General features: G+C 42.0%; 7 protein-coding genes, 4 non-coding genes and 4 pseudogenes across 31 annotated transcripts in view; 8 read left to right on the plus strand and 7 right to left on the minus strand.

Moving 5' to 3' along the window:
- Positions 1-9178, plus strand: part of Atp12a (ATPase H+/K+ transporting non-gastric alpha2 subunit) — a 24658-nt gene extending 15480 nt beyond the window's left edge. For both annotated transcript variants that reach the window (NM_133517.2, NM_001301664.1), the window contains 11 exons: positions 509-684; positions 1519-1655; positions 3253-3403; positions 4570-4738; positions 4827-4981; positions 6404-6527; positions 6706-6851; positions 7446-7579; positions 7755-7856; positions 8291-8382; positions 8520-9178. In NM_133517.2, coding sequence (NP_598201.2) covers positions 509-684; positions 1519-1655; positions 3253-3403; positions 4570-4738; positions 4827-4981; positions 6404-6527; positions 6706-6851; positions 7446-7579; positions 7755-7856; positions 8291-8382; positions 8520-8548 — 1415 coding nt within the window. In that variant the 3' untranslated portion in view covers positions 8549-9178. The remainder of the gene's footprint in view (positions 1-508; positions 685-1518; positions 1656-3252; positions 3404-4569; positions 4739-4826; positions 4982-6403; positions 6528-6705; positions 6852-7445; positions 7580-7754; positions 7857-8290; positions 8383-8519) is intronic.
- A 19581-nt stretch (positions 9179-28759) lies between these two features.
- On the plus strand, positions 28760-166970 carry Rnf17 (ring finger protein 17). 3 transcript variants are annotated; one of them, XM_039093305.2, is made up of 37 exons: positions 28760-29071; positions 32120-32214; positions 44550-44641; positions 53935-54046; positions 55477-55548; positions 59352-59452; positions 64590-64761; positions 67084-67160; positions 67400-67474; positions 72641-72945; positions 74192-74281; positions 105386-105544; positions 107343-107532; positions 108474-108642; positions 110741-110931; positions 112927-113068; positions 116485-116638; positions 120289-120404; positions 122247-122364; positions 125305-125422; positions 129031-129258; positions 130020-130170; positions 130523-130641; positions 132420-132510; positions 134279-134394; positions 138207-138493; positions 146008-146171; positions 149620-149739; positions 150959-151069; positions 152957-153082; positions 155688-155744; positions 158703-158819; positions 160702-160870; positions 162905-163040; positions 164292-164481; positions 166282-166381; positions 166748-166970. In XM_039093305.2, exons 1-36 carry the CDS (start codon positions 28948-28950, stop codon positions 166378-166380), a joined length of 4953 nt encoding a protein of 1650 aa, XP_038949233.1. In that variant the 5' UTR covers positions 28760-28947; the 3' UTR covers position 166381; positions 166748-166970. The 3 variants fall into 3 exon arrangements, with proteins under 3 accessions (XP_038949233.1, XP_038949234.1, NP_001178614.1); NM_001191685.1 differs by having other exon boundaries at positions 28948-29071; positions 150989-151069; XM_039093306.2 differs by lacking the exons at positions 138207-138493; positions 146008-146171; positions 149620-149739; ... (7 more) ...; positions 166282-166381; positions 166748-166970 and adding an exon at positions 136717-136837 and having other exon boundaries at positions 28849-29071.
- Positions 69595-72632, plus strand: LOC108352927 (TM2 domain-containing protein 1 pseudogene; annotated as a pseudogene).
- Positions 166971-168149: 1179 nt separating the features above from the next.
- Positions 168150-231332, minus strand: Cenpj (centromere protein J). Of its 9 annotated transcripts, XM_039093309.2 has the most exons (18): positions 227673-227804; positions 226269-226387; positions 220479-220977; positions 219760-219883; positions 213468-213752; positions 210008-210119; positions 208224-208326; positions 206493-208113; positions 204389-204521; positions 197792-197957; positions 179202-179444; positions 176499-176583; positions 174355-174419; positions 174030-174143; positions 172588-172728; positions 172429-172513; positions 172228-172348; positions 168154-168499 (listed from the first exon to the last, which is right to left on the minus strand). In XM_039093309.2, exons 3-18 carry the CDS (start codon positions 220920-220922, stop codon positions 168307-168309), a joined length of 4035 nt encoding a protein of 1344 aa, XP_038949237.1. In that variant the 5' UTR covers positions 220923-220977; positions 226269-226387; positions 227673-227804; the 3' UTR covers positions 168154-168306. The 9 variants fall into 9 exon arrangements, 8 of the variants coding, with proteins under 8 accessions (NP_001382046.1, XP_038949237.1, XP_038949240.1 ...); NM_001395117.1 differs by lacking the exon at positions 226269-226387 and having other exon boundaries at positions 168150-168499; positions 227621-227733; XM_039093312.2 differs by lacking the exons at positions 226269-226387; positions 227673-227804 and adding an exon at positions 231197-231332.
- A 182-nt stretch (positions 231333-231514) lies between these two features.
- Parp4 (poly (ADP-ribose) polymerase family, member 4) lies at positions 231515-333804 on the plus strand. The gene is made up of 34 exons (NM_001427093.1): positions 231515-231596; positions 242013-242145; positions 244232-244466; positions 245538-245601; positions 246186-246261; positions 247342-247452; positions 250621-250770; positions 259396-259533; positions 260502-260675; positions 262533-262693; positions 266793-266930; positions 268975-269070; positions 271438-271621; positions 271925-272081; positions 279457-279581; positions 280486-280617; positions 282664-282750; positions 285216-285380; positions 286009-286055; positions 286302-286380; positions 289090-289227; positions 292914-293109; positions 295138-295205; positions 298015-298202; positions 300665-300764; positions 302363-302533; positions 302743-302823; positions 307195-307275; positions 308541-308636; positions 310425-310547; positions 320592-321893; positions 325022-325121; positions 328177-328309; positions 333258-333804. The coding sequence occupies exons 2-34, from the start codon at positions 242014-242016 to the stop codon at positions 333448-333450; spliced, it is 5421 nt and encodes a 1806-aa protein (NP_001414022.1). The 5' UTR covers positions 231515-231596; position 242013; the 3' UTR covers positions 333451-333804.
- A 5420-nt stretch (positions 333805-339224) lies between these two features.
- On the minus strand, positions 339225-339387 carry LOC120097219 (small nucleolar RNA SNORA5). Its single transcript, XR_005494452.1, has one exon. It is a non-coding gene; the product is annotated as a small nucleolar RNA SNORA5 (small nucleolar RNA).
- A 2093-nt stretch (positions 339388-341480) lies between these two features.
- On the plus strand, positions 341481-369350 carry Mphosph8 (M-phase phosphoprotein 8). The gene is made up of 14 exons (NM_001017375.2): positions 341481-341763; positions 346061-346216; positions 348733-349563; positions 351430-351526; positions 353383-353634; positions 356953-357078; positions 357150-357238; positions 359979-360119; positions 360639-360725; positions 362692-362846; positions 365408-365562; positions 367104-367231; positions 368640-368723; positions 369065-369350. Exons 1-14 carry the CDS (start codon positions 341551-341553, stop codon positions 369104-369106), a joined length of 2556 nt encoding a protein of 851 aa, NP_001017375.2. The 5' UTR covers positions 341481-341550; the 3' UTR covers positions 369107-369350.
- On the minus strand, positions 366757-452772 carry Pspc1 (paraspeckle component 1). 4 transcript variants are annotated; one of them, XM_063274262.1, is made up of 12 exons: positions 451632-452670; positions 444367-444668; positions 437466-437561; positions 435915-436111; positions 433860-433944; positions 419046-419151; positions 398862-398919; positions 395300-395469; positions 373720-393269; positions 372924-373105; positions 370966-371187; positions 369560-369802 (listed from the first exon to the last, which is right to left on the minus strand). In XM_063274262.1, the coding sequence occupies exons 1-9, from the start codon at positions 451998-452000 to the stop codon at positions 393084-393086; spliced, it is 1569 nt and encodes a 522-aa protein (XP_063130332.1). In that variant the 5' UTR covers positions 452001-452670; the 3' UTR covers positions 369560-369802; positions 370966-371187; positions 372924-373105; positions 373720-393083. The 4 variants fall into 4 exon arrangements, with proteins under 4 accessions (XP_038949245.1, XP_063130332.1, XP_038949244.1 ...); XM_039093316.2 differs by lacking the exon at positions 373720-393269 and having other exon boundaries at positions 451632-452772; XM_039093317.2 differs by lacking the exons at positions 373720-393269; positions 395300-395469; positions 398862-398919 and having other exon boundaries at positions 366757-369802; positions 451632-452766.
- An 8765-nt stretch (positions 452773-461537) lies between these two features.
- On the minus strand, positions 461538-482154 carry Zmym5 (zinc finger MYM-type containing 5). Of its 7 annotated transcripts, none has more exons than XM_063274864.1 (9): positions 482016-482153; positions 480762-480818; positions 480531-480626; positions 476794-477240; positions 476530-476620; positions 471554-471839; positions 470064-470226; positions 469194-469400; positions 461538-465062 (listed from the first exon to the last, which is right to left on the minus strand). In XM_063274864.1, exons 4-9 carry the CDS (start codon positions 477196-477198, stop codon positions 464328-464330), a joined length of 1887 nt encoding a protein of 628 aa, XP_063130934.1. In that variant the 5' UTR covers positions 477199-477240; positions 480531-480626; positions 480762-480818; positions 482016-482153; the 3' UTR covers positions 461538-464327. The 7 variants fall into 7 exon arrangements, with proteins under 7 accessions (XP_063130934.1, XP_063130936.1, XP_038949778.1 ...); XM_063274866.1 differs by lacking the exon at positions 482016-482153 and adding an exon at positions 481763-481888; XM_039093850.2 differs by lacking the exon at positions 480762-480818 and having other exon boundaries at positions 482016-482154.
- A 13450-nt stretch (positions 482155-495604) lies between these two features.
- On the plus strand, positions 495605-495786 carry Rpl39-ps4 (ribosomal protein L39, pseudogene 4; annotated as a pseudogene).
- Positions 495787-522242: 26456 nt separating this feature from the next.
- Positions 522243-523958, plus strand: Rpl26-ps5 (ribosomal protein L26, pseudogene 5; annotated as a pseudogene).
- Positions 523959-539482: 15524 nt separating this feature from the next.
- On the minus strand, positions 539483-539541 carry LOC120097207 (U7 small nuclear RNA). The gene has a single exon (XR_005494443.1). It is a non-coding gene; the product is annotated as a U7 small nuclear RNA (small nuclear RNA).
- Positions 539542-539554: 13 nt separating this feature from the next.
- LOC120097205 (U7 small nuclear RNA) lies at positions 539555-539616 on the minus strand. Its single transcript, XR_005494442.1, has one exon. It is a non-coding gene; the product is annotated as a U7 small nuclear RNA (small nuclear RNA).
- A 6459-nt stretch (positions 539617-546075) lies between these two features.
- Positions 546076-546148, plus strand: Trnaa-agc64 (transfer RNA alanine (anticodon AGC) 64). Its single transcript has one exon. It is a non-coding gene; the product is annotated as a tRNA-Ala (tRNA).
- A 12152-nt stretch (positions 546149-558300) lies between these two features.
- Positions 558301-558849, minus strand: Rangrf-ps4 (RAN guanine nucleotide release factor, pseudogene 4; annotated as a pseudogene).
- Positions 558850-576123: the final 17274 nt, after the last annotated feature.

A 576123-nucleotide genomic window follows, 5' to 3' on the forward strand; every position in this document is an offset into this window, starting at 1 on the left:
GGCTGATAAGAAGGCTCATTAAGCACCATGAAAGTGCTTACCACTGGACCCGGAGTCTGTGGAATGTGTGCCTCCACGGGCTCTTCGAGTTTATACAGCAGCTAAAAATGCATAAACGAGATGCTAATAATTGGAACACACACTACATGACCCACAGCACCAAGCGATCTTTGCAACAAAAGATTGGCCTCTGTGTGACTAGAGTCACTCTAGGAACCTCCTGTTTGACCCCTCGCCTGCTTACTGAAACGTGAGAAGCAGTGAGCCATGATTACGTGATGAAAAACCTGAGGGAAGTCAAATGATCGTGGAGATCTACCAGACATAAGAATGCCTTTGACCTCAACCCCAGAGGCTGAAGACGATGGTCGTACCCAGCCGCTGCTCCCTAGTACCTCCCATACGTTAAGCATGTCCTCCACCACCAAGCCACACAGCCATCTTCTGACTCTTCCTGCGATCATACTTTATCCCGGTTTCACTTAACCCAAGTGCTTTCCTCTTCCAGGTTTCTGTCACCTCTACTTGCCAGCAGAGCAGTTCCCCCAAAGTTACATCTTTGATGTCGACTCCGTAAACTTTCCCACTTCCAACTTCTGCTTTGTGGGGCTTCTGTCCATGATCGACCCTCCTCGGTCTACTGTGCCAGACGCAGTCTCCAAATGTCGGAGTGCCGGGATCAAGGTGAGTGCTATTTTCCCTCCCTCTATGTTCTATCGGTTTCTAAGCATAATCATCAGAGCACAGCGTCAGTCTTTAGTTATGTTCAAGTGGGCGTCATCATTCCTGTTTTAGACCTCTTCCTTTATGCTGCTGAGATTTTGGTAACTGTCCCCAAAAGCAGGACAATGTGTGTAGGGTGAGTCAATGCAGTGCCTATGGTGAGAAGAACTTGCTGGTGCCGTGAATTAGACATTAGATTGCCCTAGAGCAGCGGTTCTCAACCTTGCTGATGCTGCGTCCCTTTAATACGTTCCTTGTGTTGTGACCCCTAACCATAACATTTTTTCATTGCTACTTCATAACTAATTTTGCTACTATTATAACTTGTAATGTAAATCTCTGATATGCAGGATATCTGATGCGTGGCCCCCAAAGGGTTGAGAACCACTGCCCTAGACTATGACAGTTAATAAAAGGTTTTAGTTTACTTTCCATAATCTATTTGTCTTCATGATTTGGAAGACAAACATGAATTTCGCTTCTGTGTTAGCATTAGGACTGTTAAAGCAGCACACAACTATCTCTAGGAGACACCCATGGGCCCTCTTACAAATGAAAATGCTGGCAAAGCTGAAGGCTTCCTCTAGAGTTGGGGGGCATATGTAAGAAGCCTGGGAGAAAGGGTGGCCCAGTGCATCTGTCTGGTGTCTGACATCCAGAGTTGCCCATGAGTAAAATCATCACTCTCTAGGTCCTGCGAGAGTAGGCAGTGTTTTGGTAAATGTTGAACCACAAACCCCTACTTAGCCAGCAAAGCCCCTCACTACCCACGAGTTTCTGTTGTCTGTGTTCCAGGTTATCATGGTCACAGGTGATCACCCTATCACCGCCAAAGCTATTGCCAAGAGTGTAGGAATCATATCGGCCAACAACGAGACAGTGGAAGACATCGCGAAACGCCGCAATATCGCTGTGGAGCAGGTCAACAAAAGGTAGCCACAGAACTGATGGAGCAGACGTCAAGTCCTTACCCACCGGGCCCTGTTGACCAGAGATTCACGAGCGAGAACAAACCATCCTCTGGTTCACACTCTCCCAGGGCAGGGATATGTTGGCTTGGCTTATAATCTACATTCATTCGTTCACTGAGAACTTTACTGAGTGTCTGGTACACGCCAAGCACATTAATACCCTTGCCTGGTATTTCAAGCTTCAGTGAGGTGAAGTTGGCTGTAGCTTCACGATAGGCTGTGCCCTATAGAAAATGCATATTGTGTGGACATCCCAGGAGTGCATTGAGAACGATTAAGGTAGCATCACTACGCAAGATGATCCTACGGGTCCTGCATCATGGATTGGAATTAATGTGCACCACAGGACAGCACACTCCATGCCCAGCTTAGAAAGAGTAAAATAAAGAGAAGATGAAATTACCCTCTATTGACCGAGTTATAGAATTAAGGATGTTGAGAATCGTTCTGGTCTCATGCATACCCTACCCCCACCCCCAACAGTGAGCATCTTAGGAATTTATTTGCATATTCAGTGGAGTCGTGCAAACATATTCTCTTTCCCTACTTATCAAGTAGAACGGAAGCTTCGTTCTGTCAAACATGTCTGTCTGCCATCTAGCCGCCTATCCTTTTTTTAACTCATCTATCCATCAATTCTTTCAACATGGCTGCTGCCTTCCAGCTACATACCAGGCATTATATCAAACACCAGAACAGATGCTGTCCCTACCTGTTGGGGAGCCTCCCATCTAGCCAAGGAGAGGGGGGAAAAAACAGATTTTATGAGGAGATATTCGGGGAGGAGCTGCCTAGGCCATGAATGGCATAAACAATCAGAGACTTTAGAATGGTGGGTTGAGGAGGTTACCACTGGGATCTTCTCCCTTGAATCTGGGAGAAGGAAAGAACAATGACCTAGATTGCCCAGGCACTGATGCTTGGTAGGAACACAAGGCTGCCAGGTAATAAATTATTACCAGGTGATCAGAGTCCCTGGGGACGGTTGGCAAATCTAAACTTGCCATCGCTCCTTCGCATAAATAAACAGCCTTCTGCAAAAAAAAAAAAAAAAACAAAAACAAAAACAAAAAAACAGGGGCTGTGGCTGGTTTATTTCTTTAGGACGGTCACACATTTAATGCCAGTTGCTATCACATTGCCCAGAAGTGAAATGGGCAATTATTTATTTACTTATTTATTCTGTTTGCTCTTTTGTTTACTTTGTCAAATCTAGGCTAGTCCTCTACCACAAAGCCACACCACATCCCCAGCACAAATGCACACTTTGTGTCAATAATTTTTATATATCTGCTTTGTCAGCTCTGGCTTCATAGCCACCTACATAACCACACATCCAGGCAGCTATGAGAAGGAAAGAAATGTGTTTTCCTTCTTCGGTGCTTGCCCATCTCTGGAAGGAAGTCTAGTTGACATTTTATTCCCATTGTCATAGGAAAACAGGAAATGGCCTCCTGTTTCAGCCTCAGCTAATATCTTGGCAGGGAAAACGTGCCCAGAATTGTTTCACTACATGATCTGGCCTTTGGCTTCATCCGGTTTCCTCTGGCCCTTTTAGAGAAGCTAAAGCCGCTGTGGTGACTGGCATGGAGCTGAAGGACATGACCCCAGAACAACTGGATGAGCTTTTGACCAACTACCAAGAAATCGTATTTGCCCGGACATCACCCCAGCAGAAGTTGATCATTGTGGAGGGCTGTCAGAGGCAGGTGGGTCAGCAGCAGCTCCCAGAGGACCAGAAGGCCTGGCTCTCCACTGGGAAATGTGGAGCACATGTTGGGAGGACTGAGGTTCTGTTCGTCTTTGAGAGCACCCCATAGCCACACATTATATGTTTTTATTTTGTCACAAGAACATGGGCCCTGGTGGAGAAGACACTCAAACACTTGTGACTGTGATTGGGTATAAATATAGAATGGCTTTCTAAGAGTAAATACATATAATGACATAAGTGAGACATAAGAAATGGCCATCCTTGGTGGCTATGGGGAAGGAGTTCCTGGAATACCTACAATCTCAAAGCACGCTACCACTTAAGTCCCATCTCTAAAACTGATGAATGTTATTATAGAAAGTACTCACATTTTGTGGACTTTACATCATCTCCAGATGACTCATAATACCAACTATATTGTCAATGCTGCGTAAATACCTGATGGTCCATATTGTTTGGGGGAAATAACATCAAGAAAATCTATGCATATTTACTATAGAGGCGATCTTCTTTTTCAGTATTTTCCTTTTTCTGTCTCCCCCTCTCTCCTCTCCTCCCTCTCCCTCTCCCTCTCCCTCTTCCCCTCTCTCTCCCTCTCCCCCTTCCTCTCTCCCTCTCCCTCTCCTTCTCCCTCTCTCCCTCTCCCTCTCTCTCTCCCTCTCTCTCTCCCTCTCTCTCTCCCTCTTCTTCTCCCTCTCTCCCTCTCCCTCTCTCTCTTTCTCTCTCTCCTCCATCTTTGATTATTGAGTCATGATTTTCCTGTGTATGTCAGGCTGGCTTCAAAGTCATGATCCTCCTGCCTCAACTTTCTAAATACTGTAAAGCATAAGCATATACCACCACAGACAGCTCTCCTCTGCTTTCCAGAATTTTTCTGTATGGATGGTGGAATCTGTAGGTTGAGAACTCCATGAAACACGTGTTTTTCTTGGGAATACACACTGGAGTTCTTGTTTTAACTTCTTCCTTTGCTTACGCCTTTGTCAGAGCTTCCTATTCTGTCTTCTAAGATCGTCCATCTTTATCTTTTTCTCCCCAAAGAGGTGCTTTTGGCTCTAGTAGTTCTCCATCCTCAAGATAAAAGGAGTAGGGGTCTGCTTCCTGGTGGACCTGTGGTGTCTTTATATGCCTCATTCCTATTTTCCCGCTGGGTCTGCACAGGACGCCATCGTTGCCGTGACGGGTGATGGAGTGAACGACTCTCCAGCACTGAAGAAGGCAGACATCGGGATTGCTATGGGGATAGCAGGTTCTGACGCTGCTAAGAACGCAGCTGACATGGTCTTACTAGACGACAACTTCGCGTCTATAGTCACAGGGGTGGAGGAAGGTGAGTGCGGTCTTGGGGGGTGTCTTCTGGTAGCCAGGTTTCCTGGGAGACCAGAAGCAAGTCCTATAAAGAGACATACCGTCCCTAGGTCGCCTGATCTTCGACAACCTGAAGAAAACCATTGCGTACACCCTGACAAAGAACATCGCCGAGCTCTGCCCTTTTTTGATCTACATCGTTGCTGGGCTCCCCCTGCCTATTGGAACCATCACTATCCTATTCATCGACCTGGGCACAGACATTGTAAGTGATACTAAAAGATCTGATAACAGACCCAAGGAGATAGAGGTCATACCTGTCGCCTCCTGGAGCCTTCTATACCACTGGCCATTTCTACCATCTCTAATGAGCTCTCAGGTGACACTTGTCCTTCTGGTCCATAGACCATGCTTCCCAGCAGTGGACTAGAGACCTGTCAAGTGTTTGGAAATGAAAATCATTTTACCCCATGACAAGAGTTTTAGGATAAGAAGCAGACTTGATCTCCAGTACTGAATTTTTTTCTTTTAAAGACGTGAGTTCTGACCTCTCAAAGAATATACCATCGTCAGTTTCATCTCCTGTTTGGAGAAGTGATCACACAATCATGCTCTGGGAAAGAGGTAGTGCCTTAAAGTGATGGCCCCACAGTCACCCATGTTAAGTTAGAGCACGGTGACCTGGAACTGCCTAGCTAAACACAGAATGGAATAGTGGGTTTGTTCTTTGTTGTTTAGTTGGAACTGGCTCTTCTTGCAGGAGGGGCTCTTGTGTGTGTTCATCTGATTTTTTCAGATTTTCGTTATTATTTCCAACAGTCACCCATCTAAGAATTCCCATCTTCCAGCCTGTGTCCATTTAGACAAAGCCCCATGAATGTTCCCATTTGGCTCTGGCTTACCTAGGCCAAGGAGAAGAAAACCAACAGAAAGCGATCCGAAGTTACAGTACAAAGGTGGCCCTGACCGTGGCCTCTGTCTTCATGTTTATATAACATCTAGGTCTGACCCCTGCATTATGGGAAAATAAAAGGTGTTTTATCTTTGAGGGAGGACCTGAGATATCCTTCCTGAACAGAATGTTTTCATACTCTAATATTCCAGGACCTTCTACACCTGATCATTTACTCATCCTGCAATGACTCTCCAAATGTGGACCAATTCTGAAATACAAAATCCCTAGCCCAGTCCAGACTTCCCACATTGGGAAGTCTGAATGTAAGGATAGGGCTCTGTGTTCTAAGGGCTTTCTTAATGGTAGGACCTGTGAGAGTACTACCGTTGTACGACATTGCTTGGTAGTCTAGCTGCACGCCAAAGGGGAAGGATGGTGTTTTATGGCATAAATGGTGGCTTTTTTTAAAAATTTGTGCTTCATGGTTTGTTTCAAAATGAGCTTTATGGTGATTTTAAAAAGCAGGCTGACTTTTTTTAAAAGCCCAGATCCTTATTTATGCTTCTGGTAAGCACCATTGTGCCACTGAACCACACTGTCACTCCCAAAGCAGATTGATTTTAAAGATGGATATCTTTTAAATCCCATATAAACAATACACCCTTGTTATCTGCACCCCGGATATACTCATTCCCCATCCTCATCACCCAGTTACTCCCACCTCTGGCTCACCCTTGCTTACCAATGCTCTGCCTTCCAGGATTTGGTTTCATAGGATCTTTCCTTCTCTAGATCCCCTCCATTGCCTTGGCCTATGAGAAAGCAGAAAGTGACATTATGAATAGGAAACCTCGCCACAAGAAGAAAGACAGACTGGTGAACACGCAGCTGGCCATCTACTCTTACCTTCACATTGGTATGAGGAGGGTGTAACATCATTGGTCATCCCCTACCCATGCCTCACTATACAAGATCTCTCCCAAAGAACTCATTCCAGTCCTAGGCAGGGTGGGAGGAAGACCCAGAAGAGCACAAGACCCAGCAGCTCTCTGGGCCCAGCATAGCACACACATCTGAACCCTTCCCTCTTTCAGGTCTCATGCAAGCTCTGGGAGGTTTCCTCGTCTATTTCACTGTCTATGCACAGCAGGGCTTTTGGCCCACTTCTCTCATCAACCTGAGGGTAGCATGGGAAACAGATGACATAAATGACTTGGAAGACAGCTACGGGCAGGAATGGGTGAGTCAAGAGTTCTTAGGCCAGCACCACCTGGTCCTTCTCCTCTCTTCTCGCTGCCCACCCACACTGTCACAGAAAACCACTTTCCTGAAAGTGATTGATGAGGCAGACTTGGCTGCTTCTCGGTTACAAAGTCCTGAAGATCCCTGGTAACAGTGACTTGGTTTTTGAGAAGGCACAGCCTCATCTCTCAAACTCACTTTTAAAAAAATGTAATGTATGAATGCTCCGTCTACCTGTACATCTGCATGCCAGAAGAGGGCATCAGATCCCCCTAGAAATGGTCTGAGCCACTATGTGGTTGCTGGGAATTGATCTTGGGACCTCTGGAAGAGCAGCCAGTGCTCTTAACCCCCAAGCCATCTCACCAGCCCCTCTAACTTACCTTTTGCATTAGTTCCACAATCGCTGTGGAAGTGTAAGCAGTTTAAGAGCTTCAGTGGGGTAACATAAGTTAGTGTCTTTTCCCTTATCATCCGTTTCAAGATAATTTCCTCCTGAACACAAGGAGATGGTCCAACCCTTAATCTAGGTGAAGTGGGAAGAGAGAGCCAGGTTTCCTCCAGGTTCTCATCTTCCTCTTCCTCCTGACAGACAAGGTATCAGAGAAAATACCTGGAATGGACAGGCTCAACGGCTTTCTTTGTTGCCATCATGATCCAACAAATTGCGGATCTGATCATCAGGAAAACCCGGAGGAATTCCATCTTTCAGCAGGGGCTCTTCAGGTACCTCCATGTCTACCTTCAGGGTAATGAACCTGTCACATGGGGATAACAAAAGTCTCAGGACCCTCGAACAGCCCACACCTGTAATAGATGAGGAGTTGGCTTGGCCTGTGGCACTGTCTCCTGGGCGCGTGACCTTGGGAATTCAGCATCTGTTCGCTTCTGTGTGTTTCAGAAATAAAGTCATCTGGGTGGGGATCGCCTCACAGGTCATCGTTGCACTGATCCTCTCCTATGGTCTCGGGAGTGTCCCAGCTCTGAGCTTTACCATGCTCAGGTGAGTTGACCTTCGGTGGCACCAAGTAAGAAGAAGCCAGCTTCACTTCTGAGCTATCACAACCGGAATAAACACTAGGGGTTCCCACAGGCTCTTCTCCAGTCTTCCCAAAGAGATTAAATGGATCCCAAACTGTGGAAACCCATCCCTTCATCGTCCTACTTCCCAGTGGAAGAAAGGGGGTTTCCAGTCCTAACTGGGCCATCACCACTCTCATCCAGCAGGCTTCCTCAAAGACCAAGGTTGATTTTAGCAGTCCCAGCTGGGCTTAAGTAAGGACCTTGGCAGGTCTGTGCTGTGTGGTGTAATATATTTGTCATTTCTAGTGAAGGGGAAAACTAAGAGAGAGCTTCCACCCCTGCCTCCACCATTGACCAGGGTCTGGGCTGTCTCTTTGGATAAGCCAGGTCTCACTTCCCTCTGTTTGTTTCCAGGGTTCAGTACTGGTTTGTGGCTGTGCCACATGCCATTTTGATTTGGGTGTATGACGAGATGCGAAAGTTGTTCATCAGGCTCTACCCTGGAAGTGAGTAATGATATAAATGAACTGAGTGTTTAGAAATGGGACCAGCTGTACCCTCTTGTTCAGCTCAATGATTTCTGATGCTTGTGCCCTGCACCCCACAGGCTCTATTTCTGATTTACCTTTTCCTACCTCTACAGGCTGGTGGGATAAGAACATGTATTATTGAGACCATGTCACTCACAGGTCTCCCAGTGGCCTATCAGAGGTGTTCTTCTTCAAGTTTGGCTACACCTTCGGAGATCTCTGCACAATGTGAATGCTACCAAACCCCACATGAGAGAGACTTTTGGACAGAAAACTGTATGAAGCATACTTAGGTTTTGTATTTTAAAGCTGAGATTTAACTGTTTATATAGAATGTTCATCTCTATGTCTGCCTCTTAATTTTAAATGATGTGAATTTCAGATATCAGCATAGGGAAGGATATATTTATGTGTATGTAAAGGTCACTGTGTTAAATAGCCTTGTATATCCAAGGCATGTGCTGGGGTCTGCCCTAAGCTAGACTATGATTCCTCAGGCCTTACTTTCTTACTCTCCTAGAGGCCCAACAGACCCCCTAAATCCACCAAGCAAACTTTCTGTTTGCTGGAGTTTAACCTCAGCAAAGAGTACCAGTGACTTAAGCAGTAATATTTATTTCTAGTAAAACATTGTCAAGCTCTCGCCAGCAATCATTTTGTGTCAGTCATGTGTTGTGTTGTAACTGTTAGATGTATTCATGTGTGACATGTGTGACTAGATTGGCAGGTCCAGTGAGGCCTCGTTTTTAAGTAAAAGATGTTTTCTAAAGCCAAGTGTCATTGTGGTGGTATAATCTGGGGGGTGTTTCCAAAATGCAACACACAGAGCCCAAGAAGATGAAATGTAATTTCCGTTTTGCTTTGGGATTTGTTGTCCTTGTGGATTTCGTGGGCTGGTTAGAGGGTTTTTGTTCTTTCTCCTATTTGCCCATGGATAATCTGCAAGCATAGAGCTTTCCTCTTGAACTCTTCCTGCACAATCCCTCAGGTGGGGTTCTTTTGGGCAGCAGCAGCTCATTAGAGAAAGTTAGTTTGCAAACTGAATTGATGGAATTTGTGGCATTTTGCTTAAGCTTTTTCTGTACAGTGATTTTCCCGACACTCTTGTGTGGGATGGGCTATCTGCTGCTATTGCTGTTGGGTTCCGGCTGCAGCTCTGTAAAAGGGAACAGGAGACTGAGGACCATGTGTGCTCAGGGAGCACACTTCAGAACTTGAAAGATGAGTGCTCTTGTTTGGGACTGTCCTCTGAGCCCAAAAACCCCCATATTCAGGAGTTGAGCTGTGCTGGTTGTTAGGATCACTCCAGCTGGGCTTGTTGACTGTTTATCCTTCTTCATAGAGGAAGAAAGAGAGTCACAGGACCCTAGCCAGAGTATCCAGCAGCTCCATACTATCCACTGTTTGCAGCTCTCTGCCCTAATTGCATGGGGTTTGTGGGCTCAGGGAGAGACTAGGGTATATGAGCCAGGGAAGACAAGGGGAAGGGGTTCATCTATAAGGCTATGGGCCAGCCATCATTCATGCTGAGTAAGGCTTTTCTGTGCAGCCTTTTGAGGGAGAAGCTACCATGCTCCTGTAGGTAATCTCTTATCTACAATCTATAAGGGAACCCAATAAAATTATTGGTTCCTTGAAGTGAACTTGGGTGGAATCATGCACAGGTTTGCCATTGCAACCTTAGGAGGAGAGGTAGAAGTTGCCGTGTATCTTCCTGAGAAGACATTTTAGCAATAGAGGTCATTACTAAAGTTTATATAAATGGATTAGAATGTCCAGTGTGTATTGTGGGTCAAGCTACAATAATGTTGCCCTCCTCCTGGTGTTTAATCTCTAGTTACAGTAACAGTTATTACAGAGTTAATCTCTATCAGTAGTTCAGTGGACTGGAAACTCTTTCCAGGGTTTTGGACATCACGAGAATGGCCTCGTTCCAACCCTGAGAAGCAGCTGATGCTTTCTAAGCTTCAGCTAAAAGAATCTGTCTTCCTCTTTCCCCTGCCAGATCACCTGAGTGCTCTTGGCTGAGACCTCAGCAGCTCTTAGTTCTAGAGGGGCCAATGGAGAACAGCAAGTAACGTGACACAAAGCTTAGGATTTAACTTGGTAGGATCAAGAGGGAAAAGATTTAGAGTTGAAGTACATGTTCAATTATTTTTACTTTTGTCTTTAAAAGTCTTCATGCTGTCTCTAAATCTTTAACAATACCATTGATTTTATATATATATTTCTCAAAAGTGAAATTAATAAATTAAAGGAATTATTTTTTTAAGTTTCAGTGTGTGTGTGTGTGTGTGTGTGTATGTGTATGTGTACTAGTGTTCTGGAACATATGTGCCTGAGGATAACCAAGTGTCATTCTCTGGAATCCATCTACTTCCATTGAGGCAGGCCTCTCACTGGCCTGGAATGTATACTAAGGTGGTAATGAGTCTCCACTGCCAGCAATACGAGTAATCGATCTATCTCCTCCCCCCCCCCCAGCACTAAGATTACAAGCGCATGCCCCCATGCCTGGGATTTATATAGGACAGTCAAACTCAGGTCCTCATGCTTTTGAGGAAACCACTTCACTGACTTAGCCATCTCCCCAAAGCATTGCCAAAGCTCTAGATGCCCATTGCCAACTATAGACTCAGATAAACTACCAATTCATAGTAATGATAACATTATCTTGCCTATTAGGCTATGAAAGCTCTGTCAAGTATCAAATATATATGTTATACCAAAATCTACGTACCCAGCCTATTTTTACTTATTCTTTTGAGATACAATAGTGCCAAGTTGCCTAAGTTAGCCTTGAACTCGGTTGAGAGCCTAGGAAGTTCTTCAACTTAGAATCCTTCTACCTTGGCCTCCCAAGTAGTTGGGATACAAACCTGTACCAATCACCCAGCTCAAAGGATTTTTACCCATTCAGCGAAGGTGTGGGAAATGTATATATATATATATATATATATATATATATATATATATATATATACACACACACACACACACACACACACACACACACACACACACACACACACACACAGTGGTAGAGCACTTGCCTAGTATTGCGAGATCATGAATTCAGACTCAAGACTGGGGAAAGAAATGATCCCCTACTCCTACCCACCTCCCAACACAGAGAGAGAGAGAGAGAGAGAGAGAGAGAGAGAGAGAGAGAGAGAGAGAGAGAAAGCTGCTTCTCCAGTAAAGAGGCAGAAGAAAAATAAAAGAATCTGTAATAAAGGTTTGAAATTAAAATGGTTTTACAAGGTACCAACCATATTGGGATGGGGTCAGGGTGTAAGCCTGTTTACACGAGTCAGGGGGGAAATGAGAAGTAGCCCACTTAACAGGAGAGAATTAGTCGAGAGACTTCTGGGTAGGGACAGATGGACCAATCCTGGGGAACAGCAACAGGACTTCATCTGAGATGGAGAAACAAGAAACTCCTCAGCCTAAGGTCTCTAAGGCCAGGCGACAGGTTGGAACTCCATAAAAACAAGTTAATGAAGTTGACTCATAGAGTGGCTGGCAATCCAGGTGACGTGTTACAATCACTTTGACTTCTGGTGGACTAGGACTGGTCAAGCTAACTATGGCTCAGCCTAGTCTGCTGATAAAAGATGTGGGGTCAACATAAGAGGAAACTGTGGGGCTATAAATAAACAAACAGATTTCAACAAGGAAGTCGGTCACCTATAGGTGATTCAGCTCAGCCCACAAAAGGCTACCAGCCATCCTAACTGACCGCATTGTAATCAAGATGAAGACAAAGAAGACACCAAGGGAAGTATAGTAGTTTGCCTGTATCCATAGAGTGCTCGTGTGAATCCCCAGGGAGTGCCTAGGATGTTCTAAATTGAACTACCAGATCCTGAGGCTACCTACAGAGGTGAGGAATGGGGTCTGTTACCAAACTACAGGCTGATATCAAAAGGCCAATTCACATTCTGCCTTAAAGTTTTAACACAACTCTTGTTTCTTGGTGCTTCTATATCCTGTTTACAAACAGCCAGTCCAGAAGCCATGATGTCCTCTCTGTGCTCCACTTCTGTCCCAGAGCATTCTCGAATTCTCTGTTGTGCATCATCCCACCCTTTACCTATGACCAGTGTAGGACCAATGTAAACAATTTATTCATTCCTCCCTTCATATATATATATATATATATATATATATATATATATATAAAATAAAATGTGTGTTTACATCAGTGGTAGAACATTACACTATAATAATAACATCAATAATCACCAGCCGAAGCAACATATAAAGGACAATAGAAATCAGTATTTGTTATTAAATACCTAATGCCTACAACAGGTCCACCAGCCACATCAACCTTGACTCACATCAAGGGAATTGCTCTCTAGAGGACAGTGACTTATCAGGTGAAACAGAGTTTTACAAAGCGGGGGAGGAGTATTTGCCCTGGAAAGGAAAACTGACCCCACAGGGCTGCAACAAGGTGAGAGAACAACAGCCAGGCAAAGCAGGTTCTGTCTGCCAACCCTGCAATGACCCAGTCCTGTGAGAGAGACTCCCCTCCCTGGAAAAGCCAGTTCTGCTTCCTCCACCTATCAGGTGACATTCCTGGATTCTAGATAAACTTGTGCTTTGAGGCTCCTTTGAACCGGTTAGAACAACTAACTGCCTAGCTCCCTCCCCAAATTACGAGCTTAAATAAAGCTTTTAATATTTGTTTGCTTTATACGATCTTACCCTTTAAAAAGACCATTCCTTTACAATGAAAACGGAGAGCAAGCCATGATCTGCTCTCTGAGAGCCTCTCTGCAGAATGCTGCTAGCCAGGCCTGACCTGTTTGCTTTGCAGTTCATTTTCTGTTTGGAGTCTTTGTTTCTAAGATGCTGATTTTTCTACTTCAGACCAGTTCTCTCTACTAGCTTCTTTTACTCAGGACCCCATTCCTACCCTCTGATCTCTCTGCTGACATATTGGACCCAGAGAAAGGGATTTTATCCCCTTAGGGCAGAAGTTCTAATAGAAACGTAAGACTACATGTTTTAGATGAATGGAGCCCCCTTTAACCAGTCATTGTCACGGAGCACAGCATTTCAGTTCTAGAACTTAACAGGGGTTTGTTTGCTTGGTGGTTGTTTACATTTTTGTGCTTTCAAAATGGGATTTCTTGTCTCAATTTCATCCTTTCAATAAGGCAAATGCCAGCTGAGGCATACAGCCCCATGCTTGCCAGTGTGATGTCCACCACAGAGGAGAAATGTTGGAAAGAAAAGCCATGTTTGCCAGGAAGCTGTCAGTGAAGGACAGGACGTAGCACAGGCAGCAAGAGGTATCTGGTGCCATGAGTGATCAGGGAGACTTCCTGTCAGGCAGGGGACATGACAGGAGACGGCCCTTCGGTGGCAAGACTGAGGGTGGAGAAAGGTCAAGGGTTACAGTAGAGTTGTTTTTTTTTTTTTTTTTTTTTTTTTTTTTATTAACTTGAGTATTTCTTATATACATTTCAAGTGTTATTCCCTTTCCCGGTTTCCGGGCAAACATCCCCCTCCCCCCTCCCCTTCCTTATGGGTGTTCCCCTCCCAACCCTCCCCCCATTGCCTCCCTCCCCCCATAGTCTAGTTCACTGGGGGTTCAGTCTTAGCAGGACCCAGGGCTTCCCCTTCCACTGGTGCTCTTACTAGGATATTCATTGCTACCTATGGGGTCAGAGTCCAGGGTCAGTCCATGTATAGTCTTTAGGTAGTGGCTTAGTCCCTAGAAGCTCTGGTTGCTTGACATTGTTGTACTTTTGGGGTCTCGAGCCCCTTCAAGCTCTTCCAGTTCTTTCTCTGATTCCTTCAATGGGGGACCTATTCTCAGTTCAGTGGTTTGCTGCTGGCATTCGCCTCTGTATTTGCTGTATTCTGGCTGTGTCTCTCAGGAGCGATCTACATCTGGCTCCTGTCGGTCTGCACTTCTTTGCTTCATCCATCTTGTCTAATTGGGTGGCTGTATATGTATGGGCCACATGTGGGGCAGGCTCTGAATGGGTGTTCCTTCAGTCTCTGTTTTAATCTTTGCCTCTCCCTTCCCTGCCAAGGGTATTCTTTTTCCTCATTTAAAGACAGAGTGAAGCATTCACATTTTGATCATCCGTCTTGAGTTTCGTTTGTTCTAGGGATCTAGGGTAATTCAAGCATTTGGGCTAATAGCCACTTACCAATGAGTGCATACCATGTATGTCTTTCTGTGATTGGGTTAGCTCACTCAGGATGATATTTTCCAGTTCCAACCATTTGCCTACGAATTTCATAAACTCGTTGTTTTTGATAGCTGAGTAATATTCCATTGTGTAGATGTACCACATTTTCTGTATCCATTCCTCTGTTGAAGGGCATCTGGGTTCTTTCCATTTTCTGGCTATTATAAATAAGGCTGCGATGAACATAGTGGAGCACGTGTCTCTTTTATATGTTGAGGCATCTTTTGGGTATATGCCCAAGAGAGGTATAGCTGGATCCTCAGGCAGTTCAATGTCCAATTTTCTGAGGAACCTCCAGACTGATTTCCAGAATGGTTGTACCAGTCTGCAATCCCACCAACAATGGAGGAGTGTTCCTCTTTCTCCACATCCTCGCCAGCATCTGCTGTCACCTGAGTTTTTGATCTTAGCCATTCTCACTGGTGTGAGGTGAAATCTCAGGGTTGTTTTGATTTGCATTTCCCTTATGACTAAAGATGTTGAACATTTCTTTAGGTGTTTCTCAGGCATTCGGCATTCCTCAGCTGTGAGTTCTTTGTTTAGTTCTGAACCCCATTTTTTAATAGGGTTATTTGTTTCCCTGCGGTCTAACTTCTTGAGTTCTTTGTATATTTTGGATATAAGGCCTCTATCTGTTGTAGGATTGGTAAAGATCTTTTCCCAATCTGTTGGTTGCCGTTTTGTCCTAACCACAGTGTCCTTTGCCTTACAGAAGCTTTGCAGTTTTATGAGGTCCCATTTGTCGATTCTTGATCTTAGAGCATAAGCCATTGGTGTTTTGTTCAGGAAATTTTTTCCAGTGCCCATGTGTTCCAGATGCTTCCCTAGTCTTTCTTCTATTAGTTTGAGTGTGTCTGGTTTGATGTGGAGGTCCTTGATCCACTTGGACTTAAGCTTTGTACAGGGTGATAAGCATGGATCAATCTGTATTCTTCTACATGTTGACCTCCAGTTGAACCAGCACCATTTGCTGAAAATGCTATCTTTTTTCCATTGGATGGTTTTGGCTCCTTTGTCAAAAATCAAGTGACCATAGGTGTGTGGGTTCATTTCTGGGTCTTCAATTCTATTCCATTGGTCTATCTGTCTGTCTCTGTACCAATACCATGCAGTTTTTATCACTATTGCTCTGTAATACTGCTTGAGTTCAGGGATAGTGATTCCCCCTGAAGTCCTTTTATTGTTGAGGATAGCTTTAGCTATCCTGGGTTTTTTGTTATTCCAGATGAATTTGCAAATTGTTCTGTCTAACTCTTTGAAGAATTGGATTGGTATTTTGATGGGGATTGCATTGAATCTGTAGATTGCTTTTGGTAAAATGGCCATTTTTACTATATTAATCCTGCCAATCCATGAGCATGGGAGATCTTTCCATCTTCTGAGGTCTTCAATTTCTTTCCTCAGTGTCTTGAAGTTCTTATTGTACAGATCTTTTACTTGCTTGGTTAAAGTCACACCAAGGTACTTTATATTATTTGGGTCTATTATGAAGGGTGTCGTTTCCCTAATTTCTTTCTCGGCTTGTTTCTCTTTTGTATAGAGGAAGGCAACTGATTTATTTGAGTTAATTTTATACCCAGCCACTTTGCTGAAGTTGTTTATCAGCTTTAGTAGTTCTCTGGTGGAACTTTTGGGATCACTTAAATATACTATCATATCATCTGCAAATAGTGATATTTTGACCTCTTCTTTTCCGATCTGTATCCCCTTGATCTCCTTTTGTTGTCTGATTGCTCTGGCTAGAACTTCAAGAACTATATTGAATAAGTAGGGAGAGAGTGGGCAGCCTTGTCTAGTCCCTGATTTTAGTGGGATTGCTTCAAGTTTCTCTCCATTTAGTTTTATGTTAGCAACTGATTTGCTGTATATGGCTTTTACTATGTTTAGGTATGGGCCTTGAATTCCTATTCTTTCCAGGACTTTTATCATGAAGGGGTGTTGAATTTTGTCAAATGCTTTCTCAGCATCTAATGAAATGATCATGTGGTTCTGTTCTTTCAGTTTGTTTATATAATGGATCACGTTGATGGTTTTCCGTATATTAAACCATCCCTGCATGCCTGGGATGAAGCCTACTTGATCATGGTGGATGATTGTTTTGATGTGCTCTTGAATTCGGTTTGCCAGAATTTTATTGAGTATTTTTGCGTCGATATTCATAAGGGAAATTGGTCTGAAGTTCTCTTTCTTTGTTGGGTCTTTGTGTGGTTTAGGTATAAGAGTAATTGTGGTTTCGTAGAAGGAATTCGGTAGTGCTCCATCTGTTTCAATTTTGTGGAATAGTTTGGATAATATTGGTATGAGGTCTTCTATGAAGGTCTGATAGAATTCTGCACTAAACCCGTCTGGACCTGGGCTCTTTTTGGTTGGGAGACCTTTAATGACTGCTTCTATTTCCTTAGGAGTTATGGGGTTGTTTAACTGGTTTATCTGTTCCTGATTTAACTTCGATACCTGGTATCTGTCTAGGAAATTGTCCATTTCCTGAAGATTTTCAAGTTTTGTTGAATATAGGTTTTTATAGTAAGATCTGATGATTTTTTGAATTTCCTCTGAATCTGTAGTTATGTCTCCCTTTTCATTTCTGATTTTGTTAATTTGGACGCACTCTCTGTGTCCTCTCCTTAGTCTGGCTAAGGGTTTATCTATCTTGTTGATTTTCTCAAAGAACCAACTTTTGGTTCTGTTGATTCTTTCTATGGTCCTTTTTGTTTCTACTTGGTTGATTTCAGCTCTGAGTTTGATTATTTCCTGCCTTCTACTCCTCCTGGGTGTATTTGCTTCTTTTTGTTCTAGAGCTTTTAGGTGTGCTGTCAAGCTGCTGACATATGCTCTTTCCTGTTTCTTTCTGCAGGCACTCAGCGCTATGAGTTTTCCTCTTAGCACAGCTTTCATTGTGTCCCATAAGTTTGGGTATGTTGTACCTTCATTTTCATTAAATTCTAAAAAGTTTTTAATTTCTTTCTTTATTTCTTCCTTGACCAGGTTATCATTGAGTAGAGCATTGTTCAATTTCCACGTATATGTGGGCATTCTTCCCTTATTGTTATTGAAGACCAGTTTTAGGCCGTGGTGGTCCGATAGCACGCATGGGATTATTTCTATCTTTCTGTACCTGTTGAGGCCCGTTTTTTGACCAATTATATGGTCAATTTTGGAGAAAGTACCATGAGGAGCTGAGAAGAAGGTATATCCTTTTGCTTTAGGATAGAATGTTCTATAAATATCCGTTAAGTCCATTTGGCTCATGACTTCTCTTAGTCTGTCGACATCACTGTTTAATTTCTGTTTCCATGATCTGTCCATTGATGAGAGTGGGGTGTTGAAATCTCCCACTATTATTGTGTGAGGTGCAATGTGTGTTTTGAGCTTTAGTAAGGTTTCTTTTACGTATGTAGGTGCCCTTGTATTTGGGGCATAGATATTTAGGATTGAGAGTTCATCTTGGTGGATTTTTCCTTTGATGAATATGAAGTGTCCTTCCTTATCTTTTTTGATGACTTTTAGTTGGAAATTGATTTTATTTGATATTAGAATGGCTACTCCAGCTTGCTTCTTCTGACCATTTGCTTGGAAAGTTGTTTTCCAGCCTTTCACTCTGAGGTAGTGTCTGTCTTTGTCTCTGAGGAGTGTTTCCTGTAGGCAGCAGAATGCAGGGTCCTCGTTGCGTATCCAGTTTGTTAATCTATGTCTTTTTATTGGGGAGTTGAGGCCATTGATATTGAGAGATATTAAGGAATAGTGATTATTGCTTCCCGTTATATTCATATTTGGATGTGAGGTTATGTTTGTGTGCTTTCATTCTCTTTGTTTTGTTGCCAAGACGATTAGTTTCTTGCTTCTTCTAGGGTATAGCTTGCCTCCTTATGTTGGGCTTTACCATTTATTATCCTTTGTAGTGCTGGATTTGTAGAAAGATATTGTGTAAATTTGGTTTTGTCATGGAATATCTTGGTTTCTCCATCAATGTTAATTGAGAGTTTTGCTGGATACAGTAACCTGGGCTGGCATTTGTGTTCTCTTAGGGTCTGTATGACATCAGTCCAGGATCTTCTGGCCTTCATAGTTTCTGGCGAGAAGTCTGGTGTGATTCTGATAGGTCTGCCTTTATATGTTACTTGACCTTTTTCCCTTACTGCTTTTAATATTCTTTCTTAATTTTTGCGTTTGGTGTTTTGACAATTATGTGACGGGAGGTGTTTCTTTTCTGGTCCAATCTATTTGGAGTTCTGTAGGCTTCTTGTATGTCTATGGGTATCTCTTTTTTTAGGTTAGGGAAGTTTTCTTCTATGATTTTGTTGAAGATATTTACTGGTCCTTTGAGCTGGGAGTCTTCACTCTCTTCTATACCTATTATCCTTAGGTTTGATCTTCTCATTGAGTCCTGGATTTCCTGTATGTTTTGGACCAGTAGCTTTTTCCACTTTACATTATCTTTGACAGTTGAGTCCATGATTTCTATGGAATCTTCTGCTCCTGAGATTCTCTCTTCCATCTCTTGTATTCTGTTGCTGAAGCTTGTATCTACAGCTCCTTGTCTCTTCTTTTGGTTTTCTATATCCAGGGTTGTTTCCATGTGTTCTTCCTTGATTGCTTCTATTTCCATTTTTAATTCCTTCAACTGTTTGATTGTGTTTTCCTGGAATTCTTTCAGGGATTTTTGTGTCTCCTCTCTATGGGCTTCTACTTGTTTATTTATGTTTTCCTGGAATTCTTTCAGGGATTTTTGTGTCTCCTCTCTATGGGCTTCTACTTGTTTTTTTATGTTTTCCTGGAATTCTTTCAGGCATTTTTGCGATTCCTCTCTGTAGGCTTCTACTTGTTCTCTAAGGGAGTTCTTCACGTCTTTCTTGAAGTCCTCCAGCATCATGATCAAAAATGATTTTGAAACTAGATCTTGCTTTTCTGGTGTGTTTGGATATTCCATGTTTGTTTTGATGGGAGAATTGGGCTCCGATGGTGCCATGTAGTCTTGGTTTCTGTTGCTTGGGTTCCTGCGCTTGCCTCTCGCCATCAGATTATCTCTAGTGTTACTTTGTTCTGCTATTTCTGACAGTGGCTAGACTGTCCTATAAGCCTGTGTGTCAGGAGTGCTGTAGAACTGTTTTCCTGTTTTCTTTCAGCCAGTTATGGGGACAGAGTGTTCTGCTTTCGGGCGTGTAGTTTTTCCTATCCACAGGTCTTCAGCTGTTCCTGTGGGCCTGTGTCTTGAGTTCACCAGGCAGCTTTCTTGCAGCAGAAAATTTGGTCTTACCTGTGGTCCCGAGGCTCAAGTTTGCTCGTGGGGTGCTGCCCACGGGCTCTCTGCAGCGGCAGCAACCAGGAAGACCTGTGCCGCCGTTTCCGGGAGCTTCAGTGCACCAGGGTTCCAGATGGTCTTTGGCTTTTTCCTCTGGCGTCCGAGATGTGTGTGCAGAGAGCAGTCTCTTCTGGTTTCCCAGGCTTGTCTGCCTCTCTGAAGGTTTAGCTCTCCCTCCCACGGGATTTGGGTGCAGAGAACTGTTTATCCGGTCTGTTTCCTTCAGGTTCCGGTGGTGTCTCAGGCAGGGGTCCTGCTGCTCCTGGGCCCTCCCCCACGGGAGCCCAGAGGCCTTATACAGTTTCCTCTTGGGCCAGGGATGTGGGCAGGGGTGAGCAGTGTTGGTGGTCTCTTCTGCTCTGCAGCCTCAGGAGTGCCCACCTGACCAGGCGGTTGGGTCTCTCTCTCACGGGGTCTGGGAGCAGAGTACAGTAGAGTTTTTGTAAGCGAGTTCCTTTCAAGCCAAAGTGTCGTTAGGCAGAAACTCACGGCCTGAGCCCAGCATACCACCTCCTTGTCCCTGGACACCTAACAGAGACAGAAATAAGATCCCCCACAAGAAAGTAACTCTAGTCACCACATCAAGGGCCATAGCAAAGAAACCCAGAATGTCACCTCGCATGAGAAAGGGTGATGTGGAAGACTGTCAGGACAGGGCACAAAGAAAAGGGGCAAGTCTATGTCTACTACAGACATTCCTGCACAATATTGGTATTCTGTCTAAGCTCCACCCCCACAGTTGCCTGGCAACAGCCAGCTGTGCCTGACTATGAAGGGGGCTGCTTGCCCCCTCCTCTCCCTTTTGCTCTCTCTTCTTCTCGTCCCCCCTTGTCTTTGCCGCCAGCCTCCTTTCCTCTCCTCTCCTCTTCGTCTCTCACTAAAACTCTCCATGCGGAACCATGTTGGCTCGGTGTGTTTTGTCCAGACAAAAGGCCGAGATTTAAACCCCAACACACACCATGTCTTTACCTTCCCTATTCATAGTCAGGCAATGGAATCGGCCTAAATGTCCATCAACAAATGAATAATGCAAATGTGGCACATATTCCCAACAGAATTGTATTTAACCTTAAATAATAATATCTGGTGTGGGGTTCATGGGTCCCACGTCTACTCCACCACAGGGCTCGGCCTCTGTGGACGCAGGAGGCAGAAAGTTGACTGTGCTTGTCCCACACTGTTGGGCGGGTGTTGGGTGGCAGGGAAGCCCCAGAGGTAGAGAAGCACTGTCTGAGGTACAGGACACCAGAGCTGGCTTGGAGGTCTCCAGGCCTGCAAGGAGGCCAGGGCCGTCTGGTTCTCAGCACCCAGGCGCTGCATTAAGTGCAGAAAACGGAGTAGGGGCCTGAGGGCTGGATCTAGCCCCGGGCGAGGGGGAAAAAACGGGGGCTCTGACTGGTCCTGAGGGAAGAGTTCTTGTCTTGAAGGCTGCAGGCTGGCTTGAGCTTGGTTGGGAGCGCAGAGAGTACTTCTATGGGAGATTACACGGTGACTCTGTAGGTGAAGGCCTTCTCCATGGCTCCTTGCAGCAGATCCCGATGAAAAGAGACAGTCCACGTTTTTAAGGTGTTTATTGTCCTGGTGGAAAGTAGATGAGTAAAACCGTACCCACTTCTCAGGGTGGACCTGAGATTAAATACCTTTTGCAGGGAGGAGTGTCTGGGAAAGAAAGTTTATTGGCTAAGCCTCCAGGCCTTTAGGTACCTCTTTAAAATGGAGATCTGTCTTGAGCCTATGCGACCCTTAGGTCACATCCTTTACCTGTGTAGGGGCTTGGGACATTGCCCATAGATAACTGATGACCACAAATCTATGGGGAGCTGCTGCTAATGACAGGGGCCTGGTGCCTGGGAACAGGTGAAACGCCTACTGTCCCTTCAGGGTTTCCAGGGTTTCAAGCCTTAGCTCAACCAGGATAGATGGGATTGGGAAATATTAGTTAGTGAGATAACCCGTGTGTGTGTGTGTGTGTGTGTGTGTGTGTGTGTGTGTGTGTGTGTGTGTGCGTGTGTGTGTGTCTAGGCGATGAAACAAGAAAGGAAACCAGTAGGAGGAAAATCAGGCTTTAAGGACAGGTAGAGAACACATGTGACATAATAGTGGGATGGTGACTCCCAGAAAAGAACAAGCAAAGAGCAGGACAGGACAGGAGAATGAGGCAGTGGACTGGGTGACAGAAGGGAGATCAATGAAAGTAGTCCATATGAATTCCATAAGGAAATTTATTACTTGCTAACTTTAAATTTTTGAAAATTCAAATTAATAAGAGGAATAAGAATAGAAATACTTTTTTTTCTTTTTTTCTTTCTTTTTTTTTTTTTTTTTTTCCGGAGCTGGGGACTGAACCCAGGGCCTTGCACTTGCTAGGTAAGCGCTCTACCACCGAGCTAAATCCCCAACCCCTAGAAATAATTTTTAAAGGATCATACCCCAGGCCATATCCCTGCAAGTCTTATCAAATGGATGGGGTTGGTCCCATTATGTCTTGTTATTGGTATCCTCAGTTGTCATAGTCAGCAGAGCATACAACTTGATATTATCTGTTATGGAGTGTGAGGGAGTGCAAGAATTTCAGGATGAGTCACAGTGAAGTATGTGAGATTATTAAAAGGCAGCTATAGAGAGAAAAGAGGCAAAAAGGAGAGGCTTGGTCTGATCTTGGACAGGACTGTGTTTCTTCATGGCAAGGAGGCATTCTGCTACCTATGCGTTGAGAGGACATAAAACATGCAGGCCATGTGTGTTATAGCTGTTTTCTGCTGCTGTCTTTGCCAGAAGGATAGAATTTGAGTCCATGGAAGAGGGGGTCGTGTAGTAGGGGTAAAATCTTAACTGGATCAGCTGCAATGGATCAGGTGATTGCCATCCTGTACTCCTAAGAAACTTGGATATTATTTATTATTAGAAGGCTGGAAGCAGCAGATGACTTGGCTACAGAGTAGAACTGAAAAATTTCCCAAGAAGGTTGAGGGATATGGAGGAACAGAGTGGGCATAGAGTTGATTCAGGGTGACAGTGATTGGTCCTATAGCCAGGACTGTTGCACCAAAAATGAGCTATCAGAAGTAACAGGGTGCTACAGAGTATCACAGGAAGGAGACCGGGCTGGGGGGATAGAAAATAATGTAAAGAATTGTATCTGGTCTGGGGTGAAAGGATGAAGGTTTGTTTTTGCCAGGGTTTTTCCATAGCTTGTAAAAGATGCTTTTTGCAGATGTACCAGGATCAAATGGAACAACTGGAGCTGTTGTAGGGTGATAGTTATTAGAACTTGTGTGGAACATTTTGTTTGGGTATAGGATGAAGTCCAGCAAGTAAAACATAAAAAGACAGGTACAAAATGTGAGGATAATGAGGAGCAAAGACTGATCCCAGAAGAGTCAGAATGGGGGAGGAGTCAGAATGGGGAGGAGTCAGAATGGGGGGAGGAAAACAGGAGGGGGCTTGTGGTTGGATTTTTTTCTGGTTCCTGTCTATGGGAACATGCCTCAAAAAAAAAAAAAAAACTATTAAGCCCTGTGAGACAAAGACTGACAGAAGAGAGCCTTACTGAGTACTAGATGAAACATGCCAAGGAGGACAGAGATAACTGTCGGTAAAGTGGGAGGGTATTGCTGGGAGACTCGAGCAACCTTCAGTGAATAGTACAGGATTGAGATAGGATATTAAAGTGCTCTTTTCATGAAAATGAGATAGGTCGGTGAAGACAGGAATGGGTGTTTTTAGAAAAGTTTTGTCAATCCAAGTATGTTTTATTTGCCTTTAAGAGAAAAAGGAGGAGGTGGGAGGAGATGGGAAGAGAACCACTAGAAAAGGAAAAGGAAAACAAAGGCAAAAAATAAAATAAAAATCCCATTTCCCAGGCTGAAGGTGCAGTTTGGTGATAGATCCCTTGCCTGGCCTGCTTGAGGCACTTGCTTCAATGCTGACAACAAACCCACACACATACATACATATGCACGCACGCGCGCGCGCGCACACACACACACAGACAATCCCTTTGGCCTTGGGAAGACAGAGTAGTGAGCCTGATCATGTTGTCACTTGACTACTTCACCCTGACTAAGTCATATGTTTCTATAAGGCTTCTCCCTGCAAGTGTGAAGGAATCTTTCATAACTTCATCTTCTCTCTGAAGCTATAATCACAGTTGATGCCAGCTCTGTCAGACTCTCAGCTAGGACCGGCAAAACAAATTTAATGGCATATCTGACAAGGGCTGGAAGGTAAGGATGGCGCTTGCAACAAAACTAGCAGCCACAGACACCAGGAGACAGTATGAACTCAGAGCCGTGAAGTGTTTTCATTCTTTCATGGTGATGAACCGTCTTCTCTCCACAGAGAAGGGCATGTGGGAGAAGCAGCAGGTGTGCACTGCACTGCAGGTGTGCACTGCACCACAGGTGTGCATGCTCAGAACCAGGGACACACCCACTGGGAGGAATGCCTGGCACTCAAGAGATGTGCAGCCAAGGAGGAATGGAAGCATTCTGGAGACGTACCTTAGACAATAGGCTATTTTCTATTGGAAGCCAATCCTTGCTAGCACTTCAGCAGCATATACACTCACATTGGAACGACACAGATGAGGTTATGAATCCTTATAGCAGGATAACATGCACATCCATGAAGTGTTCCATATTTTTAACCTATATAACTTTTATTTCTTATTGATTGACAAAAAATAAATTTAATTTTTTAAGCAATAGAAAAGAAGTAAATCGCAAATATACTCCTTTTCTTTGCTCACGCTCAACAAAGACAGTTCACGGCCTGGGCTTGGATAGACTCCTCCCTTCTGAGGTTTACTAATGGTAATAATTTGCCCCATTGTAAACAAACCCAATCAACTAGGAAATAGGAGACAGTCGTCAGTAGATGGACGCTTGGAAACGCAGGGAGCTAAAGAAATGGTAGTGGACTATAGAAATGTAAAGACACAAAATGTGCACTTTATAACACAGGTCTCTTTCAGAGCAGAACACAGGCCAGTGCCATCTAGCACCAGGACATCTCCTAAAGGGCAGAATCCAAGCATTGTTTCTTTTTTTTTTTTTTTTTTTTTTTTTGGTTCTTTTTTTTCGGAGCTGGGGACCGAACCCAGGGCCTTGTGCTTCCTAGGTAAGCGCTCTACCACTGAGCTAAATCCCCAGCCCCCCAAGCATTGTTTCTTAACCCTTCCTGCTCAAGTTATTGTGTTCTTATAGTTTGTTTTGGTTTTATTCTTTTGTTCATTCATTTGTTTGTTTGTTCATTTGTTTGTTTTAAACACAGGAGCTTGCTATGTAGCCCTGACTGTCCTGGAACTCTACAGGTAGACTAGGCTGGCCTGAAGCTCATCTCCTAGGTGCTAGGATCAAAGGCATCGATAGCCACAACCAATTTATATTCTGTGTTTTTGTTGCCTGTATTTTCCTTCTCATCTAAGAAAACGCAAAAAAAAAAAAAAAAAAAAAAAAAAAAACCAAACTGAATTTTAAAGTGAAAGCAGTGAATTTGCGCAAGATATTTATCCAAAAATATGTCATGGAATATTGAATAAATTATGAAAGGTAATAAAATGAATATCTATTATGAGAGAATTTTTAAAACAAAAATAAGAAATCTTATTGAAAATACCACAGAGAGCTAAAGCATCTCTAAACAAAAGATATAAAGAGAATTCTGAAAGGTCACACCCCAGAAGAGTATATTATTGATGGAATCTAGAATAAAGAAAAATTCTATAAGAACAAAACAGCTCAAGAGATGAGATTACAAAAGCCAAAAGGAACACTAAATGTGAGACGGTGTCAGCTTCACTGATCACTAGAAAAAGGCAAGTGACTGCTACACTTCTGAATTATTTTTATTAAATATAAATATGCTCTTTGAAATATTTTTATTAAAAATAAATAAAAAGCCAAGTGGCTGCTGACCCAAACATTTTTATGGTAGAATCTACCACAATTGGAATAAGCAGGTAGACTGAAAGGGCACACATCAATTTTGTATGCCCTTTCCTTCAGATAAACTCTCTCCTGTTAATCTAGAATGTTCACTTATCTCTGGATAGGTTTGGGATTTGAATAATGATCTATGAGTAATCCAAGAAAAGACTTGCCAGGACGGGGGCGGGGGGAGGGAAGGAGAGGAAAAAAGAGGCAGAGACATAGAAATACAGAGAAAGTGTAGAGCCTCAGGGTTGGTGGCAGGCATGGGTGATTTCAGTACTCAAAGATACATATAAATGTTGCATCTCTGAAGGGAAAGGGCTTCCCTACACAAGTGTTAGAGCTCTGCTCTGAGAGTTATCCTGGCAATCAGGAACCAAGGAAAACCAGGAATCACACCACACAACAAACCTCACATGAGAGATTTATTGTAAGGGAAAAGCCCAGAAGGGTGGCTGCCTCTGCTGGGGTGAGGAAGCAGCAGAGGACTGGGCAGAACACAGGGTTTAAATAGGGTTTCTTGGGGGTGGGGATGAGGTGGCCTAGGAATGGAGAGATTATGTGACCTGATATTGAAACAAGGTCAGGGATTGGTGAGATTCTGTTCCTTGGCCCTGGTCTTGGACTTGGGGTCAAGTCAGGGTCAGGGTGTTCTTTCCCTGGCCCTTTTACCCTACAGTACAGGCATGAGGAACATTGGCAGGGAATCAGTCTGAGATCTATAGCAAGTTCTAGGCCAGCCTGAGCTATATAGTAACATCTGTATGAACAAATAAACAAGTGATCTTAAATACACAATACCTTGGGGCACCAGGGGAAAAAAAAGCAAGAAAACTTAGAGAAATGAGTTTTTAACAGAAGCCTCACAAGATCCTAACGTAAGTACTTCCAAACACAAAATTATAATTCAATACAAAATAAGTCATCATGCATGAAAATCAGAGAAAAATATCAATTTATAGAATTAAATTCCTCAACAAGAAATAATTTAAATACTATAATATAAAATGTGTTCAAAATATTAAAGAAGAATCAACAGTTTAAAGCACATACTGATCTTGAAGAGAATTGGGGTTTGGGTTCCAGCACCCACATGGTGGCTTAGTCCTGATTTATCCAAGATTATTCAACTTCTGAGATTACCAAGGGCATAATTCTCTGCATCATGCTTGATGATATTCAGAATGCCACTGATATTCAGAAGTACCACTGTACGGTACCATTCCAGAGATTCATATTTTAGCCAAAATGAATCTATGCAAAGAGATTGTTACTATTTGAATTATACTGCTGTATAGTGTGTGTGTGTGTGTGTGTGTGTGTAGTGGTGTGTGCCTGTTTCTCCAGCAACTCTAGAAGCTCAAATAAGAGATCACCTGAGTCCAGAAGCTTGAAACCAGCCTGGGAAATATAGTTAGACTCTGACTCAAAAAGCAAAAGGCAAAATCAAACTAATACTTAATACCTAGAGGAAAAGACCGTAGCTACATGCTGAAGAGGTGGTCATCATGAGGTTTCAAATTCTAAATTAGCCTACAAAGGTTGAAAAGACACCAGTTGATAAAGAGGAAGGGGTGGGTGTTTCAGATAAGGGGGAAAGACTAAATGTTTTTTAAAGGTAAGAGTAATCAACATGTTGCATAAGAATACTGGCCTGATTAGCATTAGGAAGCACCTTAAATTCCATCCAGAGCCAGTAAAAACTATTGCATGGTGGAATGGGAACAAATTTAAACAACCATCTTTCCTAAAGGTAACAAGGCATAAGGATTTTTCAGTGGTAGCCTGCTTTTAAACATTTTTTTTTAATTTAGTCCATCATAAAACTTCTCAGTTAGTAAAAGTCTGCCCATTTTCAGATCTGTAAACATTGCTATTTTCAAAAGGCATTAAAAAAAGCAATCATATTCATAGTAATTAAGAAGTGGATAACACATTTAGATACGTTCGCTTTTACAATGTTTCAGTACGCATACACCAAACTCAAGGTACAAAATTGTTTTACAAAATATGTGAAAATGTCAGTTGCTGTTTTAGGAGGTGTGTGCCTCTGAACACATTTTTTTTTTAATATACAATCACATACAGAGCTGGAAAGAGAAACTATATGCACGGACTTCGTGCTTAACAGCTGAGTTGGACCTGCCACCTTAAGGCGCTCCTTCTGAAATACTATCGCTGAGCTGTGGGATTTTTTTTTTTTTTTCATTATTTGTTCACAAAGCCATTCCCATGCTTTCCTGATTAAAGGGCAAAGTCAGGACCTTTCAGAATTCTTCAGCTCCCCTCTCCGCCCTCCCCCACCAAAGTCCCACATTAAGGAAACTAGTCCCCTCGCTGGCTGAATGATTTATAAATTAATTCTTTAGCAGCCGCTGTTTCTCCCTGCTAAAAGTTTCTCTTTGAACTCTTTCTCCCTGGAATTCTTACTTCCTGTTCACTCCTATAGTACAAGTGGGGTTTTAGGATCTAGAGAAAACCTTGCAATGGCTAGAAAGACTTTTCCTAGCACTGTGAACCATACCGACTCCTTGTCTTCACAAAATACAGAAATGTCTCTCAAACAGAAATCTGTAAGTTTGCAAATTCTTAGCATCCCTGCTAGTGATATCCCAGGCTAATGACTTGTAGAAGAGGTACAGCAGCTGTTAGTAACGAGCATCCCTTTGGAATTAATCGGATCTCTCACAAGGGTAGCTAACTGACTTCTCCTCAACAGCTGATAGCAAGCTATGACAGAAATTGCTGCCCTGACCGAGAGCAGCCTGAGAAGGAGCCTCCTTCCCCTCCTCCCACCCCAGCGACGTGAGTCATAATACACAAAGCTCAAATTCGAGTTGATTAAAGGTGTGACGCGGTGGCTCTTGGGTAAGACTTAAAAAGTAAACTCGAGGCCTCTTTCTGGAACACAGGTGCCCAGGATAAAATCAAAAGCCCAGTACCACAGCCCGAGCACCCTGGGGGGGGGGGTGGGACCTAGTCTTTGCCTCCTGATTGGCTACCTATGGCCACCAGAGTCCTATGATTGGCCCTCGCCGCGAGGACTGCTGGGACTCGCACGTGCTGCTGCACCTCAGCTCTGAGAGGAGCGATGGCGGCAGAGGCTTCGTCGACTGGGTTGGCTTCCTGTCACCTAGCTGGGAGTAAGAGTGGAGCGCCGGGTGCTTCAGGGTGCCAGTGCACTCGGTGTGGAAGGAAGGCGTCCTTTGCCTCTGGTGAGGAGCCTGGGGCTGGCTGGGTGTCCCTGCGGGAGCTGTGCTAGGCCTGTGGTGTGGGTCAGGTCACGAGGGTCTGTGACCCGGGCCATGATTTCGGGCCATGGCTTGTGCACGGTTGGGCCCTCCAAGGTTCTCTCCACACACCCAGGAAGATGGAGACAGAAGAGGCGAGGCGTTTAGCTCTGCCAAGTCTCTGGAGCGCTTTTCTCATACTTCCCCAAGTTGGTAGGCTCATGAAACAGCAGGAGAGGAAGAAGGGTGCTTATTAACTGGAGTCACCCTCCTCAACCACAGCAATTGGAATTATTTCTCCTTCCGTTTAAAAAAGAAAAGAAAAAATGTTTCTCTGATCTTGTGATCAAGAAGAAATAAAACTCGATTTTCCTGGTTAGTTTCTCAGTTTTTCTTGTAGGAGTGTTAAGTACACTGAAAAGTTCCTAGATGGGGCAGAAAAAAAAGGCCCAATTTATTTTAAAGCGCAGCTGGAGAAAGTATAGTTCCTTTTGTGACTCTTGGGATATTGGTTTTTTTGTTTGTTTATTTGTTTGCTAGTTGGCTTTTTTTGTTTTTTGTTTTTTGGATTTTTTTGGTTGTTTTGTTTTTTGTTTGTTTTTTTTTTGTTTTTTTTTTTGTTTTTTTTTTTTTTTGAGGCGGCAGTTCTTAAGTGAGGTCATTTACAATCTTCAAAATGAACTTTCTTTTTTTTTTTTTTTCTTTCCTTTTGTTTATTGTTTTGTTCGGTTTTTCGAGACAGGGTTTCTCTGTGTAGCCTTGGCTGTCCTGGAAAGCACTCTGTAGACCAGGCTGGCCTCTAACTCAAAGTTCCGCCTTCCTGCCTCTGCTTCCCAAGTACTGGGATTAAAGACATGAGCCACCACTGCCCCGCTACAAAATGAATTTTTAAGTTCAGGTTATTTTAATGTAACTTGAGTACTTTAGAGAATTTTAACAGGTGTAAGTTACTGAATCAAGACTCTTGGAATGACTGTAAAGTCTTTTTTTTTTTTTATCTGTTTAATGTTTATACTTTAAACGTGAAGGTCAGTGGATTCTTTCAAGATGGATACCGTTTAGGAGACAGAACCTTCTGTAGAGAAATTAGTTGTATTTTCAGAGGGGAGCAACATCTCTTTGGAGGTATTTGTTTTGCAGTACTAGATAGTGAACCCAGATCCTTGTACATGCTAAGCAAACTAGCTGCCCTTGGTCCAGCCTCCTAAGTAGTTGGGATTATAGACTTTAGTATCTTTAGTCCTGGTCTTATTTAGAGTTTAGATCACTGTTTCTGTTAGGTAGAAAATGTCTATTTTAAAATGGAAATTATTAAAGAAAAATAAGGTTTTTGAGCATAACTTCTTAAAGCCAGAGGTTTGTCTATAAATTTATGTTACAAAATTTAGTAACTTAAGTGAAGAATTAGTTAATGCTTTGTAAGCTGAAGTGTGCTACAGGTCAACTTGTACAATATTAGAAATTTTATTAAAACAGTTGAAAAGTTTAATTGACCTGGTAATATCAGCCCTGAAATTTAGCCAAATTTGTACTAAATTTCAGTTTACCGAAAAATTAGAATATTCTTCTAAAAAGTCAAATTAATGAAATTATTATAATTTAGCAAGATCCTTTTAAATATGTTCTAGCAAAACATTACTAACTATAGTTTCCTTTAAAAAACAATAACTTTGGGGCTGGGGATTTAGCTCAGTGGTAGAGCGCTTACCTAGGAAGCGCAAGGCCCTGGGTTCGGTCCCCAGCTCCGGGGGAAAAAAAAAAAAACAATAACTTTGCTTTGGTGTATAAGTGTGTTTTGCCTGCATGTGTATCTGTGCGCCCCGTGTGCCTAGTGCCTGAGGAAAAAGCGGGCACCTGTTTGTAACCTTATGAGGAGACAGAAACTGATAGCTCTCTGGGAGTTACTTGCTAGCCATCCTAGCCTATTTGACATGCTCCAGGCCAGTGGATGACCCTGTCTCAAAAAAAAAGACTACTTCTGAGTAACAGATTCAAGGTTGTCCTCTAGTCTCTACATGACACACTTGAATAGTCACACACACACAAACAAAAAATAAGATGGCACTCTATTTTAAAGTTATATAATTTTTTAAACTTTATTATGTTAAGCTTCAAAGTCTACCTAGTACCTTTAAATATTAACATATAGATAGATAGATAGATAGATAGATAGATAGATTGTGTGTGTGTGTGTGTGTGTGTGTGTGTGTGTGTGTGTGTGTGTGTGTTGTACAAATGCAGATGCATGCATTTGAAAGCCAGAAGAAAACGTGCAGGAGCCCATAATCTTTATTTTGTAGGTTCTGGGGATCAAAGTCAGGTTACCAAGCTTAGCAGCAAGCACCCTTACCCAGTTGAGCCATCTTGCTTTGTCACATTTAAATCTTGATATTATGTTTTCACCCTAGGTTATGGTACTTTTCACAAATGCTAGGTTTGCAAAAATAATCTTAACGTGTGTCATAACATATGGTTTCTACCCTGGTTTGCAATCTTGCTAACATCTTAGATTACTGTGAGAGAATTCTTACCAGTGTTTCATTTCAGCCTTCCCTAACCCTCTCATAAGATAGAAAATATGGGGTGTATTATCAAACAGAATGAAGACTGTACTTGGAAACAGAAGGTTGGAGTTTGGATTAAACATTTTAATTAGCTAACTTACCAACATGTTTTTCTGTCTGTAGATTGGACACAATATTTGCAGCCAGTTAGACATATTTGCAAAGGTCAAGTGAAACATTTCAGAGCACTTTTTATGATTGTAAGATATGGCAGATTCATAGTTGTATTGGTTCAAAACTGTCTAGATTCATGCAAACATTATATAGCTCTGCATGATTTTGCTTCCTGACTTTTCCTCCCCACTTTTGACCTCTGCAGTTTCTCCTAAACGTTGTTTTAATAAGTTAGCCAATCTAACTAAACTAAGGATCTTTTATGTATAATAGAATACCTTTTTAATCTGATGGGTAACTATTCTCCAATTCTACAAATTGTAAAAAATTTTTATTGGTGAAATTTCATCAACAGGTCACCACCACGAGTATCCATGTGGTCATGCCTTTTGTGAACTGTGCCTGTTAGCACCTCAAGAATACACCACGAGTAAATGCACTGACTGTGAGGTAAGTTTTCTAATCTTTCATATTGAATACATACAAATGTTATAGGTTAAGATGTTAGACAAAATGTACCTAGTCAGAAACTGGACACTTCTAGCTGTTTAATGTCTGACTAAAGAAGCATTCACAGAAGGTAAGAGCTGCCATGGCCAGGAGATGCATCTTCATGTAGAAGCACTCAAGCCTGAAAACCTGCACTTGGATCCCCAAAACCCATGGAAAAGCCAGATGGGAGTTTTTCCTCTGACTACCACATTCATGCAGTGGTGCGTGTACATCCTCACTCACAGACATGTACACATGTGCACATGTACATCCTCACTCAGACATGTACAGATGTACACATGTACATCCTCACTCAGACATGTACACGTGTGCACATGTACATCCTCACTCACAGGCATGTACACATGTGCACATGTACATCCTCACTCAGACATGTACACATGTGCACATGTACATCCTCACTCAGACATGTACACATGTGCACATGTACATCCTCACTCACAGACATGTACACATGTGCACATGTACATCCTCACTCACAGTCATGTACACATGTGCACATGTACATCCTCACTCAGACATGTACAGATGTGCACATATACATCCTCACTCACAGACATGTACACATGTGCACATGTACATCCTCACTCACAGACATGTACACATGTGCACATGTACATCCTCACTCAGACATGTACAGATGTACACATATACATCCTCACTCACAGACATGTACACATGTGCACATGTACATCCTCACTCACAGACATGTACAGATGTACACATGTACATCCTCACTCAGACATGTACAGATGTACACATGTACATCCTCACTCAGACATGTACAGATGTACACATGTACATCCTCACTCAGACATGTACAGATGTACACATGTACATCCTCACTCAGACATGTACAGATGTAGACATGTACACATGTGCACATGTACATCCTCACTCAGACATGTACACATGTGCACATGTACATCCTCACTCACAGACATGTACACATGTGCACATGTACATCCTCACTCAGACATGTACACATGTGCACATGTACATCCTCACTCAGACATGTACAGATGTACACATGTACATCCTCACTCACAGACATGTACAGATGTACACATGTACATCCTCACTCACAGACATGTACACATGTGCACATGTACATCCTCACTCAGACATGTACACATGTGCACATGTACATCCTCACTCAGACATGTACAGATGTACACATGTACATCCTCACTCACAGACATGTACAGATGTACACATGTACATCCTCACTCACAGACATGTACACATGTGCACATGTACATCCTCACTCAGACATGTACACATGTGCACATGTACATCCTCACTCACAGGCATGTACACATGTGCACATGTACATCCTCACTCACAGGCATGTACACATGTGCACATGTACATCCTCACTCAGACATGTACACATGTGCACATGTACATCCTCACTCACAGACATGTACAGATGTACACATGTACATCCTCACTCACAGACATGTACACATGTGCACATGTACATCCTCACTCACAGATATGCACACATGTACACAAGACATAAACATTAAAAGAAAGAGAAAATGTTTCTATCCATTTTAGAGTCCTTCAAAGGGATGAAGATTAAATAGATATTGCCCACATATTTTGATTCCTATAAGACATTGGTGGAAAATTACCTCTTTTTATTTGTATCAATGTAGTATATGCCTTTTAAAAACCATTCTACCTTTCTGTGTCAAAGCCATAGAACAAATATGGGACTCTTATTTTTCTCTTCATCTCTCTGTTGAGAGCTGATGTTTTTACAAACATTGTACTATAATAGGACAGAGAAGCAAAACAAATGCCAAATGTTAATATTTACCCCAGAAGTACTAAGTTTATAACAGTTCAACTAGGTCTAAAATCTTTCAGCCCTTAAGAGTGAGAACAAATCAGTGTTTACATTTAGGACAAATATAAATACAGTTTGATTTCTTTCTATAATATGTTCCACAAGTTGACTGTAAAGTTCTGTAAACTTCCCATTCCCCTGGAGAGATGGATTAAATTTATATCCATTGGATTATAGTAGTTGCATTATCACCGTATATCCTGGCAGGGTGGTACGGGCGGGGGAGGGGGGAGTAAGATACAGATGCAGTTCTTGTTTTTATTAGTTTCATCTGAACTTCTACATTCATGAGCTAGAAATAATTCCAGCTATTTTTAAAATCATGATTTTAAGAATCACAGCTAAGTGATGTAAAAGTACTCTGCAGACTTCCAGGGCATTGATTTAAGCTTCCGTTATTTAGTGTAGATGCGTTGCCTTTCAGGTTATGTACAGTACTATATATGCCGAGATTTGTGAGAGCTTTAATTAGAACAGAAATTCCTGCTGCTTTGTTTGTCTTGGAATTACAAGTGATGCTCTTTACTGTGGGAGATTCCTATACCTTTAATCTTTGTGGCATGAGTTCTTGAGTTGTAGAGGTTATATGTTTGAAGACAAAATCCCTCATACCACATGATTATGGTGGTAGATTGTGACAGATTCAGTCTTGTAGAGGAAGCACACACAGAGCAAAAGAGAAAGCAGCTGGGACTATGTCTGCTGTTTTTCCCTTTATTCTAATGTTTAACAGTAACTTTTTCCTTTTTTTTCTTTTAAGCAAGTGATATGTGTATTCTTAGGATTTTTGAATAACATCATAGCATTTAGAATGTATTTACAAATAATGGTTTTGACTTTAGGATGGTGATAAATCTACTTTGAAACATTTTGACTAGTTGTATTGTTACTTTGGGAGCGATATAAACTGCTCCTCTTTTCCTCTGCAACTGCATCCCTAAGACCTGGTGATCAAGTTTATATTCAGATATTTGAGATGTCCTAGACCATCCCTATTTAATAAGTGAATTCTTCAGAAAGCCTTCCTGAAACTGTTGCTCAGTCCTTTTATATTAACACCTAAGACTTACTGGGAATAATGTTTAGAGAGAATGAAAAATCTACTCTAAATTAGTGAACAATCTGAATTTAAGAAATGTTGTTTATTGCTTTGGAATTGTATCTGTGCTTTTAAAATTGAGATTTATAACACTTGTATTTATAAATGGTTTATAGTTATAATTTTACATAGAGGTGCTGTTTGCTTAAAATTTAATCTGAAAGCTATTCATTCACAATAGGTATCATTTTGTTCTTCTGGATTTAGGTGAATATGATCTTCCATTTGTATTTCCTAGTTTTATGGTTTTACCTATATCCATGTCTACTTTTGATTAGTAGAAGTTAGTTGTTAATAATAATCACTATATGATTTTTAATGGCAAAGAGATAAGATTTTGTACTGAGAGAGACTCATACAGATAGCACTCTAGAAAGTCTACCTTTTTCTTGGCCTTTAGACTACTTTCAAAGTATGTTAGTTCAAGGTAAAAAGATAAATCATCCAGATAAAGAGATAATTATTAAAATGTCATGTGATTAAAAATGTCACTATATAAAAATTTCAGATAGAGCTGGTTGTAGTGGTGCATGTATATCTTTAATCCCAGCAGTATGGAGGCAAAACCAGGCTCATGTTTAAGTTTAAGACCAGCACGGTCTATAGTAAGTTCAGGATAATCCAGGCTATATAGTCTCAAAAAAGTAAACTAATCAGATAAATACAGTATCTGGGTCCGAAAACCTTGTTAGATATGACTGGAATGAGAACAATAGAGGAATGTAAAATTGACTTGATTGTAATCAAGTGTGGAGAAAACAAGATATGGAAGGAGAGGAATGATATTGGAGAAGAGGGAGGACACCAGGAAGAGGGAAGATAGGAAGAGTAATGAATGGGATGTGTGTCTGACCAGGGTACATAAGATGCATATGTAAAATATCACAATGAAATCATAGTTTTGCATAATTAGTATGCACTACTAATAAAAGTCACACTTTTTTTCATTTACAAGCAAGAAAAGTAACATAAATAGAATATAAGTGATAAGATGTGGGTGGTAGGGACTGGAGAGGTGGCTCAGCCTTTAAGAGCATTTGTTCTTGTAGAGGACCCAGGTTCAATTCCCAGCACTCACATGGTGGCTCAAAGCCATCTGTAACTCCAGTTTCAGAAGATTCAGCTTACTCTTCTGGCCTCCACAGATACCAGGCACAAACATGGTACATAGACATACATGCAGGCAAAACAATCATATATATATATTTATTTATTAATACATATTATAAAATATATGCATTTTAAGTTAGGAATCTTTATACAATTTTAACTGACATCTGGCATCATTGTATTTAATATTTTTGCATACTTTCTAGGAGAAATGTCCTCTATCAAGTCTGCTTCTGGGTACAGTAACCTCTTACTTAAAAAATAAGCTAAAAGAAGATTAACTAGAGATATAATTTCATAACTAACCATAAATTAAGATTTTAGCTCTCAATTTTGAGAATATGCTTAACAATATCCTTCAGTCCATTGTGGTTTGTTAAAGGTAACATTTTTCTTCCCTAGCTAAGCAAATAACATATAGGTAGGTAGCACATTTGACTTCGAGCCTCAGAAGAGCCTGGAGAGATGGCTTAGCAGTTATTGGCACTGTTCTTGCAGAACTCAGCTGCCCATGTTGGGCAGCACAGTCATCTATAACTCCCAACTGTAAGGGGAGCCAATGACCCTGTCTTTCACAGGTACCTGCAGACACATTCACACATAACAAATGCACATAATTTTTAAAAAATAAAAATAAATTTTGAATAATAAAACTTTATTAAAACATACTCTTCCATACCAAATATTTGTCTTTCATGATAATGATAATTAGTAGCCTGTAGTAATCTCCCTTATGTCTTAGCAACATTGACCCATCTTCTGAAAGTCCACAATAATAAGTATATAGTAAACAATTTTAATTAATTCAAAGTTTCATAATTTCTCAAACCCATTTCCTGTTTCAAAAACCCTGTAAGCAAAAAATTATGAGCAAAAAAAATCCTTGTAATTGCTAGCTCAGAAAGAAGTTTATATCTTGAATTGCCATGTCCTTTTTAATGTTTGGCAGTTTGATTGGGTCAGGGAAAGTATCTCCTTATTGATTTGCAGTTTTCTACCAATGAAACTTGATAGTCGTGACATGGAGTAGCTTTTCATGCATTGTGCATGTGAAGAAAACAACTGATAAGTCCTTAGCAGAGCTCTTGCATGTCTTCTTTTGAAGTATCTTTCTCTTAACTCTAAGACTACTCTCTGCAATGGAGTTAACACTTGCTTTGTGTAAGTATGCCTTCTCAACCTCTAATGTTGACTTTTAGTAAATTTTGCTGTTGGGAAGTGTTCCCTTTGTGGCTTACAGGATTTTTAAAAGCAGAGTTTCCTATATCCCAGTCATAGTATATATGTATTTTAGTACTTGTGTTATAAAGAACATATATTTAGGGCTAACTAAAGAGGTATCTCAGAAGAGAAAACAACACTTGTGGCTCAGACCTTATTATGTAGGTTCAAAACCCACAGTGGAAGGAGAGAATCAACTCCCCAAGTTGTTTTCTGACTTCTATGCATAGAATATATACACCTATACTCTCATACATATACAAAAGAATAAAAATATTTAGATTTTTAAAAGTATATATTTAGGAAAGATGGCTGATAACAGGCAGGCATGATTGACCAGAGTCTCCAGGAAATAACCTGGAAACACTGAAAACAACTATTTGGAAAGCATTCTAAACAACTGAGAGGAAAAGGCCAAGCCCAGGACAGTAGCAGCAATAGTAGAAGAAGCTGGGGGAACCTTTGGAGATAGATACGTGGTACTGCCAACCAACAGTAGAAACAAGATGCCATCTTGAAAAGACCCCGACTGCTGTAGCAATACTCCACAGCCTGAGAACCTTGTTGACACATACTCTCAGAATGTTCTTTTAAATGTTGTGAGACTGAACGCTAAAAAGTGACAGGTAATACTAGAAAACTGCAGGAAAGCCTTGAATTATTTTCCACTCAGCAAGCTGAAAGTTTGGAACCAAAATATATACCAGAACTTTTGACTCACACCCAAGCAGCTTGCACATAGACAGGACTGCATTCACAACCAGAGTCCTGAGAAATTTTCTCTGGTGCTCCACATCTGAGACTTCCCATGAAACACTGTCCGCAGAGTAGGACAGCATCAGTAATCCAGTATCCAAAGGAAAACTCAGAAGGGAGAACAGGTCCAACCACTGTAGAGGAACCGTAGTAACAAGACAACATTCCTGGAGCGAGAGAAAGAACAAGTGACAGTCTAGATGAGAGAAAGCCAACAATCAGGCCAGTCAGTTTTCATATCCTACATCTCCATGCAGCATGTTCTTATCCCATATCTATTCTGAATTTATGTGATATCCAGTGTCCTTTTAGCATTCGGCTTTGCCCCACTCTAGTATTCTCCCCCTTCCCAACTCCCTCTTCTCTACTTACTGATTTACTTTTTTCTCTCCATAAGAACATCTGGCCTGACATGCAGGATCTCTGCCTCAGGATCCTGAAAGAGGATGCTTTTTTTTCCCTGATAGGGTGTCTTCTTCCTCTTTAGGAAAATCTCATCATTTCCCTCCCACTTTTCTAAATCCCCTTCTGTTGCATGTAGCTATTGCTACCCTGCATAAGTTCTGGGAACAGACCCTGCTACCAGCCTCGCCCGGAGAATATTGGATCCTCAGATGAAAACACAAACACATATAATTGTTCAATTTCAACTTATCTTTTTGACACAATTGCTGGGCACTACTTGCTCCTGCTCTTATCAATACTCTTCGCTCTGCACCTCCCACCTGCTCTCAACTTCAGTTGTTCAGTTACGTCTGCTCCCAACTAAAGATCTCTGACCACCCTCCTGTAGAAGTGATCTGTGGCCACTTTACCCAAGATATCACATGGCCTCTTGGCTTTTCTCTCTACAAAGTATGAGACAAACTTCCTCTTTCTCCTGCATCTGTCTCTTGCCGGGGGGGGGGGGGGGGACTCAGGAGTCCCACCTATTCCTTCCACCCAGCAATTGGCTCATGACTTCTTTACTGACAGATCAAGAACTAATCGGGGAACAGGACCTTAGCATCAGAACCATCCCTATACCCTACAGTTCCTTCTTCTACATTTATTTTCTACTTTCTGCCATCCCAATACTAACTACTAGTCTTAATGCCTTTTTTCTTTCTACTTATACGCACAGTAATTAATATAGTACCCACAGGATTCAATGTTCCTTTTCCCTAAAATGATTAGTGCTCAAGGGTATTTCATGGTTGACTGTCACTTTGATTTTATCCAGTGGTCCTGAGTCTACAATTGAATAGTGACCTTTGTTGCAGATAGTATTCTGCTCAAAGGGGAACAGGAGAGATAGGCGCTGGTGCTCTGGAGACCAGTCCAAAAGATAAAAGACAAGTCATCCCTACCACAGACTAGTCCTTCCTGAACATGTAAACTCTTTCACTGAAAGAAGAAAGGTGACCTAAAAAAAATATACAACTAACAATCTACCTCTTAATGTCAAGTTCCAACTGTAAGCACACAAGAACATGAAAAGCCAGGGTAACATGTCTGCCAGTCTCAGAGGAATGGCCTCCCATAAGGGTAACTTAGGCAAAATTCCATACGAAGAATTCAAAGGATGATAAGTGTGTTTGAAGCAACTAAAGAGAACACTATAAACTTCTGAGTGAATCCCCTAAGCACAAAGATAGCCAAGTAATCAGGAAGCCAGTATATGACATAAGTTTAATTCAAAAAGGAGATGGTTTAAAAAGAAACCACCTTCAAAGATAATGTAAATGAAAGATTAAATGTTAAAAAAAAAACCCAGTTAAAATCTTCATTGAGTGGACCACAAGGAGGGCAGAGCATGAGGCTTGAAGACAGTATATGAGAATTGTTACATTCTGTTGACTTAATTTTTTAAATGGGGATTTTTTTTTAAAAACTTCAAGGTCTTTAGAACACCATGAAAAACTAATAATGAGTAGAGTTGGAGAAGAATTGTATGCTGAAATTATAGAGAACATTTCAGTACAATTACCGCAGAAAATCCCCTGTATTAGGGTTCTCTAGAGCAGCAGTTTGCAACCTGTGGGTAATGATAACCTTTGGCAAACCTCTATCTCCAAAAATATTTACATTAAAATTCATTACCATAGCAAAATCATAGTTATGAGGTAGCATAATTTTATGGTTTGGGTCACCACAACATAAGAAACTATATTAAAAGGTCATAGCATTAGGAAGGTTGAGAACCGCTGCTCTAGAGGAACAGAATATCCCCTATCTTTAAAATATATATATATATGTATATTATATATACATAAAATAAAGATAGAGGATTTATTAGAATGGTTTACAGGCTGTGGTCCAACTAGTCCAAGGGTGGCTGTATAAAGTCCAAGAATCCAGTAATCATTCCATCCATGAGGTTAATATTTCTTCTGATCTTCAGTATACACTGAATCCTGAAGAAGTAGACTCTAATTCCAGTGAAAATTTGACTTATTAGAGAGAGCAAGCAGACAAAGAGCTTTTCTTCCATGTCTTTATATAGGCTGCCAGCAGAAGCTGTGGGCCATATAAAAAGTATATTTCCCACTGCAGAAGATGTGGTAAAGTTGTATCTTCCCACTTCAGATATCCAGACTAGAAGCAGAGCTCCCCACTACAAATTATTAAATTAAGAAAAAAATAATCTCTCACAGGTGTGCCCAGCCATTTGGGTTTTAGTTAATGTCAGATTGTGATCAAGCTGGCAGTCAAGAATAGCCATCACATTCCCCAAAGTAAGAGGGGACTCATCCAAGTACAAAAGGCATAGAATATCAAACAGCACAATATAAGAACATTACCAGTGTCACACACAGTTAGCACACTAAACACAACAAAACAAAGTATACTGAGAGCTGCAAGATAGAAACACCAAGTCACAGATAGAGACCCATCAAATAGCAGCTGTTTTAAAGTCAGAAGGACATGGAACGATATACTTAAAGTCTGAAACACTACAGCTTGCAGCCAAGACTACTGTGCCTAGAAAAAATATGTCAGAATTGGTGGAGAAAGAAATATTCCATGATAAAAGCAGACTACAGTAATAAATAACTTAGCCACCTCTACAGAGGATGCTGGAAGTAATTCTTCAGACTGAAGAGAATGATAAACACTTCCAAAGTGATAAACACACAGAAAAAAAAAGATGCTAGAACAAATGAATTTAAAACACTAAACTCATCAAATAAACAAAAACAACAATTTAATTTACACTTTCAGTAATAACCCTATACTTTAATGCTTGTAATGCTCTATAAAATGACAGATTTGATTAAAGACCAAGATATATCTTCTTCCTCAAACTTGTATGTCAGAGACAAACACTATTTTATGGCTGAAGTGTGAAAACTAGTATTCTAAACCATTGAAATTAGAAAACCAGCATGCATCTCTAACAAAATAGATTCCAAACTGAAACTAGTCAGGACAGATAAAGGAACTTCCTACTGATTAAAAGAACAATCAGAAAGATACAAAAATTCTAGGTACAGGTGCACTAAGGTTCATAAGTACTAGGTACAAAGTCACAGATTAGCCCCAACACAGTTTTAATGGGTGACCCCCACCAAGAGATTATTCTGATAAAAACTAAACAACATAGTTAAATTACATTATAGACAAAATGGATCCATATAAATACTGCAAATAGACATTCTTTTAAGGATCCCATGGAAAGTTTGTAAAATAGATCACATTTAAGGCCACAAAGCATGTCTCACCAAATAGAAGAAAACTGAAATAGTCTCTTTGTATTCACAGTAGATAACTCTCGAAATAGAAAAGTTTGTTAAATGATGGATTGGTCACTAAAAAAAAAATCACAGTTCCTAGAGTTGAATAAAACCTGAAGCCACAAGACACCAAACTCTAGTGTGACGCAATGACAGCAGGCTCCATTATGGAAATCTCTATGGAGGCTTTTAAAAATCTAAACACAGAATTTCCACATGACCCAGGTATTTGGTCCATGGACATATACCTAAGAGATTCTATATCCTACCACATAGATGCTTGCATGTCCATATTTATTGCTGCTCAGTTCATAAGAGAGATAGAATCATCTAGATTTTCAGTAACAGATAAATGGATAATAAAAATGTGACACATGGGGTTGGGGATTTAGCTCAGTGGTAGAGCGCTTGCCTAGGAAGCGCAAGGCCCTGGGTTCGGTCCCCAGCTCCGAAAAAAAGGAAAAAGAAAAAAGAAAAAGAAAAAAATGTGACACATACACAGTGAAATTTTATTAAGCCATAAGGAAAACGGAATTAGGGAATTTGTAGGAAAGTGGATGAAACTGGAAATTAAGTGAGGTAACTTGGGCTCAAAAAGATAAACACCACATGTTCTCTCTAATTCCACTCTTAGCTTCTAACTTTCAGGTATGTGCATCTATGTGGAAGTGGATACATGTAGATCCCAGAAAACTAGATAGAGTTCATGGGAGAAGGACTCTTTAAGAAGAGAGGGTGGAACATATATAATTCAAAAGTGGAAGGCTGGATATTAGAAGTGAGAAGGTTTAATTTGGGAAGGGGAATAGGGAGATGGAGGAGAGGACTGGATAAGGTAGCATCAGACAAAACTAAAGGTATGTGAGAAGGCCATAAGAAAATCTGGTAATAAGATAATCAAAAATTTAACAGAATAAGTTTTAACAGAAGTACCTTGTTGATACATAAAACTGTTCCCCAAAGCCATAGGTTATTGTAAAAAAAAAATTACAGTGCCAGATTGACCAATCTGCAGAGACTCATAGATGGTCAATTCTCTATGAGTTGTTAAAGAAGATCCCAGAGGACCCCAAACAGTATAGGCAATTGTCACTCCCTTTGGTAGCCCACCAGAACTAGGCAATAGAAATCTATTGCTGAAAACATTAAATACTTTGGTCACAGGACCTAGAGAACTCAAGCTGGCACTGGGCTAGAAGTTTCTTCCCTGCCGCTTAGCCCTCATTGTGCCAGGAGTTATCATGAAGACTTGTTAGGGAAGACTCGTCATCAGTAGCATTAATCACCTGTAGACTTGGAACTCAGTCACTCAGGCAAGATGAGCCCACCAGTTTAATAATGGCCAGTCTGTTATGGATAATCAATGGCTTTCTAATTATATATGGTGGCTACTGCACAAGAGGGAATCCCCACCTGTTACTTTCAACCTGGTTAAAAAAAAAAAGCCATCGCTTTGGAGGTCATAGTGGAGATCAACTGCTGTTGATTTGCTAAGTAGACATGATGTGTCCATCAAGCTGCCTTCTAAACAGCTATGGGGTTTGCCCATAGATTAATGCAGCTGTCAGCTTTGGTCAGAGATGGTTCTTTTTTTCAGTGGTCAGTGGTGACTACAGAAACTCATAGGTGTCAAAATATTGACAATAAATGACTGTTTAATGCCCTTCTGCAAATGGGACATCACCAAGGCTCAGGGAATGCAGAAGAATGGACAGAAGCATGCAAGCCAGAGGAAAGAGTGAGAACACTGACTCCTGTTCCTAACTAAGAAGCTATATGTATTTGATACCTATGGTAAAGGAAAACACAGTTCCTCCAATGAAATCTTACTGAGCATATTAACCACACCCCCACATGTGCCCCACAAAAGAACTTAATGGTATCTTTGTAGACTACTGGCCTCATTTTGTTTTGTTTGTTTTTGTCTTACTGGTCTTTGTTTATTTTCATTTCAATTTTGGGGGATTTTTTTAAACAGTCTTGCTGAGTTGCCCATGTTGGTCTTGAGCTTAAGATCCCTCTGTCTTAGCATCTGGGGATACAGGTCTACACTACCAGGCCTGACTAATACTTTTATATTTGATGGATTTTAGGATATTAATTTGATCTTCAGAAAACTGGCACAATTATCCACTTATCCAATTCTTGTTTTATAACCAGTGATGTATTTAGAGTTTATGCTATATGGGATTTAATAGTTTTGATCAGAATAAAGATATCACACAGCGTATTCTTTAATAGCAATTTTTAAAGTGTTGTTGCAGTCATTTCCTTTAGAATTGTAACAAAGGGTTATTTGGGCCAATGTTCTGTGTAATAGCCATTAGGGTACTAATTTCCCCCATACTGATTAAGGTAAAACCACAAGTACAGTTTTCCCTTGACTTAGAGAATTTTACAGTCCTTATTGTTACCTGTTCCTTTTTTGTGAATAGTACACAAAAAATTATTTGGGCTCTGTATTAGTGGAATTTAATGACTATGAATTTGTTTAATCTTATTTTGTCTTAAGGTTCGTACAACTGTCACTATGAATCAAGGTCACTACCCAGTAGATGGATTTATTAAAGAAGATTCTTCTGTGGAAGCATTGCCACCTAAAATGTATGTTCTTGTGTGCATTTGCTTTAGCACTTTAAAGCTCAGTGTTACAATTTTAGAATCATTGATAAAATGTGACTGTTAAATGTGTTTTTAGCCTATTGTTTGTAGAGTGCTATTTATGTTCATTAATTTGTTTTGACTGTTCAGGATCTAGCTTCATAAGAAGGCAGAACTTTACATACAAATAAAGAAGTACAAGGAAACCTTCAGCCTTCTTTAAGAATCCAAAACTAGCCCAAGTTATTGTAGCTGAATGATAGCAACTTATAAAGAGAAAATAACTTCTCTGTTGATCTTAATGGCAGGAGTACAGTATGAGGTAAAAGGTGATTTGAGAGATCATTTATAAAAAGAATTATGGCAACCTTTGAGTTCTCTTATTTTTCCATCCTTCTGTGAGACTTGGCCTTCGAATTAGAGATTTTTAGTACCATTATAGTATATATGGTACCATTTAGTACCATATAGTAATAGGGTTTATTATGCTTTCATACATGCATATATTTTATCATATTTACCCCCTTTATCCTGGATAGAAATTTTTAAGCATAACTGAGCTAGACACAACCATTGTTATTCTTTTATGGCCTTAACCATTTAGTGTTTCAATCAAAAATTCCGGGCTAGTCTATAATTCTGTTAAGGAGAACAGAACCATCTTGTTCCTCTCTCCCAAGAGCAATACAAAGAACAAACAAGTAATATTTGTTAGATAGAAGCCATATTTTTATATTTTCTAGTTTTTGTGAATTCTTCTGCTAGTCAAGCTAATGTTATCTTTTTTTTCTAATATCATTATATTTTTTCTCCATCTTTATTAAATTGGGTATTTCTTATTTACATTACAATTGTTATTCCCTTTCCCAGTTTCCAGGCCAACATCCCCCTAACTCCTCCCCCTCCCCTTTTCTATGTGTGTGCCCTTCCCCATCCTCCCCCCATTACCACCCTCCCCCCAACAATCACGTTCACTGGGGGTTCAGTCTTGACAGGACCAAGGGCTTTCTCTTACACTGGTGCTCTTACTAGTCTATTCATTGCTACCTATGAGGTCAGAGTCCAGGGTCAGTCCATGTATAGTCTTTGGGTAGTGGCTTAGTCCTGGAAGCTCTGGTTGGTTGGCATTGTTGTTCATATGGGGTCTCAAGCCCCTTCAAGCTCTTCCAGTCCTTTCTCTGATTCCTTCAACGGGGGTCCCGTTCTCAGTTCAGTGGTTTGCTGCTGGTAATGTTATCTTTAAAGCTGGATTTTGGTGGGAAAAGAGAGATAAAAATTGACTTTTCAACTTTTTAAGTGATAATTTTCTTAATAACTATCTTAGTTAGGATTATTATTGCTGTGATTAAACACCATGAACAAAGCAGCTTAGAGAAGAAAAGATTTTCTTTCACCCACATTTCCATAGAACAGTTCATCATCAAAAGCAGTGAGGGCAGTAAGTCAAGCAGGACAGGAACCTGGAGGCAGGAGCTGATGCCAGTACACCAACTTTCTACAACCTTACCTAAATGATTGTTTGTGTTTATATAGATGTTAACTTTTTAAAGCGTATTTAAATGAGTAGTCATTTTGGAAATAAAAAATATAGGAGTTTTCAAGGAGCTGTCTCATTTTGGAACTAATTTTATAAGTAATAACAGGTAAATTATCCAGGTTTCTAATATTATTATTCATTTACTCCCTACAGATTCTTGCTATCCCACTATCTTTTATGTCTTCCATTGCTACTGCACCACTTAATTCTCTTCCTCGCTCTCATTTCACTTTCTACTCTTCCTTCCTCACTAGTTATCATGGCCTGTCCAGTTCAGATCCCAAATTCTTTAACTCAAATTACTGGATTTTTCACTATCCTACCATAGTTTTTCTTTACGACTGTAATGAGTTATGGACAAACTAAAGGAACGACTCTAATTGTATCTTTGGATAGAAACCTTTCACTGAAGTTTGGCATCTAGTTGTTAACAGACACAGTACTTCTCTCAACTCCTGTAAACATAATTCTCCAGTCACGTTCTCCATGAGCCCTGTGCAAATGATGAGACCAAAGCTTTAGGAAGCATTGTGATTCAGTGGTCATAGATCTGTCTCCATGGAGTAGCCATTTTTTATCAAATTTGGGGTTGCCATATTTGAATATTTGCAAAAGCCCAACAGATAATGTATTGGACAGTGTGGAGTGAGCTTAAACAAAGAGTAGACTTCATGGTAAATGAAGAGGGCTCACTCCCAACAGAGAAGGCAGCATTCTTCCTCCATTCAAGCCAGTCACTACCCTGTTAAGGCTGACATTCAGTGTTCTCAGAGATTTTTCTTCCCTCCAAACATCTTTACTTCATTTTGAAATTTTCTGACTTAAAACATCATACAAGTTAATGAAAGCATACTTCTGTTTATATAAGTATAATGAATGTCTAGTACAAGTTAAAATTTTTGTTCTAAATGACAAGGTTTTAAATTAAACACTGTATAAATTTATATTAGAACTTTCATTCCTAAATGTAATTTTGTTTAAACAGCTTTATATATAATTTGTTTAGTGTGGCATTCTGATGTTTCTGAAGTAGGGTGTCATGTTACCCAAACGTGTAAGGAAAGGGGTTAGACCATTCCTAATGCAAGTCCCTTCTAACAATCTGACAAAATAAGTTATTGGGCATTTTCTATGGACCATGAGCACTATGCTGTTTAATCCTTAACAAGGCCATTTTTAATAGCTCTTATTTCTGCATGTAAGTACTTTTTAACAGTGTTCCTCCATGGTTTCTGCTTCAGATTTTTTTGAGCTTCTGTCTTGACTTCTCTCAGTGATGGGCCATGACCTGTTAGCTGGGATGAGCACATCCCTCCCCTGAGTCACTTTTGCTTATCACAGCCCCAGAGCTACATGCGGCATACAGTACACTAGGTTGGTTTGTATTGTCCAGCTCTTATTTTCTTAATTAATTTTGTCTCAAAGGGCTCTTTAACTATTGCAGTATTTCAATAAAATCTTTATAACCATTGCCAAAAAGTACTTCTTATTTGTATTCTTGACTTATTTTAATTAATGAGCTTAAAACATCTCAGACATTATTAATATTTCCTGCCCAAGGACACTTCTGGTTTTTAGCTGGAGCCCCAACCTCGCTGATCCCAGCCCGCAGCTCACTGCTCCCAAACCCCTTGGGAGAGAGAGCTCACCGCCCAGACAGGTGGGCACTCCTGAGAGTGCAGAATGGGAGAGACCACCAATACTGCCCACCCCTGCCCACATCCCTGGCCCAAGAGGAAACTGTATACAGCCTCTGGGAACTGGAAGATAGGGGTGCTGGAGCTGCAGATCCCCCACGCTCCAGACACCACCCAGACCTGAAGGGACCAGATCAACAGTTCTCTGCACCCAAATCCCGTGGGAGGGAGAGCTAAACCTTGAGAGGGGCAGACACGCCTGGGAAGCCAGAAGAGACTACACTCTGCCCACATTTCTGACTCCAGAGGAAAACACCTAATGCCATCTGGGACCCTGGTGCACGGGGCCTCCTGGTTGCCGCCCTCACAGAAATCTCAAAAGCATCCCTCCACGAGTAACTTGAGTCGAGGGACCACAGGTAAGACCAACTTTTCTGCTCCAAGTGACCTACCTGGTGGACTCAGGACACAGGCCCACAGGAAGAGCTGAAGGCCAATAGACAGGAAAGACTACACTCCCGAAAGCAGAACACTCTGTTCCCATAACTGGCTGAAAGAAAACAGGAAAACAGGTCTACAGCACTCCTGACACACAGGCCTATGGGACGGTCTAGCCACTGTCAGAAATAGCAGAACAAAGTAACACCAGAGATAATCTGATGGCAACAGGCAAGCGCAGGAACCCAAGCAACAGAAACCAAGACAACATGGCATCATCGGAGCCCAATTCTCCCACCAAAGCAAACACTGAATATACAAACACACCAGAAAAGCAAGATCTAGATTTAAATTATATTTGATCATGATGCTGGAGGACTTCAAGAAAGACAGGAAGAACTCCGTTAGAGAAATGCAGGAAAACATAAATAAACAAGTAGAAGCCTATAGAGAGGAATCACAAAAATCCCTGAAAGAATTCCAGGAAAACACAATCAAACAGTTGAAGGAATTAAAAATGGAAATAGAAGCAATCAAGAAAGAACACAGGGAAACAACCCTGGATATAGAAAACCAAAGGCAGAGACAAGGAACCGTAGATACAAGCATCACCAACAGAATACAAGAGATAGAAGAGAGAATCTCAGGAGCAGAAGACTCCATAGAAATCATCCACACAACTGTCAAAGATAATGTAAAATGGAAAAAGCTATTGGTCGAAAACATACAGGAAATCCAGGACTCAATGAGAAGATCAAACCTAAGGATAATAGGTATAGAAGAGAGTGAAGACTCCCAGCTCAAAGGACCAGTAAATATCTTCAACAAAATCATAGAAGAAAACTTCCCTAACCTAAAGAAAGAGATGCCCATAAATATACAAGAAGCCTACAGAACTCCACATAGATTGAACCAGAAAAGAAACTCCTCCCATCACATAATAGTCAAAACACCAAATGCAGAAAATAAAGAAAGAATATTAAAAGCAGTAAGGGAAAAAGGTCAAGTAGCATATAAAGGCAGACCTATCAGAATCACACCAGACTTCTCACCAGAGACTATAGAAGCCAGAAGATCCTGGACAGATGTCATACAGACACTAAGAGAACAAAAATGCCATCCCAGGTTACTGTATCCTGCAAAACTCTCAATTAACATAGATGGAGAAACCAAGATATTCCATGACAAAACCAAATTTGCACAATATCCTCCTACAAATCCAGTGCTACAAAGGATAATAAATGGTAAAGCCCAACATAAGGAGGCAAGCTATACCTTAGAAAAAGCAAGAAACTAATCATCTTGGCAACAAAACAAAGAGAAGAAAAGCACACTAACATAATCTCACATCCAAATATGAATATAGCAGGAAGCAATAATCACTATTCCTTAATATCTCTCAACATCAATGGTCTCAACTCCCCAATAAAAAAGGCATAGATTAACAAACTGGATAGGCAATGAGGATCCTGCATTCTGCTGCCTACAGGAATCACACCTCAGAGACAAAGACAGCCACTACCTCAGAGTGAAAGGCTGGAAAAGAACTTTCTAAGCAAATGGTCGTAAGAAGCAAGCTGGAGTAGCCATTCTAATATCGAATAAAATCGATTTTCAACCAAAAGTCATCAAAAAAGATAAGGAAGGACACTTCATATTCATCAAAGGAAAAATCCACCAAGATGAACTCTCAATCCTAAATATCTATGCTCCAAATACAAGGGCACCTACATACATAAAAGAAACCTTACTAAAGCTCAAAACACACATTGCACCTCACACAATAATAGTAGGAGATTTCAACACACCACTCTCATCAATGGATAGATCATGGAAACAGAAATTAAACAGAGACATAGACAGACTAAGAGAACTCATGAACCAAATGGACTTAACAGATATTTATAGAACATTCTATCCTAAAACAAAAGGATATACATTCTTCTCACCACCTCAAGGTACTTTCTCCAAAATTGACCATATCATTGATCATAAAACAGACCTCAGCAGATACAGAAAGATAGAAATAATCCCATGCGTCTTATCAGGCCACCACCGGCTAAAGCTGGTCTTAATAACAATAAGGGAAGAACGCCAACATATACATGGAAGTTGAACAATGCTCTACTCAATGATAACCTGGTCAAGGAAGAAATAAAGAAAAAATTAAAGACTTCTTAGAATTTAATGAAAATGAAGGTACAACATACCCAAACTTATGGGACACAATGAAAGCTGTGCTAAGCGGAAAACTCATAGCTCTGAGTGCCTGCAGAAAGAAACAGGAGAGAGCATATGTCAGTAGCTTGACAGCACACCTAAAAGCTCTAGAACAAAAAGAACCAAATACACCCAGGAGGAGTAGAAGGCAGGAAATAATCAAACTCAGAGCTGAAATCAACCAAGTAGAAACAAAAAGGACCATGGAGGGGTTGGGGATTTAGCTCAGTGGTAGAGCGCTTGCCTAGCAAGCACAAGGCCCTGGGTTCGGTCCCCAGCTCCAAAAAAGAAAAAGAAAAAAAAAAGAACCATGGAAAGAATCAACAGAACCAAAAGTTGGTTCTTTGCGAAAATCAACAAGATAGATAAACCATTAGCCAGACTAACGAGAGGACACAGAGAGTGTGTCCAAATTAACAAAATCAGAAATGAAAAGGGAGACATAACTACAGAATCAGAGGAAATTCAAAACATTATCAGATCCTACAACAAAAGCCTATATTCAACAAAATTGAGAATCTGGAGGAAATGGACAGTTTCCTAGACAGATACCAGGTACCGAAGTTAAATCAGGAACAGATAAACCAGTTAAACAACCCCATAACTCCTAAGGAAATAGAAGCAGTCACTAAAGGTCTCTCAACCAAAAAGAGCCCAGGTCCAGACGGGTTTAGTGCAGAATTCTATCAGACCTTCATAGAAGACCTCATACCAATACTATCCAAAATATTCCACAAAATTGAAACAGATGGAGCACTACCGAATTCCTTCTATGAAGCCACAATTACTCTTATTCCTAAACCACACAAAGACCCAACAAAGAAAGAGAACTTCAGACCAATTTCCCTTATGAATATTGACGCAAAAATACTCAATAAAATTCTGGCAAACAGAATCCAATAGCACATCAAAACATGATCAAGTAGGCTTCATCCCAGGCATGCAGGGATGGTTTAATATACGGAAAACCATCAACGTGATCCATTATATAAACAAACTGAAAGAACAAAACCACATGATCATTTCATTAGATGCTGAGAAAGCATTTGACAAAATTCAACACCCCTTCATGATAAAATTCCTGGAAAGAATAGGAATTCAAGGCCCATACCTAAACATAGTAAAAGCCATATACAGCAAACCAGTTGCTAACATCATACTAAATGGAGAGAAACTTGAAGCAATCCCACTAAAAGCAGGGACTAGACAAGGCTGCCCATTCTCTCCCTACTTATTCAATATAGTTCTTAAAGTTCTAGCCAGAGCAATCAGACAACAAAAGGAGATCAAGGGGATACAGATTGGAAAAGAAGAAGTCAAAATATCACTATTTGCAGATGATATGTTAGTATATTTAACTGATCCCAAAAGTTCTACCAGAGAACTACTAAAGCTGATAAACAACTTCAGCAAAGTGGCTGTGTATAAAATTAACTCAAATAAATCAGTAGCCTTCCTCTACACAAAAGAGAAACAAGCCGAGAAAGAAATTAGGGAAATGACACCCTTCATAATAGTCCCAAATAATATAAAATACCTCAGTGTGACTTTAACCAAGCAAGTAAAAGATCTCTACAATAAGAACTTCAAGCCTCTGAAGAAAGAAATTGAAGAAGACTTCAGAAGATGGAAAGATCTCCCATGCTCATGGATTGGCAAGATTAATATACTCAAAATGGTCATTTTACCAAAAATGATCTACCGATTCAATGCAATCCCCATCAAAATAGCAATCCAATTCTTCAAAGGGTTAGAAAAATTTGCAAATTCATCTGGAATAACAAAAAACCCAGGATAGCTAAAACTATCCTCAACAATAAAAGGACTTCAGGGGGAATCACTATCCCTGAACTCAAGCAGTATTACAGAGCAATAGTGATAAAAACTGCATGGTATTGCTACAGAGACAGACAGACCAGTGGAATAGAATTGAAGACCCAGAAATGAACCCACACACCTATGGTCACTTGATTTTTGACAAAGGATCCAAAACCATCCAATGGAAAAAAGATAGTATTTTCAGCAAATGGTGCTGGTTCAACTGGAGGTCAACATGTAGAAGAATGCATATTGATCCACGCTTATCACCCTGTACAAAGCTTAAGTCCAAGTGGATCAAGGACCTCCACATCAAACCAGATACACTCAAACTAATAGAAGAAAAAGTGGGGAAGCATCTCGAACACATGGGCACTGATGAAATTTTCCTGAACAAAACACCAATGGCTTATGCTCTAAGATCAAGAATCGACAAATGGGATCTCATAAAACTGCAAAGCTTCTGTAAGGTAAAGAACACTGTGTTTAGAACAAAACAGCAACCAACAGATTGGGGAAAGATCTTTACCAATCCTACAACAGATAGAGGGCTTTGTATATCCAAAATATACAAAGAACTCAAGAAGTTAGACTGCAGGGAGACAAATAACCCTATTAAAAAATGGAGTTCACATTGATAAGTGGCTATTAGCCCAAATGCTTGAGTTACCCTAGATGCCTAGAACAAATGAAACTCAAGACTGATGATCAAAATGTGAATGCTTCACTCCTTTAAAAGGGGAAGAAGAATACCCTTGGCAGGGAATAGAGAGGCAAAGATTAAAACAGACACAGAAGGAACACCCATTCAGAGCCTGCCCCACATGTGGCCCATACATATACAGCCATCCAATTAGACAAGATGGATGAAGCAAAGTAGTGCAGGCCGACAGGAGCCGGATGTAGATCTCTCCTGAGAGACACAGCCAGAATACAGCAAATACAGAGGCGAATGCCAGCAGCAAACCACTGAACTGAGTATAGGACCCCCGTTGAAGGAATCAGAGAAAGAACTGGAAAGCTTGAAGGGGCTCGAGACCCCATATGAATAACAATGCCAAGCAACCAGAGCTTCCAGGGACTAAGCCACTACCTAAAGACTATACATGGACTGACCCTGGACTCTGACCTCATAGGAAGCAATGAATATCCTAGTAAGAGCACCAGTGGAAGGGGAAGCCCTTGGTCCTGCCAAGACTGAACCCCCAGTGATCGTGATTGTTGGGAGGAGGGGGGTAATGGGGGAGAAGGGGGAGGGGAACACCCATATAGAAGGGGAGGGGGATGGATTAGGTGGATGTTGGCCCAGAAACTGGGAAAGGGAATAACTATCAAAATGTAAATAAGAAATACTCAAGTTAATAAAGATAAAAAGACAAAATATTTCCTGCCAAAAAATACCAAGTAAAGGTGAGTAAGAAATTAGAACATGGTAATAAGGTATTACTTTTAGGAGTTTGCTTAAGTTAAATTTGTATTATGATTAAATTATATGAAAGTGATTTTTCCTGGATTCTTATTATTGATAATTGAGAACATATTCTTATAAGTCTTCATCTGAACTATTTTTGGTGTGATGGAAATGAGAAGACTATGGAGATTATATTCATGCTTGTATTTAAAACAACTCATTTAACCTTTTTCAGGGTAAATAACTGCTCTTCAGGTCTTGAAAAGACAGTGGACCAGCTTATTATCAATTTAGAACATTCATCCTCCATACACAGGAATGTTTCAAGCCCATCAGCTGTAATGTCGGTATGAAAAACATTGGTTATGAAGTATTGGGAAACCAAACATTGGGCTTTTTGTTAGGTAGCTGAACTTTGACTCTTAGGATTCCTACAATTATGGATTCCTTTAAAAAGCTTAAAAGTAAGATAAACCTACTCTCCTTACTTGAATTTTTTGTTTTGCCGTCTGATTGGACAGTCTTAGTGTGTTTTTATTATTAGCCTGTTTGTAAATCTCTCTTTTCCTGAGGCATACTTTGAATCGATTTCAAAGTTCTTGATACTTACTCAAATATAGTTTTCTCCTCTGTGAACCTAGTTACTTAATCCAAATTCCCTGAAACATGTACAGTTAAAATTTTCTAAATTCTGAATATAGTTTTCTAGTTATTTTAATGACAGCCAAGAGGCCTAGCTAACTGCATTTGTTATTGATGATGATATTGATTGTTGTTGAAGATTGAGTTTTACCTACTACTATTCTGAATAATGTTAATGATAACATTTCCTTCTTTGAGCTTAGAGAACAGACTCCAAAGTCTAAGTTAAATATATAGTCTTTCTGTTAAAAAAAATTAATAGTCTAGAAGAGGGACTGAAGTCTGAATCTTATTCATTTTCTTTTGTTTTAACTCAAATTAAAAAAAAAACAAGTAAAAGAATAGGGCCTCATGTTGCTCAAGCTGGACTTGAACTCACTACATACCTCAAGATGATCTCATCCTCCTGCCTGTACTCCCCAAATGCTGTCATTACAAATGTGTGTCACCACATAAGTCTTAGCAGAGCCTTATTTATAATCATCGTTCATTTATATTCATCTTTCCTAAAATCTGTATATATACTTTTTCCTTGATACATTTTTCTGAGATAATTTTAAATTGATAAAATGGATTCAAAGCATAGTTTTATGTTAAACACTATGGTGGCCTTAGTGGTAGATGTTTGTACTGCCAACACTTAGAAGACTGAGGCAGATGGCTCATAGGTCACTAAGGATGGTGGTATGTTCCTATAACCATGACACTGTAAAGACAGGGCAGGAGGATTATTGCAAGTTTGATCTACATAAGTGAGTTCCAAGCCAGGCAGAAACACATAGTGAGACCCTTTCTTACAAAGTGTGTGAGTGTATATGTGTGTTTATGGGGAAAAGTCTAGGATGCTATCAGAAAATGTTAATTGTTTCTACTGGCTGAGGTGGTAACTCCATGGTAGAATGCTTTCATAGCATGCCTGAGGTTCGGCATATCCATATAATGGGAATAAAATTGTTAATGTTCTTATTTCTAGATAAGTGGGATTAGAAGTATTTTTATTGTTGTTTCTTGGTTTTACACTTCTGTAGTAGATCTGTGGTACATTTGGAACCAAATAATAGTTCAAGTTTTTGCAACTATAATGTATCTAAGTATCTATTTTTCTGTTTTATATTTGTATATGATTCCCTCTCAGGAGACAGAAGAAATTGATGAAGCACTGAAGATAGCAGGCTGCAATTCTGAACAATTAAGTAATGCTATAAAAGTAAGCATTTTGAGTAAATTCTACCAGGAGATAAAGCATGACCTCTTTATGATAAAATAACCTACTTTTTAATAAGCTTTATTATAATAAGCTTGCAAATAAAATCATCATGCACTGAAATTCACCAGTTCTAAAGTCTATACATATCACTGAACTTCTGTACAGTTGATTCACATTAGACTTTATACTTTCACTACTGAATATGTTTTATTTACTTATCACTAAAAGTCCATGGCCAAATTAGAACTAAAAGGACAGTTAGCTTCATAGCCTTATCCACAGCTTATGTCCATTGCCTGGATTCAATCATTCTTTATTCCTTAATATTTACAATTTCTTTTTCTCTTTCATACATGTTATACTATACACAAATACACATATTTATATACATATATAAATATTACTGGCTATGTTCTGCATATGAGTTGAGAACATGTGGGTAATTTTTTCTTTTTGAGATGGTATGACTTCAGTTAATATTATATGTTCTAAGCCCATTCATTTCTTCTCAGTGCTCTGTGTGTGTATGGAGGCTTGAACCTAGAGTGCGATGCATGTGAAGCAAACACTACCATGAGCTACAGCCCCAGCGAAAATGACCTCTATAAATGTGTACATCTGGATGTGTATTACTGAGGTTAGGTAATCATAATAGAGAAACAGGATTATGCTTGTAGCATTGTTATTCTAAGAAGCTTAGTAAAAATCAGAGGTTTTGAGAAATCAGAGTATGTACTTTCTGTGAACTGAATTTTCATATTTGCAGATATCAATTACAGATAGCTTCTTGGTTAAGAATAAATCCTTGTCCACTTCTTCCTCTCAGTGTTGGGGCCTCATTTGTTCTGATCCTGTGCAGGTCTTTTGTGTGTTGCCACAGTCTCTGAGTTCATGTGTACATTCCTCTTGGTTACTTCTAGAAGACCATGCTTCCATGGAACCATCCATTACTGCTGGCTCTTACAGTCTTTTGCCTCCCTTCCACATAGATAGCTGAGTGTTGGTAGTAGAGGGGTTGTTGAAGACAGCTTGTTTCATGGGACCATTTGCTTAGAAAACTGTTTTCCAGCCTTTTACTCTGAGGTAGTGTCTGTCTTTGTCACTGAAGTGTGTTTCCTATATGCAGCAAAATGCTGGGTCCTCCTTCAGTATCTGTTGGTCTATGTCTTTTTATTGGGGAATTGAGTCCATTAATGTTAAGAGATACTAAGGAATAGTGATTGTTGTTTCCTGTTATTTTTGTTGTTAGAGGTGGAATTATGTATGTAGGTTTGTTGAAAGAAGATTACCTTCTTGCTTTCTGTACAGTGTAGTTTCCCTGCTTGTGTAGGAGTTTTCCATCTATTATCCTTTGTAAGGCTGGATTTGTGGAAAGATACTGTGTAAATTTGGTTTTGTCGTGGAATATCTTGGTTTCTCCATCTATGTTAATTGAGAGTTTTGCTGGATACAGTAACCTGGGCTGGCATTTGTATTCTCTTAGGGTCTGTATGACATCTGTCCAGGATCTTCTAGGTTTCACGGTCTCTGTTGAAAAGTCTGGTGTAATTCTGATAGGTCTACCTTTATATGTCACTTAACCTTTTTCCTTACTGCTTTTAATATTCTTTCTTTATTTTGTTCATTTAGTGTTTTAACTATTATGTGACAGGAGGAATTTCTTTTCTGGTCCCATCTATTTGGAGTTCTGTAGGCTTCTTGTATGTTTATGGGCACCTCTTTCTTTAGGTTAGGGAAGTTTTCTTCTATAATTTTGTTGACGATATTTACTGGCTCTTTAAGCTGGGAGACTTCGCTCTCTTCTATACCTATTATCCTTAGGTTTGATCTTCTCATTATGTCCTGGATTTCCCAAATGTTTTGGGTTAGGAGCTTTTTGTGTTTTACATTTTCTTTGACTGTTGTGTCAGTGTTTTCTATGATATCTTCTGCTCCTGGGATTCTCTCTTCTATCTCTTGTTGGCAATGCTTACATTTGTGTCCTGATCTCTTTCCTAGGTTTTCTATCTCCAGGGTTGTCTTCCTTTGTGCTTTCTTTATTGTTTCTATTTCCTTTTTTAGATCCTGGATGCTTTTGTTTAATTCCTTCACCTGTTTGGTTGTGTTTTTCTGTAATTCTTTAAGGAATTTTTGTGTTTCTTCTTTAAGGGCATCTACTTGTTTACCTGTGTTGTCCTGTATCTCTTTAAGGGAGGTATTTATGTCCTTCTTAAAGCCCTCTATCATCATCATGAGATGTGATTTTAAATCAAATCTTCCTTTTCTGGTGTGTTGGGATATCCAGTGTTTGCTTTGATGGGAGAACTGGGCTCTGATGTTGCCAAGTAGTCTTAGTTTCTGTTGCTTACGTTCCTGTGCTTGCCTCTCGCCATCAGGTTGTCTCTGGTATTAGCTGGTCTTGTGACTTTTCCCTCCTGTAAGCCTGTGTGTCAGCTCTCCTGGAGATTGTCTTTCTCCCGGCAGGATCTGGGTACAGAGAGTTGTGGGACTCCATCAGACCTGGGCGCAGGCCTGTTCCAGATGGGACTCTCAGAGCAGAAGTAGTGGTCTTAACCTCTGCTCTCAAGTGTGTTGGAGTTCCTGGAGGTGGGCTTTCAGCTCTGGGCTCAGGCAGAGACTGGAAGGATCCTGTCCTGACTGCTCCTAGGTTCCTATGTTCAGAAGGCTCTAGGCAGGTTCCTCTTGGTCCAGGAATGTGAGCAGAAGTGGTGGTCTTCCCTGAGCTCTCAGGATTGTCCGCACTTCTGTGAGTTCATACAGAGAGCTGTGGGACCCCATCAGCTCCAGGCACAGGCGGAAACCGGAAGCTACTTTCATGTCTTAAGATGTTTTCATTATTTCATTCAACTGTCTGTATTTTCATAGTCTTTACTAAACATTTATTCCAATCCTCTTAAAGTGCTTGAACATATTCCTAATTGCTGCTTTGAAGTCTTTGTGTTGTGTTTCGGCTAACTTGCATTTCTTGGGGCCTATTAGAATGGGTTGCAGTCTTCTAAAGGAGGCATATTATCTTGACTGTTCATATTTGCAGTTTTGCACTATTATCTGGGACTCTATGGTTATGATATTTTAGGCATTTCTTGGTATAGATATCACAATTGTTCTTGTTGAATAGGTGTTCATTCTTTGTTTTCCGTTGCCCATTCTTGATCCTAAGCAAGTATGTAGCTCTGGGGTCCCTGGTAGAGAGTGGGTCTGTGGACGATACAAAGGAATGGAGGTAGGCTAAGAAGAAAAACTAAGAAAAGAGGCAGTAGGGAAGAAATAGGGAAACCTGGGTTTCCGTCAAGGAGAAGAGTTCATGGGGAATGGAAGTAGTGTAGGAGGAGTGCAGTAGGACTAAGAATAAATCTGGAGACAGGAATGAAAGAGCTAGGAGACCCTGGGTCTGCACCAAGGACTGAAATGTGTTTTCTAACTTTGTTCTGGGTGTTCATTTTGTTTTATAACTTAGAGAATCCTGGCTGTAGAGAAAGTTAGTGGTCAAAAATGGCTTTTGTCTTAAAATGACAAAAAGGAATAAGAAAAAAGTTTATAAAACCAATCCGTAGAAACTCAGATGTTAACTGTTTTTTTTCCTTTGCTTTGTCAAATTATCAGTACTAAAATGTCTACAAGAAGTGATCTTACAAACAAGGGCCAGAGTATAAAGCTGAACTTGCTGGTTTGTTCTATTAATTAACACTGCTGTGGCTGTTTGGGAAAGTCCAGGAAGTATCTTCTATATTCAACATTATATTGATGATTCAACTACTACAGAATAAAAATACAGATTAGTTCATTGAATTATTTTTTTCCAGATGCTTGATAGCACACAAGATCAAACAAGACAAGAGACGGGCAGTCTAAGAGAGGTTGTGGAGAAACAATTCGATACACTTATTGCTTCTCTTGATTCCAGGTAATAACTTCAAAATACAGATTGAATGACACTGAAAGTTTTGTCATTCTGTTCCTTTGTTTGGCCTGAAGTAACATGTTACTTTAAAACAAGCCTGGAAGGTAGTGGGTGAGTCTGGAAGACTGATTTCCAGCTAGGTGTGGTGACTCATGCGATTAATCATAGCACTCAGAAGCCTGATAGAGCTAAGTTTCTGTGAAGTAGAAATCAATCTCAAACAGTAAGAGATTCAAAAGAAACAGGCAAAAAGGTTGACTTTGACACAAATTCAAGTGAAAACGTTTATACTTCCAAAATTTTATCTATCTGCTTTTTAATTCCAGAGCTAAGCTAACTTTAAGGTTAAGTAGATTCTCTCATTGTCCTTGTTCCTGCTCCTCATAGCTCTCACTCTCCTGTGCATGTGCCTGCCTGCCTGCGTGCGTGTGAAGATACAGAACCACATGATCCTCATGCTCCCGTTTCCCAAGTGCTATTTCAAGTCTAAGCCTCCACATTTCTTTATTACAGCAATTAACAAAGAAAAATGTTTTTCATAGCTGAACTCATATTGTAGAATTCATATATTTGGAGAAATGAAAACCACTTTTTCTTCTACATGGGCCTACCATTTTTTTATATGTGATTAAAAGAATGATATGTATCATAATCATATATGTGATTAAAGAATCACAAATGTAATTCTTGAAACCATATGTAAAGAAACAGGCTCCTGAGGCCTCTTATAGGACCAAAGCAGTATGTATGCTCAGTGAGTCATTTCCGTCTGCCTCTACACCAACGCTTAAGTTCCTTACTTCTTATGGCACTTTATGTTCTGTGCAAAAACGTTTGCTTTTCCTCCGTGTGGTACTCAAGACCTAGCACATGGTCGGCAGGTGTGGTGCTATTGAAGAATGTACCTGGGTGCATATGTTTTTATGAAGTTCAGATGATTTTTTATTTCTTTTTTATAGTTCATGCTTTTGGCTTCCTATCCAAGAAATACTTGACAAACCGACATCATGGTGCCTTTCCTCTGTGTCATTCTCATTTAGACCTTTGATTCTGTCCTACCTTGCTTTCTCTTGCTGTGGTACAACATTCTTAGCAGAAGCAACTTAGCTTATTTTGGCTGACCTTCCAGGTGGTAATGTGCCTCTGGGTGAAGTCAGTCAGAAGCCTAAGGCAGAACTCTTAGAGGGACGCTGCCTGCTGGCTTGTCCTCTGACTGGTACTCAGCTGGTTTTCATACATAAGCGGGGCCGTCTGCCCAGGGATGGTGCTGCCCACAGTCAGGTGGATCCTTCTTCATCAGTCATTAATCAAGATAACCTCTCATAAGCATGGCCATAAGCCAGTCAAGGCAGCTCTTTAACTAATATTCTCTTTGCTGGTGACTCTAGTTTATGTCAGGGAAAACCCACAAGCACACTTAGATTTCTTTGGATGTTGTCTTAGTAACTTTTCTGTTGCTGTGAAGAGACAACATAAGTGAGACAGCTTACAAGTGGTCGCTTGTGTAGTTTCAGAGGGTTAGTCTATATCCTGGTGGGGAGTATGGCTGCAAGCAGGCAGGAACAGTTTACCGAAGTTCTTTATCTGATCTACAGGTAGCCCACTGAGAGAGACTGGGCCTAGGCTTTTGAAATCTCAAAGCCCATCCTCAGTGACACACCTTCTCTAGCAAGGCCACACCCCCTAACCAACAGTTGGAACCAAACATTCAAATCTATTACCTTATGGAGGTCATACTCATTCAAACCACCACAGATATATACCCATATAAATATATATATATATATATATTAGATAGATATATATATAGATATATCTATATATATGTGTGTGTGTGTATATATGTATATATGTATATATGTTGTAGCTGTACGGTGGTTTGATTTTTGTTTTTTGTTTGTTTGTTTGTTTGTTTGTTTGTTTTTTGAGAAACCATTATACTACTTTCCATAATGACTGGATTGATCTACACCCCCATCAACAGTTTATAAAAGTTCATCTTTCCTCTACATCCTTAACAGCATTTGTGGTTATGCTCTTACTGATAGTCATATATCAATTCACTTCTTTCTTTTTTACTAATTTTTCTTTACTTTTATTCTATGTGTCTGGGTGTTTTGACTGCATGTCTTGTCTGTGTACCATGTATATGCAGTGACTGCTGAGTCCAGAAGAAGACATGGTATTTCCTGGAGCTGGGGTTACTGGTGATGGTGAGCTTCCACATGAGTGCTAGGTATCAAACCTGTGTCTTCAGGAAGAGCAGCCAATGCCTTTAACCTCCAAACCCTCTCCCGCCCTTTCCTGCCTCCTTTCTAACACAGCTTTGCTAAATAGGAAAGTCTGCTGACACATTTTTTCCCTTTCACGCTTTTATGTGTGTGCTTCGCTTGCCTTCAGGTCTTGAAAGTTCTCCTGAGAATCTGACCAGTAATCTTTGTAGGAATCAGTTGTATGTGACAAATCATCTCTCTCCTCTTGGTTACATGACTGCTGCTCTCTCTGTCAACAGATCAACTGTGTGGGTTTATTTTAAATGGGGTTGCTTTGTAGATATCTCTGTTTCATCAGATTTTGGAGAATTTTGGTGGGGCATTTATTTATTTACTTACCTGTTTGTTTTGTGGTGCTTCCCTATTTCCTGAGATCTTTCTTCTCCTCTGTTTGTCTGCCTATTGATATGTTACAGGTCCTGGAATCTCTTCCTTTTAAGTTTTTTCATTCATTTTTTGTTTTGTTACCCAGAAACAATTTTAATTGTCCTGTCTTCCAAGCTTGCTGCTTCCACCAGTGCCTCCTTCCTCTGCTTTGTTTATTTATTTGACAGGTTCTTGCTGTACAATCCTTATTGGCTTAAACTCACCATGTAGCCCAGGCTACTTCAAACTCAGAATTTTCTTGCCTCAGAAGCTGGTATTACGGACTTACTCCCCCATGCCTAGATTTCCAACCCAGGACCAATGCCAAGCAGGCATTCTACTCCTCAGAACATTTGCTGCCATTATTCCTTTTCCTGTTCTTTTCTCTTGATATTAGAATTTTATTCTTAGGCAGCCCTCCTGATTTCTTCTGCCTCTTTATTCATGCTCTCCTTTGTTTCTTTGAACATGTTTAAGACAACTGTTTCAAATCAGTCTACAAAGTCCAATGCCTGTGCTTCTACAGGAAGTCTCTACCTCTGTCATCCTCCTTTGAGCCACATTAAGTTATAGTTGTTATTCATTCATATCCTTTGTAGGATCTGTGTTGAAACTTTCTCAACACAGTCTGATTCTTGCTGGAACATTCTTCATAGAATGGCTGACAGATTTTTGAGCCTTGGGATTTGTATAAGACGAAAGCTTAAGGTCTGCTCAAGTTCAGCTTAGCCTCTCCTTGGTTTCAAGCTATATGTTGTATGTCTGTGTATAATCTCTGACCCTACAAAAGTGTCTCATTGCAGCTTCCTGCACATCCCCCAAGCCTTTCTGCTGCCTATGATCTAAACAAAAGATCAATCCTTCAGACAGCACAAAGCACACTTAACTCGTGTCATCTGTCTGGTCTGGTCTTCCTCTGGTTGGAGGTGAGGTGTTGGCAACTGTATTCTGCTTCTAGAAGACACAAAGTATCTTTTTAAAACATAATGTTTTCTAGAGTTCTCATCAGATGATATTAGCCAGTATGGGTTGGATTATTTTTTTTATAGCCATGGGAGAATGAGACGTTCTTAACTCCTTTCTAATATCATTCTATAGAGGCAAGCTTTTAGGACATTATTACAACTTAACAAAAGGGACATGTCACCTTTAAAAAGCCACTCTCAAAAACTATCACCAAATGGTTTGAATTTACCTTCAAAACCTAGCATTTTTTTTTTTAGTGTTAGCAAACTTGGGGTTTTTTGTTTGTTTGTTTGTTTTGTTTGGTTTTGGTTTTGGTTTTTTTTTGGGGGGGGGTTTGCTAGAGGCTAGATTTGATTTGGAGAAAATAATGAGAGAACATTTTGTTTAATGATTAAAGTACTTGAATTTTTTTCAGTTTTCAGTTCAGACATGTTTAAATTGCTATAATGAAGTAATTCTGCCCAAGAGAAGAGAAAGGATTTGAGTAATACTGTGTAGCTAGTGAAAACAACTGTTTAGTCAATCATTCAAAAAAATATCTTGAAGATGATTATTCATTGTCATCCAAGTTCTGGTTTGGTGCTGTTCTTAAATCTCATTATATACTCTTCATGGACTGTGTATCTATGGTAATATTTAAATATAAAATCAAACCCTGGCAGAAATGAGTACAGATATCTCTGTAGGGACACAAAAGGCTATGGGATAGATACAGAATCTCTCCTAGCTGGGAAGAATGCTCTAAATTATCCTTCATGTTTATGACATAACTATATCTTTTAAACTGTTTTCTGTTTTTAAGATGTATTTTTAATTATTTTAAAGATGTATTTATTTATTACTACATTGCAAGTGTTTTGCTTAGTGTCATGTATCAACATATATACCTGGTGCTCATGGAGGTGAAGAGAAGACATCAGACTCCATGGAGCAGCTGGAGTTGTTGTTCCAGTTGAAAGCCGCGATGTTGGTGCTGAGAACTGAACCCAGGTCTTATCAAAAGAATAGTACTAATCATTTTAACCACAGAGTCATCACCTCAATTACTTTATTTTTTAATTTTATATCTTAATTGTTTTTTAATGTGTGAGTGTGATGCTGGTGATCACAGAGGATAGAATGGGGTTTCAGATCCCCTGGAACTGGAGTTAGAGGTGGTTGTGAGCTGCCTGACTTGGGTGTGGGCCCTAAACTCTGGTCCTCTGCAGAAGAGCAGTATATGCTCTTAACAGCTGAGACCTCTCTCCAGCCTTTATTTGGTCTTTATTTATTTACACATGGTATTTCAGTTTAATTGAATGCCTCATTTAGCCACATTATATGTGAAGTTTATCAACTAATAAAATTAGCTTTTCACATGATGTTCAGTTAGAACATGCCTATTTTAGCTACATTATTTTAATTAGTCATTATCAGGGAAATGAATGTATTATGTTAGTTAAATTCATTGCTTAGTGAAATTAGGAATACTACTCAATAATAAATTTACATATTATAAATTCTAGTAAAAATCACAAAATAACTTTGTCTTAAAGGAAAAAGAGCCTGTGTGAAGAACTTGTAAGACGTACAGATGATTATTTATCAAAATTAGTAACAGTTAAAAGCTACATTGAAGAGAAGAAAAGTGACTTGGATGCAGCCATGAAGATAGCAAAAGAACTCAAATCAGCTCCTTCTCTGAGGACCTACTGTGACCTGACTCAGGTAATACCAGTGCTCCAGCGTGAGTTAGCGCTGGGGCCTACTCCACATACTACAGTATGGACTCGGTATGTAGGACCTACTGCACTAAACTCTGCCGTACTCCTTTACTACAATGAGATTCTAGTCAGATAAACCATTATCAAGTCAAAAATATTTTAAAACAAAATGTACTTAATTCAGATAATCTACCAAATGACATGACTTAGCAGCAGTGTACTTTAGAAAGTCCACTGCTTATTTTTAATGGTTTATTTTTATCTGTCTGTCTGCCTGCCTGTCTGTCTGTCTGAATTTTTAAGACAGAATTTCTCTGTATAACAGCCCTGCTGTCCTGCAATCTACTTTGTGGACTAGACTGGTCTCAAACTCAGAGAGATTTGCCTGCCCCTGCCTTCCAAGCGCTGGGCTTAAAGGTGTGCTCCACCATACCTGGCTTCATTGCTTACTCTTAGGACTTTGTGATTCTCTGCCACTGCCCAGCTCTGTAAGGATGGATCAGTTCACAGAGATTAAAAATAAAATTATGGTATCTACTGAATAATAACTGTTTTTGAGATATTATATAAAAACAATACATGTATTACATATTATATATAATATATATACATACACATACACACACACACACATATGAAAAAATCTTTGGGACTGTCTTTGTTGCTAATTGATAGTACTTAGCTGTTTGAATTCTTTTTTTGTTTTGTTTTTGATACAGGGTCTTTCTGTGTAGCCCTAGCTGTCTCAGAATTTGCTATATAAACCAAAGTGGCCTAAAACCCAGATTTGCCTATCTCCACCATCCAAATGATGTTAAAGGCAAGCAGTGCCACACCTGGCAGCATTTGAGTTCTAAGACAAAAACTGTTACATTTTAGCCTTTTAATATTTTTATAGTTTAAAGTATAAAATTTAAAACAAAGTAATTTGACAATGAGGTAAAACTGGGGTTTGTGTTACTTAGGTTTCCATCACTACAATAACTATCTGAGATAATCAACTATAAAAAGGTTAGATTTTGCTCACAGTTTTGTGAGCATTCGTGATTGGTTGGCTCTTTTGCTTTGGGTCTCTAGTACCCATCGTGTAGGAGAGTAAAGCAAAGCAAAAGCATGTATTTCATGGCTAGCAAGGAAAAGAGGGAGGAAGAGATTGGGATCTGACTGTCTTTTCAGTGACATTCTACCAGTGACCTAAAACCTCATATTAGTCCTTACCTCTTGAAGGTTCCTAACACTTTTAGTAGCACCACCTAGGTCTTTAGAGGACACTTAAGTTGCAGGATGTAGAAGAATTGTAAGACACTTGAGTTAAAGGACCCTTATAAGCAGCAAACAAAATGAGACTGTTTTCTTCTCATGAGTTTATAGCTGAACTTTTGACTTAAAATTTTAATTCACGATTCCATTCCTCCTGTCTCCTTATGTACACAATGTACAAATCAGGAAATAGTTATTTCATCCGGTCCTGTTTTATAATCTTGGGCCTAGAGAGAAAAGTTGTGCAAAACAGAAACATCTTTCTTAGAACACAGATTTTCAGGACAAGAATAACCATATCCTCTTAGCTAATTCTGCTTCATCTTCTTTTTTTTTTTTTTTTTTTTAAAGATTTATTTATTTATTATATATGAGTACACTGCCGCTGTCTTCAGACACACCAGAAGAGGGCATCTGATCCCATTACAGATGGTTGTGAGCCACCATGTGGTTGCTGGGAATTGAACTCATGACCTCTGGAAGAGCAGTCGGTGCTCTTAAACACTGAGCCATCTCTCCAGCCCCCTGCTTCATCTTCTAAGTGTGAGACTCTTCTATTAATCTTTATGTCCTCAGAGGTTTACTTTGCAGAAATCGAACAAATTCAAATGATGCACTGAGGTATAGAATTAGAAGCTATTGATTTGTCTCCAGAATCTCTAACTTTAAAGAAAGGGTGAAAAATGTGCCATTATCTTCTTCCTGATTCTCCACTAACTGTAAAAAAAGTAGTAAAATGTGTTGTTTACTCTGATTAACTTAGGAAGATGAGGCAAAAGAAGGAAGCGTTTAATGGTAACACAGGTGTGTATGAATCTGATCAGAACTTTCTATACTCAGATAGTTATACTCTGTTGGTTTTATCTGTTAATATTAATATGTATAACTTTAAATTTCTTTAGAGAATTTTGCAAGCATTTGATTTGTGCCCTTTGCGAGGCCAGAAGTAACCTTAAATGTATTAATTTAATATTCAAAAGATCATTTTCCTTCTAAAATCCTCTTTTAGCTATATTTTTAATAAAAGAAAATTCACATGTGAAGTGTACATCTCTCTTGACTGCAGATTATCCGGACCTTGAAGTTAAACTTTGAAAGTGAACTATCACAAGTTAGTTCCATAATTCCAAGGAACCCTCCCAGGTGAGTAAGTCTTACTTCAGGAAAACATACCAAGGGTTATTAAATACTAAGTGATTATAATTTGAATTTTTGGATCATTCATGCTTCCTAAAGTGACAACAAAATTAGAATAATTTTATAACCTATTTATTTTTTATTATAAGTTATTTAAATGCTGTTTAAGTTATCTAATGTTAGCAACTGTTGCATAGAGAAGAATTAAGTCTATGAGAACATTTATTTATATATTAAATTTTCAGGTTGAATATAAATTGCAGTGAGGTTATCTGCATGTTCAACAGTATGGGAAAGATTGAATTTGAGGACTCAACGAAGTAAGTATTTTTAAGAATGGCAGCATGCTGTTAATATCTGATAATACCTACAGCTAAAAGACAGGTGAATGTTTAATTTGATTCAAGTGCTAAGATGATCTAAAAGCTGCATTTCTATTACTAATTTCTGTTTGTAATACTTTTTTAAAGGCCTGAGAGATTATTATTACTGATTTATATGCTTTGAAGCTCTTTGAGATTCATTCAGTCAACAAGCATTGAAACGGATTTGTATGCTAGACCCCAACACTCTAGAAGACAGTGAGATAAACAGAGAAATTACAATATATAAAGTACAAACAAAAACAGATAAAATGTCTATGGTTGTGATAGTACAAGTAGACAGTAAAACTGATACAAAGGAATAGAATGGTCACTTCTTCTTGGTACAGTAGAGAACTGGAAGGATTCTATTTTCATTATCTGTAGAAAAATCTACAGTTGGAAAGGAGATGAAATGGAAGGTACACATCTGAGCAGCACATAGACGTAAACTAGCACATCATGAGAGCACCTGCTACCTTCATTCTCTATCCTTCTGTATCCATAGAAGCTAAATCCTTAAGGCTGTGCTGCTGTGTGACAGCAGTAAACTTGGTTTTCTACTTGCATGCTCTTAAGTATGATAGCTACTAGCCAGCTGTTGCTTAAATTAAAGACAAGTTCATTGAGACTCAATAAAATGACAGATTCACTTCTTTGGTTTCCTAAGCCAGATCTTACTTGTCACATGTCTTAGTATAGTCATACCACTATAACAAAATGCCTAAATAAAAATCTGTTTGCTCAGTCTAGAGTCTAGAAAGTTCAAAATCAAGGAACTGACAGGTTCTCTATTTGATGAGAGTCTTGATCTCTGCTTCCAAGATGGCAACTTACTAATATGCATAATGCCCTAGATTCAAACCTTAGTGCAAGGAGGGGTGGATAGGGTTGATAGTTTGTGTTGTTGACAGTTCTGTTGGATGATAAAAACCACTCAGAAGATTTTATACATGAAAATAAAAGTTAGATTGCATTTTTACTTTTTCATTTTATCTTCATTTTTATGGTGTGGTATGGTGTGTGTGTGTGTGTGTGTGTGTGTGTGTGTGTGTGCGCGCGCGCGCACGCACATGCCTGTGGAGGCCAGAATAGGAAGGCATCAGATCTTTTGGAACTGGAGTTACAGGTGGCTCTGAGCCACCTGATGTGGGTTCTGGGGACTGAACTCAGTTTCTCTGCAAGAGTAGTGGGTGCTCTTAAATGCAGAACTCACTCTCTCCAGCCCCATAGCCTACATTTTTAAAAGATACCTCTGGCCAGGCTGTGCACCTTTAATCACAGGACTAAGGAGGTAAAGGCAAGCAGATCTCTGTAGTCTAAGGCTGCCTCCATCCATGTAGGAAGTTCCAGGCCAGCCAGAGCTACATAGTGAGATAATCTGCCTCAAAAGAAGGAAATAAAGAAAAACTGTTTTATACACACACACACACACACACACACACACACACACACACACACACACACACACACACGTACAGACATTTATACTAGGAATACAGGAACAAAGGTAAACTGAGCAGGGAATAGTCAGTATGTTCAGTTCCTATTCACTGGCCATCTGAGGAGGAAGGTGGAGGGCACTTGAGTAAATGGGCATGAGGCAAGATCTTGAACTTGATTCCAGAATTAGATTATTTATGTTGTTTTTTCTAGGAATTGAATTGTTTGGAATAATAATGAAACTGTCCTAGGTACTGTCCTTAATTGTCAGTTTAGCACAACCTAGAGTCATCTGAGAGGAGACGTCTCAACTGAGCAATTGCCTACCTTAGGTTGGTCTAAGCATGTCTGTGAGAAATTGCTTTATTAATCGATGCAGAAGGGCCCAGCCCACTAGGTGGTACCATTTCTAGTCCAGTGCTCCAGAGTCATGTTTAAAAGATAGTTAAGTATGATTCTACAAGTGAGCTAGCAATTATGTTTCTGCTTCAAGCTTTGCTTGGGTTGTCCTTACTTCCCTCAGTTATGAACAATGACCTGGAAGTAAAGGCCAAATAAATCCTTTTCTCCTCAAGTTGCCTTTGGTCAGTGTTTTATCACAGCAACAAGAAAGGAGACTAGTAGGGAGGGTGGTAATGGGGGGAGGATGGGGTGGGGAATCCCACATAGAAGGGGAAAGGGAGGGGTTAGAGGGATGTTGGCCCGGAAACTGGGAAGGGGAATAACAATCAAAATGTAAATAAGAAATACTCAAGTTAATAAAGATTTAAAAAGAAAGGAGACTAGTACAAATGGAACACAGGGTACAGTCTCCCCACAGGCAGTCCCTTAGGTTAGCTTTGGGGGTATCCATGGACAGTCAACAACCTTCGCAGGCTGTATGTTCTTCTAGATAAGGTTAGAGCTCTAATAGGGCTACTATCAGGTATTTTAAAGTTAAATATTATCCTGCCTCAGTAGAAAAGTCTTTGCTAATCTTCTGTTGATTTTAAATGAGTACTCTGAGTTAAATTTAAAGATTTATGACAGCAAGTTCTATAAGCTGCATGTTCTTATTATTGAATGACAGGTTTGCCCAGTGGAGCAAAAGTATTGAAAAAGGTCAAGGGTAATATCTAAATCTAAAACAATAAAAAAGTGACCTGACGTATAAATACAATTTAGATGGTGCAGGAAGAGAAAGGATAAAGGCAAACAGAAAAATGTGGTGATATATAAGGAAAGACTAGTGAGAGGGACTAGTTAAACATTCAGTAAGGTCTGAGGAGATTTATTATGAAAAGGTGTTTACAGTACAAGGTTGTTTACACACATAGATCCTTCCTAAAGGTCCTCCATACAACTCCGATTAATTTTCCTTAATGTCAGATGCATATTTTCTGTTGAAAGAAGCAGATAGACATATGTTGTTACTAAATTCAGTTGCCTCTCTCCAGTTTGTAAAGTGCCCACTACTGTTTCATGAAGAAATAAGACCCATCATGAACATGCAACCCCTTTGAACTCATCCTCTTGCATTTAAATTATTTAATTATAAATGTGATGGCCTAAAAGTGTCTGGATATGAGGACAAGGCAGAACAGTAGGAAGTAGGGCTGAGGAGATGGCTCAGTTAGTGAAGTGTTGTTCAGGTTCACCAGACAAAACCGGAGTTCAGATCTTGCCACCATGTAAAAAGCTGGGCACAGGAGGACCCAGTGCCCAATGTGGTGACCCTGTGGGTCGGGCTTCCCCCTCCACATTCTGTGGCTTGCACTCAATGTCGAAGGACATTGTGGGGCTGCTGCCTCTGGTGCTGTTAGGCGAGGAGACACCCAAGTGTGAGGACCTCAGAGTGAGACAATATATTTGTAAAGAACCAAAAACAAATGATGCTACGTAAGAACCGGTTAATTGTATAAACTACACAGCTCATGTTCAGTGTCTTCCAGCACCCAACACAACGTGTAAGGATTTGAAGCTCATTTTACTGGAAATGAGGTTGGTCTTCTCAAGCCCACATCTTGCCGAAATGTGAATGGCTATTCATACAAAGTGCCCGTTGCATTATCTCTTTTTGGGGGATGGCTGGGAGCAGGTCAATTTTACCTTGGATATCCTGCCTTAGGCATGTTCAAGTTTTGCACCATAGGATTTTGCAGAACTGGAAGCCTAATTGATTTCGTTCTTATTTCAATGCAGATTGTTGGACCTTAACATTGGAGGTAGTTACATTATAGACTGTTATGGAACCAGACTTAAGACTCGGCATTAACTAATGAGAGACATTTAGAAAAACACTGTTGTACCCATAAGTGTTTAAAAAGAGGAACAGATTTGAGCCTCCCTGATTTCAATCCAGAGCCCTGTGTGTGGAATTTCAGATTTTCCTTTCTCTTTAGTATCACTTTATGGATTCTGGGTGATGTTTTGACCTGTGCTTAACCTTGTTTTGTTGATTTAGTTAAAATATACTAAAATATACTATTCCTATATTCATTTAATAGTCTTTCTTATTCTGTCTCTGTGAGACAGCTAATCTATTACTCTGTTACTATTGTATTACTGTCATGTCCTTTACACGTTTCACACACACACACACACAGAGAGAGAGAGAGAGAGAGAGAGAGAGAGAGAGAGAGAGAGAGAGAGAGAGAGAGACAGCCAGGCACCACAGATAAATTCCCTGGAACGTGCTGAAGCCATACTCTGTGAGAGAACTTGTCTCAGCAAATAAATAAGAAAGACAGCAGTTACTAAATAAATAAATAAATAAATAAGGAAGATGCCAGAAATAAGTCTCTGATTCCACACATGTCTGTGGTACACACAAGCATGCACTCATGCATGCATGAGTTATCAGCAAACTAATAAGCATACCATACCCAGAGGATTGAGGTGATGGAAGTATGAACCTGGTAGACGCTTAAGATTGGTACCCACATTCGTTCCTAGTCTTTATTTTTAAGATGACAAAGTAAGTAGCAAATGATGCTAATATAATTTAAATGAAACACTTAAGCCAAATCAAAATGGCTTTTTTGGAAAATTCATGTTATTTTAGGATCAGATTATTATGATATATGACCGTTTGAAGTTTTCCTCAGTTTTTCAGTTTTGATACTCCTCCTTGACTTTAAAACCCTACAGGTAGACAGGTGAGCTGGCATACACCTGTAATCTCAGCACTTGGTAGGCTGAAGCAGGAGGATTATGAGCTAGAGACAGGCAAATTCCAAGCCAACCTGAATCCCTTAGACCCTGCCTCAAAACAGAACAGAACTAATGATCTCAAAGGCTGCTTGGAGCTTTAAGTAAGCAGTTTCTTTGGGAGTTTGAAAAGGGCAAGAGGGTTCTCTTGGGCCAGTGACTGTGTTCTAAAATTAGATTATATATTAGGGTATGCAACTCTTTTTTTTTTTTCCTTCGGAGCTGAGGACTGAACCCAGGGCCTTGCGCTTGCTAGGCAAGTGCTCTACCACTGAGCTAAATCCCCAACCCTGGTATGCAACTCTTAAGGTTACCAAAAGTCATTGCATTGTATGATAACATGTTTATGCTTCAACGAAGCTGTTTACAAACACCTCTAGCTCACCTACAACTTTGATCTTTTGGTTTGTGTCACAACTGTCAACTGAAAAATGAGAACGAAATAGCTTGAAGATCAATATTAAAGTAGTCCTGCTGTGTGTTTTTAAACAGATGTCACCCTCAAGAAAATGAAGTTGGACAGAATGTTCAAAAGAAATTTAATAGTAAAAAGGAACTGTGTTGTGATGTATACTCCTCACTAGAGAAGAAAAGGGTAGACACGGTCGTCCTGGCTGATGAAGCCCCTGTACCTCCTTTGCAAGCAGAGACCCCTGACAGGCATTTGGAAGGGGAAAACAAGCAGCCACAGAAAGAGGTGCTCGTGGTGGCTTCTCCTAAGACTGTTGCTGTACTGCCTCAACTGGGATCCAGCCCTGATGTGATAATTGAAGAAATTATTGAGGAAAACCTAGAATGTGAGTAAAATACAGAAAGATTTGTTATCTACAGTTAATGATCATGTGCTTAATAGAAACATGCTGCTCTAGTCTTGTCCCTCGTATTCTCATCATGGGCTAGCCCTGTTGATTCCACGCGCCTGCCTGCATACATCCCAGAACTGGACGGCTGCTGTTTAGCTTTTATCTGTTTACATTGGGTTTGAGGGGATGGGAAGAGTCTCACAGTATAATGCAGTCTGGCCCAGAATTCACTATATAGCCCACCAGGCTCCTATTTAAAGCAGTCCTGCCTTGGTGACTCGAATGTTGGGATCGCTAACATGAGCTACCATGCCTGGCTTGCCTTTTAAAGGCCTGTGTTGGAAAAGCCCTTTAATTCTAGCACTCAGAAAGCAGAGGTAGCAGATGTCTGTAAATTTTAGGCTAGCCTGGTATATATAGTGAGCCAAGACCTGGCAGGGCTACATGCTGAGACCCTGTGTCAGACAAACACAGATATGGTACCTGGAGAGTTGGCTCAGCACTTAAGAGCTTTATTATTGCAGAGGACCAGAGAACCTGGGTGTGGTTTCTAGCACACACATGGTGCCTTACAATCATCAGTAACTCCAGTTCCAGGGGATCCAACACCTCTTTCTGACCTCAGCAGACACCAGGCACCCATCCATAAACACATGTGTGCAGGCAAAACACCAATATATACATTAAAAAAGTAAAATTTTAAAATCTAAAAAAAGAAAATGAAAACTTCAGAGCTGCAACTTTAATATTTGATTACTTAGGGTATTTGACATTTTCAGGTCCATTATTGTAGGAGTGGACTGCTGTGCTGTATGTGATGTCATCAGTCTTCTTAAGGGCAACTTTAACACCATTGTTTGTTTTACTGGTTGACTTTGCAGACCAGGCTTTGAATTGAAATTTATTTGAAATATTTTAGTAGAATTTTAAACACAGAGAGAGTAAAAGCATAAAGAAAGGGGAGTAAAGCAGAACTCTATAAAGGGGATAATAGTGCATGCTTGAGAAAATGTAGGTTTCTCAACAGAGACCCAGAGTTAAATTTTAAATAAAAAAAGACAAGTCTTCCTCTAAATTGTCATCATCGATGTTTGGCTGACTTCAGATTGCCTATCATGACATTACTTATAAGAGATTGTGCCATTCCAGTATTTCACCAATTTAACCACAGCTTCTTAGACACTAGTGTCTGGTCACATTAACAGAATTCCTAAAGTTATTTTATTTGTTTTGATTAAAGCATGCTTCACAGATGAACCTATAGAGACTCCTAGATACCCAAAAAAGCCTCCTCAGAAAGAGCTGTCTGCTCCTGTTGCATCAAAAGCAGGTATTTGAACAACTGCCCACACATGATGGAGTTGAGTTTGCTGAATGTGTGGCGACCGTTTCTTTTTATTTTTTTCATTAATTTTTTCTCATTTCTATTTATTATCCAATTTTATTTACCAGTATTTTCATAGCTGTTTGATAGTGAAAGAGAATTATACTTTCCTATTTTTTGTGTTATAACAGGAGTGCTTCTTGTATTTTACTATTAAGTCTTGGCACTGACTTTTGTGTTCTAGAAATGTTACTTTGTCACAAAAATTAATATAGCAAACATTTCAAGCATCTTTCAATAGCTTATGTTATTTTCTTCTGTGTTTCAATATCTTTTGTATTGACTGACTCTTTTTTTTCCTTCCATCTTTATTAAATTGGGTATTTCTTATTTACGTTTAAAATGTTATTCCCTTTACCAGTTTCCAGGCCAACATCCCCCTTACCCCTCCCTCTCCCCTTCTCTACCGGTGTTCCCCTCCCCAGCCTTCCCCCATTACTGCCCTCCTCTAACAATCCTATTCACTGGGGGTCAAGCTTTGGCAGGACCAAGGGCTTCCCCTTCCTCTGGTGCCCCTCCTAGGCTATTCATTGCTACGTATGCAGTTGGGAGTCCAGGGTCAGTCCATGTATAGTCTTTGGGTAGTGGCTTAGTCCCTGGAAGCTCTGGTTGGTTGGCATTGTTGTTCATGTGGGGTTTCAAGCCCCTTCAAGCTCTTTCAGTCCTTTCTCTGATTCCTTCAACGGGGGTCCTATTCTCAGTTCAGTGGTTTGCTGCTGGCATTCACCTATGTATTTGCTTTATTCTGGCTGTGTCTCTCAGGAAAGATCTACATCCAGTTCCTGTCAGCCTGCACTTCTTTGCTTCATCCATCTTGTCTATTTGGTTTGGCCGTATATGTATGGGCCACATGTGGGGCAGGCTCTGAATGGGTGTTCCTTCTGTGTCTGTTTTAATCTTTGCCTCCCTATTCCCTGCCAAGGGTATTCTTGTTCCCCTTTTAAAGAAGGAGTGAAGCATTCACATTTTGATCATCCTTCTTGAGTTTCATGTGTTCTGTGCATCTAGGGTAATTCAAGCATTTGGGCTAATATCCACTTATCAATGAATGCATACCATGTGTGTTTTTCTGTGATTGGGTTAGCTCACTCAGGATGATATTTTCCAGTTCCATCCATTTGCCTGTGAATTTCATAAAGTCATCGTTTTTGATAGCTGAGTAATATTCCATTGTGTAGATGTACCACATTTTCTGTATTCCTTCCTCTGTTGAAGGGCATCTGGGTTCTTTCCAGCTTCTGGCTATTATAAACAAGGCTGCTATGAACATAGTGAAGCATGTGTCTTTTTTATATGTTGGGGCATCTTTTGGGTATATGCCCAAGGGAGGTATGGCTGGGTCCTCAGGTAGTTCAATGTCCAATTTTCTGAGGAACCTCCAGACTGATTTCCAGAATGGTTGTACCAGTCTGCAATCCCACCAACAATGGAGGAGTGTTCCTCTTTCTCCACTTTCTTGCCTGAGTTTTTGATCTTAGTCATTCTGACTGGTGTGAGGTGGAATCTCAGGGTTGTTTTGATTTGCATTTCCCTGATGACTAAGGATGTTGACTAAAGATTTCTTTAGGTACTTCTCAGCCATTCGATATTCCTCAGCTGTGAATTCTTTGTTTAGCTCTGAACCCCATTTTTATATAAGAATACACAAAGAACGTTTTACCATCCAGATCTCTTTTCCTTTTAATGTTGAAAGTTTTTATTACCTGAAAAATTACTTTAAAACTGATAGTTTTCTCACAGTTATAACCTCTGTTATACTTATATAGTTACTTTGGTTCTTCAAATTTAAAACTATTTAATTTATGATGCAAAGTAATAGGTTCCCTCATGACATTCTCTCGGACATTGTCAATAAACCTTGTCTGGTTTGTTCCCCTCCTGCCTGTGGCTTTCTCGTCCCTCTTCCCAGACGTCCCTCTGCTGTCACGTCACACGGTCCGTTATACTCTCTCTCCTTTGTTCCTTCTTTTCAATCTTACTCTCCTCTCATTCTTGACTGTTGACCTGTACACACACACATGTACACACTCACGTGCACACACACACACACACACATACACATTTAGATTCTGCATATGAGAGAACGTATACTGTATTAACTTACTGCCTCTGCCTGTTCATTTGACATAATGATGTCCAGTTCCGTCCATTTTCCTACAAATGTCAGGATTTCATTTTTCATGACCGCTTACTAAAGTTCCATTGTGTAGATCATTGCATTGCGTCTTGGATCAGTTCCTTTCCTGATGCCAGGACAAGACACCTGACTAAAGCAGCTCTAGGTTCTCTAGGCTCACAGTTAGGTGCAGCCAGCCCATGATGACGCAGGCAGCCTGGCAGCAGATCTGAGGACACTGCGTGCATTTTTCTGCAGTCAGGACAGAGGGCAGACATGTGTGTGTTCTACTTTCTTCTTATTCCACCCTGGAATAACATGCCACTAACATTCAGGGTTGGTTTTTCCTCCTGTTAAACCTCTCTGTTACTGCATTGAAAACATACTCACAGGTTTGCCTTCTGAATCCCGTCAAGTTGGTTATCACAGGTTCACCCTCTGTCAACTTGAAAACAAAATACTATCCTTGGCCTCAAATCTATGCGCACTTCACAACGCAATGTGAATGTCCATTTATAAGAGTCACCTGTGTGGTTTAACGTCAACACTGTTCACATGTTCATTTTTCTCTTGGATTAAAGAAGTGCATTAGTACTGCGAGGCTTGTGAGATTTTTGAAAAGGTAAATACTTGTGGTATACATTGTCACAGTGTAAGCATTCCTATTTTAGAAGTAAGGGACATGAGCATAGTGGTGGTTAATTTTATTTTGTTTTTGTCTGCCTTGAGCAAGGCTCAGCCTGGAGAGAGACTCAGTTGAGGAAATACCTCTATCAGATTGGCATATGGGCAAATCTATGGGGCATTTTCTTGATTAATGATTGATGTAGGAGAGCCCAAACCACTATGGTTGTTGCTATCCTTGAACAGGTGTTCATGGGTTATATGAAATCAAATTGAGAGAGCCATGGAGAACAATCCAGTAAGCCACGCTCTTCCATGGACTCTGCTCTCAGGTTCCTGCCTAGAGTTCTGACTCCCTTCATGACGGATTATAAGCTGCAAGAAAAAATAAACCCTGTTCTCCCAGGTTGCTTTGGTCATGGAATAGATCACAAAATGGAAATCAGACTAAGACACATAGCAAGGAAGGATTGGACTGATGCACTCTAAAACCATGTAGGGCAAACATCAAGTGCTATAATACTGTGCCCAGCACCTGGAGTTGTAATAGAATCCCGTGGACCCTGGTGGACTTGAGGAGGTCCCCATGCTTCCAGTTCTGCCTCCTGTACCACAGAGAGCCTCTCTGTTACTGAGACACCTTCTCTCCGGAGTGTCTGCAACTTTCCTTCACAGACATCCTGTTGTCTCAGTGTTACCCACATTCTGTGGTCTCCATTCCAACTTGGGCTTTAATCACAGCTTTACATAGTGGCCTCTTGGGGACTCTTGTAGGGAATTTGACACTGCCATGCATTGCCCATTCTTTTTTTTTTTTTTTTTTTTCCTAATTCCATTCTACCTTTTTTTTTTTTTTTTAGGTAGAATTTTTTTTTATTAACTTGAGTATTTCTTATATACATTTCGAGTGTTATTCCCTTTTCCGGTTTCCGGGCAAACATCCCCCTCCCCCCTCCCCTTCCTTATAGGTATTCCCCTCCCAACCCTCCCCCCATTGCCGCCCTCCCCCGAACAGTCTAGTTCACTGGGGGTTCAGTCTTAGCAGGACCCAGGGCTTCCCCTTCCACTGGTGCTCTTACTAGGATATTCATTGCTACCTATGAGGTCAGAGTCCAGGGTCAGTCCAAGTATAGTCTTTAGGTAGTGGCTTATTCCCTGGAAGCTCTGGTTGCTTGGCATTGTTGTACATATGGGGTCTCGAGCCCCTTCAAGCTCTTCCAGTTCTTTCTCTGATTCCTTCAACGGGGGTTCTATTCTCAGTTCAGTGGTTTGCTGCTGGCATTCGCCTCTGTATTTGCTGTATTCTGGCTGTGTCTCTCAGGAGCGATCTGCATCCGGCTCCTGTCGGTCTGCACTTCTTTGCTTCATCCATCTTGTCTAATTGGATGGCTGTATATGTATGGGCCACATGTGGGGCAGGCTCTGAATGGGTGTTACTTCAGTCTCTGTTTTAATCTTTGCCTCTCTCTTCCCTGCCAAGGGTATTCTTGTTCCCCTTTTAAAGAAGGAGTGAAGCATTCACATTTTGATCATCCATCTTGAGTTTCATTTGTTCTAGGCATCTAGGGTAATTCAAGCATTTGGGCTAATAGCCACTTATCAATGAGTGCATACCATGTATGTCTTTCTGTGATTGGGTTAGCTCACTCAGAATGAGATTTTCCAGTTCCAACCATTTCCCTACGAATTTCATAAAGTCGTTGTTTTTGATAGCTGAGTAATATTCCATTGTGTAGATGTACCACATTTTCTGTATCCATTCCTCTGTTGAAGGGCATCTGGGTTCTTTCCAGTTTCTGGCAATTATAAATAAGGCTGCGATGAACATAGTGGAGCACGTGTCTTTTTTATATGTTGGGGCATCTTTTGGGTATATGCCCAAGAGAGGTATAGCTGGATCCTCAGGCAGTTCAATGTCCAATTTTCTGAGGAACCTCCAGATTGATTTCCAGAATGGTTGTACCAGTCTGCAATCCCACCAACAGTGGAGGAGTGTTCCTCTTTCTCCGCATCCTCGCCAGCATCTGCTGTCACCTGAGTTTTTGATCTTAGCCATTCTCACTGGTGTGAGGTGAAATCTCAGGGTTGTTTTGATTTGCATTTCCCTTATGACTAAAGATGTTGAACATTTCTTTAGGTGTTTCTCAGCCATTCGGCATTCCTCAGCTGTGAATTCTTTGTTTAGCTCTGAACCCCATTTTTTAGAAGGGTTATTTGTCTCCCTGCGGTCTAACTTCTTGAGTTCTTTGTATATTTTGGATATAAGGCCTCTATCTGTTGTAGGATTGGTAAAGATCTTTTCCCAATCTGTTGGTTGCCGATTTGTCCTAACCACGGTGTCCTTTGCCTTACAGAAGCTTTGCAGTTTTATGAGATCCCATTTGTCGATTCTTGATCTTAGAGCATAAGCCATTGGTGTTTTGTTCAGGAAATTTTTTCCAGTGCCCATGTGTTCCAGATGCTTCCCTAGTTTTTCTTCTATTAGTTTGAGTGTGTCTGGTTTGATGTGGAGGTCCTTGATCCACTTGGACTTAAGCTTTGTACAGGGTGATAAGCATGGATCGATCTGCATTCTTCTACATGTTGCCCTCCAGTTGAACCAGCACCATTTGCTGAAAATACTATCTTTTTTCCATTGGATGGTTTTGGCTCCTTTGTCAAAAATCAAGTGACCATAGGTGTGTGGGTTCATTTCTGGGTCTTCAATTCTATTCCATTGGTCTATCTGTCTGTCTCTGTACCAATACCTGCAGTTTTTATCACTATTGCTCTGTAATACTGCTTGAGTTCAGGGATAGTGATTCCCCCTGAAGTCCTTTTATTGTTGAGGATAGTTTTAGCTATCCTGGGTTTTTTGTTATTCCAGATGAATTTGCAAATTGTTCTGTCTAACTCTTTGAAGAATTGGATTGGTATTTTGATGGGGATTGCATTGAATCTGTAGATCGCTTTTGGTAAAATGGCCATTTTTACTATATTAATCCTGCCAATCCATGAGCATGGGAGATCTTTCCATCTTCTGAGGTCTTCTTCAATTTCTTTCTTCAGTGTCTTGAAGTTTTTATTGTACAGATCTTTTACTTGCTTGGTTAAAGTCACACCGAGGTACTTTATATTATTTGGGTCTATTATGAAGGGTGTCGTTTCCCTAATTTCTTTCTCGGCTTGTTTCTCTTTTGTGTAGAGGAAGGCTACTGATTTATTTGAGTTAATTTTATACCCAGCCACTTTGCTGAAGTTGTTTATCAGCTTTAGTAGTTCTCTGGTGGAACTTTTGGGATCACTTAAATAAACTATCATATCATCTGCAAATAGTGATATTTTGACTTCTTCTTTACCGATCTGTATCCCCTTGACCTCCTTTTGTTGTCTGATTGCTCTGGCTAGAACTTCAAGAACTATATTGAATAAGTAGGGAGAGAGTGGGCAGCCTTGTCTAGTCCCTGATTTTAGTGGGATTGCTTCAAGTTTCTCTCCATTTACTTTAATGTTAGCAACTGGTTTGCTGTATATGGCTTTTACTATGTTTAGGTATGGGCCTTGAATTCCTAATCTTTCCAGGACTTTTATCATGAAGGGGTGTTGAATTTTGTCAAATGCTTTCTCAGCATCTAATGAAATGATCATGTGGTTTTGTTCTTTCAGTTTGTTTATATAATGGATCACGTTGATGGTTTTCCGTATATTAAACCATCCCTGCATGCCTGGGATGAAGCCTACTTGATCATGGTGGATGATTGTTTTGATGTGCTCTTGGATTCGGTTTGCCAGAATTTTATTGAGTATTTTTGTGTCAATATTCATAAGGAAAATTCGTCTGAAGTTCTCTTTCTTTGTTGGGTCTTTGTGTGGTTTAGGTATAAGAGTAATTGTGGCTTCGTAGAAGGAATTCGGTAGGGCTCCATCTGTTTCAATTTTGTGGAATAGTTTGGATAATATTGGTATGAGGTCTTCTATGAAGGTTTGATAGAGTTCTGCACTAAACCCGTCTGGACCTGGGCTCTTTTTGGTTGGGAGACCTTTAATGACTGCTTCTATTTCCTTAGGAGTTATGGGGTTGTTTAACTGGTTTATCTGTTCCTGATTTAACTTCGGTACCTGATATTTGTCTAGGAAATTGTCCATTTCCTGTAGATTTTCAAGTTTTGTTGAATATAGGCTTTTATAGTAAGATCTGATGATTTTTTGAATTTCCTCTGAATCTGTAGTTATTTCTCCCTTTTCATTTCTGATTTTATTAATTTGGACACACTCTCTGGGTCCTCTCGTTAGTCTGGCTAAGGGTTTATCTATCTTGTTGATTTTCTCAAAGAACCAACTTTTGGTTCTGTTGATTCTTTCTATGGTCCTTTTTGTTTCTACTTGGTTGATTTCAGCTCTGAGTTTGATTACTTCCTGCCTTCTACTCCTCCTGGGTGTATTTGCTTCTTTTTGTTCTAGAGCTTTTAGGTGTGCTGTCAAGCTGCTGACATATGCTCTTTCCTGTTTCTTTCTGCAGGCACTCAGCGCTATGAGTTTTCCTCTTAGCACAGCTTTCATTGTGTCCCATAAGTTTGGGTATGTTGTACCTTCATTTTCATTAAATTCTAAAAAGTTTTTAATTTCTTTCTTTATTTCTTCCTTGACTAGGTTATCATTGAGTAGAGCATTGTTCAATTTCCACGTATATGTGGGCATTCTTCCCTTATTGTTATTGAAGACCAGTTTTAGGCCGTGGTGGTCTGATAGCACGCATGGGATTATTTCTATATTTCTGTACCTGTTGAGGCCCGTTTTTTGACCAACTATATGGTCAATTTTGGAGAAAGTACCATGAGGAGCTGAGAAGAAGGGATATCCTTTTGCTTTAGGATAGAATGTTTTATAAATATCTGTTAAGTCCATTTGGCTCATGACTTCTCTTAGTCTGTCTACGTCTCTGTGTAATTTCTGTTTCCATGATCTGTCCATTGATGAGAGTGGGGTATTGAAATGTCCCACTATTATTGTGTGAGGTGCAATGTGTGTTTTGAGCTTTAGTAAGGTTTCTTTTACGTATGTAGGTGCCCTTGTATTTGGGGCATAGATATTTAGGATTGAGAGTTCATCTTGGTTGATTTTTCCTTTGATGAATATGAAGTGTCCTTCCTTATCTTTTTTGATGACTTTTAATTGAAAATTGATTTTATTTGATATTAGAATGGCTACTCCAGCTTGCTTCTTCTGACCATTTGCTTGGAAAGTTGTTTTCCAGCCTTTCACCCTGAGGTAGTGTCTGTCTTTGTCTCTGAGGTGTGTTTCCTGTAGGCAGCAGAATGCAGGGTCCTCGTTGCGTATCCAGTTTGTTAATCTATGTCTTTTTATTGGGGAGTTGAGGCCATTGATGTTGAGAGATATTAAGGAATAGTGATTATTGCTTCCTGTTATATTCATATTTGGATGTGAGGTTATGTTTGTGTGCTTTTCTTCTCTTTGTTTTGTTGCCAAAACGATTAGTTTCTTGCTTCTTCTAGGGTATAGCTTGCCTCCTTATGTTGGGCTTTACCATTTATTATCCTTTGTAGTGCTGGATTTGTAGAAACATATTGTGTAAATTTGGTTTTGTCATGGAATATCTTGGTTTCTCCATCTATGTTAATTGAGAGTTTTGCAGGATATAGTAACCTGGGCTGGCACTTGTGTTCTCTTAGGGTCTGTATGACATCTGTCCAGGATCTTCTGGCCTTCATAGTTTCTGGCGAGAAGTCTGGTGTGATTCTGATAGGTCTGCCTTTATATGTTACTTGACCTTTTTCCCTTACTGCTTTTAATATTCTTTCTTTACTTTGTGCGTTTGGTGTTTTGACTATTATGTGACGGGAGGTGTTTCTTTTCTGGTCCAATCTATTTGGAGTTCTGTAGGCTTCTTGTATGCCTATGGGTATCTCTTTTTTTAGGTTAGGGAAATTTTCTTCTATGATTTTGTTGAAGATATTTACTGGTCCTTTGAGCTGGGAGTCTTCACTCTCTTCTATACCTATTATCCTTAGGTTTGATCTTCTCATTGAGTCCTGGATTTCCTGTATGTTTTGGACCAGTAGCTTTTTCCACTTTACATTATCTTTGACAGTTGAGTCAATGATTTCTAGGGAATCTTCTGCTCCCGAGATTCTCTCTTCCATCTCTTGTATTCTGTTGGTGAGGCTTCTATCTACAGCTCCTTGTCTCTTCTTTTGATTTTCTATATCCAGGGTTGTTTCCATGTGTTCTTTCTTGATTGCTTCTATTTCCATGTTTAATTCCTTCAACTGTTTGATTGTGTTTTCCTGGAATTCTTTCAGGCATTTTTGCGATTCTTCTCTGTAGGCTTCTACTTGTTCTCTAAGGGAGTTCTTCACGTCTTTCTTGAAGGCCTCTAGCATCATGATCAAATATGATTTTGAAACTAGATCTTGCTTTTCTGGTGTGTTTGGATATTCCATGTTTATTTTGGTGGGAGAATTGGGCTCCGATGATGCCATGTAGTCTTGGTTTCTGTTGCTTGGGTTCCTGCGCTTGCCTCCTGCCATCAGATTATCTCTAGTGTTACTTTGTTCTGCTATTTCTGACAGTAGCTAGACTGTCCTATAAGCCTGTGTGTCAGGAGTGCTGTAGACCTGTTTTCCTGTTTTCTTTCAGCCAGTGATGGGGACAGAGTGTTCTGCTTTCGGGCTTGTAGTTTTTCCTCTCTACAGGTTTTTAGCTGTTCCTGTGGGCCTGTGTCTTGAGTTCACCAGGCAGGTCACTTGCAGGGGAAAAGTTGGTCCTACCTGAGGTTCCAAGGCTCAAGTGTGCTCCTGGGGTACTGCCTAAGTCCTCTCCGCGGCGGCAGCAACTGAGGAGATCTGCGCCGCTCTTTCCGGGAGCCTCCGTGCACCAGGGTTCCAGATGGCGTTTGGTGTTTTCCTCTGGCATCTGGATGTGCGCAGAGTGCAGTCTCTTCTGGTTTCCTAGGCGTGTCTGCCTCTCTGTAGGTTTAGCTCTCCCTCCCACGGGATTTGGGTGCAGAGAACTGTTTATCCGGTCTGTTTCCTTCAGGTTCCGGCGGTGTCTCAGGCGCAGGGGTCCTGCCGCTCCTGGGCCCTCCCCTACGGGAACCCAGAGGCCTTATACAGTTTCCTCTTGGGCCAGGGATGTGGGCAGGGGTGGGCAGTGTTGGTGGTCTCCTCCGCTCTGCAGCCTCAGGAGTGCCCACCTGACCAGGCGGTGAGGTCTCTCTCCCACGGGGTTTGGGAGCAGAGAGCTGCTGCGGGCCGGGCATTGCCCATTCTTAGCAACTCTCTGGAGTCTTTTTTTTTTTTTTTTTATTAACTTGAGTATTTCTTATATACATTTCGAGTGTTATTCCCTTTCCCGGTTTCCGGGCAAATATCCCCCTCCCCCCTCCCCTTCCTTATGGGTGTTCCCCTCCCAACCCTCCCCCCATTACCGCCCTCCCCCCATAGACTAGTTCACTGGGGGTTCAGTATTAGCAGGACCCAGGGCTTCCCCTTCCACTGGTGCTCTTACTAGGATATTCATTGCTACCTATGGGGACAGAGTCCAGGGTCAGTCCATGTATAGTCTTTAGGTAGTGGCTTAGTCCCTGGAAGCTCTGGTTGCTTAGCATTGTTGTACTTTTGGGGTCTCGAGCCCCTTCAAGCTCTTCCAGTTCTTTCTCTGATTCCTTCAATAGGGGACCTATTCTCAGTTCAGTGGTTTGCTGCTGGCATTCGCCTCTGTATTTGCTGTATTCTGGCTGTGTCTCTCAGGAGCGATCTACATCCGGCTCCTGTCGGTCTGCACTTCTTTACTTCATCCATCTTGTCTAATTGGGTGGCTGTATATGTATGGGCCACCTGTGGGGCAGGCTCTGAATGGGTGTTCCTTCAGTCTCTGTTTTAATCTTTGCCCTCTCCCTTCCCTGCCAAGGGTATTCTTTTTCCTCATTTAAAGAAGGAGTGAAGCATTCACATTTTGATCATCCATCTTGAGTTTCGTTTGTTCTAGGGATCTAGGGTAATTCAAGCATTTGGGCTAATAGCCACTTATCAATGAGTGCATACCATGTATGTCTTTCTGTGATTGGGTTAGCTCACTCAGGATGATATTTTCCAGTTCCAACCATTTGCCTACGAATTTCATAAACTCGTTGTTTTTGATAGCTGAGTAATATTCCATTGTGTATATGTACCACATTTTCTGTATCCATTCCTCTGTTGAAGGGCATCTGGGTTCTTTCCATTTTCTGGCTATTATAAATAAGGCTGCGATGAACATAGTGGAGCACGTGTCTCTTTTATATGTTGAGGCATCTTTTGGGTATATGCCCAAGAGAGGTATAGCTGGATCCTCAGGCAGTTCAATGTCCAATTTTCTGAGGAACCTCCAGACTGATTTCCAGAATGGTTTTACCAGTCTGCAACCCCACCAACAATGGAGGAGTGTTCCTCTTTCTCCACATCCTCGCCAGCATCTGCTGTCACCTGAGTTTTTGATCTTAGCCAATCGCACTGGTGTGAGGTGAAATCTCAGGGTTGTTTTGATTTGCATTTCCCTTATGACTAAAGATGTTGAACATTTCTTTAGGTGTTTCTCAGCCATTCGGCATTCCTCAGCTGTGAATTCTTTGTTTAGCTCTGAACCCCATTTTTTAATAGGGTTATTTGTTTCCCAGCGGTCTAACTTCTTGAGTTCTTTGTATATTTTGGATATAAGGCCTCTATCTGTTGTAGGATTGGTAAAGATCTTTTCCCAATCTGTTGGTTGCCGTTTTGTCCTAACCACAGTGTCCTTTGCCTTACAGAAGCTTTGCAGTTTTATGAGATCCCATTTGTCGATTCTTTTTTTTTTTTTTGTTTTTTGTTTTTTTTTTTTTTATTAACTTGAGTATTTCTTATATACATTTCAAGTGTTATTCCTTTTCCCGGTTTCTGGACAAACATCACCCTCCCCCCTCCCCTTCCTTATGGGTGTTCCCCTCCCAAACCTCCCCCCATTGCCACCCTCCCCGCATAGTCTAGTTCACTGGGGGTTCAGTCTTAGCAGGACCCAGGGCTTCCCCTTCCACTGGTGCTCTTACTAGGATATTCATTGCTACCTATGGGGACAGAGTCCAGGGTCAGTCCATGTATAGTCTTTAGGTAGTGGCTTAGTCCCTGGAAGCTCTGGTTGCTTGACATTGTTGTACTTTTGGGGTCTCGAGCACCTTCAAGCTCTTCCAGTTCTTTCTCTGATTCCTTCAACGGGGGACCTATTCTCAGTTCAGTGGTTTGCTGCTGGCATTCGCCTCTGTATTTGCTGTATTCTGGCTGTGTCTCTCAGGAGCGATCTACATCCGGCTCCTGTCGGTCTGCACTTCTTTGCTTCATCCATCTTGTCTAATTGGGTGGCTGTATATGTATGGGCCACATGTGGGGCAGGCTCTGAATGGGTGTTCCTTCAGTCTCTGTTTTAATCTTTGCCTCTCCCTTCCCTGCCAAGGGTATTCTTTTTCCTCATTTAAAGAAGGAGTGAAGCATTCACATTTTGATCATCCGTCTTGAGTTTCGTTTGTTCTAGGGATCTAGGGTAATTCAAGCATTTGGGCTAATAGCCACTTATCAATGAGTGCATACCATGTATGTCTTTCTGTGAGTGGGTTAGCTCACTCAGGATGATATTTTCCAGTTCCAACCATTTGCCTACGAATTTCATAAACTCGTTGTTTTTGATAGCTGAGTAATATTCCATTGTGTAGATGTACCACATTTTCTGTATCCATTCCTCTGTTGAAGGGCATCTGGGTTCTTTCCAGTTTCTGGCTATTATAAATAAGGCTGCGATGAACATAGTGGAGCACGTGTCTCTTTTATATGTTGAGGCATCTTTTGGGTATATGCCCAAGAGAGGTATGGCTGGATCATCAGGCAGTTCAATGTCCAATTTTCTGAGGAACCTCCAGACTGATTTCCAGAATGGTTTTACCAGTCTGCAATCCCACCAACAATGGAGGAGTGTTCCTCTTTCTCCACATCCTCGCCAGCATCTGCTGTCACCTGAGTTTTTGATCTTAGCCATTCTCACTGGTGTGAGGTGAAATCTCAGGGTTGTTTTGATTTGCATTTCCCTTATGACTAAAGATGTTGAACATTTCTTTAGGTGTTTCTCAGCCATTCGGCATTCCTCAGCTGTGAATTCTTTGTTTAGCTCTGAACCCCATTTTTTAATAGGGTTATTTGTTTCCCTGCGGTCTAACTTCTTGAGTTCTTTGTATATTTTGGATATAAGGCCTCTATCTGTTATAGGATTGGTAAAGATCTTTTCCCAATCTGTTGGTTGCCGTTTTGTCCTAACCACAGTGTCCTTTGCCTTACAGAAGCTTTGCAGTTTTATGAGATCCCATTTGTCGATTCTTGATCTTAGAGCATAAGCCATTGGTGTTTTGTTCAGGAAATTTTTTCCAGTGCCCATGTGTTCCAGATGCTTCCCTAGTTTTTCTTCTATTAGTTTGAGTGTGTCTGGTTTGATGTGGAGGTCCTTGATCCACTTGGACTTAAGCTTTGTACAGGGTGATAAGCATGGATCGATCTGCATTCTTCTACATGTTGCCCTCCAGTTGAACCAGCACCATTTGCTGAAAATGCTATCTTTTTTCCATTGGATGGTTTTGGCTCCTTTGTCAAAAATCAAGTGACCATAGGTGTGTGGGTTCATTTCTGGGTCTTCAATTCTATTCCATTGGTCTATCTGTCAGTCTCTGTACCAATACCATGCAGTTTTTATCACTATTGCTCTGTAATACTGCTTGAGTTCAGGGATAGTGATTCCCCCTGAAGTCCTCTTATTGTTGAGGATAGCTTTAGCTATCCTGGGTTTTTTGTTATTCCAGATGAATTTGCAAATTGTTCTGTCTAACTCTTTGAAGAAGTGGATTGGTATTTTGATGGGGATTGCATTGAATCTGTAGATTGCTTTTGGTAAAATGGCCATTTTTACTATATTAATCCTGCCAATCCATGAGCATGGGAGATCTTTCCATCTTCTGAGGTCTTCTTCAATTTCTTTCCTCAGTGTCTTGAAGTTCTTATTGTACAGATCTTTTACTTGCTTGGTTAAAGTCACACCGAGGTACTTTATATTATTTGGGTCTATTATGAAGGGTGTCGTTTCCCTAATTTCTGTCTCAGCTTGTTTCTCTTTTGTATAGAGGAAGGCAACTGATTTATTTGAGTTAATTTTATACCCAGCCACTTTGCTGAAGTTGTTTATCAGCTTTAGTAGTTCTCTGGTAGAACTTTTGGGATCACTTAAATATACTATCATATCATCTGCAAATAGTGATATTTTGACCTCTTCTTTTCCGATCTGTATCCCCTTGATCTCCTTTTGTTGTCTGATTGCTCTGGCTAGAACTTCAAGAACTATATTGAATAAGTAGGGAGAGAGTGGGCAGCCTTGTCTAGTCCCTGATTTTAGTGGGATTGCTTCAAGTTTCTCTCCATTTAGTTTAATGTTAGCAACTGATTTGCTGTATATGGCTTTTACTATGTTTAGGTATGGGCCTTGAATTCCTATTCTTTCCAGGACTTTTATCATGAAGGGGTGTTGAATTTTGTCAAATGCTTTCTCAGCATCTAATGAAATGATCATGTGGTTTTGTTCTTTCAGTTTGTTTATATAATGGATCACGTTGATGGTTTTCCGTATATTAAACCATCCCTGCATGCCTGGGATGAAGCCTACTTGATCATGGTGGATGATTGTTTTGATGTGCTCTTGAATTCGGTTTGCCAGAATTTTATTGAGTATTTTTGCGTCGACATTCATAAGGGAAATTGGTCTGAAGTTCTCTTTCTTTGTTGGGTCTTTTTGTGGTTTAGGTATAAGAGTAATTGTGGCTTCGTAGAAGGAATTCGGTAGGGCTCCATCTGTTTCAATTTTGTGGAATAGTTTGGATAATATTGGTATGAGGTCTTCTATGAAGGTTTGATAGAATTCTGCACTAAACCCGTCTGGACCTGGGCTCTTTTTGGTTGGGAGACCTTTAATGACTGCTTCTATTTCCTTAGGAGTTATGGGGTTGTTTAACTGGTTTATCTGTTCCTGATTTAACTTCGATACCTGGTATCTGTCTAGGAAATTGTCCATTTCCTGAAGATTTTCAAATTTTGTTGAATATAGGTTTTTATAGTAAGATCTGATGATTTTTTGAATTTCCTCCGAATCTGTAGTTATGTCTCCCTTTTCATTTCTGATTTTGTTAATTTGGACGCACTCTCTGTGTCCTCTCGTTAGTCTGGCTAAGGGTTTATCTATCTTGTTGATTTTCTCAAAGAACCAACTTTTGGTTCTGTTGATTCTTTCTATGGTCCTTTTTGTTTCTACTTGGTTGATTTCAGCTCTGAGTTTGATTATTTCCTGCCTTCTACTCCTCCTGGGTGTATTTGCTTCTTTTTGTTCTAGAGCTTTTAGGTGTGCTGTCAAGCTGCTGACATATGCTCTTTCCTGTTTCTTTCTGCAGGCACTCAGCGCTATGAGTTTTCCTCTTAGCACAGCTTTCATTGTGTCCCATAAGTTTGAGTATGTTGTATCTTCATTTTCATTAAATTCTAAAAAGTTTTTAATTTCTTTCTTTATTTCTTCCTTGACCAGGTTATCATTGAGTAGAGCATTGTTCAATTTCCACGTATATGTGGGCATTCTTCCCTTATTGTTATTGAAGACCAGTTTTAGGCCGTGGTGGTCCGATAGCACGCATGGGATTATTTCTATCTTTCTGTACCTGTTGAGGCCCGTTTTTTGACCAATTATATGGTCAATTTTGGAGAAAGTACCATGAGGAGCTGAGAAGAAAGTATATCCTTTTGCTTTAGGATAGAATGTTCTATAAATATCCGTTAAGTCCATTTGGCTCATGACTTCTCTTAGTCTGTCGACATCACTGTTTAATTTCTGTTTCCATGATCTGTCCATTGATGAGAGTGGGGTGTTGAAATCTCCCATTATTATTGTGTGAGGTGCAATGTGTGTTTTGAGCTTTAGTAAGGTTTCTTTTACGTATGTAGGTGCCCTTGTATTTGGGGCATAGATATTTAGGATTGAGAGTTCATCTTGGTTGATTTTTCCTTTGATGAATATGAAGTGTCCTTCCTTATCTTTTTTGATGACTTTTAATTGAGAATTGATTTTATTTGATATTAGAATGGCTACTCCAGCTTGCTTCTTCTGACCATTTGCTTGGAAAGTTGTTTTCCAGCCTTTCACTCTGAGGTAGTGTCTGTCTTTGTCTCTGAGGTGTGTTTCCTGTAGGCAGCAGAATGCAGGGTCCTCGTTGCGTATCCAGTTTGTTAATCTATGTCTTTTTATTGGGGAGTTGAGGCCATTGATATTGAGAGATATTAAGGAATAGTGATTATTGCTTCCCGTTATATTCATATTTGGATGTGAGGTTATGTTTGTGTGCTTTCATTCTCTTTGTTTTGTTGCCAAGACGATTAGTTTCTTGCTTCTTCTAGGGTATAGCTTGCCTCCTTATGTTGGGCTTTACCATTTATTATCCTTTGTAGTGCTGGATTTGTAGAAACATATTGTGTAAATTTGGTTTTGTCATGGAATATCTTGGTCTCTCCATCAATGTTAATTGAGAGTTTTGCAGGATACAGTAACCTGGGCTGGCATTTGTGTTCTCTTAGGGTCTGTATGACATCAGTCCAGGATCTTCTGGCCTTCATAGTTTCTGGCGAGAAGTCTGATGTGATTCTGATAGGTCTCCCTTTATATGTTACTTGACCTTTTTCCCTTACTGCTTTTAATATTCTTTCTTTATTTTGTGCGTTTGGTGTTTTGACAATTATGTGACGGGAGGTGTTTCTTTTCTGGTCCAATCTATTTGGAGTTCTGTAGGCTTCTTGTATGTCTATGGGTATCTCTTTTTTTAGGTTAGGGAAGTTTTCTTCTATGATTTTGTTGAAGATATTTACTGGTCCTTTGAGCTGGGAGTCTTCACTCTCTTCTATACCTATTATCCTTAGGTTTGATCTTCTCATTGAGTCCTGGATTTCCTGTATGTTTTGGACCAGTAGCTTTTTCTGCTTTACATTATCTTTGACAGTTGAGTCAATGATTTCTATGGAATCTTCTGCTCCTGAGATTCTCTCTTCCATCTCTTGTATTCTGTTGGTGAAGCTTGTATCTACAGCTCCTTGTCTCTTCTTTTGGTTTTCTATATCCAGGGTTGTTTCCATGTGTTCTTTCTTGATTGCTTCTATTTCCATTTTTAATTCCTTCAACTGTTTGATTGTGTTTTCCTGGAATTCTTTCAGGGATTTTTGCGATTCCTCTCTGTAGGCTTCTACTTGTTTATTAATGTTTTCCTGTGTTTCCCTAAGTGTGTTCATGTCTTTCTTGAAGTCCTCCAGCATCATGATCAAATATGATTTTGAAACTAGATCTTGCTTTTCTGGTGTGTTTGGATATTCCATGTTTGTTTTGGTGGGAGAATTGGGCTCCGATGATGTCATGTAGTCTTGGTTTCTGTTGCTTGGATTCCTGCGCTTGCCTCTCGCCATCAGATTATCTCTAGTGTTACTTTGTTCTGCTATTTCTGACAGTGGCTAGACTGTCCTATAAGCCTGTGTGTCAGGAGTGCTGTAGACCTGTTTTCCTCTCTTTCAGTCAGTTCTGGGGACAGAGTGTTCTGCTTTCGGGCGTGTAGTTTTTCCTCTCTACAGGTCTTCAGCTGTTCCTGTGGGCCTGTGTCTTGAGTTCACCAGGCAGCTTTCTTGCAGCAGAAAATTTGGTCTTACCTGTGGTCCCGAGGCTCAGGTTCGCTCGTGGGGTGCTGCCCAGGGGCTCTCTGCAGCGGCAGCAACCAGGAAGACCTGTGTCGCCCCTTCCGGGAGCTTCAGTGCACCAGGGTTCCAGATGGTCTTTGGCTTTTTCCTCTGGCGTCCGAGATGTGTGTGCAGGGAGCAGTCTCTTCTGGTTTCCCAGGCTTGTCTGCCTCTCTGAAGGTTTAGCTCTCCCTCCCACGGGATTTGGGTGCAGAGAACTGTTTATCCGGTCTGTTTCCTTCAGGGTCCGGCGGTGTCTCTGGCAGGGGTCCTGCCGCTCCTGGGCCCTCCCCCACGGGAGCCCAGAGGCCTTATACAGTTTCCTCTTGGGCCAGGGATGTGGGCAGGGGTGAGCAGTGTTGGTGGTCTCTTCCGCTCTGCAGCCTCAGGAGTGCCCACCTGACCAGGCGGTTGGGTCTCTCTCTCACCGGGTCTGGGAGCAGAGAGCTGCTGCGGGCCGGGATCCGCGGGTGTCAACTCTCTGGAGTCTTGATGAGAGCCTTCATGATCCTTTAGCCCTTGGATTTTGTTGTGTGCCTGAACCATTTGAACAGCATTTGCCAAGCCCTGCTGCCAGATTGAAATATAGTTTGGTACCCTTCTACCACAGCTATACATCTTTACCACAGGAGTTTAGAAAACACATTCCTAAACAACTGTTTTTCCACAGTATCTCATTCAGTTGTCTTTTAAAAATCCTTTTTTCCTTTTTATTGAAAAATAGATTCTTTTCCCATACAGTATAACTGTTGCTCCTCCCTCTACTCTTCACAGTTCTCCCACCTCCCTTCCCATCCAGATCCCACTCCCTTTCTGTCTTTCATAACAAAAGATTAGACTTCTAAGAGGTGACAACAGAACATAAAATATAAGACATAATAAAAACCATCACATCAAGACTAGACTGAGCAACCCAGCAGAAGGAAAAGAGCCCCAAGAGAAGGCACAAGAATTGGAGATCCACTCATTCACACACTTAGGAGTACTGATAAAAATACTAAACTGAAAGCTATAATATAATATATACACAAAGGACCTAGGAGACCCCTGCATAGACCCTGTGCTTGCTGCTTCAGTTTGTGAGTTCCTGTGATTTGGAGGATTTTGCTCCCTGGGCTCTGAGGAGAGGGGTTTGATGGAGACATCCCACTTAGACCTGTGTGTTCCAAGATGGGTCGCTCTCTCTTAATGCATATTGTCTGGCTGTGGGTCTCTGTATTTGTTCCCATCTGCTGCAGCAGGAAGTTTCTCTGATGATGTCTGAGTAAGAGGCTTATCTATGAGTGTAGAGAATGTCATTAGGAGTCATTTTGCTCTTCTTTTTTTTAAGACTAGTAGGAATTGGTTTTAGTCTAGGTCTCTAGGCTCTCTAGTCTCTAGTTCTTGATCACACAGTGAGTGTTGGGGATAGGTTCTATCTTCTGAAGTGGGCCTTCAGTCAAATCAGATGTTGGTTTCTTCTATAAGTTTTGTGCCACCATTGCTCTAGCATAGCTTGCAGACAGGAGAGCATTGTAGCTCAAAGGTTTTGTGGATGTGTTTGTGTTTTACTTTCTCTTCTGGTAGTCTCCAGATTACACTTCCATACCAGACACTAGACTGGGTGAAGGTTCTATGTATGGGCCAACTTGATCATCCCTTGTTCAATGAGTTGTGTTGGCATGGTCTTCAGGTAGAGGCTTACTGTCAGTTTGTGAAGAAGCACACTATTGTCTTGGCAACAGCCTGGGTTGTTTATTGATTCCCATGGGACCCCTCTGGTCAACAACTCAACTGGATGTAACCCAGTCCCAATGTTGGAAGCTTTGTTTGGTGACAAAAATGGCCAGTTGTCTCTCCCATTATTTGGAGACGTCATGAGGATCGCCTTCATATATTTTAGGGAGTTTGGTTTCACTGCACTAGGTTTCTATACCATCCCTCAGATGACCCTCGATTCTAGCTTCTCTCCCTGCATTTCCTCCCTCAGCCCTATCTTCCCTCCCTTCCCCTTCCCACCTGATTCTCCCATTCTCATCCCTCCCCAGTCCCCTTGATTTTCATTTATTTAATGGCTAATACTCATATATAAGGAAATACAGACCACATTAATCTTTCTGGTGCTGGGTTACCTTAGGATTTTTTCTAGTTTGATCTATTTGCCTGAAATTTTTATGATATCACTTTTAATACCCAAATAATTTTCCACTGTGCAAATGTACCATATTTATGTATCTTTATACATCCTTCTGTTTATGGACATCTAGGTTGTTTCCAGTTTTTGACTATTATAAATAGAGCAGCAGTAAACATGGGTGAACAAGTGTCCTTCTGGTAGGATGACACATTCTTTGGGTATATGCCCAAGAGTAGTATAGCTAGATCTTGAGGTAGAGCAACTCCCAATTTTCTGAGGAACCGCTATACTGATTTCCATGCTGACTACACAGACTTGCACTCCCACTACCACTGGGTGACTTCTCCTTATTCACATCCTTGCCAGCATGAGCTGTCAGTGTGTTGTGGTTTTAACTGTTCTGACAGGTATAAGATGAATGCAGTCGTGATTTGCATTTCCCTAGTGGCTAAGGATGCTGAGTATTTCTTTGTTTCTCAGCCATTTGAATTTTCGAATTCCCTGTTTAGATCTATACCCCATTTTTAAATAGATTTTTGGTTTTTTGATGTCTAGTTTCTTGAGTTCTTTATATATTTTGAATCTTAGTTCTCTACCTGATGTAGGGTTAGTAAAAAAATCTTTCCCTATTCTGTAGACTGCCACTTTGTCTGAATGATGATGTCCTTTGACTTAGAGAAGCTTTTCAATTTCATGTGATCTTAGTGCCTTAGCTATTGATGTTCTGTTCAGGAAGTTGTCTCCTGTGCCAATGCATTCAAGACTAGTCCCCACTTTTTCTTGTACCAGGTTCAGTGGATAGTTTTCTATTAAAGTCTTTTGATCCATTGGTCGTTGAGTTTTGTGCATGGTAATAAGTATGGATATATCTTCATTCTTGATGTAGACATCCAGTTTGACCAGCACCATTCATTGAAGATACTATCTTTCTTTTCCATTGTGTATTTCTGATTCTTTATCAAAAATCAGGTGTTAATACACACGAATATTTGTGCCTTTGTCTTAATTTTATTCCATTGATCCGCGTATCTTTTTATGCCAACGCCTGTGTTTTTTATTACAATAGCTTCGTAGTAGATTTGAAATCAGGACTGAAACCTCCAGCAGCTCTTTTATTATTTAGGATTGTTTTAGCTATCCTAGGGTTGTGTGGTTTTTGTTTGTTCGTTGTTTGTTTTCCATACGAAGCTGAAAATTGTCCTTTAAAGAACTGTAAAGAATTACGTTGGAATTTTAATGAGGATTGCATTGAATCAACAGATTGCTTTTAGTAGGATAGCCATTTTTACAATGTTAATCATAGCATCCAACTGATATCTTTTTTAATTTCTTCCTTCAGAGACTTGAAGTTTTTATTGTATAATTCTTTCACTTGCTTGCTTAGAGTTACCCAAAAATACTTTATATTATTTGAGGGTATTGTGAAAGGTGTTGCCTCCCTGATTTCCTTCTTGGTCTGTTTGTCATTTGTGTGGAGAAGGGCTACCAATTTCTGAGGTAATTGTGCATCCAGCTGCTTTGCTGAAAGTGTTTGTCAACTGTAGAAGATGCCTGGTGGGAATTTACCAGTCACTTGTGTTACTTCCATATCATGTGAAAATAAAGAAGCATTGACTTCTTCTTCTTCCGGTCTTATTTTATCCCCTTATTAAATGGAGTATTCTGTAGAGAGTGATAAGTCTAACTGCTGCATGATATAGTTTAGCTTTTGTTTCTTTATTGATTTTTAGCTTAAATAAAACTGTGTTGAATTTATCCACTATTGTTATATCAGTCGCTGCTTAGTTTTCCATGCCGTTTAATGCTTGTATTGTGAGAGAAGTCCCAACATTTACTATACATATATTTATAATTGTTAATCTTAATGTGTTATTAATATTGACATATCTTCTTAATGTATTATTGTTTCTTTTATTGCTGTGTAGTGGTCTTTCTCTTAAGTACTTTTGTCTTGAATAGCTATATCAATTTAATTTCTATTCACTTAACTCTTGATCTGTGGGTGTATTTTTCAGTATGATGATTTTCTTTGGAGACAACAGAATAGCCAGATGTTCTGTAATCCAGACAACTAATTTGTCTTTTTATTTTTATTCCTTCTTTTTTTTATTGGATATTTTTATTTTCATTTCAAATTCCCTTTCCCAGTTTCTTGTCCATACGCCCTTTATCCCATCCCCCTCCCCCTGCTTCTATAAGGGTGTTCGCCCTCCCCAAGCACCCCACTTCCCACCTTACTGCCCTGACATTCCCTACACTGGAGAAGGGGGGTTCCAGGCTTGGCAGTACCAAGGGCTTCTCCTCCCATTGGTGCACAACAAGGTCATCCTCTGCTACATATGCAGCTGGAGCCATGGGTCCTTCCATGTGTACTCTTTGGTTGGTGGTTTAGTCCCTGGGAGCTCTGGTTGGTTGGTATTGTTGTTCTTGTGGGTTTGCAAGCCCCTTCAGCTCCTTCAATCCTTTCTCTTAACTCCTCCAAAAGGGACCCAATTCTCAGCTCAGTGGTTTGCTGCTAGCATTCACCTCTGTATTTGTCATGCTCTGGTTGAGCCTCTGAGGAGACAGCTGTATTAGGCTCCTGTCAACATGCACTTCTTGGTTTCATCAATATTATCTAGTTTTGGTGGCTGTATATATATGGATGGATCCCCCAGGTGGGACAGAATCTGAATGGCCTTTCCTTTAGTCTTTGCTCCAAACTTTGTCTCCATATCCCCTCCTATGAATATTTTTGTTCCCCCTTTTAAGGACTGAAGAATCCACTCTTTCGTAGTTCTTCTTCTTGAGCTTCATGTGGTCTATGGATTATCTAGCTTTTGGGCTAATATCCTCTTATCAGTGAATACATACCATGTGTTTTTTTCTGTGATTGGGTTACCTCACTCAGGATATTTTCTAGTTCCATCCATTTGCCTATGAATTTCATGAGGTTATTGTTTTTAATAGCTGAGTAGTACTCCATTGTGTAGATGTACCACATTTTCTGTATCCACTCCTCTGTTGAAAGACATCTGGTTTGTTTCCAGTTTCTGGCTATTATAAATAAGGCTGCTATGAACATGGTAGAGCATGTGTCCTTGTTATCGGTTGGAGCATCTTTTGGATGGTATAGCTGAGTTGCCAGGTAGTACAATGGCTAATTTTCTGAGGAACCTCCAGATTGATTTCCAGAGTGGTTGTACCAACTTGTAATCCCACCAACAAGGGAGGAGAGTTCCTTTCCCCTACATCCTTGCCAATATCTGCTGTCTCCTGAGTTTTTGATCTTAGCCATTCTGACTGGCGTGAGGTGGAATCTTAGGGTTGTTTTGATTTGCATTTCCCTGATGACTAACGATGTTGAACATTTCTTTAGGTGCTTCTCAACCATTCACTATTCCTCAGCTGAGAATTCTTTTTTTTTTTTAATCTTTATTAACTTGGGTATTTCTTATTTACATTTCAATTGTTATTCCCTTTCCTGGTTTCCGGGTCAACATCCTCCAAGCCCCTCCCCCTCCCCTTTTCTATGGGTGTTCCCCTCTCCATCCTCCCCCCATTATCGCCCTCCCCCCAACAATCATGTTCACTGGGGGTTCAGTCTTGGCAGGACCAAGAGCTTCCCCTTCCACTGGTTCTCTTACTAGGCTATTCATTGCTACCTATGAGGTTGGAGCCCAAGGTCAGTCCATGTATATATAGTCTTTGGGTAGTGGCTTAGTCCCTGGAAGCTCTGGTTGGTTAGCATTGTTGTTCATATGAGGTCTCAAGCTCATATGAGGTCCCTTCAAGCTCTTTCAGTCCTTTCTAAGATTCCTTCAACGGGGGTCCCATTCTCAGTTCAGTGGTTTGCTGCTGGTATTCACCTATGTATTTGCTGTATTCTGGGTGTGTCTCTCAGGAGAGACCTACATCCGGTCCCTGTCGGCCTGCACTTCTTTGCTTCATCCATCTTCTAGTTTGGTGGCTGTATATGTATGGGCCACATGTGGGGCACTGAATGGGTGTTCCTTCTGCCTCTGTTCTAAACTTTGCCTCCCTATTCCCTGCGAAGGGTATTCTTGTTCCCCTTTTAAAGAAGGAGTGAAGAATTTGCATTTTGGTCATCCTTCTTGAGTTTCATGTTTTCTGTGCATCTAGGGTACGAGCATTTGGGCTAATACCCACTTATTTGAGTGCATAACATGTGTGTTTTTCTGTGATTGGGTTACCTCACTCAGGATGATATTTTCCAGTTCCATCCATTTGCCTATGAATTTCATAAAGTCATTGTTTTTGATAGCTGAGTAATATTCCATTGTGTAGATGTACCACATTTTCTGTATTCCTTCCTCTGTTGAAGGGCATCTGGGTTCTTTCCAGCTTCTGGCTATTATAAATAAGGCTGCTATGAACATAGTAGAGCACGTGTCTTTTTTATATGTTGGGGCATCTTTTGGGTATATGCCCAAGGGAGGTATAGCTGGGTCCTCAGGTAGTTCAATGTCCAATTTTCTGAGGAACCTCCAGACTGATTTCCAGAGTGGTTGTACCAGTCTGCAATCCCACCAACAATGGAGGAGTGTTCCTCTTTCTCCACATCCTCGCCAGCATCTGCTGTCACCTGAGTTTTTGACCTTAGCCATTCTGACTGGCGTGAGGTGGAATCTCAGGGTTGTTTTGATTTGATGACTAAAGATGTTGAACATTTCTTTAGGTGTTTCTCAGCCATTCTGCATTCCTCAGCTGTGAATTCTTTGTTTAGTTCTGAACCCCATTTTTTAATAGGGTTATTTGTCTCCCTGCGGTCTAACTTCTTGAGTTCTTTGTATATTTTGGATATAAGGCCTCTATCAGATGTAGGATTGGTAAGGATCTTTTCCCAATCTGTTGGTTTCCATTCTGTGCTAATGATAGTGTTCTTTGCCTTACAGAAGCTTTGCAATTTTATGAGATCTCTTTTGTCGATTCTTGATCTAAGAGCATAAGCCATTTGGTATTCTATTCAGGAAATATACCCCAGTGCCCATGTGTTTGAGGCTCTACCCCACATTTTCTTCTATTAGTTTGAGTGTATCTGGTTTGATGTGGAGGTCCTTGATCCACTTGGACTTAAGCTTTGTACAGGGTGATAAGCATGGATCGATCTGCATTCTTCTACATGCTGACCTCCAGTTGAACCAGCACCATTGGTTGAAAATGCTGTCTTTTTTCCACTGGATGGTTTTGGCTCCTTTGTCAAAAATCAAGTGACCATAGGTGTGTGGGTTCATTTCTGGGTCTTCCATTCTGTTCCATTGATCTATCTGCCTGTCTCTGTACCAATACCACGCAGTTTTTTATCACTATTGCTCTGTAATACTGCTTGAGTTCAGGGATAGTGATTCCCCCCGAAGTTCTCTTATCGTTGAGGATAGTTTTCGCTATCCTTGGTTTTTTGTTATTCCAAATGAATTTGCAAATTGCTCTTTCTATCTCTATGAAGAATTGTGTTGGAATATTTAATGGGGTTTGCACTGAATCTGTAGATTGCTTTTGGTAAAAGGGCCATTTTTACTATATTAATCCTGCCAATCCATGAGTATGAGAGGTCTATACATCTTCTTCAATTTCTTTCTTCAGGGACTTGAAGTTCTTATCATACAGATCTTTCAGTTGCTTGGTTAGAGTCACACTACAGTATTTTATGTTATTTGTAATTATTATGAAGGGTGTCATTTCTCTAATTTCTTTCTCAGCCTGTTTATCCTTTGAGTAGAGGAAGTCTACTGATTTGTTTGAGTTAATTTTATACCCAGTCACTTTGTTGAAGTTGTTTATCAGGTTTAGGAGTTCTCTGGTAGAATTTTTGGAGTCACTTAAGTATGCTAACAAATCATCTTCAAATAGTGATATTTGACTTCTTCCTTTCCAATTTGTATCCCTTTGGCCTCCTTTCATTGTCTGATTGCTCTGGCTAGGACGTCAAGCAGTCTGTTGAGTAAGTAGGAGTAGGGAGAGAATGGGCAGCCTTATCTGGTTCCTGATTTTAGTGGGATTACTTAAGTTTCTCTTTATTTAGTTTAATGTTGGCTGCTGGTTTGCTGTATATTGCTTATGCTATGCTTAGGTATGGGCCTTGAATTTCTGATCTTTTCAAGACTTTTAACATGAAGCGTTGTTGAATTTTGTCAGATGCTTTCTAACGCTGTGGTCATGCTTTGAGTTTGTTTACATAGTGGATGGATTTCCGTATATCCCTGCATCCCTGAGATGAAGTGTACTTGATCATGATAGATGATCATTTTGATGTGTTTGTGGATTCGGTTTGCGAGAATTTTATTGAGTATTTTGGCATCAATGATCATAAGGGAAATTTGTCTGAGTTCTCTTTCTCTGTTGGGTCTTTGTGTGGTTTAGTTATAAGCATATTTGTGGCTTTATAGAAGGAATTGGGTAGTGATCCATCTGTTTCAATTTTGTGGAATAGTTTGGACAGTATTGGTATGAGGTCTTTAGTGAAGGTCTGATAGAATTCTGCACTGAACCCATCTGGACCTGGACTCTTTTTGGTTGGGAGACTTTTCATAACTGCTTCTATTTCTTTAGGAGTTATGGGACTGTTTAGATGGTTTATCTGATCCTGGTTTAACTTTGGAACCTGGTATCTGTCTAGAAAATTTTCCATTTTATCTAGATTTCTCCAGTTTTATTGAATACAGGCTTTTGTACTAGGATCTGATAATTTTTTTAATTTCCTCAGATTCTGTTGTTATGTCTCCCTTTGCATTTCTGATTTTGTTAACTTGGATATACTCTCTGTGCCCTCTGGTTAGTCTGGCTAAGGGTTTATCTATCTTGTTGGTTTTCTCAAAAGAACCAGCTTCTAATTTTTTTTGATTCTTTGTATAGTCCTTTTTGTTCCTACTTGTTTGATTTCAGCCCTGGGTTTGATTATTTCCTGCCATGTACTCCTCTTGGGTATCTTGTCTTCTTTTTGTTCTAGAGCTTTTAGGTGTGCTGTCAAGCTGCTAGTGTATGCTCTCTCCAGTTTCTCTTTGGAAGCACTCAGAGCCATGAGTTTTCCTCTTAGCACTGCATTCATTGTGTCCCATAAGTTTGGGTATGTTTGCATTAAATTCTAAAAAGTCTTTAACTTCTTTATTTCTTCCTTGATAAGTTATCATTGAATAGAGAATTGTTCAACTTCCATGTATATCTGGGCTTTCTGTTGGTTTTGTTGTTATTGAAGACCACCCTTAGTCTGTGGTGATTTGATAGGATGCATGGGATTATTTCAATCTTCTTGTATCTGTTGAGGCCTGATTTGTGACTGATTATATGGTCAGTTTTGGGGAAGGTACCATGAGGTCTGAGAAGAAGGTATATTCTTTTGTTTTAGGATGAAATGTTTTATAAATAATCTGTTTAATCCATTTGGCTCATAGTATCTGTCAGTTTCTCAATGTCTCTGTTTTGTTTCTGTTTCCATGATCTGTTCATTGATGAGAATGATTCCATGATCTGTCCATTGATGAGAGTGGAGTGTTGAAATCTCCCACTATTATTGTGTTAGATGCAATGTGTGCTTTGAGCTTTAGTAAGGTTTCTTTTATGAATGTAGGTGCCCTTGCATTTGGAGCATCGATATTCAGGATTAAGAGTTCATCTTGGTGGATTTTTCCTTTGATGAACATGAAGTGTCCTTCCTTATCTTTTTAGATAACTTTTGGTTGAAAATCGATTTTATTCCATATTAGAATGGTTACTTCAGCTTGTTTCTTTGGACCATTTGCTTGTAAAATTGCTTTCCAGCCTTTTACGCTGAGATAGTGTCTGTCTCTGTCACTGAGGTGTGTTTCCTGCATGAGCAAAATGCTGGATCCTCCTTCAGTATCTGTTAGTCTGTGTCTTTTTATTGGGGAATCAAGTCCATTGATGTTAAGAGATATTAAGAAATATTGGTTGTTGTTTCCTGTTATTTTCTTTGTTAGAGAAGGAATTATGTTTGTGTGTGTCTCTTCTTTTGGTGTCCTTGCAAGATTACTTTCTTGCTTTTTTAGGGTGTAGTTTCCCTCTTTGTGTTGGAGTTTTCCATCTATTATCCTTTGTAGTGCTGGATTTGTAGAAAGATATTGTGTAAATTTGGTTTTGTTATGGAATATCTTGGTTTCTCCATCTATGTTAATTGAGAGTTTTGCTGGATATAGTAACCTGGGCTGGCGTTTGTGTTCTGTTAGGGTCTGTATGTCATCTGCCCCCAGGTTCTTCTGGCTTTCATAGTCTCTGGTGAGAAGTTTGGTATAATTTTGATAGGTCTGCCCTTATATGTTACTTAACCTTTTTCTCTTACTGCTTTTTAATATTCTTTCTTTATTTTGTGCATTTAGTGTTTTGACTATTATGTGACAGGAGGAATTTCTTTTCTGGTCCAATCTGTTTGGAGTTCTGTAGGCTTCTTGTATGTTTATGGGCACCTCTTTCTTTAGGTTAGGGAAATTTTCTTCTATAATTTTGTTGAAGATATTTACTGTCCCTTTAAGTTGGGGGTCCTCACTCTCTTCTATACCTATTATCCTTAGGTTTGATCTTCTCATTGAATCCTGGATTTCCTGTATGTTTTGGGTTAGGAGCTTTTTGCATTTTACATTTTCTTTGACGGTTGTGTTGATGATTTCTATGGAATCTCTGCCCCTGAGATTCTCTCTTGTATTCTGTTGGTGATGCTTACATCTTTGACTCCTGGTCAGGCAGAAACCAGAAGCATCCTGTCCCAGACTTCTCCTGCCTTTGTGGGACACCTGGTGGGTAGCCTGGAGCAGAAGAATTGGTCTTACCTCTGCTCTGAGGTGTGTCAGTGCTCCTGGTGATTGGCTTTCAGCTCTGGGCACAGGCAGAAACCAGAAGGCTGGTTTGTCTTTTAAATGGTGACTTGAGGCCTGTCTTGATTACTTCCTTCAACAAAGCCATATCTCCTAATTCTCCCCCAAACAGTTTTATCAACTGGGGACCAAGCATTCAATCAATATTACGGTGTCTGCTGTGGTTAGGACAAAACGGCAACCAACAGATTGGGAAAAGATCTTTACCAATCCTACAACAGATAGAGGCCTTATTTCCAAAATATACAAAGAACTCAAGAAGTTAGACCGCAGGGAAACAAATAACCCTATTAAAAAATGGGGTTCAGAGCTAAACAAAGAATTCACAGCTGAGGAATGCCGAATGGCTGAGAAACACCTAAAGAAATGTTCAACATCTTTAGTCATAAGGGAAATGCAAATCAAAACAACCCTGAGATTTCACCTCACACCAGTGAGAATGGCTAAGATCAAAAACTCAGGTGACAGCAGATGCTGGCGAGGATGCGGAGAAAGAGGAACACTCCTCCACTGTTGGTGGGATTGCAGACTGGTAAAACCATTCTGGAAATCAGTCTGGAGGTTCCTCAGAAAATTGGACATTGAACTGCCTGAGGATCAAGCTATACCTCTCTTGGGCATATACCCAAAAGATGTCTCAACATATAAAAGAGACACGTGCTCCACTATGTTCATCGCAGCCTTATTTATAATAGCCAGAAACTGGAAAGAACCCAGATGCCCTTCAACAGAGGAATGGATACAGAAAATGTGGTACATATACACAATGGAATATTACTCAGCTATCAAAAACAACGAGTTTATGAAATTCGTAGGCAAATGGTTGGAACTGGAAAATATCATCCTGAGTGAGCTAACCCAATCACAGAAAGACATACATGGTATGCACTCATTGATAAGTGGCTATTAGCCCAAATGCTTGAATTACCCTAGATCCCTAGAACAAACGAAACTCAAGACGGATGATCAAAATGTGAATGCTTCACTCCTTCTTTAAATGAGGAAAAAGAATACCCTTGGCAGGGAAGGGAGAGGCAAAGATTAAAACAGAGACTGAAGGAACACCCATTCAGAGCCTGCCTCACAGGTGGCCCATACATATACAGCCACCCAATTAGACAAGATGGATGAAGCAAAGAAGTGCAGACCGACAGGAGCCGGATGTAGATCGCTCCTGAGAGACACAGCCAGAATACAGCAAATATAGAGGCGAATGCCAGCAGCAAACCACTGAACTGAGAATAGGTCCCCTATTGAAGGAATCAGAGAAAGAACTGGAAGAGCTTGAAGGGGCTCGAGACCCCAAAAGTACAACAATGCCAAGCAACCAGAGCTTCCAGGGACTAAGCCACTACCTAAAGACTATACATGGACTGACCCTGGACTCTGACCCCATAGGTAGCAATGAATATCCTAGTAAGAGCACCAGTGGAAGGGGAAGCCCTGGGTCCTGCTAAGACTGAACCCCCAGTGAACTAGTCTATGGGGGGAGGGCGGCAATGGGGGGAGGGTTGGGAGGGGAACACCCATAAGGAAGGGGAGGGGGGAGGGGGATGTTTGCCCGGAAACCGGGAAAGGGAATAACACTCGAAATGTATATAAGAAATACTCAAGTTAATAAAAAAAAAAAAAAAAATATTACGGTGTCTGTTATAAGACCCCCTGGCCAATACCACTTACAGAAGAGTTTATTTGGGACTTAATAGTTTCAAAGCATTGGAATCCATGACTATCATGGTAGAGAGCATGGCACAGGCAGGCCTGGCACTGGAACAGTAGCTGGTAACTGGAAACATAACTATGAAACAGAGAGAGCATAATAGGGATGGCATGGACCTTTGAAACCTCAAAACCCACCCCTACTGACATAGCCCCTTCAACAAAGCCACACCTCCTAATTCTTCCCAAATAGTTCTACCAACTTGGGACCAAGCATTCAAATATATAAGCATATGGGGGTATTCTCATTCAAACCACCACAGGTGCATTTGCACATAAGGTCATTTTTGAGGAAGGTGTGCAGTTATTCATGGTTCTTTTTCTAGTTGTTTGGATTACTGGTTTTTTTTCCTTTCTCTTACTAGAATTGCTGCATTACTGTATTAGACATAATGGATCCCTTCCTAGATTTCCTGTGTTATATAACATGTTCTGTGATTTTGAAACCTCTCATGAACTTGAGTTCCAACTATAGAAAATATTTCTCAAATTAGACAAAGTATTTTCAGTTCTTGTTGCTAAAGAGTTCATAAAGGAGGCAGTGTGGTTCAGTGGTAGAACATTTGCCTAAGGTGCTTGCATAACAGCCAGGGTGTCACCTTGGCAACACTCACTCATACAAAGGCCATCCATTTGTTTTGTGGGCCTTTAAGGGTGGTTAACTCTTCCTGAGGCTTAATGAGTTTAGAAACTCATTTTAGCATGACTGGTTTGTTTTTGTTACTGGGTTTTTGTTTGTTTTGGTTTTGGTGTTTTGAGGTTTGGGGTTTGTTTTTTTTTTTTAGAAATTATAATTGCTTACCTTTTATGGTTTTTTCTATGTCATGTTTTAATAATGTGCTTTAAATATGAATTCTTGCCCAGGTTGTCCAGAGCTAGTTTTTGTAAGTCATGTCACACATCCTTGCCACTTCTATGTGCGAAAATATTCACAAATAAAAGATGCAGCCATGTTGGAGAAGAAGATGAAGCAGGTGTGCAGTAAGAGCTTGCACCTCGATCCCTCCGACACTCTGGAGCTGGGTGAGGCTTCCTCTGGACCGCGCAGAGCCGTTGTTTAAGAACTGTAATATTTGACCATTGGCCAAGCTGTATAGACTTGCTAAAAGATTTTTTTCTTTGTATAATATTCATGCGAACATTTTGGAATTCTTTAACATAAATTATTTAGGCAGGTTAGCTAACTATTAAAATCAATGTTAATACATGTTTGGAGTATAACAACTCCATTATGGAGTAAATTACTTTTCAAATAACAAAGCCCAAAGCACCCTCTTCAGAATGAAGTATGTTGAGAGGACAGGTTCTAGCTTACTGCAGTTCTCTGACTCACTGTGGTTTGAGCTAGACTTGCAGCCTCTCTTTGTTCTGTTGACACAGGCAAGACATTAACCCTTTCCTGCCCATCATCCAGACCACAGCCAGTGTTCTATAACATGACAGGCTTTACAAGAGAGAAGAAGAAATATATTAGTATATTAGTATACATAGGAGCTATAGAAAGTATGAAATGCAAAGAAAAGGCTAGATGGTTGAAGCCTAACCGTGCTGTAGAGAAGAAAGAACCAGGGTAGAAGAGAAGGAAGCTAGAGCCAGTAGTAAATTATTGCAAACAAAGTGTGTCTTATGCAGTGACAGCCTTCAGGTAATCTCTGACCTCAGAACAGATGAAGCACATGTTTCAGCTGTGTGGTGACTTTCTTACTGTCTTTTTTTCTGATGATTAATTTTTTTCTGGTTTTCTGACAATTGTTAGGGAGTTTAAGAGAGTCCTGTTCTTTTGGAAGTTCTCTTAGATAAGGAGCTTTGGGGAGGTTGACCTCAGTTTTGCTCAAGGGAAAATCCCAGGGAGGATTAGAAAGGTCTTGGGCCTGGCAGTTCATTTTGCTTAGTATGCCAAAATGACACATTTGACATACCATTTTCTGAGCCACATATCTCAATTTCCTACAGCAAAAGAACCAGCTCCATGTCAGGTGTAGTGGCATGTACTTTACATCCCAGGACTGAGGAGGTAGAGGCAGACAGATCTCTGTGAGAGTTGGAGGCCAGCCTGGTCTACATAGTTCCAGGACAGCCAGAACTATATAGTGAGACCTTGTCTCAAAACACTAACAACAGGGGTTAGGGATTTAACTCAGTGATAGAGCATTACACTAGCAAGCGCAAGGCCCTGGGTTTGGCCTCAGCTCCAGGAAAAAAAAAAAAAACCACTAACAACAAAAACAAGTCTATAGTATTATTGTGGAGAACAAGTGTGTTTGAGTACAAAAGGCTAAGAACATTGACAGCTCATAGGATATGTTCATATTCAGGCTTCTTAATCTTTTTTCATGGGCATTAATTTGAACTAAGTCCTTAGTTTATCCTCTCTTTTTCTAAATTGCACTGTTAATTAATTTTGGAATTTTTATATACTACTACTCATTGTATCTTAATTCTAACTCATATTTACCAAGAGAATGGATGCATCGTGTAAGTTAACAGTGATCTAGTGATCTGTGAAAGACCATCCTTTATTTCGTGATGGCAAGACAATCTCATTTGCCTGTGCTAATGTGGTTTGTGAAGCAAAGCTCCTCACTGAGTAACAGCTTATACTTTATGTTTTTAGCCTCTCAATTAGCTTTTAAGTTTTTGAAGTAAAGAAACTGCCACAATATATTGCCTTTTATTTTCGCAGCACTTGACAGTACTGTATAATTAGTATATCAATGAAATACAATTTCTTAGTTGGAAAACTAAGATACATATTTTAAGCTAGAGCTTTACTGGATTCTTTATTCATAAATGCTAATGATTTGTCTCTCTCATTATGTAGGTGCAAGAATATTTGTCAACAGTATTAAGAATAGAATGTGGTGTCGAGGAATTATCACTGAAATAATTCCAACAAAAACCAAAAATGTTAGAAAACCATGTAGTCCAACCAAATTCTCAGTCTGTGAAATTTCACTAATACAGATATTCATGGTAGATTTTGGAAATTCTGAAGTCCTGATCATCACGGGGTATGAATCTTTGTGACTGTTGTGTTCTTGGCCTGCTTAGAAACATTTATGGGAAAGAGGATTAAAGGAAGGAAGGAGGTGACTAATAGTTGAAGAGCTACCATCCTTCCCTTCTAAGGCCTCTGCTCTACTGTTGTATATTTGCCTTACAAATTAAGTTAAATGTTGTCCTTTATCAGTATTACTAGAAGATAAACTTGGAAAAGAGGTTTTGCTGTGCTCTAGATTGCACATCTTACGTTGTTTCAGAGCAGGGGCAAATGTAGCTGACGGTTTTAAATAAGGTACTACTAATATTTAGCTATTAGTTATTGGGTAAATTTTTTAATCTTGCTGATATAAATTTATTAAAGGATGCTTAAGTGTCATGCTGTCTGACTCTCTATAGGTATCCAAAACTCTGTTTCAAGTTTTGGAAAAAGAAGCTGAAACGATTTTGTATTGAGAGCCATTATTGTCTGTCACATGGTTACTTTATTAATGATCACAGCTTTCTGAGTATATGCATTATCCTTGTTAAGTTCAAACTAAGTGAGTTTGTGAAAGTTTAAATAAAGTCAGCCAAGGTTTACTTCTATGTAGTAAGACTGTCTGCTTATGGATTAATAAAATTATTAATAAAAAGTATTAAATTTAAAATCTATATTTCTACAAGATTTAACAAGGTAGTTATCCGTAAACATATATACCTTGTAAATAATAAAAGGAATTCAAAGATAGAAATATTAGTTTTTTATCTTTCTTGACATGAGGTCTTTCTATGCAGCCCTGGCTGACCTGAAACTGACTATATAGACCAGGTTGGCTTCAGACCAGCACAGATCCATCAACATCTCCCTCTGCCCCTCTGCCCCTCTGCCCCTCTGCCTCCTTGCTCTGAGATTAAAAGCATGCATGCTCACACCCAGTAAAGCATTGTTCTCAATATTACTTTTTCCTAGAGTTGGTGACACACATGTGGGACCAGAGCATGTTGGTGAGCAGCATATTACACTAAGTGACTTCTGTCTGCTTGTAAGGAAGTCGGAACCATATAGTGAAGAACTGTTGAAAGACATCCCACATTTAGCACACCTGTGCTCCTTGAAAGACATCGTTCCATACAATTCAGTAAGTGAGATAGAGAGCCATTCTCCCCCGAAGGCCTTGGAGTGTCAGTTGTGTTGCCAGTGAAGTCGCTGAGTTTGTCTGATTAACAGAACCAGTTAATCTTGACAAACACATTCTGTTTATAAACTATTAGTGCCAATAAAAGGTGCCATAAGCCTCAGCTTCTGTAAGTGAAAATGTTTGTAATGAACATTTGAGTTCAAGAAAGTTCATATGAACATAATAAATATTCAAGCAAAATACCACATTTTAGAGTCAATTTTGTAGAAAGTAATCAGTTAGAAAATGGGGTGGCATCTATTTCTATATATCCCCCTTCTCTGTATTTTATTCATGGCTCATGTTTTAGAATTATGAATCTTTTCACCAAGAAGTGCTAGGGGACTAGAATCATATATGCAGTCTAGGTGAGATTGCTGTGTTAGGAGGTCTGTGAAAGCAGGAGCGGGTGCTTTTGTTTGTCACCATTCACAGCACTTAGCAGCTCTCTTCTGCTGCACTGTAGATAGGGACAGATGGTGGGCAGAACAGACGAACGGACTCTTTAAGTAAGCGAGGCTGGACGATGGCCCAGTGGTTAAAGCACTTGCCGAGAACCCGAGTTCAGTGTCGAGCAACACATCAGACAACTGTTTTGGTTTTGGGTTTTGGTTTTTTTGGGGTTTGTTTGTTTGTTTGTTTGTTTGTTTTGTTTGAAATAGAATTTCATGTGGCCTACACTGACCCCAATTAGCCAGTATGACTTCTGCCTCTACCTTCTGAAACTAGGGTTATAGAGTTTGTCCTAGTTTGATTGATCTCTGTTGCTGTAGTAAAACACTGGCCAAAAGGGTTTCTTTGTCTTGTACTTCCAGTTCTCAGTTGTCATTGAGGGAATTCAGGGAGGAGCTCCAGGCCAGAACCTGAATGTAGGCCTGCTTGCTCTTCAGTCAGCATTACCTCTGACTAGAGAACTCACTCAGGCCAGGGAGAGCCTGAGGCCGGAGCCGGACGGACGGTGCTGATGCTCTTTGCTAGCTGGTTCCCTCACAGGCTCAGGGTTCGCCAACTCTCCTGAGCAGCCCAGGACCACCCGCCTGGCAGCAGTGCTGACCACAGCATTTGGTCCTCCTGCAGTAATTAAAAACCAAGACAATATTTATACGCATGCTCTCAGACCGACCTGTTCAGGTAACCTGAACTGAAGACTAGGGTGTGTCACGTAGACGACACTAATCAGGATGGAGACATGAGCACTCCTGGTTAATGTGGTCCGCATTATACTGCGAACTGAGCTACATCCCCAGCACCAAATTCTATCTCTTTTGTGTCCATTATTTAGTTTCTGTTGTACTGGGACAGTATTGTAGTCTTAAAGTATACATTCAGAATTGCCTTTTGAAATTCTGTAATTTAAGTGGAAAAGTCATATGCAACATACTTTTAAGTCATTATAATTTTCATTAATACTCGTTTTTAGCCAGGTGTGGTAATGTACATCTTTAATCCTAGCACTTGGGAGGCAAAGGCAAGTAGATTGCTATGAATTCAAGGCCAGCCTAGTCTACAAATCGAGTTCCAGGACAGCCAGGACTGTTCTACAGTGAATAGAACTGTCTTGGAAAACATAGATACACACACATATATACATACATATACACACACATATATACATATATATATAATTTTTAGATGTCCTTACCTTATATAATATGTATGAATGTTTTGCCTCCATGTCAGTAAGCATGTACCTGATGTCTGTGAAGGTGCCAGAGCCCCCTGGAACTAGAGTTACAAATGGTTATGACCCACCATCTGGGTGCTAAGAATCTTACCCCAATTGTAAGAGCAGCAAGCGTTCCATCCACACCACTGAGCCATTTCAATTTTCATGCTCTTCTAGAGTGACAAGCTTACAGGTATCTTAAGGTTGCATCCATATATTGTAGCATGCCTACATTGAACATATACAGACTGCTCTTGGTTTATGGCCTCAGCTCATTCCTAAATGCATAGGACTGGTTCAGTGCCTTTAAGTTGCAGGCCAGCTGATATACACACACTAACATTAAAGCTAATTATAAGTACTAACCACTTTAAAACTTTATTTTTCCCATAGAGTGAGGGCTGGGAAAAGGAGGCAAAAGTGGAATTTTTGAAAATGGTAAATAAGAAGGCTGTGTTAATGAAAGTTTTTGGAGAAGAAGATGATATCCTTATTGTAGATCTGCAGAAACCGCCAACAAATAAAATCAGCAGTGATATGCCTGTGTCTCTCAGAGATGCATTGGTTTTTATGGAACTAGCAAGGTAAGTAACTTGTTAAACTTAAATATTCAAGATTGAAGTTCTACAGGCTGGAGGATGGCTCAGGAGTTAGAGCACTGGTTGTTCTTGTAGAACACAAGTTTGGTTTCCAGTGCCACCCTCTATTCTCCTCAGACAACAGACACACGTGTGGCACGGATATTTACATGCAGGAAAAATATTTAGAAATACAGAGTAAAAGTAAATCTCTTTTGAAAGACTATAGCTATAAATAGGAAAAGAGAATTTGGAGGTTTTGTTGTTTTTATTTTGTATTTGAGACAGGGTTTCTCTTTGTGTAGCCCTGGTTGTCCTGGAACTCACTCAATAGACCAGAGTGACCCCAAATGTAGAGATCTACCTGACTCTGCTCCCAAATTCTGGGGTTAAAGATGTGTGCCACCGGGGTTGGGGATTTAGCTTAGTGGTAGAGCGCTTGCCTAGGAAGCGCAAGGCCCTGGGTTCGGTCCCCAGCTCCGAAAAAAAGAACCAAAAAAAAAAAAAAGATGTGTGCCACCACTGCCCAGTGAGAAGAAGAGTTGTAAAAATAATGGAATCTGGCCTGGGGATGTAGCTCACTTGTAGAGTGCCTGCCTGGCATGTGTAAAGCCTGGATTCAACCCCTAGCACGGTTGGAACCAGGCATGCACATTCCCGTAATCCTTGTACTCAGGGGGAAAGGCAGGAAGATTAGAAATACAAGGTCATCCTTGGCTGGATAGCAGGTTCAAAGCCAGGCTTGTCTATATGACACTTTGTTGTGAATGGTGATGATAAAAATTATAGGCTTGTGCTAGAGAGATTGCTCAGTGGTTAGGAACGTGTGCTGTTTTTATAGAAGACCCTGGTTCAGTTGCCAGCACCCACATGGTGGCTCAAAACCATCTGTAACTACATTCCAGGGTACCTGACTCTTTTCTTCTGGTGCCTGAGGACACCAGACATGCATTGTGTTGTATACACATGGATATAGACAAAACATTCATACACATAAAATCTAAAAATTATCATAAATGAGCTTTATCATGTCCTTGGTGGTTTCAAAACATTGTTGTCATGTTATCTAAGTATAGTTGTATATGAAAATTAAATTTAGTTTGCTTTTAGAAATAAAAAGTCATGGCAACTTTAAATAGAAGACTGAGGGAAATGGGTCAGTGGATAAAGTGCTTGCCACACCCATACTCAAGGGACTGAATTCTGATGCCCAGACCCAGAATAAAATAACCTCACAACACAAGCATCTAACCTCACTGCTCCTAGGGTGGGGTGGGAGGCAAAAGCAGTAGAACCTAGAGAAGCTCCACAGGCCAGCTAGCCTGACATACAGGGAAGAGGAAAGGAAATCTTATGTGAAACAAGGTGGAAAGCTAAGACCTGTACCTGAGGTTAAACTGTGACCTCCACTCATGTGCCATGAGCACCTTAATTTTCACACATATGCTACACACATTAGGGTAATTTGAAAATGTGTATAATTACTAAACATATTTGAAGTCCTGTAGGTTTCATAAAAAGCTATTACAGTTCCAGGAATTGTAATTTAGCTGTTTCTGACTTACATTATGTAGCCTTTGGAATGAGTTCATATCACTAAGTGATCCTAAGGTGACTTAAGTAGCTATGGAGACAGCAGAAGGTCCTAGCTAGTCTTATGTGACTCCAGAAATGGCCCACGTCGGTTTCCTTTAGAAAAGTAAAGGTAGAGCATTGAGAGTAGAAAGGGCCACAAAGATTCAACTGGTCTCCCCTCAGCACTACCATGGTCCACAGCAACCATGACATACATACCTCTGACCAGTTTCAGCTCCAGAGTGCTCTGGTACAAACTGGAGGGTTTATTACAGGGCTCCTATTCGTCCTGGCCTCCTAGGTAGAAACCATACCAAGTTGTAAGTTAGAGAAACATTGAAGATGGCATACTTTGGTAAATAAGTCAGTGTTGCACAAGCTTAAAACCTTCATAAGAATGAGTTAGCTTATTATGCTTTTAATTAGGTTTAGGTCACAATCACTGAGAAGTCACGGTGAAAACAATACAGCTTTATGCTATCGCCCACCCGCTTTGCCTGAAGAGATGACAGAAGTTTCAGTCATGGTTTGCCATATCAACAGCCCTACTGACTTCTATCTTCAGTTGGTAAGTGTGTACTTTCTTTAAAAGATTGTTTCATGTGGAAATGTGTAGCATAATGAATAAAGCTTAGTCAAGTCTTCTGTATATTTAAATTTCTTAGAAGCTGTAGCTATAAAAGGAAGTTCACAAGACTTACGGCAAAATAAAAATCTTCTACCAGTTAGTCAGTAATGGTAGAAAGGATAAGTATGTCCTTGTGTACGAGTGTCTCTTGCTTCCTCGTAGACAAGAGATTAGCAAAGCTAGTATCTAAGAACCATTATTACTAACTTCAAAGTGGAGTAAGCCTTCTGAGACTGAGACTGAATGTGTGGTTGATAAAGTAGTTTAGAGATCTAGTATAACAGCAGGCTTGTCATTGGCCTCTCACTGTGTTATATGAATTAGCTCATATATAAACCACATTCTCTCTGCGAAGTGATCACTAATGTCACAGAACTACTGTGGTTGGGGCTGAAGAACAACTCAGAGTTTAAGAGTACTGGGTGGTCCCACATGTTGACTCACTGCTGCCTGTAATTTCATTTCCATGGGATCTAATGCCCTCTTCTGGCCTTCCGTGGTATTACACATGCAAGTGGTACACAAGCATGCATGCAGGCAAAACACTTAGACACACGCAAATGCTGTGATAAAGATGCTACTGCCTCTGTTAGGTGGAGTCTGACCACATGGATAAAGCATCTTTTCGATAACCAATGGCTCTGAGTGCATACATCCGGGCTTGCACTGGGCCATGTTGCTTCAGAGCCTGTCACCTCCAATACAGCACCATCCTTTCTGGTTGCCTGAGTGATTAACGAAAGCTCATAACTTTGTAATAAACAGGACATGCATTTCTTTTTCTCCCAGTGCCTTTATGTTTTGGTAGATATGCATAATGTTCATTTACCATTTTAACATTTTTAATTATATTTTTTGAGAACTTCATAATTATTATATTTATACCATTTCCATTCCTCTCTCTTCCCACTCCTACTCATCCCTCGGTCTCCCGTGCCTTCTGAAATTCATGACCTCTTCTTATTTAATTGTTGTTACACACAAAAATACAGCCTGCCAAGTCCACTTGGTGGTGTTATATGTGTGAGATTTTATGAGTGCAGCTTGCCCCTCATATACTAGAAGGCACTATGTCAGGGCCGGTACCCAAGTCCTCTGTCTCTTACAATATTTCTGATTCCTCTTACACAATGTCCTCTGAACACTAGGTATAGGGATGATGTCGTAGGTATATTATCAATTGAAAGGTTGTTTGGAAAAACCATAGGAAAACATATTTTTGTTATTTTATATGTACAGGGATATATATAATTTGAATGAATTTATGCCACTTGGAATGAAAATATTCCTCTAAGAGCTATAAACTGTCTTAACAAAAATCCCAGTACTATGCATAGGAAACCTCCTTGGAGTTGTTGGTCAGGACTATAAGACAACCCTGTTTCAAAGAAAAGGGGATTTGTGAATTTACTGTATTCTTAAATAAAATAGGTTTCATTTATTAAACTTTAGGCTATTTGGTATGATCTGAACGTATTGTTTCTGAAGTTCCTTTACTTCCCTCTACCCTAATAAAGGACATTTGATTAGTTCTCCAAATGCCAGTCTTTAATGTTAAGAAATTCTGTTTCTTTGAGGCAAGATCTTGCTATTTGTCCTTGGCTGTCCTGGAACTCAGTACATGGACCAGGCTGGCCTCAAACTCATAGAGATCTGCCTGCCTCTGCTTCCTGAGTGCTGGGATTACAGGTGCACACCAACCCTGTTGCATTTTAGCTTGAGGGAATTACCAATTTATTTTAAAACTGCTAGGTAAATGATAAGGAAGTAGATATGTGTAACATCAAAGCTATCAGACTAATTAGTGAGCACAAGAAAAGATACTGCTGTTCGATAGGAGACATCAGAGTCACAGTCACAATTATGCATTAATGTTAGCGTTCTGGTAGTGTCTCTCTCTTCAGTATTGTATCTTCCAGTGTGTTAGAGAATTGTGAGTCACACAAAATCACCAGCAAAAGGTTAGCAAAACAGGGCTGGCTGCAGGATAACCAACCCTGTGGCTGTAGTGACTTTGCAGGAAGTACAGCAAGTACACGCTGCTCAGAGGAGGAATAGTAGTAGTACAGGAGTGCTGGCAAGATGGCTCGCTCACCACAGCAGACAGCCCGAGACGGGTCCAGGAAGCCACATGATAAAACCTGAGACCTGACCTCTGCAAGCTGTCCAGCTCCACAGGGTTGGTATAAGGATGCGGCCACATGAACCCAGAAGGTGGAAAATTCTGTGGAAAAAGAGGCTTTGATGTTTTGGTTTGTTCTGTAATCGTGCACATGTGTATATCAGAGGACAACTTGCCAAAATTGGTGCTCTCCCACAACCGTGTGGATTCCAGAAAACTCAGGTTGACAGCAAGGTTTCAGGCTTGTCAGACAGCACCTCTGCCTACCAAGCCATCTCACTGGTCCAGAAGAGGGTTTATTTTTTTAAGATTCATTTTTTATTATTTTAATTTTGTAAGTACAAGTGATGGGGGAGGCCAGAGACTATAGATCCTTCTGGGGCTGGAAGTTGAGGTGATTGTGAGCCACTTGACATGATTGCTGGGACAGAACGTGGGGCCTCTACAAGAGCAAATGCACTCTTAACCACTGAGCCATCTGTCCAATTCCGACTCTGAAAAGGTTATTTTGAAAAGATGGCTGTGCTAACTTACAGTTAGCTTATGAATTCTAGAGATAGAAGCAGAAAAATAATATAATCTTGGCTTGCATAATCATTCCGATGAGTTAGCGAAAACTAAATATTACTTTGAAACATTTACTGAAGCAAAATGAGAGCTGTTGGGAGAATGGTGGTCATGAAATTGTGCATTCAGTGGGCTGGAGGGGTGGCTCAGTTGCTAAGAGCATTGGCTGCTTTCCAGAGGACCTGGGTTTCTTTTCCAGCACCTACCTCCATAGTGGCCCACAACCATCTGGAACACTAATTCCAGGAGAGTCTAATGCCCTCTTCTGTCCCCATAGGTATCATGCCTGCACATGGTGACAGACATACATACAAGCACATACCCATGCACATAAAGTAAGAATAAATCTTTACACTTTATATATAGAATGACTATGTTTTCTAAACACTAAAGTTTAGAGTATATGTGTACACAGACATACTCTAGATGAATGTACAGTAAGTTACCCGTTGAATGGGATTTTAGTTTTGTGTAAATCTACACATACTAATTTTATACTGATTCTGAATGAAATAGGTCCAAAATAAACCTATATAACACCCAATTAATCTATATCTAGTATCAGCTTTTTAATGTTTATGAATTTCTGAGCAGTATTTATAATAAATTCAACATTCGAACTTCCATTTTCTATTAAGCTACAGTGTCATGTCCCTTTCTTCCTCAGATGGAGAACCTGGACTTTTTATCTCTTTTAAAAACAATTGAGGAATTCTATAAAGGTGAAGATGGAGAAAATCTGGAAATCCTTTGTCCTCTTCAGAATCAAGCCTGTGTAGCTAAATTTGAAGATGGAATTTGGTATCGTGCAAAAGTGATCGGTAGGAACGTGCATGTTATTTCCACAGGGAAATGTGCATCACCATCTGAACCGTTAGGAAGTAAATCATGGAGGTGTTACCTGCCCTTACCAAGTGCCCTGTCATTTGTCTTTAGAAGGCATGGTAACTTTAGAAGGTCCGGCTACTTGAATTTGATTTTCTTGATTAGAAATGGTTGACACTGGGACACTGGCGAGAAAACCAATAGAGGGTGAGAGCAGCAAAGCCCATTCTGAACGTTGGCTGCCTCTGCCCTCATCTGTTTCTTGCTGTTTTTTATTAGCTTGTTTGTTACAATGCAAATCTCTTAGTTTCCTTTCTGAATTACCACATCCCTCTTTCCTCGGGAATTGCTTTATTATTTAATTTTTCCTGTCTTACTGAACATTTTCTACACTCTACTCAAGTAATTGAGTTCAGTTAAAAAGTAATAGAATTAGAGCCAGGCATGATGGGATTGCAGCATTACACCTGTAATGCCAGCACTGAGGAAGCAGAAGCAGGAGAATCATTTCAAAGTCATCCTCAGCTACATCACAAAGTCAAGGCTAGTCCAAACTGTTTGGATGTGTGTGTGTGTGTGTGTGTGTGTGTGTGTGTGTGTGTGTGTGTGTGTGTGTATCTATCTCAGAAACAACAAAATTACTGCAATGACATGATCTGAAACTTAAAGGAAAGGCAGTGCGTGGTCTGCCTGTAGTCCCAGCTGCTAGGGAAGCTGGGGCAGAAGGTCCAGGGTCTGAGTGGCTTACACAACGCCATCTCAAACCAATCTGTGGATGTAGCTAAACAGCAGAGCATTGGCCGAGTATGTGTCAGACCTTTGCTTCAATTTCCAAAGCCACAAAAATAATACATATAAACAAATAAGGGTTGGAGGTTAGAGAGTTCTGAAAAGGAGGTATTGGCAACAAATCATGTGTGGTTGCTCTTGACCTATGGCTATGAAATAACAAGATATGAAGCCATTGGGTTTTGGAAGTTAGACACACCATAGGCAGTTTTGCCCAGTGTATTATGGTCTGGGTTTTTGTTTGGTTTGGTTTGGTTTTACCTCAGAAAACTTATGCTAAGACTTGATCCTCAGTGCAACAGTATTGGAAGGTAGAGCCTAATGGGAGATTTTGGGTTCGTGAGAGCAGTTTTTCTTGGAAGAGTGAACTTTGCTCTGGATTAATTACCAAGGGAGTGGGTGGTTTCAAAGCAAGGCTGCCTCTCACTGCCTCTTTAGCATACACCCACTTGCCCTTCCATTTCACCGTGAGTTGAAAGTCCCATCAGAAACCAAGTAAGAAAAGTAGCCATGTGCCAGCCACGGTGCTGAATTTCTTGACTATTCGCATGTGTATTTTCTACATTCTCCTTAAGTCAAACAATTAGATTTAATTTACAAAGTAATAAAATTAGAACTGTGCATGGTACTACATAGACTATTATCCCAACACTTGGGAGCTGGAGCCTCTCAAACAGTGAGCTACTACACATACCACTGTGTTTACAGGGTACATGACAGTTCGTTATATAGCAAGAGAAAGATGGGCTAGGTCCCGTTTGATTTCAGTGTCTGTAGGTATGAGCCTCTTTATTAAAAGGATTGAGTTTAGTTTGGCAATGTTTAAAATGTTGTCTCATTAACCTGAGAACCTAACTAGCTACTACTAAAACAAAGTTTCAAATCCTTTATGAAAATTACGTAGTCTTCCATATTAAGTTTCCTATCCTGTCGTCAGTGGTTTTAATTCAGTTAGTAGTTCATGCCTTAAGCTGGCTAAGCCTTTTTCAGATACGATTCTTTTGAATGTCTTTGTATTGCTATAAGGAAGCATCACAGACTGCGTTGGTTATAGGCAGTAGAAATACTGCTCACACTTCTGGAGTCTCAGAAGTCTGAGGTCAAGGCATGGAGTGGGGAGGTTCTGGTCTCCCTTCTTCTAAGAGTTAACCTCTGTTGCATTGTTCATTCAGACAGCGCAGATGCCATTTCCTTAACTGGCAGGAGGATAAGAATGAGTCAGTGTTCCTTCCACTCAAACATTTTACACGAGCATCTAGTCCCATTCACTAGAGCAGAGACTTAATGGCTCAGCCACCTCTCTTGTTGCATTGGGGTTAAGCTTCAATGTGATTTGGGAGGGAACAAAACTAAACATTAGAAGTAAAAATACTAGTCCAATTATCTTAAATACATGTGGAATAAATGAAACCTTTTATATCTGTTAAGTATTGGCAACTACTTTTAACATTAGGATTACTGGCTTCAAGTTATTGATTTATTGAACAGTGGGGCTCTTCAAGGACTGACACTGGAGAAAATCTCAGTTAGTCTTCATGGCGACTTTGAGGGTTAAAATGAAAATCTACGTCTGACTCAGCTGCTCTGTCTTCTTGCGTACTCCTTAGCGCTACTGAATGTCACACTGAGGACTACGTAAAAACTGGTTTGTTTGGTTCAGTTTGATTTTCTAGCATCTGTTACATTTACAGACTCATCTCCTTCTCAAATAAAGTTACTTTTTAATTCTTGAAACTGGATGGTTTTGTTTTTGCTTTGTTTGTCATTTCTTATAATCTTTAATGCTCCTCTTAAGGCCCCAGTTGCAGGTACTATTATACATCCATTTGTTTCTCTGAGAGATATTTTAGATCTTAGGCATTTTATAGCTCCTTGGTCTTCTCTCCATGCTTGTTTCACTATTTTAGAGTTCCATGTCCCTGCTAAGCTATAGACCCTAATTCTAGATTGTTCTTATGCCAGTTTTTCATTACATTATTTACTTTTAATTTATGTATTTTCCTAAGATAGCAGAAGTTTCATATGATTAAGCCTTTAGGATATTCCCAGTGTTGATGTAGTTGTAAACCATGGAGTCCTCCTTCCATGTTTCCAACTGTAGTCCTTAGTCTGCAGGATTGCGGCGCATCTGTTGTTCCAGAACTCATTTCTCCTGGCAAGACCTTCATTCCTCTCCTGTATTAGAGCCCTGTTTTCTGGATCCTGTGTCCATCACTTTAGTTTCCTTCTCTGTTTTGGTTGTACTGTCCTACATTGATTTCCTCAGAAAAGGGAGAGAATAAGAGGTAAATATGAGCCTGCCTGCCTACTGGCTCTGTTTTCATTTGATAATTTGGGTAAAGGGAAAAAATGCTGTTGGTTAAGTTTCATACTGTAGCTTTTTATAGTTTAAACTACATCTCAGTCAGAATCTTGAAGAAGGATAAAAATAGTAGTGCTGGAACAATTGGAAATTCCAGCCTAGGGATTCATATAGGAAACTGGGAGATTTCCCACATTCTCGCCTTAGACCTATGATAACAGGCACCATCTCAGCTCTCACGGATGCTTACTACCCCGGAACTAACCAGTGCTGTGCCACCTGCTTCTGCTTTTCCAGTCAGTAATGTCCGTTGCTTCCTCTGTTGGGAACACTGTGTTACTGCACCAGTCTTTCAGTTTTGAAATGATAAAACAAATTTCATAGCCCTGTATGTATGCTGAAGAGATATAAAGTCTGGACCATCCATTTGCGGTTATTTCATAAAAGTCAGTTTATTCTTATTCAAGTTTCTGTATAATTGAACTTCCCAAAGGAAGAACAGACTAACAGAGAGGCCTGTTAAATCTGTGATTCTTGATTTCATAACTTTTTAAGGATTGCCTGGACATCGAGAAGTAGAAGTTAAATATGTGGACTTTGGTAATACTGCAAAAATAACACTTAAAGATATGCGGAAAATAAAGGATGAGTTTTTGGAACCTCCAGAGAAGGTAATTTACCTGTTACAAACACTACAACTAGAATATTAGCCCTCATAGAAATCATTTTCTACATAGAAATGTCATGTTAATGACATTTTTGTCTATAAATAATGCCTGATACAAGGACTATAGACAGTGTTACTTTATAGATAAAAATACTCTTGAAGAAACACTGTGTAGGCCTAAAAGGTAGAGCTCTTGCCTAGCATGTACAAGGCCCTGGGTTCAGTCCCATGGTGTGTAGTAATAATAATACAGTGCCAAATAAACATTAATATTTAGTAAATGTGTATTTTGGTCATAAGTATTTACTGGTATATAACTTTTCATTCATCGTTATGAGCTCATGTCATGTGCTAAGAGTTTCAGTTTTGTGACATATTGAGTTATAATACTTATCTCAGAAGTACTTCAACTGTTGTTTAATTTTGTGTAGATAGCCAAATAGAGAAATGTGGGAGACTATGTAAAATACTTAACCGTATGATCTCAGTGGAGTGGGATAAGACAGAGGCTTATTTCTAGCTTATCTTTTCTTGTTATTTAAACTTCTACTAAAATGCCATTTTTAAAGATTTTTGTCACTTTTAAAAGTGCATTATATCTTATTTTTACTTTGCATGTGTGTGTGCACATACACAGCATGTCACAGTACTCATGTAGTCAAAGAGACAACTTGTGGAAATTGGTTTTTTCCTTCCATCATGTGGGCCCCAGGCATGGGACTCGGATTTTCTGACTTGGAAGCATTTCCCTTTACCTGTGGAGCCATCTTGCCAATTATAAAAAGAAACTAGAAAATGCCGATGAGCAAAATCAGTGGGGCCAGAGAGATGACTTCATTATTAAGAGCACTGGCTGTTCTTCCAAGGACCCAGGTTTGATTGCTAGCACCCAGCTGGTGGCTCACAGCCATTTGTAACTCCAGTTGCAGAGCCCCTAATGCCCTCTGTGGTGTCTGTGGGCACCGAGAGTTCAGGACTGCATGTGATGCACAAATATACAGAAGAACACTCACGTGCACTACACAAATAAATGGATATCGTATGATATATTTAATACTAACCAGGCATGGTGACACACACCTTTAATCTCAGTATCCAGGACACAAAGGCAGACAGATCTCTGTGAGTTCAAGACCAGCTTGGTCTACATACCAAATTTTGTACTAGCCAAGTTACATGGAGGACCCTGTCTCAAAAAACAAAACAAAAATACTGAGTGTTTTTACTTTATGTTCTTGAAGGATATGTCATTTATGGTGTTTTGTTTTGAGACAGACATTTACTGCCATCCTCTGTAGCTCTGGCTGGCCTGGAACTTGCCATGTAGACCAGACGGCCTCAAATTCACAAGAGATCCCCCTACCTCTGCTTCCCAGGTTCTGGGATTAAAGCAGTGAGCTACCAGGTTTGGTCATCTTTCACATTCTTAGCAGTTGTAGAATGAATATAAATTGTCCTGTCTCTCTGTATGTCTGCCTTTACAATATATCATAAATGACTTTTAAATGAATGCTTACTATTCTTGTATATGAATTGCAACAATTTCAACCAAATTGCTAATTCCAATAACTTTTGGTTATGAAGTTATTTCATGGGTACTTTATGCACTTGATGATTCCTAAGTAGTTTGAATTAGACAGTTTATTGATTTTGAGGATTTTACTTGATTTGTTTGGAGGCTTTCTTTCTTTGAAGCTCTGGAGTTAGAACCTAGGACCTCAGGCTTGCTTTTCCAGTGCAGTACTAACCAGGCTGTGTAAACGTTAGCTTTCTACACTTACATAAAACTTTAAAGTAACTAGAAATTAAGTTTATATTCTTAATGATGGAATTTTGTTTGATACAGGCAATTAAATGTAAACTGGCATTTATTGAACCAAGTAAAAGATCACACTGGTCCAAAAAGGCTAAAGAAAAATTTGAAGAAAAGACTCAAGATAAATTTGTGACATGTTCTGTTATTAGTAAGATATTTCTATTTTTCTCTATTATTGTTATTGTTATTATCATCTAAATAAGATTAACATTATTTAACAATGATCATATCTTAGAGCAAATTCAATGCACCTTGAGAAATAACATTCATTGAGAATTAGGATTGGGGGATTTTATCTCCTGTAAGCCTTACAGACAAAGCACACCAGACCAAAAAAACATAGCATTAAAGACTAAAATCATCCTTACGGCAGATATAATGGTTTGTACCTGTAGTCTCTGCAACTTGGGAGGCTGAGAATCACTGGGGCCCAGGAACTTGAGGTCAACTCAACAACATAGCCAAGCTCCATTAAAACAGTGAAACCATCAAGTCACCTTCACTGTGGCCCCTTGCAAACCTAAAGCCAGAAATTAGCTTGCTTGTCTGCATTTGCAGAATCTAAAGTTTAGTCTTAGGCAACTGAACGGAGACAGAACATGGTTGGTAAATAGCTTTTGTTTGCTTGCTTGCTTGCTTGCTTGCCTGTTTTTCTCTCCTTTATTTGTCCTAAGTGAATTCAGTTGTAGAGTCTCTCCACATTTTGAGAAAAGATATACCAGTTTTGGAAGTGCTCAGGTCTAAAACCCTGGTTGACCACTAACCCACAGTTTTCTAACACACACATGTTCTGAAAATCAAAGGTTGATTGTCTGAGTCTGATTTGAATTGTTAGGATGATAATCCTTTTTCTGGAAGCCTTATTGGAAAGCCTTTATCTCCTTTACAGTAAGCACACATCCTACCTCAAGATAGTAATGTGTGTGAACGCTTGCCCCATACTCCATTATGGTATTCATTGTATACAGTGTTTGTGCCTTCCTCAACTTGAAGAATTCTGAATCTCCAAACATCTGGCCCTAAAGGTTGTCAATAAGGAGATGGGAATCTTGGATAGAAACACACTCGTGCACGCGCGCGCGCACACACACACACACACACAAGAAAAAACTTAATATGTACATTCCTATGCAAATTTTATCTTTACCAACTAACATCTGCCAGAGTTGGGTTCAGTGAGTTCTAGTGTACAAGATGCATAGGCCATATTTATTTAGAGAGGATTTATAGCTGCTTCCCAATTCTGTCACATTATCATTAGATGAACCCAACTAGCATAAGAGGAGTCTACTGTGTACAGAGAAGAAAGAGAGCTGAGATGGACCACTGAAGGTTGAATAGCTTAAAAAATGATGCAGTGTCTATGATAACTTTGTTTTCATAAGAAATTTTCAAAAATATTCAGTTGAAGAGTAAAATAATTACAGAAATTGCATCCTTGGTCTGTAGAATTTTTACATCTGGCTTCTCTGAGATAAACAACAAAGTCCTTGAACGAATCCCTCTGAATTTGAAACAACTTTAATCTGATTAGCTGCTGCTCAACCTTTGTGTACAAAAACTTTGAGTTTAGCAGCTTTCTTCAGTACTACTCCATGGAAATACAGGGCATTTGTTTATCTTTATTACATGGGTTTGTTAGCAGGGGGGATAAGGCACATGCATGGACATCAGAGGAAAACTTACACCTTCCTTCCACCATGTGAGTCCCAAGAATCAAACTCAGGTCATGAGGCTAGGCAGTAGGTAGCTTGTCCCTCCCTCTCAACCCACCTCCCAGCTATCATGCTGGCCCTTGGATTTCTTTTTTAATTACTCTCTTTTTCATTTAATCATGTGTTAATACCAGTGATAGCCACCACTAATTATACCATAGTTGTTAACTAGGATAATTTGATTTAAGGAGTGCCAAAGGGTCCTGCACAACCCAGCCACTACCCACCACCACCTCCACTTCGTCCCTGTTTGCTTGTGAGCTGATGACATTGGGACTGTAGAACAGCCACGGCCGAGAAGGTAGCTCTCCAGCAGTGTGGATTCCCAGCTCATGGAGCAGGGAGCGTGGAGGAAATCCAGGGTGGCAATAAAGAATGGCTTGGAATGTTAGCCCTGTGGCATTTAAAGAACTGTGTACGAAGTAGGAGGGTCAGGGTAGCAAGACTCACCACTGCTTAGCCATCTGTTTATAGATAATTTCCATGAGACATTGAACAGTACCCCGAAATGATATTTCATTTGTTGAAAACAGTTTTCTAATATGTATTCTTAAACTATATAATATGTTACTGCTGGCAATTGGTTATCTTTTTATTGAATATCATTCCAATTAGCAACTACCAACTGCTGTTAATTTTGCAAAAGGTATAGTCATACATTGTCAGTATATGCTGGAAGTGGTGTTCTTACAGGCTGGAGAGAGGGCTCAGCAGTTAGCAAATAGATCTTCCTGAAGAAATGTGTTTACTTGTTCAGAACCTTACTAAGCAAGTTCCTTGCTATATACTATTAAGAAATAATTTCACCCTCAATTAACTCCTAGTTTAGATACAAAAAGGCAGTTTTCTCAGAGAAAAATTAGTTTGGCCTAAATAAACAAAAGTAACTGAAAAAATACTAGTTATTTGAGACTTCTAGATTTTTGTTTGTTTTAAAATCTTTATTAGCATTAAAACTATAAATCATCCAAAATAATCACTGGCCTAAGTTAATTTTCACTTACTTTTGTTCTTTTATTCTCCATAAAGCAATACATGAATATACAACAATATTTCTTCCTTTGAAAATATATTAATTTATAGTTTATGAATCCAAAACTTTAAACTGCTTTTGGTTCATTATAGAAAAAAATAGCACATTATAACTAAAAACGTATAGTACTCTATATGCTGTCCATTTGGGTAACTATTGGCAACCTCTATGGCTTCAGAATACTGCTCTAACTCCTAGGGAAACTAGCATTATTCAGCCAGAAATTTTACACATGGAAAAGTCATAAGTTGCTTCCAGTTTTTAAAAAACAAGTTTGCTGATATGTACAACTGTCAGTGTATATCTTTCCTTTCCCAAACTAGTCTTCATGGTTTCACAGAGATCCTGGAAAACGGTGTGCTCTTGGTTGAGCTTTTCGATTCCCGAGCTCCTGGAACAAGCGCTGTTAGCATTAATGAGCAGCTTGTGAAAGAAGGCCTAGCATCTTATGAAGCAGGGTAAGTAGTTGGTAGAGCATCACTTTAGTTCCTGGGTAATGTTTTAGTCACAAGAAGAGCAAGACATTTCCCTAGTCCTGCATCAGAGAAAAGATGGTAAGGGGGATAGTTGGAGGCATTCGTTTAATGAGGAGTAAAGCATCCTTCTTTTCATTCTTAGGAACCCTGAAACCCTGAAAATCAAGAGAAGGGTTTCTTGCCTAGAGGTAGTGTCACAAGCCTTTAATCCCAGCACTGGGGATGGGGTTGGGGTGGGAAGAGGCATGCAGATCTGAGTTTAAGGCCAGCCTGGTCTACAGAATGAGTTCCAGGACAGCCAGAGCTACATAGAGAAGCCTTACCTAAAAAAAAAAAAAAAAAAAAAAAAAACCGGAGGGAGGGAGGGAGGGAGGAAGGGAGGGATTCAAAACTTCCTGAGATCACCATTACTTCTAGGAAAAAGAGGCTTACATCTTACTTCCACGCAGAATCTGCTTAAGCAGCGTCTTGGGCCTATTTAGGAAAACCAGGACTAGAAAGCACTAAGGATAGTAAGAGTCTGCACTCCCAACCTTAGAAATTTTTATTTTCCTAAGTTTCTGAAGAGTTAGTTTAGCCAGGGTGAAGCATTATTGTCCTAAGTAAGGAGCAGTCAGTGACTGAGGTGATCTTAGAAGCAATGGAGCCTTTTGCAAAGAAGGTTGCCCTTACAGAGTCTCTTAGAGAACACCTCATGCCTGTATGAAGCCTTCAGAAAAGCCAGCGTTTACGCATCTGTTAGCATAAGCAGAGACAATAACCTGCAGTAGGGCTGCAGTGACTCCTACCAATAATGCCATCACCATGTTCCCCTTCACTGTCAAGTCACACAAACGGAAGGGGAAAGCTGAAAGTAAATACTTAATACTGTATTGAAACTATTCCCTCAAATGCGGGCTTTGGGGGCATGCATGTGTGCAGGCATGCATACATACACACAATCATGTACATGTGCATGTATGCAGGTGAAAATACATGTATCCATATGGAAACCAGAGGTCAGATGCAGGTGTCATTCCTTTGGAGCCATGCAAATTTTTTATGAGACATTATCTTTCTATCTGAGGCTCACATAGTATGGTAGGCTAGCTGGCCAGCAAAACACAGGGATCCTCCTGTCTCTGTTTCCAGAGAACATACATGTGCCACTAGGTCTATTTTTTGGTTTGGGAGGGGAGGGTTGTTGTTATTGATGTTTGGGTGCTGGGAATCAAACTGGGGTCTTCATGCTTGCATGACAAACACTTTACCAACTGAGCTATCTCTTTAGCCCCAAAGATAGGATTTCTTCAAGTTGCATAGATAATTAAGTTAATTTTGATAAACATGAAGTCATATACCATCAAGTTATGCTGTGACTTCTACATGTGCACAGCTACATGCACATACCACATACATACAAAGTAAATGTAAACCATAATCATAAGCCATTATCTATGGTGAATATGAAGTCTAGAGTAAAAGGAAATTATAAACTGTGGCCAAACAAACCTTTCTTCTAAGATCAGGAATAAAAAACTAAGTCAGTTTCAGAATTTCTGTTCAGCAAAATACTGGATTCATAACAGAGCACTTAAACAAGAACAAGACAAGCATCCAACATGGACTAGAAATATATAAAATTATTGTTGTTCATAGGTAATTTGATCTTACATGTAAAAGCATTTAAAAGGTCCACAAACTATTATAACTAATAAAGTTAAAAATCAGTGGGATGAGTTCAGCATGTTAGGGTCTCAAAATGAATTGCCTTCCAAAAAGGTTCTCAACAGTGGATGAGATAATTCAGAGTTGTGTGAATGTAGGGGCTTTAACACAGTCAATGAATTTATCCACTGATGGATTCATAACTTAATGGTGTTATTGGAAAGGATGTAAACTTTTGGAGGTTGGGACTAACTGGAGGATGGAGGTCACAGAGGCTGTAACTGTGGGGCCGTATTTTGGCTCAGGGTCTTCTCTGTCTCACTCTTTCCTAGCCACCTTGAGGTAAGCAGCCTCCACCACACACTCCTTCCATCATGCTGCTCTTCTGCCTCATCTCAGACCCAAAAAATGGGCCCCACCGGCCTTTGACTAGAACATCTAGAAACAAATCTTTCCTCCTTAGCTGTTTCTTCCAGCTATCCACCACGTGATAAAAAGGCTAACAACAAAAAGACAGCCCCACTTATGCAATAACGAGCATTTTACAAAGGATGAATGCAGTTCCGTCTATTGTAGCATCAAGAAGAGGAATGTGCTTTAAGAATTAGTCAAAACGAGACTGAAGACATGGCTCAGCAGCAAAGAGCACTGGCAGCTCTTCCACAGGAACCCAGCTCAATTCTCAGCACCCAGATGGTGCTCAGGACCATCTGTGACTCCAGTTCCAAGGGACCCATCACTCTGCCTTGGCCCTTGCAGGCACTACATGCACATGGTCCACAGACATTGGCAGGCAAAACACTCAGACATATAAAATAATTAACCAAGGAGGGAAAACTTATACAGTGCAAATCAGAAAACTTTTCTGAATGATGTTAAAGAAGACATCAATAAAAGGAAATTCATCCCATTTATGGATTAGAACACCTGATGCAATCAGTACAACCCCAAGTGAGCAAGAGATTAATGATCTATATCCAAATCCTAATCATACAGTTTTGCAGAAATAGAAAAATCCATACGAAAATTCATATGAATCTTCATAGTAAGTAGAAGAGTCCCAAAGAATCCAATGGATATGTACATCCTGATTTCAAATCTTACTACAAAGCTTCAGTAATCAAAACAGTATGACACTAGCAAGTATACGAAACAATAAATAAATACATAACTCTGGTACCCAGAAGAGATGTAATGGGTAAAATAAATAGGATTAGCAACATATAAATGAGAAAGCAGGAAACATAGAATTATTTCATTCATCTCTCAGTGAGGATGAAACCCTGTGGGTCATGTATGGGGTAGGGGTAAGATCATGAGCCTGAGTCAAGTAAAACTAGAAGCAGATAATACTTCAAAAAGAAAGAGTAGCTGTATTGAGTTCAGCTGAAAACTACCCAGTAGATTTAGCAAGAACAAAACAAAAACAACCAAACAAAGAAACCAAAGCAACAGCAAAATACCTGTCAGTGATCTTTGAACTAGATCTCAGCTTTTTTTCTTCATCCAGTTGTCTGAGGTTAGAATATAATCTGTTAAACATCAAATACTTAAGTCGTTTTACTTAATGCATTCTAGTGGTAGTTACATCCTTGTTAACAAACCGGTAACTTTTTACTGATTGATACTCTGTAGCCAACGGTTGATAAACCCTGAATTGTCTCTGTGAGTTCAGAGTATCAATGGGAAGAGTTGAAGTTATGAATAAGGTTGGTAAGCTTATCTATTTTTAAAGTAGAAAATTTGGGTTTAGCTTTTCTTTTGTGTGCTTGCTTTGGTGTTGGCTAAGTAGCCTTTTAGAAGAAAAAATCAACTTTAGTAATTGCTATTGATAACAAAGTTAGGAATCAGAAAATCATAGGTGAAACGTGTTCCTCTCTAAAAGTAAGCAAGTATTAATACTGTACTGACTGTTCTTTTTGCCAACTTCTGTTATTTTTCAGATATACCCTGAAAGATAATTCTAAAAAGCATCTTGAAGTATGGGACCCTTCTCCTGAAGAAATCATTTCAAGTGAAATAAACAGCTTAAGTCCTCTCTCTGTTAACTCTCTGGCTAACGAGAGTTTCCAGTCGTTGTACAACAAGGAGCTGCCTGTGAGCATATGTAATGTGCTATCCCCGGAGAAGATTTACGTCCAGTGGTTGTTAACAGAGAACCTACTGACGAGGTATAGAGTGTGTGAGAGCAACTGCCATGTGCCTTATTCTTCATAGTCTGTGCTTCAAATCGCTAGACTCCATAGTGTTCTGTTTTAAAAGCCAGGAGATTATTTCAACTAAATTGTCTCTAAACTCTTTTTCTAAAGCATAACATCTCTGTTTTAGTTATTTTCATAATACTAAAGTGTATTAGTGTTGAGGATTGCAGTAACAAATGGGCTATTCTTTGCTGACATAGGACTTAAATTATAGTAAAGAAAGCTGATGAATAAAACAATGTAGAGTGATGATAAAAGTAAAGTATTTGAGGAGAATGGTTTTAAGATGGTCAGAGAAAACCTCACAGAGACGATGGCTTTTCAGATGTTTCCTTATCTGAGCACTCAGGAGGTAGAGACAGGAGGATCTCTATGACTTCAATCAGCATGTTCTACATAGTGAGACCCTGTCTGAAAGAATGAGTAAACAGACAGACAGACAGACACCTTTAAGCTGTACAAAATGGAATATAGCTGTATGAAAGCTCATATCCTAAAGTGCTGTCAAATGTGTCCCAAGTGAGACGGGAGAGCATCGGGGTATATCTACGGGGCCTTTCTCTCAGCACAAGGAAGAACTACTTCAAAGGTTTGGAAATGCTTTATGCACTCAAGGAACATTGCATTCGAATTCGACAGAGTGAAGTGAGCAAAGGGTTTGGGTTGAAAATATCTGGTGAGAGAATTCCATAAGAAGTTATTTTAAATTAAAATGCTTTGCGTCTGCACAGTTTAGAGGAGAAGATGGTAGCTGCTTACGAGCACTCCGAATGGAAGCCTGTGAAGTGGGAGTGTGATATGCACTGCGCTGTTAAGATCCCGGCTAAAAGTCAGTGGCGAAGAGGCCAGATCATCAGGATGGTTACAGACACACTGGTAGAGGTGAATGCAGACCTAAAATGCAATTGTGAAAGTGCATTTTTCATTTCAATCAGTCCTATGATTACTTAGTTCAATTCTTTTTAAAAAAAAAAAAGGTTTGTTTATTTTATGTATATGCATACACTGTCACTGTCTTCAGACACACCAGAAGAGAGAACAGATCCCATTGCAGATGGTTGGGAGCCACCATGTGGTTGCTGGGAATTGAACTCAGGACCTCTGGAAGAGCAGTCAGTGCTCTTAACCGCTGAGCCGTCTCTCCAGTCCACTTAGTTCAATTCTTATTATGAATTTCAATTTGAAAAAAAAATTGTTGAAATTTCCCCTAAACTTAAATTTCCTGCTCTCATAGGTCTTGCTGTATGATGTCGGTATTGAACTAGTAGTGAATATTCACTGCTTAAGAGAACTTCAAGAAAATCTAAAGACAATGGGAAGATTATCTCTGGAATGTTCACTTGTTGATATAAGGTAATTTTTGGCTAAGTAAATTAATTTTCTCATTGTATATTATTTTAAATACTTTAGTATGGTTTCTTGTCAGTTTTAATTAATACTTTCTGAAACTTTCACAAAATTTTACTAAGGGTTTTTTTGGTGGGTGGGGGTGGGGTATTGTTGAGATGAGGCCCTTCCATATAGTCCTAGAACTTGCTATGTAGACCAGACTGGCCTCAAACTCACAGAGATCCACCTGGTGCATGCCACCATGCCTGGATTCATTAAGGATTTTAAGAAGAGGAAATAAATATTTGATTCTATAAATTTAATAGCATTAAATAAATACAGGGAAGCTAAATAGATTTTTAAACTGTTGAGAATAAAAAGTTTTGAAGAAAACTAAAGGCAGATAGAAATATGTTTCATAAATTTCCAATTATATAGAAAGCTAGAAGTGCACATTAATAATAGTAGTAGCACATAGTGTGGAAGACCAACAGAAAATAGAATCTGAAAACTGAAAAATCAACTGGGTACTTGTAATTCTAGCACTCATACGCTTAAAAATCAGCCTGAGCTGCATAGCGAGATGGGTTCAAAAAGAGGAGGAAGAGGGGAAACCAAGGAGGAGGAGAAGGAAGTGGAGGAGGGGAAGGAAAAGGAGGAAGAAGAAGGAAGAAGAGAAAGAACAAGGAGGAGGAAGAAAAGGATTGGGGTTAATTCAAAATAAGATTATTAGCAAAAAATCAGAGTTTGAAAAGTTGACAGTTCACAAACCTCCCCCCCCCATCCCACCCCCGCCAAATGAGAAGAGATCAGAAATGTGGACTAAACTGGAGAAGCACAAAAGCACACTGACTGCTGAGATTGCCCAGTGGGTAGAGGCACTTGGCCGCAGTGCATAGTGAGTTTAGTCTCCTGGACCCACGTGCTGGGAAGAGAAACCTCCACGTTTGTATTATTTATATGTGTATATACATATACATATATACATATATATACATATATATACATATACACAGAGTATAATTTTAAAGGAGAATGCAGACAATTTTAATTTTGAAAAGAAAAATCCAAAAGATTCCAAAATAAAAAGGTCTCTAACACCCAAGAAGAATCAGTGTAAGTTTAGCAGACACCCCAAAGACAAAGCAGATAGCAGTACAACAAAGCAGATACTACAATGCAATCCTCGGACATACACGAAAGACTGTCAGAACTGTGGATTGAGAGTGTGTGGCTTATCCAGGAAAATCAATCAGAATGCCGAACTCCCAGAGATAACTCAGTAAAATTGGCTTTCAAAAGAAAGAAAAGGGGTTGGGGATTTAGCTCAGGGTAGAGCGCTTGCCTAGGAAGCGCAAGACCCTGGGTTCGGTCCCCAGCTCCGAAAAAAAGAACCAAAAAAAAAAAAAAAAAAGAAAGAAAGAAAGAAAAGCCTAAGTCATCACTAGTGCGTTATAACAAGAAAAAGTTAAGTGACATTATAAATATTTAAGGAAGATGGAAGCTATAGAAGTTATATCCAGCCAAGCTTCAGTGTAGCTATAGGACAGATAATACAGAGATAAAAGGTATATTATATGTGTATGCATAATATATATTATATATAATATAGATATGTGTGTGTATGTACCTGTCGGGGGGCCAAGTATGAAAATAGGAAAATGTGAAAATAACCCAAGTCCATGTTAACATTTGTTTTTCACGGTAGAGGGTCCCAGCTGTGCATGTGATTACATTATTTCTCAATATCTCAACACTCTGTGGTACCTGTTATAATAAAATAGTTACTGCTTTTGCTTCAGGCCAACTGGGGGAAGTGACAAGTGGACAGCAACAGCTTGTGACTGTCTTTCATTATACCTCACTGGAGCTATAGCAACCATAATCTTACAGGTGGGTAGCAGGTGTGCTGTCTGTTTTGTCACCTTGACACAGCTAGAGTCATCTGGATGGTAGTAGGAACCTCAACTGAGAAAAGGACCCAGCCCATTGTGGGTGGTGCCATCCCTGGCCTAGTGGTCCTGGGTTCTTAATAAGAAAGCAGGTTGAGCAAGCCGGTAAGCAGCACTCCTCCACGGCCTCTGCATCAGCTCCTGCCTCCAGGTTCCTGCCCTGTGAGTTCCTGTCCTGACTTCCTTCTATGATGAGCAGTGATGTGAAAGCGTAGGCCCTTTCCTCCCCAAGTTGCTTTGGTTGTGGTGTTACATCACAGCAGTAACCCTAAGTAAGATACAGGGTAAAACAGTTACAACAGATTCATACTTATTATCTTGTTGTAGTTTTCACCTATACTAAGATTATTTTCTTGTTAAGAAAATAACAGCAAAATATTGGGACTGTATTTCCAAACTATGTTGGTATTATACCTGTATATGTGGCATGGAGGCGTGCAGTAATAATCCCAGAACTCAGGAGGTAGAAGGAAGATGAGGAGTTAAAGGCCTAGCAAGGCATGCTGTGCATGACTTTAATCCTAGCACTTAGAAGGTAGAAAAATCTTTCTGAGCTGGAGGACAGCCTGGCATACACAGCAAGTTACAGAGCAGCCAGGCAGGGTTACATAGTAAGACTGTCTTAATTAAAAATAAATAAACATATAAATAAGTAGATGATATACGTGTGTGTGCGTGAGTGCGTGTGTGTTAAGGGACATGGCTCATATGTAGAGGTCAGAGTACAACTTAAAGTAGTTGGTTCTCCTTTTACCTTTGTGAGTTCTGGGAATTGAACTCAGGTCATCAGGTTTGTCAGTAAACAGCTTTACCTGTTAGTGAGCTTGCCCACCCAGAAAAACTAAAATAAGTAAATGGGTAAACAGGTGTTCGCCACTACTCATGTGGCTGAAGCAAAGTATTTCTAAAATCACATGCCTGAGTTGAAATTTTTGTTTAAAATATACCATATAAACTAAAGGAACTGGTAAAATGTTATGTGTTTGTGAATGTGGATTTGGGAAGCATGTATTCTACTTTTCTGTGTTTTTACTTTATTAAATTTCTTATGTAACTCACTTTCCATGTTATACTTTTAATGTATACTTTTGTCACTTTGAGAACTTCTCATATGAAGGAGAGAGTTTTGTAGTAGCTTCTCTTGTGTGCTGTAAGGAAGTAAAGCACACACTGGAAACTGTACAGAGTGAAGGGAACGGAGAAGCATGCTAACTGCTGATGCTTCCTTTTACCTCAGTTGGGAAGGGGAATTTTTTTTTTTTATTTTCAGTCTACTTGGTTGTGGTTTTTTGTGTCCCATGAGAATTTTATAGTTTGTCTTGTTCTTGATCCATTTCACCCTGATAGTAAGATCTTCCTAATTCATTCACAAAACAAACCTGGAAAGGGAAAGGATTTAAAAAGATGACAGTGGGGGTTGGGGATTTAGCTCAGTGGTAGAGCGCTTGCCTAGGAAGCGCAAGGCCCTGGGTTCGGTCCCCAGCTCCGAAAAAAAAAAGAAAAAAAAAAAGAAAAAAAAAAAGAAAAAAAAAAAGACGACAGTGTCTGTGTGTCTGTCAGTACTGACTCTCTTCCATGCTGTTCCCCTTCTATATTTAATATCAAAGTCTTGTTGTCTGGGATGGTTTTCTTACATAGAAAATGTAGAAGAAATTGTTTTGAAAAATACTGCTCATAAGATTTCACTTTTATCTCATAAATCACTTCAGGAAAACAGCACAACGTGGCCATTGCCTGTGAAAATTTTCTGCAGAGATGAAAAAGGAGAACGTGTTGATGTTTCTAAATATTTGATTAAAAAAGGTTTGGCTTTGAGAGATAGAAGGTACAGACTTTCAATTAACTTATCGACATTAATTTCTGATGATGCTTCATAATTGCTTCTGTGGGTGTTTTCAAACCTGAGCTGCATTTTATTTGCTCTTAAGGATGATTGATAGTCTAACTCCTAAAGCACCAGCTCAGAAATAGACGGCTTGCCTTCAGTCATGGCCGTCCGCTCTTACCTACTGAAGCTGGCTTATCACATACTGGTTTCCAAGAATGTGTGTGCACTTCTCAGTGAGAACTATGTTATTGGGATCTTGGATAGCTAGATTTATGACTGTATTAACCCAGAGAGGATGATTTACAAGATGGAAGAAAGACAGAGATGGGAGGAGTTCCCAAATAGGATACATTCCCTTTTTGTCCTTGTATAGAGTTCTCCACATGTAACATGGCATCAGATTCATGATGATGGAGACCCAGAATTTTGAAAGATAATGTTGTGGAGCCAAGAGAAGAGTAGTTACCAATTGTCACCGGTTCCAGCTGGTCTGGGTAGATTTACCTTTGCTGTTTGAGCTATTGTTGTTAAGGAGCTTTCGTTATGGTGAAAGAGAAGAGATGGCCATTGTGAACATCATAGCAGGAGAAGTTGAAGAAGGGGAGGAAGAGAAAAAAGAGGGGAAGAGATCCCTGATGGTCCTTGCTTTTAACAACTTTCCCATAGAACAGGGAGCCTTGGGCATAGCTCAAAGCCAGTTTCAGGGATGAGCATCATTGTTTGACAAAAGGGACACATTTGTTTTGTGAACAAACATTTTCAGCTTTTTGTTGATATGAAAAAAAGAAACAGGAATGATTTTATAGGGAAAAGGTAGAGGAGAAGACTCAAGTGCCTGTCTCTGGGTCAGAGGCCAGCGTCTGGATTTATACATCATGCAGGCATCATCTGTGTAAGACTGTGTTGAAGAACCATGTGAATGACTTGAGCCAGTTTGTAACTAGAGAGTAGCCTACAAACAGAAGACAAAACATATATTTAAGGAATTACCACAAGTATAGGTCCAGAGGTCAATGAAGAGTTTGAAAATTGATTTAAAATAGAATTTGCTGATAAGGAGGAATGAGGTAAATGAAAAAATTAATAATAGACCTCTGAAATGCTTATTTTATATTTAAGATAGGTTATATGGAAAGGCATTAGTGGGTAATGAGTTTGTTATAGATGGCCTCAAATTGATTTCATTTTTTTTGGTGGTATTGATGTGGTTTGTTTTGAGACAGAGTCTTGCTATGTAGCCCTAGCTGGCCTGGAACTCACTATATAAGCCAGGTTAGCCTTGAAGTCGCAAATGTCAAACTGCCTCTGCCTCTTAAATGCTAAGATTAAAAGCTTGTCCCACCAAAGTTAATTTCTTTAATTTAATTTTGAGGTTTCTATTACAAGAATATTAAGTCACAAATAGAGAAAGCCTGACTACTTAAACCACAGAAAATAGCATCTATAGCATTCTAACTCTTCAAATTCCATGGTTGAAGTTTTGATACCGTGCGCAGCTGCTTGAAGTTCCAGCAGAGATGTAGCTTCCTGTCGGTGCCTCAGCTTACACAGCTTTTTGTTAGCCACATGGCCCGCCTTTGTGTGTGGTGGTATGTTTCATGTCCCAAGTTCCGAGGTCTGATGAAGATGAGACTGAGGTGTCAGGAAGATAGAGCTTCAGGAGAAAAATATTATCATCAAAGCCTCTAAGAAAAGAGCAAATCAGTATTTATAGAACGAATCTTTTGTATGATGCTCAGATACAAAACCCAAACAGTGGTAAATAAACCTTAGTCATTTTCCTGTGCAGTACTCCTAGTTCAAGAAACAAGCTGCCGGGGCTAGCGCTTACCTAGGAAGCGCAAGGCCCTGGGTTCGGTCCCCAGCTCCGAAAAAAAAGAACCAAAAAAAAAAAAAAAAAAAAAAAAAAAAAAAAAAAAAAGAAACAAGCTGCCAAGGCTGCTTTTACCACAAGTTCTAGCAGATTAATATCCAAAGGCTTATTACAAAGGCCTGAATATCACAAGAGGGACTTTTTTTTTTTTTTCCGGAGCTGGGGACTGAACCCAGGGCCTTGTGCTTGCTAGGCAAGCGCTCTACCACTGAGCTAAATCCCCAACCACAAGAGGGACTTTTATACACAATTGGCCCTGTCTTTTATACACTGTCTTCTGTGTGCGGCTCCATGCATTCTGATTGGATGTTTAAACTATTAGTTAGTGATGGGCGAATGAGAAGGTTGAGGGAAGGAAGGCAGAGGATAGTTCAGTTGATCTGCATACTCACGGGGATACTGGCCAACCCATGTGACCGACCATTTCCTGTTTCTCTTTCTCATAGGGCCTCCTCCTCCGCCAACACTCCCAAGTAGTCATCTTGATTCAACAGTCATTTAAGCCAGAGTTTGTCAATGTTACCATGGAAAAAACAAAAAACAATAATTAAATATATATTAAATTTTTCCTATTGGTTTCTTGTGTGAGTCAGGGAAGCTAATGATTTTTAGCTCCTTTATGTTTTTAGCAATATTTTAGAGGTATTATTAAATTTTATTTTATCGTTTTATGTGTATAAGTGTTTTGCCTAGCACCCACAGAGGTCAGATGAGGGTATCCAATCTTCTTGAATTGGAGTTACAGATGGTTGTGAGTCACCATGGTGTTCTGGGAATTGAACCCAGGTCCTCTTCAATAGCAGCCAGTGCTCTTAACTGCTGAGCCATCTCTTTAGCCCAAGAATGATTTAAAAACAAACAAATGAAAAAAGGAGTTTAAATCTTGGACTGTTTTGTGCAAAAGCAGAAACTTCTGGGGTCTTCTGCTATGGTGGGGCTACACTTTCACCAATAGCTCTCCAGCAGACCAGTACCAGGTATCCCAGCAAAGCAAAGGTTTCACTGGTAGTTCTGGTATCTTGTTCATCAGAACCACAGAAATCCAATATAACAAATGGCCCCAAAAGAGCCATTAAACTTCCTGTGAAACGTCACAAGCCTGGCCTCAGTCTTATGTATTGCTCTCAGCATCCTGACCTTCCCAGCTCTTGCAGAAAGGCTCTCCAAGTATCGAACACTTCTTGTAAAAAGTCACAAAGTCCTTTCACATTCCTCCCCAAAACAACATGATCAGGTCTGTCACAGAATAGTCCACAATCCTGGTACCACCTTGTCTTAGGGCTTCTGTTGCTGGGATGAAAGACTGACCAAAAAGGAAGCTGGGGAGGAAAGGGTTTATTCACCTTGTTTCACATCATAGTCCATCATGATGGAGGTCAGGACAGGAACTCAAGCAGGGCAGGTACCTGAGGGTGCTGCTTATTGATTTGCTTCCCGTGGCTTGCTCAGCCTGCTATTATAGAACCCAGGACCTTCTGACCAAACATAGCACCACCCACAATGGTCTGGACCCTTCCACATCAATAACTAAGACAATGCCCTACAGCTGAATATTTTGGAGGCATTTTCTTAGTTGAGGTCCCTTCTCTCAGATGACTGTAGCTTGTGTCAAGGTGATATAAAACTATCCAGCACATCGTCAGAGATAATGAAGCAGGTTTTATAGTTTTTAGAGAGGTAGATAGCAGAGCTGCCAGGGAGGCATGGTCTGCACTCCAGAGAATGATCTGTATGCTGCCATCTTGGTCCACCAAGCCATTTCCCTGCTTTCCTTTCCTCCTGTGACTGTCTAGCATGGTAGACTCAAGTACATCCTGGACTAGAGCAAATGTCTTAGTTAAATGTTAACACATATTTGAATGATTTTTTTCATATTGTTTTCTACACAGTTTTATCTTTGCTCCCATTTAGATATTTTCTTTTTTGGGTGTTACAGAGTGAGTAAATCAAGTAACAGCCATTCGCCTGAGAAGTCTCTGGAAATACCCCTGGAGCAAGGAGATTCAGTAGTTACTAAGTGCTTTCAAATTAACTTTGATACTAACAAGAAAATTGCTGATAAAGTCAATGAACACAAAGTACCCGAATCTAAGGAAAAATATTCAGAAAGCAGAACCAACGGATTCTATAAACCACCAGCTGTTCCTAACACGAGTTCATTTGAGGCAATAGTGAGCTGCATTGGTGATGATGGAACTATATTTGTAGTGCCTAAATTATCAGGTAAGGTCCATTCTGCTATTCAGCTTTCTCCAGTGACTGGGCCTAGCAGCTCATTTTCTATGATAGACACACCTGGAAATCTTGGCAGGATTTAACCTCTCTGAACGTCATTTTCAGGGACTCGTTAGGGGGACTAGATGATTTCACCCAGAACATGCGGAATGCTTTTACTAATCTTAGATAAGCTATTTAAGGGTGTTTTTTAGTTATTTTAAATGATAAATTATTTCACCATACTGTTACCAGAGCTCCCCAGCCAGAGGTGTGTCCATGGGTCCAGTGTTTGTCTACATTACGAGAAATCAGAGCCTGAAAGATGACTAAGTGGTTCAGAGTACCTACTCTTTCAGAAGCCCCAAGTTCAGATCCCAGCACCCAACATGGGTTGCTCAAAATCTGTAACTACAGCTCCAGAATATCCAACATTGTTTTCTGACCTTCTTGGGTATCTGCACTCAATGAACATAGCCCTACATAGATATGTTGGCATACATATAATTAAAAATAAAAATAAATCTTAAAAAAGAAGCAAAAGAACAAGCTAGAAAGATGGCTGAGTAGTTAGGACATGAAATGTTCTATGATAGCCAGCAGGGTGGGGAGCATTGTGCTAAGGCAGACCGTTCCAGCACTAGATGCACTTTGCCCTCATCAGTTGACTGTCAGGTGCAAAGAAGGGAAGTGGCAGCTTTCCTGACAGACAGAAACAGTAATTATAAGGCTTCTTCAGACTACTCTGTTCACTTGATAAGTAATCCTGTTTACCTAGCCAGGGCCCTCAGGTTAGGACATTGGACATGGCCATTTTGAGACCTGCTTTGTAACCACAAGAGGCTGAACTTAAAGATGAACTTCAAAGCTTTCACTCTACAGCCTGTCATGGTGGATGCAGGAGTGAGTGAGTGTGTGTGTGTGTGTGTGTGTGTGTGTGTGTGAGAGAGAGAGAGAGAGAGAGAGAGAGAGAGAGAGAGAGAGAGAGAGAGTTTGTACGCACACGCGCACAAATGTACAGAAATGTGTCAGACCCCTGAAGCTGAACTCACAGATGTTTGCAGGGCCTGGGGGCTGAGATATGAACTCTGATCCTCACGACTGCTCAGCAAACATTTTTAACCACTGAGCCATCTCTCTAGCCACTTAAATTCTCCTTTTTAGAATCTCTTTTAGAACATCCTTATCATAATTCATGTAGCCAATACAAAATTTTTCAACTTCTATCATAAAATTTAACAAATGTTGCCTTATATTAAGAAAAAACTTAATATTTTCAATAAACTGTACTGTTTTAAATGTAGGATTGTAGGACATGGGGATCAAACTCAGGTTGTCAGGTTTACATAGCAAGCACTTTACCCATTAGTCTTCTTTCTTGCAAGCATCTTTTAAATATCTTATTTGTACTTATGTGTATGTGTCTGCCATATATGTGCTGGTACTGAGGAAGAAAGAGTACATTGGAGCTCCTGAAGTTTGAGCCACCAGTGTGAATGATAGATCCTTTGGAAGAGCAGTGAGCACTCTTAACCAGTAAGCCCCCATTTCAATAGATTTTTAAGAAATTAAGAATACCTAAATTTGGGGTTGGGGATTTAGCTCAGTGGTAGAGCGCTTGCCTAGCAAGCGCAAGGCCCTGGGTTCGGTCCCCAGCTCCGAAAAAAAAAGAAAAAAGAAAAAAAAAAGAATACCTAAATTTTTACAGTGTGACAGTAAAGATTGGTCAGGCCTTTGAACAGATAATCAAATGCAAAATGTATTTATATCAGAATAAAAGAAACTAAGACCACCTGCTTTTATTCTAAACCTCTTATTTATCATTTGTAATTATCCATATGTGTTGGGGGAGAGCCATAGGGCGTTAGATCTTTGGAGTTACAGGTGTTTGTCAGTCGCCTCAAACAAGCTCAGGTCCTGTACACGATAGGACCTGATCTTAACCACTGAGTCACTTCTCCAGACCCATAAGCCTGTTTGTTTAATTAGTTCATTAATCTTATGTGAATTGGGGTGGGTGTGGCTGTGAAAGCCAGAGGATAGGTCTGACATAGGTAGTTGTAACCTGGGCTCTAGACCTCTGGAAGGGCAGTGAGCACTCTTAGACTCTAAGCCATCGTTTCAAAACTTTCTGTAAATCAGTTTTGCTTGGTTTGGTCTACCCCTCAGTCTTGAATTCCAAAATTAATGTTTCAAAGAATTGGATCCTAGAGTTAACACTTTAATATCTACATTTCAGTTAAGTCTGACATAAAAACCTTGAATCACCAAGTTTATTTTAAAGGGAAAGAAAAAGACCAAAACAGGCAACTGTTCCAAAAATCTAAAAGTCATCCTTAAAATATTCATACATTTTAAATTAGGCATACCAAGGATAATTTTAGTATGTAGTGATTCTTTTAAATTAAAAAAAGTTGAAAATACATTCACAAATTATGTTTAGGAACCTTAGAGGGAGACAAGATTTTTACTCCCATTCTCTTTTGATACGTAATTCCTGTGAGATTGCTTCATCTCATGTGACCAGACACCTCAAAACTCCAGTTAAGATCCAAGTTACCTAAAATTACCTGGGGAGCCAAAGGGTGTATTTTTCCCTATAGAGTCTAAGGGACAACACACACACACACACACACACACACACACACACACACACACACACACACTCACCGCCCCTGCCAATGTAGGTAAATCTAATTTCTGCAACTATTAAATGTTCAGCCTTCTTTAGGTCAGTTTTGAAAGATCCACATTAAAACACAAAATGACACAAACACTTTACATTAATTCAGAAGCACTCTTAAGGGTGTGTGTGTGTCTGTGTGTGTGTGTGTGTGTGTCTGTGTGTGTGTGTGTGTGTGTGTGTGTGTGTGTGTGTGTGTGTGTTGTTCAATTGTTCAATACAGGAATACAGGATTTTACTATGTAACTTCAGCTAGCCTGGAACTTGTTTTGTAGCCAAGGGTGGCCCCAAATTCATAGAGATCTATTTTTTGTCTTCTAAGTGCTGAGTGAGATTAAAGGCACGTGTCACCTAAAACCCTAAAGGAATCAGTCAGCTAAACTCTTAGAGCCAACAGAATGCCATAGGCTTATTAGTATCCCCCTTGCTAACATAAATTACAAATATGTTTGTTGTTTGCTTTGTTTTTCAAAACAGGATTTCTCAATGGAGCCCTGGCTGTCCTAAAACTCACTCTGTAGACCAGTCTGGCCTTGAACTCACACAGGTCCACCTTTCTCTGCCCTTGAGTGCTGGAATTAAAGGCGTGCATTACCATACCCAGCTAGAGCTCTCAAATTATTATTCAATTCAGATTTAAGCAAGACAGGTGTCCCAAGACTCTTCATTTTGATTCCACATCACAGCAAAGGCTACACCCATGACTGTTCAAATCTCTGACAGTGAAGATACTTTATATCCTCTTGTACGCACACTGGCCAAGAAAAAGCCAAGTGACCAGACAGGGAGATAAAAATTAAGCCAGAGTCTCAAGGTGCAGCGTTAGGCAGCACTGAAAGCAGAGTGAGTGCTCTGCCAAACAAAACCTGATGGTTGTTACATAACCAGCCACTCAGCACGCAGCTTAAGGCATGGAATGGTGTTCAGCAGCATAGAATACTGCAAAGGTCTCTGTCACTGTAACTGGAGCTTTAGGCCACGCTCAGATACTGTAGCAGAAGAAACTTGAATAATAGAGTTGATATTATAAAGGATTTACTAAGCTTGCATAGAAGGCATTAAGTCATACAACGTAGAAATTAGCTAAGGGCATTAATGCCTCCTCCAAAATACCCCACAGTTGAGTTGTGTGCTAACCAGGCCTGTTACAGACAGGAGAATTTAGAATGGCAGGATGTAAATGTGTATTCACCAAGGCTGACCAGCAATTAGTCTTAATTCTCATACCAAAGGCAACAGCCCTGACTTACAACCAGCTCTTAGACCCATTTCTCTATCTGAGAAGATGTCTCTAAATAGTCAAGGGAGGATGACAACCATCTTTAAAACTTGGCCTGCCATAAACTCCCTGATTTCCTTCTTAAGAAAAGCATAATTTTCCAGGTGCAAGATAACAGCTATTTGAAAGGGGATGGCACTGGTATGTTTAAAAATAATTTTGCAATAGTATCTTTGCAAGGTAAATCCTTCTACCTGCCTAACAGGCAAGATTGGCAGTTGCCTGTTTCTGTTTAAATTGTTCAAAGTATAAGCTAGGACCCAAACCTGAAGGAGACTTACAGATGACACCATCTGTGAAATGATAAGTCCAAAGTGTTAAAAGCTTATAAAATTTTTACCCGTGGCCAGCTCACCTTTGCATATTAGCCAGAGCCAGATGTTACAGTAGCTCATTTTCCAGAGTGTAAAGTGAATTCTCACCCATAAAAACATGGGTGCATATTTCTGGTACAGCACCAGTTCTAAAGAGTCAATGTAGGACTGGAGATTGAACTTGCTGTTAAAAGTGTTTGCTTAACTTGCAAAATCCTTGAGTTTGAATCCCCAGCACCTTGAAAAATCCTTTTTTTCTCTGAAATCAGGGACATGTTCTACTGTATGATTTTATTGAAGACATGTACAGTTCCCCTTTTTTATTGCTTATTTATTTTGCCTGTTTTTATATTTCATTAGGGCGAGCAGGGACCTCTTTCTTTTTCCTTTTTTCTTTTTAATGTTTTGAGACAGCATTTCACTACGTGGTCCAGGCTGGCCTTTTGAATCTCCTGGGACTGCTTCTTACTGGTAGGACTGATTACAGGAATGTACTACTCAACCTGGCCTTAAAGTTTTATATGTCACATGAGTCTTAAATAACCCCATAACTGAATTTTAGAAAGCTGTGAAGAAGACATTTGGCTTCACTTTTGTAAAGGTTCAATAATTTTGGCCTAGCCCACTTGCTTGCTGAGCTTCACTTTCCACTGCTAGGTAAGGCTGCCTTTACCAAAAATCCTAGTTCTACTCTCAACAGCCTGGTTACCTGCACAAAATGTGCAGAGACCACACCAGCGGAAACAGACATGGATGGAGGAAATTCTCACAAGGTCCTACCCCAAGATGGATAGCCATGCATACACATAGTTGTATAAATGAGGTCATGCATTGGTGGCACAGATTGGGGACACAGGAGGAGTTGGATCCAAGAGGGAGGTGGAAAGAATAAAAACATAAAACCTTTATATTTAAAAAAAATATATAGTTCATAGATAAATGGATTTCTCTAACCTTTGCTTATTCTCTCTGTATATTCCTCTTAATCTTAATATAGTCTTTTCCCTCTTTAATATATATTGTGTAGTATGCTGTTCTATGTCCCATCTGTCAGTACAAAACACAGCATTAGCTCCAATGGGTATGAAAAAAATAAGTTATTCTGAGCAGTCTGGGAGTGACCATGACTCAGGAACATGGATCAAGTCTCCTTGAATGACACATGTTCCAGTGTGGAAGTGATTGCATTTTTTTTAAATAATCACAGAGCAAAAAGAACAGTCATAAATCAGTGCATTTGGAGGTTCTCTATGAAAAATAAAAGCTTGAATTTGTTAAAATAAGAAATCACAGCAAACACCTGAAAGTTGAGGGACCTTTGAGAAGATTTGGAACCTTCTTAAGGCTACCCGGGTTTGTATGCACATGCAGTGTGTGCTTTCTGAAGTGATCTCTAATTCACTCATGTGACTCTACCCCTCACAGTCTTAGGCTCAGCAGCTCCTTAGGGGGACACCAGATGATTTTAGTAGCTATGAATATACTGGCATTTCCCCCCAATATGTTAAGCACCTAAATGCAGTTTTTTTAGTTTGAGAAGCAAAACCTGTGAATACTTCAGACCTAGAATAAAAACAACTAATCTAGAACCTTTATTTGACATGTTTAATCATTACTAGAACTGTTTGGCTGTCATGAGTTGGTATCCCATCCAGTTTTCTTGGGTACAGATAATGTGGGTAGATGCTGGCATACACAATTTACAGAGAACAAACTCAGGTTTATACACCTACTTAAGACAGGGAAACTAAAGAAGCAAGACTGATAATCGCCCCACAGCTTGCCTTCATTGGAATCAGTTATGGGAGCATATAGATTCTGTGGAAATAATGGAGCAATTTGTAGTAGAAGAAAAATAGAGATGGGGCTCAGGGGATAGTTCAGTCAGGAAAGTACTTGCCAGACAGCATATGAACCTCAGTTCCACCTCCAGAATCCACTTAAAAAACCAAGTGTGAGGTCGAAAAGAAGGCTCAGTGGGTAAAGAGCTTGCTGAACTCTGATCTCTAGACTCAAATAAAACCTGGGTAGAAGCACATGTCTGTAACCCCCAAAGCTGGGGAACACAGATAGGAAGATTCTAGGGATTCACTAGCTAGCCCTGTTTAGTTAGCTAAAACAATGAATTCCAGGTTCAGTAAGAGATCAGTATCTCTGAAAATGAGGTAAAGAAACAATTAAGAGAATCTGGACATCAGTGTCATACTCCCCAAGCACTCATATGGGAAAGCATTCTGCATTCAACATGCATGTGTGCTCTTGTACTTTCTTTCTCTCTCTCTCTCTCTCTCTCTCTCTCTCTCTCTCTCTCTCTCTCTCTCTCTCTCTCAGAAAATACATTTATTTTTGAAAGTTGGCATGGTGACATGAGACAGTGACAAATGGATCTTTGGGGTTTGCTGGTCAGTCAATCCAATCTATAGCTAGTTCAGTAGAGTGAGAACCAGTCTCAGTAAGAAAAAGGTAGACCTGGCTGGAGATATGGCTCCTTGATTAAGAGCCCTGTTTGTTTTGTCCTGAGTTCAATTCTCAGCAACCACATGGTGGCTCACAGCCATCTGTAATGGGATCTGATTCTCTCTTCTGGTGTGTCTGAAGACAGCTACAGTGTACCCATATACATAAAATAAATAATTTTAAAAAGGTAGACCACTGAATGGCATTTATGGTTGTCTCCTGGCCTCCACATGCACCTTCACCCATGTATTCACACCAAGAAAAGTTAGAATTTTAACATATCTTCAGTATTATCTCTACCTAAACATAGACTTAATATATGACTTGTGCTATACTTCTCTGTGTTGTCAAACTGACACTGCAAACCCTTAGTTCTTTCTGGTTAAGCTATTTGGTATGTGTTTAATTGAAAAGAGTGCTTAGGGTAATAGTATATTCAGAATAACAAAGATAAATTATTCAAATGCTATTAGTAAAAAAAATTGTTTTGCTTTTTGGGACAAGGTTTCTCTGTGTCACCTACATTGTCCTAGTACTTGCTCTGTGAACCTCAACCTCACAGAGATCCACCTGCCTCTGCCTCCCACATGCTGAGATAAAGGTGTACACCACACCTGACAGTAAAACTTAAAACCAGGCAGCAAGTGCTGCCTACATCAGATGTTTACAGCCTCTGCTGGGAGCTGATCGTAATTCTTTGTACTGCCTACATTCTGAAGCTAATAGATTGTTGGTAAAGCATAATAATAACATTTTCCTAAATGTTTTATATTTTCAATAAATTCTACAGAGTTTGAGCTCATAAAAATGATGGATGAAATTCAAAGTAATTTAAAGTGCCTTGGCCTTTTGGAGCCATATTTCTGGAAAAAGGGAGAACCCTGTGCAGTGAGAGGATCTGATACTTTGTGGTACCGCGGCAAAGTCATGGAGGTTGTGGGAGGCACCATCCGGGTGAGTCTAATCACTAGAGGAATGCATGGTAGGAAATTAGATTAAAACACCTCTTGGTGAACTTAGGAAGATAAATATGTTACACTGTTATTTGTAACAATTTTTTTATTTTCTTCTGTTGCACTTGGTGTTTTTGTTCTGTTTGGGATTTTGATTTGAGACGTGGTTTCAGTATGTATGCCATCCACACCATTTGGTATTCTCCCATCTGAGCCTCCAAGTGCCAGGATTATAGACCTGCACCACTACACCTAGCCTTTGGTTTCAAATAGATTGGAAAGTAAATAATGAAGAAATGGCTTCAGGTGGGATGTGGCCACTCATGCCTAATGGACATATCATATCACTTAGTTGTAACTGGTAGGTAGCCCTGTGTGCACACATGCTAAATGAAACAACTTAATGTTTTAGCTTCTTCACAGATTTGCTTAAGACCTATCTTTCCAAGTTATGAGTTAGCTTACCTTACAAAGCAGTGAGATAGTATCTGCATTTCTTTCAGACTCTTTAAAGATAGCTTCATGTGGGCTGGAGAGATGACTCATCTGCTCTTCCAGAGGTCCTGAGTTCAATTCCCAGCAACCACCTAGTGGCTCATAACCATCTGTAATGAGATCTGATGTCCTTTTCTGGTGTGTCTGAAGACAGCAACAGTGAACTCACATACATAAAATAAATAAACCTTTTAAAAAATAGCTTCATGTATGAAAAATTAAAATATAAAACATAGGTATAAACATACCATCTTACTAAGTGATGAAATATTAAAAACATATTTCATTTTTGGACAGAAATTTACCTTGTTTGATGATAGTACATGATAATTATTACATAGCTCATGTTTCAGCTTCTTTTATATTTATGGATTCTGTAGAATTACTGTGCTTTTCCAGTGAGACATCACTCCAAGAACTTAGTGATTAATAAGGGAAGAACTCTTTAATAGTGGTGCACAATTGGTTCTAGCTAATGCTCAAAGAGGAGCCAGCTGTGAACAGATTTCTACTGGCTTACATTCATTTTCAGCTTATGCATTCCACATCTGCTGTTCTTACATCTCATTCAGGTCCCAGCTCCAATAATAATTGTACTCTTGGAACAATTTAAACAGAGACAGGAGACTGAAAGTCTGGTCACTCGGGCAGTTACAAGATTTACACAACAAGGATAGTGTCAGAATTACTTCTAAGTATATACACCAGTGTTGTTCTTTTCCGTACTTGTTATCCAGGGTCATCTTGCCCACCTGGCAGAATTACGCTTTTCCTGATAAAGGCACAGGGGACTTAGTGGTAGAGATTTTGACCCTGTGCTAACCCTTTGAGCTGGCCTGCAAAGGCGTGTTCTTTGATATTGGGGTAGGCCTAATGGCCACTTGCAAATCACAGCTGTCTCTTTCATAGGGAATGGAGCCTAATTGGAGGTCAGTGTTGGTAAACAAACATTAGCTGAACGGAACCCTAAACTTCAATTGTGGTACAGAATTTTCTTTCCTAGAGTTTCTAACAAGCCTGGCTAGTGAACAGTTTATCATCCAGTCATTTTGGAGGCAGCACTTCCTTAGCTAAAATCCAACTTTGTATAACTTAATATTTTCTCCAGTTTACTTTATAACGTCAATTTTGCTACAAGTTTTTTTTTAAGATTTATTTATTTTTTATATGTGAGTACACTGTAGCTGTCTTCAGACACACCAGATCTCATTATAGATGGTTTTGAGCCACCATGTGGTTGCTGGGAATTGAACTCACGACCTCTGGAAGAGCAGTCGGGTGCTCTTAACCGCTGAGCCATTTCTCCAGCCCTTGCTACAAGTTTCTTCTGCATCCTGAACACATTACCACACTGAAAAACATTTGGACAGACATTATTTTTCTTCAGCTACACAGAGAGATTGTGTCTCAAAAAACAAGCAAGCGAGAAATCTTATTACTACTTCTTATTTTTAAGATAGTTTAACAATTGAATTATCAAAAGTAAAGCATTTCAAAAGAAAGCTAGCTGAGGAATTTAATACTCAATTGTTTTGGTTTGGGTTTTAAACTTACATTTTAAATTATACACGTGTTTGTGTGTGGACATGTGCAAGTGAGTGCACGTGTTTGCAGAGCCAGATCCCCAGGAGCTGGGATTACAGGTGGCAGCTGTGAGCTGCTTGGTGTGGGTGCTGGGAATCTTAACTCAGAGCTGCTGCAAGAGCATGTGCTTACCTGCTGAGCTGTCTCTCCAGCCCTGTTTAGTGTAGTACTTGTGTGGTCTCATGTGCACTGCTGTCTGCATGTGGAAGTCAGAGGAAAGCTCTGTGGAGTCAGGTCTCTCCTTCCGTCTTTACATGGTTTCAGGGATTGAACTCAGATGTCAGGTTTACTCAGCAAGCACTTTAACCTGCCAAGTCATCTTACCAACCTTTAATACCCAAGTTTTAAAAATAATAATTAAAATGTTTGACTTACAGGCTACCTGTATGAACACTTCTTTTAACAATGAAATTTCATTCTCTGAAATCAGAGAATATATATTTTCCTTTTTGTTGAAAATAATCAAATCTTAATAGTTATCTTTCCAGAATATGTGTGTGGGATCTTCCTTTCCCTCTTTTACAAGGCATGGTCTCAATATGCAGGTCTGGCTGGTCTGGAACTAAATGTGTAGACCAGGCTGGCCTCTAACTCATAGTGATCCACCTACCTCAGTTCCTGAGTGCTAGGATGCCCTGCCGTTGGGTGCAACCTTTCAACTTGTTTTGTCTTTTTCAGACTGTGTAGCATAACAGGCCTTGAGGTCCAAACCTTCCTGCCTCTGCCTCCTGAGAGCTGAGATTATAGGCACAGGCCCTTGCCTTTCTGCTCCTTTGTGCTCACTTGTTTGTTGTTTGAGACAGGATCTTGCTAGTGAGCCATGGCTGGTATGTAACTCAGGTTGTTCTTGAACTTGTGGCAGTCCTGCTGCTGCTGCACTTAGAGCCACCTGAAGACTCGGTTCAGCTTTAAAATGTTTATCATTAGTGGGTGTGTGGGGCAGGATGCTTCCTGCCACACATGTCGGAGTCAGGACGGTTTGGGGAGTCAATTCTTTCCTTTCACATTTATATGCACACCAGGGATCAAACTCAGGTCTTCAGTCTTGGAGGGAGGAAGAAAGAGCGGGTGTTGTACGGGTGTTTTGCCTGCATGTGGTCTGTGCACCATGTGTATGCAGCAGAGCCAGAAGATAGTGTCAGATCCCCTGAAGCCAGAGTCACAGACAGGTTGTGAGCCGTCACGTGGGTGCTAGGCTTGGAAGAGCAGCCAGTGCTCTTCAGTGGTCATCCATAGCCCACCTGCCCCCGCCGCCACCACCGCCGCCGCCACCACCACCAAGTAAAAAACTTTTTAAAACTAGGAAATCCCCTTTATCATCCAGCCCTTAGTAATGCATTTTAACCAAGACTTTGCTCGGTCTGTTGTAGGTACAGTACTTAGACCACGGGTTCACGGAGAAGATCCCACAGTGCCATCTCTATCCCATTCTGCTGTATCCCGACACACCCCAGTTTTGTATTCCCTGTCAGCTCTATCAGACTTTACCGGTGAGCACATAGTAGTTTGTGAGTAATTTTAAATATTGTCTTATATTTTAGAAATTAGAGCATTAATTAAGTCCCCTTCAAATGTGATACAAATTTTTCTCTTAAGTTTTTGGTGGTGGGGGGCGGTTATTCTGTATCTTTCTAAAGGCAGGGTCTCACTGTATAGCCTTGGGTGTCATGGAACTCACTCTGTAGACCAGGCTGACCTCAAATTCATGGAGATTCTCCTGCTTATACCTCCCAAGCACTGGGATTAAAGAGATGCGTCACCATACCTGGCTAAGGGTTTGCTTTTGTTTTTGTTTTTAATGGGTCTGAGCTGAGTGTTTCGCCTGCATATGTGTAACTATACCATGTGCATGTAGTGCTCACAGAGGCCAGAGATGGAGTCTAGAGTCCCTGAACTGGAGTTATAGATGCTCCTTAGCTACCGTGTAGATGGAGTTAGAGACAAGTGTTAGACACCATGTGTATGCTGGGAACCAACCCAGATCCTCTAGAATAACAGTAAGTGTTCTTAACCACTGAGGTTTTTCTCCACCCCCCAATACAAAATTTAAAAATACTTACAAGTAAAAGACAGTTCCAGACTTTTAATGAGGAAGACTACAAAATTATATTATAGTGTATAAAACCTGTGAGTAACCAGCTTATTCATATCATTCATATATATATATATATATGTGTGTGTGTGTGTGTGTGTGTGTGTGTATATATATATACATGTGTGTGTATATATATATATCCAGGACCTCATGTGTGCTAGGCAAGCACTCTACCAGCTAAGCTGCATCCCCCACCTTAGTTTATGCTTTGAAAGCATAAGATGTTGAGTACAATATGGAGAAACTCAGACAAATAGGAGTTTTAAAAAGGATGTCTTGTCTTTTTCTAATATATGCATGTTGGTGTGTGGGTGTTTACATAAGTATGAATACCCACACAGTTCAGAAGGGGAGTCCATGTCCTGGAGCTACAGTTACAGGTAGCTGTAGGCTGTCCAACATGTATGCTGGGAACCAAATTCCAGTACTCTGAAAGAGGAGGAAGAGCTCACAGGTACGAACCATCTCTGCAGCCCCCAAATAGGACACTTTACAGATGGTTTTTGCTGACCGCCCGTGATGCTCATGTGTTTAGTTCTGCTACCAAGAGCTCCCTGCTTATGGCTACCTCTTTGTGTCTTACTTTATTCTTCCTTGGTCACACGTTATGGAAGTGTGTGTGTGTGTGTGTTCACTACACACAGGTTGGGAATGTCTGGCAGCCAGATGCCATAGAGCTGCTTCAGGAGCTGCTTTCCAAGAGAGAGGTGGACATTCACATTATGGTAAGTGGACTTTAAAACATAGTTGGGTGAGACTGTTTGCCACGAAGTAATTTGAAGACTATTTTTATGACAGGCCATGTTATATATGATGTTCACATGTAAATATAAGTTATTTGTTAACATCTAAGACATTGCTATTTTGGTTCCTATGCTTGTTTTGAGCAAGCCTAATTTTGAACAAGTTGCTGAGACGTTTCATAAGCTTTAAAGTGGATGATTGAAAGATTTGTCACTAATAGTTACTTCCTTACGTAAATGCAGGCAGTATGACATTGTTGATGTGGTATCAGCTGTCATACAGCACTGTGCATGGTGCAGACAGCCCTAGCAGAGCATGTCACAGTCCCTAGCCTCAGAGTCCTTCCCTAGTTAGTGAAGCAAACCATCCATACTGCAAACAGCATGAGTGAGCCGGGAGACTGATGGGAAGGCAAACACAGCAGGACGGACGGCAGGGGAAAGAATTGACGTGACAGTCCTGAGAAGGAAGCAGAGGCATCCTGGGACAGCTCAGGAAATAGTCTGGAAGAAGGATAGAGGTTGCTAGAAAGGGGAGGAATGCTGAGTAGAATACAAGAGTGGCCCTATGACATAAAAAGCTGAGCGGTGAAGTAATAAGGCTAGCCCACAACTGGTGGAGGCCTGGCGGCAGGAGAGAAGAAAATAATTAGGAAAATATTTCTGTATTCAAGAGCCACAGTATCCACCTAAGCTGGAAGGTTGGCAGTAAGAGTCCTTACCTAGTTACTCCAAGAATCCTCAAGTCTCCTAATGTAAGGTGGAAATTAATTTTTACAGAGTCAAGGTAGCTTTCTTTACAACGTAGCCTTCAATAAAGCCACCACTTGTTTTACAGACTGTGAATGCTCAGTGCTCCTTAGCCCACTTGACTCCATGCCTTGCCTAAATATGCTCCTCCAGGCTCAGGAATGCTACTGAGGCATGAGCAAAACAGTCAAAAACCATGCCTGTGGAGCCTCCACATCCATGGTGGAAAGCACAAAAAAGATTAGGTATAGTGGCCTCAGAGACGTCTAGAGTATACAGGCAGATAAGGCCTTGGCAGCATAGAACTCTGGTATGGAGAGATGCAGCTGTCACAGTGACCAGGTGACATTACAGTCAAAAATGTAAGGTGTGGCAAGACAGGGCATGCTGTTGTGGGAGAAGGTACCAAGGGCGGACGTGTAAGTGGCAGTGTTTGGAAGGGGTGGCAGAGATGTGGTTGTGAGGCCCTAGCCAACACTGCCACACAGGATCTGACACAAAATATATTCTAGTATTTACTCCTGGCTCCTTCATGACTGTCGGTAGGAAACAGACGCAGATGGAGCTACCCAAAACCATTTCGCCTTCCTCCATGAGGATCTGCATTTGGAGAAAAGTGGAAATAGAAATGAGGAGGGGATTACCAAAGATGAAGTCAGCATAACCAGCTGCGGACATGCCCGTGCACGGTCACTGTGTGTGGACCGTGTCGTCCGTACTAAAGCATCATCATGATCTCCCTTTTGAGAACATTGATTTCTTCTGGCTCCTGCCATTTTGGAGATTTTTAGTTAAAATTCATTTCATCCCCTCTTAACCTGCTCTTAGTATAAATTAGTATCATCTAAGGATGACCCATCTGTAGTTTCTAGTAAGTAACTAGGAAATCCGACACAGATACGCAAGTATGTTTTACATAAGTCAAGTATGTTTTACATAAGTATGCGTTACTGCTTCATAGTCTGCAAAATATGAGGAGAAGGTTCTTTGCAGTGAGTCACTACTCAAGCTGTGTAACTGTGCTGCTGTCAGAAACCCAGTTTCGTATTTGCTGACTATAAAATCTTAGGCACCAAGTAAAGTGTTTGCAGTAACTGTCTTCATTATTGAATTTGATAGGAATTACCTGACCATCCATGGGGGAAGTTGTCTGTCCATCTCTATTTTGATGGGATGTCACTTTCTTATTTTATGGCCTATCATAAATACTGTATTTTTGAACATACTGAGGAGATATTTAAAGAAGTAAGTGAACTGTTTTCCTATATAATGTACACTTTAGTTGATTCTAATTAAAATGTCACACTCTGTCTGTTGCTTGTCTCCTGTAGCTCAAGTCAGCCTTAAAATCCTAATCCTTGTTCCTCCTTAAATCCCTCAGGCTTCTGGGATCACAGGCAGATGCCACCACATTCTGCAGGTCTGGAATGTGACCTACCTACCTGACCTGACCTATTGGGGGGGGGTGGTGTCTAAGTCAAGAATTTCTCGATTCTTTTTTGAAAAAGAATTATCGTGCGTTATGTGTCCTGAAAACATTTCATTTACATAAACTTCTATTATTGTTTCTCTGCCTTCTACACTAGTCAGACATAAAGATTATGTTAGCTAGTGTTGTTGAGTTTGAACATGAGGTACACTGTATAAAATCTGTATAAAATTTTATGCCCGTAAAAGGCTCTGTCCCCACTTAAAATGTCTTTTGACTTGAACTAGAAGCCATGTATTACAAGATAATGTCCCTAAACCCAAAATTCAAAATATTATTATCTAAAATTGAAGATGTTTCGAATGCCAAAAGATACTGAGAACTAGCATTCAAGTTTTAGCTGAGCATGATGGAGCATGCCTGTAACTCCGGCATCTACAGGTAGAAATGGTGTTATTAGAAGATCCAGGTCATCCTTAAACTGCCTGATAAATTTAAAGTCAGCCTGTGCTGCATAAGACTCTAACTCAGAAAATAAGTAGGAGTGTTGTCTTGATTTTAAATGTTTTATTGTTTTAATTTTTGTTTTATGGTATGAATGTCTTGTCTCCACATGTAGTTGTGGACAACATGCATGCCTAGTATCCCAGTGGCATCAGAAAGAGGGTGTGAGATCTCCTGGGACTGCAGTTACAGATGTTAGGATTTGAACCCAGGTCTTCTACCAACAAAGCAAGTGCTTTTGACAGCTGAGCCATATCTCTGGCCTCTTACTTATTTTTAAGCCCCGGAGATAGAACCTACAGTCTTGTCTTATGCATGCTAGGCAGAATGCTGCCACTGAGCCCTACCTGAGCACCTCTGCTTCTGAGATAGGGTCTGGCCATGCTAGCCTTCAGCCCACTCTGTAGGCTGGCTTTGCACCCTGGAATCCTCTACCACAACCTTTTATAAGCTTTAACAGGCCTGTGCTGCCAGAGTCACCTAACATTCAGATCTTACAGCATTTCAAATTATTCAGTTTAGCAATGCTTGACCAATATTGGCATAAATAACCCCAAATCTAAACAAAAAATCGGATTTGTTCTGGTGTCCAATATAAGGGATATGGAACCTTTGTAACTTATTTACATTCCCGTGGGGCATTTAGATCCCCACACTGAGTTTGCCTTAGGAAAGCTTGTTCCAGTAGCCTGGGGTGGGAAGGTTGCGTGTACACATGGTGTGGGGAGCAGAGGACTAGTGTCCTCTCTCTGCTGGCCTGGAGCTCAACAAATAGACAAGGCTGGCAGACCAGACCACCTCCACTTTGCCAGTGGGTTACAGGTACACACACCACACCTGGAATTTTATATGACTTCTCAGGATTAAACTTTAGGCCTAAACCTGAGGGCCAGCACCTTACCAACTGAGCCATCTTCCCAGGCTTGGTGATTTTGCCTTCATTGGTTTTGGTATTTCATACTTCAAGCTGCTAAAAACTTCAGATCTGTGCACAATGACATATCACAAGATTGTTTGTCAAGAGTCACGGTTTAATTGTTAGGCTTGTTTTTTCCTTTCCTTTTTAACTTTTAAGTTGCATTTTATTTATTTTGGGTGTATGTGTGTACACCTATGGATGCTGAAGCACATGTGTGGAGGTCAGAGAACAACTCTCAAGAGCTGGTACTTTCCTTCCATCATGTGGGTTTCGGGGATCAAACTCAGGGCATCAAGCTTGGCAGCAAGCACCTTTACTGACTGAGTCCTTTCATCAGCCTTCAGTGGGGTTTTAGTATTATTAATACATTATTTGAGAAAACAGCAGATTGCAAGAAAATACTGAGTTTCATGTCAACATAAAAGCTTTCTGTGCTGGGTGTAAGGTGAGTGGTAGGGAACTTGTCCTGCTTCACGGCCAAGGTTCATTTACAGCACTGCCTTAGTGAAGCGGTGGGGAGCCAGTGTGGTGCAGACAGCACCGCGGGGTGGGACTCTCTGAGGCCGGCCTAGTTAAATAGCAAGGTCAGTGCTACAGAGTGCACACAGTGAGACCCTATCTCAAAACGTAACTAACAGGACAACCATGTCTTGTCACAGAAAAGCTGTGATGTCACTTTGTGCCTATAACCCTCACTGCAACTGTTTCCTTACAGCATAGGGGTGTTCATGAAAAGTGCTTATAAAGATTGTTTAGCTCTCCCTCTGGGTTCTGCTTTAATTAGAACTAAGGAGGAGGGTAGGAAATCACCACTGAAATGTTCAGAAAAAATTAGATTCTTGGAATTGGAATATAAATAGAATATGTAAATAATAGATATTCCTGTGTTAATCTGAAAAGCTATGTGAATGCCAGTATGTACATACGTGCCTTAAAGCAGTATTTCATTAGTAGATAAAAGCAGCTTTTTAGTGATGAATAATATTATATTATTTTAGAAACCAAGAGGTCAGAATAAAAAGTACGAAGATGAAAACTGGAAAATAAGATTTGAGGTAAGTTACAACTCAGATATTTTTAAAGCCTTTCATCAGGGGAAAGGATCTGATTCAGATTCATGGCCAAGCAGACACCCGAGTTTAATACCCAGAACCAGGTGACAGAAGGAGAGGCCTGGCTCTCAGGAGTTGTCTTCTGACTGTCACACATGCCCACCCTCTGCACTTGCTCACCACACATATTGACTAAAAAGTAAATTAAGAACAAATGGGAGACAGGGTCTCACTAAGAAACTATGTAGACCAGAAAGCCTCAAATTCACCAAAATCTACCTATCTCTGCCTTCCAAGTGCTGCTATTAAAGGTGGTGCCACATGCCCAGCCACATCTTTTCATTAAAAGAATACTTTAAAAGGTGAAAATCTAGAATCATTTCCTTCTCATGTCCTCTCTATCGAGCTACTATTTACATACTATAAATTCGTGTAATTCATTGGACTCAGTACTCAGTGAGTTGTGCAGCTAATGCCACTAAATCAAGAGCAGGCTAAAAAGAAAGGAAAACGTCATTTTCCATCCTCCCAACCTCCGTGTTTGGTAAACACTCAGTCTGTGCGTCTTCCTACTCAGGGAAGTCAAACAGCCTGCTCCTTTGTCCTCCTTTTCCCTTCACCTTTTTCTTTCTTTTTAAAAATAATAGTTCTTATTTTTATTATATTTATTTATTGGGAGGAGGTATGCACATACCATATCCCACATGAGGAGGTCACAGGACATCTTGAGGGAGTCAATTAGGTCCTTCCCCATCTGGGTCCTAGGGATTAAATTCAGGCCATCAAGTCTGTAGATAAGCACGTGTATGGGCTTAGCCATCTCACCAGCCCTCTCAGTCTGTTGCCAGTACTTGTGCATGTAATTTGTAGCAGTACTGGATTCTGTTCAATATCAAGCAAAGGCTCCATTCACTTGCCTGCTGAGGGACAGTGTGACTGTGGGCACTACTTTCCACGAGCATTATGTATCAGCTTGTGTAAGCTTCCTCAGGGTGTGCAGGAGGAAACATGCTCAGTCTGATGATCAGTAGGTTTGAGACCTCAAGGAGCTTGAGACCATACTGCACAGTGACGTCAACTGCTGTGCCCACAAATCAGGGTGTGCAGGTTTCTTTGTATCCTCCGCATTGGTGAGGACTTTTCTTTCCCATCTTAGGCTACACGTCAAATAGCTTATCATTGTGTTTTATCTTTTTTTTTTTTTTGATGACTAGTAATGTTGAACTTTTCCCATGAGGTTAATATTTTTAATGTTTTTTAGAAAAATTCAAATTCACTATTTAGTTCAATTATCTTTTTTATTCTAGTTGTAGGAATTCTTCATATATATTATATACAAGTTCTTTTCAGATGTGAGTTGACATTTTTTTGGTATGTTTTGTAAAACAAGTCCTTGAAAAGTAGCCCAGGCTAACCTAGGCATCCCTATGTAATTTAAACTGACCTTAAATTTATAGTAGTCCTCCTGCCTCAATCTCCTGAGTGCTGAGTGCCCCAATCTATAGCTTGCCCTTTATTACAGCAGACTGATTTTATTATTCTAATTATGTGTGTGAGTACCTATGTGGGTTTGTGCACAAGAGTGTAGATGTCTTCAGAGACCAGAAGAGGACATCACATCCCTTAAAGCTATAGCAGTCATAGGCTGTTATGAGTCACCTAACACGGGTGCTGGGAACTAAGTTCAGTTCCTCTACAAGAGCAGTGAGTGTTCTTTAACCACTGAGCCATTGCTCCAAACCTCGCTCCTCCAACCCACAACCACTGCTTCCAGAGCTTTTCAATTTAATGAAACCCAATTTGTCCTTTTTGTCCTTTGCATCAGTTTTGATTCCGGAAGAGTTTTTCTGTCACTTGGTTTTTAAGGTGTGGTGATCAGGTCCTGGTGCCTCACAAATGCTAGGCAAACTGCCATTGAACTATACCCCGAGGAGGAGTTAAGCCTTCTTGGCACAGTTTCATTTCTATGTTTATAAAATGTGAAGTGGTTCTTAATTTGTAAAAAGTAAAATTACAAAATGGGTGCCACTTTATATAAAACTTTCCTGTGTTTAGATATTTTACCCCCACTTGGAAATATTAAACAGTAACAAAGTAACCTACACGGTTGACTATGATGACTTTTTTATGTTACTACATTCCTAAGGAGAAAGATACTGCTGGCCTTTGCAGATACCCTGCACCTACACTGTACACTCCTTCGCTTTACTGCTGATTCCCGTGAGCCTCTTGAGAATTGAATGCGTTTGTTTTTCCCTTATACTTTATAGAACTTAAGAACCGTCTTACTTTAACTTACCTCTTGTGAGCATTTCATGTGTTATTTTAGTTTTCTTATGCAGTAACTACCTGTTACAAAAGCAAATACATGCAGTGGAATAAGTCCCCCTCCCCTGCCCCACATGGATATATAAACCTTTAATTCGAGCATTTGGGAGGCAGAGACAAGCTGATCTCTGTGAACTCCCGACCAACCTGGGCTACATAGTAAGGCACTGTCTCAAATAAAGGTGTGTGTGTGTGTGTGTGTGTGTGTGTGTGTGTGTGTGTGTGTGTGTGTGTGTGTGTCTGTGTGTCTGTGTGTCTGTGTGTGTGTCTGTGTGTGTCTGTGTGTGTCTGTGTGTAGGGGGTGGGTGGGTGGGGGGAGAACTGTCCCTCTGTACTTCAGCATCCGTCTGTACTTCATTCAGCATCCCAGTACTCTTAATAAGTGCCACTTTTGAGCACTTGTCAACCACACTCCATGTCTCCCCTGCCACAGACCAGGAGTCATCCCACCTGCTGCTCGTGACCATTGGTTGGTTGGTTGGTTGGTTTTGGTTTTTTTGTTTTTGTTTTTTGGTATTTGGTACATAGAAGAGCTTGGTTCGTGGTAATTGAATAAGTTGACACCATAATAAAGTTTTATGTTAATTTTCATGATTGGTATTCTAAAATTAAACTTTTTGTGTGGTGTTTTAGGACTTGCTTTTGCCTGAAATGGAGGCTCCCATTTTACCACCATATCTGTCTTCACTTCTGCCTCCACCAGAGGAGCTTTATGCGGTGCAAGTGAAGCATATCGTCTCACCTGATGAAGTACGCGCCAGGGCCAGGCCGGCTGGGAATAAGGCTCAGGGACACTGCAGGTGTCTCCGTCTCAAACACTGTCTCTTGTCCATCTTTCTAGCTCGACAGTGGGGATAGGTGGCCTCCACTTAGCCCCATTCTGTTAGGTCTTCAGACACTTGGTAGTACTTCAGGACACTGGTGTTTCTTAAGCCCCTGCTGATTTCCCAGAGTTGTCGTCCATTACTTTTCCACATGTTTATATGGAGTGCTTAGGTTTTTATAAATGTAAATGTATTCATAGTTTCTGCCTGCATGTATGTGTGTGCACCACATGCATTCCTTATGCCCATGGAAATCAGAAGAGGTCCATCAAGTCTCCTGAAATTGGAGTTAAATGGCTTTGAGTCATTTTGTGGGTACTGAGAATAAAACTCAGGTCCTCTGGAAAAGCAACAGCTACTCTAAGCCACTGAGCATTTCTCCAGCCTGAGATTAATTTTAAAATGTTTACTTTAAATTTATTTTTATTTATGAGTGTTTTGCTTCAGAGGTCAGAATTTGCTGCAGATCATCAGTAAGTGGGGTTATAGATTGTTGTAAACCAGCACATGGGTGTTGGATTCAAACCTGAGTCCTCTGGAAGAGCAGCCCTCCGTGTCCTTAACCACTGAGCTTTTTGTCCAGCCCCAAATGTATAGCCCAAGTGAGCATATCCTACTTGCCAGATTAGTTATATTTTTAAGTTGATCTTTTCCCTGTGAAACATTGAATCTCACTCCTGTGTCTCTCCCTGCACCAAGCTCGAGTGCTTTTCCCTACTCCATGATTTTCTGAGTTTCTTAAGCTGTTTCCCACATTGTCCTATTCATGGTGTTTGGCTGCCTTCCTCTCTAGAGGGTAATAAGTCCATGAAAATGGGGATTTAGTCTCTTCTTTATTATATCCTTATAACCTAGGGAATACCTGATATATGGTAGTCAATTAGTAACTATTGATTGAATAAATGCACTAAAGAAAATTTAGTTGATGTCCCTGGCTGACAAGAAGGTGAGGGGAAAGCATCAGGAAGCACTGGCAGCCCTTGCCTTTGCAAGGGAACAGGCAAGCGGGGTGGGGGGGGGTGCCTACTTACATGCTTTAGATGACCTCTCTTAGTTGTATAATGTTTGTATAATTTTTGTATTATTTGTTGCTATGTGACAAATTACTCCAAACTTAGCAGCTTAGAACACCACATACTGGAGCTAGAAAAATGGCTCAGTGCATCCCGTATCAAGCCTGATAGTGTGAGATCGATCCCCAGAACCCACACGGTGGAAGGAGAAAACTGATCTCCACACATGTGCTCTGATACCTATGTGCCTCCCCCATAATATGTGTAAAATAATTTTTAATTTAAAAGTGCACATTAGGGTCAAAAACCAGAGAGTTGCTTGATTGAGTCTAGCTCAAGAGTACATGATATTACAGCCGAGGTTCAGATGGGGCTACAGACCCCACTTCTGAAGGTCACATTGGCAGGCATGGGGAGACATACCTGCAATTTGAACGCAGGAGGTGGATGCAAATGATTAGGAGTTGAGGCCAAGGTCAGCTGCATGACACCCTGTCTCAGAATAAGTAAATACTCATGTGACATGTCCAGAAGGCCCAATGCTGGCTCTAGGACCCTTTTAGGGATTGCTACAAGACTGCCTTCCTGGTTCCCATCTCTACAGCCAGTCTTCACAGCCACACGGTCACTTCCATGTGGTCTCTTGGTACAAGATCAGTATGGCAGGACGCACAGAGCACTGTACAGGGCTATGTAGCAGGAGACCAGGGTCACTGGGCTCTGGCTGGAAGTGTATTCCAGAAATGTCAGACTCTGCAAGGTTGGTTTCCCTTCTCCCCTGCCTCTCCCGGGTAGGTGTATATTTGCCTGGACTCTGTAGAAAGCTGTACTCAGCTTAACAATCATGGTGACACGGATGACAGTGGAGTCAGCTGGGAGCCGGAGTCTGAGAGCCTGGAGGAAGCACTGCAGAGATTGAACAAGAATGTGGAGACCTTTCCTCCCCTCACGGATTTTAGCTCAGGTATGCTGTGTTCTGAGTGCCTGGGAGCTTGGTGAGATTTGCCTCTATCAACACCACAGGGAGGCCGACGGGCTATGTATAACGTTAACTGGAGTTTCCTCTCCTCAGCATCACGTGTATGAGCTCCAAATTCTAAAGACACACATTTTCTAGATTAGCAAGGTGACCCAAGTGGGTTAAGGAACTTACCACTCCTATGGGGACAGTTCCACTCTGCATGACTCTGGTGAGTTGGAAATTGAGGGTACAGTCACATAAAGACATTGTTTTTAAGTCTGAAGCTTTACCACTAGCTCAAACTGTGACCGTTGACTTTCAGACTCCAGTGGTAATGACTTTAACTACAAATCACCTAAAATGACAGCTTTGGAAGTAGAGGCTCGAGCTGCGATGATTTGTCAAGATCAGTTAACATTCTTAGTGTCCTTCATAATCGTTCTTCACTTCTTTACTGAACTGCTGCGGTTCTCTTCTGAGGAAAGTGTGCCCGCTTGCTGTTGACAGCCCCTGAAGGCAATCATAGCTACACATTTTGTGTGGGGCATAGGGCTACCTTACATTTTCCCTCTACCAGGGGTGCCTGGACACCACTGGCACACTGCCAGGAAGCAGGGCAAAGTCCAAAACAGGTCCATGGTGGTTCCTGGTCTCCTTTCTGGGCACCCAGGCATCACCAGAGTATCGTCTAGAGAGGGGGTTAAGAGGAGAAGTCAGGAACAGGTATGAAGTCTAAGCTCACCCTCAGGCAGGAAGAGGAAGTGAGTCCCAGATTGGGGGAATCAGGTCTGGTTGAGAGGGAGGCCAAGAGTACCGGAGAGGCTAGAAGAGGGAAAGCCTTTCTGGAGAGTATTAGGCTGGGCTCTTTAGTTGAAAGCCTTCTCCAGGCAGCTTTCTGAGATGACCCTTGCTTGTTCATACTTGTTTATTTGATGGTGGGTGTGAATGCGTACACTTTATTCAGGGTGAAGCAGGGATTAAATACCTCTGGTGGGAAGGGATACCCAGGAAGGGGAGGCTCATTGGCTGACGGTTCAGGGCTGTCTGGATATAATAGCGTGGAGAACTCAGCATCAGGCTACATGACTCAGCACCTGGAGTCCTTAGCGGAGTGTCTGGAACACAGACAGATACGAGTCTGAGCTCACTCACCCTTGGCGAGTTCTTAGTGTGTTTGGTAATGTGGTCCACATGCCCTATACAGAGCTATCTTTATTCTTGTGTATCAGAGTATGTTTAAACAAATGAAAAATATGTCAGTCGAACTTCTCGCCTGATCTAATTAGTTTAATAAGCTCTAATAGGCCATAACTGCTTTTGGCTGATTACTGCTTACAGATCCTTTTGCTTGGAGTGTTCTTCCCTCTGACTGTCTAGCACATTTGAAGTCTGTTGCTCAGGTCTCCCTTATTGGAGGTCTTCTCTTACCTTTCCCAGCATGGAGCAGCACCCTCTCCTCCTCAGCATTTTACAGAAGCACTGTGAGCAGGTACCCGTCAGGTGCATCAGCAGCAATTGGAAGGGCACTGTGCACATAGGCCTCATAGTTACCAAAGGAGTATAAGAGAAAACTTAGTAGATGGGCTTTGTGTGTACACACTGACAGCCCAGAAAGAAAAATCCCTCCTCATTCATACCTCCAGGGAAATCATAGTCGGGCACAAAGTAACGTCTGGGTACTTCAACGCCTCCAAGATTGTTTTCATTCTTAGTACTGAGCATCTAACCCAGGGCTCTGCTCGTGCTGAGCAGGAGCTCTGCCTATGAGCTTCATCCCCAGCCCTTGGCAATGTGATGTCGCCTGTGTGGAAATGCACCTAGGAACTCTGAGGGTGGGCAACTGCCTTTCCTCAGAGCAACCTTAGACATTAATAAGAAAGCTGGATAAAATGTAGGGAGGAAAAAGAGAAGCCACCACAATAGTCAGCTCTGTGTAGTGACCACGTGGTTCTACATTTCTTTGTACTTTTTGTGTTAAAATTGTGGAAGACAACCAGTAACAGTTCTGTCACTTGTCTCCTTTGTCTGCCTTTCCAGAGATGCCTTGCCTTGCAGAATATGCTGATGGTTTATGGTATAGAGCAAAAATTGTTTCCATTAAGGAATTTAACCCTCTATCTGTCCTGGTATTGTTTGTTGATTATGGGTCCACAGAGAAGTTGACAATAAACAGGTAAAGGGAAAGAAAAAGTGGGATAAGATGCTGTTTAAGGCATATTTATGTGTGTGGTATATATTTCTTTGTGGGTGTGTGCCTATGCAGAGGTCCAAGGTCAATACTGGTGTCTTCTATTCCTCCCCACCTTGCTTTTGGAGACAGGGTCTCTAACTGCATCTGCTTTCCATTTCAGCTAATGCACCCCTTTAATCTTAATGTGTGTTCTCTTCCATGCCCTGTTCTAGAGAGGAATGTGTACAATGATGTCATAAAATAAAAAGTAAATGAAATCTCCTGGAGTTATTTTTCTCCTTCCACCACATGGGATTCTAGAACTGAACCAGATCTCAGGCTCCTTAGCAGCAAACCACCAACCCGCTGAGCTGTCTCACAGCCCAGATTGAGTATTTAAAATACATTTGTTTTTATTAATTATGTAGAGGCTATAAATATCAAATCCCCATGTGGCTAGACTTACAGGGAGTTGTGAGCCATCGAACATGGATGCTGGATCTCAAAGTTGGGTCTTCTGTAAGAGCGCAGTATATGCTCTTAACCACTAACCTCTTGATCTTGAGCCCCCAAATTAGGAATTTTTAGCATGGGTTTATAATCTTGATAAGATATGCATAAGGTTCACCATCTTAGTATGTAGATATACTCAGTATTTATTTAGATTAATTGGCTTCTAAATACATTCACAGTATTATTGAACTTTACATTTTCCAATCATTTTTAATCAATCTACACAGAAAGTCTTCCATCAGCCATGATCCATTTCACCCTCACCTAGCCCACTTTCTGTCCTTTCTGTGCCTAGTCTTCAAGGTTCACCCATGTGCACATGCCACAGGTCACTTCCTAAGGCAGTTATCTGTACATGTCTGTCAAACCTCAGACACTCTTCATGTGCTGACTGACGCTGGGATGTTTACTTCTTCCTACTCTGAGCAAGACTGTAGTGAACACAAGCATATGGGCGCCTCGAGACCCTGCTTCCAGTGTTTGGAGTGTAAACAGGAGATGGGATTGGCTGGATTGGCTGGGCCACATTCTGTTTTTACTACCTAAGGAACTCCCACAACTGTACATCACTAACAGTGCCCAAGGGGTTTTGGCTTTTCTGAGTTTTTTTGGCTATGTCATCTTTGCCAAATCCAGTATCATGAAGCTTTCCTCCCGTGTTCTACTGAGAGTAATATAATAGAGCTTTCACTGAGATTTAAATCATGGCATTCTGATCATTTTATCACTCTCTTGTAACAGATTACGTCAGATTCCTATTCAGCTTATGCAGTACCCAGCCCAAGCCATAAAGGTGCTCTTGGCAGGGTTTAAACCTCCCTTGAGTGACTCAGGAAAAACAAGAATACCCTACTGTCCCAGGTGGAGCATGGAGGCGTTGTGGACTATGATAGACTGTCTCCAAGGGAAACAACTTTATGCTTCCTCTGTGGTAACTATGTCTTAATTAGCCAAACCATTTTAAAGCTATTTCCATAAGCCCTATTAACTTCATAAAGTGTTTTGCTTCTACTTAAAAAATAATAGTTAAAGCATATAAAGCTATGTGGACTCTAGAAGTCTGAAGACAAGTTAAAATGTTTTTATTTGGGGCTTGGGATGGAATTCTACTAACTACCACAAGTTAGTCATCACCCTGGGCCCTGTCACACCTACCAAAGAAAAAACTAGTTTTAACAAACTAAAGTGATACATATTGAGTAATATAAAGTAATAAATATGCTTATATAATCCAAACACTTTGAAGGTAATGAAAACAAGCATACATACCATTGACTGATCTGAGGTAGACTCAAAGTACACTAGAGGTATAGGTAACTGTGGGCGGGGGAGATATAAAAATGACTGTTTTCATCTGAAGAGACCTGGAAAGCTGCTTAAGAAACGTGTTAGTAGGTACTCAAGTGACTCACTAAGTAAGCAGGGCCCAGAAAGTGACACACAAGCTGCACCCTGAAAACTAGGGGAGCTACACTGGAGAGGCTTGCATTGTAAGGTGGCTAGACCTGTTTCCAAGCTGCAGGTGGGAACTGGAGATATGGCTCAGGGATTAGAGGTAGAGGGACCCAAGTCTGGTTCCTGGTGGCTCACAACAGTCTCCCAGTTCTGGGATTAGATGCCCTCTTCTGAGCTTGCTGGTACTATAAACACTTGGTGATCTTAGATACATGATAGCAAAGAACTCATACACATTAGATAAGTTTAAAATATTTTAGAAAAAACTCCAGATGGAAAAGTAATCTCTTTTTAACTTATGTTGTACAATAGTGTCCCACAGGCAAGCAGGAACCTAGTTTTGCATGGTATTCTAGAACTGAACATTTTTTTTATCCTTACACACACACACACACACACACACACACACACACACACACACACAAATTTGTTTCTGGGTTCTAGCTCAATATTATAAAACCCAGAATTGATAAACTTCCTCCTTGACATGGCCCTGGGCTGGGATGATGATATAGAAGGTGTCTGTGAGTTAACCTTGGTCCTTGCAACTGGTATTCAGGCCTGCCTGCCTCCCTCCTTTGTGTTGTCAGGTGCTAGGACAAAGAATCCTGTATACTGGGGTTGGGGATTTAGCTCAGTGGTAGAGCGCTTGCCTAGCAAGCGCAAGGCCCTGGGTTCGATCCCCAGCTCCGAAAAAAAAAAAAAAGAATCCTGTATACTGCCTTCCACAGGAATGAACTCACAAGACAAGGCCATTACTAGAAAATGCTTTTGGACAGTCCTGTTATCTGTGCACTAGCATATACATAGTTCATGAAAGGTGTTTCTAAATAAGTGAAAAAATACAGACAGGTCAAATATTTATTACAAATATGCATTTCTTTACTTCTATGAATAACAGCCCAATTTTAGCCTCTACATAGTAGATAAAGTATATGGTGTATAGAATGTAAAGAAACCTTTACATTCTAAAATAGTAAGACTATTGACTATCTAGGCAGAGGAGAATGGAAGGAATAGGATTTAGCAGGAAACCATTAGGTTTGCCCTCTGAAAATAGAGTATGAATGAGTCTTGTGCCTTCCTCCCTAGGAGAGCAGCCAGAGCGGGGAGGGAAAGGGCACCAAAGACAGTACTGTGTTTTGTTTGTTGGTGTTGGTTTTTGTTGTTGTGTGAACTTCCTGCTTCTGCCTCCTGAGTGTTAGGATTATAGGTGTGTTACCACAACATTACAGGTGTGTACATTGTTTTTCTGATAACTATCTTTCAATTTTAGGCTCAGGCACCAGAACAGATAGTGACATTATATGAAGATGAACAATACCCAGTTCACATGTCCTTGGTAGAAATGGGGCTTGCAGATAAAGATGAATGATGTAAGTGTACTTGTTAGTCTCCTGTTCAGTCAGCACGTGTGTCTGCACAGGACTGCTGTGACCACAGAGATTAGTGCTTAATTGCTTATAAATGCATCTCATATTATTTCTCAAAGGTGACATTCTATAAGAACTCTCTTCCATATTTTGTTGCCTGAGGCCTTTCTACCTCTTGAATACCATTATCAATGTAGAAGTTGGTGTGGGGCAAGCAGAACAGGACGACTTGTACCACAAATAATTTAGGCTCAGTACCAAATGGCAGGCATACAGAACCACTGGGGCCCTAGCTAGCTAAATTCCTAGTCAGCCAGAACGGAGGACAGCGTTGAAGCCAACTCTAAAGGAATACTTTCTGTCTTTCAGGTGTACAAGAGCTCCTGCAGCTGTCCAGAAAAAGTTTTGTTAGATTTGTACCATTTCAGGTTTGATTTTATCTTGTTCTGCAGTGCTGTCTTTTTTTTCCTCCTTTAGTCTTACTTGGTAAATTGTTAAGGAATTGTGTGAAAAGTTAATGTTTTCTTTGAAACATTTTTGTTTTGTTTTTATTTTTATTGTAATTTCAAAATAAAAATTAGCCATATAGAAATTTTAGTTCATGTTATTAAGCTTCTGCTTAAGGAATAGCAGAATTGTCTAAGGTCCCGAAATGTCTCACTCATGAGCACCTCACTCAGAGGTGAGTATAATTGGGATGGTGTCTGTAATGACTTCGTAAGTCTGTGTGGTTTTGCTGAGTAATGGGAAACCTAGGTAGCATTCTCATGGTCCTCACTGCCCATCTGAGTGCATGGTCTGTTGTCAGTTACTGGGCGCTTTTTGTTGTTTCTTAATTGTGTGAGAGGTTTACTTATATGTGCACAGTAGAGAGATTTGCTGGGTCAGGGGGCAGTTACTTTTGAAAAAGTAGCTACACATTCCTGAAATGTGTAGTTTCTGTGAAATGGCAGTTCACACCACCATTTCCTTTAAAGTGTATGCCTCATGTCTTCTTCTGCAGCCTAAAGTAATGTAGCTTTTGCTTTTCACATTTCTTTCTTAAATCACGCAGAATGGCTATTTTTTAATGAGTAACTGTCAAGACCTGTTGTTCTAGTCATAAAGGTACAATGGGCAACTTTCCCTTTCTTTGAGCATGGCTTGTTTGTGCTGCCTACCACCTCTGGTAATAACAGGGGGCTGTGGTTGGCACACACCAGCTACTTCCTGCTGTTTTTGACAAGTTATGTAGCATCCTGGTTGTAACTGTTTTCGCCTAAGATTTGTTAGTACATGGTCTGGCCCGTCGGTGCTTGTCTCCATTCTTGTACAAGTCCTGAGCCTTTGTACGGACAGCAGTTTTCATCTCAGATTTGGCTGCAGTACTGTTTTGGCTTTCACTTCTTAGTTCACATCCCATGGAACAAGTATTTGGTATACTTCTTTTATTTTTGGCTTTTCTTATTTTGAAAACCTCTACAAGCCATGTGTGGTGGTGCATGTCTTTAATACCAGTTCTGGGGAAAGAGAGGCAGGTGGCTCTCTCTGTCTCAAGGCCAGCCTGACCTACAGAGTGAGTTCCAGCACACACAGTGGAGACTGGTCTCCAAAAGGCAAAGATATATATATATATATATATATATATATATATATATATATATATATATATATATATATATATATATATATATATTATATAGTTTGCAACAAAGTAATGTTTTCCTAACTATAGAAAGATACATACACTAGATAAGCAGCTTTTGTGTTTCAAATAATGTAAAACAGAGACTATATGGCAAAACTTTAATTTAATTTTAAAATTCAAACATAATCTTTTTATTTAGACACACGTTATATAAATTAAACAACTGAACACATAAGAAATGTACATCCTCTGAACAGAAAACCATTTAGTGTTACTTCATGATTAATCCCACAAAGACCTTTCACATTTCTGTGTCCATTAGCACATTACCATCTTTGTCCTTCACTCTGACTCGGCCAGAGGTGTACTTTGTCTCCTGATGACCATTTGCATAGACAGTCTTAACAGTCCCATCGGGGTATTCTCGTCTCTTGAACTGGGCAGTGTGGAGCTCTCTTTGGCCATTATTAAACTCTATGATTTTGTTGCCATCACTGTAAAATTTAAACCAGAATATAATTTCTTTAAAAACTGTATATATCCTTATGGTCTCCATCTGCACCCAGAGCTAAGGCTGTCCCACAACCCTACGGACCCAAAGCCTGCCCGCAGAGAACTGGTCTCCCAGGAGCATTCTCAACTCCTAAGCCCACAGATGAGACCCCACTTCTGTTCAAAGAGGGAACTGCCAGGAGCGCACCGGAACTTAAGAGCAGCTGGGACAGGATCCTTCCGGTCTCCATCTACACGCAGAGCTAAGGCCCACAGCTCTACAGACCCAAATCCTGCCTAGGGAGGGCTGGTCTCCTAGGAGTGCTCTCACTCCTAAGATCACTGGCCCTCACAGGAAGGACAAGCTCCAGACAGAGACAGCAAGACTAACTAACATCAGAGATAACCAGATGTCGACAGGCAAGCACAAGTCTTCTTCATCAGAACCCAGCTCTCCCACCATGCCACAGAAGCAAGATTTGGATTTAAAAATCAAATCATAATGATGATAAGAGGACTTTAAGAAGGACATAAATAGAGGTTAGGGATTTAGCTCAGTGGTAGAGCACTTGCCTAGCAAGAGCAAGGCCCTGGGTTCGGTCCTCAGCTCCAGAAAAACAAAAAGGACATAAATAACTCCCTTAAAGAAATATGGGAGAACACAGGTAAAAAAGTAGAATCCTTTAAAGAATCACAGGAAAACACAGCCAAACAGATGAAGGAATTGAACAAAACCATCCAGGATCTAAAAATGGAAACAAAAACAAGAAATCACAAAGGGAGACAACCCTGGAGATCAGGAGTCATAGATGCAATCATAGATGTAAGCATCATGAACTGAAGAGAGAATCTCAGAGGCAGAAGATATCATAAAAAGCATTAACACAATAGTCAAAGAAAATGCAAAAAGCTCCTAACTCAAAACATCCAGGAGAAGACCAAACCTAACCCCTGACCTCAACAGGAGCTGGGCACAGTGGTAGGTACACAGCTGTAATACCAGCCCTCAGGAGTTTGAAGGAGGAGGACTAGATGTTCAATACCAGCCTCAACACAAAACCTTGCCTCACCTCCCCTGAAATTTAAAATAGAGCTGGAGGGAGCTCAATGGAAAAGTACTTGCCTAGTGTGCATGAGGCCTTGATTCAATCCTCAATACTATGGGAGAATAAAAAGAAAAGAAACGTATACCAGGAAAGCTGGATAAAAGTAGCCTTTGATTTTGGCAATTGCTTCTTCCCCTAAACACACTACTTGGTCCAATACAATTGCAAGTTCTGTTTGCAGTATTTCAGTTCAGTTCCCACTACCAAATCAGCCTTTACATGTGACCATGAAACGTTTCTACTAATAATTTATATAGATTATATCTTTATAAAATATATAAATATATAAAAAAGTAAATTAATATAAAGTAAATTATAAAGTGTTTAGTTTTAATTTTAGATGTGTTCAGCCTCTGAAATTATTTTTATTTTTTTGCAACAGAGTCTCTTTATGTAGCCCTAACTGGCCTACAACTCATTATGTAAAGTATGCTGTCCTCAAACTCCCAGTGGTCAGCCTGCCTCCTCAGTTCCTTGTGTATTCTATGTAGCAATTCTATGAAGTGCAGCTTGGTCTTCATGCGGGTGCCCCGACAACTGGAGCTTGGGCTGTCCCTTAATCTGTGGCCCGCCTGTGGATCCTGCTGTCATAACTGAGCCGTCTTGTCTGGCTTCAGTGGGAGAGGATGTACCTAGTCTTGAGGGGAGGGAGAATACCCGGGTGGGGGGTCCTCCTGAGAAGGGGGCCTGATATTGGGATGTAAAGTAAATAAATTAATGAAAAAAAAAAAAAAGCTTGCATATATCACCATGCCCAGCTCAAAGGTGGTCATCATGTTTAAATTTAGCTACTCAGTTTCCTTGGGGGGAAAGTTGAGATAGTTTTTTTTTTTTTTTTTTTTTTCACTAAATGAAGACTGCCTGAGTACTTAGAACAGTTAACACCAAGTGGATTGCTGGGCATATCTATGGGACACTCACAATGAATTTCCATGACCAATAGTCTGGAGTTACAGACTGGGAGTCAGCAATTCAGGACATAGATGGGCAGGTGTTACCAGCAGAACAGTCTTGTGCCACATATGTGTGTGAGACACAAAAGCCATTCCAAAAGCTGATGCTTCCTCAGGGGATTCCGTGCCCCATCATAGCTGCAACTGAACAATCCAGGTGATTTCAATGGCACACTACAATATAAGAACCACAGCTCTTAAGGAAAAAATAATCCTGACCAAATACTTGGTATTTGCCTATGAAAATAAGAATGGCTATATGTTGAAGCTAGATGCATTAGTACATAGTTTTCTTTTCTTTTTCCCCCGGAGCTGGGGACCGAACCCAGGGCCTCGCGCTTCCTAGGCAAGCGCTCTACCACTGAGCTAAATCCCCAACCCCCAGTACATAGTGTTCTTATTTCTCTCTTTACTACACAAAACCTGAAAAGTAAGAGTAAACAAAATCTTAAATGTGTAGTTAAACTATTCTACACTAAGGGAAAACACTACAATGACTGTAAGAAGTCCATGTACCACCTGGATTCGTTCTACTTCCTTGGCGAGTTTTACCATCAACTTGATGCTGATCCGTGTTACCTATTCTCATAAAAGGGGGTATTCAGTTGTCACATCCTAAGATGACAAAGGAAAAGCTCAAAATTAGATGTGGCACAGCTTCGCCAGGCTGTAATTAAAATGGTGGGATAAAAGGCTCTGCATCATCTGTACACACATGGGAGGTGAAGGCCAGCCTAAGGTACAAGAAACTCTGCTCTATAAAACAAACAAAAGGGCTGGAGAGAGGGCTCAGCGGTTAAGAGCACCGGCTGCTCTTCCAGAGGCCTTGAGTTCAAATCCCAGCAACCACAAGGTGGCTCACAACCGTCTGACGCCCTCTTCTGGTGTGTCTGGAGACAGCTACAGTATTCTCATATATAATAAATCTTTTTAAAAACAAACAAAAAACAATACTTTTAATTGTAGATTGGGCCTCCAGGGACCACATAAAACTAACCTTCAGAAATGTAATATTCAGAAGGATAAAGAGCTTATTGATTTTGAAAGTTTGTATCAAATATGCCAAGAGATTAAACGTGTAACACAACAGAGAGCTTGAGAAATTGAAAATACAAGCAAGATGGGAAAGTCTAAGCATGGTTCAGGGGTTCTGTCAACTGCACACTTGAGGGCAGCCTGCCTTCTGCATCTCCTGAATTCAGAATTCACTAAATTTCTAAACAACTTCCCCCCCTGAGTTCTGTGCAGTTTCTCTAAGTCCCATTAGCTCACATTGCTTCTAAACTTGTCAGTGCAAAGTGTCTGTGCTCACTTCTTGTCACTGATGCATTTTGCTTTATATTTGGGAGGCTGCACGCTCCCTTGAATGCAAAGCCAAAGAGGGACTCGACTCTATTCCCTTAGGACAGGGTCTCTCACTCAACTGGAACCTTTCGGATCAGGCTGGGCTTCCTGGAGCCACCTGACTTTCCCTACCCCATTCCCAGCACTGGGGTCACAGGGACATGCACCCATGTCTTTTATAGGATGCTAATTCCAATTCAGATCTTCACTCTGCACAGCAAGCGCTCTTCTCTACTGATAGATGCCCAGTCCCAAATGTTTCAGATTTATTTTAAAATTGACCCATGAAAATTGGAAATATAGAAACAGACTTAAGAGGTGCCATACCGTTGTACTCGGACAATTGTGCCATCTGGAAAGATGCTCTCTTCTTGACCATCAGCAAATAAAGTCTTAATGGTCTGGTCAGGAAATGTGATTTCTTTTCTTCCATCTGGGAAATGCTTTTCTGTTTTAAAAATGATTGTTATCAATATATTTTCTTAAAGGAAGGTTAGAGTTTAAAGTGGAAGCAAAGTAAGTTTGTACCTATTTGCCCGCTTGAGAAATGTAAGACTTCAAGCCCTTCTGGGTACGTGGTATGTGTGGTCTGGGCAGCAGCATAGTAGTAGACCTGCAAAGACATTTAGTCAATCTGCCCCTCTCCGGAGATGACGCAGCTAGAAGCATCGCCCTGCGCATACATACCACTCTCTCATCTGGCATGACCTGTTTGACGTCACCATTGAAGAATGTAACCGTGATGCTCTTCCCGTCCGCACTCACTTCTTTCCGAGTTCCATTGGGAAACAGAACAACCCGGCATCCATTTTTATAAACTTTTTCTACCTGAAAAGATACAATGGTAAAATCCTTAGTTACCCTCCCCAAACAAGTATTTATGTCCCTTTTTCTCTCCTCCTTTTGGTCAGCACACCCACTTTTCCCAAGGAAATGGACCACAGAGATAGCTTGCAGGTTAAAGGCACTTGCTGTCAAGCCTGAGAACCTGAGTTCTTAGGACCCACATGTTGGAAGGAGCACCAACTCCTGGAAGTTATGCTGGGACTTCCCCATGTGCCTACACAAATAGCTGTAAGGCCAAGGACAAAGTTATGCCAGCTGGTAACAGACCGGGCTCCAGAGCAGTATTTTGAAGACCACAGAAGAGAAAATGCAGGAGGCCTTGTAGCTTTGTGTAATGCAAAACCAAGGGACAATATTCCTCCTTTTGTTTGTCACTAAATGTTCAAGCCCCACAGTCCATAAGGTAAGCACCATCCACAGCCTTCAACACACAGCCATGGATGGGCCATGTGCATAATACTCTCCCTACTGGTAAATGAAGCAGGAGAATCTTTATTCCCTTCATCCCAGCCATCCTCAGGCAGCACAGCATCAAGGTCCTGTGTTTGTGGTGATGGCTGTAAGCCTGTGCTGACAGTTACAGGAAAGTACATCACACAATCACATAAAGTGCTTAGAAGCTGATGTGAGACAGCCACGTGGCTGCTTTGTGTCTTTTCCGTACTGTGCTTTTATTCTAGCGCACACTCCCATATAAATGTTTATGTAAACACCATACATGTGTTTATATCATCACAACAAAGTCACCTGTGCTTCAGCTTCTCTGTCGCTTTGTTCATTTGGGCCCTCAGAACAGCTCTACCGTATACATTCCTATGCACACACCCCCCACATACATTCACACACGTGTGGCATGGCCCGAGTCTGACGTACATGATCTCATAGGGCTGTGGAAGCACATTCTAGGATGTTCACATTGTAATACAATCTGTAACAATGCAACAGCTCTCAGAATAGGTCCCTGTGGTAAAGTGACAAGTGATACTCTTTTTTTCAGAGTCTAGGCTCCTTATTTTAAAACATACTTATTTTGTATCACATTTTTAGTGACTTATTGATTTTTATTTTTATGAGAATCAATTGGTGTTCTGCCTGCCTGTATGTCTATGGGATAGCATCAGATCCCCTGGAACTAGGAACTAAAGCTACAGAAAGTTTTAAGCTGCTACATAGGTGCTGGAAATTGAACCCAAGTCCTCTGGAAGAGTAGCCAGTACTCTTAACCACTGAGCCATCTCTCCAGCCCCAACACAACCATTACTTTAAATAAGTATGTCTTTAACCTTCCCATCAGGATGATTGATTTCTCCCTGAATTTCTTCCTCTTTTTCCTCTTTGTTTTTATATTCAAGGTCTGGGAAGTTCACTGGTTGAAGAGGCTCTCTAGGCAAGGCAGCCTACAAGACAAGACATTTTAACCAGTCACAATCTGCACCTATTAAAAGCTAGATTCTGAAATTACATGATTCTATGACCAGTGTTTGTTATATAGAAAACATTTGCAATGTTAAATAAAAGCCCTCCTTTTTACATGGTTTGGAAATTTAACAAATCTAGTTCAATCCTGAATAAAGTACATTGACATATTAACAACATAAAAAGATTTACTTGTCCTTTATCCAAGCTGCCTAAATCACGAGGCGGCACAGACTTGGATCTTCTAGATGAATTTCCTGTTAGAAAGTAATTGTCAGAGTTAGTTTTGATGCTTAATGAAAATATTTAACTTACTGGTCTGGTAAAACAGTTCCTTTGGGCCCAATGAGATGGCACTCGCAACATTAAAAACCTTTAAAAATTAATCCTTGGCTGGGTTCGGTCCCCAGCTCCGAAAAAAAAAGAACCAAAAAAAAAAAAAATTAATCCTTGGGACCCACATGGTGGGAAGAGACAAGAACCCAGTAGTACACACATTCCCACACCAGACACAAAACATTTCCTTTGTCAGTGCTGTTGTATTAACCCAGCTTCCTTATTTTATTTATGTGTCTATGTGAGTCTGTCTGTGTATACATGTACTCAGAAAACAGGAAGAGATGATCACATGCCTCAGCAGTTAAGAACCCTGTTGCTCTTACAGAGGACCCAGGTACAGTTCCCAGCCCCAACATGGCAGCTAACAACATCAGGCAAACTCCAATGCCCTCTTCTGGCCTCTGCAGGTACTAGGCAGGCATATGGTTCATAGACTTACAAACAGGCAGTACCATCCATACACAAAGCAAAACTACACCTTGCAGAGGAAAAAGGCCTAGCAATATTAAAATAATTTGGGTTCACATAGGCCAGCCTTAGCTGCAGCTCAAGACTAACCTGAGCTATGTGGGACTCCATCTTTTAAAAGAAAGGTTGATAAGCAATAGGTTAAGAAAAGGTTTTGTGATGTAGGTAAATCAGATTGGTTAAAGACCCAAATAATTTTCCTTTTAAAAAAAGGTCAGTGCTGGAGAGATGACTGAGTTTTTCAGTACCTGCCTTGCATACAAAAGCCTGAAGCCTTAAGCCTTGGGTTTCAATTCCTGGTAATGAGGGGGTTGGGAGGAATGTTTAGTATCCACATAGCTAGTTGCAAAGGGAATGGTATTCAATGCATTTAAATGATCGTGGAAATGCAAATTAAAACAACAATGACACATACGCTTAACCTGTTAGCAAAAAGTCAAATCTGGCAGTATTGAATGTACTGGGCAAGTATGGAATCCCACACTCTCTCAGTTACTGAGAGTATAAAACTAGGGCTAGGGAGATGGTGCTGTAGGTAACACAAACGCTGCTGGGAAGGTCCAGTCAGAGGACCCACGAGGGAAGTTACTTTCTGGGAAGTTGTTTTCTCAGTCCACATGTGCCGTTAAAAAATAATAAATAAATGTAATCAAAACTTTAAGAATGTATTAGTATATTTTGGAAATAATTTTGATACAATCTGTTGGTATTAAAAATATTCTCCCAATTGTCCAGTTATTCCAGCCCTTGCTATGTACCTCGGGAACGGCATGTGTGTATTCCAGATACAGAGAAGAATGTCTGTGGTACTGCAGCGTCACACACTGACTAATACAGATAAATTTGTTGAGGCTGGAGAGATGGCCCAGCAGTTAAGAGCACTGGCTGCTTTTGCAAAAAACCCAGGTTCAGTCTCCAGCCTCCACATGGTAAATTCATAATAATCACGGAAACAAGCTGTCAAAACAATTTATAAATTGTATGAGCATACATGAAATGCTATTGGGAATTATCTGAGGAGTAAGACTGATATAGACACCCTAAAACAAGCCCTACAGGGTTCAAGTTTCTCCAGAAATCTCATGGTGGGGGAGGGAAAGGCTACCGTGCAGGCTCCAGAGGAGGAACTGGCGTCAAAAACAGCACCCAATCCTGGGCACTTACCTCACAGTTAAGTGAATACATGCATTTCTGGTCTTTCTCTTGTCTTTTCTATAAAACTTAACCATTATAGTTTATCCAAACTGTAAATGAATCCATTCTTCTTTACCAATTTGTTTCCTCACTTCTGAAACAGAGACTAAAGCAGTCTGCAGAGGCTTCAAGATCACTCTGGTTTGATTCCTTGAATGTAATCCTCTCTCCTATTCCCATCCCTTTCACCAAGCCAGTCTCACTTTACCAAGTACCAGATTGGCCCTGAACCTGTGGTAAGCCTCCTGCCTGATAGGGTAACAACTCATGTCACCAAGCTTAGCTCAAATTACCTATTATGTTCTGAAATATAAAAGAAACATGTAGTCTCTTACCTTGTGCTGGCAAATACTTTTTCTTATATTTTTCTCCCTGGACTCCTAAAGAAGCATGACTCTTTTGAAATTGAATTGATGAGTTCTATAATATAAGAGATAATTTTTAATATAATTGTTATTCTACATTTTATGACACTGAACAAAAATAACTCAGTAAGAGCTGTTCTTCTGTACTCTCAATTACCATAGGAGGTCAGGTAAACGCACACACATACACATGCAGACACACACACTATCCTCCAACTCAAGACACAAAACAGACCTTCATGTCAGCTAGCCTCTTCTGCAAACCTCCCTCATGTCCCCAATGGCTGATGAAGCTGCCTGACCTGACTCCCCCATCGCCAATCTGTGCCTATCACCAGCACTGTCGGGACCTCCCACCTCCCTGTCTGTGACAGTATCTTGGTCTCATAACCTAACCCCCCCCCCCAACCCATCTGCGCTATCTGTCCAGCCTCACCTTAGGACAGTCCCAGAAATTGCCACCATCAATTGTATTAATTCCTTCAATAAACAGATGCACAAATCATAATTTCAAAACAGTTCAGTTACAACCAAACAATTAGAGTCAGGGACACTTCATAAAATGCTAAAGTACTTAAAGGCTAGGAGCCATGATTTGTACCAGCTCCTTTCAACTGCTTTGGCCACACAGCACAGTGAGATAATTCATAGCAGTCAGAGCAGGGACGGTTCAGGACTCTGTCACACCCCTGTGACCTCCTGTCCACTAGGAAGCTTCTATGATGAAGCATAGAGGACAAGTAAGTGCCTCTTCTCGGAAACTATATCCTATCTTCCCAGATCATGCCCTAACCCTCACCTGGACAATGTCCACACCCTAGAGCACACAGTCTATTAATCCATGCATGCTTGCTATGTCCCCTGCACCAGTGGCCTTGGGCCTTCTGATACACTGTACATTCATGGTCACTCTTAAACATTGCGAACCTACATCATCCTCCCCTGTGCAGCAATCTTCACCTTTGCCAAAATCTAAGTCTACATCAAAAGAGCTCAACAACAACCAAAAAATAAAGCAAATCATCTTACTGAAGTGCAGGGTCTCCCACCCATGTGACCCCACTGCAGCTACAAACCTGCCTTCCCTGCTGTCCTGGTTTGTTTTCTGTTGTAATAAAGACCATGACCAAAAGCCAGGAAGTGGAAGGCATCCCAATCAGAATCTATCACTGAGACAAGCCATGGAAGGAACAGAGAAAATGGAGGAACACTGCTTTCTAGCATACTCTTCATGGATTGCTTAACCTAGCCAAGGCCACCTGTGGGCAGTAGCCAGGACTACAGTAGGTTAGGTCCTCCCACATTAATCATCAAACAAGTAAATGCCCCACCAGCTTGCCAATAGTCCAATCTGACAGAGGTATCTTCTCAACTAAGGCCTCCCTGTTCAGTTGACTCTAGTTGGCCAGCTACCTCCCCAGGATCTTTGGTTTCTATTCTCAGTGTTCCCACATCTACCTTCTGCCTCATGCTTCTCCAGCTCAATGAGTGTGCTCCTGTTTCCCCAAGAAAGACAGAGCTTTAGAAGACTTCCCACCAGCTGCCACTCTGTATCAGCCTGGCCTGGACTTGCCTCACAACAGACTGCATCTAGCCAGAGCCAGCCCTCATCTGTTTTAGGATGCTGGCCCAGCTATTCCCTGCTTCCTCCTGCAGCTGTGTCCTCTTCACTGAGACACACTTAACCTGTTCATTCTCTTACCTAAAATAACAAAACCCTTACCCCAGCCTCTTCAACCACTGTCAACATCTCTACAGGGCTATTATGCTCTGCCCGTATCTTCTCTGCATCCTTGCCACCATAAGCACATAAGGGTCTTGATGTGCTGCAGTTTGGGGCTTGGGAAATAACCTGGCCATTAGTCCTCCATGGGCCCGGCAGGTCGCTCTCTCAAAGAACCCTTCAGGACACTAGGACAGCCTTTTCCCCTCCTCACCTGCTTTATCACTAAACCAGCTTTTCTCCATGAAGCACAAATTCTGAATGCATCAAGTGTCATCCACAGTCTGCACTTTCCCTAACAGCAGTCTAGGGCAACATTCCCATATTACAGCTAGGAGAACTGCCATGCTTACCTCACCACCTGAACTCTACGGTGGTTGAATGAGAATGGCCCCCATCGGCTCATATATCTGAATGTGTGCTTCCCGGCTGCCGGGACTGTTTAGGAAGCATTAGGAGGAGGTATGTCACTGGAGACAGGCTTTGAGGTTTCTAAAGTCCATATCACTTCCAATGAGTTAAATGGAAGTTCTGCCTTTTAAATAGAAGCTATTACCTGTTCCTCAAGCACTATGCCTTTCTGCCTTGCTCCCCACTGTAATACTCATGGACTCTTAGCTCTGCAACCATGGGCCCCAAATAAATGCTTTCTTTTGTATGTTTCCTTGGTCATGATGTATTGTCACAACAGAAAAGTAACTAAGACAAATGGTACACTACACAACATCCCGAATTTTGCTCTTGAATAAAGTTTACACTGGAACTGCAGTGCTTCTGACTTGAACAATTATCACCCTGTCCATCTCTAGAGCTTTCAGTCTTGTGACAGTCTCCTGGATCTGTGTAACACTAACCTCCCATCCACTAGTCCACCATTCCATTTTCCAGCTTTATGAGTTTAAATGTGCAAAACAGTCGCCATGATTTGACAAAATGGTTCCCAAACCTACCATGGACTCATCCTTTTTTGTGGCCATTATGTACTGGCAGGCCTTGGGACTGTTCTCAATAGCTTCTGCTCTCTTCCAGGCCTCCAGTCGGAATCTTTCCATTACTTTTATTTCTTCTCGGAGGTCTGTATTCTCTTTGACTAGCATTTCTATCTGGCTTCTGAGGCGACCGTGTGTACTTGACCATTTTGTTTCCTTCCTTTTCAAGTCTTCCTGTAATTCCTGTATTTGCTGTTTCAAAGCCTCACAAAAGAAAAAGTTACAGAATTAAAACAAGGCAATGGGAGAAGAGATGCATTAATAAAACAAAATGCCAGCCCAGCACAGACAGCAGGAGAACAGGCCTAGGCAATAAATGACACTGGAGTTTTCAAGAGCTGAGATGTAGTCAGGTAAATGCTCACCTTACATTGTCAACAAATGATCACAAGTCAGGGCAAAGCAAATTCAGCCCTGAGTATGGCACGAGGAAATGCAGCCTAACCTAACCACTAACTAAAATGGGTAAACTAAAAAAAAAAAAAAAAAAATGAATTCTTGAACAGAAGTCGACTTGTGCTAAAGAGAAAATTGAATCTAAAGTCAAAGCCACTTGCCCTGAAAATAGATTAGCCAAAATCCATGAGCAAGGCTGTCCAAAGGTGGTGTTACCTCTATTGACTGTTCAGTCAGTGCAAAATTGAATTCCTTATTCAAAACCCCACCCCTTTCTCACTACTGCACTTGTCATTAATGAGTAGAAAGCAATATTAAGAAAATGAAGGAGGCACTATGTTTGCCAAGCATGTACAGGGTCCTGGGTTTGGTCCCAGCAGCACAACAAACAAAAAGAAGAGAAAAAAGGGAAGAAAGGAAGGGGAGGAGGGGAGGGTGAGAGGCTGGGAATGTAGCTCAAAGGTAGAAAACACTTGTCGATTTCCCAGTGAGATTCCCCAGTAGTGAAAAGAGAGAAATGAATTGTTCTAGATGGAAAAACAAAACGAGTGAAAGAACAAACTGCAAACGTACACACAGAAATCAAGGCTACAGTCGGCAAAGAATGTCATCAGTGACTTGACAACTGCAACAAAGAAGCTAAGGGGCAGCACGAGACAGTCTGCCAAATAAAACAGGCATCCCATTCACTGACTCACTGCAAAGACCCGAGAGCAGAGTACCTGAATGGAACTGCAATTGCTAGAAATGGGAAGGACGGAGAGATGCTGCCGGCCTTCATATCAGATTATGTACCCTGGGGACTGGCGGCAGGCCTCTCACAAGGCTGAGGCATGGCTTTCATGGCTGCCTAATTCATGTTAGGCATTCGAGTTTCATAAAATCAAAAGGGAAAAGACACTGTAAAATTCATTCTCGGAAACCAGCATTACTCTGATAACAAAGCCCACACAAGTACACAACACAAATTCTCATTTCTGCCCATCATCCTGCTAACTGGGGTTTGAGCATGCTGGGCAAACACTGACTTACACCCTCAGGCTTAAACACTCAACAAAATGAATTCTCTTTTCATGAGACATACACCCCTGGGTGAGAGAACTGCAGGGACAAAAATGGAGAAGAGACTGCAGGAGAAGAAAGGAGGTCCTGTGACAGGCCCAAATTGGGATCCATCTCAAGGGGAGGCTCCAAGGCACTATTACTGATGCTATGATGTTCTTACAGACAGGAGCCTAGCATGGCTGCCCTCTGAGCGGCCCAACAAGCAGCTGACTGAGATAAATGCAGATAGATACCCAACCAATGGACTGAAGTCGACCCCTATCATTGAATTAGGGAAAGGCTGGAACTTGTTGAGGAGGGTGACCCCATAGGAAGACCAGCAGTCTCAACTAACCTGGATCCCGGAGATCTCATAAGACACTGAGCCACCAACTAGGCAGCATACACCAGCTGGTACAAGCCCAACACACATACAACAGAGAATGGCCTGGTCTGGCCTCTGAGAGAAGATGCACCTAACCCTGGAGAGACCTGAGGCCACAGGCAATGGGAAGACCTGGCAGGGTGGGGGATGTTGGATGGGGGATATCCTCTTGGAGATGGGGGAGGAGGAATGGGATGAGGAACTGTCAAAGGGCAGACTGGGAGGGGAATAATGACTAGACTGTAAAAAGAAAAAAAGATTAAAGATAATTAAAATAAATAATTGTCATCACTTGTTCCTGTTGACATGACCTTGAATAAGTGCTTATGTTTTAATGTCAAAAATTTCTCAATAAAGGTCTATGCAGACCAAATTAAATGCAGACAAAGTAAATAAGACCATATAACAACATGATTGGGTTGGTTTCATTCCAGGGATGCAGGGCTGGTTAAACATGTGAATAATAAGTGTAACACAGGGCTGGAGAGATGGCTCAGCAGTTAAGAGCACCCAACTACTCTTTTCAGAGGTCCTGAGTTCAATTCCCAGCAACCACATGGTGGCTCACAACCATCTGTAAAGAGATCCGATGCCCTCTTCTGGTGTGTCTGAAGACAGCTACAGTGTACTTATATGTAATAAATGAATAAATCTTTAAAAAAAAAATAATGTAGCACACTACATAGAAACAGATCGCATTATCATCTCAGTGGAAACACCTTGACAACATCAATATCCCTTCATGATAAGAAGCCTTAAAGAAGCTAGAACCAGAAGGCTAGAGCAAAAAAGGCAAGAGAAATAAAAGTAATACAAAAAAAGGAATTCAATAATCCCTGTGTGCAGATAACATGAGCCTATACTCAAAAATAGATTTTAGAAATAAGACTTCCACCAGAAAACCCTCTAAATCTGACGCATTCAGCAGAATGGCAAATTACTGTATATAGTTAATGAGCAAAAAATACTAAACTGCTAATATATTAAATCACAATCACTGATAGGATGTGACAGAAATCAAGAAAGCAGTGTCCATTATAATTGCTTTAAAATACACATATATCAGATTTCATATATCCTTGGATTAAATCTAACCAATACGATAAAAATTCTCTACAGTGAAAACTAAAAGACTATAAATAAATACATACATACAAAATACATACAAAAAAAATAAATAAAAATTGAACAGGACACTGAAGAGTAAGGTGAGTTCCCACACTCATGGGTTACCAGAATACACTGTGAAATGTCTGGACTACCAAAAGCAATTTTCAGATTCAGTGGATTCGAATTCCCAACATTCTTCACAGAAATAGAAAACAAATCTGTAAATGCATATGAGAGTACATGAGACTCCCAAAGCAATCTCAGACTGAAAGAGCCATGAGAGAGGCGCTGCAGAGCCTAACGTCACATAACATCGCCACAGAGCTGGGACTAGACACGGCTAGAACAGACGTCCAAGGTAATTCTATACATACAACTACAACCACCTACACTTGAAAAACAAACTTTGGAAACAAGAAGACCAAGTCACCTCTAGACTCTACACATGCCTTGTGGCTGGCACGTGCACACCCGCACACACGCGCACACATGCACATGTGCGCACGCGCGCACACAAACACACACACACAAACACACACACACACACACACACACACACACACACATTAACGTAATACAACATTTAAAAGATGAAAAATACTAAAGGTAGATTTAAGTGGTCAGAGCAAGGATGAGATATTGGTTCACCTTTCTATATGTTTATAATGGAAGTATGTATTACCTCACCTTCTTCAAAGGTTTATTGAGCACACCACAAGGAAGCGGTGGGCAAACACAGAGCTTTTCTATACATTACCTTTTAAGATGGGATTCTTACTAAAGCATCAAATCTAACCTGTATTTAATAAACCAAAGAACCAGAGTGTAACAGCACGTCTCCCTACTTAAATAAGCTAACAGAACAAATACCTGAAGAGCCAGGTACAGCGGTGCCTCAACCACCCAGGATGCTGCAGACGTAGGCTCTCAAAGCCAGTGAGGGCTATGCAGTAAAACCCTATCTTAAAATAAATAATAAAATAAAAACACAAGTGATATATGGTGTGTGGTAACTGCCGAAGACCAGCTCTGGAGGTCTGGTTCTCTCTTGAAGGAAGCTGAGAGAAAGAACATCAGCAGGGGCAAGACCTGGTCTGGCACAAGATTACGATTGCTTTCTATAACATTTACCTTATCTTGGCCCAGGTCCTAAGGCTGAAAGTTTATTTAACTCCTTGTCAGCTAGGTAAAGTTGCTCGCAGGCAGAAAAAGAGGAGACAGTTTGAAAAAGAATTCTCATCTTTATTGCTAAGGGAAAGTGAAAGGGGGGAGGTATCAGACTGTATGTTCTCTTAACTTCTAAGTTACTCTGCTGTCCTCCTTCCTCCTAGTCTTGCTCTCTCCTTCTGCTCTAATATCATCATTTCTAGTTTTTGTGACCTTTTTAGGAAGGCAGATCATATGTTTTTCTAAGTATCCTTTTTTTGCAAGTTCAGTAAAAGCTCAAACATAAATTCAAATCATAAATTGAATAAGAAGTTTACAACAGGTGCTCACATTGTTCCCATTACAACTAGTTATCTAGCTAGGCATTCATTATCAGTTACTAGTCCACAAGTTGAAAGTCTAAAACTATAATATTTTAGTCTAACTTAGCATTGAAGTTGTGTATAGATAAACCCAGTCAATATTTCATCTTCTGTCTTTGCATCTACAGTAAATCATTCCATTTTATGACCTTTGGTTAATTGTTTTATAGCTCCAAGGAATGTATTCTAAGTTGTAAATGCCCACTTTCTATCTTAGAAGCAGTTAACCTGTGACACATGAAGACTGACAGGGTTCTCATTGCAGTTTTTTTACATCAGAGAGGACTTTAGCAGCAGTCCTACTATAAAGGGCTTAGTAGCTATTAGTATAATTTTAGGAATTCTTATGAAATTATCATTAGTAATTAAGAAATCATGTGATCTGCAGAACTCTGCTCGAAAGGATGGACTAATACTTAGTGATTGTTATATATATTTAATAATAACAGCAAAGGCATATTAATAGCAGCAATCTCTCCTGAAATGTCATCCCCCTGGCCTTGCCTACAAGGGTTCATTCATTGTGGTTCATAGACCACAGTGAAACCACCTCAGGAAGCTACCTGCTGGCTTTTAGCATTTAGTCCTAGATGGCCTCTGGCAGGCCATCTACAGGTCATCTAATGCTACAGGTGTGCAAATGAAAAACAACACCAAAGTGCAGATGCCTCAGTCCTCCTTAGAAGGGGGAACAAAATCCTCAGGGGAGGTAGAGGGAGGGGTAGAAGAAGGGGTGGGGAAACGGGGAGCAGAATCAGGTATGAGAGGAGACGGGGATGATATACAGAGGGTCAGGAATTTGAACAGAGGTATGCAGCAATGGGGAATGGGGAACTGGAGTAGCCACCAGCAAGTCCCAGATGCCAGGAAAGCAAGAGGCTCCCAGGACCCAACAGAAATGAGATTAGCTGAAACACCCGACGAAGGGGAAATAGAATCTGTAGAAACCATATCCAGAGGTTAGGCAAACCCCCAGTTGGGGGATGAGGCCACCCACCCTTCTCAAAATTTTAACCCAAAATTGTTCCTTTCTAAAGAAAATACAGGGACAAAGAATAGAGGAGAGACTTCAGGAAAGGCCATCCAGAGACTGCCCCATCTGGGGATCTATCCCATATGCAGCCACCAAACCCAGTCACTATGACTGATGCCAAGAAGTGCTTGCTGACAGGAGCCTGATATGGATGTCTCCTGAGAGGCTCTGCCAGAGCCTTACCAATACAGATGAGGATGCTTGCAGCCAACCATTGGACTGAGCATGGAGACCCCAATGGAGAAGTTAGAAAAAGAACTGAAGGAGCTAAAGGGGTTTGCAACCCCATATGAAGAACAGCAATACCAATCAACCAGACTCCCCAGAGCTCCCAGGGACTAAATCACCAACCAAAGAGTACACATGGAGGGACCCATGGCTCCAGCCACATATGTAGCAGAGGATTGCATTGTCTTGCATAAATAGGAGGAAAAGCCCTTGGTCCTGTGAAGACTTGATTCGCTAGTGTAGGGGAAGGCCAGGTGAAGTGGGAGTGGGTGGGTGGGAGGGGGAGCATCCTCATAGAAGCAAAGAAGGGGTGGGGGGGGAGCAAGGAAAGGGGATTAAATTTGAAATGCAAATATATAAAATATCCAATAAAAATTTAAACTGACTTCTTCTGCTCACATTCCTGGTCCAAGAAGAACCCACCTAGAGCCCTCTAGACCTAGGAGCAGTCAGGGAGAGGATCCTTCCAGTCTCTGCCTGCGCTCAGAGCTGAAAGTCAGTCACCAGGAGCACTAACACACCTGAGAGCAGAGGTAAGACCACTACTTCTGCTCTGAGAGTCCCACCGGGAAACCTCAGGACACTCAAACCCAGGAGCAGTCTGGGACAGGACCCTTCTGTGGGCTGACCCAGTCCCACAGCTCTCTGTACACAGATCCCGCAGAAGAAAGCTGGTCTCCAGAAGTGCTAACACACAGACTTACAGGAGGGAAAAGCCACTGTCAGAGATGGCAAGACAAGCTAACACCAAAGACGACCTGATGGTGAGAGGCAAGCACAGGAACCTAAGCAACAGAAACCAACAATACTTGGCATCATCAGAGCCCAGTTCTCCCACCAAAACAAATACTGGATATCCAAACACACTGGAAAAGCAAGATTTGGATTTAAAAATCACATCTCATGATGATGATAGAGGACTTTAAGAAGGACATAAATAACTCCCTTAAAGAGATACAGGACAACACAGGTAAACAAGAGATGCCCTTAAAGAAGAAACACAAAATCCCTTAAAGAATTACAGGAAAACACAACCAAACAGGTGAAAGAATTGAACAAAACCATCCAGGATCTAAAAATGGAAATAGAAACAATAAAGAAATCACAAAGGAAGACAACCCTGGAGACAGAAAACCTAGGGAAGAGATCAGGAGTCATAGATGCAAGCATCACCAACAGAAGAGATAAAAGAGAGAATCTCAGGGACAGAAGATACCATAGAAAACATTGACACAACTGTCAAAGAAAATGTAAACCGAAAAAAAATCTCCTAACCCAAAATATTCAGGAAACCCAGGACACAATGAGAAGATCAAACCTAAGGATAACAGGTATAGAAGAGAGCAAAGACTCCCAACTTAAAGGGCCAGTAAACATCTTCAACAAAATTATAGAAGAAAACTCCCCTAACTTAAAAAAAAAAAGAGATGCCCATAAACATACAATACGCATACAGAACTCCAAATAGATGGTACCAGAAAAGAAATTCCTCCTGTCACAGAATAGTCAGAACACCAAATGTACAAAAGAAAGAAAGAATATTAAAAGCAGTAAGGGAAAAGAATCAGGTAACGTATAAGGGCAGAACTATCAGAATTACATCAAGACTTCTCACCAGAGACTATGAAAGCCGGAAGATCCTGGGCAGATGTCATACAAACCCCAACAGAACACAAATACCAGCCCAGGCTACTCATCCAGCAAAACTCTCAATTACCATAGATGGAGAAACCAAGATATTCCATGATAAAACCAAATTTACATAATATCTTTCCACAAATCAGCCCTACAAAAGATAATAGATGGAAAACTCCAATACAAGGAGGGAAACTACACCTCAGAAAAAGCAAGAAAGTAATCTTCTTGCAACAAATCCAAAAGAGGAGGTTCACACAAACATAATTCCACCTCTAAAAACGAAAATAACAGGAAACAACAATCACTAATCCTTAATATCTCTTAACATCAATGGATTCAATTCCCCAATAAAAAGACATAGACTAACAGACTGGATACGTAAAGAAGGCCCAACATATTGCTGCCCACAGGAAACACATCTCAAAGACAAAGACAGACAATACCTCAGAATAAAAGGCTGGAAAACAATTTTTTAAGCAATGGTGGCAAGAAACAAGCTGGAGTAGCCATTCTATAGTGACTTTCAACCAAAAGTTATCAAAAAAGATTAGGAAGGGCACTTCATATTCATCAAGGGAAAAATCCACCAAGATGAACTCTCAATCCTGAATATCTATGCTCCAAATGCAAGGGCACCTACATTCATAAAATAAACCTTACTCAGCACACATTGTATGTCACACAATAACAGTAGGAGATTTTAACACCCCACTCTCATCAATGGACAGATCATGGAAACAGAAATTAAACAGAGACATAAGAGAAGCTAACAGAAGTTATGAGTCAAATGGACTTAACATTTATTTATAGAACATTCCATCCTAAAACAAAAGGATATACCTTCTTCTCAGCACCTCATGGTACCTTCTCCAAAATTGACTAGATAATCGGCCACAAAACAAGCCTCAACAGATACAGGAAGATTGAAATAATCCCATACAACTTATCAGATCACCACAAACTAAGGCTGGTCTTCAATAACAGCAAAAACAACAGAAAACCCACATACACATGGAAGCTGAACAATGCTCTTCTCAATGATAACTTGGTCAATGAAGAAATAAAGAAATTAAAGACTTTTTGGAATTTGATGAAAATGAAGGCACAATATACCCAAACTTATGGGACACAATAAAATCAGTACAAAAAGGAAAACTCATAGCTCTGTGGGCTTCCAAAAAGAAACAGGAGAAAGCATAGACTAGCAGCTTGACAGCACACCTAAAAGCTAGGTAAAGAACAAAAAGAAGCAAATACACCCAAGAGGAGTAGAGGGCAGGATAATCAAACTCAGGGCTGAAATCAGCCAAGTAGAAACAAAAAGAACTATACAAAAAAGTCAACAGAAGCAGGAGCTAGTTCTTTGAGAAAATCAACAAGATAGATAAACTCTTAGACAGACTAGCCAGAGGACACAGAGAGAGCATCCAAATTAGCAAAATCAAAAATGAAAAGGGAGATCTTCCTGGTTGCTGTGGCCGCGGAGAGCTCATAAGCAACACCCCACAAGCAAACTTGAGCCTCGGGACCACAGGCAAACTTTTCTGCTGCAAGCGACCTGCCTGGTGAACTCAGGACACACAGAGGCAAAATTCCTCTAGGACCGGACACTTCCGGTATTTAGCAGGAGTCCCAAACCGGCGGATCCCTGCCCGCAGCAGCTCTCTGCTCCCAAACCCCGTGGGAGAGAGCCCTCACCGCCTGGTCAGGTGGGCACTCCTGAGACTGCAGAGCGGAAGAGACCACCAACACTGCCCACCCCTGCCCACATCCCTGGCCCAAGAGGAAACTGTATATGGCCTCTGGGTTCCCGTAGAGGAGGGCCCAGGAGCAGCAGGTCTGCTGCATCTGAGACGCCGCCGGAACCTGAAGGGACCGACCAGATAAACAGTTCTCTGCACCCAAATCCTGTGGGAGGGAGAGCTAAACCTTCAGAGAGGCAGACACGCCTGGGAAACCAGAAGAGACTGCACTCTGCACACATTACTGATTCCAGAGGAAAACACCAAACACCATCTGGAACCCTGGTGCACGGAAGCTCCCGGAAAGGGCGGCGCAGATCTTCCTGGTTGCTGCTGCCGCGGAGAGCTCATAAGCAACATCCCACGAGCAAACTTGAGCCTCAGGACCACAGGTAAGACCAACTTTTCTGCTGCAAGCGACCTGCCTGGTGAACTCAAGACACAGGCCCACAGGAACAGCTGAAGACCTGTAGATAGGAAAAACTACACGCCTGAAAGCAGAACACTCTGTCCCCATAACTGGCTAAAAGAAAACAGGAAAACAGGTCTACAAGACTCCTGAAACACAGGCTTATAGGACAGTCTAGCCACTGTCAGAAATACGAGAACAAAGTAACACTAGAGATAATCTGATGGCGAGACGCAAGCGCAGGAACCCAAGCAACAGAAACCAAGACTACATGGCATCATCGGAGCCCAATTCTCTCACCAAAGCAAACACGGAATATCCAAACACACCAGAAAAGCAAGATCTAGTTTCAAAATCATGTTTGATCATGATGCTGGAGGACTTCAAGAAAGATGTGAAGAACTCCCTTAGAGAACAAGTAGAAGGGCTGGAAAGATGGCTCAGCCGTTAAAGGCTAGGCTCACAACCAAAAATATAAGAACAAGTAGAAGCCTACAGAGAGGAATCGAAAAAATCCCTAAAAGAATTCCAGGAAAACATAAATAAACAAGTAGAATCCCATAGAGAGGAGTCACAAAAATCCCTGAAAGAATTCCAGGAAAGCACAATCAAACAGTTGAAGGAATTAAAAATGGAAATAGAAGCAATCAAGAAAGAAGACATGGAAACAACCCTGGATATAGAAAACCAAAAGAAGAGACAAGGAGCTGTAGATACGAGCTTCACCAACAAAATACAAGAGATGGAAGAGAGAATCTCGGGAGCAGAAGATTCCATAGAAATAGTCGACTCAACTGTCAAAGATAATGTAAAGTGGAAAAAGCTACTGGTCCAAAACATACAGGAAATCCAGGACTCAATGAGAAGATCAAACCTAAGGATAATAGGTATAGAAGAGAATGAAGACTCCCAGCTCAAAGGACCAGTAAATATCTTCAACAAAATCATAGAAGAAAACTTCCCTAACATAAAGAAAGAGATACCCATAAGCATACAAGAAGCCTACAGAACTCCAAATAGATTGGACCAGAAAAGAAACTCCTCCCGTCACATAATAGTCAAAACACCAAACGCACAAAATAAAGAAAGAATATTAAAAGCAGTAAGGGAAACAGGTCAAGTAACACATAAAGGCAGACCTATCAGAATCACACCAGACTTTTCACCGAAACTATGAAAGCCAGAAGATCGTGGACAGATGTCATACAGACCCTAAGAGAACACAAATGCCAGCCCAGGTTACTGTATCCTGCAAAACTCTCAATTAACATAGATGGAGAAAGCAAGATATTCCATGACAAAACCAAATTTACACAATATCTTTCTACAAATCCAGCATTACAAAGGATAATAAATGGTAAAGCCCAACATAAGGAGGCAAGTTATACCCTAGAAGAAGCAAGAAACTAATCGTCTTGGCAACAAAACAAAGAGAAGAAAAGCACACAAACATAACCTCACATCCAAATATGAATATAACAGGAAGCAATAATCACTATTCCTTAATATCTCTCAACATCAATGGCCTCAATTCCCCAATAAAAAGACATAGATTAACAAACTGGATACGCAACGAGGACCCTGCATTCTGCTGCCTACAGGAAACACACCTCAGAGAAAAAGACAGACACTACCTCAGAGTGAAAGGCTGGAAAACAACTTTCCAAGCAAATGGTCAGAAGAAGCAAGCTGGAGTAGCCATTCTAATATCAAATAAAATCAATTTTCAACTAAAAGTCATCAAAAAAGATAAGGAAGGACACTTCATATTCATCAAAGGAAAAATCCACCAAGATGAACTCTCAATCCTAAATATCTATACCCCAAATACAAGGGCACCTACATACGTAAAAGAAACCTTACTAAAGCTCAAAACACACATTGCACCTCACACAATGATAGTAGGAGATTTCAACACCCCACTCTCATCAATGGACAGATCATGGAAACAGAAATTAAAGGGACGTAGACATGCTAAGAGAAGTCATGAGCCAAATGGACTTAACAGATATTTATAGAACATTCTATCCTAAAGCAAAAGGATATACCTTCTTCTCAGCTCCTCATGGTACTTTCTCCAAAACTGACCATATAATTGGTCAAAAAACAGGCCTCAACAGGTACAGAAAGATAGAAATAATCCCATGCGTGCTATCAGACCACCACGGCCTAAAACTGGTCTTCAATAACAATAAGGGAAGAATGCCCACATATACGGGGAAATTGAACAATGCTCTACTCAATGATAACCTGGTCAAGGAAGAAATAAAGAAAGAAATTAAAAACTTTTCAGAATTTAATGAAAATGAAGGTACAACATACCCAAACTTATGGGACACAATGAAAGCTGTGCTAAGAGGAAAACTCATAGCGCTGAGTGCCTGCAGAAAGAAACAAGAAAGAGCATATGTCACCAGCTTGACAACACACCTAAAAGCTCTAGAACAAAAAGAAGCAAATACACCCAGGAGGAATAGAAGGCAGGAAATAATCAAATTCAGAGCTGAAATCAACCAAGTAGAAACAAAAAGGACCATAGAAAGAATCAACAGAACCAAAAGTTGGTTCTTTGAGAAAATCAACAAGATAGATAAACCCTTAGCCAGACTAACGAGAGGACACAGAGAGTGTGTCCAAATTAACAAAATCAGAAATGAAAAGGGAGAAATAACTACAGATTCAGAGGAAATTAAAAAACTCATCAGATCTTACTATAAAAGCCTATATTCAACAAAACTTGAAAATCTGCAGGAAATGGACAATTTCCTAGACAGATACCAAGTACCGAAGTTAAATCAGGAACAGATAAACCAGTTAAACAACCCCATAACTCCTAAGGAAATAGAAGCAGTCATTAAAGGTCTCCCAACCAAAAAGAGCCCAGGTCCAGATGGGTTTAGTGCAGAATTCTATCAGACCTTCATAGAAGACCTCATACCAATATTATCCAAACTATTCCACAAAATTGAAACAGATGGAGCACTACCGAATTCCTTCTATGAAGCCACAATTGCTCTTATACCTAAACCACACAAAGACCCAACAAAGAGAACTTCAGACCAATTTCCCTTATGAATATCGACACAAAAATACTCAATAAAATTCTGGCAAACCGAATCCAAGAGCACATCAAAACAATCATCCACCATGATCAAGTAGGCTTCATCCCAGGCATGCAGGGATGGTTTAATATGCGGAAAACCATCAACGTGATCCATTATATAAACAAACTGAAAGAACAAAACCACATGATCATTTCATTAGATGCTGAGAAAGCATTTGACAAAATTCAACACCCCTTCATGATAAAAGTCCTGGAAAGATTAGGAATTCAAGGCCCATACCTGAACATAGTAAAAGAAATATACAGCAAGCCAGTAGCCAACATCAAACTAAATGGAGAAAAACTTGAAGCAATCCCACTAAAATCAGGGACTAGACAAGGCTGCCCACTCTCTCCCTACTTATTTAATGTAGTACTGGAAGTCTTAGCCAGAGCAATCAGACAACGAAAGGTCAAAGGGATACAAATTGGAAAGGAAGAAGTCAAAATATCACTATTTGCAGATGATATGATAGTATATTTAAGTGATCCCAAAAGTTCCACCAGAGAACTACTAAAGCTGATAAACAACTTCAGCAAAGTGGCTGGGTATAAAATTAACTCAAATAAATCAGTAGCCTTCCTCTACACAAAAGAGAAACAAGCCGAGAAAGAAATTAGGGAAACTACACCCTTCATAATAGACCCAAATAATATACAGTACCTTGGTGTAACTTTAACCAAGCTAGTAAAAGATCTGTACAATAAGAACTTCAAGACTCTGAAGAAAGAAATTGAAGAAGACCTCAGAAGATGGAAAGATCTCCCATGCTCATGAATTGGCAGGATTAATATAGTAAAAATGGCCATTCTACCAAAAGCGATCTACAGATTCAACGCAATCCCCATCAAAATACCAATCCAATTCTTCAAAGAGTTAGACAGAACAATTTGCAAATTCATCTGGAATAACAAAAAACCCAGGATAGCTAAAACTATCCTCAACAATAAAAGGACTTCAGGGGGAATCACTATCCCTGAACTCAAGCAGTATTACAGAGCAATAGTGATAAAAACTGCATGGTATTGGTACACAGACAGACAGATAGACCAATGGAACAGAATTGAAGACCCAGAAATGAACCACGCACCTATGGGCACTTGATTTTTGACAAAGGAGCCAAAACCATCAAATGGAAAAAAGATAGCATTTTCAGCAAATGGTGCTGGTTCAACTGGAGGTCAACATGTAGAATAATGCTGATCGATCCATGCTTATCACCCTGTACAAAGCTTAAGTCAAAGTGGATAAAGGACCTCCACATCAAACCAGATACACTCAAACTAATAGAAGAAAAACTAGGGAAGCATCTCGAACACATGGGCACTGGAAAAAATTTCCTGAACAAAACACCAATGGCTTATGCTCTAAGATCAAGAATTGACAAATGGGATCTCATAAAACTGCAAAGCTTCTGTAAGGTAAAGGACACTGTGGTTAGGAAAAAATGGCAACCAACAGATTGGGAAAAGATCTTTACCAATCCTACAACAGATAGAGGCCTTGTATCCAAAATATACAAAGAACTCAAGAAGTTAGACCGCAGGGAGACCAATAACCCTATTAAAAAATGGGGTTCAGAGCTAAACAAAGAATTCACAGCTGAGGAATGCTGAATGGCTGAGAAACACCTAAAGAAATGTTCAACATCTTTAGTCATAAGGGAAATGCAAATCAAAACAAACCTGAGATTCTCACCAGTGAGAATGGCTAAGATCAAAAACTCAGGTGACAGCAAATGCTGGCGAGGATGCGGAGAAAGAGGAACACTCCTCCATTATTGTTGGGATTGCAGATTGGTACAAACATTCTGGAAATCAGTCTGGAGGTTCCTCAGAAAATTGGACATTGAACTGCCTGAGGATCCAGCTATACCTCTCTTGGGCATATACCCAAAAGATGCCCCAACATATAAAAAAGACACATGCTCCACTATGTTCATAGCAGACTTATTTATAATAGCAAGAAGCTGGAAAGAACCCAGATGCCCTTCAACAGAGGAATGGATACAGAAAATGTGGTACATCTACACAATGGAATATTACTCAGCTATCAAAAACGACTTTATGAAATTCATTGGCAAATGGTCAGAACTGGAAAATATCATCCTGAGTGAGGTAACCCAATCACAGAAAAACACACATGGTATGCACTCATTGATAAGTGGCTATTAGCCCAAATGCTTGAATTACCCTAGATGCCTAGAACAAATGAAACTCAAGATGGATGATCAAAATGTGAATGCTTCACTCCTTCTTTAAAAGGGGAACAAGAATACCCTTGGCAGGGAATAGAGAGGCAAAGATTAAAACAGACACAGGGGGCTGGGGATTTAGCTCAGTGGTAGAGCGCTTACCTAGGAAGCGCAAGGCCCTGGGTTCGGTCCCCAGCTCCAAAAAAAAGAACCAAAAAAAAAAAAAAAACACAGAAGGAACACCCATTCAGAGCCTGCCCCACAGGTGGCCCATACATATACAGCCATCCAATTAGACAAGATGGATGAAGCAAAGAAGTGCAGGCCGACAGGAGCCGGATGTAGATCGCTCCTGAGAGACACAGCCAGAATACAGCAAATACAGAGGCGAATGCCAGCAGCAAACCACTGAACTGAGAATGGGACCCCCGTTGAAGGAATCAGAGAAAGAACTGGAAGAGCTTGAAGGAGCTCGAGACCCCTTATGAACAACAATGCCAAGCAACCAGAGCTTCCAGGGACTAAGCCACTACCTAAAGACTATACATGGACTGACCCTGGACTCTGACCTCATAGGTAGCAATGAATATTCTAGTAAGATCACCAGTGGAAGGGGAAGCCCTGGGTCCTGCTAAGACTGAACCCCCAGTGAACGTGATTGTTGGGGGGAGGGTGTCAATGGGGGGAGAATGGGGAGGGGAACACCTACAAAGAAGGGGAGGGGGAGGGATTAGGGGGATGTTTGCCTGGAAACCGGGAAAGGGAATAACACTCGAAATGTAAATAAGAAATACTCAAGTAAATAAAAAAAAAAAATGAAAAGGGAGACATAACAACAGAATCTGAGGAAATTTAAAAAATCATCAGATCATACTATAAAAGCCTATATTCAACAAAACTGGAAAATCTGAATAAAAAAGACAATTTTCTAGAAAGATACCAGGTACCAAACTTAAATCAGGATCAGATAAACCATCTAAACAGTCCCACAACTCCTAAAGAAATAGAAGCGGTTATTAAAAGTCTCCTAAACAAAAAAAGCCCAGGACCAGATGGGTTTAGTGCAGAATTCTATCTGACCTTCATAAAGACCTAATTCCAATATTGTCCAAACTATTCCACAAAATAGAAACAGAAGGAACACTACCCAATTCCTTCTATGGAGTCACAATCAGACTTATACCTAAACCACACAAAGACCCAACAAAGAAAGAGAACTTCAGACCAATTTCCCTTATGAACATAAAAATACTCCATAAAATTCTTGCAAACTGAATCCAAGAGCACATCAAAACAATCATCCATCATGATCAAGTAGGCTTCATCCCAGGCATGCAAGGATGGTTTAATATATGGGAATCCATCAACATAATCCACTATATAAACAAACTCAAAGAAAAAAAAAAAACACATGATCATCTCATTAGATGCTGAGAAAGCATTTGACAAAATTCAACACCCCTTCATGATAAAAGTCCTGGAAAGATTAGGAATTCAAGGCCCATACCTGAACATAGTAAAAGAAATATACAGCAAGCCAGTAGCCAACATCAAACTAAATGGAGAAAAACTTGAAGCAATCCCACTAAAATCAGGGACTAGACAAGGCTGCCCACTCTCTCCCTACTTATTTAATGTAGTACTGGAAGTCTTAGCCAGAGCAATCAGACAACGAAAGGTCAAAGGGATACAAATTGGAAAGGAAGAAGTCAAAATATCACTATTTGCAGATGACATGATAGTATATTTAAGTGACCCCAAAAGTTCCACCAGAGAACTACTAAACCTGATAAACACCTTCAGCAAAGTGGCTGAGTATAAAATTAATTCAAATAAATCAGTAGCCTTCTTCTACTCAAAGGATAAAAAGGCTGAGAAAGAAATTAGGGAAACGACACCCTTCACAATAGTCACAAATAATATAAAATACCTCAGTGTGACTCTAACCAAGCAAGTGAAAGATCTGTATGACAAAAACTTCAAGCCTCTGAAGAAAGAAATTGAAGAAGATCGCAGAAGATGGAAAGATCTTCCATGCTCACGGATTGGCAGGATTAATATAGTAAAAATGGCCCTTTTACCAAAAGCAATCAACAGATTCAATGCAGTCCCCATCAAAATTCCAACTCAATTCTTCATAGAGTTAGAAGAACAATTTGCGAATTCATTTGAAATAACAAAAAGCAAGGATATCGAAACTATCCTCAACAATAAAAGAACTTCTGGGGGAATCACAATCCCTGACCTCAAGCTGTATTACAGAGCCATAGAGATAAAAACTGTATGGTATTGGTACAGAGACAGGCAGATAGACCAGTGGAACAGAATTGAAGACCCAGGGGTTGGGGATTTAGCTCAGTGCTCGTAGAGCGCTTGCCTAGGAAGCACAAGGCCCTGGGTTCGGTCCCCAGCTCCGAAAAAAAAGAACCAAAAAAAAAAAAAAAAAAAAAAGAACTGACGACCCAGAAATGAACCCACACACCTATGGTCACTTGATCTTTGACAAAGGAGCTTAAACCATCCAGTGGAAAAAAAGATAACATTTTCAACAAATGGTGCTGGGCACCAAAGGGAGGAGAAGCCCTTGGTCCTGCCAAGGCTGGAACCCCAGTGAAGGGGATTGTCAGGACAGGTAGGTCAGAAGGGGTGTGTGGTTGGGAGGGGGCAGGAACACCTTCATAGAAGAAGGGGGACGGGGGATGGGATAAGGGGTTTATGGACAGGAAACCAGAAAGGGGGATAACATTTGAAATTAAATTTTAAAAAATCTTATAAAAATTTTAATTAAATTTAAAAAAAGAGACAGAGAATCAGCATTGCCCTGTGGTGCCATGCAAGTATGGGAGGCAGAAAGTGAGCTTACACTTGATCAGCACAGGTACAGTTGTGTAAGCTGGGGTGTGTAACTCTAACGTATGCTCTGGATTTGATACTTAGCTAATGAGTTTCCTTAGGAAGCTGTGCATGTGTCAGTGTACAGACTCAATCTAGCTTCCTCTAGGTTGACAGTTCTCACACAGGCACTCATGGAGCTGGAGACAGCTCAGTGAGGAAGAGCACCGGCTGCTCTTCCAGAAGACCTGAGTCAGATTCCCAACACCCACTCGGCTTCTCACAACCATCTGTAACCCTAGTGCCAGGAGCTCTGACACCCTTTTCTGATCTCCAGCAGCACTGCACATATGTAATGCACATGCACATGCACACACGCAGGCAAATACCTACACATGTAAACGTGCACTCACTGTTTTCAACTGTTACTTCCTCTGCTCTGCCCACGTCCACCTCTAAGGTGACCAGAGCCACTGCTCGCCCTCTCCGTTCCCAAGTTTTGGAACTAAATCCCTAGTTAGTACGTGGACATAAAACAGCTATGAATGCAAAGAACCCCAGCAGCCACCGTGCTGGTCAGGATGAACATACAGCACTGAACTGGTCACACCCGAGTCCTGGCTCCTCCCTCCCCCTCTCCCCAGTCTCTGCAGGAGCTGTGTGACTGAGTGAAGGACTGGCAACTGTGTCTGTCAGAGCCACACTGTGATGAGGTGTCGCAGACACCACTTCTCTGCCCACCCACCCCCTTGAGACAGCGGTTCTCCCTCCACACCTCTAAGAGCTGGAATTAGTGGCACACATGATACCCAGTTCACACTTTCTTTCTGAAACATCAAAGAACTCTAAGGGATTCTTACAAGATGGCTGCCTTTATTAACCTGGAATGTGGTACAGAGCCAGCTACCTGTATTTCTTCCCGCTCCTTTTTATCTGGGAATGTTCTTGCAGCTGCTGTGTACTTCTCGAAGACTTTGCGCTCCTTTTGTAGTTTCCTCGTCTCCTCCTTTTTATACTCTTCTATTCGAGCCAGTTCTCTTGCTTTTTGTTGCTCAAAGTCAGCAATTTCTTTCCTTCAATAAACATAGCACACTGTCATGGGACAGTCTCAGTATAATGACCTGTGTACACCCGAGGGTGAAGGTATACACCTTCATTCCTAGCATTGGGTGGCCAAGGGTACATACAGGATCCCTAAGATACAGAAAGACTCAACCCCAGCCCAGGAAACACAGTGACACCCTCCATCACAAAACTAAAACAAAAAGCACTGAGTTATAATCCCCAGTGCTAAAAATAAGATCAAGTAAGTAACTCAGCCTATGACCCACTGGCCTCCAGGGCCAGCCAGTTCACTTGCCCTAACATCCGTTCATCAAGCCTCCATCTGGGCCCACTGTGAATCCAGGAAGGCGGATGCCACAGCCTCTTACACTGCCATGGGACAGACAGACAGTGACAGGGCCAGGGAGATGGCTCCGAGGGTGAGTCCTGAAAACTGTCCTCTGACCACATTGGTACCATGCCGTACACGAGCCTCACAACACATGCACGACACCCAAATGGTGAAAATAAGTAAGCGTGTGGCGCATTAGAAACATGAGGAAAGTAGAAGAGACGTGAGGCTATCTCTGGCACACTCGCCAGCAAGTGTAAACGTACTTTTTAAAACTGTAGTAAGTGTGGACGATTGGAGTGCACTAGCACCGTGGTGCTACGGACTGGATTAAAGAGGACATTTAAGGAGGCACACGACTCAGAACCAGGCTGCTGAGCTGGAACTGTGGCCCCTCCCTTAAGAACAGGCAGCCTCTGGTCAGTACCTGTTTCCTCATTTCTAACAATCCCTGAATCCTTTTATGATGTCAATGTTCTTGAAAAGTATAATTCTAATGAAGTATAGAATTTGAAGTTGCCTTGAGCGAAGACGACATTTTAATTAAGTTCCTACTTTCTACCCACAATTATTTTTAAACCACATTCTGTTTTAAATTACATGTGAATGTCATATGGGTGCACATGTGCATGGCACCTAATTCGTCTCTCTCTACCACGTGGGCCCTGGGGGCTGGCCTCAGCTTGGCAGACTTAGCAGAAATGCCTTTACTAACTCAGCCAGCTTGTTGGCCCACAAGCCTACTTTTAAAATAAGTATACAGTTGAGTTGGGGATTTAGCTCAGTGGTAGAGCGCTTGCCTAGCAAGCACAAGGCCCTGGGTTCGGTCCCCAGCTCCGAAAAAAAAAAAAAATAATAAGTATACAGTTACAAGATATAATTGTAAAAATAAAGACTTTTTCATTAGAAAATAACAAGAAGCTATTCTGCACCTTATTGTTAAACTCATCTCAGGAACACGAACCGTAACTGAGATTCTCTGTTAAGTGGGTTAATGCTGGTCTTTAATTCTTTATCTCTATTCTCTGAGGCCAAGCATATTTTAGAATTTATACTTTTCTAAATTTTTAGAAAAGAACAGAAATGGTATCAGGAAAGATGGTGGAATAGGAAACTGGAGAAACTGTCCTTTCACCTAAACAAACTAAGGCAAGAGGAGGCAACAAGCTCAGAACTCAGCTCTAGAGAGGTGAGCATCCAGCCGAGGCTGTGAGTCAGTTCCAGCATTTCCATAGGAGCGTCTAGTAACCTTAGGCCTCCTGTGGATAGTTCTAGGGACCATGCCATCCTTCCTGAGGTACCCTACTGGTGCAATGCTGAGAGAAACATGAGGCCTCGAGCTCTGGCCTGCCCCACGCCTCACTGAGGGCAGGAGGAGCCAGACTGATGCTCCCATGTCCTTTCCAGAGAGGCTTGTTGAAAGAATTCAGAGACAAAGCAGCTCATGAGGGTCAAAATGGCTAACCAGAAGTGCCCAGCACTCGCCTGCTTCTCCACAAAGAACTAAAGCAACATGCACATGGCTGCTCTCCAAGGTGAGCAACCAACACAAGAACAGCAGGAGAAAATGGAGCCCTGGGCCAGGCCGGTGAGGTCGCTCAGTGTGTGGGGTAAGTTTGACCCCAGGACTCACCCAGTAGAAAGAAAAAACCAATCTTGAATGTTGTCATGCATTCCCATGTAACTAACACACACACACACACACACACACACACACACACATTTTGTTTTGTTTTTGAGACAGGGTTTCTCTGTGTACCACTGGAACTCACTTTGTAGACCAGGCTGGCTGGCCTTGAACTCAGAGAGCTACCAGCCTCTGTCTCCTAAGTACTGGGATTAAGGGCTTATACCACCACACCCAGCAGTAAATGTAAATTTATATATTCTTTAAAAACAGAAACCTTGTAAACTGTAGACATCTAGGGCAATGGTATAACAAAACCAAAATACCCTCATGTGTTACCCAGTTCCACAGACAAGGACTCTGTTCTGCAGGGATGGGAGCATTAAAGAGAGTCCTAGCAAACTCGAGCACACAGATGTTCCCAGCACTATCTGTTGGCAAGTTCCAGTTCTCATGGGTTTACAATCACAAGATAAACTGAAATCTGCACTGTAGTCTTGCTTTGGAAAAGAATTTCCTATCTCCCAGGGAGCTGGGATCTGAAATTAAACTGCTCTGTGGGTCAGAAATCCACGCATATTCTCATATCTGTTCTACACTAGCACAGAAAATAAGGTAAGGAAACAGACTTAGCCCAAAAAAGTAGGCTGCCTCAAACCCACAAAATGCCCACACTGTAGGAGTTGGGTGTTTAGACAGAAGAGACGTGCAAGGCATCGTCCCAACCCCAACACACCGATAGACGACAGAAGTTTGCCCTCTACAACCTTTGGAATGACCAATGGCATATAGATTCGTGCCAGTGTGAAGACTGAAGGCACCACCCTTACGGCCATCTCCCACCTGGCACTATCAGTCCTGTCTAGCCAAACAGGCAAAGCTCTCTGAAGCTGCAATGCCCTGAGGGCGCTGGGGTGTAAGCAGCACTCGGCTGTCGTCCCACCCCAAGGGCAGGCACACAGCTTACATGCATCTAAAAGGAAACTACATGTACTAGCATTTAGCTTCTGCTCACTGCAGTCAAGAAGTAAGTCAGACAGAGACCACTACAGAAAAGCACAGCTAATCAAAATGCAGAATCGTGGACTCCGGTCCCAGTGGACACATCTACAAAGCACTCTAGCAGCCAATGCTCAGGGACATTGTAGAAGAGACTGCAAGAGCAGAGGACCAGGGAGTCTGCTGTGAGACTGTGTGTCCTAACAATGTAAGAAGCTCAGTAACTTAACTGCCGAGAGCATGAGCTGGACAAGGATGATCCTCAGAAAAGCACACCAGTTAGTTATCCAATACCAAATGGTCAGCCCTGAAAACCCACATACAAGGAGCATTACACAGACTGAGCGAGTGGGTTGCATTTAGGAATGCACATGTACATACATACACATATATGAATGTAATAACAATGAAAAAAGAGGTCATGAATTTAAAAGAGAGCAAGGGGGGGTGTGGAAGTGTTTGGTGGAGGAGAGAAAGGGAAGGGAGAAATGTTATAATTAGGTTATAATCTCTAAAACAGAGTAAATGAGTGAGAAGAATGCAAACTACCCCTAGGTTAAAACATACCTTTGTCTCTGGGTTAATCCATACACCAATTGAACCTAACTGCCTCACAGAGAACACTACCCAGCTGTAAAAGGTGTGTCCTTCTCAACTATGAATAGTGCATTCCTGCCGTAGCGGACCATCTGTAGGCCACGCAATCTGAGACAAGTGACATCATGCAGTACCTCCTCTAGCCAGAGCAGAGCAAAACCAAGCAAGCATACGGGAAGGCACAGCTCTGAGGGTGTCTGTTTGGTTGGTTTGGGGGTTTCGTTTCTGCTTGTTTATTAGGTGCATGGGATTGATAGAGCCTTATTCTGTCATTCTGTTACCCACAGTAACCTCACATCTGTGGCATCCTCCTGCCTCAGCTTACTCAGTGATAGGATTACAAGTCTGAGCTACCACCTATTTTAAACTATGTGTTTGCAGTCATTTATGAGTCTAAAGCATCCTTTTTCTTAGAAGGCTCTAAAGGCACATTTTATCTGTATGCATAGGGTCCCAGTCTAAAGTGTCCAGTTTCCTAGATACATAAACAATAATAACAAAATACATTCACGCTCTTAAAATTTTAAATCTGACTGAAATATACACATATATTAAACTACAGAAAAATTAGCGGGTTTTTTTTTTCAGCATAACAGTCTGACCTCCAAATTTGTTTTATGATTGGCTTCAATTTCTAAAACATTCTGTGTAATGAGGGAAAAGGCCATATGAACTTTTAATGCTAAAATCCCATTTTAAACATTGCTTTTATGCATATATGGGAAACAACAAAGGTAGCCAACTGTACCTCAAAAGTAGTTATGTGTTATTGAATGTTGTGCTTACACAGTTCAATTAACTGGCATTTTAAAGTAACGTAAAACAATATACTGCTCCTCTTTATAAAATTTTCTTCCAAAGGATCTTGGAGAAAATAGTGATGAATTGGAAAGCGATACAAAGTATCTCTGGACAATTCTAATTGTTCTTGGAATACAATAAAAACATGCCAGGGTTTCACACAAGGCTGCTGTAAGCTCAACTCTTCATATAGTAGCATACTTTCATGTTTCTCACTGGACTCAAATTGGGACAATCTTAAGAGATGAGCTCGCTGTGATTACACAGTTAATTCAACTGCTGCTGCTGAAGCATAACGGCCCCAACATGCTAGGCACATGCTAGGCACAGGATCATCCAATATTGTTGAATTTAGGAAAAACAACAAAGTAACAGGCCAGGAGAAAAAAATTAAAAACAAATGAACAAAAAACTCAAAAAAATCCAGCAAAGTAAGATCATGATTTGCAAAAAGGGGATACCATAAGATTAATTAAAAAGTTCCACACAAGTTTTAATATTGACAAAAATAAATATTGTTTTCAGTCTTAAGGTACATGTTTTGAAATTCAGAAGCCATAATGTTTATAAGGGACAGGTAATTTTCTAATTTTTTTTCTATTTGGCTCTTATTATAGCAATAATTTTCACATGTTGGATATTTTTAAATAAATGATGGATTTTATTTTAAAAAAATCTCCACACAGATCCTCTGAATTCATGTAGACTATTTCATTAAATTATTCCTGAGTTTGGAGGTACAGCTTTAGTGTTACAGTAACTATAAAATATCAACTGTTTTATCAAAAATATTTATACATAGTAACATTATATTGCTTTTGCCCTCTGTAACTGCCAACCCAAAATGCATAAAATGCATTTAATATAAATGCTAGAGTTTGAGGTGTCTGCGGTCCAGACCACTGTACAAAATGGTGAAATTAAAAAGTCTGCTTATAACTTAGAACATTACAACATATATATATATATGATACAACTTACACACACACAAGATAACTAGATTGATGTAAGTGTACAATGCATGTCATTAAAGGGTTAATCATGTTCATTAATTTTGGAAGATCTGACTAAATATCCTTGAGTGTTTAGACTTGGGAAATGTGCAGCTAACACAATGTCTTGGTTCCAGCTGATCGGAAGTCGTCACTCTTAATATTAAATAAATGCTGATGTTCTGAGCCACCACACCCAGCTTTTTGGTTTGTTTATTTTATTTATTTTTTTTTTTGCAGTACTGGAGACTGAACTCACAGCCTCATGTCTGTATATTCAACCACTGACCAGTTTTGACTATATTGGGAGACTCAAAAATTAAATAAGAGAGAAAGGTGAGAGTAGGTGCTGCCTAGACAGAGAATCAGACAGGCAGAAGAAAATACTACATGAAGTTAAAAACAAGAGAGAATGTGGCCATGACACCACAGAAGCAGAGACTTCAGTGATACTCGGGCCAACCAAGGACCACCAGGAACTGCCTGCCTCAGTCACCAGAAGGTGGGTGGGTAACAAAGATCAGCTGGAGGTCTGGACTTCAGCCATCCAGCTTCTAGAAACATGAATTTCTATTGGTACCCAAGTAAGTCACAGAGCTTTGTTACAACAAGCTGGGAATGACTATGACCAGCCAGTCGCCACTGGATTCAGAACTACAAACTGATTTATGAATTTCAACTTATCTTACCACTAAAAACTCCCTTTAATGTATGTGGCTAAACTGGGTCATTTTGTATAATTAAAGTTTTGAGATAGGTCCTCACGTAATCCAGGCTGGTCTTGAATGCACTGTATAGTTGAGGGTAACCTTGAACTTCGGATCCTCCTACCTTCAACTCCCAAATCTTGGGGGTGTAGGAGAGTGACACCACACCTCAAGTTCATGGGTGCTGGGGACCCAAACGTATGACTCCTCACGCATGCACGGTAAGCATTCTAGCAACTAAGCGATATTCCCATAACTAAAAGTACATTGATAACAAAAATGTGTCCTCTTCATTTATATTTGTTACAAGTGATCAAACTTTGAACATAGTCTTAATGAAACAATTAAATCATTGTATTTTCTCTTTTCATAAATGAAAACTTACCTCAGTTTTTCCAAGGCACTTTCTCGTTCAATACGAAGTTTAGCTAAAGATGTGTTCTCAGCTTTAAATTTTTCTATTTCTGATTCCAGTTCAATAACTTTCTCTCTTAAGACCTGAGATCGAACACTGTCACCTATAAAACAGATCATATATTCAACAGCCTTTACAACAAAACACTAGCCATCTATGAATGTAACAGTCAAGGTTTGCCGCTGGCCTGTATAGATTTGGGAGTTGAAGGTAGGAGGATCAGAAGTTCAAGGTTACCCTCAACTATACAGTGCATTCAGACAGCAGGAGGGAACAAAGAGCAGGGCTTTCTAAAAGCAAACAATTAACCTTAAGAAAGAATCAAGGCTGGGCCGCTGAGTGCCTGCAATCCCAGCACTCAGGAGGCAGAGGCAGAAGGATTACTCTAAGTTCAAAGGCAGCCTGGTCTACATAGTGAGTTTCAGACCAACAAAGGACTAATATTATAGGTAAAAAGAAAGTTTAACTCAGATCCTTTAAAACAGACAAGTATTGAAAATGAATTGATTCGCATGAGATCTGAAGAGCTAATCAACACCCAAACCAAATGTAAACAAAAGAAACACCAGCTGGACATGGGGACACGGTTGTGATCCTAGCACTCTGGAAATTAAGGGGAAAGATTCCAAGTTCAAAGGCAACATGAGGTACACAGCAAGCCCAGGCCAGCTACTGAATTGGTCATCATCCTATCTCTAATATACATGTGCGCGCGCGCACACACACACACACACACACACACACACACACACACACACACACACGCACACACAGGAGGCGCAGGGTTTGCAATTTTTTTTCTTATTAAATTTGCTATTCAAAAAGTAAATAGCTCAAGTTTTTTGTAAATATTTTTATCATTTAAAATTATACGTACATATGTGTCTGCATGTAGATATACATGTGAGTGTGGTGCCCAGAGGCACCTGGAGCTGGAGTTACAAACAGTTGTGTGCCACATATGGGTGCTGAGAACTGCATCTGGGTTCTCTGTGAGAACGGCAGTGTCCGTAACTGTGAGCCACCTCTCTGGTTCACCCTGGAGCTCAACAATCCTAATGTGGCTGTTGCTCAGTCCTGCCCTCCTGAAAACTGCATCGGGTCTACATAACGGGATAAAAGCATGTGCTATGTGGAACACTGTAATACATGTCAGTGTCACAACAAAAGCAACAGGAAAAGTGTCTACAAAGGAAACCCCAAAAATGGTATGGAATTTACCTTAGGAAATTTTAATTATAAATGTTTTTGCTTTGTTACATTTCAAGCATTCGAATTTCCTGCATATTTGAGTTAATGTGTTAGAGCACTCTTAAAATGTCACCTTCAACGAAGAGCTGGAGGAGATGATGTGGCTAGCAAGAGCGCTCGCTGCCCTTCCAGAGGATCTGACCTGGTTCCCAGCCTCATGCAGGGGGTTAACAAACCACACACACACACACACACACACACACACACACACACACACACACACATACACACACACACAAACTCTTTTGTATCTTAAATAAGTCATAGAAAATTGCTCTAAGAAGCAGCAATGATATTTTAATACATGCGTACATACATACATTTATTTTTCTACATTAAAATTATTTCAGAATGCATAAATGCAATGAATGGTAATGTTAATACCATCATGAAAGGTCTAGGGAAGGAAAAAATATAATTGTATAGCAGAAACACACATACTTACACACACACACTCCACACCTTATCAACAATGAATTTCTCAGTTTCAGTTCCTAATCGTCAACTACAAACCACATGTATTTAATAGAAAATTCCAGAAGTTATTTTCAATTGCATTCCACTCTAGGTAGCAGCACAGTATCACACTGAAGTCCTTTTGGCCAGCATATATCCACGTAACTCACAGTCACTCATTCCACATCAGGTTATCAGATCCACTGCTGCAGAACTGCAGTGTTCATATTTAACCCTTAATGCCCCTAAGGACACGAGTGGGGTGCTGGCAATCTGTGTCAAAGATAAAGTGCATAAGTAGGTGCACAGTAAAACGACAGCAGTGTAGTGGCACAGCCCTGCCACGTTTTCTCATGCCTTGACTTACCTGGTGGTTGATCTTGACTCAGGCTTAACTTGGGTTCATTTTCTACGTGTGAATCTAATTTTGGCTTTGGTTTCAAAGAAGGGAAGAATTTTACCATCAAGTCAGATGGAGGAGGACTTACGCTCCTGTCAGACTTGCTGAAGTCTTCTCCCTTCTTGACTGGTGCAATCTTCCTTTTTATTGTTTTGTCCAGAACACATCCTTCACTTGTACTGTGGCAGTGTGTCTGGGAAGTACCAGACATGGCTTCCTCTCTGGGAACAACACCATGTTCATGTGGATTCTCCTCAAGGTCTGCCCAAGATCTTTCATCATCGAAGTCGACTTTACTCCCGTCGTGAGAGGAGGGCAGTCTCAGCGGCTCCAATACTTGACTGCTCAGACTTTCAACTGTGACAGACTCGTCACTGCTACACTCTTTATCAGACAGATCCAGGTCTGCGTCTCTCCACTGATCTTCTTGAGCCCCGGTGTCCCGAGAAGGTCCTTTGGCGTCACAGACTTGTGGACTATCCTCTCTGTTGCTGAAGACCCTGTCCTCAGCCTCGGTGGACGGTTTGATGGTAATGTCATGCTCCTCAGACTCAGAGCTACTGTCGCTGTTGGCAACGTCACCATCCCCTGCATCCCATCGGCCCTGGTTCTCAGAAGTGCTGTTTTGGAAGGCTTTCTTACTAAGTTTACAGGACAGTTCCCTCAAGCCAGGTGACCCTGAACCCCGAGACAAGAGCATGGCCTCAAACTCACTCTCATCCTCATGTGCAACACTGGGGCGGGGAACCTCACTGTGGTTACTCTGCCCCCAAGGATCTGCCTGCTGTGCCTTCTGGGGCTGCACAGCTTTGACAGGGGTGGAAGACAGCCTGTGACCTTCATAGATCTGTTGGTCCCTTTCTAAGATTTTCAGAACAAAAGAGGAATTACTAGAAAATGATATTTCATCAGCAGCCCGTTCCAAAAATAAAAATTCATCTAGTTCCAAGTTTTCCTTTTCTTTTTCTCTCTCCCAATTCTCTAATTTTTTCTGAAGAGAAATATCAAGGGAAGATTCTGTCTGTCTATCTGTCTCAGGTACCAAACTCCTGGAGACCACACAGCCAACCGGCCCTGTGGAAAGAGGAAGTCTGTCTCTCCCCTGTGTCTTATTCCACACCTTGCAGCCAGCACCCCAGGGCTTTATGTACGCAGGTACATTTTCCTTATTATTGGTGGGCACATTTCTCTCTAATTTGACCTGGGGTCTAAATTGTCCATCACATTTCTTCCCCGTCTGTACTTTCCGTCCCGGCGGGGATAGACTGTCCCTCCTATTGGTCTTGGTCACTTTGGGTTTCTGCCTGAGTGAGGCCGAGCCAGCCTTGGACCTAGCTTTACTGTCCTTTTTAACAGAGGTGGTGTCTGCACACAGGTCCCTGTTTATGAGCGCGGTTTTCCTCTGCAAGTGCTGTCTGTCTACTTTAGGCACAGACTGCTGCTCTGACGGGCTCTGGGTACTCGCTAGCTTGCTTTCTTTCCCCTTCTGAAATTTACATTTAGCATTAGTAAACCTCGCTAAACCTTCTCCTCGTTTTAAAAATGGCTGCTTGGGTTTCATTTTCGTTAGTAATGGTCCTTCTGCTTCCTAAAATAAAAGGACAAAACCTAATTAATTCACATACATGAGCCATCTCAGTCATTTCCAAAGCTGGCCTCCCTGAAGACAGAGAGCTGTGACAACAGCGCTCGGCTCACCTGCAGCTGCTTCTGTCTCAGTTCTCGCTCTTCCAGTCGGATCTGCTCCTCTAAGTAGTCCTCGAATGTCTGCTGCTTCTCTCTAATGGCAGCTTTGATTGGCCTAGTCATAAAAACCAAGACATGAACACTCAACTTACAGGGTGAGTGTTTATACTCAGTGTGACAGTCAGCCTACCTCAGCCTACTCTATCCACTAACGCTTTCCAGGGCCAGGGGCCAGGTCAGAGTTTAACAGCAGAGCGCAGGCTTTGCATGTCCTAGACCCTGCCATCTCCAGAACAGAAGAGAAAGAGCAGGTACGCTAATAACTATGTTAGCCATCCTAGCACTCAAGGCACTAAAGCAGTCGAGGCCAGGCAGAGCTACACTGAGACTCTGTCTCAAAACAAAACAGGGCAGGTAGAGGTGCCTGCTATGCAAGCCTTGAGAGCCAAGTTCAAAACCCAGAGCCTACAATGAAGAACCGATACCCACAACCTCTCCTATGACCTACATGCACTGTGGCACACATGTGCCTGCCCATGCATGCACAGAGCAGAAAGAAAATAAAATTGAAATAAAGTAAGCAAAAAGACCTCTATTTACCTTCCCCTTTGAAAACCTAATGACATCTACAACCCGACTCTAGCCCCACAAAATACAGAACTACGTAACTCCACATAGGACTTGGCACTAAAGAACCCTCCCGAGCTCCACCCACTGACTGCAGACATATTCACTGCATAAAGTGACATAGTTGTTATTTAACCTTAAACATTAATAAATAACATTAAGTATATATTTGTAAATTTTTTTTCCTTTTGTTTTTTTTCGGAGCTGGGGACCGAACCCAGGGCCTTGCACTTGCTAGGCAAGCGCTCTACCACTGAGCTAAATCCCCAACCCCCATATATTTGTAAATTAAGAAAGGTTGTCAAGTAAAGCCATAATCAGAAGTTATCTGGCCTATAATATATATGTGAGAAATTCAAAGATATAAAAGAATAAACTAAAAATACTTTTTCTTTGAAATACTTTTCGGTTTTGGTTTTGAAGACACGGTTTCTCTGTGTAGGTAGCCCTGGCCACCTGGAGCTTGCTGTACAGACCAGGCCAGGCTAGAACTCATTAGAGATCGTCTGCTCTGCCTCCAGGGTGCTGGGTCAAAGGCGAGCGCCACCACTGCCCAGCTGAGATAACATTTCTTAATTCCTCTAACTTTAACTAACAGTGTGCATATAATGTGTAACCAACACCAAATGTTAAATTCCAACATCCGGTTTTCCTTTCTCTGTGACTATTTAACTATAAGGCAACATTTTTTTAAATAGGAGGGGGCGCATCAGGTCGCCCTGTGTATCCCAGGCTGTCTTCAGGTTTTGCTGTGTGGCTTCAGTGCTAGGATTGCAGGCCTGAGCCACAAGGCCTGGCGGGAGGTGTTTGCTTGTGAGATAGGAAACTCCTCACAAAGTTCTTCCTGTACAACGTCACAACTACTTCAACTGTCCTTAGTCCCCAACCACTGCCCCTTGCTTAAGAGTACGCAATGGGGGGGCTGGGGATTTAGCTCAGTGGTAGAGCGCTTACCTAGGAAGCGCAAGGCCCTGGGTTCGGTCCCCAGCTCCGAAAAAAAAGAACCAAAAAAAAAAAAAAAAAAAAAAAAAGAGTACGCAATGTGTTACGTCATCAACCTGATGCTCTGAGGAGAAACAAGAGAGCACAGATCTCTCCATCATGGTGCTCAGTAAGGAAAACACCACGTGGTTCATTTCTTACTTTAGTACTTAGAGTATGAGCCGTACCTCTCTTCAATATTAACCACTCCTGAGGAATCTCTACTTCTTTGTAAGTTCACATCCTTCCCTTCCTGGCTCTTCCCCATCTTCTTTTCCCAGCATGGCAAAGCACCTTCCCCTAGAATAAAAATTAGGGACAACTTAGTTCAAAACCTGCAGAATAAAGTTTTAAGACGTAAGACGATCACAAGTTACTAAAATATTTAATTAAATGTGGTACATACGGCCTTGGATTTAGCCTAATATAGATCACTTGCCCAGAACACAAGCCTTAAATTTGATCTCCAGCACCACAAAAACAAAAAGAAAGAATTTAAAATAGCCAAGTAGGCTGACATATATCTCTAATCCCAGCACCTGGGAGGCAGAGACAGGAAGACAGCCATAAATTCAATGCCAGCCAAGACTATATAGTAAGAACCTATCTCAAAAAACAAACAAAAAGAAAAAGAAAAGGAAGAAAATATTTACACCAAAAAAAATTAGAAAACTTAAGGATTTTAAGAAAGAAAAATTATGAAACTACAATTAAGATAATTAAGATACATGACATTCTTCCAGAAACTGTCTTTTAAAAGTAAGTATTGAAGTCTGCCCCCCCAGTATAGCTGCAGCCATTTTGTTCCATGCCTACCAGTCATTCGATGTTGTTACTGACACAGAAAAATAGCTTTGACTCAGAACAGGGTCCAGCTTACCACATACCCTGTTATGTTCTGAGGTTTGTTAATCTTATAATTCCACAACTGGGGCTGGAGAGATGGCTCAGCGGTTAAGAGCACTGACTGCTCTTCCAGAGGTCCTGAGTTCAAATCCCAGCAACCACATGGTGGCTCACAACCATCTGTAATGGGATCTGATGCCCTCTTCTGGTGTGTCTGAAGACAGCTACAGCGTACTCATACATAAAATAAATAAATTTTTAGAAAAAAATCCACAACTGTAAGCTTGTAAGCTCTATTTCGGACCAATTGGAGGAAAGGTCAGTTAGAACTGTTCTGTGCAGCTAGCCAAAACAGCTTGAGTCAGAGCCGACCACTGGGCAGAGCTTCCCGCACCTGCACATGAGCTCATTGTGGGTTTTCCTTTAGAAAATGGCCCTAAGAAATATCCGGAGCCCACAGTCAGCTCCTGAGTCTGGTCTGTGGTCCTGATCAATCAGTCTTGGGATGTATGTTCAATAAACCAACCCTGTTTAACTGATATGACTGTCTGAGTGTTTTTGTAGTGATTCCAAGACCTCAACATTAAGCATATTGCTGGTCGTGCGTGGTGCATATATCTGATCCTAGCACTCAGGAGGCAGAGGCAGTCAGACTTCTGAGTTCAAGGCCAGCCTAGTCTACAGGACCAGGACAGCCAGGGCTACAGAGAGAAACCCTGTCTCAAAAAACAACAACAATGAAGTAGGGATGTTTTAAAGTTACAACAACCAAATGCGATGCAAAATTTTGATTGGATCCTCATTTTTTAAAAAACACTTTAGGGGGCTAGAAAGATGGCTCTTCAGTTAAAAGCACTTCCTGCTCTTGCAGAAAACCTGGGTTTGGTTTCAGTACCCACGCAGCAGCTCATAACGTCCTGTAAATTGGGTGATCCAGTTCTGAGGGATCCAATGCCCTCTTTTGGCTTCCTCGGGCACTGGGTCTGTGTATATATGTTTATATATGGCAGCTACATATATATACAAACAAATACACATATGAAATACAAGTTTTTTTTTTTAAACTGTAAAAGATCATTTTAGGGTAAATAGAAGAAATTCCTAAAATAGGCTTCAATATTAACATCCTTATATATAATAAAAGTATAACTATAAAGACATTCTAATTTGTACGTAATATATAATAAAATACTTCAAATAGAGCTATGATGCCTGAATACCACCTACAATAAAATGTTCAACAGATAGACACACACACACACGCATACATATAGCCAGATTCATATATACATATATACATATTCCTGTATATAGCAACAATGTAAATATGCAACATATTAACCCCATAATCAGTGATCTTTCCATTCTTCTGGGTATTTGAAATTGTCCAAAATAAAAAGAACCTGCACTGTGTAAAAAGAAGGAAAGGAGCCAGCGGGATGGCACACACCTTTAATCCCAACACTGGAGACCAAGGCAATGAGTTCGAGGCCAGCCTGGTCTACACAGTGAGGTCCAGGACAGCCAGAGCCATAGAAAAACCCTGCCTCAAACAAACAAAGAAGAAAGAAAGGGCTTTTGACTTTCCCATATCACTGGCTTCCTCTAAGTTGGAAAGAATGCATGAGGCAAAAGGAGTTCTAATTCTAAATCCTGAAGAGTGGCTCTCTTTACTGTGCTGTCTTTCTGTAGCTTTAATTACAAAACATTCATGAAACATATCCAATTTAAATTGTAGAAATACTGAAAATAACTGACTCTCTATAAGAAGTATTAAATAGATGTATTGTGTGATGGTTATTCTAATGACGATTATAGAGCATAAGAATTTTCAAAAAAAAAAAAGAATTTTCCAAGTTAAATAGAAAAAGTACACAGTATCATATGATATTCATAATTACAAAACTGCAAAGAAAGGGAAGGGGGACAAGAAGCATGGCTGTTTTGTTTTAAAGATTGGCTGGACTGAGGAGACGGCTCAATGATTAAGCTCTCGCCATGTTAGCATGAGGACTGGAATCTGGAGCTCCAGAGTCGCCTTAAGTGCTGGGTGGGAACAGTGACAAGCTTAATAATTCTAGCCTCAGTAGGCAGACAGCTGATCCGCAGAGCAGGACCGGACACGCTGGAGAATCTGACTGAGACTGAGACCTAATCAATAATATGGTCAAGAGTAATTGGGATGATTCCCAACATCAACACTGGGCCTCCACATGGATATGCACACACACATACATGCATGGGCGTTAAAATGGAAAAGAAAAAAAGATTAGCTAGACGAGTGAAACACTGTGGTAGAGCACTGATCTAGCATGTGTAATGTTCTACATTCTATCCCCAGCCTGCCTGCCCTGTCTGTCTCTCTTACACACACACACACACACATACACACACATATAGAAAAGAGAAGGAAGGGAACATACATCAGAAAAGCCAGGTAGCTCAGGAGTCTGTTACCACCAAACAGGAGACCGACCCCCTGGCAGGTAGGAATGTGTCTCTTGCTGGGGACACAGCAGCACTGTGAGGACAAACTTGCAGCTGGTCCGCTCACCTGCCACAGCTATCACAAAGACTTTTTAACAGCCCCAAATTCTCAAAAACACTTGATGCAGAACTCACTGCCTCCCTCTTTGAAGACGCCACGCTATCTGTGAAGTCTGAGGTAGGAACCAGGACCCAGCTTAGGGTCAGTGCTGGGCAGCATGGGGGATCTTACGACTAAAGCAGCAGAGGATAGGGTACAATGTGAAAGGATGCCCTGGTCCTAGGACAAACCAACAACTCAGTTATGTGACTCACCTGAAGGATGGTTATGGCTTTCCTCCTTTAAATCATTTCTTCTCACATGTGCTTCATGATATTGTGACTCATGAAACAAATCAGAAGCATTTTTTGAAGTTAAAACAGAATCTTGTTGAGTGGCTCTACAGAAGTTACTTTGTTCATCTGGTAGAAGGCTGGAAGCACGGGAGTTGTCTTGGGTTGGATTTGGGTAGCTGGGTGGTGACAGGGTGGCCCTCTCTCCTGAGGCTGAGTCTCCTGGAGAGCGATGCTTCTGGCTCAGCTCATCAGGCAGTAATGAACCTCATAAATGAAAAAACATCAACAAAGCTCAGACCACCCTACAACGCTTTCACTTTTATGCGGTAGAGACCCTTCACCCCACAAAGTAGTTGCCAAGATAACAGAAGTATTTTTCTCCATATTAGTACATCATTTAATGAAAATATAAAACCTTAAAATCCAAAGTAAACAAATGTCACACACTTTAAGGTTAGAGAATATTTATACTACACTTTCTATACAGACTGCAGATGGCATAGTTACAGTACACTGGCTCGGAAGGCGCCATTCCTGGGCCGTCTGTGAAAACACCTTGGCAGCTGCCAGCCCTGTCGTCCAGGACAGGCGGGCACAGGTGCAAAGCCATGCAGTGAGCAGCTATACAAACTATCAGAGCTGCCATTAGGACTGATGACCAGTGACTAATCATCCCTCCTTCAGACCAACCCTGAAACTTTCATGCTGTTGGATAAAGGGATTACTGCTGACTTCTTAGTTTCTAAATGTATGCTGCATTTGTCTATTTTGTTTACGTCAGCTGGGCTGTACGTATCCCTCTGAGCATCACTTCTCAGAGCATGGAAGGCGTACCATGTGCCCTGTCTGCCACACCAGCCCAGGAAATCCTGCTGCCAGCCTCGTTCAGCTGATTGCCTCACCTGAATTTAGAATATAGACACCTGGAGGCTAAAAAGACAGTCCCTGTTGCTGGGATCGGCAGAGCGCTCGCCTGGCATGAACCAGAGAGTCTGTTCTGTCCCCTCACTCCATAAAACCAGACATGGTGGTACATACCTAGAATCTCAGCACACAAGATGAGGGGAAAGGATCTGAAATTCAAAGTCATCTTTAGCCAAATACTGAGCTTAGGACCAGCCAGGGAAATATGTGACCCTGCCTCAAAACACACACGCATGTGTGCACACACACAGAATAACAACACCTACCTATTACACACCCACCTCATCCCCAGCCCACATCTAAAATGAGAAAGGCAGGCAGGGCCCCACACTGTCAGCTTCAACTTTTCATCTTTTGCAGTATTACCTCCCCACACACCCCAGCATGGAAATATTTTTGAATGGCAGACATTGCAGCTGAATCTGAAGAGTTCTTTGATAAAAGATCTCAGGGTAGCCAAGATATGATCTATTATTCATCCCTAAAGATCTTCAAGACCCTGTCAGGAAACCTACCAAGGTAAAATTACTTTTATAAATTATCTATTGGTAAAGAAGGCAACCTAGAGACCTGCTGGAACCTCAGTTCAAGGAGGGGAGCAGTGCTGTCAGCAGCCACAGTTATTACCTTCCCCTTAGAAATGCCACAGCCAAGCCATCACAGAGCCCACAGACGCTACACAGGACGCGGGAGAAGAGCCACCAACTGCCTTACCCATGCGGACCCCACAGGCTACTGGACTGCCAGGTAACACGTACCCCTGTGCAACAGAGGAATGACTGTCACGGGGTAACTGCTTTCTTACTGAGTTTGCAGCCTGCTCCACAGAAGGAAGTGACGTCTAATAACACTGTAAACCTGGTCACGCGCTAGTCTCTGGGGAGGTTCTATGCCACAGGAAAGAAACCAACTAGTATTGTTTTGCTAAATGGCTACTAGAAAAAGGAGAGTGACTTTTTTTTCTCTTTTTTAATGTTTCGAGATTTTTGTCTTGTTTTGTTTTGAGAAATGTTTTTTCTGTAACACAGTCCAAGCTGACCTGGAACTCGCTCCATAGACCAGTCTGGCTTCGAACTCAGAAATCTGCCTGCCTCTCCTCCCAAGAGCTGGAATTAAAAGGATGTGCCACCACAAGGAGGAGAATGCGTTTCCTACAGGCATGTGGACCCTGGTAGGCTGCCGTGTTCCAGTAGATGGCCCCAGACTCTTGGATATACAGGCAGCACTAACTGAACTAATGACCCACGAAGGGTGTGCCAGGTGCAGTGACATGGCGTATGGGAGTAGATATAATCAAAATACAATAAATTCTCAAATAATACCCAATCTAAGGCCAGCCTGGTTATCAAGAAAGTTCTAAGCCAGATGGAGCTATAGAATGAGATCCTGTCTCAAAAAATAGATGTTAAGTAATTTTATTAAATTTTAATTAAATAAAATATATTTAAAGAAAATTTCATATATTTTAAATTTAAATGTTTAATTTTATGAAGCCTCAGTCCGTGAGCAGTGGCACTTACACATAACTCGTGCCTACTGTAAGCCATGAAGGGGCTGTGAGACGGAACTGTAGGCTCCCCTTACACAGGGAACAACACTCTGATTTACAGGAGTGAGGAACAGTCAAACCATGATTATGTAAACCTGTATTTTTGACAGATATTTTCTCAAAAAAGAATAAATGCTGTGACCCCAAAGAAAGCAGTTCACAGTATATGTTGCTAAAGATAAAATTTGATCTTTCAAATAAAAATTGCAATTCTGGAAAGCAGCCCCACAGTGAATCTGGCAGCTGTCGGGGACTGGGTCTAATGCTCTCATTTCATCGGCAATCTGTGTGTCCAAACGCTGAAGGTCCTTGTCCTCAACTGGTTTTTAACTGATCAATAAAGATGCCAGAGGCCAACGGTTGGCAAAGGGAGATGGGTTAGGACCCTTAGGTTTGCATGGGCTAGGACGTGGGCGAGAGGAACAGAGAGAATCACCATGATGCAGTGGGAGACGATCAGACTTAGAGCTGCAGGACAGAAAGCCAACCAGCCATGTGAGATTTTGCGTGGGTGGCTACTGGCCACTTCCCCAACTGGGCCTGGAGTGGCAGGGGAACAGCCTTTGGGATAGCCCAGGCATTTTAAAATTAACTGGCACGTGCGTGCGTGTCTACCATTCATGAGTCCAGACAGCCCCTGGGTGGGTGGCTGGAAGCAGGTAACCGCCGGGAGCACAAAGCAGAACCCATATTTACTGCTGCAGCAGCTTTCTAGTACTGTAAGACATTTAAGATTGGGTTCGTGGTAATATTAAAACATGCGATTTCTGTTGTTGAGATAGCATCTCACTATGTATAGCTGACTGACTGACCTGGAACTCACTATGTAGACCAGGCTGGCCTTGAACTCACAGAGATCAGCCTGCCTCTGCCTCCCAAAGGCTGGGATTAAAGGCTTGAGCCACTACATCCAGCCACATGCAATTTTTTGTATTGTGTGAGATCTGTCAATGTTCTGAAAACCTACAAAACTCATCAAATTACTATTTTCTGGATGACCAATGCATTAAATCATATATATATATATACATACATATATATATATGTATATATATATATATGTGTGTGTGTGTATGTGTGTGTATGTATGTATGTGTATGTGTATGTGTATGTATATGTATATGTATATATATTATAAAACAATTCAAAATGTCTAGATACTCAACTGACTATGAAAAGTTCATTGTATGGTTTTAGATTCGGAACAGCCACTTAAGAAAAGACCACTTGTTTACCACGCAAAGAGGAATATCCACAATTATCTGAGAAGATAGTAAAGTACTCCTTTTCCCTAATAATGTAGCCATATAAAAAATAGAGATTCTTTTCAAATACTTTACACTGAAATAGTATCATCCCAGAGACCAGGTACATGAATCAGCTGACTTCCCTTGATCCAATCAAGACGGAGAGTCTTTTGGGTATCTACAAAAAGTCTTTTGGGTGGAACAGTTACATCTTGTGGTAGATCAGCTCTCAACTTTTTGAGGAATCTCCATACTGCTTTCCAGAATGCAGCCCCCACGGGGACATGACAGACCTTTTAGGAGGTTTAGCCAAGTTAGAAGGAATTAGGTTATTGAGGGTGTCTCTCTCTCTCAGCCATCGGAAAGTGGGCAGCTCCCCTGTTACCTACTCCCACCATAGCACATGAAGCTGCCACAGAGCCCCAGCAACCGGGCTGAAACCTCAGAGCAGGGGGCAAACCAACTGTGCCACTTTCCGCACTGTTTATCTTGGGCTCCCATCACAGCAATGAAGGGCTGACTAAAACTGTAAGCCACTCACTACATATCCTTCACAACAGAAAGAACCTTGGATCATCAATAATTTAAGAGCAGTTGGGGGCTAGTGAGATGGCACAGAGGTTAAGAGCACTGACTGCTCTTCCAGAGGTCCTGAGTTCAACTCCCAGCAACCACATGGTGGCTCACAACCATCTGTAATGGGATCCGATGCCTCTTCTGGTGTGTCTGAAGAAAGTGATGGTATACTCATAAATAAATAATTCTTTAAAAAAAAAAAAAAGTACTAGTTGGTGAGGTGGTTGAAAAGAGGGAAGATAGACAGACAGACATACCAACTGTGACCATAGTCCAGTGAATATACATGTATAAACTACCGCAGTGAAACCCACTATCTTTAATGAAAAGTGAAAATGAAAAGAAATTAAACCTTGTCATTAAAAAAGAAAGAAAAGAAAAAGAGAGGGAAGGAGATAGATTTTTGGGACTTGAAACCGATTCCCTGTGCTGACAGCAACAGCATATGCTTGGCAGGTATAGGGCTCTAGGTCCACTATCCAGCACCACGAAAGTAAGTCAAATTAAGAAAATTCAGAACCCTGTTGTATTCAAGCTAAGTGTCCCAAAGTCAGTGTGGCTCGTTCTCACATTAGTAACTTCAATCTGCTCCTGCCACCCTATCATATCTGTACGATAAAAAGTCATAGCCTTGTATCCAAATCATCTTTAGTGTTTACAGATTCTTCAAAGCAATTATAAACGATTCAATTATGTTAAGATAAGCTAAGTGTGGTGGTGCTCGTGGGAGATAGGGGTAGGCAGAGCTCTGAGTTTGAGGCCTGCCTGGTCTACATAGAGTTCTAGGGCAGGGAAGGCTACGTAATGATAGGACTGTCCCTATCTATATTGTGTGTGCTCACGTGTGTGCGTATAAACAGATATATTAACTTTTATATTGATATAAAGGGTAGAGGCTTTCTATATTTCTCCAAAAAAGCATCCACATTTCTTATGCCCCCAACCCTCTTCCACCTAGCCACATTTGGCACACTCATTTAAAATATTCACACCAATGTCTTCTCCATATTCTCAGTGTCCGGCATAGTAACTGAACAGAGCAGGCCCTTCCTGAATCTCTGAGGTGTGTCTCTTACAGAGTAGTGCCAAAGAGCAAACGCTGCTCCAGATCACTGCTTGTAATTTATGAAACATGATCCATTGACAATGCTATGCTCAGATGACAATGTCCTCAATTATGGCTGGGGACAAAGCCCAATTGGAACAGTATTTGCCTGGCATGCACAAGGCCCCAGGTTCAATCTCCCAGGCTGACGAGACTGAGCGCTGGTGCCCACTGAAATCTCAGACAATGGAAACTCTCGAGACTGCTCACACCAGGGCAGCAGTAAGCACTGGTGTGGAATTTGCTCATCCTGAGTCAGGATCGAGAATGTTTTTGTTACTATGGAGTCTGGTCAGAAAAGCTTTCAAGCCACTGCTCCAGATCAAATTTCACCGTGGTTTTCTCTGGTAAGCTCCTGATGCTTTCTGTTAACAGACAGGCATACAAGAGAAGACTGCCACCTACTACCCTAGGAAACACAGCTCTTCAGTCAGGCAAAATGGTTTCTATGGTTTGACCACCGTGCCCTGAATAGTTCCCATGCATCGGCCAGGAGCTGGATACCAGTAACTATACACATAACTTAGCTTCTATTCTGCTCCGGTTCTTCCCCAAATCAACGACTGCTGGCTGCGCATGTGGCTCAGTGAGCCCGAGCTTAGCGCGAGTGAGGCCCTGGCCAGCCCTCGTAGGAGCACGAAGTCAGAGAGCACGCCGCCGTGAAGGACAGCGCACGCCGGGGTACCAGAGCGCCCCCAGTGCAGGCACTACTGCATCATCACTTCACACTCATCGCCCTGGCCCTGAAGCGGCGTTTCCGATGGGAACACAGGGATGCAGAACTGGGCTGCCCGGCAATTAAGATAAGAAGAAGCACATGTAGTAGCCCTGTCTCATGTTAACCGATGGCCATGTATGAGCAAAACATACCTGGAAACATGTGCTGCCCAGACACCATGGTGAGCAGCTTCTCTTGCTCCTCCATGAGCCTCTGCAGTTGTTCAAGCTGCTGCCTCTTCAGCTGTTCCTGCTTCTTCTGCTGTATTTCTTTCAGCTATTTAAATGTAAAATCAAAGTAGTGTTATGCCCCTGACATCCCTTACCACTGACATTAATGTCCTCATCCTCCCTTCTCAGACTATCCCCGACAATTAATTCAGAGAAAGACACCCCAAAAAGTAAATCTTGCCACAAGAACGAATTTGTCTTACAAATGTTCCTACCAACTTCCCAATTAAAGCCACCCATTTTTGGGGTATTTACCCATTGTGGTAAACATTTGCACAAGCTCGATAAAATCTACTTTCTTCTAAAGGAAATCATGTCAGTATCTCAAATAAGAAATGGGGAGGGGGGGACAACCCCTTTGAGTTTTATACGAGGACGGGTGTACCAGGACATCAACTATTTTCTGGTATTTGATCACCCATTTCTAACTTCAGTCTTACCAAATGAGGTGCAATGGAAAAACATGAATTTATCTTAACTGCTTCATTTTGTGTTTCTATATGCACATGTATACCAAACATATCAACATTTCACATTAGATAAAATTGGAATTTTGAGGGTTCTGAGTAAAGGGGAAACAAGATGACCGTCATACACTGCCTATAACAATACAAATAAACATCTATACAGTCAAACCCTACCTGCTCCAGTTTTTTAAAAAGTGGGTTTTTATTAGCCACTTCTTTGAATTCACTCTTGAGATCAGGCGTAGCGGCATTTCTGTTACCCTCCTGGCATCCTGGGGCATCCTGACATGATGCTATTGGCTCCCTTCTGACTGAAGCAGAGACTGGATGAGCTTCCGGGTCTTCTGACCGTGGTTTATAAGGTCTTCCAGCCTCCAGCGTCTGTTCTTCATGAAATGAATCCTCTTCACTACTAATACTGAAGCTACTTGAAAAATGGGCGGCTTTCACGGGAAAGCTGGCAGAAACAGTTGTAGCTGCTTGCTTCTCATCGGCATCCAAAATAGGAAATTCTCGATTTAATATGACCCCAGCCCGAGAAGGACTAGTCATCCACTGGGTGAGGAAGTTCTGCCCAGTGTTTAATTCTGAAGAGGTTGGCATCAGGAACATTTTCATCTAATGACCCAATCTGAACACTGGGAAGTCCTCAACACCTACTGGCTTCCACCACCTGTGAAAAAGGAAGCAACATGGATGCTCACTGAAATCTATGCTTATCCCAAGCAGCCCAAGCCCCAACCCAACACAGAGCTAATATTAAATATGCAAAACACTCTATCAGGGAATGACAGGTCGGTTCAGTGGGCAAAGGTGCTTGCCACCAAGCCAGATGACATGAATTCAATCCCCAGGTCCCACATAGTAGAAGAAAAGAACGATTCCAACTTGTGAGTTGTCCTCTGAGCTCAGCATCCATGCACAGCATCAATTAAGACTTTAATGAGGGGTTGGGATTTAGCTCAGTGGTAGAGCGCTTGCCTAGCAAGCGCAAGGCCCTGGGTTCGGTCCCCAGCTCCGAAAAAAAGAAAAAAGAAAAAAAAAAAGACTTTAATGAAAAAGCAATTAAGCAATAAACTGCTTGGCTGGCTTGAGTTCTGCCTTAAAAATCTAAAGTGAGTAGATGAGAAGCCTTGGAACACGGCTGATACAATCATTCAATCACTAAGATATACAAGTACTAGATCACCTAGGAAGGCACAAGCAGTGTCAGGTACTACACACTGGTTCCTTTGCACTGTTGGGGGTGAACAAGAGTCATCACCCTAACACCCCACACACAGCCCCACCTGCCTGCTGGAACATTCCTCCTGACCTACAACTCCTTAGCCACTGGCAGTCCTTGTCTGTCTTCCAGATGGCCCTTCATGAACAGTTAGCACTAATCTCAGGATTAGTGACATCTTGATGATTCACTCTACCAAACTGTGGAGATCCTAGAAAAACCTATACATCTCCACTGCCTAGCCACACACGCATAGAAGGAAAGCGGTGATTTGCTAAAATTGCTAAAAAATAAAATAAGCCAGAAGTTTGCATTTAAAATAAACTCGGTACTCCAGAGTATCTGTGCTCACTCAGTGTTCAACAACACAGTGACATTGGCTCAAGTTATAGGAGCATCCTGTGTGAACCATCAGACTTCAGTGTTGAACTACACTGCGTGTAAGAAAAGACAGGGAAAGTGGGCTCCTCCCCTTAGTATGTTTGGTTTACCCCCACTGACATTCCTAACTTCCTGTTCTATTGTTTTAGGCTCTGGATACATGTGGCTGTTAGGGTTTCTGCTGCTGTGATAAACACCATGACCAAAAGCAACGTGAGGAGTAAAGGGTTCATTTCACCTTACAACTTTTAAGTCCATCACTTAGAGAAGCCAGGGTAGGACCGCAAAGGCAGGAGCTGATGTAGAGGCCATGAAGGAGTGTTGCTTACTGGCCTGCTCTTCATGGCTTGCTCAAGCTGCTTTCTTACACCACCCAGGACATCCAGTCCAAGGGTAGCATCTCCCAGTGAACGGGATCCTCCCCCATCAGTCACTAATCAAGAAAATACACCACAGACCCTGTCCTCAAAGTGCTCCCCAACTGCACCATCACCCTGACTCTGAGACATCAGAGATGAAAACTCATTTTTTGGATTTAAGTTCTTCAGAAAGACCTCCCTGGTCCATGCTGCCACCAGAGGCCATATTGAGACCCAAGTTCTGTGTGCCACTGGAGGCCATGTGGATGTCTGCAGTCCCTGCTGCAGCTAGCAACCATGTGGAAGTCTATGATCCACGCTGCCATGAGCTGCTATGGGCAGGGAAGCTCCTTCTGCATTGATATCAATGACTGCAGACTCCTAACTGAGAATGAGAGACATTGAAGGTTTCTGTGACAAGCCCCCCCAAAACAAACAGAAACAAACAAACAAAAACCAGAAACAGTCCCGACAGGAAGCTACTGAAGAGAGTCCTTTCTTAAAAACTGTGACACGGATGCTGGAGTGTAGCTCCTCACAGTTTATGGCTTCTGGTGGGGGCGTGGAGAAGGACTCAGTTTTCTTTAAGGGGCTTGGCCACCAGGAGTTTGATCATGCCCCTGGGAGTACATGGGCAACACAAATTGGACTCGATGTATTTTCCTTTTTAGAGGGAATGGGGTGGCACAAGGGTGGGAGTGTGGACCTGGGAACAATGGGAATCAAATGTGATTGGGGTGCATTGTGTGAAATCCCCAAATGATTAATAAAAATATTATGTTGGGAGAGGAAGAAATAAAATGAAGTTTGGAAGGAAGGGAGGGAGGGAGGGAGGGAGAGAGGAAGGAAGGAAGGAAGGGAGGGAGGGAGGGAGGGAGGGAGGAAGGAAGGAAGGAAGGGAGGGAGGGAGGGGCGGGCAGGCACCAGAGGCTTGCCCACAGGCTGGTATAGTGAAGGTATTTTCTCAATAAAGGTTTCCTCTTTCAAAATGACTCTAGCTATGTCAAGTTGACATAAAAGTAGCCAACATAAGTAAGAGTCTAGTGTGGAAAAATATTCAAGTAAGCTACATTATATGAGATAGTAAACAGTAACAACTGGAAGAAAATAAAAGTTGAACAGGGGAAAGAAGCCATAAGCTTAGGCAGGGTAGACATAGGGGACTCATTTAGAGAGGGTGGGTGGAGCTAACAAAATTAGAGCTACGAAGGGCAGAGGAGAGGAACCATCACCTAGACTCTCCAGTCTTCACCAACAACCAGCTCCTACTATCACTACCCACTGTAAACTCTGCAAACTCATCTCTTTCTGCAAGGAAACCTATGTCCAACAAAGAGTCCTTGGCTCCCAGCCGGTCACCCCGCACCTCAGCCACAAGACCCTCCTCTTCTCTCACCTGCACTGCACTCTAGTGACTGGTTCTCTCCACTGCCCAATGTCTTCAAAGCCAGTGCATCCACCAGTGAAGTGCCCTACGCACCCTTCCCCCTTTGTCTATTTCTTCGCCTTCCTGAGAACGCCTGTTCCAGTGAAGCCCACACTCTCGTACCAAGGGGCTTGGAAGCAGAATGTGCGTTCTTACATTCTTAGTTCTCCGGGACTCTCCTTCAAAACACACACACACACACACACACACACACACACACGGGGGGGGGGGGGAGGGAGAGAGAGGGGATGGGGGAGGGAGAAGGGGGAGGGAGGGAGGAGGGAGAGGGGGAGGGGGAGAGAGACCCAGCTCTGAATCCCATACAGTAAAAACTGTATGACCCAGTGTTCCCCTTTACCATCTTTCTCTCACTTCCTGATAATGTGAGAACAGAGCTGCCACTCACGGAAATGAGAAGACTGGGGAGTAAGGACTAACTGCAGGGCCTCTCCCCACAGAGCTGCACCTAGAGGATCGAGATCCACAGTGGAAGGATGCCCGCAATGCTTTGACGTGTGACTGCAGACTTCAGCTTTATCAAATCTATGCTCACAAGTGTGCGCTTCATAGGAAGAAGTGTTCTGAGGAAATCAAAGAGACGTACAAAGGAGGGAGGATACACGGGACACTGACAGGAGACAGTGGATGCATTGGCTGTGGAGATGTAACTTAGGAGTGGAGAGAGTTGGGTATTGCGTATAAGGCAGATGAGAGAGTTAAGAGGTTAGAGAGGAAGAGGTGAAGGGCAGCCTGGGAGCCTAGGGCTTCCTGTGGACATAGGTTTAATCGCACACTCACACGCACACACACAAAGGAAAGGTATCTAGCTTTCCAAGTGGCATATAGAAATATACAAAAGATATAAGCAGAAAAATAGATATAAAAAGAAAAGATACATCAAAATGTGTTCACTCCTGTGCCACTTTTCTGCCCCCATGCACTAGGTTGACAAAGACTAAAAACTGCTAATATTCAATATAAAAAATTATTTTATTAAATTATCCTTAGATATATAACATATTTTGGAGAGTTAAGGCAGTTAACTAACCAAACCATAAAATGCACAAAAGCCTTGATCTAGCAATCTTGCCCCGAGGCATTGTGTACCACTGTTTAAGGGGACAGGCTCACCCTTGAAGTGAAGAGAAAGCAAGCCAGGAACTGAGACCCCACCTGTTATTCGAGCACTGAAGAGACTAAGGCCGAGGGAGTTCCAGGCCAGCCTGAGATTCAGTGTAAGCCCCTGCCTCAGACGTGGTTTTCTGAAGTCTGTTCACCGTATGTGATGCCCTAGATTCAGCACCCTGTATTAAAGTTAACAGGCAAGCCAAGCACCGTAGCCCGCCTGTAACTCCAGCACTTCGGAAGCTGAAGCACCACGAGTCCCAGCTTACATCATGAGCTCCAGGCCAGCTGCCCTACAAAGTAAGATCCTGCCTGGAAAAAACCCACAAGAGGCTGGAAAGAGGACTCAGTGGTCAAGAGCTCTTCCTGCTCTTCCATAAAACCCAAGCTGAGTTCCTGGCACTTACACAGGTCAGTTCACAACCACCTGCAACTCCAGCTGCAGCGAGTCTGATGCCCACCTCTGCCCTCTGCCAGCACCCACGTGACACACATTCATTACATTTACACACACACCCACAAATAAAACCTAACGAAGTGATCCAAGGCATACCATTAATCATAAAGCACCGAGCAAGAGCAAATGTAGTATAAGAAATACAGACTGAGATGGCTCTGTGTTAAGAGCATGTGCTGTTCTCGCAGAGGATCTGAGTTAAGTCTCAGAACCAACACAGTGCCTCAAAACCGTCCGAAACTCCAGTTGCTGGGAATTCAAGCCCTCCCTGACCTGTGAGGGCACTGGGCACACAAGTGGTGCACATGCATAAAGTTAACTGGTGAAGCAGAGAAAAATGGAATTATAAAAGCGAGAATAGTGGATACCAGTGCCGGCTTATTTCTCTTCACTTAGGATAAACGACCCTCACCTGAGGAACTGCCTCTATCAGACTGGCCAGCCATCAAGCTGCTTGCACTAGACATGTCGTTGAGGCATTTTCTTGATTAATGACTAGTAACCGGAGGGCCCAGCCACCGTGGGCAATGCCTCTCCTAAGCAGGTGGTTCAGGGTTATGTAAGAAAGCCAGCCATGAAGCATGCTAATAACATTACTCTTCCATGGTTTCTGCCTCAGTTCCTGCCTCGCCCCTACCCAGGCTTCTCTGCATGATAGACCATAACAGGTAAGCTGAAATACACTCTTTCCAATTTGCTTTCAGTCAGGATTTTATCACAATATGGAGATCCAATCTAGAACACCCAGACAGATAGGGGCTGGTTCTTACTGGGAAAGGACTCCTCCTGCAGGGAGTATATACACTTAAGAGTAACACATACAAACTAGCTACCTGTATCCAGTAACTCTTAATTCCTGAATAGTAATTTCCTTTAAATCTCTTGTAAGAAAAATAATCCTAATTGTTTTTACATTAGGCAAGGTAGGGGGTTTTCAGTTAACCTTGGTTAAATTTCAACATCCTTAGTAAGAAATTTTTTTAAATCAAACCTGGGAGCTCACAAGTGTAATCCCAGCACTGAGGAAGGAGCTGATCGTCACGGGTGTGAGGCCAGTCCGGGTACACAGCAAGTTCCACAGGACAGTGTGAGTGTAGAGTGAGAAAATGTCTTAAAAACAAAAAACAAAGAAGTCAGAGCTGGAGAGATGGCTCAAAGTGGGTAAAGTGCTTACCCCACAAGCCTGACAATCCGAGCTGGTCCTGCAACCCACATAAAGGTGAAAGGAGAAACCGACTCCATCAAGTTGTCCCTGCTCTCCATACATGCATGACATGCATGAAACCAACGCATATACACATATACACAGCAACAGTATTTTTAAAAGGTAATCTTTAAACTAAATAAATTTTTAAAATCTTAGTTTAGAAAGTAAACAAGTGTAATGTGAAAATCATCAACAATTCCCTATTAAACTGACCAAAGTGTAAGGATCTAAGGCAGCATCTTAACATCTTAACACACACACACACACACACACTTTTTTTTAAAGCACTAAAACTTCTGTACCTTTGCTACTTTACTACATTGCTACATTACTATGATCCTAAAACTATACTTACTGCCAATTTTAAGTATAGAAATATTAATTCACGATTGGGCATTGGTGATGCACACCTGTAATGAATGCAGCGTTCATGATGGAGGGCCAGCTTGGGCTATACAGCAAGTCCTTGTCTCAAGAACGCTAAAAATGTTCCCCTAAATCTGTTTTTTATTAAGTAATAAACTATATAACCTGCAAATAATAGACTGTCTAGGACAGTCTATTATGCAAACTCAGACATTAAAATCCAAGGTACAACACCACCTGCTTATCAAGCGATAGGCGTTACCATAAATTAATTGTTCATCGATAAAGCTGCCTTTAAAAAAAATTCGACTAATTGAAAGCTTTGACATCTTTAAAGCTATCTGTACAAAACATAAATTATCTGCACTGGAGGAGAAGGAAGATACCAGACTATTCAGACCCTGAAAACTTTCAGCTGACAGGTCCGCCTCCCCTGAAACACAACTTTTCTTCAAAGCAACAAAGCTTTTGGAGAAGCCCGGATAAGGCAAGGCGACATGGACCCTGGAGGATTGCAAGCGGCGCCACTGCGCCCGGCCCGGAGAGACTGAGTCCGGAGCACGTCTCCCGGGACAGAAACACCCACCCCCGCCAACCCCTTGAGAAGCGATCTCTCGGGTGCTCGGAAGAACAAAGCGGGCTTAAACCCCGGAACCACCGCCGCCCGCGGGCTCCCAGTCCTCCGCGCTATGCCAGCCCCAAAGCCCAAGCTGGCCTCTCAGGAAACAGGCGGCGGACGGGCTTCTCAGCTCCTTTCGCCCACCAGTTACCGTTCCACGAAGACACAGCGGTTCAGACCGCTTCGACCAGTGATAAAGTCACCTTTGAGCAGGCCCGGCATTTACGAAAGAGCCGCCACAACCACCGCCGCAGCCAGAGCCCCGCCTCCTGGACTGACCCCGCCCAGCCCTCCTCCAATGACTCCTGGGAAATGTAGTTCTTACAGCCCCTATGAGGTTGCGCGCAGGCGCCTGGGGCACATGCAAACTACAACTCCCAGCAACACCACCATAAACGTTGCTAGGGGTTGCGCTTTGCGCGCTCTTTGGCGGCGGGCACTGATCAACAGCTGTTGTTCTGAAATCAACCCATTGAGACCTGACCCCTGCGGTAACAGAGGGTGCACTCCACTGTGCCAGGAACACGAAGACTCAAACCACATCTAAAAGACGACAGGTTTGGGAGAGTTTCGTTGTCTTCGCTTTTCTCTTTGGATGGGTTTGATTTAATAAAGACCTGTTTAAAACAAAAAGTGACATTGTTTGGTAGAACAAATAAGTGAAGATAACCGTGGAAAAAAATTACTGGAAATAATCACCTGTTTTGTGGCTAGTTAGTGGCTTCACAAAGTGTATTCATTCAGTGTTTAAATTTTATATGAAATACTGAAAGTGCAGATATTTAAAAAAAAAAAAAATGCTGAGCATAGATTTTACTGTTTATTTGTATTGCCACCAGAGGGCTTCCAAAATAGACATGACCCTTTACTCTAGGATGCTACAACACTTCATGTTACCACAGTTTTCAGACCAGGTTTGAACAACATTGTAAACTAAATAGTATCTATTTTTATAAAAAAAACTAATTTTATTATTTTATTTTTACTTTATGTGCATGCATGTTTTGTCCGAATGTTAGTAGGTGCCTGGACATGTGTGCCTGGTACCTGTGGAGGTCAGAAGGGGCCATCGGATCCCATGATCCCATAGAACTGGAGTTACATATGTTTGTGAGCTACCGTGTAGGGGCTGAAAACTGAACTCGATCTTAGGAGAGAGAACAGCAAATGCTCCTAACCACTGGGCCATCCCATCTTCCCCTCTCCAGTTGATCAAATGTGTGCCTAATATGTTCTATCCCTGGCACTGTATAATCCAAAACTGGTGGCCAGTCTCTCAGATCCTCCAATATAGAGTGAGTTAGAGACCAATATGTAACACGAGATTCTATATAAAAAGGACATCAAAAAGAATCGCCCTTTATGCTAACTCAAATAAATCACTATCATTAAAAATTTATACAGATGCCTCAAACCTGGAGACTTGGGGAAAGGCTTTGAGATTTTGTTTTGGTTTCGTAGGTCACATCATAGATGAAGAAACCAAAGTTCAGACCTTCCGAGATCACATGCCTAAGATGTCGGAAACAGAATGGAGCTCAGTGGGCAGCAAAGCCCTTGTGTACCAAAGGCCCTGAGTCCCATCCACAGCCCTACAACCCATCAGTCAGTAAATTGGGAGTTTAAGATGTGAATGAGGGTTCAAATGGTCTTCCTTTGGCCTGAAAGCAAGCCCAGAAATCTTTGTTTTAAATGTGTATCTTTGGGGTTGGGGATTTAGCTCAGTGGTAGAGCACTTGCCTAGGAAATGCAAGGCCCTGGGTTCGGTCCCCAGCTCCGAAAAAAAGAACCAAAAAAAAAAAATGTGTATCTTTGACAGTAAACAATATCCTCTACTATTTCTGCCTACATTTTATTCTGTATAGTGCATTGTGCCACATTACTTGTTGACTGAATAAATGAATTTTATCAAACTCATCCTTCTTGTCTGTCTGTCTGTCTGTCTGTCTGTCTGTCTCTATCTCCTGATCCTCTTGCCTTCACTTCCCAGGGTATGTGCCACAAAGCATGTGTCCACATTCAAGTTTAAAGTAGCTTTTAAGATTTTAATGTAGAAGTTATCACCTGGAGCCTACATTTAAAAAGTAGTAGGGTTTAATGTCATCCTGTCATCCCACCACTTGGGCAAAGGAGGCAGGAGCAGCCTTGAACTAGCTACTTAGAGTTGAAGGGCAGCCTGGACTACATAGCAAGGCCCTGTTTCAAAAGATAAATGAGCCAGGCATGGTGGTGCACAACTTTAATCTTAGCACTCTGAAGGCAAAGGCAGGAGGATCTCTGTGAGTTTGAGGCCAGTCTGGTTTACAGAATGAGTTCTAGGACACCCAGGGCTGCTATATAGAGAAACTCTATCCTGGGGGAAAAAGAATAAAAAATAAAATAAATAGCACACTATTCAACTGTTGGTTGTGTGACCGCCTCCCCAAGTTCATAGCCTGGGCCAAAATCATAAGCAACATCATCCCGTGGGCTAAAGACTGAATTGAATTTTAGGAAAGCAGACAATACTCATACTTCCTGACTGCAGACAAGATGTGATCAGAAACCTCCTGGTCAGACCTACGCTGACAAGAAGAACTGTACACCCTAGAACCGTAAGCCAGCACACCCTCTCCTTCCAAAAGCTGCTTTTATCAGGGCAGTAAGACAAACTAGAACTGTTTCCTTTTCTGCTTTGTTTTCTAAGAGCGCACTAAAGATCTCTACCTCCACATTGCAGGGTTCCAGACATAAACCACCAAGCCTGTGTTTAATACATTGTAGGGACTGAATCGAGGGCTTCACACAAGCACTTTAACCTGCTGAACCGTATCCCTAGTCCAGTAAAGAAGTTTCTAGGGATGGGGAGGTGGCTCAGTCCCTAGAGTGTTTGCCTTAGAAGCATAAAGACCAGAGTGTAGCACACAATACCAACATTTTGAAAACGGCTAGAAGCCAGCTAGGTGGCTCAGTGGGTAAAGCATTTGTCCTACAAGCCTGACGACATGAGTCCTGTTCCCAGAGTCATGTCAAAGTAGAAATAAGCACACATACGTGTACACATGCAAACAATAAATATATGTATATATTATACTTATAAAACCACACGGGGCTGGGGATTTAGCTCAGTGGTAGAGCACTTACCTAGGAAGCGCAAGGCCCTGGGTTCGGTCCCCAGCTCCGAAAAAAAAGAACCAAAAAAAAAACAAAAAAAAAAAAAACAAAAACCACACATACTGGTATGTGCTTGTAATCCCAGTGCTGGGAGGCAGAGACTGGTAGATTCCTAGTGCTCACTGGCTAGCTAGCCTAGCATATTTAATGAGTTCCAGATCGGTTGGCACCCGAAGACATCACCCAAATAAAACATGTCACCAAAATTCAGCTCCACCTTTTACATTCAATTCTCTAGTCTAGACCTTATATTCTCATTTCATCGTATTCTGAGGAATCAAATTTTTTTCTAAATCAGTCCCTACTCAGTACATTTCTGATTCTAGCACCCAGGGCCCACACGTGTGAAACGAATAACCAACTGAGCTGTAGAGCCCTAGTCCCATCGTTTGAGTGTCTCCGATTAGTGATGGATGCTATTGTGCGCTCCAAACTCAGAAGTTCTCATTTTCTTCCACTGTTGATGCTGAAAATCCAACCCAGGGGCCCACAAATTTAGCCAAGCCCTCTACCAAAGACCTAGCTCTTCAACCCTAAATTCTCTGTGATGTCAAACCTTTGGGAAATTTCTCACCTGCTCTGGGATTCCAGCACGCTACTTAGCCCCAATCCATGATAATTTCTCGGTCAAAAGTCGCCATCTGTCACATCTCCCAGATTCAAATTTTGGATTTACCCCTACTGGCAATTTACAGTCTGAAAAAGAAACTGAAAGTCCTGAAAGCTAGGCTGATCTTGGAAGCTGAGGCCACGCCTTCTCGCCAGCTGGCAAAGTGATAGGGACAGTCTCAGGGAACCCCGCTAAGGGGCGCTGGCAACTTTGAGCATAGGTCCAGGGTTCAGGAGACTCAGCCACGGCCCCGCCCTGACGCGCCCCACCTCTCCCGGAAGCACAGAGGCTGGAACGCTGGCTGTGGGGCTCCGAGGAAAGGATCATCCGACCCCAGGAAGGGCCAGGAGGGATCTCCAAGCAGGTGCGTGGGTGCCCCAGGAGGCTGTCTGACAGCCCGAGGACCCCGGTAGTCCCGGGTGGCCATGACCTTCGCTGAAACTTTGCTCAGGGGTCGCGGCCCTAGGCCGGGTGCGCTGGAGAGGTCAACTTTGTCTGCGCGATCAGACCCTCTGCTGTTCTGGGAAAATAATGCAGCAGAACACAACATGTCTTTACTTTCTGAAAGTTGAATTTCCAAGGAAACTTATGGTAGAAGAAATTAACTCATTGAGGTCGGGAGTTGAAATTTAGCCAAACCTGACTGACTGTAAGGTTTAGCTCCCGGTCCTACTAAGACAAAAAGAATAAATAAATAAAAAGAGGAGAGTGGGTTAATTTGTAGTTTTAGCCAAGACTGGGAATAGAGAAATTCTTAATCTGTCTAGGCCCTACCTATGGCAGTTACAATTCATTTTAATGAAAAAGAGGAAGGTCAGGAAATAAGCCTTTTTTTGTTTTGTTTTGTCCTTGTGTCGGATATATGCCTCTGCCCTACTAAAAGCTACTTCCGGTGCGATGGCTATTCTTGTCTGTTAAATTGACACACCTAGGAAAAGTGAACCTCAACTGAGAAATGGCCTCCATCAGATTTACCTCTGGGGCGTGTCTGCAGAGCATTTTCTTGATTGCTAACTGAAGAGAGCTTAGCCCAGAATTGCGGCTTCTGGGCAGGGGGTCCTGGACTGTATAAGGAAAGCAGGTGAACAGAAGCAGAAAGCAAGCCAGTAAGAGCGTTCTCCCTTGACTATTAATCAATTTATTTATTCGCTTTACATCCCAATCGCATCCTTTCATACAGTCAGTTCCTTAAACTGTGCTACTGTTATGAATCGTTATGTAAAAATATCTGTGTTTTCCCGTGGTCTTAGGAGACCCTGGCAACGGGGTCGAGACCCACAGATTGAGAACCACTGGCTTCCAGGTTCCTGCCCAGAGTTCATGCCCTGCTTTTCGTGTTTGACCGTACGTAAGCTGTGAGATGAAAGAAACCTTTTCCTCCTCGAGTGGCTTTCGGTTATGATCTTTCTAACAACAATAGAAACGATTAAAATAAGGCTCTCGAATGAGCCTCGTTATTCCCAGCCAGGAGTTTCTTGCAGAGATCCTGTTTCCTACGGCCCCTTACAGAAGACACGGGTCTGTAAAATAGTTCCTGCGGGGGTGCAGAATGATTCACTGGGGGACGGAGCGGGTAGACCTCAACCTTCTGTGGATTCTGGACTACTAAATGACAGTACAAAAATAGCGACAACCCAAGTGTGCGTTTTCGAGGGAGAAAGTCACTCTAGAGAATGAGTGTGTTGCAGAATTTTTTATCACATTTGACTCCATCTTTATTCAGGAAGGTCTTACTAGGTAAATAAGTTTAACGCCCTGTGCCACGAGGATACATCTGCTTTCCAGGGAGTTAATCCTTCCATTACAGAGGTGTGTTACCGATGCCATTTAGTCTGGCCATGCTGACAGTATCAGAAGGTTTTTCCACAATCATGGGCTTCACTTTATGTGCGAGTGCGGATTCTAGCTTGTAAATAAAGCATAGCTCCTAAGTAGAATTAGCCCTCATGTAGAACCGAAGACAAGAGTGGAGAACAGCCAATGAGAGAAGAGTAACTGTGTGGTCAATGCTGGGACCTATCTCAGGGCAGCCAATAGGAAGACAGTTCTTGATGGGCAACCCTGGGACATCCTAAAAGGAAGAAACGTAGGTGATGAAAGCTACCACTACCGTTTACTAGAGAGGCAGCCTTTTCTCCACTGTGTAGTTTCTTACGCTTTTGTCAGGAATTCGATCTCTGCGGCTGGGTGGGCTTGTTTCTTGAGCCTTCTGTTGCACCCATGTATGTCTGTTTCTATGTCTGCACCAGAGTTTTTGTTACTGCGACTCTGTAATGTGAATCAGACATGAGCCTTGTTCCTCCTGCTAAGGGTCGCTCTGGTTACTGTGAGTCGTGTGTGCTTACGTGTGATTTTTTTCCTCTTCTACGAAGAATATCTTTGGGATTTTGGTGAGGATTGCTTTGAACCTGTAGATCATTTTCAATAATACAGGAACCTTTATACTATTCTGCCAACGCATTCACAGGGAAGGCCTCCCTTGTACTTTCTTCTTTCGTGCTTTAAAGTCTTCATCAGAGAGGTATTTTACCTTCTTCATTAGGGTCATTAAATTAGGGTCATCCTAATTTGATTTGTTTTGTTTTGTTTTTCAAGACAAGGTTTCTCTGTGTAGCACTGGCTCCCCTAGAACTTGCTCTGTAGACCAAGGTGTTGTTGAACTCAGAGATCAGCTTGCCTCTGCCTCCTGAGTGCTGGGACCAAAGGCATGCGCCATCACCACCAGGCTTTAATTTAACTTTTAAAAACTATTGGAAATGACTTTTTTAAAATGCAGGTCTTTTTGACAAGTTTGTAATTGGTTCAGTGAGAAGATGCTTACGCTTTGTTGGTTTTTCCTGCTACTTTTCTGAAAGTGTTTTTCAAGTCTAAGAATTTTCTGGTAGAAGCCAGTCATGGGGACACACACCAGTAACCCTAACACTCTGGAAGCTACAGCAGAAGGATCACCATGAGTTTGAGACCTGCGCTTCACAGTGAGATCTAGGCTAGCAGGTACAACAGACTGGATCTCAACATTAAACCAGGCTGGTGAGGTATCTTGGTGCACACCTTTAATCCTAGGACTTGGGTGAGAGAGTTAGATGAATCTCTGGTTTACATAGCAAGTTCTAGGCTAGCCAAGGCTACAAAAATGTAACGCAAACCAAACAAATTCAATAAAAACCAACAACACCTAGTTTCTGGTGGAGTCTTTGGGATCTATTGGGGATTGTATCCTGTCATACAGAAATAGGGATGAGTTGGCTGTTCCCTTTCCCATGTGTATTTCTCTTGTTTCTCTCTCTTTCTAGTCCAGTAAGACTTCTAGTACCATATTGAAAAGAGTGGAGAACAGCCACTCCTTTCTAACTTTAGAGGAAATCCCCATGGAGTGTAGTGTTGACTACAAGCTTGTCATATTTAGCTCTTACTACATTGAGGTGCGTTTCTTCTGTCTCTAGTTCCACAGAGGCTTTGTCACGAAGGATGTTGGACTTTGCCAAAGGCCTTTAATGTGTCTACAGATGCAGTCATGTGATGTTTGTCATTACATCTATTCAGCCATTGTGCTCTATCCATAGGTCTGGACATGTTGAGCCAATCTTATATGCCTGGGGTGAAACTAATTTTATCACAGTGTTCTTGAAATTGATTTACAATATTCTTAAGAAATATGGTGATTGTCAGAGGATTTGGTCTGTAGTTTTCTTTTTGTTGCTCTTGTGTCCTCTCTGGTTTGATGTGCAATGGCTTTATAGGATGAGTGTGGGAGTTTCCCTTCCCTTTTTACTTTGTGGAGCATTCTGAGAAGTGCTGTCTTCTTCTTAACAGCATGGGGCAATGTGGCTGTGAACCCATCCCATACTGTGTGAGACTCTGTGGGCATGTTTCATTACTGTTTCAGCTAGTCTCCTGTTGCATCTGCTTACGTTGTTTATGTCTTCTTGATTTGATTCTGATAGGTCAAGAATATCTAGGCAAAGTCTTTTTTTTTTTTTTGGTTCTTTTTTTTTTCGGAGCTGGGGACCGAACCCAGGGCCTTGTGCTTCCTAGGTAAGCGCTCTACCACTGAGCTAAATCCCCAGGTCAAGAATATCTAGGAATGTATTTATTTCTTCCAGATTTTCTACATTTTTTTTGGTAATTCAAGTTAAAGTATTGCTTAAGATACTCTACATTTTATTTCAAGATATTGTAATATTCCCTTTTCATCTTCAAATTCTTTTTTTTTCCCCAATTCCACTCCTTCTTAAAAGGGGGGAAAATATCCATAGGAGGGGATATGGAAGCAAAGTTTAGAGCAGCAACTCAAGGAATGGCCATTTAGAGCCTGACCCACATGTGGCCCATATATATATACAGCCACCAAAACCAGATAAGATTGATGAAGCTAAAAAATGCATGCTGAAAGGGACCCGAAATAAATCTCTCCTGAGAGACACAGCCAGAGCATGTCCAATACAGAGGTCAATGCTAGTGGCAAACCATTGAACTGAGAACAGGACCCCCTGGGGGGAATTAGAGGAAGGATTGAAAGAGCTGAAGGGGCTTGCAACCCCATAAGAACAACAATGCCAACCAACCAGAGCTTCCAGGGACTGAACCACTACCCAAAGACTACACATGGACTGACCCAGGGCTCCAACTGCATATGTAGCAGAGAATAGTCTTGTTGGGGCACCAGGGGAAGGGGAAGCCCTTGGTCTTGCCAAGGTTGGACCCCCAGTGCAGGGGAACATGGGGGGGCAGGAAGGGGGGTGGATGGGGGGGATACCCGTATGGGGGAGGGGGAGGGGATGGGAGATTATGGACAGGAAACCGGGAAGGGGAATAACATTTGAAATGTAAGTAAGAAATATATCTAATAAAAATTTTTTTTAAAAAATAATAAACAGATGGGTCACTCTTTTACCCCCGTTTTCACCCAAGAAGCAAAGGGGAAATTCTATACTTTGTGCTAACATTATATGAACTAGAGTGGAAAGTCAGGGTGAAATTTTGCCCATATTAGGGCTCTACCATCTATCGGGAAGTGTGGGATGATGTCATTAAGCAGGTGAGGCAGGTACAGGATAGAAGGAGGCCTGACATTGGACGAGAAGGAAGGATGGTGGGGAGAAAATTTGAGGGAAGAGGAGGAGACTGGAATGGGAGGAGGAAGCTGTGAAGAGAACATGGAGACTGACGTTAAGATTCTACTCTGTGTATTTACAGGTTGTTATGAATATTCATCTCCAAATTCTTAACTTGGTGCCTTCTATCCATCTATTTCTATCCATCTATATCTATCCATCTATATCTATCTACCTATTTATCTATCTCCATTCTCCCTTTACGGCCTTATGTAACCATAAAGACTTACTCAGACTTACTCATCTTACTATATAGCTGAGGATAACCCTGATAGTCTGACCCTCTACCTCTACCATAGACATGCACCACCATGAACCAGTTTGAGCTGACACTGAGGGTCAAGTCCGCCACTTCACTGCACTCTGCAAACCCAGTGACACCTCAGCCCTTCTCTCTTTAGTTTGTCAGTCTTGCTTATCTTTTCCAAGAAGCAGCGTTTTGATTGGCTAATCCCAAGTCTCGCTCCTCTACCCCTACTCCCTTCTCTACTTCCGCTCCACCACCTACTGTTTGTGCTTTCAGCTCCTTCTTGCTCTTGCTTTTCTAGGTAGTGGGGGCAGGGGGATCGTTAGGTGTTTAAATTTCAGATTACACTGATTCATTTTTCCTTTTATCTTGTTAAACATCTTTTAAAAAGCATATATATATATATATATATATATATATATATATATATATATATGGGTACTTTGTCTGCATGTGCATCTGCACATCAGAAGACAGCATCGGACGGTTGTGAGCCACCGTGTGGTGCTAGGAAACAAATTCAGACCTTCCCAAGAGCATTAAGTGTTCCTAACCACTGAGCCATATCTCCAGCTACTTATTTTATTTTATTTCTGAGATAGCGTTTCACTATGTAACCTTGGCTGGCCTGGATCTCACTACGTAGACCAGGCTGGCCTCAAACTCACAGAAACCACAGGCCTTTGCCTCCTGAGTGCTGGGATTAAAAGACAGGCACCACCACACTCAGCCTTACTCTGGTCTTTTTATTGTAAGCACTGATAGCCATGGATAGGTGTGGCCTTTGCAGTCTGCATGGAGCCATTTACATTTAAGGGTATCACCGAGAGATGTTTACTACTTCATGTCACTTTGCTGGTTGTTTTTCTGGGTGGATGGATTCTTTTCCATTGCTGTTGGGAAGTTGCTGGTTTACTGTGTTGGTCGTAGCTTTGTCCATCTGTCCTTCCAGAAATATAGTATTTCCTCTGCTCTTCTGTTGAGGATCCTTTCCCTCCTCTGTGGAGAGAGAGTATTACAATATTGTGTAAGCATCTTCTGCAGTGCTGGCTTGCTGGCCATGAACTGCCCTGGACTGTGCTTTTCCTAAAGTGCCCTTACTTCACAATCAAATTTAACAGATACTTGCTGGATACGATGATCGAGGTCATTGATTATTTACTTTCAGCAGTTACAGTGTGCAATCCATCCTTTCCTGGATGAGAGAGGTGATGTCACTGCGTGTCTCTGTAGGCGAGTTGGTACTTTCCCACGACACTCCATTTATTTTCTTTCCTCGTATTTTTGACATTTTGGAAAGTACCTTTGGCAGCCCCGTCAGTCTGGAATTCTAAATGCCTCTTGTATTTGGCGGTCTGTTTTCATTCTCTAGATCTGGAAGATTTTCTGTTACAAGTGACTTGAGTTGGCAAGGAAACAGTAACAATCTAAGAAAGTCTGACAGCCTAGGAGGAACCTGTGGGGAAAGAAGCCCAGTGTGGTAGCTCACACCTGGAATCCCAGCGTTTGGAAAGCTCAGCAATCTCACGAGTTCAAGGCCAGCCTGGGGTAGAGAAGGAGAAATGAAAAAAAAAAAAAAAAAAACAAGGAAAACAAAAAGATTTGCTCATAGTGACAAAGCAACTATGAATAAAACGAGATAAATAGAAACATAAAATATATCCATTTGGGGATAATTTGTAATATGGTAAAAAATGAAAATATTCCTAAAAGTGTAGTTAGTGGGAATGTAAGGCAAAGAAGGAGAAGGAAGAAAGGCGGAGTGTGGAAGCAGCCTCTTTCTGGTCTTAGAAACCTGGAGAGGTGGCTCAGCCATAGAGGATTTACCTTCCTCGTCAAGCACTGAGTTTGGTCCCCAGCACCACTTCAGATGGCTCACAGCCACCTGTAACTCCAGCTGTAGGGGATCTGACACCCATTTCTGGCCTCCACGGTCACTGGCACATACACAGGACACATATGTACACCCCAGGCACACACAGGAAATAAATCGATCTTTAAAAAGAGAAAACTAGGGGTTGGGGATTTAGCTCAGTGGTAGAGTGCTTGCCTAGCAAGCGCAAGGCCCTGGGTTCGGTCCCCAGCTCCGGGGAAAAAAAAAAAGAGAGAGAGAGAGAGAAAACTGGACACTGCCTGTTGTGTATCAGGGAAGCCAGTTGGACTTAGGGACTCTCCCCGTGTTTATGTTGGTGTTGACTGGCATGCCCGATTCGCGAGACCCCCAAAACGACCACCAAGAAACTGTATCCGATGCAAATACAAGAAAGTCTATTTGTGAGCTCAGCTCAGACTTGCTTGATCTGCCCTGACGCTGCAGGGTAGGACGGCAGCAGCGAGGCTTAGGGAATCAGGGTTTATAAAGGAAAAAACCTGCAGGCGCAAGTGGGGGCAGGAGGGGAGAGGGAGGGGTGTGGGGAAGGGTCTTCTGTGCCATGGAGTTCCGTGATTGGGAAAGAGTGTACTGGGGAATGGGCCAAACCGCAAGCGGTGTTTCTAAATCAAAAAAGAGAATAACACAATCGGGTGTTGATTTTCCCGCTGACTGATCCACTGTGAATGCAGGTGGGTGCATCTGGTTCAGCTGAGAATGGACATCTCATGGTCCTTCTTTGAACTGGGAGGTCCCGGTACCTTGGTGGTGGGGGAGGCGGAAGGGCTGTGACAACCGCCAATTTCCCCTTTGTTTTTTAAACAGAGACTTCCCAGTACCTGGGAGGGTGGGGAACTGGAGACTGACAGTTCCTGTTTCACTGGCCCTGTGCTGCACAAGCGTCCAGCACCCCCAGCACCTGATCGTCACTTCAGTAGCTTCTCTCTGCACGCCAGGGGCTTCTGCTGCTCTTGCTTAGTTTCACAGTCTGTGGGCAGGGCAGTTTGTCTCACCCTCCTGAAGTTGCCCAGATCCTACTCACTGGCTAACTTGAAAATGTCTCCCAGGCGGAATGTGGGCAGCCACCACAGCACTGAGATCTGTTCAGGCGGAGGACCTGTTTTAGTGCTTTCAAAACTATTAATCACTTTGTTCTCAGCCCTAGCTGTGAAGGGCGGAGAGGTGGCCCCAGAGGCTGAGTCACACACGGTCCTCGGGTCCTCAGGTCAGGGATATTTTCAGCTTGTCAACACTCACCCTTACTGTTCTGCAGAATTTCCTCCCAGGACTTCAGACTGTGACACTTAGATTCAGACTCTCTGACAGCAGCACTTCCCTGTTATGTCAGCCAGGAGATTGACAGGCCCAACTGGATTAACTCTTATGTTTTGAGTAGCTTGGAATCTTAGGTCTCCATCCAGGCCAGAGAAATTGCTTTTCTCCAAGGAGCCTTGATCAAAGCTATTGTAGCATTAACAGAAAGAAAAAAAAAAAAAAAAAGAAAGTGAGTTTGACATCTTCTAGCCTGGCTCTTAGACCAGTTCCTGCCTTGACAAGTTGATCTTTAAAGGTCAAGAACTAAGCTTTCTCCTCTTGTCCCACAGATTTGGAGGAGCTCACTGCATATCCTATTATCTCAGCTAAATGAGCATGTCTTATTAGTTTTGAGGTCTATCCCAAGAGGCCTGCTGTCAGCCACTCCTACCCAGGGCTCCTTTTGGCTGAGAGAACCCATCTCTTTTCCATGTTCCAGCTAAGGAGTTGAAGCTAGTTTGGAAGGGGACTGTGGCAGGAAAGGTCACATGTTCATACTTCTCCAGCATCACGACCCTCTGAGCAGGTAGCAGACTGGCCCGTTCCTCTGTGGAAATTGAAAGTCATTGACTAATAGGGCCTGGCAGATAAAGACACAGCTGATCGGATCTTTGACAAACGGCCTTCATTACAGTCCACCTCAAGATGACATAGAAGTCAGATCTTTAGATGCCAATCCATTCCCAAATTCCTAAACAGAATACCAAATTTCTGAATTAAGCTAATTTAAAGATTCGATTCCTGGGTTTGGCCTGTGTGTCAGGCAGTACAGAGCTGTTACGTTTTCATTAACGTGTGCATTATGAACCTGTAGAAAGAATTCTTAGGTCATAAGATCAGCCAGAAAAACTAAAAATAAATAAATAAGTGAGTAAAAATTGAAAAACTACACATTAATATTGCCACAAGCTGGGATAGTCATGTTAGTGCTGGCTTTTGGATAGAGTTGGGTCTCAGGAGGACCCTGACAAATTACTAGGGACTGAGGAGTTTGGTAGAAGAGTTATTAACTCCCTGAGCAGAGAGATGAATGGGTAACACCATGCTAGGGGTTCCAAGGAGAGCCCTGGCACAGTCAGAGACCTCATGCCTTCTTTTCATACTGTCTGTCTGGGAGAAGGTGCACAGCAAGAACCTGCAGCTGGGTCCTTGATTTGTGGCAGGAGGCAGGAAAGGGGACAGGGAACAGGATATGGCACCACTTTAATGTCCCTGTCAGCAATATTCACTGAGAAGTGACCTCTTAAGAAATATGACTTGAGCTAGCTGTAATCCCAGGACACAGAGACTGAGGCAAAAGGGTCATCACATGCTCAAGACTGGATTACAAAATGTATATACCAGGCCAGCCAGCAGTACATGAGAAATAAGTGTCTCAAAAATTGTGTGTGTGTGTGTGTGTGTGTGTGTGTGTGTGTGTGTGTGTACACGTGTGCACACATGAGTTTGGCTTGGGAAAATGTCATAATGCCATTGTAGTGCATAATTAAGATATACTCATAAAAAAACATTTTAGGGGTCTGGAGAAATGGCCTCACAGTTAGGAGTGTACCCTTCTCTTATAGAGGACACAATTTCATTTCACAGCTTCAGTGACAGGGGCTCACGAATGCCTGTAACTCCAGTTGTACTTGGAGGTAACATCTCTGACCTCCAAGGGCCACCGCACTCCTATGTGCGTACCCTAGCCCGTGAATACACGGACACATAAATAAAAATTTTTAAAAATATTTCCTAAATGGAAAACTAACTCAAAAGCAAGCAGACTATCCTTCCAAAGAGGGCTGGGAGTGTAACAACGGCAGAGTGTTTGAGCCTACAGGTTACACCCTCAGCACCGTACGCAAAGGTATGGAAATAAATCCACTTAACATGTACTTAAAATACTTATCCTGAGCTACAGGTACAGCCCGATACCACAGCATGCGCTTAGCTTGCCCCAAAGCGGATGTAACCTGATTAAACCAACCACTGAAAGGCAAATATGTATTCTCTCATTTGTCTTTCCAAAATTTCATATAAACACAGAAAATCACACATGTATGTGTATGTATGTAACATATATGTATATAGAAGTAAAACTGTCTATCAGGACAAAGAGAGACAACATAAGGAATGAGAAGGATACAGGGATGTGAGAGGGAATGTGTTCCATGTGTAATATATACACACGAAGCTTAAACGTCACATAATTACAACAAGTCTAGGACTCAAAATTATCTTTTTTTCTTTCAGGATGACTTTGGGCATCTTTGCAAATTGTATATTCTGCTTAAAAGTCAAGTACTTACCTCGTCAGCAGAAGAAAAAGCTGCAAACTGATATTAAGGAAAATGGCGGAAAGTTTTCCTTTTTATTAAACCCTCAGGTATTTCCAAATCTCACCAGTTACTGTCTGATTAATAGGATGTGTTCGGGGAACACTGCTCGTGACCAGAGAGTAAGCAGAGGAGACTGGGCAGGTGACAACATGAGAAGGCTGGAGACACTGAGACATGGCCCCCTTGGGGATAGACCAGAAGAAGCAGAGGATGCCGGAGGACCCAGCCCAGCCCAGCCCAGCTCAGCCCAGCCCAGCCCAGCCCAGCCCAGACTGTTCTACTCTGAGCAGTTTATAACACTGTCTCTACCTTGTCAACCTGATCTTTGGGGCTTAGCCATAGATGTAAATAGAATTTCAGAGCAGCACCAGTTCTCAAAAGAGAAAAGTCATACTGTGCACGTTTGCAAAGGGCACACGGCTGGGGGCGGAAGTGCAGTGTGAACGAATCTTTCTGTGGTAGCTTATGGAATACAAGCTGAAGGAGGCTACTGGGCCTCAAGAGAATTGTAGCTCTCAACGTTTAGATACAGAGTTTCACAAGTGGATGTAGTCTTGAAAAATGTTAAGGCAATGTCCTCTTTTATTTAAAAAGAAAAAGGCAATATGGAAGTCTAAAGGCATTATGTCCCAGACTATCTGACCCTGTCCTTAGTTCTTCCTTCTGTTGATAGGTCTGACCCTGGCCTACTCCGTCCCAGGCAGTAGCCACAGTGAGCCTCATCTGTTCTGAGAGGCAAGGTCAGCTCCAGCAGGGTATTCCATTCACCTCCAGTTCAGGCAGAGCAGTACAGACCTCTATCACAGGGAGACTCCCAGCCTCACCACATTCATGGGTGGAAAAGTAATCCACTTAAAAGTAATAAGTAAGCTGCCTCCTGGGTGAGAGTTGCCCATGGTCTCTGGTGTTCAGGAAACTCTTACATACTGTATATGAAACATTTTGGATTCTTACTCTTCCTCTCCCTCCTCCTCCTTCTTCCCAATGTATATAAATGTTTGAAGTATGCAAAGGAGACACAAAGCCAGATGTGGTGGCATGTGTCTATAATCCCAGCACGTGGAAGGCTGAGGCTGGAGGATTAAATTCCTGACCAGGCTGGGCTACATAGTGAAAATGCAATAAAACAACAATAAGTAAGCATATGTATGTATGTTTGTATGTATATATGTATATATGTATATGTGTATATATGTATATGTGTATGCATGCACATGTGTGCGTGAAGTTATACCTGTTGTCTATAAAGAAGAGCTCTAGAAAGTTCTATGAGGAACAGATCATAGTAGCACCTCTGGGGGAGGGCACTGGGAGCAGTAGGCAGGGAGGATTAGCAAATACCTATCACTGCTTTATAAACGCTTACACCATGCATGCTGTATAAATCTGGAGGCTGGGGTGATGGTTCAGTGGGTAAAGTGCTGGCCACACCATTGTGAAGACCTGAGTTTGGACCCCCAGAACTCATGTAAATGAAGAAGCACGGTCTGTAATCCTTCAGCCCCCACAGTGAACCGGGGGAAAATCAGAAGAATCCCTGTAACCTCGTGCAATATCTGTGGCAAGTGACAAAGAAGAGACCCTATCGCAAACAAGGTGGATGGTGAAGACTGACACCCACTGCCATCCTCTGACTTCCACACGCACAGTGTGGCTTATGTGCCACACTCACACAGAGGAGCAAACACATCACACACATGCACACGTGTGTGCAGCCCCAGCTTTTTCAAAAACTACATAGAACTACAAAGTAATTTTGTACCTCCCTCTCTTGACTAAAGAGATAATAGACCAGAACGTAAAGATGTGTACATGATACTGTTCACAGCATGGAGGACTGAAGCCACCTGTAATGTTACCTCCCACATGCGTAGTCTGATCACCGTGGCTTAGGGCAGGGGATGTAGCTTGGTGGCAGAGTGCTTCCCTAGCAGGTCACAGCCCTAGGTTGGATCTAGAACTTGGAGGTTTGGATGGGACAGCCTGTTTTTGTTTGTTTCAGTTTTTCTAAAACTGTAAATTATGTTTCTCTGAAATCGCTGTGAGCTTCCTTACCTCTCTGGGTACAGAGTCAAATGCTGTTCTTACGTTTCACTTTTACCGCTGTGTGACAGACTTGCCATTTATCCGCAGTGCACACACGTCATCGTTGACAGTGCTGACGTCCTGAGCCGGTGTCATCTGAACTCCATCCAGAAGAACGATGTCCAGATAGCAAACCCAGCCTTCATCGAGGACTCGGTCAGACAGCGCAGACTCCTGGATGTGAAGAATTACGATCCCATGTCGCCGGCTGGGGCAGCGCCTCCAGCTGAAAAGATCAGTTCCAGTGAACTCGTCCTGCCGAGCGCTCACTATGTTATACATGGTAGACACTTTGACATGTCAGAGGTGTTATGGGGGAAAAATGTCCAGAAATACTACAAATTAGTTATGTTTCATTTGACCTCAGAAACAAGAAACAAAATCCTGAGAGACCACAGGCCAACTCAGCAACAGATCGAGATTTTTTTCTACTCTGGTCAGACTCAAAATGACTAGTCAACCCTGGTGGTTTCAGAATATTTGATATACAATTTTAAAAAATATTATATTTTAATTAATTTTTTTTGCTTATGTGTGTGAATGCATGTCCCATGGTACACTTGTGGAGGTCAGAGGTCAGTCGACCTGGGGTATTATCATCCTATGGGATGCTGTCCACCTCCTTTCCAACAGGGCCTCAGTGGTATGGAGCTCACTAATTAGCCTACGATGGCTGCCAAAGGAACTCCACCTCCCCAGCGCTTGGATTACAGGATCGCCCAGCCGAACTCAGCTTTGCGAGGACCTCATGCCTGCCAAGTAAACGCCTTACCAGCCGGGCACCCCAGCCTCTGCGTACACTTTTAACTGGGGATAGAGTGATACTTGATGTTTTTAAAGTTAGCACTGGGCTGGTAAGATGGTGCAGGGGGTCGCTGGAGCCTAGGAGTCCAGGGCCAGCCTAGGCAACTGCTGAAACTCCCTAAACCAAATAAACCAGTAAAACAAAAACACCGCTGAGGCTGGCAGCGCAGCTCAGCAGCAGACTGCTCAGCCAGGACACGTAAGGCCCCAAGTCTGAGTCCCCAGAACACTGAAGGGGAGGGGAATATACAGCCAATCTCTGTATGTAAGAATCATAACAAGCCCGACTGCGGTGGGCACACCTTTAATCCCGGTGCCTGGGAGGCAGGTGGTGGGTTCCAGGCCAGCCTGGTCTACACAGTGAGTTCTAGGGTTCTAGGGCAGCCAGAGATATACAGAGAAAGCCTGTCTTGAAAAATCAAAAAAAATAAAAAATAAAATAAAATAAAATAAAAAATAAAAATAGAAAAATAAAAAAAAATAGCAGTTAGTTTAACAGTAATTAATTGTAAAGCTTTGAATTGTCAGCAAGTTCTCTTTTTAATTCTAGAAGTGCAAATAGAAGATCCGCCTTTGGACAACACCCCGGAGAAAGAAAACATCGAAGTCGTTGAGTAAGTGAAGTACCCTGTTAGTGTCAACCGTAGTATTACAATTGCAAATGATGCCGAGGGTGGGATGTAAGCCAGCACGTGGGAGGCTGAGGCAGGGCCGAGCTGCCACTAAAACCAAACCAAACAAGCGAAGGACAGGTGACACGGTGGGCTTCTTCATATTGTAAAAGGACTCGACATAGCCCAGAATACTGATGCCATTGCTAGGAGCCAGAGCCCCTACCAGGCACAGTGACCAGAGAAGCCAGCAGCCTGCCCTCCCCTCCCTGTGCACCCAAGGTTCTGGGTGTTAGTGCTAAGGAATGACGAAGAGGAGGGTGGAGATTTCCCTGATCATTCCTTACTGTGTGCACAAGTTAAATGCTCACGCTCCAGCCACAAATATGTAAAATCAGAAAACAGTAATAAATTAGTTATGCAGAAGACGGCTCCAACTGGTTCTCACAGTTGTTTTAGAAACCTAAGGATTTGCTGTACCTTCTGGGGACTTATTACATACATAAGGAATTAGGGGCTCTCCTGGAAGGTTCTGTGTGGTCTAAAGTTCCATTTCAATCATAAATGTTGAATTATACAAATTTCAGGGTCTCTGCGGAGAATGTTGAAATTCCTCCCTTTCTTCAGGACTTTGAAGTTGTGAAATATAACGTCTTGAAAAAAGTAAGAGTCTGATTTGCACCTTGGGAAAAGAAACTGAACGATTTCTGAAAACATTTCCTCTTTGGTGATTTTCTCATTATTTTGAAAAATTGTCCATATTCTGAATATTGTATATCCTGTAGCACGAGTTGGTTTACTATTCAGAAAATGTTTGTTTAAACTTTTGCCTGGGGTGGTGGCTCATGCCCACAGTCCCAGCATTAAGAGGTCAAGGCGGAGGGTTCCGAGTTCAGGGACAGACCTAGCTACACAACGAAACCCCTTCTCAAGTAAAACCAAAAGTTAAGTGAATTTTAACAGAAAGAAAACAAACTTTTAGTGTTCTTCATGAAAGTAATTCATGCTCACAATACATAATGTTTGTTTTTGAGACAGGATCTCGTATCCCAGGCTAACCTCAGACTTACTACCAGTGGAAAATGACTTTGAACCTCCTGATCCTCCTGCCTCTGCCCCCCAGATGCTGGGTTTGCAGTGTGTGCACCCAGTTTATGCGACACTTGGGATCAGGGCTTCAGGCCTGCTCAGCAAGCTACACTCCAGCCACTCACAACACACAATTAACGATATAAAACGTCAATATGGCGTTAGAGATGAACCTCTCCCCCGTCATTTACAGTTTCTCATATCTGGACAGGACAGATCGACATCAGATATTTATGCCATGTTGAATTATTCCTTTTATGTTAAAGGAAAGCTGAAAATTTTACTGCACAGTTACACAAATTAAAATCAACATTTGATCGCTTCTCGGCCTTTTGGCTAAGATCAAGTGTAAAATCAACATTTGCCCTTGAAGTGGTGTCCCACTTATATTTCTAGATGCTTAAATAAAATATAAATGTTAAAGGGTACTTTCCTCTATAGTAAGAAAAACGTGAAAAGCAACAAACATACTATAAACACAGAGAAAATGAAATACAAAAATATTGATAGCGATTATATCTCTGTGATTCTGACTCTCTTGGCACTTCTGTGTTGTCTAAGATTCTTCTCCAGAGGAGCACATTAGCGGGCTTTTCAGACGTGGAGTGTGGCTAGCCCCACAGCTCTGCTCCTAAAACGTACCCTGTATTGCAGATGGGAGCAGACGGAGGCCCAGAGACGGTGGTGGTGGAGCTGCAGAGCTCCCGAGACCCGGGGAGCTCCCCCTTTGTGATAGCAGCACACTTCCTCCTGGCTGAACAAAAGGTAGCGAAGAGCCCCCTCTTCAATCTCTCCTTCCTCCGACTCTTCCTCCTCGGTCTTTTCCTCTTCCCATCTTTTCTCCTTTTTCCTCCTCTTCCTCCTCCCCTTCATCCTCCTCTATTTTTCTCCCCTCCATCTTTTCCTCCTCCTCCTCCTCTTTTCCTCCTTCTCTTCCATCTTTTCCTCTTCCTCCATCTTTTCCTCTTCCTCCTCCATCTTTTCCTCTTCCTCCTCCATCTTTTCCTCTTCCTCCTCCATCTTTTCCTCCTTCTCTTCCATCTTTTCCTCTTCCTCCTCCATCTTTTCCTCCTCCTCCTCTTTTCCTCCTTCTCTTCCATCTTTTCCTCTTCCTCCTCCATCTTTTCCTCCTCCTCCTCCTCTTTTCCTCCTTCTCTTCCATCTTTTCCTCTTCCTCCTCCATCTTTTCCTCCTTCTCTTCCATCTTTTCCTCTTCCTCCTCCATCTTTTCCTCTTCCTCCTCCATCTTTTCCTCCTCCTCATCTTTTCCTCCTTCTCTTCCATCTTTTCCTCTTCCTCCTCCATCTTTTCCTCCTCCTCCTCATCTTTTCCTCCTTCTCTTCCATCTTTTCCTCCTCCTTCATCTTTTCTTCTCCTTCCTCCATCTTTTCCTCTTCCTCCTCCATCTCTTCCCCTTCACCATCTTTTCCTCTTCTTCTTCCTCTATCTTTTCCTCTTTCTCCCCCATCTCTTCCCACTCCTCCATCTTTCCATCCTTTATCGCCCCCCCTTTTTTAAATGAGACAAGGGTCTCACTCTGTATTCCAGGCTGCCTCAAACATGGCAGTCCTCCTCCATTGGCCTCCCTAGTGCTACGATTACTGCCATGAGCCACACACCCGCCTCACACCTGATTCTTCCCTGGGATCCCCTGTGACAGTCCTGACACTGCTGTGCATGGGAAGCACTCAGGGGCTCATGGTCATAGCATGCTGGACATCACAAGGGTGGCTTTGCAAAAGAAGCCATGGCCTTTGTCCTGCATCAAGTACAGAGCCAGTTGTGATCTAAAGCAACTCTGAATTGAAAACGAATCCAGAGCAGCTCCCTAAACGCTAAAGTACACAGCAGGCAGCACCCACCAGGGTGTCTTCTCACAGAGAGTCAGCCGTCTAGATCTACTGTGGCCAGAAACACAGCGGCTGCCAGGCCCGAGTCCATTCTCCAGGGAGGGAGGTCCCCACCTAGATCCGCACAGGCTCTGGAAGCTTCTCATCTCGTCCCTAGCCCAGGTCTCACTCCGATGGACAGGAAACTCACATCGAACTAAGACATGGTTCTAGATGACCATGGAGATGTACCCAGTTCTACACTGCTCTCCAGAGAGGCCAAAGCTCCAGTTTCACCGTGTGTGGCTAAAGTCCTCGTCTCTTTGCAGTTTAGCAGAAATGTCACTACAGTCATAGCTCACTGTGTTTGGGGAGGCGGAAGGCCTGCACTCTGAAACCGATCTCACTCTCGCTTCAGCCTCTCATGTTGGGGTTGAAGTCTACACTACTGTGCCAGCCTTATAGCTGTATCGGGTTCCCATGGGAACAGAGCTAGATCCTTAGTCCAGGGGCAGATGTGTCCATGTAGGAGCCATTTAACCTTGTGCCCCCAAATATGTGACTACTTCATTATTTGGATAAAAAGTAATTCAAAATCAAATCAAACACCATAGTAGACTGTGTTCTGTGTTTATAGAAGAGTAACAGTGCATAGTCCCTACGGTGCTCCTCGGTGGTCTCCCATCCATAGCAAGCTCAGGCCTGAGCACTCTTCGCTGTCCACCTGCCAGGGGTACGCCTCACCTAGCAGCCATGATGGCTGTTCTGTGAAGAGTTTCCTCCTGCTTGCCCCACGTCATGAGGCCCTCAGAGCAGAAATCTCCAAAGTGTTCCATCATTAGGACACTCTCCATCTCTGAGCAAAACATCTGAAATAATAAACTTGTAAAAACAAAAGACGGGGGCCAGAGAGGCGGCCCAGAGCCCAGTGCTCACCTCTTATCCAGAGGATCTGAGTTCGGCTCTCAGCATCCATTTTTAACAATTGAAAAAAAAGAAAGAAAAAGGAAAAAGAAAAGCTTTCTTCTCAGCGATAGAAGCCTTGTGTAGCGGGTTTGAGGCCTCTGTGGTTCTCTTTGGCCCTGGGACGATTAAAATCTAAACTCTAGCATCTACCTTTTAAATGGAGTGGCTTGAGCATATACTTTATTTCTATAGGTTTCAGAGATACCCTGCAGTGAACAGTCTAGGAGGGTGACATCTTCCTGTAGCTGGACACTTCAGAGTCAGGCCTAGCCATCATCTAGGGGACATCAGGACACCCAAGTGGGGACGATCTCCCTCTGTTGTCTGGGATCAGCATAAGTCGAGTTGCTCCCTGTCATGGGATGGGTTTCCAAGAAGAGCTGGAAGCCTCCACTGCAGGAGGAGCCCGTGCCTTTCACATCATTTGTCTGACCACAGAGCTTTTCTGCCCTCTCCCAGGCCGGCAGCTCATTTTGTTTTGACTGATGCCTGCCCCCAGCAGTACCATCCTTTATAAGGTATTTTTTTTTCTCCTTTCCAAACCTTGGTTGGCCTTCCACATTTCTGAAAAGGAGTAGGATGCCAGTCTTCAAAGTTCATTAAACCAGTGTGGAAACAAAGACTCCATAGGCTCTGACCAAGTGCTGGGATGAACGCTTCCCTTCCCCATTAGGAGTCCTTTCTCTCTTCTGCTTTTTCCTCCCTTAACTCCACCTTTAAAGGCTATCTTTGTAAAGAACTGAATGTTTAAGTGTTCCTTTGCATCGCTTTTTGGCCTTTTGGCTGAGATCAAGGGTAGTGTTCCTTTTCTACACTGTGATAAAAACACCCTGACCAAAGCAAAGTACTGGAAATGAGTAAATAGGACGCTTGAAGCTGGAAACAAAGCTGCCCCGCCCTCATGATGCACGTCCTCCCCGCCCCCGGCAAAGCCACACCTCTAAGCCACCTCAAAACAAACAAACAAACAAACAAACAAACAAAAAAACCAACTAGGGGCCACGCTCTGCCATCAGGGCCTGTGGGAGACATTTTCATTCACCATCATAGTAATCCCTGAACGCCATGACAGGATGTAGTCACTGAAGATGAGTGTGTACTGAGTTTCTGTGTCTCTTCCGTGTGCTGCAATCCCCAGACGAGAAGAGCGAGCACTGGAAAGCAAACCTCCAAAGGTGCAATCGAGTATTATGAGAGTTATGTGGAAGACCTGAAGAGACAAGGATTCCTGCTCCAAGAGCACTTCACGGCCGAAGCAACGCAGTTAGCATCCGAGAAGCTGCAGGCAGTAAGCTGGCTTTGATTCGATTGTGTCGGGCCGACTGAACTGGGAGGCGTGCTGTGGGATGGTTGTTTGGTTTGGTTTGGTATTTTAGATAGTCTCTCACTCTAGTCCAGGATGGCATCAAACTCAGACAAACATCCTGCTCCAGCCTCCTAACTGCTGAGATTCTAGATGGGCACCATCATACCCAGATGGCTGATTTTTTTTCTTTCCTTTTTTTTTTTTTTTTATTAAAGCAAAGTCATGCAACTCTGGCTGGCTTAGAAGCTTAGAACTCATTATGTAGACCAGGTTAGCCTTAAATTCACAGAGATTCACCTGCCTCTGTTTCCTGGGTGCTGTGGTTAAAGGCTTGTGCTTCCGTGCCCAGCAATTTGAATATATTTTTTAGTTATTTTATGTGTATGGATGTTTTGCCTCCTGTCTGTGTGTTACCTGTACTGACAGGAGCCAAAAGAGGGCATCGCATTCTCTGGAACTGGAGTTACAAATGGTTATGAGCCGATATGTAGGTGCTGGCAGTCAAGCCTAGGTCCCCTTGAAGGCAGTACTTGCTCTTAACCACTGAGCCATCTCTCTAGTCTTCTTTCAATATTTTTAATAGAAATATTAATATTTTTGGTCAACCATGGAGGCTTACACTTATAATCCAAGCATCTTGAAGGATGAGTTGAGAGGATCTGGGGTTCAAGTTTATTCAAACCTAAATAGTATCTTTGAAGTCAGCCGTGGGGGTTGGAGAGATGGCTCAGTGGTTGAGCGCACTGACTGCTCTTCCAGAGGTCCTGAGTTCAAATCCAGCAACCACATGGTGGCTCACAACCATCTGTAATGGGATCTGATGCCCTCTTCTGGTGTGTCTGAAGACAGCTACAGTGTACTTATATATAATAAATGAATAAATCTTAAAAAAAAAAAAAAAGAAGACAGCCTTGGTTTCATGAAGCCCTATATCAAAGAAAGAAATACTGTCTATTAAAAAATAATAAATACCCAACCGCCTGGTCAGGTGCGCACTCCTGAGGCTGCAGAGCGGAAGAGACCACCAACACTGCTCACCCCTGCCCACATCCCTGGCCCAAGAGGAAACTGTATAAGGCCTCTGGGCTCCCGTGGGGGAGGGCCCAGGAGCGGCAGGACCCCTGCCAGAGACACCGCCGGACCCTGAAGGAAACAAACCGGATAAGCAGTTCTCTGCACCCAAATCCCGTGGGAGGGAGAGCTAAACCTTCAGAGAGGCAGACAAGCCTGGGAAACCAGAAGAGACTGCTCCCTGCACACACATCTCGGACGCCAGAGGAAAACACCAAAGGCCATCTGGAACCCTGGTGCACTGAAGCTCCCGGAAGAGGCGGCACAGGTATTCCTGGTTGCTGCCGCCGCAGAGAGCCCGTGGGCAGCACCCCACGAGCGAACTTGAGCCTCGGGACCACAGGTAAGACCAACTTTTCTGCTGCAAGAAAGCTGCCTGGTGAACTCAAGACACAGGCCCACAGGAACAGCTGAAGACCTGTAGAGAGGAAAAACTACACGCCCGAAAGCAGAACACTCTGTTCCCATAACTGGCTGAAAGAAAACAGGAAAACAGGTCTACAGCACTCCTGACACACAGGCTTATAGGACAGTCTAGCCACTGTCAGAAATAGCAGAACAAAGTAACACTAGAGATAATCTGATGGCGAGAGGCAAGCGCAGGAACCCAAGCAACAGAAACCAAGACTACTTGGCATCATCGGAGCCCAATTCTCCCACCAAAACAAACATGGAATATCCAAACACACCAGAAAAGCAAGATCTAGTTTCAAAATCATATTTGATCATGATGCTGGAGGACTTCAAGAAAGATGTGAAGAACTCCCTTAGGGAAACACAGGAAAACATTAATAAACAAGTAGAAGCCTACAAAGAGGAATCGCAAAAATCCCTGAAAGAATTCCAGGAAAACACAATCAAACAGTTGAAGGAATTAAAAATGGAAATAGAAGCAATCAAGAAAGAAGACATGGAAACAACCCTGGATATAGAAAACCAAAAGAAGAGACAAGGAGCTGTAGATACAAGCTTCAACAACAGAATACAAGAGATGGAAGAGAGAATCTCAGGAGCAGAAGATTCCATAGAAATCATTGACTCAACTGTCAAAGATAATGTAAAGCGGAAAAAGCTACTGGTCCAAAACATACAGGAAATCCAGGACTCAATGAGAAGATCAAACCTAAGGATAATAGGTATAGAAGAGAGTGAAGACTCCCAGCTCAAAGGACCAGTAAATATCTTCAACAAAATCATAGAAGAAAACTTCCCTAATCTAAAAAAAGAGATACCCATAGGCATACAAGAAGCCTACAGAACTCCAAATAGATTGGACCAGAAAAGAAACACCTCCCGTCACATAATAGTCAAAACACCAAACACACAAAATAAAGAAAGAATATTAAAAGCAGTAAGGGAAAAAGGTCAAGTAACATATAAAGGCAGACCTATCAGAATCACACCAGACTTCTCGCCAGAAACTATGAAGGCCAGAAGATCCTGGACTGATGTCATACAGACCCTAAGAGAACACAAATGCCAGCCCAGGTTACTGTATCCTGCAAAACTCTCAATTAACATAGATGGAGAAACCAAGATATTCCATGACAAAACCAAATTTACACAATATCTTTCTACAAATCCAGCACTACAAAGGATAATAAATGGTAAAGCCCAATATAAGGAGGCAAGCTATAACCTAGAAGAAGCAAGAAACTAATCGTCTTGGCAACAAAACAAAGAGAATGAAAGCACACAAACATAACCTCACATCCAAATATGAATATAACGGGAAGCAATAATCACTATTCCTTAATATCTCTCAACATCAATGGCCTCAACTCCCCAATAAAAAGACATAGATTAACAAACTGGATACACAACGAGGACCCTGCATTCTGCTGCCTACAGGAAACACACCTCAGAGACAAAGACAGACATTACCTCAGAGTGAAAGGCTGGAAAACAATTTTCCAAGCAAATGGTCAGAAGAAGCAAGCTGGAGTAGCCATTCTAATATCAAATAAAATCAATTTTCAATTAAAAGTCATCAAAAAAGATAAGGAAGGACACTTCATATTCATCAAAGGAAAAATCCACCAAGATGAACTCTCAATCCTAAATATCTATGCCCCAAATACAAGGGCACCTACATACATAAAAGAAACCTTACTAAAGCTCAAAACACACATTGCACCTCACACAATGATAGTAGGAGATTTCAACACCCCACTCTCATCAATGGACAGATCATGGAAACAGAAATTGAACAGAGATGTAGACAGACTAAGAGAAGTCATGAGCCAAATGGACTTAACGGATATTTATAGAACATTCTATCCTAAAGCAAAAGGATATACCTTCTTCTCAGCTCCTCATGGTACTTTCTCCAAAATTGACCATATAATTGGTCAAAAAACGGGCCTCAACAGGTACAGAAAGATAGAAATAATCCCATGCGTGCTATCAGACCACCACGGCCTAAAACTGGTCTTCAATAACAATCAAGGAAGAATGCCCACATATACTTGGAAATTGAACAATGCTCTACTCAATGATAACCTGGTCAAGGAAGAAATAAAGAAAGAAATTAAAAACTTTTTAGAATTTAATGAAAATGAAGGTACAACATACCCAAACCTATGGGACACAATGAAAGCTGTGCTAAGAGGAAAACTCATAGCGCTGAGTGCCTGCAGAAAGAAACAGGAAAGAGCATATGTCAGCAGCTTCACAGCACACCTAAAAGCCCTAGAACAAAAAGAAGCAAATACACCCAGGAGGAGTAGAAGGCAGGAAATAATCAAACTCAGAGCTGAAATCAACCAATTAGAAACAAAAAGGACCATAGAAAGAATCAACAGAACCAAAAGTTGGTTCTTTGAGAAAATCAACAAGATAGATAAACCCTTAGCCAGTCTAACGAGAGGACACAGAGAGTGCGTCCAAATTAACAAAATCAGAAATGAAAAGGGAGACATAACAACAGATTCAGAGGAAATTCAAAAAATCATCAGATCTTACTATAAAAACCTATATTCAACAAAACTTGAAAATCTTCAGGAAATGGATAATTTCCTAGACAGATACCAGGTACCGAAGTTAAATCAGGAACAGATAAACCAGTTAAACAACCCCATAACTCCTAAGGAAATAGAAGCAGTCATTAAAGGTCTCCCAACCAAAAAGAGCCCAGGTCCAGACGGGTTTAGTGCAGAATTCTACCAAACCTTCATAGAAGACCTCATACCAATATTATCCAAACTATTCCACAAAATTGAAACAGATGGATCACTACCGAATACCTTCTACGAAGCCACAATTACTCTTATACCTAAACCACACAAAGACACAACAAAGAAAGAGAACTTCAGACCAATTTCCCTTATGAATATCGATGCAAAAATACTCAACAAAATTCTGGCAAACCGAATCCAAGAGCACATCAAAACAATCATCCACCATGACCAAGTAGGCTTCATCCCAGGCATGCAGGGATGGTTTAATATACGGAAAACCATCAACGTGATCCATTATATAAACAAACTGAAAGAACAAAACCACATGATCATTTCATTAGACGCTGAGAAAGCATTTGACAAAATTCAACACCCCTTCATGATAAAAGTCCTGGAGAGAATAGGAATTCAAGGCCCATACCTGAACATAGTAAAAGCCATATACAGCAAACCAGTTGCTAACATTAAACTAAATGGAGAGAAACTCAAAGCAATCCCACCAAAATCAGGGACTAGACAAGGCTGCCCACTCTCTCCCTACTTATTCAATATAGTTCTTGAAGTTCTAGCCAGAGCAATCAGACAACAAAAGGAGGTCAAGGTGATACAGATCGGAAAAGAAGAAGTCAAAATATCACTGTTTGCAGATGATATGATAGTGTATTTAAGTGATCCCAAAAGTTCCACCAGAGAACTACTAAAGCTGATAAACAACTTCAGCAAAGTGGCTGGGTATAAAATTAACTCAAATAAATCAGTTGCCTTCCTCTACACAAAAGAGAAACTAGCCGAGAAAGAAATTAGGGAAACGACACCCTTCATAATAGACCCAAATAATATAAAGTACCTCGGTGTGACTTTAACCAAGCAAGTAAAAGATCTGTACAATAAGAACTACAAGACACTGAAGAAGGAAATTGAAGAAGACCTCAGAAGATGGAAAGATCTCCCATGCTCATGGATTGGCAGGATTAATATAGTAAAAATGGCCATTTTACCAAAAGCAATCTACAGATTCAATGCAATCCCCATCAAAATACCAATCCAATTCTTCAAAGAGTTAGACAGAACAATTTGCAAATTCATCTGGAATAACAAAAAACCCAGGATAGCTAAAGCTATCCTCAACAATAAAAGGACTTCAGGGGGAATCACTATCCCTGAACTCAAGCAGTATTACAGAGCAATAGTGATAAAAACTGCATGGTATTGGTACAGAAACAGACAGATAGACCAATGGAATAGAATTGAAGACCCAGAAATGAACCCACACACCTATGGTCACTTGATTTTTGACAAAGGAGCCAAAACCATCCAATGGAAAAAAGATAGCATTTTCAGCAAATGGTGCTGGTTCAACTGGAGGTCAACATGTAGAAGAATGCAGATCGATCCATGCTTTATCACCCTGTACAAAGCTTAAGTCCAAGTGGATCAAGGACCTCCACATCAAACCAGACACACTCAAACTAATAGAAGAAAAACTAGGAAAGCATCTGGAACACATGGGCACTGGAAAAAATTTCCTAAACAAAACACCAATGGCTTACGCTCTAAGATCAAGAATCGACAAATGGGATCTCATAAAACTACAAAGCTTCTGTAAGGCAAAGGACACGGTAGTTAGGACAAAACGGCAACCAACAGATTGGGAAAAGATCTTTACCAATCCTACAACAGATAGAGGCCTTATATCCAAAATATACAAAGAACTCAAGAAGTTAGACCGCAGGGAAACAAATAACCCTATTAAAAAATGGGGTTCAGAGCTAAACAAAGAATTCACAGCTGAGGAATGCCGAATGGCTGAGAAACACCTAAAGAAATGTTCAACATCTTTAGTCATAAGGGAAATGCAAATCAAAACAACCCTGAGATTTCACCTCACACCAGTGAGAATGGCTAAGATCAAAAACTCAGGGGACAACAGATGCTGGCGAGGATGTGGAGGAAGAGGAACACTCCTCCATTGTTGGTGGGATTGCAAACTGGTACAACCATTCTGGAAATCAGTCTGGAGAATCCTCAGAAAATTGGACATTGAACTGCCTGAGGATCCAGCTATACCTCTCTTGGGCATATACCCAAAAGATGCCCCAACATATAAAAAAGACACGTGCTCCACTATGTTCATTGCAGCCTTATTTATAATAGCCAGAAGCTGGAAAGAACCCAGATGCCCTTCAACAGAGAAATGGATACAGAAAATGTGGTACATCTACACAATGGAATATTACTCAGCTATCAAAAACAACGACTTTATGAAATTCGTAGGCAAATGGTTGGAACTGGAAAACATCATCCTGAGTGAGCTAACCCAATCACAGAAAGACATACATGGTATGCACTCATTGATAAGTGGCTATTAGCCCAAATGCTTGAATTACCCTAGATGCCTAGAGCAAATGAAACTCAAGACGGATGATCAAAATGTGAATGCTTCACTCCTTCTTTAAAAGGGGAACAAGAATACCCTTGGCAGGGAAGAGAGAGGCAAAGATTAAAACAGAGACTGAAGGAACACCCATTCAGAGTCTGCCCCACATGTGGCCCATACATATATAGCCACCCAATTAGACAAGATGGATGAAGCAAAGAAGTGCAGACCGACAGGAGCCGGATGTAGATCGCTCCTAAGAGACACAGCCAGAATACAGCAAATACAGAGGCGAATGCCAGCAGCAAACCACTGAACTGAGAATAGGACCCCTGTTGAAGGAATCAGAGAAAGAACTGGAAGAGCTTGAAGGTGCTCGAGACTCCATATGTACAACAATGCCAAGCAACCAGAGCTTCCAGGGACTAAGCCCCTACCCAAAGACTATACATGGACTGACCCTGGACTCTGACCTCATAGGTAGCAATGCATATCCTAGTAAGAGCACCAGGGGAAGGGGAAGCCCTGGGTCCTGCTAAGACTGAACCCCCAGTGAACTAGACTGGTGGGGGGAGGGCGGCAATGGGGGGAGGGTTGGGAGGGGAACACCCATAAGGAAGGGGAGTGGGGAGGGGAATGTTTGCCCGGATACGGGAAAGGGAATAACACTTGAAATGTATATAAGAAATACTCACGTTAATAAAAAAAATATATATATAGAAATAAAAAAAAGAAATCTCAAAAAAAATAATAAATAATAAATAATAAAACCAAAACCTGGCAGGAAAGAAGGAAAGCTAAGAAAAAGATAAACTTGAAGACATGGCGCTGGACAGTGAGATGTGGGACAGCCACAGGTGTGGTATTTATCTCAGCGACAAACTCACAGCTTTGAAAGACCTTCCTACCATCTTGGCTGATTCCAGGCTCCTTAACTCATACTGTGTGTGCTTAATGCCACTGATGGGCTAAAGGGAAAGATGAGAGAAAGAGTGGAAGGAAGGTGATAGGAGAGGGGTATTTACAGGGGTATGTGGCAGAGAGGGATGAGGACCAGGAAGCCCGGAGGAGAAAGGATGCCTGAGTATACCAGCTGCCTAGAGTCTCTTGTGTGGCTGTCACAAGAGGCTAAAAACTTTATAAAGTTTATTTGGTTCACATCTGGTGGCTTGAAGGTAAAGTCCCATGGCACTGGCATCGATTGTAGGTCCACAGTGGGGCCAAGCTGCCAGCACTTGAACCTTGAGGGACCCTCAAGTCATTCCTAGCCCTAGTGCCCAGGTATGGGAGTGGGGGCCTCTCTTGGGTGATTTTTTTCTCATGCTTTGTTTCTGGGTCTATTCTGTTCTGTTTGTTTGGTTAGTTGGTTGGTTGGTTGGTTGGTTTGTTGGTTGGCTGGTTGGTTGGTTGGCTGGTTGGTTGGTTGGTTGGTTGGTTGGTTGGTTGGATGGTTGGTTGATTGGTTGGTTGGTTGGGTTGGTTGGATGGATGGATGGTTGGTTGGTTGGTTGGTTGGTTGGTTGGTTGGTTGGTTGGTTGGTTGGCTGGTTGGTTGGTTGGTTGTTTGGTTAGATGGTTGGATGGTTGGATGGTTGGTTGGTTGGCTGGTTGGTTGGTTGATTGGTTGGTTGGTTGGATGGTTGGTTGGTTGGATGGTTGGTTGGTTGGTTGGTTGGTTGGTTGGTTGGTTGGTTGGTTGGGTTGGTTGGTTGGTTGGTTGGTTGGTTGGTTGGTTGGTTGGATGGTTGGTTGGATGGTTGGTTGGTTGATTGGTTGGCTGGTTGGTTGGCTAATTGGTTGATTGGTCGGTCAGTCAGCTGCTTGCTTGCTTGGGAGATTGGAAATGGAACTCAGGGTCTCAGATACACGAGGCAAGTGCTCCACTATTGACCTACACCTGACCAGCTCCCATGTCTGTTTTACACAAAGCGCTCATGAGGACGTTTCTTGGCTGTAATTCTTGGTCACTTTGTGTTTCAGTTGCTTTTGGAGGAGGTCATAAGTTCAGGTACCCTGAGCCAGGAGGTGACTGATTTTCTGGAGGTGATCTGGACAGAAGCTCTGGGCCACCTGGAGCACACGCTCCTCAAGCCAGTGAACAGCATGAGCCTGAATGACGTAAGTCGTGTGTCACTGAAGCACCTCAACAAACCCACTTCCTGGTGGACAGGGGTAGCACGAGTGCTAACATTCACTCACGTGCTGCCTGGTCTGCTCTGAAGTCCTCTCCTCACTGTTCTTCCCTCTGTCCCTAAGGAACAGATGGCCCTGTTGGTTCACAGTGGTGGCCAACATAGGCCTCAGCATTGGTGCCAAGGAACAGAGGGGTAGTGGCACTTAGATACCCAACTCCTGGCCTGCATCACAGCATCTCTTTCAGCTTTCACCTTCTTGCTGTCTTCGGGAAGGCAGGGCTGCTTCTAGAACACGAGGACATGACTGAGTGGTTATATGAAGACAATGCAGGGAGTGTTCCCCTATGGAGTGAAGCTAATTGTGTCAGGGAGAAACAGACTTCCTATGATTAGGTCCACAATGCACTCGCATGTTTAGGTACATGGCCCTGGTTTGATGCTGACATCGCTCTACGTCTCCCTGTAAAAAGTACGTCTCCTACAGTTCCATGCACATGGCTGTCTGCTGTGTGTTCCTGTGCACACATTTATAGAAATACGATGCTGCATTTTTCCTCAGTAGTGTAGGCCCTGACAAACTGCTGGTGACCCAATGAATAACCCTGTGTTTAAACAAATGGAAGAAACCCATGGTAAACTCAGTGAGCTTCTTAAGAAATAACCTTCTAATGTCCCCTCCACTTCCCTGAAGCACCTCCCCAGAGAGTCAGCCTTCAAGCATGACCTTAGAAACACAGTCAAGACCCAAACTAACAGGATTGAAGTGGCAAAAGAGTTAATAAAAGATGTCCTATTTCTTTTAAAGCCTGAACTGTAGCAGCAGCAGTCTGTAGAAAACTCATGGTCCCGATGTCCCTGGCAGCTGTTTTGGATGTTTTTATGGCTGTCTCTTCAGTTTTGTGACTATCGAGATTTAGGTTTTAAGAAGTACATTTGCTTTTGTGTCTGCAGGTGAGTAAAGCGGAAGGGATTCTCCTTCTGGTAAAGACAGCACTGAAGAATGGAGACTCTCTGGAGCAACTGCGGAAGACAATGGCCGAGTTCTACCGGTTGCTGCCTCACAGACATCCAGCTTCAGAGGAAGTTAACCTGAGGCTGTTAGCTCAGAAAGAGGACCTTTGTCAGGTATGGTCCTGGAGAAAGAATTCTCTTTACAATGTGTGGCTGGCTGGGTCATCCCTTTAAAATATGGTGAGTTAGGGCCGGACAGATGGCCCAGTGGTTAAGAGCACTGGCTGCTCTTGCAGAGGACCTGAGTTAGTTTCCAGTGCCCACAGGTGTCTGTAACTCCAGTCCCACGGAACCCAGTGTCCTCCTCTGGTATCTGTGGGCACCGGCATGCATGTGGTGTATAACGCATGCATGTGTGCAAATACTCACACAGATAAAACAAAGTAAGTCTTTAAAATAAAATAAAGCTGGGCATGGTGGCTCGCACCTTTAATCCCAGCACTTGGGGGACAGAAACAGACAGATCCCTATGAATTTGAGGCCAGCCTAGTTTATGTAGTGAGTTCATAGATAGCCAGAGCTATGTAGAAAATCCCTGTCTCAAAAAACAAATGAAAATGTGATAATAATACTAGTAACAATAATATAAAAATAAGATATATATGGTGAATAAGCCCAGGATGGTTATGTGCACCTATAGTCCCAGCACTCAGGGAGGCAGAGGCAGAAGGACCAGGAGTTCAAGGGCAGTCTCAACTACACAGCAAGTGTTAATCTAGGCATGACTACATGAGGCCCTGCCTCAAAAACAAAAACAAAACAAAAGGACAGGCTGTAGAGACGGCTTGGCGATTAAGAGCACTTGTTGCTGACCAGGTTCAGCTCCTAGCGCCCACATGGTGGCTCACAGCCACCTATAACTCTAGTGCTAGAGATCCCATGTCCTCTTCTGACCTCTACCAGCACCAGACATGTACACAGTTCATATACATACATGCAGGCAAAACATTCATACATATAAATTAAAATATGATTAAGTCTTTTTAAAAAGTGTGTGCCGGGCAAGTGCATCTCAGCACTCGGGATGCAGAGGCAGGTGGCTCTCCTTGAGTTCCAGGCCAGCCTGGTCTACATAGTGAGTTCTAGGATGGCCAGGGCTGTATAGGGAAACCATGTCTCAAAAAAAGAAAAAATAAACAAAAGCGCTGGGGTCCAAGACTGAATAAGAAGGAGAAAGTGGGATGGGCATCAGGATCTCTCTGTTTCCTGACAGCAGAGACAGTGTGACCACAGGTCTCACAATCCTGCTGCCCTGCCGCCAAACTTTCCTTCCTTCCTTCCTCCCTCCCTCCTTCCCTTCCTTCCTTCCTTCCTTCCTCCCTTCCTTCCTCCCTTCCTTCCTCCCTTCCTTCCTTAAGTTGCCTTTGTCCGGTATTTTGACACACTAATGAGAAATTTAAATTGCTAGACTAATGTACACTTTTATTGTGCTCTCAGGGAGCGAGTCTATCTATCTATCTATCTATCTATCTATCTATCTATCTATCTATCTATCTACCTATCTACCTATCTACCTATCTTTTTTATCTATATTGGGAATTTCGCTATGCATCCTAGGCTAGCTATGAACTCCTAGGCTTGAGTAACCCTGCCTCAGTCTCCCAAGTAGCCAAGAAAACTGTTTTGTACCAACCCTTCTGATCTTTAAACCTTTATTTTTACTTTTGAGACATAGTCTTACACTGCAACTTGGGCTAGCCTGGAACTAACTATATAACCTAAGCTAACCTTGAACTTATTGCAGTCTCCCTGCCTCCTCTCCCCAAAAGCTAAGGGTAAAGGTGTGAGCCACCATGCCCAGCATTGTGACCAACATTTTTCCAGTTTATTATACTACCAACCTCAAATATTAATAAAAAACTTTGTTGGAAAAAACCCTAATTTTTATCTTTTTGGAAACTATTAATTTAGTATGCATACTAACTTGGATATGTGGTGTCTCTAACATCTCTGCATCATTTCTATCCACAGCTGGTAAGAGACATGGTGAATGTTTGTGAAACTAATTTATCCAAACCCAACCCACCATCTCTTGCCAAATACCGAGCTTTGAGATGCAAAATCGAGCATGTTGAAGAGAACACTGAAGAATTTTCCAGGGTTAGGAAAGAAGTGTTGCAGAGCAGTCGAAGGTAAGCGTGAAGCGAGTCTCTTTAACAGTGCAGTGCCTGAGAGATCCTGTCAGCAAGTCAATCTCGACATTTAGAGAATGAAATCTTCTACATCCCAACAATGCATCTGCGGACCATGACGAAGAGTTACTGTCTGTGTTTGCATTGTCTTGAGGGACTGAGGAGATGACCCAGTGGGTCAAGAAACTTGCTGCTAAGGCCAACAACCTGAGTTTGATCCCCGGAATCCACGAGGTTGTTCTCTAGCCTTCACAGGAGTGCCATGACACCTGTGGGGACACACACACACACACACACACACACACACACACACACAGAGAGAGAGAGAGAGAGAGAGAGAAACAGATGCAATTTTAAAAGGAAAGTGAGTCTTACCTGGGGGGAGGAGTATCCTATGCTAATAAGTATATCCCATTCTCCCACTCAGCTTTCTGGGTGACCTGATCTTTTGGTGCTATTATGATGATGATTGTGCATATATGGTGCGTGCACGTGAGTGTCGGTGCACATATACCATAGCATACATGTAGCGGTCAGAGGACAACTTTTTGGAGTTGGCCTTCTTCTTCACTGTAGGCTCCTGTTTACCTAAAGAGCACTTTACCAACTGGACCTTCTCGCTAGCCTGTGACCTAATCTTGTTGAAGATTAAGTTTAAACTTCCAGAGGCTATAAATGTAGCTCGGCAAAGGTGGCCCAGCTTCTTTAGCATGTGTAGGCCTTGGGTTCCATCGAAACATCACAGCAGCACATACACAGCGCAAGAGCATTACAGAAGAAAGGTTATTCTATTTAAGATTTAAACACACAGTAACATAGGTGTGTGCCCTTCTGACATGTCCATTCAAGGTATGAAAAATGCGCTGAAGAACTTGGGAAACGTGTGATGCTGGTTCAGAGTTTTTATTATTGTTGCATTTTATTATATTATTTATTTATTGCATTTATTATATTATTATTGTGCTGTGGTCTGTGTGTGGAGGCCATAGGACTACGTTGGGAGTCAGCTCTCTCCTTCTACCACATAGGCCTCAGAAATGGAACTCAAATTGTCACGTCTGGTGCCTGCCAGCCCTGTGCTGGTCATGTTTGAATAGGACTTGACATAGTATGTCACATGGGAGTGTGTGTAGGGGGCTGTCTTGATTATTAACTGAGCTAGGGAGGCTGGGCAGCACCGTTCCCTGCTTTGGGGTCCTGAATAGTGTAAGAGAGAGAAAAATGTAGCTGAGAGAGAGAGTAAACCAGTAAGGATCTGTGCTCTTATTCTCTCTCCTTGTTCTCGTTTGTGAGTGTGGGGTGACTCCCACTCTGAGTTCAGCCTGTACTTCTCATCAGTACTAGACCACAGTCCGGAACTGCAAACCAAAAAAACCCTCCCCTCCCCTCCCCTCCCCTCTCCTCCACTCCCCTCCCCTTCACTCCCCTCCCCTCCCCTTCTCTCTCCTCCCCTTCACTCCCCTCCCCTCCACTCCCCTCCCCTTCTCTCTCCTCCCCTTCTCTCTCCTCCCCTTCACTCCCCTCCCCTTCACTCCCCTCCCCTTTACTCCCCTCCCCTTCACTCCCCTCCCCTGAGTTGCTTTTGGTCAGGGCACTTCACAATAGCAACAGAGATGACACCAGGACAGAAACCATTAAATAAGAGTTGCGTTTGTTCCCCAGCCTGTGATTAGTGATTCCTCCACATTACTTTTTTTTTTTTTTTTTTTTGGCTAAGACTGTCTGGTTTGGTTTAGTTTGAGACAGGGTCTCATTCTTCAGCCCATGACAGCCTTGATCTTACTTGGAGAGATCCTCCTGCCTCAGCCTCCAGAGGGCATGAACACCATGTCCAGCTAAGACAAATGTATGTTGTGAAAGATTAGAAACCATGTAAAACTACAAAGGAAGAAATATCTACCAACCTCACTGTCACTGCCCATGGGTAACGCAGCCCCTTAGTATCTTAGGGTGGAGCATATTTCACTGTGAATTATCCTTTCATTGTTCACCGTGTATGTGCTGGTAAATCAGCTCTCTGGATTAAATGCCCTGATTGTTAATGACCTATTTTACAGGTGAGTGGGTTGAGATAGGGTCTTCCTATGTAGTCTAGGCTAACCTGGAACTTACTATGTAAACCATGCTAGCCTTGAACTTGTGCAGTCTTCCTGCCTGTTTCCCAGCTGCTAGGACAGCAGGTGTACACCGCCATGCACAGCCTTGATTGATATTAATCTTTTCTGTATACCAATGACCAATGTGAAGTTACAGCAGCATGCTTCTGACCATGGTGTCCCTCAGCAGTGTCCCAGTGTCCCAGGCCTCCCCGTCTTGGCCAGTCATTCACAGCCGTCATGAATTCTTCCTCCCACCACATCCTGCCCCTTCAGTCCTCAGCCTCTCTCCACTTGTGCTGCCATCATCTTCGGTGAGGATGACACCATCCCATCCAGGCTCTGCCTCATCCTCCCCAATGCGTTTTCCTCTCCTACTCACCCTGTCCACTTGAGTCCTTATAACAGCCGTTAGGTCGTATCGCGTGCACTGCCTCAGACTAATATTGCAGTAAATGTCTCCTCAGAAGAGTGGCCTTTCCACCATGCTTTTTTCAGGACCTAGTTGGTTTCCTTAGTAGCACATAAATAACTTGTTAATTCTTTCATTAGAATCTAAACTCCATGAAACCAGAGATCCTGTTGTCTTATTTCTAATTCCTGCGCACAGTATGATTGTGAATGCTAACTGAATGCATTTCTAACCCATGGTCATAGGGATCCCGCTGTAGCTTGACACAACTCATGGATGGCGTGATTATACCACAGTTCGTATTATATATATGAACTGCTTGGTTTCCATCAACTAGACACAAATTACAGTTGTCTGGAAAGAAAGAACCTTAGCTGAGGGGCTGCCTCTATAAGACTGACCTGTAGGCAAGTCTCTGGGACATTTTCTTGACTAATGATTTGTATGAATGGCCCAGCCCACTGGAACTGTGGAAGCCCTGGACATATGATCCTAGCTTGAAGAAGAAAACAGGCCATGGGGAGCAGCATTTTTCTGTGGTCTCTGCTTCCATTTCTGCCTCCAGGTTTCAAACCTGCTTGAATTTGGCTTCCCTCCATCACCACCAACTATAACCTATAATCCAAAAAGCAAAACAACAACAATAACAGAACCTTTCCTTTCTTTTGGTCATGGCAGCAACAGAAAGAAAAACGTGTGTGTGTCTGTCTGTCTGTCTGTGTGTGTGTGTGTCTGTGTCTGTGTCTGTGTGTGTATGTATGTATATGTATGTGACTATGTATGTGTGTATGTATGTGTGTAAGTGTGTATGTGTGTATGTGTGTATGTGTATATGTATGTGTGTGTATGTATGTGTGTATTTGTGTGTGAATATGTATGTGTGTATATGTATGTTTGTAAGTGTGTATGTGTGTATGTATGTGTGTATGCATATATGTATATGTGTGTGTATGTATGTGTGTATGTGTATATGCGTGTATGTGTGTATGTGTGTATATATGTGTGTATGTGTGTATGTGTGTATGCGTGTATGTGTGTATGTGTGTATATATGTGTATATGTGTGTATGTGTGTGAATATGTATGTGTGTATATGTATGTGTGTACGTGTGTATGTATGTGTGTAAGTGTGTATTCATATATGTATATGTGTAACTGTGTATGTATGTGTGTATGTGTATATGTGTGTATGTGTGTATGTGTGTATATATGTGTATATGTGTGTATGTGTGTATATGTGTGTATATATGTGTATATGTGTGTATGTGTGTGTATATGTGTGTATGTATGTGTGTATATGTGTGTATGTGTGTGTATGTGTGTGTATGTGTGTATGTGTATGTGTATGCATGTGTGTGTGTATATGTGTGTATGCATGTATGGGTGTATGTGGGTGTGGGTGTGCATGCATTTGCCACTGTGTGCATGTAAAGATCAGAGAATGGTTTGTGGTGGCTCGTTCTCCCTTTCCACCATGTGTCCCCAAGACTTAGTAGCAGGCTCGGCAGCAAGCACCTGTACTGAGTCACAGACTTCTGAGTTTTCTGAGATTCTTACCTATGAATGACTTTTGGTTTTCGTCTATTTTCCAGTGAAGGCCCCATCGATGTCTTGCAGATATTTAAAGTTGGCCGAGTGAATGAAGCTATGGAGTTTGTGAGTAACCTGGGCAACGTGCAAGCCCTGTTCCATGGATCTCCTGTGCGGAACATTCTCGGAATCTTGTCCCGGTAAGATGCACATAGTCTTTACATTTTAGTTTTTGGACTCGTGAATGTGAGATGTTCCCCTTCTTGTGTAGCTTTTGTCTTTGATCCTAAACAATATCACAGTAAATGAACAAAGCACGTGGGCTTAAGTTAAAAGCAGCAAACCTTGTCATGGAGAAAATTATGTCATTTAAAATTATGCATTTGTGGTTATATATTATATATTTGTGGTCTTTTTTAAGTATTCTATGTAGGTTTGAATTGCTCCTTGAGATTTGGGCGTGGTGATGCCTTTAATCCCAGCAGGCTGAGGCAGGAGAATTGCATCTGGTTCAAGCCCAGCCTTGGTACAGAATGAATTCAAGGCCAGCAAGGGCTTATATAGCAAAACCATGGCTCAGAAAAACCAAGCTGCAAATGAACACACACACACACACACACACACACACACACACTAAAACCCAAACAATCAATTTCTCCTTCATGATCCTTTATATGAAAAGGAGCTGGTCTACAGTGCACAGTGTCCAGGGAATGTGAGTTATTTGTCCAAAGCACAACCCTACTTTTCTGATTGCTTTGAATAATCACATACTATTGGAGCAGAAGCTGAAGTTACTGGGGCAAGGGGAATTATGAGTATATTTCAGTCCTTTAATTAAGCAACTAGGAAAATTAAGAGATGCCTAGGTGTGGTGATTATTCTGGAGGATAAGGCAGAGGCAGGGGGATCTCTGTGAGTTCAAAGCCAGCTTGGTCTACCAACCCAGGGTACATAGTGGGACTCTGTCTCAGAGAGAGAGAGAGAGACAGAGACAGAGACAGAGACAGAGACACAGAGACAGAGACACAGAGAGAGAGGGAGACAGAGAGAGACAGAGAGACAGTGAGAAACAGCGAGAGACAGACAAAGACAGAGACAGACAGACAGAGAGACAGACAAAGACAGAGAGACAGGGAGAGGAAGTAAAGAAGAGGAGGAGGAGGAAGAGGAGGAAGAGGAAAAAGAAGCTGAAATTTAAGGGTTAGGGATGTGACTTAGTGAGGGAGAGTGTTTGCCTAGCAGGAGTGAGGTCCTGGGTTCAATCCCAAGGACTGAAAAACAAACAAACAAAGTAATTGTATAGAAATAACCTTTCTATATAGGCCCAAATCCCAAAAGCCATCTTATAAAATCAATCTGATGTAAAATTTAACAATTGATGTTTCTGTAATCACGAACAGAAGCTGGCTTTTACCTGTCAGTGTAGAGAACACCATGGTGTCATGCTGAGAGAATCCCTGGGATTCTCTGGGAGTGCAGCAGGAGCCTGAATGAGAGCCTAAGCAGTGAGAGAATCAGTCATCACTGGGCAGACTCACTCTGTGTCCTTGCCTAGAGGCAGGAAAATGGCAAGATATTGTGGTCTAGACAGTGGTGGGGAAACAACCATAGCTGGTAACATGTTAATAGCACATGCTGCTTGGGAGATTCTAGTGAGGCTTAGTATCTAAGCAGTTGCTTCCAGAACTTTCTCAGATGCTCAAACCTCTAACATTCAAGGGTCTTTTATGAAAGAATTTACATAGAGTGGAGCTGGCTTTTCCCATAGACTTTAAGTTATATCTATGTGATTTAACAGTGTCTAACACAGTATGAATGTTATGGCAACTGCTGACAGGAAGTGTTGTGTAGAAATTAATGACAAGGATTGGAGAGGGGACTCAGTGGTTAAGAGAACTGACTGCTCTTCCAGAGCTCAATCCCCAGCAACCACTTGGTGGCTCAGGACTATCTATAATGGGATCTGATGCCCTCTTCTGTCATGCATATAAACAGGAAGTTGGAGTGCTCATATGCATAATTAAATGTATCTAAAACTAAAACAATGACAAGAAGTACATATTTAATAGAGATGGATTTTTTCTGCATATTTTGAATCCATGGCTGGCTGACTATAGGTATGGAGGGCCAGTTGAACTCTGACCTAAAGTTTGTAAAGACAGCAAACTTCCTGTTGGTCACTGAATCTAAGGGCTTCGTGGCAGAGTCCTTTCCTTTCATGATCCTACCCTTTTCTTCCAGAGGGCTGCTCTTACCTAAGGTAGCGGAAGACCGCGGTGTGCAAAGAACAGACGTTGGAAATCTGGGGAGCGGGATCTACTTCAGCAACTCACTCAGGTTAGTGACTTCTGCCTGAGCCCCATCACAGAGGGATCCTCACAAACCTCCCTCTCTTTCTTTACTGAGGAAGTCTCTCGCCCACTGAAGCATCTCGGAAAGCAGCCATTGCCACAGCATACTGCAAAAACATGGGTTCTGTAGTGAACATTTGGGAAAATTATGTTTGAAGTCTTAGTGTTTTTCTTTTGCTCAGAGCCTTTAAATGTCTATTACTTTGATCTATTTATCTAGTGTGTGAACGTGTGTGCGCATGTGGGGTGGAGGTGGGGGAGACGTGTGCATGCCCCAGTGCATTCGTGGAAATCAGATGACAACTCGACGGAGTCGGGTTTTTCCTTCTACCAAGTAGAGCCCAGGGATCAAACTCAGGTCCTCAGGCTTGGTAGCGGACACCTTAACTGACTGGGCCAGCCCGTCTCAGCCCGTCTCAGCCTCTACATACGTTTTCTAGCTGCATCTTCTCCAGTGCCCCTCATCTCCTCTACTCTCAGAAGCCACCCCACAGGCAATTCTCATTAGCACAGATGGGGACCTTGAGGGCACCAGGGGGCGCTAGCCTCAGAACGGTCGACTAACACGGGTCACATGGGGAGCAGACCTTTGCTGTTTTGTTCTTTCTCCAGGACAGTGGTATTAGTTGTTTTCCTGATGGAAGGTGGAGTTTTGTTTTGGGTTTGTGGTTCCAAGGAATGGAGGCCCGACTTCCGACTTCCGGAGCCTGAAGCTAAGGGCTCACTCTTTCAACTACAAACACAGAATAGGTCACACTAAAAAAGGCCTGAGGTTTGAAACTTCAAAACCAAACCCCAGCACACACCTCCTCCAACTCCACTCCCTCCTGAGCCTCGATAATCAGTGCTGCCAACTGGGGACCAAGTGTTCAAAGCCCAAAACTGTGGGGGAACTTCTCATAGGGGTTCATGGCGACTGAAGCATCTATGGGCCTGTGCTAGGTCTTCTTCTATGATGCGGTTGTCTAGCTTGGGGTGTTTGTGGGACTCCTAACAGTGGGAGCTGGGACTCTCTGACTCTTTTGCTTGCTTCTCGGGCCCCTTTCCTCCCACTGGGTTGCCTCATCCAGCCTTGGTATGAGGGAACACGCCAAGTCTTGTTACTTGCTATGTCATGTTCTGTTGATATTCCCGGAAGGCTGCTCCCCCCACCCCCGCCTTTGCCCCGCCCGCTCCCCCTCCCCCCCTCCGTCCTTTTAGAGTGATCTGGGGAAGAAGAAAGGTTGGGGGCAGAGACTAGGAGGAGAGGAGGAAAGGAAAACTGGGGTTGGGATATAATGTAGGAGAGAAAAAACTGCCTGCAGCTTTGATTTTCCCCAGTCTTGCACACTTCTGATCTGCTTTTTAAAATGGGAGTGTAAAATAGAAGAGTTATTTTTATGTGGAAAAATGTTTTCCTTCTTATTCATTGCTCTGGCATTCCTTGCAGTACAATATAGATATTTTTAGTGGCTGACAGAGAACAGAGCACTTCGATCGTTATCTGCCATAAAGAAAAGCACTATACTCAGTTACCTAATTGTTTTTATTCTTTTTGAGAGGGGGTCTCACTATCTAACCCAGGCTAGCTGGAAACTCATGTATACTAGGCTAGCTTGGAACGTGAAGTGATCCTCCTGCCTCAGCCTTCAACAGACTAGAGTTACAGGTGTGTGCTACACTGGGTTTTTTAAATGAAAAAGTACATAGTGAACAACACAGCCTCCTCCTTTTTCTCTTCCCCCATTCATCTCCCTCCTTCTCATCCTCTCTTCTTCAACAGGGATTTAGTGTGTAGCAGAGGCTGGCCTTGAACTCATGAGCCTTCTGCTCACTTTCCCAAGTGTTGGGTTATAAGTGCACACCTACCCAACTTCTCACCATGAAGTTCTAACTTGTATGTTTGGAGTTATTGCTACAGTGGTAAACTTGGAATGATCGCTCTAGAAAGTCTTTCAACAATGCAGTCTGAGCATCCCTTGTCTGAAGGACTAGAAGTTGGTTTTTTGGGTTGTTTTTTTTTTTTTAAGATTTGGGATTATATGTGTGTACACAAAGAAATATCTTTCGGAACACACGAATCCAAATATGGAATTCATTTATGTTCATCTACACTTGATAAACGTAGCCTGGTGGTGATTTTACACAATATGTTTAGTGTGTGTACCTCAGACTCCTACCATCTCAAGATTAGGGGTAGAACTTTCCATCTGCGCTGTCCCATCAATCAGTGATCAGCGTTTTCAGTTCGGGCCGTTTCAGATTTTGATTCACAGTTGTGGGTTAGAGGTGCCCAAGCCATGTTTCTTATTTGTACAGTGAAGTAAGGCTGGCCTCGTGTTCATGACTTGTGTTTATTTCCTTTTTCATGCAGTACGAGCATTAAGTACGCACATGCAGGAGAGACAGATGGCTCCAGGCTCCTGGTCATCTGTGACGTTGCCCTGGGAAAGTGTATGGACTTATTCAAGAAGGACTTTTCTTTAACTGAGGCGCCACCAGGCTATGACAGTGTGCATGGAGTTTCGAAAACAGCCTCTGTACCCACAGACTTTCAGGTATTTTGGGAGGGGAGACACACAGACCCAGGGTTACAGGTCAGTGGTCAAGCCCTCACCTAGCACTTTAAAAAGAATCAAACAGTAAAAAAAAAACAAGAAAAAAGCCAAAACAGGCAAAATAGGTGCAACTGTGCAAAGACCAGCCTCAGAGGCTGGCTTCCGCGTTCATGAAATGTTTTCATTTAAGGCATGCCGCCATCTTTGCTAAATTGAGAGCAAATAGAAGAGTGTGCTTTTCGGGGAGATTTTGGATGTACTTCTCTTCACACATTATCTCCTGTCAATTCCTGTTTGCTTTAGGACGATGAATTTGTTGTATATAAAACCAATCAAGTTAAAATGAAATACATTGTTAAATTTTGCATTCCTGGAGATCAAATAAAGGAATTCCATCCTCATGAAAACACTGAATTAGAGGAGCACAGAGCTGAGCTCTCAAATGTTCCAGAGGTTGAAGGTAAGACAGCTTCTTTTCTTTTTTTCTCCTTTTGGTTTCTTGAAACAAGGTTTCTGTGTAGCCCCTGCTGTTCCTGAAACTGACTATGTAGACCTTGAACTCAGAGATCTGCCTGACTCTGCCTCCCAAATCCTGGGATTAAAGGTTTGCACCACTGACTAGCAGGATTGTCTTATGGGATAACATAACCCTGAAATATATTCTTTTTCAAAAGCATTTGCATCCATGTTTGGCAGCAGCATCTATAACCTCCTATTTCATTTTCCTTTTGTCCTGAACATATAAAAAACAAGATGCTTAAGAAAGATAAGCGATCTCCACATCCTGTGCTTTGTCACCAGCATGCCTAAGGTTACTTTAGAGTGGCTTAATAATACAATTCATTTTGGGAGTCTTTATTTTTTTGTTGCTATAGCAAAATACTGAGGATGTTATAAAGAAAAATATAATATTTACGTGTGTGTGTGTGTGTGTGTGTGTGTGTGTGTGTGTGTGTGTGTAGATCAGAAAACAATTTGTAAGAGTTTTCTCTTTTTACCTGTGGACCCTGGGGATTTGAACTCTGGCCTTTAAAACTTAGGAGGCCAACACAGGAAGATCTTGAGTTCTAGACTATCTCAAAACAAACCAAAACAGAAACTGTCTGATTGACAGTTTCAGAGGTTCAGAGGCCTGATACTGCCTTCAGTTTGCCTCTGATGTGGACCTCAATGTAGATAGCATCACAACAGAACCATGGGCGAGAAGGAGAGGTCACAGCATGAGACAGTCAGCCAGAGTACAAGCAAGGGTCCTGTCTTCTGAGAGGGTCTACCAAGCAGCTGACTGAAACAGATACAGAGACCCACAGCCAAACGTTGGATGGAGTTTGGGGGCTCTTATGGATTGAGGGCCCTGCAGGGGGTAGGAACTCCACTGAAAGACAGAGTCAACTAACCTGGACCCTTGGGGTTCTCAGAGACTGAACCACAGACAAAGAGACCCAGGCTGGAGCGAGTGTCTTCCACCCCCACACATATGTAGCAGATATGCAGGGTGGTCTTCATGTGGGTCCCGTGTCCGAACAACTGGAGTGGGGACTGTCCCTAAAGCTGTTCCCGTCTGTAGAATATTTCCCCTACGTGGGCTGCCTTGTCTGGCCTCAGGGGGAGATATTGCGCCTAGCCCTACAGAGACTTGATCTCCTAGAGTGGGGGGAATAACCAGGGGGTCCTCTACCCTCTCAGAGGAGAAAGTGAGAGAGGGCATGGAGAGAGTCACTGTGTGTCTGAGGACTGGGAGAAGGGGCAGTGGTTGGGATGTAAAGTGAATAAATTAATCAATGGGAAGTTTCCATCCACTCCAGCATCACCATCCTGGTGACTAAGCTTCCAACACATGAACCTTTGGGAGATGGACTATCTCCCAGCCATGGCACCCATGGAACTAGGTCAGAGCTCAGTAGTACTATGGAGGCAGGTAGACCAAGCGCAAGACACAGCTATAGTCAGAAAGCTCGTGTGTGACTGTAACCACTGCTCAGCAGGCTTGGACATTGACCCCTCAGATATGAGAGTGTGTCCTTGTTTTTAAGTATTGCTGTAAGCATTGAGTGAGAAAAGAGAAAGGGCCCCACAAAGTGTAATGCACACTAACGTCAAATAGCCAAGCCTCCTGGCAGACCATGGCCCCAGCTCTTATAATATCACCAATGAGACAATAATCACATACTACAGGGAAGCCATGATGGTACAGCTTATAATCCCGGTGCTTGGGAGCCTAGGGAGGACACTTGCCATAAATCTGAGCCTGCGAGGGATACATAGCCAGACCCCCGGCAATATACTTCCCCCCACAACTAATACTTTTATTGATGACCAATTTTGTTTTGGTTCGTTCCCGTTGTGATGCTAGGGACTGATCCAGGTTCTTGCACCTGCTGAAAAGTACCACCACTGAGTCCCCACCACAGTACTCTCATTCCTACTTATGTTTTCCTGTGCGGAGGATTGAGCGGAAAGGCTCACACGTAACACAAGTGCTCTATTGCTGCTCAGTTACATCCTAGCCCTTTAGTGCTCACTGTGTCATCCCACCAGGGTTTGGACTTTCATTTCTCTCCCCTCACACACAAACATCTTAGATAACAGGTCTATACTGTCTTAGTTAGCGTTACTCCTGCTGTGATGAGACACCATGACCAAAGTAACTTGGGGAGGAAAGCGTTTATGTCACTCGCAGTCCATCATCAGAAGCAGTGAGGGCAGGAGCTCTCAGAGTGCAGGAGCCTGGAGGCAGAAGCTGATGTGGAGGGGAGCTGCTTTCTGACCTGCTCCTCATGGCTTGTTCAGCCTGCTTTGTTATAGAACCCAGGACCACCAGCCCAGGGGTGGTACAAACTACAACACTGGGTACTCCCCTGTCACTCACCAATTAAGAAAATGCCCCTGGAGGTTAGAGAACAGCTTCGGGAAGTCAGTTCCCTCCCCCTACTGTGTGGGTTCTGGGACTGAGCTCGGACCCTCAGCCTTGGCAGGGAACCCTCACTTGCTGAGCCATCTCACAGGTCGGTCATGAGTGCTGGATGCACAAGTGTTCCACAAAATCAACCTGCCCTTCTCAGAATTTCTATCCACTACTACCAAGGTGCTAAGGAGAAATCTTGAGTTTGTTCCTCGCCAAGCAGAGCTCCTACTATGGCTTCCCCTGTGCTGTGTCATGGTGAGATCTCAGTAGCAGGTTCCTGTAGTGTGTTTTCATACCCACTGGCTTTGATCAAATCCCCTCCTCCCTTTCTCCATCCCTCTCACCGCCCCCCAAGTCCTCCTTTTCTCTCTATCCTCGTAGCACTCACATCTAACACCGTCTCTACCACTCTCCCTTGAAGTCCATGTTCCCTCTGGAGAACTCTTTTCTTGTTTCCCAGGTTCTGTATTCACTCACCCACATAAACACACTTAGAAAAATTAGAAAACAAGGGCTGATTAGTGACTCAACTGTGAAGTGCTTGTTGGACAAGTTCTATCCCAGAACCCATGCAAAGATTGAAGAAGAGAACTGACCTTATACAGTTGTCCTGTCCTCTAACCTCCACACACGCACAAACATACACACACATACATGCACATACACTCACAAACATACACACACATACATGCACATACACACATCAATAATAAAACAATTTTTATAAAAGCTAGGATTGGCACATGAGAGAGAACATGGGGCATTTGTCTTTCCAGGCCTGTGTTACCTCACTTAATCGTTTCCAGTTCCACCCATTCTCCTTCAGAATTCCATTGTGCGTGAGCGCCAGATTTTCATTATTCCTTCATCTGCTGGTGGACATGTAGGATGACCCCATTTCCTTGCTATCGTGAATAAGCAGTAATAAGTGGGGATGATCTCTGTGGTAGACTATAGAGTCCTTTGGGTTTATGCCCAGAAGTGATTCAGTGCCTAAGGTGGTTCTAATTTTAGTTATTAAAAAAATTTCCACATTGATTTCCATAATGGCTGCCCCAGTTTATACTCCCAGCAATAGTAAACAGAGATTCTTCTTGCCAGCATTGTGTCATTTGGCTCCTTAGTGTAGCCCCTGTGACAGGGATGAAATGGAGTCTCATAATGGTTTTAACTTGTGTTTCCCTGATGTCTAAGGATGTTGAGCTCTTTAAAATGTACTTGTTGGCCATTTGTATTTCTTCTATTGAGATCATCCAGGTCCTTAGCCCACTACTGTTTTGTTTTTTAGACAAGATCTTACTGTGGACCCATGCCTGGGCTGGAACTCACTGTGTAGACTAGGCTAGCCTCGAACCACAGAGATCCACTGGACTCTGCCTCCTGAGTGCTGGGATTAAAGACGTGTGCCAGCATGCTTTATGTTTGCTTGGGTTGGGTTGGGTTTTGCTTCTTAGCCTACTTTTTTGATTGGATTCTTTGTTATCTTGTTCAGTGTTTTACTTGTTTATATATTCTAAATATTAGTAATCTGTTAAGTGTGTAACTGACCTAAAAGCTCTTTATCAAGTAATCGTTTCCTCAGTGGACAGCACTTTTAATTCCATTTGTTCATAATTGGCCTTTTCTTAGTGACTAGAGTCCTCCTCAGAAAGTCCACACCTGTGGCTGTATCTTGAAGTGTGAAGTCTGTCCTTTTCCCTCTAGAAGCACCATTTTCCCATTTTATATTAAAGTCTTTGATCCATTTCAGGTTGTTTTTGGCAGGGTAAGAGGTAGGGATCAAACTTCATCTTCTATCTGTAGATACCTAGTTTTCCCAGCACCATTTGTTTTTTTGTTGTTGTTGTTGATGTTGTTTCTTTTCTTTTTTTCGGAGCTGGGGACCGAACCCCGGGCCTTGTGCTTGCTAAGCAAGCGCTCTACCACTGAGCTAAATCCCCAACCCCCCAGCACCATTTGTTAAAAGGGCTCTTTTCTCCCCAAAGGTTATGTTTGACATCCTTGTCCAAATTGGTGGCCATAACTGTGTGGGTTTGTGTCTCGGTCTGGTCTTCCACTGGTCTATGTGTCTGTTTTGTGCCAAAACTCGCTGTTTCTATAACTACCCCTTTGTCATATAACTTTAAATCCTGCATGGCGATACCCCAGCACCACATGGCTGTAGCTATCAGAGATCTTTGTACTCCAAACAAATTTTAACACTGTTTCAGTTTTGTTTTTGTTTTTATTTTTGTTTTTTGTTTTCTGTGGAGAATGGCATCGGTGCTTTGGTAGCGCTTGTATCTAGATGGCTTTTTTTTTTTCTTTTCTTTTTTTCGGAGCTGGGGACCAAACCCAGGACCTTGTGCTTGCTAGGCAAGCGCTCTACCACTGAGCTAAATCCCCAACCCCCCCAGATGGCTTTTGATAAAGTCGCCATTTTCACAATATTCATTCTTCTAAGCCACAAGCATGGAAACTCCATCTTCTATCTTTTTCCTCTATTTCTTTCTTGGGTGTTTTAAACATATATTTATCTTTATTAATTTATGTATATACATGTGTACATGTGTATGTATGTATATGTATCTGTGTGTGTGTGTGTGTGTGTGTGTGTGTGTGTTTGTATTACATGTGTGCAGTGTGCTCAGAGGCCAGCAGAGGACATAGGTCCCCTGGGGCTGCAGGTAAAAGCAGTTGTTCTGAGTCCCCGCGTGAGTGCTGAGAATCTTCAGAGGAGCAGGAAGCATTCTCCATGTGCTGTATCAGTTCTTCTGGTGAAGAGTTGGGGATTTTGTGTCTAGAATCACAGCATCTGCAAATAAGGACACTCTGACTGCTTTCCCACTTGGATCCCTTGGTTGCTTCTCTCTTCCTGTTGCTCTACGTGGGACTTTCAGCGCTATGTTCTTGACTTCTGTGGCGGTGCTTTGAGCGTCTGCCTATTCAATACAGTGTCAGCTATAGTTTTGCTGTTTATAGCCTTTATTATGTTGTGATTTGCTCTCTTCTGACTTTCCTCAGAGCTTTTATCATGGAAGGAGGTTTGGTTTTGTTAAATGCCCGTTTCTGCGTCCGTCCAGATGACCATGTGATTTCTATCCTCGAGGCCATCCATGCGATTTTGTTTGTTAATTTACCTATGTTGAATCCTTTTGTGACTCTATCCATTAGGGAAATGGATTTACAATTTTCTTTGTTGTTGATGTATGGTTTTGGCATCAGGATAATACAGTCCATAAGAATAACTTGGCAGCATTTTCCCTTTCCTGTTTCATAGATCGTTTGAGAGACTTTGAAGACTTTTTTTCTTTGAAGGTCTGGTAAATTCAGAGTAAATACAACTAGGTCTGAGCTTTTCTTAGTTATGAGATTTTTTTTAAATTACTTGAGCATTCTTTACTTCTTTTTAGAGCTCTGCTTAAATTATTTGTCTAATCTTGGTTAAATTTGGAAAATCGGGGGCTAGAGAGATGGTTCAGGGTTAAGAGCACTGGCTATTAGTCCGGAGGTCCCAGGTTCTATTCTGAGCACCCACATGGCAGCTCACAATCACCTGTACCTCTAGAGGATTCAAGGCCTCCACCCTCCAGGAGCACATGTGGACAGGCACAGACACACATAGACAAAATACCCATGCACATAAGATAAAATCCTCTTAAAATTTTGGTATAGATTATATACATCTAGAAATTCACCCATATCTTTTAGTTTTTTTCAAACTTAGTGGTATGCATTTTTAAGATATATCCTAGTGGCTCTGAATTCCATTAGTGGCTGTTATAATGGCTCTCTTTCATCACTAACTTTATTATTTTGAGTTTTTCTATCTTTTTTCCGGTTAGTTTGTCTATCTTAACAAATATAGGAAAAACGAAAGGATTCCTTGTTTCCTACCTTATCACGGTGGGAGAGAACGGAAAGTCAGAGGGCTGGATAGATGGCTGAGTGTTTCCGAAAGCTATCTATCCCTCCAGAGGATCTGGATTCAATTCCCAGCATCTACGTGTGAGCATCCCAGCTCGCAGCTATCTGTAACTGTAGTTTCAGGGGATCCTACACCCTCTGCTGGCTTTTGTGGGTTTCAGGCACATGCTTGGTGCATAGACATGAATACAGGCAGAAAATGCATATAAAGTAATTTTTTAAATAATTTAAAAATGGAAGCAACACAAAGAATCAATGAAACAAAGAGTTTGGGTTTTTTGTTTTTGTTTTTGTTTTTGTTTTTTAAAGAAATAAAATTCAGGTCCTATTTTGATTTCAAACACAAATAAATAATAAAGAAATAAAACTGTTAAAGGTTATTGTGTGTGCACACGTGTGTAGATCAGAAGACAGTGCCTTCTTTTCTTCCCATATGGAAAGCTTTATAGGCTTGAGAGCAAACGCCTTTGTTCACTAAGCTATCTCAGCAGCCCGATAAAATAATAATCTTTGATGAAATAGAAAAATAGGAATGATTTTGACAGTGCTTTCCTCCGTGGGTTTACTTTTCATAACTGGGTATTAAAAATCACAGTGGCCCTAAGGGTGGTTCGGTTGGTAGAGTTGAGTGGGGCCCAGTCAGTACAGTGTTCGCTTCGTGTGCATGAAGCCCTGGGTTCGACCCTCCACTGCCACAACGAAAGCAAAAAGACAAGACAAAAGCCAAGTTATAAAGCAACAGCTAGACGTGGTGGCACACGCCCCTGAGCCCCGCACTTGCACTGCTGAGACGGAAGTTTTCCATTTGAGAGTGGACAAGGCTGGCTGCACAGAGGGAGCTTATCTTAAACAAAGAGTCATCGAAATCTGTGAGTGTAATATCATTTTCCCATCTTTGCTGAAAGATCATGTCTAAACAAAGTAAAGAGAAAGGATGGTGACGACAAAAAAAAAACAAAAAAAAACAAAACAAAAACCAGAGCCGTGGTTGTTTTAAAGCTGACGTTGTGTTTGAAACTTGCAGATTTCCAGTTACCAGATGTCAAGTCCCTCAAAGACGTCAAAGCCGGCCTTCAGGACGCGTCTGCAAATCCTGTCCCTCTTGAAAGTGTTCACATCAGGGGAAGAATAATAGACTTTGTAGCCCAGGTATATACTTTTTGTGGTTTTATGACAAACAATTAAATGAATATAAGTCATAAATAAGAATTTGGTTGCAGTCAACTAAATGAAATACATGTGTCACTTTTTTTTTGTTTGTTTGGTTTTTTTTTGGTTCTTTTTTTCGGAGCTGGGGCCCGAACCCAGGGCCTTGCGCTTCCTAGGCAAGCGCTCTACCACTGAGCTAAATCCCCAACCCCCATGTGTCACTTTTTTAAGGGAAAAAAATTTAAACTATGTACTTAATGCAAACACATGTTATTTTTCCCAAGTATTCTATCTGTAGTTGGTTGAAGAAGACCAATTGTATGTTATTCTAAAATCTACTCATTGAATTAATTTCTCACTTACATTTTTTAGCTTATCATGATTTATTGAGAGATGACCCATCGTAGGGCCAGGAATGTCTGTATTCCAGAAGTTCCCAGCCATGTTGACACCTGGGAGGCAGCAAAATCCTTAGCAGGAGAGGGTTTTGTTGACTCCTACTCTAAGTCAGGCCCCTCTAAATGCATTAAACATACAGTTGGTGCACTGGGTCCCATGACATGAACAATCCACTGTGGTCATGGAAACCATGGACCCCAGAAGCCAGGCTTGTGAGTTTGGAGGACATGTTGGAAATGTAAGGGGTTTAAACTGTCACGGTGGTTCACGCATGTAATCCCAGCACTTGGGAGGTGAAGGAAGGAAGGCAGGAGAATCCAGAGTTCAAGGTCAACATCCATACAAGTTCACATGTCCCTGTCTCAAAAAAGCAAAACAAAACAAAACAAACATGTTAGGATTCTGAAGTGAGTATGTATAATTCTTTTCATTAGTTGTTCTTGTAAATGCTCCATGTCATTTTATCAATTATATGAGGTTTTTTTTTTTCCCCCTCCTCTTTCAGGTCATTGTTTTTCAGACATACACAAATCAAAGCCACGTGCCTATTGAGGCAAAATACATCTTCCCATTGGACGACAAGGCAGCTGTGTGTGGCTTCGAGGCCTTCATCAACGGGAAGCACATAGTGGGAGAGGTGAGAGGAGGAAGGGTGTGGAGTCCTCATCTACCCAAACCGCCATTATCCGAGTGCCTGTGCTGCAAGGCTAGGAAGTAGCAGCACTAAAACCCAAAATATCCTTTGAAGAATGGCCTCACACAGTTGGTCTCTCTACAGTCTCCTCCATTTCTGTTTGTTTAGGTAGTTTAAACATAGAAAGTTACTTCCTTTTGTCTTTCTTCCACATTTTTTGCTGTGTTTTTATTTGTGTGTGTGTGCATCCATGCACACACATAAGCCAGGCCCTGTGTGTGAGGGTCTGAGGAGAACTTCAGGAGTCAGTTCTCCCTTTCCACACGTGGATCCCTGGGGTCCAGTTGGCACCGTTAGGCTTGATGGCACATGCCTTTACCCACTGAGCCGTCTCACTGGCCGCAGAGGAAGTTATTTCAGTGTCTGAAGTTTAAGAGACAGAGGAGGGCACAGTGACTTGGGCCCGCCATACAAGCACTCAGGAGGCTACAGCAGGGTCTGAAGATCAGGGTTCACTGTGCAGCCCAGGATGACCTCACACTCACTCTGCAGCCCTGGCTAACTTTGAACTTGCAACAGTCCTACCCCAGCCCTCTGAATGTTGGGATTAAAAACATGCACTACCACATCCGACTTCTTATATAAGTTTGCAAAATGAATCCAGTCTCACTGAAGTGAATTTTCTCAGGAAAAAAAACCCCAAAAACAAAAAAAGCCCTACCCAAAAAAGTAGTAGAAGCTAGATGTGAAACTAGAGGTATAGAGAGCACTGGCTTAACATCCACAGCCCTGACTCCACTAAAGACTAGCCTGCGTTGCAGTTATAATCCATGACTTGCTAATTTTAAAGTAGACTCTGGAGATGAAGAATGGTTCAGTGATCCAAAACATTTGCTGCTCTTGCAGAGGACCCTGGTTCAGTTCCCAGCACCCACAAGGAAGCTCACGACTGTCTGTAACTCAGTTCAGAGGATCCAACTCTCTCTTCTGGCTGGACAGACATACACGCAGGCAAAATACTCATTCATATAAAGTAGAAGTAAATATTTCAAAGGAAATCACAGTTTAATAAACCTGACTGTAAAGAATAACAAGAAGCTGATGTGATGGTGCCCAGCTTTAATCCCAGCACTCAGGAGGCAGGGGCAGGCGGATCTCCGTGGAGTTCGAGGCCAGCCTGGTCTACACAGTGAGCCCCAGGTCTACCAAGACTACATAGTGAGACCCTGTCTCAACAAGAGGAAGAAATAAGAAAGAGGAGGAAGAGGAGAGGGGAAGAGGGAGGAGGAGAAGACTCACTATTTTAAAAATAATACATGAAGTAAACACTTTTGTTGTGTCTATTATAAAGTTCCAAAGTTTTCATTTTCAACTTCTGACTGGAGTCTGGTCCTAGGGTGAGGAGGATTCTCTCTAGTTGGCCTTTTCTAGTCCCGATTCCTATCTGGCAGGACACTTTGGTGATCTGTTTATGTAAGTTTTTGTTCACCTAGACTTAGTTTCCTAGCTTTGTCTAGGCTTTTAATAAATACTGGGTCAAGTCTGAAATCACTTTCCCTATAATGAGCATTTTTTTTTTCGGAGCTGGGGACCGAACCCAGGGCCTTGCACTTGCTAGGCAAGTACTCTACCACTGAGCTAAATCCCCAACCCCTATAATGAGCATTTTAAAAATCTTTCCCAACGTTGGGCATGGCACCTCACACCTGCCATCTCAGCAGAGGCAGGAGGATTGTTGCAAGCTCAAGGCCAGTCTGGGGTACATGGTGAGTTCCAGGCCAGTCTAGGACACAGTGAGACCTTGCCTCAAAAATTCAAAACCAACAAAATCATCATGACTGGGGACTGGAGAGATGGCTCAGGGGTTAAGAGCACTGTCTGCTCTTCCAGAGGTCCTGAGTTCAATTCCCAGCAACCACATGGTGGCTCACAACCATCTGTAATGGGATCTGATGCCCTCTTCTGGTGTGTCTGAAGACAGCTACAGTGTACTTGTATATGATAAATAAATATATCTTTTTAAAAAATCATGATAATTGTCTTTTTCAGATAAAGGAAAAAGAAGAAGCCCGGCAGGAATACCGAGAGGCTGTCAGCCAGGGCCATGGTGCTTACTTGATGGACCAGGACACTCCGGTATGGCTTGTTACTCATCTTGTAGCCAGTGCATCATGGGAAATGTAGTAGGCATTCATAAGAGAAGCCACCATCTTTTACAGTACTCTGGGCTTATGAGATTCCTCATAAATGCCACACAGGGCGGTATACACCTGCTGCAATTTCAAGGCCCACCTGCTGTTCTACACTGTGAGCTCTAGGCTGTCAGAGCGACCTAGACACACTAATGCAAACCCCCTCGGAGTACAGGAGGCCAAGCCAGCCATAGCCATGTGCATCGACTAAAGGGGAAATAAAGTCAGTGTTGGACGAAGCAGGAAGAACTGGTGCCGCCGCCAGGCACTGGGCTGCCAGAGCTAACAAGAGAACACACACTGGGAATACAGTCTTCAGATGTAAAATGTAATCTATTAATATCTCTCCCAGAACTAATCGCCGATCAATATGTCCACCTTCCACCAAGCCGTGACGCAGAAGGCATCCCTGTAAGGTCTTTTAGAAATCCAGTGTTTGGTTGAAGGAAGAGCACACTGAAGGTTAATGCAGATCTAAGGGATAACTTGCTCTGTGCTTACATTTGGTTAGTTCGTGTGCGTATGCACACACACCTCAGAATGTACACAGAAGTCAGAGCACGGCTTTCTATCTGAGTTGGTTCTCTTCTTCCAGCTGCGGGTCCAGGAAACAGAACTCAGGTCGCCAGCCTGGTGGCTTGTTCTTTACCCGCTGAGCGATCTCTTCAGCCCATTCCAGGGCTTCCGGCCACATACTTAAAGGATCAGCACTGTGGCTTCTGTAATAATTGCCCCTTCGTTGTTTTAGTTCCTTTCTACAGATAGAGATACGTAATATCAGAAGCAATAATTTAAGGCTGGCGAGATGGCTTAGCAGGTCAGAGTGCTTGCTGCGTAAGCCTGACACCCAAGTCGGCTCCCCAGAACCCATGTAAAGGTAGCATGAGAAAATGGAGTTCACAAAGTTGTCCTCTGGCCTCCACGTGCATACGCAGAAGGCAATAACTTACATACAAATCCACACCATGGCACATGCATGCTTACATGCACACACAGTGCATGCCCACACTCAGACACCTCACACACATACATGATACACACATACACCTCCTGCACACTCATGCTTCTTGCACACACACACCCTCAGTAGGTTTAAAAGCAAGCAGCATATTAATAACTTAACGCTTAAGCCTAAATTAATCAGTGATCCAAATGTGCTATGTTTTCATCATAGAGGGAGAATGGCCAGTATAGTTGGAGAAGTTGAGATGAACTCTCACATTGCAGGAAATAGGTACCTCTAGATAGTTGTAGATCTGGACACATAGTGTCACAGAATTAACAAGCCCTCCCAGTGAGAAGTCACTCCAGCATTAGAGATAAGTAAGAGAGAGCTCTCACGATAGTGCACGACCTGTTCTGGCTAATGCACAAAAGGGAGCCAGCCCTGAACAGGCGCCCATGTCAGCTCATGTAGGTTCAGAGACAGAAAGTCCAAGGTTTGGTTGTTTGGACAGATGGGGAGATTTACAACGTAAAATACAGTCTTCATGCTGCTTCTCCCAGGCGGCCGCTAGCCCAGGTTGTCCGTTTGCCTGGCTGAACTATGCTCTTTCTGGTAATAAGAGAGAGGGCCGGAAGTGCTGCTTTAACTAAATTCCGCTTTGTGGGACTTCGTATTTCCTGGACAGTCTTGGGAGATGCTCAATGAATCCATTTGTTAGCCTCAATCTCTCCTGGATCAGTAGCTCAGGCAGAAAAGCGCTGCCATGGAACCCTGGGTTCCCCTTACCAGGCAAACCAGGCGGGAATCTCGGCACTCATGAAGCAGAAGTTCATCCTTGGCTGTAGAGTGAGTGTGAGGCAAGTCTAGGATATATGAGACTCTATCTGAAAGGAGGGAAGGAGAGAAAGGAGAGGAAGAGGGGGAAGGGGGAAGGAATGGAAGACGTAATTTCTCCTTTTTCTGTCTTAGCTGCTCATTAGATCGCCAGCTTCTACAACAATTATCAACATTCCATGCAAAGAATGTTAAGTACATTTAAAAGTACAATTTTTAAATTTAAATTTAAAGGGTTTTAATGAGTAGATTAAGCATCACACAAGCTTAGAGAATGCTGCTTTCTGCAGCCACTGGGGAGCCAGTGCCAACAGCCATTAAGACCAGAGAAGCCGTAGGTCCTTCCAGGAAGGGGTTACATGGAGACACCCATGTGTCATAGTGTCCGCACCTATGGTATGGAGTCCCTTGAGCAACTTTCTTAATGACCAGCCTCCCTCTGCCTCTCCTCAGATGTCACCCTGTCCCCATTAGTAGTGAATTGTCCCAGAGTTCCCCTTTACACTACTAAATGGTATCTCACCATTTTCTGGGGAAGAGCTTGGCTAATTGTCATTAATCCCTTTAGTAATACAAGGAATTAACCAGCAGCACGTGGACGTGCTTTTGAGCAGCTGTTTGTATTTTAGGACGTCTTCACTGTAAGTGTTGGAAACTTACCCCCTCGGGCTAAAGTTCTCATCAAAATCACCTACATCACGGAACTCAGCATCCAAAGTCCCGTGGCCATCTTCTTCATCCCTGCCACTGTAGCGCCCTGGCAACAAAACAAGGCATTGAATGAGAACCTTCAGGTGGGTACGCTTAATGTGAGCCTTGACGGAAGCCGTGTGCAGCGCGTGTACTTGGGAGGATGAGGTGGGCAGATCTCTGTGAATTCAAGGCCAGACTGGACTACATAGTGAGTTCCAGGACAGCCAGGGCACCACAGTAAGACTCTGTCCCAAAAAGTCAAAAATAAAATAAAGGGGATGGTGCTAGAGAGACGGCTCAGTGGCTAAGAGGACTCGATGCTCTTGCAGAGGACCAGCACCGTCTAACTCCGGCTCCAGAGGATTCAGCGCCCTCTTCTGGCCTGCTTAGGACTGCATGCATGCAACACACACACACACACACACACACACACACACACACACACACACACACACACACACACAAGCATACACACAAAACATCCATACACCTAAAATCAAAAAATATAAAGTAACCTTCAAAGAAATCTTTGTGGTAATTGTCAGAGGTATCCCTGACATTAGTTGAATTTTTGAAGTTAATGTCATCCCCTGACCCACTGCTGTGTATCTCGATGCTTGGGAATGAGACTGCCTGTCTGGATGCTGTCAGCTATGCCCAGCAGAGATCACCTTAGTACCCTAGAGGTCAGTGGAAATTCTATTATTCATTACTCTTTTCTTCTAACAGGACACAGTGGAGACGATTCGTATAAAAGAAATCGGAGCAGAGCAAAGGTTGGTTCCCAAAATATAAATCCTGTGGGTTAGCGCATCCAACGGGCAGTGGCTTTATAGCTTAAATTTTCATTTGCGGATGTTAGAAGTGCTGGGGGAGGGGTTTGGTTCGGTGCTAGAATGCTTACTTGTATGCATGGAGCTCTGGCTTTGATTCTCAGGGCTGCAAAAAAGGAAGATTATTTGAAACAACTGCAGGCGGAGACTTAAGACCTTGTACTAATACAGTCTCTTCATTGTCGGCAGCTTCTCCCTGACCATGTCCATTGAGATGCCCTACATGATTGAATTCATTTCCAGTGACACACATGAGCTGAGACAAAAGGTCAGTGAATCCTTTGCTTTCTGAAGGGATCTTAGCTTCCCATTCTTTTTTGTTGTATTGGAAATATACGCACGTGGTATGAAAGTGACCCAGTACTCACCAGCTTCGACAAGCAGCAGTCAGTGTGGGTGAATCTTTGTATTCATCCTTCAGATTAAGATACAAGAATACGGTCAGCTGGAACCAGGGTTTGCAGAAGATGAATGAGAAGCATAAGTGGTTAGGTGTTAACTTACTTTTCTCTCCCCTAAATGAAGCAACCCTGTGCTCTAGGCTTCATCAGCCTGGAGCTTTCAAGTCTGGGCTCTCTCTGGTCAAATTCTCTTCAGTGACAAAGTGTATTTTCAGGTTTGCTCTTCCTCCCATTAAGATGAAGCAGAGTCTGAAATGGTGGGGTCTGAGGAATCCCAGTCCGGCTGTGAGTGGGGTGGGATGGGAATTTTAGCGTTACAGCTCTCAGACGGTACTCAGGGAAACAGCTCTCTCAGACACTCTTCAGGAAAACAGCTTGTGCATACACTTTATTTGGTGTGAACAAAAGCTGTATATGAACCTTGGGGCACGGGGAAAACGTTTTCAGGGTGAATGTAAATCATAGGCTGGAGTTTGTATTCCAGGAATCCCGGTACTCGCTAGGCAGGATCTCATTCTGAAAGAAAAGAGGAAGCTGTAGGATTGCCAAGGACTATGTGACCTTCTTCAGGTGACAGGTGTAGGAGTTAGTCTCCCCAGATAAGGCCGGAGAAGGGGAAGACCCGCTAGAAAAAGGAGTCCTCCATTTTGTGGTGAGCTCAAAGGAGCTGCCCCACATGGTTTCCCAACAATAAAGCTCCGGTTTTCTTTAGGGGGAGATGAGAGTAACTGGCGCTCACTGCTTGGTTTTCCCGAGTCGGGAGGCTCCTGGGCCTGAGCCCTTGGCACATGACCCGTTCACTTACTGTATTTTCCCAGTAATGTGTACCTGCAGGCTGTGAGCCTTCCTTCCTCCGCTCCTCAGAGCTGGCGAGCACTCGGCTGGCTGGCGTCTGTCTCACTTGGGTAGCAATCATAAGGCTGAGTCACCTACAGCTTCACGATTACTCATTCCCCCTAAGACAGATTAACAGCTTTCTGTGTGGCTGCTCCCAAGTCGGCTTATGGCCTCACATCGATTCTCTTTCATCATGAGATCTTACGGCTCCTCCGGAGTGAAAGTCAGTGCAAGTCCTCCTCACTGGCTACCTTCCTCGCAAACAAATATTCCCACAACTCTGCGGCTTAAAATATCGAGCAGTTTTTATTCTCAGGTCGATGTGGCTGGGACAAGATGGTCTAGGACCACCTGCTCACACGTAGCTTCTGGCCTGTGTCAGTTTGTATGGCCACTGTGTGTTTGCATCGCTCAGGGACATTCGTGTAGTGAGAAGTTTAGTCTCTCTAAGAGAACAAGTAAATGTTACAAGAGTAGGTTTTCATTTTAGTCACAGTTGTGTGGTATGGGTGCTGCTTGAGACTGTCCTTAATGGCTGACTATGGTTTGCCTCGTTCGTGCTCTAGGAGCATGGTTTCACCAGCAGCAGATAGTTTCTGCGATTATGTGACATTTGGAATTCTGGGGACTTTTCAGAGGGCCCTGAGAAGTCTGGGTTGTTGGTTGTAGGTTATTGTTTGCTGCTGGTCTCATAAAAAGGAAAAAAAAGAAGTTAGATATCCTGACAGCAAAGAGCAAACTTGTCCCAAGGAACTCCATGGCCCTAATCATCAGGAAGCAGTCAGTGATAACATTGCCTCCTTTCCTACCCTGACTTTATTTGGAAATTTCTTTCTCTTTATACCACTTTCTCTTCTATCTAAAAAAGAAAGTCTCCTGGGCTTGGGGATTTAGCTCAGTGGTAGAGCGCTTGCCTAGGAAGCGCAAGGCCCTGGGTTCAGTCCCCAGCTCCGAAAAAAAAGAACCAAAAAAAAAAAAAAAAAGTCTCCTACCAAAAGTCTGGCTACACATTCATGTGGTGATGGGAGAGTCCCAGTAGCAGCAAGCCCAGGCTAGCCCTTTGGCATGCTGTTCAGTCTCCTGCTTGCATCACACTTGCCTGTAGTGTTGATCAAAGGAAGTCACATGGTCAACCCCATTGGTGAACTCACAGATATCATTCCCAAGTGAGGGGTGCTCCTTAAGTCCCTGCAAAAGGCTTAGTGTCCCGGAGCACGGAGCCTTGTGGTCGTTTTACAGTGTTGTCATCATTATTTTAAATTATATCTTCAAAAGCCAGTTTATATTTGTGAATTCATACCTTAAAAGTGAAGTATAATCCCAAGACGTCTCGTGAATGTTAGGTTTTATTATTTCAGGTCCTGCTTACATAGTGTGCTTTCTGCTATATCCAGATGAACAGACAGATCTGTCATCCTCAGATACAGAAGTGATCGTCTCATACTTAACCAGATTTGTAGTGTACAGCAAATGTAGAGCTTCAGGAAGGTGACCAATGTGATAGTGGTCACTCGCACTTTTCAGTGTATTACTGCAGTGTTGATTCATAATGGAGTTATATAAGTAATGCGAGTACTTACCACCCGGCTAGTCAGCATGGATGGCGGTCAGCACAGATGGTGGTCAGCACGGACGGCGCTCAGCACAGACTGCACTCAACACGGACGGCGCTCAGCACAGACAGACAGGGTGCCATTATTCCCTTGCTTACTTTGTTGTGTGCCCGTTTTGTGTTGCAGAGCACAGACTGCAAAGCTGTAATTAGCACCGTGGAAGGCAGCTCCCTGGACAGCAGTGGATTTTCTCTCCTCATTGGTTTGCGTGATGCATATCTCCCAAGAATGTGGGTTGAAAAACATCCAGAAAAAGAAAGCGAGGTATGGTCCCTCTTACTTGGGAGTAGGAAACACTGACAGATGTGGCAGTTCACTTAGAGAAGCTGAGGCAGGAGAATGACCACTAGTTCAAGGCATGCTTTGGTGACATAGCAAAAAAACACCAGCATACACACACACGCACACACACACACACACACACACACACACACACACACAAAATAGTTGGGCATAGTTATTGCCAGAGTTTCTCAACCAGCCAGCTTCCAATAATGACAGAGACTTATTTATTTATGAATTCTTCAGCTGAGGCTGATGAAGCTGGATCATATAACTTCAATTAACCCATTTATTCTGATCTATGTTCTGTCACATGGCCATTACCTCTCATCACCAGCACCTGTTCTTTCTCTGCGTCTGGCTGGTGAATCCCCCTCCTGATTCTTTCCCAGAGTTCGTGTCTCTGCCCTGAAGCCCCGCCCTTCATTTCCTGTCAGCCCTTTATTAAATTAATCAGAAGTGATGGAGAAAAATGTTTATGAAACACTGAGACAGGTGATGCTTCACAAAAACAACAATACCAAAGTCTGGACAGTTCTTGGCATATGTGACATGCTGGTACAGAAATCGACATTTGAAATAATACAAAGACGACCTTTACGCAGTGCACAAGAGATCATCCCAACACACAGTGCCTGCTGCCTATCAATCCCAGGCCTTGGGAAGTAGAGGCAAGGGAAAATCAGGAGTTAATGTTATCCTTACATCAAAATTTAGGACTGGCGTGTGCTATATGAGAATGTCTCAAAGATGATGATGATGATGATGGTGTCGGTGGTGGTGATGATGATGATGATTGGAAGCACTTACCTATTGGGAAAAAAGTATGACTAAATATACTATTAATGTTGGAATTTCTTTCTTTGAAACAGGGCCTTTCCTTGTAGTTCAGCCTGGTCTTGAACTTTCTTTGTATTCCACACTGACCTTGAACTTGTAACCTCCCAGGTACTAGAAGTACAAGCATATGCCACCCCATTCGGTGGCAGTGGGGTGAGGGTAGCTCTTGGTCCTTGTTTCCTTGAAGGAAAAAAGACAGTATAATGGTGCACACAATTTAGCCAGTTCGTTTAGCCCAGCTAAGCAAAGCAAATGCCCCAAGGAGATTGAAGTGGGCTGCTCCAAAGGCAAGCAGCCCAGTGTCTCCTTCATGGATTTTCAATGTTTCATGAACACTTACAGAGTGGGATAAGGTAACCCTTCCCCTCCCAAATCCTGGTGGCTCAGTCCTTCCTCTTAGGGTATTTCTTCCTATGCCCTAGAAAAGTCCCAGGTGAGTATCACAAATCATAGCCTAAGGACTCTGCAAGGACAGCAGGTCTTTTAAGGACGCAGACTGTGCCTTAGTACACACATGTGTGAAAGTGCCCTGGTGCCTTGGTTGCTATGTAGCAGGAACAACACTTGGAGGGCACTTTATATACCAGGAGACACAGCTACCAGGATGTGGCTGAAGTATTCCTCAGTTACCTGGAATCCACAGAGTGAGAAGAGACCTGACTTCTACAACTTGTCCTCTGACCTCCACATGAGCACATGCCAGGCACACACATACAAATATATAAAGAATTATTTATTTATTTTATATATACGAGTACACTTCAGCTATCCTCAGACACACCAGAAGAGGACATTGGAGATACACCCATTACAGATGGTTGTAAGTCACCATGTGGTTGCTGGGAATTGAACTCAAGACCTTTGGAAGAGCAGTCAGTGCTTTTAACGGAACTATCTCTCTAGTCCTACAAATATATAAATGATAAATAAATAAATAAATAAATAAATAAATAAATAAAGGCCAGAGAGATTGCTCAGCACTTAAATGTGTTTGCCTCCAAGCCTGACAACTTGAATTTAGACCCTTGGAACCCGCATGGTAGAAGGAGAAAACTGGCTCCCAGAAATTTTCCTCAGACTTCTATGTGTATACAGTGGCATGTGTGCACTCTACACATACACACACACACACACACACACACACACACACACACACACACGCACACATGCACACATGCACACGTGCGCATACAGACACACCAAACAAATAAGTAAATAAATAAATAAGCAAGCAAAAAATGCAATGAAAACTTTTTTTAAATAAATAAAAGTACTTATGGCCATAATACAATTGTGCGTGTTTGTAACGAAGAATTGCTTCTTCATTTACAATTAACCTGAGCCTTGGGGCCAGCTTGGTGGCTGAGCTGATAAAAGCAAGACACGGATGAAGCCTGAAGACCCATGTGGTAGAAGAGATCAGGCTCCTCCACATTGTCCTCTCACCTCCACACACATGTGAACATTCATATGTATACACCCAATAAACAAACAGTAAAGTAATTTAGAAATCAGGGAAGTGTATGAAAATAACTTAAGGGGCTGGAGCGACGTCTCAGTTGACAGGAGCACTGGCTGTCTTCCAGTGGATCCAGGTTTGATTGATAGCACCCACTTGGTGGCTCACAACTGTTTGTGGCTGGTTAAGAGGGTCTGACATCCTCCTTTTGCCTACATGGACACCTGGTATACACATGTTGCATAGATAACCATGCAGACAAAATACCCACACACATAAAAAATAAGATTAAGGGGCTGGGGATTTAGCTCAATGGTAGAGCGCTTACCTAGGAAGCGCAAGGCCCTGGGTTCGGTCCCCAGCTCCGTAAAAAAGAACCAAAAAAAAAAAAAAAATAAGATTAAAACAATTTAAAACTGAAGCTTACATGACAGCAGAACTATACTGTGTGCTGCTTAGCAATTGTTCTGTGCATGTGTTTTTGTAAGTGCACAACATCTGTAGTTCTTTTAGAATAGTGTGTGACTGAGAGGATTCATACATTCACTATTTGTACAAGGTTAGAGCCTGTGTGTGTGTGTGTGTGTGTGTGTGTGTGTGTGTGTGTGTGAAGATAGTCTATATTTGAGGGACCAGGGTGTTGTGTAGCCCAGGCTGTCCCAGAAGTCATTAAACTTCTGATCCTCTTGCCTCTACTACTTGTGGATAGGAATTAGAGGGGACTACCACCTCCAGTGTTATGCAGTGCTGGAGATCACCCCAAGGCCTTGGTGTGTACTAGATGTACCAATGAGCCATGTCCCAGACTCCAGTGTAGACCCCTGAGTCCTTGGGCATTTTCATCCCAAGTGTTTGCATCTTTATCTCTAATATTCTACTCTCTTTGAATGCCTCAGCTGCCCCTCCCAACACTAGTAGGTCATTGTATCACTGGAAAAATAATAGCTATCAGTGGTCAAACATCGCTCTGGGAGAATAGGCAAGAGATCAGAATCTACAGTCACCCTCAGCTACTTAGCAGATTTTAGGTTAGCCTTTCCTACACAATGGAGACTCCATCTCAAAAGAATAAAAAGAGAGATCTTACCCATTTTGGTTTGGTAGCATCAGTTTACTAGAAGGCTTGCGTGTGCATGTGCCTGTGGGTGTGTGTAAACGTGCCCTAGAGTGCATGTGAAGGTTAGAAGAAAGTTTTTGAGAAAGGTTCTCTACCTCCCTGTGGCTTTGGGGACTGAAGCCGGTCACCAGGCTTGAATAGAAGGCGATTTTTACCTACTGAGCCTGTCACAGGCCCGAGACACTTTCAGAATTGTGAGTATTTCCTCGAGTAGGTTGTGGGAACCTCTGACCCACTCTCTCCTCTTTTTAGGCCTGCATGCTTGTCTTTCAACCGGAGCTGGCAGACGTCCTCCCTGACCGCCGTGAAAAGAACGAAGTGATTATCTGTCTTGACTGTTCCAGTTCCATGGAGGGCGTGGCATTCACACAAGCCAAGCAGATCGCCCTGTATGCTCTGTCTTTGCTGGGCGAGGAGCAGAAAGTCAACGTTATGCGGTTTGGCACAGGTGAGTGCGCCATCCCCAGTCCTTAACCCAAGTATACACTGTGCAGAATGGTGACCACTAGGGCGGGCCTCGTCCGTGCAGGTGGAGACGCCTTAGCATGAAGTGGAAGCACAGAACTCTGAAGTCAGCGCCTCGTGGTGAAGACCTGCCTCTACCATTCCCAAGCTCAGTAGTCGTCCCTTGGGGCAGGTCAGCTTGAACTTTCAGGGCCTCGTCTACGTGATAACAGCCCTACATCTTAGTCTCCCAAGGGCAGAGATAGTCTGTGCCAAGGATTTTAAGCTTTGCGATACAGTGAGTGAGACACAGATGCGACCAACGTAATCATCAACTGAACAAGGTGCAGCCTCGGTTTATTCAACAGGAAGGTCCGAAGAGTTTGCAGTCAGCCCAGTCACAGATGACATGGCAGACGTGGGCTCAGGCAGCACCAGGCCAGCACTGTTACTAGAAGATCAATGTCACCTTCCAGGAAGGAGGGTGGGGACAGCTCAAGAATATGGCAGGGCAGAACCAGGAATGACTCAAATCTGTGAATCAGGGGCTGGAGAGATGGCTCAGCGGTTAAGAGCACTGACTGCTCTTCCAGAGGTCCTGAGTTCAACTCCCAGCAACCACATGGTGGCTCACAACCATCTGTAATGAGATCTGATGCCCTCTTCTGGTGTGTCTGAAGACAGCTACAGTGTACTCATATATAATAAATGAACAAATCTTTTTTTAAAAAAAATCAATGGATCAGGTTAATGGCTTAACCACTAAGTAGGAGTTACATAAGATGGTTTGAAACAGGTTGGCTATGCCATACTGCTTGGATATTGGCTGATGGTAAAGGGATTACAAGAATAATCTCAGGGTAACCAATCACATGGCTAACAGTGCCTTTGGGCCAGGCATGGTGGCTTACTTCTGAAATTCCAGCATTCCAGAGACTGAGACAGGAGTGCTAATAAGATAGCCTGGGCTATATTGTGAATTCCATGCTAGCCTGAACTACAGAACAAAACCATATCTCAAAGAAATAGCTAAGTAAGGTATCTCAGGGGTGAAGGAAGGAGTGTAGAGTCAGGGGTGGTCCTGCCTGATGAGAATCCTCTATGCATCCACCTATCCCCTTTAACAATGAAGCTGGGTGGTTCTGAAAGACCCCCAGAGCGGGGAGACCCTCACTCAAGTCTCGGGATGATGTGACCCCCCCAAGAACTCATGTGAGACTGTCCTTGCTGTAATAAACATGAGGTTTATTGATAGGAACCAGTGCACTTGGGTCAAGACTCGTATCCCACGCAGGGGCAGTGGAGCTCGACCCCGAGAGGCTGGGAGAAGAGGTATTTAAAGGGAAAAACCACAACCCAAGGGGGCAGGGATGGCGTCATTGGAAAGTGTGAAGAATACCAGTGAAAAATCACAAGGAGAAACTCCCTGTTTCTCAAGATTGTTTAACTTTCTGGTCTGCTAGCTCCTGGGAGAAACTGCTTCCTGCTTCTCAAGATTGTTCTCTAAGATTCTAATCTAACTTCATGGTCAGCTAGTTCCTGGGAGAAAGATGTTGAACCAGCCGATGTAATTACCTATTCTGTAGCCCTAGGAGAGGTTTCCTGGAACATACAATTCTGGGGCCTAACCTGTTTCTTTCTTCTGCCCTAAACTTTGTGTCTAGGGGGGCAACTTTAACTTTTGCCTTTCAGTTCTGCCAGGAACATGGGTCATATGGGGATGGCAGGCACTTTGCTGGGGACTCTGCCCTGCCCAGGCTGAGCTGCCCATGCCGCTGACGTTTATTATACCTTGGTTTGCATAGGTGATGCTGAGATCTCTGCATGGAGCTTGACTTGGAGCATCTCATGTAGAACAGCTTGCAGAATGTGTTTGAAATGTGGTTTTGTATGCCAAAACGTGTATCCATGGTCTTCTGAAAAGGAAGCACACACATAGCATTGCTTATGGTAGAAACAGTAGCATTGGTGGTCAATGGTGGTCAGTCTGTGAGTGTTTAATGGCAATATATCACACCTTCTTATCACACAGGTTACAAGGAACTATTTTCATATCCTAAGTGCATCACGAACAATAAATTGGCCACGGAGTTCATTATGGTAAGAGAGCTCTCTTCCCCTCCTGAGTGTCTGCGAGGCTTGAGTGGTTCGTCCAGGGCCTGGTCCCCGAATGGTTTGCACACTGGAGGATGCAAGTGAGCTTTTCTACAGATGCATGAGATAAACCTACTTGTAAGGAGGAGGATCTCTGGTCTACACCTGCAGAGGTCTCTGTCTGTAGGTGCTTAGCCATCTGCCTTTGGTCCTTTAGCAGAATGACATATTACAGCAGAGGGAGGAGGGTCATTCACCCAAGGGCTCAGAAGCGAAGAAAGGCAGGAAGGAATCAGGGACCCTTCATAAGGGCACATGCCCCAGTCTGAATCCTAGCACAATGGGTCCCATCAACTCCCAGTAGTACCCACAGGCAGGTATAGAGCCTTTAGGGGTGGGAGATATCAGTTATCCACCCACAGGAGGTGCCTGTGATGCAGATGGTGCTTTTGGGGATGAGGGTGATGGTGAGGATGATGGTAGAGACGGTCATGGTGGGTTTTTTATTTTCCTATATTCACTCCCTCAACATTAAGATTTATTTTTATTTCATGTATGTGAGTACACTGTAGCCGTCCTCAGACACACTAGAAGAGGGCATCGGATCCCTTTACAGATGGTCGTGAGCCACCATGTGGTTGCTGGAAACTGAACTCAGGACCTCTGGAAGAGCAGTCAGTACTCTTAAGTACTGAGCCATCTCTCCAGCCCATGACCTTTCTTTAACTGGGAGTTAACAACAGTGAAAACAGAAAACTCAAACCTGTAATTTCAGCACTCAGCAGGGGGAGGCAGGAGGATCAGGAGTTCAGGAACAAGAAGGTCAGCTATTAGTAAGTTTGAGGCCAGCCTAAGGGGTGTCTGTCTCAAAAAAAAAAAAAAACTAAGATAGTGGCTGGTAAGATGGCTCAGTGAGTAAAGGCAGTGGCTGAGTTCTGGGACTCACAAGAAGGAGAAAACTGGTTTATGCAAGTTGTCATATGACCTCCACACATACACCATGGCACCTGTGGACTCCCCCTCATACACACACATATAAACATACACATATACACACATATATACACATACAACCTCATGCACACATACATGCATATACATGCATACACACATATACAAACATACATGCATGCACACACATACATACACATGCACAGAGACATAAATACACATACACACATGTACACATGCATACATACACAGACATACACGCACACATACACACATACATATACGCATATACAAACACATACATACACACATGCACATACATACACACAAACACACATACATACATGTGCACACAAATGCATACATATGCAGAGACATAAGCACACACATATGTACACACATGTACACATGCATACACACACATACACCAGCCAATATAATAAAAAAAAAATCAAACAACCAGGTAGAAAATCACCTACATTCTTACCATCTACTATGATTCCACAAACATTTTAAGCATTTTGGAAATTTTCTTCTGTCCATCGTTTTAAAATGAACAAGCTGAAGATGGCCACTCACACCCCCAAACCAGCAAAGCCAAGGTGCTTTGATGGCGTGTTTCTTTGCACAAATGTTTAGTTCTTTAAAAACTGTTGGGGTTGGGGATTTAGCTCAGTGGTAGAGCACTTGCCTAGCAAACGCAAGGCCCTGGGTTCGGTCCCCAGCTCCGAAAAAAAAAGAACCAAAAAAATAAATAAATAAATGAATAAAATAAAAAAATAAGGGGCTGGGGATTTAGCTCAGTGGTAGAGCGCTTACCTAGGAAGCGCAAGGCCCTGGGTTCGGTCCCCAGCTCCGAAAAAAAGAACCAAAAAAAATAAATAAATAAATAAAAATAAAAAAATAAAAACTGTTGTTTGCTTTATTTAAATGCTGAGTAGTAAAAATATAGTTGCTATGGGGCACAGGACAAACTAAAAGGACATATAAGTATATATGAGTGTACAAATCTTTATGACGACATTGTATCTCCAGGTTCTCCATAGGAGACGAGCTTGCCTCAGTGAATGATGAATTCCTAGCAGGTGTCCATGATGACACGGAGAGAGGCTGGAAGTAATAAAGCAATGTTATAAAGGACTCAGTGATAAACTTGCTAGGGATATTAAGTCACACAGAATAGAATGCAGCAGCTACAAGAGTGCCACTCCCACACGGCTGGAAGGTGCAGTAGCTGGACTTGTTGGGAGCTGCAGGAACACAAGAAAAGTACAGCTGGCTTCTGATGTAACTTCGCTCAGGCTTACCAACACTTCTGTCAAGCTTTGTCGCCAAGACTACCATCCATTAGCCGCTATTCCCATATAAAAGAGCGTCACTCTGCCTGCCAGGCAGCATGACCCCAGCTCACAGCTGCCCTAAAAGAACAACGCCAATCTGATTCAAAACAACTGGGACAGTAGTTTTGCTGTGCACAGCTCCCACTTGTCCAAAATGGCGGCGCTTCCGTTTCTGTCTCTTTAAACATGTTTAATTGCTGAGAGAATAACTCGGAGCTGGGCCCTAACAGAGATTTTCAGATGACAGCATATGTAGAATATCACAGCTCAAGATCTATCAATGCTGTAAAAGATTTCTGCTCAGGACCAGCTTCTCTCTGGGCATTTGCTAGATCAGATGTGCGGTGCTGTTAAAGAGCTTTCTCCTCGTTACTCCCTGGGTGCTTGGAGTGAATCTTCGCTGGGGTTAGGGGTGATAAAAGGAAGCTTAGTTTGTCATAACAGCTAGAATGTAGAGGCTATCATGTGCAGCTGCACATAATGGATGGACATGTCTTAAGATTGTGACACTTGCTCTTCTGCAGTCTGCAGCACCTTCCATGGGGAACACAGACTTCTGGAAAGTTCTCCGCTATCTTAGTTTCCTGTACCCTTCAGAAGGGTTGCGGAACATTCTCCTCATATCCGATGGCCACCTTCAGAGTGAGAGTCTGACCTTGCAGCTCGTGAAAAGAAATATCCAGCACACCAGAGTGTTCACCTGCGCTGTTGGGTAAGTTCCAGAGATCTGGTCACCATAGCGACAAAGATGGCTAGTGGACAAGTCTTTACGCTGTCTGTCCGGGAACTTTGCAAGCTTGGAAGTTGGTATAAGACATGAAATCTGTATGCTGCAAGGAGCTGAGCTCTTCTTGCCTTAGGACGGTGCTGCCAGAGGCTTACAACCGCAGGGACCCTGAGCAGGTCATTTCATTTGTAAAATGGGCCTCGTGGGACTGTTACTTAGCACAACAGTTCAGATGACCAGCTTGTCCTGAGCAGCCTGGCACAGCTCCCTGGGGCATGTGCATGGTTGGCAATGCCTGCTCTTGGAGCTGCATCTGCCTCTCACCTGCCTTCTCCCTCTCCTGTGTTATCAGGTTTCTGCATTTGCATCGAAGTCCAGGGGTCATAGTCATTCCTCTAGTTGTTGGAATGGTAGCTGGCATCTGTGTTAGGAAAAGGCAGGGAGGGTCTCCTGCTGTCCCCGCAGGGCCCCTGCCTGGTGGCTGGCCCTGAAGCCCAGACATTCTTCCTGCACAGCTTCTACCCCAGGACACCAGGAACCCCTGTTCTGAGGCAGGAGGTAAGGCAGATTAGGAGATGGTTTGTAGACTGCAAGTGAACCCTGAGTACAAGCTCTGGGCTCTATCCCAGCTTCCTCAAAGCCTCTGAAGGCACTCCACCGCTACTGATGATAATGAAAGACCAGGGGGGTGGGGAAGACCCCCACTCAAATCTCGAGACAACACAACCCCCAAGAACTCACAAGAAACCGGTCTTGATGTAATGAACAAGAGGTGTATTTGAGGAACCAGAGCTCTGGGAACGACACGTATCTCACACAGGAGACAGAAGAGTCGACCCCGAGCCCAACTAGGGGAAGGTATTTATAGGGAAAATTACATAGGCAGTTGGCAACAGCCACACAAAGCAAAGCAATTTTACTGGTTTGTTTACATTGGCACACATGATCTAGCTTGGGCTCAGTCCAACTCCAGTCCACCCTGCCTCTGGGGTAAGCTGACCCCAACTCTTTTTCCTCAGGACTGGTAAGTCAGGCCTTATTGAGGCCAGGTGTCTTACGTTGAGTCAGGCCTTATTGAGGCCGGATGGTCTATGCAGAGCTAGGCCTTATCGAGGCCAGGTGGTCTATGGCCGGACTACTTTCCCATAACATGTGATGTTATTCTTTTGTGAGGTGCACTGGCCCTCACAGCAGGGACAGTGGGGGATAGTTTAAAAATCTTTATTCTTTCAATAAAAGTGGAACTGGCTGCTCCCACACCTCTCTCCACACCTCTGTTTATTTTGTTTCCCCTTTGTATCGGTTGTTTTGGTTTGTTTTAAGACAAGGTCTCACTCTGTAGACCAGGCTAACCTCAACTTAGAGATCTACCTGCCTCTGCCTTCCAAGCACTGGGAATAGAGGAATGCAGCGCCAACTGCCTGGCTTTATTTACTGTTTGATATTTCTGCTGTGGAGGTCTCTGCAAACACCCTGGCCAGAAAGAGTGTCATTTGTGTGAGGCAAGAAAGAAGTCTGCTTCAACACAACTCACTAGAAAGTGTTCATTCACATTTCTAGAGTCTGAACCGGGACGTTTATTTTAGGCATATTTGAGCACAATACATTTGGGGGGGGGGGTTTCTTGGTATAAAACAATCCTGTGTGTACAATGAAGCTTAAGGCATAGTCACATCAAAGCTCTTACAGGTTACCTTAAGGGAGCTATTGTGGTCACCATCATGCAGATAGCACAGAGGTCACCAGACTACTGACCATCTCCACTCCCCGCCTTCGGGGTAGAAAACAGGTTGCACAACTCTTCCTTTGAAGAGGCAACCCTGCATGATTAACAGTCCTGGATTTCCTAATGCTAATCTGCACAAGGACTTTGTACCCCCTACATTTTGCCAAGGCTACATTGACTCAAGAGCCCCACTTGCCTTGGGTATGCTTGACCATGAGCAGCACCCTGGCTGCATTTAATCTGTTTAACTCGGGAACAGAAAAGTAAATTCTTCCCTCATTTTTCTTGACATCGTTAACATCTGTTTACCAACTATGTCTAGAATGTCTTGAAAATTACTGGGTGTCATGGCACAAATTTATAATCTCAGCTAGTGACAGGTTGAAGTTAAGAAACAAGTTCAAGGCCAGCACAGGCCACTGAGTAAGACTAATGCATCTCAGCCCGTCATAATGTTACATACCTGTAAGAGGTGGAAAGGTTGCCCCAAGTTCAAGAATAGCCTGGGTTACAGAATGAGACTTTTATAAAAAAAATAATAATAATAATAATTAAAATTCAAAAGAAGAAGAAAAAAATGAGGCAGAGGCAGGTGGATTTCGGTGATTTCGAGGACAGCCTGGTCTATAAAATGAGTTCCAGGACAGTCAGGGCTATTATACAGAGAAACCTTGTCTGAAAAAAAAAATGTCTTTAATTAAAATGTGTGAAATGTGCTCAGTTCTACAGCGAATCGTCACATCCTAAGGACCTTGTCTCAGTGTGGTGCTGGAGTGTTTGAGTATTTTAACTCAAAATCTAAGCACAGTTGGAAAAAACAGGTATGTAGGTTTCTTTTTAAAATATCTTATCTGTACTCGTTTGTTTACATATAGAAATCCTGTCTTCTTACAAGTCTGGTAGTGACTTCTACCTTTTGTGAATAGGCAAGACCTACAAGGAAGTCAGAGGTTTTTTTTTTTTGGTTCTTTTTTTTTTTCCGGAGCTGGGGACCAAACCCAGGGCCTTGCGCTTCCTAGGTAAGCGCTCTACCACTGAGCTAAATCCCCAGCCCCGAAGTCAGAGGTTTTAATACATCTTTAATAATAAGAGAGGCCAAGCCGGACAGGGCAGTGTATGCCTTTATTCTCAGCACCTCTCTTCCCTGTGCCCCACAGCACTGGATTACAGACGTGACCACACCCCATGGCTAGTCCTTCATCGTGATTTGCGTAAATCATGATGCCCACAAGACTTACAAATCCAAAGTGGTCTAACCATCATTTCCAGCCATTTTCAGAACCTCACATCTAGTCTACAATAATTTAATATAAATTAAATATAATAATAACTCTTATTGCCTTCAGTGCTGGACAATATCTGTTCTATTTCCAATCTTTTTGAGTTTGCCTTTTCCAGATATTTCTAGATGCACAGGCATAAAACATTTGTTCTTTTGTGTCTGGCTTATTTAACTTAGCGTAATGCCCACAAGACTTATCGGTATTGTGTTGTTGACAGAATTTCTTTTCATTTTAAGGCCAAATATTTTATTCTTTTTTTTAATTGGGTTTTGATAAAAGGAATCTCATGTAACCCAGGATGAGCTGAGGATGGACTTGAACTCCTGACCCTACTGCCCCATCAATCCAAGTGTTGAGATTACAGGCATGGGTCACAATGCCCATCTGAGGGATGAATAATAGTGTGTCAAATACTCATATATGATTATTCTATCATAAATAGGTGATAAAGGGAGAGATAGAGAGAGACTGGGAGAGGTGCACAGACACCTCGTTGTATTTGGTAATTATCAGTGAACGTGGCCTATTCCCACCACAGGCTGCTGTGAATGGTGCTTGCGTGAATGCTGGCACACACTACCTGTCGAGCCCTTCCAGTTGTTCAGCTCTGGGTTTGTACTCAGGAGGGGAACTCTTTTTTGCACAGCAGCTGCACAGTTCCCATTCCCACTGGCTATGATCCAGAGCTGCCCAGCTTGTGTGACAAGTGCTCCCATTGTTGAGCCATCGCCACAAGCTGAAACAAGAAACTTAAATGTATTTATTTAAGCTGATGGCACCTTTAATCCCAGCACTCAAGAGACAGAGGCAGGTAGATCACTATAAATTTGAGACCAGCCTGGTCTACAGAGCAAGTTCCAAGTCAGCCAGGACTAGATATTAAAACCTTGTTTAAAATAAAATATCTCCCCCAGTGACAGGAAGGGAAAAAAAAACTATAAAATCCTCAAAGACATAATGTAAGTTTCTAAGTGTTAAGTAACTATTTCTGGGTTTGTTGACTTTGCCATACTAGAGATTGAAACCATACAACCATTTATACAAGGCAAGCACTCAAGGGTCCGGCCAACTGGCTGGCTCTGTGTTTGTTTTTAGATGTTAACATTAAAGGAGAAGTATTTTCTCTTGTATTATAGATAGAAGCCCAAATGGCCAGGATACACTCCCCAAGTTGTCACTCCGTCTCTGTGAAGTGGCAGCAGCTTAGCAGAGATGCCCCTGAGCCCCTGCAGGCTCCCACGTGCGTGCCCTCCTTGTTTCACAATGATCGACTCCTGGTCTATGGATTCATTCCTCATTGTACACAGGTAAGAAAGGCAGAGCTCCTTACACCATGGGGAAGACGATGGATTTCGCTATGGTTCTTCCCCTCTTCTTGGCACTATGGTTCCCCTCTGGCCAGGGAAGCTCTTGATTTCTCTTGGGAGAGGAGGGGGTGGCCAGAAGGGGTGCGGCACCATTAGCACACACTGGGAGCAGAAATGCTAACAGAGCACTTGTGTTTCTCCTGTTTCAGGCATCCCTGTGTGCATTCATCCAAGAGAAAGAATTTTGCACAATGGTGTCAACTACAGAGCTTCAGAAGACAACTGGGACTGTAAGATTCAAATCTCAAACTGCCAGGCTGTGGGTAGAACTCATTGGGAAAGCACTAGCCAAGCAAATTGAGGGCTCTGCCATTTCCAGGAACTCACAAACTTAAGCTATGGGCAGAAAGTTATAATTGTCAGTTTTCACATATAAGTTCCATGTATTTCCTATGTCATTCTATGCTGATAAGTCAGCACACACATGGAGAGTGGTCAGGAGGTTATCTGTGCACCTGGGATGGGGGCACGGCTCTTTAATGGGTCTTCATCTGGGAGTCTTGGATCCGTCCAGGGGTAAGATTAGCTTACAAGTAGATATATTTACTTGTAATTGTGTGTTCATTCTTACAGCCCCAGTACTTGAGAGGTAGATGCATTAGGATTGGAAGTTTGAGTTCATCCTTGTCTACAAAGCATGTTCCAGGCCAGCCTGGGCTACATAGGCCTTTTCTCAAAACAAAATGTGGTTCTTTTGTTTCCATTTGAGATACTATCTAACTCGAGATGGCCTTGAACTTGAAGCCTTCCTGCTGCCTCGGCCTCTTGAGTGCTGATACTACATTCCTGCACCACCACCTTCCGACACTGTCTAGTCTTTACAGAGCCCCGGGGTAAGAGCATAGCACCATAAACTCCCCAGTTCAGGTGCCAACTGCAAATGTTGTTACCTACTTGTCCAGTTTGTCAAAATTGGAGAGGAGTTTCTGGTTCCATAAATCCTCTCAGAACTCAAGAAAACAGTTCATTAACCGTTGTTGATTATTAGTGAAGGTCCAAATTACAACAATTCAAAGACCTTTTTTTTTTCTCTTTTTTCTCCAACAGTGTTTTTAATTAATTTTTTATTCTTTTGAGAATTTCATACTTGAGTACTGTATTTACATAATTTCTATTCTTCCATTCCTCTCCAATTCCTTGGGAGTCAACTCCACACTCTCAAGTTCATGACCTCTTCTGTAATCCCCTCCACCTCCCCCAATCCCCTACCCCTTCTCCTCTTCCCTCTCTCACCCTCTCAAGCGTGCGCATGCCCATGCACCCACATACGTGATTCTTGAGCCCATTTAGCGTTGCTCTTGTGTGCACCGGCTTAGGGCCGACCCCGCAGAACTGAATAGTCTGTGAGGAGGCTCATTCCTAGACAAGACTGATTGTCTCTCTCTCTCGGCAGCCACTGATTACCTATAGGCTTTCATCTGAATGTGGTGCTATCATGTGGGTCTTGTCAAACAGCCATATTGTTGAGATCTCCTGGGTGCAACTTCCCTGTTATTTCTGAAAGAAGCTATCTCACAGAGGCATCCTGCTCCTCTCGCTTCTAAAGCCTTCTCCCCATGATGTCCCTGAGCCTTAAGTGTAGACGTTCTATTGTAGATTGTACTGGTTAGTCTTGGTCAACTAGATACAGAATAGAGTCGCCTGTGGAAGGGACTCTCAACTGAAGGATTGCCTTTATCAGATTGGCCTGTGGAAATGTGTGTGGGCCATTTGCTTGATTAATTGTTGGGAGTGGGGTGGGGGGCATTTTCACTGTGAGAACTGGACCCAAGATGTAGATGTAGAAAGGTAGCTAAGCAAGACAGGAGAAGCAAGCCAGTCAGCATCATTCCTCCCTGGTCTGTGCTTCGGTTCCTGCCTCCGGGTTTCTGCCCCGGCTTCCCTAGGTCACAGGCTGTAACCTGAAAAAACAAATAAATCCTCTCCTTCTCAAGTTTCTTTTGGCCACTGTTTTATAACAACAATGAAAAAAAACAAGCTAGAATGTAGACGTCAGTTGGGAACCTCGCAGAGGACGATGTGCCAATCGGGCAGTTACAGATCTCTGCCTGCTGCAAAAGGAAGCTTCTACGATGAGGGGTGGGAGCTATACTTACCTGTGGGTATAGAGCGGAGTATTTAAATCTAGTTAGAAACTATGTTAGCATAGAGAATGGCAGTAATAGGCTTTCTTCCATTTCCTTCTTCAGGTTTTTAACTTTTTAATTGTAGAGGGCTTTCACCTCCTTGGTGAGGTTAAATCCTATATTTTTTTCTTCTATGTTGAAATTATGAGTGAGCATGTTTTTCATGAGCTCTCTCAGCTCACTCGTTACAAATATGTAAAAGGCTTTCTGCCAATTGATTTTGTATCCTCCCGCTTGCTTTTCTGAACTGACCGGGAAGCCTCCTCCCTGGAGACCTGCTCACATAACATCAGACGGTGCCGTGAGAGCTGCCAATACGCAAGCCATACTGTAAGGCCTGTGAGTTTAGAGCTCCTCCTTGGTTTTACTTTCATTTCTAGAATCATTTCATAGAACATGGAAGAGCATATACTTACATGTGGCAAACTGTGGGTTCAACCTAAATAACAACAAAGTTACTCTTCTAGGCACAGGCTGAGAGCCAGAGCCTACGTTCTCATGAGGACCAGCTGGCCTTGCCACCTAACCAAGGACTTTAACCTCTTTCTTTTAAAGATTTATTTTATTTATTTAAGTGCACTGTCGCTTAAAGACACTGGAAGAGGGCATCAGATCCCATTACAGATGGTTGTGAGCCACCATGTGGTCGCTGGGAATTGAACTCAGGACCTCTGGAGGAGCAGTCAGTGCTCTTAACCACTGAGCCATCTCTCCAGCCTGGACTTTGACCTCTTAAGTGCTGGAGTTACAGGGGTGTGCCATTATGCCTAGCTTCTTTTGATTTTTTTTTTTTGGACCTTTTTTTTTAAACTGAGGATTTTGTATCTGAAGATGTGTTATAATCAAACCCAACCCCCACTCCCTCCAACTCTTTCCACGCTGCACACCACTGCTTTCCCTCCCAAGGTCGCGTGCTTTCTTTTAACCCCATGGGTCATTTGGTGCTGTTTGCATGTGCACCAGTATAGGTTCTACTCGAGCACGAGCGGCCCAGCAGGAAACATCTCTGAAGCAAACGGACTCTTCCTCCTTCCCACAGCCAGCAGCTGCCAGCAGCTCCTCAGCAGGGGCTGGCTTCACCTTGCAGGTCTTGCATATGCAGTCAGCTGCCCCTATGCTTGTGTGCCGCGCCCCTGTCCCATCCCTACAGTGCTGATTCTTGCCAGCTTCACCACCTCTGGCTGCTACAATCTTTCTGTCTTCTCTCCTGGGATGATCTGTAATCTTTACATTTCTGTTACATTTATTTACTCACTGTGTGTGTGTGTGTGTGTGTGTGTGTGTGTGTGTGTGTGTGTGTGTGTGTGCGCGCGCATATATCCATGCCACAGCATTGCTGTGGAGGTCAGAAGACAACTTGTGACAATCAGTACTTCTCCTTCCACCATGTGGGTCCCAGGGATTGAACTCAGGTCCTCAGCTCTGGCTACAACTGTCAGCTGTAGCTCTTTCTGTGGAGCACCTCATGCTACTGACCCCTCTTCTTAAAGTTTGATTTTCTTTTATTTTATCTTGGCCTTTTGTTTTGTTTTGTTTTGGTTTGGTTTTTTTTGTTTTGTTTTTGTTTTTTTGTTTTTTTTGGGGGGGGGACCTCATGTATCCAAGGCTAGCCCAGAACTTGATTTGTAGCTCAGGTTAGCCCTGAATTTCTGATCCTCCTGAGTTTTATCTATTAAATGGTGGGATTACAGGCATGCATGTCTACACCTAGAAACAGTGTGCTTCTTACATTACATGTGTGTTCCTTCTATTTTGTGTGTTTGTGTGTAGGCGTGAATGCCACAGTGCATTTGGGGAGGTCAGAGAGGACTTCCACCATGTGAGTTCTTGAGTCAAACTCAGGTTGACAGGCTTGGGAGCAATGACCACACACTGCGTCATCTTGTCAGCTCTAAGTGCCATTATTAATGCTGAAATTGTAAAACTTAGAATTATTGAGAGCAGACATTGACAATATGTCAGTATTACTGGTGTGGTGTAAGACAGTCTTCTCAAGTTTACCACAATGGCTCACGCCTGTAATCCCAGCACACAGAAGGCAGAGGCAGCAGAACCATCGTGTTCAAGCAGCCAGCCTAGGGAGGGTAGGGAGCTGAGGACATGGTTCCTGGGTAAAAGTGCATACTTTACCATGCAAATCTAACCACCTCAGTCTGGATCCCTAGAACACACATAAAAAAGGCAGGCAGAATAGTGTGCACGCCTGTAATCCCAGCAGAGCCCTGAAGGAGGGAGGTAGAAGGCAGGCCGCTCTCCAGAAGGCTGCTGGCCAGCTAGCCCAGCTAACACAGCAGCAAAGAAACCCAGTCTTAAATAAGGTCAAAGGGCAAGGACTGACACAGGCTCTGACCTTCGCATATACACTTTTAGCGTGTCCGTGCCATACACACGAGTAAGCACACACAGGCACTCACACGTCTCTCACACACATGTAAAGCCAATTTAATTCTTTTCCCCCTCACTTCTTAAACACAGATGATTCACAAGCTGGCAGCCCGAGCCCTAATCAGAGATTACGAAGACGGCATCCTCCACGACAACGAAACCAACCACGAGGTCTGCTCTCCTGCTAAAAGCCGATGTGCATTGTTCTATGTCACTCCTAAGTTGATTTATTCATAGGAATATAAAGTAGGGATCACCGAATAAAGAAGAAGGTGATGCTGGGGCATCCGTCAGCATCTGCAATGCCAGTCCTGGGGTGTGGGTGCTCGGTGGCTGTTTGCTGAGTTCATTAGTAACAGTGACCGTCTGGGACTTCTGTGATCTTCCCCCATGAGAACAGTCTGGAGGGGGGCTGGGTGTGCTCACGGAGTGCCGGGAATAGCCCTCACCTCTCACCACCCGAGCTGCAACTCAGCCGCTCAGGGACAGGGCTGTGGTAAGAGGCCTCGGACGGTAGGCGGAGTCACATTCACCTTGTTCCCTCTTTGATGGTCAGAGGAGAGTCCTGGCAGAGGGCCATCTTGGCCAGCTACTGTGACAGTCAGGCTGCGTTCTTCAATGAGTTTGAGCATTGGTGTTCAATGCCAGGCCTGGAAAGGATGCCAGAGTACCATGTAGGGAGGGCCCAGTGGCCATCACAGCAGGTACCACATGGCCCGGTGCTTTCCCTGCTCGTGACCACGGGATTAGCCTCTCTGTGCTCCCTTTGACTTGAGGCCCACTTAACGCCTAGTGCGTCTGACCAGCTGTGCCTTAGATAATCCTAAACGAGTAAAGATATCTGTACAGTTCTCCAGCTTTACAGTGGGAGCCATAGACTCACAGCCCGAGACCGTTCTCTGGAAACTGCTGTACAGCGGTCTACTGTATACCTGAATACGGAGGGCTGAATAACTGCCTTGCTTCTATGACTCAGCTAAGTGAGCCGTCTCAAGTGACCTAGCTGTGATATTTAGACAGGACTCCTGACTCCGTGTCTAAGGCAGGAGAGACAGCTGAGCTGGAAGAGGGCTCGTGTAGCATGTGCACGGCTCCATGTGACTGTGTCTCCAGGTGCAGTGATGCACACTTGGGAAGTAGAGGCAGGAAGAGTTCGAGGTCAGCAGCAGCAACCTCGCTGAGTCCCAGGCCAGCCTAAGATACATGAGATGCTTTCTCAAAAGAAATGGATGGGCCAGAGGTGGCTCACACCTTTAATCCTAGCACCCAGGAGGCAGAGGCAGGTGGATCTCTGTGAGTTCAAGGCCAGCCTGGTCTACATAGCAATTTCTGGGGTACATAGTAAGACTTTCTCAAAAATAATATGTTTTGAAAAGAAAAAAAAACACTTTGCTCATTACATATAAACAAACTAACACAGTTTCATTTCATCCTAGATGAAGAAAAACATCATGAAATCTCTGATCATCGAACTCAGTAAAGAAAATTCTCTTATTACACAATTTACAAGCTTTGTGGCAGTTGAGAAAAGGGTATGTATTATTATTAATTTAAGATTAAACTTTTTATTTAGTCACTTTTGGGCTGGAGATGTGGCTCAGCCAGGACCCAAATTCAGTTCCCAGCTCCCACAGACGGCTAACAGTAGCGACTCAACTTCCAAAGGATCTGGCGCCCTCTTCTGGCCTCTGTAGACACCACACATAAATAAAAATACCTTTTTTTTTTTCTTTTTGAGATAGTGTAGACCAGGCTGGCCTAAAACTCACAGAGATCCACTCACACATATCTTTCCTTCCTGAGTGCTAGGATTAAAGGTATTTGCCACCACACCCAGCTTAAAATAGTTTTGAGGGGGGGGGTGTTTTTGTTTTTTTAAAAAACCTCACTGGAAGTGGTGTACAGGCATTTAATCCCAGCACTTGAGGGGCAAAGACAGGTGAATCTCTGTGAGTTTCAGACCATCCATGGATACACAGTGAGACCCTGTCTCAAAACACAAAAACAAGCAAGTAAATAAGAAACTTTAAGACCAGTACTCATTTATCTGGGTGTGGAGGAAGACCGACAGCCCTAGCACTAAGGAGGCAGAGGCAGGAAGAGGTTGCATGAGTTCAGCCCAGGCTACTCAGGGAGATTGTGTGTCAGAACAGCAACAGCCGGTTATGGTGGTGCATACCTACAGTCTACCTCTTTGGAGGCAGAGACAGGAGGATTGCCACAGGTTGGAGGGCAGCCTGATCTACATGGTGAATTCTAGGCCATCCAGGGCTACACAGGGAGACTGTATATGAAGAAAACAACAAAACCCAGGTCACTCTTGCCCTGATCAGCAGTAAGGTGACCAGTCCAAGGCTAGGAAGGGGACATGGATGGAAGCCGGGAGGCAGGAGCCAGGGCTTCTCGTCTGTGGGTGCTTGCACTTGCCATGATTCCTCTAAATGAATCATGTGTTGTTCTAGTTAGGCTTCCATTGCAGTGGTAAAACACCCAAAGCAATCTAAGGAGGAGCAAAGGGTTTCCTCTGCCTTAAAGATTATACCTTTACCCTGGCGGAAATCAAGGCAGGAACCTAGAGGCAAGCGGAGGCCATGGAGGCTTGCCCCTCCTGACTTGCTCAGGACCACCCATAATCAGCTGGGCCCTTCCAAGTCAATCCTCAATTGAGAAGATGCCCCAGAGGGTTGCTACAGTCCAGTCTGAGGCAGGCATTTTCTCAGTTGAGGGTCCTTTTTCCCAGATGACTCTAGCTGTGTCTAACTGGCACATATGTGTTAGTATTTTCATTGTTTGGATTACTAACTATCTGTATGTATAAAATATACATACAGATATAAAAGCAGGGTGGTGGTGGCACATACCATAATCCCAGGGGAGGCAGAAGCAGACTGATCTCTGAGATGAAGGCTAGCCTGGTCTACAGAGTGACTTTTAGGATAGCCAGAGCTACATATAAAAACCATGTCTTTAAAAAAGAAAAGAAAAAAGGACACCTATGGTAGTTTGGGACTTAGATGTGCCAGCTTACTACAGCTAATCCCCAATACACAATCATGTGCCAAAAAAAAAAAAAAACCCTATAATTTTATTACTTTTTTTAATTTCTAGATTTATTTTTCAGATTGGTCCTTAGGCAAGCCTATGGGACATTTTCTTGATTGGTGATTGATATAAAAGGGTCCCTGATAGCCAGAGAGATATGATCCAAGTATATGCCCAAATAATTTAAACCCAATTTCCGTAAGACTTCAGAATGCGTTAATTATTTAATATGATAATATCTTTTTTAAAAATTGTAACCCAGTTGTTATCCTACATAGGACGTTAATGAGGTTCCTTTGGCTAACGCCCCAAGTATTTCAGAACTTGTTGCCAAAGAAGATGTAGACTTTCTACCATACGTGAGTTGGCAGGAAAAGCAGCCTGAGACCTTCACATCACAGGTGAGTGCAACCCCCAAATTCAGCATTCATTGCTTGACAATGAAGACGTATTCTGAGAAGTATGTCAGTAGAGATTTTTATGGCGACAGAGTTAAAGATGGCCTCACTCTACCCCACCTCAATTGTTATATGAACAATTGTTATATGGTCTTCACCCATATGAAGACCAAGCTGCACGTTTACTACAAATGTGTAGATGGCCTAGGTCCAGCTCCTATGTATTCCCTGATTGGTGGCCCAGGTTCTGTGAGCTCCCATGGTCCCAGGTTAGTTGACTTCGTTAGGTCTTCTTGTGGTGTTCTTGACCCCTCCAGCTTGTTCAGTTTTATCCCCACCCCCACCGCCTGCTCTTCACAAGACGCCCCAGGCTCCACCTGACGTTTGGCTGTGGTCTCTGCATCTGCCTCCATCCGCTGCTGGGTGAAGCCTCTCAGGGGACAGTTGTGCTAAGTTCCTGTGTGTAAGCAGAGCAGAGCATCAGTAATAGCGTCGGGGGTAAGAATATACTCTGAAAAGATGGTTTATAAAGGAGTCTGGGAGCTCAGTGTGACTCACACACAGTTCAGAGTTGTCCTTAGCTGCAGGACAAGTTTTAGGCCAACTTGGGAAACGTTAGATTAATTAGAATGACACAAGGCTGCCAAGATGCTTGAGCAAGTCAAGGCACCAAACCCTACGAGCAGTTAAATCCCCAGAAGGAGAAAAGCAACTTCTTCCATTTGTCCTCTGGCTTCTACATGCACAAAATAAACAAGTTAAACGCAAAAGGATTCTAGGGGCCAGGGGCCAGGGGACGTTTCACAGAAAAGAGCATTCGCTGCTACTTTGCACCGAGTTTGATTTCCAGCACCCACATAGTGCCTCACGACTCTCTGTAACTCCAGTTCTAGGGGAACTGACTCCAAGAGCCCCAGGCACACATGTGGTGCACATATATGCATGCAGGCCAAACATTCATACATATAAAGAAATAAGTCTACAAAGTTTTAAACAATTACAGCACAGTAAATACATCAAACACTAATGGCCATTTGTTGTCATTACACGTTACAGAGTGGCGGGGCTGGAGGACAGCCCAGGCAATCAGAGTACTTGTTCCTCTGCAGAAGACCACGGGCTACAACGCTCTCTTCTGAGCTCTGCAGACACCACACACATGTGGTCCTCATACATATATGCAGGCAAAACACAGATACACATAAAATACAGCGAAAACTTCTTTTAAGGGGGTGAGGGCTGGAGAGTTGGCTCAGTGGTTAAGAGCACTGGCTGCTCTCCCAGAAGACCTGGTTTTGATTCCCGGCACCCACATGGCCGCAGCTCACAACTGTCAGTAACTCCAGTTCCAGGGAAGCTGAGGTCCTCTCTGGCCTCTGAAGTCCTTGCAGTCACTTGGTACCTGCATACATGCCGGCCCGTATACATAAAATAAAAATAAAATAAACCTTTAAAAAGCACTGAGGGGGGGTGTTGGGGATTTAGCTCAGTGGTAGAGCGCTTGCCTAGCAAGCGCAAGGCCCTGGGTTCAGTCCCCAGCTCCAAAAAAAAAAAAAAAAAAGAAAAGAAAAGAAAAGAAAAGAAAAGAAAAGAAAAGAAAAAAAAAAAAAAAGCACTGAGGGGAACCCTTGGCTAGACAACACCTCTCTTGTCTGTATGTAGGAAGAGTCTCCTTGAGAATGTAAACTATTCATGCGCTGATGAAGATTCTGGTGTAACACTGAGACAGCAGCCATATAGGAATTCAGCTGTAAAGTTCAGGAGAGAAGGGCTGACAAGCTGCCCATGGATACCGGAAGCTCAGTCATTAGGAAGAAAATAATTTTTTGAGACAAGCTCTCAGTATTCTGTGCTGACTTCAAACTTGCTATACAGCCACAACCAACCTTGAGCTTTGATCCTTTGCCTCTGTCTCTGAGATGTTGGGATTACAGGAGGGCACCACCATTCCTAGATTCCTGTCATTACAAGATATCAGAGGGTCGGGTGTGGTGGCGCATGCCTTTAAGCCCAGCACTTGGGAGGCAGAGGCACAGGCGGGGTTACGTTCAGTCACAATTAGAAAATACAGACAGACAGACATCATCACCAATCTTGTCATCAGCCCTGTAGCTCCTATTTAAAGAATCTAAAGAATGTCACCTCCAAAGCAAACACATTTTCTGTATGACAGTCTGCCTTTAGGCTGGCAGTGTTTGCTATTTAAAGCACTCCAGACAAACAAAACCTATCTGAACCGGCCTTTTTATGAGTCACAAGTAATAATACCTAACTTCTTCTACTATGTGTTTTGCTATCTACGTTATGAAGTAGGAAAAGTTTATTGTAGTCAATCTGTCTTATTTACTGAGTTTTATTCCTTCAGGAGTATAACCCGTGAGTCCTTATCTTTACTACATTTATAGAAACCTCTACGCTACAGTAAAAAGAGACCTTGAATCTGTAAGCCGTTCTCCCGGCCAGTCAGAGTTTGTCAATTGTCTGCTTGCCCTGTGTCAGTTATACTGCTTGAGTTAGTTCCGGGGCAAATACCCAAGAAGATCCCCAGAGTAACGGCCTCATCTAGCTCTGTGCTTATCCGTGCTTACGACGTCCAGGGCATAAGGAGACCTCTGGCTAAACAGTGGCCAGATAAAGTTAGATTTAGGATTCTCCTAAAACGACTCAGACATAATTCTTCTCAGGAAAAGATATAAAATGAATCATAACGCAGAAAGTCCCCAACAATGAAACACACAGAAACCAAAAGCCACACGTCCGAGGCAGAAGGACAGCGATTGCAGCAATCCGCTCAGCTTACTGGAGCTGTGTCAGGCAGCGGTGTTGGCTCCGAGACTCTCACCGTTTCCAGTGGACATGGCTGTGCTAAAACACATCATCTGGTAAAATTAAGTTTCTAAAGGCAGGGCCTCGCTGGCCTCACCTTTGCATCAATCCTCTTCTTCCCTCTCCAGAGTGTTTAGACTGAGTGTGCACCGTGCCTGGCTTTTAAAATGTTTCCTAATCTGTAAAGAATTTCTGTGAACTAAGAACAAGACCAAACCAGGCAATAGGGACACACACCTTAGTCCTAGCACTCAGGAGGCAGAGGCAGGTGGATCCTATGAGTTCAAAGCCAGCCTGATCTACAGAGTGAATTCCAGGACAGCCACAGCTACCCAGAGAAACCCCGTCTCAAGAAAACAAAACAAACAAACAAACGAAGGCCATAGGTGCTATGAGCAAACTTCTTGGACATGAATCTCAGCCTTTGCTGAACCCTGTGGAGTGGAGCGTCTGTGTGTCTTCTCTGTGCCCTGAAATGGGCACAGTATAAATTGAGTTTCCCCAACCTGGAGTTTGCTCCTAAGCAGGGTAGTGGTGGTACATACCTTTAATCACAGCACAAAGGAGGAAGAGGCAGGTGGATCTCTGTGAGTTCAAGACCAGCCTGGTCTACAAAGTAAGTTCTAAGACAGCCAGGACTATATAGCAAGACTGTTTTTAAAATTAATTAATTAATTAATTAATTAATTAAAACGCCCCCAAATCTTTAAAGTGTTGAGCTCCTCTATAACTTTGCAAATGGAAAATTCTGTGACAGGTGCGGCTCAATAAAGGAACTCTAAAAAGATTGTAGCATTGCCCTTAGGAAACAAAGATGACTGTAGCACAGAAATGAAACTCATGCTCAGATCTGCATCCCAAACCTGAGCTATCTCAAGGTATAGATTCCAGTATTCTGAAAATTAGGAAAAAAATCCCAACTATGAGGCATTTGGGGAAAAGTCCACCCATGTGACTTCAGGGTTACGAAGAGCAAAGGGCCTGGTCCCATTGCCCTCCCCAGCATGTCTCACCATGGCAGCTGTTATGTCAGTTACCATGGCTACCAAGGATTTCTGAAATGGATTCTGTCTGTCAAGCCAGACGTCTCAGGGACTATCCCAGCCTGCACAGCCTTTGTTTAGGACACTGTGTCCACATCTGTAGAGCCGTTAAGCATGAGATATCTCATGCTCAGAAAAGACTCCCTAAAGCAGGGTGTGCACAAGAAGCAAGAACGTTGTGAGAACAGTTTCCACGGTGTCCAATCTTCCTATAAAAAGAACAGGACACAAATGTATTTGCTTATTGGCTTACTTTCTTGTTTTTGCTCTGTTTTATAAAGCTTCCTTTTTTGTGGTGCTGGGGACTGAACCCGGTACCTTGTGTGTGCTAAGCTGGGGTTGTACGGTTTCAGGAGAGCAGCTAAGTGGCACAAGGTGGAGAGAAGAGGTGTTAAAGGACACAAGCTTTGTCATAAACATCTGTTTGCATACTTCTACTGCTGTACCATAGGCAGAGATGGAGTCTTCCAGACTAAAGCAAGATAAAGGCAGCAAGGGCAATGGATTACGACAGGGGTACCATTAAACAGAACTAGGCATGGTGAATTTTCAGAGGAAAAAACCTATTTTTCCAGTTTGCCATTTATCATGATTGATTTTTATATTTCTCTGTGTGTGTGTGTCTGTGTGTGTATCTGTGTATGTGTGGTCTGTGTGTGTGTCTGTGTGTGTGTCTGTGTGTCTGTGTATGTGTCTGTCTGTGTGTGTGTCTGTGTGTATGTCTGCGTGTCTGTGTATGTGTCTGTCTGTGTGTGTGTCTGTGTATCTGTGTCGTGTGTTTGTGTATGTGTCTGTCTGTGTGTCTGTGTGTCTATGTGTGTCTGTGTGTCTGTGTGTCTATGTGTGTCTGTGTGCATGTGCCAGGGCCTATGTGTGAAAGTCAGAGAACAACTTGGGGAAGTCCATCTCTGTTCCCAGCACATGGGTCCCAGAGAGAGAGGCCACGTTTATCAGTGAGTGCCTTTACCCACTAAACCATCTCGCTGCCTCCCTCCCACCCCTACCCCCACCCCATTCTATATTTCTGGAAGACAGAGTTTCACTATGTAGCCCAGGCTGGCCTCAAACTCCTGATCCTCCTGCCTAAGTCCCCTGGGTACTAGCATGCCAGGCATAGTCCTTGACTGCCGCTTGTTTTGTAATTTTAGTTATTTTCTTTTGGTCATGCACAGTCTTTTGTTTGTGCTACTTGGGCCTCAGCCTTCCAAGCAGCCGATACATGTTAAATTTTTAAAATGTATTCTATTTTATTTCTGTGTGTATGCTCATGCGTGTATGTATGTGTACAGCCATGCACACACATGCGTACAGGTGCCGTAGAGGCCAGAAGACCGTGTTGGATCCCCTGGAGCTGGATTAGAGATGGCTGTGAGCTACGAGAGCACATGGGTTCTGGGAACTGAACTCAGGTCTCCCGAAAGAAAAGCCTTCATCCCAGAACCGTCTCTCCAGCCACTCTACCACATTTTAAATGTTTTTAATTTCTTGCTTTGTACATGTGTGTTGGGGTGCCTTCTATTTACCCTTTGACCGTTTCATATATTTATACAATGAATCTTGGTCATATTCACACCAACTCTCCCTCCCAGTTCCTGGCTTTCATTTATTTATTTTCCCACTTTGCTGTGCCTAGAAATACTTTAGCACTCATAGGTTATAATTCCCCCTTCGATTCTTTTAGGAATGCTGTTTTATTTTGGTTTTGCTGTGAGAGAAGCCAGATCTTCCATGTGCTAGAATGGCTCAGAACCACCCAGCTTCCTCCCTAGGTCTGCTCGTTCTATGTCTACGTTTAATTTCTATCACTGAAATGTATCCTGGTGTTAGATAAAGTGGAAAAGCCAACCCTCTTCCTCCAAGAGTCACCCAGTCTCCCCAGCACTTAACTCAAAAGGCCACATTCCCTGAGTCCTGTCCTAAGTGTCAGGGTCCTGTGCTTTAGTAGCCACGCCTGTACCATCTACTCTGTGACAACCATCTGGTTATAATGTTACCAACAGCTTTAACATGTGAGAGGCAGGCCCAGTCCATCACCATTCATCTTTCTTAATATTCTGGTTTCTCAAGAGACATGATGGCCTAGGCCTATAATCCTGGCTACTGAAAAAAGCCAAGGCACAGGTATCAAAGCCAGTCTAGGCCACAGAACAAGTTCAAGGCCAGCCTGGGCAATTTAGTGAAACTGTTTCAAAATAAAAAGTAAAACTACTAGATAGATAGATAGATAGATAGATAGATAGATAGATAGATAGATAGATAGGCAGGCAAGCAGGCAGATAGATACCAGGCATAGTGGTATAATACTTTTAATCCTAGGACTTGGGAGGCAGTGGCAGGCAGATTGCTATGAGTTTCAGGCCACCTTGCCCTACATAGTGAGTTCCAAGCCATCTGGGCTACACAGTGAGACAATGAGACCCTGTCCCATTCTGTTGTGGTGATTAAATGCCTTGGCAAATGTAGCTTCAGGGAGAGGTGTTTATTTTGGTTCATAGTCCCATAGGGCATACAGACCACTGTGGTACAGAAGGCACGGGGCATGGGATGGCTTAGTGGCTTAACACAGTGTTGCATTAGCTAAGAGAGCCCAGCAAATGGCTACAAAACCTCAAGGCCCACCCCCAGTGACAAACCTCTGCCATCAGGGCTCCACTTTCCTAAAGGTTCCATGATCTTCTCAACAGTGCCACAGCTGGGAACCCAGAGTTCAAACAAGTAAGCGTGGTAGACATTTCACATTCAACTGTAGCACTAGGGGTGCAGGCTCATGGCTGTAATCCTGGCTCAGGAGACGAAGGCAGGAAGAATCATAGCAAATTGCAGACCAACCTGCCTTGCCTATCCAGTGTTTTCTTCGACTTGGTTTTTTCAAGACAGGCATGGACTCACTTTGTAGACTAGGCTGGCCTTGAACTCATAGATATCCACCTGCCTCTGGCTCCTGAATGCCACCACACCAGGCCTTTGGCTATCCAGTTTTATGTCAGCTAAGAGTAAGACAATGTCTCATGGGTCAGCAAGATGGTTCAACAGGTGAAAATGCTTATCTTGTAAGTCAGTCAGACCACCACATGAATTTGATCCTTAGAACCCACAGGAGAAAGACAGAACCAACTCCCTAATGTCCTCTGGCTTCCACACATGCATTATTGCACACATATGCACACATGCAAGTGCATTAACAATAAATGAAACAGAAAATTCCAAAGGTTTTGACTCAGAAACAAAGAGGCCTGGTTTGTAGTTCATCAGTAGCAGGCTTCCCTAGACTGTGCTAAGTCCTGGGTTCTATTCCTAGTTCCCTGAACAAAATATGAGAAACAACCCCCCTTTCTCTTTGTTGTTGTTCTTTGAGACAGTCTCACCGTAACACAGGCTGACCTCAAACCCAAGATCCCCCTGTGTCAGCCTTCCAAATGCTGGTATTGTAGGTTGGCTCTAGGCAAGATGTTTCCATGTTTAAGGACTCACATGGATGCACAACTTTAATAAGACAATGCAATTTACATATTCTTTAGAGTTTTAGTTACACGCATTGTGTGCATGAGCCTGAAGTCTGATCCCCTCAGCTGGAGCTGCGGTAGGCAGGTTTGACTCACCAGAGGTAGCTGCTCGGTCCTCTGGAAGAGCGGCGTCCAGAGAATCCGTATTTAAAGTAAACAGTAGGGCTAGACAAGGTGACACACACCTTTAATCCCAGCACTCAGGATGCAGAGGCACAAACCTCTGAGTCTGAGGCCAACCCAATCTATGTGACAAGTTCGAGACTGTTCAGGGCTACAGAGTGAGAACCTGTTTCAAAATACTACTACTACTACTACTAATAGTAATAATAATAATTAATAAAACAAAACAGGCAGAGCAATGGAATACATCAGAATCCACTGGAGGAATAGGAGGTCACATGAGCAGAGTTGCTCGAGGGCCCCCGTTATTATTTGGGGCCTCCTCCCAGAGAGAAAGGAATTTGGTTGCTGAGGGGTGTGGTTCATGTTTCTCTATACTACAGTAGATTAGGTCAGATAATTATTTTTCTATTGCCCACGTCCATTCTGATTTTAATCATAAACATGCCCAGTTACACATCGGCATAAGAGAGTAAATAGAAGGTTCTTCCACAGGTTCACTTTGAGGACACTATTTGCCTTACCAAACACCTGTTTGCACCTAAAACCAGTTCAGGCCAGGTTAGGCTGTCTGTTCTCTTATCCAGATACATTAGGGATATTTTGAACAGACAATATCTAAGTTTGATTGTTGTTAATGACGAAAAGACTCTCTTACCCAGAGAGGGGCGTATGCATGGACGAGGGCAGGTGGGGATTGAAGGGGTCCTGAGGTTGCTGGGTACACTGTTCAGAGAAGACTATGCATGTGTGCATGCGGGTGAAGGAACTAGGGCCAGGTGACTTGTTACCAGAGTTTGGGATGTGCATGAGCAAAGCCAAACAGGATTCCAGACTTGGCACTCGCTGTGCCTCCTTGCCTCAGGCCTGTATCCATGGCTCCAGTTCTCTTCAAATCATGTTTGCCTCTTACCATCGGTCTTTGTCTATTAACACATTATAAAACTTCTAGCCAGGAGTGATGTAATCTTACACTCAGAAGCTGAAACAGAAGGATTAATATGAGTTCAAGGCCAACCTGGGTTGCATGATAAGACCCTTCCTCAACAAGTAAAAATAACTAAATACATTTAGGCCTTAGGTATAGATCAGTGGGAGAACACTTGATCAGAAACAAACAAAAGATAGGCATTACTATATTTTACTTATTTACTTGCATTCTGGGGTGTGTGCGTGTGCATGTGTTCCTCCAGAAGCAGCAGGGAACTGGGCAAAACACAGGATTCATATAGGGTTGGGTGGGCGGAGCTTTCCAGGATGGCCTGGGATTGGAGGAATTATGTGGTCTGATCTTGGGACAAACTCAAGTATGGGTGGGATTTTTTTTTTTTTTTTTTTTTTTTTTTTGGTAGAGTAGAACCTGGCCATTCTCCCACCTTGGGGTAAGGAACATCCATTGCAGCCCAGTGGGTAGGCCTTTTGGTGGAAGGAGGGGCTAGAGCTCCTCAGGAGAGTGTGTGTGTGTGTGTGTGTGTGTGTGTGTGTGTGTGTGTGTGTGTGTGTGAGTGTGTGTGTGTAGGGTACGGGTGTCTCTGAGATTGACTTTGGGCTGTGGAAAGTACCTGTGTGCTGTACCATCTCAGCGTCCCACACACTGCTTTTATTTATCTTTTCTTGTTCTTCTAGTGGTGTCCCTGAGTGAACCAGAGTTGGGTTTGCTCACACAAAGGAAACATCCCATCCCCAGCCCTCGAACTTTTACTGTTGTTGCTTTGAGTTGTTTTCTCAGTGTAGCTCTCGCTGTCCTGGAACTCACTCTGTAGGTCAGGCTGACCTCAAATTCAAGAGATTTACCTGCCTCTGCCTCCCGAGTAAGGATTAAAGGTGTGTGGGCCACCACTGCCTGTCTTAAATTTTTATTTTGAAACAGGGACTCACTAAGTTGCTCAGTCTGGCCTTGAATTTAGGATCTTCCTGCCTGAGCCTCCCAGTGTAAAACTAGGGATTGAACCACTACACCATCCCTAGCTGACAATCCCCCCCCCCCACGCTGGTTTGGCTTTCCTGCAGGGCTAATGGTCCTCGTTCTGTGATCTTGTGGTCACTAACAACCCAATAGTCCAGTGTCCCGTCCCTCAGGGCAGTCGACCAGGGTCTGGGGGTCCACCTAGGAGAGAATGGGGGACAAGAGACAAAAAGAACAGACAGCAAGTCAAGAGGTCTGATCAAGCTGACAATTTTTAATTTTTCTCAGGCAGAAGATATACTGGTAGAAGCAGGATGTGGGGAGGGGTTAGGTAACCACAAAGGAATGAGCCTGGCTTGATGACCAGGATATTGGCTGGGTAAATCGGTCAGCGGGAGGAACAGTACAGGGTGGGTTGCTTAGTGACCTGACCACCAGTGCTAAGCGACCTGACAAGATTTATTCTATCTATTAAGTTCAAGCAGAACTGCAGGTGCAGACTTAAGTATCTAACATAAGGCTGAAATATGGTTGCTTTTGATCTAACATAAGGCTGCTCCCAACAGTCCAGCTGCTTGGAAGAATGTTCCCTAATTTATTTTATTCCGTTTTTCTCTTCACGTGCACAACCTTCCCTCCTGGGCAGCCCTTCTCCATCTCTTCTGAAGGGAATGAGGAACTGTCACTGCTGACTGCTGCTAAAAAATGTAAAGTAAAGACTAGAAAGATGCGTAATCTAAAAGTTTCCGAAGATTTTGAAGGAACGCCCGCGATGGCACAGTCACCCACAACAGCGCAGTCTGACTTCCACCTGCCTCTCAGTGTCTGCCCACAGCCGGTGAAGCTAAAGAAAGGAAGAAAATTTCAAAAACTGCGTATGGCAGATGAGCCTCGAAAGGCGCCTGTTTCCATGGTTTCTTCTGCTCCGGCAGTCACAGCTGGGTTTTCTTTCCTTTCTGCTCGTCATTCCAGTTCTGCCTTCCTATCTCCTCTCTGCAACATCAGTCTTCCGCCTCCTCCTCCTCCTCTCCCTGGTACTACTGCCAGCCCCCCTCCTCCCCCTCCCTCTCTCTTTGGTGGTACCCATCTTCCTCCCCCTCCCCCTCCTCCTCTCCCTGCTGGCACCCACCCTCCTCCCCCTCCCTCTCTCTTTGGTGGTACCCATCTTCCTCCCCCTCCCCCTCTTCCTCTCCCTGCTCGCACCCACCCTCCTCCCCCTTCCTCTCTCTTTGGTGGTAACCATCCCCCTCTCCCTCCCCCTCCCCCTCCTGGCACACAATTTTCTCTTTCTCCTGTAGGATTCATCCCAACTAACTCGTGTCGACCTATGTCCAACTATAGCCATAAACTTGCTAAAGCTACAGACATCTGTGACTCAGAGCCACCTCTCAGGGGCTTTAGGGGTGCCAGCCCTAAGGATACGAGCTCTAGGGGTACGGGCTTTAGGGGTGGTACTTTCTCTGATAGCTTCGCTGGTTCAAAGGATTTTGATCCAGGTAAATTTTCCCAAGACCTCAACAACATCGTCTCCTCTCCCAAAGCCCCTGAGCTGGCTGCTACTCAGAGGTCACCTTTACGCAGTCCTCCTAAACCACTTTCTGTCCCTCCTCTAGTCGTCTGTGAGTTTAGCTCTGAGCTTCCCCAGAGCCATTCTTTTCACTTTCAAAGTGGCTCAGTCCACCGGAGCCCTAATTACAGAATGTCAGACATGGCGTCACTTCGGTCAGCTCTCTCATTAGATTATTCTGCGTGGGACTGCGTTCTAGAAGAGGCTGACTCACTGGATGGAGGTTCTTTCGAAACGGAAACAGATGAAGCAGCAGCATATACAGCATGCGAGTTTTTAACAAGTATGGAGACTCCCTCACATGAGGAATTTGTCATCGGTGATGATGAAGGCCGGCAGAGTCCCGTGTCGTGGACTTCACTCTTTGCTCTACAGACTGAGGTATTTATCTTATTTCTGCTTAAGTCTGTGGTCAGCTCACTTCACAGTTTACACCAGTGCTTCTCAAAGCAGTTGGTCAGAGAACAGTTCGTTCCCAGTCTAGTGGTTCAGGGCACGTGTCAGTGTGGGAGGCTGTATCTCTCAGTGAATGGTCAGCGGGACCAAACTCTCCTCTGCATGTGGTGCTGGGGGTGTTCGTCATGCTTTGTCGGTGACTATTAACATTCCTCAGTCGAAAAAAAAGGGGCCATGGACTTATTTTCTAAGTTCTCGCATCGGGAATTGAAGTTGCTAGAAATTTCCTCCTGCCCAGTAAACATAGGTGTGGTAAATATTCTAAATATTTTCCTATCGGTCTAGAGATACGGTTAGCAGCAGCAAATATGTGTGCTGAGGCGCTCAAGGAAAAGGAATCTTAGCAGTTGAGAGCCAAGGGATACCGCAAAGTCACATCGTGCAACAAACCTCACCTAAGAGTTACTGGGAGGGAAAAACACGTGAGAAACAACAAGAGGTCTGAGAAGGAAAGCCAGGCTTATATAGGATATCGGGGAGGTGGGGACAAACTTTCCAGGGTGAGGATTGGTGGGATTTTAAGTCCTTAGTCTGGTGGAGCTCAGGCATTGGTCGCTTTTCCTGTTCCGAGATTGGTGGATTTTCGTGATCAGGTGGGTTTCTGTGGCAAGCTCAGGGCCTGGTGGGATTTTTTTGGGTTGTTGTTGTAGAGCAGGTCCTGCTCTGGGAATAACAGAGATTGTTAGGGAAGTCTGGGGGGCAGGGCCTGGCACCACTGGAGCTCCTCAGGTAGAGGCCTGGCCGTGTCCCTGCCTTGCTGGTTTACAAAGTTTACAAAATATACAAAGTTTACAGAGGGAGTCTGAGGTAGCTTCGGTTGTCCTGTAGTAATTTGCAGCAGTGTGGAGGGGCACAGTACTCCATCTGTTGAGCTAGTTAACACCTTGTATCTCTGACTAGCTCCTGCTCTGGCATTGAGACCCAGGCTCACATGTGCAATCTGAATATGGGGCATCACATCCGTAGGCAAGCATTGAACCCCAGAGCTATAGTCCTAATCTTTTCTCATTCTTTAAAATTTCTTTACTTGTGCGTATATGTACCTGAGTCTGTGTGTACACGTGTTCATGTAGGTGTGAGTGTGTCTGTGTGCATGTGCACATGGTAGACAGAGGACTACGGTGAGCATCTCCCTCAGTTGCTTTCCACATTATTTATTTTTTAATTTAAAATTTTTAGGGGTTGGGGATTTAGCTCAGTGGTAGAGCGCTTGCCTAGCAAGCGCAAGGCCCTGGGTTTGGTCCCCAGCTCCAAAAAAAAAAAAAAAAATTTTTAATCTATAACCAGGTATAGTAGTACTTATCTTTAATCCCAGCACTCAGGGAGGCAGAGGCTCTATGAGTTCCAAGCCAGCCTAGTCTACATAGTGAGTTCCAGGATAGCCAGGGCTATGTAGAGAGACCTTGCTTCAAAAAAAAAAAAAAACAAAAAAAAATATATAAACAAAGAAATGGGGAGTAGTTTGTTTGGGATTTCAGGGGAAAGGATTTATTTCTATTTCTGTGTATGATGTGTGTATTGGGGGGGGGAGTGTCCATGGAGTCCAGAAGAGTGTGTGTGCTTGATCCGCTCGAGATAGGGTTATAAGTACTTAGTTACTGAAGTCAGGGCCTCTGGAAGAGCAGGAAGTGCTCTCAGTCCTCGCTCCACCATCGGGGACTTGTTCTTTTTTGCTGAGATAGGGTCACATATAGGAAAGTATCTTTGGGAACATCTCCAGTGGATCAGTTTTAGGAGTCAGTGCACTGACCCTCCAGGTAAAGGAGCTTGCTGCATAGGCTTGATAACTTGAGTTCAATCCCTGGAACTCACAGTGTAAAGAGACTGACTTCCAAAAGTTTGTCTCTGACCTTTACACTGTATGCATGTACACATGCATAATCCCCCACACTATGTACATGTCTGCATATTCTCTCTCTTTCTCTTCTCTCTCTCTCTCAGAAATTTACAGTCTCCATCTGCTAACCTAGGCCTAGTCCTGGAAGTTTCTGGCCTCCGTACAATCTAGGCCTACAATGTTTTCAGCCTCTGAGACTTGCTACTTGTGGTGGTTTGAATATGGTTGGCCCAGGGAGTGGCACTCTTAGGAGGTGTGGCCTTGTTGGACTAGATGTGTCACTGTGGGACTGACCCTGGTCCTAGCTGCCTGGAAGCCAGTCTTCTCTTGTTTGCCTTCAGAACAAGATGTAGAACTCTCAGCTCTTCCTGTGCCAGGAAGCTGCTATGCTCACACCTTGATGACGTTAGACTGAACCTCTGAACCTGTGAGCCAACCACAATTAAATGTCGTCCTTTATAAGAGTTGCCTTGCTCATGGTGTCTGCTCACAGCAATGGAAACCCTAATTAAGACACTACTGAATGAGGTCACCCCTTCCTAGTTCTCTCTGCTGTCTGGCAAACTGATTTAACTCAGCTGTTCTGACGCAAACTCCTCTCCAAGCTGACTGATTCAATTTGGTTTCTTTCTCAGCCTCTTGATTGTTTTGCTCTACTAAGCTTCATACTATCTTTGGCAATCTGTTCTAATTTTCTGGTTCCTTGTCATTCTCTGGCTCATTCTGTCTTCATCTGTGTCTAGCTCGTTCTCGCTCTGCAACCTGTCTCTCTATCTAACTGTCCCTGTAAAACTGCCTCCTCTCCCCCTCTCAGTCAGCTCTTCTTCTGTTCCCCTGAGAGTTGGGTATATCCTATCCTGTCAGATCTCTCTCAGATTTGTCACTTTGTTTGACCCTCAAATAGACATCACTTTCAAACATGGCTGCCTCCTTCTACAAACTAACTTTACCTTCATTGTTTGGGATTAAACGTGTGTACTAAGGGTGTGTCTATATTCCAGCCAGAGGGATTAAAGATGTGTTCTAAGGCTGAGACACACCACAAGTAGAAACACATTTTTCCAGTTAGCCACACAATCTCAGGGTTTGCAGTGTGATCAAATATCCTTTGTCAAATGTATATTTTTAAATACTGAAAAAGAAATCATGCTAGAGAAGTACAGTATGACGTAGGACCTATGACTAACAATATAACTTTTTTTTCTTAATTTTACAGGATGGTTTTTGGAAATTGACACCAGAACTAGGACTAATACTAAAACTTAATGTAAATGCTCTGCTCAATTCTCTTGAAGAGAAGGGCATTCGATCTCTAGGTAAGCCACTGTTTTTCAGTTAATTAAGTCACTATGTTCCTTCATTTTCCAGTCATTTATAGACAAACTCCTCATTATAGTAAATTATTTTGTAAACTAGTACATTCATTTGGAATGCACCACTTTTGTATGTGAGTCTCTTGTCTTCAGACACACCAGAAGAGGGCATCAGATCCCATTACAGATGGTTGTGAGCCACCATGTGGTTGCTGGGATTTGAACTCAGGGCTTCTGGAAGAGCAGTCGATGCTCTTAACCACTGAGCCATCTCCCCAGCCCCTGGAATGCACCACTTTTGGAAGTCGTTCACATGTAACTTTTGAAAGTTACATGTGACTAAAATTAGATTTTTTTTTTTTTTGAGTCAGGGCCTCACAATGTAGCCCTGACTAGCCTGGAACTCTATGTAGAGCAGGCTGACTTTGAACTCACAGCAATCTGCCTACCTCGATTTCCCAAGTGCTGAGATCAAAGGTGTGCACCACAGCTTTACCAGTGATGAAAGTATTATCTTGGTAATTTTATTAGTTTACATGGCACCAACTATTGAAGAAAAACAGCCCTAAATCTGAGAATAGTAACATATACTGGTAATCCTTCTGTGTGGCCTTATCCCAAAGACAGGTGGATCGTGAGCTTGAAGCTAGTCTGGGCTACATTGCCAGATCCTGCCAGTAACAGCAATATCCAAGAGCTCAATTTCACATGCTCAATAATTATTTTCTCGGCCATAACATATGTACCTATTGGCCAACAGGGACATCCTGTTTCACTTAGTGATTTACTTGGAGACCTTTGTACTTTCTACATTGTGACCCTTCCATATTTAACACCCAGCTTTTAGCGTCAAAGAAAGACAAATCAAAACTACACTGAAATTCTGTCTTACTCCATCAAGAAACAATGGAGGCTGAAGAGACCCATGGTTCTGGGTTAAGAACAAACACTGCTCTTGCAGAGGACACCAGTTTGGTTCCCATGTCAAGTGGCTGACAACTCCCTCTAATCCCAGTTCTTGTGTGTGTGTGTGTGTGTGTGTGTGTGTGTGTGTGTGTGTGTGTGTGTGTGTTTTGAGACAAGGTCTCTGTATGTAATCCTAGCTAACTCACTGTACAGACCAGGCTAGCCTCAAACTCACAGAGATCCTCCCAAGTGCTGGGATTAAAAGTGTGTGCATCACTCCTGGATTTAACTCCAGTTCTAAGGGATCTAACTACCTCTTCTGGTCTATGAGGGCAACTTCATTCACATGCACAGCAAACTGGAGAAAGAAAACAACAAATACCCCTGAGGACGGGGCAGGCCAAACCTTCATATACTGTTAGTGAGTCACTATGGAAACCAATATGATGGTTCTTCAAGAAAACCTAAATAGAATTATTATATAAGCCAGTTATACCACTCCTGGGCACATGTCTGATCAATTCTAAGTCAGCATATCACAGAAATACTCTTCTGTCCATGTTTATTGTGGTACTGTTCATAATATCCATGATATGAAACTAATCAAGATGCCCATCAACCTCTGAATAAAGAAAATTCAGTGAGGCAATGGTGGCACACACCTTTAATGCTAGCACTTGGAAGGCAGAGGTAGGAGACTCTCTTGAGTCGAGGACAGTCTGATCTACAGAGGATTTCCATGACAACCAGGGTATACAGAAAAACAAGCAAAAGAAGAAGAAGAAAGAAAGTGGGGGTGGGGTGGGGGTGGGATTCAATACTATACAGAATGAAATTGTATTCAGGCATGAACCAGGCATGGCTCATGCCTGAATCCAAGCACATGGGGAGGTTGAGGCAGGTGGATTGCCATGAGTTTGAAACAGCCTGAGCTATAGAACAAGGCCCTATTAAAACAAAACAAGGGCAGAGAGACAGCCCAGCAGTTAAAAATACGTGCTGACCTGAGTCTACCCCCCTCACCCTCCCCCCCAGCCACATGGCATCTCACAACTGTCTATCACTCCAGTCCTGGGGAATTCAGTGATCACTGCACACATGCAGTGCATGTGTATACATGCAGGCAAAACATTCATACACACAAGATGAAAATGATTAAATCTTTAAAAACAAAGCAGACGGGTTAGAGAGATGGCCCCGCCATTAAGAGCACTGATTGTTCTTCCAGAGGTCTTGAGTTCAATTCCCAGCAACCACATGGTGGCTCACAACCATCTGTTATCCAATGCCCTCTTCTGGTGTGTCTGAGGACAGCTACAGACACTCATGTACATAAAATAAATAAACAAATCTTTAAAAAAGCAAACAAACAAAAACCAAAGCAAAGACAGTTTAAAAAGCAACATCGAGGGGTTGGGGATTAAGCTCAGCGGTAGAGCGCTTGCATAGCAAGCGCAAGGCCCTGGGTTCGGTCCCCAGCTCCGAAAAAAAGAAAGAAAGAAAAAAAAAAAAAGCAACATCGATGTAGTTTCCATGTGATATGGCTTTGTCCATCCCCACTACAGAGCCCCATGACTCCACAGTAAGACAGTGGTCCTCACAGATTTAATTGTGGTATAATTCAGTTGGGTGTTTGGTTTTGTTTTCAGACAGGGTCTGGCTCTGTAGCCCAGGCTGGTCTAGAACGCACTATGCTCATGGAATTCTTCCTGCCTTAGCCTCCCAGGTGCCGGGGTTACAGGTAGGAGCAACCACACGTAGCCTCGTAATTCCTCGGTAGAACTTTAAGGCACAGAGGGCATTAGTTAATTACTTTTTTGTTGTTGTGCTTAAAAAAGCTAGAAACAACTTAAAGAAGAAACTTTATTTTGGCTTGTGGCTCCAGAGTGTTAGAATCTACATTGGTAGGGATGGCATCACAGCAGGTAGCTTGGGCAGGACACTGGCTGTTCACATTGTGTCACACAATAGGAGGAGGCTATGCCACCCCTAGTGAGCTTCTTCCTCAAGTACGACTCCATGTCCTGAACCATCCAAACCTCTCAAATAGCAACACCACCTGGGGACCAAATGTTCAAATACACAAATGAGCCTAGGGGGACACTTCTTCAGACCACCACAGGAAGTAAAGGAGATCTTTGTTTTTTTTTAGGTACAAAAGGAAGAGAGCGTCTTCTGGACCTGATTGCCACTTTACTCGTACTGCAGTTTCTTTATACCAAGTTGGAACAAGAAGGAATGGCTGCCAAATCTCTGATAAAGATGGATGACGTCCTCATTTCTAGGTGCTTCAATGTCATAATAAGAAATGTTTTGAGAATTTGGTATATACCCCCCTTATATTTTGTTTGTTTTTTGAGACCAGCTCCCACAGGGTGATTTGGAACTTGCTATGTCAGTGAGAACAACATCAAATTTGTAGCAGTCTTCCTGTCTCCCAAATATTCGAGTTGTGGGCTGTGCCATCATGCCTGGTTTGTAAATGATAATCTTAAGGGAGAATTTGTTCACAGGTTACAGCTTGCTCTGAGGTTCTTGTAGCAGGATGACTGACATGGGATTTTTATGTCAGTCTGCATGGGAACAAATCTCAGAATGCATGTGCATGTTGATGCCAGAACATAGCTTTTTGGGCTCCTGGTTTGGTGCTCCACACTGGAGTTGCTCATCTGTGCCTTTAGAAGAGCCACATTGTGATTGTTGGCCTGTTCCAAACAACCGTGTGGTCTGCAACAAGAGTGCAGATGGGAACCATGTGCCCTGTGTCTGAGTACTTAAAGTCATGGACCAATGCTGGGACTGAACCTTAGTGAGAGAGAACTTGCCTAGTGTACACTGAGACCTGGTGCGCTCTCTCTCTCTCTCTCTCTCTCTCTCTCTCTCTCTCTGTGTGTGTGTGTGTGTATGTGTGTGTGTGTGTGTGTGTGTGTGTGTGTGTGTGTGTGTGAGAGAGAGAGAGAGAGAGAGAGAGAGAGAGAGAGAAAGAGAGAGAGTAAATCAAAGTATCAACCTATTCAAGGTGGCACATTCCTGTAATCCACCACCAAAGAGGTTACAGATGAAAATCATAATTTATGGGCCAGCCTAGGCTACAGAGGAGGACCCTGTCCAAAACAAAAACAGCAGAAAAAACTATCAAACTATTAAATAAAATACATTAGAACATTCTTCCTGGAATAGTAGTGCACATCATTAATTTCAGCACTCAGGAGGCAGATACAGGTGAGTCTCCTCTCCTCTGTGAGTTTGAGGCCAGCCTGGTCTACATAGCAAGTTACTGACAGCCAGACCTATATAATAGAGAGACTCTGTCTGTTTTAGTAAGGGTCTTCCTATTGCTGTGATGAGACACCATGACCATGGCAACTCTTATAAAGAACAGCATTTAGTTTGGACTGGCTTACAGTTTCAAAGGTTTAGTCTATTATCATCATGGTGGGAAGCATGGCATCATACAAACTGTCTTAATTAGAGTTTTATTGCTGTGAAGAGACACCATGACTAAGGCAACTCTTACAACTAAGCAAACGTTTAGTCGGGGCTGGCTTACAGTTTCAAAGGTTCAGTCCGGCATCATGATAGGAAATATGGCAGCGTGCAGACAGACATGGTGCTGGAAGAGCCAAGGGTTTTACATTTTGATCCAAAGGCAGCTAGAAGAGGCTATCTTTCTATACTGGGCAGAGACTGAGCATAGAGATCTCAAAGCCCACTCCGCAGTGATATACTTCCTCTGATGAGGTCACACCCACTCCAACAAGGCCACACCTCCTAATAGTGCCACTCCCTACGGGCCAAGCCTTCACACACGTGAGTCTAGGGGCCATTCCTATTCAAAACACCACTGCGTCTCAGCAAAACAATTTTTTACCTTTCAATCCCATAACCACCTGGGCAGTCAGGCTCAAGTTTAGCTTTGTTTAGCTCCCGGGTAAAGCTCTACAGGTTCTCAGAGACAAGTGAAGATAAACACCCAGCTCCTCACCCCCGACTGCACATTATCATGACCACTTCCTCAAAGGAAAAAGAATGGAAAGACCTAATCTTTGAGTTTGCCCCCAAGGGTCCTGGGGATTGAACTCAGGTCACTGGACTTGGTGACAAATACCTTCACCTGCAGAGCCTTCTCACCAGCTCCAAGAAACCGGTTTTGTTTTGTTTTGTTTTTTGCAAATCAGGTATCTCTGGTGTCTGGAATTCACTATGTTGACCAGGCTGACCTTGAACTCATAAAGATCCACCTGCCTGTCCCTCCCAAGTGCTAGGATAAAAGGTGTACACTACGGGGTTGGGGATTTAGCTCAATGGTAGAGCGCTTGCCTAGCAAACGCAAGGCCCTGGGTTCGATCCCCAGCTCCGAAAAAAAGAAAAAAAAAAAAAAAAAAAAGGTGTACAGTACTACAGCCAGCTAAGATTTTTTTTTAAGAAGGAACCTCAAGTATCCCAAGTTGGCCTTCAACTCACTGCATAGCTGAGGATAACACTGAACTTCTAATCTTGTCTCTACCAACTGAGCCAAACCCCAATAGAATTTTTTTTTAAGAATCTTGTAAGGTAGGTGAAACAGCCCAGCGGGTAAAAGCACTTGCTGTGTAAGCCTGATGACCTGAGTTTAAGTCCCATGATCCACAGGTTGGAAGGAGAGAACTGACTCTCAGAATTGTACTTAGACCCCCATATCCAGCTATGGTCATGTGTGTACTTGAGTTTATATTGTATTTATCACACACACACACACACACACACACACACACACACACACACACACGCACATGGGCACAGTTGACCTGCTCTGTAGCCAGCAAGGCTACGTCTCTGAGGATAGTCTAAGACCTGTGTAGTGCATCAGACATTTGAGCTCATGAGTAGTGTGAACAAACTGTAATGATTTAAATATGCTTGACCCATGTGAAGTGGCACTATTAGGAGGTGTGCCCTTGTTGGAGGAAGTTCATCAATGTGGGGGTTGGCTTTGAGGTCCTATGTTCAAGCTCCACCCAGTACAGAAGAGAGCCTCTTCTTGGCTGCCTGTGGAAGACAGTCTCCTCGATGCCTCGAGATGTAGAACTGTCAGCTCCTTCTCTAGCACCGTGTCTGCCTGGATGCTGCCATACTTCCTGCCATGACGATAATGGACTGAACCTCTGAAACTGTAAGCCAGCCCCAGTTCAATGTTGCCCCTTATAAGAGTTGGTCATGGTGTCTCTTCACAGCAGTGGAAACCCTAAGACACAAGCCAAGCAATAATGTCCCACACCTTTAATCCAGAGGGAAGGGGATCTTTGAATCTGAGGCCAACATGGTCTACAATGTGAGCTCCAGAACAGTCAGGGCTACAAAGAGAACCCTGCCTTCAAAACAAAAGAATAATACAAACAAAGCACTTCTCACTTTTATTATTAAAGTAAACATGGTATGAAGCACTGTTCACGATTAGCTTAAACAGAGAATATACTGGTGTTATGCCTTATCATCGTTGGTCATGTAAGAGCCAAGAATACTATACTCCTCCCAGGCCTTTGTCTTTCCCACGAGATAATGTGGACATGCAAGGGCGTGTCATGGCCTTGGTTCTGGTACACTTGTTGTGATAAATATTATTTAGGGGTTTCTACCCCAGCTTAGGTCATTTAGTTCCAAAATAAGTGACATGAAACTTTTATATTTATAATAAGCCTTAAAACCCTAGAGCTCAGCAGATAGCAACCCTCTAAGCTGTCCTGTCTACTCTCCTATCGGTAACCCCGAGAGAGCACTTGCCATGTTTTACCCGGGGCCATTCCTACTTCATCAGGCTGGCCCCCATGGCCATGCTCTCATAATCCACTACTCCATGGTGGCTTCTCCTTTTCTCTTCATCTCTCTTTCCCTCATGCTTCCAGCCTCAGACCCCAAGACCAGGGATCGTTCAGCTCCACCTCTCTTCGGCCCAGTTACAGGCTGAGGGCATCTTCATTAAGCAATCGTGGATAACCTGGGGGTGGGGGGCAAGATTTACACAAGAAAATCCGGTATACTTGAGGATCAACATCTTGGAGCAACCAGATTCGGGGGTCTAGAAGCTAACATTTGAATCCCAGCAGCACCAGACCAGTCTGCACACAGTCACTGATTATAGTTTATGCAACTCTTTCTACAAGTCTTAGTCAGGGTTACTATTGCTGTAATAAAACACCATGACCAAAGCTACCCGGGGAGGAAAGGGCTTATTTTGGTTATACTTTTACAGTTCATCAGAAGAAGCAGTCAGGGCTCGACCTCAAGCAGGGCAGGAACCTGGAGGCAGGAGCTGCTGCAGAGGCTGTGATACAGAGAGGCTGCTCACTGGCTCCCTCCTCACTGTCTGCTCAGCCTGCTTTCCTATAGAACCCAGAACTACCAGCCCGGGGGTGGCCACACCCACAAAGGTCTGGGCCCTGCCCCATCAATCACTAATTAAAAACTGTGCTACCGGCTGGCCTGCAGCCTGATCTCTTAGAGGCATTTTATTAATCGAGCTTTCAACTCCGATGACTTTGACCTGTGTCAAGTTGACCTGAAACTATTAAGCACAGCTACCTTGTGGGAAGAACATTGTGCCCTCTGCCCTATCCATAGTTTACTATGAGTTCACAGCTTTCTTACACAGGCTACACACACACAATAAATTAAATTACGGGGTTAGGGATTTAGCTCAGTGGTAGAGCGCTTGCCTAGCAAGCGCAAGGCCCTGGGTTCGGTCCCCAGCTCCGAAAAAAAAGAAAGAAGAAAAAAAAAAAAAAAAACTTCGGGTAAGGGCTGGCAGCGGGTGTGTGGGGATGGGGGTGTGGGGGTGGGGGGTGGGGGTGGGGTTAGGTCTTTACAGCTGACTCTCGGGTGTTCATGCATCTGGAACAATTTGAAAACTCCCAGACAGTGGATGGACATTGAAACAAGGGCTCAAGGACACTAGAAAAGGAACTACAGGAAACAAATACAAAGCAAGAAAAAGCTGCAGCTCTCCCAAAGGAGCAGGAGTGGGGAGGTGGGGTGGAGGGTTTGCTGGGCACAGTGGGAGCTGGAAAATGAAGCAGGTAAGAAACTAGAAATGTGCTGAGTTCAAAATCCCCATGACACATGGGGATCTCAAGATTTTACTTTTATTAAAATCTTCATTTTTTGATAGAATCATTTCATCCAATACAGTGTTATAGATTTGGGACCACACTGCCCTTCACTTATTCTGAACCAATACAAACTTTTTTTTTAATCTAGGAATATTCCATGGGCTTTTGAGAACATAAAGAAAGCAAGAGAATGGGCCAGAAGAACAGAAGGACAGTATCCATCTATTTGCCAACGGCTTGAGCTGGGTAAAGACTGGGAGTCAGCTACAAAGCAACTACTGGGAATTCAGCACCAAGGCAACACTTCCCTTCACCGAATTCTACACTACAGTCAAGGCTGAAGCCAATGGAATTGCACTGTAAACCTTTCTCATAAATCTTTTGTTGCTCTTTTGGTTTTGTTTTTTCAAGACACGGTTTCTCTGTGAAGCCCTGGCTGTCCTGGAACACACTCTGAACAGCAGGCTGGCCTCACATTCAAGGGACCTGCTGGCCTCTGCATTCCAAGTGCTGGGTTTAAAGGTGTGTGCACCACTGCCCTGCTGCCTTTCTCATATTTAGAAAATAATCAAATAGTAAAAGGTATCAATAATGACATGTAATCTGTTTTAAGTGTAGCTATCATCTCCTTTAAAATAAAATTAATGGAAAGAATTGATTAATCATTTAACGACAATAAAAGCTGTAAGAACTAGATGCTGTCTCGTGTCTTGGTAGGGACAGGGGTGGCTCCTCATGTCTTCCCTCTGGGTGTCCAGTGGAAGGCTGACAGATTGAGCAAGATAGAAAGCAGTCGGTCTTTGGCTAGTGGCTGTGTTCTACGCCGGTGCCTGTTTCTAGGAGCCTGGTCCTCAGGCAGTATGACTTGGTGCAATGCTTCCTCGTGTGTCTCTTCTGTCTGCAGATACCTCAGTTGATACTTGGTGTCACAATGAGTCTTCTATGGGTCTTGTTTTGTTGTCACATCCTAAAAGTCAGTCAACAAACCAATAGTCAGCTATGTTCTCTGCTATTTCACCTTCCAGACATTTTCCAGGTTTGGAGTTTTATGTTTGGAATTATGATCCTCATTGAGTTACCTGGCTTATTGTTACATTTGGGTTGGCTAAGAAATGTCTTCTACATAGGCTCACATATTGGGAGCTTGGTAGTCAATGGATGAGCCTTCAGGAAGTGCATTGCAGACCTCATCCTTGCAGTAATCCCTTGATGAATTTCTCAGCTGATGCCCTTGTTGGAAAATGCTGAAAAGCAGGAGATAGGGTCTGCTTAAAAGAAGTAGGCTGATGGGCTGGAGAGATGGCTCAGCGGTTAAGAGCACTGACTGCTCTTCCAGAGGTCCTGAGTTCAAATCCCAGCAACCACGTGGTGGCTCACAACCATCTGTAATAGGATCCGATGCCCTCTTCTGGTGTGTCTGAAGACAGCTACAGTGTACTTATATATATGAAATAAATAAAATCTTTAAAAAAAAAAAAAAAAGAAGAAGTAGGCTGATGGAGGCTCACCTTTGTGGGATGCACCGTCTCTCACTCTGCTTTTACTTCTCACTTCCTGTCCTGAGGTAAAGCCACTTTCCTCAGCCCGTGCTTTCTGCCCTAACGCTTTGTCTCTCCCTGGACTGAACCGGCTTCCCTGCTTCCCTGTGTGAAGAGCAGAAAGGTTCCCAGGGCATAGTGTTTCCCAGCCTTTGACTTTGAACTATGGGAGATGGGAGTATTTGACATTATAATGACACACATTTAAATTCAAATTTAGGGGGGGTAAGAGGGAGAGAGAGAGAGAGAGAGAGAGAGAGAGAGAAAGAATGGAATTTCCTTGTTTCTTTTTTGCTTGTAGCTGCTCTTTGCTACTTTGTGGGCTCTTCTGTTTCCCACCCTTTATCACCCTGGTTTCACCCACTATCAGTAGATAGGAAAGAGGAATAGAGGAGAGAGAGAGAGATCCCTGCATCTAATTTCTTTCCTTTTGTTTCTTCTTTGAGCATGACTACTAGCAAACTGAAACTAACCCTGAACAACCCATCACCAATCACCAAGCCTGCCTACTGGAGCACTAGCATTTATATCTCCTCTGAAAAATTTCCAGAATTCCAAATATCACCCAGTCACAGAAACTATCTGCAACTGGTTGCCTCCGCTTGCTCTAGCTGACCACAGTCAGCTGCTGCAAAGCAGCACATCCTGTATCCCACACCTGGGATTGAGATGAAGCGTATTCTTATATTCTGTATTTTTTTTTCTTTTTTTCAGAGCTGGGGACCGAACCCAGGGCCTTGCGCTTGCTAGGCAAGCGCTCTACCACTGAGCTAAATCCCCAAACCCATTTCTGTATTTTTTAAAAGGAACTAAAATTCCAGAATTTTCATTACAGGAAAGGACCTAAAAAGTAAAGAATAACAAAAGAGAAATTACTGTAAGTAATTGGAAATTTCTTAAATAATGGTCCAAAATAAAACCCTTTGCCTTTTTAAAATTTTTTAGTTATGGGCTGGAGAGATGGCTCAGCAGTTAAGAACACTGATTTCTCTTCCAGAGGTCCTGAGTTCAATTCCCAGCAACCACATGGTGGCTCACAACCATCTGTAATGGGATCAGATGTCCTCTTCTGGTGTGCATGAAGACAGCTACAGTGTGCTCATAAAATAAATAAACAAATCTTTTAAAAACTATTTCTTTCTTATTTTTATCCATACGAATGAAATGTCTTCCCGAACACCAGGGAGGAGGGCATTGGATTCCATTATAGATGGTCGTGAGCCACCATGTGATTGCTGGGAATTTAACTCAAGACCTCTGGAATCACGGAGCCATTTCTCCAGCCCTTTTTCTGTTTTTCCTTTCAGCCTTGGCTATCCTAGAACTCTGCTCTGTAGACCAGGTTGGCCTCAAACTCATACAGAGAGCTTGCCTCTGCCTCCCAAGTGCTGGGATTAAAAGCATCGGCCACCACCACCAGACCCAACCTTTTTTGTTTAATAGTTTCCCTAAGGTATTTGTCATAACAGAATTCCCACTTCCGCCATTGGTCTAGTCCTTCGTATAAAGCCCTTGTGTATAAAGCACTTTAACACATAAATCCTGTCTTGTGGGGATTCAGACTTCTCTCTGTTCTCTTCATCAATATTTACCTGAAGCCAGGACTTTCTCTTGTTTATCTCTCGCTTAGGCAGCCCAGCATCTCTGTTCCCACTGCAACCCTTGCTTGCCTCCTTTTCAGTGATTTTGGCTGGCACAGCCTGCCTGGCTGAATGGGACTCCCTTTTGTTGGGAGTCTAAAAGGAACAGAACACCAGGAAATTTTATTTGCAGCACATAAGGAAAGGGAAACACTTCCAAAGTCACAGGTCCCCAAGCTAGGCAAGCTGTCACTTATTAGGATGGGGAGACATATGCAGAAGTTAAGAGGGACAAATCAGTAGAGTCATCTAGGGTAAACCCTGATGAAGAAGTTTTCTAAGGAAGTACTGACACCTTGAAGAAATCATGGTAGAAAACAGTGATTGTTTTCTGCGATTTATAGAGTTGTTTTTCTGAGGAGGCATTACAGCCTTTGCATGACTTTAGTTACAAGACGGTCCTGGCAAACATGGACTGTCTTGTGTTACTGAGTACTGCAAACAGTGCACAGTAAGGCCTGAGATTACAAGGGTGGGGAATTCCTTCAAGGACCATGTAGATCAGATCTTGGGTTGGGTTTGAGGGAATCGTTTTATTCTAAAAATAGCTTTTGTTTCACAATCAATAAATATCCTTCTACACGGCTGTATAGGTTCAGTCCATTAGAGGCTGGACCTCTCGGGTGCCTGAAGTCACCATCTTCCTTTGATCATCCTGGTGACTGTAAAACAAACACAAGAGGCAGAGCCATCAGCACCTCGGTACAATAGGAGCTGTAGAAACGAGGCTTGGGCTCTTCTCCGGCTGAAGATTTGGATATGGATGAATGGAAGAACTGCACAGGCCAGTGAGATAGCTCGATGAGTAAGGCACTTAGCATGAAAGTCTGAAGATTTGAGTTCAATCACCAGATCCCACATGAAGATGGAATGAACGAAGTGACTCCACGAAGTTGTCTCGTGGCCTCATACATATCGTGGACATTCCCACAACAATAATATCTACATGACGACGACGACGATAGAATTTATTTGTAGTCTTCATACCCATTTCACAGTGTTATTTTTTTTTTTAAGATTTTATTTTATGTATATGAGTATGCTATTGCTGTCTTCGGACACACCAGAAGAGGGAGCCAGGTCCCATGGTGGTTGTGAGCCACCATGTGGTCGCTGGGAATTGAACTCAGGACCTCTGGAAGAGCAGTTCAGTGCTCTTAACCGCTGAGCCATCTCTCCAGCCCCAGTGTTATCTTTCTAAGACAGATACTTACAACTTGAAGAGCCCAAACAAAGACAAGGCACAGTGTGAATACCTATAGTCCTAGCGTTTGGAAACTAAAGGCAGGAGGATTGTCATAAGTTTGAAACTAGCCTAGGTTATGAAGTAAGTTGTTCCAGGCCAACCTGAGCTACGTAGCAAGACCCTGTCTCAAAACAAGTAAATAAGTATGTAGCCATGTTTTTATAAATCTACAAGTCTCTTTCATTTCTGTCTTGTGATATGGAGAAACAATGTTAACTGCCCAATCAGATAGCTCATATTCTGGATTTGTCACACACCCCCCTTTCTTTTTATGAGTTTAATTTTATTATGTTTTGCCCGCATGTATGTCTGTACCACGTGTGTGGCCTGGTACCCTTAGAGGTCAGAAGAGGACATTAGATTATTAACTGTGGCATGAAGTCCAGCAAAAGTTCCAGTCTCTTTGAATGTAAGAGACATCATAATACATTTCCAGTAAGCAAAATGTTCCCCACCACAGACTTGTTACTGACTTTAAATTTAAAGCTTCAGGGTTGGGGATTTAGCTCAGTGGTAGAGCGCTTGCCTAGCAAGCGCAAGGCCCTGGGTTCGGTCCCCAGCTCTGAAAAAAAAAAAATTAAAAAAATTTAAAGCAAAAAAAAATTTTTTATTGACCTTTTCCAAATTCCATTCTCAGACTTCTTCCGGTTAATTTTCTGCAAAGAATGAATTAGTTATAAAAAGCTGAAAAAGAGCTGCAGTGTCCATGGGCCTTGGGGCTTAAAAATATTAGAGATCTAGTTTTCATCAGATCCATACACAAAAGAATTTTAAAAGGTAGCCATGATATAAAACAGCAGCTCCTGTAACTTCTGCAAATGTCACCTCTTCAGAAGTTGCTTCAATTCAGTTTGCCTCATTCTTAGAAGCCCCATCAAAATTCTCCATCAAAATTCTCCACCAGATCTGGAACTTGATCATCTTCCTCCTCTCCAGAAGCAAGTGCTGCTTTTCCATCCACAGATTGTTCATGAAGAGCTTCAGCCGGTCTCTAACTGGTCAGACCATCTGCACCAAGCTGTTTGAGGATGCTGGGAAGCATTTCTGTCAGCTGCTTTGTCTCACCCGAGGCCTGTCATGGTGAAGGTGTTTGCTGCCAAAGACCCTAGACTTTTTTTTTTTAATTAATTAATTTATTTAATGTATACAAGTACACTGTAGCTGTCTTCAGACACACCAGATCCCATTACAGATGGTTGTGAGCCACCATGTGGTTGCTGGGAATTGAACTCAGGACCTCTGGAAGAACAGTCAGTGCTCTTAGCCGCTGAGCCATCTCTCCAGCCCCGAGACCCTAGACTTGAGGGTTGTAAAATGGATCATTGTTCCTTGGTTTGTAAACATGTTCACCTCTTCAATACCAGAGACGTTGTTTACCGCTAACTTGTTTAAGGAGAACCGCAGTTTCTTATCATCTGCAGTGCTGTTCTATGAAATATCTCCTTTCTTCGAGCAGTTCCTTTCCCACCCATGGGCACTTGTCCCTGCAGTTTGGTGAGGTTTTGTTGGTTCCTGATGGTTTCTTATTGGAGTGGAAATGGGGCCTGCTGAGGGAGGAGGGTACTACAGTTCCCATTCAGGAGGGTCTCTGGCAGACCAGCTGAGAAAAGGCACACACATTTGGGGACACAAGAGGCTAGAGGAAGGCTGGAAGTAACGCCAGAAAAATGTTTTTTTTTTTTTTTGTTTTACAGTGTCTGCAGCCAAACTTATCCCCAGGTCCCAGGTTAGAGCACCCAGGGCCCATGAGCAGCAGAACTTGTTGTGGCAGCCATTAGAAAAATGTCTTTTAAGTGACTTTTCCTAGCAGTACTGTACGAACATCAAACAATTGTCAGTTATTCATAATCTGCACAAATCATTTTGTTATCTCATTCTCTGATGTATGTTGATAATATCTATGTTGTCTTCCATCTATATCTGGTATCTATCAATCTAATCTAAATGTGTTTTTTAAACCAGTCTGGCTTTGAAGTCTTCACTCTCCCCCCTTAGCCTTAGCCTTTGGAAGGCTGAGGTTATAGGAATGTGACCCGTTCTAAAGTTAGTGTGTCTTTCTGGTGAAAATTCACTCCACACACTTTTTTTTTTTTTTTTTTTTTTTTTGGAGCTAAGGACCGAACCCAGGGCCTTGCGTTTGCTAGGCAAGCGCTCTACCACTGAGCTAAATCCCCACCCTTTGATTAGCCTTTTAAAATACCATGAATCTGGCTCCAGATAATGCTCAAAGAGGGGCCAGCTGTGAACAAATTTTTACTGACTTACATTCATTTTCAGTTTATGCATTCCACATATGCTATTCTTACATCTCATTCAGGTCCCAGCTCCAAGTTACTCTTGGAACAATTTAAACAGAGACAGGAGACTGAAAGTCTGTTCACTCGGGCAGATACAAGATTTACACAGCAAGGATAGTGTCAGAATTACTTCTAAGTATATACACCAGTGTTGTTCTTTTCCGTACTTGTTATCCAGGGTCATCTTGCCCACCTGCCAGAATTATGCTTTTCCTGATGAGGGCACAGGGGACTTAGTGGCAGACTAGGATTTAATGATAGTTGTGACTTGGGATTCAGCCATTGAGCTGTCCCTCAGAGGCATTTTTTTTTTAATAAGGGGGATAGGCTTAATAGCTGATTGTACGTTAGGATTGTCTCCTTTTGTTGTGGGAATGGAGGCTCATTGGAGGTCAATCTTAGGGCACAAACACTAACAGAAACTTTCTCAGCAACCCAAAAACTTCAATTTTGGCCCACAAATTTGTTTCCTAGACTTTGTAATAAGCCTGGTACCTTCCAGTCATATGGGAGGCAAGCTTCTTTGTGAACTCTTTGTAGCATCATTATTACTTACGTTTCTCTTGCATCAACCCCATACCTGCCTCTGTTATTTTCAATTTAATAAGAAGCAAGGGAACTTGGGGACAAACACATACATGGTTTTGGCTTGGTTTATCAGGTGTGAATGATCCAATTAATTAAATATAGCCCAAACCGGGGCAAGCCAGGCAACCTGAGCTCTCTATTTCGAAGGAAAGAACCAACTTTTACTCAGGTGCTGGACTATGCCTCCAACCTTCACCTGCCAGACACTCTATCATTGAACTACTTCCAAAGGCCAACAAGTAAATTCAAAGGCCGACAAGTAAATCCGATAAATTATTATTTACTTGATATAGTGTCTTGCTGTGTAGGTTGACCTTGAATTCTTCAAAAAATCCTGCAGTCTCAGCGTCTTCAGTGCGGGAATTACAGACTTGAGCTTTTCATTTCCTTCCCTCCCTGCCTCCATCAGTGTTGTGTATGTGTGTGTGTGTGAGTGTGTGTGTGTGTGTGTGTGTGCGCGCGCGCGCGCAAGAGATTGAGGGAATTTTCTCGCTTTGTGGATCCTTAGAAATTAAACTCAGGTCCTAATACTTAGCGATCAGAGCGCTGAGCCACCTCCCGGGTCCCCATTATCTTTAAATGCTACTCATTAAAATGAAATATCCCTATAGGCTATATGCAATTGATTCTACTACTGACACCATTTACGCCAGCCAAAACCGTATGTAAGTGTGAAAACATTCCTGGGCAGTCATTCCGCAAAGACCAGTCTCGTTAACACCGAGGGTTCCTTTCCCAGAACCCTCAAGGTCTCCCTGAGATTATCCAAACAACAGGTCTCCACAGACAGCCAGCCTCCCTGGCGTCAGGGAGGTTACATGCTAGGACCGCCCCTCGCACTCTACCCCCCCCCCCCGACCCCTTCCGCTCGACCCCGAGGCAGCGTTCTTCCTCAGAAAGCCTTTCGACCCGCCCATCCACTTCCCGCGAACTCCCCAGGGCTCCTGGGAGCGCCCCTTTGCAGGATTGGCCACTCTGTGTGTCAATCCGAGACTCGACGCCCACAATTGGCTGGCTTCTCCCACTGTCGAGTCACGCCGCAGAAGCGGATTAGGGCGGAGCGGCCAGCGCGCGGAGCTGTCTCGCCGTACGTCGCTGGCGGTTTTTCGCGTTGGTTTGCACAGCGTTTGTGATGGCGGCGGCTACTGAGGAAAACATGAGTGTGGCCGCGCTAGTTATGTCAGTTCCGGACAACATTGGCCGATCTCCCGAGGTGGAAGGAGGTGGAGCAGCGGGCGAAGAGAAGGACGCAGCCACCAAGGGAACGGTGGCGGTTGGGGACAGCGAGGAGGATGGGGAGGACGTTTTCGAGGTGGAGAGGATCCTGGACATGAAGTGCGAGGGAGTACGTGGGGGCTGCGCGGCGAGGACGCGGCCAGAGGGCAGGGGCGGGGGCGGTGGGGGTGAATCCGAGTGGGACGCGGAACAGCCTGGAACAGCCTAGAAGGATGGTGCCGGTCCGTAAGCGCAGACTGACATCCTGGAGAGGACCCTGACCGCAGTCTGTGGAGGATGGATGCTTAGGGTAGTTCTAAGTGTTTTGGCAGAAGAGACGAAGCAGTGACATGGAATGTTGAGAGTCGTAGGATACAAGGCAGCTGGTGGGGGACTTCTGTGGCCTTCAGTATTCGGGTATACGGTTAGGGCTACTGCTTTCCGTTAGGAAGGACTGGAGGAAATCCCACGAGTCGTCATAGTCCCTTCTCCACACCGTTGTCCCAATGTTTTCTAGAAGTAAAAAATGCTCCTTGACTTAAATTCAGGAATTTTCATTCGTCTTCACAATTAAACCCCAGTCACGCCGAGTGCTCGGGACGGTAAAGGTTTCCCAACCCAGTGTCCCTTTCTTTTCTGCTTGTTTTATGATTGTAACTCAGAGATTTAGAGTTAAGTTTGAAAGGAAAATCTTCACACATCATCCTCGGGCACTTAACATCCTCCTTACTGCAATTGTCGTCCCCGGCGGAAATTCCAAGTCTTGGGGTCCATCTGTTTGTGATACCTTTAACACACCACACACACACACACCCGTTTCCCTTACCTGAGAAAAAGGTGCTTTCACGTCTGTCCTTAAGCTCTGTGGAGACCTCTATTTAAGGCCTTGTCTTTTATCTCTACATTTGTCTTTTCTGCTCTAGATTGTGGGCTCTTTTAATCGGGGGATGTGGTTTATATTAATGCTTGAATCACGGACACTTAGTCCAGTAACAGCATGGGCAGATTCGTTATCTGATACTCGAACCCAGGGTTGCAGGCATGCTAGGCAAGAGGTTTACAGCAGAGCTCTGTCCCCCAGCCCCGGGATTATTAAATGAGTAAATGAAATGGGAGTTTGGAGAAAGGAGAAGGTAAGCGCTGTAGATAGGTATCATGCCTATACGATGGTTTGTTTCTATTGTATTTTCTGTCATTTGTTACCTACCATATGCCAACTTTCACCTGTTAATTTTCAATCCAATGGCAAACTTTTTGTTAATGGACTGCTGTTTACCCTGTGCCCTGTTGGCTTGTTGGTAGAGATTTCTTTAAAGTGGTGCTTTTCTCTGAGAACTCCTCTTTTGTTTTGTTTTTGACACAGGGTTTCTCTGTGTAGACCAGGCTGGCCTTAAAACTCACAACTTCCTGCCTCTGCCTCCCTATTGTAGCCTATTTTTTATGTGTATAGTTGTTCAGCCTGTATGTCTGTCTGTCTGCACTACATTTGTGCCCAGAGAAGAGGGCATTTGTTCTCCTAGAACTGAAATTACAGATACTTATGAGCTGCCACATGGGTGCTGGGAATGGATCCCAGATCTTCTGCAAGAGCAGCCAGTGCTCCTAATCACAGAGACAGCAGCTCCAGGCTCCCCTCTGCAGACCTAAGAGGTCGGGTCTCTGAAGTCCAAGCTAGCATAGAGCCTGAGACCTTCCTGCAGTTACTAACACAGGAAACATTTCATGTCAAGGGAGAGTTAAATTATTGAAATTCACTATCGTTATGGAGCTAGAGAGGTAGGGCCAGAATTCAAATCCCCAGAGTTGATGTAAAGTTGAATGCCAGTCTATAAACTTGGTGTTCCTGTAGAGGGGTGGGAGATGGAGACAGGAGAATTACCTGCTATATTATCCTCTTGTCCAGTTGAATAACCAGACTCCCTATCTCATGGTGAAAGGCAAGTTCAAGACTGAGTTTGTCCTCTAAGGTCTACCAGCAGCTGTGGCACACCTATACCCACACAAGCTGGCACTTGTGAATGGCTAGAAGTGGATTCTGGAAAACAAACGAGGGCCTTCTATAAGATCAATAAGCAGCTTTTTTTTTTTTTAAAGATTTATTCATTTATTATGTATAAGTACACTGTAGCTGTCTTCAGATACACCAGAAGAGGGCATCGGATCTCTTTACAGATGGTTGTGAGCCACCATGTGGTTGCTGGGAATTGAACTCAGGACCTCTGGAAGAGTAGTCAGTGCTCTTAACCGCTGAGCCATCTCTCCAGCCCCAATAAGCAGCTTTAATGATTGCTCCAGCTTTTGACTTCCTTTTCTCCCTCCAGACCCTCCTATATACCGCACCTTGCTGACTTTCAAATTCATGATCTCCATATCTTTTTTTTTTTAAAAGCTGAGCTTGGTGGAGTGGCACACTCCCTCAATACCAGCATTTAGAAGATAGGACAGTCAGATCTCTCCTGTGAGTTTCAACTGAGCTGCTAATTACCTCTGTGATTCTTGACCAATTATTTATTCTATCTACAGTTTTCAATTACAGAATAAGTGATAGCGTCATAGGCTATTGTAAAGATTAACTAAGCTGTTGAAAGTAGATATTTAGATAATTTATGGCATTTTGTAAAGGATATCATGAACCATTCATGAAGCATTGTTTGAACCACGTGTCCACTTTATATATGCCTGTGTATTTTTTTCTTTAGATTTTTATTTTATGTGCATGTGCACCACATGTGTACCTTGGGCTTAGAGAAGTCAGTAAAGGGTGTTGGGTCCCCTAGGTCTGGAATTACAGGCACTGTGAGCCTCCATGTGGGTACTGGGAATCAAAACCAGGCCCAGTCCAGGTTCTCTTCAAGAACAGTGGGTACCTGTGCTCTTTTTTTTTAATCCCCCCATTTTTGAGACAATTCTCACAGTATAGCCCAAGATTGCCTGAAATTTGCAACGAAGCATAGGCTTGACTCAGACTCCGTAACTGTTTTTTCTGCTTTTTCTCAAAGGATTGTAGGTGTGTACCACCATACCCAGCAGCACACTTGATTTTATTTTTTTAAAGATTTATTATTTATTTGTTTTTAGATGCCTTTGGAGACCTGAAGAGGTTGATCTCCCCTGAAACTGTAGCCAGTAGTGAGAGCTGCCTATTGGTGTTGGCAGCCAAAAAGGCTCTTTTTTTTTTTTTAAATTTTTTTTATTTATTCATTTATTATATATAAGTACACTGTAGCTGTCTTCAGATACACCAGAAGAGGGCATCAGATCTCTTTACAGATGGTTGTGAGCCACCATGTGGTTGCTGGGAATTGAACTCATGACCTCTGGAAGAGCAGTCGGGTGCTCTTAACCGCTAAGCCATCTCTCCAGCCCATGGGCTCTTAACTGTTAAGCTATATAGGTCTCTGCAGCCCCTACCCCCACCCCACCCCGCTGCCATTTTGTTGGTTCCCTCTGTCTGTGTGGTGTCTGGGTCTCTTACCTCACGTTTACCACAGAAGCACCTTTGCCTGCTCAGCCCTTGTGCTGCTCTCCATCCCCTTTTAAATCTCACCTCTGAGAATAAGATTGTCAGAGAAGGACAAGGGTACCACTGCTTCAGGTGGTGTTGGTACACACTTTTAATCCTAGCGCGCAGGCATGTTGCTACACAGAGAAAAAACATGTCTCAGAAATTTAAAAAAAAGGCAAAGAAAAAATTCTAAACAATGTTGCTTGTGTGATAGAATAATCTCTGTTTATTAAAAATCATTGAATGCCTTGCCAGTTTTTCATTGCTATTTTAAGAGTGCACATTGCTTAATAATCAGAACAAGACATCAGTCTTGTTTTTTTTTGTTTGTTTGTTTGTTTGTTTGTTTTTTGTGGGGGAGGTTTTTTTTTAAGACAAGGTTTCTCTGTGTAGCCCTGGTTATCCTTAGAGATCCACCTGCTTCTGCCCTGCACCCCTTCCAAGTGCTGGGATCAAAGATGTGGGCCCCAGCTGCCTTTTTTTTTTTTTTGGTTCTTTTTTTTTTTTTTTTTTTTTGGTTCTTTTTTTCAGAGCTGGGGACTGAACCCAGGGCCTTGCGCTTCCTAGGCAAGCACTCTACCGCTGAGCTAAATCCCCAACCCCCCCCAGCTGCCTTTTTTTTGCCTTCCCACACAGGGATTTTCTGTGTATCCCTGGTTGTCCTGGAACTAACTCTGTAGACCAGGCTGGCCTTGAACTCACCCAAGTTCTACCTGTCTCTAAGCCTGACCGCACCCCAAGTCTTTTAAAAACAAAACAGGCTAATGGTACCTTGCCCCACTCCGTGCCCCAAGATGAATGTGCATACTCTGAATTTGCTGTTAGTCTTCGTGTTGATGCAGTTTTCAAGTTCTCTTGCTCCACAGCTGAATGGGTTTGAAATTCGAATCAGTAATGTGCTTGTTTTTAATTTATGCTATAGGGTAAGAATCTTTATAAGGTTCGATGGAAAGGATATACGTCTGATGATGACACTTGGGAACCTGAGGTTCATCTGGAGGACTGTAAAGAAGTTCTTCTTGAATTTAGGAAGAAAGTTGCTGAGAACAAAGCTAAAGCAGTAAGGAAAGATATTCAGGTATCAAGTTTTATCTCATTCTTCTTTGGTTTGATATTCATAATTTTATTTATACAAAGTATGTATAATAAAAAATTTATAAAAATGCAGTGTCCAGTAGTTCTTTTATGAATTCCATTTTGCTGTTTGTTCTCACTGCTTCTGGTGATTTTATTCAACTCTTCTTTTCCAACCTATGGTTCTGTTTGGCAGACAAGTATAGTTTGCATGTTGTTAGTCAGTTTACATTGTAATGAAATACCTAACGTAATCTAAAGGCATGTTTTAATTTCATCTTATAGTTCTAAGGTGTTAGTCTACCTCTGATGCCTCTAATAAGAAGCACCAGGGAGCTGTGAGCTCCTTGTTTTCACAAGCCAGGAGGCACAAAAGAAACCAGGGTCCCCAATCTTCTTTGAAGTCATCACAAATGAACTAAGAATTTCTTATTAGGCTTCACTTCTCTAAGATCCACCACCATTGATATGAGCAACAATTCTTTATATGTGGAGAACATTGCTGTAGTTATTTTTTCTAGTTCACAGTATTGTTAGATTATAACACATAGATTCATATTTAATTTGTGTTATTAACATGACTTTATTTGACCTTTCTGCTAGTTAAATAACTCTTTCTTGACCCAAAGTCTCATAAGGTAGCCCAGGCTGGGCTAGAAGTGTAGCAGACTAGCTGGTTAATCTGGAACCGTGTAGATCAAGCTAGCCTTGAACCTATGATTCTCCTGCCTTTGCCTCCTGAGTGTTGGAATTACGGGTAGCATACCTAGTATATTAGTCAGGGTTTAACTGCTGTGAACAGATACCATGACCAAGTCAAGTCTTATAAAGGACAACATTTAATTAGGACTAACTTACAGATTCAGAGGTTCAGTCCATTATCATCAACATCTAGGCAGGCATAGTGCAGGCACAGTTGAGAGTTCTACATCTTCATCTGAAGGCTGCTGTGAGGAGACTCACTTCTAGGCAGTTAGGATGAGGGTCTTAAAGCCCATACCCACAGTGACTACTACTACTACCCATACCTACTCCAATAAGGCCACAGCTCCAAATAGTGCCATTCACTCCCTAGGCTAGGCATACTCAAACCACTACACCTAGCAAAACTAGTTTTTATCCTCCCTTCCTCATTTTGTTATATGTTTTGGCAGTGTTGTATATTAAGCTGACATTTTACCACAGAGCTAAATCTTCAAGTCCAACCACTTCAGGTTGTGGCAGATGTGTGTGGGCATCTGTTGTGCTCTTGTCATTGCTTTATTATATGAAAGTTCACAGAGGTTCAAAAGATTTTTCTTTAGAATTACTCAGCAGTGCCACCACATTCCCTTACCATTTCAATCTTGGTGACATTTGTTCATCCTTTCTGTTAATTTATTTGTATAAGCCAGTTTTGGAAAATGAGTAATAAAATTAGTATGCTCAAGTTTTTTGTTGTTTATATAAATATCTTTTTTTTTTTCCTGAGGCATGGTTTTTGTGTAATCCTGGCTGTCCTGAAACTTGCTTTGTAGATCAGGCTGAACTCAGAGAACCCTTGTCTCTGCCTCTGAGTCCTGGGATTAAGGGCATGCAAAAGGCATGTATTGCCATACCTGGTTAAATATCTTCTTCTTGAGCTTCTTTTTAGAGTAGGAAAACATTTCAGTAGGAACTATTTAAGATTATACAATACAGATCAGCCAAATATGTAAGATGTCTATGTTAGTGTGCTTGTTCCATATAACTTAAATAAGTTTAAGAACATTCTAGAAGGGCTGACAAGATAGCTGAGCAGTTAAAGGTGCTTGCTTTTATACCTGATGAGCTGGGTTTAATTCTCAGACATCATCACTTGATGGTGAAAGAAACAAAATTCCTCAGTTGGTCATCAGTGCATGCTTACACATAAAAAAAAAATTTAAATATTCAATTACAGCCCATTTATACATGAGACTTAACTTTTTAACTCAGTTTGATGTTTCAGTTTGATACCACTGAAAGCACTGACATTTTTGTTCTTTGTGTCTCCTTTTTTTTTTTTTTAAAGATTTATTCATTTATTATATATAAGTACACTGTAGCTGTCTTCAGATACACCAGAAGAGGGAATCTCTTTACAGATAGTTGTGAGCCACCATGTGGTTGCTGGGAATTGAACTCATGACCTCTGGAAGAGCAGTCAGGTGCTCTTAACCACTGAGCCATCTCTCCAGCCCTTGTGTCTCCTTTTTAAATGGACATTCATCACCTCAATCTTCTAGGTCAGAAATAAAAGTAATACACATGTTAAATTGAAGTAATTAATTGAGGTAGTTAAAGAAGTCAATTTTGCGGGGTTGGGGATTTAGCTCAGTGGTAGAGCGCTTGCCTAGGAAGCGCAAGGCCCTGGGTTCGGTCCCCAGCTCCGAAAAAAAGAACCAAAAAAAAAAAAGTCAATTTTGCCAAAAATGTTTCCATTAGATTTCATCAGTACTGCCTCTCAAAACCCTTGAACATATGTTAGTGTTTTAACCTTATTTTAACTTTATTTTATAGAAACTATCTTTAAACAATGACATATTTGAGGCAGACAGTGATATCGACCAGCAAGGTGACACAAAAGAAGATACGTCACCAAGGAAGAAAAAGAAAAAAATAAAGTACAAAGAAGATAAAAGTCCAGATGATCTGAGGAAGAAAAGGGCAAAGATGGGAAAACTAAAAGATAAGTTCAAGACAGAGCTGGAGAGCACCTCTGAAATTTTAGGTTTTGATGTAAAGACAAAGAAAAGAATTTTGGAAGTCAAAGAAGAATTAAAGGACTCCAAAAAACCCAAAAAGGATGAAATAAAGGAAACCAAGAAAACTAAAAGGGCTGACATAAGAGATTTAAAGATTAAAATAAGAGAAGATGTCAAAGACAACCGAAAAACAAAGAAAGAAAGATATATAGACTCTCCCCTGGAGTCCGAGTCACCTAATGATTCCTTCACTCTAGAGGATGAGAGTGAAGACTTTCTTTCCGACAACAAAGAGAAACAAAATGTAAGAACTGCAAAGGATAAGACAGGACAGGATACAGTGCAAGAGAGCATTTTTGAGAAACATCTGGATGACCTTATAAGTATTGAAGAGGCTGGTACCCGAGTTAGAAGGAAGAAGAAACAGCCAAGGAAGTTTGAGGAACCAAAAGAGATCAAGAAGCTTGAAAACACAAATAACTTTTTAGAAAGAAAAATGATACCCAAAAAGCAAAGAAATCAAGACAAAGGCAGAAGTAACCCAGAGTTAAGTAAGTTACCATCACCTGTGTTTGCCCAAACCATGAAAAGTTTGAGACTGAGTGGGGAAGAGAAGGGCCTAAAGTCCTCTGACTTGGCAGAAGAGGTAAGGATGATAGAGAATGTGTAGAGAACAAAAACGGCCGGTACAGATTACTGTGTTGTATGGTCAGGAGCTCTGACGAGGAATGAGTCAAACTAGAATAAGTGTGACTCCGGTAGTTAGTGTATATGGTAGCACTGAGGGCAGCTGCCTGTGCTCAAATATTAAGCACTGGAACCCCAAGTTTACCTTTTTTTTTTTCAGAGCTGGGGACCGAACCCAGAGCCTTGCGCTTGCTAGGCAAGTGCTCTACCACTGAGCTAAATCCCCAACACCCCAAGTTTACCTTTTTGTGCCTTGTCTTTTACCAAACAAGACAAAAGTAGCCCGTAGAGTTAAATTTGTCAACAAAAGTCAGAAATTTTGTAGATTTGTGCAGCATTTTATAGTCATGCCTCTCAGCTTCATCAACTTAGTAAATTTTCATTTGGGGTGTGTATGTTCTCTGTTTTAAAAATACTGAGATTTTGATACAATGCATCTTGATCTTATTTCCCTCCACTCTTTCCCTAACTTCTTCCAGATCCACTTTTACTTCTCTTTCACCCAGCTTGTGGTCTTTTTTTTTTTTTAAGCTTCATCATGTCCAATTTGTCCATATACTCCTCCTGAGTGGGGCCATCTACCGGTACATGGTAGATTTACCAGGAGCTACAAACCCACTTAAGGAAAACCTTCTAGAAACCATCCAATAATCAGCTCCAAAGCTCCTCAGTTAGGGGTGGAACTTAATGACTCCTTTCCCCTTTCATGTTAAAATATTGACTAGCTTGATCTTGTTTTTTCATACTTCCTCCCTGTCCCTCTCTATCAAAATGTCTTACACTGTAGCCCAGGCTAGCCTTGAGCTGATCCTCTGGCTCCTCCCTACTGGGTATTGGGAGTTGGGGTTATATGCTTTCACCTTTTTTTTTTGTAAGATTTATTTGTGTAGCTTGGCCATGGTAGTACCTGGTGGAGGTACCCACCTTTAATCCAGCGCTCAGGAGGCAGAGGTTGGTGCATCTCTGAGTTCAAGGCTATCCTGGTCTGTAGAGTGAGTTCCAGGATAGCCAGGGCTACTCTAGGGAAACCCTGTCTTAAAAATTAAACATACGGGGCTGGGGATTTAGCTCAGTGGTAGAGCACTTGCCTAGCAAGCGCAAGGCCCTGAGTTCGGTCCCCAGCTCCGGAAAAAAAAAAAAGAAAAAAAAAATTAAACATACACACAAAGACTTATAGATTTACTGGTAGGAATGTTTTATTTGCATATATGTATGTATGCCTGGTGCCTGGAGAGTCCAGAAAAAGGTATCAAATCCCCTGGAATTGGAATTATTCATTTGAGTGCTGGGAACTGAACCCAGGTTCTTTATAGGAGCACCATGTGCTCTTCACGTCTGAGTCATCACTGCAGCCCCAAGATAGTTTTAAAAGAGTTTAATTTTGTAGCAGTTTAGTTTTTATTGTACAGAAGAATATTTCACGTTGACGTTTCCATCCCTACTGTAGTGAATTGCGAGACTTTTTGTTTTGCTTTATTTGAGGAGATTGAGGTTGCACTGCATGACTGAGCTGGTCTTGAATTTATGTAGATCTGTCCCTGCCACCCTATTGCTAGGATTAAAGGTTTACACTGTCGTGTAAATGTATACTCAAACATATTAAGTAATAGATTTTTAGAAGAATGGAGAGACAAGTATTGAATTTTGAGTTTTGTTTGTATGGCTTAGGACATCTGAAAGATGATCTTGATCGAGGGAGCACCAGGAGAAATGTTGGATAACCGGCAGCTGTGCGTTCAGGCACGTGCAGAATGCTTTGGTTTGCTTATATTACAGTACCAGCTCTTTATCTTTTATTTTTGGTTTTGTATTTATTATTCTTTAGGAGAAAGAGAGAAAAAATGAACCCAAAGAAAAATACCAGAAAAGGTATGATTTCGACAAAGAAGAAAAAGCCAGAAAAGAGCCAAAGGGATTAAAGTGTAAGTATAAAAATTAAAATAGTTCCGTGTTCATTGCCATTGCTCAAAAATTATTAATTGATTTCATGTGTATTAGTGTATACCTGGGAATATATATGTGTGTGCATATGTATACCTGATTTGTTATAAAGGTTGAGTGTCTCTACTCTGAAATATTTGGGACCAAAAATGTTTCTGATTCCTCTTCCTTGTTCAGTGATATTTATATGTACACATAATGAAATTTCTTAGGAATGGGCCCAAGTTTAAATCCAAATTTTGTTTTATATGTACATAATATGCAGTCTTTATGTAATATAACTTTTTAATGGTCCAGTGTTTTTGTATCTTATTAAATGACATTAAGAGTAAAATTTTCTACTTATAGCTTCATACTGGCTCAGGTTTAATTTTAGAGCATTTCAGAGTTCTCTTGTGTTTTAATGCATATATGTGGTATAGGCAGATGTGGGTGTGCCTTTGCGCAGTGCACTCAGAAGGCCCAAGGAGGACATGGGATTCACTGCTCTGTCACTCTCTACCTTACCCACTGTGTCTGAAGGTGTGCTGGCAGCAATCCACTTGTCCACACCCACATAGTTTTAGAGTTTTGGGTACTTAACATGTCTAGCTTTTTATTTGGGGGATTTGAACTCAGGTCTCATAATTGCACAAGCCTTCTTACATGTTATGCCATTTCTTCAGCTTTCCTGACTTCAAGAGTTTTGTTGTTTTGTTTTTTCAAGGCTGGCCTCAAACTCCCAGAGTCCTACTTTTCCTGCCTTTGCCTCTGGGATTAAAGAGGTGTACTACCATACCTGGCCAGCCACACACATTTTTAATACTTCTTCTCCTCACCCTGTTGGAGGTGGAACTTAGGGTCTTGTTCATGCTAAGCGAACGCTCAGTTGCATCTTCAGTTGTAAAAGTAGATTTTATTTTAGGTGTAGACTCAGACATGGCAGTAGTAATGCCTGTCTCAGTGGCTCATACAGAAAGTACTATAAGAACTGCACCTATTGAACAATACAAGAAGCACTTACTACATTTCAGAGATTTGTTGCAGATTCAAAATACTCTCAAATTAATATCTGGGCAAGCCATTCCAGGGTGAACACTGCTGATTCTGAACTGCTCTTCTGAGATTGTGACAAAGGAGTACTGAAGGAAAGAGGGAGCCTCTGATCCTGTCACACCTTACCTTTGGACAGGCACACTAGAGCTTGTGCAGAAGTTGTTTCTGGTGCTGAGTGGGAAAAGAGTGTGGTGTAAAAGCACCACCCACACACCTGATAAAGCAACAAAATTCTACCAGTTTTTAACTATGGTGGCATGCATGCTTACCATATAAGGTTCTACCTAGGTTTTATCTTGAGCACCAAAAAGCTGGAGTGAGGGAGTAGGAAAAATATGTAAAGCACTAGAGAATTTGGAAGAACTTTTGTAAGTGCTGGTTACATAGGTTTTTACCAGCAGGGATATTGGAAACCATTACTCAACAAACATGAAATAAACAGTAGTTCAATTTAAGAAAAACATGCATTGGAAATTGGCATACAGGATGAGGGACCTGGTCTGGTAGAGTGTGTCCAGCATACACAGGGAAATCAATTGTCCCATCCCCAAAAAATACAGGAAGGAAGCAAAAGTTAACTCAAGTAGATATGAATACTTCTTTGTCACAGCTTTCTGGATACTGAGCAGCTAAAAAGACTAGTTAAAATGACTTCGATAGTACATTTAAATTGCTTCATAACCAAGGTAAGTAGTATTAAAACTACAAAAAATACTTATTCAATATGAGTACAGATTTTCTTTTGATTGTAACATAAATTTGTAACTTATAGTTAACTATTGACTTTAATTTTTTACACTAGCATTTAAGGAAATCAGAAATGCATTTGATTTATTTAAAAAAACAGCAGAAGAAAAAAATGATCTTGAAAATAATTCAAAAAGAGAAGAAATCTCACTGGATTATAAAATTACACATGATAACAAAACCAAAGACAAGTGTTCACTTAGAGAAGAGAGAAACACTAGAGATGAGACTGACACTTGGGCATACATTGCTGCAGAAGGGGATCAGGAAGTTTCAGACAGTGTATGCCAAACAGATGAGAGTTCTGGTAAGTTTGCTTGGCATTGTTCTCATAGGATTTCGGAATGCCCCATATTGTCTTTTTTTCTCTCAGAATATAATGTTCTATTCGGATCTAATAAGTAACTTTTAATATCGAAGACTCAAGTCATTCTTTGACATCTAAATGCATCAAATATTTTCTAAGTTCTTATAATACACTTATAAAGATTTCTACTTTCCATCTTAACTTGTTTGTTTGTTTGTTTGTTTGTGTTTGTTTTTCAAGACAAGATTTTTTTCTCTGCCCTGGAACTCACTCTGTAGACCAGGCTAGCCTCAATCTCATAGAGATCCTCCTGCCTCTGCATCCTGAGTGCTGGGATTAAAGGCATGTGTCACCACCACCACCCAGCCCAGTTCAATCTTTTATCTTGAGCTTTCATTCCATAGTGATGGTAAAAACTGTACATGGTGGGTGACACTATTCTTCAGGTAGTGGCAAGAGGGCTGAGACTTGAAGGTCATCCTCAGCCACATAGGGAGTTCAGGATCCTCCTGGCTCTACATGTTAGGGATTGGGGACGGTAAGTGTGTGCCATCACTCCCTGCTATGTATGAGACTATATTGTAAATGTTAGGGAAAATTTTAAGAAAGGAAGGATCTTGTGTAGAATACAAAATACAAAAGCTATGGCAAGAGGAGATTTAAAGGTGTACCTGTATATAAATATAAATGAGATAGCTTGATCCTATATGAACTTATTTAATCTATGACTCTGAAGGAATAGTTTAAAATATGTTTCTATAAGTACATTTTTTTTATTTTGTTGAGACGTAGTCTCACTTCATAGCCTTTGTTGGTCTGGAAATACTGTGTAGATGTGTCTGAACCCCCAGCTTAGAGAAATCCTCCTGTCTTGTCTCCCAAGTTGATTTATTGTAATAGTATTATACTTCTCTCCTCTTTTTCTCCCCTCCCCCTCTTTCTCTCTTCTCCCTCCTCCCTCCCCATAGCTTCCTTCCCCCCCGCCCCCCGTCTCTCCTCTCCCTCATGTTTCTGTGTGTACTTGCGTGTGTGCGTGCGTGCGTGCGTGCACCTGATGCCCAAAGAGGTCAAAAGAGGGCATTGGATCCCCTGAAACTAGAGTTACTGATGGTAGTAAGCCACCATGTAGGAACTAAAAATGAACCCTGATCCTATACCCCTTGCAAGAGGAGCAAGTACTCTTAATCATTGAGCCATCTCTCCAGCCTGGTATCGAGATTTAAAAAAAATACAGAATATATAACACTATATGTTTTAGAAAACCTCATCTCCAGATCCAGTTTTGCATAGTAGACTTGTAAAAGGATTGTTTTTGTCTTGAGGTAGGGTCTTGTGTAACCTAGACTTCCTTCAGATTCCTAAACCTACCACAGCCTTCCAATTGTATCACCATTCCTGTAACTGTTAAGCAGCATGTAATACTTAAAAGATTGCTAAAAAATATGTTAAGATATGACATAAGATCTTAATGGAGAAACTTGTAAAAATATTTTTTGGAAGTAACTAAACATCTGATGCCTAGCTTCTATGAAGACCTGGGTTTGATACTCAGCACTGTAAAGAACCGATTAAAATCTTTAAAGGCCATTAGCTGTAGGAGTAGAATGTTGTTAGACATACGATGACGCTTTGTTGCCCTATTGGAGCATTTGGCTTCTGTCAATAAGGGAAGCATCATAAACAACGGTTTGTATTTGCATGCAGACTAGTTTATACATAATGACTTAATGTAAATAGTTATAGCAATGTGTTTCTAAAGAGAAGACAGAAAGACTTAGCAGAGCCTTGGGACGTAGCTCAAGTTGGTAGAGTGCTTGCACAGCTTGCTCGGAGCCTGGAGTTCCAGCTCCCTGTGCCATATGAGTATGGAGGCACATATGTGAAATTCCAGCACTTAGGAGATGGAAGCAGGAAGATCCTAAGGTCAAAGTCACTCTTATAAAACACTGCTCCCACCCAAATCTATATTTAACAATTATATATTTATATTTGCCCAAGAAATTTTAAATTTAAGCAGAGAAAGAAAAGATTGAGTTACATACTGACCTGTGTTAAAAGCATACTTATCAATCTGGAGATTTCTTTAAAAAACAAAAACAAAAAAAAGTGGGCATATTATACCCAAAGAACTTTATATCTTACTACAGAGATATTTGCACTTCTTTGTTCATTGCCTCTCAGCTCATAACAGCTAGGAAATGTAATCAACCTGGATGTTTATTAGTGATGACGAGATAATGAAAATGTGGTACGTGGACTTAGCTGTAAAGGAAAATGAAATTTGCATGTAAATAAACTAGAAAATGTACCGGATGAGGTCACACAGGCTCAAGAAGATAAAGGTCACAGGTCTTTTTCATAATGAGAGGTCTTTTGGGAGTTTATCACAGGACACGTGCAGAAGCTAGGGGCTAGAGATAGGCCCTTTGTTGGGTCTGCACTAAGGGAGGTTAGTGGGACACAGGTGGAGTGAAAGTGGGAAAACTGAAGGCAAGACAGTTGAAGCAGCTAGGAGTGGTGAGGACTTGGGCCTGAGGAACCAGGGGAAGGCTCAAAGGAGCTGTGTGGGATCCTGTGGTTCTGCAGTTCAAATAGACAATACAAGAGGGCATAGTCCAATATGTGCCTTATGAAAGGTAGGGTAGGGAGTACTGTGAGCTAAGGTTTAAGCTGAGAAGGGGTTGGGTGGGTTAGCCAGAACAAGGAAGGTGACTGCACTAGATTGTAATCTGTTGTGGTTTGTTTTATTTGTTTGTTTGTTTTGTTTTGCTTTGCTTTTGTTTTTAAAGAAAAAATTGAACCTAGGCGATGCACACCTTTACTCCCAGCACATGGGAAGCAGAGGCAGGCAGTTTGAGACCAGCATGGTCTACATCAAGTTCCAGGACAGCCAAGACTACACAAAGAAACCCTGACTCACCCTCCTCTCCCCTCCACTAAATAAAGTCTAAATGTAGAGGGGTTGGGGATTTAGCTCAGTGGTAGAGCGCTTGCCTAGCGCAAGGCCCTGGGTTCAGTCCCCAGCTCTGAAAAGAGAAAAATAAAAAAAAAGAAAATCTAAATGTAGTATATATAAAAGTTTGTTTAAAATGTGACAAGTTTAATAATCTTAGGGTTTAGGGGCTGGGGATTTAGCTCAGTGGTAGAGCGCTTACCTAGGAAGCGCAAGGCCCTGGGTTCGGTCCCCAGCTCCGAAAAAAAGAACCAAAAAAAATAATAATAATCTTAGGGTTTTGTGGGGGTTTTTTTGTTTGTTTGTTTTTGTTTTTTAAGGTACACCATAAGGTCGTGTGTTAATGATGTCTTTGTGTGTTACAGATGGCAAGCAACCAATTTTGAGTTTGGGTATGGACCTGCAGTTGGAGTGGATGAAATTAGAAGATTTTCAAAAGCATCTTGATGGGGAAGATGAGCCCTTTATCACAGCAAATAGGATTCCCAGCAGTAAGTGACTTGCAGATTATTTGCTTTTTCCACAAATGTCGATTTATAAACTAATGTAATTTTCCTTATAGATTTGTTGAGGGATGCTGTGAAAAATGGAGATTATATTGCTGTGAAGGTTGCACTGAACTCAAATGAAGAATACAACTTGGATCAAGAGGTACTATGTTTTTTTGGGAAAAAAAAAAAATCTCTCAAAGAAGCATAGAAAGTGGTTGGGGATTTAGCTCAGTGGTAGAGCGCTTGCTAGGGCCCTGGGTTCGGTCCCCAACTCCGAAAAAAAGAAAAAAAAAAAAAGAAGAAGCATGGAAAGTGGTTGTGACACAGTATGGTAGTTCAGTTGTTTTCTTAGAGAAGTAATACATGATTGTGTCACTTTAAGTGTGCATTAGAGTTCTTAAACTTCCAGCCCTCCAGAGTGACTGCTTTAGTAATATTTACTGTTCTGTTGCTGTAATAAAACGCTCTGACCAGAAGCCACCTAAAGAAGGGAGAGCTGATTTGGACAAACCCTTCTAGCGGCATTGGAGTTCATGTTGGCACAGAGTCTGGGCAGCAACAGTGTGATGGCAGGAGCAGGAGTCTGAGAGGTCATGTCCTCAGACACAAAGAACAAAGCAGAGGCAGTCAGTCTGAGGTAGAGCAAGGATCTGTCTGTCTCAAAGCTTATCCCCAGTGTCGTACTTGCTCCAGCAAGGCTGCACCTCTAAATCATTCTAGACAGTGCCACCAACTGGAAAACCAGTGTTTAAATACTTGAGTATATGGGAGACATTTCTCACTCAAACCATGTCTGGGGATTTATCCTGTGCTGTAGTGGTAAGTAGTATAAAAGAACTTCTGTTTTTATGTGGCTATTATATGCTTTTTTATTTTTTCAAATGAATTTTAATTTTTATTTTATATGCATTGGTGTTTTGCCTGGTTGTATGTCTGTGTGAGACTTTGAAATCTTGGAGCTACAACCAGTTGTGAGCTGCCATGTAGGTGTTGGAAATTGAACTTAAGACCTCTGGAAGCAGCTAGTACACTTACCTGATGAACCATCTCTCCAGCCCCTTTAATTTTTTTAGTTCAGATAATTAATTTTAATGTGTATGAGTGTCTACCTAAGTGTGTATATATATATATATACATATATATATACATATATACATATATATACATATATATATACATATATACATATATATATACATATATATATATATATATATATGTGCACCATGTGCATGCAGGAACTTGCAGAGATCAGGAGAGGAGTTAGATCCTCCAGAATTGGAGTTCTAGCTACCTGTGAGCTGTCATCTGAGTGCTGGGAATTGAACTGAATCCTGTAAGAGCGACAAGTGTTCTGAACCACTGAGCTACCCCGCCCCCAGCCCAGACTGGCCTCAAATGCAATGCTTATGTAGGTCATATTGGATACAAACTTGCAGAAATTCTTCTGCCCCTGCCTTCTAAGTGCATGAGCCATCATACTTGCTTGCTTATACATGGATGTTGTAAAATTTAATAGTAATGCTTATTTTTTTTGAAACAGGAACTCACTGTGTATTCCTCACAGGCCTGGAATTCAGAGAGGTCCACTTGCCTCTGCCTTGAGTGTTGGGATTAAAGTGGTTAATTCACCACCATGCATGACAGCAACCTTTATATTTTTAAAATTCTAGGAGCTAGGGATATATCTTAGTATATAAAAACCTTGCCATGAAATATGAGGACCAAAGTTTGAATCCACGTAAGGCAAGCACAGTAGCTAGCATCTGCGATCCCAGTGCTACTAGGGCAAAATAGGAAGTGGAGACCGGAAAAATCGGAGATTTGTAGGCTAGCTAGCCTGCTGTATACAGTAGAACAAAAGAAGTGACCTTGTGTTTAACAAGGTTTGTCCTCTGATCTCCACCTATGCCCACTCGTGCTGTACACATCCTAGGGCTGGGGATATGGCTCAGTCAGAAAAATGCTTACCACACAATCCTGAACTTGGATTCTTGGCACATAAAGAAAGAACAGGGTCAATAGCACATATCTGGGTGGCCGAGAAAGTAATTTATTCCTTGGGCTTGCAGACCAGCCAGGTTAGTTGAATTTGATAAGAAACCTTGATTCCGAGAAGAGTAAAATGGAGGGCTGGAGAGACGGCTCAGTGGTTAGGGTGTACTTGCAGGGGGCTGCATTTCAGTTCCCCGCATGCAGATGGCTCCCACTAGCCTGAAAACTAGAGGTCAGGAGATCCGATGTCTTCTGGGCTTACATGCCTATAGCCCCACAGAGTACATAGACTTACTACATAATTAAAAGTAATAAAAATGAATCTTAAGAAATAAGATAGTGAACATTTGAGGAACACAATAGCCTAAATATGCATGTCCCATATGAATACTTACTCACAAAAGTCTAAAGATTTTTTTTTTCTGATTACTTACAAGAATATTTTGGTGAGTAACTGTCTTAGTTAGGGTTTTACTGCTGTGAACAGACACCATGATTAATGCAAGTCTTATAAAGGACAACATTTGATTGGAGCTGGCTTACAGGTTCAGAGGTTCAGTCTATTATCAAGGTAGGAGCATGGCAGCATTCAGGCAGGCAGGGTGCAGGAGGAGCTGAGAGGTCTACATCTTCACCCAAAGGAAGCCAGAAACAGACTGAACATCCTCAAGCAGCTAGGAGGAGGGTCTCCAAACCCACCCCTCCAAACACACACTTCAACAAGGCCAAACCTTCTAATAGTGCCACTCCCCAGGGCCAAACATATACTAACCATCACAGCAGCCTAACCTAAGTGGATGATTGACTCGGTGTCCTTTAGTGATTTCTTCTTGAAATATCTTGACTAAAGAGACTTGCTTCTAAAATGTTTCTGATTAAAGACTAACAAGGTTTCACTGTCACAGGATTCTACTGGGATGACACTGGTGATGTTGGCTGCAGCAGGGGGTCAGGATGACCTCCTCAGACTCCTTATCACCAAAGGAGCAAAAGTGAATGGGCGCCAGAAAAACGGGACTACAGCTCTCATTCATGCTGCTGAGAAGGTTTGAGACTTGACTGTGAGGGGAAACTGAGAATCTTTTTTCCTAGTAAAATATAATGGTCATGTGTCGTGAAGCCCTACTTTGTAGTTTCAGTGGGTCCGTGACATGAGTCTGCTACTAGCAGTACTTTGTAATCACATTTAAAATTGATTACCAAATCAGCAGTTTATAGTGAGTAAAACTTCTAGTTACATTGCCAGTGTTTATTTCAATCTTAAATGATTTAAAGAACTCACAGGTAGAATTTCTCACCTGCGAGCTACAGGACAGGCTGCAAGTGGCACTTGGCTGACAAATCATCAAAGGACTAGACCGAGGAGTTGGCCTTCCGTGGCCCTCCAGTGGGAAATCAGGGAGCCTGTGTCCAGTCCCCTGTGTGGAGTAGAATGTACTGAGTCTTTCCTGTCTGCAAAGCATCTAGACTGTAAACCTGTCTTTCACAGAGATCTTGGGATTCAGTTTATTTGGGTTGGTTTTTTTCTCTCCATTTATTCATTTGTGTTTCCTGTTCTTTAATAGAACTTTCTAACGACGGTAGCTATTCTGTTGGAGGCTGGAGCTTTTGTCAATGTTCAGCAAAGCAACGGTGAGACTGCACTCATGAAGGTAAGCCTTGAGTTTCACAGTGGATGTGTGTGTTGGTGCTGCAGACTGGGAAAAGCTTAGGGACAAGGCCATCGTCCCCGAACCTCAGCAGCTCTCATATAATAGAGGTGGATCTGCAAAGCAGTATAACATAGTGGGTCAGTGATGTACTGGTACCCAGCGAGTCATGGGGTGAAGGTCAGCAGGAGTTGGGGGAGATGGAAGGAACTGCGGGTTTCAGTGAATGATAACTATGCTAGGAGTAAAACGTGCCGGAGAGAGGCAGGCAGCCCGAGATTACACACGGTGTAGGTTACAGATGTCTTAGGTAGTTTCTAGCCAAGTGGATGCATATTCCTCAAAGCAGAAGGAAGAGTGCGCCTGCTAAGCTAGAAAGAGAGGCTTTTCCTATTATCAGTATGTCCAATGCCAGTTAAGAAACTGACGTCAGAGGTCCATACACATTGGCTGAATGCCTTTTTTTTTTTTTTCCCCCGGAGCTGGGGACCGAACCCAGGGCCTGGCGCTTCCCAGGCAATCGCTCTACCACTGAGCTAAATCCCCAACCGGCTGAATGCCTTAATGACTTTGTCTAGCATGAGTCAGGTCATGTGCCAAAGGCGTAATTACAGTACAGTCAGGGTCAATGTCACATGAATGGGTGCCCAGTATCCATCCTCATAGGTTTAGACACCTGGGGGTAGGAAAAGAATGTGCTCTCATTGTTTTGTATTTTGTGACTCCATCTCCTACGTAATTGTGACTTATAGGTATGTTTTGAGTTCCTGCTGTTGCCCACCACCCTGTTTATATCTTTCTTTGAGTGGCAGATTACAAGTACCTCACTAGCCTCAGCCCAGAGTGGCTCATTCCTCCGCAGTAATTCTAGGTTTCTGGTCCACAGTGCTGCTAGGACTCAGCAGATCCAGTTGTCCATAGCTGGCTCTGTCTTCCTAATTCTTCCCACAGGTACAGCTTTGCTTACGCTGTGATCTAAGCGGGGATTTCTCTGCAATGCCAAGTTCTATCCTGTCAGATGTGAGGAGCGAATTGGATTGCAGTACAACCACAGGCTTGTCCTGAACCTTGTGTTCTATAACACTCTTTCTCCTGGGCCTCCTGTCAGACCCTTAAGGTCTAAGCCTTGATCATTGTTTTGTGATTCCTCTCTATGGCTGATTTGGGTTTGCATAGTGTTATTCAGGAGTCTAAGCTTACATGTATGTGTAGTCTTTCTGAGTATGGCTGCCTTTTATCACGTAAGTACACCAAAGGTAGCACTCAGTAGTGTCTTACTGAGAAACTACTTGACTGCAGATGCTTAAGCTCAGTAGAAGAAAGATCACAGGAATGGAGAGGGTCGGGGCACGCCACCATCTTCTAGAGGACTATCCAGGATTGGGGCTGTTCTAAGGGCACGTGGGAGAAGTTCCCAGATTAAAGGGCGGTTTTATTCTAATGCTCCCTAGTTCAGTAGGGAGTGTGTTCTGGAAAAGACAAGCAGTTTGAAGACCTGAAAGGAGAGTCCTGAAGTTAAGTGAAGTAATATTAGTCTGAACATAAATAGTTTCAGGGATCAAGTGAGCAGTTCTCCAACACTGTATGGGGTCAAATTGGCAGGCCATGGCAACAGGTGAGAGCTGATTTCCCTGAGTTAGGGAGCTGTGGTGGCCAGAGGTAAGCAGGAACTGGACATCAGCTGTGAGAAGACACCATTGAAAGGTAAAAGGCTGCTGGAAAAATGAAAGTCTAGAGGGCCTGGAGAGGGTGTGTCCTAGCAGGTGCCCCGGGGACTGAGCTGTTCCTCGAAGCAACCTCTAGTTTACTTCTTCACTGCTGTCCTGTTGCTAATGCTTGCTAATACCCGTCCCCAGGTTTCTTCCCTTTGCTTTATGAGGCTTTGTCCTCTTCAAAAAGAGCTGCCAGCCACATGTAGAGAAGCTAAAGTTACCATGGTTTACAATGCCACTCCTCTCTCCTGACCTAGGCATGCAAAAGAGGGAATTCGGACATCGTCCGTCTTGTGATTGAGTGTGGAGCTGACTGCAACATCCTGTCAAAGCACCAGAATAGCGCACTGTACTTTGCAAAGCAGTGTAATAATGTGCTTGTATATGAACTGCTGAAGAGCCACTTGGAGACGTAAGTGTCAGGTGAATGGACCAGGGTCACGTCAGAGTGGGAAAAATTTATAGACGACATATTTGGAATGGTTTGTGTAGGGAAATGTTCAGAAAAGATTATCCTGAGGGTTTCTCTCTTCAGTAGATTGTGAATTAATAAGTGGCATATTTATTGTTTCTGTACAAGTTACCAGAATCTTAGAAAACCATGAGAACATCTCCGTAAAGTGTTAAGTCTAGGACTGGAGACGTAGCTGAGTTGGTAAAGAGCTTACCTAGTATGTACAGAGCCCTTGGGTAGTCCTCTTAAAACCAAGCCTATAACAGCACTATTTAGGAGGTTAGGACAAAAAGAAAAATCTCGAAGTTAGGGTAGAACTAGGGTAGATCTCTAGAATATGGATACATAGCTAGTTCATGACCAGCCTAGACTAGACTGTGTAAAATGCTTTAAAAATTTAACCTCTATCCTTAATTTGGTAAAAGTGTGTGTGTGTGTGTGTGTGTGTACACCCCTGTGTCAACCAGAGACTGACATGTTTTCCTCTCTTACTCTCTATTTGTGTGTGTTATTTTTCAAGCAAATTCTGAATCACATTCTGAGTTTGTCTTATCACTGAAGAATTCCTTTGATGGGCTGAGGTGTGGTTCTGTGGTAGACCTTTTGCCTAGCATGTTAAAGTCTGCAGTTCCATCCTGAGTCCCACATAAAAACGAAATTTTAGCAACACCTGCCAAAAAACACTGCTAGAGGGGATGAGGTCCTTATTTGCCCAAGTAATTTTATGAGAACAGCCTGGGAGAGACAGCCCCACGCTTTATTTTGTAAACTGGGCACATGTTGTAAACAATAAATTTAGGCAAGGAATTATGCCGCACCTTGCCTGCTGTGTCTGCCCGAAAGCCTGCCCTGGGCATTTCCTATGAAGAGTTTCTGGGAGCCAGTTCTTCCTGCTTTCTTTGAACAGAGGAAGAACTGCAGAGAACCTGTCAGTGAAGTAGCCAGCCATCTTCCTTTGCTCAGGAGTGAGGGGCTCTCATTTCTCATCTTCTTTGTATTGGTCCAATTTTAGTATTTGTGCTGCTGAAGGGAGCAAGTGGGGCTCTTATTAATGATTTTTCATTCTTGCATATAGACAAGGGCTAAGCGACTTTTTGTGCCAGCCAGCCACTGTTTCAAGGGTTAATATTATGAAGATAGCAAAAGTTTCCCTTGGTCAACCTCTGGTCCCGTGCGAGGAGATGGATGAGAAGGAAAGTGAAAGGCTACTATCCTGAGAGGAAAGCCAAGTGAGGCCAGAGTTGTGTGTAGGTCCTTCCCACAAAGGTGCTGCTGGGTTGTGGCGTCACGCATAACTGCAGCTACTCAGGCAATTAAAGCATACAGATTGTAAATTCAAACCCTACTTGGGCTACAGAATGAGTTAAAGGCCAGCCTGAGCAAAGTTTTGTATCAACATAAGAAATGAAGAGAGATTGGAGGGAGGTGGTTAAGAGAGTACCAGGGTTTAGCACCCATGTGAACAATGTGAACATGGTCTCATTCACATCTGTAACCACAATACACTGAGATATGAGACAGGAACTCGGTGTTGGCATCTCTGGGTGCCAACCTAACTGGATAAAGAATCCCAGATTCAGGGAGAGAACTGTTCCAAAGAAATAGGGCAAAGAATGATAAAGCGCAACACAGTGCTGTCTTCTGGCCTCCACATAGCCACACAGGGGCAGGGACAAAATGAAAATTGGAAAAGCAGTTTCTAAAAGGTAAGATCAGGGCTAAGGCTAGCTCAGTAGTAGAGCAATCGTTTTAGCCATGTGCAAGAGCCTAGGTACTACAAAAAATAAAATAACACTGGGCAGTGGTGGTGCATTCTTTTAATCACAGCACTCAGGAGGCAGAGGCAGGTAGATCTCTTTAAGTTTGAAGCCAGCCTGGTCTACAGAATGAGTTCCAGGACAGCCAGAGTTACACAGAGAAATCCTGTATTCAAACACAATTAAAAATGCAGAGTTAGAGGGCAGGCTTTTATGGGCATCGTACAGTATAAATACATCTTTTGGTGGGTTCCTTTTGCAGAGGGGGTAAAGGGAAGGCAGAGTCTGTTTGCCAGTCTTCTTTCAAACTCACTGTGACTAAGGCTGGCCTTGAACTTCTGATCTTCCTTGTGTTCCTCCTAAGCACCAATATGATGGATGCATGTCGTCATACCTGACATGTGCTGCTAGTGATCAGACCCTGGGCTTCCTGCGTGCTAGGCAACGGACTACACCCCCAACCCCTGAGGGGCATATTTTAAATTTCAGTGGTACAGTGGGATACAGTGTCATAATGATGCAGTACCTAATGTTTAATTATCAAGTCAGGGTAACTGAAGGATTTTAATTTGTTAACAATAATTACAGTTACTAATGTGGTATAGTGTAATAATTCAGTACATCTTCATTAAAAGTTTTAAAGATCGGGTCTTGCTCTAGCCATCCTGGCCTCAAAACTCTTGGTCATCCAACATTAGCATTCTGAGTTCTGAGGCTTGAGTCGCCACACCCAACATTAACAGTTTTCCTGTGTTGTGTTAGCCTTTCAAGAGTTGCAGAAGAAACAATCAGGGATTACTTTGAATCTCGCCTTGCTCTACTGGAACCTGTTTTCCCAATTGCATGTCATCGGCTCTGTGAGGGGCCCGATTTCTCAACAGATTTCAATTACATGCCCCCTCAGAACATGCCTGAAGGTAAGCTATGTCCCATTCAACTTCAGTATTTGTAGCTGTAGTGTGTATGTAAGGATGACTTTGAAGGAACTCTGGAGAAGACACGACTGTGAGAGCTGGCAGAGCTGCCCTAGCAGGAAGTCTTCCCATCCGCCTTACCTGGCACTGTGAGTCCTCTTTAAAATATTGCTTCATGACTCTTAAACTGGAATCATTTTTTTTTTTGTTCAAAGTTTTATTATATCCACTAAGTTCCTCCTTGTTTGGCTTGTTGCTTTTTGAGATAAGGTCTCACTCTGTAGCCTTGCTTGTCCTGGAACTTGCTGTGTACATCAAGCTACCCTTGAACTCAAGAAATCTACCTGCCTTCTCTCCTGTGTGTTGGGATTAAAAATGTGCTCTACCATGCTGGTTTGGGGCTTGTTTGGTTTTTTTCAATACTCTTGGTCTTATCCTCCTGTCTCAGCCTTCTGAGAGTTACGATTAAAAGCATGAACCATTACCTGGCTTAACTTTTTAAGAAAACCTGGGAGGGCCAGCAGGTACTGTCCTCCCTCCCATTGGACTTGTGACAGAGCTATGAGCAGTTAATGGGTACTGGGTGGGGGTCATACTCCTCAGCAGAAGAACTAATAGTAAGAGCCTAAGTGACTAACCCAGCCGCGCTCATGCAAGAAACCATAATTAACTGGAGTGGACCATCAAAGCAAAAGGAAGAGAGGGACCTATTGGTTTGGTGGGTGGGTGGAATAAGAGTATATAGTATATGATCAGAGTATGAATACCTGAAATTGGAAAGGAATAAAATTAGAGTCCACAAGGGAGGGCAGAGAACTATCTCTCTCCCTTTAAATGGAAAATAAGGCCTTGGCTATTTTGTTAAACATCTTTATCTACAATGTTAACAAAGTATTTAAGACTGGTGAGGGGTTGGGGATTTAGCTCAGTGGTAGAGCGCTTGTGGCCCTGGGTTCGGTCCCCAGTTCCGAAAAAAAGGGGGAAAAAAAAAAGACTGGTGTGGTAACTCAGTGGGTAAGCCCTACTACCAAACCTGGTGACCTGAGTTTGACCTCTAAAACTCAACATGGCAGAGAGAACCAACTCCCTAGAACAGTCCTCTGGCTTCCATACACCATGTGCTGTGAGGGTGCTGTATGCTACATAATGTGTTTGAGTGGATTACTGCTACGGGCACACGTGAACAATTCCAGGAACTAAAACAGATGCAGATGTTTATTCGTACATATAATAAAGACAAAAATGTGTATTTATCTTAAACCTGTCATCCTAGCACTTAGAACATCTTCACATTACACACACTTGTAAAGGACAGTCAGCTTTCAGAGCTTTTGGCATCCAGTTCCAGGGCTTCTTAAGTACCCTTAAAGGTCTCTGCAGGGAGCAGGCACACATGCATGATAAAGAAGGAAGCCACCACATAAGTCTCTCTTGTGGGGTCACTTGGACAAGATCTGTAGAGTTCTGAAAACTGTAGGATGAAGTCCAGGTGCTGAGTGATGCTTTAGGAGCATCTATCTTGTCTCCTCCCCATCTGTCCCTAGGATCTGGTGTCCTCCTCTTCATTTTCCATGCAAACTTCTTGGGTAAAGATGTCATTGCTCGGCTTTGTGGACCATGCAGTGTGCAAGCCGTGGTGCTAAATGATAAATTCCAGCTACCTGTTTTTCTGGTAAGATTTTTTTGGTGGTTCATTTATTATTGAAAATTGTGATCAGATCCAGGTTACATAATATATGTTGGTTTTTGGAGTTTTTAAGACAGGGCCTTTAAAATAATATACATACTTGACCACCTTGGTATAAGTGTGAGGATCAGAGGGCAAACTGTGGTCTTTCCATCATGTGGTCGCAAGGGATAGCCTTGGGTTATGCTTAGCAACAAGAACATCTATCCACTTAAAACAGGTCTTGTTGCACAGACAGCTCAGACTACTGGCCCTCCTGCCTCTTGAGGTCTAGAACTGTGGGCATTCAGTATCAAACCTGGCATAATTTGGAGGACTCATGTGAATGCTGGGCATACATGGCAGTCAGCTGTCTTGCTTGACCAGTGAGCTTAGGGTGTAAGAGACGACTCCACATTTGTCCATGTAAATGTATGCATGCATTCAGTACATACACAAAAGAACGTTCAAATAAAAACGTGTATTTCCAGTATCAGTGACATTCACACAACCCCACTTACTATAAAAGAAAATGATCCAAACATTGTTTTGAAACATTTAATGTTCACGGTAAATCATGGGACCAACAATGTGAGAATATATTCTTAGGCCTGAGAATATTGTGTTCATGCTTGTTAATGGTAGTTTGTTTTTTTGTATAAAGGAATGCTTTTTGGTGTTTATGGTTTGATTTGGTTGAAATACTAAGTTGGCCTTACACCTGCTTATGGAAGAGCACACCATCAATTTAAGCACTGTATTGAATGTAGCCATAGTGTTTATATTTTGGCCCTAGGTAGTCTAGAACTCAGTGCAGACCTGGTGAGCCATGAACTTGATACTTACATCTCTGCTTCCCAAGTGCTGAGATAAAAGACCCAATAGAAATAGTTTAGTGGTTAAGAACATTGTGTATGGGCTGGAGAGACGGCTCAGTGGTTAAGAGCACCCGACTGCTCTTCCAGAGGGCCTGAGTTCAATTCCCAGCAACCACATGGTGGCTCACAACCATCTATAAAGAGATCCGATGCCCTCTCTTCTGGTGTATCTGAAGATAGCTACAGTGTACTTGTATATAATAAATGAATAAATCTTTAAAAAAAAATACATGCTTGAAGACAGAATACTCACACACAAAGTAAAAAAATAAAAAAAAGAGCATTGTGTACATGCATGTGGTGAAGACAGATGATGCCAGGTAGTCATTCTGGAGTCTAGAAGGTGAGCTATCAAGTTTGAGGTTTTTCTGGGTTCTGGGCTACACAGGGAGATATTATCTCTAAATTAAAACACACACACACACACACACACACACACAAATACCCTTAAGTTCACTGGTCTAAATAGGTTCCTGGTCTTTATTGTAGATGTCACAGCTCTGATTCTGACTTTATCTTATCTCTCTCCCCTCTAGGACAGTCACTTTGTTTATTCATTCAGCCCTGTTGCTGGCCCCAATAAGTTGTTTATAAGGTTGACGGAAGCACCCTTTGCCAAGGTGAAAAATCTCTGCTTCATATTTATAGACAGTAACTGCTCATTTTTTCCCTTTAAATTATACATCCTTATAACACTGAAATGTCGAAGAAATAAGATGTATATGTTGGGCAAATATGTGTCTTGAGTGTAGACTTTGGCTCAGGTATGCAGGCCTCCCTCCTTAGCAGCCCAAACCCTACCTTCAGTACTAAACTGCCACTGGGCTCTCTAGGAAGGAAGCTGGATTGCTGAACCATTCTAATGGTTCCACTGATGAGCAGGATTATATTTTTACTAAAAACAGCAATAACCTTAAAGATGGGAGCTGTGTGTACTGACACATTCACTTCTCTTCTGTAGGTGAAGTTGCTAATAGGTGCTTACAGAGTACAGCTGCAGTGACCCATCTCTCCTCAGCTGGATCCCCGAGTACCTACCGTCTTCGTTGCAGTTTGGAATTGTGGTGCACTGAAATGTTCATCCGTAGTTTTAACTATAAACTTACAATGTAAGCCCTGCTGCCTGTTTAGCTTTGTCTACCTATTTGTGCCATTGTTCGAAAACGTTCAATGTTCTGCTTAGTTTTTCCACAATGTGGAATATAAGAAATATTTAAGGAAATTAAAAACTTTTGAATTGAAATTTTCTACTAGTCTTTGTGAGTTTGTTCTTTGAAAAAAACAAAAACCAGATTCAGGCTGGGCCACACAACTGAGAGTTGATGGGCAGCCATGTCTACAACATGAACCCTTTACAAATCAGGTCACCACAAGTGGTGTTCATTTAAAGCAACTTAATTCTTTTTCTCCTGACCTCTCTATTCCCAGAATAAAGACTTGAGACTGAATTAAAAGCTTGTAACTCAAACAACCCATTTATTCTAGTCCTCCCTGCTGGAACTCCACCTCCTATTCCTTCCTGCCCCAGCTAATAGGCCATCAGCTTCTATGGACAGGAGATGTTTCCATGCAGTACACAACAGATGTTCTCCACAGTAGAAATGTGTCCTGTGGCATGCAGACTTCAACGCTTGCTCCATAAAGTTCTGGATTGCTGCTTTTGTGTCAACAGGAGGTTTTCCTCACAGCATGCTGTGACCTGTAAGAGGCAAGGCCTTTGTCAGAAAATAGGAAGGATAGACACACACACAGGCATCTTGTTTTAACATGGCCCCACTGGCCTCAAGTCTGATTACAGGTATGCCCCACTGACCATGCCTGAGTTACTATGTACTGTGTGTATGCACCTCTGTACTCTTAAAGAGGTTTCAGCCCTAATCACCATGTAGCAAGCTTTAAACAGTCAGTACATTTCCTATTGGGGCTTCTCTAATCTAGTGATTAGAGAAACATACCTTAAGATCATTTTTCTTTTCCTTTAAGCCCTGGCTGTCTTGGGAACTCACTATGTAAACCAGACCGTCCTCAAATGCACAGAGAATCTCCTCCAAGTGCGCCAACAAGACCTGCTTTTTCTTCAACCAAGTTTTTGCCAAGTGTCCTGGGCTAATTGGACAATTCCATGTAGCACAAGCTGGCCTTGAACTCACAGAGCTGCCGATGCCCCAGCCCACTGAAGGCAGGGTTTATAAGAAATCACACTACTACACCCACTAAAATGGCCACCAAAAAAAAAAAAAAAATCTATTATAAAGCAAGTGCTTTAACTAGTGCAAAGTGTACTTACAAGCTTTTAAAAGAATAAAACCTTATTTTCTGCCTCTCTACCACGTGGGCCAGGCAGTGGTGTCACATTTAATGCCGGCACTCAGGAGACAAGAGACAGGTGGGATTTTGTGAGTTTGGAGTTAGTCTGGTGTACAGAGGACAGCCAGGGCTACACACACACAAAAGGAAGAAACCCTTTCCCCTGCGGATGGGGATTTTGAGAAATAAAGATTTAGGCCATGTGGTTCCACAGCTTTCACTCTGACATACACAGCCTATGTGCAAAGATCTCATATTCAAATCACTGCTTCAAATTTTACTTAATGAAAGGGAGAATCTACATATATAGCCATCTGAAAACTTAATTTCAATAAGATAACCACAGAGTATATAAACTTACTCTAAGCATATTTGAACAGTTAAGCCATAATTGCCCAAAGGGCTTTTAAATTTAACACTGGTACTAATCCAGTGACTGCAGCAGGCCAGGACCAGGCCTAGGTACAGTATGTTATGATTGTCTAAAGGCCAGGCAGCAGGATCAAACTGCAAGGTGTCCTTCGTAGAGCGACATAAGAGGAAGCAAATGCATACCTTAACTAGTGCCCACGGGTCTTCCAGGGCCTTGTAACAGTGGATATTCTGACTCAACCCTGCGTGTCCTGCCCACACATGTGCTCTCCAGTCTTGGACAACCATCACTGCTGGTCCACAGTGCCACCCCTGAAGCAGCAGAACAGGTCAGGTGGCAGGATGGAAGTTCCAGGGGCTTCTCCATTTTGTTTTCAAAACGGAAAATTTATTGATTCTTTATTCCTAAACAGATGAGAAAGGAGCCACTATAACTTCACATATATACTTCACATTACCCATTTTAACATCATACTTACCAAAGGAACATAAGGTAACTGGTAAATTTGGGACTTGAGAGGACCTCTAAAAGACAGAAGATAGGACAGCATGGCCAGGCGGTCGGTAAGTGTTGTCAGAAAAAAATCCATTCAAAGAAACTAAGAATTTAGATGGGGGTGGATGGGGGAGATATATCCCAAATATGAATGCTCTTGAAAGAAGACCCTTCCCTCTAGGCCTCACTAAACATTTCCATTCTAGACCCTCACCTACCCACCCATGCACATCAATATGGAAACACAAGTCTAGACTCTGTGACTAGACCTAATGCCTCACCCCAAGATCAAGGACAGACATAACTCTGGAGTGGCAGTAGGAAAGGATCTATCCAAGTGAAAGCCCTCCAGGCAACCACTGCAAGTCTTTAGAAGGTAGGGATGTTTCAGAAGGCAAGTCACTGCCCTGGATTTCCCTCCCAGCTTGGTGCATGAGTGATGGGAGGGAACCTATCAGGAGCTTAGGGCTACACTGCACCCTTCTGTGCTGACATCATCAGAGGCAGCAACTTAGAACAAAGAAGAAAACCCATATATGTACTGATTTCATCACCGAAGGGCTCCCTTCTCTCTCTCCCTCCCCTTAACCCACCTCACGCCCCTTATTCATGGCCACTTCCCTGGCCTTCATCCTTGGTGCCAGGGAACTCACCCACACAAGAGCAGGTTACTAATAAACCTGCATTTAAAGAACAAAAACAGAGGGGTTGGGGATTTAGCTCAGTGGTAGAGCGCTTGCCTAGCAGGAGCAAGGCCCTAGCAAGGCCCTGGGTTCGGTCCCCACCTCCGAAAAAAAAAAAAAAAAAAAAAAAAAAAAAAAAAAAAAGAAAAAAAAAGAACAAAAACAGAACATGGAAAAGACTTAAACTTTTTTCTTTCTTTAAAATACGGTCTCTCGTTGGGGATTTAGCTCAGTGGTAGAGCGCTTGCCTAGGAAGCGCAAGGCCCTGGGTTCGGTCCCCAGCTCCGAAAAAAAAAAAAAAAAAAAAAATACGGTCTCTCTAGATTTAGTCCACTGTCCTGGAATTAAAAAATAAAAACAAAGAAGCAAACACCTCTTAGACACAGTCGTAAGGTTTCAGCTCAAACAAAACACCAGGCAGGAGTGTGACACATTCCTTCAGTCCCAGCACTGGGAAGCAGAAGCAAGGTGAACTGGAGGCCAGATTGGTCTCAGTTTCAGCAAAAAACAAGAAAGACAAAGAAACGAGGATTCTACCCAAGGTGTAAGTTAGGTGACTGGACGTTTGCATGTGCAAAGCCCTGGGTTCAAAGCCACAGAAGCACCAGACACAAATGAAATGATCTGCATGGTACATGCCTAATACCCAGCACTCACTAGCTAAGGCAAAGGGATTAAGAGATGAGGATGGCTCTGGTAAGAAAGAGACTGGCCAAACTTCCAGAAAGCCTAGGTTTGACTCCCAGCACCAACAGCAGAACTCACATCTCCAGCTTCGGGGAATGCAATGCCTCCTTCTGGCGACTAGAGACCAGGCACACATGTGATCCATAGACAGACATGCAAGCAAAACGCTCATACACAGAAAGATGGGAGGGAAAACAATCCAGGAAGAGCTGGCTACACAGTGGGTTACACAATTAAGACTGTCCCACACCAAACGACGACACTGGGACTATTACCTATGGCAAGTGTAGTGAGCCAATCCGAACTGGAGCATCCAGAATTGTAAGCAGCAGCAGCAGCTTCCTTTCTAAAGTAGGAGACCCAAAGGACCTAATGCAGCAGTCTAAGGCCAGCATTCTGGGCTGTTAAGTTCTTCTCCAACAGACCAGGGTCTTCAGTAGATTCATGTTGTAACAACCTATGGATAGAAAAATTTTAGAGCATTAAAAATCAGACATTGTAACAGGTCTGAAGTTCTGAACAGTAATCAACATTTAAGTAAGATACCATTGCGTCTTGCATGGTCTATTTTTAAATTTCATTTATTCATTTACTTATTTATTTTTAAAGATTTATTGCTTTTAATGAATGTACGTATACTGTTGCTGTCTTCATGCACATGGGAAGAGGGCATTACAGATGGTTGTGAGCCGCCATGTGTTTGATGGAAATTGAACTCAGGTCTACTGGAAGAGCAGTCAGTGCTCTTAACCCTTGACCCATCCATTTCTCACCATCCCCCGTGTCAACTTATATTTTGATGAATTATTTTTATTCTGTGAGTAATTTCTCCAATCCAAAATAATCCAAACTTCATCTAAGAACACTGACTAAATTAAGATTTAGACTAATTTGGGGTTGGGGATTTAGCTCAGTGGTAGAGCGCTTGCCTAGCAAGCGCAAGGCCCTGGGTTCGGTCCCCAGCTCCAAAAAAAAGGAAAAAAAAAAGAAAAGATTTAGACTAATTTAATACCATGGCAATAAACACTATAAACCCTAAAATCTGCTAGCAAGTGAAACATTTTTATTTACGCTGTATCTGTGAGCATGTCACAACTTCTGGGAAGACGTTCTCTTCTTCTTCCACCATGTCAGTTCCAGAGATCAAACTCATGTGGTTCACACTTAGCAACAGATGCCTTTATCATGGTGCCATCTTGTGGTCAGAAAGAAGAGAAAACCGTTTTATCTAAGTCTTCATCATGGTTCTAGATTACAGGTGCCTTGACACAACTTAAACCCCTGTGATAGGGCCTCACATGTGAGCATCCATTCAGTCGCTCCCAAGTGACTGTCAACTCCAGTTCTAGGGGAATCCAATGCCTTCCGGCCTCTGTGGGTACCAGGCACATGTGTACCAATGGAGCACACATACAGAACACACAACTGCATTCTTAAAAATGATAACGCACCATATGAAAATCTTAACTTCTACTATATCTACAAAAACTCTTATGCCAAGGCTGCATACATTTATCTACAAGAAAAATACTTTACATAATGTTCTCCAGAGAGCACAAATGTCATTTTTAAGTAAGAGAAAGGTGTAGAGTTTATCTGTTCCTTGCAAAATGTGTTTCCATAATATCCTGGAAACATTATTAAAGTAGGATACAAAAGCAATGTAAAAATCACAACTATCAGACTTCAGGGTTTTTGTTTTTTTTTTTTTTTTTTTTTTTTTGGTTTTTGTTTCTCTTTTCTTGGTGGCGTTGGTGATGATAAGTGTTTGAGAAAGGGTTTTTTTTTTTGTTTGTTTGTTTGTTTTTTTCCTGTGTGGCCCTGGCTATCCTAGAACTCACTCAGTGGATTCAGTCTGGTCTTGAACACAGGAAGTACATAACCACAAAACACTGGAACTCTACCTAGACCAGTACAAAAATGTTGCTTAGGTCTTAAACCTGACCTAAGAAATACTGCCACAAATGATAATTCTGGATGGGATATTGATGCAAAACAAAGGCTTACAAAATTCTGCACACACTTACTGGGGACTCACTGGCCTACTAATATGTACCTTCTTGAGTTAAAGAAACCATAACAATTTATAGAAACCACGGTTTTATGTGCTATAAATCAAATTTAAAAACTGTATTAGCAAAGTATGAGGAGAAGGGAATCCCTAAGTAGGCCAAAAAATTAAACAAGGCATTTTCATAGACTCAGATACACAGTACCATGCATAGTCATGATCACAAGAATGTTAAAGATACTGTATTCCTAGGAAAAGAGCCACTCTCTACCAATGCACCATTGTCTGGGCCTTCTGAGTGGTAGAAATGATCGACTTTTGCACCTTGTATCAGATATAATACATGGTACCTATTTACACTCAGTGTATTAGAAGCTAAGGAAGCCTAGGTAGAAGAGATAATACACACAGCCCAATACTGTGGAGGCTGAGTTATTCAAAGAACACACACACAGTAACAGCTCAAGGGTATTTAAAGGGAAATATTGAAAACCTGCTGCTGTAAAGTAACCTAAATAAATGGTGACATTTCCTGATTACCTGCAGTTGTCCAGCCTGAAAGAATGACAATCTACTAGTCCTCCCTACTCAGCATGATTCTTTCCCAAGCAATGCACATTTCGTGGGGACTTATTAGGAAACAAGATCACAACAAAGACAGAGAGACCAGTGCTCACAATGGCCCTTCCCGTGTGACAGACACAGTAAGTGACAGTGATCTAGGAGCTTTTCTAAGGGAAAATGAAAGTTTTTTAGTAAATTTTCATGTGCGTGTCTGTTCAGTCTACACGTGTGCACTACATGTGGGCCCGTGACTACAGTAGCAGGGTCATGGGCCACCATCTAGGTACTGAGAATGGAGCACAGGCTCTTTGGAAGAGCAGCCAGGGTCTCAACCACCGAGTCAATTCTCCTATCATCTCACTTTTCCATTAAAGGTCGAGGTTACCAATAGGCTTGTAACATAAAATCTAGTAATTTACAAACCAGTGATCTCATCAAACACGGTTTTATTTTTGTTCCCAAGACCTCGTGTATCACAGTAACTTTGCGCTTATGCCACTGAGGAAGACCTTCAACTCTGACGTCCTTACTCTTTATCTCCCAAGTGCTGGAATTATAGTGTGCACAACCTCCAGTGGACAAGTAACTTCAAAGAAAAAATAATTAAGCCCAAGTTCAGATAACTGCACTTGAAACACAGCAAACTCCAGCACAAATGTAAGACCATGCAGAAAGTCAGATGTAAGGAAATGACAGGAAGGGGGCAGTGCTGAGAACTGCAGCCTGGCTCAGCCTCAGGTCCACACTTCCCCTCCTCTTTTACTTTGTGCTTTTGAGACACAGCATCCACAGCCCAGCCTAAATCTAGAATGCAGTGTGGGCCAGGCCTCGGGTGAATCCTGCACCTGCAGCAGTCCTGCCCTCCCTATGGGGTGGCAGATGCTGGTTAGTTACAAGGGACCGACCACTTAGCATCACATCCGTCTCTTCTTGGAACTAAGTTGCTCAAACTCCCCCTGAACTAGCTCAGAAACACACACAGACTTGAAGCAGTGATCCTCCTGCCTCAGCTTCTGGAGCAGCTGGGATGACAGACCTGTGCCACAATGCCCAGCTGGACTGAGCATTCCAAAACAAACCTCCAGCATGTCCTGTGTCGTTTCCTGTGCATGTCAAAGTAAAAGGCTAGTCAAGGAAAGCCGTAAGAGGGCCATCAAGGATGGAATGGACCAGTCATGAGCGTTTATTTCACTGCTTTCTAAGCTACTGCCCCACTATGTAAGCTGGCCTGGAGCTCAGGCTCCTCCTGAGCCTGCCTGTCACTGTGGGGAGGCAAGTAGGGAACAGCACACGACGACAGTTCAGTTCACATGTGGTCTGAGGAGGATGAACTCAGATAGCTGCACTGCTTTCTTTAAAAGGCCAATTTTAATTGTTACAATCTCCAAACGGCCAGCTGCTTATTTAATATATAAGCCAGTTAATACATAGAGAGGTGGAGAAATCACTCAGCGGGTAAGAGCATCGGCTACTCTTCCAGAGCACCCACATGGCAGCTCCTAACTGTCTGGGAACCAAGATCTTCATTCAGACATACATGCAGGCAAAACAAGTGTGTGTGTGTGTGTGTGTGTGTGTGTGTGTGTGTGTGTGTGTGTGTGTGTGTGTGTGTAAATAAAATAAAAATAAATTATTAAAAGGCATGAGAGGGGGGTTGGGGATTTAGCTCAGTGGTAGAGCGCTTGCCTAGCAAGCTCAAGGCCCTGGGTTCGGTCCTCAGATGGGGGGCTGGGGGCGGGGGGCTGCATGAGAGGTGAGAGAGCCCGCAGTAGTCAAGGGCACTTGCTGCTCTTACAGAGGACCTGGATTGTGTTCCCAGCACCCATAAGGAAGCTCTGGATCCAGCTATGAATCTTTGTTCTGGCCTCCTTGGCAAGAGGCATGTGTGTGAATGCTTGCAGAGAAAACTCATACACATAAGAGAAAAACAAGTCTTTTTGTTTTCATTAAAAATGTTAATGGTATCAGCAAATATCAAATAATGTTCAAGCTTTTCTAACATTTGTTAAAACAGCACCCTGCAGAGAAAACCAAGCCTCCAGGCAAAGCATTTCATGGGTGTCATTAAAGCCATGTGCATATAAACTGTCCAAATGCAGCACGAGTGGAATCCAAACACCACGTGGACTGTGCCTTTAAATGAGTATGGAAGCAGGTGCTATACAGACTGCTGAGGGAGGGAGGGTACCCCCCAACAGGCAGGACCCACCAGCAAGTCCACCCAGGCATGACCTGAGGCTGAGGTCCTCATTTTCAGTCTCCAGGCTCTCATTTTCAGTCGTCAAAGGAGCTGCCAGGGTTGGTTCTTCCCAGTAAACTCAGCCATAATTTCATATGATCAAATGTGGATATATGAACCTGACAGACTTCCCCAACTTCACAATCTTTGCCACTGTCAGAAGGCAGTCAAGGAGGAAGGGGCTGGGCCTTCGGACACAGGAAGTAACCCTAGCTACCAGGAAGGCTAAATACGAGGCCAGTCTGGGTGACAGAATTTCAGTCATCTTTGTTAAAACAGCAATTTAAAGCAATTAGATCACAAACTATACTAAAGAGTATACAAAAATCAAGTGTAATAAAACTCTTTAAACTTCACATCTCAAAATTTCATGCCTCCATGTGACATATGGTGAGGCCTTCAGTGCCTTTCCCAGTACAAGCTCTGGGCAAACTGCACAGCGCCTCCCTTAACTCATGGCATCCTTAATCTTCACTGTGCCCCATTTCAGTCACAACCAGCCTAAACTACAGGGCAGAAAACGAAGAAAAACCCCATTCTGATTGTGCTGATGATCCCAATACCACCCTGAATAAAATGCCTGTTTACTAATTCAACAAAAGTGCAGTCAGCACCAATATAAGGTCTCTGTGCCCCAACAAGTCCCCCTTAGCAGGGGGCCAAGAACTGCTCAATATGGATCACAACCCAACGGAGACGAGTTAGAAGCTGTGAGAAAGGTGCACGCCCGAATGCTGGCCAGAGACGGTGTACAAGTTCTCGGGAGGGAACTGGACAAACGCCTTCAACAGCAGACCCAGCTCACGCTACTGAGACCAGTGAGCTGAGGAAAAGAGCCTATGGCTTCAACCACCCCAAAATGTCCCCTTGGTTCCTCTTAGAAGTGACTATGAAGGAAAAACTCAGGCTCTCAAGGTTACTACCATCTTGTTTCTCACTTGTTTCCTTTCAAGTAATTCTGCAGAGCGCTCAACTTTCACTTCTCTTTGCCTAGGGGACAAGTCCAGCTGTCAGTCCTCTCTAGTCCTACTGGTTTATGCACTGTGTTTTGCCCACAGTCTCACAGCACACCCTACAATGGCCTTGAACGTACGATCGCTCTGCCTCTAGAAGACATCAAGTTTACTTTCAAATTTTTTGTTTTTTTGTTTTTTGTTTTTAAAAAAAGACAAGTAGAACCATGGTGACCAGGCTGCCCTGAACTCCGAGATCTGCTCCGAGTGCTGGAATTTTGGATTAAAGGTGCACACTATAGCGAGGGTCACTTGTTCATTATCAAGTTATCTTGTAAGTTGTTTACATATATGTAAGCAGGTACATGAGTTCAGTTCACAGAGGGGACAGAGAAGGGACAGAGGGGCTGCTAGATCACCAGGAGCTGGTTTTCAGATGTCACATGTGTGCTGGGAACTGAACTGGGGTTCTCTGAAAGATTAGCAAGTACCCAGCTGAGCCATCTCTCCAGCCCAATTGCTATTACTTTTACTGATGAGTTAGCACCAGTTTTTATGTGGCACATACTTTTAAATATCACAAGAGCTTTCTATGTGGATATTGATCTTAATTCAATTGATAATTTTCAAAGCCAAATATCACCTCTACACTTTCACAAAGATTCCCAACACCCAATTAACTAAAGTCCTGAGCTTCAAATAACAGTAACTAACCAATAAGGCTTATGTGTCACTTGGGCTCCAACCCAGGCCATCCTTGTGCACACTTCCATGTGCTCTACCATTCCATGCCAACTAGCAAGTCTCGATTTCTCTACTCTGAAATCCCACTTCCTGTGCCCTAACTCTGGTGTATAGTCTGGGACACTTAAAAGAGCTCCCCAAATTGCTAGTTATCTAAACAACAGATACAAATGTTTTTAAAGTGTTTAACATCCAAGTAGATTGGTGTATAAAATGGTACATGTGTGGAAGCCAGAGAACAAGTTAGGGAGGTCACTTCTTTCCTTCCCGAAAGGGGTACACAGAAATTAGACTGTCTTCAGGCTTGGCACTAAGTCACCGTCCCTCATTGTACTTTAAAGTGGCAGGTGCCACTTTCTCAGGCAAATTGGCTTTGAACTCTTGCCTTTTCCTCCCAATTAGTTGGGTCTAGAAGCACCTATCACCATGCAGAACTTCGTTGGCATGACTACCTTGCAAAGAATCCTCTAATTGGTTCCTAAATGGAACTAGATCTAGCTAGTTTCTCATTATTTTTTTTAAAGATTTATTTATTTATCATATACAAGTACACTGTAGCTGTCTTCAGATATACCAAAAGAGGGCATCAGATCCCATTACAGATGGTTGTGAGCCACCATGTGGTTGCTGGGAATTGAACTCAGGACCTCTGGAAGAGCAGTCGGTGCTCTTAACCACTGAGCCCTCTCTCCAGCCCCCTAGTTTCTCAGTCTTATTAGGGATTCCTTACAGCTTGTGTTGACTTCCCAGATCCCAACATGTTCTATGAGGAAGGGGCTATCTGTTCGTATATACCACCCAAAACAGACATAACCAACTGAAAACTGACACTTCATACCAACCAAACCCTGGACAACAGGACTCCTATTGCATTCAATGCTTAATACTTGCGTTGTCCTTTCTTCATGTATATGGAAGGCAAGTCTCAAGTTAACCTTCTAGTTCTAGAGCTCCTTTGCCGACCCTTCCTACATTACTGTGGTCAGTGCTTCCTGTCATTTGCGAGATCATGCCGAGTGCCTTAATGTTCAGAAGACAAAACACTGGCTAATTGGAGCTTTGATTTGGTCTCCCACACACATCAGAGAGCCAGACCCCTAATCTAGGACTGCTTCTAGAAGCTCCTTTTGGGAGACGAGTTCTCACAATACAACACAGAAACTCGACTTCAGCCATCTGTAGGCCGACTGTAAAGGTGCACACCATCGCACCCAGCAACAGCTTAGCACTCACTCTTAAGCCCTACAAAGGTTTTAAAAATAAAGGATTGACCAAACACTGTGTTGCCTTTATTACTTCATCTGTGTGGCATGACAGTCATAAAATATTTGTATATTTTTACTATACATTAAACAGCCCCAGGCCCCATGCCTAGAAGCTAAATGTGCTAGATTTTGCCATTTTTGGTAGGAAGGGATTCAGAGGGTGTGTGTGTGTGTGTGTTATGTATGTATGTATATACATATATATAGAGAGAGGGAGGGTTGTTGTTTTTGTTTAGATAGGGTTGGTAGCGACCTACTGAGGAAAAGTGAGTCATGTGGGTTTTACATAGAGTGGTGCTCAGTAGTCCTCACAGGTGGCATTTTCTACTCATGCCAGTTGCCCTAAAGTTTCACATTTGGAATCTTTTGGATTTTAGACTTTCAGACAAGGAATAAGTCCAGCTCTCGACCATGATGCCTCAGAACCCAAATTCTGGGACATGGGAAAAGGTGTATGCTACCATGCTTGACTGTAAATTACTTTAACAGTGTAGGAAACTTAATTTAGAAGGAACTCAAACTCACTGTATTGCTTCTATGCATTGTTTACTCCTGTAGTACCCAGGTGACTTTGTTTGTGATGCAAAGGCCAGCGGAAAAGAACTAATGAAGGACAAGCCGAAGGAAGGAAGGAAGGAAGGGAGGAAGGAAGGAAGGAAGGAAGGAAGGAAAAGATAGATAGATAGATAACCATCCCAACCACAAGTCCTTCTATTCCAGAGGGAGCTGTTCTGGATAAAATCAGCTCAGACCAGCGCAGAAGAAGCAGGCCTATACAGGGGAAAACTAGGGCAAGGCTGGGAACCAGAAGTAGGGTAAAATAAACTTGGGATACAGGAAAATAGTAGACACTGAATTACATATAAAAACCTATGAAGTTTATAAATACTACTCCAAAGAGCTAATAAAGAGTCTTTAAAAACCTGTTCCCTATTCATTCTGGAATAAAAGGATAAAATATTTATTACTTTACCATATGTATTAAAATATATTTGTTTTGTATTGGCTATATAGAACAAACCAGTTTTGGCTAATTTGAGTCTATCTGTGTGAAAAAGCAAGCACGTGCACGCACGCACGCACGCACGCACGCACACACACACAGAGAGAGAGAGAGAGAGAGAGAGAAAGAGAGAGAGAGAGAGAGAGAGAACTATAACTAGTGCAGCAGCAAAGTAACACAATGAACCAATAACATAACTTGAAAAGTTCCAACCTCCTTCCTTTCAGGTACCGTGAGGTGAGGCACATGCACTATGTGGCCTAGAGACAGGAGCGAGCCTGTGCTCTGCAGCACGCACATGCAACCTTCAGTTACAGAGTGCAGAAGGACATGGTGTGCCTTATAAATGAAGACGAGTGATGCAAACTCCATAAAGAAATATCAGCAGGGGTTGGGGATTTGGCTCAGTGGTAGAGTGCTTGCCTAGCGAGCGCAAGGCCCTGGGTTCGGTCCCCAGCTCCAAAAAAAAAAAAAAAGAAAGAAAGAAAGAAATATCAGCAAATAAGAACTAATATCTCCTTTAAAATATTTAAAATCATCCTTGGAAAATCTCATTTTGAGTAGTGTTTAAAATCTGAAGAGTCCCCTACTGAACAGAACCAACTCTTAACCCAGAGACGTAGGCACAACACCCGCCATTTAATCTCCAACAACGGAGTGAAAGCAAGCCTGTGAAAACACCAAAGAAACCTGGGAACCTTGAAGAGTTCTCCAATTTTTTGTTGGTTTTTCCAGCACAGGGTACGTGTCGTCCTGGCTGTCCAGTAACTCAGTGATCCACCTACCCTTGTCTCCTGTGTTGGGATTAAAAGTGTGAGCTACCGCTACCTGGCTTCTCCAAAGTATTTAACAAGCAACAGAAGACCAATTTAGATGTTTGGGAAGTAGCACCAAATTATAAATTACGTACCCTTACAATGGGATTGCTAAGTCTATGCCACTCCCTGGGGATTTCGAGCCCGCTGGCCAGCACTCCGCCACTGAGCTACATCCCTCGCAGTCCGCTCAGTTATGTTCACAACCTAGCAACGTGCTCATCAAAACATGGTATGTCCTGTCATGGCAATTATTAGAACTTACACAATTAGATATCCAGTGTGTGTGTGTCTACCCATGCAGAAAACGTGCATTCACAGGGCATGGATGGATCAACTTCTAGATCCACTCTTGGTTACAATCTTATTATCAATGCAGACAAAATAAAAGGAAACAAACGTATAAGCTTATAAAACCTGGCTGGCTTAGTTTTATCCTGAACCAAGAGGAAGGCCATTTCCTGCAGATACTGTTGGTAGGCCTAAGAAACTTTTAGATCCTCCGGTCTTCATGCTTGGAAATCCAACACCAAACACATGATGTAGAGCTGACACTGTGATTTGTTTTAAGGTGTACCATCAGACTGCCAGCCTGGTCATTAGTTTCCCAGCCTCAGAAAAGGATGCACTGGTACTCAGCCCTTAGCTCCCTCTTTCCATGTGATTTTATTATATCCTACTGAAAACTGGGCGGTTCTTGACTGGCTTCTTGGTCTGACACAGCAGTGCAAAGGTGTAGCTCAATCTTTTTATGGGCTTTCTTCCCACAGTTCTCCTGCCAACTAGGAGACGTCAAACTCAAAGAACCCACTGTATTTTCTCTCATATCACAGGCACAGACAGAGATATTCAGTAGTATTTATTGAATGAGTACACTATGAGATTCTCAATGACATACTTTTATTGGTACTGAAATGTCCACTATTCACTCTGTAGCTTAGTCAATGCTGGTCTTCAATTTGAGATCCTTACCTTGACTTTCTGAGATACGGAACTACAGGTACGTACTTTCATACTTTCCTTAAGGAAACTCAAGTTTAAAATTAAATCCTATTTTTTTATCCTGAAAATCTCTTATCAGTTTGAGAAATAAAGCCATCACTTGGAATCCTATCAGGTGCAGGATAAAACGCTGGGGACCATGAATGAAACTTATGCAAAATCCTCATGCAGATCCTAAGTCACAGATTACTAAAATCTAATTAGATGCTAAAGACATGAACTATAGTGCACTTACACCACCAGAATAACGAATATTTACAACTGTGGTTGACTGAGCCCATCAATTTGGAACTTGTAGAGCAGGAGCACACTGCACTGCATGTGGATCAGAATGTGTAGATATTCTGAGCACTGATAAGATAGGTAAAACGCAGTAGAAGAACTGAAGACAGATACGCTTACAGGGTACAGAAGTGACAAGCGGTGACAAGTCAAATACAACTGTCATTCCAGATGCAGAGCTATTCCATCTGGAGAAGAAAAGAGCTAGAGGCTACTCCTTTAAAAGGAAGCACTCAAGACTTTGGTGGAGACAATTACAGAAGGACGGCAGGCAGGGCTACTGTCCTGGTCTAAGGTACTAAAGAGGATATGCACTTGCCTTTATGTATGAATGTATGTACGGATGTACATAACATATATGCATGCAGTGCCCATGGAGGCCAGAGACAAGGGGTGGGTGTCCTGGGCATGGGTTGTCCATGGATCCAGCTGACCATTATGGGTAGAGCGAGAACAGACCCAGGCCATCTCACCTGTCCCTGAAGACACTATCACACGGAAAGGCTTTTTATAGTTTTAAATCCCACCAAACCACTGCTAAGCATTGTTGCAAGAAATGGAGCAAAAGTTCTCCATTTAAGTCCACACTTCCACTCTGAACTTACCATCAGCATTAGAACCTCTTGGAACACCTTGTATCTTCCTCTTTTCTGGCAACAGGAAAGCTAAACTCGCTCTGAATTATTCACACGAGGACTCCAAGTGTCATCTGGTGTCCTAATGCCATGGGTCTGTGCTGGCGCATCTAAGGCCTCTGCTCCTGAACGTTCCTATGTACACCCAGGCTAACAGCGATCCAAAGCTACCTACTCGATCTGTTTAAACCTTACCATCCAAGTGACTTCTTCCCAAATTACTCAAAAGAAGTATTTGCTTCCAAGTTTCCAAAGTGCTTATAAACACCAAGCATGTGGAAGTGCCTGTCCCAGAAAGAGGAAAACTCTCAGGAGGCAGTTTTCTCCATCCACCACATGTGCTCCAGGATCAACAGGCGTGTGTAGCAAGAACCTTTACCCCCAGAACACTTGGCACCCTTTCTTGATAACTAACATATTACCACCCTCCATATACCACTAAATTTTAAACCCTAACTACAGGGACTTGCATTTGCAGATCAGAGCACATTCATTAGGACACACCACATCTGTGCTTGAACTGGTATCATTCATTCATTCATCAAACACTAAGGACTAGCTAGGAGAAAAGCACAAACCACTATGGAATGGATAAGGAGTCACCATGGAATGATAAGGTTCTACACTGTTGGGGCTGGTATCTTCTATTCCTCCCTGTGATACTAGGGACTGCACCTCAGCTGTGAGGCAAATCCACCACCATTGAGCTACTACATTCCTGCCATCTTGGATGGTGCCAGTTTCTTCCCAGCAGGACCTTGTGTAACTTCTCTCAGACACTAGGTATTTCAGAATCATGTTGAATTTGATGAACTAACAATTTTAAAGTTTGTGATCTATTGGGATAGGACAAAAATGAACACTATACACACATTTAAGAAAACTTTTGTAAAATAAATCCTTTTTCAGAAATTGAATATATGCATCTTTTAGATAAATCAGGTAATAAATACAACTAATAACAATAAAATTGATACAATGTAATTTATTTCCAGAGACCTCCCTGCTCCAAATCCTCCCTCGATGAATGGCAAACACCCAATGTTTTGATTAAAGAAATAGATCTAATTAATACAAATTCAAATGTGTAATGATATTCAAACTGCTTATCATGTTTGTACAGGGCAGGGAGAGCAAGTGGCTTGCGCATGCTCAACAAATGTTCAATAATGACTTAACACACCCCAGCACTCAAAGTTCAGCATACCATTAGTCATATTTATGGCCTATGTAACGGGATTCTAGGAACACAAATAATGAGATAAAGTTTGGCAAATTCACTGTGTTGGACAAGTCCTGTCTAGGGCATTAACAGTTTAAGTTTCTAAAAGTAACCGATGCTATTACCCAAATGGTTTATTTGAGCCCAAGATATTCTAATTATCACCCTAACAAACAGCTAAAATAAGCTACTTTACATTTTTATTGATATTAGTCTTTCTACAGCTAATTCAGGCAATTTCCTTGTTAAAAGTCTATAACTGAATACAAAGAGTGAAGGTACAAAAATCTAATACATTGTTCAGTGAATGATTAATACTGTATTCAATGATTAGATTATAAAATTTAACAAGTCTCACAGACTCACTAGGTCCAAATACACACTCAGAGCCATACATGCACCACTGAGCAGTACAGTCTATCAAGCTTCACTGCATCCAGTTAACTATTCACAACCTATTCTGTAAGCACTGTCTTCTTTCAAAAACTTTACACTATCTGAAAGAGGGTGCCTACCATTTGCTTCTTCCCTTTCGACTACATGGTAAACTCTTTTCATGGTATTTGCTCTTCTCAACTACAGAATACAAACCCATGGGTGTCGCTGGAAAAGTAGTGACCCACAGACCCCACAGAAGACCAAGTACAGTTAAACTCAAGGTCACACACAGCACAGCAGCCGAGGGAGACAAGTTCGGAATTAAGACCATCAGATATTGCTAAAGTATTTCACATATACTTAATAGTAAACCAACTTATAAAATCTTAAGGACCAACTTGTGACAGGTTATCTTCCTATGGCTCCAATATTACAAAGCAATTCACATTACGTTAACTGTCGTTTCCAACAACCTATGAACACTACATTGAGAAGTCTCAAAGCAGATATGAAACCTGAGGCTTGCTTTATTTCACCTCTATTCCTTGTGGCACAATTAAAAATAAATTAAATACATTTTATTTAAGGCAGAAAGAATATCAATAAATGTCATTTTCCAGAATTTTCTAATTTTCTTCTGATTTTTAGAAAACCGCAATGGCTCCAAATAAGTATTGACATGTGACAATGAAAGTGAAGATACAATGTTAATTTCAAGGCTGATTAGCATTCATAAACTTAAAATACCAGGAAGAGATTAAATACATCCTAAAGTGTCAATGTATTTTTTAAATATTTATTTATTTATTTATATGTAAGTATACTGTAGCTGTTCTCAGACACACCAGAAGAGGGCATCGGATCCCATTACAGATGGTTGTGAGCCACCATGTGGTTGTTGGGAATTGAACTCAGGACCCCTGGAAGAGCAGTCAGGGCTCTTAACCGCAGAGCCATCTCTCCAGTCCAAGTATCAACGCCCTAAGTTTGACATAGGGAGTAAACCCATGTTTAAAATCAGATTTCAGTCATCTTCGGCATGGCAAATACAGCAATCATGTCATTTGTCTTTTGAAGTGTGTCATCAGGAAAACAATACAGCTCCAAGAACAACTGTCTATACATAAAGGGCAGAGGCTATCCCCAAAGCCCCTCCCTGTTTCACTGAATTCTTGTGTCTAGAAGTAAAAAACTGAGTTTTGGAAAAATGCAACTCATTTTCATGCAACAGGACTCAAATTGTTTCTTAAATTAAGAAAACTACCAATAAAATATTCACAGTTTAATGTGTCATGAAATTTAGTATCTGTATTAGATACAGACACTATGATTCTATAGAGCAATAGCCCATTTGGAAACAGGTCCACTCATTACTTAACCATCTTTCTATAGGAGGCCTATACCTTAGGCCTCAGGTACAAAGAGGACTCATCTGACTGTTGAACAGAGAAAGATAGAGGAATCAAGTACTCGGCATAACATTAAATGTTAAAAACCAGTGCCTGGTGGTGGTGCACACCTTTACTCCCAGCAAAAGGAGGCAGAAGCAGAGGCAGTAGATCTCTGAGTTCAAGGCCATCCTACTCTACAGAGTAAGTTCTAAGACTGTCATGACTACAAGGAGAAACCCTGTCTTGAAAACACATGCACGCACGCACGCACGCACATGCTAGAAACCTGGGACTGGTTCAATTATTTACAAAGGCATAAGGAAATTAAGATGTAAGTAACATGAATACAAAGTTAATAGGCAGAGTCTTACACAGTTCTTTGAATACCCAGAAACATGCAAAATCTTATTTAGCCTAGTTGACTGAAAAATATAAAATATCTTTTTTCATAAAAAAGGTTAGAGCACCAAAGAATTACTCTTAAGAAACCAGTAAGGACAAAAGTGGGAAACATAATGAATGAGTGTGGCTTTGAAGTTGTGACACTAATGCACTGTGCACCTTACAGGACACATAAGTTTGTGTAACCGCAACATGACCAAAAAAGTTTTAATAAGATTATCAAAGATTAAGTCTTCAAGGTTAGTAAAAACTGCTCCTATACGACATTTAAGAAATGTAAGAAAGTCCTCTATACATGTCCTACTGACTAACATACAGGAAAATGAGAAAGAAATCTGCTCAAGTTAAGGAGACAAAATTCTGCGAATTTTAGTCATAATTTTGGATCTGAAAACCTCATAAGGAACTGAAGTAGTTAAAGTTTACAAGATAGGACAAAGTACTTCTGTAAATATTAAGCAGCCTTTAGTTTGTTTTTTAGTGAGACCTATCATTTTTTAAAAAAGATTTATTAATTTATTATATATAGGTACATTGTAGCTGTCTTCAGACACACCAGAAGAGGGCATCAGATCTCATTACAGATGGCTGTGAGCCACCATGTGGTTGCTGGGATTTGAACTCAGGACTTCAGTCAGTGCTTTTAACCAGTGAGCCATCTCTCCAGCCCTCGTTTTTTAAAAAGATTTCTTTATTATGAGTACACTGTAGCTGTCTTCAGACACACCAGAAGAGGGCGTCAGATGTCATTACAGATGGCTGTGAGCCACCATGTGGTGCTGGGACCTGACCAGTCCTCTCCGAGGACCCAGAGCTCTTCAGCACTCACTGACCTCCTGAGCCCCTGGCAGCTGCTTTTAAACAGAAAGACACTGAGCCAGAACTCTGACTCAGAATATGTTTGAAGGAATCTATTTTCGATGTGAATTCCTATCTCATTATTGTCTATACTGAAAATTTCAGTAACTTACACCTGGAAATAGGTTATTTCTGATATTCAATGGGAAACAAAATATAAGTCGAGCCAGCATTAACTTAACAAAGTAAATGAATGCATAAATAATTACAAGGGACTTTTCAAGGTGTCTAGACATAGTTAAGTGTTTTCATTCAAAGTTTAAAGCACTATTTTATTTACTTATTTGGATTTTTTTTTTCTTGAGACAAGAGCTTTTCTGTGTAGCTCTGGCTGTTCTGAAACTTGCTTTGTAGACAAGGCTTGGCCTCAAACTCAAGAGTGCTCTGTCTGCCTCTCCCTCCCTAAGATTAAAGGTATAATCACTATTTAGTAATATAGAAACAACAAAAAACATTATGCTTGTGACACAGAAAGTGTTTTTGATACTTAAAACATAATTTCTAATTTCTGTAAACATAAAAGAATTTCATACTGAGATAATTTTATTTGACATATACAAATTGATATACCGCGCTAAGTTGGATTTAAAATACAATTTTAGAAGCTACAGGTAAAAAGTTATCTACAACTATTCCCTTCGACACACAGACACACAGAAAGAAAACTTGGCTTACATATTTAGCTAGAAGGTAAAGAGAGGACAACAGTTAACACTTGTATCCCAAGAGACAGACAGCCACTGCTTAACCTTACCTACTGGAGAATGAATCCAGGGCCTTATCGGAGCAACCCTGACCACACAGACCACGCCTGACTTTTCCTTATTATGTCTGTCAATGCTGGCTGATCCGGACCAGCCATATAGTCCAAACTAGTCTTCAATTTAAAATAGTCCTCTGGTCTCAGCCTCTTGAGAGCTGAGCCTACACATTTGACAGAATTGGGGATTTTGAAAAAACTTTTTTTTAAAGGTTTTATATTTTCGTTTTCTGTTGGTGGTAGTTCTTGGGGTTTACATCTTATGTCTCCAAGCAGTCAGAGAAAACTTGTCAGAGAAGGTTCTCTCCCTCCATCACGTGCATTCTAGTGCTTCTACTCAAGCCATGAGACTTGGTAGCAAGGGCTTTCAATCACTGAGCCACCCTGTCTGTCGATGGTACGGTCATATGTTAATGTCTTTGAGGCCCTGACAAAATTAATATCCACAAAACATTTAACTACCACTTGATTCTTCAGGAAGCTTTGTTGATTTACACTGTAAGGACATATTCCACGTATTTTATATTGACACTTTCCTGTATCCCAAACTGGCATTCTATTACGAGCGGTGGAGTTAGGTAAGGGTTGTTAAAATACAGTCCAAGAGTAGAGTCCTGGGAGAATCCTGACTGCTTTTGAGAAAATCCCAAAAAACAAGGTAAGAATAATGTGACCTCACTTTCTTTAAACATACAGCATCTTCCTTGGGATGTGCTTCCCCCCCCCCCCCCCCCCGTGTAGTGGACAGAGCTGACTCACCTCCGACTATTCACCAGTGGTCATTCCTATTTGTTTATCCACGTCACTGTACACTCTACTCATGTGACTCTCCATGTGCCCAGAGTATAAACTGGCTGATGCCTTAAATAAAGGTGGCTACTGCATGAGCCTTTGGTCACCTCACTTATCAGCTCCATTTCCCAGGTCCCAGTGCATCCAGAGCAGTAAACAAAGGATTACGAGCTTTTATTTTGGCCAGCATTGCCTGACACTGAATTCCAATTCCTTTAAAGCCTTAACCATACATTTGATCATAGTTTTCATAAAATTTCATTCATTTGAACATTTGCATCTTTTCCCTTGTTCATAATCTATGTTGCAACTGTTAACTTAGCTTCCTGTTATTACCCATTCACAATGATACTTAACAACAGAAAGTTTAAATATAAATACCAAGATGCTGTAGTATTCAACAGTACTTCTGAATAAACACTTAAATTATAATTTAGTGTTTGGTAAACAAGAGCCCAAGTCTTCATGTGCATTGATCCTATTGCTATTAAAGGCCAATCACAGCCAGGATAATCTCCCAAATATAATGACATTTCTAAAATAAATAGCTGATATTTCACTGAATGATGCTGAACACAGATTGCAGAAATACCCCAAAACGTCAGTGTACGTTAAAATTTACAGAACACAGATAATCCAAGTTTTGTATTGAAAACAAACAAACAAAAACTCCACATCAGACAGGAAGGAAAAAAAATCAATGTGTTGACTTAAAAAATAAAAAGGAAATTCCAATAAAACAATTATAAAATTAGATGTTCCTTTATTTTATGAATATTAACTACAATTAGCACAAGCGTCCTGAATTCTGCAAGACTTTAAATTTATTTCAAGACAAGAAAAGAAATAAGACTGTAGTACTATTATAAGATTAAAATGTTAACTTTTGTTGGAAAAAACTATAATGGCACAAATGACATCATTACACTAAATTGGGAAAGCCAAAACTATTGTTTTCTGAATCTTTCCTACTAATATTAAGCAAATGATACTAAAATCATCTATGGAATACTAATTAATGAAATTTAAAGATCTGAATAAGACAGCTGTGACGTTAGATAGCTACACGAAGCCACTAACACCTGAGTGACTGAGTGACTAGCCGTTCATGATGCTCCACTTGACTGTCACTCAGAAGCTGACTCCTCTCAGAGAAACCTTGGTAAGCACTGGAACAGGTTTCTTGGTGTAGAAAAGGCTGTGTTGACTCTTTTTCTTGGTGCGAGAGCTGAGCCTGGACTCAGGCTCTCAGGAGTCTAGGGCAACTGAACATCCTTGAAGAGTAATATAGTATCACAGCCTTGGACAAAGGCAGTTTGGTGTTAACAACAAAAGATTGAGCATCTCCAAATCTTAATTCAGGATTGAATAAAATACACTGATGAAAACTGCTGAAGAATTATACATACTAGAAAGACAGTTGAAAATATTAAAAAAAAAAACCACTAGAAGTTGAAATTTCTGTAAGAACGCATTCGCAAACTAATGTTACAAGTTAAAACAAAGTGCACACTCCCCATCAACTTAGATTCATGAAATATGTAATTAGAATTAGTCTGCCTATTATTTTAAAATCTCAAAATCATTTAAGTGAGTATTAAAAACAAAGTTTCTGATTATTGTAAGTTTTTAGAAAATAAATATATCCTGTTGCTTTATCTAAAAGAAGTAGAAACACAAAGTGATAAAACGAACGATTATTTGGTACAGAAGATTACATCTCAATCATGGTTTATAACCAACTGTTTTACGTAAAATTTCTGATTGACAGATATAGCCTTCTTCCCTCAAAACCAGGAAGGAATTATTCACATGAGTAAAATCTACTGCAGTGGGCTGCTTTTCAGAGGTGTTCTTTAAGAGGACAATGTATGATCACATGTAAGTGTCATGAGAGAAACAGCTGCTATGATCATGGGCTGGGCAACTGGATAGTCAAAGAGGAGACTCCATATACAGAGATATATACATACACACACACATACATATAAAATCAAACTTTAAATACATGTAAATGAGGATCACAATACAGCATCAGTCTCTCTCAAGCACTAAAAAAGAAAATTCAAAATCATTTCCTAGAAGGACCTGACAGATGTCACAGACCCTACTGGACTGAGGAAAACAGAGGAATAAGCATTTGAACAGGTATTCCTCAAAAATGAACAGGTCCAACATCAGACAGGATTTACTGGACAGACTTGGAAATATTCCAATACGGCAGTCACACTACCTTTTAAAACACTTCTAGAAAAACAACAAGAAATGATAAGTGGCTAACCTACTGTTCAGGAATAAGAGGCCACACCAGCCTTCCACTGCCATCCTAACAACACTGTCTGTCTGACTGGATGGTTGTTGGGTTAAAACTTAACACTAACTCTTAAAGTGGTAACTGGGAGAAATGTAAATGGATGATGGCAAAAGATTAAAACCAGGAATTATTTTATAACCAAAAGAGATTTACTTTCAAACATTTTTAAGATTCAAAAGATTTATTTGGAAAAATCAGCACAGAACAAAGATATCCTCAGTAACTTTTCTCAGAATATATGAATAGTGAGACTCTATGAAATGTGAGCAACAACTCTAACTTTACACAGTGTCTATGGTTTATACAATCTCAGCCCCCATGCCTCCCACCCACTAATACACTACAGCATTGACCCCTTAGTGACATCAGCTTTCACTAACAGTCTGACTTAAGGTCTACGGGAACAAACAGAAAAGCAAAATCATTTTCACTGTTCAATAGGTAGGATTAGCTAAAGCAAACACAGTTTTTGTTAGGATCATGAGGGAATACCACTAAGAACATTTTAAATTAGGCAAAATCGTTTCTTTATTGAGATTAAGTAACTACATAGATTTAATAATAATGCCACATAGCTATCCATAGCTAAGGTCACAAACACATTTCAACATTCACAATGATGGGCATCTTTTCCACTAAGCTAATCTACAAAGCTTATGAATAAAGAAAATACAAAAAAAAAACCCCGTTTTACAAAAGAAAAACTTCAGTCTACATACATTAACAATAAAACCATTTCTCCCGCGTAACAGACAAGGTGTAAAGTCATTGAATTTTTTTCTAAACAGCCAGGAATGAAAGAATTTTAATATCTCCGACGCTTATTAGGGCCTTCAAAATTGCCCCCTTGACTCCCTCTGCCAAAGCCACCAGGACCACCACTCACAGGCCCTACAGCACTCATTGGTGCCTGGGGGGTTTCAGAACCTGTTCTGTTTCCCATAGGCGAACCCATTTGGGATGGAGGACCTTGGGGAAACCTATCATTGTGCTATCATGACATATAACAAAGTCCATTTGGAACACGCCAAAATAAAAGTGACAAGAAAAATTGGCAAAATCCCAAGTGGTGGTGTCAGGAAGTTCAGCAGAAAGTCCAGCAGAGTCAGCATCAAACATAGAAGGAAGAAAGGAGCAGGTTAATTAGTTCCTGTTTCAACAATCACAACAATAACACTAACACTAAGCAGCACGTGCAGAGCACCATTGCAAACGCTGTGCTCCGTGTCATGGAAAGAGCTGATTCTGACATAAGCAAGTGCCTCCTTATGCCCAATCAGTGTACAACACTACTCTGATCCCTTTTGAAAAAGTTCACACGACATGAAACTATGAGGTAAAGAAAAGAGTATTGTCATGTTGCTTCAAGATAGTCTTATGTAGCCCAGGCTGGCCTGTACCTCAGGGTTCTCCTGCCTTGGCTTTTGCCTCCCAGGTGGGGGGACTATATATAAACATGTCTCACCAGGCCTGGTGAGAAGGGAACTTTTTAAAAAGAAATCAGAGATGTATAACTGAGGAGCAGCACCATACTGTTTTCAGAAGGAAACATTCTAGAAACTCAATTATCAGTGCTTCTAAGAAACAAGCATTAAGAAATGTATCATTAACAACACGAAGCCCAGGGACTCTAACATCGAGACACATGAAGTGCTTTCCTTTAAAGACTAGTGTTAAGAAGAGAAGTTTTAAGAATTGTTTAATAACATGAATAATTAATTAAAGCACATTAAATATCTGAGTCATTTATTCTGTGAAATTTTACAAAGGTTAATCTTAAGTGAAGAAGATAATTTTTAAGTGAAAATGAAAAAAAAAAGACAAAAAAAGAAAAAAAAACCCCAAAACTTTAAAATGTCATTGAAATTAATTTTCCAATTTTAGAAAAGTGTGTAGGAATATAGCCAATTGTGTCTATGTTACTGCTAATGATTAGGTGTTGAACAGAGCAAAACTTCAAGTTCCAGGGATTGCACTATATAAATGCTGCCCCTCATCAGGGACAGAGGCACTGACCACTCTGTGTGCCGTCTTTCTGTCCTGGATACTGTGACCCTGTCTCTTTACCTCCCTCAACAATGGATCTGAAAATGATATCAAGAAAGATCGTGTATTCTTCAGTCCTACACTGCACAATGCCTTCCTCTTCATCTCTTCCTGGTCACCACAGATGCATGCGATGGCCCAGATTAACGACTGCCAGTGCATTTTCCTTCTTACCCAGCAAGGACTGCAAACCGCAGTGCTGTAATCTCAAAGCCAAACAGCTTTTTTGAAATCTGGTCACCTATTTTTTTTTTTTTCGGAACTTTAAAGAAGCATCACTTGAGGAAGAAATGATTTTCTACTAGAAAACTTCAGACAGAGGTGGTTAAGAGTCATTTGTCCTGCTAACTGGTATGTAAAGATGATAAAAATTACAACAAAGAAAATTAATTTTTATGTTTTTACCCACAAAGGTATCTTCACACTCTTCGATCAAAAATCTATATTTTAAATTTAGTAATAAAAGCAATTAATAATCCTATTGAGACAGTATAACAGTAGACCTTTAAAAATGTTAAATAAAATTCTAATGTTAACTTTTTTCAACAAAGAGAAATGGTTTGAAATAAATCATTACAACATGATGCACCAAAACTAAAACTTGTTTTTTCATACACAGTAGAGTTTGTTTCTAAAGGTAAATAGTCTGCACAGGAAAAGCGCAATAATAACATTTAGCCTTGCATCCATCCATCCAAAGGCAGACATGAGTTAAAAGCACTGCAAAATACCTGTAGCGGCCCATGGACTTGCTCTCTATTGAGGAAGAAGTGATGGCGATACTAAGAAAACATCTGGCCACTTATAATTGTCCCAAATTAATTAAAATGTAACAAAGTTGCGTTCTCGTCAATGGTTGTACATCCATAATATCAAAAGTGATGACACCAAGTTTTATTAAGTGTGAAGTTATCTTTGAGGCAGCAAAATGCTTAGTGACAAAATATAATCAAAAAAGTTTTAGTGATACGTTACCACTGCGCCATTATCTGGTATCATTGGAGTTCCCATATTTGCAGCTCCTTCTGGTCCCATGGCAGGACCAGGACCCATTGGTGGGCCAGGTATAGTTCCTCTGTTGTTCATATTCATACCCATCATTGGAGGAGGCCCTTGGGTACCAGCAGGTGCTGGGCTAAATGCATCTATGCAAAACAATCTACACTTAGAGCTGTCCTATCTTAGTTTAGTGAACATTAAAAACTTTACAACTCAACCTATACACAAAATTATCATCAAAATAACAGTCCTTCTTGGAGAATAGAACACTAAACCAAACAATGAAGAATCATATACACAGTAAAATTCTCATTACTAAAACAAGCCTATGGAAAATAAATAAGGGCATGTCAATTTTTTAGAGCAACTGAAACTAAGATATTCAAAGTAATATTAATATTAGGTATAGCTTAGAATTAAAGGAAATGACCCTGAATAATTTTATATTCTACGAACTTTAATAAACAGTGATGGTTTGGCACTCAAAAATCACACTTGTTTTTCCTTAAAGTCAGTGCTAAAAATATCATATAAAAACAAAAGTCTTAAGAATTACTCTAAGATAGCTGTAAACTAATTCCTTGACTTTTATATGAGTACTAAATACTTTAAAAACTTATCAAAGAATGGTTTTCAATTTTATATTAAAATATATAATCTAAACAAACAAAAAACCCCAAAATACAAGGATAAAACTATGTTTTAAAACACAGTTACATCCAAACAGATAAAATCATTTCCGTGACTACTTCTAAAAAGTAAAATTCTAGAAAGGGAGATAATCATGATTCTAATTCGGTCATCAAATTGTCATGTTACAATATTTATTATCTGAGCTGTACTGTAAACATATGGTAGTCTCAAATAAACAATTTGATTGTTTAAAAAAAAGTATATGTACCTTTTAATCATAAAAATCCACTCAAAAACTGATGCCAATTTAGAGATCTCTCTACTTACTTATGTTCAGAGTTGGACTTCTAAAATAGACATATAAAGCACTGGGGTGCTCTGAGGGCCACAGAACAATGACTGCTGCAGCTCAGCAACCACAATGCCAACCAAGGCTGAGGGCAGCAAAGGGAGTCGCACTCCCCAGCAATCCATCGCACCACTGCTCTGCTACTTAAACTCTGATTCAAGAAACAAGCAATTTTAAGGGAAAGAATAATTTCCTTAATCCCAACCTATTCTTTCTAAATAATCAATACTTTAAGCTTACAACGTCTACTTCCTCAATATGGCTTTAAACATATATAATAGAAACAAAAGGTGGACGGTGACATCTACAAGCCCTCTTAGCTAAGATTTCCTGAAGAAGAAAAGAGGTACTGTTTTCTTCTCACTACTTTTAAAAGGAAGGTGAATTGGGTGAGAAGGTTTTGTTTGTAGTCTAGGGTGACTTGCTGTCAGCTGTCACATACTCTGCTGCTCATCTCTCTCCCATGACAGAATTATAGTTATGAGCCATCATGGCAAGTTCCCTTCCTTATAATAGTACATAACTTAGACCGTTAATAATATAAATCAGAATGTGTAAAATAATACCCCCAATTATCAGTGATGTGGAACCTTATTTTCATTCTTACATCTTCTGCCTGTACAGACCTAAGAAATGTATCTGATAGATCCACTGATATACATCAAAAAATGATGCTGCCATCAACAGGACACATGTTCTTGGGAATACAGGGCCTTGAGAACAACCACTGAGCACAACCTACAACTCTAGGCTGATTAACAAAGCTTGAGGGGCTACAACAGTTTTACCAACTCATAAATTCAACAGAGGCTGACAACTGGAATAAACCGTCGAGATATAGTTTAACAATAAATATTAAAGAAAAGGACCAAGAGAAAATGCTAACAGACTAGTTTTCCAATGAAAATTATAAAATTCTAAATTTTTCCTGAATTAAGGAATTCAAAAGCAGATTCTCCTCATAAAGGTTTTAATCAGAAGCTGGAGAGATGGCTCAGTGGTTTAGGACATTGGCTGTTCTTCCAGAGGTCCTGAGTTCAATTCCCAGCAACCATGTGGTGGCTCACAACCATCTGTAATGGGATCTGATGCCCTCTTCTGGGTGTGTCTGAAGACAGCTACAGTGTACCCACATACATGAAATAAATCATTAAAAAAAAAAAAAAAAAGGTTTTAATCAATTGAAAAAATGTTTCCAGATCTCTGGGCACTATTAGAAATAGATTAAATTTTACATTTCAAGGTTTGATTCTAGGGTTGGGGATTTAGGCTCAGTGGTAGAGCGCTTGCCTAGCAAGCGTAAGGCCCTGGGTTCGGTCCTCAGCTCCGAAAAACAAAACAAAACAAAGTTTGATTCTGAGGTTAATGAAAATAATTATAATTATCTTTGATACTTAATTGAATCTTCCTCTAACCGTCCTTGAAACTATATTTATTGCCTTATATATTACCCAAAAGCTATTATGAAAAAATACAGAGCCATATCACCATTTTATACAAATCTGCTTACACTAATGACCCCACATGTCTACACACTACCTGCACAGTTGGGTCCACAGTTTCATGCTGCCTTTGCATGCCATAAATGCGAAAGTCTGTACACATTGGTTGCAAAGGCAAATGACCAAAAAACCAGTAATACACTAGATTATCTGACTAAAATAACTGAAAGTTCAAGAATTTTTAATAGTTAGCCACAGAAAATAACCATGGACACACTACTTAAACAAGTTTTATCTAATATTCTAAGTATTTTAAGAACATATGAGATGTGTGGAGACTGTCTATTCTGATAGTGTAGTTATTCAAACAGCATGTACAGTTGAATTATACAGATGTTAATTTCATGAGAAGTTTCTGTGGGACAATTTAATATAACAGTGAATATATAGAAAATAAGTCATTATTGGCCACTGATTAACATATGCCACTTCAAATTGTAAATTTATTAATAATAGCCATGATAGTCCACATATTTTCTCCTCGGTTCACAACACTATTTCACTATACGATAATGAATTTTAATGTAATTACTTTCTTAACATTTTTACAACTCCTCTAAAGACATCACATTTCCTCAACAAGCTACTGAAGAGTTTTGAATAAAAACTTCAGTACTAAATACTGCAACCAAGGAAAACATTTGAAATATACTGTAATATAAATAAAAAGTCTAAACCTCAAATAAAAACAAACAAAAAACAAACTTAAAATAGAAATTCTAAAATCACTTAAAAACACAACTCAAACTATTAGTATCAGAGGTAAAATGTGATTTTTGCAGTATGACAGAACTGTATTTATAACTCACAATGATTAAACTGGTCGCGCCATGCATAAAGACCTAGTTTAGAGGTTTCTTTCACTGACTGTATCAAACCATGTGATTTTCTTGTAAAATATTCTTCCTAAGATACATTTTATTGCAGTTATTAAATATAAAAGATAACACCTTCATAACTGTTTGCATGTCTTAGTTTCTCAGCATACAGATACCAAAAACAACATACAGTCCCCAAAAGAATTACAAGTAAGTCTTTTGCTTCAAATCCCTACCTCCCATGTTTATTGCTCCACGGGGACCCATATCACCCATTCTCATTTCCTGTTCTCTCTGTAAGTAAACATAGTTGTCAGAGTCAACCTATCGATCTTATGATTTGCCATTTCCCATCTAAAATCAAACAAAAAAGAGTGAGTTGGGATATCACTTTCCATTAAAAATTCTGAAATTTTCCAACAATATTTACTTAAGACTACTAGAAGAGGAAACAAAAAGGAAAAACAAAAACAAAACAACAACAAACCTTTCAAGCGGCCAACACTAATACACATTAAGTGCTTAGAATACCCAGGTTACACTTGAAGACTAGACTCCAAATGAACCAAACTATGTTCCATTATTCAGTAATGCTGGTATTCCAAAGAAACTTGCCTAGACCTTTTATCAAAGAAAAACCCAGAATTAATTATTAATGTCAATATATATAGATTCCAAGGTACTAAAGTCTTAAAAGTTACAGACGGTTTTCATTATATAAAACTAACAAATGAGTCTTGCATTTCTACTTAACTGACAGGTCTAACTCCACCTATGTATGATCTACAGATACAGCCTAAGTCTTCAGTAGACACAAGGGATTATTAAAAGTTTTATGTAATATTGCTTTCTATTAAATAAGCAGTCGTGTTACTTAAAACATAAATAAATTCTCATTTGCCAAGTTCTGAAACGATGCGCTGTAGAAGTTAATTATAACACAAGAGGCAGGTCATATAAATTAACACCTTGTGAAATTCCATGACAGCAGCGACTTCATAGGAATCATTTACTACCACTTCAAAATTAAACCAATGAAATCTGTGTGAAATTACTCAGTAATAATGAATTTACAACACTACCTGAACAATGCACTAAGCGTCCAAATCATGAAAAGCACTGAGATAAAATTATTAATGAATGTTTCAAGTCAATCCACAGCTGAATGAAACACAAATTATTTTTCATAAAATCAAGTTTTAGTAAACTAAATAGTTATTTCATGATAGAACACTGAAGAAAGTACCATACAAAACCAAGGCCATGAAATGCTCCAATGAAAAGAACGCATGGCATTAATAAGTGATTTCTTCAAAGACATCAGCAGTGTTTAACAGTAGAGCAGTTCTGTCTGCCAAGCACAGAGTCCATGGCTGGATCCCCTTGCATAGGTATGCCCAGTTAGTCAAAGGAAATACATATTTTAGTGGAACAGTAATAAAAGCAATGTAAAATGAACAAAGTTATAATTCAAACAAAATAAATGTTTTATCACATTATTTAGAAAATACAAACACAACATCTTCATAAAAGCTATTTTTTAACTTTCCTAGAAGTATTTTTTGCCTTCTCATAAAATTTGCTTATTAATAAATACTATCATTAGCACATCAAAATGTTAAGACTAAAGCTGGACATGTAGAGCATGTCTTTCATCCCAGCACACCCACGAGGCAGAGGGAGACAGGTTATCTCTGTGAGGTACAGGCAAGTCAGGTAGGTCTATTTGAGATCCTGTTCTCAAAACGAAAAAAAGAAAATCATAAGATCAAAATGATAACCAACCAAGCATCATATGGAAAACATTTTAAGCATTTAATTATTAAGTTTCCTTCTCATGTCTTCCAGCTGTTACTTTCTAGATACTTCTACTAAAACGCAAAGGAATCAAAGCTTATATAACACAGTGATTTTATTACCTGAAAGAGAGACTCCAGAGTATCAATTATCTACAAGTTAAACAATTTGCAACTGTGTGCCAACCCCAGGAACTTCTTTTAATGATGTTAGAAATCAAACTCAGAGTTTCAAGAGGACAGGCGAGAGCTGAGCCTTTAATATATTTTAAATTAGAAAGAAGGATAACATTTTCTTGACCATAACTATTACTTTACTGTAAGTATTATTATAGTGTAGGCTGAAAACACACAACAGAAAAAACTATAACCAACATCCCAACAGACTTTTAATAGGGGATAGAAAACTGGCTCATAATTAAAAGCAACTGTTGCCCTTCCAGAGGACCTAAGTTCAGTTCCCAGCACCCCCATACCTGGCAGCTCATTACCACCTCTAATTCTAGTACTGAGGGACCTCATGGCCCCAAGCCTCCAAGGTACCTACCTGAACATAATGGCATGTACTCACAAAGACACCTAAATTCTAAGAAAAAGAAACCTAAAATGAAAAAATCATTTTGATACTACCTAGAGAGGTGGTTCATGACACTTAAAGAGCAATTATTGTTCTTGCAAAAAGACCCACGTTTCATTTCTGAGCACACAATTGGGTGGCTCACAACTGCTAGGGAAAATGAAACCCTTTTCTGGTCCCTGCAGGTACCTGGACATGTGTTATGGAAATTAATTCGTGCAGACTCATGTACGTGCACAAACACACACAAACACACACAAACACACACACACACACTCTCTCTCTCTCTCTCTCTCTCTCTCTCTCTCTCTCTCTCTCTCTCTCCCTCTCCCTCTCCCCCTCCCCCCTCTCACAAGTTTCAAGATTTCCATCCAGTAAAATAAAACTATAATAAAAACTTGAGTTTTAAAGCAGATAAAACCCTGTTGGGCAGAATCTTTGTGTATGTGCATGAGCACCTGTGTTATATGCAAAACTCTGGCACATGGTGAACCAAGGTCAATGCTGGGTTTACTTCTTCAATCCCTTTCCAGTTTTTATTTGGGGAATAAGGGTACAATTTCACTGTTTAAACCCAGCTGTCCTAGAACTTGTTATGCAGAACATACTGGACTCAAACTCATAAAAATTCTCCTGAGTGTCAGGATTACTGGAGTGCAAACTCGCCTTCCACCATGCTTTTGAGACCTTGGCTGGCCTGGAATTTTCTATGTAACGTGTAACCTTGGCTGGCCTCAAACTCATAGCAATCAGACTGTCTTTTCCTGAGTGCTTGGGATTAAAGCACTCACCACTGTGCCAGACCCAGCTTTTTATTTGGAGGCAGAATCCTTTCATTGAACCTCAAGCTGATGAAGTAGGCTAGAAGGACAACAAATTTCCGAAATGGGCCCAGGACATAGTCCCTAAGAATGGAATTGGAGGCTTATACAACCATGTCTGGCTGCAATGCCTGGCTTTGATCATTGGTTCTGTGGCCTTGTGAGTGGATGGTAGGCAGGTTACCACCTGGGCACCAGTCTATCTCTACAGCTATTCCCCTGCAGCAGAAGATAAAACAAATACAGAGGTAGTAAACAATTTGTTCAAAGAGAAAATGACTAAGTTGTCTTACAAAAATTCTGCTAATAAAACTCTTAAAATTCCAAGATACTTCCGTTCTTCAACAGTGCCAACAGTAAAAACAAAGTAACTGAAGCGAACTTGTAAAAACTGTAGAGTTCCATAGAAGAATTATAAATGAACAAATGACAAAAGCAGCAAAGTACAACTGTTTTCCAAAACCAAACACAGAAGCATAGTCCAGGGTAGCAGTTTATGAAGTGTTACTTAGAATATCCAAAGACCTTTCAGAAATAGTAAAATAACAAAAAATTCTGTTTAACAACAAAAGCTATAATACTAAATTATAATACTGAGATCTTACCATGCATTTTCATGTCGATATTCATGACATTCCAATATGGTAAAAACAATGGTCATGAGAAAATCCTCATGTATTAACACAAATCAGAGAAACTGGAACCACTATATAATAATAGGAACTACCACATTAGTGACATACATCTAATATAAAATATATAATTATCTGAATGAAGCACCAAAACCTGACTAATTTTATAAACTTTTATCAACACCTAAATAGATTTAATTAATACCCTGAATAACTAAACAGGGCACAGAGTGTTTCTACTACATTATAAAAGATATTTAAAAAAAACAGTTCCTATCTGATTGGGTTACATAGTAAACAAATCAGTTTCAACACTCAGTAACATTTTTACCTAGGACTTTAATATCTGACTGCCTGACAAACAATTAGATGATTTGATTTAAAAAGCAATAATTTTCTAATAATTTAAATGATGCTTAAATTTTTTTCATGGTGAAAAGTACAATCCCAAGTTAAAGGCAGACCAAAAGGTTTTAGAGCAAGAGCATTTCTAAGATACTATCATTCAAGTATTATTCATGTAAGAAAAATTTTTTTAAATAACTTTGCATGGGAAAGTAATATAAAATCTCACTGTGTAGCCCTGACTAGCTGAGAACTTGATGTATAGACCAAGCTGACCTCAAATTCAGGGAATCTGCCTATATCTGCCTCCCAAGTAATGGAATAAAGATGTACACTACCACATTTGGCTTCAGGAATATATTTGCAACTCTTGAGATACAAAAATCAAACATGGGAAGATTAACTATTTGATATAGCAAAATATTAAACAAGTTGACAAGTTTACCAATCCCCCTACTTCACAAAGTTCAACATTAAGACACTGAAACGTAAAATAATAAGAGTGCTATTCCTAATGTAGACATTTTTAAAGCTTTGTTTCTTTTATAAAATGTTTTATTTGTGTGTGGTATGTGTGCACATGTCCACAAGGCCAGAGGAGGATGTCACAGATGGTGGTGCCACCATAAGGATGTTAGTTAGCAGCAAGGGCGCTCAGCCACTGAAGCACCATTTCTACAGTCATTGCATTTTTAATGCGCTGCAATTTGCAACATGGCAAATAGTAATAAAATTAAAATGCTCTTTCAGGTTTTTAGTAAATTTTAATAAAGGAATTTAGATTTCATAAACATTGACATCGTATTGCTTTTGTTGTTGTATATCTTTCTGTTTTGTTTGGAAAGATCTCACCTATAGGATCTCACCTTATAAGAGCTACACTGGATCTTGATAAGGCTGGCCTTGAATCCCAATTTAATTCTCAAGTAATGGAAGAGACATATGCTGCTAATCGCACTTGAAAATTTTCTTTTGCGAATATTTATCTATTACTACTACATATATGTGTGTTTGTGTGCATGCACACACTTTGCTGTCCTGTGTATCTACGCACTACCTGCTTGCCTGGTAGCCACTGAAAAGTGAAGGACACATTGGATGTGGATGCTGAGAATCAAATCCTGGTCTCCTCCAAAACCACACAATGCTCTTAACTGTTAAGTCATCTCTCAAGCTCCTCTTTCATTTTTTATCATGTGTACATTACATTGATGATATGTACCCAGACCTGAGTGTCGGGATGGGTGGCTAAGCTGGAGGCATCAGACCTAGAGCTGGAGTTACAGGTGGTTTTGAACCACTAACATGGGTGCCAGGAACCAAACTCAGAGATTCTGGAAGAGCATTTCATACTCTTAAATGCCGAATCATCTCTCTAGACCCTAGAGAACTCTTTAAAGTTCTAAACATTCCTCTTCAATTAAATTATAATGAAGGAAAAAAAGGATACACCAGTGTACATGAATCTATACCAAAGCACGGTAAATGTACCACTAGTGGCATCTGATACTATATTTCCTTCAATATTCAGGACAAAAATATGATTTCGCCTTGTATGCTTGTGCTTCTTACAATTATTGTGTATACACATACAGAGTATGTGTTTATATAAAACACAAGGGACTTGAAGAAAATGATTCTTCCTTCCGTCAAGTATCCATGGATAAGACGCAGGTTACTAGGCTTAGCAGCATAACATATCAACATATCGCTTGCCTGGTGTGTTTTGTTTTACAGCAATGTCATTTTAAAGAATCATATCATGTGCAACTCACAAGTAAAGTTTACTTTTTATTTTCTGAAAGCAGTCTCACTGGCCATGATCAACAACGCTTAAATGCCGCTTAGACGCTTAAACGTTCTAAGAACTGTCTAGGTATCAACTTGTAACATTTTTAAGTATTCAAATACACAAACAATGTAGTTGTAAAGAAAAAACTAGCATGTTTTTACAGTTAAAAAGATTCATCCTTGGTGCTAGATAGATGGTTCAGGGGTTAAGAGCACTGACTGGTCTTCTAGAAGTCCTGAGTTCAATTCCCAGCAACCACGTGGTAGCTCACAACCATCTGTAATAGGATCTGATGCCCTCTTCTGGTGTGTCTGAAGACAGCTACAATGTACTCACATACATAAATAAATCTTAAAAAAAAAATAGATTCAACCTTATCAATTAATATTTATAAGTCTTATTATGACCCACACATAGCATCTCTTTTCTCCTGTTCTTTTGTAAGAAAATGTAACAGGGTACTAAAATTAGATAAATGACCAAATTTCCATGAAAAACATTTAAATACTGTTAACGAACAAAAATATTAGCAAACACACTACTACTCCTAGGCACAAAGAATAACACAAAACCATCACCATGTAAGATATTAACAAAATAGGAAGAAAGGTTTTGCAGAAACTGGCTGCTGTCAACATAACCAATTTAAAAAAAAAAAAAAAGGCTTATAAAGGTTGCTGCTTTCTTTTCTCTTCCAGCTTTCATTTCAAGCCAGTCTTTTCTGGCAAAGATCAGCATCCCATAAAAGCAAGCCTCCACCATCAGTCCCACAAATGCTGGGATTACAGGCTCATACCATGAACCCTGACTAAATGTATATTTTTATTTTTAATTCAGTTAATTGAAAGCAATATCCAAAACAACATAACTCCATTTAGGGAAGGAGTAAATACCTGATGAAATATGATTTACAGCATTTAACCTGGACTTCTTGCCTTCAATGTGAATACATGTATTCTAAAATGTTACCCATTCGAACTACAGGATATATTCCTCAGTTTTATCATCATTAAATAAAATTTCTATCACATATAATTACAGAATTGAAATTTTAAAGAGACTAGACATATGACTTGGTGGTTAAAAGCACTGATTGCTCTTGCCAAGGACACAGTTTTAATTTCCAGCACCCACAGGTGGCTCATGACCATCTAGAATTCTAATTCCAAGAGATCCAATGCCCTCTTCTGGCCTCTCCAGGCCCCATGCACACGAATGACACACAGATATACATGCTGCCAAATACATTCATACAAATGAAATAAAAATAAACAGAAGAGAAAAAAGAGGAGGAGGAAAAAAGAAAGGAAAGAGAAGAAAGAAAAACCAATAAAAGAGTAAGCATTCAAATAGCCGAAGTGGAACAGTCAATGACACTACTGAATGCTGTAAGGACAGGAGGACCCGCCACTCACTGTTAGTGGTGATGTGGAAAGTAGCATGAACTGTCAAAGACAGTCTGCTGATGACTTAAATCTTACCATATGGTCCAACAATCGTCTCTTTGCATTTACTCAAGGGAACTGAAAACTATCCAATCAAAATCTGAACACAAATGGTAACTAACAGTAAATAAAATTTGAAATCAATAAAATTTTCTTCAAATAATTTACTGTAAATCTAGGAAAACAGATTATTTATTCAACACTAAAATATGATCTCTCAAAGAAGCAAAAAAAACTTTAACTTTAAATAAAAAGTGTCTATGTAAAGAAACTACACACTGGGGCTGGAGAGATGGCTCAGCGGTTAAGAGCACCAACTGCTCTTCCAGAGGTCCTGAGTTCAATTCCCAGCAACAACATGGTGGCTCACAACCATCTGTAATGAGATTTGGTGCCCTCTTCTGGCCTGCAGTCACATATGTAGGCAGAATGCTGTACATAAAATAAATAAATCTTAAAAAAAAAAAAAAGGAACTACACACTTTATTATTCTAAATATGACATTCTAGGAACAATAAAACATGGGCACACTACAAGTAACAGATTGTAAGGATACAGAGGGAAAGCTACCAGAGCAGAGAAAAGGATTATGGCAGGGGAGAGGTACATGTGTAAAGATACTCTGCCCAACACCAGAATGGTGAATGTCATTATACATTTGTGAAACTTCTCTCAATTGTAACACATAGAATGAACCATAAACTATTGGCTGTAATTGGTAATGGTGTGCCAATGCAGGCTCATCCAAGTGCTATCAAACACGCCACGCTTGGAGAGATGGTGGGTGGACACAGGCGATAACACATGATGGAAATCTCACACCTTCCAATCAGCACTGCTAGAACTACCTGTAGGAGGGTACTAAATAAAAAGGGGAAGGACGAAAGGAGGGAAAATCAGAAAGTAAAGAAAACACGTGGATAGGATAACTAGCCTCCAAAAATATAAGTGTGGGTTGGGGATTTAGCTCAGTGGTCGAGCGTTTGCCTAGCAAGTGCAAGGCCCTGGGTTCAATCCTCAGCTCCGGAAGAAAAAAAAAAAGTCAAAAATATAAGTGCTTCATGTTTCCATTTTAATAAATAATTATTAAATTTATGCTTTAAAAATTAGTCATAAAAATATCAAAATAATTCATATTTGCCCAATCAGAAATCAAAGTAAAAAAAAAAAAGGCAGGAAATTACTTAAGACACAAAGGCTTTCACTCAACAGTACATTTTTCAGATCATAAAATGCAGCAAATAGTTGTTTTTTAATTCATGGTATTTCTGAGACTGAATTATACAAAGCACATAGAATCTAACAGGTAATAGCAGACAAAAGGGAACACATTGTATATAAACTAATATTTGTATGTAAACGCATATATCGGGTTGAAAATTATATTTTTAATGCATTTGCCAGAGGACATTCATTAATGACTAGAGTTTAAAATAATGGTTTTGCTTTGCTTCCTGAGGTAGTGTTCTAACTAAATCTCTTGCTCCTTCTGTCTCAGCATAACCTACCTACTGGGATTACAGACATTTGCTGCTGAAAAGATGCTTGTAATTGCTAGAATGTATCAGTAATATTTAATTACTCCTCTAGTTTACTTTAGTTTTTTTCTTAATAATACCAAACTACTACAGGAATGAACAGTGGCATCAGCTACACGAGAAACACTACTGTTAGACAGTGACAAAGCCTTCTAACACCAATGGGAAGGGAGGTCGGCACCCCTTTACTCTCTCTCTATCACCGGGTATGTTTTCTTATGGACACTCTGCAACTCTATGACTAGACAGGTAAACCTATGAACGATGAACTAAAAAGGCAAACATCACAATGCAGGAGACAATCTGAAAGTGGTCCCTGGAGAAAGGAAAGCAAGACAAGAACACATCATCTGATCCAAAGTTATGAAGCGTCACATACATCAAAAAGGAAGTGGTCATTATCTGTTCCTTTGCTGCTTACATCGCACCAACAGTTTCACAGGAGCACTGATGTGCTAACAGAGACATCACTGCTGATACGCAGCTCAAAGTAACACCTTTAGTATAATGCTTAGACCTCAACTACTAAATAAAAATCAGTTATATGAAATTGCAAAAGAAGTCTGTAACTGAGTCAATGTTGACGATGCAGAAAACGTACTAATATAGCAAAAGAAGTCAGCTTACATCAAATATGGTTGGATTTACAACCAAGTGACGAGATTTAAAATACAGAAGATATATGACAAAAAGCAATGCATTCTGTTTGAAAGTTTTCAAGAAGTCTTTGAAAAAAACAAATATAATTACAACAATCTTATTTAAGCATATTACCAGTAGAGTATGTTCACAAAGTTTTACACCTCTAGCAGTTAAAAGTAAAATGCCCATTTATCAAGCTTAGTTTACAATTTTAATATCTAGGTAATACATAGATAGCTTCATGATCTCAACAAAGCATTTAAATATTAGGTACAGGCGATCCTATAAACATTTTCAAAATATAATCACCAAGGAAAAGAGTTCTTGCAAAATGGCTCTACACTAAACAGAAGTAACAAGCTAAACATAAATATGCCTTCTTCAAGTCTGTTACTAACTGAAACTTACAAACTAAGTCTATCGATTTATACGTTTATCGATACGTTTATAAGTTTATCGAATTATACGTATCAACGACAGTTCCAAAGCCATGTTTAGCCCAGCCACTTCTATTCTCCAATGCTGATTCTCTTCTCCATTTACTCAAAACAGGTACATATCTGTTAAAAATAAGATCTTACCATTATGAACCAAAAATTTAAACTTACCATTTCAAACGAAAAGGCATTGGTATACCTACAACACAGCAGAATAATAAACCAATTTTATCAGTTAAGATTTTAGAAAACACTAAATTCTCAGTAACACTTCCCAGCATAGGACTTGATTCTCTAAACCTCAAGAATATTTTAGCTCTATCTCTTAAAGGTCCGTCCCTGCATAAACACTCTGTACCAAAAATGCCCAGAGCACAGGCAATAACATGGAATTTTTCCCCCCAAATGGAAAAATGTTCTTGTAATAGAAACCAGTCTTCCTATAAAGTGTGTAGAATCTGCCCATTAAAATGTTAGATTTGCTAACAACCAAGCATGCACAAAAAAAGTTGGTCATTTGACATTGAAAAAAACCTATGTATTCACTATGAAGTTTATAAAAATAGTCCAGTAGTCTAGTCTCAGCGCCACACTGTGTTTTTCCAACAATGCACAGTCTAAGACAATATACCAAGGCTCAATATTTAATAATGTACATTTAAAATTTTTTCAGATTTTCTACCTACTTACACATTTTTCTTTTAATGCTCAACATATGTAGCGACCCATGGTGGCCTCAAATTTAGATCCCCCTGCCTAACTCTTTAAGAGTACTAGGGTTATAAACTTGAATCCCATATGACCTACAACAATGGCAGGTGGGTGGAGAACACACACACAGCTATTTCATTCTGTTAGCTTCTAAATAACTGTATTACAAATATACAAATCCTGACCCCTAAATACTCAGCATAACAGTAAACAAAAACACTTTAAAACTTAGAATGTAATTTGTAGGGACTTAAACATACCAACTCCAGGAAGAGGGAGGAGGGGGATATATCTGGGTTATAGACTCCTGAAATACCAAGTTGTCCCTTGATAAGAAGGTGAATAAGATATAAGATATTCTCAAAACTTCCATCAAATTTATTAAGAAAAAAATTGACATACTAATCATAGAGCAAAGAAACCTGTTTATAATCTTATTTGATTGACTGTGATTCTACTAACAAAGCCAATTTTATGTCTTTTATTTAAAAACTAATAGCCGGGTGTGATAGTACAGAGGTCTCTGAGTTAAGGAGCCCCTGGTCTACATGGAGAGATAACCAGTTTCAGGAGAGCCAGGACCACACAATCGTGCTCTCTCTCTCTCTCTCTCTCTCTCTCTCTCTCTCTCTCTCTCTCTGTCTCTGTCTCTGTCTCTGTCTCTGTCTCTGTCTCGGTCTGTCTCTCTTTAAAAAAAAAACCAATTTAGAACAGTATTTATTTGCTCCAATTTATATGAAAACTTGCAAGGTTGCAACTAAATATTATTAAAATGAGTATTTCAATATAATTAAAGAATTAAGTATCTAAATAAAAATAACCAGTATTTTTATGCATGTGAATATATTTTTAACCTCCATGTATCTCTGTGAACCACAAGTATGCAGTGCCCTTGAAGGTCAGAAGAAGGCACTACATCCTTTGAAGCTGAATTACAATAGGCAGTAAGCCTGCCAAATGTATGGTGTGGGAATTGAACCCCGGTCTGGAAAAGCAGCAAGTGCTCTTTTTTTTTGGGGGGGGGAGGGGGGTCTTTTTTTCGGAGCTGGGGACCGAACCCAGGGCCTTGTGCTTCCTAGGCAAGCACTCTACCACTGAGCTAAATCCCCAACCCCGCAGCAAGTGCTCTTAACAGCTAAGCCATCTCACCAATTCCCTTACCAGGACTTTCAATTCAAATGTATTCTAATCATCACAATGCTAAAGAACAGTCCCAATAACATGAGTGAATATCAGCTTGACAAATGTTTTTGTCTAATCATGAGTCTAAGTTGTTCCAATTACATCCCCCAAACTACAGATGGTATTCTAATGAATTACCCAGACTCCCTGTTCTTTTCTATTAAAAAAAAAAAAAAAAAAAAACGGGCTGGAGAGATGGCTCAGCGGTTAAGAGCACCAACTGCTCTTCCAGAGGTCCTGAGTTCAAATCCCAGCAACCACATGGTGGCTCACAACCATCTGTAATGGGATCTGATGCCCTCTTCTGGTGTGTCTGAAGACAGCTACAGTGTATCCATATACATTAAATAAATAAGTCTTTAAAAAAAAAAAAAAAAAAACAGTTCCTAAAAAAACATACCCACCCTAATATTTAGAAGTCCTTAGCTTATAGAAAACACCTATTAAGTGAAAGAATAATAACCAAAATTGGGTAAAGATAAAACCTTCAGTGTGACCACTGCAACACCCCTCCATCATTCACTTGGTTTTATCAGCATGTCCAAATGTCAACGAGCTGACCAGCAAGGCATATCAAGCTCTAAAACAAACTTCCTTGAGTATAATTCCCTCAATTATCTCCACAGAATGAAAAGGCCATGTAAATTACTTATAAAATACACCTTCAATTATTTGACTCCTCCACTTCTCTGGGAAAAAAATTTTTTTCTATTCCAATCAAATTACTTGTTCAATAACTTAGAAAGAATATTCGAATGAGCCATGTAGAAAGCACAAAATTAGAGCTTGTCTAAAAAATACACAAACTGTTTCAAATACACAAATCCCTCTTGTTAGTAAGATACAATAGGTGTCATTTCTCTTTGCTAACTCAAATTACTGAGATTTTATCATTACGAAACCTTCTGCTTTGAGCCTGTACATGTCACACCAGAGCAAATCAAGTATAATTAAATCATGGAGGTAACGCAAAACAATACCCCAAGACACAAAATCAATACCGTACCAAAGTTGACACTACTGATCAAGAGGAAGCAACATTAGAGAGAATACACTTTAAACCTCTATCAACAGAAGGAAAAGCATCTGGAAACCCGTAAAGCCTCCTGCTGGGCAGCATCACTTTAGCAGATGTCTCTTTGACTCTTGCTCTGACTTTTACAAGACTATCATGAACCTAATTTGGATTCCTCAGGAACCTTGGATCTTACGATATGAGCAGATCTGCTCAGTGGGCCTCTAAAAACACTGGAAAGGAAACATAAATTAATTAATTTGCATTGTAATTTACCAACTGTTGAGTTTGGATAATGAGTTCCCCCTCCCCCCTTTTTTTTTTTTTTTTTTTTGGTTCTTTTTTTTTTCGGAGCTGGGGACCGAACCCAGGGCCTTGCGCTTCCTAGGTAAGCGCTCTACCACTGAGCTAAATCCCCAGCCCCTCCCCCTCCCTTTTTTAAAACTCCCCCAATTATCATACTGATTCTAGATCAGGGAGTAGCAAACAGGGCCAAGTAGTAAATATTCTAGTCTCTGCTTGCCATAAGCTTTTTTTTTTTAAAGATTTATTCATCTATTATATATAAGAACACTGTAGCTGTCTTCAGACACACTAGAAGAGGGCATCAGATCCCATTACAGATGGTTGTGAGCCACCATGTGGTTGCTGGGAATTGAACTCAGGACCTCTGGAAGAGCAGTCAGTGCTCTTAACTGCTGAGCCATCTCTCCAGCCCTGCCATAAACTCTTGATATAGTATCTTATATTGTTTACAACTAGTCAACTTAGCCTCTGTAAGGCAAAGCAAAGGTTAACAAATCTAACAAATGGATTTAAAATTAATCAGAAAAACAGAAGGCATGCAGATTGAGCAGGCCTTCTCTAGTCTGCTGATCCCTGGTCCAGATGAAGTCACTAAAAACTAACAGTACCATTAACGTGAGACTGTATCTCCTACATGCATATAGTGTGAACAACCAACGGAAGGCTGACATCCAGATCCACAAGGCACTATTCATACAGAATGCTCTAGTATTTAAATTTTATGTATGAATCCCCAACTCTCTCCCATGTTTCCCCAAGCTCATTTACAACTAAAAACTTGTACTATGACCATGATGATTTCAACACATTTAAGTGCATCTTAAGCTTCAAAAAGAGTTAATAAGTTCCAACATTTTAAAATACAACATGTGTCTCCAACATAAACCTACTGATTTAAAAATATTGGTGGATCTAAGGGTTTTTCATTAGTTTATGGATAAACTACTACTGTTACCTACTGGTTTAGCAAAACACTCTGCCCAGGCATACATGCCAGAATCTAATCTAATCACACAAACACAAAATTCTTTCTAGGTATAAAATGTAGGTATTTACTGGGAACAAAGGTTTGTCAGACTCTTACTCCCAACAATAAGAAGGTGAAGAGGTAGGGAGATCTCCTTCCAATAGGAAGGTGAGAGGTAGGTCTAGTTTGAAACCTAGACCTTCTGACCCTGCTGCATCCACCTCTCCAATACTAGGATCACAAGGCTAGACCATCCTGCCAGTTTGTGCGACATGGGATGAACTCGAGTTGTACTAAAGTTAAATTAAGACTCTTTAGGCTGAGTTTCATCCTCAACCACGTTTCCAGCCTTGACAGGAAGGAGTCAATGGAAGACCACTGACAAAAGAACAGACCTTGAATTAATAATTGCCACATTATAAACTATTCCCAAGTATATCATGTGCACTTATCAAAAATTCCAAGGAGAATACCACTGGCCGTAGTAGTGCACACCTTTACTCCTAGTACTTGGTAGACAGAGGCCAGCCTGGGTTACAGAATGAGTACCAGGACAGTGATGGTTACACAGAGAAACCCTGTCTGAAAAAAAGGAAAGAAAGAGAGAGAGAGAGAGAGAGAGAGAGAGAGAGAGAGAGAGAGAGAGAGAGAGAGAGAAGGCATAGAAAAACAAAACAGAAACATATATATATAGGGTCCTAGACAGGTAGCTCAGTGGTTGGGTACACAAGCAGGCCTTTCAGAGGACCTGGGTTCAATTCCTAGCACCCACATGGCAGCTCACAACTGTCTGTAACTCCAGTTCCAAGGGATTGGATGCATTTTCTGATCTCCATAGACACAAGGCAGACATATATACATGTAGGTGAAAAACACACATATACATGAAATAAGATAAAAATTTGAATATATACATACATATGCACATATATACACACATATATATGTGTGTATATATATATATATTTAAGATAGCCAAGTAAGACATATTACAAGATTGAAAACTGTCACATTTAATTTATAATTACAGCAGCTATTAACGAATTTGACATTTTCTAAGAAGAATTAAAGCATAAATTAAGACTCACAACTTAAAATTTCTATCTCTGAAATTCTAAAAAACATGTATGTCAAAAATAATTGTTAAAGACTGTCAAAAAAAGTCAGTGCTGTTCCTCATCCTATGCTACACTATTCCTGAAGAGATAAAATATACACTCCATGGTCTCCATCCATGCACTTGGTGCTGTTCAAGTATAGCCATGAGTGGAGGACAAGCTGGCAGGAACACCTTAAACTAACCGAGGAAACCTGCTTAGGCTCTTAATTGGGAAAAGCCAACTTACCATTAGACTCGTTCCTTTAAACTGAACAGTGAAAAAAGAGAGAAGACATAAAAATATTCTAATTTTAAAGTTCAAAAAAGATTTAAAACTAATACTTTTTCCAAAGGCACGCTTTCTAAGTAAAAGAATGTGAAAACTGCCTCACAATATTCCTATGAACAGTGTTTTGCCCATTAACAAAAAATTATTGAGATGAATAAAGTACTAGTTTACTACTTCTTTTAGAATTTAGTTTACTTAGAATAAATAACAGTAAGCATTATAAAGTTAAAGGCCTTGTGCTTATCGTTTCTCATCTACTGAAACCTTCTAAACCACAGACATGGTGTACGTTCCTTTAATCCCAGCACTCCAGAGGTATAGGCTGGCGGATCTCTGTGAATTCAAGGTCAGATCCTATCTCAAAAAACAAACAGGGCTGGAGAGACTGCTCAGCAACAAGAGCACTATCTGCTCTTATAGAGGTCCTGAGTTCAATTCCCAGCAACTGTACAGTGGCTCACAACCATATGTAATGGGCTCTGATGCCCTTGTTTTGTATGCAAGTGTACATGCAAACATTATTCATATACGTAAAACAATTCTTTAAAAACTAATAAGGTCGAAGTAGAACCTATGAATTTCCCTGTAAGTATTAATTCCATTCTTATTAAATGATCAAGCTCATTGAGTATAATGAAAATGACTGCTCTCCAGAAAATAGAGGCTGTACAGCCTTCCAAAGTAAGTATTTAAGAATAAATTACAAATATTCTAACTGATGACTCAATATAATTCAAGTATTGAAGTAAATGAGAATTAGTCTTTAGTACCTTTCTTCCATTTTCTCATCTTTGCGCATTCACTCACTACACACTTGTGCTTTGTGTTTTATGTACATGGATGTGGAAGGAAAACTCCTGAGAGCTGTTCCACACTGCTGTGTCGTCCTCAGACTCTAATCAAGGTTGTCTGACTTTGAAGCCAATGCCACTGTTGCTGCTGAGGTTCTTTCCTTTTAATCAACAACTTTTTACTTTTATTTTTGGGTTTTGATTTTGTTGTTTTGGTTTTTTTGTTTGTTTGTTTGTTTTTTGTTTTTGAGATGGGCTAGTCTTGAGCTGGCAGCAAACCTAATGTTCCAAAGTACTTAGAATATAAGTATATATCAAAGGACTTAGAATATAAGTATATATCAAAGTACTTAGAAAACTTTCAACCCTTCAATAACGTGTGTGCCATGGGAAGCCAGATGAAGGACAGGAGTTGGCAGGGGGAGTGTCTTCCTCAATTCCTTCTCTAATTTGGTTTTTGAGGCAAGGCCTCTCACTGAACCTGGTGCTCACTCACCTGGTCAAAAAGGTTGAAAAGGGGTCAGTCTTTGCGTGTCTCCACTGTCTACCTTCTATGGCCGATCCTGTGAGATTAGATATGCCTGGCCATGTATCAATCTCAAGGCCTCGTGCTTCCACAGTCAATATTTTCTACTCTCTGTTCACATCCTGGACAGGTCAACAATCTGTGACTTCCTGTCCATGATACAGAGTGTGTGTGTGGAGGTCAGCGGACAACTTCTGGAAATCTTCTGTATCCTTTCATAGAGTAGATCCCAGCAAATGAACTTAGGTGTTTAGGCTTGGCAGCAAGTGCTTTGATACACTGAGCCACCTAGAAGGCCTCTCAAAAATCTGTTTATCTTTAAAATGTGGTAGTATGACAAAGGGTAGTAGTCCCAGGCTATAATTTAATAGCCTAAACAGATGTTTTATTATGTGGCTTTAAGCATGCAAAACATACTTTTTCTAACAGCTTGAGAAGTATCTAAATATTATTCTAGTGAAACAATCATGTGAAACAATAAACAATTCACTTTACAAAAGCCAATAAAACCAGCCTGAGTATTTTAAATATCTAATTTATCTTATTCTCCAAGTTCACAAGATAGTTATAAAATTTTAACTTAAACATTTCCTGAGGAAAAATGATGTTTTTTATGAATTTAGAGGCTGAGCACTTATAGCTCTGCCAAAAGATCAGGTTCAAATCAAACCTTCAGACAATTCATCCCGGTTCCAGGGATTACTAACCTGGATACACCATACACTCTCCCAAAGATGTGTACCTGATTATTTTCTTTATCATTTTAAAACAACAACAACAACAACAACAACAACAACAACAACAAGCCACACAGTAGTAGTGGTGCATGCCTTTCTGTGATTACAGCACTTGGGAGACAGAGGCAGAAGGATCTCTGTAAGTTTGAAGAAAACATGGTCTACAAAATGAAGTTCAGGAGAGCCAGAACTAGAGAAATCCTGTCTTGAAATGAAAAAACAAAACAAAAAACAAAATCTCACAGGGCTAGGACATGAGTAGAACTTTATGCAACACAGACAACTGAAGCTCCATCCTAGGAAGCCACAATGAGAAGAAAAAGGCAGCTCCCAAAAGCTGGGCTCTGAACTCCACACCTGGATACCCACATCCATTCACAGCCACCGCTACTCACACACACAGTTTTTCCATAGGAAATTCAATGAATTCATAACTCAGTTTTAAAATGAAAAGTTTTCCAAGCCATAGAACATCTTAACATTACATTCTATGGTAGAAAAATAAAATAAAGAGCAGTCATTCATCATTAATATCTATAGGCATATTAATATCAATGTTAATTTTCACTAAGCAAAAAATGCCATTATTTCAAAAACAATCTACAACTGCATTTATGATATGATAAACTAGTATTAGAAATAAAAAGATTCTTCTTGAGCTGGAAAGATGGCTCAGTGGTTAAGAGCACTGACTGCTCTTCCAGAGGTCCTGAGTTCAATTCCCAGCAACCACATGGTGGCTCACAACCATCTGTAATGGGATCGGGTGCCCTCTTGTGGTGTGTCTAAAGACAGCTACAGCATACTCATACATGAAATAAAATTTAATAGAGAGTTTATAAAAAATAACAAAAATAAAAATAAAGATTCTTTAAATTGAGAAATAAAATATTTTACTTAATCCTTTCTTTCTAGTCCACTACAATGACAGTATTAAGAATACTACAAATAATTATATTCATTATAAAACATGTATACTTCATGTCAGGAAAAATACCAAGAAAGTTAATATTTACCTATTTTACTATGAGAAAGTCTTTATTTTTTTTTTTTTTTTTTTTGGTTCTTTTTTTCCGGAGCTGGGGACCGAACCCAGGGCCTTGCGCTTCCTAGGCAAGTGCTCTACCGCTGAGCTAAATCCCCAACCCCATGAGAAAGTCTTTTAGTAAATATTCAGGTAAATAAAAAGAATAGGTAATACTTCTTAATCCTCAGTGTAAATTGTGTAAGAAATGTATCATATATGTCTTATATATGATTATTACTTAAAGACTGAAAAGCAATATTAGCCTGAAAATGTTCAATTCCACTTCCTTTTATATTATACAGTATCTCTACATTGATAAATCCAACAGATTCGTGTTCAAAACTGAGATGTAGTTTAAAATAGATGGTTAAATGCTTAGTATCCAAAGGTAAAGCTACAAATTATATGAATAAAAATTTCTCAAAAGGCCTAAAAATTTCTTCACCAGTTAACTTGGTGACAGAATTATGAGCATTTCTTCAACAGAATTTAAATGCCACATAATTTCCATCCAAAACATATACAGTTGATAATAGGATAAACATTTTTTTCTTGTTATTACCAGTTAAGATTTTTTACTATGTGTTTATAGGTTCTAGTTAAAAACAAAACAAAAACAAAACTAACCATTTCCAGATACAAAAGAATGAGAGAAGAAATAAAAAGCTCCAAAGGCTTGATACTCTCAGCCTCAGAAACGTATTAACAAGTTTTAGTTCCTAAAAGAATCATTGCTTTTGACAATAGAAGAAAATAACAGTGACTATTTTTCAGAATAAAGACTATAGCTGGTATTCTTTCAGGTGTACAGTCAAACTCTTGCTTAATTATCATTAAGAACTTGGAGAATTTGGTATTTTTGAAGTATTTATAGAACAGCCATCATTGGGGAATAACAAAAACAAAGTCCTGAACCCAGAGAGAAGTCATCCGCCGAGCAAGCCTGGAAACCTGAGTCTGACAGAAGGACTACAAAGTTCCCCTCTGACCTCCACACACAGCATGGAACAAGCCACCAACACTTAATAATTAAAAAAAAAAAAAAATTTAAACCTAGACTACCTTGAAGAAAATTCAGGGATAAAAACTGTGTTGAATAGCCTGTAAACAGAAAGTCGAATGGATGAGTTGCTCTAGTCTACATAATGGTGCACTGTGTGAAAAGGAAGAAGAAAAGGTGGAGGGAAACTCCTACAGAATCACACTAATGGGAATACATCAGGGAACAATAAAAGGACACTACACATCCATTTAAAAGAGCTTTGCAAACATGGGCCTTCCACAGTTAATATTAACATATTGATCAACAAAATTAGATATTTTGTACAAAATAATTGAGAAAAGGTAACGTACAAGATGAGAAGGTTCACTTCTATGTTTAGGTTTTACAGTTGGACACTATATAAATATATATCTGGAACTTTAAAAAAAAAGACATAAAACAAAAATTAGGCAGAGCAGATGCTTGTATCAAGGTATTCTACTGAAGAGCATGTACTTTTTTTATGAGTCAAGTAAAACAGAAGAACTATAACAGCCATTTTATAAGTTATGAATATGACTTCAGAAACAAATGTACTACTACTACTTATAAGACATTAACAAAACCACCAGTTTAACAACCATGAAAACTTCAGAAATTAGGAAAAAAAACTATTAAAAAAACCAAAATCTAAAAAGTTATAAATACACAGCCTCTGATATATAATCCTTCGATCATTCTGGCTAACTGGTATTTCACTTACATTTTCCATATAGTTTGGTTTAAAGCCCTCCTGCTGTCGCCTCAGTTCCTCCTGTTCTCTGTGTCTGATCATTTCTTCTTCACGACGACGATGTTCCTCTTCATGTCTGAAAACATTTTTTGTTTTTAGATTTCAGCACTACGACACGTGAGACTGCAGCTACTTTATTCACGCGGGCGGGTTGGGAGTTGTGGGTAAAACACTCTGTGAAATACACATCGTGCATACCAAGCTTGTGACTGAGGACTGCTGATGGCATGCTAGATTTCACCTTGTATTTTGTTACAAGCCTCTACACCAACAATAACCAAAACACAAAATCCAACTATGCACATATCAAAGAACCTAACCAACTTGGTAGTAAGACCTATAGTATCATCAGTGAAGCACTGAGATAGAAGGATCACACAAGTTTAAATCATGGGGGCTGGAGACATGGCTCAGCAGCATTTAAGAGCACTGACTTGTCTTCCAGAGGACTGGACTTTAATTCCCAGCACTCACATGACAACCCATACCTGTCCATATCTCTAGTTCCAGAGCTTCTGACACCTTTAGACAGACAAACATGCAAGCAAAACACCAATGAACACTTACAAGAAAACAAAAAAATCTAGCATGGACTACCTGCTAGGGAATTGTCTGAAATAAGTCAAAGCCAACAGATGGAGCTCAGTGTCTGTAAAAGACTGGTCTAAAATGTACAAAGCATGAATCAGAGGAGTTCAAGCTAGCACTAGGAGATAATAAGAGGGAGAAAATTAAAATAGGAAAGTCTACAATCTAGTCTGCATAGCAAAATTCACACTCAAAGTCTAATCAAAGATGAGAAGAAGGGGGACAGCAGGAATGAATGGGAAACAAGAAAGGATGATGGGGTTGGATATGGTCAAAACAGGCTACACATATACAACACTGTTAGAATGAACTCTCTAATGTATAATTAATATATAATAATAAAGTTTTAAATAAAGAAATCAAAAGGACATTAAAACAAAGAACCAACTACCTAAAACTACAGTTATGCATAGGAAGTATTATAAAAAAAATTTCTGGGATGGGGAGATGGCTCAGTGGTTAAGAGCCCTGACTATGCTTCCAGAAGTCCTGAGTTCAATTCCTAGCAACCACATGATGGCTCACAACCACCTGTAATGAGGTCTGGTGTCTGAAGACAGCTACAGTGTGCTCATATTCATAAATAAATAAATATTTTTAAAAAAGGACCTGTAGGGGTTGGGGATTTAGCTCAGTGGTAGAGCGCTTGCCTAGCAAATGCAAGGCCCTGGGTTCGGTCCCCAGCTCCGGGGAAAAAAAGAAAAAACACACCTGTAAATCAGTCATTTATTGTCTACGGCTACTTTAGGGCCATAGTAGCAAAGTTGAACTAAATATCAAAAGACCTAACATAGTTACTATTTTGTCCTTTTTCAGAAACATTTACTATGCCTAGAGAGACAGCTCAGTAATTAAGAGCATCTGCTGTTCTTAAAGAAGACCCAAGTTTGGTCCCTAACACCTACATAGTAGCTTATAACCATCTGTAACTCCAGTTCAAGGGGATCCAACACTAACTTCTGACCTACATGGGTAACAGATGCATGTGTGTCTAAGATACATACACACAGGCAAACACTAAAACACATAATATGTATTATTATATATACATCAATATATATGTATAATTAATATATAAAATAATATATATCCTGGAACTCGCTCTGTAGAATAGGCTGACATCAAACAGATCTTCCTGCCTCTGCCTCCAGAGTGCTGGGATTAAAAGTATCTACCACCACCACCTGGCTAAGAAGTATGTTTTAAAAAGATAAATATTTCTTGACACTGGTTGAGAAAGCAAACTTCACTTTTATGTACGTGTACAATATTATTAAAATCATAATTAAGCTATACAATGATTAAGACAATAAACAGTTATACTAAAGTAAAATTCTTGTAGTACTAGTATTAAATCAGGTCAAACTGAAATATGTTCATACACACACGTAAGTAAAGTAGTGAACTAAGTAGTAAGAATAGAGGGGCTTAAGCCATTAATCTCAGCCCTCAGGAAGTGGTGACAGGCTTTTCTCTGAAGTGCAAGGCTGGTTAACAAATCAAGCTCCATGAGAGCCAGGACTATACAGTGAACATGGATCTCCAAACAAAGGAAGGATACAGACACAGGACTAACAACTGTATGATGGCTTATGGATCACTGTTCTAGATGAAGAAATCAGCAAAATTCTCAAATTGCAAGATAGTACTGTGTGGTTTATGTATAAATTTTACCCACAAAATACATGTTTACTAAAGTATTTTTTCCATTGCCAGGAGGAAAAATTTCTGGAACTGGAGAGATGGCTCAGTGGATAAGAGCATTGCAATAGATGAGTTCAGTTCCCAGCATCCACAAAGAGTGGATCAAAACAGCCTCTAGCTCCTGGTCAAGGAGATCCAATGTTCTCTTCTGGCTTCAGCAGGCAAATCTCATTCTCATTCTCATATTATCCTCCCACCCCCATAGCTACAGACACACACATGAAAAGGAACAGTACTGCTGGCCTAAAGTTCAGTAGTAGAGTTATTTGTCTGGGATGCTCAGGGCCCTATTTTCAATCTCCAAGACCCCACTAAAAATGTATTCCTATTATTATTTCTTTCTTTTTTTTAAAAAAAAAAAAAAAAAGATTAAATTTGGGGTTGGGGATTTAGCTCAGTGGTAGAGTGCTTGCCTAGCAAGCGCAAGGCCCTGGGTTCGGTCCCCAGCTCCGGAAAAAAAAAGAAAAGAAAAAAAAAAGATTTATTTTATGTATATGAGTACATTGTCACTGTCTTCAGACACACCTGAAGAGGGTATTGGAACACATTACAGATGGTTGTGAGCCACCATGTGGTTGCTGGGAATTGAACTCAGGACCTCTGGAAGAGCAGTCGGTGGTCTTAACCACTGAGCCGTCTCTCCAGTCCCTATTATTATTTCTAAAAATCATTTGTATAAATATGGAATGGATGGTAAAAATCTGAAGCCACATGTGTTGGGAGTCATTAGGATAGGCTAAGGCTAGCAGGTGGCCTTCCTGGAGGTGGCCCACTATTTTTGCATAGTCTGCAATGGGTGAGCTCCATGGTAAGGTCCCAAAGGGACTTCATCTCAGGATTGCTTCTTGCAGCTGATATGCCTCTCCTGTCATTATTAAATTAGTATAATAATCCCTGGTCATTAGCACACCCCATTGATTAGATTTCCTGCAGATCAATATAAAAAGGAGCTTTCATGGATTAATGCAGTTTAGATGAATTAATGATTGTGTAGAATTCCCGATTTGATTCAAACAATTTTATGAACAAAGTTTTAAGAGATGGTATTAGTTGTTTTTCTAGAAAGGTGTGATAAACTTAGAATGAAAAACAGAATGTGCCCACTCCTCATATAGTAAATAAAAACTGCATAATAAGAAGTATGGTGGGGTTGGGGATTTAGCTCAGTGGTAGAGCGCTTGCCTAGGAAGCGCAAGGCCCTGGGTTCGGTCCCCAGCTCCGAAAAAAAGAATCAAAAAAAAAAAAAAAATAAGTATGGTAAACTTTCAATCATAGTAAAGACAAATAGGCTTGAGACAAATTTGTGTTCAAGGAAAAACATCTATGTCTAAGGATGAAGCTACAGGTGTGCACTATAAGGCAAGACCATGAAAAACACTGTTGCTTAGAACTTATAATGAGCACATTAGAGTGAAACACTGCTTTGAACTTAGTATCAACATCTTTCTGTAACTCCCACTGTATCTAACATTTTATATCTGAGATAATTTCCTAAAGAATTTTTTTGTCAAAGAAAATATAAAAGGACTATAGAAAAGAAATATAGTTAGATAGACGGATTGGCTTGGGGGGGGGGGCTCTGCCCCATCCATCTATCCACATATATGTATCTATTTGTCTGTATGTACATGTATAGGGGTATATATGTATGTTTGTAAGCACGCATGAATACTTGTGAAGTTGTTGAGACAGATGATGGACTGCCTGGCCAGCGTTACGGTATATGTATATGTATCTGTCCATATTTACCTATATAAAGCATTTTAATTCTTTTCTTTCCTTCCAGTTCACAGAGACGCTTCAGCTGCTTTGACAGAAAGAGAGGAGAGCTCTAGCAATAAATTCTTCACCTAACTACCATCACCACCACCACCTACCCTGCCCCTGCTGTTAGCAACAAAGGTCAATAGATCCAGAGGCTTGCAGTTTCTGGCCTTCGTGTAGCTTAAAGTCAAGATAGGCATAAGTTAGTATATAAAGCAACCCTACACTCTCACCAGACCAAGTCTTGCCCCCACTTATGATCTTCCCCTTTGGCTGCTTCAGAGTACCCAGCCACGGACTAGTGTTGTGCACCCGGCCACTGCACACATCCTTGTTCCTGGTTAGCAGAATGTCCTTCAATCAACCAAAGGGTCCACTATACCCATTACAATAGACTGAATGGCTTAAGGAAGGAAATAAAGCTGGGTGTGATCGGCTTTAATCCTGGCCGGCACTCAATAGGCAGGGAGAAACAGATCTTTGAGGTCTAGACTGCAAATTCAAAGCTAGCCAAGGGCTGTATAGTGAAACCCTGTCTCAAAATATTAAAAAAGATTAGAGGAAATCCACACCGAGAAAACAGCTCACCTGGTAAAGTACCTATTTCATTCAGTGCAAGAACCTGTGGGCAGGTCCCCAACAGTCTTATAAAAGATGGCCACCCTAGGTACATCTATAGCCAGGGGGAGGGGTCATGTGGAAGGCAGATCTCCTTAATAAGATATAAGGTATCTTCCTAATTATCTCTCAATTCTATTTACTAAGAAGCAAGAGTCTCTCACTTAATACAGAACTCATCAACTAAAAGAACAGAGGCAACCTGCCGCACTGATTAACCCTTGTCTCCACTTTCTGCGTCATGGAAGTACGAGAGGCTGCTAGGTCAAGGCAGCTTCAGTAGGTGCTGGGGATCCAAACTAAATTCCTCAGGCCTGCAACAGCAAGTACTTTATCCACTGAGCCGTCTCCCTAGATATACATCCTCACATCTCTTAAACTGGGCTTTTTGTTTTTGTTGAGACAGAGTCTCATTTATACAGTACAGGATGTCCAGAAATTTACTAGGCAATGCAAAGCGGGCCTCAAACCCAGAGCAATACTGCTATCTTAGCCTCCTAAGTGATGTGAATACCCAGTGTGACCTAAGAGTGTCATCATACCCAGGTAGAATGCAAATTCTTTTTTTTTCTTTTCTTTTTTTCGGAGCTGGGGACCAAATCCAGGGCCTTGCGCTTGCTAGGCAAGCACTCTACCACTGAGCTAAATCCCCAACCCCAAAATACAAATTCTTAATTGTGAAAGAGGCTCACTAGTTACCAGGTAAGACAGGCATGTAAGATAGCCAAACGCAAAGACTGCCAATCAAAGGCAAGAGAAAGAGATGTCTTAGCATTTGCTGCTCTTGCAGAAGACCCAGGTTTGGTTTATAGCACCATCTGTAAAGAGTCCGATGCACTCTTCTGGTGTGACTGAAGACAGTGACAGTGTACTCACATACATAAAATAAAAAATAAATAATAATAATAAATTTTTAAAAAAGATTCACTCAAAGCTGGGTATGGTGGCACACGCCTTTGATCCTAGCACATAGGAGGCAGAGGTACGTAGATCTCTGATATTTCAAGGGCATCCTGGTCCACACAGTGAGTTCCAGGACAGCCATGGCTACACAGAGAAACCATGTCTTTTTTTTTTTTTTTAAAGTGAAAACAGTCGAGGCAAGAGTTTGAAGCCACTCTGGGCTAGACATTTTGAATTAGGAGGGAGGAGAAAATGCCAATCTTTTTGCAGAAATATTATTAGTGTTCTGTTTCTTCTCCTTAATTTTAATGACTTAAAATTAAGATAACATAATAAAAGCATAATAAATAAAACCTAAAATGTATAAAAAAACACTTATAGTAAGTAACTAACAACTGGAATAAGTAACCTATTACAAATGTGCTAGTACTTCATATTACCATACATGTGGGGCATATTAAAGTCTGCTAAACTCCTTTACTAATCAAAGTTTCATAGAGGCAGAGTTTCTTTTTCTAATGTTTTTAGATTTATAGAAAAGTTTAAAAAAAAACAGGAGACTTCACCAAACATTGCACAGTATTATTAGCTTTCAAATAACCACCATGGAATTATGAAAAGATAATCACAAGCATGACGTTAGCATCTACAACAACTTGTGATTAGATTTCAATTTTCAAAATTATATTTATGTATTTGGGGGCATGCACACATAACATGCCACAGTGTACACAAGAAAGTCAAAGGACAAAGGACAAGTTACACAAATGTCACCATCGTCTGCAATGATTAGAGCTCCATGAATACCTTCAGCCACATGACACAAAGTACATAACATCTTTGGTTCAACTTTGACAAATGCCCTATTTCTCCCTTCCTCGTGTTTTAGGGCCTTACAAGAATCAAGAATCCTGTATTTCATTTGATTAGTATCTCTACACTCCACCACTGTTTGGAGCACAGAGATCCTTTCTTGTACTCAAAAGAAGCACTAAGAGAACGAAGAATGTAAAACATACAGCTTATTCTCCTCAATGGAGAAGGTAAAATCAAATACCTTCATTCCATTCAGAAAGCTGAATGGAGGCTGTTAATAAACTAGTGAGCTTTTCGCTATCTGAAAGGACAGACCTCATCCAATTTCCCCAGAATAATTTATTCCTGACCCATCCCTCCTCAGACCATTATCTCTCCTGACAGGAGATGTCATGGTACTTCATAGCCTGCTGTCCGCTATACTATCAGTCAGAGACCACACAAGATTTAGCTTTGACAAAGCACCCACATGAGGTCATGAAGTTACATGTCTCTATGTAGTCACACCTGAAACTTTACTGTGCATCTGGATTAGACTGAATGCACTGATTGCTGCTTGGAAACCTTTTCCCAAACTGTACTGTTTTGACAATGAACTGCCTTCTCCCCCTAAGTCTGATCCAGAGTCAATCTGCACCAGGTTTTCATTCCTGTCTCTTCACAAGCTTACTTCCCTAGATGACACCTGCAGTGAATTCCCTTGAGTTCACATGCATACGAACACACACACACACACACACACACACACACACACACACACACACACACACACACTCTCCTCCCCCCCCCTCTCTCTTATACTTTTATACTTTCCCAGGTTTAATCTCAAGGCACCAGGCTCAGCAAGGACCTTTATTGCTCAAACATCTTGGGAGTCTTAATTACTTTTCTTCAATTTCTTATACTTAAGATTCTTTTAAGAAACTGCCCCCATTTTTGAAAAGCAAAAGCAATTTTATTATGAACTTGAAAAACAGAACAAACAAGATATAAATCTCTTCAGTTTCTAGGAGGGAGATAGAAAATGGAAAAAAATATTACCACTTTTTGAGTCAGAGCCCAAGAAAGTCTCCTCAATAGAGGAAGGCAGATGGCTGAATAGTGGGCAATCAGAGGCACTGCAGAAAAGGGTTAAGAGGAGTATCAGAAGAATGAAAAGGGACAAATGTGTAGGGGACAGCATGTCTAGACTTTGACCAAATATCTCAAGGAAAGAGAAAGGAAACAAAAAAAAAAAAAAAAAAAAAACTCAAAAAAGCCTGACAGGGGCTGTGGAGATGGCATGGCAGTTAATCTTACTGCTCTAGGAGGGGAAGACCAGAACTAGATTCCCAGCACACTCATAAATGCCTGTACCTCCCAACTTCAGGGTTCTGACACCCCATTCTAGCTTTTCTACCCATGCACATAAATACAAAATATGAAAAGAAACATAAGCTGCAGTGCTGCAGGAGAGAAGCTTTCAAAAGGGATTATCATTTTCTTATTACTTATTTTTGAGACTTGGTAACATTAATTCAGGTTACCCCCAATGCACTGTATTGTAGCTACCTCTTAAGCATTTATTTTCTTATTTGCATGCTAGGATTAAAATCATGTGCCATCGTGTCTTTGAAAAATTGTATGATTGTTTTTGCTTTGTTTTAATTCTATTTTTTTCATGTGAATGTAGAGGTCCATGCATGCCAGACCCCCTGCATGAAGGTCAGAAAACACCTTTTTGGGAGTTCTCTGTCTTCCACCTTGTTGGGACAGGTCTCTCAATCCTGCCTTCCTACTGTATCCTCCAGATTACTACATGCGCCAAGAGTCCACATTCTACTGTTTGCCTTCTATCTTTAAGTAGAAGTGCCAGGATTGGGGTTGGGGATTTAGCTCAGTGGTAGAGCGCTTGCCTAGCAAGCGCAAGGCCCTGGGTTCGGTCCCCAGCTCCGGAAAAAAAAAGAAGTGCCAGGATTAGAGACCTGTGCCATCCTAACAAACTTTTCTCCTGGGTTCAGGAATCCAATTCTGGTAAAGACTTGCACAATAAGTGCTTTTACCCACTACGAAATCTCCCTAGCCCTCACTCCATCTCCCTCTCTCTCTTTTTAAAGTTCATCTATTTTAAAAAAAGAAAAGAAAAAACCATACAGTGGTGGCACACACTTTATTACTAGGACTTGGAGAGGCAGGCAGATCTCTGTAAGTATAAAGCCAACCTGGACCATAACCTGGAATGAGCTCCAGGATAGCCAACGATACAGAGAAAACCTGTCTCAAGATACAAAACAAGCAGACAAAAAGAATTATTTATTTATTTAAGCCAGGTATGGTAGCACACACCTTTAAAGGAAGTGTGGAGCACTTAGAAGCTGGAGTTTAAGACCACACTGGACTACAGAGTGAGTTAAGACAGCAAGGTTATGGGGCTGGAGAGATTGCTCAGAGGTTAAGAGCACTGACTGCTCTTCTAGAGGTCCTGAGTTCAATTCCCAGCAACCACATGGTGGCTCACAACCATCTGTAATGAGATCTGATGCCCTCTTCTGGTGTGTCTGAAGACAGCTACAGTGTACCCATACAAGATAAATAAATAAAATCTTAAAAAAAAAAAAAGACAGCAAGGTTACTCAAAGACAAACTAACAATTACGTTTTTATTCTGTGTGTGCGTGTGCGTGCGCGTGTGTGCATGTGTCATGAGCATAGTTGTGGAGGTCAGCAGGTACCCTGGAGCTAGAGTTATAGAGTTCTGAGCCAGGATCTCTGTACAAGCAGGATATGGCTCTTAATCACTGAACCACCTCTGCAGCCGGCTCTGACTTCACTGCAGTGGTCTAGTATTTTGTCCTAATGAGAATGAGGCTATGAATATTTAGCAAAAATGTTAGAGAAGATATCAGACACTGAATCTTTACTGAGTAATCAATAGATACCTAATATGAACTGTCTCATTGTACTTGAGAGATGGCTCAGTGGTTAAGAGCACTGACTGCTCTTCCAGAGGTCCTGAGTTCAATTCCCAGCAACCACATGGTGGCTCACAACCATCTGTAATGGAATCTGATGCCCTCTTCTGGTGTGTCTGAAGACAGCTACAGTGTACTCATCTACATAAATAAGTAACTCTTAAAAAATAAAAAATTGGGCTGGAGAGACGGCTCAGTGGTTAAGAGCACCTGACTGCTCTTCCAGAGGCCATGAGTTCAATTCCCAGCAACCACATGGTGGCTCACAACCATCTGTAAAGAGATCCGATGCCCTCTTCTGGTGTATCTGAAGACAGCTACAGTGTACTTATATATAATAAATAAATCTAAAAAAATAAATAAATAATTTTTTTGTCATTTAGTTGTAGTGTTATCTCCTGGGTTTCTATACTTTAAGTTTATTATTTTTCTACTTGAACTTAATACAAAAATTTTTATGTTTGTAAAAATAAATATATAGGGCTGGAGAGATGGCTCAGTGGTTAAGAGCACTGGCTGCTCTTCCAGAGGTCCTGAGTTCAAATTCCACCAACCACATGGTGGCTCACAACCATCCGTAATGGGATCTGATGCCCTCTTCTGGTGTATCTGAAGACAGCAACAGTGTACTCCTATATAATAAATAAATAAATAAATAAATAAATAAATAAATAAATAAATAAATGGTTAAAAAAATCATTCTTAATGATGTATGTGTAAATGTCTGTGTCTGGGTATTAAGTACAAATGCTCAAGTGGCAAAGAAGTATCTTGTTTCCCAGGCTGGAGGGTGCCTAAAATAGGCACTGAGAATCAAACTGAGGTCCTCTGCAGAGCAGTCCACTGAGGCTGAAGAGACCAGTCAGCAGTTAAAAGGACTGGCTTCTTGTCCAGAAAGCCATTCCCAACACCAACATTGCAACACAACCATTTGTAAACGCAGCCCCAAAGAGTTTCATTCCCCCTTCTAACCTCAGGGGCGTTCTAGGCATGCATGTAGTACATAAACATACAGACAAAACACCTATGCATACTACATAAGTAAAATCTAAAACATACATGCTCTCAACCACTAATCCATCTTCCCATACATATAATTTCTCTGAAGATTGTTGTATGAACATTTGTGCTCATGTGCACATACTACCTAAGAAGGCCAGAAGGAATTAGATCCTCTGTAACTGGCATTACATGTGGTTGTTAGCTGCCATTTAGGTACCGTGAACTGAATTTGGGTCCTGTGAAAGAACAGATAGTACTTTTAACCACTGAGCCGTCTCTCTCTAGCCCCCAACAAATAAACTATTAAGATAGAAATATTTGTATTAACGCTATGCAAAAATCCTATTGTTCCAGGTTTTAACTACTTTCATATTCGCCAATAAATCTTCTCTGGATATGGGTATGATAGGTAGAGCCAGTCATAGGGAGACGGAAGCAAGAAGACCCCGTGAAATACATGAAACACTGACTCGAAAACAGTAACCACTATTTTATTGGTGGGGCATGTGGTCTGTGCCAGAGAAGAACTAGCACAGAACTGATAAGTTAGAGCACGTTCAAACCCCGGAAATCTCAAGACTCGAGACCAAGAGTAGAAGTAGTAAAAGACTAGCTCCTTCTGAGCTGGTAACCAGGCTAACCCCAACCAGGTAGTCAGTCATGTACTCAGCACTGAGGCAACTCAGTACATGAGCTTTCAGTCAGATGACCTTTTCCCACCCTGGGTAGTTTCACTCCAATAAAGTTTACCCAAGTACATTGTATGCATTCAAACCCACCACCAATAAAGAAACATAAACAAGCTAAGATCATCTTAGAGAGCTGTCTCATTAAAGATCATTGGTCAGGGAAGGCTACTGCCTAACAGAGCCTGTGCACCCACCCCCCCAAGCCCCAAGCAGACCAGGATCCTGACTATCAGGCAGTAGTATCTGACAACCTGTAGGAAGAGGCAGACTGTGGACCCCATCTACTCAAACGTCATCCAGTCCTCTGTGAGCAGGTATATTGGCGTCAGTGTCCAGATACCCCGAGAGAGGGAAAACCCAGAACTCTAACTATTCACTTTTATCAGTGAGTTAGCCCTTTTAATCTTTTTCTTTTTACTCTGTTAAATGAAATTCTACTGTGAATAGTTGTTTTTTTCCGTTATGTATTTATCACTTAATACTTTTAGCAGTATAAACTTACAGGAATTTTGTTCTAGGTTTAAAAGCTAATGATCTCATTCTCAGTGTCTTGGTCTCAACCTCTCTAACTTTCTCCTTCTTTCGATGAAACTATTTGGCCACTAAAAGCTATCATGTGGGCTGGAGAGATGGCTGAGTGGTTAAGAACACTAACTGCTCTTCCAGCGGTCCTGAGTTCAAATCCCAGCAACCACATGGTGGCTCACAACCATCTATAATGGAACTGAATGCCCTCTTCTGGTGTGTCTGAAGACAACTACAGTGTACTTATATATAATAAATAAATAAATTTGAAAAAGAAAAAAAAAGGGTAATTTCCCTGTATAGGCGGAGTGATGTCATCTGGACTCTTACCTGCTGCACTTGGCATGCCTAAAGAGCATGGTTGCACTAAGAACCTCAGAAGCGTCTCATTTATCTTCCTCATTTACAGCCCAGGAAGTGGCAGCCCAGAGAGGGTATTGAGAGCATACTAATAAATAATAAATAATTTTTTTTAAAAAAGCTGTCATGTTGGCTTCCATGTTCTTCTGACGCAAACTACCCTATTTTCAGTACTTTCCTACTACTGATAGAATGTCTTTGTTATTAGGGAATGTGGGAAGTAGGTTTGCTCATTGTTGCTGAGACATTACTGTTTCAGGGCCTTTTACTGAACAATGCTGTGAAAACATTAGTTTAATCACATACTTGTATTCTGTATCTACCTATCAACACTAAACACCTCTGACCTCACAGTACTAAGTGAGTTTAAGCCAGCATATAGAATTCATTTCTTTCCTCATTCTCCAACAGTGAGAGACTTGAGTCTCATATTACAATTACCAACTGTTCACTTAACAAGGACTATACAATGCTGGGTGAGGGAGTACACACCTATAATCTCGATACTTGAAAAACCGAAGCAGGTAAGCTGTGCCCATTGAATGTACACATTCAACTGTACATGTATGTCCCCAACACAAAATGGTTATATAAAGGAAGCAGTCTGGGAAGGGCTAACCACACCTTTAAAACTAGGTTACAGAATGCATGTATGATTTGCTGTGTGCATGTACATGCGTGGTGTGTGCCTGTGTATCCATTTATTTTTGAGAACAGTTATGGTTCTGAAAACCGAGTGGTAGATTGTATTCCCAAATACCTCCTCCACTCCTAAACCCACAACAACCTACTGTCAACATGCCCTGAGTGGCACATTTGTTAAAATCCACCTTCTAGAGTTCAATGGTTCTGTTAGGTTTCAGTTTTAATGTGCATGCTCTAAGTTCAAAGAAAGACAAAATGTAGCATCATACAAACCAGTCTTACTGCTGTAAAACTCTTTAATTTCCTGAAGAGGGCTCAGAGATTAAGAGCTGCTTTTGTGGAGAGCCCAGGTTCCCAGAATCCACACAGAAGCTTACAACTAACTTTAACTCCAGTTCTGAGGAATCTAAGGCATGTTTCTGGTTTCCACTGCATGTGCAGCCACTCTCATATACATACAAAATGAAAATAAATCTAGAAAACAATTTCCCTCATCTTTACCTCCATTCACTAACCTTTGACAATCACAATCATCTCCTTAGCTTGCTGTTTCCATAGTAATTGGAGTCTGTGGTGGTTTACATTTTCTTAACCCATGGGAAATAGCACTATTAGGAGGTGTAGCCTTATTGGAATAGTTGTGGAATTGTGGAGGAAGTGTGACACTGTTTAAGTGGACTTTGAGGTCTCCTAGTGCTTAAGCTCTGCCCGGTGCAGAAGAGAGCACCTCCTCCTGGCTGCTTATGGAAGGAAGTCTCCTCCTGGCTGTCTTTGGATTAAGATGTAGAATTCTCAGCCTCTCCTCTAGCACCATGTCTGCTTCCTGCCAGAAATGATATGGACTGAACCTCTAAAATTGTAAGCCAGCCCCTATAAATGTTGTCCTTTGTAAGAGTTGCTTTGGTGATGGTATGTTTCTTCATAGCAATGAAACCATAACTAAAAGTCATACAGTATTTGGCCATTTTAGATTGTTATCTTTTATTTAGCAATAGGCATATAAGGTTCCTTCCATGTCTTCTGACTTGATAGTTCATTCCTCTACAGCATGTCAAATATTCTATTGCTAAAACTTTCAGCTTACTTAAGTTGCTTCTTTGTCAATGCCAGCTGCAGCTACATAATAAATAAACAACATTGGGGGCCCCTCGTTTATTTGTATTTCAGGTGCATTGGTGTTTTACCTGCATGTATGTCTATGAAAGGGTGTCAGATCCCCTGTAACTGGAGTTACAGACAGTTTTTTTTTTTTTTTGGTTCTTTTTTTCGGAGCTGGGGACCGAACCCAGGGCCTTGCGCTTCCTAGGTAAGCGCTCTACCACTGAGCTAAATCCCCAGCCCCAACAGACAGTTTTGAACTGTCATGTGGGTGCTGGGAATTGAACCCTGATTCTCTTAACCACTGAGCCATATCTCAGCACCTTACAATTTTTATATAGTACTTTGAAAACAAAAATTGTCCAAAACAAAAATGTCAAGTTTATTTCATCTAGCATAGCTTTGTTTAAAACACTAACTTTGGGAGCTAAAGTTCAGCAGTTAAGAGCACTATCTGCTCTTCCAGAGGTCCTGAGTTCAATTCCCAACAAGCACATGGTGGTTTTCACAAGCATCTACACTGAGATCTGATGCCCTCTTCTGGTATGCAGGTGTACATTAAGATATAGCACTCTAAAAGCAAACAAACCATTAATTTTGACTTTTGAATATCTGAAGACAAAGTACTTTACATACTTTTGAGCTAGGGTTGTAACTCACTTGGTAAAGTGTCTATCTACCATGTAAGAGCCCAGCACTATATAAACTAGACTTAGTGGCATAAGCCTGTAATTCTAGCACTTAGAAAAAAACGTAAGGCAGGAAGGTCTATACTTTGAAACCAACCTGGTATACAACAGAGTGATGAGCCAGCCATGTTACATAGATGCTGCCTCAAAACAAACTAAACCAAACAGCAGTCCAAATGTATGTCTATCTGAAACACTGGCAAATCATAAGAGCTTGAGAATTCTTACAATACATTGCAATGCAATCAAAGTGACCTTAACCAGATAAAGAATCATAACAAGAACAAAAAAGAATTATGGCATATTGTAATTTTCTGTGTGGCCAAACCAAAAAAAGTTTTCTTTTGTATTCCTACTTCTTTTACCACTTGTTTAATCAATAAATGATTGGAATCTTCTCAATGAAACACATTTATATTAGATGTTCTTTTACCTCAGTTGTATTTGCTTTCGTTTCTGCAGTTCTTGATTTCTGAGTTCTTCCAAGCGTCTGAGTTCTTCTTGACGTCTCATTAGATCTAGAAAATATTAACTACATATTAATTTTTTACAGTCTATTTTTTAAAAATATTTATTTTATGCATATGGATACAACACAGCTGTCTTCAGACACATCAGAAGAGGGCATCAGATCCCATTACAGATAGTTGTGAGTCACCATGTAGTTGCTGGGAATTGAACTCAGGACCTCTGAAAGTCATGGTGGTTTGAGTCAGGGTCTCATGGAGTCCAGGCCAATTCTGAACTCACTTATAAGTGGCCTAGGATAACCTTAAGCTTATCCTTCAGACTCTACATGTCTACAAAGGTTGGTAGCACAGGCACAGAGCACCACATGGTCACAAACATCTATTATACCAGGTACAGTGGTGCACACCTATTTCCAGAACTTGAGTGAAGAATCAGGAGACCAAGTTTATTCTCCAGTATACAGCCAAGTTTGAGCTAAGCCTGGGCTACATGAAACCACACCTCATCTAAAAAAAATATGTAAATAAGTAAGTAAATAGGCAAATAAACCCACTAGAATTTTTTAAAGGTAAAAGAACAGAATGAGGGCTGGATAGTGATATACTTAACTCTAACATTTAGGAGGTAGAGGTAGGAGAATTAGAAGATCAAGGTCATTTGTAACTACATAGAAGTTCAAAGTCAGCTTGAGTTCTACGACAAGGCTAGAAAGACATAAGAGTCTGGGCTACTTGCTCTTCCAGAAGACTTAGGTTCAACTCCCAGCACCCACATGACAGCTGGCAACCAACTGTAACTCTAGCCCTAGGGAATCTGACAGCTTCTAGCCTCTGAAAAGACTGCACACATGTGGCTCACAGACACACATTAAGGCAAACACTTAATACACATAAAAACAAATAACTCAACAGAATCATATCTATATACTAGGAAAATTAAACCTCCTGGACTTGCTTCCAGCAATACTACTCACATAGGAATTTTTAATATATAAATACAGTGTTTCCTATAATCCAGACTGTCCTGGAACTTACTGACCAAGGATACTTCTGATCCTCCTGCTTCCAATTCCCAAGTCCTAGGAATAAGGGCATTTGCCAACCACTTCCACTTTAAATCTAATTCCCTGGGCATGCATGCCACCTACCAATTGAACTACAAGCCCAGCCTACTAACACTTTCTCCCTTTCATTTGTATGTGTATGGTTATTTTGCTTCACCTATGTGCATTCAGTACACAAGGAAGCCAGATAAGGCATCAGATCCCCTGGGGTTGGAGTTACTTACAGTTGTGAGCTGCCATTCAGGTGCTAGGAATCGATCAAACCTGACCTCTAGACCAATGCTTGTAACTGCTGAGGCATCTCTCCACTCCCCTCAGACTTTTACAGGCTGAATAAGCAGCCTTAATTGGAAAAGCTAAAACCCAGAGATCCAAATCTGTAAGGAATCTGCTCCCAAACTTTTTAGAGGGATACTCAATCCCTACTAAATTTCTGACTTTAAAAAAAAATTCTCAAAAGGCAGTGGTGGCTTATGCCTTTAATCTCAGCACTAGAGAAGCAGAGGCAGGTGGATCTCCAGGTTCAAGGCCAGCCTGGTCTATAAGGCTACATAGAGAAACCCTGTCTTGATAAAAAACAAAACAAAACAAAACAAAACAAAACAACAATAACAAAAACCCACAAAAATAAAAAATGTCTCCCCGGTTATTATGGCTCTAGTCTGAAATCCCAGTACTCAAGATAAATAAGGTGTTCAAACAGTGCCTGAGTTACCAGGTAAGAAGACAATCTCGTCTTTAAAACAATAGAAAAAATTTTAATATATTAAGTTACAACTCATTTCTGAACTCCTAATTGGCAAGTTAATACTAGCACACAGCACTCAAAAGGCAGAGACAAGCAGATCTCTGCAAGTTCAAGGCTAGACTGGTATACATAGGAAGACCTTGTTCTCCAAAACCACAACTAATAATAAAATACTAATAATATCTACCACTGGCACATCTCTTTACCTTGCCTCATTAGCATTAACTGGTGTTCATGTCTAGCGGCTTCCATCTCTGCCTCCAGTTTCTCCTTGGCTTCTCTGATGTTTCTATCAACTTGTTCACGCTGCTGCTTCTCCATTTCATCCAGAGCCTTCCATCGAGATGCATATTCAAATTCAAATGTCCCAGGTTGAGCAAACCGTGGTGGCTGTTCTCTTTCCCTGTATTAACATTAAAAACATACAAAAGTGTGTACTTAAGAAGTAAGCAACCTGGGTTGGCGAGATGGCTCAGCGGTTAAGGGCTCTTCCAGAGGACCTGAGTTCAAATCTCAGCAACCACATGGTGGCCCACAACCATCTGTAATGGGATCTGATGCCCTTTTCTGGTATGTCTGAAGACAGCTACAGTGTACTTATATATAATAAATAAATCTTTTAAAAAAAAAAGTAAGCAACCACAGAGATTAATAACAACTATCAATTATCGGACATTTATGGCCTGAACAGTTAGGCAGCATACATTATCTCATGGCAGGATCATAAAATAAAATTCTATAAACACAAATTTGTGAAATTTCCACATAGTGTCCAATTAATAATGAAGCCATGATTCAAAAATTATAAAATGCAGTGCTCCAACCTGTGCTAATATTACTACCTCTCATGAGACTTCCTTTGGTTTTCATTCAACTACTACACATACTGAAACCTGCAACATACAAACCCAATGAGCCCTAAGTTAATAGTCTTAGAGTCAGATTTTCTTAGTAATAAATGTTTTGCCATGTACCAAGCTAAGCGGCTAGACTAAAGATAACAAACCAACTCACTCTACCTGTAATTACATATTTAACAGTTATGTCCTTATAAGACATTACCAGTCGACTATTTAATCTCAAATATGTAGTACAACAGCACCCATCCTGAGCAGCTCATCAACAGCTTCCACTCCATCTCTAGGGGCTCCCATACTCCGCTGACACCTGTACTTGTGCATACACCCACAAGCAAATTCCAGGCCGGCCATAACTGCACAGTAAGACTGTTTTTAAAAAGAGAGAAAGAGAGAGAGAGAAGAAAGAAAGGGAAAGAAAAGGAAAGAGGAAGAAAAGGAAGGAAGGAAGGAGGGAAGAAGGAAGGAAGAAAAGAGAGGAAAGAGGGAGAGGCAAGCAAAGAAAAAAGCTTTTCTAAGTAAACTTAGCATGTTTTATTCATGTATACAAAGAGGAAATAATGAGGCCAGAGTGATGGCTTAGCAGTTAAGGACAATTACTACTCTTACAGAGGACCTAGGTTTGGCTCTCACAAATGAGCTCACAACTATCTAACTCCAGGAGTTCCACCCAATGCCTCTTCTGACATCTGTGGGCTCCTACACACATGTAGTTCATATATATGCACTCAACAGCATATACACATATACATAAAATTAAATAATTCTTTCAATAAAAATAACATTCCATATAGACCAAACCACTCTATCAACCAGGTTATATTCTAATAGTACTTCATAAAAAAGGTAATATACCCAAGACAATATATATCTAAAATATCTTTAATAATCAAGCCTTACTTATGGTACTGTTGAGTTTTCTGCATTAGCTTCTCTGGCAAACCATCTTCATCATCAAACTGCTCCATGGGTTCTACAATGACTGGACGAGGTGTTCTAGATAAAAATATAAAGGCATCAATAAATATTAATTTCATGACTATAATTAACATCCTTTCCTAAATTTTATAATAATAATGTTCACTTAAAAAATGTAAGTTAAGGGCTTGGGGATTTAGCTCAGCGGTAGAGCGCTTGCCTAGCGAGCACAAGGACCTGGGTTCGGTCCCCAGCTCCGAAAAAAAGAAAAAAGAAAAAAAAGAAAAAAAAAATGTAAGTTAAGGGCTGGAGAGACGGCTCAGTGGTTAAGAGCACTGATTGCTCTTCCAGAGGTCCTGAGTTCAAATCCCAGCAACCACATGGTGGCTCACAACCATCTGTAATAGGATCTGATGCTCTCTTCTGGTGTGTCTGAAGACAGCAACAGTGTACTTAGAGAAAATAAATAGGGGTTGGGGATTTAGCTCAGTGGTAGAGCGCTTGCCTAGCAAGCGCAAGGCCCTGGGTTCGGTCCCCAGCTCCGAAAAAAATAAATAAATAAATAAATAAGTTTAAAAAAATGTTAGTTAAGAAAAATGTCTAAGCATCATGCATATTCATAGATAAAAATAATGCAAGGCATGGTGGCCCACAACTGTAATCCTAGTATCGCAGAGGAAAAGGCAGAAGGAACTATGAGTTTGAGGCCAGCCTGGTCTATAGGGTGAGTTCGAAGACAGCCAGAATTATGCAATGAGACCTGACACAAAATTAGCTAATTAATTTTTAAGATCTTTGTCAAAATAGGTAAGCATGGTTGCTGTGTTGGTTATTTTGTCTACCTGAGACAAGCTAGAACAGTCTAGGAAAGAATCTGTATTAGTTTAAATGAGAAAAGCTCCCCATAGTCTTGGGCATTTGCATACTTGGCCCCTAGCTAGTAGCACTGTTTGGGTCCGCTTAGGAAGTATAGGCTGGTTAGAAGTAGGTTATATATAGAGAGTTTTCAGAATTTCAACAACTCCTACAATTCCCAGTTTGCTGTCTTTGTGCTTGCAATTCAAGATGTGAGCTTCTGGCTCAAAGAGCCACACCTTTTTCACTCCACCATCATAGAACTGACGGCTCCCTCCGGAACTGTAAGGCCAAATATATTCACTCTTTCCCAAGTTGCCTTGGTCATAAGTTTTTTTATCAGACCAAGAGAAAAGTAACTATCACAGAACCTCAACTATGAAAATGTCATCAACTGGCCTGTGGACAAGACTATAAAGCATCTTCTTGGCTGGTGTGTAAGGGGCTTAGCCCACTGTGGGCACAGTAAAACCCAGAACAAGTGGTCCTGGGACATAGCAAGAAGCAAACTCAACAAACTCTGATAGCAAGTAAGCAGTACTCCTCCATAGCCTCAGCTTCAGTTCCCATCTCCAGGTTCCTGTCTTAATTTCCTTCCCTGGCTTCTCTTTATAACTGACCACAACTATAAACAGAAGTAAACCTTTTCTCCAAGTTGCTTTTGGTCAGTTTACTTTTCTGCAGCAAAAGAACCAAACAATAGTTTACACCTGAAATTCCAGGACTACAGACGCTAAGGGGGGTGAATGCCAGCCTCCACTACATACACAGTATGTATAAATGTATAGTTCCTGATCTGTGTGCAAAGTGAGACCTTGTCTCAAGTAACAACAGAGTAGAAGAGTATGGGTTCAACCCAGCACACACAATCATCCGATCCAGATTTTATATATATATATATGACTTCATCTCTCAGTCCTTCAAACACTCAGATTTGCCTATTTCTCAGTCTTCCTCAGTCTAGCAATACTGTTCCATCTTTTTTAAAAAATTCCACAACAGAAGCCAGAGAACTGGCTCAGTGGTTAAGAGCACTGGCTACTCTTCCATACAACCCAAATTCAATTCATTCCCAGAACCCAAATGGCAGCTCAGAATCATCAACTCCAGTTCCAGAGGATCCAACACCTTCTTTGTCTCCTCAGGCACTGCACACACAATATACAGACATGCACGAACACAAAACAACCACATAATTTTTTTTAATTTATTTATTCATTTATTTAATATGCATGTTCTACCTACTTGTATGTCTACACGCCAGAAAAGGGAACCAGATCCCATTACAGATGGTTGTGAGCCACCATGTGGTTGCTGGGAATTGGAACTCAGGACCTCTGGAAGAGCAGACAGTGCTCTTAACCACAGACATCTTTCTGGCAACCCCCTCCCTTTTTATTTTTTAAAAAATTCTATTGCAGGTAATCCTTAATCCTTCCTCACACTTGTAACAGTTCTCAATCTTCCTTAATAAAACCATGATCTCAATGTTCCAAAAAAAAAAAAAAAAAAGCAGCAGAGTATGGTGGTGCAAGCAAGCACATATTATTCTTGTAAGATACAGGGGGTAGGAAGATGAGGAGTTCATGTCATGCGATCCTTTAGGGAATGTTCTAGGCCAATCTGGGCCACAAAAGGCCATGTCCTTGTCTCAAATAAGACAAACGAAATGAACCTAAACAAAATGAAACCTAAATCAGGCATGGGGTCGGGGGAAGCCACAGGACACTCGGAACAAATTAGGGACTGAGAAGAGACAGGAGTGGTTACTGAAAGATATGCCTAGAAACCCTTCTCACATTACTGTGGTCTGAAGGTAAAATGGAAAGAAGAGTTCATGAGAAGAGCAGATGATATATTAAATGTTTTTCTGCTATCAGCTCATCACCATACAAGCAATATGCCTTCAGAACAGTGATACTTGAAGAAATACAAGTCAAGCTCCTAACATCTGAGGTGTAACCCTAACTAGAGGAAAAACACAAAATGAGTTAAGTATTACTCAGTAGACAGTACTTGCCTATTATACATAAAATCTTGGGTTCAGACCCCAGAACTGAGTAAAGCAAGACATGGCATTGCCTATAATCTCAGCACTCAGGAAGCACAATCAGGAGAAACCGAAGCTAAATGTTACCTTAAACTACATGCAAGTGGGCTACAGAAGAGCCCATTTTAAAAAAAAATAGAGGGTGGGCTGGAAAGAGGACTCAGGATTTAAAAGCACTGGTGCTCTTCCAAAAGACCCAGGTTCAATTCTTGACACCCACATGGCAGCTCACAACCTCACAACAGAGATCCAACCCCTCTTCTGGCTCCACCAACAGTAGGCATGTATGTGGTCCACAATACATGCAGACAAAATAAACGTAAATAAAATTAAATTAAATAACTTAAAGGAAGAATGAAGGAAGAGAGAGAAAAGGTTGAACATTATTTCTTCAAAAACTAATTTCTAGCCAGGCCTTTAATTCCGGCACTTGGGAGGCAGGGAAGGATGACTTCTGAAATAAAACCTGACAACCCCACCCCCTTGTCCAGTTCCGGAATAGACACAGGAGCAAAAAAGAGCCAAGATTAGTCACAAGCCTTTTTTTTTTTCTTTCTATTTTTCGGAGCTGAGGACCGAACCCAGGGCCTAGCAAGCGCTCTACCACTGAGCTAAATCCCCAACCCCAGTCACAAGCCTTTTTATCACATAATAAAAGAGGAATCTGAGGTATAACTACTTAAGGAACTGTCCCATTTAACCTTGCTCTGTGATCTCACTATGCCTACCACTCCTGTGGAAGCGTCCTTTGTCCATTATCTCACCTGGTTTTGTAACTTAAACATGCAGATTTGAGCTCAACCCCCAGCATCCACTACAAAGGCAAGTGACGCAGGCATCTGTAATCCCAAAGTTGGAAAGGCAGAGACAGACTTATACCTGGAACTCACTGGCCAGCTAGCAGAGTTAATCATATCAGTGGGTCTCGGGTCTTAGTGAGACCTCGCTTCAAAAACAAGGCAACCCACTCTAGAAGACAACAACCAACATTGATCTCTGGCCCTCAATGATATTTACACAGACACACACTAAAACAAACAAACATACAAACAGAAATCAAAAACAAAAAACAAAACCCTGAAGTTTCAGTTTTGTAAGACTTCTCCCACCCCATTTTCCCACCTAATGCATTGTTTGTTAGGAACTTGAGAGGTATTCTATTGTGGGGAATAATGGAGGGTTTAGTTTAGTAAGTCATCAGGTGATAGGACAAAGCAGCGAAGGGTGGGGTATCTTTGGGGGCCTGTGCAAACCTGTGCTGCTAAATAAACCCACACAAAAGATCTAGTGCAAGAAGTTTACTTGAGGAAGTTTACTTGAGGGGACAGCAAAAGGCCATCTTGGAGTATGAACATAAGGGAGGGAGAGAAGTAGACAGAAAGAAAAAGACGAGGAGGGAGGGTAGAAGGGAGGGAGAGAGAAAGGAAAAGGAAGGGGGAGGGAGGAAACATTAGAACAGGAGAAACACAGGCAAGGGACTGAGTAAGACAAGTAGGGAATGGGGAGCAGGGTGGGCAGTGCTCTTATGCACCTCACCTATTAGCAGCAGGTGATCAGTAGGTGAGATGCCTCTAGGTCCCTGAGGGGAGAGAGAGATATGACCCAGCAGTCAAGTGCAATACTGCTCTTCCGGGAGACCCGAATTAAAGTGGGTGGTTCAGGAGCACCACTACCTCCAGCTACTGCTGTTCTTTGAAAATCACTATTTAAAAAATTAAAATGTCGCTCCAGAGTAGAGGCTCTCAACCTTCCTAATGCCACGAACCTTTAATTGTTTAATTAACAATCCTCATATTGAGGGGTTGGGGACTTAGCTCAGTGGTAGAGCGCTTACCTAGGAAGCACAAGGCCCTGGGTTCGGTCCCCAGCTCCGAAAAAAAAAGAAAAAAAAAAAAAAAAAAAACAATCCTCATATTGTTGTGACCCCTAAGCATAAATTATTTTGTTGTTTCTCCTAACTGTAATTGTCTACTGTTGTGAACTGAAATGTAAATATCACACACACACCCCCATAGGTTGAAACCCACAAGTTGAGAACCACTGTTCTAGAGAGATGGCTCAGTGGTTAAGAGTACATCCTGGCTTTGCAGAAGAGACTAGTGCTTCTCACACCCATATTTGGCAGTTCACAACTGCCTAAAACACCAGAATCTATCTAATGCCTTGCCACCTCTAGCCTCCAAGGGAAACTGAAGTCATGTGCACACATACCAACATATACATATACATATACTTAAAAAATAAAACTTAAAAATTAGTAAAAAAAAAAAATAAATAAAGTGCACACCACAGGGCTGATGTAGCTCAAGCAGAGAGCTTGTCTACCAAATACAAGGCCCTAGATTCCACCCCATGCACTGCCCATGCTTCCCAAAGCACAGGCCACAAGCTGGACGTGGTGTTGTGGCATGAATCTTTACTCACACTACTTGGGTGGGAGGCAGAGGAGGATGGATCGCTGGGAATGCAAGGCTAACCCGGTATATAGAGAATACATAGTGAAATCCTACATCAAAACAAAACAAAGGGGTTGGGGATTTAGCTCAGTGGTAGAGCGCTTGCCTAGGAAGCGCAAGGCCCTGGGTTCAGTCCCCAGCTCCGAAAAAAAAGAACCAAAAAAAAAAAAAAACAAAAAAACAAAAATGCAAGCCACAAACTAAAAGAACTATTTACAATACTGATGTGAACCTAGATTATAAAATTCACAAAGAGGGCAAACTAAACAAAAATGGGCGAAAAGTTTCAGATACTTCATGATTGTATGTATATCTGATATAACTGGGCAAAAAGTACACAAAAAGATGTTCAACCTTTGTCATCACAGAAAATCTAATTTAACCTGCACTGAAATTTGTCCACATATTTAAGTCCAGAAATAGAAGTAGGTAGGACTATAAAACAACTAAAGCCTGCCATTCATTACCACTTTGTAAAAGTCTGACAGGTCCTGAAGCTAAACAATCAGCACCTTATTCCAAGGCTGAGGATGGTAGCACACATCTGTAATGATATAGACACATATACATCAGAACGAGTTCAAAGTCATCCTCAACTGCACAGAAAGTTTGAAGCCTGAGCTGGACAGATGGCTCAGAGGTTAAGAGCACTAACTGCTCTTCCAGACGTCCTGAGTTCAAATCCCAGCAACCACATGGTGGCTCACAGCCATCCATAACGGGATCCAATGTCCTCTTCTGGTGTGTCTGAAGACAGCTACAGTGTACTTATGATTGATTGATTGATAGATAGATAGATAGATAGATAGATAGATAGATAGATAGATAGAAAGTAAATTTGAAGCCAATCTGGTTTATACAGCAAGACTATGTCTCAAAACAACAACACAGTTCACTGAGCCAGACTTTAATTTTAGTACTTGGGAAGCTGAGGGAGGAAGACTATATAAACTCCGTATGCTACACATACAGAGGGTTCCAGGCCAGCCTAGACTATAAAGATAAGACTCTGTATTCAAAAAAAAAAAATTTCACTGGGTTCTACACTTAAAACAATTGGGTTTTTGATATGAGAAAATTATACCCCAAGCTACAATTCCTAAGGATTACTCTATATGACTTCTAGTGAATTCTACTTATCCTATGCAAACATGGACAAATATTATTCCAGAACAAACCACCCATAATGACACACACTTACTTGTAAACCTAACACTGAGGCTGGGCAGGACTGCTGCAAGTTCAAAGCCAACATCTGCAGCCTAGATTTCAAAAACAAAAAACTGTCTCAAAAAAAAAAAAAAAAAAAAAAAGCCCAGGCCTAACAGCGCGTGCTCACCTTTAATCCCTTTGCTCACTAGTCAGAGGCAGGTAGTTTGAGATCAAACTGTCTCTATAGTGAGCGTGGGGCCATCCGGAGCTACATGCAGAGAGATCTTGTTTCAAAAAATTAATAAAATTAAAAACAAACAAACACAAGTCCATATTTAACTGGGAAGAGGACAAGAGAGTTAAAACTTACGTTGTTAGCAAGAACGCCCCATCACCACATCTCTCCAGAGCCTTTCGTGCAGGAGGTTTCGCTGCAAATTCTACAAAACCTTTTCCTGTAGCTCTACCACGATCATCCACAACCACGACAGCTTTCTCTACTGGACCAAACTGGGAAAATGCTTGCTCTAGAAGCTCATTGGAAACAACTGGAGACAGGTTCTTGACTGTTAGGGCTGCTCCATGTGTAGCAAAGCGAATTCGGAGAGGTCTGCTCTTCAGTATGGTACCATCCAACTCTGCTTTTGCAATTTCAGCCAGTGTTCTGGATTCCTTTTTAGGAGGAAAAATCAATTTTTTAAAAGTTGAGCAACAAAAAATTTAAAATAGTGATTTGGCTCTAAAAAGACTGGGTATCACTGAGAAACAGATACTAAGGTTCCTTTCATCTTTAACTTTGGCATCACCTGATTTACTATGTATTCAAAACATCATTGTGAACATTTTAAGTTAAAAACAAAACAAAACAGTCATTAAGCATTCAGAGCAGATGTAGGTTGATCTCTAAGTTCAATGCCAGCCTGGCCTACAGAGCAAGTCCTAGAACAGCCAGGCCACACAAAACAAAAAAAAAAAAAAACCATTATTTTTGAACACAAGTTATTTCATCACACATATCTCAATGTTTGACACTAGTTGGTTGGTTCTTTTTTTTTTTTTTTTGGGTTCTTTTTTTCGGAGCTGGGGACCGAACCCAGGACCTTGCGCTTCCTAGGCAAGCGCTCTACCACTGAGCTAAATCCCCAACCCCGGTTGGTTCATTTATTTATGGGATTTTTTTGAAACAGTCTCCCCAAGCAGCCTAGGCTGGCCTCAAAGCTGTCCTTTCTCTAACCCCACCTCCACAGTCACACACACACACACACACACACACACGTCTGGATGACACTACAACAAATCATATTCTCAATGTCAGCCTATCCTCGTTATCTGCAAACACTAGCATTAGGTCTTGTTAATCACTCCTCCTGAAATACCTGCCTGGGCTATGAATTTTTTGCTATCATGGGAGAAGTCAAATTCAAATTCATGAACTGTTAAGTTTTCTCCATTATACTGAAAAGCAAGTGATACATTCAGACTTGAACATTTCCCTCCCAAATGCTATAATTTACAGGCATTTGCTATTTCCTAGAAAGTTCTCACAAATGAGTGTGCTTTCTAGTTTGTAAGTACCTATGTGCATTTACTTCTTAACAGGAAGGCAAGAACTGTAATTACAGTCCACAAATTACTTGTTACTTGATTTGCAGTGAGACCCTATGTCCCAAAGCAAACAAGCACTGTGCCAGTGAGATGTCTCAGCAGGTAAAGGCACCTGTCACCAAACACGATGACTGATGTTTGATCTTCAGACCCACAAAAGGTAGAGGAGGACAGACTCCTAAAGGTGTTCTCAGACTTCCACATGTGTGCTACTGGCTACTGTGTGCATGCACTCAGGCAAACATAAGCACACACACACACACACACACACACACACACACACAAATAAAATCTAACAAAAAAATGAAAAAAATTCCTTTCTATTTATAGATTTCACACTTGTAAGGTAAGTATATATAATAACCAACAATAAATTTAGTAGAAAGAGTCTTCATTGTGCTCAATCCTCAAACTTAAAAAAAAAAGCCTTCACCGTATGTATATACATACATACAAGTATGTGCACACAGCATGAGCAAGCATACACACAACTTTAAAAAATAAGTTAGAGGGGCTGGAGAGATGGCTCAGTGGTTAAGAGCACTGACTGCTCTTCCAGAGGTCCTGAGTTCAAATCCCAGCAACCACATGGTGGCTCACAACCATCTGTAATAAGATCTGATGCCCTCTTCTGGTGTGTCTGAAGATAGCTACAATGTACTTATATAGAATAAATAAATCTTTAAAAAAAAAAAAATAAGTTAGAGGTAGGAGGCTAAAGATAGCTTGGTGAATAAAAGCACTGGCTGCTCTCAATCAATTCCCAACACTCATATGGCAGCTCAGACCATCTGTGACTCCAGTCCTAGAAGATATGATGACTTCTTCTGGTCTCCATAGGCATTGCATACACATGATGCAGACACACATTCAGCACATCCCTAAGACAAAAATAAATGAAATCTAAGATAAAGAGACATTTGTTCAATTCTCCAGAACTGTCATTATCGGGGCTGGAGAGATGGCTCAGAAGTAAAGAGCACTCACTGGCTGCTCTTCCAGAAGTCCTGAGTTCAATTCTTAGCAACCACATGGTGGCTCACAACCATCTATAAATGTACTCTGATGCCCTCTTCTGGCATGCAGGTTTACGTGCAGACAGAGCACTCATATACATTACATAAATAAATCTTAAAAAAAAAAAAAAAAGAAGAAAGAAGAAAGTATTATAAGGGGTTGGGGATTTAGCTCAGTGGTAGAGCGCTTGCCTAACAAGCGCAAGGCCCTGGGTTCAGTCCTCAGCTGGGGAGGCGGGGTGGGGGAGTATTATAAGGAATTCAAGATCATCCTACACTACAGGGAGAGTTTGAGGCCAGGTTGATCTGTACTGGTCCTTATCACACACAGAAATATAAAAGAAATTTGTGTTTTAAAAATTACAGGGGTTGGGGATTTGGTTCAATGGTAGAGCGCTTGCCTAGGAAGCGCAAGGTCCTGGGTTCAATCCCCAGCCCCGAAAAAAAAGAAAAAAAAAAAAAATTACAGAATTGGGTTGGGGATTTAGCTCAGTGATAGAGCGCTTGCCTAGCAAACGCAAGGCCTTGGGTTCGGTCCTCAGCTCTGAAAAAAAGAAAAAAAAATTACAGAATTAAGGTTAAGCATGACATCTTTAGTCCCATTACTCTTGGGAGGGAAAAGCAGGCACAGTCCTTCCTGTGTGTTCTAGGCTAGACAGGGTTTCATAGACCATGTCTCCAAAAATAACTATTACCAAATAAAAGGAATGTCTATGAACTACAGAGACAGATCAGCAGGTAAAGACAAGCTGCTGTGGAGCCTGGCAACCTAAACCGTATCCCTGGATCCACACAGTGGAAGGAGAAAAATGACTCCTACAGGTTCTTTTCTGAACGCTATCCATATGCTGTCATGCACATGCATACATATAAAAGCAGAAATAACAAAAATGCTTTTTAAAAAAGTATTTCTAGGGGCTAAAAAGACAGCACAGCACTTAGGAGCACTTGTTGCTCTTTCAGAGGATCTGGATTTGGTTCCCAGCACCTACATAATGGCTTGCCACAATCTATAACTCTAGCTGAAGAGAATCTAGTGCTTCCTTCAGTCCTCCATGGGCACAGGCACACAGAGGGTTGTAACTAATCTTTGCTACCCTGTTGGTTCTTTTTTGGCCACCCTTTATCTCCCAGGGTTCACGCCCTATCACTAGATAGGAAAGAAAGAATAAAGGGGAAAGATATGGAGATTCCTAAATCTAATTTCTTTTTTCTTTTGTTTCTTCTTTGAGCCCAACTACTAACAAACCACAACCAACCCCCTCCCCCCCCCCCCGAACAACCAACCACTACAATCCCTGACTATGGGGTTCTAGCATTTATATACCCTCAGAGAAGATCCCAGAATTCCAAATGTCACACAATCACAGAAACTATCTGCAGCTGGCAAAACTATGCTTCTGATAGAGCAGGAGACAAATCATAGTCAGCTGTTGCCGACAGCCCCATAGCCCTTTAAAAAGCACATTCTTACGCTATTTCTGTATTTTTTAAAGAAACCAAAAATCCAGACTTGTCACTACACATAGTGGACACACACATGCTGGCAAAGCATGAACACATATATTTTAAAGTTGAAGATGATAATACAGTTTTTTGGTTTTCAAGACAGGGTTTCTGGGTAGACCTGACTGACCTGGTCTCAAGCTCACAGAAATCAATCTGCCTTTACTTACCAAGTGCTAGGATCAAAGGCATGCGCCTGGAGTGATAATACATTTTTAAAAGTGCTTCTAGAGTACAGCACTGGTTCTAACTATAATCTCAACACAATGAAGGTTGGTTACACACTCAGCCTGTCTCCCTTAAAAAAGGGGAGTTGGAAAATCTCTAGAAATACAAACCAGGCAGACTTCATATCAGTTTTATAGTCATTCTACCATCTACTTACAAAGTCACTGTGTATCAATATTTACATTTGCATCTACTATACAATTATATGCATTTCCAATTGAAAAAATATACTTAAGCAACACTTAGAATTTATAAATTTACCTATCCACAGAATTCACATTATACTGTAAAATTACCTAAAAAGTTAAATTTCTGTAAGTTAACTCCTAGTTTCCAATTAACAGGTCCTTTTATTCCTACACAAAAAACTCTGGATACCAGGTTTAGAGAAACACATTTCCCATCCCACCCCTTATCCTGCTTTTCAGACGTGTCTGTCTATTTAGTCCTGGCTATCTTGAAACTTACTATGCAGACCAAACTGGCCTGGAACTTACAAGAGACCATCACACCTCTGCCTCCCCAGAGCTAGGACCAAGTGTGCCATCGTACCCAGCTTACAGGAGTTTGTCCTAAAGGAGCAAAAGAGCAGTCTGTTCATTTCCTACTTTCTAATTCCAGATTTGAGGTGGGTGGTGGGGGATGTCAAGACAGTATGGTTTTTTTTTGTTGTTGTTTTTTTTTTTTGGTTCTTTTTTTCGGAGCTGGGGACCGAACCCAGGGCCTTGCGCTTCCTAGGTAAGCGCTCTACCACTGAGCTAAATCCCCAGCCCCGACAGTATGGTTTTTTTTAAAGATTTATTTATGTATTATATATACAGCACCCTGCATTCTGCCTGCATGTATGCCTGCAGGCCAGAAGAGGGCACCAGATATTATAGATGGTCATAAGCCATCATGTGGTTGCTGGGAATTGAATTTAAGACCTCTCTCTGGAAGGGCAGCTATTAAGTACTCTTAACCTCTAAGCCATCTCTCCAGCCCCAAGACAGTGTTTCTTTGTATAGCCTTGGCTGTCCTAGAACTACTCTGTAGATCAGGCTGGCCTAGAACTCAGGGATCCGACTACCTTTACCTCTCCCTCCGGAGAACTGGGATTAAATATATGCTCACCACCACCACCACCACCACCACCACCGCCGCCGCCACCACCACCACCACCACCACCACCACCACCACCACCTAGCCAAAAAATTATTTTTAAATGAGAGGTAGCCAGATTACAGCTCACACCTACCTGTAAACCCAATGCCCAGGAGAGGAAAGCAGGATAACTGCCAGAAGATCAAGGCTAACTTATGCTATGCAACGAGTTACTGGCCAGCCTGGGCTATAGGGTGAGGCTCTTATCTCAAGATATGTATCTCTCATTACGGTAAGACACATTTTAATCCCTGAGCCCCAAGAGACATAAGTAGATGGGTCTGTATGATTGAAGCCAAGCTGGTCTACAAAATGAGTTCTATGCCAGCCAGAGCTGCAATAGCCCTATCTCCAAGGCTGGGGGTTGGGGAGGACTTATCAGAAGACAAGCTGTTGCTCTGCATCTGAAAAATAAGTAAATGTATTGAGGGCTGGACAGACAGCTCAGTAGTTAATGGCACTGGCTGCTGTTCCAGAACACCCTGGTTCAATTCCCAGCACAGTTCTGTATTTTTCACAACTGTCTCTAATTCCAGGGAATCCAATGCCTGCTGACATACATGCAGGCAAAACACAAAAATACCCATAAACATACAAAAAATTAAACTAAATGTTTTCTAAGTAATATTTAACATTAATTCTAAGAAAATTTCCCACTCTCATTAGTATCTTGCATTTATCCTTCAAGCCACATACATTTTCAAGTCTCTGTCCCAAAAATATAACCAATTATAGTTAATTTTCTCTATATATTAAATCTACATCAATAAAATTTCAAAACCCAACAATCTCACCCATTGGTCGTGGCATTTTCCTTTAATCCCAGCACTAGAGAGGTAGGAGTAGAAGGATCTCTGAGCTCCAGGCCAGCCTGAGTGAGTTCCAGGACAGCCAAGGCTATACAGAGGAACCCTGTCTCTAAAAACCAAAAATGAAAACTTGAAACCCAGTCTCAAAACAAAGAAACAAAAACAATCTCACTAGATGGCTGCAGAGACGGCTTTTCATCTGAACACTTGCTGCTCCAGAAGGACTCAGGTTCAGTTCCTTGCTTTGCACCCGCACTGGCATCCTCCCCTTTTAGTCTTTGGTCTCAGAGGGCCAACACTCATGCTCATATACCGACACACATGCACAAACACAAACAGCAAAAATAAAAACATTTAAGAATTTAAAAAATAAAAATAAAAAGGTTCCAATAGAAACTTTCTCCAAGCCCTCTCACTGGTATGTCTCTAATTCCAGTAATCACAATACCAAGTCAGAGGCTCCTGAGTCCCAGTCCAGTCTGGGATATATACTGAGGCTGTCTCAAAAATGGATAAAAGTGTAGTCGGATTGCAATTAACATATCAGGTATAAGCTAGGTGGTGGTAGCGCTCGTGAGCCTCTAATGCCAGAGCTCGGCAGAGGGAAGCAGATCTGACTTTGAAGCCAGCCTGGTCTACAAAGTTCCATGGCAGTCAAGGCTATATAGAGAAACCCTGTCTGGAAAAACCAAAAATGAATGAATGAGTGAGTGAGTGAATGGTGACAAACTAGGCATTTTTTTTTAACCTAACTGGAATTTTTTTCTTTATTTAAATTTAAGAGGGTATAGAACACTACTTTAATGCTAGGATAAGTCAAATAAACCGTAGCGCCCACCCTCGCCCCCAATTACTGTCAGGAGTTTGCAGACCTGGGTGGCTTAGGGTAGACAACAGGCAATGCAGAAACAGAGGGCGAGTACTTGCTAAAATGCTGAAGAAGGAACCATGGGCCTTGAGCATGCTAATGCTAGGCCAAGTTCTGCCACTGAACTACACCACCCAGTCCTTCCAGGCACATCTCCTTGAAAGCAAAAGGAAGATACAGATCATTCTTTTAAAGGGAACAAGTCCGCTGCTGAAATTCCTTAAGTTCATTCCTAATTCACCTCCGTGACAACAAAATTTTGTCCCGCAAGACCATCAGCCCTCCGCCGCCAGCCCTCCTTGACCCCGCCCCCTGCCATAGCGGCGCGCTCGCGAAGTTAGCCTCGCTGCGCCCAGCACCTAGCAAGGACCGATGCCCTGCGGCGCCCTCACGCCGAACCCCCCGCAGCCCCCGCAGTTTTTATGTTTGTTTGTTTCCTCGCGCCCCGCCGCAGACTCACCAGGCGGATGAAGCCGAAGCCTCGGTCGCGGTTGATGAAAACCTCGCTGGGCTCGCCGTAGCGCTCAAAGAGCCGCTTGAAGTCCTCCTCCGTGATGTCGGTGGGCAGGTTACCCACGAAGAGGCGGCAGCGCTGCGTGTACGTCTTCTCGCCGGGCTTGAGGAAACTCTTGATGTCAATGGTGAAGCCCATCTCCTCGTCCGGGTGCTCCTCCGAAGGAGCGGGTGGCGGCGGCTGCTCCCCGGCCAGCGTCAGCGCCATGGCCGCCGCGGCCACCGGCTCGCTCTCTCCGGCCGCCGACTCCAGGGCGCGAAGGCGAGCCGGATTTTTCTCAATACGTACTTGCTTCAGGTTTCCTCTTAACATCATTTTAGCTGGTTCGCTTGGGATGCTGGATACCGCCTAGACGTCTGTGTACCCACGTCTCCACATATAGCTATGGAAACGAAGCAAGGAAAGCCTGGTAAAGGAGGGGAGCCCAGCCTCCCCGCAATCACGCCCGCGGTGGCCGAATGCTCAAAATGGCGCTGCTTCAAACTGCAGTTGGAAGAGACTCGGGCAAAGAGTCCCGCCCCTCCGCGGCGCGCCTGCGCAAAGCCCGTACCCGCGAACTGTTTGCTAGCATGGCGCGTGCGCACACTGTGGCGAGCCTTAGTGTTCACTCCTAAGGACATCGCAACCTAAGAGTGGAGACTATTGTGGGAGGGGGTTGTTTTGTTTTCTTGCTTTTTGCAACTGGATGTGTATGGACATATATACCCGAGACTAGCCTTGGCTTTCGATCCTCCAGCCTCAGCCCTGGGACACCTAGGTCAGACACTGCATGTGAGGAACAAAGTATTAAATGTGCAGTACGGTGTGAAAAATACAGTAATTTAGGGAATGTATTTGCCCTTTTAAATATTACGGCAACTGTCATTGAGTGGGAAAAGGAAAACTTGCATGTTATCAGCACTGGGTAGACTAGGGAGGGAAGATGTGCAGTTCAAGGTCAGCCTGGGCTACACAGCAAGGTGGTATTAAAAAAAGATAAAAGAAAAAAAATGCTTCCTTTTATTTTTCTTGAGACAGGGTTTCTCTGTATGGCCCTAGCTATCCTGGGACTCAGAGATCCACCTGCCTGTGCTGGAATTAAAAGCATGAGCATATTTTGTAAACAATTTTTCCAGCCAATTAAAAACACTTTTTGACAGGTATGGTAGCTTACACCTGTAATCCTAGCTAGTATTTAGAAAGCCGGAAAAGGCTGACAAAAATAGTAAAGCTCTTAAAAATCATATTTCTGGGCTGGAGAGATGGCTCAGTGGTTGAGAGCACTGTCTACTCTTCCAGAGGTCCTGAGTACAAATTCCAGCAACCACATTGTGGCTCACAACCATCTGTAATATATCTGATGCCCTCTTCTGGTGTGTCTGAAGACAGCTACAGTATATTTATATATAATAAATAAATCTTTTTAAAAAATCATATTTCCTGATTAATCCAATTTTATTTTTTCAGTGCTGGGAAATGAACTCAAGCCTTTGCATGTGCCAGTACTGAGCCCCACAGCCCCACAATCCAATTTTCTGAAACAATCGTGATTTCACTTTTTGGGGGGGTCTCTCTATGTAGCCCAGGCAGTCCTGGAACTCTCTACATAGGCAAAGCTGGCCTTGAACTCACAGAGATGTCCTAACTGTGTTTTCTCTGCCTCTCTGCCTTTCTGCCTCACTGCCTCTGCCTCCCAAGAGCTGTGTTTAACGATTCACACCACCCTAGCTGTGTTGTGGATTATTAACTTCAGAGAAGAACTCCCTGGAATAGATTATAAAATTAATACGATCAGACCATGAATTCCTATGAACCAGACACCAAACTTTAAATATCACAAACTTACTCTGTAAGGATTCAGGTAGCAAGGGTTGGGGATTTGGCTCAGTGATAGAGCGCTTGCCTAGCAAGCACAAGGCCCTGGGTTCAGTCCTCAGGTCTGGAAAAAAAAAAAGGATTCAGGTAGCAAAAAGTTTGTGTGGGCAATTCTGAATCTCTCACCTCAACCCTCTACCATACAGCTCCTGGCATATTCAAGGTGAATCTTCAAAGACGACAAAAACTCACCACTCTACAAGGCGTTTCTCATGAAAGTAAACTTCTTTCCGGAGCTGGGGACCGAACCCAGGGCCTTGCGTTTGCTAGGCAAGCACTCTACCACTGAGCTAAATCCCCAACCCCCCCCCCCTTTTTTTTTTTTTTTGACAATATGAAACTCAGGAGCTGGAGAGATGGCACAACTTTTTGAGATTTATTTATTTAATGTATGTGAGTACACTGTAGCTGTCTTCAGACACACCAGAAGAGGGCACCAGATTTCATTACAGATGGTTGTGAGGCACCATGAGGTTGCTGGGAATTGAACTCAGGACCTCTGGAAGAGCAGTCAGTGCTCTTAGCACTGAGCCATCATCTCTCCAGCCCCTAGCCTTGAAATTATGACATTATGCCTTCATTATTCAAATGCATCATGAATGTGTATCACCAGACCTTGCTACAGCAGATGAAGAATGCTGTACTTTTTTTTTTTTTTTTTTTTTTGAGACAGGATTTCTCTGTATAGCTCTGGCTATCCTGGAACTCCCTATGTAAACCAGGCTGGCCTCAAACTCAGAGATCCACCCAAGTGCTGGGTTTAAAGGCATGTTTCTTTTTTTTTTTTTTTTTTCTTTTTTCTATTTTTCGGAGCTGGGGACCGAACCCAGGGCCTTGCGTTTGCTAGGCAAGCGTTCTACCACTGAGCTAAATCCCCAACCCTAAAGGCATGTTTCTAAAGATACCAGAAACAGACAGTTTATTAAGAAGTAAAAAGGCGGGGTTGGGGATTTAGCTCAGTGTTAGAGCGCTTGCCTAGCAAGCGCAAGGCCCTGGGTTCGGTCCCCAGCTCCGAAAAAAAGAAAAAATAAATAAATAAATAAACCACCAGGAAGATATACACTATCCAAGTTAAATAGAAAGTGCTGAAAAGGTGGCTCAGTAGTTAAGAGCACTGTCTGCTCTTCCAGAGGTCCTGAGTTCAAATCCCAGCACCCACATGGTGGCTCACAACCATCTATAAAGGGATCTGATGTCCTCTTCTGGCCTCTGCTGCATGTACACCCACATGCCAGATTCTAATCCCCCAACTACCCTCTAGACTCCCCAGTCTGCTCCAGTTTCCTCCACCCCTTCCCACTGTTCCAAAGCCTTTAGTGAACTGAGTCTTCAGGAAACTATCAGCAAAAATCCTCCAGCCTCATGTTTTTCTCAGTTGTCCTGCTCCCTCTGCTTTAACTGAAGCTCATCCCCTCTGAGGACTGCTTCTATCTCTCTAGAAACTACCCGGTATGATTACAGATTACCCACCTGTAGTCAGCGTTTGACAGGCTGAGAGACGAGGAACAAACATGTATAGCCAACATGGATGACAGAGAAAATTCCCACCCAAGATGAGCTACAAAGATAAATTAGCAGTGAGGTTGTGGCACACATATTTAATCCCAGCACTTGGGAGACAGAGGCAGGTGAATCTCTGAGGTCCAGAACAGCCAGGGTTAGATGTTTTATATTTTGTCACGTGACTTAGATGTGAAAATATATTATCTCTCAACTTTTAGACCATTTATTTCCTTTTTCCTTTGACAAAACTTCTAAGTCACGAAAGTTCATTCCAACATCATTCTGTGTCTGGCTCTCTTCCTCCCTTAATTTGTGTGATATCTATTAATACAAGTATCTTGTGGGGCGGGAACATCTATATCCTTCCCTTTTCTTTTTTTTTTTTTTTTTTTTTTTTTTGGTTCTTTTTTTCGGAGCTGGGGACCGAACCCAGGGCCTTGCGCTTCCTAGGCAAGCGCTCTACCACTGAGCTAAATCCCCAGCCCCTATCCTTCCCTTTTCTAAACTGATTTATGCTGTTATCTTCTTCCTCAGAGTAACACCTCTCTTCTCTCACATGAAGCCTATACCTTCCAGTCTTCCCCCTCCCCCACACACTGAAGAAAGGACACTTTATCAGGCTAAAGCTACCTCATCAGCACAAGGATCAGCTTACTCTTTCCTGCAGCCTCCCACTCTTCGGGTCCCTGAGAATAAAATGCCAGCGTTTTCTCTACAATTACTAGTCTTGTTCTTTGCTTGGGCAGTTACCCTATCTACCTGATGTAAACTGAGCAATTCTTGATCTGTACTGGAGCTATTGTTCACCTAGACCGGAAAAAAACAACATCAAGCTTAATGTGTAAGGCTGAGGGTGGAAGTGAGTGCCTGAAATTCCAGCACTTGGGAATGGAGGTGGAAGATCAATTCGAAGTCATCCTCTGCCTCCTAGCAAGTTCAAGGTCAACTTAAGATCCTGCCTTAAGGGCTGGAGAGATGGCTCAGAGGTTAAGAGCACTGACTGCCTTCCAGAGGTCCTGAGTTCAATTCCCAGCAACCACATGGTGGCTCACAACCATCTGTAATGGGACCTAATGCCCTCTTCTGATGTGTCGGAAGAGAATGACAGTGTACTCATATACAGTAAATAAATTATATTAAAAAAAAAAAGACCCCTACCAGCTTTGAGTGTGGAGGCACTCAGTGGCAAGAACATGGCTGACCAAGTGAAGGCCCCGCTTGTTTGCAAAGACTAGAGCCCAAGCCCTGGACCCCAAGGCTGAGCAGGCATTGGAAGCCCACTAGTGTGTCCAGAACCGAGTGATCCTCAGGAATTAACATGTGTTTTTTTGTTTTTAAAGATTTATTTATTTATTTATTTTATATGAGTACACTGTAGTTGTCTTCAGATACACCAGAAGAGGGCGTCGGATCCCATTGCAGATGGTTGTGAGCCACCATGTGGACGCTGGGAATTGAACTCAGGACCTCTGGAAGAGCAGTAAGTGCTCTTAACCACTGAGCCATCTTTCCAGCCCAGGAATTAACATGTGAATAGCCTGCTGCTCGGGAATCTCGCCCTGGATCTGTACATTTCAGAGCCTTGATAGTAGAATAAACAGTTCACGGAGCTCCAGGAAAAAAAAAAACAAAAACAAAAACAAAAACAAAAAACCTGTCTTAAACCAACACTCTAAATTCCCACAAAACCACCTGTTCAGACCAAGGCTCTCGATATTCCACATGATGCTCACCCAGTCCCTTCCACTTCTTGAAATCAACCGTTCATACTGAAGTCTTAAAAAATAAAAAAATAGGGCTCACAACCATCTGTAATGAGATCTGATGCCCTCTTCTGGTATGTCTGAAGACAGCTGCAATGTACTCATATATAATAAATAAATAAATCTGAAAAAATAAATAAACAAAACAAAACAAAACCACATAATCAGTATCCAACCAGCAAATACTCTTGGTTCTATCTTGCAAGGATATCCCAGGTTGAAGAGATGGTTCCCCTGTTAAGAGCACTTACTGCTCTGGCCGAGGACCCAGTTTAGTTCTAAGCCTCAACAGGGTGGCTGACAACCGGTCTAGTTCCAGGAAATCTGAGCTCTCTTCTGCTCCCCTGAGTACCTGCATACATATAGTGTATATAAACCTTTGGGGCATGTGCAAATACAGATAAATAATAAACTTATTTTAAAAGATGGCCCATATGCTAACTTGTCTTCTGCTAGGTACTAATTATTATCTAATAATGACTACTGAGCTTTCAGACATGTTCCTGGTTCTGCCCTTGCTCTATTAGGCAATGTGTTCTCTCAAAATTGCTAGCTCCATTCCATCAGTATGTGACCACATTTGGAAAGAGGGTCTCTAAAGAGAGAATTAAGATTAAATAAAGTAAATGTTTGAAATGTAAATACATAAAATATCCAAGAAAAGTAAAATTAAAAAGAAAGAGTAAGGGCTGGAGAGACGGCTCAGCGGTTAAGAGCACCCGACTACTCTTCCAGAGGTCCTGAGTTCAATTCCCAGCAACCACGTGGTGACTCACAACCATCTGTAAAGAGATCCAATGTCCTCTTCTGGTGTGTCTGAAGACAGCTACAGTCTACTTATATATAATAACTAATCTTTAAAAAAAAAAAAAAGATTAGGGGGTTGGGGATTTAGCTCAGTGGTAGAGCACTTGCCTAGGAAGTGCAAGGCTCTGGGTTCGGTCCCCAGCTCCGAAAAAAAGAACCAAAAAAAAAGAAAAAAGATTAAATAAAGTCAAAAGGATGGAGGTAAAATCAACACAACTGTCATTATGAGGAGAAAAGATGACTCAAAGACAGCTACATCATATAATCTATCCCAGCATGGGTGATAGCTCACAAATGCACAGCCGGCAGGCAGCTCAACATAATGGATACTGTCCTTTCCAAGTGACTCAATTGGTCTGAAGCATTTCCAGAAAGCTTGGCTGGTTTCTTCTTCCAGGCAGATGCTCTGCTCTCAAGTAGCTTGTAGCTTGCCTTGTCTAAGTCTTCTTTGCATTTCTGTTTCTTCAGTCTTAGAGGGACTCTCAGCCTTTATTGCCTACTCTGGCAGGAAGTGGGTCTAGTTAATCTGGTCAATTTCAGGGACTTCCTGAAGCTCCTTTGAGTGTTCTTTTAACCTTCCTGTTTGAGGAGCTTCTGTGCAGGATGGAGTATTTCAAATTTGAGAAAACTGTCACACAACACAGATCTCTCCCAGTTTTTTCACATATCAGTAATATCAGTCAGGATGTTCTTCTTTGATTTGGGGGCAATACTCAGAAGAGAACAAGAAGACCTAAGAAAATCTATTGTTTGTTTGAGACAGGGTTTCTCTATATAGCTCTGGATATCCTGGAACTTACTTACTAGACCAAGCTAGCCTAGAACTCAAAGGGATCCACCTGCCTTTGCCTCTCAAATGCTTGGATGAAAGGCTTGAACCAGTGCAAGCATGGATTTTTTCCCTTTTCTTATACAGACATGTGGTCCCACCTCTCTAAGCACTTCTTAACTCTGAGAAGCTGACCCAAGCACTGGGTACTTCTTGTACTCCTCCCAGAAGGAAAGGATTGCATAGATGCTTGCATTCAGTTCATTTTCCTGTGCAACCCTTGCCAGGCACTTGTCTCTATGGAGTTCCTGCTAAAGTTGACTTCAAGTTCTCCTCTGACCTCCCTATTTTTGCAGAAGAACCAAGTTCACTTTCTAGCACCCATAACCAGCAGCTCACAACTGCCTATACCTCCAGCTCCAGACAGACAGACAGACAGACAGACAGACAGACAGACAGACAGATTGAAGTTGACAGTCTCTGTCTGATTGAGGCCTAGAGAACATTGATTAGGTGAGGCTGGCCAACCTTTAGTTCAAGGAGTCAGATATCTGAAGTGTTTTTCATAAGGGCACCAAAATAATATTTACCGGGCTAGAGAGATGGCTCAGTGGTTAAGAGCACTGTCTGCTCTTTCAGAGGTCCTGAGTTCAAATCCCAGCAACCACATGGTGGCTCACATCCATCTGTATTGAGATCTGATGCCCTCTGCTGGCGTGTCTGAAGACATCTACAGTGTACTCATATACATAAATAAAATCTTAATAAAAAATATTTACCTTCTCACTATGTTTTCTCCACTGACAAGTACAAACAAAATTATCCCTGTGTCCCAGCCAAGTATGGTGGTGGCATTTTCCTGCAATTTCATGTTGAGGTAGGAGGATTGCCAGTGTGAGGGCAATCTTACCTACAGTTATTTCAAAAGCCAGCTTCACCTAATCAATGTTCTCTAGACCCCAGTTAGAAGACACTCTCGGGGTTGGGGATTTAGCTCAGCGGAAGAGCGCTTGCCTAGCGAGCGCAAGGCCCTGGGTTCAGTCCCCAGCTCCGAAAAAAAGAAAAAAAAAAAAAAAAAAAAAAAAAAAGGAAGCGCAAGGCCCTGGGTTCGGTCCCCAGCTCCGAAAAAAAGAACCAAAAAAAAAAAAAAAAAAAAAAAAGAAGACACTCTCATCCCCCAATTCTCTCTCCATTCTGTGACACACACATCTCCACCCCCACGCCTCACAAAAATGTAATAGAAATCAGGAAAAATGCATCCCAACTGATTTCTCTTATTTAAAACGTTTGTTTGCTTTTCCCAGGTGGTAGTGGTGCAAGCCTTTTATCTCAGCACTCAGGAGACAGAGGTAGGAGGATCTCTGAATTTGAGACCAGCCTGGTTTAAGGACCTTTCTGCTGGGGGAAGAGGGCAGGGGGTGCACCCCAGGGTGCCATCAGCATACCTCCATGGAGAGACAGGGCAAAGTCTGAAATAGGGAGTCCACAGTAGTTCCTGGTCTCTGGTACCAGCTGCAGGGAGGAGTCAGGAACTTTGGGTCCTAGGTTTCCCTTTTCCCTTGGGGTGTCTGCACACGCCAGGCTGAGAGAGGAGGGGCAGCCCAGGCCTAGCAGAATCCAGTTTAATTGGGAGCAAGAGCCAAGTGTACCTACCAGTGGGGCTGGAGAGGAGAAACATTTCTCAGGAGTCCTAGGCACAGTTCTTCAGTGGAAGGCTGCGATCCTTACTGAAGCAGTTCTGAGATGTTCTTGCTTGGTCATGTTGGTTCATTTGGTGGTGGATGTAAATACATATACTTTATTTGGAGTGAACCAGGGATTATAATCTTTTGTGGGGAATACCCAGGGAGGGAAGCTCATTGGCTGAAGGCTCACAAGATAGCTCATTAGCAGGGAGTACAACTCCAGGTATTACTTTATGTGACTGGACTGCCCGTGGTCCTCTCAGTGGGGTGTCATGGCTACTTGTTCCAGAGCAGGTATAGTGGCAGGTAGGGAGTGGCTCCAATTCTACTGGTCTCAGATCTGATTCCTAGGATCTGAGCTCACAAAACCTTGGCAATTCTTATGTTTGTCTGGTAACACGGTCCCACATGCCTTAAACACATAGTTCCAAGACAGCCAAGGCTACAGAGAAACCATCTTAAAAAACAAACAACTGTGGTTTGTTTTTTACACGATGGATTGAGTGATTAAAGGCATTTGCTGGGTTGGGGATTTAGCTCAGTGGTAGAGCGCTTGCCTAGCAAGCACAAGGCCCTGGGTTTAGTCCCCAGCTCCGGGGAGGAGAAAAAAAAAAAGGCATTTGCTACTCTTGTAGGAGGGTTCTATTTACAGGATCCACACATCTTAGGCATCTCCTAACACTCCACTTCCAGGTTATTTGATGGCCTCTTCTGGCCTCCAAGGGCATCTGCAAGCATGTGGAACACATACATTTAAAACATGTTTATAATGAAGTAGCTGATTGTGGTGGTGCACACCCGTAAGATTTGTTGAAGGAGGCAGAAGCAGGAGGATCACGAGTTCTAGGGGAGCTTGAGCTACATATTTGGGGGCCGGAAAGATGGCTCAGTGGTTAAGAGCATTGACTGCTCCTCCAGAGGTCCTGAGTTCAAATCCCAGCAATCACATGGTGACTCACAACCATCTGTAATGAGATTTGATGCCTTCTTCTGGTGTCTGAAGACAGCGACAGTGTATGTATATATAATAAATACATAAATCTTTCTTAAAGAAGTAGCAGATATAGTAGCACAAGCCATTAATTCCAATATTCCTATGAAGAGGCAGATAGCTCTTTGTGAGTTTGAGGCCAGTCTGATCGTAGTTCTAGACCAGTCAGGGCTACACAGTAAGGCCTCATATTTAAAAAAAAAAAAAAAGTTCTACAATTAAATACATGATGTCAGTATTGTTTCCTTCCTGTATTGCTAATTCTAGAACTGGGGCATGGTGTGTATGTATGTGGGGGAGCAGAAAGAAAAAAATTAATAAACCCTATTTTCTTTCACTAAAGAATATCACCAAATGGACTTGGACCCAATTTTTATTTCCAGTTGAAATTGGTATACATGATACTGATTCCCAAGAGGCAGAATACTCAAATGAGTCAACTTCCTACCACCTTTGTCTGAATGTCAGTCATAAACTGAGTATTATCATATACTTTTTTATTCAAGTAATAGAGCAGCCCTGCCCTGGGAAGTAACTCAACAATAAATATGTGGGTAGTGGAGAGGATCACTCCGACAGCAGAACAATGTTATTTTCACATTGATGTTCTCAGCACAACGCAGATCAAGACAGCAAAGAGAACTATGAACATTCAAACCACAGAGAATCCAGGCTTCGTTCCTATCACTCAAATGGGAGCTAACAAACATCTGTGACTTCTGTTCCAGATGTGACCGCCTCTTCTAGCCTCTGCAGGAACCAGGTAACCATGGTACATTTTACATACAGGCAAAACACTCCTACCCATAAAACTAAAGTGTCAAATTCTCTAAAGTATCCTCAGACCTGAGTGTAAAGTGACATTTTGGAGATATCAAAAAGCTGTATTTACATTAAAATTAGCCAATTTCTATCTTATGAGCATAGCACACTATAGCTTATGCTGGCCTGGGAACTCACTACACACCCCAGGTTGGCCTTGCATTATTAACACTCCTCCTGCTTTACCTTCCTCAGTGCAGGGATTACAGCTGACAGCCACCGTGTCTCACTTAGATCCAAGCCGGAATGATTAAAAGCCACTTTCTTCTGGAGACAGGGTGGCTTGGCATGTGCTGTTTGCTTCTAACACCCCAGTGATAAAGCTTACATGCTTGCTGCCACATGGTTAATGAAGTCTGCAGATCAAACCCACACTTTTTTTGTGTGCTAAGGCAAGCATTCTACTAACCAAACTATATCCTCTGCCTGGAAAGGAATAACGTACCTAGAATGGTTTAGTGGGTATTCTAGAGAACACGACTGTTCCTCAAGTGCTCCCACACAGGAGGAAGCATCTCCTTAGGTCATTGATAATGACACTGTTTTGCAAGAAAATCTCACATATCCCGAAAGAATTAATAGATGATAAAATTAACATCAGAAATCAGAAACAAAAAATACAACTATCAAATTCACAATCAGGACCATAGATGGTCATCAAACATTAGATTTGCTTCTTTGTGAAAATGCCAAGTGGCCAATGAACCTTGAGGGCCTGGTGGCCCAGGGAGTTGCAGTAGTGTTCATGGCTTGGAGGTAGGACAGGGAGAAGCTGGAATGCCTAGTCAAGGACATGAAGATCAAGTCCCTAGAAGAGACCTGTTTGTTCTTCCTGCCCACTAGGGATTCTGAGATCATTGAGTTTTTCCTGAGTACATCCCTGAAAGATGAGCCTCTCAAGACCATGCCAGTGCAGGAGCAGGGGCTGGCCATCTGTCCAGGTAAAGGCTTTTGTTGCTTCTGGGGACTACAATGGTCATAGTAGTCTTGGTGTTAGGTGCTCCAAGGAGTTAGCCACTGCCATTCAAGAGGTCACCATCATCTTGGCTAAGCTTCCCACTCTCCCTGTATGGAGAGGCTACTGGAGAAACAAGCTTGGCAAGTGCCACAGCTCTATGCAAGGGAACAGGCAACTGTGCCTGTGTCAGTGAATCTCGTCCCTGCCCCACAGACACTGGCCCAAGAAGCTACTGTTGATGGCCAGCCAGTATTGATGACTGCTACCCATCAGCCAGGGATTGTGCTGCCATCCTTGGCAACTGTGTTGAGGCCACCCTAAGACCTACTGCTACTTGGCCCCCAGCCTCTGGAAAGAGACTCTTCACCAAGTTTCCTTCCCAGGAATTCACGGACAATCTTGTGAAAACCCCCAACAGAATCTTCATCCAGAAGACCCAGATCCAGTTGTAGTTACCAAACAAGTTTTTTCTTTGTCTCTTTTGTGTGTTTGTTTTTTGAGATATGCAGACCCAGTTGTCCTGAAACTCACTCTGTAGACCAGGCTGGCATTGATTTCAGAGATCAATCTGCCTCTGCCTCCTGAGTACCACCATTCCCAGTTCCACATAAGTAAGAGCTTTTATACAAGAAAACAAAAATGAATTAAGTCTGAAGAAAAAATTTTTTAGATTCATAATTTCTCAAATTTCACACATGGAGTATACTTTCACAGGAAAAATTAACTATAACACTGAAAAGTTAACAATATATACATACATATGTATATATACACATATACATATATTTTAATGTTTCTTCATACTAACATAATAGCTATTTATAATTCTCATAACAAGACTAAACATTTACACATTAAAATGAAAACAAAAATATAAAATCAGTAAAACACAAATTACCTCTATTTATCACAACAACTGTTTTGCTCAAATAAAAAAAAAAGTTTTAAAGAAATGAAACTCAAGAATTTGGTTTAATAGAAACAGCCATAGCTTCTTAAGCTGTTTGAATGCATTTTCTTTTTTCCCTTCTTTTTGGTTTTTCAAGACAGGGTTTTTGTGTGCTTTGGCTGTCCTGGAACTTGCTCTGTAGACCAGGCTGGCCTAGGTACTCACAGACATCCAACCATCTGTATCTGAGTGCTGAGACTGAAGGTGTGTACCAACCTCCTTGTGGCCTGAATATAGTTTCTTTAGCTTGTTATGGATGCATCTTGCCTTTTCTTGCTCTTAGGCCATTAAGTGGAAGTCCTCCAAGAACACTTAACAAGGTGAGAACCCTCAGAGTGACAAAGCTCAAACTGCCTTTGCTAAGATCTACAAGAATGCATTTAGATTTAGAACAAGAACAGTTTTCACTATTTATTTGCTATTAGACATATTGCTAATTGTTCCTCTTACACAGTGTATGGTACTGGTTCCGGGCACAAAACTTTTGATGACAGTGTCTGGGTAATGCACACACTGTCATATATATAGAACAGACAGGGTGTTATATGTACAACAGTTGCACAATATTTTCCCCACCTTCTGTAGCTTCGTTGGTTTTATTTTGCAAGTTAGATTTAAATTTTGAATATTTAACACTATTGTTGATGTGCATTTCACTTTCTTCATGTTTACTAAGAATATGTGACAAATGGTGCCAATCTTTGCACCCATTCTCATTTCTCAGTTGATTTTTTCCTTCCCCAAAGAGTCTGCAATATAGGCAAAACACAGAATCTTTAGAGACTGAATAGAGTAGCCAGGATCTGGTGGTCTTCTCACCATTTGGAAGAATCTGTGTGTAGTATGTTTCTGAAAACTTCTTGCCTATACTGTCTTTTGGAAAATTAAAATTTCTTACTTGAGGTGGCTCTGTTTTGACAAGAAATTCACGTTGTTTCATATTCAAAATTCGGGGCCATGAACCTGGATCCAAAGAAAGTACAACAGATGCATCAAATTCCTCTGAATTTTTGTCTCCTAGTTGCTCTTGAAATTTATCAGATACTGCTGCCACAGAACAAGGTAAATTCACATTCCGTTCCTCTGATGATGTATCTAGGCTACAGTCTGCTGCAACTTTTATTATTTCTGAAATCTTTTCCTTTTTTTCTGGTATTTCTCCTGTATTTCCTGAAAGTGTTTTTGATGATTCATATAATTTTTTTTCATTTTCTTCTCTGATGGCATTCCTTTTTCTGTTTTGTAAAAGCAGTATTTTTGATTTTGCTTCCATTATCTGTAAGGAAATAGATGATAATTTATTGGCATTTTAAAAATTGAAATGAAGAAATAAGAGCAGGTAATAGTTCAGTATTAGCCATCATAGACAAAGTATACCATGGCATGCACTTGTTGTACGTGCGTGTGTGCACGTACGCAGCAAAAAACTCATAAAATCAATCTTAAACAAAAATCAGGCACAGTACCTTACACCTACCAGGATGGTTACTACGGAGAGACAGTGTCAAACGGAAACATGATGTCACTCAGCCAAACTAGAACATCACTAAGGACTTTAACATGGTTTAAGTCAGTTTCATAAAGCTTTGGCAATTTATCTACCATTATTAACACATGACCCATATAAACAAATTATATATCTAAGATAAATATATGTTCACACAACTATTCAATGGAATGTTAACGGCAATAAAAAATTAAGTAAAAACAGGCCAAGACTGCACACACCTCAAGTTCCAGCATTTAGGAGACAGAGGCCGGCAGATGTCAGCCTGCTTTGGGTGACATGTTGAGTTCCAGGCCAGCCAGAATACATAGTAAGACCCTATCTAAACACCCCCACCACCACCACCACCACCACCACCACCCAAAGAAACAAAAAGGAAAAAGAGAAAGGCCAGTGTGTTGGCTAGTTTTATTTCAGTGTAACACAGTTAAAGTTATCTGAGAAGAAGGAATCTTGGTTAAGAAAATGTCTCTGGGGGTTGGGGATTTAGCTCAGTGGTAGAGCGCTTGCCTAGCAAGCGCAAGGCCCTGGGTTCAGTCCCCAGCTCCAAAAAAAAAATAAAATAAATAAATAAATAAATAAAAGTCTCTGAAGCAGGGAGGTGGCAACTCATGCCTTTAATTCCAGTTCTTGGGAGACAGAGGCAGGCAGAGCTGAGTTCCAGCCTAGCAGTGACTTCTAAGACAGCCAGGGAAACAGAAAAAACCTATTTCCAAAAGCAAACAAAAACTTCTTTTTCAAGGGAGGTGTCACTCTGTAGTTCTGACTGTCCCGGATCCCACTATGGAGGATCAGGCTGGCCTCTGCCTGCCTGCCTCTAGTGTGAACAAAGGAGTGTACCACCATGCCTAGTTAGTCACTTTTATTGTTTTAGGTGTATTTTATACAGAGTATCTTGGCTCCAAGTACGTATCATGTGCATGACTCTTGCCTGTAGATATTAGAAGAGAGCATCAGATCCTTTGGAATTGGGGTTAGGATGGTTGTGAGACATCATATGGGTACTGGGAATCAATCTGAGGCCTCTGTTAAAGGGACTCTAAACTGCTTGATCATCTTTCGAGCCTCTCCCCCAAAGAGCAATTAGTTTTGGTCTTTTTCCCACATGGAAGGTTTAATGAGAGAAGAGAAGAGTGGAAAGGCGGCCAGCCATGGGCATGTGGAGCAGGGGGATAGGAGCAAGAACAGAGAGGAAAAAAGAGGAGGAGGGTAAGAGAGGGTAGGAGGGGTAAGAGGAGCAGAGCAATTAGTTCTAATGTTAAAACTGCCATAACCCTTTCTACACACGTGGGTAAGAAGTTCAGTTATCCTTACAGTAGCCTAGAGACCCTGTCTAAAGCAAAGCCAAAGGAAACAAGAACCAGAAAGTCACTCCGTTGTTCAGTGTGTAATGCTTTTGAAGACCTATGTTCGGTCCACAGTACCCGCGCTGAGCAGCTACCTCACAAATGTCTGTAACTAAAACTCCAGGAGATCTGATGCCTTCTTCTAACCTCTAAGGGGAACTGAAATCCTATGCACATAATACACCCCAACACACACACTTAATAAAATAAAATATTGGGGCTGGAGAGATGGATCAGTGCTTAAGAGCTCTTGTTCTTACAGAGGACCTGGTTTTTGATTCCAAAAATCTACATGGTAGCTCACAACTATTTGCAATTCTAATTCAGAAGTCAACCCATTCCTGACCTCCAAGGGCAGCAGGCATAAACACAGTACAAATTTATACACATAGGCAATACAAAGAAAATAAAAATATACTGCTTTAGGGTTTTATTGCTGTGAAAAGATACCATGACTAGGCAACTCTTATAAAGGAAAACATTGAGTTGGGGCTGGCTTACAGTTCTGAGGCTCAGTCCATTATCAACATGATGGGAAACACAGCATGATGCAGGCAGACATGGAGCTGAGAGTTCTATTGACCCACAAGCAGCAGAAGTGAATGTCACACTGAGCCTAGCAGACCTCAAAGCCTGCCCCAACAGTGACACAATTCCTCCAACAAGGCCACACCTCCTAGTAGTGCCACCCACTATGGGCTAAGCAAACACATGAGTCTATGGGGGCCATTCCTATTCAAATCACAACATTATATGTTAAAAAAACAAAACAAAAAACCAAAAAAACACCCCAAAACCTTACATGGAAACATCGTTTACTTAATTTTGTTTCTTGGCTTTTTTAAGACTTTTTTAAAAATTGTATGTTTAGCTTCCAGTTTAGCAGTCAGTGCTCTTAACCGCTGAGCCATCTCTCCAGCTCCTTACTTTGTTTTTAAACAGGACCTCCCTACATGCCAGACTGGCCTCGAAACTCTGACTCTTCTTCCCTGCACTGGACATGCCAGCATAGTATTTTAATTCAGTATACAATACTTTTTAAAAGATTTTTCAAAAGCCAGGGTTTTTTTTGTTATTGTTATTTTTATAAAACGGACTTTCATGTAGCCCAGGCAAGCTTCAAATTTGTGTTCCCTAACCAAGGAAAATTTTGAACTTTTAGTTATTTTGTGTGTGCGTGCGTGCGTGTGTATGTGCACGCGCACGCGCCAGTAGAAGCCAAATGTACCTGATGTGGTGGCAGGGAATTAAACTTGAGTCCTCTGGAAAAACAGCAAGAACTCTTAACCACTGAGCCATCTCTCCAGTCCTGTTGACCACTTTGAAACAAGTCAAGATCTACAAATACAGTTGAGCCCTATTTTGATTACACATATTTCCCCATCTTTTTTTCTTTAATTTATACTCAATGTGCAAGGCTTATTATTATTTTTACATATGTGTTTATGGCACATGCACGTGTGCACTAAGTATATGGATGCATGCACTCCTGAGCATGTTCAGTCATAGAACAGCAGCATTAGGTATCCTAGGGCAGCCCTACTTAAACTGTTAATTACAAAACAAACAAAAGACATTGTGGTAGTTGGAATGAGATCTCCAAAAAAGCTTTGAGGTTTAGATACTCCTATCATTTCCTTGCCTACTGCTAAAGCTGCCTCCACCCCACCCTCTTCAATAGTGAACCCCAAATAAACCCTTTCTTCTATGAATTGCCTTAGCCATAGTATTTTACTACAACAACAGAAAAGTAAGTAATACAACAAACATGAACATAGGAAAGGGCTTCGGAGGGGCAGAAGTTGACAAGGTGGAAATAAGGGCAAGGAATGAGCGTAATGAAAACAAAATATATTACACATGTGCAATATATTTATGTGTGAAATTGCTAAAGAAAAAATTGATAATATTTAGTCAGCTCTCTGTGACACGAGGTCTTGCTTTGCAGCCTTGGCTGATCTCACTTTCTAGGTAGAATCAGGTAGCTTTGGCCTCCCTAGTGTCAGGATCAAAGGTATACGCCATCATCCCTGGTATCAAAATGTAAAAGTCCGGGGTTGGGGATTTAGTTCAGTGGTAGAGCGCTTGCCTAGCAAGCGCAAGGTCCTGGGTTTGGTCCCCAGCTCCGAAAAAAAGGAAAAAAAAAATGTAAAAGCCCAGTGTGGTGGTATACATTTAAATCTGAGTGCTCCTACACCACAATGGGAAACAGCCACACAAGAGAATCATCAGAAGCTTGAAGGTGAGGTAGCCTGGTCTATTCCAGGGATCTTGTCTCAAACAAGGTAGAAGGCAAGGAAAGACCTCTCAGGTTGTGCTCTAACCCTCCCAACACACAAGCAATTATGCAACCGCACACGCACAGTAGATCTGGGCTTGATTGCTAGATACTTACATGGTGGCTCATCTGTCTGTTAACTATAGTTCCAAGGGATCCAACATCCTTTTCTGGCCTCTGAGGGCATTAAGGATGCATGTAGTGCACAGACAAACATGCAGGTAAAACACCCATGTATGTAAAATATACACATTACAAAACAAAACAAAGAATTACCTCTTTATATTCGTCAGCACAACTCAGGCAGCAGAATCTCTTTTGCTGTCCTGTAATCAGAATGCTGTGTCCAGTACTCTTGGGCATATATTTGCTACATTGTTCACAGCAGTTCATTATGAGACCATTGGTCAATCTGTATTCATTAAAGCAACTGTTACTACACAGTTTATGTGTTATACTGTTAACACTGATTTCATGGCGAACCTAAAAGAAAACAAAATTTCTTAAGACAGTATTTTACAATTTATTGCCCTACAGTATTTAGATTTTTCCCTTATGAGTATTTGGGAAGTAGATCAAGGGAATCATTATCCACCCTTAGAATGTACAGTAAGACGGTTTGAAAGCTGTAACAAATAAATGTACAACCTTGATTGAATGGCTCCCAAAGCTACTCAATATCTGATTTAGTTACCAAGGACAACGTAAAACAAAGGACTGCCTCAATGTCCTGGTCCTCCTCTTGAAAATGTATCAAACCATTTGTTCCACATTCCTGTAGGATCTGTGGCTTCATTATCCTGAAATTACTGAATTATCGCAACTAATTCCACAGAGACACTATGAGAACTCTGTGTGTGTTGTGTGTGTGTGTGTGTTGCTATCTGTTTAGTACATAGAACTGTCTGTCCTGGAACTCACTAAGTACACCAGGCTGACCTCAAATCCACAGAGATATGCCTGTCTCCACCTCCCAAATGTTGGAATTAAAGGTGTTCACCACCACTCAGTAGTAAATTTTTTAAATAAAGAAAATTCTAACACCCTTAGTAGTCCTTCCAATCTGAATATTTAGGATATGGACATTGGGTAGATGGCAAAGCCTAGACTAGAAGAGTCTAAACAGTAACAGTATGAAGAGCAGACCTCTCCTAATTTATTACAGATTATACATCTTGACTTAGTAAAAACTTCTTTCCTAAGACTCTGGCAGTTTTCATAGGGAGATGGAGATGCACTATGAAATTCTCGTAAGGACTTGCTTGACTCCACTGGAGGAACAATAGTTGTGGGTTTCACAGGAGAATCTCTGAAACGCAAAGGAGAAAGAAACATCTGAAGAACACTGTACTTTAAAATCCACTTTCAGCTTTACCTACACTGCTTCCTAAATAATACAGGATAAAACTCAAAGGAAAACTCTCGAACATTAATGCTTCTTAGCATTCCAGGATTAAAAATACTAGAACTATGGACTCAACAGTTAAGAGCGCTGGCTGTTATTTGCAGAGGACCCAGGTTCAGTTCTTGGCATCCACACTTGTGGCTCACAACTGTCCAAAATTCCAGCTCCAGTGAACCCAGTAACTTCTGGTCTCTGAGGGCACCAGGTCTGCAGAGTACACTTACAGAGACACAGGCAAAACCACATACAGATTAAGTTAATCTTTAAGAAAAACACTGGGGGTTTGGGGATTTAGCTCAGTGGTAGAGCGCTTGCCTAGCAAGCGCAAGGCCCTGGGTTCGGTCCCCAGCTCCAAAAAAAAAAAAAAGAGAAACAAAAAAAAAAAAAAAAAAAAAAAAGAAAAGATAAACACTGGAAGGAAAAAACCGATACTGGTGGTGCTCAATGGATGGTTTACTGGTATATGCTTGACCCTCATAAGGACCTGAGTTTGAAACCTAGCCTATATCAGGCAGCTCAGGTTGACTTTTTTTTTTTTTTGGTTCTTTTTTTCGGAGCTGGGGACTGAACCCAGGGCCTTGCACTTCCTAGGTAAGTGCTACCACTGAGCTAAATCCCCAGCCCCTCAGGTTGACCTTTTAACTCCCAACTGGAGTGGGATGCAATGCCTCTGAGTTTTGTCAAACACACACACAGAACTTAAATTTTTTTTCTTTATTTTTATTTTATGTGTACGGTTATTTTACCTCTGTGTATGTCTGTGTACCACAAGGATGCAATGCCCACAGGAGCTAGAAGAGGGCAGTGGATTCCCAGGGACTGGAGCTAACTCCAGTTAACATGGATACCGAGAATCAAACCAAGGTCCTCTAGAAAAACAGCTGGTACTCTAAAACACTGTGCCAACTCTCCAGCCCATACACATAAATATTAAAAATGGTTGGCAGTGACCTCTGGAGACGGCTCAGAAGGAAAAGGCACTGACTGAACTGGTAGGTTGGGAGAACTAATATGTAAGACGTAGAATGGAAAAGGCAAGCATAGCTACTGAAAGGAGGGTACTGTACTTCTGTACCTAGATCCATTCTTTGTTAAAACTACACTATAGCCCAATCCCAACCAATGTGAAAACATCTGACACATCTACCACAAGTCTAGCTTACAACTATATCCAGGGTATTCATTTATACTGAGTGATAAACCAGATGGAGAAATGTTGACGTCTGCTTACTTTTTACACATTGCACTGCGTGTCTTTCGAGTGCGCTTATGAGAGAAAGAAGAAAGGCAGGTGGTTGAACAAAAGAGGTGAGCTGATCCTTTTCGTTGATAAGCTGTCTGCCCCTTCTGTAAAGGATTTTTGCAGTTTGCACAAATAATTTTATTAGCAGGTTTAGTAAGATGTTGGTTTGAGGGCTGGAAATTCTGTTTAGGAAGTGAGGCCACTGGTGATAAAGAATCCGCCCCTTGTTGTTTCTGGTTACGGGGAAATGATGCTGACTGGGAGATACAAGAATCTTAAAAACAAAATGAATAAGAAAAAGACATGGAGTAAATACAAATACATATTAAGACAACATTTTAATTTAAGAGTTTAAAAGAGATTCATAGCATGTGGTTAAGGCAAAATAACTTTAACAATCAATCTAGTATTCTTCCTACTATTCCTCTGGGTATGAAATGTTTCCCTTAAGTTCATTTGTTTAACAGTTGGTCTCCAGTTGGTAGACACAGAGCCTACCTACCTAGTAGAGAGAGGGATTTAGGGAAGGGCTAAAGGTTATAGCACTAGCCAGGTTGAAGACCCAGTACTCTCCTGTAAGAAGAGTTCTATTGCTTGGTGGTACGACTTATTATCAAACTATGATTCAAATAAGGACAGAATGACTACAAGTTTGAGGCCAGATTGGGCCATTGCAGCAAGACTGTCTCTAAAAGCAAATGTTTTAGGCAGCTGTTACTGGTTCCTGGCTTTGGAGCTGCCTGTCATACTTCTTGGTTGCAACAGATTGTAGCCCTAAACCTATGAGCCAAAATATGTCCCTCCCTCCTCCCTGAAGTTTCTTCTTTCAGGTACTTAACAGATACACATATACAAACCCCCACAGCCACAGCCACAAACCCACACCCACACCAATTTGCATTCTAAGAATATTTTCTTTTATCAAGGAAAAAAATGTTTCCTAAAATTATGCAGTACGGTAAACTACCAGTCACTGCCATTCATACTCCTTGAGTATAAAATTCTGTCTCCTGAATAGACAACACCATGCAAGCACAGAGAGTTCTGAGTTCGTGGTCTCTCTGTGGGGCTGGAGATAAATATGCTACGTAAGGGCTCTTCCATTTAGCTAAATTCTCAGTCCTCTGGCTTTCTTTCTCTTACAAATTGAAATTATGCCTAATTCCCCAGTCTTATAAGGAATAAATAAAATACATATTCAACTGTAGAGTAAGTAGAAGTTATAATCTGGGATCAAACTTTCTCTGCTTATTTAAATGTAGACAGCAAACAGATTAAAGCTGCAGCAGGAATAAAATATAACAATTTTTATAAGATTTGTCAATGTTAATACTATGAGAAAAATAAACCTCATCTCCCCAAATAGTTTTGTTTTATAGACTTACTTATAGAAATATATTTGTAAAGAATTAGTAAAGTAAGATACCAGTATTACATTGCTTAAAATGGTAATTTGTTTTGTTTTGTTTCTGAGACAGGGTTCTCTGTGTAATAGCCCTGGCTGTCCTCAAACTCAAAGAGATCTGCCTGCCTCTGCCTCCTGCGTGTGAACATTAAAGGTAAGGCATAAACCAACATTCTTAGCTCTTACAATGGTATTTATCTTGGAAAAAAAAAATCACTTCCGGTTTGGCACAAAAATAAAACAAGTATGTCCATTTTTACAATGAAACTACTTAAATTATTTAAATTCTTAAATAAAAGCTTTCAGTTGGGTATGTTACTGCACACTTGTAATCCTAAGTGCTCCTAGGCAAGATGACTAGCTGAGTTATAGGCCAGCTTCAACTATAGCTATCCTGTCTTTAAATAAGTTAATTAACTTGCCGACTGGGTGAGGTAGATATTAGTGTTTCTACTCAAATTGAAGTCTTAGCCAAAAATTCCCATATCCCATCTTCAAGATACATTTTAAGACCAGAAGCGTCAGTTTTAGTCACTATTCTATTGCTGTGAAGAGATATCACAACAAGGCAAGTCTTATAAAAGAAAGGGTCTAATTAGGAACTTGCTTACAGTTTCAGAGGATTAGTTAGTCCATAATTATGACAGAAAGTAGAAAGGCATGGTGCTGGAGCAGCAGCTGTAAACTTTATACTCTGATCAGCAGGCAGTAAGATCTTGAGGCCTATATTATTTAGCCCGAGACCTTTCCATATAATATATAATATATACAAGAAAAAGTAGGTATGAGGGTACAGTCCTTTAATCCCAGCACATGAGAGGCAGAGGCATGAGGACTTCTGTGAGTTTGAGGCATCCCACATAGTGAGTTCAGGGACAGCCAGAGCCACATAGTGAGACCCTATCTCAAAAAAACAAACAAGAGGTTGGGGATTTGGCTCAGTGGTAGATCCCTTGCCTAGCAAGCGCAAGGCCCTGGGTTCGGCCCCCAGCTCTGGAAAAAAAAAACAAAAACAAACAAACAAACAAAAAACTCTCTATAAACACACACAGACACAAGGACAGACAGACAGACAGACAGACAGACACACACACACACACACACACACACACACACACACACACACACACACACACACACGGGAAATTAAGAATTAGAGGTTAGAAAATTCACCCAAAGTTTAGGAAGTACTACAATCACTGTCAAGTTTGTGTTCGTTTCGCCCTGCAACTTAATTCATTTAGTTTGGCTATCTAGTTTGCTCCAGAGATTACATGACTCATCGCCCATGTGCTGGGATTTTAGGAAGGCTGAAAAACCTACCCAGCTTTTATGCGGGGTCTAGGGATCTGAACTCTGGCTCTCATGTTCAGAGAGCAAGAATTTCACCTGTGAACCATCTTCCCAACTGGATATGTTATCAGTTTTTATGTTGTCCTAAATATCCTCAGTGGAAACAGAAATTACCTAGTCACTAAAGGACAATTCCTTGAATCAGTATCATAGAATGATTTTCACACCTAGAAAGGTTACTAAAGCAAAATAAAAACAAAACACAAGGATGATAAGACCAATTTCTATAGGTTCTTTCTTTGGGAGGGGACAAGGCCCACTGTGTAGCTCTGGCTGGCCTGGCTAAATAGAAATCCACTGACTTGTGTCTCCTCAGTGATAGGATGAAGGTCTATGAAAACACACCTGGACCTTTGCTTCAGTTTTTCTGACATAAAGTCTCACATTAACTAGGACCCTCTTACTGCCACTTCCTCAGTGCTAGAATTACAGGTAGGCACCATTAACCTCATTTTGTGTTATTAGGTCATTTACTTTTTAGTTCTTTTTTGTTTTTTTTTTTTTCCAGAGCTGCGGACCAAACCCAGGACTTTGCAGCAAGCACTCCTACCACTGAGCTAAATACCCATCCCCTTTTTAGTTCTTAAAAGTCAACACCCTAAAAAAAACACTAAAACTCAAACTCCCAAATTAGTCTCCTCTCAGTCCCTAAAACCTCACAGAGTAGTTTTAGAAAAGCCCTAGGAGACATTACTCCAGCCCTTAAAACAGTTAAGATGTGAGTAACTGTAGATTAAAAAACAAAACAAAACAAAACAAAACAAAAAACTACCTGGGGCTGGAGAGATGTCTCAGCTGTTAAGAGCACTGACTGCCCTTCCAGAGGTCCTGAGTTCAATTCCCAGCAACCACATGGTGGCTCACAACCATCTATAATGAGATCTAATGTCCTTTTCTGGTGTGTCTGAAGACAGCTACAGTGTACTTGTATATATGTAAAATAAGTAATTCTTAAAAAATAAAAATTACCCTCTCCAAATTACAGATACAAAATAATTATATTTCACAATTATATTGAGTAAAACATTCTATCTTAATATGAAAACCAGTAACTTATTTTATACAGAATATACCAGATATGAGTTCTAAAAAGAACACCTATGGGAGTTGAGGAGAAGGCATAGCTAGTAAAAGGCCTTCCCACGAAAGTGCAAGCATGAAGACCTGAGTTTGATCCTCAGTACCCAAGTGAAACTGAACGAAATATAGCAAACAGAACAAAACAAACAAAAAGCAGGCCAGTGAGATACCTTACTGGATAAAATCACCTGAAGCCAACTTGACAACCTAAGCACGATCCTTAGATCCTATATGGTAGAGAGAACTGGTCCTTACAAGCTGTCCTAACTTCTGCATGAGCTGTAGCACGTGCATTTGCATGTACACGGAAACACACACACACACACACACACACACACAATGCAATCTGGAATTTTTTTAAAGTTAAGCCAAAAATAGCATCTCATACGTTTAGTCCCCCAAATCAGAAGAGAGGCAGGAAGATCTCTGAGAGTCTGAGGTCAGCCTGATCTAAATAGTGAGTTTCAGAGCAACCATGAGTACATGGTGAGACCTTTAAAAGACATTTTTTTTTTTAAGGTTAAGAAAGAAAGAGGGGGTGGTTGGGGATTTAGCTCAGTGGTAGAGTGCTTGCCTAGCAAGCGTAAGGCCCTGGGTTCGGTCCCCAGCTCCGGAAAGAAAAAAAAAAAAAGAAAGAAAGAAAGAAAGAAAGAAAGAAAGAAAGAAAGAAAGAAAGAGAGAAAGAGAGAGAGAGAGAGAGAGAGAGAGAGAGAGGGCTGGAGAGATGGCTCAGTGGTTAAGAGCACTGACTGTTCTTCCAGAGGTCCTGAGTTCAATTCCTAGCAACCACATGGTGGCTCACAACCATCTGTAATGGAATTTGATGTCCCCTTCTGGTGTGTCTGAAGACAGTGACAGTGTACTCACATACAAGAAATAAATAATAAATCTTTAAAACAAAAGAAAGAAAAACAGACAGACAGAAAGAAGACAAAGGGTTCTCTAGTGTTTGCCAGCTAACCAATCTAGCTGAACTGCTGAGCTCCAGGGTCAGTTAAAAAAAAAGTTTCAAAAGTAAGATAGACACCAAGATAGGAAGCTTTGGCCTCTTGGTACATGAGTACAGATTCACAGAGAAAGCTAAATTTACCTGAATACAAGGCAAACAATACCATTTATTGCTTACCAGGATTGGGATGAACTGCAAATCTTCCATTGTGAAATTCATCTGTAATATCAATCCTACCCGGATTAAAAGGTCCTACGGCAGTCTTGGTCTGTGAAGTTAAAGATGAGGCATATGTTTGTATATTAACACTAAATCCTTTAGTGACATCTCCCAAGTTGGTACACTATAGTGATGTACAATCCTTAAATTCCTCTCACCCAGCAGTTAGGGCTTATACCCACTTCTAAAGGTGATACTATTAGTAACCCTTCCTGAATTTACCTTGCTTCTTGATAGACTGGCAATGGGGAAATCCACAGTTTTGGTACTATTTTTATTTCCATGAGGTCCCCATTCAATAAAGTTGGTAGGATTTCTCTCCTCCCCTCCATTTGTTTCTGTGTCCCCTTCATCATCAATTATGATTGTTTCACATATATTTCCCTTGTGAAAAGTCAAATCTCTCGAGGAAGGGGGAACTGTGGAATAATTTCCTCGTGGATTTTCATGTTTTGAAGATGTAAATATAAGGTTTCTTTCATTAGATACTGCTGGACCACAAACTGCAGGCTGTACTGACTCAACAAACACAACATCGTCATCTTCCACAGGTGTGTATCTGGCTGTACTGCCTACAGAACTACTTGGGCCATCAGATGATTCTGCATCTTCCAGATGAGCTTCCATGTCCAAGTCCAATGTAAAGTTAACTAGTTTTCCCCAAAGACTCTGTAAGAGACAGAGAAAAGAGGTTTTTTAATTTTACTACAACAATTTTAGTATTTTTATTTATACATAAATAAATAATTCAACAACACCAATAACACTTTAAAATTCATTGTTTTTTCTGTTAACCACTTTTTTGTGCAGTTTGATAGAAAATATGCAATTTGATAGTCCTTAAAAGTCAATTATTCTCACTTTGTGCTACTTTCCACTCAAAACAAAAATAGCCTAAGTTTTGTTTGAATTTAAAATAACAAAATTTGGGCCGGAGAGATTGCTTGGCAGTTCAGAGTGCCTATTAGTCTCATTTATGTAAAACCTCCATTCAGTTTCTAGCATCCGTACCAGGAGAATCACAACTGCCTGGAACTCCACCTCCAGAGATTCCAACATCCTCTTCTAATCTCCATAGGCACTGGTACCCACATAACCACACACACATACAAGTTAAACAAATACATTTGATGGGGCTGGAAAGAAGGTTCAGTGGTTAGCACTGGCTGCTCTTCCAGAGGACCCAGGTTCAATTCTCAGCAACCACACGGTGGCTCACAACTCTAACTCCTATTCAAGGGACTCAACACCCTCACCAGACATCCTTGCAGTCAAAACACTAATGTACATAAAATAAAATTAAATAAAGTTTTAAAATATTAAAAAAAAGAAAAAGAAAGCTGGGCATGGTGGGACAGGCCATTGATCCCAGCAGAGATAGTGAATTTGTAATTTTAAAGCCAATCTGGTATATAGAGAGAGTTCCAGGATAGCCGGGCTACACAGGGAAACCTTGTCTTTTTTTTTTTTTTTTTGGTTCTTTTTTTTCGGAGCTGGGGATCGAACCCAGGGCCTTGCGCTTCCTAGGCAAGCGCTCTAACCACTGAGCTAAATCCCCAGCCCGGGAAACCTTGTCTTAAAACAAAACAAAGCGGGCTGGAGAGATGGCTCGGCGGTTAAGAGCTCCCGACTGCTCTTCCAGAGGTCATGAGTTCAATTCCCAGCAACCACATGGTGGCTCACAACCATCTGTAATGGAATCTGATGCCCTCTTCTGATGTGTCTGAAGACAGCGACAGTGTACTCATCTACATAAATAAGTAACTCTTAAAAAATAAAAAATTGGGCTGGAGAGACGGCTCAGTGGTTAAGAGCACCTGACTGCTCTTCCAGAGGTCATGAGTTCAATTCCCAGCAACCACATGGTGGCTCACAACCATCTGTAAAGAGATCTAATGGCCTCTTCTGGTGTATCTGAAGACAGCTACAGTGTACTTATATATAATAATAAAAAAAAAACAAAAACAAAAACAAAAAAAAAACAAAAACAAAGCAAACTAGAAAATTCCTCAGTTCCAGGCCAGCCTGGGGTCTACTCAGCACAGTGGTTCTCAACCTGAGGGCCATGACACCTTTAAATTTGCACATCAGTTGTGTTACCACAACATAAGGAACTGTATTAAAGGGTCACAGCATCAGGAAGGTTGAGAAGCGCTGACTTAGCAAGTTCCAGTACAGCCAGGTCTAGCTAGCTCAAGAGTCTTGTCTCAAAAGAAAAAAAGCCCAAAAGACCATAAAATAAAAAGTCCTGCTGGGTGGCACATACCTTTAATCCCAGGCCTCCAGAGGCAGAGGCTTGAACTCAGATGTCTCTAAGTTCAAGACCAGCCTGATCTATTAAACAGATTCCAGCACAGCCAAGGCTATACAGAAAAACCTTGTCTCCAAAGTCAAAACCAAATCAAACAAAAAAAGTTTTCTTTATTTACATGTCAATTGTTGTCACGTACAAAATGAATCTCTGGACAAATGGCTAACTGTGGTACCTATTAGCACAGTAAAATGTCTGCTGACCTCCAGGCTCCTGTCAGCTCTTCTCACCTGCCCCTTATCCTAAACTTCTCCATTCTCCCAGTCTCTCCCTGCCATTTTTGCCATGTGCCCTCTTGGTCTTTCTCTTCTCCACCCTCCTCTCTAGCTACCTACCTTTCACTTCCAAGGCCATGTTCAGCCTACTTCCTCTCCCTGCTCTAGACTCTTCAGATACTTCTGGCTGTACTCTCACTCATACCTACAATGAAAACCTTCTCAACCCTGCGAGGGAGCAGTCATGTCCTCCTTTCATTCAATTGTAAGTTTTCAATGAGTTGTTTGGATTTGTGTGCTCTATGTTGTTTTTATCACAAAGATTGTTTTCAAATAATAAAACTCATGGTATTCATAGGCATTAAAAATTGCATCTCAAAATGAGCTGGTGTAAATTAAAAGCTTAATAGCAAAAAGGATGGAGATAGTAGAGTGCTTTGTGCTGGTAGTTTCCTTTCTTACCAGCCTGACACAAGCTAAAGTGGGGGGGGCACGGACGGACCTGTAGACACTATCAGACTGGCCTGGAGGCAAGCAAGCCTGCGGGTACAATCGATTCTAAGCAGTAGAAGACAGGCAGATGCACATGGTAAGCTACCAAGCAAGAAGCTTCAGTTTCTGCCCCAACTTCCCTTTATGATGGGCACTAAAATGTAAGAGAAGAGTGTGAAGGAAAATCCAGCTGCTGGAAGCATGGCTTGGGATGTCTCAGAGGGCAGCAAAGACTAACAGGGTCATTTGTGTGACATCATGAAAAACTGACTGGGATAAACAAGAAACCAGCATCATTGAGGTGAAAGCTACAAAGGGTCCAGTGCACACAGCGATTGGGAGGCACAGGCGAGTTTGAACTCATTCTACAAAGTGAGTTTCAGGACAGCCAGGACTACACAGAGAATAGCCATGCTCTTTTCTGTATTGACTGTGTATGGGTGTTCTGGGCTACAGGGACTGGCTGAGTGAGCCCTCTCTCCAGCTCCTGGCTTTGTACTTTTAAAGCAGAGGTTCTTAACCTGTAGGCAGAAACAGCTCGCACACATAGAAGTAAACAGACCAGAGCTGAGTATAAGATATAATCTGGCCACATAGCAGGAAATAACGCCAGTAGTCAGGTTAGAGTAATCAGGAGACTGCTTAGCAAAAGGAGTCCCCACACCAAGTGCAGTGCATAATTTGCTGTTTGGTTCTAAAGGATTCACTGCCCTCTTCTGGACTTCTTCAACACTGCACCCAAGTGGCACACAGACATATTTTACATCTATTCGTGTAAAATATACTCTTTTAAAAAAATAATCTGTGATTTGTTTTTCCTCAACCTTAAAACATGTCAGTAATTTAAAAAATATTTCCCGTTTATTTTAGATAATTATTTAGTGGTTTAAAAAATACAACAGCAGAGGGCTGGGGATTTAGCTCAGTGGTAGAGCGCTTACCTAGGAAGCACAAGGTCCTGGGTTCGGTCCCCAGCTCCGAAAAAAAGAACCAAAAAAAAAAAAAAAAAAAAAAAAAATACAACAGCAGAAAGAAATCTGGAAAGGAACACAAAAATGTTAAGTGCACAGCATCTTAGGAATAAGACCATAGTCCTATTTAGGAAACCTAGACGACAGCAATGTTATAATATCCACTAACACACTATAGGAAAGCTATACAAAATGACTCACAATGGAGATGTTTTCCTTATTTCTGCCAAATGCTTCTTTAGAGTGGCTTGAAAAATCCTAGAATAAAAGGAAATTAAAAAACAAAAACAGGGCTGGAGAGATGGCTCAGCGGTTAAGAGCACCCGACTGCTCTTCCAGAGGTCATGAGTTCAATTCCCAGCAACCACATGGTGGCTCACAACCATCTGTAAAGAGATCCGATGCCCTCTTCTGGTGTATCTGAAGACAGCTACAGTGTACTTATATACAATAAATAAATAAATCTTAAAAAAAAAACAAAAAAAAAAACAAAAACAAAACAAAACAAAACAATACACACACACACACACACACACACACACACACACACAAACCGTGAGCATCAACAGCTCTGAGGTAGCACCGAACCCTGAACGCCAAAGGAGGAAATAAATCAAGGTGAAGTTATTCCCAAACTGTTCTACCAACCTCCAAATAAACAATGGATATCAAGTATTAAAGAACGACAGCAGGCCAAAGCTCAATATATTCTTTCCAGTTTCGGAATTAGGAGTAGAGCGCACAGCTGAGCAGAAGAGTAAACGCTTCCTCCAAGCCAGCAAGGGGTTCATATTTCCCCTAAGCAGTTACAACTCAAGTACCAATCCGACCCGAGAGCGGTTCAACAATTGGGTCTCATCTGCCGCAAGCACTTGACCTGGGCCTAAGGTTCCTATTTCTCAGTTCAGCAACCCGGGACTAGCACCAGTCAGCCATTAGAAACTGGCCCAAACGAGATTAAAAGCTGCGACAGGCGAGAGCGAAAGAGAAAACGCTGCGGGACCTAAGCTGCCGCCCCCTAACACGGAAAACTTGGGGTCTCGGTCCGGCAGACAGGGAGGAGTGCGCCCCGCCAGACCGAAGGGCCAAAGGGCTCCTCCCCGGCCCGCCCGGCCTCAAGGCGGAAAGGAAAACACCCGGCGACCTCCGGCCGCCGCCGCCCGCCTCACCCAGCCCGCCCGGCCGCGCCCCCGCTCCTTTACCTCTCAGGCCGCAAGCGAAGCCGCCCAGGACATGAGCCCGGCCCTCAGCGCACCCGGAGGCCCCAACGCAGGAGCGGCGACGCCGGCCGCCCCGGGCTGCAAAACCCGGCTCGGTGGGAGGCTCCCGGCCCTCGCCCATCTCCGCCTCCCCAGTCGCCCCCGCCTCCGCCTCCTCCTCCCGAGGCTGCGCTGCTCCCAGCCACCCCCACTCTCCGCGGCCCTCGACAGGAAAGACAGCGGGGAGAAGCCTCACCCGGTTCTGGCTGCAGCTCCGCCGAACGAACCTACCCTCCCGCGGCCCACTCCCCTTGCGCCGCACAAACAACTACGCTCAGCTCCGTCCAGTACCGTCTTCAGCGCTGGTGAGGAGGAGGCAGAGGAGGCGGTAGAGGAGGCGGTGGCGCCGCGGAGTCCGGGAAAGGCCCGCCCTCCGCACGCTCATTGGCTGCTGGCGAGGGCGGCCCGGAATGCCTCGGGCAGATTCCATTGGCCCAGTCGGCCTTCTTTCAGGACCCTTCTCCGTGAGGTAGTCACTGCGGCTGTCCGTAAGCCGTGGGCCACGCCCTCCGGCCTGTCGGCCCTCCCCCCACCACCCCCGCGCCGCCTGTCCCGTGCTGGGCGGGCCCTACCTCCCTCCATCCCTCCCTCCCTCCATCCCTCCCTCCCTCCATCCCTCCCTCCCTCCGTGCCCCCGCCCCGCCCCGTCCCGCCCCCACTCGCGGGGTCTGCCCGGGTCAGGAGCCCGAGTGGTGCTGCATGCAGTACGCCTCGCGCTTCGGCCTTTGGGCTGGCGGTCTTCGTCGAGGCTTCCCGTGGGCCGGGGATCGGGACGCCAGGCCTCGGCCTCCAGACGGTCGCCGCGGTCCCCTGCAACTCTGCCAGAGGAGAGACGAGGCCTCTATGTCCCGGCATCCTCCCTATCCAGGCCCCCAAGGCCCGGGCGACTGGCGAGCCGGGCAGTGGCTGCGGCAGACCGAGGGGGCGAGCCCGGCCGCGGCTGGACTGCAAAGGCACTGGTGCGCTGGCGGCCGTGCAGGCGCTTCCACCTTGCCTGGCCTGTGGGAAGGGTGTCCCTCCTCCGCCATGGCTGTGGCGGGAGGAGATGTCGGCCTCCATTTTGTGGGATCTGTTGGGAGAACTTGGGACCCATCAGAACCGAAACCGTGGGGATGAGAAACTTGGCCCGGAACGGACCCGATCGCGCTCTACCGTAGGCCTTGCCCTCGGCCGCTAACGGCGTGCGCGCCTAGATTGCGGCGGGGCCACACGACGGTGCGGGCCCCAGACTCGCCTCCGGGCTCCCTTAGCGGGCTCGCGCCCCTGCAACCTAGACTGTCTGAACTCGACCGTCGGTGCCTGGCCGAGCACGCGCTCCCGGGCCTGCCCGGCGCCTGTCCTCCACGTTGACGGGACCTTGGGTCACCGCATGCTTTTCGCTTCAGTCCTGTCCCCGTGGGTAGTGACCCTCGCAGGGGAGTGCCACCGGGCGCATTCGAAGCGGAGCCGCTGGAGAGTGGCACGAGGGTCTTTTGTTCCTCTACACCTATGTCTTCCGCAGATGACATGGTGCCAGATTTCCAGGACTCCCTGGAACCTAAGAAATGCACCTCGCCCTGGTGGTTGTTAGTGGGATTACAACTGATGCCTTTGGCTTGGATTGAAGTACTTGTTAAATAGTATGTGAAAATATTTGACTCTTTCGGGACTTGGTGGAGCAAGCTTTTAGATCCAACACTCGCAGGCAGAGGCTGGTGAATTTCTTGAATCCGAGGCCAGCCTGGTCTACAAAGTGAGTTCCCAGACAGCCAGGGCTACACAGAAAAACCCTTCCTTGAAAAACCAAAGAACAAAAAATATGAGGCTCTGTCTAGCATAGCCTGACCTGGATCTCTGTTATCTTTCTTCTGTCTCTGCCTCTGGAACATTGTGATTGTAAGCATGTCACCCCTGCTTTCTAGGAAAGCACACACCTAGTAGCACATGAATGGAGTTCCAGTATTTAAGGCTCAGAGGTAGCAGAATCAGTTCAAAGCTGCTGTGGGATACATGATAATGTCTGAAGAAAAAAAGGCAGAGGAGTGGAAGGCTATAAAGAGATGGCACAGAGGATAAGAGTGCTTCCCGCTGTCCACATTTGTACCTGCATATGCAGTTTCCAACTGCCAGCCATTCCAATTCCAGGAGCTCCAAGCCCTCTTCTGGTGTACCTACACACACAGGTGTGTAGATACACACAAATACATTCATGAGCACACACACAAAAGTACAAAAACCCTGAAAAGTTTCAGTATTTAAAATGCACGTCCCCCCATTTTTTTCTTTTGAAGCCCGATAAAAGCATGTTCATTCAGTGGCAAACATATAAACCTAAGTCATGTTTCTTGTCCCTGGGTTGGTTGGTGGGAGAGTTAAGTGAGCCTTTATATCACATTATGCTCTGTGGACATTACCAACATCACCAGCATTTTATTTAAGTCTTCAATGACTGAACATAAGTGTGTTAATCATAGTAACATTTCCATGACAGCTGAACATGATAACCATCCCCTTTTTTGTGAAGCATTTGGAAATATGAAGCTGTAGGTACATTGAGTTGACACACAATGTCTCTCTAGATTTGGAGCGACTAAATGTTAGGCTTGGTAGCTACAGGTCATGTATTTTCTGAAACCCCATTTTCACAATTCTTTATAATTAGTACTGTTCAAAATTAAAATGTACGTGCTTTCCTTAGCAATGAGGAGAATGAGCACTGTCCCTTTAGTACGCTGCCAGGTTGAGTGGGTCAGTTTGATACTGCTATGCCAGAGTTCCACACTGTAAATTAGAACTACACAAGTTTATTTGGCTAATGATTTCAGAGGCTGGGATTTCAGAAGGGAGATGTATCTCGTAAGGGACTTTGGAAGTGTTGCAAGTGCTAGAAAAGAGGGAAGGAACAGAACATTCTAGAAACTCACTTTCATAAAGGAGCCACTCCTGCAATAGATATTTGACTCCCAGAATTTCACCATCCATCCCCCTAAAATGGTAGAATACTCATGACCCAGGTGTCTCTCAGTGTTCCAATTTCCTTTGCAATCTCAGCAGCAGGTAACCAATATGGGATTTGGAGGGAACATTCAAAGTATAGAGTTTTGAAATTCAGGAACAGAGTTTATTCATCGTTGATAATTGGTGCTTTCATAAATTTAACATCAGAATTGTTTGAGATGAGTGTGGTGGCTTTCTTCTTTTTTGCCAACAGTCAGTAGGCAGAGGCAGGCATATTTCGGTAAGACTAAGGGTAACCTAGTCTACGTGGTGAGTTCCAGGCCTGTCAGAGCTCCATAGTGAGACACAATCTCATAAAACAAATGGCAAAGCTTTTTCGAAAATCACAGATTCTGAAAAAGTAAACTACAGAGGCAGCAGGATGTTCCTACATCAGATTGGACTTTGCATTCAGAATCTTTTTGGAGCTGTGTATGACGGCTCATGTCTATAACACCAGCATTTGGGAGCTGAAGCAGGAAGATTGTGAGTTCAAGGCCTACCTGAGTTCAGAGATCCTGTGTCAACAAAACAAAAAAATAAAAATGGCTCTCTGCCTCTTTTCTCTCTGATTCTATTTCTCCCTCCCTCCCCTTCTCCCCTTCCTTCTCTCCATGTGTTCCCAGCTGACCTCTTCTCTTTCTCTCTCTCTCTCTCTGACCTCTGTTCCCTCTCTCTACCTCTGTTCCCTTCTCAACTCCCCTTCCCATGCCCCTGAATAAACTCTATTCTGTACTAAAAAAAAATTAAAAATGTCTAAGTTTTTCAAAATAAGCCCCAGCCAGAGTGCCATAGTGGTACAGACTGGGAACCCATATCTTTGGAGGCCAAGGCAGGAAACCGGAAGGCTGAGCCCAAGCCTGTGCAAGACAGTGAGATGTCTCAGAAAACATTTCTCCTCAATAAAATATGAAATGTTATAAAAATTAAAAGTAATTGAGATAGGGCATAAACAATTTTGGAGTGTTTTATTAGATATTCCAGAAGAAGTCTGAGGCAATATTTAAAAAAATTGCTGAGATTTTTTTTCTAGAGTGCATGAAAGATACATTTCAGAATGGAAAAATACTTGGTTAAGAATAGAATAGTTAGGGGCTGGGGATTTAGCTCAGTGGTAGAGCGCTTACCTAGGAAGCGCAAGGCCCTGGGTTCGATCCCCAGCTCCGAAAAAAAGAACCAAAAAAAAAAAAAGAATAGAATAGTTAAAAGCAAACCCCTTTCTGGACAGCCAGGATACATCAAGAGATCCCGTTTCAAAACAAGCCCCCAACAAATCTTTACAAATATGTCCTAAAGGCAGACTGCTGGGAAGGTTGGAGAGATGGCTCAGTGGTTAGGATCCCTGACTGCTTGTCCAGAGGTCCTGAGTTCAATTCCCAGGAACCACGTGGTGGTCCATAACATCTCTAATGGGATCTGATGCTCTCTTCTGGTGTGCTTGAAGACAGCTATAGTATATTCTAATAATCCCTTTAAAAAAATAGAGGAAAAGGTTCTTTTTGTTGTTTACGTTTTTAGACAAGCTCACTATGTATCCCAGGATGATCTGAATCTTGTATTCCTGCCCCAACCTCCGGGTGTTAAATGCACAAATGAATGTACAGCACTAAGCCAAAAGATGGGGGGGGGGGCGGGGGGCGGGAAGAGTGATAGAATTACAAACTTTTTTGGGTTGGGGGTGATAAACCATGACTGTAATCTTAGCATTTATGAAGTAGGGGAAAGAATTTCAGAAATTCCAGGTCATCCTCTGCCACAGAGTTTGAGGCCAGCTTGGGCTATGTGAGACCCTGTGTCATCTCTAGAAAATAAAGAAAACCTTTGGCTGTGATTGAGTCTCTATTCAATGGTGTATAAATCAATTCACAAAATGTGGTATACATCAATATGCACCCATAGAAAAAAGAAGGGCATTCTGACCCTGTTACAATATGAAGAAACTTGAAAATACCACAGTAAGGGAAGTTTGAATTACTGTAAAACCCAACCAACTCCATTTTTAGATGAACTTCATTTTGTGTGAGACCCGGGGCTAAACTCCAATTCCAGGAAGAAAAATCACACCTGAGCAAAGCATCCTATGATACTCCCCCTCCACCCTTTAGCAACAGCCAAGCTACAATAGTGGCAACAAGGTTCACAGACATCCTGCAGAGAATAGATAAACTGGCCTTCCAGTTTGCAGGTGGTTCTGCTCTTGGGGTAGATTCCTGTAGATTACACCAGAAATGCAGTTTTTAAAATATTAACTTGCTGACCTGTTCCCAAGTTTGCTGTAACTTACATTAAAGATCCTGAACCCGAGTCTCCGGGCTCTTACTCTGACCTGCTGGGCTACGAGAGTCTGAGAGACTTGCTAGAGAGCTCAGCTAGAGGTAATAAAGACTTAAGTGTTTTGCGTAGGAATCGACTCCTCGGTGGTTTTTGGGTATCTGCAGCTTGGGCATAATGTTACTGTAGGGTTTCATCCTTATGAAGTATTTAAAGTACCCGGAGGTAGGAATGGGTGTAAATAGAAATCAGTTATGCCGCGGAAGGAAGAGTGGAGTGACTAAACCAAGACAGGAGCTATGTGGAAAATACCTGGCAACGGGTCTTCATCAGTAATTACTTTAAAATTAAACGAATCACAGTCACCATTTAAAAGAAATAGACTGGGCTGGAGAGCTGGCTCAGCGGCTAAGAGCCCCGACTGCTCTTCCAGAGGTCCTGAGTTCAATTCCCAGCAACCACATGGTGGCTCACAACCATCTGTAATGAGGTCTGATGCCCTCTTCTGGTGTGTCTGAAGACAACTACAGTGTACTTATATATAATAAATAAATAAATAAATAAATAAATAAATAAATAAATAAACAAACAAACAAACAAACCGGCATGCAACCACGGGGTCCTCAGGCTCAGCGCTGGAAGGTGGCTCCTCACTTAGTCCAGGCATTGGCAGGCCTTCGTATTGAAAAGTACTCACAGAATTCAGTACAGCACCTCCCAACCTGTTAGGAAAACAGGACCAGCCTGGAAACAACCACTTCTGGTTCAACCTGTTTTGACTTCAGAGAGATTGACTGCTCTCAAAGTCAAATCAGCACCAAGAGACAGGCGGTGGGAGCTAATAAAGCCACCTCAATCTCCTGGAAAGGGGAAAAAATAGTGACTTTGGAAACTGCTTTGCTTCTCTGAATTAATTTTGTTCTCCTTCACCATTATTTCTTATTAATTCAACCCAAGAAACTGGGAGTTAGAAAGACTAGGAAGGCAAACAGATAAGGACAGAAATCCCTTTGATGGAGAGGCTCAACGAATTGAAAGTCGGCTTAGCAAACAAGTCACAGCACAGTTCTGGGCCAATCAACTACTTTAGCTTCCTTCAAACTGGCCAACCCTGAATTAGGGGAGGAAAACTTTTCAGAGTCCTCAGAGACTTTAAAGTCCCCAGACTCCCTTCAGAAAAGACTGGATTTTCCACTTTCCAAATCCGCCTCCGCCCCTTCCTGCCCCTCCCCTCCTCCACCCTCTCTCCTCTCTTGTCCTTGCCCAGTGTCCTCGACTTCCACACTATGAGTCCCCATCTCCCAACCCTGTTTGTGTGTGTGTGTGTGTGTGTGTGTGTGTGTGTGTGTGTGTGTGTATGGTGTCGTCGTCTTCGGCCCCTGCTTTGCAGAGGGTCTTTTTCTCTGTACCTCTGGACTGCTGAGTGCATGTTTTCTCAGCCCCAATAACCACCTTCCTTTAAATGCTGATTCTGGCTGCACTGCTTGAAGTTTTTCTGTGGCTACATGCTGCAGTACAGATTTTCTCTGCCTTTCAAGTCTTCAACTGACAGAGAAAACAAGGCCAATCAAGACCCCCCTAGACTGCCTTAGTCCCGTCTACTTTTTTTTTTTTTTTGGTTCTTTTTTTTTTTTTTTTTTTCCCCCGAGCTGGGGACCGAACCCAGGGCCTTGCGCTTCCTAGGTAAGCGCTCTACCACTGAGCTAAATCCCCAGCCCCCCAGCCCCCCCCCCCCGGTCTACTTTTTACCTCACATCTATCTTCCTTTCTCTACTATCTTAAACTTTAGTTAGTTAGTTACTTACTTACTTATTTAGAGATAGGTTCTCACAAAAATCCCTGCTGGTCTCAAATAGGCTATGTGGCCCAAGCTCTGTAACAAGCCCCCAGACCTTAACACACTGATTTCCTGATAGAAGTACCATTCATGCTACAAAACTCAGCATGTAGACAGCACAATCTGCTAAATCAAAAACAAAGCCCTAATCTAACAAAGACCATAGTTCTGGAAAAGTCTCTAAATGTGCTAACTTCGGCTTTGGCTTCTGTAGTTCTGCTTCTGGCTAATTGTTCCCGTTAACATTAGTATGACAATCCAGAATATGTTTTTTGTGCCTAAAAGCTTACCCTAAGGAAGTCTGGGCACTACATTGGGATCTCAAACCCCCAGTGTAGTAGCTGACTAATAAAGACTTTCTAGGGCTGGAGAGATGGCTCAGAGGTTAAGAACACTGACTGCTCTACCAGAGGACCTGAGTTCAAATCCCAGCAATCACATGGTGGCTTACAACCATTGGTGATGGGGATCTGCTGCCCTCTTCTGGTGTGTCTGAAGACAGCTACAGTGTACTCACGAACATAAAATAAATAAGCCTTAAAAAACAAAAACAAGGGGCTGGGGATTTAGCTCAGTGGTAGAGCGCTTGTCTAGGAAGCGCACGGCCCTGGGTTGGGTCCCCAGCTCCGAAAAAAAGAACCAAAAAAAAACAAAAAAAAAACAAAAACAAAAACAAAAGACTTTCTCTTGGTTTAAGTCTATATTAGAGCAGTCTTAGAGTCTTACAGCTCCAGATCCTCCAGCCTCCACCCTCCACCTCAAAAATAGCTGAGAGTACAGTCTATCACAGTCCAATTTGCACCTTTCTAAGAAATGCCCACCTGCTGTATTTTGTGTGTGTGTGTGTGTGTGTGTGTGTGTGTGTGTGTGTCAGTTTTTGTTACTTGTCAGTACGTTTGGCTATGATTATTTTATTTGTTTTTGTTTTGTTTTGTTTTGCTTTCTTTTGTTTGAGATGGGATTTCTCTATGTAGTCCAGGTTTTCCTTAAGCTTACTTTGTAGACCAGGCTGGCCTAGAACTCAGAAATCCTTCTGCTTTGCCTTCTAAGTGCTGGGATTAAAGACATGCACCACCAACTCTTAGCTTAGTTCTAATAATTCTAAGTTTTTGGTTTATCCCACAAGTACACTGACTGGATCTTCATTTTCTCATCCATAATGGGGATTAGTAATTAATATTTCAAATTATTATTTTTTTTTTACTACATTTGACTATCTGGTTTCTAGGCTAGTAATAGTGGCCCACACCTGTAATATCAGTATTTGGGAGGTGAAGGCAGGAGGGTAATAATTAAAAAATGATTTCTCTAGTATATTTACTATCTTTCTTTGAAGCTTATTGGAAAAATACTGTGATATTCAGCTGTGATATCTGAGGAAACATAAATGATTGTTGGGGTAGAAATCTTGGCTCATGTCCAGACAAACCACAGCAGGCCAACATGGTTCCACATGGAAAGATTTAACAAAAGAAGACGAGTAGAAGAGGAGAGGAGTAGAGGCCGGCCATGAGCACGTGGAGGGAAGTGGGGAGGGAAGAGGGGAGGAGAATGGGGAGAAAAGGGACAAAGGGGAAGTGGGGAAGAGCAAGAGAGCAGAGGAGGGGGCAAGCAGCTCCTTTTAAGGTGTTGAGTATGCCTGGCTGTTGCTAGGTAACTGTGGGGCGGAGCATACCTGGCTGTTGCCATGTAACTGTGGGAGTGGAGCTTAGATAGAATGCCTACAGGGATAAAAGAGGGAAATTCAACTTCTCTACAGAATGCTTCACAGAACCAGCCCTATAATCACCCTGCAGATAATTCCTTGGAACTCTCCCCACAACTGCCCTAAAGATGAGTTCTTGCGAATAGCCCTATACATACCCTACAAACAACTAGGAACCAAGCTTCACTCAACTCTAATGAATCCTACTTCTTAGCAAGATGGTGTAGATACTTACCACAGTGCCATGGCCTCTTGCTGCCTGTATAGAGTGAAGAAATTCCTCTTCTTATGCTATCTTGGTACAAAAGTTCATACCCCTGATTATGACCTCAGTTTCCACCTACCACTCTACCATGGTTTTCCTCTCTTAAGTCCTGGACTGGGTGATAATCCTTAATGCCCAGCTTCTTAACTGGCAGGAGCGGTGTACCAGGTCGAATGGCACTAAAGCAACACCCAAGCTGGAGGAGCCAGGACGTGTGGCTTAACTCCTTCTCATGCCTCCCCTGACATCGACATCGGGTACTGGTGCACCAAGACAGGATCAGCCTGGGTCTTAAGCTCCACATACACAGCCTACAGATACACATGACCTAGCCCAGACATTTCAATCCAAGCATTGGGAAACTTTTCCAGCCACCAAGCGATTGCCTCTGTTTTTTCGGTACTGGTCTCAAAAATTTTGTATTTGTCCTCCAGCCTAATAGTAAGGACCTGGACAGGTTGTTCAGCAGTTCAGCCCTCAATTGAGGGCCCTCAGGAAGGAAGTGGATTTGAGCCTCCATTTTGGAGAGCAGATCTCTCCTGAGCAAGGGATAGGGGCAGTTAGGGATGACCATGAACGTGTAGACTGGCCATACCCAAGTCTACAACTCTTTGGGTAGTCCATGTGAAAGGAAAATTATACAGACTTAAGGTTTAAAAATATGAAGTTAAGGGGTTGGGGATTTAGCTCAGTGGTAGAGCGCTTGCCTAGCAAACGCAAGGCCCTGGGTTCGATCCCCAGCTCCGAAAAAAAGAAAAAGGAAAAAGAAAAAAAGAAAAAAATATATGAAGTTAAAAGAGTATGTTTCAAAATTCACAACCTCAGGACTAAACACTGTGAAAAGCAAGCCCAGGCAGTCCCGCCCTGCCGCTAGAACTAACAGACCATAAAAGGAAAGGAATGCAGAACAGACCAGGAGTACCGGATCTGACTCACAGGCCACCTGGCAGGAAGAGATAAGCCCCCAGCCCTCGACATCCAGGACGCCCCAAACCTGCCAATGTGTGTAGCTATACCTTATAGCTCATCATGTGAAATAACCAATCATATGTGAACATGTCTATGTGCCTCGTTTGAATCCACCAATCCCCGTAACTATGCATCTGCTTCTGTACGCCCGCTTCTGCTTCCCCAATCCCTATAAAAGCCCCATGCTGGAGCTGCTGGGCGTGCAAGTCCTCCGAAGAGACTGTGTGCCCGCAGGTACCTGTGTTTTCCAATAAACCCTCTTACTGATTGCATCCGAGTGGACTCGGCTCGGTCATTGGGCGCTTGGGACTCCTCCTGAGGGAAAGATCCTCTCTGGGGGTCTTTCACATGAATATTGTTAAGTCCCAGTGGCCACTGGGACCCACAGATTTTTTGCTGGAGACTGGCCCATCAGCTTGGAGGAGGACTGAGTGTTGGGTCCCAGTATTCACTAAGAATTGGGTAGGTTTCCCTTTCATTTTCAAGGTTACCCTGGGCTTGGACAGGGGGTCTGGACCTAGTCACTATCTTCCCCCAAGGCTAACACCTTCACCATTTCGAGGTACTTTTCCTAAGGCCTGGAATTTCCTGCTCCCTGGCTTCCATTTGTTGGGAAACTATCGGGCCCAGTGGCCCCTCTTCTCCCAATATGCCACTGGTTCCTTTCAAGGGGTTTTCTGTCTCTCTTTGGTTGGAGTCTCTCTTCTCTGGTTTCCCTAACTACTGTAGCCAGGATTCTCTGTAAATTCCTTTCCTGTCAATTTCCTTTTTTCATCTCCCTTTCATCTTCTTCCTTTCTCTTTCTCTGCTCTTTCTCCTCCTCTGTCTCCATGTTATGGTAGACTTTCTCAGCAACTGGCACTAAATCCCTCAATGACTTATCCTGTAGTCCGTCTAGCCTCTGAAGCTTTTTCCTGATATCTCTACTAGCCTGGTCTGTAAAAGCCATAGTCACAGTAGCTTTGTGCTCCTCACTGCTGGGGTCATAAGGTGTATATTGGCAGAATGCCTCCATGAGCCACTCTAGAAAGGCTGAGGGTGACTCATCTGGTCCCTGCTGAACCTCACATACCTTGGTCAAATTGGTGGGTCATCCTGTGAACCACTTGAGACCTGCCAACGAAGTCCGGTGGTAGACCTTCAGGTGCTCCTTACCACCTGCCATATTTAAAGTCCCTGTCAGGTCCTAGTCAGAGGAAATCTACTGTCAATGACAGCCTGGTCAATGGATGGTGCCCCCATTCTGGCTTCCTTCATTATCCTCTCTTGCTCTCCGGTCATGAAGAGCACTCTCATGAGTGGTTGGATATCATCCCAGGTGGGCTGATGAGTAAATAAAACAGTGTGAGATTAATCAGCCCCTTGGGGTTATCTGAAAAGAGGGCTGTTGGGCCTTGCAGTTGTACAAGTCAGCTAAAGAGAAAGGCCAATATTGCATGGCCTGACTGTCATCCTCATCTATGAGCTGGTAGGCTCGGAGCAGGAGGGCCACTGTTGTATCGGGTAAGTGGCCCTTTTGCTCCATGTCTCCATGGCCAGTCCTGGGTCTGAGGGTCCCTTCCCACCATCCCCCTTTGCTAAGGCTGGAGGAAGGTGGGGTAAAGGGATGCTGAATGAGGGTTTAAGGGAGATCCTTGAGGAGGGAACTGGAGCCATGGTTGGGGGGTAAGGGGTGGAGGATCTGTCAGTAGTGGATTCACTGTGGAAGGGTCCTGGAGGATGTCAGTGGTCTCTACAGGGTTCTTCTCCTTCATGGCTAGGACCTGTGTGAGTCTTGGAGACAAACAAGTTTTTATCCAAGCTTTTATCCTCCACTAGATCCTTCCAGGTAACTATATAGGGTACTTGGTCTGGGTGCCTGGGGGATCCTGGCCTAAAGACTCTTTCCTTTACTGCTTTGATCACCTACAAATCAAGGGTCCCTATGGGTGTTCACCCTACTCTGAAGGTGGGCCATTTAGAGGAGCACAGAGTTACTAACCTGCCCTTCTTTACTACTACTGACAAGTTTTTTCCTCTTTCCCCAACTTCCCTCCAGTGGTTAACTAGGATGTTTAATGGGGTAGATTCAGTCTGTCCCATATCCAAAGATAGCATCGGCCAAAGTCCAAGTCCAAGAACACAGAGAAAGACAATCAACACACAGACAGTTTCACCCCTGCCACGAGTGCAGAGCAAGACTTGATTAGCTCCTGCCTATGCTGAAGTCCAAAAACAAAGAGAAAGACAATCAACACATAGACAGCTTGCCCTGCCACAGGTACAGAAACCAGGTAATCAGGTGACTCTGCCAATTCATGCTGGTATCAAATCCAACAGGTGACCTGGCCAGCTTATACCAGTATAGAGTGTAACAGGTTCCAAAAGAATCAGAGTCCTGGGCTGGAGAGATGGCTCAGTGGTTAAGAGCACCCGACTACTCTTCTAGAGGTCCTGAGTTCAATTCCCAGCAACCACATGGTGGCTCACAACCATCTGTAATGGGATCTGATGCCCTCTTCTGGTGTGTCTGAAGACAACTACAGTGTACTTATATATAATAAATGAATAAATCTTTAAAAAAAAAAAAAGAAGCAGAGTCCTACCAACTCCCTTGGTGGTGGTTGGGAGTTGGGGGGATGTGAAGCATCCTCCAGATTCCCTGCAGTCACAACCTTAAGGCCAGCCACAATTTGACTGCACCAGTCCAGAGGCTCTCTAAGCCCTACAGACACTGTCAAGCAAACCAAAAGCAAGACAGACAATACGGATACAGACAACTGAGGTACCTGACATCAAGCTCAAGCTGTTCCTCCGATCACCATTCCTTAAGGCCTCATGGGTGGAGAGAGGATCTGGCTTCCCAGCCAATGCACCAAATGTAAGGCTCGAAGTGAGTCTTAACTGCCAGGAGACCACCTAAGTGAGACATGAGAATGGAGTTCAATGCAAATGCCAGAGATTTATTTTTCCGGTGTGTCAGGGTTGACCCTCAATCAGCCCCTCATGGCGATTGACTAGAAGGAGACCCTGAATGGCTATAACAGCAGTTTTTATACTTTTTAGGGGTTCAGGTTACATCAGCAAGGTTACAGTTTAAACTTATTGGCTAAGCATATTGACCTTTGAATCTATTGGCTAGCAAACATATGACATGCATTCAAACGCTACCTGGGACCAGAGGGTCAGATGACTCTCAGTCAGTACATTCTGTGGTTTTTGAAGAACATTCCTGCTCCTCCTGAGAACTGAGGGTGGAAAATAGTACTTGACTTAGTCTTGACCTTAGGCAATGGGTGTAAGGCTGGTGAAATCTCCTAGGGTCCTTCAGTGACATCAGAGCAGGAAGAGAGAGCCAGACTAGGAGAATGCAGAGTAGAATGACTTAGAAATTATAAGGCAACTTTAAAAATTAAAAGAACAATATGCAGAATGCAGAGGGAAAGAGGAAGAGAGCAGAAGGAGCAGGCAGGCTTCTCCTTACCATGGGACAGACAGGACTTTCTTACTAACAAGGCAGGCTTAGTCTTACGAAAGAGAGCGTAGCTTTCTTCTGATAAACTTGGGTATAATTCAATTAGCAATAAAATGATAGAAGCTTTTTCTTTCTCTATGCAACAAAGATTGTAGCACCTGGTGTGGTCCAGGGCTCCTGCTGTGCAGTGCTCACTGGAAACCTGGCAGAGTCAGGCACTCAAATCCATCCTGCCTTTCCAAGTTATTTAATCCACTGGCTTAGACTCACCGGGAGGAGTATGTGTCTGTCTGACTTAATTCTTCACCATGGCCTCTCACAAGACCTTCATGATCAAGCGATTCCTGGCTAAGAAACAAAAGCAAAATCGTCCCATCCACAATGGATTCAGATGAAAACTGGCAATAAAATCATGTACAACTCCAAGCGAAGACATTGGAGATGAACTAAATTGCGTCTAAAAGGAACAACACATACTTACGCTTTTTGAATGTTATCAATGTCTGTATCAAGTTTACAACATTATCATTGTCTGGAAAGCTGAGTGTGTTTATTAGGAATATGTTTTCTTTCTTTCTGTGCTCTTGTGGGTTCATTCAGTAGTTCAGGAATAAAATGTGAAACCATTTGTTTAGAAGAAAAAAAAGATTGCAGCTTATTTTTCATCCAGAATGAATGAGTTCTTTCTTCATTGGCGCTTGGTCTACTGCTTCATATACATATGTAAGTACATATGTGTGTCTGTAAGTATGTAATTAGAAGTATGCAGCTGAGCCCAACTGATGTAAATGGAGGTTATGCATATTTATACATGAATATGTATATGAATTTATATGCACTTAATCTATCTTTGCTTGTGTAAAAGTTTCAACTTCTGTGACTGTGACTCTCTTCTGCTGGTTCAATAGAAATTTGTTGATTCAAATTTCCCCCCAGCCTGACAAGTGAGACACATCTGGCCAAGAGGAAAATGCTCTAACAATTAATCCCTTACATAATCCTGTGCTGTTTTATGAGGAGGTGCTAAACACCAGAAGACTGCAGTTTCTGGCCTCAGAGGAACTCAGACAGGCAGGTCAGCTACTACAGCAAAAGGCCTCAGACTAAGTCAGGTAAACATTTACTACAGCAAAAGGCCTCAGACTAAGTCAGGTAAACATTTTGTTATCAAACAGCAATCCTAAATATCTGGCAAGACTAAGTTTTGACCCCACTGACACTCTTACCCTCAGCTTACCTCAAGAGAAAACCAAGAAGAGACAAGTATCACTGGGACTGGTTCCTGGCACCATGGTATTCATATAATTAAAAATTAAACTTTCATTTTAAAAAAGGGGCAGGTATGTCTGGTTACAAAAATAATGGGGGGATTCAACATCTTATTCTCTTTTCAGATAGATATACATACAAAAGCATTTACAAAGAGGGGCTAGCAAGAAGTCTTGGTGTGCAAAGGTATGAGACACCAATGCCTGAGATCACTCCTCACACCTGACATGCTAGGAGAGAACTGACTGACGTCCTATGTGCTCCTCTCACTTTCACATATGAGCCATGACATGTGTGTGCACACACAAGTGTGTGCATGGGCACATACACACATACATATGCATATGTACATTTTAAATTTTTTCAAGAGAATTCTTGAAAACAGAGTTTAAAATGCTATTATATATCAAAAGACACCAATAGACACTTGTGAAATATTCCACCTAACACTTGGAAACACATATTCTTCTCAATAGCCTATGGAACCTTCTCTAAAATAGATTATATTTTATATAATGAATAAAAAATGAAATAATTTCTTGTATCTTATTAGGTAATATTGAAATAAATTAGAAATATGGAGAATTAACAGTATACTTTTTGTTGTTGTTTTTGTCAGGGTCTCACTATGTAGCTGTATTCCTTGTAGAACTCATTCTGTAGATCTATCAGGCTGGCCTTGAACTCACAGAAATTGGCTCTCCTCTGCCTCCCAAGAGTGGGGCTCCACTGTTTCTCATAGTAATACACTTTTCAATGGTCAAAATGTGCAGTTCAAGAAATTAGGGAGTATGATGGTTTGAATATACACAGCCCAGGGAATGGCACTATTTGGAGGTGTGGTCTTGTTGGAGTAGGTGGGCCACTGTGGGCTCTTGCTTTAAAACCTTCATCCTACCTGCCTGGAAGTCAGTATTTTCCTGGATGCCTTCAGATGAAGATGTAGAACTTTCAGCAACTCCTTTACCAAGCCTGCCTGGTTGCTGCCATGCTCCTGCCTTGATGATAATGGACTGAAACTCTGAACCTGTAAGTCTGCCCCAAATAAATGTTGTCCTTATAAGAGTTGCCTTGGTCATGGTGTCTGTTCACAGCAGCAAAACCTAAGACAGAAGTTGGTACCAGGGACTGAGGTACTGCTGTGATAGGCCTAACCATTATTTTGTTTAGCAGAATGTCGATTGTGGGACTTTGGATTTAGAAAGCATGTATACTGTGACATCCTTTAAGTGGGACTTAATGGGTCATCCTAGTAGGAATATGGAAGACTTTGTTGTTGAGTCAACTGTATAGACCAGGCCCAAGAGGTTTCAATGGAGAAGAAGCTTAGTATGTGGCCTAGAGACTGTTTTTTGTCATAGTTTGGTGAAGAACCAGTCTGCTTTTGGCCCTTGTCTGAGGAGTCTACCTGAGGCTAGGGTGAAGAGACTCAGTTTAATTGCATTGACAAAGGGAGTCTCAGAAATGCCCATCATAGGTTTTATTTTCTGGTTAAGTCTCATGAAGAACATTTTGAATAAGCATAGCAAGTTGAGAAAGACAAAATATAAAATACATGGTCTGAATATTAAGGGAATACCAGGAAGTGAAATGGGACTGAATCCTGTGTTCAAGGATATTAAATTGAATTAAGGGAGCGGTAACCTTAGAGCAAGAACCCACCCAGCTAAATTTAAGTCCAGGCATTATAGTATAAGCCTTTAACCCCTGGAGGCAAAGGCAAACAGATCTCTGAGTTTAAGGTCAGTCTGGGACAGAGCAGGTTCTAGGTGAAGAAAAACTAGTACATGCCTTTAATCCCAGCATTCAGGAGACAAAGACCTCTGATGTCCAGGTCAGTCTACAGAGCAAATTCCAGGACAGCCAAACTTAAGCAGTGAAGGAGTTGGAAAACAGAAAGCTGGTGATAATGTAATAGAACAAAGGGGGCACGTTCCAGTTCAGGCAAGCAGCAGATAAGCCAATGAATAAAGTTAGAGGTCCAGAGGATGAGATGACACCATCACTAAGATCCAGACAATCCCTAATAAACATCTGAAAATGATGCTCTAATACACTGTAAAACCTGCAATACAGGAATAAATTCCCAGCACATAATGGCCATTAAAATCGAACTAAGGGGGTTGGGGATTTAGCTCAGCGGTAGAGCGCTTGCCTAGCGAGCGCAAGGCCCTGGGTTCGGTCCCCAGCTCCGAAAAAAAGAAAAAAAAAATCGAACTAAGATATATCAACAACTTGAACAGATCCATATACATGACAATATTGACACAGTAATAAAAGGTTTCTCAACAATTAAAGCCCCAGGATTCACTGAGGAATCCAAGTAAACCTTTAAAAAGGAACTATCATTAATGTGCTTCAAATTCTTCCACAACGTTGAAAGGTAAGACATGCTACCATGCTCATTCTGTAAAGCCAATATTATCATGATACAAAGTCAGATAGCTTTTAAACAACAACAAAAGAAAGCTGTAGACAGATTTCCACTATGAAACCAGATATAGGGGTTGGGGATTTAGCTCAGTGGTAGAGCGCTTGCCTAGCAAGCACAAGGCCCTCGGTTCGGTCCCCAGCTCTGAAAAAAAAAAAAAAAAGAAAGAAAAAAAAAAGATGAAACCAGATATAGAAATTTTCAATAACATACCTGCAAACCAAATTCAACAACACATTAAACAAAATTAAACACCAGGATCAAGGAAACTTCATTCCAGTATGTAAGAGTAAGACAACACATGAAAATTAACACATGTAATATTACACATAATTGAATAGAAAATAAATAATCACTATAGCCATTGCATATTATTCCAGATGTAGTTAGAAGATCATGAGTTCAAGGCCATCCTTGCCTAAAGCCACAGCACTTAGAAAGCCAAACAGGGGGGTTGGGGATTTAGCTCAGTGGTAGAGCGCTTGCCTAGGAAGCGCAAGGCCCTGGGTTCAGTCCCCAGCTCCGAAAAAAAGAACCAAAAAAAAAAAAAAAAAAAAAAAAAAAAGAAAGCCAAACAGGAATATCATCAACTCGATATTATCCTCAAGATCATCCTCAGCTACATATCAGGTTTAAGGCCAGCCTGGAAAACAGGGGATTCTGTTGAAAATAAAATCTAGTAAGAGGTAATAGTTTTCTGAATACACTCCTATGACCTAGAAAATAATAGCAAGAATTTATACATGGGACTGAATGAAATCTAAAAAGCTAATTGGTGCTGGAGAGGCAGTTCAGAACCTGCTTTTCCAGAGGATCTAGGTAAGTATTAATTTTTTTCCTTTCTATTTTATGTATATAGGTGCTCTTTGCCTGCATGTATGTCTGTGCATCATATATGTGCAGTGCCCTCAGAGGGTACTACATCTCCTGGGAATAAAGTTATGGGTGATTATGAATGGATACTGGGAATTGAACTCAGGTACTTTGGAAGAACAGCCAGTGATCTTAACTACTGAGTCAGCTCTCCAGCCCTGAGATAAATAAGCCTTTTATTAAAGCTTTTTTAAAAACAAACAAACAAACAAACAAAAGAATGAACAAATCAATGTAAGACTGTAGAGTGGGGGAATTCTTTGTTAACTATACATCTAACAGATTAATATCCAGAATACATTAAAAAACAAAAAATACCAACTCCACAAATAATCAAGTTAATAATTGGCAAATGAACAGTCTTCAAAATAAATATAAATAGCCAATGAATGAAATGAAATGAAATGAAATGAAAACAAGTTCATCTCGAGTCATCAGGAAACATATCAAAATTATCTTGACATTACATCTCAATACAACAACAGGTTGGCTATTATTAAGAAAATAAAGGAGGTGGGCATAGTGGCACACACCTTTCTTCAATCAAGGTATCTGCGATTGAGGGCAGGCTAGTCAACACAGCAGATCCCAGGCCCACTGGAGCTAGAGAGTGAGCCCCTGTCTTAAAACAATGACAAACTATGAGGGGATGCTATAAAACTCAGGACTGTGTATCTGAAGGAATCTATGTCAGTGTGTCACAGAGACACTTGTGGGGTTTTTTTTAATTATTTATTTTTATTTTATGTGCATTGATGCTTGCCTGCATGCATATCTGTGTGAGGTTGTCAGATCCCCTGAAACCGGAGTTACAGTCAGTTATGAGCTGTCATGTAGCACTGGGAATTGAATCTGGGTCTTCTAGAGGAACAGACAATGCTTTAAACTACTGAGTCATCTCTCCAGCCCCCTTAAATGGTAATAAAAAGACAGCAAATGTTGACAAAAATGGGGAAAGAGGAATCCTTATTTACTGTTGGTGAAAATTTAAATTTGTAAAGCCTCTATGAAAATCAGTATGAGGGTTACTCAAAAAAACTACAGAGTTACTATACGGCCCAGTTAGCCCACTCTTTATTATTTGCCTAATGGACTCTAACTCAGTACTGAGATTTTGCATATTTAGCTCATTGCTGCAGTATTTACAGTGTCTTAGTGAGGGTTTCATTGCTGTGAAGAGACTCTATGACCAAGGCAACTCTTATAAATCACAACATTAAATCAGGATTGGCTTTCAGGTTCTGAGGTTCAGTCTACTATCATCATGGTGGAAGTAAGAGAGCACTCAGGCAGGCCTGGTCCTGGAAGAGCTAAGAGTTCTACATCTTCATCCAAAGGAAGCCAAGGGAAGACTGTCTTTGGGCAGCTGGAAGGAGGGTCTCAAAACGTCATTCCCACAGTGACATGCTTCCTCCAACAAGACCACATCTTCTAATGGTGAACACTTCCTAGGCCAAGCATATTCTAACCACCACACGCAGTAACCAGGAAAGAGAACCAGCTTAAATGTCCACTAATGGATGAATGGATAAAATCAATGTGGTACTATATTATGCATATAATTGAACTTTATCAGTCATAAAGAAAAATGTAACCAGGACACTTGCAGGAAAATGGAGAGATCTGGAAATCATTATGTTAGGCAAAATAAGTCAGACTATAGAAGACGAATATGCTTTCTACAAGAGTAGAAATAATTAACGCTCTCTCTCTCTCTCTCTCTCTCTTTCTCTCTCTCTCTCTGTGTTGGTGTTTGTGTGTTGGTGTTTGTGTGTGTGTGTGTGTGTGTGTGTGTGTGTGTGTGTGTGTGTGTTTATATGTATGGGTATATTTAGTTGTCAAGATGACTCAGCAGATAAAAGCACTTGCCGGGGTTGGGGATTTAGCTCAGTGGTAGAGCGCTTGCCTAGCAAGTGCAAGGCCCTGGGTTCGGTCCCCAGCTCTGAAAAAAAGGACCAAAAAAAAAAAAAAAAAAAAAAAAGAAAGATATTGCAGAAGGAGATAAAGAGATTTGGGAAGTGGTGATCACAGGGCAAGATCTTACCCAGCAAGGTTTTTATTTGTACTTACAAAGGCAGATGGATTCCTGAGTTCAAGGTCAGCCTAGGACAGAGCTAGTAGTTTGGGCCCAGGCATGGTGGGAATGGTAATCTCAGGACAGGATCCTACCTAGCTAGCTTATTGTCTATTTTTACAAAGGAAGCAGATCTCTGAATTCATTTGCAATGTTTTTTTTTTTTTTGTATTTGTTTTTTTTTAATGTGCTTGCTGTCTTTTTCTAAGAATCATGGGGTTAAAGCTGTGGCATGCTGATTCATGGATAATCAAAAGGGAACCTGGAGTAAATGACCTAATCAATATGTACGTAAAAGACTGGGCCTTGGTCTGCTAGAATTGAGCTATCTGGTTTAACAGTCTGGAGGTCTCCAGAGAAAACTGTCTCAAGCAGAACACAGGCCTTCAGCTTGTACCCCACAATTGAACTCAAGTTGTTTCTTTATCAATGTCAAACTCCCCTTCTCTCAGGAACCCCTCTCCAGTCCGAGGCTGGTCCTGGGAGAGATAGTGTTGTGGTATATTTAAAAAAGGTTTCTTTTAACCCACATGGCATCTGTGGGATATTTTCATCTCAGTCAGCAAAGTGTCCTACCTGCTAGGCTCCATCCCATATCACACTGCTGATGGCTACTCTCTGAGCCTGGCAACAATCTCTCCACCCATCTAGTTCCCAAGGCACGTTGCTACCATGCCAGACATACACATGCCAATTCTGTGGTGGACCCTTTGTGTCCCACCACCACATACTCTCTTGAACTCAATTAAATTGCCACATGAAATTGTGGCACAACACAATAACCTCTGATCCAGTTGATAAGATATAATTGCCCACTTAGATTAGATATATTTTGTTCATCTAGACATACAAAATCCTGTATACATCCATCACTTAAGGATATTCATAACAACCTGTAAATGCAGAGAGAAATCTTTTTTTTTTTTTTTGGTTCTTTTTTTCGGAGCTGGGGACCGAACCCAGGGCCTTGCACTTGCTAGGCAAGCGCTCTACCACTGAGCTAAATCCCCAACCCCAAGAAATCTTAACATCCACTGCCATGTTCTCTCTGCTACTCCCTCTGCTCTCGATCCGGTCTCCTCTCCTCTCTAAAACTTTTCTCCTGGCCATCCTTCCTTCTCATCCAGTGGCAGGCCTTGTTCTATCCTGTACCCACCTTTACGTGTATCAACCTACAAGATAGCTTAGATTTTATTTATTTATTTTGTATGTGTATGAACGTAAGTATAGGTTGGTGTTCATGAGGGTACAGGTATGCATCCATATGAATGTAGATATGAGAAGGTCAGAGGTCAACCATGGTGGTCATTCTGCCTGAGCCAACCTCTTTTTAAAAAAGATTTATTTGTTTATTTTATGTATATGAATACACTGTCACTGTCCTCAGACACACCAAAAGATGGCATTGGATCTCCTTACAGATGGTCGTGAGCTACCATGCTGTTGCTAGGAATTGAACTCGGGACGTCTGGAAGAGAAATCAGTGCTCTTAACCACTGAGCCATCTCCTCAGCCTTAGACAAGCACTCTTACAGGAATATTTTCTTAAAACAAGGCATCAAACAAGGCAAGGTGGAGCATTCCTCTCATCCCAGCCTGCTCTAGAGGTGGAAATAGGTGTATCTCTGTGAGTTCAAGTGTAAGAGACCCCAGACTTCAGCCACAACTGACATCATGGTGGAGGAATTGTTCTGGTGACTCTAGCTCCTGTCAAGTTGACACAAAATATCAGCCAGTACGTCTCACTTGTTTGCAGGCAGTTTCCGCTACAGCCATACCAGTAAATGAAGCTGACAAATCACCTTCAGGCCAAGAAATGTTCTCAACAAGGCCATATTCTGTAGAGACTTCCTGATGGAGACCTCAGAAAGGTGGATTTCAAAGGCCTGAGTAACATATTGTCAAGCACTTCCCCTGGAAGAACCCTATATCTGATTCTATAAAACTTCAGCTATCAACCCAGCTAGTCTGCTGCCAAATGATATAATCCAGGAGGGTCATTCCGTAATTGCCTAGAAGTGACTGATGCAGTCCAATTGGTCACACCTGACCTCATGGGTGTCCTGGTATGAGAAGCAGAAGACATATTATACATTGATAGGAACAGTTTTGCTCAACATAGAATCAGCTATGCTGTGGCCACAGTTGTTGCCTTGTAACTGTGTGCTTTCCCAACTGCACATCACCTGTGTGCAATTACCTGTTTTGTTTGTTTGTTTGTCTGTTTTTATTCTATGTTCTGTCATGTGGCTCAGTACGTGGTCCTCAGTTTCATGTGGCAGTCATTTTCTCTGTCTCAAGGCAAATCCTCCTCAATGCCTATCTCTATCCCAGAATCCAACCTCTCTCTACTTGATGTCCCACCTTATAATCCTGCATCAGCTCATTGGCTAAAGCCTTTTTTATTGACAGGTGAAACTTCTATATATTGCACAAAAGTTTTCCTCTACAATTGTTGGCCTAGTCTCTTAGCTGAGGGACTTCAACACCAAAGGGCTCAGCTCCTGGTGTTAACCCAGGTACTTTGCTGGGGGAAGGGCAAAACCATCCCTATTTACACAGACATGTATTTGTCACAACCCATGTTCATGAGACCCTCTGTAGGGAGAGGGATCTACTTACCTCAGGTGGAAAGGAGAATTAGAAACTAATTCTGGCCTTACTAGAGGCCATAGAACTGCCAAAACAGATAGCCATTGCCCTTTAAAAAGGGCATTACAAAAATTTTTTTTTCCTGAGTCCCAAAGGAAAAAGGCATAGACCCGGCCATCCAGAATGAGGCCCTGGGACCAGAGGAGCCTCTTCAGATCTTGGTTACCTTGTATAAACATAAATTACTCTAGTTCCCAACCTGCACATAGGAAGAAACCATAGGCAAAAAGAAAAGATGCCAAACAGGAGACAAAAGGGCAGTGATTCTTGCTGGGTGGGAGCCCTGCACTCCCCACTACTATAGGAAGGTAGATGGTAATGAAACTCCAGCAGGCCAACCGTCTGGGGACATTCAAAACTGCCAAATAACTCAGGCCCAGATGTTATATCCCTCTAGATAATCCTGTCAAAGACATTGTGTCTGGACATACCACTTCTATACAAGTAAAACCAAAGGAGAAAGAAAAGGCCCAGACAGAATCCATGCTTGAGGAAGCACCACAGGGAATATTGGGAACTAAACTTTATCAAAATCAATTACACAGTTCTTGTGAAAGACCCCCGGAGCAGGGAGAGCCTCACTCAAGTCTCGGGATGACGTGACCCCCCCAAGAACTCATGTAAGACCGTCCTTGCTGTAATAAACATGAGGTTTATTGATAGGAACCAGTGCACTGGGGTCGAGACTCATATCCCACGCAGGGGCAGTGGAGTTCGACCCCGAGAGGCTGGGAGAAAGGGTATTTAAAGGGAAAAACCACAACCCCAGCGGGTAGGAAGGGCATCATTGGAAAATGTCGAGAATACCAGTGAAAAATCACAAGGAGGAGCTTCCTGTTTCTCAAGATTGTTAACTTTATGTCCATCAGTTCCTGGGAGAAGCTTCCTGCTTCTCAAGATCGTTCTCTAAGATTTTAATCTAACTTTATGGTCAGCTAGTACAGGTAGAGGACAGGGTCTGGAATTTGAGGTATTTAGGGCTTTTTAAAAATTTTTTTTAAAGATTTATTCATTTATTATATATAAGTACACCGTAGCTGTCTTCAGACACACCAGAAGAGGGCATCGGATCTCTTTACAGATGGTTGTGAGCCACCAAGTGGTTGCTGGGAATTGAACTCAGGACCTCTGGAAGAGCAGTCGGTGCTCTTAACCGCTGAGCCATCTCTCCAGCCCCTATTTAGGGCTTTTTTAAACTTCTGACTTCTTAGCTGCATTTTTTATTCTTTCACTTGGCTCTAAATATTTGTTAGTTCCATAAACACCTTTTCTGAATAGGTGGAAGCCTATGATACCTGACAGGAGACGGCCTTAGTGGTCACCAAGAAACTCCTTCATGTGTTGATTCCTAGAGCCCTCTGCCTGGAGTCTGACAATGGCTCCGTCTTAACACCAACATTTCCCCACATCTAACAAAGGTCCTAAATGTTGATAGGAAAGTACATTGTACCTATAAACTGCATTGTTTGATAAAGGTAAAAAGGATAAACAGGTTCTTTTTTTTTTTTTTTTTTTTTTTTTTTTTGGTTCTTTTTTTCCAGAGCTGGGGACTGAACCCAGGGCCTTGCACTTGCTAGGCAAGCGCTCTACCACTGAGCTAAATCCCCAACCCTGATAAATGCCCCTGCCAGCTGGGACCCAGTTATTTGTGGGGGTCGAGGGGGACCTATACCTGCGGGAGAACGGGCGAGAAAGAGGAGCGAGACCAAGCAGTGTCTTTGTCTAGGTCTGTTTATTGAGAGGAATGTACAGCATTTAAAGCTCTGAAGCAGGAATTGAAGCAGGAACTGAAGCTGGGGGAGGGGGGCGTGAGTACTGGGAAGTGCCCAAGGACATAAGGTGAATCATTAAACTGCAAGATATTCTCCTTAGACAATGAGCCAACAGTCTTCCGGGGACAAGTTCTTTGAAAAGGTCAAGCCCTTCTCAGGAATCTGCTCAGGGCAGGGCTCTAGCTTTCCTTAGGTGGAAGTCCGGTCCCTGACAGATAAACAGGTTCTTTTTTTTTTTTTTTTTTTTCTTTTTTCTTTTTTTCAGAGCTGGGGACCAAACCCAGGGCCTTGTGCTTGCTAGGCAAGCGCTCTACCACTGAGCTAAATCCCCAACCCCAGATAAACAGGTTCGTTTTTTTTTTTTTTAAAGATTTATTCATTTATTATATATAAGTACACTGTAGCTGTCTTCAGATACTCCAGAAGAGGGCATCGGATCTCTTTATAGATGGTTGTGAGCCACCATGTGGTTGCTGGGAATTGAACTCATGACCTCTGGAAGAGCAGTCGGGTGGGTGCTCTTAACCGCTGAGCCATCTCTCCAGCCCGATAAACAGGTTCTTAATGGAGACTTTAGCTAAATATGTCCTTAAGACCAGCAAGAATTCAGATAACTTTTCATTTTGGTTCTCCCAAGAGCTGGGTGCATGCCATACCAAGAAGTTATATTTCACCCCTCTTTGGGAGATTCCCGTCTGTCTTAGTTAGACCTTCCATTGTATTGAAGATAGACCATGAGCAGGGCAACTCTTATAAAGGCAAATATTTAATTGGGGCTGACTTACAGCTTCAGAAGTTCAGTCCACTATCATCAGACCAGGAAGCAGGGTAGTGGGAAGCACGGCAGCATGGAGACAGACTTGGTGCTGTGGGAGGAACTGAGAGCTCTATATCTTGATCCAAAGGCAGCTGAGAAGATACTGGTTCTTCTGCATTGGGAGGAGCTTGAGCATTCAAGCTATGAGGAACTATGAGGAACCCTCATAGCTCGCCCATACAGTGACATACTTCCTTCAACAAAAACATACCTCCTGGGGTTGGGGATTTAGCTCAGTGGTAGAGCGCTTGCCTAGCAAGCACAAGGCCCTGGGTTCGGTCCCCAGCTCTGAAAAAAAGAAAAGAAAAAAAAAAAAACATACCTCCTAATAGTAGCACTTCCAATGGGCCAAGCATATTCAAACCACCAACCTGGCTGGCTTATTCAAACATATGTGTCAACAGGAGCCATACCTAGCAAAATACATTGAGTCCAGCTTTAAAAGTCCTACAGTCAATAACATTCTCAACAATGTCGAAAGTCCAAAATTCGAAGTCTCTTCTGAGGTTCATCCAATACTTAACTGTAATCTCCCAAGAAAATCAAAACCGAAAAGCATATCACATACCCAACATCACAGGATATACATAACTATTCAAAAATGGCACAGGGTGGGAATACCGGACTAAAGCAACACTAAAAAGCAGCTGGGCTAACCACAAACACTGCATCTCCATGTTTGATGTCAAAGTGATCTTCAGATCCAGCCTCCCTCATCTTTTATGACTACAACACACCTCATTCTCTTATGCTGGTTCTTCTCCCTGTTTGCAGCTTTCCTCAGCAGGTATCCCACAGCGCTGGCATCTAGAACATTTTGGGGTCACCAAGGCAATTTCAACTTCACAGCTTATTCCAGTATCTGGGATCCACATGTGATCATCTGGACTCCTCCGAAGGACTTGGATCACTGTAGGGCGCCCTCCAGTGGTGAACAACGGTACTGCGCATGTGCAGGTTTTTGCACCTGGTGTCAGTTGGCCGTTAATATGCTAATGAGGGGCGGTACCATGCTAGTGAGGTGATTCATTCTCCACCAATCCCTGGAGGACAAGTAGCGGGGTGATAGTGGGGTGATCCGTGCCCCACCAATCCCTGAGAGATTGTTAGCATACTGTTGTGTATATAAGGCGAGCAACTTTGCCGCTCGTGTTCCCTTGTCCCTGCTCAAGAGAGCTGTACAGTAAAGGCTTGTTCGAAGAAGAATCCTGTTGCCCTGCATCATTCTTACTGGCGAAACGTTGGGCGCGCGACAAGTGGTGCCGAAACCCGAGAACCAACATCGCCGGTGCCAAGGGGACCCTTCAGTGTGCTGAAGAGGATTCAGAACTGCGAGAAGGCAAATTAAAAGGTTAGCTTCAGGCTGGAGAGATGGCTCAGCGGTTAAGAGCACCCACCTGACTGCTCTTCCAGAAGTCATGAGTTCAATTCCCAGCAACCACATGGTGGCTCACAACCATCTGTAAAGAGATCTGGTGCCCTCTTCTGGTGTATCTGAAGACAGCTACAGTGTACTTATATATAATAAATGAATAAATCTTTAAAAAAAAAAAAGGTAAGCTTCGAGAGGCATGCCCCTTTTTGGAAGAGAGCATGTCAGAAACAGAGCAGAGTGAGAAATTAGGAGCGCGCAAAAAGAAAAAGGTTACTAAAACAAAAGTGAAAGAGATACAAAAGGTGGAAGAAATGCCGCTGGAGGAAAAAATAGGTGTGCCCCGGAGGAGGAAGTACAAGTCATCTGGAGAGGATACTTTGTATCCATTAAAAGAATTAGAAGCCTTAGAACTGGCTGGCAGTGACTCTGAGCAAGAGTTGTCAGAGTTGGAGGAGGAGGAATTAGAGGAAGAGGCAGCCAGATATGAGGAATAAAGATCTGGACATAGGTGGAGAGCCACTGTGAAGAAACCGGAAGTTATGGATCCTTTGTGGGCAAGGCTGGTAATTTTGTTTCTTTTTTTCTTTGTGTGGGATAGAGAAGCCACTGACGGCAAGCTTAAGCCCGGACCAAAACCTCTTTGGCGAACGGTCCCTGCCTGCTTAGAGGATAAACGATGTAAGGAAGCCGTTAGAGCCGTTAGGACAGGTCAGAGGGTCCTTGCAGAGCAACAAGAAAGTATGTCAGAGGGAGAAAAGGTCTCAAAAGAAAAAAAGAAAAGAAAAGGAGATAAAAGGAACAGAGAGAAGGCAGAGATAAAAAAAAAAGAGGATAATCAGGACCAGGAAACAAATAAGATATATTCTTCTTTAAAAGCCTTGACCTTAGAAATGTCAGACAATCTAGAAAGCATCACCAACAGCTTAGAGAAAGTGAAACTAAAGGTAGAACCATCGGGTCCCGGCCCTCCCACAGAGCAACAAAAGGAAGCGCAGGACTTGACCTCAGTTCCACCACCAGACTCGTATTGATCCCTCCAATGGGAACTCAGGTGGTGGATACAGATTTTAAAGGCCGCAGTAAGCAGAATTCAGAAGGATCTCAGAAATTGAAAGCATGTGCAAAGATAAAGATTTGGGGTAGTAGTAGTGGTCAAAAGGGACAAGGTAATAATGGTAATATGCTTTTGTGTATGTGTTCTTTTAGAGTTATGTTAAAATCTAGAGAAGCAAAGTCGATTCTCATAGATGCTTTTAGTCTTTGGACCCTGACTAGAGACAGTTTACACCCTAGACAAGAGAGAGAATGGGGTTGAGTAAAACAGTCCTCCCGAACTCTCCACAGATGCTTTGGCAAAAGAAGGAAATGAGCTTAAACTTTTTGGAGCTCTCCTGGGAACAGAAGGAGGTGGGAGACGTCTTGCCTCCTTGCTGGCTCCTATTGGAGAAGTGCTTATTTCTGGTTCTGGGTTTTTTAGGTAGGATGTCTGGGTCCCTTTGGTGGAACACCATCTAGTTCTTTTCCTCTGTGTCTATTGTCTGTCCTTGGTGCACCAAGCTGTCCATGTATGTCAATTTATGTCTGGGTTTTGCTTCTCGTTACTTGAATGTTTTGTGTTTCATGTTTAAAAGAAAAGGTTAAAATTTTAAATGCTGGTTGATTCAACCATTGATGTAGCTTTAACTCCTTTCAAGAAAGGAAAAAATAAATAAAAAGTTTCAATTGGCTTTTGGAGCCTGCATCTGTAGCTAGAAGCCTAAGTTGGCTGGGCAAGCTCCCCAGGGGGCTGGCTAAATGTTTATACTAGCCGATCCTAAAGACACCAGGAGCTTCACAGCTTCTGAGGTAACGGAACTGATGCCTGTTTCTCGTAGAAAAATCTTTGACTGTGATTATTGAACTCAACAGGTGACAAGGTGTTTCTCTTAAAACTACAGCTAGAAAAAGTAAAAATGGTGATTGATTTAAATATTAAAGGTATGTGTAGCCACTTCAATTTTGTTTCTGATTGGTTTTAAATGTATGAATATTCTCTACATGCCTTGGTTATGGACTATTGGCTTTTAAGTTATTGGTTATGGTTAAAAAAATTGTGACATTGGCAACAGAAAGTTGACATAAAACTGGTAAATTTGTATGGAGTCATTCTAGACAACATGTGGCATGAGCCAATCTAGGGAAACAGGTCTAAATTGGGATAATATTTTTATGGAAATCTTATCCTAGAAACCAGGCTTCTAAAAGATTTTAAGACAATGTCTCTTTATTTAAGTATTGGAGACCGCACCATCATGTGTTCACATGTAGGAATTGGCAGTCAAATCTTGTAGCATGAAGGATAGACTCGGTGTTTTGGACACTGGATTTTGGGATGATGAGGCTGATCTCAAGGAAGAGGCTGCTCAGTGTGAGAGGGAGAGATATGATCCAGACTGCCATGCTAGTGCACGTGGCAACGAGGCAGACAATTAGGCAAGAAAGCAGTTATACCAACAGCACCTCTGTATAACCCTCAACATAAAAGCATGGTGAAGCCTACAAAAGCTACTTCCTTTTGCCCAGAGGTGTGGGAAGAGATGGGATTAATAAGACCTTTGAATATTACCCTTCTGCTGTTGCACAGTTTACTTTGTTAGGCATTAAATCTTGTATTCAGCATTTTGGTATTCTACCCAAGAAAATTATTATACAACTGCTCAGATAGAAACATTGTGTGCCTTGATAGAAAATCTCTAGAGCTACAGCTCGTGATGTGGTGTTACGTTGCCAAAATTGTGTTCAATTTCACCACCCTCCTCATGTGGGGATTAACCCTCGTGATCTGATCCCACTAAAACTTTGGCAGATGGATGTCACACACATATCTCGATTTGGAAATTTAAAATATGCTCATGTTTCTGTTGATACCTGTTCCGGTATTATACACGCTACTCTGATGACTGGTGAAAAGGCTCGTAATGCCATTAGCCATTGCTTAGAGGCCTAGGCAGCCTGGGGAAAGCCTGATAGTCTCAAGACAGACAACGGGCCTGCCTACACTGCAAAGTCCTTTCAGGCATTTTGCCAGACAATGCAGGTCGGTCATACTACAGGCTTACCATACAATCTCCAGGGTCAAGGAATTGTGGAAAGAGCACATCGTACTTTAAGTGCTTTGTCTCTCTCTCTTTTTTTTCTTTTTCTTTTTTCTTTTTTTCGGAGCTGGGGACTGAACCCAGGGCCTTGAGCTTCCTAGGCAAGCGCTCTACCACTGAGCTAAATCCCCAACCCCCACATCGTACTTTAAAAGAGCTTATACAAAAACAAAAAGAGGGAATTGCCAGTGGTCGAACACCAAAAGAACAACTTTCTTTAGCTCCCTTTACTCTAAATTTCTTTTTCTTTTTTTTTTTTTTTTTCGGAGCTGGGGACCGAACCCAGGGCCTTGCTAGGGCCTTGCTCCTGCTAGGCAAGCGCTCTACCACTGAGCTAAATCCCCAACTCCTACTCTAAATTTCTTAATTCTGGATGCGCATGGCTGCTCTGCTGCGGATCGCCATGCTACTACTACACCTATAACTAATGCAGAAGTAAAATGGAAGGATGTCTTAACTGATGAATGGCGTGGCCCAGATCCCGTGATTTCGAGATCTAGGGGAGCGATTTGTGTTTTTCTGCAGAATCAAGAAAATCCAATTTGGGTACCTGAGCGCTTGACTCGAAGATTGCCTTCTGTTCTTCCTGAAGATGAGACTACGAACCCTACTATTACTGGGAATGGTAATCCAGGTTGATTCACTCATCTTGTGGGCTATTGCCAGATCCTGGCCAGTACCCATGCCAGTTATAAGCTCTAATGTGAGCAATGTACCCATTTGGCATCTGGCTTTCTATTAGCTAATCAAAGGATAGATTTCATTCAAGAACAAATTGAAGCACTGTGTCATATGACACAGCTGTCCTGTGTTTCTGCCTTTAGAGGTTTATGCATCATTCCTTTGCGAGCTAACTTTTCTCAGCATTCTCAACAGAGCAAAGAAATCTCGAATTATCTGAAAGGAAACTGGTCCATGAAAGCCGAGCATCTATCAAAACAATTGCTGATGCAGATTGCTGTCCTCAACAGCACTAGGTTGGACCCCATCACAGTTGAAGATTTGACCTCATGGATTACCAATGCTTTCTCCCTTTTCAAGGAGTGGGCGGGCATGTTTGCCTGGGGAGCTATTGTCCTCCTGGGATGCGGAGTAGGTCTCTGGCTTATTGGCCATTTAAAAAGAGAACATGCCAGACACAAAGTGGTTGTTTACCAGGCTATGACCACCATTAAAAAGGGTGCTTCTCCCAACATATGGCTGGCCTCTTTGAAAGATTAAGAGTTCGCCCTAGATCATTTTTGTCACTGTCATGTGGAGTCATTGTATCCAGAGACGGGCAACTTTCCTCGAGCTCGGACCAACCTAAGACATGGGGCCCGGTGGCGATAGAGTAACTCTATGACAGGTAAGGCCGAGTTTGGATGAGAACAACCTAAGACAGGAGCAATGACAAGATTGACGTGACACCCAGATCTAGACCAGTCATTTTATTAAACAAAAAAGGGGGAGATGTAGGGCGCCCTCCAGTGGTGAACAACGGTACTGCGCATGTGCAGGTTTTTGCACCTGGTGTCAGTTGGCCGTTAATATGCTAATGAGGGGCGGTACCATGCTAGTGAGGTGATTCATTCTCCACCAATCCCTGGAGGACAAGTAGTGGGGTGATAGTGGGGTGATCCGTGCCCCACCAATCCCTGAGAGATTGTTAGCATACTGTTGTGTATATAAAGCGAGCAACTTTGCCGCTCGTGTTCCCCTGTCCCTGTTCAAGAGAGCTGTACAGTAAAGGTTTGTTCGCAGAAGAATCCTGTTGCCACGCGTCGTTCTTACTGGCAAGACGTTGGGTGCGGGACAGATCACTATGTCCTCTGTAGCACTCTAGTCTCTGGTTGACTCCACTCCACTGCTGCTGCTGTTCTTGGTGGGCATACCTTGGTACTGACATCATCAACATGTGGGGGTTTTTCACTGCAACTAGGCTTCACCAATAGCATCTCATAGACTGACTTCATGGTGCCAAGCCTTAACTTCTTTACATGACCACTTTAGTCCTGGGTTGTCAACTGCAACTGAGGCTTTACCTCCACCAACGGCTTTTTTCTGACCTCTCACAGTACCAAGCCTCTACTGCTCTTCATGACCCCTTCATTCCTTTAAAACCAGCACCACTGGGTGACTGTCACAAATTGCAAAGTTCAGCTGAAGCGTGAGATACGACCTTGGCTATTTCTGGAACACGGATTCTATGTGCTCTCAGAAAACACTTCCTAGAAGATTTTACCTCAGTGATGCTGGTCTCTTCTTAATCAGTACTAATTTCTTACCTCCTGCTAACCAGCATCAACTGTCCCAGTAATCCCTTCTATCCTTGACTCTGAAGCCTGAGGCACAAGGCTGAGGCTATGGAATTATGCAAGTTGTTGGAGCTGGAACATGGTTCCCTGTCAGAGCCTCCTGGGTCCCCAGCAGTGTTTCACCCCCTTGTCAGACCCTTCTGGGTCCCTTGCAGGGTTTGACCCCTGCTGAGCCCTGCTGATGCATGTGGAAGCCTTTTGTTCCTAACAAAGGTGCAGTCTGGCCCGGTACCAGGGCAACGTCAATTCGTTCCTGTCTTTTGTTTTCCCAGTCTTTTGTTTTTGAGACTTAGGCTGGTTTTCCTGATTTCTGCCCAGTAAGTTGGGGGCACATATTTGGTCTTTTGTTACCGAAGTCTAGAGCCTGGGGTTTCCCACTGTGCTTCCTAGATTTTTCCACCTGGTCGACTTGGTATATATATTTGGAAAATAAGCTACAGAATGGGCATTCTTTTTTTTTTTTTTTGGTTCTTTTTTTCGGAGCTGGGGACCGAACCCAGGGCCTTGCGCTTTCTAGGCAAGCGCTCTACCACTGAGCTAAATCCCCAACCCCATGGGCATTCTTTCTTAACAAGAATAACCAGAATAACCCGTGTGTGTGTGTGTGTGTGTGTGTGTGTGTGTGTGTGTGTGTGTGTGTGTGGTTTTTTTTTTTTTTTTTTTTTTCCGGAGCTGGGGACCGAACCCAGGGCCTTGCGCTTCCTAGCCAAGTGCTCTACCACTGAGCTAAATCCCCAACCCCCATGTGTGTGTTTTTTAATCCCGCAGGCTTATGGCCAGGTTCTCGATGCCATGTCGGTGCAGGCATCGACAGCTCCCTTGTTCAATGACATTATTATCAGTGTTCTGAGTCCTTCACTGCCTAAGTTTGGCTGCCCTGGAACTTGCTCAGTAGACTGACTTTGAACCCAGAGATCTGCATGGCTCTGTCTCCTGAGTTCTGGGATTAAAGGTGCATACTACCATGCCTGGACCGAAGCTTTTCATGGACACTATGCTTCAAGATGGAGATCAAAAGCTTGTGTTATCCCAATTGTGATATCCAAATTAAAAGCCTGTGTCTTCTAGACTCAAGATCTAGATCACAAGTGTGCCCTCTACTTTGGGATTGTAGTTCATTCTAGATTAAAACTCTGAATGAAAACAGTAACCAGGTAATAATTCCTAATATGATAACTAGCCCTTGTTCAACTGCAAACACATAAACAATAACCTGAGTGCGATCTTGACTGGATGTTACCACTCCCTTAATTCTATCCCTGAACACAGTATTTAGTTCCCTGGCACTTCCTGGTTCCCCTTTAATACTTGAACCGTCACACAGTTTGTATTTTTTCCTTTCTAAACTTGCTGTGCTCGATCAAAATGCTTTTCATGAGAGTAAACCAGAGGACAAAGCCTATGTTGAGCGTTTGGAGACTTCCTTTGCCAAAGGGGAATTATTAGGAGCAAATATGTCTCAACAAAAGATAAATAACTTTAAATCTCAAATTTTGTGGATTTCTGATGTTTTTGAAAACCATCTATCTATAGAAGACCATCTGAACTGTTGTCTTTATATCTGAATTTTGGACTGTTGTCTTTATATCTTAATATTACCTTGAAAGTACTCTCACAAAGTCAGAGCCATGAATTTGTTATTTGGTCCTGAACTCACATGTGTGATCAACTCAGAAGTTTGTAATGACATCAATAGAAGGACAGGCTCTCAACCTTGTACTTTTAAACTTTTTTGACAAATAAATTCTATTCCAAAGCAAAGATATGATTTTAGCTTATTTACCAAATGAGATTATGACTGTATAATTCAATCTAGCTAATTCCTCTCTGTTAAATTATAACAAATTTTAAATTCCTCATAAAAACAACTTTAGAATAACCGCTTTCAGCCCCCCAAAAGTCCAGAGAATTGGGGCGGCGACTCCTCCATAACTTCTTCAAGCTGTACATGGGCGTTGAGATATCCTTGTGGGTAGGGGGTAGGAAGAATGAAGCAAATGCTGTAGCCAATGTGTCCTGACTGGACCCAGCTGAAAGTCCTTGAGACCAGGAATCCAAGTAGGCACACTCTGTAAAATACAACTCTCAAGACAAAAGTTTAGAATCGAGATATCTTTTTGTTTGATTCTCCTGAATCAAATTTTCAGGTGGTTTACCTCTATCAAATCTGATCAATATGACTCTGTGAGGTCCCCAGAGCCTAATCACACTTTTTAAAAACACAAAGACAAAATCTTTTTCCCAAAATACTGTGTTCCTTAGTCTGTAACCAGAAAAGCTTGTATCTTGCATTCTCTCCCAGAGTAATAATAGAACCATAAAACTCAAAGTCACACCCATTGTGAAGATTAAACAAATTTTTAAAAAAGGAAGTAAGCTAAACAATGTGCCTGATAGGCTTTTGTACTCTATGATATCAGGAAATGAACCCAAAATTCCTGTGGAGCCCATGTTAAGAGAATCCGAGCGCCCTGTTGTGGTAGATATAAAAGGTAACCACAAACCCTTGCTAGACGGCATCAAGGAGCCATATGGCCTTTAGCAGGGTAATTCATAAAACAAACCAAATACCGTCTATCAATTCCAATATCAATAAGCAACATATCAAACCAGGACTTTAGTCCAAAATATATCCATCTGTTAAGCTCTCTACCCGGAGCCACAAATTCTTATGTATCCTTAATAACTTGTAAATATCACAATACTCTACTTGGAGTTTGTGACTAATTTTTCCTTAAGTTCTGAACCATGGAGGAAAATCCCCACGTAATTCGGATAATCTCTGTACTCTCCTTAAAACAAACTTAAACACCTATCAATTCTAAAACCAATAAGCAACTTAAAACTCAGGATTTTAGCCCAAAATATATCCATCTGTTACGCTCTCTACCCGGAGCCACAGATTTTTCTTTAACCTTAATAACTGCATTCACTTAACCTGGAGTTACAGACATCCATTGACAGGAAAATTATACAGATTTGAGGTTTAAAAATATGAAGTTAAAAGAATAAGTTTTAAATTCAGACTCAGGGCTAAACACCGTGAAAAGCAAGTCCAGGCAGCCCCGCCCTGCCGCTAGAACTAACAGACCATAAAAGGAAAGGAATGCAGAACAGACCAGGAGTACCGGATCTGACTCACAGGCCACCTGGCAAGAAGAGATAAGCCCCGGCCCCCGACATCCAGGACGCCCCAAACCTGCCAATGTGTGTAGCTATACCTTATTACCTCATCATGTGAAATAGCCAATCATATGTGAACATGTCTATGTGCCTCGTTTGAATCCACCAGTCCCCGTAACTATGCATCTGCTTCTGTACGCCCGCTTCTGCTTCCCCAATCCCTATAAAAGCCCCATGCTGGAGCTGCTGGGCGCGCAAGTCCTCCGAAGAGACTGTGTGCCCGCAGGTACCTGTGTTTTCCAATAAACCCTCTTGCTGATTGCATCCGAGTGGACTCGGCTCGGTCATTGGGCGCTTGGGACTCCTCCTGAGGGAAAGATCCTCTCCGGGGGTCTTTCACCATCACAACTCTCTACTTTCCCTGTCTAAATTCTGAACCATTGGTGAAAATCCCCACCTGATTCAGATAATCTCTTTACTCTCTTCTTTCTAAAAACAAACTCGGGGCTGGGGATTTAGCTCAGTGGTAGAGCGCTTACCTAGGAAGCGCAAAGCCCTGGGTTCGGTCCCCAGCTCCGAAAAAAAGAACAAAAAAAAAAAAAAAAAAAAAAAACAAAACAAACTCAATCACCTTTTAATAATGCCTGTAATTAAGAAGTAACTTGTCTAACTAGGATTTCAACCCAAAATTCCCGTGGAGCCCACATTAAAAAGAATATGAGTATCCTGAAAGACTTTCTAAACAACTTTCTTTTTTTTTAATATTTTATTTATTTATTATATATGAGTACACTGTAGCTCTCTTCAGACACACCAGAAGAAGGCATCAGATCTCATTACAGATGGTTGTGAGCCACCATGTGGTTGCTGGGATTTGAACTCAGGACCTGTGGAAGAGCAGTTGGTGCTCTTTTTTTTTTTTTTTTAATAAATTTATTTATTTATTATGTATACATCATACAGCTTTCTGCCTGCGTGTATTCCTGCAGGCCAGAAGAGGGCACCAGACCTGATTATAAGTGGTTGTGAGCCACCATGTGGTTGCTGGGAATTGAACTCAGGACCTCTGGAAGAGCAGACAGCGCTCTTAACCTCTGAGCCATCTCTCCAGCCCAACAGTTGGTGCTCTTAACCGCTGAGCCATCTCTCCAGCCCCTAAACAACTTTCTTTAAAAAGCAGCTTTTAATCTCCAACTCTGTGAGCTGCCATTACTTATCACACAGCAGGGGACCTACAGCCTGCCAGCCCAGGCTACTTCCCTTTTTCTTTGTTTGGATTCCCGCTCTTGAGAGATCACATGACTTAACATGACGCTGGCCGCCTCTTACTTGGAAAATAAAACTTTCTCTCAACTCTTAGGATTACTAGTGGATTCTTGCCCACCACATTAGTTTGCCATCTGTTGTTGTAAAAATATAAAAAATAAAAAAGTACAGGATAAAAGCCTTCTACAGGAGAAGGAAGCCGCAGCTCTGTAGGCAAATGGCTTCCCCGTGGCTCCCCACAATGGATCTTGATAAAAGCGACAGTGCACATTTCTAAACAGTTTATTGGATGTTCATGGTGGAGAATGGATGCATTCTGTTCCGTAACCACTTCTCAGGTGGACCTGAGATTAAGTACCTTCGGTGGGGAGAAATGTCTGGGAAGGGAAGCTTACTGGCTAAGCCCGCCTTTAGGTACCTCATTAGCGTAGAGAACTCTGTTCTGAGCCTACGTGACCACAGGTCACGTTTCCTTCCGTAAGGAATGTGGTGCGTGTTCCAGGCCAGGAGTCTGGCAGAGAGCGGGGAGTGCCTAAATCTCAGGTGTGTGCGCACGGAGTCTCCAGGTCTCAATCTGCTCTACCTTACCAAACTTCCTGGGATGGTTTTACTGTCCAACACGCCCCTGGGTCTGAAAATTTTAAAAGTGTGTGTTGGGGGTGGGAGTTGGTCAGGGAGCACATAGCCAGTCTTTCCACTGAGACCCAACTCATTTTCCAGGTAGACTTCTGAAAACTACTATGTCCCGAGACTACTAGAGGATACTTTCATCTCTCCAGGGGGGGAACACCCCGATGGGGCTGCTGGTCCACAGGTGAAAAGAAATGGCTCTAATCTTATCTAGTACCATGCCTGCCTAGCTGACAACTCCCCAAGCTTCCAGGAGCTAGCGGAGGGAAGCTAAATAGGGTTGTGAAACTGGGTTTTCCTAGGCACGTTCATTCCTAAGATCCATTCACAGTCTAAGAAATGGGACCATCACAACTGACTGACAGCCACAGGCAATGCCATCCCGTACCCATAACCTTTATAGGTTAGGACCTGGCAGAAAGCCAAAGGTCTTTATTGAAAAACCAGTAAAACCTGGGGAGTCAGATTATATATCAGTGGTCTAGACCCAGACAACAAATTTACTATCAAAAAAGTCTGGCACTTTGAGTCACCCAGCCCATCAGCCCGAGCCTGCCTATTGTGCAACCCCTGGAAAATGAGCCCCTAAGGTGATGAACCCTAGTCTTCCTATTTGCCAAGGAGTGTCTTCAGTAACTCAGGGTGTAAAAGTCAAGGAGGCAGTAGAAGCCTGAAGTGCAAACTTCTAGTTTCTTTGAAGAGTTACGTCAAATGATGTTTTCCTGTGGCACACAGGTGAAAGGATGTCTTGCTAACGTGGACACATGAAAGTATGTTTTCCTGAAACAGACACAGCTGAAAGGCTGTTTTGGTATAGCAAACCCCTGTAATGAAGGAATATATGTGTGTGTGTATATATATGTGTGTGTGTGTGTATGTATATATATGTGTGTGTGTGTATATATATATGTATATGTGTGTGTGTATATATATATACATATATATACATATATATATATATATATATATATATATATATATATATGACCCACAGACAGTGGGAGACGAGCACTGAGCATTGGTTTAGTTCGCTCTGTCTCACTATTCTTCCCTAACGACATGCGTGTATTGGCTCTCCTTACACAGTGTTGTAGAGCTCAGCTCGTGGTAACACCGCCTTTGAAAGAAACTTGCCAAAGAACTGCTGGCGAGGTTCCTGCAGCAACTTGCTGCTTCCCCAGCTTTACCTCAGGCCGATTGATGAGCCTTGTGGTTCCTTCAGGACTGAACAACAGCTGCTGGTTCATGTCTGGTGTATGCCTGCCCAGAGGACTGGTCTGAGTCATATTTGGTGTTTGCTACAGAACTGAACTGCTGCCAAAGAGAGTTGAGCTCGCCCCCAAGGAACTGTTGCTGAACAGGTCCACTTCCCCCATGTCCTAATAATTTTTCTCTTCTACACCTCTGTTGGGTGGTGGGCTAGAGGAGAGGTTGAACCCTCATTAAAAGTAGCTTGCAAGGGGTTGGGGATTTAGCTCAGTGGTAGAGTGCTTGCCTAGCAAGCACAAGGCCCTGGGTTCGGTCCCCAGCTCCGAAAAAAAAAAAAAAGAAAAAAAAAAGTAGCTTGCAAAAAATCTATACCTACAGAAAACAATTCCTTAGGATGCTAAGAAAGGTCTATGAGTTCCTTAACCATCCTCAACTGGACATAGGTCAGGACCCTGTCTATGCTTGGACCTTAAACCCCCATATTATATTGGGATTGATACTAACTAAACAATAAACTCCTCTTCCAATCCTGACAACTGTAAATTCAACCAACCTAGGCTAAACCTGGGGGCCCTCCAAGGAAATATACCTACTTAATCACGAACATTATCTTTTAGATAGTTCCCTCATGCAGATTCCTGTAACCATAGCTAGCAGGTTAACTCTAAAAACGGCAGTCGAGCGTGTTTCTAGGCCCCAGAGACTACCTGGTTTGCTTGTATTAAGAGCTTAATCAATTGTACATCCGAATTGTTTGCATCGAAGGAGACCCCACTCCTTTGCGTTTTGTGTACATCATACCACAGGGGTTTGTGATGGAGAAGAGAACGGGGCCCATTTAAATCTTGATTCTGGGCTTCCTTGGAGCTGTGCCATCCCTCTCCTTATTCCTCTGTTGGTGAAGGCAGGCATGGCAGGCTCAACTGCCATTAAAATCTCAGTTCTCATTTTGGGGAATTAAAACTTGAAGGAATTCAATGCTCAAGCACACTAAGATCTGGCCCATCTAGAAAATTCTGGTCTCCATCTAGAAGCCCAACTTTTTTTTTTTTTTTTTTAAAGATTTATTTATTTATTATATATAAGTACACTGTAGCTGTCTTCAGATACACCAGAAGAGGGCATCAGATCTCTTTACAGATGGTTGTGAGCCACCATGTGGTTGCTGGGAATTGAACTCAGGACCTCTAGAAGAGCAGACAGTGCTCTTAACCGCTGAGCCATCTCTCCAGCCCCCCCCCCCCTTTTTTTTTTAAGATTTATTTATTTATTGTATAAGTACATTGTAGCTGTCTTCAGACACACCGGAAGAGGGCATCAGATCTCATTACAGATGGTTGTGAGCCACCATGTGGTTGCTGGGAATTGAACTCAGGACCTCTAGAAGAGCAGACAGTGCTCTTAACCGCTGAGCCATCTCTCCAGCCCTAGAAGCCCAACTTGTTAGCTGAGGTTGTCCTTCATATTTGAAGAGGACTGCACCTCCCATTCAGGAAGTCTTTGTATAGCTCTCGGAGTAGTAGTTGTTTCTATGCCAGTCAGTCAGAGATAATTAGAGAATGTTTAGCCATGGTCAGAAATAACTGTTCTTGCTAACCAAACTGTGCCAACCAGAATGTGGATTCTGTGCAAAGAATGGTGAGCCTCAGGCTGCATGATTTAGGCAAGTTCCCAGTGTAGCTGTTAGTCAGCAGTACATATATTCTATCCAGCTTTAAGAGTGTCCTTGTATGTTTTCTGGTGGAATCACCATTCATGTGTCTACAAAGCTGCTTTTGGGCCAGCTACGGGTACATAGTGAGACTCTTTAAAAACCAACCAACCGACCAACCAAACCACCACCACCACCAAAGGAAAAAAAAACAAAATCAAAACTGATGCTCTATCAAACCAGGCTTGGTGGTATAGGTAATGCCTGCACTTGGGAGATGGGGAAAAGATGTGTTTGGATATATTTGAAGTTGGTCTGACTACACAGTGACTTTCAGGACATTCTGAGAGACAGGGAGTCCCTGTGTTAAAGAATGGTAAAAGAAAGTCAGGCAAGGTGAGACACACACATTTAATCCCTACACTCAGGAATCAGAGTCAGGGGGTTCTCTCAGTTTGAGTACAGCTTGGCCTACACAGAGAGTTCCAGGACATCCAGTGCTACATAGAGAAACCCTATCTTAGGAAGGAGAGGAAGAGGAAGAAGAGGAAGATGACAACCAAAAGAATTGAAATGAATCAATTAAAAATAAAAGTAAAAAATAATAATATCAAGTATGTGCTTTGAAAAATGTCTCCTAAGATTATGATTTGAGTTTATGATTTTTATTTTTTTCTTTAATGCTGGGAATTAAATCAACCAACCAACCTTTCTTCCTTCCTTTCTTCCTTCCTTCCTTCCTTCCTTGTACTCTGTATCCCTGCCTGCAAATAGATAGGGAGTGCTGGCATTAAAGGTGCACAGCACCACACACCATTACAGTTTTGGCAGGAGTTCTACCACTTAGTTACATCTCCAACTCTGATTTGTCCTTTGTTTCTGTGTGTGTGTGTGTGTGTGTGTGTGTGTGTGTGTAAGCACATACTGGAGTGTCCAAGAAAGTCAAAATAGGGCATCAATCGCTCTGAGCTAGAGTAATAGGTATTTGTTTGCCGCTTAACATAAGGTTTGAAGTCTGAATGTCAGTATTCACGATTGAGCAGAAAGTGCTCTTCACTGCTGTGCTAGCTCTCTGGCCCCCTCCCCCCATTTTTCTTTTGAGGCAGACTTTCATTTAGGGCAGGCTGACCTTGAACACACAATGTGGTTGAAGATGACCTTAAAGTTCTGATTTTCCTTCTCCTAAGACTTTATAATAGCTGGGTTAAAAAACTTAAGAAACGGGGTTGGGGATTTAGCTCAGTGGTAGAGCGCTTGCCTAGGAAGCGCAAGGCCCTGGGTTCGGTCCCCAGCTCCGGAAAAAAAAGAACCAAAAAAAAAAAAAAAAAAAAAAAAAGCAAAAAACAAAAAACTTAAGAAACAACTTACAGAACTGGAAGTTGCGTGTAGATCTCTTTCCTTTTGAAGCCATCGCTGGATCGTAGCTGCCAAAATGAAGATCAATCCCTTCATTCGTGACTTCTGACCGAAGCAAGAACCACAAATGGCATTTCAATGCACCGTCTCACGTTCAGAGGAAGATCACGTCTTCTCCTCTTTCCAAAGGACTGAGACAGAAGTATAATGTTCTGTCTATGCCTTTTCGAAAGGATGATGAAGTTCAGGTTGTTCGAGGACACTACAAAGGCCAGCAGATTGGCAAAGTGGTCCAAGTGTACAGGAAGAAATACGTCATCTACCTTGAGCGAGTCCAGCGAGAGAAGGCTAACAACTGTCCATGTGGGCATCCACCCCAGCAAGGTGGGTATCACCAGGCTAAAGCTGGGTAAGGACCACAAGAAGATCCTGGAGAGGAAAGCCAAGTCCCGGCAAGTAGGACAGGAGAAGGGCAAATACAAGGAAGAAGCGATCGAGAAGATGCAGGAGTAGAAATCTCATGTTCGGCTTTCATTAAAGACTGCTTAAGTTAAAAAAAAAAAAAAACTTAAGAAAAAAATTCTTATCTTAACATACAAAGTTTTAGGCTTCATTTTGACATTATTATACATTACACTCATATAGTATACGTACTACTGACATGCATTAGTCTCATTAGACCTCTTTCTTACTCCCCTGCTCCCTGTACTGCCCCTCCCCCTTGCTCTCTTGCTGTTCCTCTCCTTCTGAAATTACCCCTCCCCTTTCATGTCATATGAATTTCATTATTCTCTCTCCCCCACCTCCTCACTGTTAAGATGTATCTAATGGTCTCTGTTATACTTTTATCTCTCTCTCTCACACACACACACTTAAATATATATGACAAGAAACACATGGTATGGGCTGGAGAGATGGCTCAGTGGTTAAGAGCACTGGCTGCTCTTCTAGAGGTCCTGAGTTCAAATCCCAGCAACCACATGGTGGCTCACAACCATCTGTAATGAGATCTGATGCCCTCTTCTGGTGTGTCTGAAGACAGCGACAGGATACTCACATATAAATAAATAAATAAATAAAAAAGCAACTAAAAAAAAAAAAAAAAAAGAAACACATGGTATGTGTCATTCTGAATCTGGCTTATGTCATTTGACATAATTATTTCCAGTCGCATCCATTTTTTTCTGCAAATGTATGACTTCACTTTCCTTTAAGACTGAAAAACATTACCTTTTATTTATAAACCACATTTTCTTCATCCATTCATCTGTTTGTGGACATCTGGGATGGTTCAGCTCCCTAGCTAGTGTGAATAGTGCAGCAGCTAACTTGGATGTACATGTGGACCTTTGACTTAGACCCTTCAGGTATGGACCAAGTGCTGTGTAACTGGGTCCAAGGTAGTTCTATTTTAAGCTTGTTTTTCATTTTGATACATGGTCTCGTATAATGCAGGCCGCCCTCAAACTCACTAAGTAGCCGGGAATGAGCTTGAACTCTTGCCTGCTCTGCCTTCAGCTTACCAGTGCTAGGATTACAGATGCATATCACAATGCCTGGTTTATTTTAATTTCTGAGGAACTTCCATGCCAATTCCATCGCAGCAGCAGTTAGCATTCTCACAGTGGTGTGTGAGCATGTCTTTCCTACTGGGCACACACATCTGCAGATATGAATGCCTTTTGTCTTTGGATGTCCATTTCTTTCTTTTTCCTTTTTTTTTTTTAAAGAAGCATTTATTTTATGTATGTGAGTACACTGTAGCTGTCTTCATACCCATCAAAAGAAGGCATCAGATCCCATTACAGATGGTTGTGAGCCACCTTGTGGTTGCTGGGAATTGAACTCAGGACCTCTGGAAGAGCAGTCAGTGCTCTTAACCACTGAGCCATCTCTCCAGCCCTCTGGATATCCATTTCTCTAGATTTTTACTATAATTTCATTGAATAGATTATCCATGTCTAGGTTCTTATTTCAGCTCCCTTTCTAGCCTATGAACTCTTAGCTTTGGTCTCTTGATCATATCTCAGAGTCCTAGATGCTCTGGTGATGATCAGTAACTTTTGCTCCTTTGCTGTTTGAGTGTAGTATTCTTTGGCATTGCCCTCCAGGTTTGATATACTTCTGCTTGGTCAAGGTTATCGGTAATTTTTTTCACTCTATATTTTCATTTGATTCATCGAATTTTCATTGCCAACATTTCTAATTTTTTTTGTTCTTCAAAATTCCAGTTTCTATCAGTTCTTTTCTTCCATATTGCTACTTTTTGATCCATATTTCTCATCCATCTTCTGATTTTCCCCCCCTCTTTGAAACTACCTTTCCTCTCTGGGTCCTGGATTGAAATCATTGCTGGTTTGTATCATCTTTGAGGTTATTGATCATTTTTTTTCTCATAAGTTTTTGGCCTCTTCCTGCATTTTTACTTATTTTAGTATCTTTGAGTTTAGTAGTTGAGGACTTTTGATCATTTGGAGGACTCAGGTTACCTATATTGACTTATCCCTCTGTTGCCTCAGTTTTATGTAGAGGTCTTCTCACTGAGGAACATACTTGAATCTAATCATAATATTGAAACAGATTTAAGGTCAATGAAAACCCACGAACATCATCAGAAATCATAAAATAGACAATGGAAAAGCTGATGGAGTGTGGTGTGATGTTAAAATCTTTAGGATAAACATGGAAACAGTAATTGGTATTGACAAAGGTGGAAGTCAGGGAGAGGGCAACAGTATGAGAGAAGGAGCAGATGGCCAACACAGAGAAGAATGTTCTGGAAGGGAAGAGGAAAGAACACATTAAAATTCAAACTAGGGAGTGGAGGCTCATGCCAGTTATCTGTGAGGTTAGGGCAGGATAAAGAGTTCAAGTTCATTTTGAAGCCAGTCTGGCTATATGAGACTCTTTCTCAGGAAAAACTACCAAGCAAATGACAGTTATGACAACTCACTCTTTTTTTTTTTAGATTTATTCATATAAATTTTATTCATTTATTATATATAAGTACACTGTAGCTGTCTTCAGACACCCAGAGAGGGCATCAGATCCCATTACAGATGGTTGTGAGCCACCATGTGGTTGCTGGGAATTGAACTCAGGACCTCTGGAAGAGTAGTCGGGTGCTCTTAACCGCTGAGCCATCTCTCCAGCCCAAATCTTTTAAATCTTAAAAAAAAAAAAACCTTAGTAATATAAAGTTAAAATGCTAACAGTATAATGAAGAAGAGGTTGATAGAGGGCAAAAAAATGGAAAAAAGAATAAGAAATAAGAAATAAAAAATTAAATAATGAATATATAAATAAAATTATCTGAATGTATGGAAGTGGGTTAGTGGGTAGAGCTTAGTGTCCTGAGTTTGATTCTTGAACCTGAATAAAAGTGGAAGGAAAAATATCAGCTCCATGAAGTTATCCTCGTATTTCTGTATGCTCATAATATCACACAAGCACACACACGCACACACACATACACACACAAATAAATGAAAAAATAATGATAAAGTAAAAACATGGCTAAATGTGTAGTAACAACAACAAAGAAATCTGGTCATGACAGCTCACAGCTGATCTCCTAGCTCTTGGGAGGTGGCAGAGGAATCAGTTCAAGGCCAGCCTCCTCCATGTGAGGCCCTTTCTGAAAACAAATTACAACTACAAAATAACCCAAGCAACCAACCAACCATCCGACCAACCAACCAACCATCCAACTAACCATCCAACCAACCAACCATCCAACTAACCAACCAACCAACCAACCATCCAACCAATCAACCATCCAACCATCCAACCAACCAACCAACCAACCAACCAACCATCCAACCAACCAACCAACCATCCAACCAACCAACCAACCAACCAACCAACCAACCAACCAACCAACCAAAACCAGCAGCCGCCGCAGCACAGGGCTACAGAGATGGTTCCGCAGTTAAGAGCACATACCAATTTTCCAGCTGACCTAAGCTGGATTCCCAACACTTACTTCAGGCAGCTCACAACCACCTGTAAATGGAGCTCAAGGAGCATCTGACTGGCCTTTGGTGGCACCTGTCCTCTCATATACACGCCTGCACGAAGACACATACATACATATAATTAAAAATTATTTTAAAAAGTGATTTAAAAGAAATGGTTTCTTTGCCAGAGGACTTAGGTTTGATTCTTAGCTCCCACACTATTTCTCACAACTGTCTGTAATTCCAGTTCCAGGGATCTAAGTCCTTCTTCTGGCCTCCTCAGGTACATGGTTTACAGGCATGCATGCAGAGAACACACCCCATACATGTAAATAATATATTCTTTTAAAAAAGCACACCAGAAAAAAATGAGAAGAGATTAAATGTTGGACAATTTTTTGTTTCTCTTGTAGGGTATCCACCAGAGAAGACTGTTAGGACACAGAGTTAAACCAATAGAAAGCCTTTATTAGTCTGTGTATTATTCAGGGTGCTCCAGAGTTATAGAATTTATGGGTAGTCTCTTTGTAGTAAGGGAATTTGTTGATGACTTACAGTCTGTAGTCCAACTCCCCAGCAATGGTCAGCAGAAAATGTGAATGGAAGTCCAAGGATTTAGCAGTGGCTCAGTCCCACAAGGCAGGCAGGCAAAGAAGAGAGAATCTTTCTGAAGGTGTGTACCACCACGTCTGGATCTGGGACAGCCTGCTAGCAATTACACTGGGTGTTCCCTGTTCCAGTATATGCCTGAACCTTCCTCCAGGTGAAAAGAACATCCTTGGTTGAGAAAACACCTCTATCAGTTAAAGTCTGTAGGGCATTTTCTTGATTTATGTGGGAGGACCCAGTCCACTGTGGCAGGTAGTCCTGGGTGGTTTAAAGAAAGCAGGCTGAGCAAGCCATGGAAAGTAAGCCAATTGTTAGCCTTGTGTTTTATAAAACAGTGGTGGTGTAATGGGCAGGGGTGGGGGTACCTCAGTGGGCTCAGTCAAGATGTCCCCTGAACAATTAAGCCATGCAACAATATAAAGGTTTATTGCTAGGATGGGGAAGGGGACCTGGAGAAAGGGGTAGAGGCAAAGAATGGAGGACAGAGAAGGGTGGAAAGAAGAGAGAGGAAGAGGGGAAGAGGCAGACCAGAGGCATGTAGGGAAGAGAAAGGGAAAGAGGGAGGGGCAAGGAGGGGGAAGGAGGGGAAGGGAGGAGGAAGGAGGGAGAGGGAGAGGGAGGGGGAAGGAGGGAAAGGGAGGAAGAGGGAGGGAGGGAGTGGGAGGGAAGGAGAGAAGTTCTTTCTTACTGGGCAAGCAGCTGTTGCTAGGTAACTGTAGGGCAGAGCCTAAAGGAATGCTAACAGTATACAGATGACCCTGTATCTGCAATCAGAGATATGTCATCACATCACGTGCCACCACCAGGTGCACCAGGTGCGTTCCAGCTAAAGGGCCTGTGGCCATTCCAGAAAATCTGGAATTCCAGAGAGCTCATTTGCGATCTCTCCCTCTCCCTCTCCCCTCCCTCTCCCTCTTCCTCTCTCCCTTTGTCCCTCTCCACCTCCCTCCTCCTCCCTCTCTCTCCCCGTCTTCCTGTCTTCCTCTCCCTTCCCTTCACCATCTCTCTCCCTCCTCCTCCACTTCTTTCTCTCTGCCTTCTCCCTGTCCAGTCTCCTCCTCTGTGTCTCCATGGTGACTTCTCTGGCTTCATTCTCCGAGACCATTGAACCTACCCCTCAATAAACCTGCTTTTTTACTTTTAAAATTTGGATTGGTTTGGTTTATTTTATTGGCAGAGAAACTTACCATCTGAGACAGAAACCTATTACTAGTAAGCAGCGATCTTCCATGGCCGATACTTTACTTCCTGCTTGATTTGCTGCTCTGTCTTTTTTTTTTTTGTTTGTTTTTTTCCGGAGCTGGGGACCGAACCCAGGGCCTTGCGCTTGCTAGGCAAGCGCTCTACCACTGAGCTAAATCCCCAACCCCTGCTGCTCTGTCTTTAATGATGGACTATATGCTGTAAGGTGGACTAAAACTTTTCCTCCCCAAATTGCTTCTGATTATGGTGTTTTATCACAGCAATCGAAAGCAAACAGACAAACTAGTATCAGGATTGTGGGGTATCATGTTGTTTTGGGGAGGATCATGGAGGAAGCTTGGAATTTTGAGCTAAAAAAGACATTGAGTGCTCAAAGCTTAAACTATTATGGGAAATGGGGAGATAAGAACATGGACAGAAATACAGATGATGGAGGCCTGATTTGTGAGATTTCTGAGGGAAGTTTGAAAAGCCAATTTGGGACAGGATAAGTGTTTCTCATTAAGTCCTGTTTGTCCTGGAACTCACTATGTAGACCTGCTCACGATGTAAACCAGTCTGACTTTGACTCAGGGATCCATCCGCCTCCTAGGCCTTCCAGTGCCGGAATCAATGTGTACACCATGAGGCCCAGTGACATTGGGCTCGAAAGAGAACGTGGCATTTACAGCGTTGAAATTCTTAAAGATTGCGGAATTTTTAAAGCTATATCACATTCTATATTGTGATATTAAAATGGGATCTTGGGAATAAATAGAAAAGATAAAAGGTCTGTTTAATAGTGATATACTTGTGTGTCAAGGTTTAGGATAAGCACTAACCATTGTACTGCCTAGTGTTTTGTCAGCTTGATACAAGCTAGGGTCGTCAGGGATGAGGGAACCTCAGTTGAGAAAATGGCTCCATAAATTAGCATTTTCTTTCTTACTAATGGCCCAGCCTTGGATGGTATAAGGAAGCAGATTGAGCTGGGTATGGGTGCTCGTGTCTTGAATTCCAACACTGGGAGGCAGAGGTAGGCCAGTTTTTTTCCTGAGTTTGAAATCAGCCTGGTCTACACAGTGAGTTCCAGAACAACCAGGGACACATAAAAAGATCCTGTCTCAAACAAACAAACAAACAAACAAACAAACAAACAAGCAAAACCATGAAAAGATCCTGTAGAATCAGCTCAAGTTTGAGGCCAGCTTGGGCTCCATAGTGAACACCAGGCCATCCTTGTTTCAAGGGTAAGACATCTTTTAAAAAAAAGAATTATTAATGAATGGTGAACTAGAAACTTCCTCCAAGTATAAAGGAGATAAAATAAAAGGAGAGACTCTATTCCAAGCAGAGAAAAGGGAAGAGCTTTGGAAATCCACAAAGTCTCCATGAAACTGCCAAGTGAGGGAGAAACAAGGCTCCGGCAGGAGGGAGCCCTTCTCACAGGGACGAGGGGAGGCAGACGCCTGATCCACATGGTCTGCCAGGGAGCGCTGGTAAAATACTGGCTGTCCCACCATCAGACAAGCAAACCTCTCATCAGCCTCAAAGCCAGCTGAGTTGTGGGGAGACAGTGATCCCTTCGGTAGATAGCAGAAGGGTATATAATCTTGTGAGGGATCTGAATGTCTAAAACAGAGCAGCCCCCAGGACCTAAGAAGAGAGAGCGATCACTTACTCAGAAGCCTGAATTTAATGTGGCATACCCCCCCAGGCCAGAGCCAGCTCTGGAAGAGTAGGAGGGCTAGATATGACAAGCAGAGGAGCATTTGACCGGCCCGCACGTTTAAACGGGGTGTAGCCACCTCTGTCTTAGGATTGACCTTTCAAACACCAGCCTTATCTGTCATAGGATCACCTTGTCGCCCCCAAGGTTCCTATCTTAGATTGGTCAAGGGTCAGAGGAAGTTGCCCATCCCTGAGGATAGCTACATTGGATCATCTTCTCATTTCTCTTACTTGAGCCCAGTGGCGAAAGAGTAGGAGCCAGATGGCATTAATATAAGAGATTGTGGAAATTGAGCCTCTCCAGATAAGTTGTAGGCACCTCATCTTGTTCGTTGTCTCTCTGGTTCTCCTCAGCTGCTATGGCCATACCACCAAGGGCCTAGTCAAGCCTCTCCTGTAATAAAATTTAGAATTCCCAATTGTTAGCAACTACTCCAGAAAGTTCACCCACTGTGCTTGCCTAACAATAGATTGGGGGAGGGTAGCTCCAGACACTGCAGACACAATGGCTGCAGCAGTAATGGCTGCTACAATAGCAGCGAAAATGCCAAGGTCTTTCCCAGGACAGTTCAGGATCGGTCATTCTTCTCTGGAACAACCAGCAGGCAATGGAACCATGTCTGAGATCTGCAAAACCAGGGCAGAGTTCCCCAGTCCACAGCAGCTTCCAGCAAGCAGCAGTGCATAGAGGGTTGGAGCGCAGGCCGCGGTGGGACAGGACACAATGACTGCAGCAACGCCAGAATTTCTGTGATGACAAAAGATGAGTGGGAATCCTCCATATTCCTCCAAGGACACAGGAATGACTCCAGGGACCCGAACCAGGAGAGCTGAATCTTCATGCTCCCAGGATCAGCAAGTCTCAGCAACCACCTCTGGCAGCTGGCATACTCTTGTAGCATCCTGTAGAAAAAACACAAAGATTCCCTCTTCCCCATATAAAATATCTGAACAGGATCATGCCAATATGTGGATCTTTCTATTTCACCTAGGCAGAAGTATGCCTAGTTGTAGGGTGCCACAAACTCAGAGTGTTCCTTGGCATCCAAATTTTAAAATTGAAATAAAAGGAGTATTATTAAATAATTGTATAGCATACAGGGATGTAACTCCCCTTTTTATTTATTAAAATATTTTTTTAAAGATTTATTCATTTATTATATATAAGTACACTGTAGCTGTCTTCAGATACACCAGAAGAGGGTATCGGATCTCTTTACAGATGGTTGTGAGCCACCATGTGGTTGCTGGGAATTGAACTCAGGACCTCTGGAAGAGTAGTCAGGTGCTCTTCTTAACCGCTGAGCCATCTCTCCAGCCCCCTATTAAAATATTGTTAAATATTATTTATTAAGATAAGTCCTTGAGGATTAAATTGAGGACACTGAGCACTTGTATTTATAAATTGACTTTTATACCAAATTATTGTCTCCAGCATTATTGTTTTGGATATATAAAGAATGAGATTTTTTGACTAACTGTTCCTATGTAAGGCCTATAATCTGCCTGGTATCATTGTCCTCCCTTGCTAAGGGGTCCAGGAAATCCAGTTTGAGTTCTTAAATGGCCTATAAAGGAACAGTACTTAGTGCTCTTAACCACTAAGCCATCTCTCCAGCACCTCACAAGTTTTATTTACCTAAACATAAGCATTAATTAGAAATGCCAATGCCTGTAAACATTGTCCAGATTCAGTCGTACTAGAAATCCCTGAGCTGGCAGGGTTAGGCTGGGAATTGAAAGTAAGCAAATGGAGTCTTCCTCTTTTCATGAGGGTGTGTTATCAACTCCATTACCATTTTTAAAGAGCTGGGTATGAGTCTATATGGTTTAATTTAGTTGTCTGCGCCAGAGCTCTAAAAGGACAGTGAGTTGTCAGACATTCACACTGAAATCATCACTCACTGATTTTAAGTAGAAAAACCTGCCTCTAATAAAGCATTAAGTAATTGTAAAATTTGAGGGCTAGTACTATCTAAAAACGGAAACTTTTTAATCAACTGTAAACCATAAGCCATACATTGGCTATCAGTATATGAATTGAAAGCTTGATTTTTTTTTTTAATTTTAAAAACAGTGGCTACGGCACGTAATTTAATAATCTGTGCTGAAGCAGGGGAAACTGAAGAGAATAAACAAGTGATCCAATCATACATGTAGCCTTTTCATTAGATGAACCACCTATAAATACAGTAAGCGCATTTCCTATGGGTTGCATGTACAAATTTATAGGAAATACAAAAGCATGCAAAGAGTAAAATTACCAACTTTGCCTGAAAAATTTGTATATGTAATAGGCCAAATATCAGTATTTTGTAATAACCAATTTAATTGCTGTTTGGAATAAGATATGTCTTACCAGGTTTCTTTCTTTCTTTTTTTTTTTTTTAAATACTTTCAAGACTCTAGCCTACAATTCTGTATTAACACAACTGAAGCTTTATCTCCATAAGGCTTGTGTTGCAGGGCAACAGCAGATGTCCTTGCAGCACCGAGCTGGACTCCGCCTTCAGATAGCCCTAAGTAATTCTCAACTCTCTTTTGTGTCTTACTAAGTCTTTAGCATCAGGATTCCAATCTGGACACTATCCTAACCTACACACAAAGGTCATGACTGCCTTTTAGAACTTCTAAACTTATACAGGTTGTGATCCCAGAGGCACAGTCCCAAGAAGTGTTAGGAGTACTAACATATGCAATGTTACATCATTTGCAATAGAAATCAAGCCTATCCCCACACCTATCCCAAAGGAACCCAGGGCAAACCTGAAATTCTTGTTTCTCAAGCACACTCAAGTGAGCATTATAGATTTCCTGTAACAGCCACTAACAAGCATCCCAAGTGGGATGGTGAGAAAACAAGAAGAGAGTCCAGAAAATAGAGGTCTGGGGCTGGAGAGATGGCTCAGTGGTTAAGAGCACTGACTGCTCTTCCAGAGGTCCTGAGTTCAATTCCCAGCAACCACATGGTGGCTCACAACCATCTGTAATGAGATCTGGTGCCCTCTTCTGGCCTGCAGTCACATATGCAGGCAGAATGCTGTGCATAAAATAAATAAATAATTCTTTAAAAGAAAAAAAAAGAAAATAGAGGTCTGCTGAAGAGGGCAAAAGCATTTAGTCACATAGAAAGACAATCAAAAGATTAACAGACAAAAAAACAAAAGTGCGCACAAAACAAAAAACAAGCGGCCGCCACAAGATTGCCACAAAACTGAGCTGATTCAGATTGGAGCTTCCATGAGCTCAGCAAAGACAGATGAACAGGAGCAGATTCCACATCACTCCTCCTTCCCAACCAGAATCTTCCCATTGTCAAAGTCACAAGTAACACAAAACAAAGACCTAAGACACACAGACAAGGACCACTCTGGAAATACAGACAGCCGGAAAGGCGGGTCTTTTCTCCAATCCATGAGAATCGCTGAATCCTCACCGGCACCCAGACGGGAATCTCCCAGGCGTCCCTGGGGTCCCTTCTTACCTCCTGGGACGTCTCCCAGGGCAGCGCAATCGGTGAGTCCCTGGCACATCTATTGCTCACATTTGCGTCTCTCCTGAGACACGATCCTCCCTCTCAGCCTGAGATGGGAGCAGCTGCAAAACCAGAACTCCAGAACTCCAGAACTCTCGGGCAAATACAGACCCAGAGTTTAGCCGGCACAAAACACAAAGACACAAAGACACAGACACTACCTCCTGAATCGGAACCGCCTAGGATCCTTTTTCTTACAATAAGACATTTAAACACTTTCCAACCTTATTCCAACTATAGGATTTAATTTCTGCTCCTTCAATAATAAACCAAGGACAAGTTTCTCACACTAAGACAAAAAAAATTCACTTAAAATTAACCATGGACACTTTTCATCAATAAAACAAAAGAACTTGATTAAATCCTTTTTCTTAACTCTTAATCCTCTCTCCCTGAGTGAGCGCTTGATCTCTCCTATGAAACAAGCCTCCTAAATCCATACCTTCCCCATGGCAATTAGACGACAATTATTCGACCGGTCCTTACCTCCCTCTCCAGCGATGACGAGCTATACGGCCTGAAGAGTCCTCGATTCCCGCTGCAGCTCTCTTATCTCTGTCGTCCTGTAGTCGGCCTTGCTTCAGGGTCCCTGTTCGGGCGCCACTTGTCCCCGCCAGCGGGGACCCAGTTATTCAGGGTCCTGAAGAGGCTTTCTACCTGTGGGCCAAAATGGGGGTGAAGAGAAGAAGGAGACCAAGCAAAAGTTCTGTTGTCAAGGTCTCGTTTATTGGGATGAACGTTACAGCTTTTAAGGCTTTCAGGTAGGGGGAAGTGACCTTTGTGAAATATGAAGGAGGGGGGAGATGAGGGTATAGGCAGTGATAGCTGGAGGCAAAAAGGTCAGGCGATGAAGTCAGGTGGTGGAGACACTGGGTGTAGACTGAGGAGATAACTGGTATCTGCTCGAGCTGAGGCATCCCTTGAAAGTTATCTTCCTGTGCCGTAAATTCATGGGAGAGGCTTTGTCCAACAATCTTAAGACTTATGACAGTGGTCTTAGGGGTGAGTCTCTGTGGCAAAACAGCCCAGAGTCACCTAGCCACTTTGAGCCAAGCAGTTCAAAAAGCGGCTAGGCCCAAATCCAATATGGCTCCGTGCAGACAAAAAGCAAATTGGGGAAGAGAGGATTTGTTTCATCTTACAACTTGTAGCTGTCCATCATTGGGGAATAATTCAGGGCAGGAACTCAGGTCTGTTAGGTGATGCAGAAGTCATGGAAGAATGCTGCTTAGTGGCTTGCTCAACCTGCCTTCTTAGAGAAGCCAGGACCATCATCTTGTACCATCTGTGGTGAGCTGTGCTCTCCCACATGAATCATCAATCAAGAAAATGCACCACAGGCCAGGCTAGTTGGGACATTTTCTCAACTGAGGTTCTCTCTTCCCAAATATGTCAAGGTTTGTGCTAAGGCGACAAAAGCCAACCAAAACAACATTCAACCTGGGATGCATGAGACCCTGTATCAACACACACACACACACACACACACACACACACACACACACGCACACACACACACACCACATATACCATACACATGCACACACATACATACACACACACGTACACGCACACACGTACACACACACACATACACACTCTCACAATACACTTACACATGTACTTACATACATACAATGATGTACTGTTGGTGTCAGACATTGCCTTCAGCAGGGACACCATTTGGCCACTGTTGCCATGGCAATGGCCATATATTCCCAGAAGACCTTTAGGCTCAATTCGCAACTCCACCTGGGAGTAGTTACATCACATTCCAATAAAAGGCAGACACCTTCTGCCCTCACTCTCTCTCTTCTCTTCGCTCCTTTCTTTCTCTCTCCCCTTCCCCTTGTCTCATTCCTCCATTAAATCTCACCACGTGGAACCATGTTGGTGTTGGTTTGGTGTGCTCTTTCTGGACGGGCGTGGCCGATATTTAATAACAACAAGATATTTAATAACAACACACACATACACTCACACACATACTCACAAACACATACACACTCACATACATACACTCACTTGCACATTCACACTCACACTAAGACTCACACACACACATGCACACACATTCAGACACATATATGCACACACACACAATACACTTACACATGTACTTACATACACATACTGCTAGTATCAAGAATTGCCTTCAGCAGGGACACCATTTGGTTACTGTTGCCATGGCAACAGCCATACACTCCCAGAAGACACACACACCTCTATTGTGGAATCCTGTCCTCCAGACGTGACATGGCCATTGTCCTTTTGAACTCTCAGCAGCTGTGATTTCATGTATGAAGCCTATAGAAGACTGTTCAGTAATGTTTCTTCAAGGACAGAAGAAAAGAGAGGCTCATGGATCCTATCGCCAGATGGTGTGTAAGCAGTTAACTGCTGATGGGGTAAGGAATTTCCTTTGTTGGTGTTGTTATTACATTTTGCCTGGCATCTGTGTAAGTAGGTGTTTGCTCATGAATGCCATGGTGCACATGTTGAAGTCAGAGGACCACTGGCTCTTAGCATCTTTTTTCCTCTTCTGCAAAGTTCCCTGAGCCCTGAGGAGGGTGCTGGCCTGTTTACTGGGTGCTACTGCAGAGACCTGTGGGACTCTGACCCAGCCAGAGTGGCCTCAGAAGAGGAAGGGAGTTGGATCAAGACGAACTGCCAAGCCTCCTCCTCAGTCACAGCTGCTCTTGAGTGAGCGTGGTGTGGTGTGGCAGCGAATTGGTGGAGCACAGTGGGCAGCAAGGAGCCAAGGGCAGAGCCACGGAGCTGGAAGTGACTGTGGTAGGCTAGAGCAGCTTTCAGCAATGAAAGCTTCAGGAGAGAATTCTCGTCCTCAAAGTGTTACAGCTCTGTAAGACAGAGGGTCTCAGACAGTTCTTGGTGAAGTAGCTCGTGTGTTTTATTCCTTGTGGACAGCGTCTTACATACATTCTGGTGTGGGTTGAGGTCTGTGAGTAGATGCTATCTATTGGCTTGCTCTGAAATGTTACGGATGCCTCATCTGTATGTGGAGGGGCTTTGGTCACTGCCCTTATGTGTCACGGTCCTCTCCATGGGGTGTTTTAGTCATGTGTTCCCGGACGGGAACCTGGTAGATGAAACTCCTACCATCCCCAGGTATGAGAGTGCAGGGGTTTCTGAATCCACTTGTCTGTACCAAGTTTTTGTCTGGTGATACAGTTCGATGTGCCTGACAAGAGGAGTTTGATGAAGATATCCCGTTTACGACTGTTCCAGCCAGGCATGGTGGCACACACCTTTAATCACATCACTCAGGAGGCAGAGGTAGGCAGACCTCTGAGTTCAAGGCTGGCCTGGTCTACAAAGGAAGTTTCAGGACAGCCAGGGCTACACAGATAAACCTTTTCTAAAAAAAAAAAAAAAAAATCCAATCAAACCAAACCAAAACCAAAACCAAAACTAAAACCAAAAACCAAGCCAAACCAAAACCAAACCAAACCAAACCAAACCAAAAAACTAATAAGAACAACAAAAACAGGGCTGGAGAGATGGCTCAGTGGTTAAGAGCACTGAGTGCTCTTCCAGAGGTCCTGAGTTCAAATCCCAGCAACCACATGGTGGCTCGCAACCATCTGTAATGGGATCTGGTGCCCTTTTCTAGTGTGCTTGAAGACAGTGACAGTGTACGCATATACATAAAATAAATAAATCTTTAAAGGAAAAAAAAAAGAACAATAAAAACAAACCACTGCCACCACCAAGAAAAACCTCCCTGAGTGTTCCAAGGCCTCTCACTCCCTGCATGTTATCCACGTGTGGGGCTCTGTCTCATCTTCTGTGGGTGGAAGCCTCTCTGCTGACAGATGAGACCTGATATTTGGATAATTAGAATGTGATTAGGAATCATTATATTGCTATGTCCTTTTAGCAGTTCAATAGGTTTTGAATTCTCCCCAGGTCCATGGCCTATCTAGTCTCAAATTCTTGGGCACCCAAGCAGTGTCAGGCCTGGGTTGCATCTTATAGAGCGGACCTTAAATCCAACCAGACAGTGGTTGGTTACTGCACTGGCTGGTTCTGTGTGTCAACTTGACACAGGCTGGAGTTATCACAGAGAAAGGAGCCTCCCTTGAGGAAATGTCTCAATGAGACCCAGCTGTAAGCCATTTTTTCAATTAGTGATCAAGAGGTGAGGACCCAGCCCACTGTGGGTGGTGCCATCCATGAGCTGATATGATAGTCTTGGGTTCTATAAGAGAGCAAGCCAAGCAAGCCAGGGGAAGCAAGCCAGTAAGAAACATCCCTCCATGGCCTCTGCATCAGCTCCTGCTTCCTGACCTGCTTGAGTTCACAGTCCTGATTTCCTTTGGTGATGAACAGCAATGTGGAAGTGTAAGCCGAATAAACCCTTTTTTCCCCAACCTGCTTCTTGGTCATGATGTTTGTGTAGGAATAGTAACTCTAAGACAGTTAGTTATTCCCACAATGTTTGTGATATGATTATCCCAGCTTTATCATGCAGTCAGGTCGCTATTGTAGATCCAAGGGCCTGTAGCTGGGTTGGTGTTTCCATTTTTCCTCTCGTAGTGGGGTAGGGTACCTTCTGGTACCACGGATGCTAGTGATTTGGGGTGAAGGCCCTAGTTGGACACCAGCTCAACTCCGTGTTTAATGAGATATGGAGGTGTTGTGTTCAGCAATAGGACCTTACCATCAGTTTGTGGAGAGCAACCAGTTGTCTTGGCAACAGCCTGGGTTGTTTGGGAATCCCATGGGGACCTTTTGGCCAACTCAAGTAAATGTGAGCTATTTCTGGCATTTGGAGGTCTCACTTAGTGGTGAGAGAAGTCTAGTTGTAGCTTTGTTTCCCTTGTTTAGTGATTACATTTATGTTTCTTTCATATATGTACATATTTTAAGAAAAATCTACTATAGTAGGTTTTTATATGACCCTTCCAATGGCTCTTAGTTTTAGCTGTCCCTCCTGTGTTCCTTCCTTTATCCCCTCTTCCCTCCTCCTCTCCATTTAATCCTCTAATTATGGCCCTGTTCATCTTTTCATAACTAAATAATTTATTTCCCCTTCTTTGGGAGATCTTTTCACCCCACCATAGTCCCTGTCTTAGTCAGGGTTTTTATTCCTGCACAAAACATCATGACCAAGAAGCAAGTTGGGGATGAAAGGGTTTATTCAGCTCACACTTCCACACTGCTGACAGCTCTGTAGTCTACTCAAGATATCTGTCTAGACAGATCTCTAGGTAGCTCATGGGTTTTCCGACCAAAGTCAGAAAACCTAGACAAATTCCAAAGGAGCTGTAATAGCTCTCTGCATAGTTTTCATGTTTTCTGACTAAAGTCAGAAAACCTGCTAGAAAAATTCTAAAAGAGCTGCATTACCTCTCTAGATAGGTTAGCTTTTGCAGACCAAAGCCCAGCCTTTTGTTTGTATATTAATTCAGTCATTTACCAGGTTCCCTTTCAATTATCCCATGAATCATCATTTTATGACTTTAACCCCTTGATTCCTAGAAAAAGACACCAAGTACATTTTTAACATAGCAAGTCCTATGTGGTTCACTGGACACAGCACTAGTGTTTGGCACATCTACACAGAGAGGCTATTTTTATGTGAGAAAGTTAGCTTTCTGTTTTCCAACTCTTAGCTGCTTATAGTCTAATGCTAACTGGTTTCCCCAAATCAGTTTGCAGGAGAGGGTGTGCACATAGCTTCTGGGAACCTGCCCCCAGTTATTTCAGATTGGTAAAGAAACCAGCTGCCAATAGCTGGGGAGCAGAGAAAGAGAGGTGAGATTTAGGGTTCCTGGGATTGGGACAGTGAGGAGGAGGAGAAGGGAGGAGAGATGCCATTCCTGAGGGGTGGACAAGAGAGCAATGAGTTGCCATGTAAGGAGGCCAGGAGGATGCAGCCCAGAGGGCTGCTCAACTAGGTCTAGAGTAGCCAAGATGGAACATAGAAATTAGTAAGTAGTAACTTGGAATTATCGGTGGGAAAGAGATTTTAACAGCATGAAGGTTAGGCAGTTGTCCATCTATTGTGCTGCTTAGAGCATATTAAAATATAAAGTCTGTGTGTGTGTGTGTGTGTGTGTGTGTGTGTGTGTGTGTCTGTCTGTCTGTCTGTCTGTCTGTCTGTCTGTCTTTCACTCAGGAACATAAACCATTGAGGTAGGAAACAACCCCACAACAGGACTTATTAATAAATCATTAATACAATACTACTCTTTCACTGCCTAAGCTTGGCTGTACTGGAACTTGCTCTGTAGACAGACATTGAGCTCAGAGATCTGCCTGCCTTCGTAACACAAACAATAAGCTTATCTGAGTGGAATCCCATCCTGAGATCACCACTCCTTTACTTCCTGGTGCCTCCTTATTACTTGAATCATGTTCATGCCTTGTTATTATTTATTTATTTATTTATTTATTTATTTATTTATTTATTTATTGGTAGCTATTCCTTTCCCTTTATCATCTCATTAGTGCAGCTGCCTCTGTTCTTTCTGGTCCAAGATGTCTCTTATACAATTCATATTGCATCCTTATATTTTGCATAGGTCAGAATTCCTGCTTATATATATGTTTTTTAAGATTTTATTTATTTATTATATATAAGTAAACTGTAGCTGTCTTCAGATACACCAGAAGGGGCATCAGATCTCTTTACAGATGGTTGTGAGCCACCATGTGGTTGCTGGGAATTGAACTCAGGACCTCTGGAAGAGCAGTCAGTGCTCTTAACCGCTGAACCATCTCTCCCGCCCTGTATATTCTTGAACTTATGTTTTCAGAGTTCTTTTCCACAGCCCTAAGGGCTATCCTGAAGGTTACAGCACTTCCATTTTGCTGAGGAACATTAAACATAGCCCGGCCTCCCAGAATTGTGCTGTTTCTGATTATTATAGAGTAATTAATCTTGGCAAGGAGACCATTCCCTGAAGGAGGAAGTAAAAGATTACATTATTACACAATTAGCCTCATGCCTACAGCATCCATCAGCACTTGAAGAGACTCATGCCCTGATGGCCCTGCTCCACAGACAGGTCCTGTCACAACATCTATGCTGGACCTGGCATATAAGTTTATACTCCCACCTGCAATGAATGAGTGTTCTCTTTACCCCACATTCTCACCAACATGAGTTATCATTTGTTTTATTGATTGTGGCCATTCTGAGTGAAGTAAGATGAAATATCAAAGTAGTTTTGATTTGCATTTCCCTGACAACTAAGGGTGTTAAATATTTCTTGCATTGGTTCACAGACATTTGTATTTCATCCTTCAGAACTATCTAATTAGATCTATACCCCATTTTAAAATTGGGCTATTTGTTTTCTTTGATATCCAGTCTTTTATTTTTAAGTTCTTGATATATTTTGGATATTAGCTATCTATCAGATATATATATACATATATCTATCTATCTATCTATCTATATCTATATCTATATCTATATCTATATATATATATATCTTTCCCCATCTTGTAATGTGCCATTTTGAATGACAGTGTCTTTTGCCATACAGAAGATTTTCAGTGTCATGAGGTCTCATTTATATTTTTGGTTGTGAGCCTAGCCTTTAACGGCTGAGCCATCTCTCCAGCCCGAAGTCTCATTTATAAATTGATGTTCTTAGTGCTAATGCTTGGGGCTGGGGATTTAGCTCAGTGGTAGAGCGCTTACCTAGGAAGCGCAAAGCCCTGGGTTCGGTCCCCAGCTCCGAAAAAAAGAACAAAAAAAAAAAAAACAAAAAAAAACAAACAAACAGTGCTAATGCTAATGGTATTCTGTTAAGAAAGTCTTTTTTTTGTGTCAATGTGTTCAAGACTATTTCCCACTTTCTCTTTTACCAAATTCAAGATATCTGGCCTAATGTTGAGGTCCTTGATCCATTTAAAGTTCGAGTTTTGGGCTGGAGAGATGGCTCAGTGGTTAAGAGCACTGACTGTTCTACCAGAGGTCCTGAGTTCAAATCCCAGAAACCACATGGTGGCTCATAACCATCTGTAATAAGATCTTGTACCCTCTTCTGGCCTTGCAGGCATATGCGGGCAGAATACTGTACATAATTAATAAATAAATCTTTAAAAAAAAGTTGAGTTTTGTGCAGGGCAATACAGATGAACCTACTCGCATTCTTCTACATGTAGCCATCCACTTTGCTCAACACTTTGTTGAAGATGCTTTCCTTTTTCCAATGTGTATTCTTGGCTTTTTTGTTTAAAATTCACTGTCCATAGATATATAGACTTATATATGATTCTTCAGTTCAGTTCCATTGATTCATATGTCTGTTTTTATGTGGCTACCATGCTGTTTTTATTTACTATAGCTCTGTAATACAATTTGAGACTGAGTATGGTGATATCTCCTGCAGTTCTTTTATCATTTAAGATTCTTTTAGCTATCCTGGCATTGTTGTTGTTGTTTGTGCTGGTTTGTTTCCATATGAAGCTGAAAATTGTCCTTTCAATATCTGTGTGTTGGGATTTTGATGGGTTGGGCACAAGCGAAAGAAAGTACAAGTAACATCTGTGCTAAATGGCCATTCCTGGAGTTCCAAAACCTGGCACCTACAGAACTAATCACAGTGAAGAGGAACAGATCAAGGGAGAAGTGATAGATGATACACCTTGAACTGTCCTTTAATCCAAAAGAAGGGAAGATGTATGTACAGTTTGTAGATGGAAGCCTTAATTATGGCCCAGGACAGGAAAATTCAATAATTGCTATGTGGTGCTGAATGCCTTTAATCCCAGCACTTGGAAGGCAGAGGCAGGGGAATCTTTGAGTTCAAGGTCAATCTGATCTACAGAGTGAGTTCCAGGATAACCAGGGCTACACAAAGAAACCCTTTACTGGGAGAGGGGACCAGGGAATAAAGAAAGAAAACTCAATAACCAAGGCATTTTCTCTTTCTGAACCACTTGGGTGGCTTTTTAAACTTTAATTGGTGTGTGTGTGTGTGTGTGTGTGTGTGTGTGTGTGTGTGTGTGTGTGTGTTTGAGTACAGGTGCCTGTAGAGTCTAGAAGAGGGTGTTGAATCTACTGAAGCTATAGTAACAGGCATTTGTGGGTCACCCAACATGGACGCTGAGAACCAAACTTGGTCCTCTGCAAGAGTAGGTAGTACATGCTCTTAACTATGCTGTCATCTTTCGAACCCCAGGTCTCCCCATAAGAGAGGCCAATTTATTAAGTCCTTACCATCTGGCATTCATCTGCCATTATTTTATTGATTTTGGTGATTCATTCTTTTAAAAGATTTATTTATTTTATGTATACGAGTACACCGTAGCTGTCTTCAGATATAGCAGAAGAGGGCATTAGATCCCATTACAGATGGTTGTGAGCCACCATGTGGTTGCTGAGGACTGAACCTCTGGAAGAGCAGTCAGTGCTCTTAACCACTGAGCCAGCGGCTCCAGCCGCCATTTTGGCGATTCTTTGTGTGTTCTGTGATACGCTTGTGAATGTAGAGACCAGAGGTAGACATCAAGTGTCTTTTCTCCATTGTTCTCTGGCTTTATTTTTTGAGATAGAGGCTCTCACTGAACCTGAAACTCAGGTTGGCTAGGTGAGCCAGCCAATGAGCTTCTGGGATCTTATCATTTTGCTCCCGTGACACTGGAGTTACAGGTATGTGGGTTCTAGGGCTCTAAACTCATGTAACCATTCCTCAGCAGTAGGTGTTTAACTCAACGAGGCTTTCTCCACCACGGATTCTTTAAATTTTTGAAATTATTATTGTATATGTGCATGATGTATGTGTTAGCAGAAATTCTGCCGCATGTGTGTGGAGGTCAGAGGACAACTTTCAAGAACTGATTTTTTTTTTCCTTCAAATTTCATGCGGGTCCTGGAAATCAAAGTCAGCAAGTCAGGCTGGATCAGCCCGCTCTTTATCTGTTGAACCATCTTACCAGTCTCCCATTTTTCTTGTCTTTGAGGCATGGCCTTAAAACCATAGCCAGGGGGTCACTCAGGCTAGCAACAGACTCAGATTGATCTTTGCGTGTACTGCTAGAGATTGAACCAAGGGTTTCGCATAGGCGAATATTCTTCCACAAAGCTGCCTATCTGTCCCCTGGTGAATTTTGTGGGTTTTTTTTTGGAGTGTTCTAGTCTAATAAGTTCCATGATGTGACGAGTCACAGATATGTTATTTACTTTCTGTTTTTTTTTTTTTTCTAAAACTTTTTTTTTTCTTTCGGAGCTAGGGACCAAACCCAGAGCCTTGAACTTGCTAGGCAAGCGCTCTACCACTGAGCTAAATCCCCAACCCCCTGTTATTTACTTTCTATCTTTAGCACTCATGCATCTAAAATAGCATAGAGTTTCAATACTGGAAGAATGAATTGACAACACAACTCTGCATAAAAATTTGACACTGTCTCGGGTGTTTGGAGAGATGTCTCAGTGGTTAAGGTCATGGCTGCTCTTGCAGAGGACCCAGGTTGAATTCCATACCCACATGATACCTTACAATCACCTGTAACTCCAGTTTTGGGAGATCTAACATTCTGTTTTCTTCATCGGAACCAGCCATGCACATGCTACATAGATGCACATTCAGGTAAACTACCCATTCACATGAAATAAAATAGATAAATCTAAAAAAATAAATATATAAAAATTCTAGGGCTGGAGAGATGGCTCAGCGGTTAAGAGCACTGACTGCTCTTCCAGAGGTCCTGAGTTCAAATCCCAGCAACCACATGGTGGCTCACAACCATCTGTAATGGGATCTGATGCCCTCTCTGGGTGTCTGAAGACAGCTACAATGTACTCATATATAACAATTAAATAAATCTTTGAAAAAAAATTCTAGTGGTGCAGTGGTGGTGCACGCCTCTAATCCCAACACTTGGGAGGCAGAGGCAGGCAGATCTCTGTTAGTCTGAGGCCAGACTGATCTACAGAACGAGTTCCAGGTCAGCCAGGGTTACACAGAGAAACCTTGTCTTGAGAAAGCAACAATAAAAAAAATCTACTTTGTATTAATAACAACGAATAAGTAAGTATTAGAATCAGTATGCCACATCTAAAACATGATGACTTGAGGTGATAATCCCAATCCTTGGCAAAAGTTTCAGGTTAGCACGGAAGAGAAAAGTGTAGGATGGGTTCCTAACAACAGACGTGGTTTCTCGGCAGCAGTTCTCACAGACCCACTTATGTTTTGTCACCACATAATCAATAAAGGCATCCGTAAAGCTTTCCTCTTCCTGCCTTCCCTCCGGTGCCGTGTGCGTCGGATGCCACTTCCCCATGAGTGTGTCCTCAGATCTGATTTCTTGCTGACCTTTCAGAAGCAGCAGGCTGCTGTGGTGCGGCACTCCAGTAATACCATCCTACTTGTTTCTACATGTGTTTCTTCTTAAGCTCTTTTTGCTTATCTATTTCAGTTTCCTATTGCTATGATACTTAGAAACTGATAGCTGCGGCCAAAAGCAATTCAGGGAGGAGTGGGTTTGTTTCACCATCATTGGGGGAAGTCAGGGCAGTAATGTGTAACTGAAGCAGATACCCTGGCTTCTCAGAATTCGTTTTAAATAGCATCCCTGCCCAGAGGTGGTGGCACTACCCACAATGGGCTGGGCATTCCCACATCAATCATAATCAAGAAAGTGTCATGCTGCAGGGGTGGCTAGGGGTTAAGAGCACTGACTGCTCTTCCAGAGGTCCTGAGTTCAAATCCCAGCAAACACATGGTGGCTCATAACCATCTGTAATGAGATCTGATGCCCTCTTCTGGTGTGTCTAAGGACAGCTACAGTGCACTCACATATAAAATAAAATGAAAATAAATAAATCTTAAAAAAGAAAGGAAAGGGGGTTGGGGATTTAGCTCAGTGGTAGAGCATTTGCCTAGCAAGCGCAAGGCCCTGGGTTCGATCCCCAGCTCCAAAAAAAAAAAAAAAAGAAAAGAAAAAAAAAAAAAGAAAGGAAAGGGAAGAAAGAGAGGAAGGGAAGAAAGGAAGAAAGGGCTCCTACAGGCCAGTCTGATGGAGACTTTTTCTTAACAGCTTCTTCTTAGATAACTCTAGCTTGTGTTGGCTTGGCAAACAAAAACAAACACACGAATAAAACCAATCAGGACACTACCCATCAAGAGCAAAATGAGGATGCTTATTTCTTTTCTGGGACAATTTTATTTTCCTAAACATCATCAGCTCTTTCCAGAATCTCTTCTTTACTTTCTTCCATGCCTGCTAATGTCCCGTCTATGAAATCTCTGCAGCAGCTAATTGTATAAGGGAAGCTCACTGGCTGAAAGGTCGAAAGTGCTGTGGACTTTAACATTGTCCAGTGTGGATGATGAAGTATGGGCTTAAGGAAGGAGCCACACTAAAACAGGAAGCCAGAGAGAGACTTGGGTGGGAGGTGGTGTGGAGTCCTCTTCAGCCTTCAGAGGCAGCAGAGAGACAATACTCAGGAGACAGGAGGAAGGCTGTTCAGCACAACTGGACACAGTTCCTGGTGTTGGTTCAAACTGCAGGAGTCTGACCCAGAATGGCTTCTTTTTTTTTTTTTTTCCGGAACTGGGGACCAAACCCAGGGCCTTGCACTTGCTAGGCAAGCGCTCTACCACTGAGCTAAATCCCCAACCCGAGAATGGCTTCTTTTAGACATATTTAAGCATAGCACCATTTGGTGAAAACTATTCTGGTGATGACACAATCCTGCTATAATGAAGGATGCATAAATCTCCTTAAGGAACAACATAAGTTAAATATGGATCAGACACGACTACCAAAACTCTTGGTAATGTCTATAAAGGAAAGTTCTACAAACTGACTGAGAGAAACGGGTTTATGAGACTGGAACTGGAGCAAGGTGCTGTGCCTGAAAATCTTCAGCCACATAGATTGCACAAAGGTCACCAGCCTAGAAAGCAGGCCTTCTCCAGACTTCTGGGCAGAAATAAGGCTTTGTAGTACTTCCCTTGGAGGGACGGAATGATTCTGTGTACTTGATTTACAGGTTCCCCTAGTTCATGTCTGTGAGCACAAAGACCTCCATGCCCCCTGTTAGGTTGGAACCCCCAATCCTCCAGTTGGTACTTCCCAGTTATCCTAGGACCTACCACCAGGCCTCACCTCATGGAGGTTCCGCCTCCTCTCAATAGTGTCACCAGTGAACAAGACCTCCATAGCACAAACCTGGAGAGATACACCACACGTGAGCCACGGCCTAGTCTTAGAATGAAAATGAGCAGTGCAGTTCCTTTGGAGTGGTATACGGGAAAAACAATACTGCTTTATGTATCATTTATATGGAAAACAACAATAGCTGGGCATTGTGGCACATACCTTTAATCATCGCACTCACGAGGCAGAGTGAGGTGGGTATCTGGATTTGAGGCCAACTTGGTCTACAAAGTGAACTTCTGAATAGCCAGGAATGTAACCCAGAGAAGCCCTGTCTTTAAAAACAAAAGACAAACAAATAAAAATGTGTGTGTTTTGTGTGTGTGTGTGTGTGTGTGTGTGTGTGTGTGTGTGTGTGTGAGAGAGAGAGAGAGAGAGAGAGAGAGAGAGAGAGAGAGGCAGACAGACAGACAACAGTAAGATACAATGATATATCTAGATGTTAAGAATTTTGAATTCTTGGAAAGTCTTGAGGCTGATGTTCAAGGAACTTTTATTGTCAATATGTACTCTTCAGGATGTAGATGATGGGGAGGCTGTATAAATGTAGGGGTAGGGTTCTCATTGCCGTGAAGAGACAACATGACCATACCAATCCTTGTAAAGAAAACATTTAATTGGGGCTGGCTTACAGTCCATTATCATCATGTCCAGAAGCATGGCGGCTGAGAGTGCTACATCTTGATCTGAAGGGAGCAGAAGACTCTGTGCAACATTGGGCATAGTTTGAAGACATAGACCTCAAAGTCAGCCTCCACAGAAACACACTTCCTCCTTGAAGGCCACACCTCTTAATAGTGCCACTTCTTATGGCCAAACATTCAAACACATGTGTCTATGGAAGCTGTTGTTGTAAAAATATAGAAAATAAAAAATGTATTGTCTTTTATCCCACTAGGTCTGCACCACAGTGCCCCAAGATGTCTGCTAGATATCTTGGCGGAAACACATCCCAATTCCGTAGCGGCCCAGTGTCTCCTGCCGCCACACACTTTCCTACACTCAAACTGTCACATAAAAGAACACACAACACAATAAATCTTTGACCCAATTGATAAAATATAATTGCCCACTTAATCATACAAAGCCCAGTACCATCCATCCCTTAAGAACATTGATAACGGGGTTGGGGATTTAGCTCAGTGGTAGGGCACTTGCCTAGCAAGCGCAAGGCCCTGGGTTCGGTCCCCAGCTCTGAAAAAAAGAAAAGAAAAAAAATAACATTGATAACAACCTGTAAATACACAGGGCTGAATCTTAACATGGTCCTGCCGCTGCTTCTCCCTTCTCCCTCCTCTCTCCTCCTTTCAGTTCCAGTCTCCTCCTCTTCCTTCAAACTTCTCTCCCGCCCATCCTTCCTTCTCCTCCAATGACAGGCCTCCTTCTATCCAGTACCTGCCCCTCACCTGTACTTTACAAATTCAATGGGAGAAGGTTCTGGTGAAGTCACCAGATTCCTGAATACTTACTAGGCAGATGTCCTTGGGGCAGTGGAATTAGCATCAAAATACAGATAACTCCAGGGCAAACCACAACAGGATGCCATACTTATTCAAGGCACCACATGGGAAGTCTCTTTTTTTTTCTTTTTCTTTTTTTCAGAGCTGGGGATCGAACCCAGGGCCTTGTGCTTGCTAGGCAAGCGCTCTAAGGCTGAGCTAAATCCCCAACCCCGGAAGTCTCTCTTTTTTACTTTAATTGGTAGGAGCATAAAAATTTTCAGGAAATATTACAGGAGTCATGTGTGAATGCCAGCTTTATCGGTTGCATTTTCTGTTGTGTTTTTGGGTTTTCCTATACGTATCTCTCTTTTGTGTTTATTTTTTTCTGGAAGTCATTGAGGTTATAGTTTGGAATGTAGGAAAAGAATTTTGTGACAGAAATGGGATTATTCAAAACTGTTGGACATGCTTAATTTTAGCCTTTTTATCTTAGAGAAGAGTTATCCAATGCAGATATTCAATGATCAGTAGTTTACAATATAAGGGAAGATTAGGAGGGTGTTATGCCTTATACCTTAGGTGTCCCCAAAAGTACACAAGATAAAACCTGGCCTATGACCTGGGGCACTATTGAGAGGTGGTGGAACCTATCAAAGGTAGGACCTACTTAGAGTAAGTTAGGGTCCTTGAAAGGGACTGTGTGGCCTTGACCTCTTCCTCTCTCTGCTCTCAGTGTCAGGAAGTGAACAACTTCCCTCCACCAGGCTCTCTACTCAAGGTGTTTGCTTTACTACAGGCTTTAGGCATCGGAGTCAGCTGGAGCCTCTGAAACTACAAACCAAGACAAATCCTTCCCTCTCTGTAAGTTGGTTTGTTTTGGATAGTTTGTCACAGCGATGGAAAATTGAGTACTATATTGGCTTACAGTTTATCCTTGAAAGAATTGTTTTTATATCATTAATTATTACTATCCTCATTTGTTTGGTCTTTTGAGACATGGTGTCACTATAGAGTCCTGGTTGGCCTAGAACTCCCTGTGTAAGTCATGCTGAGATTCAGATGGCTGTGACCCTCATCTGCTATTCAAGTGCTGGGACTGCAGGTCTCATGTCCTGTGTAGTTGTCATCATCATTGTTCTTATTTGGGGGTTTTTGAAACCAAGTGTCACATAGCCTAGGTTGAGCTCTCTGTGCAGCTGTGGCCGACCTTGAGATACTGATCCTCTCGCCTCCACCTCCTGAGTGCTAAGTGATAGCAATGTTCCAAACCTCACCTCAGTTTATTATTGTTTTTCTTTCTTTTTATTTGTGTATTTTATTTATTTACATTTCAAATGTTATCCCCTTTCCTGGTTTCCCCTCCAGAAACCCCCATCCCATCCCCCCACCTCCTGCCTCCATGAGGATGCTCACCCACCCACTTCCACCTCCCTGCCCCAGTTTATTATTTTCTAAGCTCATAAAATTCGATCGATTAGTATGATCTCTAAAATAGTCTAATATAATATTGTCTTTTACAAATATATTATGGGAGGCTGGAGAAACGGCTCAACAGTAATGAGCATTTATTGAACTTTGCATAGGCCCTGGGTTTGGTTTCCAGCATCGACATATGTCTTAGTTAGGGGTTTATTGCTCTGAAGAGACCATGACCATGGTAACTCTTATAAAGGAAAATATTTAACTGGGGCTGGCTTACAGTTCAGAGGTTCAGTCCATTATTGTCATGGCCTGAAGCATGGCAGCATGCAGGCAGACAGGGTGCTGGATGGAGAAGGAGCTAAGAGTTCTGCATCTGGATCTGCAGGCAGCAAGAAGAGACAGTGAGCCACTGGGACTGGCTTGAGCTTCTGAGACCTCAAAGCCCACAGCTCAAATCACACCCAGCACCACTGTTGTCCATGCTTCTATGCCCCCTTAAGCCCTGCTTACAACGATCAATTGCTTTTCTAGTCCAATGCCACAATGTTCCATATTCCTCCAAAAAAAGCATAGTCAGGCCTATCACAGAAATATTCCAGTCCCCGGTACCAACTTCTGTCTTAGCTGGGGCTTTACTGCTGTGAAGAGTTGCCATGACCAATGCAAGTCTTATAAATGAAGACTTTTAATTGGAGCTGCCTTATAGTTCAGATACTCCGTCCATTATCAAGCACGGCAGGAAAACACAGCAACAGGCAGGGAGACATGTTGCTGGAGAAGGAGTGTAGCAGTTAACTTTTATTTTCCTGTAGTAATTGTTGTCTTGAAGGCTTCCTGCCTCCATTTGTAACCTAGGGCCAGTCATGGAAGCTTCTGGCCTCCATTCAAGATCATCTATGCTCAGAAGGTTTCAACCTCTGAGACTTGCTGCTGAGTAAGCTCACCCCTTCTTGTTCTTTCTGAGCTCTGGCTGTTACTGATTTACCTCAGCTGCTCTGGCTCAGTCTTCTCTGCAAGCTGACTCAATTTCACTTCTCTCTCCCCTCTCCTGGATGTCTCTGCTTGATCTCTAACTCTATCAATTTGTTCTAAGTTTTTGGTTCCTTCTCACTCTCTGGCTCATTCTGTCTTCACCTGTGCCTAGCTTGTTCTCTCTTTGCAACCTGTCTCTCTGTAAGTGTCCCAGTAAAACTGCCTCCTCTCCTGCTCTGCACTGCTTTCTCTAAGTCACCTTTCTTCCCTCTGTTCATATGTTGGGCATATCTGATTCTGTCAAATCTTTATCTGATTTGTCACTTTTCTGCCATTCAATTAAATATCACTTTCATACATGGGTGCTTCCTTCTACGAACTAACTTTACCTTCATTGTTTGGAATTAAAGGTGTGTACTAAGGGTGCGTCTGTATTCCAGCCAGAAGGATTAATGGTGTGTGCTAAGGCTAACCCACCCTGCAACTAGAAACAGGTTTTTTTTTTTTTAAGTAAATAATACAATCTCAGTGTTCATACTGTGATCAAATATCCTGTAACAAAGGAGCTGAGAGTTCTACATTTTGATCTTCAGGCAGGAGAAGTGAATGCCACACTAGGCATGGCTTGAGCTTCTGACACTTCAAACCCCAGCCCCCCATAGCGACACACTTCCTCTAACAAGGCCACACCTACTTTAACAAGGCCACACCCTCTCCAACTAGGCCAATCTCCTAATAATTCCACTCCCTATGGGCCTATTGGCCCATTTTTACTCAAATTACCACATGTATAACCATCTGTAACTCCAATATTTTTTTCTGACCTCCACAGGCACCAGGCACGGACACATACATGCAGGCAAAATATAACAGGGCTCCAGATCTGAATAAGCCCCCAAACTCTAGCACAACTGACTCCGTGCTGGAAGTGCCATGCAGGCTGTACAAGTCAGCGTGGAGACAGTAGCCTGTGAAAACAAAAGCGAAGTCCTCCATCGAAGTTCATAGTTCCAGGAAGGTCTCTCAATGTACTAACCTCGCTTTTTAACTTCTGTAGCTTCCCTTCTGGCTAATGGCTCTTGTCAACCTAGAACATATCTTCGTGCTTCAAAGCTCATCCCGAGAAAGGCTCAATGTTGCAGTGGGATCCTGAACACCCAGTGTTGCCCACAGGCTAAGAAAGACTTCTGTTGGCTTAAACCTGTGTTTGAGTCGTCGTCTTCTAGAAATCCCACAACACAAAACACTCCTTCACATAAAGTGAATGTAAATAACTCTTTAAGAATAGTAAAGCCACAAAGGAAAGAAAAGGATATTAGCAATAAGCTAGGGGAGAGAGAAGGAAGTGGTCAAGGTGCTGGGATTGGCTTGCACAGATCAGAATAGACAAAAACAAAAGCTTTCTCTCAAGGAACATAGAATGTATAATTCTTTCATTTTACTGAAGAAACTCAGGCTCCAAAAGACTCAGAGTTGTAGCGTTTTTCCATTCCTTTAGAACTCACGGTCACCATGTTTGTCAGTTCAGGAAACAGAGGCAGAATAATCGGAACTCACTGCTATATAGTGAGTTCAAAAGTCCAGGTTAGCTACAGCAGACTCGATGCGTGTGTGTGTGTGTGTGTGTGTGTGTGTGTGTGTGTGTGTGTGTGTGTGTGAGAGAGAGAGAGAGAGAGAGAGAGAGAGAGAGAGAGAGAGAGAGAGAGAGAGAGAGAATCACACAGGGTCAAATTGTACTGTTATTGTGACAACACTGAGAGAAGTAAGTTAGAGTTTATATCAATGGGGTTCCCCCCTTACATATTGATTAGATGAATTAGGAGTCCCTTATTTAGGAGTGTGGTCACCTTTCCGGTTTCTGCTCTTTAGCAGTGTGCTGCTGCCCATACTGAGGCAAGAAGGCTCTTCCCACTTGGCACCTCGATGAACTTCCCCAAATCTAGAATGAGCTAACATGTAGGGATATTGTTTATAGGCACCGTGTCTCTGCCCCTTCCTTGCCTGCCTAAAGCATCTCCTGATTGGTTAAAGCCTATGGCCTATAGCAATGGCGCAATAGAAGGCAGAGCATCAGTCAGAGCAAGGAATTCTGGGAAGGAGTCGGGTGAGGGAGATTCGCCTTGGAGATGCGGAAGTTAAGTGGAATGCTACTGAGATGTAACCAGGCAGCAGAGCTTAGGTGAGACAAAGTAGGAAAATGTAAGAGAAGAGCTAGCCGGGGATCAAGGCTGCGTGAAGGCCAAAAGCACTGTGAATAGATATAAACCTCCGTGTCATTATCCAGGAACTGGGGCAGGCATAGGAAGACCCACAGCTACAACAATTCATTTCCATTCTTTATAAATTATGCAGCCTCTGGAACTCCGCTGTGGCCTTCAGAACAGGCAGACAGCCACAGGGTTAGCAGAGAGTGGAATCAGCAACATCTTCAAACGCTGAGACACTCTTCCAGTCCTCCTGACCCCCCCCCCCCCCCCCACCCAGAGCTGAGGACGGAACCCAGGGCCTTACGCTTGCTAGGCAAGAGCTCTACCACTGAGCTAAATCCCCAACCCTCCTCCTGACTCTTGTTACTTCTCCAGACGTTTTGCTTGTTTTTGCTTTAAGAGAGGAAAAGAGGTACTGGTCTGTGTCAGCACCAAGGCCGCTATGTACAGACCCTAGATGCCAACTTCATTTATTGCTTTCTCCCTCCAGACAGAAGTCTAAGGAGCCCTTCTTAGGCAAGAGGCCTCCTCGTTCTCCATCTTCTCCTCCTCTTCCTCCTCCTTTTCCTTCTCCAAGGTCTTATATAACCCAGACTAGCCTTGACCTTAACATGTACCTGAAATTGACCAAGAATGCCTAATCTTCTTGCCTCATTGTTTGTTCATTTGTTTTTTTTTTTTAGATTTATTTATTTATTATATATAAGTACACTGTAGCTGTCTTCAGACACACCAGAAGAGGGCATCGGATCTCTTTACAGATGATTGTGAGCCACCATGTGGTTGCTGGGAATTGAACTCAGGACCTCTGGAAGAGCAATCAGTGCTCTTAACCGCTGAGCCATCTCTCCAGCCCTGTTCATTTGTTTTTTACAAGACAGGTTTTCTCTGTGTAGACTTGGCTGTCCTGGAACTCACTTTGTAGACCAGGCTGGCCTTGAACCCAGAGATTTATTTAGTTCTGCACCCTGCCCTTGGTGCTGGGATTAAAGGAGAGTGGCCCGCCTCAGTTCCTGATTGAGATTATACTCATGTGCCATCATGCTCCTGCCCCACTCAGGAATAGGATTTTTATGTCATAATCAGCCATCTTTTTTTTTTTTTTTTTTTTTTTTTTGGTTCTTTTTTTTTCCAGAGCTGGGGACCAAACCCACGGCCTTGCGCTTCCTAGGCAAGGGCTCTACCACTGAGCTAAATCCCCAACCCCATAATCAGCCATCTTAAACTTGCTTCTTTCTTCTCCTGAGGTGGAAACTTAAGGGTTCTTTGGAAAGTCAGTTGTGTCAGATGGTGTTTTGCTGTGGCAAACACATGAAGGACCATTTAGCTGAAGCAGACACAGGAGAAAGTATGTTCGGCTAAATCCAGCCTGTGAAAGGACAGGTGATGAAGGATGCTTTGCTCATGGCATGCATGTATTGGTCTGCCTTACATTGTGTAGTTGAGCTCTATTTGTTGGAACTCCACAGAGAGAAATGCACCAAAAAACTCCTGGTGATATTCAGTGGCTTCTTGCTGCTTCTGTGAATTCTGGCTAATTGTCAGAGTCATGTTAGCTGAGACAGACTCACATACTGAAGCAAGTCACATGGTGAGGCAAGAGACATGGTGAGGCAAGACCCGTGGAGGACACATGATGTTTGGAGGGAGTATAAATAGGACTCCACGACTGTGATGGAGGCTGAGTTAGGCTTGCTTCTAGAGCTAGCTGTTCAATGCTTGTTGGCCCTGGTACCTGCTGCTGACTCTTGCCAATTTGGCTGAGGTCCAGCTATCTCTGCTCGGTAGTGCCACTGCTGCTGATTCGTGTTGCTCTACTGAACTGGACCGCCGGTGTATCTTTGAAGTGTTTATGAGTAGATTTGAGCTGCTGCTTTCCTGTGGACTGATCTGCCGATTTCCTGACAACAAAGATTGGAGTTGCTCCAAAGAACCATTTCTAAACAGATCCACTTCTCCCATATCATTCCTTTTCCACTACCTCTGGTGGACGGTGGACCAGAAGGAGGTTAAAGCGTTTAGGGGTTGGGGATTTAGCTCAGTGGTAGAGCACTTGCCTAGCAAGCGCGAGGCCCTGGGTTCGGTCCCCAGCTCCGAAAAAAAAAAAAAAAAAAAAAGAAAAAAAAAGCGTTTAAGAACCATCATTAAAAGTAGGTTTTGAGGGGGCTGGAGAGACACTGACTGCTCTTCCAGAGGTCCCGAGTTCAATTCCTGGCAACCACATGGTGGCTCACAACCATCTGTAATGAGATCTGATGCCCTCTTCTGGTGTGTCTGAAGACAGTGACAATGTGTTCATATAAATAAATAATTTTTTAAAAAAGGAGGTTTTGAAAAATAGAAGTTACATTCTCCCTTTTAAAAAAAATCTCCTTAGTTCTTCTATGATTACAGGATTTCTTTCTTTTCCATGGGAAAATTCTAGTTACCTAACTAGGCTTAAACAGCTTTTAGATTAGAACTATTAGTCTTTTAGTCCCCATATTGGGAGGATGGAATAAGTTACATTAGCAGGGAAGCTCTTTGTTCCTATCATATATGCAATGCACTCACTGCAGTCCATGAATAAACTTGTCTTTACCTTAAGAAAAGTTACACTAGGGGTTGGGGATTTAGCTCAGTGGTAGAGCGCTTGCCTAGCAAGCGCAAGGCCCTGGGTTCGGTCCTCAGCTCCGAAAAAGAAAAAAAGAAAAGTTACACTAAACTTTCAGAAACAAAAAATGTGTTTCATTTAAAGAACTTCTTGATCAGTTTTCAATCATCATCTTGATTACATATGAGCACAGTATTGGTGGTAGATATCCCAATATAGACCTCATAAAATATTATACACATTTTTATTTCTGCCCAAGCAAGAGAGCAAAGTTCTGTAAGCCTATCACTTGTTTCTTTGTGACAGGATCTCCCTGTGTGGCCTAGACTGGTCTTAAATTCATAATTTGTATTCTAGTTGGCTTTCTATAGCTGTAACATTTGGATTAAAACCAACTTGGTAAGGAAAAGTTTATTTGGCTTACAAATTCCAATCACATTCTATCATTGAGAGAAGTCAGGGCAAGAACTCAAGAAAGGAACCTGGAGGCAGGAACAGAAACAGAGGCCATGAAGGAACAGTGCTTAGGACTTGCTCCCTCTGGCCTCCTTAGACTGCTTTCTCACACAACTCAGAACTATGTGTGAGAGCCCCTCAGAGGGCTAGGACCTCCCTTATCAATTATTAATCAAGAAAATGCCCCACAGTCTGCCCACAGGTCAGTCTAATGAAGACATTTCTCACTTGAGTTTCCCTCTAAGTCAGATGACCCTTGTGTTGTGGTAATATTAAAAAGGATTTTTTATATTGGTTCCTGCCAGCTGGATCTGCTCGCTCCGGCTGCTACTCTGCCACTTGGTCTGCAAGCCCTCTCCGGGCTGTCTCCCTTTTAGCTGCCCTTTCCGCTCGGTCCCCTAGGCAGTAGTTACCACACCTGACACACACACACACACACACACACACACACACACACACACACACACACACACCTTGTTCTTTGGGCCCTGTGCGTTCTCACTCCACGCAGGCAACAAAACCAGATCCCCACGCTCCAACTCCCCCTCAGCCATTTCTTCCACACACTGTCCTCTTTAGCCCGGTAAACCAAAGTTCCAGAAACTTGTAATTTAGCAATTAGATTTACTTGTTAAATTCCCAATCCACAATACATCCACACAACAAACTCACTGCCAATTAATAAAGATTTGAACGGCCCACCTAGACAAGAAAAAATCGACCCAGTCCACCTGGATCTGGATTATCCTGCTCGGTTGTCTCCATCTTGATTCTTTCCGCTCCCCTTTCTCCTCCCTCCTTCCTAGACTTTTCCCTGCCCACCCTTCCTTCTCATCCAATGATAGGCCACGCCTTATCCTGAACGCACCTTGTTGCATAATGACATCATCCTACACCCTAGCTTGTGTGAAATTGATTAAAAAACTCACTGGTACAATCCTGCCTCTGCTTTATCAGTACCAGAATTATAGATGTGCACCATCAAACCTAGCTAAAAATTATATCTCTAATAATCTACTGAGCCCATTATGTTAAGCTGGGGTGGTTTGAATAGCTAAGGTCTCCATAGACTCATGTGTTTGAATGGTTGGCCCGTAGGGAGTGGCAGTATTAGGAGATAGGGCCTTGTTGGAGTGTGCCATTGTGGGGGTGGCTTTGAGGTCTCCTATGCTCAAGATCCACTCAGTGTGGCATGCAGTCTTCTGCTGACTGAGGATCAAGTTGTAGATAGAACTCTTGGGTCTTTCCCGCTCCTTGTCTGCCTGCAGGCTGCCGTGCTTCCCATTATGATGATAATGAACTAAACTTCTGAAACTGTAAGCCAGCTCTAGTGAAATGTTTTCCTTCATAACAGTTGCCTATGTCATGGTGTCTCCATAGCAATGAAACTCAAAAAGCCTAAGCACTTATTGAAGTCTACAAGTTGCACATATGGGTGCCCATTGTATCTCCGAAAGGAGGGCTCTCTGTAGTTCATACACGGAGAAGCAGGGTGCGAGAAGTTAACGCAGGCCTAACATCATTTGGTGGTAGGGGATGCTGGAGCTCGAATGCATCGGAGTTTATACCATCTCCTTGGTGATTTGTTGGCCCTCAGAGCACTAGAACACATTTTCTTTTTTCTTTTTTCTTTTCCTTCTTCCTTTTCTTTTCTTTTCTTTCTTTCTTTCTTTCTTTTTTTTTTTCTCTTCATAAAGCAAGTTTCTTTCTGCTGAGGAGGTGTCTTACATTCACATCCAGGGAAGCAGCAGAAAGAAACTCCCCCTCTTAGAACTGGGCCCCTGAGTCAGCAGCACGCGGTCTGTGTTTCAACCACCTTTACTGGGGACCAAAGGGGTTGGGATCATGACGAGTCAAACTAGCTACCCAGCTGTTCAAAGTTACCCGGGCTCCAAGGTGGACATGACAGATTTTCAGGGTCAAGAGACCTGCTGTGACACGGGGGCTGATTGAGGGTGAGCGAAAGGTCAGTGTGATACTGGGGCAACCGAAGCAAGGCCTGACACCCTTTGCTACCTGTTGGTTCTCTTTAGCGACCTGCTGCTTGCCAGAAAGGAACCAGGCATCTTGACAGCAGCCTCTCAGGGATAAGTTCTCCAAACAGAGAGGCTGCACAGAGAGCACACGCACAGCCCTAGCCCCCTGCACCCCGCCAGTGCCCTCAAAATGGTACCGCGCAGCCGCTGTGCCCTGCACGTGGGCCCCGAGTTCCAGAAGTTCTATGATCAGACTCTGGTCCGTCACAGGATGGCAGAAAGCTTCTTGGTTGTCTGGCACCAGTCGGAGGTCACTCACATCAATGGCCCCTCGGGGGAGGATAGTGGAGAAGGCGCCTCTGAACAGTGGACAGTTTCTGGTGGGCTCCATAGATACAGTACTTGAGTATGGACATTAGCGAGGTTTTATAGAAACCCACACGGGTCTTCGAGGTATCATTTCCCGTGGTGTTCCCGGAGCAGCCACTACCTCCTCCGGGCTACTAAGCTCTTGGACCTTTAAGATCTCTAGACTACATTTTCATATCACCTTCACAAACCTTGTTCAGTCCAAATAACAGTTCTGTATTGCTTTATCATAGGAATGAGGGGAAAGCCTCAAAGAGAAGGGACATTTCCGAGAGTGTGATAGGCTAAAGGCATATTTGAAATAGGAATTTAATGCTCAGATCTGTTTTTTTTTTTAACTTCCACTGTTACTTTCTTTAAAAATATTACTTATTTATTATATTTGTGGTCATATACACACCACAGTAGGCGTAGGCAGTCAGAGGACAGCTTCTGGGAGTCACCACTCCCCGTTTACCATGTAGGTCTTGGGGATGGAAATCCAGTTGTTGAAATTTGATTGAACGGTGGCTTTATTGCCCGAGCCATCTCACTGTTGACCCAAACTGTTCCTTTCCATAACTTGCCCCTCACATCTTCATCTTGTCACCTTTCTACGAACATCTGCTAGTGTTAAATAGAGCTTCCTATGAAGTTGAATAAGAATTAAAGGTACATCTAGGGCCTGTCAGCTCTCTCACTGCTGTGAAGATGCTACTGCCAAGGCTGGCAGCCGGAATCCAGTACCCAAGAGATGCAATGTGGAAAGGCAGAACCCACTTTTGCCAAGATATCCTCTTACCTCCGCACACGCAAGTGGGACGTGTGCACCCACTTTTGTGTGCACCCACTTTTGCGTGCATGCAAAATCAGTAAAAATATATTTACAAAAATGTACCTCTGGCAAAGAGTAGTGGTTCATGACTTTAATCCCAGCACTCGTGAGGCGGAGGCAGGAAGACCTCCCTGTGCATCCGCATTGCAATTTTCATACTAGCTCCGGCTACACTGAGAAATTTTGTCTTTTTTTTTTTTTTTTTCGGAGCTGGGGACCGAACCCAGGGCCTTGCACTTGCTAGGCAAGCGCTCTACCACTGAGCTAAATCCCCAACCCCGAATGGAGACTCTCTTAATAAGACAGCTACACACTTAAGGAAGTCATGTAAGACTATTATGGCACAAGTACCCTGGTGCACTTGTAGAGATCAAAGGATGTGTGACCTCTTTTCTCTCTTTCTACCTTGAGGATCCTAGGGATGGAACTCAGGTTGTCAGGCACCTTTCCCTGCAGGATTGTAAAAGTAACTTTTATTTGCCAGATTCTATTGTCATCTAGGAGGCTTACTGCTGAATAAGCTCACCCTTTCTAGTTCTTTCTGAACTTGTTCAACCCAACCATTTTGGCTCAAACTCTTCTCCAAGATAACTGATTCAAACAGGCTTCTCTTGGCTTCTGACTGCAGTGCTTTGCTTGGCACCAAGCTAATTCTAGCAGTCTGTTCTAATTTTCCTGTTTCTTCTCATTCTCTGACTTGTTCTGTCTCCATGTGTGTCTGCAACCAGTCTCTGTAAAACTGTCCCAGTAATAACTGTGTCTGAACTCTCTCCTGTGCTACTCTCTCTCCTGTCTGATCTCCTGTGAGTTGTGTGCATCCTATCTCTGATTCATTCTGTCAAATGTTTCTCTGATTTGTCATTTTGTCTGCCCCTCAATTACAAGTCGCTTTCAAATATAGCCTCTTCCTTCTATAAACTAACCTTACCTTCTTTGTTTGGGATAAAGGTGTGTACTAAGGTTCCGTTAAGCCAAAACAGGATTAAAGGTGTGTCATTCCAGGTAGATCACACAGACCTAGGAGGGCTTTGGGGGTGATCCCTGCCCGGAGAGGCCAGGTTGCTTAATTAAAGTTTGTTCAGACTGAGTCATCTTACTGTACAGCCCCTGCTTTTTTTTTTTTTTTTTTTTTTTTTGACAGTGTCTCAGTGTGTAGTTGCCATTGGCCTGGGACTTGTTATATAGACCACACTAGCCTCAAACTCAGAGATCTCTCTCTGCCTCCTGAGTGCTGAGATTAAAGGCCTTTGCTACCATGCTCAGCTAAATGCTAAGTCTGTTATCTGCTCTGTACTCAGTTGTGTTGGGGCAACCTTTCTTCACATTGTGTCTCTGTATTATCTATCAATGGTTATTTCTGTACCAGCAAAGAAAAACCGATGGACAGGATTCTGGTATTGTCATTTCCATGGCCCATCTCAGAGTTTTTCCATTTTGAAAATATTCTTCTATCTCACTTGCCTAAGCAGTCAAGAGTTGTTTCTGGTTTTGTCTTAGTGATGGTTGGTTGTAATAAAGAGCTGAAAACCAATAGCTATGGCAAGAAAGAGGAGGAGGGCGGGACTTCCGGGCAGAGGAGTAAGGCAGGGAGAAACAAGCAGAAGAGGAGATTCAAAACCAGATGCAGAGGGGGAACAGGCACAGATCAGAGCGAAGCAGAGAGGTATAGAGCTAGCCAAAAGTCATGTTTTTCACCAGTCTTGTAACCAACAAGCATTGTTGCTGCAGTTTTATATCTCAGGTTCAAGAATGATCTGTGAGGAGACCAGGAAGCCCAATGTGTTACTACTAGTTAATTTCCTTGGGGCCAGTAATAGGGTTGTGACAAGAAGCAGCTTACATTTATTTTAGCTTACAGTTTAAGAGGTTAGAGTTCTTGAAGATGAGGAAGGACTTGGAGCAGAAGCAGGAAGAGGGTAGCTTCATCAAATGCTCGGTTAGAAAGCAGGGCAACAACAGGAAGCAAGCCCAGCTTCAAGACCTCAGTGACCCACTTCTTATAGGTATGGATCCAAGGCCCATGCTAGCTGGGGACCAAGTGTTCAAACACGCGATACCATGGGAGTGTTTCTCATTCAACAGCCAATACCCACCTAACCTGGAAGAAAGCTCCAGTGCCAGTCAGTCCTTCTTTCCTTCTTACTTTTGCCTCTCTGGTTCACTCCATGTGCAGCCTAGTTTTTTGCCTGAAAACTACAGATTGTGTCTCATCACCCCCCTTCGTGATAATATTCTACATTTTAAAGGTTTACTGATGTGTGTGTACACGTGTTGTTTACTTCAGCGCCATAATACACATATGGTGGTCGGAGGGCAGCTTGTGAGTGTTGTCATCTTCTCCATGTTCTTGGGACCTTCACATTTAGTGGCAAGTGGTAAGTGAAAGGTTATGTCTCCAAGGGTAAAGTGAGCCAATTCAAGACAGATTTAAAAATATGTACATAAAAATGTGTACATAAACACAGATTTATTGGGAAACTGCTCTCAGGTTGAGTTTCACTGGTCTCAGGGAATTCACTATGGGGAAGGAGTCAGGAGGGGAAGGGAAAGAGAGACAGTACATGGACAGAGAGAAGGAAAAACAAGGAGAGAGGCCTAAATGTCTGGATTATATAGGGAGGAGTCTCTGGGGAGGGGCAGGCCAGTCCCAGGGCTGGAAGTTCAGGGTTGGGAGTGCCAGCTTGGAACTGAGGGATGCTGGGGGACCCCAGTGCCCAGATCTGTTTTTGTTTTGTAAAATATCCACCTCAGCCTCTTGTCTGGGGTCTCAAATCCAGCACTATATACCTTTATTCAGCCATCTTTCTAGTCTCATGATGATATTTTAAGTATACACTATACAGCCTTGTGCATCTTTTCTTTAATGCAGGAGAAATTTGTTCGATTCTCAGTTCCTTTCTTTCTGTTTACAAGTAATTATATTTAGCAAGTTTTGCATTGGTGGTTACTAATTTGTTGAAACATATTTGGTAGATCAAGCTATTTTTTTTTTTTTTGGTTCTTTTTTTTTCCGGAGCTGGGGACCGAACCCAGGGCCTTGCGCTTCCTAGGTAAGCGCTCTACCACTGAGCTAAATCCCCAGCCCCTAGATCAAGCTATTTACTCCATCCCTACTTTCTTTTTCTTTTTTGAGACAGGGTCTTGTGTAGCTGTTCTCAAACTTGATATGTGGCTGTAGGGAGCCTCAAGTTCCTGAATCTACTGCCTCCACCGCTCCTCAGTGCTGAGGTCACAGGTATGAACCACTGTGCCTGTCTTTATTTTCCTTTTTAAAATGGACAGGTAAGGTAGGTGTGGTGACTCAGACCTATAATCTCAGACCTAGAGAGTCTATGGCAAGAGGATCAAGAGCTGAAAGCCAGGGCCCTGGTAGTGACTTACTGGGTAAAGACTGTTGCTATCAGTCCTGAAGATCTCTGCCTTATCCCTAGGACATACATGGTTGAAAGAGAGAACTGGGGGTTGGGGATTTAGCTCAGTGGTAGAGCGCTTGCCTAGCATGCGCAAGGCCCTGGGTTCGGTCCCCAGCTCCAAAAAAAAAAAAAAAAAAAAAAAAAAAAAGAAAGAGAGAACTGGCTCGACAAATTATATTCTGACCTCCACACAGCATGGTGCACATGTGCCTACACACAGTAAAGAGGTAAGAAAATAGAGCTGGAGCCGGAACCTTGCTGATCCTGGCCCACATTCCCTGCTCCCAAATCCCTTGGGCCAGAGAGCTCACCGCCCAGACATGTGGGCACTCCTGAGACTACAGAGCTGAAGAGACCACCAATACTGCCCACCCCTGCCCACATCCCTGGCCCAAGAGGAAAGTGTATAGAGCTTCTGGGAACCAGATGATAGGGGCACCCAAGCGGCAGGTCCCCTGCGGTCCAGACACCACCCAGATCTAAAGGGCCCCAATAAAAAACTCCCTGCACCCAAATCCTGTGGGAGGGAGAGATAAACCTTCAGAGGGGCAGACAAGCCTGGGAAGCCAGAAGAGACTACACTCTGCCCACATTTCTGACTCCAGAGGAAAACACCTAACGCCATCTGGGACCCTGGTGCACAGGGGCCCCAGGAAAAGGCGGTGCAGGCCCTCCTGGTTACTGCCCTCATGGAGAGCTCAAAAGCAGCCGCCCAGGAGCCACTTCAGCCGAGGGACCACAGGTAAAAACAACTTTTCTGCTCTAAGGGACCTGCCTGATCGACTCAGGACACAGGCCCACAGGAACAGCTGAAGACCAGTAGACAGGAAAAACTACACGCCTGAAAGCAGGACACTCTGTTCCCATAACTGGCTGAAAGAAAACAGGAAAACAGGTCTACAGCACTCCTGACACACAGGCCTATAGGACGATCTAGCCACTGTCAGAAATAGCAGAACAAGGTAACACCAGAGACAACCTGATGGCTAGAGGCAAGCACAGGAACTTAAGCAACAGAAACCAAGACTACATGGCATTATTGGAGCCCAATTCTCCCACCAAAGCAAACACTGAATATCCAAACACACCAGAAAAGTAAGATCTAAATTTAAAATCACATTTGATCATGATGATGGAGGACTTCAAGAAAGACATAAAGAACTCCCTTAGAGAAATGCAGGAAAACATAAATAAACAAGTAGAAACCTATAGAGAGGAATCACAAAAATCCTTAAAAGAATTCCAGGAAAACACAAACAGGTGAAGAAATTAAAAATGGAAATAGAAGCAATAAAGAAAGCACAAAGGGAGACAACCCTGGATATGGAAAACCAAAGGAAGAGACAAGGAGCCGTAGATACAAGCATCACCAACAGGATACAAGAGATAGAAGAGAGAATCTCAGGAGCAGAAGATTCCATAGAAATCATCGACACAATGGTCAAAGATAATGTAAAACAGAAAAAGCTACTGGTGCAAAACATACAGGAAATCCAGGACTCAATGAGAAGATCAAACCTAAGGATAATAGGTATAGAAAAGAGTGAAGACTCCCCGCTCCAAGGACCAGTAAATATCTTCAATAAAATCATAGAAGAAAACTTCCCTAACCTAAAGAAAGAGATGCCCATAAACATACAAGAAGCCTACAGAACTCCAAATAGATTGGTCCAGAAAAGAAACTCCTCCTGTCACATAATAGTCAAAACACCAAATGCACAAAACAAAGAATATTAAAAGCAGTAAGGGAAAAAGATCAAGTAACATATAAAGGCAGACCTATCAGAATCACACCGGACTTCTCACCAGAGACTCTGAAAGCCAGAAGATCCTGGAAAGATGTCATACAGACCCTAAGAGAACACAAATGCCAGCCTAGGTTACTGTATCCAGCAAAACTCTCAATTAACATAGATGGAGAAACCAAGATATTCCATGACAAAACCAAATTTACACAATATCTTTCTACAAATCCAGCGCTACAAAGGATAATAAATGGCAAAGCCCAACATAAGGAGGCAAGCTACACCCTAGAAAAAGGAAGAAACTAATCATCTTGGCAACAAAACAAAGAGAAGAAAAGCACACAAACATAATCTCACATCAAAATACGAATATAACAGGAAGCAACAATCACTATTCCTTAATATCTCTCAACATCAATAGACTCCACTCCAATAAAAAGACATAGATTAACAAACTGGATACTCAATGAGGACCCTGCATTCTGCTGCCTACAGGAAACACACCTCAGAGACAAAGACAGACACTACCTCAGAGTTAAAGGCTGGAAAACCACTTTCCAAGCAAATGGTCTGAAGAAGCAAGCTGGAGTAGCCATTCTAATATCGAATAAAATCAATTTTCAACTAAAAGTCAAAAAAGATAAGGAAGGACACTTCATGTTCATCAAAGGAAAAATCCACCAAGATGAACTCTCAATCCTAAATATCTATGCTCCAAATACAAGGGTACCTTCATACATAAAAGAAACCTTAGTAAAGGTCAAAGCATACATTGCACCTCACACAATAATAGTAGGAGATTTCAACACCCCACTCTCATCAATAGACAGATCATGGAAACAGAAATTAAACAGAGACATATCCAGACTAAGAGAAGTCATGAACCAAATGGACTTAACAGATATTTATAGAACATTCTATCCTAAAACAAAAGGATATACCTTCTTCTCACCACCTCATGGTACTTTCTCCAAAATTGACCATATAATCGGTCATAAAACAGGCCTCAATAGATACAGAAAGATAGAAATAATCCCATGCATCCTATCAGACTACCACTGGCTAAAGCTTGTCTTCAACAACAATAAGGGAAGAACACCCACATATACATGGAAATTGAATAATGGTCTACTCAATGATAACCTGGTCAAAGAAGAAATAAAGAAAGAAATTAAAGACTTCTTAGAATTTAATGAAAATGATGATACAACATACCCAAACTTATGGGACACAATGAAAGCCGTGTTAAGAGGAAAACTCATAGCTCTGAGTACCTGGAGAAAGAAACAGGAGAGGGCATATATCAGCAGTTTGACAGCACACCTAAAAGCTCTAGAAGAAAAAGAAGCAAATACACCCAGGAGGAGTAGAAGGCAGAAAATAATCAAACTCAGAGCTGAAATCAACCAAGTAGAAACAAAAAGACCATAAAAAGAATCAACAGAACCAAAAGTTGGTTCTTTGAGAAAGTCAAAAAGATAGATAAACCCTTAGCCAGACTAACAAGAGGACACAGAGAATGTGTACAAATTAACAAAATCAGAAATGAAAAGGGAGACATAACTACAGAATCAGAGGAAATAAAAAAAAAAATCATATCCTACTACAAAAGCCTATATTCAACAAAACTTGAAAATCTGCAGGAAATGGACAATTTCCTAGACAGATACCAGGTTAAATCAGGAACAGATAAACTATTTAAAGAATCCCATAACTCCTAATGAAATAGAAGCAGTCATTAAAGGTCTCCCAACCAAAAAGAGCGCAGGTCCAGATGGGTTCAGTGCAGAATTCTATCAGACCTTCGTAGAAGACCTCATACCAATACTATCCAAACTATTCCACAAAATTGAAACAGATGGGGCGCTACCGAATTCCTTCTATGAAGCCACAATTACTCTTATACCTAAACGACACAAAGATTCAACAAAGAAAGAGAACTTCAGACCAATTTCCCTTATGAATATCGACGCAAAAATACTCAATAAAATTCTGGCAAACTGAATCCAAGGGCACATCAAAACAATCATCCACCATGATCAAGTAGGCTTCATCCCAGGCATGCAGGGATGGTTTAATATACGGAAAACCAACAACATAATCCATTATATAAAGAAGCTGAGGGCTGGAGAGATGGCTCAGCGGTTACGAGCACTGACTGCTCTTCCAGAGATCATGAGTTCAAATCCCAGCAACCACATGGTGGCTCACAACCATCTGTAACAAGATCTGATGCCCTCTTCTGGTGTGTCTGAAGACAGTGACAGTGTAGTCATCATATATAAAATGAATAAATAAAATCTTTAAAAAAAAAACTGAAGGATAAAAACCACATGATCATTTCATTAGATGCTGAGAAAGCATTTGAGAAAATTCAACACCCCTTCATGATAAAAGTCCTGGAAAGAATAGGAATTCAAGGCCCATACCTAAACATAGTAAAAGCCATATACAGCAAACCAGTAGCTAACATTAAACTAAATGGAGAAAAACTTGAAGCAATCCCACTAAAAATCAGGGACTAGACAAGTCTGCCCACTCTCTCCCTACTTATTTAATGTAGTACTCAAAGTCCTAGCCAGAGCAACGAGACAGTGAAAGGAGGTCAAAAGGATACAGATTAGAAAAGAAGAAGTCAAAATATCACTATTTGCAGATGATATGATAGTATATTTAAGTGATCCCAAAAATTCCACCAGAGAACTACTAATCCTGATAAACACCTTCAGCAAAGTGGCTGGGTATAAAATTAACTCAAATAAATTAGTAGCTTTCCTCTACACAAAAGAGAAACAAGTTGAGAAAAAAAATTAGGGAAACAACACCCTTCATAATAGTCCCAAATAATATAAAATACCTCGGTGTGACTTTAACCAAGCAAGTGAAAGATCTGGATGATAAGAACTTCAAGCCTCTGAAGAAAGAAATTGAAGAAGACCTCAGAAGTTGGAAAGATCTCCTATGCTCATGGATTGGCAGGATTAATATAATAAAAATGGCCATTTTACCAAAAGTGATCTACAGATTCAATGTAATCCCCATCAAAATATCAATCCAGTTCTTCAGAGAGTTAGAGAGAACAATTTGCAAATTCATCTGGAATAACAAAAACCCAGTATAGCTAAAACTATCCTCAACAATAAAAGGACTTCTGGGGGAATCACTATCCCTGAACTCAAGTAGTATTACAGAGCAATAGTGATAAAAACTGCATGGTATTGGTACAGAGACAGACAGATAGACCAATGGAACAGAATTGAAGACCCAGAAATGAACCCACACACCTATGGGCACTTGATTTTTGACAAAGGAGCCAAAACCATTCAATGGTAAAAAGATAGCATTTTCAGCAAATGGTGCTGGTTCAACTGGAGGTCAGCATGTAGAAGAATGCAGATGGATCCATGCTCATCACCCTGTACAAAGCTTAAGTCCAAGTGGATCAAGGACCTCCACATCAAACCAGATACACTCAAACTAATAGAAGAAAAACTAGGGAAGCATCTGGAACACATGGGCACTGGAGAAAATTTCCCGAACAAAGCACTGATGGCCTATGCTCTAAGATCGAGAATAGACAAATGGGATCTCATAAAACTGCAAAGCTTCTGTAAGGCAAAGGACACTGTGGTTAGGACAAAATGACAACCAACAGATTGGGAAAAGATCTTTACCAATCCTATAACAGATAGAGGGCTTATATCCAAAATATACAAAGAACTGAAGAAGTTAGACTGCAGGTAGACAAATAACCCTATTAAAAAATGGGGTTCAGAGCTAAACAAAGAATTCACAGCTGAGGAATGCCGAATGGCTGAGAAACACCTAAAGAAATTTCAACATCTCTAGTCATAAGGGAAATGCAAATCAAAATAACCCTGAGATTTCACCTCACACCAGTGAGAATGGCTAAGATCAGAAACTCAGGTGACAGCAAATGCTGGCGAGGATGCGGAGAAAGAGGAACACTCCTCCATTTTTGGTGGGATTGCAGACTGGTACAACCATTCTGGAAATCAGTCAGGAAGTTCCTCAGAAAATTGGACATTGAACTACCTGAGGACCCAGCTATACCTCTCTTGGGCATATACCCAAAAGATGCCTCAACATATAACAAAGACACGTGCTCCACTATGTTCATAGCAGCCTAATGTATAATAGCCAGAAACTGGAAATAACCCAGATGCCCTTCAACAGATGAATGTATACAGAAAATGTGGTACATCTACACAATGGAATATTACTCAGCTGTCAAAAACAATGACTTTATGAAATTCATAGGCAAATATCATCCTGAGTGAGGTAACCCAATCACAGAAAAACACACATGGTATGCACTCATTGATAAGTGGCTATTAGCCCAAATGCTTGAATTACTTTAGATGCACAGAACACATGAAACTCAAGAAGGATGACCAAAATGCGAATGCTTCACCCCTTCTTTAAAAGGGGAACCAGAATATCCTTGGCAGCGAATAGGGAGGCAAAGTTTAGAACAGAGGTAGAAGGAACACCCATTCAGAGCCTGCCCCACATGTGGCCCATACATATACAGCCACCAAACTAGATAAGGTGGATGAAGCAAAGAAGTGCAGGCTGACAGGAACCGGATGTAGATCTCTCCTGAAAGACACAGGCAGAATACAGCAAATACAGAGGCGAATGCCATCATTAAGCCACTGAACTGAGAACAGGACCTCCGTTGAAGGAATCAGAGAAAGGACTGAAAGAGCTTGAAGGGGTTTGAGACCTCATATGAACAACAATTCCGAACAACCAGAGGTTCCCAGGACTAAACCACTACCCAAAGACTATACATGGACTGACCCTGGACTCCAACTGCTTAGGTAACAATGAATAGCCTAGTAAGAGCACTAGTGGAAGGGGAAGCCCTTGGTCCTGCCAAGACTGAACCCCCAGTGAACAGAATTGTTGGGGTAGGTCGGAAATGGGGGGAGGATGGGGAGGGGAACACCAGTAGAGAAGGGGAGGGGGAGGGGCTAGGGGGGATGTTGGCCCGGAAAGGGGGAAGGGGAATAACAATTGAAATGTAAAGAAGAAATACTCAAGTTAAGTAAGATGGAAAAAAAAAAAAGAAGAAAATAGGGGTTGGGGATTTGGCTCAGTGGTAGAGCACTTGCCTAGCAAGCGCAAGGCCCTGGGTTTGGTCCCCAGCTCCAAAAAAAAAAAAAAAAGAAGAAGAAGAAAATAGATTAACATATTATTTTCGAAACAGAATTCAAGGCCAGCCGTCTATCCCATTTCCCAAATAAAAGCATTAAAACAAAATCAAAGTCTGCAGTTAAATGGTTTTTCGTTTTATCGAAGCTATCACTTTTATTGATTTTAGAATCTTTTCTTTAAAAAAAAGATACCACATGTCTTCAATCTTTCACTTTCCCACCTATTTTTAAAATTGAACCTTCGGTGGCCGGTCTCCCTTCTGTGACGTGCACCCTACCTTCCCAGCTTTGCGGAACAGCTAAGTGGTTTGATGTTTTTATGGATTTGTCTATTTGGTTCATTTCACATAAAGGGAAGTATACAGTACGTAGTCTTCTGGGTCTGGCTTATTTCATCTAAGATAATCTCTTGAAGGGTTATCCACACATTTATGGGAACTTCACTCCTGTCTATGGTTTAGTAATATTCAATCATATGACTATACCAGGTTTTATCCCTTCATCAGTTGGTGGACACTCTATTGGTTTATAACATTTTGAAATTATGAACAATACTGTTATGAACATTCAGATGGTTTTTCTTTAAGAAGTTAAAGATATATTCATCTGTTGTGTGAGTCATGTGCAGAGGTCACAGGACAGCTTTAAGGAGTTGGTTTGACTCTTCCGCCATATGGGTTTGAGGGATCTAATGTTGGTCACTGGACTTTTTGTCCTATGTGCATCTGTGTTCTGCATGCCTAGTGCCTAGAGAGGCCAGAGAGGGTGTTAGATACCCAGGAGCTGGAGTAACAGTTGGCTGTGAGATGGACACAGAGTTCAAGTCTCAGTAGTTACGTTTCTGCTGCTGCTGAAACACTCCAGGCAGGACTAACATCCATCAGGAAGGGATTATTTGAGATTACCATTCCAGAGAGAGAAGCCGCCATGATGCCACGGGTGGGGGGCGGGGGGAGGCTGAGAACTTTAACTGCAATGTCTAGCAGAGAGAGTAAACAGAGGAAGTTCTTAGCTCTCACAGTGTACCCATAGTGACATGTTACCTCCTGCCAGCTGACCCCTCCTAAGCTTCCCCGAACAGTGCCACCAGCTGTCAAATGTAAGAGTTTATGGAAGCCATTCTCTCTCAAACCAGAAAAAAGGTCCTCTGCAAAAGCAGCAAGTACTCCTAACTGTTGAGCCAAGTCTCCAGTCCCCTCTATGATTTTTGTGACACGGTATCATGAGGTCTCAGACTGTCCTTGAACTCCTGATCTTTTTGTTCACCTCTCCTAAGTGCTAGGATCCCAGATGTGCACCACCATAATGGATAACATTCAAATACTTATTTGGTTAGTTGAAACAGGTTCTTACAAAGTCCAGAATGGCCTTGAACTCAATTATGTAGCTGAGGAAGACCTTGAATTCCTCATCCTTCTACCTCTCAAATTCTGTGTTAAGCAAGTACCCCAAGCCCTGCTCAAAAACCTCTCGTACTTCAGGCTGACCTCGAATTTACAAGGTCACTGAGAATGACTTTGGCTTCTTGATCGATCTTCCCTATACCTCCTAAGTTGAAGGATTACAAGCATGTGCCACTGCACCTGGCTGATGTAGTACCAGAAGTTTCTACCCACAGTCCAACAGTCTTAGCCCTTAAATGTTTATTTTATTGCTCTTATTATCTTGGATTATCATTATTTTGGATCTTTTACATTTTCTTTCTTTTTTTTTTTTCTTTCCTGTCTTCCTCATTCCCTTTCCTAGAAAAGGTTTCTCTGTGTACCTCTGGCTATCCTGGAACTCACTCTGTAGAGCAGGCTGGCCTCGACATTCAGAGATCTGCCTGCCTTCTGAGTGCTAGGATTAAATGCTTGTGCTGGAATTCAAGGCCAGACTGGGCTAAATAGTGATATGCTGCTAGCTCGGAGTTCTCTTTTTCTTTATGCAGCCCTGGCTGGCTGTCCAGGAACTCCTTATGTAGACAATGCTGTCCTCGAACTCAAAGATTTGTTTACTTCTTCTTTCCAAGTGCTGAGAGCAAAGACATGTTCCCCATACATTGCTGTCAGGAATTCAGCAGAGAAGACTGCTCAGACATCGGTTTAAGCCAATAGAAAGTCTTTAGTAACGGGCTATTGACTACACAGGGTGTTCAGGGTCCCAGTGTAGCCCTGAGCCTTTTTCCAGGTGAGCTTTTAAGCACAAAACTATGTTCTGGGTTGACAGACTTTTGTTGACAAGAAATGTTAGCTAGAAGTGGACCCACAGAAGCCAAACAGCAAGCTTAGTACATTTAGAGACTTTCTCAGAGCTACGGACTTTGACAGACTGGGTTTCGTTTGTGTGTTGGCTGGAGGTGCTGTCTCTGTGCTGAGTTTTACTCTTGAATGGCACCTCCATCGTGGGGTCAGTTTTGCTGAGGTCTGGGGCTCTGGTAGAAAATGGCTATTTTAAAATGAACTTTCAAACAGTATTGAGTGTAATTTGTGTTTAAATTATCATGTTCTAACTTCCCACCTAATGTTGTGGAATGATGTCCTCTTGGCATGACCTAATCCTTGTACTCTTGAACCCTGAGCAATGGTAATTACTCATGCAAGACCTGTAAGATTTGGCCTATTATTGTTTATCATAATGGCGGTAAGGGGTTCATAATCTCCTCCTCTGTAGATGTATAGGCAGTTAACAGTTGGTTGGGGGAAGGGCTCAGGAAACCCTGCCTCATCCCAAGAATATATAGGCAGTTAACAGCTGGTGGGGGAGGGGTTCCCAAGGCCCCTCTGGCTTCCTAAGAATAAGTAGGTAGTTAATAGTTGCTCGAGGTTGTGTAGGTGGTGTTTGCCTTCCAGAGGTGCTGCCCTCCAGGGTGATATAAAATATTTTAACAGCTTTTGGGGAGACTTTTCTTCAATGTAAATTGCCTATGTTCTTGTAAATAGTCATAATTAAACCCATCATTTACAACATTCTACTTGTGCGGAGTCATTTCTTTGGTTTGACTTTGGTACCCTACCTGGGGGTAATGAGTATTTGTTTCTCTCCCTAGGAGAAGTCCACATCACATGTGGCTCAAACTTCTTATATCTGCCTTTAAACTCTGCACTCAGCAGGCTTAGACAGGATAATCTCTGTGAGTTCCAGGACAGCTTGGTCTACATTTTGAGTTTTAGGACAGTCAGGCTAAGGAGTGAAAGATTGTCTTAAAACAAAATTAAAGATTTATTTTATGTATGTGAGCACACTGTCACTATTTTCAGACACACCAGAAGAGGGCATCAGATCCCATTACAGCTGGTTGCAAGCCACCATGTGGCTGCTGGGAATTGAACTCAGGACCTCTGGAAGAGCAGTCAGTGCTCTTAACCTCTGAGCCATCTCTCCAGTCCCTAAGTTGTTAAGTTTTATGGACAAAAGAAAATGAACAAAGTATTATATCTCATCTTCCACATATTTTAATTACTAAAGTTATATCAGTGTGTGCACATGCATGTGTGAATGCACATGTGCACATGTAGGTAATAGGCAAGATCAAGAGTCCAAAGTCATCTGTGATGGTTTGTACATGCTTGGTCCAGGGAGTGGCGCTATTTGGAGGTGGCCTCATTGGATTAGGTGTGTCATTGTGGGCGGGGGCTTTAAGACTCTAGTTGTAGCTGCCTGGAAGTCAGTCTTCTCCTAGCAGCTTTCCAGTGAAGATGTAGAACTCTCAGCTCCTCCTGCACCATGCCTGCCTGGACTTTGCCATTTCCTATCTTGATGATAATGGACTGAACTTCTGAACCTGTAAGCCAGCCCCTTGTCCTTATAAGCGTTACCTTGGTCATGGAGTCTGTTTACAGCAGCAAAACCCTAACTGAGACACCATCCTCAGCTACAGTGTACAGTCCAGGACAGCCTGGAGCATATGACTCATTTGAGTGGTGCTTGGTGGCACATGCTTATCCCAGGTTTTTGGAGGTAGAGGTAGAAGGACCAAGAATTCAAGGTTCTTCTTAGCTACATATTTGAGTTCTAGGCCATCCTAGAATGTAAGAATCTTTGTTAACTAATCAAATAAAGACTTGAATATTTTCCAGGAAAGGTGATGCACACTTGTCTTCCACCATGTGGGTTCCAGAGATTGAACTCAGGTCACCAGAGAATTATGAAGGGTAAGATAGTAATAACATCAGAGAACTGGTGGCAGTACAAAGCTTCTCCCATGTAAACAGCTTGTGGCAAACCAATCACTGTTTATCACATAAAACCACTTCTAACAATAAATTCAGTGAGTTGATTTAAGATAGGACCCTGATATCATAGGCCCCTCCTTCAAGGCTCAGGGGTGTTTTCAGTAGGGGGATACATTGTAAGAGCCAGAGGTGGGAATGACTCTGAGGAATACCAGGACTGACCTTTCAGAGAGTCTGATACAGAACTTGTAGGACCTGCTGGGGTTCAAACTTTAGCACTGTAAGGGATAAATGGACGTGGATTCTCACTCCTATCAGGAAGGTATTTGCAACAAGTATCTGCTGGCAAATGGAAACTCAAGTTTTTCCAATGGAGTGTTATAGAGTATATCAACCACCCTTCAGGGTAGGCCAGGTACCCAGGAGTATTGAACCAACTCCATGCTTTTCTTTTTTTCTTTTTTCTTTTCTTTTTTTCAGAGCTGGGGACCGAACCCAGGGCCTTGCGCTTTGCTAGGCAAGCGCTCTACCGCTGAGCTAAATCCCCAACCCCAACTCCATGCTTTTCTTTGTGGACTTTTTTTTTTTTAAACGTTTTGTTGGTATTATTTGGTTTTTCAAGATAGGGTTTTTTTTTTTTTTTGTTGTTTTTTTTTTTTTTTTTTAGTCTTACCAGTTTCCTATTTGTTTTGATTTTGAAAGAACGGGAACTTGGGGTAGGAAGGTGAGGAGGAGCATTTGAGAAACTGGGGGAGGGGAAAAATGATGAAAATACATTGTGCACAATCTCATATAATACTTCCATGTTGTCAGTGAATTTTACCATCCCTCACGTTTATAAAAATGTTCCTGTTGTGACACCATGTCAAAGTAAAATGGTATTGTGAAATATGAAATTTCACAAGAATCTTTTAGTATTGAAAAATGAGAAAAATAATTTCCTTATGAAAGTTTTCTGAAGAATAACTCTGAAAAGCTGGTTCATATGTGTTGGAGTTCTTTTCTTCAAATGGTAAAGGAGTGCTGTGTATGTATGGAATTTAAACGAGGGTGAAAGCACTCTTCTATTGTAAGATGAATGTTTCTACCAGGTTATTCTTTGTAAATGGTATCCACTGCTGTCTACACATTAGTCTGAGACATTAATCAATAATTCACTTCATTAAAAATTTCATATTCATTTTCATCCTGAAGAGCTTTAAAATGCAACTTCATATGGCTCATTAATAGGCAGTATTGTCAATTCGGAAATTCAGAGGTCTAATTTAATTCATCCATTTGGCTGGGGAAGTAACCAACAACATCAGTTGTAATCCCGCTAACAACCACCAGGGCGAGGTGCATTTCTTAGGTTACAGGGAGTCCTGGAAATCCAGTACCAAGTCTGCCAAAGACGTAGGTGTAGACGAGGAACAAAAGACCCTCGTGCCGCCCTCCAGCGGCTCCGCTTCGAATGCGCCCGGTGGCACTCCCGTGCGAGGGTCACTACCCACGGGGACAGGACTGAAGCGAAGAGCATGCGGTGACCCAAGGTCCGGTCAACGTGGAGAACAGGCGCCGGGCAGGCCCGGGAGCGCGTGCTCGGCCAGGCACCGACGGTCGAGCCCAGACAGTCTAGGTTCCAGGGGCGCGAGCCCGCTAAGGGAGCCCGGGGCTCCATCTTGCCCGGAGGCGAGTCTGGGGCCCGCACCGTCGTGTGGCCCCGCCGCAATTTAGGCCCGCACGCCCTTAGCGGCCGAGGGCAAGGCCTACGGTAGAGCGCGATCCGGCCCGTTCCGGGCCAAGTTTCTCATCCCCACGGTTTCGGTTCTGATGGGTCCCAAGTTCTCCCAACAGATCCCACAAAATGGAGGCCGACATCTCCTCCCGCCACAGCCATGGCGGAGGAGGGACACCCTTCCCACGGGCCAGGCAAGGTGGAAGCGCCTGCACGGCCGCCAGCGCACCAGTCCCTTTGCAGTCCAGCCGCGGCCGGGCTCGCCCCCTC

Source organism: Rattus norvegicus, chromosome 15 (assembly GCF_036323735.1).
Source record: "Rattus norvegicus strain BN/NHsdMcwi chromosome 15, GRCr8, whole genome shotgun sequence".
Taxonomy (NCBI): domain Eukaryota; kingdom Metazoa; phylum Chordata; class Mammalia; order Rodentia; family Muridae; genus Rattus; species Rattus norvegicus.

Excerpts from the sequence above, each read along its gene's own strand:
- Rnf17 (XM_039093305.2), top strand. The coding sequence starts at position 28,948 with ATGGCGGCAGAGGCTTCGTCGACTGGGTTGGCTTCCTGTCACCTAGCT. Across the intron at positions 105,545-107,342 it reads CTCCGACACTCTGGAGCTGG|GTGCAAGAATATTTGTCAAC; the intron begins GTGAGGCTTCCT and ends CTCATTATGTAG. Across the intron at positions 108,643-110,740 it reads ACATCGTTCCATACAATTCA|AGTGAGGGCTGGGAAAAGGA; the intron begins GTAAGTGAGATA and ends TTTTTCCCATAG.
- Cenpj (NM_001395117.1), bottom strand. The coding sequence starts at position 220,922 with ATGAAAATGTTCCTGATGCCAACCTCTTCAGAATTAAACACTGGGCAG. Across the intron at positions 208,327-210,007 it reads GTGGTTAATATTGAAGAGAG|GCCAATCAAAGCTGCCATTA; the intron begins GTACGGCTCATA and ends TTTTATGACTAG. Across the intron at positions 168,500-172,227 it reads ACAATTGTCCGAGTACAACG|TGATGGCAACAAAATCATAG; the intron begins GTATGGCACCTC and ends TAAATTTTACAG.
- Parp4 (NM_001427093.1), top strand. The coding sequence starts at position 242,014 with ATGACTTTGGGCATCTTTGCAAATTGTATATTCTGCTTAAAAGTCAAG. Across the intron at positions 244,467-245,537 it reads CGCTCACTATGTTATACATG|AAGTGCAAATAGAAGATCCG; the intron begins GTAGACACTTTG and ends TTTTAATTCTAG. Across the intron at positions 310,548-320,591 it reads CTGAGACCTTCACATCACAG|CCCTTCTCCATCTCTTCTGA; the intron begins GTGAGTGCAACC and ends CCTCCTGGGCAG.
- Mphosph8 (NM_001017375.2), top strand. The coding sequence starts at position 341,551 with ATGGCGGCGGCTACTGAGGAAAACATGAGTGTGGCCGCGCTAGTTATG. Across the intron at positions 341,764-346,060 it reads TGGACATGAAGTGCGAGGGA|GGTAAGAATCTTTATAAGGT; the intron begins GTACGTGGGGGC and ends TTTATGCTATAG. Across the intron at positions 367,232-368,639 it reads TCCAGCTACCTGTTTTTCTG|GACAGTCACTTTGTTTATTC; the intron begins GTAAGATTTTTT and ends TCTCCCCTCTAG.
- Pspc1 (XM_063274262.1), bottom strand. The coding sequence starts at position 452,000 with ATGATGTTAAGAGGAAACCTGAAGCAAGTACGTATTGAGAAAAATCCG. Across the intron at positions 436,112-437,465 it reads AAAACTCAACAGTACCATAA|GGAAAGAGAACAGCCACCAC; the intron begins GTAAGGCTTGAT and ends ATGTTAATACAG. Across the intron at positions 419,152-433,859 it reads CGAAAGCAAATACAACTGAG|ACATGAAGAGGAACATCGTC; the intron begins GTAAAAGAACAT and ends AAATGTTTTCAG.
- Zmym5 (XM_039093849.2), bottom strand. The coding sequence starts at position 477,198 with ATGGAAGCTCATCTGGAAGATGCAGAATCATCTGATGGCCCAAGTAGT. Across the intron at positions 470,227-471,553 it reads CGCAGTGCAATGTGTAAAAA|AGATTCTCCTGTGAAACCCA; the intron begins GTAAGCAGACGT and ends TTTGCGTTTCAG. Across the intron at positions 465,063-469,193 it reads GTGCTGACGAATATAAAGAG|ATAATGGAAGCAAAATCAAA; the intron begins GTAATTCTTTGT and ends ATTTCCTTACAG.